The sequence below is a fragment of the Mercenaria mercenaria genome, chromosome 16 (assembly GCF_021730395.1).
Source record: "Mercenaria mercenaria strain notata chromosome 16, MADL_Memer_1, whole genome shotgun sequence".
NCBI lineage: Eukaryota > Metazoa > Mollusca > Bivalvia > Venerida > Veneridae > Mercenaria > Mercenaria mercenaria.
Genome location: NC_069376.1, coordinates 46,753,032 through 47,261,428, shown reverse-complemented (window position 1 = coordinate 47,261,428; position 508,397 = coordinate 46,753,032). Strand labels below are relative to the sequence as shown.

Sequence of the window (508,397 nt, the reverse complement as noted above, 5' to 3'; positions counted from 1 at the left end):
AAAATGCATGTCTCCCCAAATGCATAGTCATTAGGCAAGAAGTCAATAGGGTCAGGAGTAAAAGTCAAAGAGACAATGATGGTTGGCTGCAAAAGGGATCATCTACTTGGCATGTCCAATCATCCGACAAGTTTCAAAATTCTGGACTTAGTGGTTCTTAAGTTATGAAAAGGAAACTGTTTCTCCATGTTCGGGTCCAGTGACCCCCAAAATAAATAGGGGTCATAAACTCTGCATGTGCACATCCTATTATGTTTAACATTCTAGGTAACTAAAGGGGTTTCCCTAAAATTTTACTGACTAAAAAAAACACCTATGCTGTACCACAAAAAGGTTTGGTCTTGGTTTTTCCATATGATAAATTACAAAAAAGTTACAATTAAGTTTTTATAGTAACAACTAAGGGAAGTTAATCTTTAAAAAAAAAAATCCCCCCCCCCCCAAAAAATTGCAAGTCCACACAAAAATCTTACCAGGTAGAGACAGGTCAAAACATCTCAAAATTGGATGTATCATGCAGTTGCACTACAGAAAAGTGACTCCATTTTCCCTACGACTAGTAATGAAAAATTTGGGCAATAAAGGCGTAAAAAAAACTGTTTGTTCCGGTATCCCTACCTACCCTAAATTTTGGCTCGACCCAAAATGTTTTTATGGCCTCTGAGAATATTTTTTTCAACTTTTTAACAAAAAGTTGAAAAACTGCACTTTTTATCTTTAAAACATGGCCAGTGATGTTAGAAAACAACTTATGATGCTCTAAAGGCATAACCTCCTTATTTGTATCCTTTTTTTGACACAAAAATAATTTCCGAAAAGTCTCCCTAATAAAAAAAAAAAATTTTTTTCCGACCTACCTACCCCAATTTTTTTGAGCATGTTACCGGAAACAAAGAATTTTTTTTAGGCCTAAACTATTTATAGTAACAACAAAGGAAGGAAATTCAAAAATAAGGGACCTGCGCATAACACTCCGTCTCATGATGGTGTACAATTGTGCCAAGTTACATCAAAATCCCTCTATGCATGAGAAGAAAGGGCTTCGGACAATGTTTTTCTTGAAATCTGAACTTAGCCTCTAATTTTACCTTGCCTTAGACCTAGGACCTGGTTCTTGCGCATGACACTGTTCGTGATGGTTAACATTTGTGCCAAGTAATATAAAAATCCCTCCATGCATGAAGAAGAAATGCTCTGAAACAAAGTTTTCATTCTTGTATCCTTTGACCTCTAATTGTGACCTTGACCTTAGCCCTAGGGACCTGGTTCTTGCGCATGACACTCTCTCATGATGGGGGAACAATTGTGCCAAGCTTCATCAAAATTCATCCATGCATGAAGAAGAAATGCTCGGATAAAGTCATTATTAAATTTTAAACCCTTTTGACCTCTAAGTGTGACCTTGACCTTCGAGATAGGAACCTGTGGTTTGCACATGACTCCGTCTCACTGAGGTTAACATTTTATGCCAAATATAAATGAGATTACTCCATGCATGTCAAAGTTACAGTCTGGACAATCAATATGGACACCGCACGGATGACATACTCTGAACAGCCCTATTTGACCTGGTTCTTGCCATGACACTCCGTCTCAGATGGTGAGCAACTGTGCCAATTTTTCCATCAAAATCCTCCATGCATGAAGAGATATGCTCCGGACGTCACCTCCCGGGCCCCGCCAGGGGCGTTCCCATAATAGTCCAATTTTTTCAAACGGGCGTATAAAAAGGGGAAAATAATTCTTAGAAATGATCCTTGACAGAATTACCCCCTCCTCTTGTCTAACAAATTGGGTCATCACAATAAATTATGTCTAGTATCATGTCAATACCTATGATAAGATACTGGGTAATTGGATTGAAAAAAAAAAAAAACAACTGAAAATTTAAGGTCGAAAAAGTGCAATAGCTAAACAAAAAATCATTGAAGTCACCTAGTCACAGAATGAGGTCACCACTGTAAAAAAGAAAAATACCTTGTTAATTGTATTGAGAAATTGGAGACTGACAGGCAGTAAGAGGTATTACCTCTGTAAAACAAATCGCAGGGTTACCTGCATTGCAATGAATAAAATGTGTAAAAGTGAACAAGTTTTCCAAGTTTCAAATGGTTCCCTTTTGACGTTTTTGAGAAAAAAAATTTAAGTAACGCAAAACGATCAATAATTTGATTTTCTGATAAAAAATAGTAAAAGAAAAAACAAAGAATGCGTCAGAATCAACTCTCTTTTGACCTTGACCAAAGTGTGACCTTGACATGGTTATAGGGATGCGACTTGTGTGCAACACATTCAGAATGAAGATTTGCGACAAAAATTTAAAATTCTTAAGGGGTCTCAAAAAAAAGAGCTGTCTGTAAGACAGCGCGCTCCACTATTCGGCGATTTGACAGTAATATGGCAACTGGAGAGTCTTGCATCAGCTCGTGTTAGCGCGTTATATTATTTCACGTTTATATTATTTCAAAGTGTTTGCCGATTTGATCAGCCCGTGATCAAATCAACAGATGCTTACTGAAGTATTAAACTGGCAGTACAGCCGGTGAACATTAGATATTGACCCCCAATTGATCAAAATTTAATGTTAAAAATGTTGGTGGGGCCATTTCTCAATGCTGAAAAAGGATCTTTTGATAAAAATTTAATTTTTGAAATGTTGACGGGTCAATTCTCAACGTTGAAAAATGACCCTTTGATCAAAATTTGATGTTGAAATGTTGACGGGGCCCTTCTCAACGTTGAAAAGGATCTATGGGGTCAATTTTCAACGTGGTCAGTATTTAATGTTACACTGGCGTGTAATAAACCGAATCGAGCCCATTTTACAAAAAACTGTTGATTTCTCAGACTTCCAATCAAAATTCATTGCTTTCCTGTGTAGAAATACTGATAATATTTTTAAAAAAAAGTTACCATTAGCATTATACACGAACGATCAAGTTTTCTTATTTCAAAGCATTTGTGACGACAATTGTGATCAAATATGCTTACTAAAACGAGATCTCATTCATTTGCCATGTGATGTTGGCGAATTTGCTCTATACCGCCTTTCAAGTTGCCAATCTATTTTTTCTTTGGTAAATATACAAGTTTGTAGTCATGCTGTGAAATATTTAAAGAGCGTGAAAATTTTTTGAGTTAATTGAAGAATATTAAGTTATAGATAATTTTTTTTACTAAGATCCTTTATGAATCAGCAGGCCCAGATCTATTTTAAACAATATCAATTTTTTAAAAATCACTACAGTATGTTTTTATTGTATGCCTTCTTTTAGTTCATAATATCATTCAGAGTCGGGGCCATATGATTATCTGTATCGAGCAGTGAACTTGTTCACTTTCTACAGTATATAATCATGGGCCTATTCACCAATACTGGTATTAAACAAAAGCTCATGACGCCAACAAGACCGCTTCAAAGTTTTTTTGGGAGTTATGTAGTTTGAGCAAACTGTCATAGCTCAATTTTGAAAACTGACATATTTTCACACACTAAAAACCCCTTGTGAAAACTTAAATAAAACGCAAGTCCAACATTAAAGACATTACAGTATATCTCCAAACCCTCTGGCTGACCGTCAAATCCTCCCTGCCTGCAGTAGCCGCACCGTAACCCCTTTCTGTAATAATATTGAATGTTTTTGTTTTAATATAATTCATTAATATAAAGTACTTGTGTAAACAATGTCAATGACAGAATGATTCTGGAGCAAGACACATTATTTTTTTAAATTGTTTCTAAAACTTAAATTTATGTTTTTAAGCAAACTTTAAGGATGAAGATTTGGTTCTTTAATTTTATATCATTCAACCATCCTGAATCCTGCAGTTAAACCTAAATCAAATTATGCGGGCCTTTTTAGTGCAACACCAAAAATAAAGAAGAAAAAAGCTGAAGATTATCAAGAGCTCAAGTACACTGATCTTTAGGATACATTTAACTGTAACCTAAGTCAGTTTGCCCTTCAAAGCAAGTGTGTTTTAATGTTGTAAATTTTCTGACTTATCCAAAAAGCATCAACATTTGGACAATAGAAAAGCATAGAATCTAAGTTACTTAATTTCAATCCACCATTTTTTGAATGGAACATGTTTTAAAAACGCATCCTCAGCTTCCTTTTTTTGTTACTGTCTTATGAGTTTTCATAAGAGCATCTGAAAAAAAAATCATTACAGTGGTGTAAAAATTGTAATCAAATTGCCGTTATCACAAAAAAAGGGATCCACATTAGGCGCCATGCTCACAGTATGTTAATTTAAATTTATATTCTATTAATGAAACACAAATGCGATTTAAAAAAAGCTATTTAAATGGATTCCCGATTGATTTATGATGTTTTAGATAAAACAACAAAAGAGACTGAAAAATGGTTTGAGAACATGAGGCCCAGCTGAGTTTTTTCTTTTCTGAATGTCCCAAAAAAACACCTGTCAATGATGATGATTTATGTTATCAAATATTCTAAACATGCTTTTTTTTTAATTACCAAGCTACCTATCCTCTTTCTCTGGACATGTTAAAAACAAATTTCTCCACACTGTAACAGTATACAGAACTTACTCAATATTGATCTGCCCGCCCGCATTGGCCCGCGGGTAGGCATGCAGGTCTTCCCGTTTCTTTTCTCCTTTTGTTCCTTTCAGGGAATACAATGACCAAACCTTATTCGATCCTGTAAAACTCATCATCAGAGAAAATGTGGTGTCAACATCTTTGCTACGAATTGCAATAATATTGGGACTGTAAAAAAGGAAAAAAAACAGTTAAACTGTTGTAAATATGTAGGTCCAATCATTCTACGCAAAAGTATTGCAAAGTAGATCGCATTATAAGAACAAGACAGTACTCAATTTAATAAACTTTTTATGCCATTAATGTATCAAATGATTCAATTTCAGTCATTAAAACTTCAAAATTTAAATACTAGAGCTATCACTGAGGTGATGAATATTCATATCGTACGGCACCTAAATTGCTTATTTTCTGAAGACACTGACTTTAAAAAGTATCTCAAGTCAAGGTGAAGGTCAAGTTACATGTAAATGCACGTTTTCCTTGCGCCCCATGATGGTGATGTGCATGTAAATTATTTGAAAATTTAGAGAGCTTTAGGAGACCTAACTGTAGATGGACAGACTGATGCGACTCTCATATATAGCCCTGATACTAGATCTCTAGGTATGACGTACTTAAGAATTTACATCATGCAAAACTTGGTATCTACAAGCATTTATATCATGTCTCATGTCTCACTTGACATGAGGATCATACCAATTAAGGTATTCGCCACCTCTCCCTGTCAACAGGCCTGAAGATTTACAAAGAAACATGAGATAGCTTTCAGATTTGAATTGGTTTTACTATGTATGACATAAATTAAATATTTACTCATGCAAGTCTTGGTATCTACATGCATTTGTACCACATCTCCTAATCTATCCTACTTTGCATGAGGATCGTAACATTTAAGGTAATCGACACCCTCTCCATGTAAACAGGGCCCGAGGATTGACAAAGAAACGAGATAAACTTTTAGATTTGAATTGATTTTTACGGGCGTATGACAATTAGGTATTTACATCCTGCAAGTCTTGGTATCTACATGCATTTGTACCACCTCTCCCGTCCTACTTGGCATGAGGATCGAACCATTTAAGGTATTTGCCACCTCTCCATGTAAACAGGGCCCGAGGATTGACAAAGAAACACGAGATATCTTTCAGATTTGGGGTTGGTTTTTATGACTATGACAAACTTAGGTATTTACAAACCCGCAAATCTTGGTATCTACATGCATTTGTACCACCTCTCCTGTCCTACTTGGCATGAGGATCAAACCATTAAGGTATTTGCCACCTCTCCATGTAAACAGGCCTGAGGATTGACAAAGAAACATGAGATAGCTTTCAGATTTGAATTAAATTGGTATTTTTACCTATACTGTGTTGGTGTGCCGTAAAAACCTAAATAAATTAATTAGTTTTACTATATATTGTATGAATTACTTAAGTATTTACATCATGCAAGTCTTGGTATCTACATGCATTTGTACCACCCCTTCTCAGTCCTACTTTGCACAAGGATCAACCATTACGGTACATTGTATTCGCCACCTTCCATGTAAACAGCCCGAGGATTGACAAAAGAAAAATGTAATAGCTTTCAGACTTGAATTAGTTTACTAGACATACTAAGTAGCGACATGCAATCTTGGGATCTACATGCATTTGTACACCTCTCCTGCCCACTTGGCATGAGGATCGCACCAATGAAGGGATTCGCCACCTCTCCCTGTAAACAGGCCTGAGGATTGACAAAGAAACATGAGATATCTTCCAGATTTGAATTGGTTTTATATAGCTTTCAGACTTGAATTAGGGTTTTCTATGATATACTAAATGGGAACAAGCAAATGTTGGTATCAAAATGCATTTGTACCACCTCTCCTGTCCTACTTGGCATGAGGATCGGACCAATTAAGGTATTCGCCACCTCTCCATGTAAACAGGCCTGAGGATGACAAAGAAACACGAGATATCTTCAAAATTTAAATTGGTTTTATGTAGTTTCAGACTTGAATTTAGTTTACAATGACATACTAAGTAGTGACATGCAATATTGGTATCTACTGTATTTGTACCACCTCTCCTGTCCTACTTGGCTGAGGATTGGACCAATTAGGTATTCACCACCTCTCCATGTAAACAGCTTGAGGATTGACAAAGAAAATGAGATATCTTCAATTTGATTGGTTTTACTATGTATGACGTACTTAGGTATTTTCATTATGCAAGTCTTGGTATTACATGAAAATGTTCCACCTCTCCTGTCCTACTTGGCATGAGGATCGAACCCTTTAAGGTATCTGCCCCTCTCCATTTTAAACAGGTCTGAGGATTGACAAAGGAACATGAGATGCTTTCGACTTTAATTAGTTTACTATGTTTTGATGCACTTAGAAAAAATTTAATGCAAGCTTCGGTATTTACATGCATTTTGTATGACCTCCTGTCCCCTTGGCATGAGGATCATACCATTTGAGGTATTCGCCACCTCTCCATGTAAAAGGCCTGAAGATTTACAAAGAAACCTGACTAGATTTCACACTAGAATGAGTCTATAATATGACCTTAGTACTGACATGCAAATCTTCGTATTCTACATGCACGATTAAAAGTAAATCTGTAGTATGTATTCACACAGTTTTGTTTGCAGACGAGTATCGACATCTATATTTTTTTCAGTAATAACTGGTATCATTCTTATTCATCAGAAAACTATTACCGGATGGTTAGAAAATCCTTGAGGGTTTGCTAGCCGTCTGGTAAAGGGATCTCAGATCGGCTAAATCTCAGACTAGGCATTCGGAAACCCGGACGGCTAGACACATCCCTTTTGTTAATTTTATTAATTCAATCAGGTTTCTGAAATTTATTTTCATAAGTACGCAGCTTATCTGAGCTTGATTTAATACTTAAATAGTAAATTTAAATATAAACTGAAAAGTAGATCCCTTGGAAGCCCGAGAAAAAAACAATTTTAACAAACAGTGAAAATTGCAGACTCGTTTTATTGAGTCTGGGTTTATGAGCAGTATGGAATAATGCAACACTGCCCACCCCCTATCACCGCTTAAGCAGTATTCAATCTTTTAAATCTAAATCAGTAAATGAGTTGAAATCAATGATCCCCAAGGACCTGAAAATATATCAACACTGAAAAGAAGTTGGGCAACTTTTTGGCCGCCACACGCACTTAACAAATCAAATCAAAATTTATTTTATTGTTCTGAATAAAATACATTGTGCTGTTGTGCTGTAAATATAATCTGAAAAGTAGATCCGGTGAAAGCACTGAAAGACTTCGAAACAGAAAATTTAAATAGTTGCGGACGCATTGGTCGAAAGGGCTAAGACGCTTTCTCGGAAGTGAAGGCCCTGGTTCGAAACCTGGCTACTCCACTGCGGTGTCCTTGGGCAAGGCACTTTTATCCGATTGCCTCTGTCGACCCAGCTGTAAAAGGGTACAGCAAATTGCAAGGGTGAGGTATAAATTTGGGTTTTAACTGTCTTAATATAGGGTCGCAGAAAGCTCTAGAGAGCTTATGTAATGTTTCACCAACCGACGGTAATTAAAACTTACCTTTACCATGCTGAATTTATATGGAAAGTTTCTTGTTTAACAGAATCGTGGGTTTGGCAGAATTTTCATTCTTTTTTTTTTTTAACAGAAAACTATACTTTAGGGTTTTTACTGAATAAATTTCAAAGTTGCTGTAACGAACACATATGTAGTTTACTGTCTGCCAACAAAATCTTGACTTGGCCCAAATCTTGGGATAACTTAAATTTGCGCCAAAATGAATTTAAGAATTTCAAGATAGATCAAGTAATTTTATATGTACTTACCCCGGGTTTTCGTAAAAACCAGATATATCGATAGTTAATGAAAGGAGATTTTTTTCAGTTTTTCTAAAAGTGTAAAAGTTTCACCGAAAGACACCAAAAATACTGGACATTCCTTTTGTAAACATCGGCGCGCATGCAGATATATTTACCTTGAATATCTAAGCTTTCAGAAAATATGGTTTTTTTTGTTTTGTTTGTATGTGAATGGTCTGTGAGTTTAATTGTTACAAATTCAGTCACATGAGATATTTCTGGATTCAATGAAGTTGCTTATGTCATGTTTTTTTAAGTCTCTGGTAATTCTCATGACAAAATCTAATTACTTCCACAAGCACGTGCAGGAAGTCAAGTCACATGATTGGTCATATATATTTTCCGTCACGTACGGACTGGTAATATATGCACATATGTGCCATACGAAAAGGTATAATTGTATAATAATATAATACACTGCAATATAGTATTTGGCTATAACTTATAGCCTTAAAAGTTTACAAATTCTTTTCATGTCTGTTTCCCCGTCCGTCATTTAGCAAATGTCCCCATACCGCATTGCACGTCCGTAAAGATAAAATAATGAAATATAAAAGGAAAGAAATTCAAAGGTTTATACGTTGTTAAAGTTCCTTGTGATTTTAGATCATTTAAAGAAGACGTTATCACCGGCATGAATTCTGTTTTCTTGGTTACTAGTGAAACATTGTGAATGTCGTTTTTCATCATTTTTTTTTTCTAAAAAGTTTCACTGGTAAAAATTACAAAGTGCTATTACACCTTAACGTCGTTGCCTTCAGGCCTATTTTCTTTTTTGCATTTCAGTTATATGTATCATTTTATTTTAAAACATAGTTACCATATTTCGGTCGGTGGCATTATAAAAAGATCCTTAAATTATAGTTATTTTTATTTTAAAAAATAAGACGATTTATGTGTATTGTATGAATAGACGGTCCAACAATGTGATCTATTAAATAAATATGCTATTATGTTTCAGATATTGGAGTCATTCCTTTGTAACTATTAAACATTGTGTATTTGAACAATAATATATTCGATACTCACTCTGAAAGATTTGAAAAAAAACTGAATTGACAAGTATGTGCAATGGTTTAGCTTCAGTCGGTCTTTAAGGTGGCCACAGTCAGCATCAAATGCCCCATCCCTGACAAATAAAGTTTATCCCCCTTATAAACTGAAGCCCATTGCACATAAAGATGTTATGAGACAAGATGTAATTTATAAAGGCCAACATCTTGTGGAATAACATCTAAGTCAAATTTCCAATTAAAATGAAATAATACCGCATTCATGCCAGCATTTTATTATAAATGAGCCGCGTCATGCGAAAACCAGTCTTATAAGCGATTGCGACCAGTATGGATCCTGAATCAAATTTCAGTTAAGAAGAAATTTAAATTATTATCTATAATTTACAATTGACGACAATTTGTGAATTGACAAGTATGTGCAATGGTTTAGCTTCAGTCGGTCTTTAAGGCGGCCACGTCAGCATCAAATGCCCCATCCCTGACAAATAAGTTTATCCCCCTTAAAATGAAGCCCATTGCACATAAAAGATGTTATGAGAAGATGTAATTTATAAAGGCCACATCTTGTGGAGTAACATCTAAGTCAAATTTCAATTAAAAGGGAAAAGAAAACCGCATTTATTTAAATGCCAGCATTTTTTTTATAATTATCCGCTTCATGCGATAACCAGTCTTAAAGCACCCATACCGGTTGATCAGGATACATAACTGTTCGCAGAACATTCATTATACCGAATTTATAACGGCGGGTTGCAGATGTCATGATCTATACTGGTAGCCATTTTGCATGACGCGGCTCAAATGTTCTAGCAGGTTTAGACGTCATATTTTAAATTTAACAATTTACAATTCTACAAACATTGACAAGTATGTGCAATGGTTTAGTTTTCAGTCGGTTTTTAAAGGCGGCCACAGTCGGCGGAATACTCCATTATAATGAGATAGGTTTGTGCCTTTTGTCTAACTTATCACAACCAATGTATCATATTTTTTTCTTTTTGTCTATTTCAGGCTTTGTTCTGCAATGAACTCAACAGAAAGAACGCTCTGACGCTCAAGGTCAGTCTGAGGCGAAACTGCTGGAAACATACAGCGTTGAACCATCAAAACGAGATAAGTTACGTTCGAAACTGACAAGAGTGTGTCAAATACTTAACATGTATCATTCAGTAATGAACACTGTTATGTTCCAATCGTACAATAGGAGACGGAAACTGCTTGTACAGAGCTGTTTCGTCTGTTGTTACAGGCAGGAAGATATCATATATTATTGAGACTTATCACTGCTTTAGAACATAAAAAATAGGTCATTTATGATACCAAAAAAACCTCCAATGATTTCATTAATGATTCCCGAATTGTTACAAGTGAATACGAAAAATTAGTCAATGATGAAATTAAGGAAAAACACTTTAGTGAAAGGGCACATATATATGCCCTCAGTGCTGCCCTGTGCGAACCGATACAATCATATTTTCCGCCGCAAATCAAACCAGAGCTGTCTGCAGCGTTTACTAAAACCCGTGGGTAGGTCGGGATGTGCCAACAGATGTTGCTCCACAGGTGATGTTAATGTGGAGCTCAATGAAAGCCCGGTAACTCTAACTACTTACCGAGCCAACCACTTTGTGCCCTTGTCAGTAAAGAAACAATAAATGACAGTGTCAATAAGTGAAAAAAAGGTCCAGGAAAAATCTGAAGCTGAAATCAAACAAACTGAAGAACATTTGATAAACACTAGTGCTAATTTTGACTCGTATCCACTTTTTGACAGTGATTTGTAACACATCAGCCTCCTTTGGGCCCAAGGATATGGATGCGAAACTTTGGACGAACCTGTCACTCTATCCGATATTTCCGTACGTGACTTGTGAAGGGTCCCCCAAAGCTTCAGATCCATCTCCTTCTACGGACCTGTCTCGTTGTGCTTCACGGGGCTATGGAGTCAGACATGCTTGGGGTGCTTGTTTCAGGGTTTCTAGACCCAGTAAACATTTTTGCCATCTCCTGAAAGATGCCCCTGGCATGACCAAAATTCCATCTGGGTAAAAAGAGAATGTATACTTTATTTAGAAAAACAAGGTTAATTCAGATAAGAGGTCAAATAAAAAACGCAGCGCATTTGCAGATGACCGGGGTGTTTGGAATTCTTCGTCCGGTGCCTCTCCAAAAACACATTATATTTTGCACGAGAATGGTGACCTTAGTGCAGTATATTTAAGGAAAGGTCAATTTGTTCCAAAAAGCAGGTCAAAAAACAAGTTGTATACACCCCCTTAAATCCTCAGCCTCAGAAAGAACAGATAGTTGTCCCTTCACCGCTACTATACAACTCTCAAGCAGGATAAAGGTTATAAAAAGAAAGTCACCTGGCTAGGAGATGGGGGTCTTGAAAGTCCGTTGGCCATTGTAGAATACGTCGGGAAATTTCCTGGGCATGAAACCCATGGCTTATCTCAAAACGACCAACAACAATACGTACGCAAACCCGACTATGTGATGGACGACATTGAAAAAATGACGAAACAGAAATGTAAACCTGCTGACATATACTTGACAATGAAGGACAATACGACGAAACGACAAGACCTGAGATAGAGACAATTTCCAGAAAGCTCGTTACGTCAGTCAAAGACTGCTGAAGACAACGGACAATTATTACGACAACATTGCAGACCAGATATGCCATCTGGACAAATTTTGGGTTTCGACAATGACAATTTCGTACAGGCCTCAATAAGGGTGGTGGTAAAACCCCGACATTCTTACTCTATCAGACGAACAAAAATTTACGACATCAAGACGATGTGTTGCTCTGGACGGACTGCTTTAGGCGTGGACAAGACCTTCAAACTATGTAAGATGCACGTGACGGACACTTGTTCAAGCAGTTGACAGTGACCGGTGAAAAAGACGAACGAACCGCCCTGTTCATTGGACCCATGTTCATCCCTGACAATAGTGACTATGAAACATATAGTCACTTTTTTCACCCTCTTAGACTGAAGTTGGGGACGAACCTAGCGAAACTCGTTATAGGTTCCGACGAAGAACAGGCAAGGGGCAAAGGGATCGTGACTGAGTTTCCATGCTCTAGTCATGTTTTTTGTACTAGACATTTGAAGGAAAACACCCGACAGCACTTGATTGGACGAGGGGGTTCCCATTGCAGACAGGGAGGTATTATGGGGAAAATTTTTTGGGCAAAAGGGCTTGTGAAAGCAACAGACGACGCTACCTTGACACTCTTAGTGACGACATTGTAGAATACTGTACAATTTTTCCCGCAATTTGTTCAGTACTTTAAAAAGACTTCAACCAAACCTAAAATCCAAAGTTAATGAACCAATGAGAGAAGGCTTAATCCCCAGCAAATGGACAAACAAACAACTCTGAGTCCATAACCACGTCCTTAAACAGACGTCAAATTTGGGGGAAACCCAAAAATCTATCAGAGTTTGTTCGCCTCACAAACGAGTTGTCACAGGTCAATATCGGAGCTTCGAAGTGCCCTTCTCTCAACGGGAAATTTTCGCTGGCGGTAAGCACAAGCCTTCGAGGTCTCCAGGCAAGTTGGATCGACATGACTGAACAAGAACGGACTAGCTGTACCGACGCTACAGACATTTTGTTGTTAGGATGACAAACTTGTCACTTCGACTGCGGACGAAATACTGTAGTTGGCCAAGGACAGGGAAAGGGAAAAAAACCCGGACAACGTAAACGGAAATTAATGTACGTACGGTGACGGTAACAAAAAAGGGTAAAGGAGCTGAACATTAGATTATTGTTTTAACACCAGATTTTACTCTGCAAACATAAACTGTAAGAAAGAAAAAAAGTACAGATATATATATATCTTATATATGTAAATATTTTGTAAATATGTTTAACACGATGAACATTGTGTCAGACCAGTTTTAAAAAAACCCAAAAAAAAAACATCTTTATATGATAAACGTGAACATACAGATGTAAAATGTTGTTTTTTTTTATTTTCACCAGCCTTCATCAGCCAACACTGTGATTCCGTCTTAAATTTCCCCCATCTGTCAATCGTTGGGCAATATTATATGAAAAATACATGAACATATACAATAGATGTAAAATGTTGTCCTCTTTCATTTCATCAAACTTCTAACGTCTTGCAAATTTATCTCCCTCTAATTCCCGCCAATCTGTCAAAAGGAAGGTCAAGGTTTGTGATTATGTACATGTCAATTTAAAATATGCAATCAAATATATGAGATAGCGAATTTGAATGATTAAATGTGAGAACAGCTCAAGAAACATGACACAGTATTAATACTTGTGTAGCTGACTAATTATTTATTTTTCTACGATACATGCTACAATTATTTATTTTATCTACCTATAATAATCCATTAACATCCGCTGTTCTCTAAAACACTGGTCTTTAAAAAATCATATGCAATCATAATTTGATAATGTTTAATAATACAATTATTTATAACATTATTTTCAAATAAAACAAACTTGTGACGACAATGACATTTAATACTATTCGATTATTTTATCGAAGGGAAGTAACTCAGTATACAATTATCACTCATTTTAATAAAATCCAAATTAAACCACTTTAAAATTGTCAAATTTCTTCAAAATTTCGTCTGTTAATATATATTATTATATGTTATCAGAATATATTAACTTAAATTCCAAAACAGTAATACTTTTAGAAATATAAGTAGTTTTCGGTAATCAAAACTGGTTTTCGGTAGTTTTCGGTAATGGAGTAGTTTTCGGTATTCCCAAATACCGCCTGTTTTCTATTTGACAAGTATGATTTAAACCAAGATATTGATCTAACTCCCATTTGTTCCAGTTTACCAAACAGAATATTATGATCAACTGTGTCAAACGCCTTTTGCAGGTCCAACATGACCATACCAGTAAAGAGACCTTTGGAAGTATTAATTTTAATTGAATCCAAAAAATGAATAAGACAACTATCAGTTGAATATGACTTTCTAAAACCTGACTGAAAATCATACATGATATTATTTGACACTAAAAAAGATTCCAATTGAACATATACTGCTCTTTCTAAAAATTTTGACACAATACTTAAAATACTAACGGGCCTATAATTTCCAACATCTAGTGTACTATTTTTCTTGTGCAGTGGTTTAACTCTAGCTTCTTTAAACTCATCAGGAACAACTCCCTCTGATACTGACAGATTTATAATATATATGTAATAGGAATTTTTAAAACAGTTGTACCATATTTTATAAATCTTGCCGGTAAACCATCCAGTCCAGTACTTTTACAAGAGTTTAAATTACAGAGTTCCTTAAAGACAAACTTTTCTGAAACTGTTTTTAAATGCAATACCTTTTTTCTGGATTTTTACTTTTATAAACTTGTGATAGACAATCTGATTTCAAATCATATTTCTGTTTTCCACATGGAAGTTTAGCTACCAGTACGTACAGAGGCAATATTCGTAAAAAAAATCATTAAAAAAGCTTGCAATATTAAATGAGTCATGACAAAGGACGGGATATGGTAAGGACCAAAAATGGCCCCCACTAAATATGCATGTAAAACAACACCATTCCATTGGTAATTAACTATATTTTTCAATATCCACCAAGATATAATGACCAGACTTCGGTTATGACCCAAAAATAATTGATTTTTACATCTATCTAACACTTACGCTGAAAAGATATTTGATCATTTAGAATGGGGGTATAGAAAACTATTTTGCAATATATTTTAGTTTATATTGCTGAACCCTATAAATTGTATGTCGGCACAATACTCAGTGATCCAACTTCTTGAAAAGAATTTTTATTTTGTATTCTAAGACATAATGATCGTGCAAAAACAAGGAAAACAAGGGAGATAACTCTTTCATGTAAGGACGACCGAAAACTGTTTTAAAAAATAAGATTTTTTTTTTTTATTTTTATACATCTACATAGACTTATTCTCTATATTAAACTATTATGTTTGTTTCGTTTTATTTCGTATCAAGAAAATTTCTAAAACTAAAATCCAAAACTTTCATTTCATATGCGTTACCATAGCAACATAGAAACAGTTTTGCATTTTTTTGAATTTGTAGTGATTTAGCAAGTTATTTCACATAATTGATGAAATATTAACTTTTAAAAAACATTTTTTGCTTCTATATCTCCTTACATATTTAGTGTTGTAAAAATGTTTTTTTTTTTTTTTTTTTTGTTTCGTATACCGAATGTTCTTCTTGTGTGGCGTTCGTATAAAACAAAACCTCCGTCGAATAAATCAGGAGGCAGGACTTTGTCTTACAAGTTTCCATTTTTCATATTTTCTGTGATTTTTTTATTTAAATATGTAATGAAGTATTTTCATCAAGCAAGTTGAAAAAAACGACAGTGTTCATTTTACTTGAATGAATAATATACGAATTGCAAAATATTATTAAATCCTTACCACATAATTATTTAAAATACATACCCGCAGAAATGTCGCCAGAACCGAGTTAGATCGGTATTACAACTATGGAAGCATATGTATGTAGTTTATTCAATTTAATTTCTTGGATTAAATCAAAAACGTTTCCTTTGACACGAAACTATAATATCGATATGAGAAGCACAAAATATGTAAGATCATTATGGAAGGATTGACACGAAAGTCACGTGCAGTTTCCCGCCAAAGTGCCCTTATATATGTAACGTAAAATGCTTCCGATTTCCTACAAAAGATTTTGGATTATAGATCAAAGAAAACTATTTGATTTTACTCCATTATGTTATATTCAATTTATAATTGTTGCATTGATATTATATATTGCGTTTATATTAAAATCAGTTTACAAGACGACCTAGGATAACCCAAGTAGTAACATTTGTATGCACACATGAAGACATTTGATATTATTCTAATGGTATTGAACACTGAATTCGTTAGAGCAGAAGGTATAATTTGTTTTTAAACAAAATAACAATAGGTCATGGCTGCACAGTGAGAAGCAGATGGCCCGGCTTTTCTCTGGATTACTGCTTTTCGTTTGCTCGGATAGAAAGACAGACAGATTCGAGACGAAATGGCTGCAGCAATAAAGAACCGGCATAGTTGCTCAGTACGCACGTGTTACTCAAAGAAACATCTACGCACGTGCCCATCTATAAGCTAATAAGTGATCTCTATAGTAAGCTTCCCATCATGCCGAGTGATATGTAACCAGGCTATAAAATCAGCCAAATTCTTTCATAAAATTTTAATGATAAATTAAAATTTTATTATTTTAATTTCAAATCTTGTGAATTTAAGTAAAAATTATTCAAAATTGATTTTTCTATTTTGTAACATTATTTGCTTGGACATGTGTTACTTAACTTATTATTTTCCTGCTTAAACATGTCAGAAATTTTTACTTTATCACTTTCTAAACACTTTTGATTATAAAACAGATTTTGCTTTTAGCACTTTGCATTAGGTGCTTTTGTTAACAAACACCTTGGCTTCCTTGGCTGATTAAGTGTGAAGCCCAGGCATGTTCTTAAGTAAACTTCTAAATTCTTAAGTAAATGATTTCACCTTTTTGTTACAATAATTTTCATTGGTTTAAATATAAAATTACTTTTAAATTTTTATTGGCTAATATGGTTACCCTGGAGATTGTCCTTGGAAACATATAATTTGTTTTCCAACTAAAAATCAGTCTTCTTTGTAATTTCGAACAAGCAACATCGCTAAACTAAATTGACAGTATAGAATACAATTTCGGTGCTTGTCTTGGATGTGTTTATCTTTAACTGTATTTTGAACATAGAACTTTGATAACATTTGGAATACTGGACTATACTAAAATATTGAAATAACATTACATAAACTACACATTGGTGTCCATCATAAAATAAAAGAATTAATTACTGAACTGAAACATGGAGTTTATCATTTGTGCAACCATACAGGGGCAATGACCCCACTCCAAAATATCTGTTGACTGATCGGTCTTCGGTGGTCAGTTACCACTTGAGCATAATTTCCCCCCACAACTATTTGGAGCTGCCGAACCGACGGTCACAGATTTGTGGTGGGAGAATCCGAAGTACGATCATTATATACATACGAGAAATGGACTAAACTTTGAAGAAGAATTACAACAACTTGTGAAAGTGCTATTGTGGACTTGAATGTCAAAATCAGAAGAAAACAAAAAGTGCTGAAAGTAAACTCGGGGATCAAAATGCTAATAAAATAAACTGCAACAGACAATCCTAGAATTGTTAATGTAATTGAGGGATCAGAGCTAATTAAAGCAGATATTTCATAAACACTAAAAACAAACCACCATAACCTAAAATTAGGAACCTACTGAAGTCAGGGACTGACCGCATTTGAGCTGTTACTTGAAGAGAAGAGCCGTCATCCAGAAGAAGACCAGAAGAAGCCAGAAAACAACAGATATGATGTGATAAACATCAAGACAATTGAAAATTCTTAAAGTGCTATATTTTGGTAAGTGAAATTTCAACATTTAGTGCTATATTGTTTCTCGTGTATTTGAAACAGTTGTTGTTAACCAATTGATTTGTTACTTTATTCTATTCAGAACAGCTTTTGCACAATTTCATCTACTTTTGTTTGTATTTTCATGGTAGATAGTAGAAAATTTGAACACATTTAATCAAAGTTTTTCATTAAATTGTTGTTTCCAAGCTATATTCACAAATTTTCAGTAAAATTTATTTAATAATCTCTACTTTGAGTACACATTTTTGCAAGTGCTGGAAAAATTCTATTATTTTGTACAGTTTCGAACTTGATTACAAGTTTTACAATTAAACTTAAATGTTTAAAGCAAACTTAACCTAAAGTTGAGTATTTTCACTTACCATTATTTCAACTAGTTCAGCAATTATAACTTATTTCACTAGACTAAGTAAATTTTTGTAAAGATTATATATTTTTCCCATTGTATTAGTATTTAGACTTTAAGTGCTCTAGATAAAATGGCTTCTTATAAGGCTCCTTGGCAGTGCTCTAAACAAACCTGTGCTAACATTACCAATGATTGTGAGGTCAAACCCACTATTTCTTTAGTTTCTTCTCTAGATCAAAACTGTAGGGCGTATATTCAAATTGATTCAAAACAGTACCAAACACTCTTTGATTCTGGTGCTGGTATTTCTTGTATAAGTGAGCACATTGTTAAGAAATTTTCTAAAGACCCTCAGTATGACCCTGCCCAAATTGCTCATATTTATGGTGTATGTGGTGAGATCCATTCAGTGCTAGGAACCATCACTCTTTCTTTCCTTATTGATGGTTTCCCCTTTCAACACACTTTCCATGTCTTCTCAACACTCCATGAACCAGTCATTCTTGGAAGAGATTTTATGAAGAAAGAAGGATTCCAGCTGAATTTCCAATCTAACTTTATAACAATTAACAAGGAAAACACTAACCAAATCACTATCTCTTTAATTTCACCAGATCTTGCTAAAACTGATTTTGGTAAAACACTTACGTCACATGTCATACCTCCACACTCAGAATTTATCCTTCCCTTAAAAACTAACAAATTTAAGGATGGTGAAACTGTGCTGTGTGAGCCGCCAAAGAATCTAATAAAAGATGAACTGGCAGGAGGCAAATGTCTTTCTACAGTTGTGGATGGAAAAATACAGTACCGTCTCATGAATCCACTGCTCTTCCCGTCTTTTTAAAATCTAATGCTAGAGTTTCTGTTCTTTCTGAAATTAACTGTGCTAATGTCACGCAAGTTACTGATCTTCCTACTTCTGAAAATTCTGAAGCTCCTGCATCTGTTAATTCTATTCATACCGACACACTAACTGATGAGCACTATATTGAAATTGCAGAAGATCTTGGAATCAGCCTTAATGACTCTGATCTCACCTCTGACCAGAAGAGAAGACTCTTAATATTCATTGGTAAAAACAGAAAGTCTTTTGCAAAGGACTTCTCTGAATTAGGTCTCACAAATCTATTCTCCCACAGAATTGAAACCGGAAATGCTAAGCCCATTAAGAAAGCTCCCTACAGACAAAGTCTGATATGCGCCGTGAAACTGAGCGGCAGGTCAAAGAAATGCTTGACCATGGTTTCATTGAAGAGTCTGATTCGCCATGGAATAGCCCTGTGGTGCTTGTTAAGAAAAAGAATGGCGAATATCGCTTTACTATAGATTACCGCGATTTGAATAAGACCACGGAACCATTGTCTTTTCCAATTCCCCATATATCTGACGTCTTTGATACCATTGCTGATGCTAAGGCTGAAATTTTCTCTGTTCTTGACCTTAAGAGTGGTTTTTGGCAAGTACCACTTGATCCAGAAACTGCTCACAAGGCCGCTTTTGTCACTCATCAATCTGTTTACACTTGGACTCGCTTACCTTTTGGCTTAATGAACTCTCCTATCACCTTTCAAAATCTAATGTGCAAAGTTCTGAAACATCTTAACTGGAAAATTGCTCTTGTTTACATCGACGACATTCTTGTCTTTTCTCACAACTTTGAAGAACACCTCGATCACTTATCTCAAGTCTTTTCTAATCTAAGCTCAGCAAATCTTACTCTTCAGCCGGCAAAATGCAAATTTGCAACCCGTGAGATTGAATATCTCGGGCATGTCATCTCAAAACATGGTATCAAAGTCAACCCAGATAAAACAAAAGCCATTGACGAGTACCCACCCCCCAAAAATGTGAAACAAGTCAAATCTTTTCTTGGTATGACTTCGTACTACAGGAAATTTATTAAATCATATGCCAAAATTGCAAATCCCCTATCAGCACTTCTTAAAAAGGACTCTAAATTCAAATGGACACCTGAATGTGAAAATGCATTTAAGACTTTAAAGAAAGCTCTTTCTTCTCCGCCTATTTTAGCCTTCCCTAGATTTGATAGACCATTTATTCTAGCAACAGACAGTTCTGATCATTCCATTGGTTACGTATTGTCACAATTGGATGATAATGGTCTTGAACATCCTATTTCATACGGCGGAAGAACACTACATGGCCATGAGTTAAGATGGCACATCACAGATAAGGAGGGGTTGGCACTGGTAGAAGCTGTGAAACATTTCAGACCCTACCTTGCCAACAACTTCTTTACAGTGTACACAGATAACGTTTCTGTGAAGTGGTTGAAGCACATTAAGAACTGCCAAGGACGTCTCGGTAGATGGGCTCTGACACTTCAGGGCTACAACTTCGAGATCGTTCACAAGGCTTCTAGTGCTAATGGAAATGCAGATGGACTCTCGCGTCGCCTCTACCATGAAGCGAATGAGAAAAGTGGCAAGGAACAAAGTGACCCAAGTGAACTGGTCTGTACGGTCTCAGACACCAAGTCTAGAGAACTGGCAGCTGTGACACTTGTTTACAGTCACGACAATGTTCCACTCCATCTGTAGCTCCAGCCACTGCCTGCACTGAGACAGCACCAAACAAAGAAGACTCCCAAACACAACAGAAAATGGAAGACCCTATTACACAAAACATGGACCTGATATTTCTACAAAGGGATGATGAATTTTACAGAAACATTTTCAATTATAAATTAAAACAGGAACTCCCAGACGAACCTAAGAAAGCAAAACAGGTAGTAGCTGAGGCAGAACAGTATGAACTTTCTGAACATGGTGTTTTACTACATTTATATACACCTAGGACAAAAGGCATCCCTAAGGACCAGAAACTCATTACACAGGTGTGTGTCCCATCTATTCTGCGTGATGATGTCTTGAAATCATATCACGACAGTCTGGCTGGTGGCATGCACCAGGGGTTTGAGCGCACATATGCTGCGCTCAGACAGAAATATTATTGGCCCACCATGTTCGGGGACTGCCAGAAATATATACAGTCATGTGACCAATGTCAGCAGGTGAAGAGGGACATCCATGGCAAACCACCACCCCTTCAACCTATGCCTGTTGTTGACCTTTTTCAGAGATGGCACATTGACATTTTAGGAGGCCTTCCAACAACAAAAGACAAATACAAATATGTACTTCTTGTAGTGGATAGCTACTCTAAATGGTGCGAAGCGTTTCCACTTCGCACACAGGAGGCTACTGAAGTGGCAGCTGTTCTTTTCAAGGAGGTCATATGCCGCTATGGAGCCCCTAATGTCCTTGTGTCTGACAGAGGTCAGCAGTTCCTTTCGCAGCTTGTCAAGGCACTCTGTGAACTTTTCCAAATTACACGGTTCTACACAAGTTCTTACAGACCATTACTTAATGGATCTGTGGAGCGAATGAACAGTGTAATCCTTCAGTCTCTTCGCCTTTACTGTAAGGGACAGCAGGATGATTGGCCAGAACTTCTTCCTTCAATTATGATGGCATATCGCATGACTCCTGCTACCCAATCAATCAACACTCTCCTTTCTTCTTACTTTTCGGCCGTGAGATGCGTCTGCCTATAGACACAGCCCTCACTCCCAAAACTACTCTTTCTGCTTCTTTCAAGACTCATCTTTCCCAGATTCTGCATAACCTTGACATTGCCAGGAAAATAGCTGCAGAAAACATTAAACTTGCACAGGACAAGTATAAGGAACAATATGACAAAAGGTCTCAAGAACCCAAATACAGGCCAGCTGACAGAGTATGGTTATTTTGCACAAAGGTTCCTCCAGGTATGGCCCCTAAATTGCATAAGAAATGGGTTGGACCATATTACATTGTGTTTAATGGTCCACACAATACATACAAGCTGAGGCGCTGTAGTGATAACAAGGAAGTCAAAGTGCTTGTTAACGCCACTCGCCTCAAGTCCTACCATGACCCTGAGTCCAGGCCAACAAATCCACCTGAAGGGTATGAACATCTGGAAGAACCTTTGAATGCTGAAGAACTACCTACTGATGATCACACACACACAGACACTAACACATCTAATGCACAGGACAAAGGTAAACGACCAGCAAATCCTAAATCAAAAGCAAAGGTCAAACGGTCAAAATCATCAAACAGTCAAGTCACAAATGACACTAATCACAATCAGCAACAACTTGCACAAACACAGCAACAGTCACAACAACAGGAAACACTATCACAACCTCATGATTCCAGTCATACACAAGAAGATCCTCAGCAAACAACATCAAACATGCAAACTACTACAACACCACAAACAGCACAAACATCCACAACAGCACAAACACCAACACACAAATTTTCAGCAGAGGACATAGAAAAAATCATTACATCAAAACGCAGCAAGGATACTCTCTACTACAGAATCAAATGGAAGGCTCCAAAAAACCCAGCACCTGGGAATATGCATCTTCCATCCCTGATGTCTACATTAGAGAGTACCACATCAACAAAACTATGAGTGGAAAGAAACGAAAACGTCCTCTGTTGAAGCAACACAGATTCTTTGACAGACTGCCCACTCCAATACACCTTATTAAACCTGTAAAGAACACTGTTGTAGGATACTGTGAAACCTATGACTTATCCAACCAAGAAATCTATTCTATCTATGGCAACAATCAGCTTGCTCGTAGAGGTGTACCTTTCAGAATATCAGAACGAAAAGAATTACTTCAGCCATATCTAAACTCACTGTTTGACGGCCTACAAGAAACAGACCATGAATTGTGGCAGAGCAAACAGCTTTGTTGGATGATGGAAAAACAGCCGAAGCCAAAATGATCAGAGCTGTCATGACGAATGATGAATCAGATCCCCTTGATTCAACATACTTCAAGGTCTATCTCTCTGACTCTCGTGAGCCAGTATGGCTTCCATTTTCTCAAGCCCCCATCAAGTGTGTTAGACAGTTTTTGTTTAGAATGGCAGCCAAGATCAAGCAGCTGGTAAAATTTTCAAATCAAAAAAGGTTCTAAATAATAATTCAGGTTTTATGCATAGTAGATAATGTATATTTTTGTAAATTGAACTGTACTCTACTGTCAAGGTATAGTTTGATAGTTGTTTCCAACACAAAGTAAACTACGTCTAATTTTTGACAATAACAGTACTATTTATGATAAGGGCAGATGTTTTTAGAAAAGTTAATGATATTTTCTCCAAGATATGTAAACATCTTAATAAATTTAAATTTTTACAATGTCTAATTTTACCATCTACCAAAAGGTAAATGAGCAATGCTGTTCTGATAGAATAAATAGGTTTCTCTGCAGTTAAAATGAAGTGCAACTGTTTCAATGTGCATGAGGCAATGTCCCACTAAATGTTCTAATTTCACTTTACCAAGATAGATATTATTAATATGGACAAAGAACGCTATACCATGGGCTTCCAAATATTAAAGTGTCAATGAACACAAGTGAAAATTATAAAGCTGAAGGACAGTGAACAATACTTGAATCTTCATCTTCAGTTAGTGCAGGAGGACCAAAATTATGTTACAAATGGATACTGGAAGTCACTCACTGCCAATACACTACAAATATTTCAACTATTATAATTATGTTATTTGAAGCAAAAATAACAAAATGTAATTACACTATACTTATTGTGAAGACAACTTTAAGTTTTATGTCATACTTGCTGTCTCTCACAAATCAAAATGTTCAATATTGAAATTGTATAATTATGCAGTCATGAATTTATAAAATATTACATAGTGAACTAAAAGATTATAAACTTTCTGATCTTTTTAATAAATCAATTTTTTTCGGGTGAAAAATAGAAACTCTTACCTGTCTTGACAATTTTATTTTATATATGAAACAACGAATTAAAAGAAAAGGAAATAGCCACAACACATAACAAAATAGTAAAGCACAGCAAAAATGGTCAGTGTTTGATAGTATTGGAGAAATAATATGAGCTGTCTTAATAACATTTTTGTATGAGCTAAACAATGCATTTTTCCATCTAAAACATATATTTTCTATCGAGAACATGCAAATCTTCATTTTCTTTATTTTTTTCATTCTTTTCCTTTCTCTCCTTTAATTTACTTTTTTTACCCTCCTCCTTTTTTATCACATTTTCCAATAATATAGACATATATAATAAAAATAAAATGAATAGTAAGATTAATTAAGAAAGTACTTGATTATCAATATTGAAAAACAAATAAACTGCTTAGTTTAGTAACTTCACTTAAACTTTGCCAGAAATGTGTTTGTCGGGGGTATCAGTTAATCAAATTTGCTTAGTTTTTCAAATTGTGTTTTATTTGACATTTGTGCACATTATGAATTATAAATGTTCTCGGATAGTTTGTCAAATAACTTTGTGTGAAACAATACAATAATTAGGGCGCCAGATGTTTAGCTGCTCAGTTATGACTTGTCAAAAGGCGGATATTTAATTGACAGACATATATATTTTACCCAAATATATTTCACCCGATAAATAAGTTTTTTTCTTAGATGTTTGGTCTTGAATGTTAAGGAAAATCTTGTCAGAAACTGTTTACCTGACTTTGAAATAAACCATCTGAAGTGTTACTCGGATGATCCTTAACCAAGAATGTACCAATTATCACGACTCGAACTATTCTCGCCGATTAGTAACAAGGACTTCAGTCCAGATTCGAAGAATGGATCACTGCCATCAGCACACCCCTATATGGAAATATGTGTATGTGAAAATGTATGTATAAACAAATACAATTATTAAAGTAAACAAGCAAGTAATGGACAACATCATACTTGAATAATAAGGGATTCAGAAGGGCATGGCATCGAGTTTAAACTAGTTCGCCGGTGTCAGATTACATTCATTCATCACTACCATATTCCTATAGGTAAGATTTTTAACAGGTGATTACCTCAGACACACGCACGCACACACGCACACATTAGTAACCAGAGCAACACATTGTTAAAGAACAAGTATGCTAGTGTAAAGAAATATGATAAATCTGTAAAAGCATAGAATGCAACTAAGCAGAATAATAGCAGCCTCGCTTTGATTCGAGTCTGATCATGAGAGGTAATGGAAAGTGCACCACCCCTTACACACCCTAGCACCGGCTTATGTGGAATTCTATTATATTGATATTGAATGGGCTTCATGATCCCAAAGGGCAAGAAAATATAACAACATTGAATCCAAGTACGGGAGACATTTTAAAGCCGCCATACTGTACTTAAAGATTGCTGTTGTGATAGGTAATAAAATCTATAAGAAGATTCTTTGGAAGTATAGAATGCAACCAAGCAAAATAACAGCAGGCTCGGTTTGACTGAGTGTGTTCATGAGAAGCAATGGAATGTTCAACACCCCTCACCCCTCAAAGTCAAACCCCAAAGAACATGAGCCATTGTTTTGATGCTTTTGCCATTTAATATCTCAAATATTTTGTTTTCAAACATCTCCTCAGAAATATTTTGTCCGACTTTTGAGATAATACACCAAAGTATCCCTTGTTTGACCGTCCATCAAAATTGTCAATCAATATTGTATAAATAAGTTAAAGCCGTCGGTAGCACTAGGGTTTCGTCACTATACATGTATAAACTGTAGATAACAGACAGTTTCAAAAGAAAGAAAATTTCTTTAATTATTTCATTTTATCCATAACTAAATTCAAACTTACTCTTTAACAACGGCTGCCCTTGTCAAAATAAATAACAATGTCTCTTTTAGCATTACGTTTATGCAGAAACCAAAAAAAATAAGTTAGTGGTAGATTTCCCAAAGCATACAGCAAAGCAATCAAAAACAAACAAAAGGATATTAGTGTTTCTCACTGAAGATAAAGCAATTTTGAATAATTATAGATTGTAAATAATTACTTATTGATTCTATGATGTTTCCTGTAGAGTAACCGGACAATATACAGAAATATATTGGAACTCCTGCCTTGATATCATGGTAGAAAACAGGTCAATCACCCACTATTTTGACAGAAAGATATATTTTCTTTATACATCTTCAAAGCATGGAAGGACGATTTAATATTCTTTTGACCTTTCACCAACGAATTACTGGTCCTTTGACATGATGCACATTGAACCTGCTATATGCATAGACAGCAATAAAGGTAAAGTTTATTTATCTTTACAGTTAATTGCAAACTGTCCAACGTTTTTCTGATTAAATTTAAACCAATATTATGTCACAAGTAATATCTTTTCTAACTGACCACATTTATTACATTATATTATGATATAGTTTGTTTGTGTGTTTATTCATTCGTATGTCGCTCTGTGTGGCAAATGTAAACTATATATAGCTCTTCAGATCGTACGTCCTTTCGTCCGTCCACGCTCATAAATTACTTGTACAAAAAATGTTTGTTCTTTAATCAACGTTATGCGACATATTTGTGTTCATGTAGCTTTTTAACAACAGGTAGTAATGGTTGACAGAGTATGTAATTATTTTCATTTATTTAAAGTAACGCGACTTTTTGTATGCATTTCAAAGAAAATGACGAAGAGAACAGTATGTTACATACTCTGAATCTGTTAATTTTGATAACATGCTTTGATATTTTCTGCTTTTATGAGGATCGTAAGAATTGAATTGGCAGTCACTTACGATCTATTATGTAAGATTTGAATTGGCAGTCACTTACGATCCATTATGTAAAATTTGAATGAGCAGTCAAATACGATCTATTATGTAAGATTTGAATGGGCAGTCACAAACGATCTATTATGTAAGATTTGAATGGGCAGTCACAAACGATCTTTTATGTAAGATTTGAATTGGCAGTCACAAACGATCTTTTATGTAAGATTTGAATTGGCAGTCACATACGATCTATTATGTAAGATTTGAATTGGCAGTCACAAACGATCTTTTATGTAAGATTTAAATGGGCAGTCACATACAATCTATTATGTAAGATTATCCGCCAATTTGTACGCTTTTGTAGACATAGCTTTGAAGTAATCGATAATTCATAACTTGCGCTGACTAAGTGTGTTATATTTAGTAATGTTATGAATGCTAGAGGACAATAATTGCGAATTATAGGTAAAATTACGAAAGCATATTCTTATGCCCCGGGCATATAACGATTGATCTGTTCGTCCCAGACCTTACCGTTTCGTCTACAGCCTACACTGATTATCCGATTAAATTCATTCTCACGTGGTAAGACTTACAAACTAGCTTTATATAAATATATAGATGGCATTGACCCTTATACACCATTCACCTTCAAATTTAAAACCTTAATAAACCATGTTCTTGGTCTTACAGCCAACATAAATGATCCAAATTTATACTAACAGTCAACAAACTTTTTTCTGAGACCTACAAACGGACATATATTTGATTGACCTTGACCCTTGTGTGACATTCACCTTATTAACAAGATTCTAGGGTCTACATTAATGACTTAACAATTATTGTGGCAACACCTATAACCTGACCTATAGATAAATGACCTTGACCTCCAAATGACGTTCACCTTCAAACTTAAATACTTACAAAACCACATGTTACTCCTATAGCCAACATAGATGATCCCGATTTAGTTCGTACTCACTCAATTAACAAACATTGTGGCATGGTCTACAAACTGACTCATAAATAGATGACTGTCCGTGTGTTTGTTTGTTTGTTTTGGGGTTAACGCCATTTTTCAACAGTATTTCAGTCATGTAACGGCGGGCAGTTAACCTAACCAGTTTTCCTGGATTATGTACCAGTACAAACCTGTTCTCCGCAAGTAACTACCAACTTCCCCACATGAATCAGAGGTGGAGGACTAATGATTTCAGACACAATGTCGTTTATCAAATAGTCACGGAGAACATACGCCCCGCCCGAGGATCGAACTCACGACCCCGCGATCCGTAGACCAACGCTCTTACCTACTGAGCTAAGCGGGCGGGCTCAAATAGATGACTGACTTTCATATATCGTCTCCTTTAAACTCCAAACCTTTGGTCACACTACCGGGGCCATGATTTTGCGTTTTGAATAAGCAACTCCTTGAGTTTGATTCATTTCGTTATTATATATAAAATATTATACCCAGGCAATTCTGTTAATTTTTAAACATTATCGACGAAATGATTAAATAAACTTCATTGGATGTAGAAACAGATCGGAATATCCGGCCCGAGCGCAAGTGTCTTGGCTGTAATGAAGCATTGTCAGGTTACCGACAAAAGTGTCGGATGTTGCCATCTGCATCTACAACCGTTAGTAAATTGTTTTTCTTGCATGCCGTGTTCTAGGAACTATAAAATAAATAAAGCAAAAAGAAATACTTTCACTTTTTTGTAGCACTCTTACTTATAGCAGCGGATTCAATTCACACAATGAGCGGGAAATTAACGTCTATAAGCAGAAGTTACGTCATGGCGTTTCAATGATGGACAACAACAAAGTTCCGATTTAATTTTAGCATCCTGTCTTTTTCCGTAAAATAACTTATTTTGAATTGAGAAATATATACTATAAAAATGGAGAGCAACTATCAGGGTACTTGATTTTTATCGTTAGTTGTCATTTATAGCTCGAAAGTCATCTGGCATGTGGGGGATACCACATGAGTTTTGAGAGCATCGGTAGTCACCGGCAACGCCAGTCCGGTCCGCAAGAATTATTTTTTTCCGTCATTTATCCTTACAATTCATTCATTAATTATACGCCCGAATGAACGTATTATGTTATGTCGCCAATGTCCGTCCGTTCGTCCGTCCTTCCGTCCGTTAGCAATTTCGCGGCCGCTCTATAACTCTTGAACCCCTTGAAGGATTTCAAAGAAACGTGACACAAATGTTCACCACATCAAGAAAACGTGCATGTTTTGGATGGCTCGCTTCAAGGTCAAACTTACGGGTCAAAGGTCATACCCTCGACGCACATTGCTCCGCATTGCATGCTCTTGTTTTATGTTTATATCCCCGCCGAAGGCGGAGGGATATAGTTTTAGCGTTGTCCGTCCGTCTTTCCGCCCGTCCGTCCGGAGCTATATCTAGGAAATAGTGTGCAATATTTAGATAAATCTTCATATACCTATTACAGGGAAATGATGCACGTCAAGTTTCAGTCAGATTGCCCGGGTTTTACCAGAGTTATGGCCCTTTGTATTTTCTAGTGGTAACTATATAGGTTACTAAATGTATGGCAATTTCTGCTTGGTAACATGTGACATATTTGACCTAGAACTACGAAACTTAAAATGAATTTAGATCACTAAAATATAGTAGTGCACTCAAATTTTCGTCAGGATCTCTTGAGTAATTTCAGAGTTATTTGTTTAAAAATCAACATCTTTTTATATATCAAAACTAACCAATTGGTAGAACTTCATTAGACGGACAGTGAGAATTGTTGGTATTAGTATTATTCTATGCTCCCGGCAGTTTGCCTTTTGGTGATATTTATTTAAAATAAAATACAAATCAGTATGTGTAGGTTAGTAGTTTAAATGATAATATAAATTTCCTTTTTCATACCAAACTCAAAGGTGTTACACAAAATGAAGTCACTTAAGACCCTACTTGACCCTTTTCCCAAAACAGACATAAAGAAATCTGACCGGCGGGGTGTACAACGAAGAAAAGCCCAGTTTTTTTAAGAACAAAGGTTTTGATTGCCTAGCGTCGCGAATTGACATTTTTGTATTTTAAGGTGCCCCGGTAGAACGATCATCCCAACGTTTTTCAGGGAAAGAACCATTACTGGTTTTTAGGTGGGTGGAAGCGCCACGCTTCCGAAAATTTTTACCACCCCCCCCCCCCCCCCCCCCCCCCCAACCCCCACCAAATCTGATTGGACAACTGGCGGTTTACCTTTTATTATCCCAATGGGGGGCCGTTTTGGGGTTTGGATGGAATTACTGTTTTATTCCCCCGCCCCCGGGGAAATGTATCCGAAAAGAACCCGTGGGCAACAATGAGAGTTTGCAACCCCACTCCAAAATCTTATCTTAAATCTTAAAACTTTTTACGCAGAGACATGAAAAAAAACGTTAACAACAGAGGAAAAAAAATTTAAGCCAAAAAAGGGAATTCAAAAACACACCTTCCCCGGGTCCGACCAACACAAAATACTATTAAGAATTCCCAATGCCCAGAAAAAACAAAAAACAAACAAACTTTTTTTTTCAAAAATTTTTACAAATTGGCAATTGAGAAAAATTTTTAAGGAGAAAAAAAATTTGTTTTTTTTTTTTTCAAAACGACTTACCAAAAACAAGATTTAAAAGATATTTTTGGTGACTCCTGTTTATAATTGATAAAGTGAGTGTTATAAGATGCCGATTTGATTATTCACACATGAACCTTACAATTGAACATACTAACATATGACATGAAAGGGTACTTTACCGAGTAAAGTAACGCCGGTACCTATTTTTCCAGTATATATGAAAGAAATTTTAGATAACTTTGTAAAATGGTTTTTTGAAATAAAAATTTTAAAGTTAACAGTCAAGAAAAAATAATTTTGGTAAAAAAAAAAATAGGTTAAAATTTCAAATAAGATTTTTTTCGAAAAGGGAGTAGAGTAGGAAGGTAAGTTGGGGAAAAAGAAAGGAATAAGTGTTTATGGATTTAAATTGGGGGTGAAAACTAAAAGTTTTTTGGGTTTTACCCCCCCCACACTAAAACTAAATACGCCCAAATTTTGGGGGTACAAAGTACCATTATGGGGGTGAAAAACCCCCATTTTGGGGTTTCTGGGAACACTGATATCAAGATAGTGGTGATGCATTTTATAATGAATTAGGAGGCTACGTTCTGAAAACATGGCTTTTTCTACGAATCTTATCTTTTTACCTTATATATATTAAAAACACACCGGGGCGCAACGTTCTAAATTAGAAGTTATAAGCATTATTTACAGATGCGCGAAAAGGGGACCAGAGCTTTTTCCCTTTGAAATTTCGCATAAAACTTTTTGTAATCGGGGCATTTCATCAGTTTAAAACGTTAAATTGCATTTTTTCAATTTCACTGTATATACGTTTAACTCATGTATCACTTCTCATTTACTTTGTACAGGGTTTTGTTCAGAATTGCCGAGATTGTTAACCATGACCTGCAGATTTGCATTTAGAAACATGTTTTGGCATGTTTTGACCCGGTCACTTTTCCGGAGTCATAGCCCCTTTGATTATTTCATTTTGTTCAGTAAGTCGTCTTTTTCATTTTTTAAATTCACTATGAACAGTATATTCACTATTTTTTTTGAAGTATCTGCTCAATTTTAGTCCCATTTTTTTAACTTGCACAGTGACAAATATCAAAATTTTTGTTTCTCTGGAAGGGACAATTATTCCAGCAAACAAAATTATTCCGATGTAGAAAATGCGGATTTCCTCGGGGATGTCGAGATGGAAGTCATTTGACTAACTGCGGTAAGTTCAATATTGTGAAAACCCTACGTCATTTGTCCAAACATGACAGTTAAATATATAAGGCACAATTTGACCACAGTACTCGATCTTAATAAATAGCAAAGATATGTGATGGTTTCAATCAGATTGTATAAGACAATATGCGTTACTGTCAAAACAAATGGAGCCTTTTAATACGTAACGGTTGCAGGACTTTTTTACAATTAAAGACTGTCAATGGAATCAGTAAGTTATTTCATCGAACATAAATGAATTAATGCGCACAACAGATGAAATTTGTCTTGCACAAAATAATTGAAATAATTAAAAACAACTTAGATTAAATGATACAGAATATTAATCAGCGTATATATTTAAGAATCTTTCATTTACTTAAAATTTTCTATAAATATTTCAAGAGAGTTTAGAATCATTCAATAGAGGAATTTGATTATGGCGTTTCATACAAATAATTATACAAGTGCTTATTTGGTGTTGCTTCAAAAAACATCCCTAATATAATTTTTAAATTTAACTTACATAAAAAACGCTCACTATATTCTGCATCACTCAAAATACGTATTATACTAACACAGAAAGTATCATTTATCTTTTAGAATTTTAGTCAGCAGGCCAGCCAGTCCGTCTTCTCCCCCGGTCAGCAGGCCAGCCAGTCCGTCTTCTCCCTCGGTCAGCAGGCCAGCCAGTCCGTCTTCTCCCTCGGTCAGCAGGCCAGCCAGTCCATTTTACGGCGATGCAAGTCCTATTCGCTGACAGCATCTGAAAGGTTCAAATTAGTCTACATAAAGAACTTGAGCAGGATGCGCAGGCTGGTCTGGATCCACGCTGGTCGCAAACCCACTATGTTGGTTTTCTCATGGCGGGGCTCATTTCTTTATGCTGGTTTTCTCGTGGCACGGCTCATTTCTTAAAATGGCTTAAGAAATGAGCCTTGCCACGAGAAAACCAACATAAAGAGATGAGCCCCGCCATGAGAAAACCAACATAGTTACAAGCAGAGTCCTTTAGTTGGACAAGACTACATTTTAAAAGACTACATTTTAGAACCACAAGTTTTAAATTAATCATGTAATAACTTACCTGCTCAAATGAAACATGCTGCTATCAAGCCGTCGCCGGTATTTCTCACTGTTTCTTCTACATCATTTTCTAACTCAGTGAGTCAGCTACTTTTCCGCCCGCCAAACTAATGTCCGACTTTTTGACATGTGAGTGATATCTCACAAAAAGCTGAAGATCGTTAAATAAAGAATTTGTATTTAAGATTTTCCCATCTTACACGTAAGAGAAGAAAGACTGCCCTTAGGGTCGAAGGATTTTGGCAGTGAATAAAAAGAACAGACCAATGTATATCTTTCTCTCATTCTATCTCTCATTCAAACATGTAAGACAAACAAGACGATTGGACAAACATGACGAAGTGTTCACAAAACTGTACGGACAAACACGGATGAATTGCCTCGGGAACTTCCGTTAATATCCGTGATATTACGTACATTACCGAGAAGCCCCAATTCAATTAAAAAGCAGACGATACAACATAATAAAAACCTGACGGACACTATCGGAAATTTTGACGCATGCGCGAGGGTTAAGTATTATTTTCCCGCTCTGGAAAAGACTTAAGGTAGCAAGGTACACTTAGATGCGAAAATTTTGGGCACGGACGGCCTTACATGTAGCGAGTCGCAATATTGCACTTCCCCTATGAGCAAAATTTGGGTGGCTATTTTATAAATTGCGTGCATGTTTGGTGCTTTTAATTAATGGCAAGATCAGGATTCTCATACAAGAACAAAGAAAGTTATCAAAGCGAAAGGTTTACATCATCCATGAAAAATAGCGTGCCAAAATCATCAATTTTGCACCTTTTGAACAGTCTACAATGATCCCGCTGCAAGAACACTGTCCAATTTTATTGCATTTCTTAATTTAATAGTCCTTACTGAACGTCAGGACATAAACGGAATGGGGGCCCATCCAGCTCGTTTTTTCGGAAAATAACGAAAATGTTCCCGAGTATCAATCAACAAGCACAGAACCCTTCCGTGAATTGAATTTTTCCGCGAAATGGTCTCTCATTGATCATACAAAGCTACCAGCAGTTAGTTTTCCAACTGACATCAGAATTTTACATGTATCGGCTGTATAAATTTTCTAAAGAATTAATAATCATTATCTCTCACCTTAATTTACAGACATCCAAAATCACGATGTTCTCTTTATAACAAATATTGACGGGGGCCAAAATTCGAAAGTGTACCCTGCTACCTTAATGCACGGCGCACGTTACTATTGGATAAGGATAAAACAGTCTAAAAATACGACCCGTGACATATATATCACAGGATAACCCATAAAGTGTTTCTGCTTATTTCCTATGGGGTCCTTAAACGTTTAATAGCATAGTTGTTTAATGTTACTCTTAAGACAATTGGCGCTGCATGAATTTACCGTGTGCAACTTTTAAGTTTGAAGTCCTTATCTTATGTTGTACTAAAGTTATATCCAGAAAGCGAAGATTGTCAAAAAAAAACATTATAAGTATGAAAGGGGCACAATTCTGTCATAAATACAGTAAGTGTTAAGGGGATTGTAACCACGCATGCAGATGATGATTATGAAGAAATAGTTTTAATTTCAAGTCATTATCTTTTAAAGTATCAAAGATATGTCTATAAACAAAGCTTTCAAAAAATAACATTAAAATAATTTCAAGTATAACAACTTTGTGATCTTGACCTTGGGTATAATGGGCCCAGGTCCTGCACATACTTTCTTTGTATGTTGGACAATGTTTATGTGAACTCACAGTAAGATAAAAGCAATAGTAACAAAGACATGACAGGGAAACAAAGACAGCGGAAAAACTTTAACCTTAAAAATAACTCAAGTATAATACCTTGGTGACCTTGACCTTGGGTATAATGGACCCAGCCCCTGCAAATACTTTGTTTGTATGCTTGACAATGTTAATGTGAAGTTACAGTAAGATATAAGCCATAGTAATGTACCAGGCTTTAGTTAGACTGGCTCGAACCTCAGCTAGCGAATATATCTTTATATAAAATTATGGGTGATCGTATTTCTCTGAGAACGTAGGTTCTAGGCCGAGAACTTATGTTTTCGTTTCAGAACACAAGTTTTTTTCTTTCCAGAAAGCAAATCAATCCAACCTGAGATCCTAGGTTTTTATTGGATAATAAATTCCCAGCTCACGGGTTTTCATTGGCTAATCGTTTATTCTGTTATTACTCTCCAATGCAGTCGGCATTTTCAATCGCACGAAGCATTAAATATCTGTTATCAGAATATAGATTGAATATTTTTTTTTTTTTTTTTTTTTTTTTTTTTTTAAACATAACTGTGTTTCATGCAGAGCAGTTTCTGGTTACGGTTCGAAACATGTTGTCGGGTTTGGCAAGGAAAGCTGAAACTGTACCCGACTATTCTAGAATCGTGCAGGTTTAACTTTTAAAGTTGGGAGCCGGAAGCAAACTTTTAGAAGTATTTGCTGATAAAAGCCGGGAGGACAGAATAAAAGAATAAGGAAAATAAAGTATTGAACTTGACTACATATTACAACTGGATCAAAATAAAATGAAATGAAACTTAGATAATTAACATGTTTATTTAGGATACTGCATGCACTCAAATTTATACAAATGGCACCTGCTGGACAATTAAGATATATCAATGATAAACTTAACCAGTTAAGCTTAAGTAATTTGTTTGGCAATTTTAATACAAACATTATGGGTTTTAAATCTAGCTATTTTCCGTCCGTATAAAGAATAACGGATTAGTATGTGAAAAATGGCAAATGACCATAAATGCTACACCTAACTCAAATATGTAAACCAGAATACTTTTGAATTTGAAAGTTATTTGTGTAAGATTTAGTAATGTAAGAAATCAAAATACAACAAAACAAATGATAATTTCACTCTAATGAGAACCTAATGAGAACCTTTACATGTTCAAATTTAATTCAAAATGGTCATGAAGTAGCTGATCTCATTTTGAAATAAAATACACACCTTTTCTTAACAATTCGATGTTGAAAATTAAGCCATTTATTATTTTAATTCTTATAGAAGAGCAGTTTTCTTTTAGTTTCAGTTTTTAAAACTTCTCAAAAAATCCTAAAGATGAATACTTATTTTTGTAGTTTCTGTTTAAATAAGTTCTGTTAGACATTCTGCACATCTGCCTAGACTACAAGTAAAATGAACACTATTGAATAATTAAGATGAAACACTGATGCAACGTAATTAAGCATACACAGAAAGACTCGAAATTATAGCTGTTCGTTGGATATCTCATGTATTTTTAGAATTAAATTAGTTACAAATCTTTCGTTTAATCGAAACAATAAAGGTAATATTTATAATGCTTTGAAATGCTTTCAACGTAATAAACTCATTCATGGATACAAATTTTGATATCGTCTTTCTTTAATTTCATTATTTCTCCGTTTATAGTTTAGGCCCGAAATAATTCATGCGGAACAGTATATATTAAGCCAGCGTAAATTCCCGGTCAAATACTAGTAATTCAGGTTTCGGAATTTTAGGACTGGTCTTCCAGTTGACCTTACGCCAGATAGCCTGTAGCCACGCCTACCAGTTTTCAGGGGGAACAATTCATTCTAGGCCCGACAAACAAAGGAATCAAATGGCGACGGCAGAAATATTTTGCCGGACATTCTAGTTGATTTCGGCGTACGCTACCTCAATTCACACGTATTTCTAAAGTGAAAAGACAAAACACAATCGTTAATAAGTGGATGTTCTGTCGCGAATCATAAATTCTACAAAAAACAACGATACGTTGTTGTTAAAAGCCGGGAACTGCACCCGAGTATGAGGAAAACTAAGCAAGGCAGGGGGCCGAGCGGAAAACACGTATAAAAGACGGAAATCTCTGAAGCCATTATAGCTGATTTTGTGGGGGGTTTTTTAATTGTCCATTTCTTTTTCATTATAGAAACGTCAAATTTCGATCTCCCGGAAATCATGTAGGGTATGACTATATTAAGCAGACTAGAACATTGATTTTTCAATCATGATTAATTAAGGTTGAAATCAGACTGTGGATTCTGAATCCTATTTCAAAATAATTAGATAAATTAAATAAGGAAATTTACATGTAAAAATTGTCACATGTGTCATTTAAGAAACGTCGGATTTCGAAATACCGGAACTCATTTAAAGTGCTCATATCATTGTTCAACATTATTCAGATACATAGCATTTAATGTCTAATACTTAGACATGATGTGTTTTAAGTATAAGTAAAGAAAGTTCTCTTATTAGAATTAAAACGTGTAAATGATAAATAAATAAGATATAGTCCAAGGCGATGATATAGTCCATACTCATATTTCAAGACATATACCGGCGCATCGCAGCTTAAAACAATGCTTGAGCCTACCAAATTTCTTTATAAAGTATACAGAATGAATCTATAATTTTTTGTTTAAGAACATATCTTCTTTATACGAAATATGCTATTTTTTTCTGGAATTTTAGACGAAGTTTACGCTGTCTATTAAAATGAAATTCAGAACGAAAGCACACACCGAGTGCTAAGTCAAAACTTTGAGCGCCTGGAAAATTGTTGATTAGACTCATTAAAAATAATCTTATATTAATCATAGTTTTTTTATCATGTTTATTATTTGTTGTATTATCACCCAGGTATGACCTAACATACACCAGTGGGAGATTGATGTAAACCTTAAAAAATGCATAAATCATGTTTCCGGTACATTAAGGCATAATATTTACACGTTACCATTCAAATAATATAGAACATCAAATACTTGTGTTTTATCAGTACATACCAGTTACTCTGGTAACTGATGGAATATTTTTACTATTGAATAAAGAATACTAGGCACTTTTGTTAAATAAGAAAGTTAATTTTCATAGAATTTTACACTAATATAAATTAAAACGTTATAACACAATGAGTGATAAGTCGAATTGCTTTGCTTTTTAACACTCTTATAAGATTTTTAAGATCAACTATTCTTGAGGACGTCCACAGAGCCTGATACATCGTTGACAATATTCGAGGTCTGAGAGTGGATTTGGAAAAGGGAAGCGCTCCAGTATTACACTCTTCCCTGTGTCTGATGTAAGATGTCGTAACGTCACCTTTTTACCATTTTGGACGATTTTTCGGTGGTATTTATATTCTTTGACTGGCGAGTCCGGCACTAAGTTTGACGGACAAAATGGCGGCTAACAACAAGGCTTATCAGTTCTGTTATCTGATTGGTCAGTTGGAACCTGTCAATCAACACTGGCGTAAGGTCAGTTGGCTTATATAATTTTATTTAAAGATTTTTTTTTCAGATTAAAGTACTTATAATTATCGATTAAATGTGTTTAGCGCACTTTTTTCAGAAAGGGTATTCGTAATAAAGAATTCTTTCTGTGTTCGAATGTGCATTTACTTCGACTGACCGGCTGTGTGACATTCTGTATAGAATTATTGCTTTATGGGTGGTCACATTAAAGTATATAAAACAAGATTCCTTGCTGTTACAGTAACAAAACTTATGATAATCATCTATATATCATAATGTGCTAATTGAACCGCTTAAAGATGTTGTGTAAATCACCACATGTAATCACTATCAGCTGCAATCATTACCATACCACTGAAATGATTCGGTGATAATCGACGAAAAAGGAATTAATTAAGTGCAATGATGCATTTATATACTTACCCTTTTGAGATGATTTTTTAAAATGAAATTATTACTGATGACTTAAAAGATGACGAAAATAATGAACAGTATTTTCAATAAAAATGCAACATGCCTTTTTTAAAATTTCAGCTATATTTTTAAGTATTGTAAACTGAAATAGAGCTCATTGATAGCTTGAGAATGTCGTACAAGAACGCGTGTTTGTAAAAACAACAGTATGACAGTTACATAAGAATATTGTATAAAATCGTTATAATCGATGGATTATCAGAGTTGTTGGAGGAGGGGCTTTTAGTTTTTTTTTTACAAATTAACAAAATCTGCATCTTAATATGTTTGCCTTTGCAATAAAGATATGTAGACACTAAATATGAAAATGGCGCGTCGTATAATGGCAGATTCAAATAGTTACCATACTCTTTTGCATTCCACTGACTGAAATCGTATTACAAGGCTTTGCTGGACATTTTGGTAGCATTTTCATCCTTCAGTGATGAAAGAAATTCGGATGAAACTGGAAATCCCGATTTGAAGGTTCCAATTAAGGTTAAGCATTTAGATCGATGTAAATCCGTTGCATTTTCATTTATTGGATTGGGGTGGGGGAAGTTGGGTCGAGAATACCAAGCTATAAGCAATACAGTGGTCCAGATGTAAACATTCAGCCAAATTATTTCTATTATTGAATTTTGATGTAAATTTAATAACAAGGAAATTTCGCGCTATTGAAACCTAATTCTGTGTCAAAACGTAAACGTTTTACACCCTTTAAACGTATCATAAAAAAACATTCTAATAATAATTATGATTGTCTCTGGTGAAAACGCGATGGTACGATGATGAAATCGCGATCGTGCGATGGTACGATTGTGAAATGTCGATGTAATATCGCGTTTTCATCATCGTACAATCGCATTTTCATCATCGTACAATCGCGTTTTCACCATCGTGTCATCGCGTTTTCATCATCGTACCAACGCATTTTCACCATCGTACCATCACCTTCCGGTGGTCATGCGCAGTGGTACAGTATATATGTCAGTAAAATACAGGCCTGATACAATCTCATTTTCACATTGCACTATGTACTTTCTACATCCTAACAAGAATAAGCTGAGTTTGAATAATACCATGTGACTATTACACCCAGCTTTTTATTTACTTTCATGCATACATAAAATACAAAGGACGTGGCCTTGACGATTTTACAGTTTTAATGAACTAAGCCACGGAACATTTTGTAAAACATTTTGCAAAACAGCAGAATCTAACTGGTAAATTACGTCTAACAAAATACATTAAGATACATTCATCTATTGTTGACAAAAATACAACTGTACGAGACTACGCATTTCTATCCGGAAGGCGATGGTTAGATGGTGAGAACGCGATGGTACGATGGTGAAAACGCGATGGCACGATGGTGAAACCACGATGGTACGATGGTGATAACGCGCTTGCACGATGGTGAAAACGCGATGGTACGATAGTGTAAACGCGACGGCACGATGGTAAAACCGCGATGGTACGATGGTGAAACCGCGATGGTACGATGATGATAACGCGATGGCACGATGGTGAAAACGCGATGGTACGATAGTGAAAACGCGATGGTACGATGATAACGCGATGGCACGATGGTGAAAACGCGATGGCACGATGGTGAAACCGCGATGGTACGATTATGATAACGCGATGGCACGATGGTGAAAACGCGATGGCACGATGGTGAAACCGCGATGGTACGATGATGATAACGCGATGTCACGATGGTGAAACCGCGATGGTACGATGATGAAAACGCGATGGCACGATGGTGAAAACGCGATTGCACGATGGTAAAACCGCGATGAGTATTTTTTTTTTTTTGATATTCAAACAATTAAACATCAACTTGTAGTTCATAAAAGGAGTGGCTATAACTACTACGTATTTTCTGATATATTCTTTTCCATCAAACCTCGAAGCCAAACAAAATCTATTTATGTTTAGCCTAGTAAAATATGGTCAAGATTTTGTCAGCATTTGACCGTATTCATATTTAACACTCAGATAAAACTTCTTCCGTTTTTATCAATATATGTATTATTATTATTATTATTATTATTATTATTACTAAAGTGTTGTTTTAAAACAGACTCTGGGCGGTCATGTTTCGGGGGACCCGGAATCTAAACTTTTGTGCTAGAGCTATTTGGAATTTGGAAACGGCACCGATCTTTCATATTTCATACTCCAGTTAATTCATATCACCTGGTTTTGTTTCCAGCTAAACAAATTAAAAAAAAATACAACCATATCTTTTTAACACAGGAAAAAAACAACAAAACAATTGGGTCTGCTTACACAACCTGTCTATATAGATTCTAACCAGAAGGTACTCTCCGCAAGATATTGACAACTTTCCCACTTCATGGAGCGCTGTGTAGCTAGTCGGGCTCGAACTGACATCTCCGGATTCCGGGAAAAATGTATTTAATTTTTCACGAAACAGTTGAAATGGGCAATAACGCAACACACTTTTGAATAAATGCTTCAAATAAATCTTACAAACAGACAATGTGAACTTGGTTGAAAAACACTGGAAGAAGACGTACATTTTAACTGTGCTTAAACTTCCCAATTTTCATAGCACCCGGTAGTCAAGGAATTTTATATCTTATTTTATTCAAAAATATTTAAGGAACATTTTCAGACTTTTAAAACAAAAATCTATGAGGAGAGAACGAGCAGTTAAATGTTTGATAAGAAGTATCTTTTTTTCATTACACTTTTTTGTGTGTAACATGCAATACAAAATTAGAATACGCCTAGAATGAAATTAATGTTGTTGAAAACTTTTTTGTGATTAATTTGTTTTTCCCTAAAATACAAACAGTTGTTTGTGAAATTTTGGTGCACAAAATCTGCGCGTGAAAACAAGGGAAATTTAAGACAATACCGAATTTTTTCGTTCATTTTGCAGTAAGATAAATTTATAGGATAATTTAAGATTTTATTTAAAGAAATCTATAGAACAACAGTTTTGTAGAAAGCTTTTGGCTTGATTTTCGCATAAATACCTTACCCTAAATTACTGTTGAACAAAATAACCCGTAAAAACGGTCGTTAAAACTCGGGCAGTTATGACATTGAGTGTGTCATTACGACAAGAAGACACAACCAAAGCCTGACAGGATTTTCCTGTTTTTGCAGGTGCTGAAAAAAACTCCATACGCTCCTAAGTAAAATAGTGCTTTCAAGAAAAACATCTGTTTTATCTTATTTCTTCCAGCAAATACAAGAAAAATAATATGTCACTAGTTGAAGGTGCGGATGGCAATATCTGGTTCGAGAGTAACTGTTTTGCGGTAACTCGTCAGAGCCTCGTTACAGCCTGAACAGTTACCCTCAAGCCAGATATTACAATCCGCACCTCCAACCAGTGAACATTCTCTTATTATTATACATCTTACTATAAAAAGTAACAAAAAAGCCGTTGAAAACAATCATTACGGTCGCCGTTGACGCAATAAAAGTCACGCGCCATAATCATTATGGTCCAAGGTAACCGGAAAGTCAACGCGTTCTGACGTTAACGTCATAAAAACAACGCCGGGATAAAAGGGTGCTAAATCGTTTTCTGAACGATATATATGAAGATAAGTTTATATAATACAAAAAGGTCAATAATAGGTTTTTGTGTACTTTTTATTCATAATAGAACTTTAACAAATATGCAAACCGCTGTACCGTTTGTATATCTTAGCAACAATACTGCTCAAAGAAGCCATGATTTGAGAAATACAGTGGGTATTTTCATTGCCGGAAATTCCTATCTTTTGAACAAAATACTAGATAAAACGACTTTTCTCATGAACCACTTGATGGATAATCAAGTTTTATTTTCTATAGCATTATCATCAGGCTCCCTTTTTGTTTCAAATGGGGGATGCGTTGCACCTTTTAGGGGCCGCTAGAGCTTAAGATAGAAATGAATTCTTCAGTTGTGATCGCTAGCATTAACATAAGGTCCTCTCCCAATGTTTTTCAAATGCTTAACTTCTTTTAGGAGCCGCTAGATTTTAAAGATTATAGAAATACGTTTAAACTACTTCTTCTCAAGAACCCCTTGATGGATCTTCATTAAATTTGATCTGTAGCATCAATATAAGATCCTTTCCAATTTGTTTTCAAATGGGTGTATGTGGGTGGGGGAGGCGGGTACTAGGTCCCTTGTATGGGGCCGCTAGACCTAAAGATAGAAAGTTTTATATATTTAAACAAACTCTCTTCATTAACATCTTCATGGAGCTTAATCAAACTTTGTATGTAGCATTACTGTAAGGTCTTCTCTCGAATTAAATCAAGTTAGGACACTTTTATGTGCAATTAGAGCTTAAAATGGAAATACCATTAAACATCTTCTCATGAGCCGCTTGATGAATTTTCATCAAACTTTGTCTGTTACATTTTAATAAGATCCCCTCCGATCCTTGTTTCAAAAGTGGGTGCTTGGCCAATTTTAGGGGCTGCTATAGCTACAGATGGAAATAAATTTAGAAAAAACTTCTTCAGGTTTGATCTGTAGCATTATTATCAGGTCCTCTCTAATATTTATACAACTGAGGGAGCTTAGCATTAAACGACTTCTTCTTATGAACCGCTAAATGGACGCCGGCGGCATACGTTCAGAAAAGGCCATATTACGAAAATTGAACATGTTTTGATGCCTAGTTACTGCAGTATTCTGCACCGAAACAATGAACTGCAGTGGAAATAAAACGTCTGAAAACGTTTAAAATTGTAATTTTGGTCATTTTTCATTTAAAAGAAAGGAGGCTCGAATCCTTCTCACTGCTGTACTTCACAACATTCTGGAAGGCTTGAGACTGCATTGAACCATGTCGATATATTGCCGGTATGTTTGTTCAATAAATAGTACATTTTTGTACATACTTCCTTGCCGACAGGATGCCGACGTCATACGTCAAAAGAAGGCCACATTACAAAATTGGAACATGTTTTGTTGCTTAGATAAGTTGTATTATTTACCGAAACGATGGACACGAGTCAAGATTTGGTCACCTAAGGTCATCGTTGGAGTCAATATAAGATACAATATTAAATCCGTTTTAGCCTTTTTTTGTTGCATCACGTGCAGACGAAAAACAGTTAATCTGATAAAAAAACACGTAATTTTGAACATTTCCAGGCGTCCGAAAACGGGATCGAATGCATTATACTGCTATAATTCACAGGATTCAGTAGGGCTCGAGGATGCTGTGAGCAATTTGGATATATTGCTGGTATGTATGCCCTAAAAGTAGTAGATATTAAAGTGCCGACTGATATTTAGGATGTCGACGTCATTCGTCCAAATAAGGCCACACTACGAAATTGGAGTATGTTTTTGTGCTTAGATACTGCTGTATTCTGCACCGAAACGATGCAAAAACTCGAGCAAAGATTTAGTCAGCTGAGGTAATCGTTAGTCTTAATGAGATAAAATATCGAGTAAACTTTAGCAATTTCTGCACTATATGCCGACGAAGGACGCATTCAGTCTGTGACTCACTCCAGACCTGGAGCGCCTGTATAAACTACAGACTCCAGTATATATCGACTTTAAGCAATTTGAATAAAAAGTATCTTAAATGTATATATTTTGTAACCATGGTAATCCTAACCCTAACCTTTAGTCAGTATATTATACACTAAATGCGTGCGGAGATGCAATAATATTTGCGTATTTTTGCCGTGCGCTGAAATTGATAATAACTTCCAGACATGCGCAGAAGACCGCTCCAAGTCCGCAATGAGCAAGATTGTTATGAAATTGGAACATGTTTTGGTGCTTATAGATACTGCTGTCATCTGAACAGAAACGATAAATTCGACTTAAAATCTATTAAGCAACATGTGCATTATGTGCCGATGAAGAACTGCGAAATATATTGAAATTAATAATTTTTAGTTATAGGGCCCTACACGGACTAAGATCAACCATTTGAACAAATTTCAGATGTCCATGCAATGACTTTACTGTAATTCTGACCAGTAGTTTCAGAGATGTTGACATTGAGGCAGGCTGATGTTTGACAGATGCAAGATCACAACTGTACTTTTCTTAACTTAGGAATCTCAATAAATTTAATTGTGTGGTAATAATTATAGATTGAGATAACTTACCAACTTATCCAGTTAACAGGTTAAAAGCATGTTTTACTTTTTTACATTACCAAGTTTATTCGCCCTTGCGACTAACTTGAATAAACAAGATGGTCATGATGACCCTGGATCGCTTACCTGAGTAATATGAGCTACATGTTTCAAATGTCAAACTGATGATAAAATATTAAGAAAGTCAGTAGGTAACATTCATGGTCAATGAAATTCAGTTTTACGATTTGAGTGCAAAACTGTGTATGTCATCAAAATTTCAAGACTGTATCTTAAAACCAAAAAAAAGTAGGTCAGTAGGTCAAGGTCACAGTCAAGTGACATCATATTACTTAAGGTCATAAGGTAATTATAATTAAACAGTCTTGGAAATAGGATCCTATATAACTCACATAATAGCTAAGTGACCCCAGGGCAGGGCCTCTTTTAACCCCAGGGGCATAATTTGAACAATTTTGGTAGAGGACTACTAGACAATGCATCATACCAAATATCAAAAGCCTAGGTCGTATGGTTTCAGACAAGAATATTTTTTAAAGCTTTTTCCTATATAAGTCTATATAAAACTTGGGACCCCCAGGGCAGGGCCTCTTTTCACCCAAGGGGTACAATTTGAACAATTTTGGTTAAGGACGATAAGACAATGCTACAAACCAAATATCAAAGGTCTAAGTGTTGTGGTTTCAGACAAGAAGATTTTTAAAGTTTTTTCCTATATAAGTCTTTGTAAAACTTGGGACCCCCGGGGCGGGCCATATTTGATCCTAGGGGAATAATTTGAACAATCTTGGTAGAGGACCACTACATACCAAATATCAAAGCCCTAGGCCATGTGGTTTTGTACAAGAAGATTTTCAAAGTTTTCCCTATATAAGTCTATAAAAACCATGTGACCCCTGGGGCAGGGCCATATTTGACCCTAGGGGGATAATTTGAAAAATCTTGGTAGAGGACCATTTGATGATGCTACATACCAAATATCAAAGCCCTAGGTTATGTGGTTTTTGTACAAGAACATTTTCAAAGTTTTCCCTATATAAGTCCCTAGGGGGATAATTTGAACAATTTTGGTAGAGGACCAATAGATGATGCTACATACCAGATATCAAAGTCCTAGGCCCTGTGGTTTTGGACAAAAAGATTTTTAAAGTTTTCCTTTCAGTTGCCATGGCAACCAGAGTTCTGCATGGAATTCAATTCTTTGAACAATTTTGAAAGGGGGCCGCCCAAGGATCGTTCCTGTGAAGTTTGGTGTAATTCTGCCTAGTGGTTTTTAAGAAGATTTTATTAGAAATTGTTGACGGACTACGCACAATGCACGACGGACTACAGACATTAAGCGGTCACAATAGCTCAACTTGTCACTTCGTGACAGGTGAGCTAAAAAGTAGAGATCTGGAAGATCTAAAGGTGCATGTTTGTTGGTGATAGCAAAACGTTCCACATACTGATTTTCTATGTCACATATTGATTCTTTTTTCTTTTTTAAGCACAATGCATGATCAAATTAAGCTACTTATTCAAGTGCTAAAAAAGCTACTGTTGTTACCAAGCAAATGCACAATCAAAACCAAAGCTGCACAAATTCACTTGCTGTTTAGCATTTCATGAAGTTTCAGGTCTCTATGGACTTATCAACTTGGTTTGAACAAGAGCTGTCAGTGGACAGCGTGCTGAACTATTCTCAGTGCTTGATAGTATAATATAAGCTATGAGTAAAACTTTAACATTACAATAAGAATAGTCTAAGTCAAAAAGGGGCCATAATTCAGTCAAAATGCTTGATAGATTTGCCTCCTCCTTTTAACAGACTGGGGTCATGATGGTAAACAAGTATGCAAAATATCAAAGCAATATCTCAATGGACTTTGAAAATATTTGGGGTGGTACATTTGTACGACGCTCCAGCTCACGCCAGGGCAAGTAGGATAGCTCCCCAATCCTTTGAATAGTCGAGCTAAAAACTGATAAATTCTTATGTAAGAGGTATCTTGGTTTGTAATGTCACCTTTGACCTATGACCACTACAATGGAATAATCAATCATATAATAATTGACAACTGTAGACTAAAACCGTCTCCACTTATCGTCTGGAAACCATTACATGTCTGAAAGTCACTGTGACCTTGACCTTTTATTAATTCACAAAATCTGTTGACCATAGCCAATCACCTTTTGAAGTTTAGATGTTGTAGGCCAAAGTATTCTCTACAGTATATGTAGATGATATTGATCAGAAACCAAATGGTCTATCAACAGACATACCAACCAAAACACCATTCTATCAAGTTAGCGGAATTGTGAATAAAATATTGATTCAAGGACCATAACTGTTTTGTTAGTGGGTCAAATCATACACAGAACACCAGAAAACAAAATCAGGTGCTGACACACTTGTCTCTCGGTCATATTCTAGTTAAGTAGGGCTGTACAGTTATATGCAGGTGTGGGCTTTCCAATTTCACCTCCACCATTTTGTTTTTGTAATCGACTAGATGACATATTTCTGGGCTCCATCTTTATTCTGTCAAATATAATCTGGATAATGGTGACTGGTTTTCAAGATTTCATTAAAAACTTAACATTCGCCTTCCAACTTTTATTCTGTAACTGACAGAAATCACATACATTTGAAGCACTTTTAAATCATCTTAAAACAACAACATTCTTAAGAATCTTAAGAAATTACAAGCATACTATGTGATCAGTCTCCTCGCAGTGCTCTCCCCTTTCAGAAAAGAGACCTCTACCATCACAAAACATTCAAGCAGAATTTTGATTTGTTTGTTTGTTTAACGCCATTTTTCAACAGTATTTCAGTTATGTAACATCAGGCAGTTAACCTTACCAGTGTTCCTGGATTCTGTACCAGTAAAAACATGTTCTCCGCAAATAACTGCCAACTTCCCCACATGCATCAGAGGTGGAGGTCAAAAATTTTGAAATTATAGTTTGATTTAAGATTTCAGTTACTGACATTCTTTCCAGTTTTTTCCAGGAAAGTAATATTTATATAGGTGACAACATGAAAAATTACATTAAATAAAATGATAATACTTATAAATTATAAGCTTTGTCTCGGGAAATATGCACAAGTTCTGCAGCTGAAATATTGTGTGACTTTAGGAGCGCAAAATTCTTCCGCTAAAGAACAATATATTTTCCGTTGCAAAGACAATAAACTTTTTATTACATATTTATCTAAATGTGTGAATATAATGTAAATATTATGAATTTGTTCAATAGTCTGTATAAGATTGACAATTATTATACTGAACTAAATAAAAGAGTTAATGCAAGACACAAATAAGATTATGTCACGCACCCAATATGAAATTCAGGCTTTAGTGTATGGAAAAATATTGATGTGTCTGGTACCATTGTAACTCAACTGGGAATAGAAATGAATATACGTAATAATTGAATTTTATTGAAATAGTCATGTAATTTTCATCGCTGATATATTTTTAATGGCAGTGATTTATGTACTGCTAGGGGAGGTAATCACTGCAACAAGACTGACTATGTGATATGTACAGTAAAAGAAAATGAAAAAAAAGAATAACATCAACAGTGTATGACACAGGCACCCTGAAAATGTTTGATAGAATAAAATATTATGTCAAGAAAAGGGTGAACTCCAAAATATATCCGACATGAAAGTCCAAATAATATGTGCTTGTCTACTTCTTGCTGATGTTCAAATTGGATAGAAACTGTAGGAAGAGTCAAGTAATCGAGAAGTTAAAACAAGAGGGTCATGATGACCCTGGATCGCTCACCTGAGTAATATGAGCTACATGTTTCAAATGTCAAACTGATGATTTTTGGGAAGATTTTCCGATGTACAATCAAGTAACCCCTGGGGTGTGGCCAATTTTACCCCGGGGGTCATGATTTGAACAAAGTTTGTAGAAGTCTACTAGGCTATATTACATATCAAATATCTAAGATCTAGGCCTTCTGGTTTATTTTTAGCAAATTTATGAAGATTTCCCTATGTACAATCAAGTAACACCTGGGGCTGTGTCAATTTGACCATGGGGGTCAATATTGAACAGATTTTGTAGAGGTTCACTAGGCAATGCTACATGTCAAATATCTAAGCTCTAGGCCTTCTGGTTTATATTTTAGAAAATTTTGAAGATTTTCTATGTACAACCAAGTAACCCCATGGGGCAGGGTCATGATCTGAACAAATTTTGTAGAAGTCTACTAGGCAATGCTACATGTCAAATATCTAAGCTCTAGGCCTTCTGGTTTATTTTTAGAAAAATTTTGAAGATTATCCTATGTTAAATCAAGTGACCCCTGGGGCGGGGTCAAGATTTGAACAAAGTTTGTAGAGGTCCACTAGGCAATGCTACATGTCAAATATCTAAGCTCTAGGCCTTCTGGTTTATTTTTTTTTTAAATTTGAAGATTTTCCTATAGAAATCTATGTAAAATCAAGTGACCCCTGGGACGGGGTCAATTTTGACTCCAGGGTCATGATTTGAACAACTTTAGTAGAGGTCCACTAGTCAATGCTACATGTCAAATATCTAAGCTCTAGGCCTTCTGGTTTTTAAGAAGAAGATTTTTTAAGATTTTCCTATGTAGAATCAAGTGACCCCAGGGGCGGGGTCAATTTTGACCCCGGGGTCATGATTTGAACAAACTTGGTAGAGGTCCACTAGGTAATGCTTTACACCAAATATCTAATAATATCTCTAGGGCTTCTGGTTTTTGAGAAGAAGATTTTTAAAGTTTTTCCATTTGGTTGCCATGGCAACCAGTGTTCTGCATGGAATTCAATTCTTTGAACAATTTTGAAAGGGGACCACCCAAGGATCATTCCCGTGAAGTTTGATGTAATTCTGCCCAGTGGTTTTCAAGAAGAAGATTTTTTTAGAAAATGTTGACGGACACACGACGCACGACGAACATTGAGCGGTCACAAAAGTTCACCATGAGCCTTTGGCTCAGGTGAGCTAAAAAGAGAGGCGTAATCCAGCCCCCAAAAGAATTTTGGACATGGAAGTCCTAACAATATGACCAAATCAGCATGTCTATTCATGCTGATGATGTATACCAAGTTTCATTTGAATAAATTGGATGTGAAATGTAGGAGACAATTACAAACTATGTACAGATGTAGTTATAATATGGCCAAGTCCAAAAAATGGGCATAAGTCACAAAACAATAATTAGGCATGTAAGTTCAGAGAATATGTGCATGTCCACTTACTGTTGACAATGTATACAAACTTTCATTTCAATTAGATGGAAACTGTAAGAGGGATTAAGTACACAAGGTACAGATGTAGTTATTATATGGCTATATCCAAAATGGGGCATAACTCCAGTCCAAATAATATACACATGTCCACTCCATGTTGATGATTTAAACCATGTGTAATTTGAAATACGCAAAATGAGTGCACAAGGTACTGTAGTTGTGATATGGCTTAGTCCAAAAAAGGGGCATAACTCGAAAAAAAAAATCTGAATTGGAAGTCCGTAGATGCTGATGATGTATCTACGTACACCAAATTTCATTTTAACTGGACAATAATCGTAGGAGTTTGGTATACAAGAATGTATTATCGATGGATGGACAGTTCAAACACCATATGCCTGCCAGATCTACAAAACTGGGAGCCAAAAAAACCCAAAAACGGTCAGATAAATAAATAAGTTAACAATGAAAACAAGACTCACAACCAAGCCAACTCACAGGCTGATTAATGTTTTATTTAGTCCAAAACATGACAGTCCCTTTTACATATTTAATATTTTCTACACAATTAACAATTAAAAAATGATCATGTGAGTTTCTAGTAATATAAGTATCAATAAAGCTTGTACAATACACTTGTATTCATAAACCAACAAAACAAAAAGAAAACTGAGAAAGGTTTTCAATATAATAACACTCTGAGCAATAACAATGCACCCTATCTCTAATGGCCATATTTCCAACGGCAATGTTATACAACATATGCTGTATTTCTAATAACCTAGTAGAAACATATACCATATTTCAAACGGCCGAGTGAAACCATATACCATGTTTGTTAAGAGCTAGTAAAATGCATAATGCCGTATTTGTAAAGAGCAGTTAAAAAGCATATGCTGTTACTGACTCCCGAGTGAAAAGCAAATGCCATATTTCTATTGGGTCAGTAGAAAACATATCGACAGTGTCTATCTAAACTGACATAAATGCAAAATGGCAACTTCTTAGGAGAACAATCGATCGTATTTACTCTGTTATAGGTAGGCGAAGTCTTTTGGAACAAAGATCTCTAAGGGCTGAGTAATAAACAATCTAAAAATGAAAGTATAATATGTCCATAAGTTTACAAACATATTTAATTATAAAGGAGATATTCAATAACTGCACATTTTCATGACTGATTAACAACAAGATGAAACTATCAGACTTCTTGTTTGGTCAACTTATTCAAACTACTGGACTGTGCATTTGGCCTACCTGTTGAAATAACTGGACTGTATGTTTTGGCCTATCTGACATAGAGTTTGATCTACTTCTGTTTGACCTGGTTTTTGTAACTAGTAGACTGTGCGTTTGACCCACACTTATAAAACTATTTGACTGTAGTTTGGCCTATTGTTTCATGATTTTTTGATCCACTTTAAGATAATTGATGTTTGTTAGCACATTTTGAGACGGAATTTAAGCCCACATGTAGAAAACTTACCTTACTACCCTTAAGCTACTTTTTATGATTCAAAATATAGTTTTCTTTCATAGTTTAATTACTTTTTCTTAGTCATCCAAATTTCTGTACTTTCAAGACGATTTTATTACAGACTCATTTTACTGTGAAGCTGGAAGAACTGATTTACTAATTACAGACTTAATTGCAATGACTAACACTAAGATGTTTATATTTTTTTGACTGTTTGTGACATTTTAGAGCATGAACTTGACCTGACAGGACAATAAAATATCACAAACTATGTTTAACCTTTGAGCATACATAAACATTATCTCAGCTAATGTGTTTGAATGTTTTAACTATAACTGCTTTACCACATCTTATAATTCAATAGTTGACTGAGTAATGTTTGATTATATTAAGGTCAGTTAATTGCCAACCTTTACAAAGATGCCTGTAACAAGAGACTGATGCGATTAGTACCCACAGTACCATTTCACTATTTAACATTTGGAGTGTATTTACCATAATAGTGATCTCAGTAAAGACCATGTTTGTGTAATCTTCGAAGATGTGCTTTAACCGACCTGACTGTACATAAAAAGTAATTAAATCTATTGACTAGTGTATCATCTCTTGTCCCTTTATTTATAATTCTAAACTATATATATTCTAGTGCTTACCTACACATTCAAAAACATAGTAAAGATGATACAATAGGAATGTATACTATTTGTTATTGCACCAAATGGTTTTTAAGACTGCAAAGCAAAATGTTGTATTCAATGCAGACCAATGGTCAATGTATGCAAAAGGGAATTCAAGGGGTTAAAGCATAAGGTGTAGTGGTTCTTGTGCAACTGTACTTAGACCGTTTGCTCCACACTCCATCAATAAAGTATAAGCATAAAGGTTTGTAAGTGGTTCTTGATGGCATTTGTAACTATAGACTGTTTTGCCCCACTCATCAATAAACTTGAAAAGCATTGATTAGGTTGTAAGTGGTTTTGATGCAATTGTAACTTGACTGTTTTGCCCACCATTAATAAACGTAAAAGCAATAAGGTGTAACATTCTTGTGATGTTTTTGTACTTAGACTGTTTTGCCCACTCCACAATAAAGGTAAAAGCAATAAGGTGTAAGTGAGTTTGATGCAATTGTACTTAGACCTGTTTGTGCTCCCACTCCATTATAAACGTAAAGCAATAAAGTGTAAGCTCTTGATGCCAATTGTAACTTTGACTGTGTTTGTCCCACTCCATCAATAAGGTAAAGATAAGTGTACCTGGTTTGATGACACTGTAACTGTAGCCTGTTTTGACTCACCCCTTATAAAACTAATTGAATGAGTTGATCACTACTTTTAGACAATGGATGTGTAACATAAGTATGACTTTCTATAGCACAAAAGTTACTACTTCAACACATTAACATAACAAAACTATGCAGTTTAATTGTATCCATAGTTATAATGAAATTCATACTTTAAGTGTTAGTGTTGGATTGGAAATGTAAATCTTAGTGAGAAATGACAATAAAATGAACCAAGCACTGGTAAGACTGCTGTAAACTATCTAATCATAGAACAACGTTTGATCCTAATTTTGATCTCAATTTCATTTAATATGAAAATATTCTGTGTATTTTACAGCACACATTCATAAAACAGAAAAAATATCGATCGACATAAGTTTGATTACTTTATTAACTTTTCAAACAGCAACTTTAAGTGCATGTGACCCCTACATGTTCCTCATATCTGATGCAGTATTATTTATTTTGGTCCTTTGGACCTGGACTTTTCATCTACAAAATAAATACCTTAGCCGTATAGGGAACATTAGGTGTTGACCACATTTAAAACCTCTCATGAACGACACAGTCAACCTAGTCTACTATAATTTTGCTGGATTGATTCTAAGGATCTTGAAGATTTTTTCTTTGCCCACATTCTTAATAAATACCTTCAAAGTAAAGCTGTTTACATTTCTCGCTATTCTAATTTGTAAGAAAATATTTTCCCAAGGTAGTTCAAGTAAAACGTCTTTCTATGACTATTTACTTGATATTTTAAGAATAATTCTAAAAATCCTTTACTTGCACCACATTCAGTAACTAATTAGAAAAAAAACTTTACCTCCTTTAAAAGAACAGTTTCATTTCCTCCATAAAAGCTTTCCATTTAGAAATAGGTGAAAACATTTTGACAATATTCATATGAATCATATGTACAGTAATTTCTTGACCTAGAGGTAATGTAGATGGTATTTGTTGTATGATTGACATTATGCCAAAAAGTACTTACCTAGTATTCAAATTTGTCTACTGCCATTACTAATGCCATGGATTTTGATATTTAAATAATAATGGGACATTTCAAGTGAATAGTGGATGTAAATAATTAATTCCTCTAATTCATTTTCGAAGCTTTTCAAAAATGTTATTTTTTTGGAAGAAACATAATTTTATTAACTGTTGAATGGGCCTGTTAATTTATTTCAAATAAAAGCTGAATTGTGACAGGCTTATAGTTAAATTTGCTCAAGAATAACAAGACATAATTTACTATATTAAAAATTTCTGCCTTTATAGACACTCAATAGAGAACATGGACCTCTCTGAAAACTGACCCAGATAACCCAAAATTCACTGAATTTGCCATGTTTAAAACTTTGGACATACAAAAACAATACACATCTACAGCTAAATGAAGTTTAACAACTACAAAACATTACATCTTTAAATACTAATAGGACTGTATGAAGTTTATTTAATGATTATATAAATAGATAAGGTTCGTTAATTCAAACCTTTACAAAGACTGCCTGTAAAAGAGACTGACTGGATAGTCAACCACATGTACCATTTCCTATTTAAACATTTTGAGTGTATTTTAACCCATGAATAAAGATAATCTGCCCATAAAGACCATTTATGTGCTATCCTTCAAAGAGTGTTCTTTAACATACAGACCTGACTGTACATAAAGAAGTAATTAAATCTATACCACAGTGATACTCATCTCTTGTCCCTATTTAATTTTATAATTCTAAAATATATATATTCTAGTGCTTAACTTAACTAACATTCAATAAACATAGTGAAAGATGATACAATGGAATGCTATACTATTATGTTATTGCACCAAATATATCTTAAGCATGACAAAAGCAAAATGTTGTAACTTCAATGCAGACCAATGGTCAAATGTATGCAAAAAGGGAATATCAAGGGGTAAAAGCAATAAAGGTGTAAGTGGTTCTTGATGCAATTGTACTTAGACCTGTTTTGCTCCCACTCCATCAATAAAGGTAAAAGCAATAAAGGTGTAAGTGGTTCTTGATGCAATTGTACTTAGACCTGTTTTGCTCCCACTCCATTAATAAACGTAAAAGCAATAAAGGTGTAAGCATTCCTTGATGCAATTGTACTTAGACCTGTTTTGCTCCCACTCCATCAATAAAGGTAAAAGCAATAAAGGTGTAAGTGGTTCTTGATACAACTGTACTTAGACCTGTTTTGCTTTCACCCCTTAATAAATACATCTAAAATATTCAGAATCAACATACTTCTTAAACAATGGAATGACAAACAAATTATGACTTTCTATAGCACAAAAAAGTTAACATACTTCAACACATTCAACCATAACAAAATATGGCAGTTTAAAATTGTATCCAAGTTTATAATGACAAATTTCATATCTTTTAAGCTGTGTAAGTGTTGGATATCGAGAACAATTGTAAATAATTCTTATGTGAGAAATGAAATAAAAATGAAACAAGCACTGAGGTAGAGACTGCTGCTAAACTTAACATAATCAACAGAAACAACAGTTTTCCTAAATATATTATCTTCAAATTTCATTTAATATGACAAATATTCTGTGATATTTTACAGCACACATTCAGAAAAGCAGAAAAAAAAATAATCGTATCACGACAAAGTCTTATACTTTATTAACTTTCACAACAGCAACCTTTTAAGTGCCATGTGACCACCATAACATGTCTCCTCATATCTGGATGCAGTATTATTTTATTTTCTGGTCCTTTGGGATCATGGGATCCATTTATCATCTACGAAATAAAATTACCCTTAAGCCGTACTAGGGAACATTAGAGGTGTTGCACATTTCAAAACCTCTCATGAACAGACACAGTCAAACCTAGTCTACTATAATTTTGCTTGATTGCATTCTAAAGGATCCTCTGAAAGATTTTTTTACTCTCTTCTCCATACCATTCTTAAGTAAATACCCATTCCCAAAGTAAAGCTTTAAACAATTTCCTACGCTATTCTTAATTTGTAAGTAAAATATTTTTTCCAAGAGTAGTTTCAAGTAAAACGCTTCTTTCTATGATATTCTTACTATGATATTCTTAAGAAGATATATTCATAAAAATACTCCTTTACTTGCAATACATTCAGTAACTAATAAAAAAATATTTACCTCCCTTTAAAAGAACAGTTCACATTTACCTCCATAAAAAGCTTTTTCAGAAAGAAATAGGTGGAACAACATTTTTGACAAAATATCATATGAAATCAATATGTACAGTAATTTCTTGCACCTAGAGGTAATGTAGATGGTATTTGTTGATATGATATGACCATTTATGCCACAAAAGTAACTACCTTAGATATTCAAATTTTTGTCTGTATCATGCCATTTACAATGCCATGGATTTGATATTTAATATAATACATGAGGGACATTCAATCTGAATAGTGGATGATAAATAATTAAATTCCTCTAATTACATTTTCCGAAGCTTTTAAAACAATGTTATTTTTTTGGAAGAAACATACATGTTTGTATTCAACTGTTGAGATGGGGCTGCCTGTTAATTTATTTCAAAAATAAAAAGCTAACATTTGTGACAGCTTATAGGTTAATATTTGTGCTCAAGAATTAAACAGAGTACATAATTTACTATATATAAAAAAAGTTATCTGCCTTAAGAAACTCAATAGAGAACAGAAGTGGACCTCTCCTGAAAACTGACCCCAGATAACCCAAAATTCTGAATTTGCCAATGTATAAAACTGTTGGACATGACAAAAATCTAATGACACATGCAGTACATGAATTAAAAGACAACTATGACCACAAAATGTCAACATTTCTAAAATATCTAATCATAAATCTATAACATTTTTTACATGATTATGCATGGTGAAATCAAGAACACATGACTGATATTGTTCAACTAAATCTGCCATTATATCTAACTGACACACTTTGTTCAACAAAGTAAACTGAAAGACTGTAATTACCTAATGTACATTTGAGCCGTGCCATGAGAAAACCAACATTGTGTGTTTGCGACCAGCATGGATCCTGACCAGACTGCGCGGAAGGATCCATGCTGTTCGCTAACAGTTTCTCTAATTGCAATAGCGTTTGAAAGACACCAGCATGGATCCTGACCAGACTGCACAGGCTGGTCTGGATCCATGCTGGTCGCAAACACACATTGTTGATTTTCTCATGGCGCAGCTCATTTAAACTCATAAATATGATTATATCATTCACATATTTATATAGATGATTAGATCTGTATCGAGAAATGTGCACAAGTTCTGTAGTGGAGATAACTGTGTGAATTTACGAGGGCAATATTACTCCAAGATTGCATACACTCAAAAACTCCTCATCCTTATAAGGCAATTATTTCATTTTAGCAAAATGGCTCTGAGTATTTTTATATTCATTGATCATTTTTCATTAAATCTGATCTCTGCTAAGGTGGTTTCTTTTGTGATACTTGAAAAAGTGGCTGTTGGTCGCCTGTGCATGTTTGACTCATGCTGTAATACATGTGAGATGCAATTTCCAGCTGGCAATTAAAAAAATTATATGTTATTGCATTTGAAAGTCCATTACAAACTCATGAACAACATTTTCATAAAAAAAATTCAAACTTTATCAAATTAAAGATCTTTTTATAAAAGTCAGTATTGACTTCTAGATAGTTTCTCAAAATCTTTTATCTAAATGCTATAGAGTGAAAATATCAAACACAAACCAATTATATCGGTATAGGAGAGTCGCCAAAATTATACTAGACAGGCTGCAGCTCTAGAGTTCTGTATTTGACACCACCATGTGAACTTTTTAAATTACGTCAATGTCACTTTCTTTGGAGTGTTGCAATGTAGGAATCTATTTGGTATCCTTTTATTATTGAACGAACTGATCTGTTTGTTTATCTTTTAACAGTGTAAAAGACTTAAATGGATATTTTCATATTCTCATGCCTCATTTAGCACAGACAAATTACCATCTTTACATCCTTATTACTATGAATGTTTCATAAACATATGCATTACGGAAATATTCTTTGATCAACTTTTCCAAATACATAGATGGGGCATATTTTAAGTCCTTGAGTGTATTTCTTGATACAAAACTAATAACCTTTTCAATACTTACACATTTACAATTAATTTATTAATGGTAGACAACTTGTATGAAACTTTACATGTTGATATATAGAAATATTATGTCTCCACTCTTCACGTACAAGGATACTGAAAAATGTGTATGCAATATGGTTGTGTATGTATTTATGTTTTTAACTCAAATGTATATACAATGAAGTTGAAATAAGCTTAGCATACACATACTTACATATAATTAGCTTATGTACATGTTGGTTCACAAAATGTAATTGGTTCATCTAAATATTTTTTCGTTTCGTTTTGGTTTTAACGCCGTTTTTCAACAGTATTTCAGTCATGTAACGGCGGGCAGTTAACCTAACCAGTGTTCCTGGATTCTGTACCAGTACAAACCTGTTCTCCGCAAGTAACTGCCAACTTCCCCACATGAATTATCAGAGGTGGAGGACTAATGATTTCAGACACAATGTCGTTTATCAAATAGTCACGGAGAACATACGCCCCGCCCGAGGATCGAACTCGCGACCCCGCGATCCGTAGACCAACGCTCTTACCTACTGAGCTAAGCGGGCGGGCTGGTTCATCTAAATAATAATAATAATAATTTATATAAACACTCTTGTACACAATGGCTGTAAAATAAGCCCCTTTACAACTACACAACTATCAGTACCTTTAACAAACAATTTTAGCATAAACAATTTTTTTATGTATGTAAATATCTAAAACACATGCTAATAATAATGTGCAACAAATACAAAAAAAATTAAAAAACAAAAAATTATGTGACTAAAACATGTAATAAGGGCTTTTAAAGGGGCACACCTCCAGATGAACAGAACAGACATCAGGCCCCATGTTCACAAAACATTTTTCGGTCTCAGCTGAGTTTGAGTTTGAAATTTTAATATCAATTTTACTAAAACTTCAAGGTTAAATTCCAACTGAGACTGACCATCATTACTGAATAGTTGCTTGAAAATGGTTATGAACTTGAAATTTAGTTTTAATCATGCCATTTATATATAAATGACAAATAAAGTTTCGTTATCAAACTCAGCTGAGACTGAAAATGTTTTGTGAACACGGGGCCAGTATATTTGTTATAAAACCATAACACAGAATCGTAAATAAGATATAAACTCAATTAAAGTCCTGTTATGAAACATCACATTTCTACTACTTGAAAGAGCTTTTCTACATTTTTTACAGTCCAAATTCGTGTTTTATATTATGAATACTACCTAGGACTCCTCCAAACTTTTGTTTTATATACCGCCTACAGCTAAACTAGTGTATACTGCCTCTAACTAAACTTGTTTTTTTGCACAACTACTGCCTTGAACTGATCCAAAATATACTTCAGGGGTTGAAAGTTCCAGAGGCAGTAGAAGCTGATTACATAAAGTAGTGTGACAACTGATAAAGTTCAAACACAATAATTTATTATGCTTCTTAGGTCTTTGCAATTGGGTGGAAAACTACACACAGAACTGGAGCAGACCATATGAGTTTTGGAAGGTCTCTTTATAAATACTGCCTAGAAACTGTACAAATTCATGTTTTACACATAGATATTGCCTAGAATTCATCCAAACTCATACCGGTACTTCACAGAACTAACTCATTCAAACTCAGTTTTATATATTTAAATTCTGCCAAGAACTCATCCCAACTCGTGTTTTTATATATTTTAATTCTGCCAAGAACTCAATCGAACTAGTGTTTTATATATAAATAATGCCAAGAACTAACCAAAACATGTTTTATATAAAATTATCCAAACACATGAAATATATACATAATGCCTAAAATTTGCCAAAACACGTGTTTTTGTATATATTATGCCTACAAATCATAGATCCACTTTATTTTCACTTTTTAATTACAATTATCAGCTACAGAAAGCATTTTCTAAGTTGATATAAATCTGGAGGTGTGTCCCTTTAACAGAAAACTATCTTATACAAATAAATGATGTCAACAGAGCCCTTGGTACATAGCTATTTCAATCATTTCATTTGGAATAACTGTACATACAAATCTGATACTCTACATGCAATGCATTCTTTTTACTAAAACACAAAACATCACTGACACAACAACCTTTTACTGTATATGACACAGCCATGTAGAATGTGAAAAATAAATGTTCACAAAAGTCGTCAAATCAGCGTAAATAGTGATCGACAGTTAACCACTTTTTGCACTGTAACAACGTGTATATTTAACGAACTATCTAGAATAAGTTAAATAAATGTTCACACATGTATGTTGATAGATATATACGAGACATATTGACCTCAGACAACCTAAAACAATAAATAAATTTCAGCATAAATAATCTAGCTATGAATTCTTGAGTTCAGTCTAGCTATATGTATTCTTTAGTTTAATACGTACACAGTCTATTTTGCTCTACCATACCACTGTCTAGTATTAACTCCATTAAGCTATTTCATTCTACTTGCAATAAAAAACTAAAAATAATCCTAAACTAATTTCACTCCAATCATTTCCATCATCTAAAATAATATTATAATGCTCTATATAGTACTATTTCAAATTACAAATTACGTTTACTTTTTTAATTGCTTCCCTAAAATCCAGTCTGACTCTTTTCTCAAAATCGAAAATCAGAAAGCTTGAGGTAAGAGTCTGCAACCTTTTATGCATGTCTTTGTCATAAACATTCTACCCTCCCAAATAATGGCTGTAAATTTTATTATTTACTGTCTTTTACTTTTTTATTGCCGACTACAAAGATGGAAGAAAAACCATCAAAGAGCTAAGATGAGCTAAAAACTGCGTCTGCTGCTTGACTAATATTGTCAAAAAGAGTTTTCTTCTTAAAATACAGACAGCAGAAGTTACTCTGTGGGCATGAAATTGTGTGTTTTTCAGCAAAAAAAACATGAATTTGCGGATACATAATTTCGTTATTTCAACTTCTAAAGATAAAACGAAAGGGAATTTCATTTGTTTATTGTAAATTTTATGAGTTGACGTTACTGCAAAATACATGAAATATAGCCTTCCCACTTAGATCAATTGCTTTACAGCAGATAAAACAAGAGCTCGTCGAACACGAAATGCCCCCCTTGATGCATTCAGTAATTGCACAAGGAACAGAAATTATATGCTCACTGTAAACAAAAATTCTACCATTCTGGTTTAATCTGACCTTGACCTTTAACCTATTACCCAAACAAGAGATTACAGATTGATCTTGGCGCCATCCACAGAGCCATTTTTGAATGTTCCAAATTTCAATACTAGCTCAAGGTCATAATCAAGGTCAAATTTCATTTAGGTACAAAACAATGTGTATGTGGTCCAAATTTGAAAGCATTGGCTTGAGAAATGTGAAAGCAGGTCACTAGATCAGTTTCAAGGTAAAGTTCATTTCAGTAGACAGAACTAAGCATGTGCTTCAAATTTGGAGGATGTAGCTTGAGAAATGTGAAAGTAGGTAATAGATAAAAATCAATGTAAAATTTCAATTCAGACCACAAAAATATGCATGCAGTCCAAATTTGAAGCATGTACCTTCAAAAATGTGAAAATAGGTCACTAGGTCAATCTCATGATCAAAGTTCATTTCGGTACACAAAACTATGCATGTGGTTCAAATTTGAAGGCTGTAGCTTGAGAAATGTGAAAGTAGGTCACTAGGTCAAAATCAAGGTCAAATTTTATTTCAGAACACAAAACTATGCAAGTGGTCCAAATTTGAAGCCTGTACCTTCAGAAATGTGAAAGTAGGTCACTAGGTCAATCTCAAGATCAAAGTTCATTTCAGTACACAAAACTATGCTTGTGGTCAAAATTTGAAGGCTGTAGCTTGAGAAATGTGAAAGTAGGTCACTAGGTCAAAATCAAGGTCAAATTTTATTTTGGAACAAAAAACTATGGATGTGGTCCAAATCTGAAGCCTGTACCTTCAAAAATGTGTCAGTAGGTCACTAGGTCAATAACAAGGTCAAAGTTTTTTTCAGTACACAAACCTATGCATGTGGTCCAAATTTGAAGGTTGTAGGTACAGAAATGTGAAAGTAGGTCACTAGGTCAAGATCAAGGTCAACTCATGTCAAGGTTCATCTTGCCACTCAAAACTATACATGTGGTCCAAATTTGAAAGATGTAAGTTATGGACATGAAGATTCTAAGTTTTTCCCTATATAAGTCTATATGAACCATTTGACCTCTGAGGCAGGGCCATATCTGACCCAAGAGGGATAACTTGAACAAACTTGGTAGAGAACCACTAAATGATGCTACATTACAAAATACCAAAGCCACAGACTTTGTGGTTTGGACAAGATCTTCAATTTTTTTTCCTATATAAGTCTATATAAACCATGTGACCCTAGGGGTGGGGCCATATTTGACCCCAGGGAAATAATCTGAATAATCTTGGTAGAGGACCACTAGATTTTGCTACATACCAAATATCAAAGCCCTAGGCCCTATGGTTTTGGACAAGAAGATCAGAAACCATTTAACTGTTCCTAGCCAATGTGACCTTGACCTCTGACCTAATGACCTCAAAATCAATAGGGGTCATCTGCTGGTCATGGCCAACCTAACAATCAATTTTCTTGACACTAGGCCCAAGCGTTCTTGAGTTATTGCCTGGAAACCATTTTACTGTTCCTGGTCACTGTGACCTTGACCTTTGACATACAGACCTCAAAATCAATAGGGGTCATCTGCTGGTGATGACCAACCTCCCTATCAACTTTCGTGACCCTTGGCCCAAGCGTTCTTGAGTTATCATCCGGAAACCGTTTTACTGTTCAGGGTCACTGTGACCTTGACCTTTAACATACTGACCTCAAAATCAATAGGGGTCATCCGATGGTCATTACCAACCTCCCTATCAACTTTCATGATCCTAGGCCCAAGTGTTCTTGAGTTATCATCTGGAAACCGTTTTACTATTCAGGGTCAATGTGACCTTGACCTTTGACATACAGACCTCAAAATCAATAGGGGTCATCTGCTGGTGATGACCAATCTCCCTATCAACTTTAATGATCCTAGGCCTAAGCGTTCTTGAGTTATCATCCGGAAACGGATAGGTCTACATTCCGACCGACCGACCGACCGACCGACCGACCGACATCTGCAAAACAATATACCCCTCCTTTTTCAAAGGGGGGCATAATAAATACTGTCAATCACATTGTTAGCCAAGCGCTGGAAATCTGATGTAAGTAAAATAGATGGAATAATTATCAACAAAGAAAACACTGACTTAAGATTGATTTCTTGACCTTCTATGAATATTGATATCTATTTTAAGATTTTGATACTACTGTGTACATATAGATGAAATATGCTTTGTTATATATATCAGAACAAAAAGATGTAAATATTTTAGCAATGCTGGAAAGTCAATATCACTCCTCAAGAAAACATAATTTTGTACAAATGTTGTCTTTATGCCATTGCCTTTGATATGAATTATTCATTCCTCAAAATTTCATGTCTTTCATCAACTGTTCCTGTACAACAATTCTATTTTAATAACCTGCAACCAGCTATCCCAAGGTCACAGGAAAATACCAAGTATAAGCAGTATCCCCCTTTCAGTCAGGTGCAAGAAGATGAAACATTTTAAACTATCACATATATAGTTTTTACTTTTACTTTTGATAAAATAAATCTCTTATTACTCTTATATTAATATGTGAGTGGTGGAACTATTTTCTCTTGGCGGATGAAGCACTCCCTTTTGTTGATGGACTATTTCCTGACCCGTGTCCAACAGATTTACGATTCATCAAATGAGCAGCACTTTTTCTAGACCCTCGTCGTTTCTTATCCATAATGAGTTTATCGTGCCTAACGAACAGTCCGTGCCGTGGCCGGCAGCGGAAATAGGGTATCCCATTTACAGATCCATTGTTTTTCCCTGGAAAAGGAGAAATAAATTCATCAATCTTTTTACAATAGAAAAACATTTTTTTTTTTTTTTCAAAATTGTACTTAATCAGAGGTATCAGGAACCAACAGTCTTTCTGACAAAAGAGTACAAAGCAAACTAAAACAAGACTCGTAAACACTTTTAAACATTGACTGTATTAACTGAAACTGAGGTCAAATTCTGTACAAAGACGAAGCCCATTCCGAAGACAAGAGCCACAAGCAAAATTCATTACCAGGACAACTGTACAGAATTGGTATAAAGCCAATAAAGTGCATATTAACCACTGGAAGCAATGTGCGATGTTGCTCTAAAATTTATTTTGATATACAATATTTTAGCTTAACATAATTGTTTAAAAGGTCTAATGCCTAACAATTAAAGCACCTAACCAGAGAAGAGCATTTGTCATATTAATTTTGCTTCCCATTAGAACATTTTTTTTTTAATTGAAATTTAATAGAAAAACTTGCATTTTCTCCCAATAACCTACCATCTTTAGGACGGGTTTTATAGGAGTTCTAGTTATCAGAAAGTTAACAAAAGATCTAACTTTTGTGACTGACATATTGACAGACAGAATGGAAGAATGGACAGAATAAAAATAATTGTTTAAAGGCGTACGCTAGAATTCCCTGTATATGAGATGGGCGAAAATTTTCCCAATAAAAGAATTTCTTTAAACTTTGGATATTGAAGGACAATCATCAAAGAAATAAAAAAATGCAATAAAAATCATAGGTCACCGGATTCGAAAAAGAGTTATCTGCCCTTGAAAACGTCATTTTTGGGGGAAATGCCGTTTTCAAGGGCAGATAACTCTTTTTCGATACCGGTGACTTATGATTTTTATTGCATTTTTTTGTTTCTTAAATGATTGTCCTTCAATATCCAAAGTTTGAAGAAATTCTGTTATTGGGAAAATTTTCGCACCTAATTCTAGCATACGTCCTTAAAAGTCTAATGCCCAGCAACTAAAGCACCTAACCAGACAGTGCATTAAATTTTGTCTATTTGCTTCCCATTAGAACATTTTTTTTTTGTACTGAAATTCAACAGAAAAACTTGCATATTCTCCAGATAACCTACCATCTTTAGGACTGGTTTCATAAAAGTTCTAGTACTTCGAAAGTTAACAAAGGATCTAACTTTTGTGTCTGATAGATTGACAGACAGATGGAAGAATGGACAGAATAAAAATAAAATGATCTGTACATTCCACAATACTGCCTTCTACCTACATCCAAGACTTTACAAAAAAATCTCATGCATTTTTAAAGTTACAACAAAATCTACCATTTGTGAATGACCTATACATAGAACAGGTGCATGAACTAATTAACAAAATTAGAAAATTAAGAAAATAAATAAATTATGTGTTTTCATTATTAACTTCAAATGTCATTAAAAATCTCTTGTACATCATAACTTACCACAGAATCCACTTTCTGTCACATTTTTTAGTATTAGTTGCCACTGCAACAACATTTTTTGCCATAGAAATAAAATTTATAGATGTGCACATTCTCCATATTGTCATCTATCCATGTACCAAGTTCCATGTACAAAAATATCTTGTACTTAAAAAGTTACCACAGGATCCCGGATTATGTCACTGATTGACAGACAGAAGGGGTGAGGTGACAAGGTATAGTGTTCACTGATTTGCTCAGTTTGCTATACAGAGGTTCAAACAAATATTTACAAACCTTCTGGTAAATCAAGCTCAACCCCTACCCAAGGACCACTGGCGAATTCCACATTTCCAACAAACTGTACAACAACAGTCATCCTAGAGGCTGATTTTGATGTTGTCACCATAACACTTTCACCAGGTTGAATCCATGATGGCACTGGTACCTCAGATAATCTATCCAGATCTGCCCGGGAACCAAATGAACACACACTCATAGAGTCTTCTGCAAGAAACAGATACACACTTTCAGAAAATTTATCATAATGGAAACTCTTAGGAAATATCATTATTTATGAGGAACTAATTTTTGTGCATTCTGTGATCAAGTCACAAAATCTAGTCCAAAAACTTTCCTTTAGACATATCTTTAAAATCCACAAATTTACATTCGCAAATTTTTTTTAGTTGGTTTTAGTCATACCAACACAATTTTAAGCTGTGTGGCAACATTTTAAGCTTTTGATGATAAACCAAGACTGCCCCTCAAGGTACGGTTTCTGGCATAAGTAGGCACCTCTGTAGAACCACCGACCTTTCGGAGGCTTCCTCAAATGAAGAATTCTACACGCAAAGCATGGTTTCAATCAACCAGCAGAGAGGGGCAAGTGGTTTGAAGCCAACAACTTTACCCAATCAGCTGCACAAGCCCCTGCCAAAAAAATTGTATGATTTTAAATTATAACTAAATCTGCTTGAGAGATAGCATCTCTTAAGAGACAACACATCCATTAAGATATCATTTTTTGTGTTGTTAGAGAAAAATTTATACGGTATTAAGAAACCATTTGTGTGGAGACCACTTCCGCCTTCCTCTTGAGTAATCTCTTAACCCTTACCATGCTAAATTTCTATAATGGACTGGTCCATCTTCCAATTTGGGCAGTACCATTTATCATTTGAAGGGGTGTTTACTAAACATTTACTGACTGAATAGCGAACAGTGCAGACCATGATCAGACTGCACAGATGTGCAGGCTGATCTTGGTCTGCACTGGTCGCAAAGGCAGAATCACTTGCCACCAGCAAGCTAAGGGTTAATGCAAGTTGCACTGCACCATGTAATGCTCCCTTTTTTGTCACTTTTTATCATAGTTCATGAACAACCAATATAAATTTTGCCGCTACTTGAAAAACATAATGAAAAGAGATCATTCTGCAAGAGGAAAAGCATTTACTATCCTTCACTTTATTTCATCTTTACAACTACTTTAAGACACAATTTCATACTATAATCAAAATTTAAATCAGGGTAAGACAGACTATAGTATCTTATCCAGTGAAAGACCGATGCATACTATAAAAGTTTATCACAGCAAGTCAAACTTAAACTTTATAACATGGATACCAGTGTCCATAAATGCATTAACCACCCAGTTTTGTTAGTTACTTCCCTTGCCAAAGTAAAAGCCATGACTTATTACCACAATCAATGTACTGGCAGAACTTACCTGACAAATGCTCATCTGAGAAATCTAGGCTGTTCCTTTTACTCTTCTCCTGTAGAGATGTTTCCAGTAAATCATTATCTGACATGACAATGCAAGACACTGGTCTTTGTTTTGGCTCAGACTTTATTCCAGACATTCTCCCTTCCCTTTTAATTGGTGTACTGTGATTTTCTGGCTTCATATTCAAACCACTTTTTAGTATCAAGCTATCATCTAACCCCTTTCCTGTTTTAGGTCCAGCTTGATCAGAATGACTTATCTTTTCTTCGCTTTTTTCTTTTATACTATCAGTTGTTTCGTTCATTGAGACAAATTCTGAATTATCAGGGCCAAATTCATCACCTAACTTTTCCAGTTCTTCCATTGCCTCAAGACTATATGGATCTACACTATCAGAATAAAGAGCTCCTCTTGATGCATTGGAAGAACTATCACTGCCTTTGGTTGATCTTGAACTATTTCTAACTTGGTTTTGGTTTTCTATTTCATATTTATCACATTTATCTCCATCAAAGTTATCTACAAAGTTTCCACTCTTTTCATCTTTAATAGCCACTTTCCCCTCTTTATCTATATTTTGCACTTCATTTTTACATTGCACATTATCTTGACTTAGATTTGTTGCATTTCCATCAGCAAGTTCTCCTTTACTGGCAGCACTCAGATCTTCTTCACTTATGTGAAGTTTAACAGATGCTTTGTCCTCATCATCTTCCTCTGTGAGATCAGATTTCAGTGAACTTTTGTCAAAATTTTCTGCAGCATTTACACTCAACATTTCCTCCACCTTTTCATCTTTCATACTGTTAGTAATCTCTTCAACACTATTAGTGTCTACATTAAGATTTTCTAAAGTTTCATTACTTGAACATTCATTCAAGTCATAAACTTGTCCTTCGACCTCCTCTATGACCTCTGACCTTATTGCACTAGAGTGACCTTGAGCTGAATCATCTCCATCACTGTCGCCGCTACTGCAATGCTCAATTCCAGGTCGTTTTGACATTCTATGTAAATCTGAATCCTCATTACTCCTTAAACTCAATGAATCCTCTGATGACAAGGTCAAGGTTGAAACAGCTTGTGACCCATAACCACTGGAGGTCATGCTTGGTGTGTAACCTTTTCCGTGACTCTCAGCAATGCTATCGCAAGTTCCAGAATGAGAAATTAATGATACCTTTCCACCCTCGCCTATGTTCTCACTATCAACACCTTCTGATTGGTTACAAGAATCTAATTGTTTTGAACTTTGTTGACTCTCGTAAGATTCAAAATCTTGAAAATCATCTGATGATGCACTTGCTGGTTCAGGTTCTATTAAACTTTTCTTTAATTTTTTCAATTCTTCTTTTAAACTAAGCAAATCTTGTTTATTTTCAAGAAGTTCTTGTTTTGAAGCACTGTTATTTAAGGAGGTTTTGGAGTCGTTTAGATTTTGTTCTGAACAATTAAAATCAGGCTGTTTTGGTCTGGTTTTCACAGGGCTGTCTTCATCTTCCTTAAAGGAAACAAAATTCATTTGATTTCAAGCTATTTTTTCAAACATCATGCTGAAGTTTTAAAATTCAATCTAAATTGAGATTAGTTAATTTCTCTGAAAGCAGCTAATCAAAGGAATTGCTCTAAACCTGGAATTCAATCAATGTAAAATAAATGACATTTCTTGAAATGGTCTTAAGGGAGCTTAATTTTCACTGATTCAAATGGAAATTTTAATTAGTATTAAAATGTCAATCTACATGTATATCAAGTAACATCAGTCATACCCATCTAAAACAGTGTTGTTAACATCTTAAGTAGATTTTTTGAATACAATCCCTGTAAGATTATTTATATGTAAATATCTTGACCTTACAAAGCCATAGTCTTTTATTTGTTTGTTTGTTTGTTTGTTTGTTTTGGGTTTAACGCCGTTTTTCAACAGTATTTCAGTCATGCAACGGCGGGCAGTTAACCTAACCAGTGTTCCTGGATTCTGTACCAGTACAAACCTGTTCTCCGCAAGTAACTGCCAACTTCCCCACATGAATCAGAGGTGGAGGACTAATGATTTCAGACACAATGTCGTTTATCAAATAGTCACGGAGAACATACGCCCCGCCCGAGGATCGAACTCACGACCCCGCGATCCGTAGACCGACGCTCTACCTACTGAGCTAAGCGGGCAGGTATCATAGTCTTTTAAATTGTGCATATGTATAAGGTAGCATTTTTCACAGAAAATGTTAATCAATAAACATTAGAGATATAAGCCCAAAAAGTAGCATTTTAATACAAACTTTAGAGAATCTATGTATAAACATCTAAAGTGTTATTTTGAATATGAGTCTTACAATGTCTATTTATACACATCTAAAGTAGCATTTTAATGTAGAACCAACAGTGTCTATCAATAACCCTAAAAGTAGCACTTATAATTATACCCTACAAAATCTATTTTAACACATCTGAAGTTGCATCAAAATACAGACCCTATGGAATCTATTTTAACACATCTGAAGTTGCATTCTGAATACAGACCCTATGGAAACTATTTTAACACATCTGAAGTTGCATTCTGAATACAGACCCTATGGAATCTATTTTAACACATCTGAAGTTGCATTCTGAATACAGACCCTATGGAATCTATTTTAACACATCTGAAGTTGCATTCTGAATACAGACACTATGGAATCTATTTTAACACATCTGAAGTTGCATTCTGAATACAGACCCTATGGAATCTATTTTAACACATCTGAAGTTGCATTCTGAATACAGACATAGGAACTATTAACACTCTAAAGTTGCTTTCTGAAACAGACACATGGTTATTTAACACATCTGAAGTTGCATTCTGAACACAGACCTATGGAATCTATTTTAACACCTTAGTTGCATTCGACACAGACCTATGGATCTATTTAACACACTGAAGTTGCTTCTGAATACAGAATTCACCTTTTTAACATCTCAAGTTGCATTTGATACAGACCCAGGAATCTATTTACATCTGAAGTTGCATCTGAATACGACACTATGGAAGCCTTTTGAATACAAACTCAAAATTATACACATCTAAGACCTTTTTGAATACAATCTACAAGATCTATTTATACACATCTAAAGTAGTACTGCTGAATACAGACTCTACAAGATCTATTTATACACAACTAAAGTAGCCTTTTTGAAATCAGACCCTACAGGATCTATCAATACACATCTAAAGTAGCATTTTGAATACAGACCCTACCTCGTCAGTGTCCAGGAGTGGTTTTTGTTCACGTTGATGTTCCTCTCTGAGTGTCTGTAAAGGTTTCATGCCACCACTCAATTTTGCTGTCAAAGGGCTTAGGGCTAATTTGGGGGTCACTGAAAATTGAAAGTTTTTTTTTCCTTCACTGAAACAATGAATTTTCTGTGTCAAAAGAAATGTGTTACATATTTTTTGTGCTAGTGATTACATACTTCAAACTAGCTATGTATTCATACATTTCAGAAAGCAACAATTTTACAAGATTACATAATAGATAAAGTTAAAGGGAATTAATGTTAATTGCATTAAATAGTGAAATCTCATTTATATATTATAAACAAATAAATATATATGATTTTTTTCTGTATTTTCAATACCAGTAAATTATGTCAAACAATCTGATCTACTTCACTTTCTAACACTAAGAAAACAAGAGTTCAATACACAGAAAAGTCCAGTGTCAAAAATAACAACTCATGCTTTCTATCTAAAGAACTAGCACTGTCCATCATTTTACAATGTTCTCTCGCCTGAGAATTTTTTTACACTGTAAAAAGTTAGTAAGGGTAAATAAGTTTATCAACTGATCTAATAAATTTTGCCCTTGAAACAAAATGAGTGTACTGCTGCCTTAAAAGATATTATGAAAGTAGGAGGTGAACTTTGCACATGCCCTTCCTGAGTAGAAATTCATCTAGAAACAGAATTTATTTCTAACATATCTGTATTTCAAGATACATTCAAGCACAAATAAAATGTCTGACTCATTGTAAAATTTCACTTTTATTTAATTTGCACCTGGTGTTATAACAATTTGATTGCTGATATGTGATGCTGAGAAATAGGGGTCACTTTGAGTTAATGCCATTTGTCAAAATTAGATTATGCAATGACAGACATGTACCTGTCTTAATATTTTCTCCGCAAGTAACTGACAACTTCCCCAACACATCAAAGATGGAGGACTAATGACTTAAGACATAATGTCCTCTGTCAACCAGACATGCAGAACATTCACCATGTCCGCGAATTTAATAACTCTATTTTAACATGCAGTTAAACCTGTATTAAGCAGCCAGCTAAGGCAGTGACACAACCTGGCTGCTTAAGGCAGATGGCTGCTTGAGACGAGTTGAAATTAGAACAAAAAGTCAACCTGGGAAGTTAGCTGACTGACTGTTAAAGGCAAGTTGTTGCTTAATACAGGTGACAGTTTAGGCAGGTAAAATTGTACATAAAGGAACACCTGCCTCCACCCCAACCCAAATTTCAATATGTAAAGTGAGTATTTACACACTCCCTGATGCCACTTACAACTTCCTACAATTTACAATACGATTTTGCTCTATCTTACAATGAGTCTCTTCACATTTAAGCTAACATTTCTTTTTTTAACATGGGTCAAACCTGTGTTTAACATAATACAGTCACACTATTGTTAGGAAGGTTTCTTTTTTATCACACATAATTTATTATGTTGTCTTACACAAGGAGAGCAAAGTTTATTGGTTAAAAATGGTTGGAGAGAGAAAACAGGTCTCATGTTTCCTCTTGAGAATTAGAGACAAGAATTTCCATGTATTTCTGAATGGAAGATATGAACAGGATACTTTCAACATTTTTAACAAGAAACTACAATACTTTTTTTAACATTACTGAATTGAAAATTATGGAACAAAACTTTCAGACCATGAGTTCATAGTGGTATTTCACAAATCAGGTGACATGTAACACAGGTTTCACTATAATTTTCAAAATATCTATCTAGCACAGCAACACAAACACAAACTTCTGCAAAACAAATGAAAAAAAAATATAGTAAAACAGAAAATTATAAAAGTGTCTCTTTAAAACGATCCTTGACAAAACTAAAAACTGCACATAAAGCAAAGTAGAAAGGGTGAAGGCACAGGCTTAGAAAGTAGTCTATGTTTACCATTGAGGGAGGGCAGTTTCAAATCTAGAAAGCTTGGACGAGCTGTAAAATCACGAGAATGTATTAGAAAGTAATGACCACTAGTAAGTATGTTTGAACTGACAACTATTTCATTTTTAACAATCATTTAACTTATTGCTATAAGTTATACAATGCCCTGATATACCAGCACTGTGATTAAATTTCTATATTTTTTATCAGAAAATGAAATTATGTCAACAATTTGTTCATGATTATAATATTGTGTTCCCTAAAACTGTTCATAAACATTTTCAATAACTCTTGCCAATCAAGTACTTTTCTGAAAAAAGTAATATCTTTTAATTCCATTGTTGCATATATTGCCTACCAAAAATGTGGTTATCATGTGTTAAGGATGTGAATGTAATGGGTACAATGAAGTTAGAGAACTGTGCTAAGGCATATACTACACTGTATAAAACATTTAACTACTTTTTAACTTAAAATACAACATGGGTCATTTACTGACTGAAGCCATCATCCTATGAAATAGTTTTTGAGCTGTAACTGATCTAAGTCTCAAGGACATTGTGACCTTGACCTTTGATCTACTACTCTCCAAAACCATAGAGTCATCTACTGTACACAGGTTATCATCCCATCTATGCAGGTAGACACTGTAGGCCAGTGTTTTTAGTTATTGAGGAAAAACTGTTTTCAGTCTCGGGGTCATCATTACCTTGACCTTTGACCCCAAAAACAAAATAAGTCATCTACTGATCAAATGTAATCATCTGATAAGTCTGACCACTATGACCCAAGTGTTCTTTACTTACAAAGAGGAAAATGTGTTCAAGGTCACCGTGTCCTTGAACTCTGACCTATTATATCCCAGAACAATAAGGGTCATCTTATGATCTACAGACCATGGGCAATTGCCTATAAATGCTTTTTTTTCGGCAAAAGCTTTTTTCAGTCATTGAACAGAAACTGTTTTCAGTCTGAAGGTTACTGTGACCTTGAACTTGACATCTTGTTAAGTATCATGAAAATTTAACCGAATTTGCCTGGTCATTGCAGTAGTAGAGATTATAAAGCATCAACCTTAATTTATCAAAAAGTATTTTTACCTGTTCACACAATAAGAATTTTTTTTTTAAATCATGATTTCGTAGAATAGTATCTTGTGTGCTTCTACCATGCTCACAGTTTTAATTACTGGTGTATTTTTGCAAGGAAATCTATACATACAAAAATATCATCTAATGTTACTAAAACAGGGTTTTGTTTCTTGTCAAAGCTGAGGTTGTGCTAATGATTCAGTTGTCTCCTAAAGTAATGTTAAGGTTAAGCTTGAGAAGTGCAGCATGATCTCTACCTAATGTTCTCTACTGAGTATTTATTTATGAACTAAAAATGACATGCACCAGAAGTTTTTAGAACTATGTTTTCTTTCATTCAATGGTAAACAGAGGTATCCATGGAAACAACAAATAACATAAAAATAGAAATTTTGAACAAGTATGATCAAATATATTACCACTTCTTTTTTCATCTTTTGTATTGTGCTTTCGTAACTATTCATAACCCTACCATTCCATTAGAAACCAAAATTTAATTCACATTTCCCAGAAAAATAAATGAAAGAAAGGTAATTAAGAAGTATCATCGAAAGAAAACTTTCTCAAGCAAAAAGAAGCTAAATAAATTGATTGGCAAGTGATTTCAGCATAAAATGAGCTACACAATCCAAATCACAGTGAGATAGACGATACGAATGAAGATAAACATACATGAACCGGTAACATTTACGCAATCGCTTGTCCAGAATGCTTGGAATATTTAACAAGTTTGAATAACAAAGATTACGCATTCTTATAAATACGCTAATTTTACAGCTGTATACACATGTACAACAGTTAGATTTGTAAATATTTGGCTTAATTTCTAGCAATTTCTTTTTTAAATTTCAGCTCCATAACAGGGCAACATAATTTACTGCATAGAAAAAACATGCATTTAACTTTTACTTTACCTAGTATCAATATGGAAGGTTTTATATCTAATAACCTTTTCATTCTTAGCATATAAATTTTAATGTGTGTCCAGTTTTAAATAAAATACCAGAGTTTCATTACATATGATTGAATTCGAACACATCTCTTAACAAATTTTTGATTCAAACTTATATCTACCCTTGCCTATTAGTTTTTAATATGTTTTACCTTTCTGTTAGCTAATTAACCATTTCCTATCACTGTCAGGTAATCAGAATCACTGAATTCAGGCAATGTTTGGGTTTAAGTGAGGGAATGATTATTTCTTAGCTGAAAATTACTATTTCTTAACTTTCAGCTATGATAAAAAATAAAGTAAAGACTTTGAAAAATGGAAGATTTGTCACAACTTTTAAAGCATTACTTTCAAGTTCTTCTGATAAAAAAAAGAAATGTGGTCACAAAGATGGAGAAAGATGTGCAAATTATAAAGGTGGGGTAGAAGCATTGAGATCAGAACAAGCTGATGATATGTTCAATTTTACAGCTCAACTGTCATTTAAAATTGAGCCACAACATGAGAAAACCAACATAGTGCATTTGCGACCAGCATGGATCAAGACCAGCCTGCGCATCCACGCAGTCTGGTCAGGATCCATGATGTTCGCTAATGCATGCTGTTTACTTTCAAAGCCTATTGCAATTAGAGAAACCATGGATCCTGACCAAACTGTGCGAATGTGCAGGCTGGTCTGGATCCATGCTGGTCACAAATGCACTATGTTGGTTTTCTCATGTTGCGGCTCAAATATACAACACCTGGATAAAACACATCAAACAGTTTCAAAGAATGATATAGAAGAAATTCTGTGTAAATTCCTATCCAACTTCTTTCGGAATATAATGCTGTGTCCAGTTTTTATAGGTTATTTGCTTTGTATCGGGAAATATGCACAAGTTCTGCAGCAGAAATACTATGCAACTTTAGGAGCGCAGTATCATTCCGCTTAAGAACGAGTGCATATTTCCCGATGCAAAGATAATAACCTTTTTATTACATATATATTTAAACTTTTAAATGTGATGCAAGTATTATGAATTTGTTCAATAGCCTGAATAAGATTAACAATACTGAACTAAATAAAAGGATTAATGCAACGACACATTAAATAGTCACACACCCGATATAAAAATCAGGCATCAGTGTATGGAAAAATATTGATGTTTCCAGTACCATTGTATGTAATAAGTGCTATTACCATTTTCATGAGTTATATATAATTCCCAACTTCAAACTAGAGAGAGCTTCACTTATTTAAGAAATGATTAACAGTATAGTAAGTTTCATATGTGTATGAAATACATGGGCATGTTAACAGGGTATGCAGGACCAATGCCTCTATGCATACTTTAAATACATCCAATGTATTTTATACTCCAATGAAGATTATTAACATATATTTTGATTTTTTCTTCCTTGTTGACAATGTTTTATAACTGATATAATGTTGAATTCTTTTGAATGTTGAATTCTTTTGAAGTTATAAATCTCAAATTGACTAATTGAAAGAACAGAATATTTGACGATGCTTTCCAAGTGTTGACATGACTTAAAATGCATATGACTTGTGTAAACAAGGACAGCCATTTCCATATTAGTCTTGTGGTCCAAGGAAAACTCTGCCTTTGGAGTGATATACTTTAAAGAAATAAAATTATGACGATAATGAAACGTGTTTGTGCTGTAAACACATATCCGTCATCCCAACATTTAATGAAGTATACCATACGAAGAATTTCAGAAAAACTATGTCAACACTTTTAAGGGTATAATAACTCTGTTTTTGAGAACAAGTCTAAAAATGCAACAATGTCATTGGTAATTCTGTATCGAAAACAGCCAATCAGAAGACGAGTTTTGGATGGTCTTCAAACTTCAATTTATTAGCTCAGACCAAGACATTACTAAAATGGATAAGAAATCCCATACAAGTTAACATATTCATAGCATACAGAATATTATTGGAAAAATAATATGGAGCTTTCACCTGTGTTCCTGTTCGTAAGCTTGTATCATGCATGGACAGTCCGGGTTCTCTCAATCTATCTGAAATACAAGTGTGCAAAACTTGATTTTCAGATACAAATATTCAAATGTTTTCATAAAAAAATATAGAATCTTGACCATGATGGAATGTGTAGGCTTTTGTAATATGATTTGCAATGTGAATTCATGACAAACTTGCTAATTTCTGTGAGAGATTTGCAATGTGAAAGATCTGAAATGTGAAAGACTTGCAATTAAATCATGACAAATTTGTGATTCTGTGATACTTTTCAATGTGAATTGTGATGTATTTGCAGATTTTTGTGCTTAGTTAACAAGATGAAATGTAAATAAGCTTATGGACTTTTATAATGTGTAATTACCCCTTTTAAAATGGACAATATTGAAGAGACTGACTATTTCTTTTCATTTTAATATATACTTTTAGTTTTACATTTCCCATTTGACAGATGTAGGCATATTTCAACACTATGAGGTAAAAAACAAGAGCACCGCTTGCGGGTTGCTGACGTCATTGATTTTTTTTGTATAATAGAAATATTGTCCTACCATGTTTTCTTAGTCTAAAAAGGGCATCATATTGCAAAAGCTGGATGAGTTATGTTTTCTTGTGACAGTGTTCCTTATGATTGTGAAAAATGTTGCAAGTTTTTTAAAGCAATTGCTTTGATAGTTTATGAAAAAAGTTGCCTAAACATAATACTCAACTAGAAATGATTTTCAAGTCCAAAAGGGGCAAAATTATTGCAAAAAGCAGGATGGAGTTATGTTGCTTGCTGTAAGGGTCAGCTTATGATGGTGAACAAGTGTTGCAAGTTTCAAAGCAATAGCTTTATAGTTTAAGAGAAAGGTTGACTAAACATAAAAACTTTAACAAAAATCTGATAATTTTCTAGTCAAAAAGGGGCCATAAATCTTGCAAAAGCAAAGATGGAGTTATGTTTTTTGCTGTACAGGGTCGGGCAGTTTATGATGGTGAAAACGTGTTGCAGTTTTAAAGCAATCAAGCTTTGATAGTTTAGGATAAAAAGTGACCTAAACATAAAATAACCAGAAAATGATTTTTAAGTCCAAAAGGGGCAATAATTCTTGAAAAAGCAAGATGGCGTTATGTTTCTTGATGTACAGGGTCTGTTATGATGGTGAACAAGTGTTGCAAGTTTCAAAAAATTAGCTTTGATAGTTTTAGGAGAAAAGTTGACCTTAAACATTAAACTTAACAAAATTGATATTTTCTAAGTACAAAAGGGCAAATAAATCTTGCAAAAAGCAAGATGGAGTTATGTTTCTTGTATAAGGTGTAGCTTATGATGGTGACAAGTCTTCAGTTTCAAAGAAAATAGCTTTGATAGTTTAGGAGAAAAGCTGACCCTAAACATAAAAACTTAAAGCCAGCCGACGCAGACGCCGACGCCGACAAACCGTTTTCAGTGTTTGACAATAATCATCATTTGTTTTTCAAAAATAGATGAGCTAAAAAATGTATAACTGCATGTGGCTTCAAAGTTCCTTTATTTCCATCAAAGATGGGCAAAAGGGAAGTAATAATAATTTCATAAACTTGCATATCTAATGAGAGTGTGTGTTTGGGTTAAATGTCAATTTTTCTGTCATATAAACGATGATGTCTACTTGTAGCAGTGAGCAAAATGCCCAAATTTATAATGTGCCTCACTGGAATATCATACGTAGACATGTGACATGATACCCATCCGGTCACATTATAATGACACCGGGATGACCAGTCCTAGCACTATCCTCTTAATGCTGAGGCTAAGCAAGGAAGCTACTAGTACCATTTTTTACGTCTTTGGTTTTGACGCAGCCAGGGATCGAAATCCACAACCTCCTGCACTCAAGCGGGCGCTCTACCACTAGGCAGTGCATATCTAATGAATTTCAACTTCACATATAATTGTCAATGCAAATAATTGTCAACTGTAATACTATTGTTCTTACCTTCATACAATTTTTAAGACAAAATATACTTAGCAAATTTATACTTATGCTAAAACTTTTAATTGGCTGGGCAACCAGGACAGAAAAATCTTATCTTAAAAATACCTCTTGTGAAAATCTAACATGCTTTCAGCACTTACAGATCATAAATAAGTGTAAGTGATCAGACCTTTAAGTTTCGAATGAGCCCGTAACTTGATAAAAATCTTTCAATCTTTTATGTTACAGAATAAGTATGGATAGAAAATATAATTGAAGATTTACTTAAACTCTTAGCACAGCGTTCCTATATTCTAAAATGCTAAGCAATCTACATACCCTCTCCTCTAATCTTGGTGGTGTAGTCATGAACTGTGGAAATAGAATACAAACAGAGCGTCATTAGCCATATACAAAGCTATCCTTTCTATTCTACAACTGAGCCGTACCATGAGAAAACCAACATTGTGGGTTTGCGACCAGCATGGATCCAGACCAGCCTGCGCATCCGCGCAGTCTGGTCAGGATGCATGCTGTTCGCTAACAGTTTCTCCAATTCCAATAGGCTTTAAAAGCGAACAGCATGGATCCTGACCAGACTGCGCAGATGCGCAGGCTGGTCTAGATCCATGCTGGTCGCAAACCCACTATGTTGGTTTTCTCATGGCACGGCTCATATATTATGCAAACTGCACAATAAAGCAGGAACTTTCATGACACAAATTCACGTTAAGAGATATGGAGTTTGTCAGTCTGGTTTTCAACTGCACTTCTCAGAAAAAGGAGGAGCTGAAGTTTTCAGAAGGTTGGAAGAAAGTAGACTTTAAAGCAAAAGAAATTTGAGACATTTCAAAATTTCCTAAAAGTACTTGCAAAAATTAGTAATTAGATAAAATAGAAAGAGCTGCCAGAAGGACAGTTTGCTTGACTAATCGAAAAAGTTTGCAAAGAGAGACTTCAAGTGAAAATGAGAGATAAAAGAAAATGCAATAGAATTACTGTACTACTGTTTTAGATAGAGAGAAATTTATAATGTGTGACACAAAACTGTCCAGCACTGTTACAAAATCTGATCCCAGTGACCTTCACTTTTGGGGTACCAAACACCAAATGATGTCTGTCCCTTGCAAACACCAATCCTTACGCGAGATTTAAGGATAATAGGGCAGTAGTTAAGAAGATATAGTGAAAATGACAAACTTGCCATAAAACCTCAACCGGAAGATCACTGATGTTGGAGCAAGTAAAATAACCCTCTTTATTCTTTGAAAAGTTTAGCTAAAAATAGGCAATTTCAAATATACTTTCTGAGCAGTCGCAAGTTTCCATAGAAAACACAATCATGAGAAAACCAACATAGTGCATTTGAAACCAGCATGGATCTGCGCATCTGTGCAGTCTGGTCAGGATCCATGCTGTCTGCTTTCAAAGCCTATTGCAATTAGAGAAACCATTAGCGAACAGCATGGATCCTGACCAGACTGCACGGATGTGCAGGCTGGTCTGGATCCATGCTGGTCGCAAAGCCACTATGTTGGTTTTCTCAGGCGCGTTAAAATTTTAGTCTGGCCCCAAGCTTTTTTCAATGGTCCCTTTTTAAAGTAAAAATAGTATGGGAGGTCTTCGAACATTTTAAATAAGAAGCGATAGTTTATTCAAAAAACTTAGAGAGAAGCAAAAGATAAAAGCAGTAAACATTTTAGCTGAAGTCACAAATGTGAAATTATAGGACTGCCCAGAAAAATTACCATCAATTGTTTTTTTACTGGTCCAAAACAAATTTTTCATTTGACTTTTTTTACTATTTAATCATTAATTTTTACTACTTTAGCGCAAAAAGCAGTAAATTAAACAAGAGTGCAAGAAGGGACAATATCGCCCGTACAGCAAATTTTTTCTCTAGCACCTGTTTTGCAAATGGAATTTTAATTTGTGGTTTTTTAATAATAACTAAGTTTTTTGGTTTTTTCAAAGCCCAAAAAAAAAAACCTTACCAGGTGAGTCCTTAAATACACCTAAAATTGGAAAGTAACATCTATGTTGTACACAAAAAAAGGGGTCTTGGTTTTTCCCCTACGGTCTTTAAAAAAAGTTCAATATAAGTTTTTATGTAACAACTAAGGGAAGTTAATCAAAAAAAAAAACCAAAAAAAAAAATTGTGTCCTCAAAAAAAATCTTTACAGGTAGAATGGTAAAAATACCCTCAAAATTTGGAGTGCTGCATATTGTACTACAGAAAGGGGTTCGATTTTTCCCTTTTGACTGTAATAAAAAAGTTACAATAAGCTATTTATAGTAACAAAAAGGAAGAATTCGAAAAAAGGGGAATGCGCTGACCTTGTCTCATGATGGTGTAAAAAATTGTGTCATGTTAAAAAAATCCCTCCATGCAGAAGAAGAAATGCTTGGAAAAAGTATTCTTGTATCTGTTTTTTGGCCCTTAAGTGTGTTTTGCCTTAGCCCTAGAGACCGGGGGTTCTTGCGCAGACACTACGTCTCGTGGTGGTGAACATTGTGCCAAGTTATATCAAAACCCCATGCATGAAGAAACTGCCCCGGACAAGGTTTTCATTCTTGATCCTTTGACCTCTAAGGGACCTTGCCCTTAGCCCTAGGGACCTGGTTCTTGCCAATGACACTCCGCTCATGGTGGTGAAACATTTTTTGCCAAGTTATATCAAAATTCCCTTATGCATGAAGAAGAATGTTTTCGGACAAGTTTTAAATTCTTGTTTTCTTTGATTTAAAGTGTGACCTTGAACTTAGACCTAGGGGGACCTGGTTTTGCGCATGACCAAACTCCGCCTCATGATGATTAAAACAATTGTGCCAACTTTCTTCAAAATCCCTTTGCATGGAAGAAGATTTTGCTCCGGACAAAGTCATTTTTGAATTTGACCTTTGCTCTAATTGTGGACCTTGACCTTAGACCTAGGGACCTGGTTTTGCGCATGGACACTCCTTCTCATGATGTGAACAATGGCAAGTTTATCAAAATCCTTCATGATGTAGAAGATATGCTCCGACAGGTTTCTTGGACGCCCGCCGCCCACCGCCAGCCCCAACCACCCCACCCGAAAGGGGCTTTCCCCTAAATACGTACCGTTTTTTCAAACGGGCGTATTAAAAATTTTTTAAATCTTATTTAAACCTGACCTAGCTAATGGTTTGGAAAACCCTTTCTCTAAGTTAATGTATATTACTTATTTGAGCAAATATAAAGGGCTCACTGACTCTCTACCTTGCATTTAAAACAACTTTTTTAAGCAGCTCAAAAACAACAGGGTGCATTGGGATTCATGAATTACTGAAGATTAAATGCTATTTCTCGAACATGGTACTTTTTACAATAAAGAAAATCAAAAATAGCATTCTAAAAAGCATGAAGAAAAGACAAACAGGTAGAAAATACCTGCTGCATAGTGTGATAGTAATTTTCTGTATTAGCAATCACAGTGAAATTCAAAGATTTTAAAATCACACTTCAAACCCAAAAAGTTAATTTTTCACACTTCATTTTCAAACTGTGACTGATTATACATATTTGTGACTGTTACCGGTATGATCAATTTAAGTGAGCTAACTTTTCACAGCACTTCTCACAAGAAGATAGCCTCAATTAATACATTGAGAAATCTTACCTCTGTTTTTTGTAACCATGGATACTGAATAAGGGACAATCCATACTTTTGTGTTTTGTAACATTCACTTTATATGAATGATTTCTGAGTGAAGTACAATTAATCCCCTGTCCACTATATACCTTCTCTGTTCATTAAAACATTAGTGGACAAAATCACCTCTTTTCGGTTTTACAAATATCATGAAATTTCGAAGTTCAATAAATAATTAAGTTTACAACTGGTGAACTTTTAAAATAAGTTATTTTGCAAAAAATTTACAAAATTCAAAAAGGTGATTTTGTCTACCTATATCACAATGAGTAGAAAAGGTTTTTCTCCTACACTTAGTTTAAAGCATTCAAGCGGAAAAAGCCCTCATCAGGTAACATTTTACTAAACATTTAGTACACTAAAAAGCACATTTGAGCCGTGCCATAAAGAAAACCAAACATAGTCGTTTGCGACCAGCATGGATCCAGACCAGCCTGCGCATCGCGCAGTCTGGTCAGGATCACGCTGTTCGTAAGGATTCTCTAATTCCAATAGGCTTTGAAAGCAAACAGCAAGGATCCTGACCGGGACTGCGTGAATGCGCAGGCTGGTCTGGATTCCATGTGGTCGCAAATGCATTATGTTGGTTTTCTCATGGCTGGGTCATATGTTGTTTAAACTGACAGCTCTATCAGAGATCCTGTGTCATATTTTGTAAAGAAGCAACTTTATAAATGTGGGACAATTGGTCTAAATTTTTTAATTTCTGAAATACTGCTTCAGTAAAAAGGTATTTGAGCCGCACCATGAGAAAACAACATATTTCCCTTTTGCGACCGCATGGATCCAGCAGTCTGGTCAGGATCCATTGCTGTAAGCTTTCAAAGCCTATTGGAATTAGAGAAATGTTAGCGAACAGCATGGGATCCTGCCCAGACTGTGAGTGTGCAGGCTGGTCTTGATCCATGCTGGTCACAAAGCTACTATGTTGGTTTTCTCATGGCACCGCTCATATATTTTTTTCGACAACCTAGAGAAAGCCCTAAAAGTCTAAGTTTCCCTCCCTTCTTTCTCCTAAGATAAGCTGCAATTCAGATTTTAACTTTTTGTTTATTTTTTAAATATTACCCAAAACAGTTTTTTACAATTTTATACCTGGTGTATTTTGGAACACTTGTGGTTTTACGGAGTGACTGCCCTTGTTTGGGCCCTTTAAATTCTTTCACAGCTACCTCCTGAAAAATGAAAAGATGATCAAATTTATTAAGTAGTGGGGTATGGCAGGGCCACACTTTGGAATAGTTATTTGTTGCTTTTCTACGCTTGCTTTCAATTTGCATTGAAGAAGAATTAGGGGTCAGTTTTTTTCAACCACATAGCTTTTGTCTACTTTTTTTTTACTAAAAATACATTCTGCGTGCCCAAGGGGCAGAATGTGGAGCCCGCCAGCACCTTTGGCCTCTAAATGTGACCTTGACCTTAGACCTAGGGACCTGGTTCTTGTGCATGACACTCTCCTTCAAAATAGTGAATCTTATGCCAAGTTACTCAAAATCCAACCATGCATAAAGGAAGAAAGGGCCCGGACAAACTTCAATATGACCTTTGACCTCCAACTGTGCCCTTTGGGCCTTTGAGATGGAACATGGAGTTTGTGCACAACACCCCTTCCCCATTGAGGGTTAAAAATTTTTCATGCCAAATATAAACAAGATTGGCCTATGCATGTAAAAGTTATGGTCCGGACAAACTCAATTTGACCTTTTAACCTCCAATGTGACCTTGACCTTTGAAACAGGAACATGGGGTTAGACACAACACGCCTTCTCATTGGGTTACATTCATGCCAAAATAAAACAAGATTGGTCAAAGTTATGGTCTGGAAAAAATTTCCGACGGATGACCAGACGCACATACACCAACCCGCGAAAGTGCGCCTATATCGAGCCCACCGCAGTGGGTTCGACAAAAATGTTTTTACAAACTACCTAAAATGTTTTTCTTCATCAACAATGTCTGAATGAAAATATTTTTAAGGAGATATTCAGACTTTTTCGATTAGACAGATCCTGATGTATTTACATTTTTTGAACTTAAGAAACAGAAAGAGGTTGTTTTTATATGAATTAAATTTAGCTAAAATAACACTTTTATGATTACAGACTAGCCCGTACGGTGACCCCTCTAACCCCTTGAATTTGTGATTACAGACTAGGCCATATGGGTGACACCCTCCAACCCACCCCCTCAGATATAAAAAGACTCTCAGACTTAAACAACCAGGGATTCATTACGGCAACGCTATTTCCTATTAATTATCTTGAATTAAATGACACGTCTGACAAGAAGTTATTGTACTTTTTCCTGTTGGAAAGTAAATATGTCTGTCGGTATTAAATGACAAAAGAGTTGGTCCCTTTGCCATAAAATATTGTCGGGAAAATCTTTTGTTAAGGGATAACGGGAAGTTTGACTATCGTCATATTTCTGCTAGCTGTTTTTCGATAAATATGATGGAGACATATGGGAAGATTGTTAATTTCTCTGTAAGAGGTATATTTTCCTACAAAGACAAGCTTGATCAAAGCATTCCCGATAACTTAATTATCTATACTAATTTTATTACCTGTCTGTAATAAATTGTGTCACCTCTTGCTGAATTACAGAACCAATATTATTAATGTCTTTGCCCCCTTTTTTTTAGGGCCCCTTTACATTTAACAGAAAAACAGGAGGATAATGATTATTTTTATATATCATTTTTAAATTTTTTATTAAAAAATTATCAGTTTTTTTATCATAGTTAAGAGGTTTAAACTTCTAGATGTAAAAATGCAGGTAGCTTTATATAAATTTGAAGCTATTAATTTTGAGACGTTTTCAAGGTCTGTGAAATATGTAAACTTTTTAAATGTTCCAAAACTTTTTCAAAGTTCCGCTAAGGCCCAATATACTGTTTGACGCACGTTGAAAGTGGCGACAAAATGTAAAAAAAAATCATTCAGTCAAGTCTGCCGCCAAAAACTCATTTTTATTTACTCTTGTGTCTTTTAAAAAATACAATTTGAAAAAAAAAGATAGAATAGGTATTTTGTGTGTTCGGGTTTTAAAAGGTCTTTTTCAAAAATTTTGCATATAATGACGGTTTTATTTAAAGCGTGGCAAATCCCCAGTTATAGTGCTGCCTCACTGGAATATTTAGCCCTGACAGTGGCATGATCCCCCCCCAGTCACTTATACTGACATGGGCTGACCAGTCCTAAAAATATCCTTTAATGCTGAGCACAAGCGAGGAAGCTGCTAGTACCATCTTTTACGTCTTGGTACAACGCAGCCGGGCTTCGAACCCACGCCTCCCGCACTCGAAGCGGGTGCACTACCACTAGGCTACCGAGGCGGTTGAATATGGTATTTTACTTTCTGGTGTTTCCTAACCTGACATACATAGTCAGGTAAGTAACTCATAAAAATTGTGTTCGACGATGTCAAGTAAGAAATAATCTTATTTTTTGAGGAACGTATGTATGTCAACATAACGTTAAACTTCATTCATTTAGTAGTAATGAACTGAAATAATTATATGGCTCTCTGAATCTTAACTGGTATCATAATGTTCTCTCACTGGTACATGCATCATCTGTTGTTTAAAGCAGAATATACATTCTTGCATACCAGACAAGAATTTCCGGTATTTTTACCGGTGCTGGAAAAACCCATCTAACACCCCGGGGTGCAAGATGACTCTCGTGCTGTAAATGAAGTATTACGAACTACATATAATTATGTACAAGATTTATGCAGTAATTTATATTTTATTCCGAAACAATTAGAATAAAAATCCAATACTTTGACAGTTCCTCTTTGTTCCTGATAGTATATTTCTCAATTCAAAAAACATTATTTTATCAAAAATACATAACATGATGCTGCAACTGATAAAACAAAACCTGAACTAAACATTGTTATTTGTCTTTGAAATGTCAGGACGTCTTTCCTGTTTACAGACGTTGGTTTCCCACGCTTTGTTTAAATACGCTGCTATAAGAAATAGTTCTAAAAAGGAAGCCGTTCGATTGATTTTATTATTATTATAATTATTTCTTGAACATGGTGTGCAAGAAAGATTCTATCACTGGTTTAGCTGCAGATGGGAATATCCTGTTTATGCGGTAACGAGGGCCTCGTTACCGCCTGAACAGTTAACCTCAAGGCCAGGAAATTCAACTAGTGAAAGAATCTTATAATGTTTGACTTCCCTCTTTGTTTCACTGGCATAGAATTTTTATGACCTTCGACCCAATCATGAAGGTCAACAGTTTTATGATCTTTGCCCCATCAGGAAGGTCCTCAGTTTTACGACCTTTGACTCAATCCTGAAGATTACTGACCTGTCTCAGCCTATCCAGTGTGAGTATACTCTCTACTGCAGACACGCCTTTGATGTACTTCTCTATATACGTCTCCCCGTCAGCGGCACTCACTTCATTCTGAGACGCGGCCATCTGTGCAAGACTTTCCATGTGCTCTAAGTCTTCAGATGCCCGGAAATAATTTGCATGCAAATTTGGTTTAACAATTCACAGTATTCTATTAACAGTTTGATTCAAAATATACTGATTTAAGACTGCCCTCAACTTATTTCGTCCAATTTTGTTCATTTGAACTAAATTAAATTTCAAACACCACCCTTCTCTTAAATTCATTGTCAGGTCCTGTCCAAATCCCTATACAATGTACTTTTGTTTGATGGCTTGAACTACCAAAAATTTTGCTGGCCCTGTTTAGTTTGAGCGAATGAAGTCTGACTGTATCTAGTACAAAACTAGTTTCAAACTTCCCATTGATGGATTTAAAAATAGCTCTAACTAGAGATGCTTTTGAGAAAAGCGCATGTCTCCCACAACTGCCTAATCATCTAAATAATAAGTCAGTCTTTATATATTGTTTACTTAATCCACGTGTGCATACGCTTTCTTGACACCAAATGGACACCTATACTACTACTTTTAAAAGTAGTATAGGCGCCGGTTCGGGGGCAAAAATGCGCAAGAAATCTGAGTTTTTTTGGTAATTCAAGGACCATAATTCCGAAGTTTCTTAGGCCAATTTGGATTAGTTATGGACTTGGCTGAGCATTTTGGCAGAACATTTTGTTTAAGTTTGGTGGAAGATCGGATGAGAAATGTTCGACAGTTTTGTGGGCAGAACACAACAGACACACACACAGAGGAGTAATTCAGTATGTCTCCCACACCCCACTGTGTTGGTGGGAGACATAATGACTTACTGTATATTCAACAGTGAGGCAGTGGGGTTTGTAAAGTTTGAGCTATTCACTTTAAAAATATTGTTTCCCAAACAGACATGATGATAGACAAAAACCCACCCCGTTATCCAAAAATGAGCTTAAGTAAAGTTCTTTCAGTATAAGGTTTCCTTTGGAATGTTTGAGACAACATCAAATGGGGACACCACTAGCTGTAGGCTTTCCTGGAAGAAACAAAAACAATTTCAAGCCAAAAGCATCAATGTATAATTTTAAGTTCTGATCAATATTATGATTAAATTTACATCACTAGTACTTTTTAAAGGTCTGATTTAAAAATAGTTTCTATAACTACATCAAAAAGATTCTTTGTAAACAAAGACAATTTGTCATTATCAGTTTTTGACTATCTCAAGTCTGGTCTTTAATTTACATGTGGGCTACATTTAAAATATAGTCATTATGGTGTTCATTTCTAAAATTATCTTTCGGGTTTTTTAATTATGTATATAAACCTCCTTTTAGGTGATTGCTACCAAATCAAATGTAAGCCTATGTGGTCACAAGTAGGCCAAAAAATAAATAGTCTAATCTTTCTTCCTTTCTTGTGCTGTTCAATACAACTGTGTTTCAGTATTTACTTGTAGGGGGTTCTATCGAAATTGGAATATTCCTATTGCATGCTAGATATAAATGCCCGCATTGGAAAATTTAGTCTAGGAAAAAGACACCAAAGAAGCGAAAAAGGGGTAAAATCAGTGGGTTGTATTTAACAAATAGTAGCTTTCTGATATAAAAGTTAACAACCTTTTTTCTTTTTCTAAAGTTGTGAAATAGTTGTTTATTGGAATAGTCTCTGAAAATCTGATATGCTAGAAAATGTCGAAAAAACGTTACTTAGAAAGTGGATTTTATATGAAATAAAGAACAGTTGTACTTAGTGGTGTTCAGCCTATAATCACAAAAACTTTTAAGATATTAAACATATCATAGACTTACCCCTCCATACCACATCTTTTTCTTCAGTTTTGTCTGTCAGACTCATGTTACGATGTTTTACGTTCACACAGATACGTTTACGCAACACAACTTCCATGTAAGCAGGGTGACTTAGTCGCAACACCACCTTAAGTATCAAATACACACGATTATCTGCTCCAGTTATACGATTCAGGTTCGCTGAGTCATGGATTGAAGAATCCCAAGATGCAATGGCACACACCTGAAATTAATATAAAGTTGTTGTTTATATATAGTTGTATACACATCACGTTTTCTGCCAATGTTTATCAATCAAAGACATGCATGATATCTTAGTAAATTCAGCAGGAAGTACAGTCTAACCTTTTTTACAGCAGTCATCAAGGTGACTAAGGAAAAATGAACATTACAAACAGTTGATTACTATATGTAGGTTCTGGATTAAGGGCAACACTCATGCTATAAATACCATTGAAATGAATACCATGTGTATATTCAAGTACATAGTAGATGAAAATTTTCAAGCACACAGCTCAATTAATCATCATAATCTTGATTCAAACTGACCTTGACCTTGAAACTGCTGTATGATTCTCAATAGCATTTTACATCATATAGGCTAGAAATAATTTCAGTTGGAAAAAAAATCAAACTCCAGAAACCTGGTTGTGTAGCCTTCTGGACTTTATGACGATTTAATATGACCTGGCTAGGCTTCACAGTTACACTTTTAAAACTCTTTGTAATAAGTGACCTTGACCTTTGTGGTGCTACGTAAAATATGTACTTATGACTGCAAGATAGCATATAACTCAAATAAAAACCCCAATACTTTTATTCTTATCACAAAATCAGACAGAAGTAATGAAAATTTTGGGCTACATAGACAAAATCAATTTGTTCCGGTGTATTTCTCCAACAACTTCCTTGAATAAAAATATTTTAAATCTCCAAGCCGACATAATTAAATCCCGATTTTTTGATTCATTAGTTTGAACAACATGACTGACTCCTTCTTTATAAGTGATATCATTTTGGAAAAAACCTGACTTTTTTTTTTACTGACAAAAGATTTTGAGGCCATTTCCGTGATTTTATTGACACCAAAGGCCTACTTTTATATCTGTTTTGTCTCTAAACAGATAATACAATGACATTTATAAGACATGAGGAATTACTAGACAAGAAAACAAATTTATCTAACCATAAGCAATTTTTCATCTAACAGACTCTTTAATTTTCTAGACACAACAAAACAAACTACAAGAAACTCTAGTGACTCAAGTAGTACTGTGAAATCATTAATATTAGTTAGGGACTACTTTTTGGGATTTTGCTATCAGCCCATGCAGGTCTCAATGAAATATAAAAAACAAGAGCTGTCTCCATAGGATGACAAATACCCCCAATGGCACTTTAAATGAATAGTTATGGCCGATGTTAGAGTTAAGGACCTTTGACCTACGGACCTGGGTCTTTGCGCGCGACACGTCGTCTTACTGTGCCACACATTCATGCGTAGTATTTTAAAATCCATGCATTTAATGACAAAGATATGGACCGAACATGGCCCTCAGTGGCTATCATGAAATATGCCTTTAAAGTTTAAGTGTGACCTTGACTTTTGAGTCAGACCGGGTTTGCGCGCGAACGTCGTTTACTGTGGTACCTTTTTTGCCCCAATAAATTTTTAAAAACCTCTTTAAAGACTAAGTATGGGGGGCCCGGGCAGCCATCAATGCACTATCATAAATAGGGGCCCTTTTAAAGTCTAAGTGTGACCTTTATTTGAGTACAGACTGGGTCTTGGGGCGGCACGTGTTTTTACGCCCCCTTTAGCGGTTTCTTTAAAAAACCCTCCATGGATGACAAAGATTGGGGCCGGCACGCCCATCAAAGCATTTCTCAAAAAGACCCTTTAGTTAAGTGGACCTTGACCTTTGGTGGACCTGGGTCTTGCGGGGAAATGTCATTTACTGTGGTTCCCTTCATGCCCAAATTATTTGAAAAACCCTTCATGGATGACAAAGATACGGACCCGGGCACAAAAATTGCGGACAGACTGACAGACGGTTCAAAAACTATATGCCTCCCTTTGGGGGCATAAAAAAAAAAGCTTAATATCTTCTTTTTCAATAGAGACATATAGGGAAATTCTGGCAGTCAAAAGCCTAAAATCAGGACCTGTCCTGAAAAATGCCTTTCCCACAAAACGTAGCCTAAATTAACAAATAAAATTCCCCATTTATGTATTTCTTAACATTTAAGATCCATAAATATCATGTCCAAATAAAATAGCCACAATTGCCAAAACCGCACAATTTAATACACACAGAGTTAAATGACTTTGCAGTATCTCAGTGTCCTCAAGCTAAAAGGAATCATCTGGTTACATATTCCTAAATTCAGATGTTTTATCATACCATAGAATCCTGGTAAGTGTGGCCTATTTCAACTTTTTACTAGGATTTGTCGGCTTACTTTGGTTATCAGTATAAGGAAACAAAATCAGCTTAGTGTAAGTCATTTATCAAGATAAAAGGTTTGGAAAAATATTCTCGGTCACAGCCATTCTAGGCTTCAGCCACTGGAGGGAAAAACAAAATGGTTTTTTTTAAATGTTGACTTCTGCTTAACTCGGGCCTAGTAGGCGTGGATGGTAGCTTGCATTTCCACTACCATCCACGAACAGGCTCAATCAAAACAAGCTTGCAACATTTTCATTTTTGTTGAGAGCGGATTGTGGAGTTTCCACTTTTTCTGTTTTATTTCAGGCCTTTTCAAAGTTTTTCTTATGGCCAACAATAATACTGACCACACATCATCTGTTTAATAAGGCTGATATGTAATCTGCCTATGAAACATGTTGAATGTTGATGACCTCTTTTCAAACACTTCAAGATTCTCAAACAAGCTTATTTTCAAAACCGGCTTATTAATTACTAAGTCTTTTCTGCTTGTGCTAAAGACTTTTTCTTTGTAAGATTACACTAAGCTTATTTAAAATGGACTTTAAAATACAACTGAACTTAAGAAAACCTTATGTATAACTTCTCAGCAAAACATCATTATGCAACATTTATATTTTTACTGTGATGAAACCCGTCTTGTATCTAAAACCACATAAATTAATAGCTAGATAATTACTCTGACACACCATCTCCTTTCTATCTCTATTTTTATATGGCTTTCTATGTTATCATCAATACTCTATTGCAAATAATGTTTGTTACTGTTAGCAAATCATCTGCGGCATGATCAATCACTGAAATACAAAATAAGATTTTCATACCCACCATTTTTAAAGAAACGTTTTAATGGTAATCTCAAAATTAACTCATAATGGGCTTACTTAATATCAAACATTTGTTTAAAACTTACGTTATCAGTTTCTGTGTATGCTTTGAGTATTGGTAAAGCAACATAGTTATTGGATTGTTCTTTTGGCAGTATAGAGTTGATACCAGCAGCTTGTGTTCCTTCTTTGGCATTTGGGGTCGTCATGTCATCAGCTGTAATAATAGTGTGACTTGTGATATTTTTGGAGATGTATAATACTTGACCTAATTCACCACCCCTACTGAAGTGATAATGCACCCTACTGTAACTTGTGAAATTTTTGGACATGTATGATACTTTGCCTCACCCATTACCTCTACTGAATAGCTAAAATATGCTTCCACTGAATGGTGAGAATCCACCCCTACTGAAGGCTGAAAATCTACTGAAGGTTGAAAAACTACTGAAGGCTGAAAATCTACTGAAGGTTGAAAATCTACTGAAGGTTGAAAATCTACCCTTACTAAATGGTGAACAAGGGTGCAGAATGTCACAATATACGCCCGTCACAGCAAATTTGTTTACACTAGCACCTGTATTTGCAAATGGAATTTTAATTTTCTAGTTGTTTACAATGTTGTTTTTTTTTAGAAATTATTGTAATTCTTTTATTTTTCTAAGTCCACAAAAAAAATCCTTACCAGGTAGAGATACCTTAAAATACACCCAAAATTTGAAAGTAACATCAATGTTGTACCACAGAAAAGTGGTCCTGGTTTTTCCCTACGGTCAATTATAAAAAAGTTACAATGTAAGTTATTTATAGTAACAACTAAGGGAAGTTAATCTTTAAAGAGAAAAAAAAAAAAAAAATCAAAAAAAAAAAATTACAAGTCCACACAAAAATCCTAACCAGGTAGAGATAGCTCAAAATACACCTCAGAATTGGATGTAACATGCATGTTGTACTACAGAAAAGTGGTCTCGATTTTTCCCTACGACTTGTAATGAAAAAGTTACAATATAAGCTATTTATAGTAACAGCAAAGGGAAGTAATTCAAAAGAAGGGACCAGTGCATGACACTCCGTCTCATGATGGTGTACAATTGTGCCAAGTTACCCTCCATGCGTGAAGAAGAAATGCTCCGGACAAAGTCATTCTTGTATCTGACCTTTGACCTTTAAGTGTGACCTTGACCTTAGACCGAGGGACCTGGTTCTTGCGCATGACACTCCGTCTCATGCTTGTGAACATTTGTGCCAAGTTGTATCAAAATCCCTCAATGCATGAAGAAGAAATGCTCTGGACAAAGTTTTCATTCTTGTATCCTTTGACCTCTAAGTGCGACCTTGACCTTACCCCTAGGGACCTGGTTCTTGCGCATGACACTCCGTCTCATGATGGTGAACAATTTTGCCAAGCTACATCAAAGTCCTTTCGTGCATGAAAAAGATATGCTCCGGACAAAGTTTTCATTCTTGTATCCTTTGACCTCTAAGTGTGACCTTGACTTAGACCTAGGAACCTGGTTCTTGCGCATGACACTCCCTCTCATTATGGTGAACAACTGTGCCAAGCTACATCAAAATCATTCCATGCATGAAGAAGATATGCTCCGGACAAAGTCATTCTTGAATTTTTCATTCTTGTATCCTTTGACCTCTAAGTGTGACCTTGACCTTACCCCTAGGGACCTGGTTCTTGCGCATGACACTCCGTCTCATGATGGTGAACAATTTTGCCAAGCTACATCAAAGTCCTTTCGTGCATGAAGAAGATATGCTCCGGACAAAGTTTTCATTCTTGTATCCTTTGACCTCTAAGTGTGACCTTGACCTTAGACCTAGGGACCTGGTTTTTGCGCATGACACTCTGTTTCATGATGATGAACAATTGTGCCAACTTTCATCAAAATCCCTCCATACATGAAGAAGATATGCTCCGGACAAAGTCATTCTTGAATTTGACCTTTGACCTCTAAGTGTGACCTTGACCTTAGACCTAGGGACCTGGTTCTTGCGCATGACACTTCGTCTCATGATGGTGAACAACTGTGCCAAGTTTCATCAAAATCCCTCCATGCATGTAGAAGATATGCTCCGGACAAGGTCTGTGGACGAGGCCCGCCCGCCCACCCATCTGCCCGCCAGGGGCGTTCCCATAATACGTCCCGTTTTTCAAATGGGCGTATAAAAATTGAACTACAGTAATTTTGTCTTTGATTAGCAGCTTGAACTGAAGTTCACTTGGTAAGGTGTGACCAGCTCAACAATGGTTAAAACCTTGAAAAGCTATTAGTGCACACACTTTTTCTCTTGTTGGCTCTGGAAGCATTACAGCTACTTGCCTCAAGCTTTGTCATTTTTCTTTTTCTATTTTCTAGCACTGAAGTTTTGCAACTGTTAGAAATTTTTAATTAAACTGAAAAAACATTATTACGTGAATTCTTAAGGCAGCTTTCCTCTACAAAAACATGATCAAAGGAGTGAAAAATCATCTCAAATGCAACATTTTAATGGAAAACAAGAGCTGTCATTATCAGTGACAAATGCCCCCAAAGCAACACTTAGGATTAGATGAACATTTGTGTTAGGGTTTAGGGTTTGTAACCTTGACCTTGATCTGAGAGACCCAGGTCATAAGCGTGACCCACCTTCTCAATATGATTCACATTTCTATCAAATCCCCCTATGAATGTTGAAGTTACAGCCCGTACAAGAATTTACACACACACATGGACGGACAGTGCGATTTTAATATGCCCACCTCCCGCAGCATAAAAATGTAATATAACAGGACTTTAGCTCTACTTTATCTCATACTAATAAAATACAGATTAAAGTAATACTGCTTTATTATTCTAAATATTCCATAGCATATATTTTTTTGTCCTAAAACTAAAAATTTTCTGACACTAATCCCAACGCTAGGTCCTTTAAGCTCTCATTAAAATAGAGCTTTAACAGATTATAAGGATTTTAGTTCAAAGCATGCAGGGCTTAATTAGATATTACATTTCTCTGCCTATCGATTCCCATTAAAATTTTCTTTCAAGAACCTGATGTCATTGAACTAGTTGGCTCCTCATAGGAACTGAGTAACAATTACCTTGAAATCTAAAAAATAATGTTGAAAGAAAAATATTAAAATTGTAAGATTGAATCAGACAATACGTACAATTTAAATCAAGAAAGAGCACTGGTCGATGTCGTTCCATGTCAGGCGGAGCTTCCCTGAAAAATAAAGTATAAATTTCAGCTCCACTGTGTGAAAACCAATGTAAGGGCTTAGTGACCAGCAAGGATTTGTTTAGTGCGCATGTTTTTTTATCCCTATATCCATACTGTTTGTTTCCCCACACATCCATACTGTTTGTTTATCCCCACATCCATACTGTTTGTTTATCCCACATCCATACTGTTTGTTTATCCACACATCCATACTATTTGCTTATCCACACATCCATACTGTTTGTTTATCCACACATCCATACTGTTTGTTTATCCATACAACCATACTGCATGTTTAGCCACACATCCATACTGTTCATTTATCCACACTGTTCATTTATCCACACATCCATACTGTTTGTTTATCCACACATCCATACTATTTGCTTATCCACACATCCATACTGTTTGTTTATCCACACATCCATACTATTTGCTTATCCACACATCCATACTGTTTGTTTATCCACACATCCATACTATTTGCTTATCCACACACCCATACTATTTGCTTATCCACACATCCATACTGTTTGTTTATCCACACATCCATACTGTTCATTTATCCACACATCCATACTGTTTGTTTATCCACACATCCATACTGTTCATTTATCCACACATTCATACTCTTATTTTTCCACACATCCATACTGTTTGTTTATCCACACATTCATAGTGTTCATTCATTTATCCTCGCATCTATGCATTTTGTATCTGGTCTGGATCCGCCCTAATGACAGATTTCACATATTAAAACTCATTTGTATGGGTTGTTTTTGAACACTGAGTTCCAATAATATATCAGGTATGTGAAGCTAAGGTGATCTAGCCACTGTCAGCAATTCTACTACGGAAATAAACTCTCATTTTCCTGATCAACTTCTCAACATCAGACAGAAGGTGAGAAATGATTTAGATGGAGAGTGTTATTTATTTAATAACTCATGCCTGAGATAAAATTCAACTCTTAAATTCACAGTCAGACAGCAACCCTAAAAAAGCTGACAAAGCACTCAGTAAATTTGCATATATTGGCCAATATTTACAAAAAAATCCATTTTCCCAATAACTGCAACAAGCAAAACTCAACCAATTAAAACAGCTGTGAAGGAGTGTATGTTGCTCAATATACAAATTCTTACCAATAACAATATTTCAAGAATGTGACACAAAAGATATCTACTCTTTCAGTGTCATGTAACTATATTCTTGTTAAATTAAGATTTTAATTTCTACCTATCCTAGATGTATAATTCAATAATGGGCCGCCACAAAAAGAGTTCCTGGCATTGTTCAGGGAAATTATAACAAGAGAAAAGAAAATGACACAGATATTGCTCTGGTAAGAACAAGTCCCTAGAGTCTGTGGGCCGCTGCAAATACAGCATCATCACATCAAGACTGAATCTAAAGGAAAGATTTCTGTTAACTGGCAATAAAAAACAAAACAGAGAACAAATTTTATGGACAACCAGGCTTATCTGAATAAAGGAAAGCAGAAAATTAAGAGGCAAACTGATGGAATCAATTTCATTTGTGGTGATTTATCTTCTTGGAATGTGCATCACTTATCAGAGGATATGCCTTAGAATGGAAATTATAGCCCCATAATAATGATAGGTATTCTTTAACAATTAAATGTTACGTAGCCCAATTTCTCCTGAAAAAGGCATCCAAATTTTCCCCCCAAAGAAATCAGTTTTTTTTTTAATACAGGGGTTACATAAAAGCATTTCAGTTCTGCTTCAGTTGCTGCTTAAACCTAATTAACCCTTAACATGATGGACACGATTGATTTGGCCTTTGCGACCAGTGTAGATTACAATCGCCTGCCCATCCGTGCAGTCTGATCATGATCTGCCATGTTTGCTATTCAGCCAAAATCTTTTTGTTTTGGTAAGCACCCCTTTAAACAGTTAATGGTACTGTCCAAATTGAAAGACAACAAGTTCATTATAGAAATTTAGCAGGGTAAGGGTGAACCTCCTGCACAATTCTGAACACAAGCTTCTTCTGTAAGAAGATATAAACACAACAAGCAAAGTGATAGCACACTTTGTTGACATGTAAATGGGAGGTAACTTCATTATAGTGAAACCCCATTTTCACAAAAGGACCAGAAATAAAAGTTCAATTAGAGCACAAATTTTGTCAGAAAGCCTCCCAAAATAAAACAGAGAGGAAGAAAAAATGACTACAGGTGTACTGCTTTCTGTCATACTGTCAAAGAGGAAAAATCTGGGGTGACAGCCCTAGAGGATTTTATCTGGCTATGGATAACAGGACCTATAGACTAGCATTCTTCTTTTCTCACACTACGATTTTAACTCAAGAATCATTACCAGTCTGCTGGTGCCCCTGGAATTTCACTGCCTGCTACTGGAACCATCACAGCATTTCTTTCCTCAGTCAGTGATACCCACTGGTCTATTAATGCGCTTTCTCTATCACAGTCTGCTTCAGTTTTATCTGAAAATGTATAAATCAGTGCACTAGTCTAGAATAATTATAAACCAGTTCAAAATAGAATTTAATCTGAATACCAGGCACGCACGTTCTCTATCATAGTTTTTTCCAGGTCATAAATCAGTGAACCAGTCAAAAAAAGTTAAAGCCAGACTGAAAAACCTATTTAGTAATCAGAAAACCAGTCAAGCACATATGGATAATAGACTGCTATCAAGGATGAAAATCATATTTCAACAATTATGAAGGGGTTTCAACTGCATATGATAATAATTCAGACTCCCATGTTACAACAATAACCACTCTTATCAAATATCAGAGCTTGTTTCTTCAAGGACTTTGACTCTAAAATGATGCATACAAACTTTAAGCTTTGTTCACTCACAAGATAAACTATAACCTATACTTATGAAACCCAAAATGATAATAAACACTTTTAAATTGAGGGCTGAGCACAAAACTGAACTGTATATAAATAAAGAAACAAGAGCTGTCACTAATGGTGACAAATGCCCACCCCGTAGCACCTTGACCTTTGACCTGGTGACCCCAAAGTCAATAGGGGTCGTGTACTCAATAAGTACTATCAGCAAGTGAAGTTTGAAGGTCATGGGTGCAGTGGTTCGCGAGTAAAATGCCTTCATGCAAAAAGTTAACGTTGTGACGAACGAACGAACTAACGGATGGACAGCTGAAAACTAATATGCCTCCCTTTGGGGGGCATAAAAAGATACAGAAGTTTTGCACTTAGCTCTTGAAATGAAAGTATCTTCAAGCATAACTTATGCACTTAAGCAACTATATTTCAGCCAGTAATTATAAAAAAATCTGATATTTATGCAAAAACACTGAGTTTAAGCTATCATATCTCACCAGTTTTATTTATAAGACTCTGTATTTGGCTGTCCAGATATTTATGCCTCCTTGATAAAGCATCATTCCAGCGATCTCTCAAATGACCTAGATCTTCCTCTTGGTAACTGTCCAAGCCTTTCTGTATCTTGGAGCGAGAACAAATACAACCAATGGCAAGTGAGCTTATACTATCACAGATTAATGGAAGAGTGCCTGAGTCACCCCGGGACTTTATACGAGTGAGTATACGTCTGGCATGGCCCTGTAAGTATTGAAGTTGTATTTATACAAACATCATTAAAATGAAAATCAGTAATGTATGTGTACAGTATGGTAAAAATGCTCTATAGAAAACCTATCCTAACGTTTGCCCTTCAGAGAACAATAACTTAAAGCACTCATTATTTCATTCATTTAAGATACCTTTGTCTTTTTAAAAAGGTTTTTATCCATTATAGCTGTACCAACAAAGATTTCAAAGTTAAAAAAAAAATATTTTACCATTTATCAACATATTTAGCCAAACATCTTAAAACATTTTAAGCTTCTGGATGACGTAGTGTCTGCAGTAAATGCTCAGCACACTACCACTGTCTTCACAAACCTATTGGATACTTTAGTATTAATATAGCAATATCCATTTTAGACTTTTCACTATTACAATGTGACCTCAATGGAGTAATTTCAATTCAAAAGTTGTCTAAATGCCGAGTTCAACTGTAGATGTACAATTATAACAATTTACTAATAGATATTGCAAACAGAATGAAGAATTAAGGTAGCGGACACATACTGACACGCAGCAATTTCTGTGCTATCGCACATTCTTGTCTGGCGTTCTTTGGGCAAAAGTAGCTCAATGCGCGTAAGGCTTTCTGTAAAAACCTGAGAATGCCAACACTCCCTGTGGAGAATATGTTACTTGCCAACTGTCATAATGGGTCCATTACGTTAAATAGTATTTATTTTACATGTGCATTTCCATTTACCTGTCTAAGCTGAAATACTCCAGCAGCTGGGACGTCAGCCTGAGGTTTGACCTCTACAGGGGCATATTCACCTTGGTCATTAACTTCATGTATCTCAATCCAGAGTTCTATTTTCCTGGTTACTTCATGCCATCTGCAATTTAAACATGCTTTCATCAGATGTAGCTGTCAGTAATTGTCAGCCATTTTCAAATTTGAATTCCCATGCTCAAGTTAAGGTATTATTTACAGTTATTAGTCAGAGTTTCTTATTATGGTACCTTGCAGGTTCTATAAGATGTTGATTGATTCACTATGCTTGCAACATCATGTATACCTTGCTTAATTTTTTCATCTATGCATATTGTAATAACTTAAAGGCATAAATAATAGGTGAAATCTTGTCATATATAATCATTAATGCAGTAGTTACTTACTTCAGTATATCTATTTATCAATTTTAGAATGATATATGAAGTACATTGTACTTTACTTGGCAAGATAGTGTAATTTATGACATACTGCAACTCTTAGCTTTCAACAGTGGAGGAAGACCCCTCCCCTACGAGCATCATTCCAGATATGGGTGGGAACTTTGTTAAAACCACCCATTATCAGTGTGCTAGCTGGAGGAATTCCTTACATGAAATAATTGAACATCCTTATGGTGCACTCAGGGCAATGATGAGTGGTGCACGTAGGGCAGTGATGAGTGGTGCACGTAGGGCAGTGATGAGTGGTGCACTCAGGGCAGTGATGAGTGGCAGTGATGAGTGGTGCACGTAGGGCAGTGGAGTGGTGCACGTAGGGCAGTGATGAGTGGTGCACTCAGGGCAGTGATGAGTAAGTGATTTAAGCAAGGTATTTCAAATACTCAGTTATTGAGGTCCCTCATCTATTTACTATCATTATACCTGTCAACAAGAGAGTTGGATCTAGCCGCACTATCTGTCTGGGAGTTCTGCTGACCAAACCCAACAACTTTATGTCCCCAGACCTCGATAGATAATGCTCCTTCCTGGGCATGCTCAATGAACTCTTCTGACATGTACACTTTAAAATCCTGCAAAAGAAATTGAGAATATTTTTTTTAGCAAAAAATTGTCTTAGATTTTCAGAATATTTTTTTTGCCAATATGTTGAAAATAGAACTACAATAGAAAACTACACTTTCATGATAAAATATCTGATATTTATATGCAAGGATTCCATGCATGATTTCGCAGTTGTAAATTTAAAATAGAAAATCTTATGTTATATCTCAATTGCAGATGGCATAATTTAGTGGGGTTCTACAATAATATCAGTAATGCCCTTAGTCCAAAGATTGTTCTTGATACACTGGTGACCAGTCGTCTTACTCTAACATTGCTAACTTAAAACATTCTATGTCCTTACCCTTTCATGGTTAAACTTGATACATTTGGTGTCCTTTTTACTAGTGTCTGGGTGTATCTCTGGTGGGACAGAGATGGGGTCATCATGACCCCAGAAAGAGTACTGGCAGAACACAAAATTTGATAGATCCTTTGGCAGGCCTTTTGCTTCACAAATCTTTACCTATAAAGGACAGATTAAAACAAACATTAACAGTTAAACTTAAAAAATGTTTGACAAATATCAACCATATTACTTTCTGTGTATAAATTGAAATTAATCACAATAGCTTTTTGAGTATTCAAAATGTTCTGTTGCTGTTTAAATTGTTGCTTCACCTCAATGACACACCACTTAGCACAGATTATTGAAAAGTTGGCAAAAAGAAAAAAGCATTTATCTTACTCTGATTATAAGCGGTGCTCCTACTGACATTGATCGATCAGCATCATCTTCATTGCCTTCCTCATCGTCACTATCATCATTTATGTCTGCGTAACGATCCATGATTGCGCTGCCCAGCTTAGATATCTCCATATGTAGTTTGCCGGCAACCTGTATATATATATATGACTTTTAATGACATTTACATTACTAATTGGTTGTATTTAAGGTCTACCAATTATATTTTATGTCGGTATCCTTTACACACTATGTTAAATATATTCATGTATGTGTGCATTCTGAACTAAGACTTTCTTCCTCCATCATTTAGCCAAAGACAGCCTATTTTTTGTTGTGTGTGTTTTTTTTTAAATATGTAATGCTGAGTACTGTGGTGGAAGGCAAAAACAGACAAGCTTTCATCAGAATCAACACCTGGTCCATGACTCCTTCTTGAGTTTTCAAACAGGCATTTGTATTGACTTAAGGTGTATTCATTAGGTATAAACTGCAATTCAATTATGCTCCTTAAAGGCTTTAAGTCAGACTTTCAGCCACTGAATCTGACACTCCATTGCCAGCCTTTAAAAAAAATAAATAGAGTATTGTAATATAAAACAGCCTACCTCTCCCTGCTGACTGATGATTGGTACTTGATAGTCCAGTTTAACATCATAGAAAAGACAGTCCAGAAACACATTAGCTACCCCAATAAGATTGTGATTTTCGTACGATTCGTAGAATGGGTCTCCTTTCTGAGGTGGTCCGTCATCCTGAAAGAGATAAAATATTGAACATGTCTGATGAGAAATTAAGTTTCTTGTACATTTCACCTTCACTGTTTCTCTCGATGCACAGCTGCTTTTAATAATTGATAAAAATATCATAAAGACATGCAAAATTTCGTAACACTAGAATAATTTTGAGTCCTTTTTAAATAGTCCCGGTCGTTCTGTTATAAAGATATTGTTAATAACTGAAAACTTTCACTGAAGCAAACATTTGCCTATAACTGGTGTAAGGTAATACGACAACAACCCAGACTGCTGGAAGGATAAGCCTAGAAACCAAAGAACGTTCTAGAACCCAGCTGGGTGACTTCCTCAAATGAAAGAATTCTACTTCCCAATCAGTGCACACACCTGAAGCACTAAGGGGCAAGAGTTTCATAGTTAGTCATCTTAACCATTAGGCACTGGAGGTCCAACAAGGGCCTTGGACCTGTCAATCTGCCTCAGAAACAAAGTCTTAAAACTGCTAATATACCCAGCATGCACTTTAACACAACTCAGCAACTCAAACTCATTACTATTATAAGAAGATTGAAATTCCATGAAAAACTGACATTTCTAGCCAAAGGTATTTCCCAACTTGATAACCAGGTTTTGAAAAAGATTCTACCTAACTAATGCCTTAAATACGCAGTTTAGTACAACTTTACAGAAGGCTGTACCTAACTAATGCCTTAAATACGCAGTTTAGTACAACTTTACAGAAGGCTGTACCTAACTAATGCCTTAAATACGCAGTTTAGTACAACTTTACAGAAGGCTGTACCTAACTAATGCCTTAAATATGCAGTTTAGTACAACTTTACAGAAGGCTGTATGTCCATAAATAGTATCTTAAAACAACCCTTTCTTTATGGAAATCAGAAGACGCTAAGATCATTATATAAATGTGATATGTGGAATTTTAACAATTCAAAGTCTGACACAAAACTCTCCATACAAACCCATAGTACGAACAAGTCAAATATAATCTGTGTGCATCCCTTCCCCACCCCATATCTTAAAAGACACAAAAATGGTTTGAAACAAGTTTGAAATACTGATTTTTTGCTTTAATACATCCACTGAACTGAAAGCAAACACGTAATGACAACAGACATGCATGACTACTGAATAATCCTGCAATCTTGTGCACTCGTATAATTAATACTGCAATAAAGATTTCCTCAAGAGCAATCTTAATCAATTTCTGATTCAAAAAGCTAGGCAATTAAAGAAACTATTCTAAGCCATTTCACTTAATACATCACAGTTGAACAATGCTAAACAAAAACTAAATTAATCACAAGCTGTAATAGTGCAGCTAAAAGACTTCAAAACAGTATGACAAGGAAGTTCATTAATTCATGAAATTCCAAAGAAATGTTTTGCCTGGGTTCAAAAACTTCTCTCCAGAATCATTTTCTTTCTTGATATTTCTAAAGTTTAAACAAACTATTTTCTTTTTATATATGTAACTGAAAATAAATAATGGGAAATAGTATGAACAGACCTTCTAATTACAAAAATGTTTGGAAAAATGTCTTTATCATTATGTTTTTCAACCTTTTATCATTAGCATGTATAATACCTCCTGAACCGTTCCTTGAAAGTTAGTAAACAGGCATGAATGGAGTCAGTAACTCATTTTTTCATTAGCTGGGAACTTATTAATAGGTAACAGCAGCAACTGCTTCCAGTGGGGCTGAACCTTCAACCTTCTGTTCCGAAGGCAGGTAAGCTTGTTTGTTTTGGGTTTAACACCTTTTTTCAACAGTATTTCAGTTTAATACGTAACGGCAAGCAGCTAACCTAACCAGTGTTTCTGGATTCTGTACCAATGCAAACCTGTTCTCCGCAAGTAACTGCCAACTTTCCCACATTAATCAGAGGTGGAGGACAAATGATTTCAGACACAATGTCTTTTCTCAAATCGTCATGGAGAACATACGTCTCATCCAGGGCTCAAACTCACAACCCCGAGAGCCGTAGATCTGTGCTCTCCCTATTGAGCTCAGCGGGCGGTTTTCAAGGCAGGTAAATAAACCCAAAGCAATGGTGTATATGAAAATACATAATTAGGTAACATCCTAGTGAAAACATTCGCTTTTTTTTCACTGATTAAAAACTGCCAAATACATTTTTCACTAGCATGGAACTACAGAATGGACAAAATTTGGAATACATAAAATAATAAGATAACCTGTTTGCTTTGCACATGGGATCAAAATACCTTTCACTCGTAAACACAAGATCTTAGTATACATTTTCACTCATAGCTACCCAACTTTTGAAAAAATTTGCATCTGGGTTTCACATAGTGGAAAATATTGGAATATTTATGTTATATTTTTTCCCTCTTTTCAAGTTCTTTAGCTGCAAAAACAGAAAGTAAACTAGAGCTGCTTTTGAGAAAAGCACATGTCTCCCACAACTGCCTAATCAGCTAAATAGTAAGTCAGTCTTTATATACTGATTACTCACTACAAATATACCTCTGAAGAGTAAAAAGGCTGATTTTTGGTAGTTCAAGGGCAATAATTCTGATTTGGCAAGTTATCGAACTTGGCCGAGGACTTATGGTCAAACACATGTTGTTGAAGTTTGGTGAAGATCGGATGAGAAATGTTCGACTGTAAGAGTAAAAAGACTGTTTATCGGTAATTCTAGGGCCATCATTCCAAAGTGCCTGGGCCGATTTCCCTAGTTATCAAACTTGGCCGAGGACTTATTGTCAAACACATTTTGTACAAGTTTGGTGAAGATCGGATGAGAAATGTTCGACTTAGAGTGCGGACAAGATTTGCGACAGACAGACACACACACAGACAAACACACAGACAGGAGTAAATCAATATGTCTCCCACACCACTGTGTGGTGGGAGACATAATAAAGGAAAAAAATGTCATGCTAAGCGTGACAACACAAACCGACTCGGATTCATCAGAATCATCCACCTTCAGTGGGATTCCTTGTGACTTCCTGTCCTCGTACATGTCTCGCATGTCAATTATCTTGTTTTCAAACTTTTCCATCGACCAAACCTGACTCCCACGATGTTTTCTACGCACCAATATCGCTGGTTCACAGACAAAAGCTCCTCTCTGAAGAAAAAAATATTTACAATAACCTCTGTTAGCAACACTTGTTAAAACACCTCTATACACAAGCTGATATTTTTTATTCTGATTAGAGAAGAATATTTTATATATCAACAAGCTACAGAGCGACAAGTTCTTTACAACAAACACCTTTAAGCATTCCCAATGGTGTTAGCTCTAGAAAACTGGCACTGTAATACCATTGTGACTTATGTACTGAAGTAAGTCTCCATTAAAACTGGCCCCAAAGTAAGACCAATGCAAATGCATTAAGAACAGTTTCGTTTGGTTTCAGTTGTAAGGTAGACTGCCACTAAAACCTATTCCTTCACATCCATCTGTGAAAAGGTGTCACAGTTTAGTTTGTTAAAAGGATTGACTTTCCTTTAACTTTAGCCTGCTTGCAGCAAGCAATTTCTATTTTTGTGACCAATGCAGACCAGGATCAGCCTACACATCTGTGCAGTCTGATCATGATCTGCACTGTTGGCTATTCAGTCAGTAAATATTCATTGAACACCCTTCGAATAATAAATGGTACTGTCCAAATTGAATGATGGACCATTCCATTTTTGAAATTTAGCAGGCTAAGGGTTAAAAGATTAAAATCTAGTTTATTCCTAGTTGATACACATTCTTTAGAACTGAAACAATAGAATAACTACCGAAAATTACACGTAATGTGATTATACAATCTTTCATAACATTTTATGAGAAAAGTCATATTTTACTAACCCTTCTGTTAGGACTTAGATTTGACGCTGGTATTTGCAAAGTGACATGGAATTCTGTTTGTTTGCCCATCTCCTCGGCCAGAAAATTGGCTTCACGAACCAGGGAGTTAGCTTTAACAACCTCTTCACGTAGCAAAGACAGGCTATGTTTAAACATTTTATCTCTGAAAAAAAAAATAACACACAAGAAATATATATTTTAACTCTTTTCCTAAAGTTTTATTTTTTTTCCACTTCTGCTATGATATTACATGCAATGACATATAAATGTGACTTATTTACAGTATTTTTGTCGTATAATAACACAAAAGTTTCATTCGTCTTTCTTAAACAGGAAAATAAATTGGGAAATGTTAGAAAAAGTCACAACCTATATAAGAATGCACTATGAAAGCAACATGATGTTGTAGACATAGAGGCGGAATGCACCATGAAAGCAACATGATGTTGTAGCCACAGAGGTAGAAATATAGAAATTTAAGAATTTATTTAACAGTGCATCAATGGCAAGTAATGTCATACTGCTCAATTTTATGCAGAATCAATCATTCTTTAAGTGCATGAATGGGAAACATAAATTCAATTTAATACTTTCTTCAAGCAGCATGATGTGCTTTTATGGGGTTCCTCCTGGGCTTTTAAATCACAGGCAATTGAATAATGTCTCAAAATTTCAGTGGTACATCAATATTTGATTGAGACAGATAAAATTACCAAGCTTTCTAGTAAGCTTGTTTTAAAACAGACTCCACTGACAAGCATGAGATGTTTGGAAAACATGCATGCCCCTATAGTAGCCTGTTTTGGTCATGAGTAATGTTTAGTTTCAATATAGCTGTGACCATGACCTCTGATTTAATGACTTCAAACAGTAGGGATCTATAACAGGTCTATAAATTTGAAGATCCAAGTGTTATTCAACTATAGATAAGAAATTGTGTAGAACCAAAAAGTCAATGTGACATTGATCTTTGACCTAGATATGTCTAAATTAAGAAATAATTTATAGCAAAACAGTGCTTTATCACTATTTATACACGATGGGCGGTTATACGTTGGGTGTAATAATTTCAAAGGGCGCAGCCCGAGTGAAATTATTTCGGATGACGTATAACCGCCCAAGTGTATAAATAGTGATAAAGCACTGTTTTGCTATAAATTATTTCGATTCTAATATGTTCTTTATTGTAAAATTTATATCAAATATGATGGAACTGTTTCTTAGCGCAAGCATGGCGCCAATAGTAGGTCTTTGTTTATACACGCCAGGACTGGAAATGGTAATACGTCTTGCGGCAGAATTCAGTTCGGGCGAAAATTATTGCGAATTATTCAGCAAAGCAAATAACTAACTCAGTATGTTTGTAAATTAATCAACACATTTGTGCTATGTGACATTTCGTTTAAAACATATTATTAAGTAAGATATTTCATGAAATTTGAAAGCGCTATTTCTTAATGCGTACATGGCGCTAAATATCACGTTGACGTGACGTCAACATAATATCGTTGCATTAGAATGCATATTAATAACATATCAAAATTTAGTTTGTTGGCCTCAGACTTAAGCCTATCATTGGTCACGACGGTTAGAACCTTTCCTGATTTGAACTACTTTCAGTCTGAAGGTTACCATGACCTTTGACCTTCTGACCCCTAAAACAGAAGACATAATCTTCTTGAAAAAATAATTATCCTACAGTTTCACACCCATTGACCTATGCATTGTCAAGCTATTTACAGGAAATTCTAGGTCCTTATGACCTTGACCTTTTGAGACAATAAACCCTCAAAATAAGGTGGTTCATCTTTCCTAATTAATCATATCCTTCCTATCATTGAAGGGAACCATAACAAACATTGTAAGAGAGAAAAGCTCAAATTCAGTTAAATTCTCCTTCACTTTAATAGATACATAAGATAAAGCAATCATAATAAATTTTGCTGCTATTAGCTATATCAATAGATTTCTTGTTCAATAATGCTGAAATGTTCTCAGATAATCACTGTCTTAGTTTTGTAAAATATTATGGCATTAAAATGTCTCTCCTTTTTGTTATGTCTTGAATAGCTTGTTTTGCTGAAGCCTAAAATTAATTTTATGTCAAACAACACACTTTCTTTTTGTGTGTGTGTGTGTGTGTGTGTGTGTGTGTGTGTGTGTGTGTGTGTGTGTGTGTGTGTGTGTGTGTGTGTGTGTGTGTGTGTGTGTATGTTAAGTTGGGTTTTTCTAAATACAGTTGGTAATGCTATGGTGTCAATTGTTTCTTTTTCGTTTTTACTTCTGGTGGACATTGCTTGTACTATCGAACATATTGACTGAAAAATTTAAGGAAGGCCTACACATTGATAACCATCTTTGTGTGCAATAGAGTGGTACTACTAAAACAAAGCCCATGGCTACTATAGACTGAGTTTGGAGACAATCCATGAAGTAGTCCTTGAGGAAACATGTTGATGACTGACACTGAATATTGAACACCAATGTAGCCAACAATACTAATAGGTCATCAATTAGCCTTTTGGCGCCAATGTACTATCGCAAAAAATTCTTACGAGCATTATATATGGAAATTTTCAAAAAAATTTCCCTAATGCACTAATCAATATTCAGCCCAGAAAAACCATTGCTAAACAGTTAACAACCCCTTTCAGAATCTTTTTTTTTTATCTGCAACACAATCTTGGAAACACTATAATGTAAAGAAATGCTTGCTTGATACATATTTCAAGACTGAAGAGTCCATGTCAGTTACCTTTCCTGGGCCCACTGTTGATATTTCCGCTGAATTCCACTTTGAACTCCTGTTGGGGTCATTACAGGTGGGAAGGGCATTGATGGTGTTCCGGGCGACATGAGCTGGTACCTTAACTGCTGCATCTGGCGCTCGTACATCTGCCTCTGTTGTTCTAGAGCCTCTGAAATTACAGAATATGTCCTTCTTTAAAATGGTTTCTTTAATATTTAATTTAACAATCTTCTGCAGTACATTAGTACCGTCAATGACATTTTGTCATTACAGAACCAACTCATTGTCAGAAAAATATCTCATGGCCATCCCTCTATTGCTTCACAATAATATTATGTCATTTTTGTCTACCTAATAAGTATTTCTCTGTTCCTATTTAAAACATTCTTTCTATACCCACTTACCCAATTACTGATTCCAACTTAATGCACCCCTACCTACCAACTGACAAGTCACCAATTGCAGACATCCTCCACCTTTGGTTTTTCAAGGTTTTGAAGTGAAAAGTTCAGATGAAATCATGAGCAATTATTTGTATACAAAATATAATCCTATTACTGGTCTACTGATTTCTTGATTGACAATGGCGACTGGTTACTTGTCTGCATCTGCCTATGTTTTTGCCAACATCTACGGAAAAGTTTCTTCACATGAACTTAATTTTTTCTCCATGTGCATACTTCATTGACAATAACGGACCTTTCACAGCTACACAGTGTCTGAGCAATACAAACAGAATTTCAAATTTACTTCTCACATACTTCAAGTCAATGTACAGAAACAGGAGATAAGAACAGAACAAAATGCCATGTCTTTTTTTAGGATTTGTTCAAAATACCAGTTAATTTGATCCAGCCTTTTCTCCAAAGACTGATTAAATTTCTAATGCTTTGAATCTTATTTTGCATTCCAAGATTCCTAATGCTAAAGGAAATCAGATCACACAAAAAAACCAGAGCACTAAGTCTTTTAAAATGGAGCAGAAAATATTATCATACTGCAGAAAAACAACAATAAATTCCCTCGGGATGATATCTTTTCCCAATTTGGGATAAATGTATATGACAAGAGCATAGCCAATCAATGTTAAATATGTAATTTCCTTTCTAGAAATTGAAGGAAATAGGTGGCCTTAGGTTAGATACTGTACTGAATGTATTTTTCATCTCAGAGCCGACTTGAATGACGATAAAAAAACCTCAAGCCTGGGTCTGACGATAACAAATAATAAATAGTATCAATCCATTTGAGAAATGTTTGTTACGTAGAAATGAGCTAATTAGTTGCTGCCATTGACAAATAAATATGAATTATTTCTTGGTATTACGAAAATATTTTGATATTAAGCAAATTATTTGACAGACAGACAATGCTTCAAATTATAATAATATCTGGAATCTTGTGTTGAGTCATTGTGTTGTTCAGCAATAAAGTCTTTTTTAAATTTTTTTTTTTTTTTTTTTTTGCTGGATTTGTCATATGGCGACTTTCCAGCTTTAATGGTGGAGGAAGACCCCAGGTGCCCCTCCATGCATTATTTCATCACGAGCGTGCACCTGGGTAGAACCACCGACCTTCCGTAAGCCAGCTGGATGGCTTCCTCACATGAAGAATTCAATATTGATAATGATTAATCAACAATCAATTTATGTACTTCACTGATCAACCTGGAAAATATAGCTAATTACTGCTAAGGATTAAAAAAATTTCAATATTCTATGGAATGACTAGCTACTGCATAAAACAGGACCTTCTCAGTAGCTGAACAGCTGATGTTTCCGCGAGTATGTGTGACAAATTAGATTGTACTGATTTCCTTTAGATGTACAAGAACAATGTGCTTGTTTTTCTTGGAGAAATAATAGCTTTGATGTGAAAATCAATACTCCAGACTGTTTTTTAATTCTTTTTTCTTTCTCAAATGACACGCTATTAAGCTAATATCCCCCCAAAATGGGCTGTTTATCGCATCTGTACTGTTAAAAAAAATCTCTGATGTAGAATTAGGTTGGATAAATCCATTAAAAGTATTGGTTTATTTATCAAAACAGAATTTGACGTATTGCAGTCCATATTCAGTGGCCAAAAATGCAATTATTAAATTGAACTGTTTTCAGTCTTCTGGAATCAAAAGATAAGCTAAACCCTCTCACATCTGAGTGGTTAAATTTGAGCATAAATTTGAAATAGTCCAATGACAATGTCACATTCCGAGTCTGGTTATGATAAGCTCTTCCTATTTGACACAAAAATTACTTCACTGTATTAATTGACATAAAGAACTCCTGAACAACTTTTTGAACCTAACTGATCACAACCCTGCTATTTTTCTAGTTTCGAGCCCTTTTGATACCAGAGCAAATCAGCCAGTTCTGCAGTTCTCAGTACTGCCTCAAATACTATTAAAACATATTGTTTTCTTTTATTTTAAACTTTCACTGATTCAATGTTACCCTAAAAACTCAAATATATTCACTAGCCTGTATATTACTGTTTTGAACTGTAGGGTAATTTGATACAACTCATAATTGGTTTCCTATTCATATTTCCTTTGAGACGAATGTCTCAGGATTTCAACATGCTTTCAGTATATTCTAAATTTCCTACTTCTGTTCTTCAATGATTTTCAATACCAATTTGATCTTCTTTTTTTCTTAAAGATAGGCAAATTGTTTAAATCCCTCAAGTATATTACACTGTAACTAAGAAAATTAGAGTTGCGGTTAATATGTTTTCTCTCAAAATATTTTAGAGTAATCAGCGAATGTTTACGAGCTGTCAACATAGAAATTAAAAAATAATTTCAAATAAATATTATGTGTGTGTTCGGTTTAACGTCTCAAATAAATATTAGGTTAATTATTATAGACATGACACTAACAAACTAATTCAGAGAAAGAGGTATGCTTCAATTTGATTCATGTATTCATGAAATGAGTAAAATAAAGGTATCTGATTTTTTTTTAACTTAAACAAATTCTTTTATATTTCCTAAAATGACAACTTTTAATGATTACTGTGAAATTACTAATTTTTCTTGAGGAATAATTTTAGCAGCTAAATCAATCCATATAATTTAATCCCAACTGACAAGTGAAAGTCCTATTCATTTAAAGTTCAAAATCTGAAAACTGCCTTTTTGACCCAAACCTAGAAACCTTTAGCCAGCTGACAGTAAGTGTGCATGGATGTGCAGGCTGATCATGGTCTCCACTGTTCGCTATACAGTCAGTAAACTTTCAGTGAACACCCCTTTGAAAAATAAATGGTACTGCCCAAATTGAATGATAGACCAGTTCATTTCAGAAAATAAGCAGGGTAAAGGTTATATGATTTCATAATACTCTTGTAAATATCAATGTTGAAAGGTGGAAAACTGGTCATAAATGTCTACATGAATACTTAAAATTATAGTACAAATATATAACAATAAATTACTAAGTTTATTACGGCTTTACGAGAAAGTTCTAGCAAAACAAATTGTCAAAAAACGGCCGGTATCTTCTATTATTCATTTCTGGAATATTTCCGACATAAGCCATAAAACCTATGATTTTAACTGTATCAACATTTATAGGGGTTCACTATTTCTATAATACAGCAAGAGCAGACCTTGGGCTAATTTCGCGTTGTCATATTCTAACCTAACAAGCTCAACAACCTGTCCTACAGACATACTAAATGTTTTTGATTATTGATCACTTGGAAGAACAATCTCAATGAGCAGTGGTACAGAACTAACAGAACTAAGCTTACAAGTCTTTAACCTTTATACTACTATATTTCTAAAATAGACTAGTCCATCATTCAGTTTGGGCAATACCATTTATCATTTGAAGGGGAGTTCACTGAAAATTTACTAACTGAACAGCGAACAGTGCAGACCATGATCAGACTGCACGGATGTGCAGGCTGACCTTGGTCTGCACTGGTCGCAAAGGCAGAATAACTTGCCGCCAGCAGGCTAAAGGTTAAAAGCATTTTTTTTTCTTGTCTCTATTTTCAGTTCCTGCAGCCCCAGTATGTAGTCTTGGATCTGTAAGAATTAACTAGAAATTATTCTAAGCAAGGAAACTACGGATCAAGTTTGATAAAGATCTGTCTAGCAGTTCATGAGAAGTCCTCAATTAAATACACAGGACACAAGTCTACTCACCTATACTCATTCATCGAGTCTTCTGCACTAGTGAGCTAACCTTTAGCCTGCTTAATATCTAAAATGGACTGGTCCATCATTCAATTTGGGCAATACCATTTATTATTCAAAAGGGTGCTCACTGAAAATTTACTGGCTGAACAGCGAACAGTGCAGACCATGATCAGCCTGCACGGATATCTTGGTCTACACTAGTCGCAAAGGCATAATCACTTGCCGCCAGCAGGCTAATGCTTAAATAAGTAATTTCCTTTTTAGAAATGGAAGGAAATAGGTGCCCTTTGGTTTGATACTGTACTGAAAGGCTAAATAAAACAGTAAAACTCTTATACAAACCTTGTTTATCTTCCTCGTACTGTTTTTCTACTGCACTGATGGCCTCGGATATAGGATCATTACTGAATTCTTTCATCATCAGCTCCTGCTGAGCAAACTTATAGTCAATTGTTTGATCTGCATCTTCAGGATTGTTTGTTGTTGGACCTAAAAATAAAGAAAAAGGCCCATAATTCTTAATAAAATCTATAAGAAGACCATTTGGAAGAAATAGAATGCAACCAAGGAAAATAATAGCAGACTCGGTTTGATTGAGTCTGTTCATGAATGGTAATGAATGTGCAACAACGCTCCCTAGGTAGCACTGGCTTAAGCAAAATTAAGCCATAAACTAATTTTTTCCTAACTTTTGAAGTCTTCTATAAAAAAAAACCTCTTGCTTTATCAAATTATTCTTATTCAAAAGTGGTGAATAAACCTGCCATTTTTACACAAGGGTTCAATATTAAAGCAAACTTCTCCAAAAGATTCCTATATAAAAATCTCCAAACAGGATCTATCAAGATATCTGCACATTTAAAACAATCATTTTACAAGATATGATCTATTATTCCATGTATGACCTCAAAAATATTCTCAATGCACCAACAAACTGCATATGTATTTAACCACTAGAAAACAGCCATGTATAGTCACGAAAGACTTTATTTAAACCCAACAGAAATTCTGTAAATGAAACAGAACTATTGTTCAATAAAATTCCAGAAAAATGTACATCAACAATGCTGTCGCAAATAAATTTATTGCTATGAGGACCTCCATTTGTTTGTTTTTTCCCTATAAAAATTGTAGCTTTTATCCTATTGGGCATAATGTTAATAGTGAAAGTCCATTAGAATGGTGTCCATGTAAAAAGAGCCAAAAATTATCACCAGAACAAAACAATGAAAGAGCTGTAACATTTGTTCTGCTAAATGAAAGTGATGTTGTGTCCATTAATCAATCACCGTTTTTTGTCACGAAATGAAATTAGTAAACATCCCTATGCAATTACCGGAATGAGCACAACTCTAAAATTAAATAAACATCAAATAAAACTGCTTTCAAAGCAATGTTTTTGTACTTTATTACAAAACGGGTTTTAATCTGGCCAGTCTCTATGATAGAATGTGCCGAACAATACATCTGCACGAGGGAAAAACGACAAATGCAATTACATTGTTGAAGAATTACAGCGTTTCATTTAGTTACGTTATCTATAAATAGCTGAAAAGCTTTTAAAAATAAGATTGTGTTTCTACGGGATGGTGTTTCTATCTATCCTTTAAAATCTAAAATGGAAATTTTCAGAGAATTAGTTGACAAACAGAAACAATCCATCCTCTTTTGCAACATCAGATAAAATCTGATTTAAACGGAAATAAATCCTGATATATGTTGAATCATTTGTAATTTGAAAAGTAAATAGAAAGTAAAAAAACAAAGTGTCATTCCTGAGCAATATCACTCACATGCAGACAATTTCTTTTTTTCTATAGTAAATCTTTGATATGCAAAAGTACACTGAAGGAATGAAGCTACACTTTATGCCATTCTCATGAAATATATAATATAGATATTGATCTATATATTTTATATATTCTGTAAATGCTGAAAATTATTTTTTAAAATAAATTCATATTTCTATCTGCTATAGTAAATCTCTTGATACACAAAGACTTATTAGTACAATGAAGGAATGAAGCTGTACTTTATGCCGTATTTGTGAAATATAAAACTTTAATATTGATCTTTATTTTATGCTAACTAATGAAATACTGTATTCTATCAGTTAAATATTTTTATATCTCATCACCCACACTGTGAAAATATGAAATCTATATTTTCACACTGTGAGAGATATAGCTCCGCCCCCTCATTACATTGTGTATGAATTTTAAATTTTTTGGTTAAAGCAGGATGAAAACTGTAGTCGCACTTTGTTATTTATAGTGTATTTCTTGTTTCAAATTATTTTGCCTAAAAAGAATTTCATAACGTTGTGCAGCAAAAAATAAAATAAAATGGAACTTTCTAACGTCACAACACGTCTGACGTCATGTCTGTTTACGCACGTCTGTTTCCCGCACTGAGATTAAAAATTGTTGCAAAATGCACATCTCAACGTAATTGAGCATAAAATAAAAAGAAAATTTGTTTGTTTTTCGTGAATATAGAATATATCTCACCTTGAAGTGAGAAAATGTTCACATTTTCACGAGCGCTATAGCGCTCGTGAAAATATTTGAAATTTTCTCACTTCTCAGTGAGACGTATTCCATATTCACGAAAAACAAACAAATATCCTCTCTATATATTTTATATATTCTGTAAACGTTGAAATTTCTTTTTTAAATAAATCAATATTTTTCTTTACTATAGTAAATCTCTGATATACATAGAGGATATTTGTTTGTTTTGAGTGAATTTGAAAATTTTCTCACTTCGAGGTGAGATATATTCTATATTCACGAAAAACAAACAAATTTTCTTTTTATTTTATGCTCAATTACGTTGAGATGTGCATTTTGCAACTATTTTAACCTCAGCGCGGGAAACAGACGCGCGTAAACAGACATGACGTCAGACGTGTTGTGAAGTTATAAAGACGCAGGCAACATAAAGTTCCATTTTGTTTTATTTTTTGCTGCATAACGGTATGAAATTCTCCTTAAGTAAAATAATTTGAATCGAGAAATATACTATAAAGAACAACGTGCGGCTACAATTTTCATCCTGTTTCAAGCAAATAATTTAAAATTCATACACAATGTAATGAGGGGGCGGAGCTATATCTCTCACAGTGTGAAAATATAGATTTCATATTTTCACAGTGTGAGTGACGAAAATATGAATATATTTAACTGATAGAATACAGTATTTCATTAGTTAGCATAAAATAAAAAAGTACACTGAAGGAATGAAGAATATAAAATTTTAATATAGATTTATTCATTTCATATATTCTGTACACTGTCCTATTTCTTTTTTAAATTAATATTTCCAGGTGCATCTCAAGGAGCGTCCCTTTAAAAATACATTTTGATACATACACAAAGCTAACCTACTAAAGGATACAATAATTCCATTTTAGAACTATACTCCTCTCCATTCCTGGTTTAACTGTAACAGTATTGACTATTTCAAAATATTACAAACCTTCTACATTATCGCTATAAAAACCTATACAAAAGTAAACAAGATCGAGGCTATCTAAAACTATTTAAAGTCATCCTTTTATTAGAGTATTTGTTTACAGTAGTGATTCATTTCCTAGTTTTAAATCCAGTAATTAGAAACCACAATGCTTTGTACATCTTCACCAGCTGATGACCAAACTTCACAAAAACTGAAATTCAAATCCTTAATTACTTGAATGATACTTAAAAAAACCATTTTGGTATCAAATTTAATTTATCTGACTTTATTACAAACATATTTTCCAAATATGATTTTTGGCAGCAACTGAAGTGACTCCCTCACTCAATTTAAACAAACATTTTTTCTCTCAAAAATCTATAACATGTACTGTGGAAATGACTAGCATAACAAACTTACTGATATATGATTTTTGCAATATAATCAAAATAAAAACAAGAGCTGTCTCCATAGGATGACATATGCCCCCGATGGCACTTTGAATGAGTAGTTATGGCCGATGTTAGAGTTTAGGACCTTTGACCTACGGAGCTGGGTCTTGCGCGCGACACGTCGTCATACTGTGGTACACATTCATGCCAAGTTATTTGAAAATCCATCCATGGTTGACAAAGATATGGACCGGACACGCCCATCAATGCACTATCCTTTAAAGTCTAAGTGTGACCTTGACCTTTGAGCTACGGACCTGGGTCTTGCGCCCGACACGTCGTCTTACTGTGGTACATATTCATGCCATGTTATTTGAAAATCTATCCATCGATGACAAAGATATGGACCGGACACGCCCATCAATGCACTATCCTTTAATGTCCAAGTGTGACCTTGAACTTTGAGCTACGGACCTGGGTCTTGCGCGCGACACGTCGTCTTACTGTGGTACACATTCATGCCAAGTTATTTGAAAATCCATCCATCGATGACAAAGATATGGACCGGACACGAAAATTGCGGACAGACTGACAGACCGACAGACGGTTCAAAAACTATAATATTATGCCTCCCTTCGGGGGCATAAAAAAAAATGGGCAAAAGGGAGTAAATCTTGCTTTTGAAAAATTGAAAAAGAAGAAGGTGAGTCCAAATGTTGCTAAAAATGATGTAGTTGTGGTTGCTGAAATAAATGGACTGGGGTCGGATAAACCAGACTTTCAAAATCTACAACTACCCGATCTTGCACAAATGATAAATAGCATGACATGTGATATGAAATTAATGTCCCTGAACATGCACCGCATTAACACTGATATAAAAGGTATGACAGACAATGTGCATAAGCGGATAGATTCAGTTGAAAAGAACGTAAATCAGAAAATTAAGGATACTGAGCAAATGATCACAAATAGTATTGATAAACGTTTCAACAAAGAGATAACAAAATTAAAACAGTATGTTGGAGACAATGGTAAAGACATTCAAGCAGAAGTCAATGGCTCCATTGAAGAAAACAAACAATCCATTGAGGATATCCAAACTACCCTTGCTGACTTGCAAGGACCTAATAGCATGGAAAGTGGCAAATCATTAAACACAGTGCTAAGAAATGTACATGAATCATCGTCTGAGAGCACGGTTCAAAAAGTAAATGATATATTCAAAAATGGTTTGAAAATTTCAGTGAAGGCCATTGCAGCAGAAAGGAAAGGTGTATTGGATGCCGATAGAAACACTGGGTCACGTGTTATTGTGGCACGCCTTGCGTGCAGTGAAGATAAATCAACTGTTATGAAGAAAAAACATGTTCTAAAAGGTCATAGTCAATATGCAAAGGTGTTTATCCACGCGGATCAAAGTAAAGACGAGAGAATTCAATCAAGCAACTTCAAAAAAATTATTGAAAGTGTGAAAAATGGTAATGTTAGTGATCTGGAAATGCGCGGTTCAAGATAGTGTCAAATACAAGTAGGAATGAGAGTAACGGTAACAGTTCTAGTCGCGCCAATGATTTTAATCAAAGAAACAGTATAATTATTCAATGAAAGAACCAGTAATAGGTATTCAGCTGAAATAACAATAAACCGATTCTCAAATGGGAGAAGACCAAACTCGAACAGAAAGCAAAATGGCAATGGATGGAGACCGTCCACAAGGGGTAGTAGACATTAGGAGTTATTATGCGGCTTTTGGAACGTTAAGGGTTGGAACATTAATGAATCGTCAGATAACTATATATTAAGGGAAACATGTTTAAATTTTTGTAAATGTGATATAATTGGAGTTTCTGAAACTCACCTAAAAAATGATGAATGTTTATATGTTGAAGGTTATAAATGGGTTGGTCAAAATAGAAATAACCTCCACAAAAAATCTAAAACAGGTTCTGGTGGTGTGGGATTTTTTATACGAAATGCTGTTTTTAAAGATTTTAACCAAGAGATTTTAGATGATAATTTTGAAGGCATTTTATGGTTAAAACTTGTATGTAAACATGACAGTATGTTAAATATACATATATGTGTTTGTTATCTTCCTCCTCAATATTCTTCAAGGCAGATTGATGTACATGTTTTTTATGAAAATTTGTTATGTCAAGTTCATGCTTACCAGTCTAATTCTTCATTTATGTATATATGTGGCGATTTCAACAGTCACTGTTCAGATAACCTTGATTATATACCTGGGGTAGATAACATCCAAGAAAGACATGTTGTAGATTTTACTCTAAACAGTTATGGTAACTTTTTAACTGATTTTTTAGTTGATACAAATTTTTGTATTTTAAATGGTAGAAATTTCATCAAAAATGACTTTACTTTTATTGGTCCACAAGGAGCTTCAAGTGTAGATTTTTGTCTTGTTCCCTATGAACAACTCAATAAGTTTAGCAGTTTTGAAGTTATTAAAACACTTGATTTAATGTCTGACTCGGAAAGTTTCTCTAAAGTTAACTCAAATACTGTAAAACCTGACCATTCATTTTTACGATGGAAATTGTCTTTTGACATTTTTGCAGAAATTTGTGATAATGGTTTTACAGAAAGAAATATTACTATAGACAAAACTGTTTATGATACCAAGAATTGTCCTGAAGATTTTTTGTCAGGAAGTGAGGTTATTCAAAAGTTAAATGAAGTTATTATTTCTTTAGACAGTATGAGTAATACACAAAAGGAGCTGGATACAAATTATGAAAACCTTGTTGAAATCTTTCACTGTGAAATGTCGGATAAACTAGATCATAAAACAGTTAAGCTTACCACTTCTAGGCGTACCAATAAGAAATTACGTATGACTAAACCATGGTGGACAAGTGAATTGTCGGGTATGTGGAATGACATGAGTAAGGCTGAAAAATCTTGGTTAAAATGTACCTCTCATGAAAAAAAGAAGCTTAAACAAGTATATGTAGAAAAGAGGAGGCATTTTGATCGTTGTGTTCAAAGGGCTAAGAGAAAATATGTTATTCGGGCACAAAATGATATAGATGATCTTTTAAGTACAAAACCAAATGAATTTTGGAAAGAGATTGGAAAGATAGGAATCGGAAATGAAAGAATTAAAAAAAATATACCTTTCGAAATTGTAATGTCAGATGGTTCTATAAACAGAAATGCTGACCATGTCCTAGACAAGTGGGCGCATGATTTCTCCTGCCTTTTGTTTTTTTAATAATTCATTATACATAAAACATTGTTACACACGCTAATATAACATAATATATAGCAGGCAGTATGTTTTAAACCCTATTCTAACACGATCTGATCCATTTTCCTATTAAACAAAGAAGGCTGAAAACAGTCAATGATGTACTTTAAAGTCCTTGGTAACGTGTTAGAATCAAATTATATATCTCATTTAGTGATTTGCTCTTAATAATAAAATCATTTTTTGTCATTCAGATGCGTATTATTATAATTCCTTCGCATCTGAACTCCAAACAATGATTTATTCAGGGACAAATCACTAAATGAGATATATTATTTCTTAAATATAACATGATATAAAGCAGGTGGTCATAGTCTGTTATCATTCTTGCCCACAAAATGCTATGGTATTCATCATCTGATAATGATTACATAATTGGCAAAAAGCCTGACGTGCATTTCAGAATCAATGATTTATAAACTAAGAAAACAGATCATTTACATTCAATAACAATTTCAGAAACAGGGTATAAACACATTGTTCCCAGTGTTTTGATCATATCAATTATATTTCTGGTGAAAAGATTATCAAGAGGGTCAGACCAAGTTTAGTTACCTTAACCTCTATTCTGAGTTGTTCATGAGAAGTTGTTAAATGTTGCTTTTTCAGCTCTGGTAGTAACTGTGTGCAGTGGTGAAGGACAATTTGTATAAATATAAGTGTCCCATGCAATTGTGCTACAAAATTTACTCAAGATCAATCAAGTGGTTTATAACCTTATATTAAATTTGACCTAGATTTCATTAAAACATCTTCACAAACAATCTAACCATGTTTAAGATAAATCAGGTAGGTCATTAAGCAAGTTGTGCAATGATCTGACCTAGTGACCTAATCTCTAATCCAATAGTTATCCTAGATTGTAAACAGAAAATTATTCAAAATAAGTCTAATAAGATCAGGTAGAAAATAATTATGACTTTTCAACAATATATAATCCTATTTTAGACTTGGCCTTGATTTCACAGACACAATACAAGTGTTATGAAAATCAGGTAAAAGATGCAGTCTCTAGCAAGTTAACAATGTGTCTTTAGTACCTGATATAGTGGCAAAGCTTTTCACCAAATATTAGTTTAACCTGATTTCAAATCTTAATCACACATGAAATATTCTGGCAATGTCCTCTGATCAAGCAGAACATGTTAATAAGATTTTTCTACGATTTTATATAGTGACCTAGTTTTTGACCTCTTGAACTTGACCTAGATTTTATAGAAACAAAAATAACATATGACATTCAAGAAGAAAATGTGGTCTCTAGGGTAACAACAAGACTTTCCTATTACCTGACCTAGTTTATTTTTGTTTGTTTTGGGTTTAACGCCGTTTTTCAACAGTATTTCAGTCATGTAACGGCGGGCAGTTAACCTAACCAGTGTTCCTGGGTTCTGTACCAGTACAAACCTGTTCTCCGCAAGTAACTGCCAACTTCCCCACATGAATTATCAGAGGTGGAGGACTAATGATTTCAGACACAATGTCGTTTATCAAATAGTCACGGAGAACATACGCCCCGCCCGAGGATCGAACTCGCGACCCCGCGATCCGTAGACCAATGCTCTTACCTACTGAGCTAAGCGGGCGGGCTTGACCTAGTTTAAGATCTCAATAAACCCAGAATTGTCTTTGACTTGGATTTCATAGAGACAAAAATCCTGAAAACAATATATCATAATCATGACCTCTAAGAGTGTGAACAAGTCTTTTTTTATCATTTGACATAATGACCTAGGTTTTTGACCTCTGGTAAACAGGCTTTGAACTTTCCTTGAATTTACTGAGACAAACATTCTGACAAATATTTCTGAATATGGAGTACAGAATGAGGCCTCTTGAGAGTTTAAAATGTTTTTCTATGACATGACCTAGTTTTTTACCTCAGGTTACCTGCTTTTGAACTTGTCCTAGAATTTATAGGGTCTACAATATATTTATGACAAAGATTTATGATTTTTAAGTAGATAATGTAGCCCCTACAGTGTTTACAAGGTTTTTCTACAATTTGACCTTTTTGACCTTAGATGAACCAGTTTCAAACTCATCCTAGATTTTGCAGAGGGAAACATTCTAAATAAGTTCTTTAAAAAAAGATTTTGGCAAATTTTTGACCTCTAAAATGTTAACTGTAAAATTGCTGACTATGTACAATGTACAACTGACACTGGTATGTAAATAGCTCACTTTGAGTGCTGCGCTCAGGTGAATTTAAAATGTGGATTCAGACAACATATCCTGGAATATCTGCCTATAATAAAAGTGGATTCAGACACAAGATATTAAGTACCCACACATAATAAATATGGAATCAGACAACAGACATTGGCATATTTGCCTATAATAAAAGTGGGTTTAGACACAAGATACTAAGTACCCACACATATACTAAATAGACACTTGAGAAGTCACCTATACCGACACTGGAGCACCATCTATACTAACAGCTCACAGGGGGTCTGGTATTTATTTAAAAGAACAATTGTCATAAATAACAGACAGACTTCTGAACTTTAAGAGTAATTTTCATTAGTAAAAGATGCTGAGCATAAATCAATTTGTTCAGCTTAGTTAAATCCTAATTATTTTGGTATAAATTGTACAACATGACATTTTAACCAGACTGTTGAAAATCAATATACTTTTAAGTACTTTTACACTCCATCAGAAATAGTTGCCCTCAACTTCATAAGAAACTGTATAGAAAGGATAAATTGGCCTTATTGATTAGCCTTAGATAGAACTATATAATCAAAAGTGGAATTCTTTCCCAATGGCAAAATGTAAACACAGGGGGCATTTTAAATACACAAAGACTTAGAAAACCTATTTACTTTAAGGCAGAACTCAAATTGACTCTTGCCTATCTACAATAGATTCCATCAAAATGTAAAATCAATTTTCTCTTGATAGATAATTTTACTTTCAAAGCCAGTATTGCCAAATATCAAGATAAGCCTTGAGAAAAAAAGTATATATCAATGTGTATAATTACAAACCAAGAACAACTTAAAATTTAGATCAATGTTGTATGACCTGAGAGAAAACAAACTGTATATTCATACTAAAGATTAGAAATAATTCACCTAGAGTTTATTTGGTAATATCCTTGACAATGTCAGTATCAGCGAGGGTTCAATTCCTAGCTTGGGTAGACTTTTAAATCCACCAAAACACCATTAATTTGTGCAGTGAAAATGCAGCTGTTTTTGTTTTTTTTTATTTTGTTGAGTTGACATATATATAACAAGTGGTTTGGTGATTTTCCAGTGTTTGAAGGAGGAAGAAGACAACAGGTGACCACTGAAGCATTATTTCAGATATATGGGTAGAACCAATCACCTCCTGTTAGCCAAGCTTATAACTGCTTCTTCATATGAAAGAATTCTAAAGCAAGGTTTTGAACCCATAGCAGTAAGGGACAAATGATTTGTGGTCAGCTACCTGAACAATAGCATCCACCCACCACACCCCAGAGGTCCCTATGCTGTGGCTGTAAATACATCTCCTAGTGCTTACAGTCCCTGTTTGGCAATAAAGTCCATTTTTCTGAGCATTTATGAGGTTTTGAAAGACACACAACTTTAAGGCCAGACTACTTACTGTTAGGCCAGATTGCTTACTGTTAGGCCAGACTGCTTACTGTTAGGCCAGATTGCTTACTGTTAGGCCAGACTGCTTACTGTTAGGCCAGATTGCTTACTGTTAGGCCAGACTGCTTACTGTTAGGCCAGATTGTTTACTGTTAAGTGCTGTTACCATACCGAATCTGGTTTGGTTCCCGGCTTCTATAAATATAAATGGTAAACAGCTGCTTCATTATGAACATGCTTTTTATGGCTGAATATAATGTTGCAGATTACAGGTTCTATTTCAAATTCATGACCATCATAGCTCCAGACTTCCAGTAAACTAGACCTACTGCAAACTTTTGATACTTACTATTTTGTATTGGTGTATTTATGCGGAAGAAGTGGTTATTTCCCCACAATATCCTATCACCATGTTTCACCTTGGTGCACTGATGTATAACAGAGCCATTCACACAAGTCCTGAAACATAAAAGACAACATGCTTGCGAAAATTAAACAATAACTCAGTACATGGTATCTACTTTCCAACAACTCTGGGCAATTTTTTAAGTGAACTAGAGATGCTTTTGGGGGCAAAACTGCACAAGAAATCAGAGTGTTTTTGGTAATTCAAGGGCCATAATTCCGAAGTGCCTAGGCCGATTTGGCTAGTTATCGAACTTGGCTGAGCACTTATTGGCAGACACATTTTGTTGAAGTTTGGTTAAGATCGGATGAGAAATGTTCGACTTAGAGTGCGGACAAGCTTTGTGACAGACACACACACACACAGACACAGAGAGACAGACCAGGGTAAATCAATATGTCTCCAACACCAATCAAAAATGTCTGAACAATTTTAATTGTTGGTGCTGCTCTGAAGATGCTATAACTACAACAACAACATCTATAAAGAAAACAAATTAAAAGTGCTTGCTCAAGCTCACATACTTCATACACCACCCTGCGCTCGAACTCATCCTCGGGTCCTGGCAAAATATCTATATAATGTTTAATTTTCAATGGCTACCGATAACTAGAAGAAATTTTGCTTGTCCCATTAAGTTTGAGTGAATGCAGTTCGACCGTATAATTATTATATAGAAATTTTCACCCATAAATGGAGAATTTTTGTCCAATATTTCACTTGTAACTCCTTTTTTTCAATCTTATTCTTTGTATAACAAGAGGGCCATGATGGCCCTATACATCGCTCACCAGAGTTGATCTGGCCTACTGACCTAGTTTTTGACCCCACATGACCAAGAGTTGAACTTTGACCTAAAGATCATCAAGACAATCATTCTGCCTAAATTACATAAAGATTTGGTTACAACTGTGGCCTCTGGAGTGTTCACAAGCTTTTCCTTTTCCTTTTGACCCCGCATGACCCAGATTCGAACTTGACCTATAGATTATCAAAACAAACATTCTGACTAATTCTTATGAGTTTCAAACTTAAATTGTGGTCTCTTAAGAGTGTTGAAAAGATTTTTCTTTGATCTAGCCTAGTGACCTAGTTTTTGACCCCACATGACCCAGATTCAAACTTGACCTAGAAATGATTAAGACAAACATTCTGACCCAGTTTCATAAATATTGGGTCACAACTGTGGCCTCTAGAGTGTTCACAAGCTTTTCCTTTGATTTGACGAGGTGACCTAGTTTTCAATCCAACATATCCCAGTTTCGAACTTGATCTAGATTTCATCAAGACTAACTTTCTGACCAAGTTTCATAAAGACTGGGTCACAAATGTGGTCTCTAGAGTGTTCACAAGCTTTTCCATTGATCTGACCTACTGACCTAGTTTTTGACCCAACATGACCCAGATTCAAATCTGACCTAGAGATCATCAATACTAAGATTTTGATCAAGTTTCATAAAGACTGGGTCACAAATATGGTCTCTAGAGTGTTTGCAAGCTATTCCTTGTTTTTGACCCCACATGACCCTGATTTGAACTTGACCTAGAGATCATCAAGACTAATGTTCTGACTAAGTTTCATAAAGATTAGGTCACAAATGTGGTCTCTAGAGTGTTCACAAGCTTTTCCTTTGATCTGACCTACTGACCTAGTTTTTGACCCCACATGACCCAGTTTCAAACCTGACCTACAGATCATCAAGACTAACATTCTGACCAGGTTTCATCAAGATTAGGTCAAAAATGTTGTCTCTAGAGTGTTCACAAGCTTTTCCTTTGATCTGACCTACTGACCTAGTTTTTGACCCCATGTGACCCAGTTTCAAACTTGACCTAGAGATCATCAAGACAAACATTCTGACCAAGTTTCATAAAGATTGGGTCACAAATGTGGTCTCTAGAGTGTTCACATACTTTCCCTTTGATCTGACCTACTGACCTAGTTTTTGATCCTACATGACCCAGTTTCAAACCTGACCTACAGATCATCAAGACTAACATTCTGACCAGGTTTCATCAAGATTAGGTAAAAAATGTGGTCTCTACAGTGTTCACAAGCTTTTCCTTTGATCTAAGCTACTGACCTAGTTTTTGACTCCACATGACTCAGTTTCGAACTTGACCTAGAGATCATCAAGACAAACATTCTGACCAAGTTTCATAAAGATTGGGTCACAAATGTGGTCTCTAGAGTGTTCACATACTTTCCCTTTGATCTGACCTACTGACCTAGTTTTTGATCCTACATGACCCAGTTTCGAACTTGAAATAGAGATCATCAAGACTAACATTCTGACCATGTTTCATAAAGATTGGGTCACAAATGTGGCCTCTAGAGTGTTCAAGGCAAATGTTGACGGACTACGCACGACTGATGCCGGACAATGGCTGGTCACAATAGCTCACCTTGAGCACTTTATGCTCTGGTGAGCTAATAAATTTTAGTAAGTTCACGTTCAATCCTGCAAAGCTATATTCATAATACTGTTCACCTTAATCAATGATAATTCACAGCAAACTTAAATGGCAACTACATAAAGTAAACCTGTTACTGATATGTCACATAAAATTAAAACCTGTGTTAATGACAAATCCCTGGGTGAGCCATAAGTAAAGAAAATTGTTACTACACTGGTATGTCACATCCATAAATGCAGAATTTTGTCCAATATTTCCCACTTTAATCCTATTCTATAAATCTTAATTCAAGTAAATTCAGATCAATCATTTCTGCAAAGCTATATACATAACATTAATTAATGATAAAATTCCATGCCAACTAGAAAATGCTTTTGTAAAAAAGCGCATGTCTCCCCCAATGCAAAGTCCTATAGGCAAGAAGTCAATAGGGGTCAGGAGCGAAAGTCAAAGAGACACTGATGTTTGGCTGCAATAGGGATCATCTACTTGGCATGTCCAGTCATCCCGCTAAATTTCAACACTCTTGGCCTAGTGGTTCTCAAGTCACTGTTCAGGCTCCTGTGACCTTGACCTTTGATCAAGTGATCTTGAAATAAATAGGGGTCATCTACTCTGCATGTCCAATCATCCTATTAAGTTTCAACATTGTAGGTCAAGTGGTTCTCAAGTTATTTCCAAAAAATGATTTTACATGAACAGGCCACTGTGATCTTGACCTTTAATAGACTGTCCCCAAAATCAATATGGGTTATCTACTCTGCATGTTCAATCATCCTATGAAGTTTCAACATTCTAGGTCTAGTGGTTCTCAAGTTATTGATCGGAACTGGTTATCAATGTTCAGGCCCCTGTGACCTTGACCTTTAATGGAGTGACCCCAAAAACAATAGGGGTCATTTACTCTGCATGAACAATCATCCTATGAAGTTTCAACATTCTGGGTCGAGAGGTTCTCAAGTTACTGATTGGAAATGGTTTTCCATGTTCAGGCCCCTGTGGCCTTGACCTTTCACAGAGTGACCCCAAAATCGTTAGGGGTCATCTACTCTGCATGACCAATCATCCTATGAAGTTTCATCATTCTGGGTCAAGTGGTTCTCAAGTTACTGACCGGAAATGGTTTTCAATGTTCAGGCCCCTGTGACCTTGACCTTTAATGGAGTGACCCCAAAATCGATAGGGGTCATCTACTTTGCATGTACAATCATCCTATGAAGTTTCAACATTCTGGGTCAAGTGGTTCTCTAGTTATTGATCGGAAATGGTTTTCCATGTTCAGACCCCTGTGACCTTGACCTTTGACGGAGTGATCCCAAAATCGATAGGGGTCATCTACTCTTCATGACCAATCATCCTATGAAGTTTCAACATTCTGGGTCAAGTGGTTCTCTAGTTATTGATCGGAAATGGTTTTCAATGTTCAGGCCCCTGTGACCTTGACCTTTGATGGAATGACCCCAAAATCGATAGGGGTCATCTACTCTTCATGACCAATCATCCTATGAAGTTTCAACATTCTGGGTCAAGTGGTTCACAAGTTATTGATCGGAAATGGTTTTCAATGTTCAGGCCCCTGTGACCTTGACCTTTGACGGAGTGACCCCAAAATCAATAGGGGTCATCTACTCTTCATGACCAATCATCCTATGAAGTTTCAACATTCTGGGTCAAGTGGTTCTCTAGTTATTGATCGGAAATGGTTTTCCATGTTCAGGCCCCTGTGACCTTGACCTCTGACGGAGTGACCCCAAAATCGATAGGGATCATCTACTCTTCATGACCAATTATCCTATGAAGTTTCAACATTCTGGGTCAAGTGGTTCTCTAGTTATTGATCGGAAATGGTTTTCCATGTTCAGGCCCCTGTGACCGTGACCTTTGACGGAGTGACCCCAAAATCGATAGGGGTCATTTACTCTTCATGACCAATCATCCTATGAAGTTTCAACATTCTGGGTCAAGTGGTTCTCTAGTTATTGATCGGAAATGGTTTTCAATGTTCAGGCCCCTGTGACCTTGACCTTTGACGGAGTGACCCCAAAATCAATAGGGGTCATCTACTCTTCATGACCAATCATCCGATGAAGTTTCAACATTCTGGGTCAAGTGGTTCTCTAGTTATTGATCAGAAATGGTTTTCAATGTTCAGGCCCCTGTGACCTTGACCTTTGACGGAGTGACCCCAAAAACAAAAGGGGTCGTCTACTCCAGCAGCCCTACAACCCTATGAAGTTTGAAGGTTCTAGGTCAAATGGTTCTCCAGTTATTGCTCGGAAATGAAGTGTGACGTACGGACGGATGGACAGGGCAAAAACAATATGTCTCCTGGGGGAGACATAATTAAACTAATGGCCATTACATAAGGAAAGAGTTACTGATATGTCTCATAAAATTTAAACCTGTGTTAATGACAAATCCTATTGTCATAAGTAAAGAAAATTGTTACTACACTGTTTGTCCATAAATGCAGAATTTTGTCCAATATTTCACACTTGTAACTTCTATAAATCTTAATTCCAGTAAATCCAAATCAATCAGTCCTGCAAGGCTATATACATAACATTAATTAACGATAAAATTTCATGGCAAACTAATGGCCATTACATAAAGAAAATGTTACTGATATGTCTCATAAAATTAAAACTTATGTTAATGACAAATCCTATAGCCATAAGTAAAGAAAATTGTTATTACACTGGTATGTCACATCCATAAAATGCAGAATTTTATCCAATATTTCACACTGTCTTGTAACTCTCTTTAATCCAATTCTATAAATCTTAATTCTAGTAAATTCAGAACAATCATATACATAACATTAATTAACGATAAAATTCCATAACAAACTAATGGCCATTATGTAAAGAAAAACATATCACTGACATGTCTCATAAAATTAAAACCTGTGTTAAAGTACAAATCCCAGCCAAAAGTAAAGAAAATTCTGTTATTTCACTCATATGTCACCAAGTTTTTCCTTAAGCAAACTGACTGACCACAGGATGTCTCAGACATTATTCATTAAGCAATGTGATAGTCTGTGGAAGTCCATTAAACAAAAGTATTCCCTGTTGAATAGATGTGTCTATCAGCTACAGTTAGCAGTCAACATTACTGCAGGTGTCTATAAAGAGATTCATTTTCTTTCTTTCTGTTTGTCCATCTCGCATTTTTCTTTTTTCACTTTTATTTGTCTGGTGGCGATTTTCTAGGTTTTAATGGCAAAGGAAAAACCCCATGTTGGCATCTCAGAAAGACGCTGAGTGAAAGACAGTACGAAAATTGAAAAAAGCTGTGCATTTTGTTTCACACATTTCTAACATTTCTCACTGAAACTGTATCCACACATATTGCAATCCGATATTGTCAAATATATTTTGAACGAAGATATTTAAGAAACTGTATTTTCGTCAGTTTGCAATCGTCTATAATAAAAGGTTGAACCCTTTATACTTTATCACTGAAGCAGGAAAATATTACCCAAAATGTTAAAATATCAAAAGAGTTTAAAGTTCAAAAGGGGACATAATTTGACCAAAATGCAAATCAGAGTTATGGGTCTTGATGCTATCAACTAGTTTTATAACCCCGAAGACACATGTGAAGTTTCAGCTTAATATCTGTATTTGTTCTGCAGATAGTAACTTGAACGCAAAACTTTAACCAGAATTTTCTAAGTCCAAAGGGGGGCATAATTTGGCCAAAATGCAGGTCAGAGTTATGGGCCTTGATATTATAATTAACTAGTTTTATAACCCCGAAGACACATGTGAAGTTTCAATTCAATATCTGCCCAAAATACATGTCAGACTTATGTGACTTGATCCAGTGAGCTTGGTAATTGATCTAGACAATAGCTGTCACTGGACAGCTCGCTCGACTATTCTCAGTGCTTGATAGTATAATATAAGCAAAGAGTAAAACTTTAACATTGCAATAAGCATATTCTTAGTTCAAAAGGGACCATAATTCAGTCAAAATGCTTGATAGAGTTGCCTCCTCTTTTTAACAGACTGGGGTCATGATGGTAAACAAGTATGCAAAATATGAAAGCAATATCTCAATGGACTTTGCAAATATTTGGGGTGGTACGCAAACTTTAACATTTATTCTAAGTCGAAAAGGGGCCATAATTCAGTCAAAATGCTTGATAGAGCTGCCCCCTCCTTTTTACAGACTGGGGTCATGATGGTAAACAAGTATGCAAAATATGAAAGCAATATCTCAATGGACTTTGAAAATATTTGGGGTGGTACGCAAACTTTAACATTTATTCTAAGTTGAAAAGGGGCCATAATTCAGTCAAAATGCTTGATAGAGTTGCCTCCTACTTTTTACAGACTGGGGTCATGATGGTTAACAAGTATGCAAAATATGAAAGCAATATCTCAATGGACTTTGAAAATATTTGGGGTGGTACGCAAACTTTAACATTTGTGTGACGCTCACGCTAATGCCGACGCCGGGGCGAGTAGGATAGCTCCCCTATTCTTGGAATAGTCGAGCTAAAAATGAAAAATTAAGTTTCAAATCTATATGCCTTTAAGCAGTAGCTGTATGTTACATACTTGCACGCAAAACTTTAACCAGGGTTTTCTATGTCCAAAGGGGGCATAATTTGGCCAAAATGCAGGTCAGAGTTATGGGACTTGATGCTATCAACTAGTTTTATAACCCTGAAGACACAAGTGAAGTTTCAATTCAATACCTGCATTAGTTTTGGAGATAGTAACTTGCATGTAAAACTTTAACCTGAATTTTCTAAGTCCAAAAGGGGGCATAATTTGCCCAAAATACATGACAGAGTTATGGGACTTGACCCAGTGAGGTTGGTTATTGATCTAGAAAAAGAAAAAAATAAGTTTCAAATCTATATGCCTTTTAGTAATAGCTGTATGTACTTGCATGCAAAACTTTTACCAGGATTTTCTAAGTCCAAAAGAGGGCATAATTTGCCCAAAATACACGTCAGAGTTATGGGACTTGACCCAATGAGGTTGGTAATTGATCTAGAAAACAAAAAAATAAGTTTCAAATCTATATGCCTTTTAGTAATAGCTGTATGTACTTGCATGCAAAACTTTAACCAGGATTTTCTAAGTCCAAAAGGGGGCATAATTTGGCCAAAATGCAGGTCAGAGTTATGGGCCTTGATACTATAACTAACTAGTTTTATAACCCCAAAGACACATGTGAAGTTTCAATTCAATATCTGCATTAGTTTTGGAGATAGTTACTTGCATGTAAAACTTTAGCCAGAATTTTCAAATTCCAAACAGGGGCATAATTTGCTCAAAATACATGTCAGAGTTATGGAACTTAACCCAGTGAGGTTGGTAATTGACCTAGAAAAAGAAAAAGTAAGATTCAAAGCTATATGCCTTTAAATGATAGCTATATGTACTTGCATGGAAAACTTTAACCAAGGTGTGACGCCAACACCGACGCCAGGGTGAGTAGAATAGCTAGACTATTCTGCGAACAGTCAAGCTAACAAGAGCTGTCCGTAAGACAGCCAAGCTCGACTATTTGAAATATTGTCACAGAAGCAGGAAATTATTACCCAAAATGTGAAATATCAAAAGAGTTTTAAGTAAGAAAGGGGACATAATTTGACCAAAATACATATCAGAGTTATGGGACTTGATGTTATCAACTAGTTTTATAACCCCAAAGAAACATGTTAAGTTTCAATTCAATATCTGCATTAGTTTTGGGGATAGTAACTTGCATGTAAAACTTTAACCAGAATTTTCTAAGTCCAAAAGGGGGCATAATTTGCCCAAAATACATGTCAAAGTTATGGGACTTGACCCAGTGAGGTAGGCAATTGATCTAGAAAAAGAAAAAATAAGTTTCAAATCTATATGCCTTTTAGTAATAGCTGTATGTACTTGCACGCAAAACTTTAACCAGAATTTTCTAAGTCCAAAAGGGGGAATAATTTGCTCAAAATACATGTTAAGAGTTATGGAACTTGACCCAGTGAGGTTGGTAATTGACCTAGAAAAAGAATAAATAGGTTTCAAAGCTATATGCCTTTTGGTAAAAGCTGTATGTACTTGCACGCAAAACTTTAACCAGGATTTTCTAAGTCCAAAAGGGGGCATAATTTCCCCAAAATACATGTCAGAGTTATGGGACTTGGTGCTATCAACTAGTTTTATAACCCCGAAGACATGTGTGAAGTTTCAATTTAATATCTGTAGTAGTTTTGGAGATAGTTACTTGCATGTAAAACTTTAACCAGGATTTTCTAAGTCCAAAAGGGGGCATAATTTGCCCAAAATACATGTCAGAGTTATGGGACTTGACCCAGTGAGGTAGGTAATTGATCTAGAAAAAGAAAAAATAAGTTTCAAATCTATATGCCTTTTAGTAATAGCTGTATGTACTTGCACGCAAAACTTTAACCAGAATTTTCTAAGTCCAAAAGGGGACATAATTTGGCCAAAATACATGTCAGAGTTATGGGACTTGACCCAGTGAGGTAGGTAATTGATCTAGAAAAAGAAAAAATAAGTTTCAAATCTATATGCCTTTTAGTAATAGCTGTATGTACTTGCACGCAAAACTTTAACCAGAATTTTCTAAGTCCAAAAGGGGACATAATTTGGCCAAAATACATGTCAGAGTTATGGGACTTGACCCAGTGAGGTAGGTAATTGATCTAGAAAAAGAAAAAATAAGTTTCAAATCTATATGCCTTTTAGTAATAGCTGTATGTACTTGCACGCAAAACTTTAACCAGAATTTTCTAAGTCCAAAAGGGGGCATAATTTGGCCAAAATGAAGGTCAGAGTTATGGGACTTGGTGCTATCAAATAGTTTTATAACCCCGAAGGCACATGTGAAGTTTCAATTCAATATCTACATTATTTATTTATTTATTTTGTTGGGTTTATTGTCGCACCGACACAACAATATCTACATTAGTTTTGGAGATAGTAACTTGCATGTAAAACTTTAACCAGAATTTTCTAAGTCCAAAAGGGGGCATAATTTGCACAAAATACATGTTAGAGTTATGGAACTTGACCCAGTGAGGTTGGTAATTGACCTAGAAAAAGAATAAATAAGTTTCAAAGCTATATGCCTTTAAATGATAGCTGTATGTACTTGCATGCAAAAACTTAACCAAGGTGTGACGCCGACGCCGACACCAGGGTGAGTAGAATAGCTAGACTATTCTTCGAATAGTCGAGCTAAAAATGTCATTTTTTTGTTCAATTAACTGGATCACAAAAATATGATTTTGTGTTCAGGTTGTAGCTTTCAATGCAGTGTACCAAAATGTATAGGTCATGAAAGGTGGTAAGGCAAAAGTTGGGCAACTGGGTAGATTAATGGGTTTTTTTCCAATGATAATTCAACCCCTGGCAAGCAACCAAAGCCAACAGCACTGAGAAGCAAGTGTACTCTACAGCTTGCCCACAGGAATCTGTTCAACAGGATTGACAAAACTATAAATCAAAACGGTATTAGTTTTACCAAATTTTTCCCTTTATGTTTATATATACATAATTTCATGTAGCCCATGCTCACAAAGTTCTTGTTCACCACAAGGCAACTTCTGTGCATCTATTAATAAAGGTACAGTACTATTACAGACATCTAACATCATGAGAGATAACATGTGTATTGCCCTGGGGATCAAACTGTTACATTCAAAGAGGTCTATAAAACAAAGAAGTATTCCCTGCTGAAAATTTGTCTGCCAACTAGACCATTTCATTGTTATTTATCTAGACGTATATCATTATGACTGTAAACGTCAGCCTAAACATGTTTCTTCAGTTGATATTTGTAAACTGCAATTTGTCCAAATATAACTGGTGCTATCACTGAAAGTGATGATCGAATGTACCTCCACCCCCCACCCCCCCCACACACACTGACAAAATACATTGCAATTTGACACACACAAGATTGCATAATAATGTGGACTGTATGTATAGAGTATAGTAACAAAAAACAAAGTCCCATAACTCTGCAGAATTTTTTTCTGGAAGAACCTAACATGCACCATGCACAACTAGGGTTGGTACTGATCACTTGTGTTTAGTTTCATTAAATTGTGTGCAAGGGTTTAGGAGCACAAGATTGCATATGCATATTGTATGTATACAGTATATAATAACAAACAAGAGATCACAGAGTGATCTTGGCGCCCAACAATGTGCCATTTTTGAGTGTTCCAAATTTCAAGACTTATTGACAAGCTCAAGGTCAAATTTCATTTCCGTACACAACACTGTGTATGTGGTTCAAATTCAAAAGCTGTAGCTTGAGAAATGTGAAAGTAGGTCACTAGGTCAATGTAAAGGTCAAAGTTTGTTTCGGTACATAAAACCATGCATGTGGTCCAAATTTGAAGGCTGTAGCTTGAGAAATGTGAAAGTAGGTCACTGGGTCAAAATCAAGGTCAAATTTCAATTCGAACACAAAACTATGCATGTGGTCCAAATTTGAAGCCTGTACCTTCAAAAATGTGAAAGTAGGTCACTAGGTCAATGTCAAGGTCAAAGTTTTTTCGATACACAAAACTATGCATGTGGTCAAAATTTGAAGGCTGTAGCTTGAGAAATGTGGAAGTAGGTCACTAGGTCAAAATCAAGGTCAAATTTCATTTCCGAACATGAAACTATGCATGTGGTCCTAATCTGAAGCCTGTACCTACAAAAAATGTGAAAGTAGGTCACTTGGTCAATGTCAAGGTCAAAGTGTTTTCTGGTGCACAAAACTATGCATGTGGTCCAAATTTGAAGGCTGTATAGCTTGAGAAAATGTGAAAGTAGGTCATTAGGTCAAAATCAATGTCAAATTTCATTTCGAAACCAAAATTATGCATGTGGTCCAAATTTGAAGACTGTACCTTTAAAAATGTTAAAGTAGGTCACCAGGTCAATGTCAAGGTCAAAGTTTTTTCAATACACAAAACTATGCAGGTGGTCCAAATTTGAAGGCTGTAGCTTGAGAAATGTGAAAGTAGGTCACTAGTTCAAAATCAATGTCAAATTTCATTTTAAAACACGGAACTATGCATATGGTCCAAATTTGACGCCTGTACCTTCAAAAATGTGAAAGTAGGTCACTAGGTCAAAATCAAGGTCAAAGTTTTTTCCGGTGCACAAAACTATGCATGTGGTCCAAATTTGAAGGCTGTAGCTACAGAAATGTGAAAGTAGGTCACTAGGTCAAAATTAAGGTCAACTCATGTCAAGGTTCATCTGCCACTCAAAAATATACATGTGGTCTGGTCCAAGTTTGAATGTTGTAGTTATTGACAGGAAGATTTTAAAAGCTTTTCCCTATGTAAGTCTATATGAAGCATGTGACCCCCGGGGCGGGGCCATATTTGACCCTAGGGGGATAATTTGAACAAACTTGGTAGAGAACCACTAGATGATGCTACATTACAAATATCAAAGCCCTAGGCTTTGTGGTTTGGACAAGAAGATTTTCAAAGTTTTTCCCTATTTAGTCTATGTAAACATATGACCCCCTGGGCGGGGCCATATTTGACCCTAGGGTATAATTTGAACAATCTTAGTCAAACCACTAGATGATGTCACATACAAAATATCAAAGCCCTAGGCCCTGTGGTTGTGGACAAGAGGTTTTTCAAAGTTTTTCCCTATATAAGTCTATATAAACCATGTGACCCCCAGGGCGGGGCCATATTTGACCCCCGAGAAATAATTTGAATCATCTTGGTAGAGGACCACTAGATGATGCTTCAAACCAAATATCAAAGCCCTAGGCCCTGTGGTTTTGGACAAGAAGGTTTTCAAAGTTTTTCCATATATAAATCTATGTAAATTATAGAAATAAACAAAGGGCCATAACTCACTCATAAATTGTTGAACCAGTCTGATTTTCAGGGGGACACAACTTGGGTACCAATACAGCATTCTGACAAAGTTTGGTCAAAATCCCCCCAGTAGTTTCTGAGGAGATGCGATAACGAGAAATTGTTAACGGACGGACGGAATGACGGACGGACGGACCACGGACGCAGAGTGATTTTAATAGCCCACCATCTGATGATGGTGGGCTAAAAACAACAATAGCGGTCAAAGGAGACAGCGTGCTTGACTATTTCGATGCTGGATAGTGGAACTGGGCACGTCTGAGGAAGCTGGAGCTGTCACTGGAGTGTTTAATGACTCCAATAAGAATGAAGATATTTGACAATAATTTGAGTCTGTGTCAAAAGTATTATGTAAAAAGAGAGATAAAGAACATTAAATAAGTATAATTCTAAGCAAAAAAGGGGGATAATTCATGAAATATTGGTGCAAGAGTGATTTCTGCACCTTGTGTCATATGATGTGGGTGATGATGTGGAATAATAACTACAAGTTTGAATCAAATCCATTTAGTAATAACTGAGATATAGTGAAAATGCACCAAAATTAACCTGAAATTCTAAGTAAAAGTAATTCATGAAATATTGGTACCAGAGTTATAGACCTTGTGTCATATGATGTGGGTGATAAGGTGGAACAAGTACTTTAAGTTTGAAATCCATTTAGTAACAAGAGCTTGTCGAACACGAAATGCCCCCCTTCCCCACTTGATGCATTCAGTAACTGCACAAGGAACAGAAATTATATGCTCACTGTAAACAAAAGTAGTACTGTTCTGGTTCAATGTGACCTTGACCTTATACCTATTGACCTCAAAATCAACAGGGGTCATCTGCTGGTCATGATCAACCTCCCTGTTAAGTTTCGTGATCCTAGGCCTAAGCGTTCTCAAGGTATCTTCAGGAAAGAGTTTTAACTGTTCTGGGTCAATGTGACCTTGACCTTTGGCCTACTGACCTCAAAATCTATAAGGGTCATCTACTGGTCATGACCAACTTCCCTATCAAGTTTCATGATCCTAGGCCCAAGCATTCTCAAGTAATTGTCTGGAAACGGTTTAAATGTTCCGGGTCACTGTAACCTTGACCTTTGACCTACTGACCTCAAAATCAATAGGGGTCATCTGCTGGTCATGATGAACATCTCTATCATCTTTCATGACCCTTGGCCCAAGTGTTCTGAAGTTATCGTCAAGAAACTGCTTAACTGTTTCTGGCCAATGTGACCTTGAACTTTGACCTAATAACCTGAAAATCAATAGGGGTCATCTGCTGGTCATGATCAATCTCCTATCAATTTTCCTGATCCTAGGCCCAAGCCTTCTTATCGGCCAGAAACCATTTTACTGTTCCTGGTCACTGTGACCTTGTTCTTTGACATACTGACCTCAAAATCAATAGAGGTCATCTGCTGGTCATGGCCAACCTCCCTATCAACTTTCATGATCCTAGGCCCAAGTGTTCTTGAGTTATCATCCGGAAACTGTAAAACTGTTCAGGGCCACTTTCATGATCCTAGGACCAAGCGTTCTTGAGTTATCATCCGGAAACCATTTAAATGTTCAGGGTCGCTGTGACCTTGACCTTTGACATACTGATCTCAAAATTAATAGGGGTCATCTGCTGGTGATGACCAACCTTCCTATCAACTTTCATGATCCTAGGCCCAAGCATTCTTGAGTTATCATCCAGAAACGGATTGGTCTACATTCTTACCGACCGACATCTGCAAAACAATATACCCCTCCTTCTTCGAAGATGGCATAATAACTGAGATAGAGTGAAAGTGCATCAAAACTTAAACCTGAAATTCTAAGTAAAAAGGGGGGATAATTCATGAAATATTGGTGCAAGAGTTATGGCCCTTGTGTCATATGATGTGAGTGATGATGTTGAATAACTATTTTAAGTTTGAATCAAATCCGTTTGGTAATAACTGAGATAGAGTGAAAGTGCATCAAAATTTTAACCTAAAATTCTAAGTAAAAGGGGGGCATAATTCATGAAATATTGGTACCAAAGTTATGGATGTTGTGTCATATGATGTAGGTGATAAGGTGGAACAACTACTTTAAGTTTGAATCAAATCCATTTAGTAATAACTGAGATAGAGTGAAAGTGCATCAAAACTTTAAACTGAAATTCTAAGTAAAAAGGAGGATAATTCATGAAATATTGGTGTGAGAGTTATGGCCCATGTGCCATATGATGTGGGTGATGATGAGGAATAACTATTTTAAGTTTGAAACAAATCCATCAAGTAATTGCAGAGATAAAGTGAAAGTGCATCAAAACTTTAACCAAAATGTGGACACGGAGCAGACAGACAACCTGAAACCAGTATCCCCTCTTACAACGTTGGCGGGGGAGGGGTTACAATTACATTTTAACTATTGAAAATTTCTAATCAATACATCTATTTTTTAATTATTGATGAAACAATGAAACATTGATTTATAAACTGCAGACATTTATGCAAAATCTTTTTTTTTGCATGCACCAGCACTTCACTGAATAAGACCAGTTAAAGGGAACAAGATTTCACACTGGTACATGTATGGGCAAGTTTTAGTACTATGTCAGATGTTTCAATTCTGTCACAATTAAGCTTTAAACATTCACATGTACTTGTAGAACCATACTCTAAAGTTTTAAACATGTAAAAATACTTGCAGCAACTCATTTAAATTTTTGAGAAAATTTTTAGCAGACTGTATGAGTACCGTATTTTGGTGTGTATAGGTCGCACTTTTTCTACCCATTTTGCTGCCTGAAAAAGTTCCTGCGACCTATACGACAGAACATTGCCAGCAGTTTTTTTTTTCGGGCCAATTTTCTGACCGTAGCTCGCGCAAAATTATGTGCATCTGTTATGAACGAACAAAATGGATAAAAAATATCAATATCGGCGGCTTTTCAACCAATAGCGGTTACTTTCAATAAAATATATCGTAAATAACCCATACAGACTATTAAAATTACGAATGACTTTAATTCAAAGATGTTTTTGCAGTCTGAAATACGTTTGTTTCTACTTTCGTTTTACTGGACGCCATTGACATGTACTCCGGGTTGGATAAAATCCGGACAGATCCGTCCTCCATTCCAAACATTGTTTATACTAATTCTTAGCATATTAAAAAATTTGAAAGATAATTTTTTACTTTTGACTTTTAAATAAAAGAAAAAAATCCAAACAGAGATATTTTGTTAATCTTTTTATTCAGAATCAAAAGAACGCGGTTAATTACATGACACGGAAAGGTGTTATAATTGCTGTGCAAACAATTCACACTTAAACTTGCATGACAACAGAATGTAAACGCAAACCGTCTGCTGCCAATTAGTGTCAAAAAGTCGCTTTTCTTTGATGTAGTCTGTTACAGATACTACTGTTGGTACGAAACGGTTGGGAACGAAAATAACACTGTCCGATTTCCACCAATCAGGTTCTGATAATAATTCAATCCGCGGCATCAATATGGCCGCAGCCATAACTTTTTTGCCGGTAAATATTAAATATTGCTGGGGAAAAAATCCGAAATTTAACTGCGACTAATACGCTAGAAGTTAAATTTTCCGACCATTTCCAGAGCAAAGATTAGATGCGGACTATACATTACCGCGACCTATACACACCAAAATACGGTATGTATATTTTTTACACATACAGGTATTTCTGTTAATTGAAAATTGTGAACAGCTTTTTCAATTGATTCAAGTATCTGTAATTTGTGTTTTATTTTTAATATAATCAGAGAGATGTTTTTTTCGTTTACTCTCTTAACCCTGCATCATGCAGTAAGTGCTTATCAAAATATCATTAACTTGTCACTATTCCAGAGGAACACCTATAAATTATTATACCAGATTTATGATAGCACCCTTTTCATGACAAACACATTCAAAGGTGCTAAACATAGCGCAAAGGCAGCCACTCAGGGTGCAAAATTCATCTTCTACTAGTAAAGACACAGACCAATCTGACCAGAGGGACAGAGTGAAATCCCTGTCCAGCTAACTCGGCCTAACATTATGAATAGAGTCTGGTTCTTTAACATGCTCAGTGAATAGCACCGATACATACGAAGCCATCTTTCCTGGGAAGAACCAGTACTTGCCTCTACAATACTGATTATTCCAGACAGGAAAAGTTACATACCTTGCCCCTTCAACAGGTGCCACAGACACTTCATTTTCTGTAATGTCCACAACACAGTGCTTTGGATGTATACCAAGACCTTGTAGCTGTATATCTGGTTTGGTTTCGTCGTTAGGGCATCCAACTACGGTATGGTCCTAAAAAGATAAAAAAAAAATCGCCTACATGTAAATTCCATTTTTATCTGGTAAAACAGGACTATTGCCCAGAAATAAAAGTCCCTTACCTAAAAGTATCGCAGGATGCCATTTTGCCACTTTTTGTCATATTTTGGCATACCGTAGATACCCGTGTATAATGCGCACCCCCGATCTTAGTCCAAAATCCTGGGGAAAAAAAAAAAAAAAATTTTGGTCAATTTTGAGGTGGATGGAAAACGAAAGTAGAGTTTACATCGACACCGGTAATAAATTTTATCTCCACGGCCGAGAGCAGCATCGGTCTCACGGTACTATCGATTTCTGTTTTCTCGAAAATAAAACCAGTAAATTATTGTTATATTTGTTGTTTTACCTTTTTTAATTCACTATTTTGAATAAATAAATAGCAACTGATTCAATATTTTGGAATGGTATCTTTCAAAATGACATGAGCTTCTCAATTTAAACTGATAACAAAAGGTGTGATAGTCTTTTTGTCACGATCATAAAGCCAGTAATTACCGGCAATCAACGTGTCACCTCGTGTCAATTATGTTGTTCACAGTTTGATCTCGGTTAAAGATAATTCTCGATTTTTAATTAGTAACATAATTTTTGTGATTTATAAACATTTCTTTCGTCAAAATACTTTTAAATTTATATGAAATTAATTTTGTTTCAAAGAAAAATAAACAATTCGATCTTTTACGGAACGTAACGGCAATCTTAGATTTTAGCGGAGACAGTAAGCGCGGGGAGTAGTTTCCCTTTACCAAAATGGCGAACATCGGTAACAAACTTGTTTTGAAGTTGGAAAATTGTCTATACCTGTGTATTATGCGCACCCACGATTCGGGGGTGGTCCCGGGGGTCAAAAAACTGCGCATTATACATGGGTATCTACGGTACTCAATGTTACCACAGCAACCAAACTTATTGCCATTACAACAAATTATCAATATTGCTATCTATCCATGTACCAAGTTTCATGAAAAGCATTTTATACTTTTTAAAGTTATCCAGGATCTCACGATCTCACTTTGAGTGATTAACAGACTAACTCGAGGATTACTGCCCATAACTCCCCACTAATGAAATACCAACAGGGGACTTATCAAAAATGAATTCCCTAGAAAATGTGACCATTTGCATAAACATTGGTACACAAGTGACAGTTGTAAGAGCAATACTTTCAAAGTTTGACAACAAGCAGAAGATCAAATTTGGCAAGAACTTTGAGGAACTGTGTATGAAGCATAATACTGTGTATTGCTTAATTAATGCCTACCTAATAACGCCCCTCCCCCGATACCCTCAATATTAAATGATAAAAAAAAGTTATTTTTGGTCAAAAGTGAACACAAACACAATGACAGAACTATAACTGTTAAAATTCATTCATGAGGTGAATTGACAGTTTATATTTACCGAATGTAAAAAAAAAAAAAACGGTTCTACTTCTCCCAACCTATTCTAAATAAACAACCAATGTAAGGACACTATAGGCTCTTATAAAATGCATACAAAGCAAACACAGTGGTCAGTGGTAACACTGTCTGACTACAAATCAAGAGTACACAAGTCTGATCCACTGAGAGATAATTGTGTAAAAATTGTGTAAAAATGTGATAATTGTGTAATTGTGTATAATTGCGTGTTTTACATATGCTTTACACATGTCATGCTAAATTCTGGAATAGAATGTTTCACTATCCTCCCACTGAAAAATTCTAATAGTCTTCTGAAAGGAACACCAATATGAGTTACCATTGGTGACTAATGATAAGCACACATATATGCACGCAAATTACTTAAAGATAAAACATACAAAATTATGAAGAATATACAGAAAAGTCATGATTATGAGCTATTCTAGAACTGAAGAGTACCTTATTCAGGTCCCATGACCATCCATATGAAATCTATGGAAACTCTGGATATATATTATATACAGAATGAACTACCATATACCCTCAAATAAATGCCCAATAAAACATGTTGTATAAATATAACTTTACATTTATATACAACCATTTTTAACAATAACAACATAAGACTGTAACAGTTAAGTGCTGGTAACCAATTATTACACAAATTATTTTCATTCACATTTTACTGGCAGGTGGTGGGGGAGGGATTGAGTTGTGGGTATTAAAGTGCATTAATACAGGGTTTATGCTATATCAGAATCTAATCTTAAACACATTTGATCAATGAGTTTATTGGTCCCCTACCTGTCTTTATGGGAAGTTTCCATTAACTTATAGATCCCCTGACCTTCCTTCTTCCAATGTTAGTTTACCATCAATAACTGGATATATTATCCCTGTTCTATTACTGAAAATCTCTTGTAAAATATTCAATTTCCACCTAAATGACTTAAAAGTCTGGATTCCGCATTGTCAAGCTTTTTGCAATTACACTTTATTTCTTTCTTAAATTACTTCATTCTCACTAACATATTTCCTCTTTAATAAAGTTCTTCATTTATACAAGGAAAGAAATTTATGTCATGACTGGCTGTTTTCTTTGGAATGTGTGAGTTCATCAATTATGAAAAACTGAATATGTTAAAAAACAACAGAAACTGCTTGCTCTTTCAAGGTGATTGTGATTGCAAAAGAGGCAACATGCAGATCAAACAGAAACTGCTAAATCCTCAAAGGTGGTTGCAAAAAGAGGCAGCATGCAGTTCAAACAGAAACTGCTTGCTCCTCCAAGGTGACTGCAAAAAGAGGCAACATGCAGTTCAACCAGAAACTAGTTCCTCCTCCGATGTGACTGCAAACGAGGCAACATGCAGTTCAAACAGAAACTGCTTGCTCCTCCATTGTGACTGCAAACAAGGCAACATGCAGTTCAAACAGAAACTGCTTGCTCCTCCATTGTGACTGCAAACAAGGCAACATGCCGTTCAAACAGAAACTGCTTGCTCCTCCATTGTGACTGCAAACAAGGCAACATGCAGTTCAAACAGAAACTGCTTGCTCCTCCATTGTGACTGCAAACAAGGCAACATGCAGTTCAAACAGAAACTGCTTGCTCCTCCATTGTGACTGCAAACAAGGCAACATGCAGTTCAAACAGAAACTGCTCACTCTTTGATGGTACTGTAAACACGGGTAACATGTAATTTAAAAACAAACAAAAGTTACTACCTTCTTTTCAAAAGACAGAGATATCATGATGCATTACTAAAAGAAATTGTTTTGCTCTTGGGAGATGTCTTTATCAGAGGTTTTGCTGTATTTCAAAACAGACATAAAACTGTAAACACTTGCAGGTGTGATCAATTTCCATTTCCTATTGCTTTTACTTAGTGAAGGATTGTGATTGATGAAAATGGGAAAAAACTTTTTAAATCAAAACAACAGTCTGAAAACTTCCTCTCAAGATGAACGATTGGTTGCTGTTTTTTTGTTTCTTTTTTTGTCAAATTCTCAAATTGTTCTTAAATCCTCCACTTACAAAGTATTTCCAAGAAGATATTGTCACACTTAACTGCAACCTATCAATCAAAATGTAGCTGGATGCTTTAATTTGTTTTCTTCTGCAATTCTGTTATCAATATGATAATGATTGCATGGCTATTAGCAATTAAAATGTTAACATGCAATATAAAAAGAGGCTGCAGCATTTTCAGAAGCTAGGTTTTACAAATCTGTTCACTTGATGTTTCATTGTATGATTACAGAGAAATAACATATCTTGTGATTCAACAAGGAGAAAAGATCATATTCTACCAACTATTTGAACACCAGGTCCCTTTTATCATGATAACCTACAAATGACAAGATGATTTACACATTTCTAGAAAGTCTACATACACTCCCAAGACACCAGACCTTGTCCAAGATCTTTTCTTCTGTCTTAATATTTTTAATGTCACACTGTGCTTAATATTACTGCTCAATAAACTGTCAAAACAATTTGTGACAGGCTTCATAATGACTTTCTGCAGATTAACTGATACTGCCTCTGGTTATTTGTAACTGAATTTTTCACTCGAATTAGCATCCTTTGAAACAGAATAATGTGTAGCTGCAAGCAAATTTAACTTCTATTTACTCAGTCCTAATTAGTGAACAAGAGATATATTATTTTATAAAGGAAATCAAACAGTTTATTAATAAAATAAAAACCTACCTGGCTCTAAATTTAATTGTTGAAATTTCTAATCATTCCTAGTCCTAAACAAAATTCAATAACTCCAGCAAGTGAATTACAAAACAAACATGCCAATGATAAAATGATCAATTCAAGTCAATTTCAACATGTTTGTATAATCCATATTTTGTGAGAACTTCCTCCTGTCTGCAGCTGCCAGGGCAGAACAAAGATGAGGAGCTGCAAAGCATGTGACTACCTCTTGCTAATGAATTACAACAGTGAAATCCCAAACCTTACCCAAATGGGTTATAACTGATACCCCCAAATAACCATACCTTAATGGATTTTAACAATAATACCCCAAAAACTTTACCCCAATGGATTATAACACTGATACCCCAACCTTAACCTAACAGTGATACCCCAACCTTACTCCAATGGATTATAACAGTGACACCCACAACTTTACCCCAAGGGACTATAACAGTAATACCCCCACCCTTACACCCAATGAATTATAACAGTGATATGCCCAACCTTTACCCATTGAGGTATATAACGGTGGTGCCCTCAACATTACCCAATGGTCTATAACAGTGATAACCCCCCCTTTCCCCAGTGGATTATATTCTTAACAACTATCTCAGGCTATGAAGGATGAACAAAGATGATGTTCTACTGTAAATTATTAGGCAAAAATTGCAATTTTTCTTTGACATTTATTAGTACAGACAGAGAAACTTAGCTTGGAAGCAACACCAAAACTCAGACAATGAGTAAAATGACTCTAATGGCAACACCATACTACAGGTAAAAGTGAATCCAAACATTCTCCATTAACAGTAGCTAGTGTCCCTTGATTCTGAACCAATGTACTACTGCACACATTCGTCATATGATTTTACAACTTCCCCACACGAATCTATGTAGATGACAAAAAAAAAACTTAAGACATACGCTCTGTCTAATCAGTATGAGTAATATCTGACCTCGAGATATCAACTCCAAACCTCTCCATTCATTATGATCTTGTGTAAGGTCCACTAACTTACCATACAAATTGTTCCAAAACACTCCTAAAATGATACTTTGTATATACCTTCCATAGCTACATCTGTCTCTGTAATTCATTTAACAAACTATAAATACTGAAGCTGTTCAGTGAATGAAAAATTGCAAAATTCTAACAACCACTAAATTTCTTTAAAATGTCTACAGAATCCACCTCTGTTTCTGTGTCAAGTATCTGACCCTGACCTCACAACAACATTATCCCCAAGATCAATTATGACACTATCTATCTGCTTGCAATCTGTTCACAAATGCTCCCATCTGCATCTCAAGCAATATTATCTACTTTGAAATCTATACACAGTTACAACACTTTAGCAATAATAGCAAAGAAATCATTAATTATTTAAACCAAAACATGCAAATTGACTGAAGTATGAAAATGGTTAACAGGGCAATTTCCATTTGGATACATTAGTGGAATGCAACAGTATCCAGATATGAAAGTACATTAAGGAATTACAGATGAAATATTAGATACTCCTGATAAGTTTCCATTAAATAACTAGGATAGAACCTAAGGGCAAGCTATGATGTATAATTTTTCTGACAAATGTACAATACCATAACATAAAAAATTTATAGATTTGCCATGTTCAGTGATAGACTACCATACATAAAACTGAACTGTATGTTAAGACACCAGTCTAAAAAGTCAGCAACTGATTGGATGAGTACAAGTTCCATCTTTTAAACTGACCAATGGCAGACATGCATTTCAGACTGGTCTTCATATTTAAGGTTATAACATGATTCTAAATTTCTAGTTCTTTATCAAGGAACACAATGAATGTTTCTACAAACTTAAAATACATTTTTTGGGCTATAAAAACAGTTTTTATAAACCAGTATAGAATGCAGCTTTTTCATTGGTCAATTTCAAATTTAGGCTAAAAACCACCAATCAGAATCTCTGGCTTTGAGACTGGTTTGCAAACTTAAAACCTTGAGTCCTGTTCTTAAAGCTGAACATGTATTCTTTAACAAAACAAATTTCAAAGCTTAAATATTTGTTAATATAATACTTACTGCAGGCTCTTATTATAAGCGTGTTAGTAAACTTCAAACTTTGAAGCAAAAATAAATATATCCAAATGAAGATGAGTTTGTTTGTATAAAGTTGGATGTCCACAACAACACTATTAGTCACCAAAACAGTCACATGTTAAGAGATCCTATGACCAAGATGACAGATTGGAGACTAAAATACAGTCCAAAACAAGATGAGACTGTAATGGACCACTGTAGTGACACTGATATATGATACTCCCTTTGATGGTCACAGTCTAGCTTATTTCTGCATAATAGCTTGACATATTAATTACCGGATGCAGCTTTTGTGGCAAACATTTGCTCATGAGCTTCAAAAAATCACACTCCAATTCACCTTCATAATTTGACTAAAAATGACATTTTCTGTTCTTTTAAACAACTTCAAACTTTTGTCAAAGACTGATATCCTGCTGGTTGTAGATCTACATATGCAATAACACCCAGAAGTTCCCTGCATATACAATTAACCATATGACCACACATAATGACTTTAAGGAGTGCTGATATTATTCATAAATGGCTTCTGCAAAAGTATTAGGTCCATTAAAAAAATGTTGCTTTCAGCCAAATTAGTTAAAATCAGAATTACCTCTACGAAAAAACAAAACCCCAAGGCTCATGTTTTTGCAGCAGGGTCCTCCATTAAAAGCATCAAGTTTCGTCAGGAAGAAACAGGAATCATGAGTGAGGCTTAACCAAGTCAACAAAAGAATAAAGCATCCTATGTTGCCAATATTCAAATTTCTGTGCATAAGAAATTAGTCAGTGATATCCTTTGCTTATCAATGGCAAGGGTAATCAATTGTTGTAATTAATCATTGTCTCCCCTTCCCCCTGTTTATAATACAAAATGGATGGTCAATTTTAGAACAATTTTTATAAAGCCAAGAATTTGCTAAGGCTTGAATAATTACATGTCAACCTAGAAAATTCAATTAACAACCCAAATTAATTGGTGTCCATTCAATTTGCATGATATTATATCTACACATGCATTATCATACTGGTATCCTACCAAGGACAGGTCAGGCTTATAACATGACTGGTCATTCACACAGGAAAATATTCATGAGAGTTCAGCACAAACAAGTTGTCAGTGGAGGCAGAACATTGGTCTGTTTTGATGCAGAAGCTAGGGCAGTGAAATAGGGAATATGTGAGAAAACTAGAGCTATCACTAGAGTAAGTAGTAGTCCCCATCCTCCACAATACTGCAAAAGTGTTAGATTTTAAGAGAAGTCAGCTAATATAAAAAGGGAAAGGTCACTAAAGTGACCTTGACCTTTATCAAATGACCAAATGAAATTCAATAAGTAAATTTTAAGTTTGTGCATGTGTCGGAGTAGGGGGTGAAAAATGAAAATAGCTGAGGGCTGTGGGTAACCAAAGTGACATTAATCCTTACACTCAATGGGCTTTGTCATAACATGATGCTGGTGATGATACAGAGCAATATCAACTCCATTCAGTAATAACTACCTGAAATTCTAAGTATAGAACAGTATGTTTCACAATATATTTCTATCAGAGTTATGGCCCTTAATTATTGTGTCATAAGATGACATGGAACAACAATTAAAAGTTTGAATCAAATTCATCTGGAAATTAAATTGAAAGTGCATCAAAATTTCAAAGGAAAATTGGAACATAATTCATGAAACTTTTGGGCAAGAGTTATAGCCATTGTGTCATATAATGAGTGTGACAATGAGGAACAACAGTTACTTTTTTAAGTTCCAAGCAAATCCAACAAAACTGAAGTGAAAGAATAGCAAAACTAAAAACCATGTACAGTCGTTCGCTCAAACGATAACTTGGCACCACCCTTCCTTTGAACTCATCTTCAGGTCCCAGTAAAGTATCTATATAATGTACATTTTTGATGGTTCAAACTACTAATAACTATATACTCGAACAAATTTTGCTTGTCCTGTCAAGTTCGAATGAATGAAGTTCAACTGTTTGTGGAAGCAGATGTGAATGTGGATGATGATGCAACATGAGTACCATTCCATACATTGTGTACTGAGTCAAGCTATTTTTTGCATTTTTTTTTTACTTATTCCAAAGCAGAAATGTTGCAATCTGTGGACACATAGGTTGAGAGGGCTAAAAGGCTTTTCTATGGAGGAAAAGGCCTCTGGCTCGATTCTTTCCTACGTCCACTTCAATGTGTCCTTGGGCAAGGCACTTTATCATATTGTCTCAGTCGACCCATCTGTAAATGGGTACCAGCAAATTGCTGGGGGAAGGTTTAATTGGTTTTAACTGTTCTTAAAATAGGGTCACTCAAAAGCTCTACAGAGCTTATGTTGATTATTTCACAAAGTGACAGTAACTAAAATTTACAACAACCTTTGGCAGGTTTTATTTTCTGGCAAAGTCTGATTCATATTAAACGTACTATTGTATTCCAGAGAGAAAAACAAATCTGAACCAAATACCTACAGAATCTCTAGGATGCAAGAAAAAAGTATCAAATCACTGACATTCCATAGTGAATATAAAAGATGAACTCCAGTATTCCTAACAAGATAAGTTTTTTCTTCTGGGACCACCAGAGCCGATAGAATAGCAATCATTTAAGCTCTTCATATCCTCTGTAATTCCTAAGGGGTTACATATATTTGTAATTATTCATTCTGTAATTCGGGCGGGATGAAATATATATGCAATTTATCATTTCCTTAAGATTTCTGTAAATGACAGCAGTTTTTTTGCAGAGAAATGATTTCTTTAAAGGGCCTAAGTGTATTTGTTTAAAATTTGCTGAATGAAAATTTCCCCTATATTTATGCAGTCTGATCATGGTCTGCACTGTTCGCTATTCAGTTAGTAAATTTTCAGTAACACCCCTTCAAATAATAAATGTTATTGCCCAAACTGAATGATGGACCAGTCCATTTTAGAAATTTTAAGCAGGGTAAGGGCTAATATTGTGTAACAGCAATCATATCATAATAAGCTGAAGAAAAATGCTCTGTATAACAAGAGATCACAGAGTGATCTTGGCGCCCACCAATGTGCCATTTTTGAGTGTTCCAAATTTCAAGACTTATTGACTACCTCAAGGTCAAATTTCATTTCTGTACACAACACTGTGCATGTGGTCCAAATTCAAAAGCTGTAGCTTGAGAAATGTGAAAGTAGGTCACTAGGTCAATGTCAAGGTCAAAGTTTGTTTCGGTACACAATCCTATGCATGTGGTCCAAATTTGAAGCCTGTAGCTACAGAAATGTGAAAGTAGGTCACTAGGTCAATCTTAAGGTCAAAGTTCATTTCGGTACATAAAACTATGCAAGTGATCCAAATTTGAAGGCTGTAGCTTGAGAAATGTAAAAGTAGGTCACTAGGTCAAAATCAAGGTCAAATTCTATTTCGGAATACAAAACTATGCATGTGGTCCAAATTTGAAGCCTGTACCTTCAAAAATGTGAAAGTAGGTCACTAGGTCAATGTAAAGGTCTAAGTTCATTTCGGTACACAAAACTATGCATGTGGTCCAAATTTGAAGGCTATAGCTTGAGAAATGTAAAAGCAGGTCACTAGGTCAAAATCAAGGTCAAATTTTATTTCGGAATACAAAACTATGCATGTGGTCCAAATTTGAAGCCTGTACCTTAAAAATGTGAAAGTAGGTCACTAGGTCAATGTAAAGGTCAAAGTTCATTTCGGTACACAAAACTATGCATGTGGTCCAAATTTGAAGGCTGTAGCTTGAGAAATGTAAAAGTAGGTCACTAGGTCAAAATCATGGTCAAATTTTATTTTGGAATACAAAACTATGCATGTGGTCCAAATTTGAAGCCTGTACCTTAAAAATGTGAAAGTAGGTCACTAGGTCAATGTGAAGGTCAAAGTTTTTTTCGGTACACAAAACTATGCATGTGGTCCAAATTTGAAGGCTGTAGCTTGAGAAATATGGAAGTAGGTCACTAGGTCAAAATCAATGTCAAATTTCATTCTGAAACATGGAACTATGCATATGGTCCAAATTTGACACCTGTACCTTCAAAAATGCGAAAGTAGGTCACTAGGTCAAAATCAAGGTCAAAGATTTTTCCAGTGCACAAAACTATGCATGTGGTCCAAATCTGAAGGCTGTAGCTACATAAATGTGAAAGTAGGTCACTAGGTCAAAATCAAGGTCAACTCATGTCAAAATTCATCTTGCCACTCAAAAATATACGTTGTCCAAATTTGAAGGCTGTAGCTACAGAAATGTGAAAGTAGGTCACTAGGTCAAAATCAAGGTCAACTCATGTCAAGGTTCATCTTGCCACTCAAAAATATACATGTGGTCCAAATTTGAATGTTGTAGTTATTGACAAGAACATTTTAAAAGCTTTTCCCTATATAAGTCTATATGAACCATGTGACCCCTTGGGCGGGGCCATTTTTGACCCTAGGGCGATAATTTGAACAAACTTGGTAGAGAACCACTAGATGATGCTACATTACAAGTATCAAAGCCTTAGGCTTTGTGGTTTGGACAAGAAGATTTTCAAAGTTTTTCCTTATGTAAGTCTATGTAAACCATGACCCCCAGGGCGGGGCCATATTTGACCCTAGGGGTATAATATGAACAATCTTTGTTGAAGACCACTAGATGATGTCACATACAAAATATCAACGCTCTAGGCCCTGTGGTTTTGGACAAGGGGTTATTCAAAGTTTTTCCCTATATAAGTCATTATAAACTATGTGACCCCCAGGGCGGGGCCATATTTGACCCCAGAGAAATAATTTGAATCATCTTGGTAGAGGACCACTAGATGATGCTTCAAACCAAATATCAAAGCCCTAGGCTCTGTGGTTTTGGATAAGAAGGTTTTCTAAGTTTTTCCCTATATAAATCTATGTAAAATATAGAAATAAACAAAGGGCCATAACTCACTCATAAATTGTTGAACCAGTCTGATTTTCAGGGGGACACAACTAGGGTACCAATACATCATTCTGACAAAGTTTGGTCAAAATCCCCTTAGTAGTTTCTGAGGAGATGCGATAACGAGAAATTGTTAACGGACGGACGGAATGACGGACGGACGGACCACGGACACAGAGTGATTTTAATAGCCCACCATCTCATGATGGTGGGCTAAAAAGATAGCTACATGCAATTTTTAGATTTTGTTTACAAAAGTAACTACATGTATATATAATACTTAATCCAACTGACAAAAAATTCAAACTACAATCAAATTTATATGTAATATCTCTAATTCTTTATCATTCAAACTACCAAACATTTTGAAAGAAAACACCAAAAGCAGAAACAAATATTCCCTACCAGACAACTAAAACAACCTGAAATACTTCCCTCTGTCTCTAGTACTGAAATTTCACTAATAAATCAAAAGTATCTCTCCATCATAATTTCCAAATTATCTCCACCTTAAATCATACACACAAAATAAGAAAATAATTTCACTGAGAAATATGACCTAAAGCCCTTTCCTTCAATATATATGACACCTTATGAATTCATCTGAATATCTTGCTCTGGTCAAGTGTAAAAACTAATTTGATACATGAGAGAAATTCATTAGTGAAACTAGACTTCACACAGACAACAACCGGCCAGCAGTCATGAATAATACGTATTCAACAAGAACATAATTTGTTACCACTGTGCAAGAAGTTGCTAAACGCTTCTTCATGCTGATGCAGTTAAATCCTTTTTGTGCTATGTTCATATCAGTGCTTCATCCATAGATGATCAATTCCTGGAATTAACTGAACATGTCACAAAACTGGAGACAGTCATACAAAAGGCTCTCTTTTGTCCAGTAAATATGAGAATGACAACTGGAACTAGAGATGCTTTTGAGAAAAGCGCATTACTCCCACAACTGCCTAATCATCTAAATAGTAAGTCAGTGTTTATATACTGTTTACTTAATCCACATGTACATGCCCTTTCTTGACACCAAAATGACGCCTATACTACTGCTTTTAAAAGTAGTTTAGGCGCCAGTTTGGGGGCAAAACTGCGCAAGAAAATCTGAATGTTTTTTGGTAATTCAAGGGCCATAATTCCGAAGTGCCTAGGCCGATTTGGCTAGATATTGAACTTGGCCGAGCACTTATTGGCAGACACATTTCGTTGAAGTTTGGTGAAGATTGGGTGAAAAATGTTCGACTTAGAGTGCAGACAAGCTTTGTGACAGACAGACACACACACACACACACACACACACACACACACACACACACACAGACTGGAGTAAATCAGTATGTCTCCCACACCACTGTGTGGTGGGAGACATAATTAACATGCGCAGCTGAAAAGCAAGATGGACATCTTGTTTTCTATTTTACTGGAAAAAACGTGCCTCAAATTAACACTACAAATTGAGTGGAATGAGTGGAGACCATACATTTTCATGCAGTTACTTCCCCTGATTCTTGACAAGAGTGAAATACCCACACTTTGCCAGGAAGTAATGTAAATAATTTGTAAAATATGGTAAATGTTCTGTCATTGCATGGCATATGGTCTAGTGTAATCAATGCAACTTGATTAGCTTTGCATTGAAACAAACAACTTGCAAATGAGAGTTACAATAATATGTTAAGAAGGAAACTGTTAACAGAAAACTTGTTAATATCTTATCTAACAGAACTTATCAAGTTGTTTGTTTGTTAATGTTCTGACTGGTTTTATGTTCTACATCTAAAGATTCATTTAACCTACCTTCTCCTATTGTGTGTATTCTGACTTTGTGCCAGTATCAATGTTAGGCACTACTACCTATGTAAATGAAAACATACAACACAAGCCTTTAATATTGTTAATCAGTGTTGCCAATGTTAACAGATAACATGATTCAAGCCTTTCATTGCCCAAGTACACGCCCTAAACATAATTCCAGCCTTAAATACTTGATTAAACAGTATGCTATAAAAATTTACCACTAGTTAAGTAGTCAGTACTACCATGGAAATATACTTCACATAATTCAAGTCTGTAATATTCATTTAAGCAGTATACTACCATGGAAATATACTTCACAGAATTCAAGTCTGTAATATTCATTTAAGCAGTACTGTCATGGAAATATACTTCACATAATTCAAGTTTATAATATTCATATAAGCAGTACTAGCTGTCATGGAAATATACTTCACATAATTCTAGTCTGTACTATTGAAATTTATGCAGTACTGTCATGGAAATATACTTCACATAATTCGATCAAGTTTGTAATATTCATTTAAGCAGTACTGTCATGGAAATATACTTCTCATAATTAAAGTTTGTAATATTCATTTAAGCAGTATAATGTCATGGAAATATACTTCACATAATTCAAGTCTGCAATACTCATTTAAGCAGTACTGTCATGGAAATATTCCTCACATAATTCGATCAAGTTTGTAATATTCATTTAAGCAGTATACTGTCATGGAAATATACTTCACATAATTCAAGTCTGCAATACTCATTTAAGCAGTACTGTCATGGAAATATTCTTCACATAATTCAAGTTTGTAATATTCATTTAAGCAGTATACTGTCATGGAAATATACTTCACATAATTCAAGTCTGCAATACTCATTTAAACAGTACTGTCATGGAAATATACTTCACATAATTCAAGTCTGCAATATTCATTTAAGCAGTACTGTCATACAAATATACTTCACATAATTCATGTCTGTAATATTCATTTAAGTAGTATACTGTCATGGAAATATACTTCACATAATTCAAGTCTGTAATATTGAAATTTATGCAGTACTGTCATGGAAATATACTTCACATAATTCGATCAAGTATGTAACATTCATTTAAGCAGTACTGTCATGGAAATATACTTCACATAATTCAAGTCTATAATATTCATTTAAGCAGTACTGTCATGGAAATATACTTCACATAATTCAAGTCTGTAATATTCATTTAAGCAGTATACTGTCATGGAAATAAATTACTTCACATAATTCAGGTTTGTAATATTCATTTATGCAGTACTGTCATGGAAATATACTTCACCTAATTCAAGTCTGTAATACACATTTAAGCAGTACTGTCATGGAAATATACTTCACCTAATTCAAGTCTGTAATGTTCATTTAAGCAGTACTGTCATGGAAATATACTTCACATAATTCAAGTCTGTAATATTCATTTAAAGCAATATACTGTCATGGAAATATACTTCACATAATTCAAGTCTGTAATATTCATTTAAGCAGTATACTGTCATGGAAATAAATTACTTCACATAATTCAGGTTTGTAATTTTCATTTATGCAGTACTGTCATGGAAATATACTTCACGTAATTCAAGTTTGTAATATTCATTAAAGCAGTATAATGTCATGGAAATATACTTCACATAATTCAAGTTTGTAATATTCATTTAAGCAGTATAATGCCATGGAAATATACTTCACATAAATAAAGTTTGTAATATTCATTTAAGCAGTATAATGTCATGGAATTGTTCCATTTCAAAAATTTACTCAGCATTGCCTCAATAAATGTACCAAACCTGATTCAAGCCTTTAATACTCAGTTAAGCAGTATTGCCCGGGCATGTGCAGATACCACAATGATTCAAGCCTTACTATGTATCAGTATTGCCCATAGAATTTAAAGATACAGTTATGGCTCAAGCCTTACTGTCTATCAGAAAATGGAAATTATCTACATGAATTAAGAGGTACAAAACTATGAAATGCAAGAAATTGTAAAGAAATTTAAGCTTTGAAAACATAACCAAGAGTCACATTCTTTAGTTAAGTCTACAAACAGTCTGATACAAACAAAAACACAGTTCCATTTTTACCAAGGAAACCAATGTGATTAACTTCTACTTGTTAAGTTTGATGAAAGGGCAGGAGAAGTATTGAATCTTCAATAGAAACCCAATTATTCTGTCTACCTTATATTGCAGTTCAGAAAGATCACCACAGTAACAAGATGCCACCAATTTGGAGGTTGTGCAACAATTTATGGAGTAATATCACAGACTATTCTATTTTCTAAGAAACTCTATGGGGAATTGACATTAAGCTCAAATCATAACCTAGGAAAGTCAAATGAAGTATAAGGAATAATTTCTAAAATGAGATAAATTACCAGACTAGCATACTGTTTTGTCTCTTCTGACAACATCTTAACCCTTACCTTGCTAAATTTCTATAATGAACTTGTCCACCTTTCAATTTGGAAATTACTATTGACTGTTAAATGGGGTGCTTACCAAAAAGATACTAACTGAATGGCGAACAGTGCAGATCCGTGCAGTCTGGTCAAGATTTACACTGGTTGCAAAGGCAGAATCAATCGTGTCCAGCATGATAAGGGTTAACTGACTTCTATTCTGAATGTGTCACCAAGAACATTTTACATTACACAGCGATATTTTAGCTTCTATCAACCAGAAGTCTGAACTTGTCAACAAAGAGTTACTGCAACAGAATGTTATATATCATTTTCTTCTCCAAGAAAATGCTAAATACTTCTCTCTGTTACAGCCTTCTATAGTCATTTATTACATAATGTCACTTATCTTTATGTCCACAATAAAATATTGTCACAAAATACATAGATATCTCTCTTCTTACAGAATGTCATTATGATCTTTATGTCTACAGAAAATATTGTCACAAATAATATATATATATCTTACTGCTTACAGAATATCACTGATCTTTATGTCCACAATAAAATATTGTCACAAATAATATCTTACTGCTTACAGAATGTCACAGATCTTTTTGTCCACAATAAAATATTGTCACAAATAATATCTTACTGCTTACAGAATGGCACTGATCTTTATGTCCACAATAAAATATTGTCACACATTATATCTTACTGCTAACAGAATGTCACAGATCTTTATGTCCACAATAAAATATAATATGTCACAAATTATATATCTTACTGCTTACAGAATGTCAATCAAAATTTATGTCCACAATAAAATACTGTCACAAATTAATACTGCTTACAGAATGGCACTGATCTTTATGTCCACAATAAAATATTGCCACTCTGCTTATATGTCTCAGAATGTCACAGACATTTATGTCCACAATAAAAAATGTCATATAATATCTCACTGCGTACAGAATATCACTGACCTTTATGTCCACAATAAAATATTTTCACACTGCGAACAGAATGTCACAGATCTTCACATCCACAATAGAATACAGTCATAAAATACATATATCTTACAGAATGTCACAGATATTTATGTCCAGAATGAAAGATTGTCATAAATATATCGATCACTGCTTACAGAATGTCACTGATCTTTTTGTCCACAATAAATGTCACAGAATTTTATCTGCTAAATACTTTAACAGAATAATGTCCATTTCCAAGTCCACAAGAAATGTCTCAGAAGTTTTTTTAATCCTCAGACTTTTTTGAAAATGTCACTGCAGATCTGTATAGCAACAATGTCACTGAATTCTCTCTTTTACAGACATTTACAGAAGAATGTCACCACAATTTCCAATGTTCTCTCAGACATTATAGAATGTCAAAGTTCTCTTTGCAACTTAATATAACTATTACTACTGTGAAATCATTAATATTTGTGGGGGATTAATTTATCGTGGATTTTGTGGTTGAGCCAATCCGAGAAATTTAATCCCAACGAACAAGTAAAATTCCCATTCATTTCATGTCCAAAAGTTGAAATCCACAAATTCATATCCCCATGAAATTGCCATTTTGACCAAATCCACGAAATTTCATGCCAACAAAAAATAGATGATTTAACAGTATTGCAACAAAAATTCTATTCCACAAAATAGTCACAGAAATATTTCCTTTCACATACATACATTTATTTACAACATCTGAAAGAAATCACTGATATACAAGTGTTGTTCCTAACCAGAAACAGGAATATATTGTTGTAGTCTAATGCTGATGAATGACACCAGATTTTACAATGAAATAATAAGCAATTCTCAACATGCTCCTGTACTGATCTAATTCCTAGAAATATAATGTAATTGCCCTGTAGAAGAGAAGGATTGTTTCTGAGAGTCTGAAATGGAAGTCCCTTATTTCTGATGAAAAATGTGGCTGATTTTTTTAACTGTTGAAAATGATTAAATCATCTCATCTTTTTAAAATCTATGTTGCTGACTTCAAATCACTTGCCCCTCATCGATGTGGGTTCGAGCCTCACTCGTGGCCTTGAATTCTTCATGTGAGGAAGTCATCCAGCTGGCTTACGGAAGGTCAGTGATTCTACACAGGTGCCCCCTTGTGATGAAATAATGCACGGAGGGGCATCTGGGATCTTTCTCGACCATCAAAGTTGGGAAGTCCACATATGAACTATAATAATTGTGTTGGTGCAATGTTAAACCCAACAAAATAAATAAATTTAAAATCTATAACAAAGCCCTTTTAAAAACCAAACTATAACAGAAACAAATCCAACCATCAAAATGGACAAGCAATATATATATATATATATATATAATACTCACTGACACTGATTTTTAATTTTCCTCACATTCAGAATCATAAGCTCTCCAAAAGGTTCATCAGCTAATTCCTTTTTCATTTACAGAAGCAGAATGAAGTACATACGTATCCCTATGTACTCTCATAGAACTGTTTGAACTATACACTAATTCTGTATATTAAACTTTACACAAAAAAGTTGCTTTCGTTTTTTGAAAGCCGAGTAATTAAGTCAATACATCTTATACTTAAAAATAACAAAATAAAGGTCCAAAAACAACATCACGACATAAAAAACCAAGCTGCAACAGATACTGTTTCTTATAGAAACATACAGAATTACCAGTAAAAACCTACAAAATCACTTGTACATTAGTAATGAGCATGTAGGGCAGATAGTAACTTTAAATAAAACAGACGTACCTCCAACCTCCAGTTTGTTTTTATATCGGAGTTAAATCCAAATTAAACTCTAAATGAATTGAATTTATAAACAAATTAGCCTGGTATCATGAATGATGATTTTTATGTTCTTGTTGTTGTTTTTTAATGGACCTCAATGTAGAATGAAACACTCCTAGTGGTGGCATTACACTGATATCTCTGGAACCAACAATGTTACATTACCCTAACTGTGACAATTATTGCTGCTTAACTCAAAGAAGAAACTCTAACTTACCAATAAGACCTTTTATGTCCAATAAACATGGCTGTTTGGTCATATTATAGTTGAAAGCCAATAATGCATGGCCAATGGTCAACATCTAATAAGATTTTGCAGGAAGAAGAATTGAATCTCACATTAATCATCAGCAGACTGGGCACCATTATGTATATATATAGATAGTAAACCCAACCCAAGCCAGTATATCATCAACATTTTAAAGCCCTGCTCCCCCAGCTATTCAAATTCTATTGTGTGAATGCAACCCATGATTACAATAGGTAACAGTTAATGGTCAGGCACCAGACTTCAGCAAGCAAAATCATAGGTATTTTATATAGAATTTTATATAAAATAGCTTCTATTTTGATGTCACTGTTCATAGTCAGGATTTTCATGCTTTTTCAGTGACAATTTAAGGTTAAAAGGTAGGACTGGAGCAAGTCTTTAAGCTGAAATTTAAACTTAAATAGTCTAGTCTGTAAAATATGTAGAAATGATAGATTTTCCATTAAGAACAAAGTAAAGACCAAACTTCATAGTCCATAAATGAAGAATTTTATGATCTATGGCTCTGTTATTAAAATGTACATCAGAACTCTGGAGTCGTATCCATTTAATGCAGAACACTTACACTGAATATCTTTTACTGTTTATGGAAATGAAGATTTTTTCCATTTTAAATTCTGTCTTTAAATTTCTTACATACAAACAGAAAAGAAAAAAAACTCTATGCTTTTAGCAGAGTGTGAATTTGAAACATTAAACCCTCTACAGACGGTAGGTTTTTGTTGTACAACACTAATTATCTCAAAGATGTACAATTTTGAAATTGTACATTTTTCACATACAGACAGTATTCCATTCCCATATAAATCACAGAGATTTACCTAGTAAATATAGTGCATCAGGTACTGAAAAGAATGTAACCATTAATAAAAAATAATATTCACCTTTTTATGTCCCATGAATTTGATTACGCATGACACAAATGAGCCACGCCATGAAAAACCAACATAGTGGCTTTGCGACCAGCTTGGATGCAGACCAGCCTGTCTGCTTTCAAAGTATATTGCAGTTAGAGAAACCGTTAGCGAACAGCATGGACCAGACTGCGCGGATGCTGGTCGGAAACGCACTGTGTTGGTTTTCGCATTTAACTTTTCAGTGTCATCCTTTTTCCATTATGCATTAGATCTAGAAGCCATTTTATATTCAGATTTGTCAATTGTTTCTGGAATTTCATTCACTTGCCTCTTATCAACTAATTATTTACCAATTTGTTGCTTGTCAACGTGGGTGGTACGTAAGGCAAAACTTACGAAATAGAACATTATATCCTAACCTGTAAGTCAAGACTTAAGATTTACGAAATTAAGGAATACTATAGTAGCATCATACACACAATAATATACGGCTGTACATCTTGAATTTAATTGGTGTTGTACAACAAAAACCTACGGTCTGTAGAGGGCTTTAAATGGCCGAGCAATATAATGCTGGGGTAAGTATTACACTGATCAACGCAAGCTGAAAGAATGTGGAAAATGGCAACTCATTTCGCTAGATAACTCTTGAATATCTCCAATAATTCCTCAGCAACTGGTCACATAAAACATTCATTCTGGTACCACACCATCATTCATCCACATAAGCCACACTAATCCCCATAGTTAAATATGCCTGACCTGATTCATAGATACATCTTCAGATACAGAAGCAGGACTTAAAATAATCTCTAGCAAAGGAATGGCCATCAGCATCAAGAAAACATAGATCTAATTCATACAAAATGGCTTTAGACTCCGGCATTAGCAAAATATCACCAGACTTTGTAACCTGGATTATTTTCTGATGGGAAAACTCACTCCCATCTTAATATATGTCTTAAGAAATGCTGCAGGCAAAATATTCTTTACAGAATCTGAAAATAGTAAGTTCCCTTTCGGGAGCAGGTTTATGCAGGTCGTTTTTATTAAGAATCATAAAATCTCAACAGGCAATAACAACTTCCCTGAAAACGGAAAATGTTCAAGCAAAGACCTTCTGACTCTGTTGTCTCAGATAAACTTTGAATTTGAGAATGAAAACTATGGACATGAATTATACATGAGGGCCATTTATTACGGCTCTAAGTTGGTCATCTTCCTTTGGCTGTTTGAGTGCCCCCAACTGAACAAAATTAGGAGAGGACCTTACAGTAATGATAAAGACAAAATTTCATGAAGATCCATCAAGTGGGTCATGAAAAGAAAATCATTTAAAGTTACTTCTATGGTACCAAAAGGGGACAACTGCCACTTTTTTGGGACAAATTTGAAACATGACCTTAAAATGACCCTACACACAACTTGACACAAGTAGCAGACAGATGAAGATCCACCAAACAGTTCATGAGAAGATGTTGTTTAAAGCTTTTTCTATTTCTAAGTGACCCCTTAAAGGGGTCGAGTGGTACCATTTACATCAAATTTGAAGAGTTCCTTGCCAGTATGCTAGAGACCAAATCTGGTTTAACTCTGACTTGTAGTTTGACAGGAGAAGATGTTTTTCTGTAAAATTATGAATAATTAACAGATGATCGATATATGGACATTATGGACCATCCATCCATACAAATAGCTCACCCTGAATCTTTGGTTTACAGACAAGCTAAAAATAAAAGCTATGAAAGCATAACCAAGAGACACATTCTTTGACCAGTTCTACAAATAGTCTGCTACAAACAAAAATTGCTTCCATTTTTGCCTAGAAGCCTAATGTGATTAACTTCTACTTGTTAAGTATAATACATTGCCAGTATATTGAATCTTCTTAGGAAACCCAATTATTCTGTCTACGTAATATTGCAGTTCAGGAGGATCACCACGGTAACAAGATTCCACCAATTTGGAGCTTGTGCAACAATTTATGGAGTTATATTACAGACTATTCAATTTTCTAAGCAACTGGAGTGGAGACAGGCACAATATGCTTAAATCATACACACATGTAGTATAAGACATTATTTCTGTATTAAGATAAATCTCAATGTTATCTCATTCCATCTTTGCTCTCCCTCAACATGGTTGACCTCCATTCTGAATTTGCCACCAAGAACATATACAACTTTCATAAATCTCTAGTCTGAGACATCCTTTCCTCCTCAACTTACAATGAGAAGCAGTGGTCCAAATGCTCCTATAACTCACAGACTGACACTCTATTAAAACTGTTTTCACTAGACATATGTCTTTTCCCCAAAAATGTCAAAGTAATATTCTCTAAGAATATGCAACAGAGTTTTACAGAATGTCACAGGTATCTCCACCACAGAATAGGATAGAATAAAACAAGAGCTGTCACTAATGGTGACAAATGCCCCCGCAGCGCCTTGACCCTTGACCTGGTGACCCCAAAGTCAGTAGGGGTCGTGTATTCAATAAGTACTATCAGCATGTGAAGTTTGAAGGTCCTGGGTGCAGTGGTTCGCAAGTAAAGTGCAAAAAGTTAACGTTGTGACGAACTAACTAACAGACGGACAGTTGAAAACTAATATGCCTCCCTTTGGGGGCATAAAGAATCCATTTCCCAATTAAGGACCATCTCTAGTACAATAATCAAAATTTGATATAAAATGTAAAGAACTATTAATTTTCTTCTACACACTAAATAATTTTGCTGAATGTCACAGAGAGTCATGGAGTCCATTCACAACAGACATTTTATATGATAAAATTCCACTTACAGCGGTTGAACATTTCACTACCTCTCATGAACAGGCTCAGTAGAACCTGCAAATCTATAATCAAAATTGTTTTGTTGCGTGCTATGTTTCTAAATTTGTTAACTATCACAACAGCATGAGGGGTGAATGCGAAAGAGTTCTAAGTGCTTCTTTATTTATATGCACTTAGAACTCTTTCGCATTCACCCCTCGCTGCAGCTCTGTCGAAAATTTCATGAATGCTCATAAACTGTTCATAAAAGTACATGAACTCTCTCGACTGGGAAATCGGTTCTTCTGGATACTGGAGTCATTTCAATTTGTATATATATGTACTAACATTTCACTCAATCCTGTGCTAGGGAAGTGTGGGATGATGCACATTCAATTACTTCTGAAGAACATCAAACTGAGTCCGCTATTATTTTGCTTGGTTTAGTGTTCTTTGTTTCCAAAGGATTTTCTGACAGATCTTAGGAGCTACACAATAAATGTCACAGAATTCTCTTAGCCATAAAACAGATTTCAACAGAATGCCACTGACCTCAATGTCCATGATAAATGGTCAACTGAAGTCTTACATAGAAACTGCTATATCAGGGACATTTTTCAATCACAGATATACATTTATTAATGGGATCTGAAACAAATCCCTGTCACACCAGTGTTTTTCCTTACCAGAAGCAGAAATTTATACTTGTAGTGGTAATGCTGTTACAGAACACTCAGACTTTACAATAAAATATAAGCAATTCTCAAGACACTAGCTCTTATACACCAATCAAATTCCTAGAAAAACAATGTGATTGTCTTGAAGAAGAAAAAGATTGTTTCTACTTGATTTGACAGTCCCTATTTCTGACCTTTGACTACTGAGAAAAATTTGACTGATTCTTTTATTTTTGAATGATTACATTATTTAATGTTTGCCAATCTATTATCTGCTAAACATATATCATTTTCCTCTCCAAATTTGTATTATAGTACAACCCTTTGAAAACCCTACCTTACTGTTTAGTTTATACAAGTATAGTGCTGGCCTGGTAAGCTCAACAAGTAACTGTGCTGTTCACTCAACCAAGAGGTCATGCATTTATAACCCATACTGTGACTTTACTGCTTTTTTAAAAGGTAGATGAAAACCTCACATGCTAATCTCAGCACAACTGTACCTAGATGGAACCAGCAACATTCAAAAGAACACAAGTGCCAAGTCTGGGCTCAAACCCAAAACAGTAAGGAAGTTTTAGTGATCTAAGTCAGCAACCCAAACCATTTCAACACTGGTTAGCTTTACAGCTTTATAACATATCTTCACTACAAGTATTCATTACAAGTATTCTCATTTTTCTTATCTGAGCCGCCCCATGAGAAAACCAACCTAGTGCATTTGCATTTGGGACCAGCATGGATCCAGACCAGCCTGCTTATCCGCGCAGTCTCAGGTCAGGATCCATGCTGTTCGCTAACGGTTTCTCTAATTGCAGTAGGCTTTGAAAGCAAACAGCATGGATCCTGACAGACTGCGCGGATGCACAGGCTAGTCTGGATCCATGCTGGTTGCAAATGCACTATGTTGGTTTTCTCATGGTGCAGCTCATTTAATTAATGTGCAGGCTGATCTTGGTCTGCACTGGCCGCAAAGGCAAAACCACTTGCTGCCAGCAGGCTGAAAGTTAAATCCAAAACAACTCAATTCTGAATCTAAATCTTGATCAAAATTTTCAATTTGCTTTCACTTCAGGGCAACTTATTTATACTCATTTAACACTTTAAAGGTGGTTATCAGATTTTGGTTAACATAGTAGCCCCGGCTCCCTGGCTGCATGGTTATTTTTCTATAAATACTGTTAACATTTTATAATTTAAAATAGCCCATTTTTATCTGATGGCTAAACCATACCTATGCTTGGAGCAACAGCAAGGGGCAATAAAAATGTCAGATTTTCACTCCAGATATTGTATTTAATTTGACTTTCCCATTCTTGTTGCCCAATCAAGATAAAGTTACTTTACCAGAAGTACAAATCTGATAAAAAATACTTTATCTAAGAAATAGTATGAATATAAGAACTATTGTATTATATTTGTCAAAAAATTGCAATATCAATTATGTATTTTAGCTAAAATTCCTCAGAAATGAAAGACTGGAAATAAATTATTTCAAAAGCTGCACACTGTTATGAAATTTCCTTTTTGGTTCAGCTTGTTGAAAGATCCTATCAAAGCTAAAAAAAAAAAAAAACAATTAAAAAGATACATTTCTAACAGGGATCAATATCTATGTAATGGGTACTTTTGTTCCTTAAATAAATCTCTAACAGAATATAAGAAACACTGAAAGATACCATAAAATGTTGCTAAGTATAAGTGAATGCATGACCCCCTTTAAGTTCTGCTAAAATCTAACACAACCATCAAAATGGACAAGCAATATATAAAATACTCACAGACACTGGTTTTTCATCAATTAATTCCACGTCATTAACAACACTCTAAACTGATGCAGAATGATGTAGATACATCCTTAATTTCCAAGAACTATCTGAACCTCAAACACATCACTAATTCCCAGTAATGCGCAACAAAAAACACTGCTATTTTTCCAAAGACTCTAAAGCCAATACATCTTTTACAACAAAGAAAAAAAATCCACAAAAACACCAAGCTGCAACAGATATGGTTACTTAAAACTTATAGAATTACCAATAAAACCTAATAAAATCACTCTTATATTGTAAAGAAACAATTAGGCACATATTAAACCATATACCCTCATCCTAATAATATATAAATTTATAATTTCATAGATAAATCCCTATTGTTTAGCAATATTTAACTATAAACAACAACTCTAGCACTACCAACAAAGCATAAATTATATCATAAAAACTGAAGTTATTTCACATTTTATTTTTTTAGACCGAATTGCAAAATACAATGCCCCCTGGTGGCATTTAATTACACTGAAAATCAGATTTACTGTACCAACCTCACAAAAACACCCAAACTGTGAATAACTCCAAGAAAAAACTTAACAATAAAACCTTTTACCTCCAATAAACAACACATTTTGTTCATATTACAGTTGAAACCCAATAAGGCACAGGCAATGGTCACCATCTAATAAGATTTTGCAGATCAGTGACAGTCTGAGGACAGTAATGCTCAACATTTTCAAAGCTTTTTCACTAATAAGTTAAAGTAATGAAAACATTGACATAAACATTAATAGTATAAAAGGGGTAAAAATATTCAATCATCAAACTTTCACCTCTTACAATGCTTAATACAGAGTAAATTGAATAATGATTTGCAAAAATGGGCATAACTCTGTGGCAAAACAAGAATTCAGAGACCTCTATATTTCATGCCAAAACATCCTATTGAACAAGTATGTAACCAATTCCAACTAATGGTAACTTGCTAGGATACCAGCAAAAATAAACTATGTACAAATGCAAAACAGAGTTATGGAACCTGCACACTGCATGCCATGTTATCACAGAGATCGAATGAGTGAACTTTCAATCCATTCTCACTAATGGGTTGCCAAGACACAAGCTTATAAACATAAACTTACCCAAATATTACTGAATTGAAAATGGGGCATAACTTTGAAAACTAGACGTGTTTCTATAAGAACATAATATATATAGTAGTGTCCAAATTTTGTCTAAGCTTATAATTATCGTGCTCGACTATTGGAAGAATTGATAAAAATATGGGGTCAAAATATAACCGGAGATTTTCAGAGAAAAGAAGGAATTTCAAAATAGATATGACAAACAATGTACCTGTATTTGTGGAACTGAATATTTAGTCTTGCACTTATTATAATATATGGCAATGACTGTAACTAATATTATTATAACTAACTAATTTCTAAGTCAAAAGAGGGCAATAACTGAGCCATAAACTTGTCCTAGTTATGTAGTCTGACTACGTATGGAGACTGTGAAGGCAAATAAGTGGTCAAAGTTTGAAAGCCCTATGTCAAATAGTTTTGACAAAATGTGGACTTGCATGAAAACTAAACCAATTTCCAAGTCCAAAAAGGGCCTTAAAACAGCCAAAAGTCTTGACAGAGTTACACAATATTGCTTACAGCTAAAGACTGTTAGAATAAACAAGAGATAAAAGTTTTAAAGCCATATGTCGAACAGTTTACACAAAATATGAACTGATACAAAAAACTTAACCAAGATTTTAAGTTAAAAGGGGCCATAATTCAGATAATTGAGACAAAATGCTTGATGGAGTAAAGTTCTCTTGCCTAAAATTGGATATGGTGATGGTACAAAAGTGATCAAAGTTTCAAAGCCATATTTAACCAAGGTGTGATGCCGATGCCGACACCGAAGCCATGGTGAGGAGGATAGCTCTACTTATTCTTTGAATAGTTGAGTTAAAACATACAAAACAACCAAAAATTGCTACATTGAAGTGGGATATAACTAATTAAAAATACAAAACAGAGTTAACAAACTTGTGCACTGCATGTAAATGAAGTTTCTATTCCCACAAGTGGGCTCTGATGTACCAGCTTACTTATAAAACTTCACCAGAAATTGCTGAAGTTGAAAAGGGGAATAACTTTGCATAAATGCAAAACACAGTTAAGAAACTTGAAATGCTGGACAGATCATCAAAGTGAACAACTGTATGAAATTTCAACTCATTCCAACTAATGGTTAATAGATTTGGCACATAAAATGGCCAAGCATTATAATGCCAGCGATGTAAGTAATACACTAATCAATCCAAGCTGAAATAATGTGGCAAATGGAAAGTCATTTCCCCAGATTATTCTAGAATATCTCCAATAATTCCTCAGCAACTGGTCACATAGCCTGGCTCCCTGGCTGCATGGTTATTTTTATATAAATAATGCAAACATTTTATAATAAAATTTTAAGCCTCTAAAATAGCACATTTTGTCTGATGGCTGAACCATACCTATGTTCGGAGCCAGGGGCAATAAAAAATATCAATGTAGAAACAACCTGCTGGAGTAACGTCCCTCTTAATGAATAAAACTTATAATATATGTAAAGAAGAACAAACATAGGGACTGGAGCCAGTCTACTGGTCACATAAAACATTCATTTTGGTACCTCTAAAGCTGCTGTAATCTTTGGGGTAAATATTCCTGACCTGATTCAGACACATCTTCAGAGACAGGAGAAGAAACTTATGTGTGGAAAAAGTGACACTAAAACATAAATTTTCACAAAACATAAAAAGAGGGTCATGATGGCCCTGGATTGCTCACCTGAGTAATATGAGCTGCATGTTTCAAATGTCAAACTGATGCTTAAATATTGAGAAAGTCAGTAGGTCATATTCATGGTCAATGTAATTCAGTTTTACAATCGGTGTGCAAAACTGTGTATGTCATCCAAATTTCAAGGCTGTATCTTAAAGAACAAGAAAGTAGGTCAGTAGGTCAAGGTCACAGTCAAGTGACATCATATTACTTGGGGTCATCAGCTAATTATAATTAAACAGTCTTGTAAATAGGATCAGATAATTTTTAAGTATTTTTTCCTATATAACTCATATAATAACTAAGTGACCCCGGGGTGGGGCCTCTTTTAACCCCAAGTGTATAATTTGAAAAATTTTGATAGAGGACTACTAGGCAAGGCATCATACCAAATATCAAAAGCCTAGGTCTTTTGGTTTCAGACAAGAAGATTTTTTCAAGTTTTTTTCCTATATAAGTCTATGGTAAACTTGGGACCCCCAGGGCAGGGCCTCTTTTCACCCCAGGGGTACAATTTGAACAATTTTGGTTAAGGACCATATGACAATGCTACAAACCAAATATCAATGGCCTATGTCTTGTGGTTTCAGACAAGAAGATTTTTAAACTTTTTTTCCTATATAAGTCTATGTAAAATTTGGGACCCCCGGGCGGGGCCATATTTGACCCTGAGGGGATAATTTGAACAATCTTGGTAGAGGACCACTAGATAATGCTACATACCAAATATCAAAGCCCTAGTCCATGTGGTTTTGTACAAGAAGATTTTCAAAGTTTTCCCTATATAAGTCTATATAAACCATGTGACCCCCGGGCCAGGGCCATATTTGATCCTAGGAGGATAATTTCAATAATTTTGGTAGAGGACCACTAGATGATGTTACATACCCGGTATCAAAGCCCTAGGCCCTGTGGTTTTGGACAAGTTTTTTTCCTATATAAGTCTATGGTATTTTACTTGGGACCCCCAGGGCAGGGCCTCTTTTCACCCCAGGGATACAATTTGAACAATTTTAGTTAAGGACCATAGGACAATGCTACAAACCAAATATCAATGGCCTATGTCTTGTGGTTTCAGACAAGAAGATTTTTAAACTTTTTCTCCTATATAAGTCTATGTAAAATTTGGGACCCCTGGCGGGGCCATATTTGATCCTAGGGGGATAATTTGAACAATTTTGGTAGAGGACAACTAGATGATGTTACATACCAAGTATCAAAGCCTTAGGCCCTGTGGTTTTGGACAAGAAGATTTTTAAAGTTTTTCCTTTTGGTTGCCATGGCAACCACAGTTCTGCATGGAAATAATGGTGAACAAGTGTTGCAAGTTTCAAAGCAATAGCTTTGATAGTTTAAGAGAAAAAGTTGACCTAAACATAAAACTTAACCAAAAAATCTGATATTTTCTAAGTCCAAAAGGGACCATAAATCTTGCAAAAAGCAAGATGGAGTTATGTTTCTTGCTGTACAGGGTCAGCTTATGATGGTGAACAAGTGTTGCAAGTTTTAAAGCAATAGCTTTGATAGTTTAGGATAAAAGCTGACCTAAACATAAAACTTAACCAAGAAAACTGATTTTCTAAGTCCAAAAGGGGCAATAATTCTTGCAAAAAGCAAGATGGAGTTATGTTTCTTGATGTGCAGGGTCTGCTTAAGATGGTGAACAAGTATTCCAAGTTTCAAAGCAATAGCTTTGATAGTTTAAGAGAAAAGTTGACCTAAACATAAAACTTAACCAAGAAATCTGATATTTTCTAAGTACAAAAGGGGCCATAAATCTTGCAAAAAGCAAGATGGAGTTATGTTTCTTGCTATACAGGGTCAGCTTATGATGGTGAACAAGTATTCCAAGTTTCAAAACAATAGCTTAGATAGTTTAGGAGAAAAGCTGACCTAAACATAAAACTTAACCAGGCAACGCCGACGCAGACGCCGACGCCGACAACCGCTCAAGTGATGACAATAACTCATCATTTTTTTTTTCAAAAAATCAGATGAGCTAATAAATGAAATGAATTGCAATGATGGCGCCTGACATTCCATGCATCAAAAGGTCACTGTTTCAAACAGCTCTCACTGACTTTAGACTGGATCACAATCGGTCATAGCACGTCCTGGGATCCAGGCCTGGACTAAATCTACTCAGTTTAAAAAAATACATTACAGATCAAGGTACTGTTACAATAACCCAGTTGTATCACCATTTAACATTGTATTAAGGAAAATCAGTCATAATGTATTTAAGACCATATTCATATTTAATTTCTAAGTTTTTGACTGCATTCATGAAAATATTTCCCCCAAGACTCGAGCAGGAAAACTAAAACTGACTTGAACCGCCAGTAAGCACGCACTGAACAGAAACAGTCAATATCTGCATTTGACCAAACTGTAATATATGATTCGCCTAAATGGCAGAAATGTCTTGGGAGAAATATGTAACATAATTAACCCTTACCCTGCTAAATTTCTAAAATGGACTGATCCATCATTCAATCTGGGCAGTACCACTTAATATTTAAAGGGGTGTTCACTGAAAATTTACTGACTGAACAGCAAACTGTTTGAAACAGTGCAGACCATGATCAGCCTGCGCAGATGTGCAGGCTAAACTTGGTCTGCAGTGGCCGCAAAGGCAGAATCACTTGCCGCCAGCAGGCTAAAGGTTCAAATGGTTATCTAAAGATGATACATGGATAATAACACCTTTCCATAGAATAGTGTTCTTACATAAGCTGCTACTATACTGTATGAATTATTGATAATGCTCAAGCACCTTCAAATATAAGCTGGCATACAAGAAACCGTTTTATTACCTGACAATACAATTGGCCTGAATAATATTATCATTTGACTATATCGGCTTTAAAAAGTTATCAAAAGCGTTTTGTTTTTTAATTTAACTCGAGCTGAAAAAAAAGAGTTTATACCACTTTATAAAACAATAAGATGGCCATAAGTGATAAATAGGTTACTAGCTATGCATTGAGAAATCTTTTGCTACATAATATTGTGCAATATCTCTGCTGGATTACTTCTATATTTCTCCGTAGGAATCTAATAACATAATACATGTTACGAAAATGGCTGACAGAAAATCATTTAATGTTTTCTTATATTGCAGCCTTCTTAATTATGCATATTGTCATCTCGTTTTGCTCTCATCAATTCTTTCAAACCTTCATGCAAAGTTACCATTGTTGTTTGTCTCCGAAACTAAATTGCATCGAAAAGTATCTAGAAAATATCAATGAAGCTGTGACAGTATGTGGAAACTGTCAATGAGACAGATATGCTAGAAAACACAATGGCTAGGTTGTTGTTATAGTGGATGAATTAAATCCAACTGGGCCAAATAAAATACAGAGAATATTGCATTTATTTTTCAAGTTTAAACTCTGTATCTGAAATTCCACGGGACTGAGCCTATATTTATACATATTTCGTGATAACTGAAATTCCACTTAAAAATTAATGGAACTTTGTGAAAAATGGTTTCCGCCCAGGACTTGAGTTTGTGATATCCAGTTTCAACTGTATCTTTCACTACATGAGGCTCGATCCTACACTGGTGATTTTGAAATCAGTGACTTTAACCATGCCGTCATGGAGTACCCATAATTCGTTTCTTATATTCTTTAGCTTACAATTTATGTTCTGCTGGGAATCACTAGTGCTTATGCTGGTTTCTGCTGAGTTTGGCATAACATCAGAATGAAATGATATTGTCAGAAAGTTATAATTATGACTCCAGTTGGACTATGTTAACCTACCTGTGAAACAGCAGAGGGGTTTTATCTGCTAAATCAAAAATCAACAGGAGTTATCCTGCACACATAATACAAGGGTCCTATACAAGCCAGATCAACAGCAACCTTACATCTTAACTGCACAGAGAAACAATTCATATTTTCATCATCTATTATTGATTCTTTTGTCTCTTTTTTTCTCCAAGAAAAATTCCAAGTAGATGTGGAAATAGAAGGAAACAATTTAAGATTTATTGAAATGTCGCTCACTAAGTTCCAGAGACCTAATTTCCTCATGCAATAACATAATGACAATGTGAAAGTGCTCCACTCCTGTCAAAGGAAATCACAAGCACTCTTTTCAACTTCTAGTCTCTTCAACATGTAACTACAGTAACTTAGATCAATCCTATAAAGCAGATACAAGTTTATTCCGCTGGACTCACCAATCCCTGTCATGATACTGTTTTTCCAAGCTGAAATCTTCTCCAGAGATTCCTAATCAAAAGGCATGATGTTTTTTCAGGAAATTGTCCAATTTTCTTAAAATCTGTTGACATCCATTTCTCCAGGTTTCACTGGCCTTTTTTGTTGCTATTTCATAATAATGGCTAATAGTAATGCAACTATTTGCATGTCTGACAGAAATTATTCCAAAACATTTTGTAAAGGTAGAAATAACTAACATGTCTGCGAATCAATTTGTTAACACATCTTTTCAGACTTTTATGAGTGTCTGTCCATCTTATCTGGGTCCAATGTTATAAAATTAACGTTGGAGACCAGTCTCAATTCCCCAACATCTGACTGGTTGTTTCTGAACACAAATTCAAAATTGGAAATGCAGCATTCTGAGACTGGACTCTAATTATACCGTGTTCACACTAGCAGAACCGTTTTATTTTTATTAGGCACTAATTGGCTATAATTGGTATTTGACATTCAAAACCCATCAAAATATAATCTAGTTTGCGTCCACACTAGGCAAAGAAATGTGGTTTAAATATATACATGCAATGTTGGAAGTTAACAAATATCTTGCAATAAGCAACAAGAGCTGTCCGTAAGACAGCCAAGCTCAACTATTCGAAATATTGTCCCAGAAGCAGGAAAATATTACCCAAAAAAGTTAAATATCAAAAGAGTTTTAAGTTCAAAAGGGGACATAATTTGACCAAAATGCATATCAGTTATGGGACTTGCTGCTATCAACTAGTTTTATAACCCCGAAGACACATGTGAAGTTTCAATTCAATATCTGCATTAGTTTTGGAAATAGAAACTTGCATGTAAAACTTTAACCAGAATTTTCTAAGTCCAAAAGGGGGCATAATTTGCCCAAAATACATGCCAGAGTTATGGGACTTGACCCAGTGAGGTTGGTAATTGATCTAGAAAAAGGAAAAATAACTTTCAAATCTATATGCCTTTTAGTAATAGCTGTATGTACTTGCACGCAAAACTTTAACCAGGATTTTCAAAGTCCAAAAAGGGGAATAATTTGCTCAAAATACATGTCAGAGTTATGGGACTTGACCCAGAGAGGTTGGTAATTGACCTAGAAAAAGAAAAAATAAGTTTCAAATTTATATGCCTTTTAGTAATAGCTGTATGTACTTGCACGCAAAACTTTAACCAGAATTTGCTAAGTCCAAAAGGGGGCATAATTCGGCCAAAATGAAGGTCAGAGTTATGGGACTTGCTGCTATCAACTAGTTTTATAACCCCGAAGACACATGTGAAGTTTCAATTCAATATCTGCATTAGTTTTGGAGATAGTAACTTGCATGTAAAACTTTAACCAGAATTTTCTAAGTCCAAAAGGGGGCATAATTTGCTCAAAATACATGTCAAAGTTATGGGACTTGACCCAGAGAGGTTGGTAATTGACCTAGAAAAAGAAAAAATAAGTTTCAAATCTATATGCCTTTTAGAAATAGCTGTATGTACTTGCACGCAAAACTTTAACCAAAATTTTCTAAGTCCAAAAGGGGGCATAATTTGGCCAAAATGAAGGTCAGAGTTATGGGACTTAGTACTATCAACTAGTTTTATAACCCCGAAGACACATGTGAAGTTTCAATTCAATATCTGCATTAGTTTTGGAGATAGTAACTTGCATGTAAAACTTTAACCAAAATTTTCTAAGTTCAAAAGGGGGCATAATTTGCTCAAAATACATGTCAGAGTTATGGGACTTGACCCAGAGAGGTTGGTAATTGACCTAGAAAAAGAAAAAATAAGTTTCAAAGCTATATGCCTTTAATTGATGGCTGTATGTACTTGCATGCAAAAACTTAACCAAGGTGTGACGCGGACGCCGACGCCAGGGTGAGTAGAATAGCTAGACTATTCTTCGATTAGTCGAGCTAAAAAAGGTTACAAAGAATTGAGGCTATATAATACCATGTTCAGACTACGTTTTTAATCCTACATTAACTTGGGTTTATTTTTTAAACTCGTTTGCGTCCACACTATATGTGGTGTTAAACGTGAATTTTGCAAAGGTCAAGTGGTGACTGTAATGTAGCATTAAAACTACCTCGGGAGGTGGTTTTAATACTACATTAAAAAGTAATGCTACATTATTTTACAAATGTGAACGCAAATGTGAGTTATAACTGGTTTTACAATCCCAAATCTACAGATCTTACCTTTTGGAGGAAGAATACCATGTGTTTCTCTTTTGTATCAAACAATTGATGCTGTGGCTGGCAAAAGTAATTGGACTCTTGTTGAAACAAAAACATTAAATTGCGATATGGAGTCATGCTGATGCTCAAAATGGACAATAGATGGAATGAACAGAAATTCTTAGATGAACACAGAAGTTTAAATATTGATGACCCCTTCTTGTTTCTGTTAGTCTCAATTCTTTGTAACCTTTTTGCTTATTGCAAGATATTTGTTAACTTCCAACATTGCATGTATACATTTAAACCACATTTCTTTGCCTAGTGTGGATGCAAACTAGATTATATTTTGATGGGTTTTGAATGTCAAATACCAATTATAGCCAATTAGTGCCTAATAAAAATAAAACCGTTCTGCTAGTGTGAACACGGTATAAATGCAACAGAGACAATAAAGATTCTTCTGCAAAAAAAAGTAGAAATTCCAATGTATACAATATAATAACAATAAGACTGACTGGTGGTTTGTCACATACCCCTACACAGTTAAACCTGCTTTTGTGGTCACGTCTATTAAGCAGCCATCTATCTTGAACAGCCAGTCAACTAACTACCAAATCTGACATTTTGTTTTAATTTCAACTTGTCTTAAGCAGCCAGATTATGTTGCTCCCTTGGCTGGCTGCTTAATACAGGTTTAGTTTATACTGATTTATTTAAGATAGAATACCGTAACAACACTTGGCAGTCTCCGTGTGATTACGTACTATCGTAATTGAGGCAGTTCAGCATTCTTCGGATGTAGTTCAACACACATATGACCTTCTGTAAAAACCTGAGAATGCGAAAGTCACATACAGGTATGAGGTATTTTGCCTACTGTCATTACGGGTCCTATACCTTAAGCTCACAAATCCGGGGCTCAGAACGGCCGCCGCCTTAACCGCTAAACAACCATTCCCCATAAACAAAAGTTTGAATGTACTTCTAATTGGCCCTTTTTATAGAAATGTAGCTAAGAAACCTCACAGAGTCTTTAAATATTGCCTGCAAGAAGTCAACATGCAGGTTCAATCTATTTTACCTTATTCTGTTGAAAGTAATAAACACTTACCAAAATACTTCAGACAAAGTCAGCATTCTTGTGCAACATGGTAATTATAGCGTCTGTCAAAGGCAATGCATATCCTAATTAAGAACCCCAAACAGTCTATCAATCTGGCCAAACATTTTCACAACTCTATAGCAGTAATCAGTTTAAAACTTTCAATATTTCAGACAGCTATTCCCAGTCAGAATGAGTTCCTAAGGCTGTTAGCAAGTAAGTCCTTCTGTAATCAAACTAAAACAACTTTTTTGTAACACATCAATCAAAATTTCATAATTATGTTAAAAATAGGAGAAAATGATAGAACGTCAAAATATGTCAATTTAAGTTCTTGAACAAAATTTCAAAATTTCTTCAAAATATGCTGAAAATTGTGTCTGGTAAGAGCAGCGTTCTTTAAAAACTGACATACAATTTGTTTAGCAGAGTATCTTTTTTTAAGTACAGAACACAAATACAATAGTTACCTATATTTTTGATATTAAAACCAAAGTCAACATTTTACGTGTGTTTTGCAATTATCAGTTAACGATTTTCAATTCTTTGTGTTCAGCTCAATATTAGTTATTTCTTTTCCATCTGACTGTATGTAAATGAACATTTTCAGTCTTAACTCACATAATTTCAAAGAGAATACTCACGATAGATATCTGCTAGATCAGACCTTTCATTGATAAAGTGCTAAGCAATACCAGAAGTAATTAAAGAAGCATTTCATTTACATTAATGACTCTTACATGAGCAAAATATGCAAATTACTTGAGAAACTTAAGCAAGATTAATGAACACCACAAAACGAAGGAAAAAGGAGTGTCGGAGAATAAGAAAAGCTCTCTGCCATTTTTTTTTAATGAATATGTTTCTAGATGAGGGAAATAAGCTGCCTGATGGATGGGTATATATTTACATAAATAATTGTACTGTTGAAGAAAACATGGCTGAAAACAGGACAGAACGAGACAGCGAACAATAAAACATGAACATAAATGACTGCGATAGATCCGCTACCGCTATTTGATACAGACAAATGTGAAGTTAAATACAGAGTAATTGCATACTAACCAGTCAATACCAGTTTATTGGCAAATAACAACTAGTTTATAGCCCAAAAGAGAGGTCTAAAAACAACTTGTTCTTCTGGTTTTGAAATACCACCATGGTGATGCAGTTTCTATTCCTGGCAATGGGTGTAATAATTTATACCGGGAACTTCTCTAATTTTGTACGGAAAGGGTCGTAACATTCCTGAGCCAGTGTTTGTATATAATATATCATGTACATGTACCATCTTATAGCCTGTTTATAGGTCTGCCTATTAGTCTTGGGACTCAATGGCTCAGTCCTCTGAAAAAAATGCCTCTCATATTTGTGGATAAGGGTTCATCTTGGATCAACATGTGAAAAAGTCATCTTCATAGAATGCAAAAAGTCAGTAATTTCTGCCAAGACACATACATATGCTCCACATAATGCCCCGAGAGGGAAACCAAGTTTCTCTCAACTGCTATAGCTATTGCTGTAAAACTGCAACATGACCTTAACTATGAGACTTATCGCTTCAGTGGTCAGATTTGCTGTTGCAAGTGACTGCCATGTCAATAAAGGTTAGATTCAACGAACAAGCTAAATATATCATTCTAATAACTTGATTACTTATCTGATACCGTAACAAACACTAGTACCCAACCAGTTACTTGCAATATCTACCCTTAGCATATAAGTAACGGATTTAAAAATGCAATGTCTACGGACAAACTGAAGAATGTGCAATCTTTCTCACCAAGCAATTCTATGAGGAAAAAATTAACCAAAAACATATATAGAACTGTATTCACATCTTAAAGAATTTTATGAGAGAAGTAACAAATATATTCTAGATAAGTGTCCAGAGAATATTGATTTGTCCGAGCAAATGTATGGACAATCCCTGGGGATTATGTTTCTGGAGATTTCTTCCACGGAAACACATCGCCTTTAATAGGCCGATCTTTTTTTCCTTTTACACCAGACAAGATTGGCCGTCATAAAAAAATCTGCTAAACAAAAATGGCATGAAAAAAAAAATCCCATCTTTCCTGCAAATCATTATCTCAGACTTACTGAATATCTAAGGGAGATAACTGATAAATATATTGACCTGAAAAAGTTGCTTTTTATTTAGGTACTCAGAGGTTATGGCTAGTCTGGCTAACGACTAGATAATCTTTTTGATTTTTTTTATAATCATTTCTCTTATATATTCTGGCCAATCTTTCTTGGCTCTGATTATCTATCCAGAGTTTTGAGAAGAAAAGGGACATAATTGTACAAAATTTCAACAGCTTCAGAAGTTATCTCATGTGAACAAAAGACTGGGTCTGAACACAGACTAAGGTGATTGTGTGAACAAGGAAAAGGTGTTTTACAAATGTTTCAGTCAATCTATAGGACCATACTTAATTGATGGTTTGCTTTAATTTACTGTAACCGAGGCAGTCAACTAAAACACAGAACAAGCTTAAGTTTCACTAGAGCTATTGATACATTACACAACAAATTTGTGGTTTAATCAGACTTAACTGATAATGACACACTGAAGGATACAGAATTTGTCATATGAAAGCTGTCATTTTCAGATTGAATAATGAATGGATGGACAATGCCTAGTATTAGTAACTGTGCTGATTTATCGAAGGGAAATAACTCAAAACATTTACATATATCATCTCAGGAGAGTTGTCTTTTCTCTTCGTAGTTAAATCTGATTTCATAAATTGCTTTCACTGGATGTTTACTCAAAGGTATCAACTGTAGTCGATCAACCTTTCTGTCTTATAAGTCAGAGCTGGGAGCTTCATTGAAGTCTTTCGGTAATTTCCTACATAAATATTTCCATAATTTTGACATCACTGAGCCAACATTTACCAGATACTTCTTAGAAAGCAAGAGCTGGTTCTTGACTATTTGAAAATGTTTACCAAACTATTATTAATTTTTTAAAGATTGAATAAAATGCAATGGTTGAAAAAGTGTAAAAAAAACTTTTTTGAGCTAGGATGTAATAAGAGACGGTAGGTGTGAGGGAATGAGGGAATCTAAAAAGCAATATATGTCAGTGTGGGAAATGTTAAAGAAACATTTTGAGGAGGGGGGTGTAATGGGTGGGTAGAGGAAGTTGGGATAGTGATAACAAGTTAGGGAATACCAGTACTAAAAACATTATGAGTTAAAGTCAAACCGGGAAGTGCGCCATAAAACTTTAACAATACCATTAAATAATCTGACCTAGCGACCTTTGAGGTACTTGAGCTAAACAAAAAGATCTCTGCCCCTTACCAACACCAATCCTTGTGTGAAATTTGAGCATAATAAGGACAGTATCTAAGAATACACAGCAAGTTGAGAAGTTTGCTACTGAAAATTAACCAGCACTATTACAAATATCTGACCCAAATGACCTTTACATTAAGGATATCTGATCTCTGTCCCTTACCAAGACCAACTCTTATGTGAAGCTTGGTGACAATAAAAGCAGTCATTAACAAGATACAATGAAACTGAAAAGCTTGCCATAAAACTTTAACCTGACTGCAACAGTAACCACGTCATCGACACAAATGCCAAGGTGAGTACAATAATTTTCCTTACTCTTCGAATAGCTGAGATTAAAATGATCTGATTTCTGCAGACCTAAAAAATCTCAACTTCTGTTACTTCGGAAAAGTTAAAACTTCAAAATGGTAAGGTGTTTATACTCCAGAAACAATGATTATGTTTCTGCTAAAATTGAGCAATAACATTAATTCTTGTCACATGCTGGTTTTAAACTTAAAAAAAAAGTTTTGCAAGTGTATTAAGAGGCAAGTTCAGGCATGTACACCTAAAGTGTATCAATAATGTCAATATTTCAAATTGTAACACAAGAGAAGGTTATGAAGAACTCTCAAACCCTTCGAAAGTTTATGTTTTCATTATATATTCATCAATGGGGACAAATTTTCATGAATTTAAAGTCTATGCAAACTCACGAAATCAAGTTCAAATGTACAAATAGAATTCCCAATTATTTTTGTATTGAAATGTTTAATTACCAATTATTTCAGGTCCCAATGAAATATCCATTTTCGGGGCAAAAAGAAATCCTGTGCACAACACATAACCATACCATAAAATCATGAATATTTGAGGGAACTGATTTTTGTTGATTATCTACATAAATAAATCCAGACAAACAAGCAAAATTTCCATTCATTTTATGTTCCAATTTAAGATCCCAGGAAACAACTGTTTAAGCCAAAGCCAAATAATTCTTACCCACTATATTAATAAATTTTACAGTATATCATCGCCTTATTTCTGCAATGCTGTAACTAGCTTTTTGGTAGTAGGTTTAAGATCTGAGACAGTGTAAATGCTTACAGCCTCTTGAGCTAAAATTTAGCCTGTTTATGTCAGTTCTACAATGCCACAAATTCACCATCATACAGAAGTCATAGAGACATACCTGATGACACTGAAATCTAAATTTTGTCAAAAATGGAATTTCTTCACTCTGGAATTAAGGCGACAATATCTCTATCAGTAATTCACACTGAAACTTACCTTTAAGTAATAGACGAGCAGTTCATTAAGTGATGGATCAGCGTTAAGGTTGACAAGAAAGTATCTACTATGCTGGACTTTAATTCCCGATGTTTCCACGGATACCCCCATCTCTTCTAATGCTTTATGTCTTTCCTATCACAAAAAATGGTATAAAATAAAACTACACACAAAAAATATCAGAGAAAACAAAATGAATACACCATTCTTTTATACTTATCAGATACTAAATATAGTACTTTTTGTGATTTTTGTTGTATTTATCTCACTTGACAAAATAGTAGCAAAATCAGAAAAATATGTAAAATTCGGCAAAATGTAAGTGATTTTCAAAACAATATTTTGTATGCATGTATCAGTGAGCCTATGAAAACTATACCATTCAACAAATTTGTGAGAAATTCTTTACTTACCTGCATTCAGGTACAACTCTCTAAATGAAGATAACTTATGCTAAAATTGTGAAATTCAAAAATAAAACTGGATCATATACACTCTAGCAGGCCAGACCAATAACTTTAAACTGAATAAAATTTTCATGTCTTCTTTTTTTTTCTTTCTTTTTTTAAATAGCTTACTTCAAATATATCTTGCATCATCTGCAAAGAATGGTCTTTCAAGTTATGTAAACCACACTCAATGACTGGTTCCTGGAATACAAACTTGTACCCACATCTCAGCATGGGGATTATACAGCATGCATTTCAATTACTCTCCCTGCAAGATTCAAACCCCTGGGGACTGAAACTAATTTGGCAAAACAAAAACAGACATACCACTTGAATTTTCTCAGTTTCTGCTAGTTTTTCTTCCCAAGTTTTCCTCATTTCTTTCAATAATTTTTCTGATTCTTCCAACTTTTCTTTCAAGTCTGGGGCTTTCATACTCTGTAATGGAAAACTACTTGCATGCATTATAAACATTTTATCACAAGAATTTATAAGACTAACATTCTTAAAGTAGTTCTGCAAATTTGAAACGAACATCCAATCCTTTTACAATGAAGAATTTTATTTAACTGTATTTTATTGAAAGCATCACTAAATTCGAAGGAAATTCAGCCAACAACGAAAAAATATGGTTGTGTGCTTCATTTTTTGTAATACCAAATTCATTCATATTCCTCTTCTGGTTAATTTTCATAAAAGGCTTCCATTGATAAATCAGTTTTGATGTCATTTTTGACAGAAAAAGTTCCACAATGTAGATTTTAATAAAATTTTACATAGATGTAGTTTTACCTCTTTTCTATCAAAATAAATAATTTTTTTGTAACTTCTGTTTATACTAATCCCAGGTGCCACTGTGGAAAAGGTTTACTATGTCAAGAGAAACTGATATAAAACCAAATTTTGTTTCCAGATCAAACTTGGAGTAAATAAGGAAGAAGACCACTAGCCAATGTTTAATTAAATATTTGACTTCTTAAGCCTGGTCCTTCTAGAAAGTAGATTCCCTATGTTTCAATTATTTTATTTAAAAATGTTTACCCTTTTACCAGTCTCAAATCTGGTCAAAACAGAACATTTGTACAAAGTTGAGATAAATCCAACCAAGAATGTAGTATAAATTTAAGTAAAGCTGTATCAAGCAGTTCTTGAGAAGATAATTATTGTCTAAAAGATTCTTTATCTTAAACTATGATGGCCCTTTATGTACAGTTGAGTAGAACCAACAGACGGATGCTACATACCAAGTTTAGTGACAGTCCATTAAAGTTGTGTAAACCTAAATACTCTAGAATGACACACATGTATGATAATAAATTATTTATTATCATTAAATTGTTATATTAAATATCAACAAGAGGACCATGATGGTCCTGAATCGCTCACCTCTTCCCACATGACCCAGTTTTGAGTATGAAGTCGTTTTTTCTATTATTTGACATAGTGACCTAGTTTTTGAGCTCATGTGACACAGTTTTGAACTTGACCTGGATATTATCAAGATAAAAATTCTGACCAATTTTCAAGAAGATCCATTGAAAAATATGGTCTCTAGACAGGTCACAAGGTTTTTCTATTATTTGACCTATTGACCTAGTTTTCGAAGGTACGTGACCCTGTTTTGAATTTTATCTAGATATCATCAAGGTGAACATTCTCACTAATTTTCATGAAGATCTCATGAAAAATATGGCCTCGAGAGGTCACAAGGTTTTTCTATTTTTATACCTACTGGCCTAGTTTTTGACCGCATGTGACCCAGTTTCGAAACTGACCTAGATATCATCAAGATGAACATTCAGATCAATTTTCATGAAGATCCATTGAAAAATATGGCCTCTAGAGAGGTCAAAAGATTTTTCTAATTTTAGACCTACTGACCTAGTTTTTGACCGCAGTTGACCCAGTTTCAAACTTGACCTAGATATCATCAAGGTGAACATTCAGACCAACTTTCATACAGATCCCATGAAAAGTATGGCCTCTAGAGAGGTCACAAGGTTTTTTTTATTATTTGACCTACTGACCTAGTTTTTTAAGGCACGTGACCCAGTTTCAAACCTGACCTAGATATCACCAAGGTGAACATTCTGGCCAATTTTTATGGAGATCCATTCACAAGTATGACCTCTAGAGAGGTCACAAGGTTTTTCTATTTTTAGACCTACTGACCTAGTTTTTGACCGCACATGACCCTGTTTCAAACTTGACCTAGATATCATCAAGATGAACATTCAGACCAACTTTCATACAGATCCCATGAAAAATATGGCCTTTAGAGAGGTCACAAGGTTTTTCTACTATTTGACCTACTGACCTAGTTTTTGAGGGCATGTGACCCACTTTCGAACTTGACCTAGATATCATCAAGGTGAAAGTTCTGACCAATTTTCATTAAGATTTCATGAAATATATGGCCTCTAGAGAGGTCACAAGGTTTTTCTATTATTTGACCTACTGACCTAGTTTTTGATGGCACTTGACCAACTTTCAAAACTGACCTAGATATCATCAAGATGAACATTCAGACCAACTTTCATACAGATCCCATGAAAAATATGGCCTCTAGAGAGGTCACAAGGTTTTTCTACTATTTGACCTACTGACCTAGTTTTTGAGGGCATGTGACCCACTTTCGAACTTGACCTAGATATCATCAAGGTGAAAGTTCTGACCAATTTTCATTAAGATTTCATGAAATATATGGCCTCTAGAGAGGTCACAAGGTTTTTCTATTTTTAGACCTACTGACCTATTTTTTGACCGCACGTGACCCAGTTTCGAACTTGACCTAGATATCATCAAGATGAACATTCAGACCAACTTTCATACAGATCCCATGAAAAATATGGCCTTTAGAGGGGTCACAAGGTTTTTCTATTATTTGACCTACTGACCTAGTTTTTGACGGCACGTGACCCAGTTTTGAACTTGACCTAGATATCATCAAGATGAACGTTCTGACCAATTTTCATGAAGATCTTGTGAAATATATGGCCTCTAGAGAGGTCACAAGGTTTTTCTATTTTTAGACCTACTGACCTAGTTTTTGAAGGCACGTGACCCAGTTTCAAAGTTGACCTAGATATCATCAAGATGAACATTCTGACCAACTTTCATAAAGATCCCGTGAAAAATGTGACCTCTAGAGTGGTCACAAGCAAAAGTTTACGGACGGACGCACGCACGGACGACGGACGACGGACACCGCGCGATCACAAAAGCTCACCTTGTCACTTTGTGACAGGTGAGCTAAAAATAAACCAATGAAAACCCTCTTACAAAAACAATGAACTAAACAATAATTTTTCTAGCAAACTAAGAGCCAACAAACCTGTGCTTCTTTAAGTTCCTTCTGTAAATGATCAACCTCTTCTCTAAGTTCACGAATAATTCTAGCATTTGGATCTTCATTCACGACAGCGTGGTTCACGATTCTCTTAGCCCTATCAGCATACCTCAATGTTGACAGAGTTTCTTCATAGTTATCAGCAGCTGGACTTATTGTGGCAACCATAACAGTTCTACTGTTACCCCCTAAATTATCCTGTAAATTACAAAAATAAAATATGCAGAAACCAGTTAAAGAGATATGCTGCAAAAATATCAAACGCTTTTCATCACCATGGAAACATTAGTTTTTATTCAACTGATACATGTAAACAGTTTCCTGTTCAGATAATTTTGTTTGTTTGTTTGTTTGTTTGTTTGTTTGTTTTGGGTCTTACTCTGTTCTTCAACAGTTAGTTATGTAATGGTGGGCAGTAAACCTAAGCAGTGTTCCTGGAGTTTGTACCAGTACAAACCTGTTCTCCGAAAGTGACTGCCAACTTCTCCACATGAATCAGAGATGGAGGACAAATGATTTCACACACCATGTCTTTTATGAAATTGTCACAGAGAACATACGCCATGCCTGGGGGTCAAACTCATGACCATGTGATCAGTAGATCTGTGCTCTCCCTATTGAGCTAAGCAGGCAGGCTTCGTTCAGATGATGTCTACAGATGAAACTAGAGCTATCACTAAAGGTGATGAATGTACCCCCCGCATGCACTGACACAGTACATTGCAATTTGATGCACACAAGATTGCATAATTATGTAGACTGTATGTATACAGACTGTATGCATACAGTATAGTAACAAAAAACAAGAGGACCATGATGGTCGTGAATCGCTCACCTATCCCCACATGACCCAGTGCTGAACTGAGTATGACGTCGTTATTTCTATTATTTGACATAGTGACCTAGTTTTTGAGCACATGTGACCTAGATATCATCAAGATAAAAAATTCTGACCAATTTTCATGAAGATCCATTCAAAAATATGGCCTCTAGAGAGGTCACAAGGTTTTTCTATTATTTGACCTAATGACCTCGTTTTTGAAGGCACGTGACCCACTTTTAAACTTGACCTAGATATCATCAAGGTGAACATTCTCACCAATTTTCATGAAGATCTCGTGAAAAATATGGCCTCTAGAGAGGTCACAAGATTTTTCTATTTTTCGACCTACTGACCTAGTTTTTGACCGCACATGACCCAGTTACGAACTTCCCCTAGATATCATCAAGCTGAACATTCTCACCAATTTTCATGAAGATCCATTGAGAAATATGGCCTCTAGAGAGGTCACAAGGTTTTTCTATTTTCAGACCTAATGACCTACTGATCTACGTTTTGACCCCACGTGACCCAGTTTCGAATTTGACCTAGATATCATCAAGGTGAACATTCTGACCAACATTCATGAAGATCTCATGAAAAATATGGCCTCTAGAGAGGTCACAAGGTTTTTCTATTTTTAGACCTACTGACCTAGTTTTTTACTGCACGTGACCCAGTTTTGAATATGACCTAGATATCATCAAGGTAAACATTCTGACCAATTTTCATGAAGATCTCGTGAAAAATATGGCCTCTAGACAGGTCACAAGATTTTTCTATTTTTCGACCTACTGACCTAGTTTTTGACCGCACATGACCCAGTTACGAACTTCCCCTAGATATCATCAAGCTGAACATTCTCACCAATTTTCATGAAGATCCATTGAGAAATATGGCCTCTAGAGAGGTCACAAGGTTTTTCTATTTTCAGACCTAATGACCTACTGATCTACGTTTTGACCCCACGTGACCCAGTTTCGAATTTGACCTAGATATCATCAAGGTGAACATTCTGACCAATATTCATGAAGATCTCATGAAAAATATGGCCTCTAGAGAGGTCACAAGGTTTTTCTATTTTTAGACCTACTGACCTAGTTTTTTACTGCACGTGACCCAGTTTTGAATATGACCTAGATATCATCAAGGTAAACATTCTGACCAATTTTCATGAAGATCCATTGAAAAATATGGCCTCTAGAGAGGTCACAAGGTTTTTCTATTTTTAGACCTACTGACCTAGTTTTTGCCTGCACGTGACCCAGTTTCAAACTTGACCTAGATATCATCAAGGTGAACATTCTGATCAATTTTCATGAAGATCTATTGAGAAATATGGCCTCTAGAGAGGTCACAAGGTTTTTCTATTTTTAGACCTACTGACCTAGTTTTTGACCCCACATGACCCAGTTTCGAACTTGACCTAGATATCATCAAGGTGAACATTCTGACCAACATTCATGAAGATCTCATGAAAAATATGGCCTCTAGAGAAGTCACAAGGTTTTTCTATTTTTAGATCTACTGACCTAGTTTTATATCCCACATGACCCAGTTTCAAACTTGACCTAGATATCATCAAGATGAACATTTTGACCAATTTTCATGAAGATCCATTGAGAAATATGGCCTCTAGAGTGGTCACAAGGTTTTTCTATTTTTAGACCTAATGACCTAGTTTTTGACCCCACGTGACCCAGTTTTGAACTTGACCTAGATATCATCAAGGTGAACATTCTGACCAATATTCATGAAGATCTCATGAAAAATATGGCCTCTAGAGAGGTCACAAGGTTTTTCTATTTTTAGACCTACTGACCTAGTTTTTGACCCCATGTGACCCAGTTTCGAACTTGACCTAGATATCATCAAGGTGAACGTTCTGACCAACATTCATGAAGATCTTATGAAATATATGGCCTCTAGAGAGGTCACAAGGTTTTTCTATTTTTAGACCTACTGACCTAGTTTTTGATGGCACGTGACCCAGTTTCAAACTTGACCTAGATATCATCAAGATGAACATTCTGACCAACTTTCATAAAGATCCCACAAAAAATGTGACCTCTAGAGTGGTCACAAGCAAAAGTTTACGGACGAACGCACGTACGGACGCACGGACGACGGACGCTGCGTGATCACAAAAGCTCACCTTGTCACTATGTGACAGGTGAGCTAACAAAGTCCCATAACTATGCAGAAAATTTATCTAAAAGAAAGTAACATGCACCATGCACAACTACAGTTGGTACTGATCACTTATGTGAAGTTTCATTAAATTGTGTGCAAGGGTTCGGAAGATTAGGCGCGCACAAGATTGCATATGCAGACTGTATGTACATATTATGTTAACAAGAAACAAAGTCCCATAACTCTGCAATTTTTGTTGTTGAAAGAACCTAACATGCCCCATGCACAACTACTGTTGTTACTGATCACTTGTGTGAGGTTTCATTAAGTTGTGTCAAGGGGATTAGGAGAGATGGTGCACACAAGATTGTGTCTATGTTTATAGTATAGTAACAAAACACAAAGTCCCGTAACTCTGTATTTTTTTCTCTGAAAGAACCTAACATGCACCATGCACAACTACTGTTGTTACTGATCACTTGTGTGAAGTTTCATTAAATTGTGTCAAGGGGATGTGGAGAGATGGTGCACACAAGATTGTGTCTACGGACAGACAGACAGACAGACAGACAGACAACCTGAAACCAGTATACACTCCCCCACTTACAACTTTGTTTTCGGGGGGTACAATAATGTTATATACTTATAACAGTGGATGCATCTCCATGTTAAAATCAACCTACAGTTGGTTTTTTGTAAGTATTGTATTTAAACATAAAGGTAAGATCACTTTCACTTGTTGACCTTTTTCATTAGTACAATATTCGCAGTTTTTTTTGTCAACAAAATCAAATTATCAAGTTTTCACGTTATTTTCATGACCTGCACTCAAAAGCGTTAATGTTCCACCAATGTCATTTCTACTGCAAGTCGAAGCAATGTAATTTTACTAGATTACATTATTTTATTGAACAAAATGGTGCTGGGCAAAAATAAATAGCATTTTGTGGTAACTGGTGAAAACAGTACAAACAATTACGCATATTTAGAATTCTGTTAACCTTTAAAGGTAATTCAATAGTTTGGTATTCCTTCCATTAAAGCTCTTGGCAACTGTAACATGATTTTTTTCAGTCAGACTTAAATTAACAAGACAGACACAATGACCCAATGAGGTCGTTCACCTGACCTTGACCTTAAGTATATGTCATAACACACTATCATGAAATGTAATTTTGAAAAAAATATTCACCCCTAAATATACAGATGTGACCAAAGCAAGAGTGGCAGTTAAGTAAAAAAAACATTTGCACAAACTTGATAAATGCCCATGCAAGGATGCTACATAGACCCACCCTGGTGAACAACCATGCAAGGATGCTACATAGACCCACCCTGGTGAACACCCATGCAAGGATGCTACATAGACCCACCCTGGTGAACACCAATGCAAGGATGCTACATAGACCCACTCTGGTGAACACCCATGCAAGGATGCTACATAGACCTACTCTGGTGAACACCCATGCAAGGATGCTACATAGACCCACTCTGGTGAACACCCATGCAAGGATGCTACATAGACCCACCCTGGTGAACACCCATGCAAGGATGCTACATAGACCCACTCTGGTGAACACCCATGCAAGGATGCTACATAGACCCACTCTGGTGAACACCCACGCAAAGATGCTACATAGACCCACTCTGGTGAACACCCACACAAAGATGCTACATAGACTCACTCTGGTGAACACCCACACAAGGATGCTACATAGACCAACTCTGGTGAACACCCATGCAAGGATGCTACATAGACCCACTCTGGTGAACACCCATCAAGCAGTTTATAAAGAGACAATGCTTAAAGTTGTTTTTCTTTTTTAGCTGTAAATGCCCCTAAATTCAAACAATTTCCAAGCTAAAGTAGAAACACTAAGCTCTTTTTTTCAGCCAATATATGCATCCTTTAATTCTTTAAAAATCACTTTTTTTATTTGGTATTTTGTGACACGATTTAAGCAAAAACAACAGCTGTCCGTAAGACAGTGCACTCAACTTTTCTCAGTGCTTGACTCAAAATTAGAGCTTTGCCAGTATAAACTTTATAAAACTTTAAACAAACATTCTAAGTTAAAAACAGGCATAACTCTGACAACATTCAAACAAAGTTATGGGGATTGTTTCTCCAAGTGTACACTTTGATAGTTAATAACTATTGTAAGTTTCAAGTCAATAGCTTTGATAGTAACAGAGATATCTGACTTCATCAGAAACTTTAACCAAAAAAATTCTAAGTCAAGAAGGGGCATAACTCTATCAAAATTCAAACCAGAGTTACCGGGAGTGTTTCTCCTGGTGAAGACTTGGATAGTAGATAACTATTTAAAGTTTCAAGTCAAAAGCTTTGATAGAAACAGAGATATTTGACTTTACCAAAAACTTTAACCGGAAATTCTAAGTTAAAAAGGGGCATAAATCCATTAAAATTTAAATCAGAGTTATGGGGATTGTTTCTTCTGATGTAGACTTTGATAGTAGGTAACTGTTTTAAGTTTCAAGTCAATAGCTTTGATAGTAACAGAGATATTTGACTTTATCAAAAACTTTAACTGAAAATTCTAAGTTAAAATCCCAGTTTTACCTATATTTCCATTTGTATACTAGTCTTACCTTTAAAAGCCAGGTGAGCACGGAATCTCTGTATGGCACAAATTTGTTTTTACTTTTACCAGACTCTGCTAAAGCAGATATTACTAATCCTAAAGTAGTTAATGATCTGAAATGATACAGAAATTACATATATATGCATGTTAGAACACTTTCTGCAAATCTAAACTTTCTTTTTTTCAAATCAAAGACTATAAAACTGTGTAGACTTTAACAAAATTATCTTTATTTAATTAATTATGGCACCTTCTTTTAAGTTTTCATATGACAGGAGTCATGCCATAGCTTTGATATCTGGACTTTGTGCAACAGACTGGATCAATGCAAATATCATCAATTTCAAGCGTTTGACCAGTAATAATTACAAATAGCACATGTATACTGCACTCCTTCCATGTTTATCATGTTCAAAACTCAAAAGTTTTTTTTGAGCAACAACAGTATTATATGTCTGTGAAAATCCAGGATAGGTAAGTGTCAGTCAATATCTAGAATAGGTCTGTGTCTGAGAATATCAAGGATAGGTATGGTTTAGTGAATATCAAGGATAGGTCTGTGTCTGAGAATATTCAGGACAGGTATGGTTCAGTGAATATCAAGGATAGGTCTGTGTCTGAGAATATCCAGGATAGGTATGGTTCAGTCATCCAGGATATGTATGTGTCAGTGAATATCTGAGATAGGTATGTGTTTGAAAATATCTAGGATAGGTATGTGTCTGAGAATATCAAGGAAAGGTATGTGTCTGTGGATATCCAGGATAGGCATGTCAGTGAATAGTGAATATCCACAATAAGTCTGTGTCAGTGAATATCCAGGTGGGTATGGTTCTGTGAATATCAAGGATAGGTATGTGTGTGAATATCCAGGATAGGTATGTGTCAGTGATGTCAGTGAATATCCAGGATAGGTCTGTGTCTGAGAATATTCAGGACAGGTATGGTTCAGTGAATATCAAGGATAGGTCTGTGTCTGAGAATATTCAGGACAGGTATGGTTCAGTGAATATCAAGGATAGGTCTGTGTCTGAGAATATCCAGGATAGGTATGGTTCAGTCATCCAGGATAGGTATGTGTCAGTGAATATCTGAGATAGGTATGTGTTTGAAAATATCTAGGATAGGTATGTGTCTGAGAATATCAAGGAAAGGTATGTGTCTGTGGATATCCAGGATAGGCATGTGTCAGTGAATAGTGAATATCCACCGTAAGTCTGTGTCAGTGAATATCCAGGTGGGTATGGTTCTGTGAATATCAAGGATAGGTATGTGTGTGAATATCCAGGATAGGTATGTGTCAGTGATGTCAGTGAATATCCAGGATAGGTATGTCTCAGTGTATTCAGGATAGATCTGTGTCAGTGAATATCCAGGATAGGTATATGTCTAGGAATGTTCAGGATAGGTATGTGTCAGTGAATATCCAAGATAGGCATGTGTCTGAGAATATCCAAGATAGGTATGTGTCAGTGAATATCCAGGATAGGTATCTGTCATAGAATATCCAGGATAGGTATGTGTCAGTGAATATCCAGGATAGGTATGTGTCTAAAAATATCCAGGATAGGTATGTGTCAGTGAATATCCAGGATAGGTATGTGTCAGTGAATATCCAAGGTAGGCATGTGTCAGTGAATATCCAGGATAGGTATGTGTCTGAGAATATCCAAGATAGGTACATGTATGTGTCAGTGAATATCCAGGATAGGTATGTGTCTGAGAATATCTAAGATAGGTATGTGTCAGTGAATATCCAGGATAGGTATGTGTCAGTGAATATCCAGGGTAGGTAGGTGTCAGTGAATATCCAGGGTAGGTAGGTGTCAGTGAATATCCAAGATAGGTATATGTCAGTGAATATCCAGGATAGGTATGTCAGTGAATATCCAGGATAGGTATGTGTCTAGGAATATTCAGGATAGGTATGTGTCAGTAAATATCCAGGATAGGTATGTGTCTGGAAATATTCAGGATAGGTATGTGTCAGTGAATATCCAAGATAGGTATGTGTCAGAGAATATCCAGGACAGGTATGTGTCTCAGAATATACAGTATTGGTATGTGTTAGTGAATATCCAGGACATGCATGTTTATGCACATCAGGACAGGTATGTGTCAATGAATGTCCAGGATAGGTATATGTCTGTGAATATCCAAGATAGGGATTTGTCTGTGAATATCCAAGATAGGGAATTGTCTGTGAATATCTAGTGTAGTTATGTGTCTGTGAATATCTAGAGTAGATACGTGTCAGTGAGTATCTACAGCAGGTATGTGTCTGTGAATATCTATGGCAAGTGTGTGCCTGTGAATATCCAAGATAGGTAGGAGGACAAAATTGACTTCAATGATTAACAGTCATTTTTTACCATGAGCACTATATGGTATATCATAAATGTTTGTCTTTCAACACTTACTTATTTATATTACTCCCCTCACGTAATCGGTCCCCCATCGCCCCGGTCTTCTGTGCTCTTTCACTTCCGGCTAAATCTACCAGACTCAGCTTGCTAACTTTTTCACCAGAAACCTGAAAACAAAAACAACAAACTATCAGTCTCCATATGTCAAAACATAATTTATCTAACCAGGTAGAGCTGAGTAAAAAAATATGTGCATTGAGACTGGACAATTTACGGTCGCAATAATATGAAATCCTGTCTCTAAAGCAGTATGTTGTGGTGAATTTGGGCATCTCCTTATTTGAGCACCAGTAAGGCAATGATCACTTAATGAGTAAAACTGCACTTCAATTCCATAACATAATGTATGTATTAATTGGCAATTAAACACAATAACACAGAGGATATATACATTATATCCAACATGTTATTGTACTAATAATAAACCATATTAATGAGCCGCACCAAGAGAAAACCAACATAGTGCGTTTGTGACCAACAAGGATCCAGACCAGCCTGTGCATCCGGGCAGTCTGGTCAGGATCCATGCTTTTTGCTAATGGTTTCTCTCATTGCAATAGGCTTTGAAAACTCACAGCATGTATCCTGACCAGACTGCGCAGATGCGCAGGCTGTTCTGGATCTATGGTGGTCACAAACTTACTATGTTGGTTTTCACATGGCGTGGCTCATTTGGTTATAACAATCTAGTATGCAGAGCGGTCACCATTTCTTTCTGTGAGTACTACTCTGGATGCTGTATCTTTTCTTTCTTTGTTGTCCCACTTTCATGACCCTTACACAAGTTATAACTTTTTATTGCAAATAATAATTTTATCTAGAGTTGATTCAGACATCTTCATATTTCTGTACATAATTATGTTTTAGAACACAACAGAGATTTTGATCAATGGGTTTTTCCACATTCAACAGTACTGCCATGTGGCAAATTACCACAATCAAGTTCTTCCTGCTGGGGCAATTGTTCCCTAACCGTGAACATTTTTGTGGCATTTTCCAGGAAAAGGGGACTTTTGTTTCTCTACAAAAATCATTATCATGTGCCATGAAACACTGATGATTAAAAATTGTTATCAGTATAATTATTATTTTTTTCTATCAAATTCTCTCTGGACAGCATATACTTAGCAATCTCATCTGGAGAATTTTAAGGTATGTGTGTATGTGTGTGTGGGTGGTGTGTGGGTGGGGTGGGGGGGGGGGGGCTTCAAACAAATATAGGCAGGAAATATATCTCCAAACACAACACGAAATTAATGATGGTGTAGATTCTAAGGACACTCTCTGTCCATAAAGGTATAAACTGTTTCTTCAGTGAAATGTTGAAATCACCACAAAAAAATGTTTAGAGGGTCACTATAGATCATGCGACTGTCAATTACTCAACTGCCACTGATGTCATTCACACCAACACCAATTTGTCACTTTTTAGCACTCTCCTAATTGTCAATTATAACTTGTAAAAAGCCACAGGGACTTAAATAGTGTCAATAACCAAGAAAAAAACACTTTGTTCAATGACAGAACTATCTATAATTTATTGCATTTTCATGTTTTGTTTAATAATATTACATGGCCTCTATTCAAGATGCCACAGCTACATTTTTGGCAACTTCATTTTTTTTTGCATCATTAAACATAGCAATCCTTTCAGCATAATATCTTCAGAAAATAGACAATTGCAAATCCAATGAGAAAAGACTAATTCCATCATTAAATAGTTAAACCACAACTGGTGGAAAATAGTTTATAAATATGTGACCACATTTGATATATATCCACAATAAGTAAATTAGGGAATAAACATCCAATTTCTACATTTTTGTAATTTTGAATTTCTGCATCAATGTGACCACATTTGATATATATCCACAATAAGTAAATTAGGGAATAAACATCCAATTTCTACATTTTTGTAATTTTGAATTTCTGCATCAATTTCATAATATCATTTGCAGGTGACTATAATTCAACGACAATTAGTGAGGCGTGACTTATCCCCTATCCTCGGCATTTACCGCAGTATTGTTATGAGCCAAAAGTGCAGACACGCCTCGATGCATAAAGTTGATCTATAATTCTGGTAAATCATGCTAGCGCCAACTAAAACAAGAGCTGTCTATAAGACTTGCTGAACAATTTTGACAATTTCTAAAATGAGTAAAGGCCACAACACAGAAAGATTTATGTAAATGAATTATTTCATCAGATATAATGTTTATACCACAGTCACACATACGGCGAAAATAGCTACGTCGAGCTATGGATAGAAACGTAGTAACCCGTATCGATCCGTACCTGAGCCGTACGAATTGGTACGAACTGATACGGCTTACTACATTAAGGTACGTCTCAGGTACGTTTCAATACGGGTCGATACGGATTACTACGTTTTTATCCGTGGCTAGACGTAGCTTTCCGTGCCGTATGTGTGACTGGGGTATTGAGCTGCATGCAAAACTTTAAACGAATTTCCAAACATAATTTTAATTACATTCAACCAAGTGATATCTAACTTGCTTATCTCAGTAGATTTAAAGGCACTGACTTCCAGGTCTTATGACAACAAAAAAAGGAAAGAAATTTAGATATCAGGATGTTATTACTTATTTTTTCTTAAAAAGGCTTTGAAACTTAGTTACATGTTATGGAAACACAGGAGAATTAATTGTTTTTACTATGTTTTCCATTCAAAACTGAAGAGCTACCCTGTAATAATTGTAATGGGGTACAGTACAGCATTAATTGTAAAGCTTTATATTTAACAGTAACTGTTGTCAAGTATGTAATCCTCTGTGCATACTGGCCAAGAATGTGACTAAGCTTTTATTCCCAAGATGGCCTGTGTTCGATTCCCGACTAGGGCATGATTTCTTTTTTGTTGTTGTTGTTTTTTTTTGTTTTGTTTTTTTTTCATTTTTAAGTTTGTATAGAAACATAAAATCTTGTTCTAATGTCATAATATGACCAAACTTCAATTTTAAAGAAAAATCATTTTAGCCTAAATCTAGAGGTCTGAGTGCCTTTAATGACTGAAGTTTCAAGCCAATTCTATAACTGTTACTGAGATACAGATTGACAGTTAGTTATATACTGAACATTAACAAAAGTTCTAAGTTCAAAAAGGGTCATATTTGAAGCTTGAATTAAATACAATCAAGAGTAACCTCATGTAATGATTTTTTGCAGGTTTGTTGACTACATTAAGTCAACACCTTTAACCCTTACCCTTCTAATTTTCTATAATGAACTTGTCCATCTTCCAAGTGCTTACCAAAAAGATACTGACTGAATAGCAAACAGTGCAGATCATGATCAGACTGCACAGATGTGCAGGCTGAATATGATCTACACTGGTCGCAAAGGCAGAATAAATCATATCCAGCATGATAAGGGTAAACCAAGCTAACACCTGGACAACTAGAACAGCTCTCACTATTATTTAAACAGAGCTAAAATCTTATTCTGTGTAAATTTAGCAAGAAATGGCAATCAAAATAAAGAAAAAATACTCCTTTATCATTCTGTAGATGTGTTTAACCAATGCAAGATTCAACTTAAGTATATCTAAAGGAGAAATAACACATAAAATCATTGGTTTTAAGAAAACTACAAGTATCTTAAAAAATTTCAGAAAGTGAAGATTTTCAAAAGACCCATACAATTTTCAGAAAGTGAAGATTTTCAAAAGACCTATAAAATTTTCAGGATGTGAAGATTTTCAAAAGACCCATACAATTATCAAAGAAAATTATACATGATTTCTTTTTTTACCTTTTTAAAAAATAAGTAAATGATATGTTTTCTATGGCATATTGACTTTTAAGTAAGAAGTTGCCTAAAGGCAATAAGTTAAGACAATTGTAATTCTTTGTTGGGTGTCAATAACACACAATCATTTAATATCATCAATCAATGGTGAATGTTTCACTTCATTAGATACTGAAATGAGGCCCAAATACTCAATTATCTGTGCATAATATCATCTTTCTTAGCTTCTGAGAATTGTAAAATAATATGTAATTGCCCTGAAATTTTTCCACATCTTTAACAATAAGTAATACATTTTGTTTTTGCATGTGGCTTTGGATTTAATGTCATCATTTTACTAATTTTATGCCTTTTGTGTTTATTTTGTTTCACTTTTGACTTTATCCTTTTCCTTTCATAAATCTAAAATATGACACAAATAAAGCAAATATGATATAGTGTAGGTGTAGTCTTTTTTATATATATCTTGAACAGTTTAAGAATCTTTTCAGATAAATTTGATGCATTTTGTCCAACCCCCTCCAGGGCCTTTTTAAATACCTGTCAAAATTAAAAGATTGATTAAAAAAAAGACAAGTGTTCACAAAATACCTATTGTCAAATAAACCATGTGTTATTGATGGTCAATTCATTTTACATGTACACTGCATTGTGTCTCATTAACTCTGGGAACATCAGCCACTGTGGAAGAAGTGACTGGTCAGCACAAGTACATAAAAGAAATTTAATTGTGCGAATATATATTTCTTTATATTAAAAATTTCTGAGCCATTTTATACTTGAAAATATAACATGGATTCAAATTCATAAAAAAAAACATTATTTTATTCTAGTGGATATCTAACTGCTCTGAAAATGGAAGGACATAGTATTTATTTGAGTTTTATCGTAACAAGTGTGTTTCTTTCAACATGTAGCGCTGCTTCCTTCTATGTCGTAGAAAAGGGAGATAACTCTCGTGCAAAACGTGCTATTTCAACAACAATAAAACCAAGTATCGTGGATGGCAGAGACATTGCTGGGGTACGGGACGGCTCGGACATTCTGGCCAAGGACTCGAACCCAGCTCTTAGTGCAGTTGACGGCTCAGACATTGTCAATAAAGATTTAAAAGCTGATACAAGAGGTATAGATGGAACAGATATAATGGGTGTTAGAGATGGTACTGATATCATTCCTCAAGACACCAACCAAGGACCTGCTGTAGATGGCACTGTCATAGCTGGAGTACGTGATGGTACAGATATTATTCCTCAGGACTCAAACCCAGGTCAGAACACAGAAGGCCAACAATTATCTGAGTCTTACCCTAACATGCAGGCCCACCATGAATCTGGAACAGACTACACAAGCCAGGGTGATTACCACGGTAACGAGAACAGTAACGAGGGAAACCAGTATGATCACCATGGTGAACAACATGAAACAACCACACCGGATCCTGACCAGTATGAGACCACAACACATGATCCTGATCACTACCAGCCATCAGGGAGAGAAGGTTGGCATAATCCTCTTATAATGTCACGCCCAGGTGAGCTTCCTCCAATGGCATTACCAATGACTGCTCCAGAAGGTGGTGAAAATCCAGTTCATGACATGCCGCAAGCTCTTGCACTGACAAGTAATCCCGAGACACAAGAACATGGTGCACCAGTTGCAATGGGTAAGAAAATAAATGTATTTCATAAAAAATTCACACAAAAAAAAGATCACTGTCTTAAATTCTTTTAATTTACAGAAAAGTGAAACTTCTGTCAGTTTTTTGTCTTTTTTGTAACAAGTTAACTGTAAGAAAAAAAACATAGTTGTAATGTGGAAAGAAAATTGCTTTTAATATCTACAATCTTTTTCTATATCTGGAAACATAATCAAAGACATTATAAGCAGAACAGTTCATTTCTGACTGAAAGTGGCAAAGCAGGATGTTAAATTTTTACAATTAACAATAATTTTTTTCTTTATAAGATTTCAGCAGCAAAGTAGTATTTATCTCCAACACTTTAAATCTAAATTATATTTTTTTTTAAATTTTAAGTGATATACAATTACAGTATTATAATGACAATATTTCGTATTAATTGGACCAATTTATTTTCAAACAGCTCAAAAAGCACCTCCTCCACAGAATGGTGCAGGTGGAACATATTCTGGCTTCGGGAAGAAGGGTCCAGCTCCAAGTGGTGCCAAGAAAGGCTTTGGGGTTGGCCAACCTACAGGAGCCAAACCAGGTGGCCAAAGATTCGGCAAGAGAAGATTTGGAGGTCCCCCTAAAGCAGGAGCAGGAGTAGGGCCTGCAAAAATAGCAGGTCCACCTGGCAAACCGGGTGTAGCTGGAAAAGCTCGGCCGCCCCCTAAATGGGGTGGTCCTAAACCTATCAGTGTTACAGATTCACCATATAAAGCTACAACTATCCATAGTGGCCATGCCAAAAGTGAACACAGTGGAACAAAGGAAGCCCACGGGCATGGGGGTGCTGAAAGCTCAAACCCTATGAACAATTTGATGGCAATGCAATTAATGGGCGGTGGCGGTCCAGGTGGTGACATGTTCTCTGAGATGATGGAAATGCAGAAAAGAATGATGAGGAACAGTCCTCAGTGAGTAACTTTAACATAATAAAATATAAAACCATTAAATACGTACCAAAAAAGTGCTCATTTAAAAAAAAAAAAAAAAAAAAAAAAAAAAAGGCATCTTGAAATCCTCGCAAAAGGAAATGCATTAATTGTTCAGATAAAATTTTGCTTTGAATGCAATTTGATAATATCAAAACTAACATCATAAATTTTAAGAATTAGTTGTCTTCTAATATTTTATCCATCTTTTAAACAAGGTTAAAGACAACACCAAGGATAATACCGTATAACAGGTTATTTTTAAACACACAATTTTATTTTATATGATTTTAAAATTTATGAAATCACACAGTCTACCAGTTTACTTGAAAATATGTGGCAAATTATACAAGGCCAATATTTACAAACCTGATTTTGTCTTAAAAAATAGTAAAAAATATCAGCAGGTAAAAAATTACCCGTTATATGGTATACATCATTCCACAGAACTCCCAGGATGGTATTTGAAACTACTAAAGTTACAAAATATCTTGATTTTGTTTTGAACTTTTCATCAAAAACAATTTTGATAGGGTATTTTCCATTGTAAATTTTTTGCCATTCTGCTATAGAATGATTTATAGTTTATATCACAAATAAAAAACTTTTTTCGGAATTAAGATAGAATTATTAAATTTTGGCACAAAATAACAAACAAATAAATGGATTAATTAATTATTTACAGAATGATGCAGCAACAAATGAAAATGTACCAACAGATGTTTCCCCAAATGTTTGGGGGTGGGACATCAGGTGAGGGCACAAGCGGTAAATCGGGAGAGGGCGGAGCAATGCCAATGATGCCAATGATGCCTATGTATGGAATGGGAGGGGAAGAAGGAAATAATCTACCAATGGCAATGGCCATGGCAAATAACATGAACTTCCAATCTCGTAAGTAGTTTTCAAAACAACTTCTCCACAATCATGTGAAAAGATTCCGTTTTCAATTATTTCTTTGGCAACAAAATGACTTTCTCATCAATATTAATAAATAAAATTTTTGATTAATGGGCAATGCCTACAAATGATCAGCATTTTTTTATCATCTCAAGTCTCATAGGTAATATGAAAGAAAATTTAATATTTGTGTTGAACATGCTATTTGTACACTTTTCCAAGAATTGATTTTTTCTACACAGCATACTCACAGCAAACCTCACAAGCATGTATAAAGGACCCAAACAGCCCAGCCTGTAAGACGGCACAGCAATCTATGATGCCAGGCATGATGCCCGGTATGATGCCCGGCATGATGCCAGGAATGATGCCAGGTATGATGCCAGGTATGATGATGGGTGAAACTCAGATTGAGGGACCATTTGGAGAGATGGACATGGAACCAGGCGAGATGGATATCGAAGGACCGATGGCCTTACATCTTCTTCAGCGACTTAACATGCCACAACAAAATGTTCATCCTCATCATAATGAAATAACCCTTAACCATCATGTCTTAAGTGCTCTGCAGAAGCGTTTTGGTGTCAATACCACTGCAGGAATACAGAAGATGTCAACAAATCCGAAGTTTCAGTCTTTCATGTTTCATGTTTTGAAGCAGTCGACTAAAGGTGCTCCAGGAGAGTTCCATGCAAATCTAGGAAAGGCTCAGGTGGATAAAATTCTAGCTGGACTCGACACAAGTGTTGCAGTTAATGAGAGAATGCCACCAGGCAATCTAGATCAGGCAAAACTCCTTGAGAAACCACATGAAAAAGGATCACCCCCAGGTTCACATGAGGCTGTGCTAACCCTGGACAGCAAAACAAACTATGGGGACAGTCATTTACCTTTTGGAGCACAAGCCTCTGTTGCACAGCCAGGTACCTTCCAAGCTTTAGTTCAACAGGTGATGGGCATTACCACACCAGCACCTACAGTCGTTGCACCTACAGTTATTGCGCAGACAGTCATGACTGGAAACGAGACAACTACCAGTAACACTTCAGTGGATCCAAATACCAGTACCAATGCAACCGCGAAAAATACCGCTGGAGCTGAAACTGCTGCTGTGCTTCTAGGTTTGGCTACACCAGCTCCTCTTGTACCTGCAATTCCTTCAGCTCTAAGCCCTACTGGACTCGCTCAGCAAAATCAGCTTCTCACAATGTTAGCTGGAGGTGAAGTTGGAGAACAAGGCCGTGACGGTGAAAGAAATAAATTTGGAAACAGGAACGAAATCAGAAATAAAGACGCAATTCCGGGACTTTCTCAAGATGCTAGAAACAGAGCGTTCGGCAAAGTTGACAAAAACAAGTTTGGCAGCGCAACTGCTGGAACTGGTGCAAATGTTGACAATCGGCCAATCGGAATGCAGGAAGCTGGAGTATTTCCTGGAGCGAATCAGACAATTCCAGTGGAAAAGATACAACCAAGTTACAGTTCATCAACAGCGTTTGCAATTGCTGCCATTGTGCTAATTGCCCTAATGATCATAATTGGACCCATCTTCTGTATGCTGTGTAAAATGAAAGAGAAACGCGACGAGCGAAAGAGAAAAATGAGGGCATTGAAAAATCGAGAAGTATCCGAAAACAACATCATGGAAGCCATGATGCTACACGAGTTTGGCTCCTCTGGGCCAAATTCAGTTGAAAACCAGGCTGCAATGTCTCCGAACTATTACAAGAATGAGCAAACACGTTATGACACTATCGATCCTGAAATTGAGTGCTTAAATCAAAGCCATCCGCTTCCTTAAGGGCACATTACATAGAGTAATGTCCCTTTATTACATATTGTGCAAAAAAAAAAATAATGTGTAAATACAGATAAGTAAGACTTACTATGAACACTATTGCATTTCAAGAAAAAATGCAAGAAAATCTTTTCGTAAAATATTAAAACAAAGTGCTGGATATATGCAAAAAAATCCTTATTGTACGTGAACAGTGAATCAATATCACATATGAAGGTGACAAAGCATCTCATGTATGTTGTTTTAAGATTCCTTATATCTTGTGTAAATATGTCATATGGAAAAAAATGATATGTAATAAATACATAACAACAAATGTTTTGTCATCACATTATTGTCTGGCTGCACAGAAAAATACACAAAGAATAAGAGAGCACTTTCCCAAAATCAATGTGGAACCCCACCCATTTATATAAATTCCTGTGTGGTGTGTTTGTCTAGATAGTAGTAAAGGGTTTAATGCTGAAGAATCCCTGTTTCGATACCATACTCCGGACATGTATTTTTTCTTGATTTAGCATTTTTTAAAATAGTTTAGAAACAAAAACTCATGTTCTAATGTTCAAAATCTAGAGTTCAGTCCCTTTAAACCTGAGTGTCACTCTGTTCTCAAATATTAGAAAAAATAAAAGAATCTAAAATACTTTCCAAAAAAATAGAACTTTTAATGCAAGAGAATAAAATATATGAATTTCTCATAGAAAATGGCCTGTATGCCACAATATACAACCTGTTCCATTTTTAGGGCCAATTTCAAAATTTGTAGCCAATTTCTCTATTAATATGATCCCCATTTTTTAGCCAGTATGAGAAATCATTTAAATGGTCATTTAGAAAAAAATTTAATTCGAAAACTCTTTTCTCTTGTTTTCATCTGGACCTTCTGTATCTCCACTGAACCCATTGTATAAATCCAATCAGTCAGTCTTTAAAGCTACTTGCCCTCAGTTTGGGTGAAATTTTTCAACATGCTCATTTCCACCAAGTTTGGCAGAGAATGTATATATGACATTGAAAAATGATAAAGTGGGTGAAAATAAAAGTTAGATATTGGTAAAACTGCCAGAAGAATGTAAATTTTATGCATTTTTTTTTCAAAAGGGACGTTGCATCTGCACATTTTTTTAGTTATTTATAAGAATATCTTGCAAAAATCTTATGTCAATAAGGTGATACGACTAGCAATTTTCAGAGTACTCACTTTTTATAGATTTTTTAGAGAAATTATTTTTCACCTAAAATGTGTGGGCTAGTCCCTTTAATGCAAGGTTTGGCTGTACATTATGGCAGTTGTTACAGTTTTCCTTATCAGCACTTTCATTAACCTTTAAATACATCTTTGGACCTTTTGAAACCATTAACAAAAGCTTTTGTTAAGATCTTTAGCTTGAATGTTACATCTGGATTTAAAGTGTAGCATTATTAAGATAAAATGCTATTGATACAGGGGTTCTGTACTTAACATCATTTCTCTTTGGCAAAGGCATGCTTCTGTCACCATAATATTTTCATTTAATAAACAGATCCTCCCTTAAAGAGGGTCGCATCAATTTTCAACCCTTCGACTTAAATCAGACCAAATGCTGAAATCTGACTTTTAAACCTTTCAATTTGCTAAAAGCGTCGTGTCAAATGTGCTTCTTTTTTTCTATTTTGACAAAATTTAAAATATAAAGTGCGAATCGTCATTAATTCAATGCAGGACTACTTTAAAACAACTAGTGAGAATCTTTAACATATCTGTAAAGACCGACAGTTTTTTCAGTTTTACATCCAAATTTAAGTGGATAAAATGAAACTGTGCAATTTCTACTAGGACAAAAATTAAACTGGAATATCTAAATTTTGCACAAACAAAAAATTCAAATATGAAGACAAAACTACAGCTATCTAGAACTCTATGGCAGCGAGACTTAAGATCTCCTAGTCTGAACAATATCTAAAAGTAAAGAAGCTACGTAACATAACGTAAGTTGTACAATAAAACTGCCGTGCCATCAACAGTTCAAAACAATGTGTTTGTACACTAGAAAACTGTTATGCTGGTATCTAGTTTGGAGTCTTATTTTGTTATCTTCAAGTAGTAATGGAGGAATTTGTCCAGCAAAATGTAATAACTGTAAATCGGATTCCGGTGGCAATATAATTACTGCCATGTGTAAAGATGTTAAGATCCCAGCTTTACCAGACACGCTGGAAGAATTAACAGTATCTGATGCTAGTGGAATGACGGCAATTATGTTCCAACAATTTCGTACGTTTGTACTGAGGGGAAAGTCTGAATTAACAATGTTGAAGATTCAGAATTATCAAATTGCAACACTACATGGTCAATGTTTTCAGGGTTCCCCCTCACTTCTGACCCTTGATTTAAGCAAGAATCAGCTCATACAGATTTCAGAAGAAAACTTTGAAGGATTACGAAATCTTTCATATCTAAGTCTAAACCAAAACAAACTGACTAAATTAGGCGACTTTGTGTTCCGGCAACTAACGCTACTTGAAAGCTTAAATATTGCCTTGAACACTCTGCATGCAATTGGAGAAAATGATTTTAAAGGACTTACCAACCTAAAAAATCTTGACCTACAATCCAATCAGATTGCTACCATTCACATTGCTGCTTTTCAGGGTCTTAAGTCTTTGCGTACGATTAATTTGAAAAAAAATGAATTAACAAGCATTGGTCCTGGACTGTTTGGAACACTGCCAAATCTCCAAACACTAATTCTTGAAATGAACAAAATCAGGCACATAGATCCAGAATCAATGATAAATACCTCAATAACTTTCTTAAACCTGATGCAGAATGAAATCACAAAAATGCCAACTAAATTCCTCCAAAACATTTCAAATGAAAATCTAGATGTGAATCTGGCCAGAAATAATATATCAATGATAGATGCCGGAGAACTTCAAAGGATTATTTTGAAAACTCTGTATTTAGTGCGTAATTCAATCAGCATAATCCATGAAGATGCCATGTGTTACAGCTTTATCGAAACACTTGACCTTCAACAAAATCTGCTACAGCATCTTCCAGAAGGCTTACAAAACTCCCTGAACCAATCAAATACTGTGTTACTTGATAACAATCCTTGGTCATGTGACTGTGCTATCCAATGGATGCAAAGCTTACTTAGAAAGGGTGTTCTTGAACCTCAGTGTGCACAACCACTGAGCTACCGTGGTCAAAAACTATCCCAAATTCTTCACGATTTGGAAATTTCATGTGGAGATATGGCGACTTTACCTGTACCTTCGAGGCATTTTCCAGTGCCACCCCGTCTAAATCCTGTCACCCCTCACCTTGAGAAGAAAACTACAACATGTCAGCATACAATAACAACAAGTAAGCAGACGACACCTCAAGCAATAAAAACTGACGAAAAGGGAAACAACTCCACGATTGCCATCGCTGCAGGAACTGTGATTGGATTTATTCTTCTTGTTGGTTTCATAGTTTCTATGGTGATATATTTAAATATGTCAAAGGTCAAGGTGGCACCAGACTTCAGTATAAATTGCAAGAAGCCAGATTTGAACTTTAGACCAAGACTGAAGTATTTACCACAAAATACTCAGTATCAAGTGTGAACATTGCCAATATCTGGTATGAGAATTTTCAGTATCTAGTATGAAAATTTCCAGTATAAACATTTCCAGCATAAAGTATCAAGAATTAAAATTTAAAGTATAAATTTTTCCAGCATAAAGTTTCTAGTATGAAAATTTAAAGTATAAACATTTCCAGCATAAAGTATCTAGTATGAAAATTAAAAGTATAAACATTTCTAGATGTTAAGAACTTGATGTTTTTTTCTCGTGAAAAAATGATTATATATAATATTTGAAAATGTATGCTGAATATGAAGTGCTCATAGAAGGAACATTTATACTGATACCCCTATATACTGAATAGCCTCAATACCAACGAAAACGTTGTGGAATTTTTTAAATCTGTTATTTCTTAATATAATGAAGTTATTCTGGACCAAGGTAATTTATCAACTGGGGTTGTGGAAGATGAGGGGAGGGAGGGGGGAGGGACGGGGCAGATGTTCTGCTTTTTAGAATCCATTTAAGACTGGTTCCGCTGTGACGATCTGTTTGCAAGGGTCTGCGTAACTACTGTATTAAATAAACTGCTGGATAAACTGAAACACTGACTGGAAGCTTCCCTGCAAACTGCTTTAAGTTTTATGAAATGAAGCTGGAAATATTTTTTTTTACCTACTCCCATTAAGTATATCCTTCAGAAAATAAACTTTTGAAGCTTTTCAAATTTGTTTGTATCTGTGACTGTAGTATTACTGATGTAACATTTCCTATTCCCATTTATTTTTTTTAAAATAAAAACGAGAGATATTTGAAAAAATATATTCTGTGACGTTTAAATGAATACTGAATGTATTAATTTGTTCTCATCATTCATGCTGGTTGCACCAACAATGCATAATTTGTCCTCTTTCTGAGATCTGCACCTTTCATTATTTCTGCACAATTGAAAGGGATGCACTCAGGTACACAGATTTATCTATAGTGAATTAATCAGCCAATCAGAAATAGGCTGTTCTACCCAATTAAATCTTGCTATGATAGTTCCTGTATGACTATATGTGGTCGCAAAAAAAACAAGAGGACCATGATGGTCCTGAATCACTCACCTCTACCCACATGACCCAGTTTTGAGTATGACGTCGTTTTTTTCTATTATTTGACATAGTGACCTAGTTTTTGAGCTCATGTGACCCAATTTTGAACTTGACCTAGATATTATCAAGATAAAAATTCTGACCAATTTTCATGAAGATCCATTGAAAAATATGGTCTCTAGAGAGGTCACAAGGTTTTTCCATTATTTGACCTATTGACCTAGTTTTCGAAGGTACGTGACCCTGTTTTGAACTTGACCTAGATATCATCAAGGTGAACATTCTCACTAATTTTCATGAAGATCTCATGAAAAATATGGCCTCTAGAGAGGTCACAAGGTTTTTCTATTTTTATACCTACTGGCCTAGTTTTTGACCGCACATGACCCAGTTTCGAAACTGACCTAGATATCATCAAGGTGAACATTCAGATCAATTTTCATGAAGATCCATTGAAAAATATGGCCTCTAGAGAGGTCAAAAGATTTTAATAATTTTAAGACCTACCGACCTAGTTTTTGATCGCAGTTGACCCAGTTTCAAACTTGACCTAGATATCATCAAGATGAACATTCAGACCAACTTTCATACAGATCCCATGAAAAGTATGGCCTCTAGAGAGGTCATAAGTTTTTTTTATTATTTGACCTACTGACCTAGTTTTTTAAGGCACGTGACCCAGTTTCAAACTTGACTTAGATATCATCAAGGTGAACATTCTGACCAATTTTCATGAAGATCCATTCAAGGGTATGGCCTCTAGAGAGGTCACAAGGTTTTTCTATTTCAAGACCTACTGACCTAGTTTTTGATCGCAGTTGATCTAGTTTCAAACTTGACCTATATATCATCAAGATAAACATTCAGACCAACTTTCATATAGATCCCATGAAAAATTTGGCCTCTAGAGAGGTCACGTTTTTTCATTATTTGACCTACTGACCTACTTTTTGAAGGCACGTGACCCAGTTTCGAACTTGACCTAGATATCATCAAGATTAACATTCTGACCAATTTTTATGGAGATCCATTCACAAGTATGGCCTCTAGAGAGGTCACAAGGTTTTTCTATTATTTGACCTACTGACCTAGTTTTTGACCGCACATGACCCTGTTTCTAATTTGACCTAGATATCATCAAGATGAACATTCAGACCAACTTTCATACAGATCCCATGAAAAATATGGCCTTTAGAGAGGTCACAAGGTTTTTCTATTATTTGACCTACTGACCTAAGTTTTTTGATGGCACATGACCCATTTTCGAATCTGGCCTAGATATCATCAAGATGAACATTCAGACCAACTTTCATACAGATCCCATGATAAATATGGCCTCTAGAGAGGTCACAAGGTTTTTCTATTATTTGACCTACTGACCTAGTTTTTAGTGGCATGTGACCCACTTTCGAACCTGACCTAGATATCATCAAGGTGAACATTCTGACCAATTTTCATGAAGATCTCATAAAATATATGGCCTCTAGAGAGGTCACAAGGTTTTTCTATTCTTAGAACTACTGACCTAGTTTTTGATGGCACGTGACCCAGTTTCGAACTTGACCTAGATATCATCAAGGTGAACGTTCTGACCTATTTTCATGAAGATCTTGTGGAATATATGGCCTCTAGAGAGGTCACAAGGTTTTTCTATTTTTAGACCTACTGACCTAGTTTTTGAAGGCACGTGACCCAGTTTCAAACTTGACCTAGATATCATCAAGATGAACATTCCGACCAATTTTCATGAAGATCTTGTGAAATATAGGGCCTCTAGAGAGGTCACAAGGTTTTTCTATTTTTAGACCTACTGACCTAGTTTTTGACGGCACGTTACCCAGTTTCGAACTTGACCTAGATATCATCAAGATGAACATTCTGACCAACTTTCATAAAGATCCCTTAAAAAATGTGACCTCTAGAGTGGTCACAAGCAAAAGTTTACGGACGGATGGACGACGGACGCTGCGTGATCACAAAAGCTCACCTTGTCACTATGTGACAGGTGAGCTAAAAAGAATGTGACATACTGTCTAAATATTGTCTTAACAATAACCTGAACATGAAACTCTAATTCTTACCTGGTTCATAGCAAGCATGAAGTATGTTTAAAACAGAAAAGTGAAATATGACATTTTGTAGCAATTTTCATGTTTTTTAACCTGGCATATTTAGTGCCGCTTAGCAAAATCATGAAGAGGTGAAAGTAATATTCTAACAAAGCATGGCAGTAGAATATATATAAAGAAAGAGCTGTGTTCAATAAACGCTTGATGCCCCCGTGGCATCCTTGTCGATAGATTTTGTACCTTATGGTTACATCTGTATTAGTATTAATTCATTCTTGTAAGCAGTACTGATGCTAGACTAAACGGTCCCATTTGGTTAACCAAGAGATGGCCCATACAAAGCAACCTAAGTCCAAAACAAGATCAAGGTCAAGGTCAAACTGAGGTCAGGTGATGTCTGAAGATGAGGAATGGTAACAGGTTACATCTGCATTAGTATCAAGTCATTCTAGTGAGGGGTATTGATGCTAGACGAAACAGTCCCATTTGGTTAACCTCGTACGGACGGACAAACAGACGAACGGACAGGACAATCACTATATGCCTCCCGCATCAGTAGATGCCGGGGGCATAAAAGCAATTTGATTTGACAGTATTAAAAAGATTTTAATGTTTCATCCACTATTCTATCTGAGTATCCCTATAATCTTCAGGAGTAATACTTACGGAAGTTTTCAGATCTGTAAGTGTCTGTGTTACTATAATATTAAATACAGCGTGAGATCGACTACTTTCACTGTTCATGTTGGTTGCAGCCACTGTCCTCGATTTGTTCCCTTCATTCATCAAGTTGTTTATATCCTATAAATAGATGAACAACAGTCATTTGAGAAAAGATAGAAATTTTTGATGTACTTTACAAGTCATAAGATTTGTATACTGGTTGGCGTGGTAGACTTGACACAAAACAACCGATAACATTTTTTTAGTTCCATATACAGCTGAACCTTTCAACTGCATTTACTTGCAAGGTCAGCCATTGAATTGGTCAGGTAAATGTTAGATGGGAAAACAACAGTTAACCTCTTATTAAATTTTATAGGTATCATCTAATATAATAGAGCATGTCTGTGCTTGTTTTCTGACCACTCTATGTTGGTGGATTTTTTTTTTGATGGGTTTAACATCACACCGACACAATTATAGGTCATATGGCTTCATGATGGATGAAGACCCCAGGTGCCCCTCCGTGCATTATTTCAACACTAGTGGGCACCTGGGTAGAACCACCGACCTTCCGTAAGCCAGCTGGATGGCTTCCTCCCATGAAGAATTCAAAGCCCCAAGTAAGGTTCGAACCCACATCGATGAAGGGCAAATGAAGTGAGCAACCTTAACCACTCGGCCAAGTAGGCCGCACCCTCCCCATCCCCCCACCCATGTTCGTTGACCGCTTGCCCAGCTGGAGGGGCATAAGTAGCAGAATTCCAGGTAGATAGTGATTTTTGAAATTTTGAAAATAAAAATTCAGAGTCATTATAAATGTATCAAGTACTTATCAATTTTGACAAGATTTTTTTGTAATGTTTCTGAACTAAGGTGAACTTCATTGTTTAAGGTAATTCTGCACATTTGGATCAAAACTTTTTCTACAATGTAGAATTTGATTAAACCCTGATTTTTCAAATCTTCAGCATATACTTATAAAATTCCGCAAATAAAAAAGATAGGGTCGTGTGGCAGTGCTTGATTTTTCCCTAGACTTGATTTGAAAAATTTGGACTTCACATAAGTTTTCATAATGGAAGTATATGGGGAAATCACAATTTTGTTAACATTTTTGCTAATAGAAATTTTTCTGCAATGTAGATTTCAATGAAACTTCTCATAAATATATGGCCTTTGAAATGGAGAAATAATATGTATAGGCCCATATGCTTTAAGATATTTGCTCAAGATTAAATTGTTCTGCACATTTCAAGCTGATTTTAAGAGATTATTGAGATGATTTAACGTGTCAGATATTTAGATATATAATAATGTTGTTGAATTAAATAAATTTACCCACAAATTTCCATTAGTTCAAAAAATGATTTTCATTTCTGTATGCCGAGTCCAGGTTTTATTCTACATTTTCCGGATAAATTACGCCATTACTTCCTATTTATTAAACGTGCAGAACTAACTTAATTGATTTAATTATGAAACGCCAATGATATATATATGGCAATATTCTGCCACTGAAAGATTATGCTTGGTTATGAACAGAGATGTCTCATATAAAATTTTAGTCCAGCATATGTAGTTGAGATATAGGTCCAGCAGGTAGAGAGCTGGAAAAAGGCATTTTTATGCAAGAAGTGCAAGCAAACATGTTATATTATTAACTGAGGAAAAATAATGCAAAGTGAAAGTATATACTATAAGATTCTTTCACTGGTTATAGGTGCAGATGGGTATTTCCGGCCTCGAGGGTAACTGTTTAGGCGGTAACGAGGTTCCTACCGAGTTACCGCCTAAACAGTTACCCGAGTGCCGGATATTCCCATCTGCACCTATAACCAGTGACAGAATCTTTTTCTTGCATACCGATATCAAGATACAATAATAAAAATAAAATCAGTTGAACGGCTTTCTTTTTAGAACTATTTCTTGTAGCAGCGTATTTAAACAAATCGCAGGAAATCAACGTCCGTAAACAGGAAAGACGTCATGACGTTTCAAAGACAAATAACAATGTTTAGTCCCGGTTTTGTTTTATCAGTTCCAGCGTAAGGTTGTGAATTTTTGATAAAATAACGTGTTTTGAATCGAGAAATATACTATCAGGAACAAAGAGGAACTGTCAAGGTATTGGATTTTTATTCCGTTTTTCGAAATAAAATATAAATAACTACATAAATCTTCTACATATATGTAGTACGTAATACGTCATTTAAAGCACGAGAGTCATCTTACACCCCGGGGTGTAAGATGGACTTTTCCAGCACCGGTAAAAATACCGGAAATCCCCGTCTGGTATGCAAGAATGTAGAATCTGGTAAATAAGCGCATATTCGAATATAAGCGCATATCAAAAGTAAGCACATATTGCCTTACCGTTATTCTGTATGAGTCAATAAGCACATGTCATGCCCTTACCATAACTTTGTCTCGAAAGTAGGTGCATATCCGATTACTGGTAAACAAACAACAGATCATATGCAGCAAAATGTCGTAATTAACGGTATTTATTATATCGTGATAATTGTTTATCATGAATACAGGTGACTAGTGTTCTTACCAGTTAAACAGCCAATGGGTATCAAAAGATTTTAACATCTATTGTCTGATAAAATCTGAATCATTTATGATAATCATGCTTTTTTAATAGAAAATATTCTCAGTAAATGAAAATAAAGGTTTGAATACCAGAAAAGTTGTTTGCATTGTCATTACAGTTTATCGTTCTTGTGTAAATCTGTGAAAACAATATGGATAAAATGTCTCTTAAACGCAAGTCCTATTATAGGGAAAAGAAATTAGAAATTGATGACTTATATAAAAGATGTTGGAATCAGTACCGCACATGCAAGGAGTATAATTATTATGTAAGCAGTTCACAGCGCATGTCCAATTCCATGTTGTACTTTTGATTTCTCAACCGAGGTAAGCACCGATACAATTGCACTGTCAATTTTCCAAATATATCAAAACTAGGCGCACATGGCTTGTCTATAAGAGCATATCAAATTTAAGCACATAGTTTTAGCTTAAGTATAAGTGTATATCAAAAAGAAGCGCATAAAAGTTTCATTAAAATTATTATAAGCGTATACGCCTATTTACCAGATTTTACAGTATATCACTTCCAATAATCAACAGTCTCTAATAAATACTCAAAACTGAGGCTTTACTTCTGACGAAGACAGGAGTAGCGTTACTCCTTGCAATCTTTACTTTTTAACCCTTACCCTGCTAAATTTTTCTAATGAACTTGTCCATCTTCCAATTTGGACAGTACCATTAACTGTTAAAAGGGGTACTTACCAAAATAATACTGGCTGAATAGCGAACAGTGCAGATCATGATCAGACTGCACCGATGTGCAGGTTGATCATGATCTACACTGGTCGCAAAGGCAGAACCAATTGTGTCCAGCATGGTAAGGGTTAAAGAGAAGAGAAAACTACTCCATAAACAAGATTGACCTGGTTTGAAATGACAATTTACTCAAAGGTCATAGGTTTTTCTTACAACATACATTTGACAAAAAACAAGAGGGCCATGATGGCCCTATATCGCTCACCTGTTATCATTGCACTTGAGGACAAGAAGGTCCTCAGAAAAAATATCTATGTCCAAAGGACAGGAACAACAAAGGAAAGAAATTTAACCAAAAAGAAAAAAAAATTCTTACAAGGTACAGATATGTCAAAATACACCTAAAAATTGGAGGTACCATCCATGTTGTACCACAGAAAAGTGGTCTCGGTTTTTCCCTACGGCCAATAATAAAAAAGTTACTAAAATAAGCTATTTATAGTAACGTAAAAGGGAAGTAATTAAAAATTATTGTAAGTGAACAAAAGAAGGATCTGCCAAATAAATCTGTTGACATAAATGAAATTTCAGATCAGTATCTTCATTAGTTACTGAGATATACCCATTTTAATTTGAAATAAAGGGAGGTAATTTGATATAAAATCAGTCCATAGTTATCTACCCTGATTGGCTCAGTCCAACTAATGACAATAATGAAATTTCAAATAAGTCCTATAAGTACTTACTGATATAAATCCATTTTGACTACAATCAGAGGCGGTAATCAGATATAAAATAACTCTAGAACCTATGATTGGATCTGATTTGTCATGGAATCCAAGATTTATTGTTGTTGAAGATATTTTGGAAGTTTGTATGAAATAAAACCACAAACGAAGTCTCTATATGGCTGCAAAAGCCAAAATAGCCAAATTGGACCTTTAAGGGGCCATAACTCTGGAACCCATGAAGGAATCTGGCCAGTTCAAAAAAGGAACCAAGATCTTGTGGTGATACAAGTTGTGCGCAAGTTTGGTTAAAATCAAATCATAAATGAAGTTGCTATTGTGCAGACAAGGTCAAAATAGTTAATTTTGGCACTTTCAGGGGCCATAACTCTGAAACCCATTATGGGATCTGGCTGGTTCAACAAAGGAACTGAGATCTTATGGCAACACAAGTTTTGTGCAAGTTTGATTAAATTCAAATAATAAATGAAGCTGTTATTGTGCAGACAAGGTCAAAATAGCTAATTTTGGCCCTTTCAGGGGCCATAACTCTTGAACCAACTAGAAAATCTTTTGTAAAAAAGCGCATGTCTCCCCCAATGCAAAGTCCTATAGGCAAGAAGTCAATAGGGGTCAGGAGTGAAAGTCAAAGAGACACTGATGGTTGGCTGCAATAGGGATCATCTACTTAGCATGTCCAGTCATCCCACTAAATTTCAACACTCTTGGCCTAGTGGTTCTCAAGTCACTGTTCAGGCTCCTGTGACCTTTACCTTTGATCAAGTGACCTCAAAATAAATAGGGGTCATCTACTCTGCTTCCAATCATCCTATCAAGTTTCAACATTGTAGGTCAATTGGTTCTCAAGTTATTTCCAAAAAATGATTTTACATGAACAGGCCACTGTGACCTTGACGTTTAATAGACCGACCCCAAAATCAATAGGGGTCATCTACTCTGCATGTTCAATCATCCTATGAAGTTTCGACATTCTGGGTCAAGTGGTTCTCAAGTTATTGATCGGAAATGGTTATCAATGTTCAGGCCCCTGTGACCTTGACCTTTAACGGAGTGACCCCAAAAACAACAGGGGTCATTTACTCCGCATGAACAATCATCCTATGAAGTTTCAACACTCTGGGTCGAGAGGTTCTCAAGTTATTGATTGGAAATGGTTTTCCATGTTCAGACCCCTGTGGCCTTGACCTTTAACAGAGTGACCCTAAAATTGTTACGGGTCATCTACTCTGCATGACCAATCATCCTATGAAGTTTCATCATTCTGGGTCAAGTGGTTCTCAAGTTACTGACTGGAAATGGTTTTCAATGTTCAGGCCCCTGTGACCTTGACCTTTCACAGAGTAACCCCAAAATCGTTAGGGGTCATCTACTCTGCATGAACAATCATCCTTTTAAGTTTCAACATTCTGGGTTAAGTGGTTCTCAAGTTACTGACCAGAAATGGTTTTCAATGTTCAGGCCCCTGTGACCTTGACCTTTAATGGAGTGACCCCAAAATCAATAGGGGTCATCTACTTTGCATGTACAATCATCCTTTGAAGTTTCAACATTCTGAGTCAAGTGGTTCTCTAGTTATTCATTGGAAATGGTTTTCCATGTTCAGACCCCTGTGACCTTGACCTTTGATGGAGTGACCCCAAAATCAATAGGGGTCATCTACTCTTCATGACCAATCATCCTATGAAGTTTCAACATTCTGGGTCAAGTGGTTCTCTAGTTATTGATCGGAAATGGTTTTCAATGTTCAGGCCCCTGTGACCTTGACCTTTGACGGAGTGACCCCAAAATCATTAGGGGTCATCTTCTCTTCATGGCCAATCATCCTATGAAGTTTCAACATTCTGGGTCAAGTGGTTCTCTAGCTATTTTTATCGGAAATAGTTTTCAATGTTCAGGCCCCTGTGACCTTGACCTTTGACGGAGTGACCCCAAAAACAATAGGGGTCGTCTACTCCAGCAGCCCTACAACCCAATGAAGTTTGAAGGTTCTAGGTCAAATGGTTCTCCAGTTATTGCTCAGAAATTAAGTGTGACGTACGGATGGACGGAAGGACGGACGGACGGACGGACGGACAGACAGGGCAAAAACAATATGTCTCCTGGGGGAGACATAATAATGGAATCTAGCCAGTTCAAGAAAGGAACCAAGATCTTACAGTAATACAAGTTGTGTGCAAGTTTGGCTAAAATCAAATCATAAATGAAGCTGCTATTGTGCAGACAAGGTCAAAATAGCTAATTCTGGCCCTTTTAGGGGCCATAACTCTGGAACCCATAATGGGATCTGGCCGTTTCAAGAAAGGAACCAAGATCTTATGGTGATACAAGTTGTGTGCCAGTTTTGGTTAAAATCGAATCATAAATAAAGCTGCTATTGTGCAGACAATGTCAAAATAGTTAATTTTGGTCCTTTCAGGGGCCGTAACTCTGGAACCCATAATGGGATCTAGCCAGTTCAAGAAAGGAACCGAGATGTTATGGTGATACAAGTTCTGTGCAAGTTTGGTTAAAACAAGAGCTCGTCGAACACGAAATGCCCCCCTTGATGCATTCAGTAATTGCACAAGGAACAGAAATTGTGCTCACCGTAAACAAAAGTTCTACCATTCTGGTTTAATCTGACCATGACCGTTAACCTAACAAGAGATTACAGACTGATCTTGGCGCCATCCACTGAGCCATTTTAGAATGTTCCAAATTTAAAGACTAGCTCAAGGTCAAAATCAAGGTCAAATTTCATTTAGGTACAAAACAATGTGTATGTGGTCCAAATTTGAAAGCGGTGGCTTGAGAAATGTGAAAGCAGGTCACTAGATCAATTTCAAGGTAAAGTTAATTTTGGTAGACAGAACTATGCATGTGCTTCAAATCTGGAGGCTGTAGCTTGAGAAATTAGGTAATAGATAAAAATCAATGTAAAATTTCAATTCCAAACACAAAAATATGCATGCAGTCCAAATTTGAAGCCTGTACAAAAATGTGGAAGTAGGTCACTAGGTCAATCTCAGGATCAAAGTTCATTTCAGTACACTAAACTATGCATGTGGTTCAAATTTGAAGGCTGTAGCTTGAGAAATGTGAAAGTAGGTCACTAGGTCAAAATCAAGGTCAAATTTTATTTCAGAACACAAAACTATGCAAGTGGTCCAAATTTGAAGCCTGTACCTTCAGAAATGTGAAAGTAGGTCACTAGGTCAATCTCAAGATCAAAGTTCATTTCAGTACATAACAAGAGCTGTCCGTAAGACAGCCAAGCTCGACTATTTGAAATATTGTCCTAGAAGCAGGAAAATATTACCCAAAAAGGTTAATTATCAAAAGAATTTCAAGTTCAAAAGGGGAAATAATTTGACCAAAATGCATATCAGTTATAGAACTTGCTGCTATCAACTAGTTTTATAACCCCGAAGGCACATGTGAAGTTTCAATTCAATATCTGCATTAGTTTTGGAGATAGAAACTTGCATGTAAAACTTTAACCAGAATTTTCGAAGTCCAAAAGGGGGCATAATTTGCCCAAAATACATGCCAGAGTTATGGGACTTGATCCAGTGAGGTTAGTAATTGATCTAGAAAAAGAAAAAAATAAGTTTCAAATTTATATGCCTTTTAGTAATAGCTGTATGTACTTGCACACAAAACTTTAACCAGAATTTTCTAAGTCCAAAAGGGGGCATAATTTGGCCAAAATGAAGGTCAGAGTTATGGGACTTGCTGCTATCAACTAGTTTTATAACCCCGAGGACACATGTGAAGTTTCAAATCAATATCTGCATTAGTTTTGGAGATAATAACTTGCATGTAAAACTTGAACCAGAATTTTCAAAGTCTAAAAGGGGGCATAATTTGCTCAAAAAACATGTCAGAGTTATGGGACTTGATTCAGTGAGGTTGGTAATTGATCTAGAAAAAGAAAATATAAGTTTCAAATTTATATGCCTTTTAGAAATAGCTGTATGTACTTGCACACAAAACTTTAACCAGAATTTTTTAAGTCCAAAAGGGGGCATAATTTGGCCAAAATGAAGGTCAGAGTTATGGGACTTGCTGCTATCAACTAGTTTTATAACCCCGAAGACACATGTGAAGTTTCAAATCAATATCTGCACTAGATTTGGAGATAGTAACTTGCATGTAAAACTTTAACCAAAATTTTCTAAGTCTGAAAGGGGGCATAATTTGCTCAAAATACATGTCAGAGTTATAGGACCTGACCCAGAGAGGTTGGTAATTGACCTAGAAAAGAGAAAAAATAAGTTTCAAAGCTATATGCCTTTAATTGATGGCTGTATGTACTTGCATGCAAAAACTTAACCAAGGTGTGACGCCGACGCCGACGCCAGGGTGAGTAGAATAGCTAGACTATTCTTCGAATAGTCGAGCTAAAAACTACGCTTGTGCTTCAAATTTGAAGGCTGTAGCTTGAAAAATGTGAAAGCAGGTCACTAGGTCAAAGTCAAGGTCAAATTTTATTTTGGAACAAAAAACTATGCATGTGGTCCAGATTTGAAGCCTGTACCTTCAAAAATGTGAAAGTAGGTCAATAGGTCAATAACAAGTTCAAAGTTTTTTTCAGTACACAAACCTATGCATGTGGTCCAAATCTGAAGGCTGTAGGTACAGAAATGTGAAAGTAGGTCACTAGGTCAAGATCAAGGTCAACTCATGTCAAGGTTCATCTTGCCACTCAAAACTATACATGTGGTCCAAATTTGAATGATGTAAGTTATGGACATGAAGTTTTTCCCTATATAAGTCTATATGAACCATTTGACCTCTGAGGCAGGGCCATATTTGACTCGAGAGGGATAACTTGAATAAAATTGGTAGAGAACCACTAAACGATGCTACATTACAAAATACCAAAGCCATAGACTTTGTGGTTTGGACAAGAAGATTTTCAAAGTTTTCCCCTATATAAATATATGTAAACCATGTGACCCCCAGGGCGGAGCCATATTTGACCCTAGGGGAATAATTTGAATAATCTTAGTAGAGGATCACTAGATGATGTCATATACAAAATATCAAAGCCCTAGGCCCTGTGGTTTTGGACAAGAGGTTTTTCAAAGTTTTTTCCTATTTAAGTCTATATAAACCATGTGACCCTAGGGGTGGGGCCATATTTGACCCCAGGGAAATAATCTGAACAATCTTGGTAGAGGACCACTAGATTTTGCTACATACCAAATATCAAAGCCCTAGGCCCTATGGTTTTGGACAAGAAGATCAGAAACCATTTAACTATTCCTGGCCAATGTGACCTTGACCTTTGACCTAATGTCCTCAAAATCAATAAGGGTCATCTGCTGGTGATTGCCACCCTAACTATCAATTTTCCTGACACTAGGCCCAAGCGTTCTTGAGTTATTGCCTGGAAACCATTTTACTGTTCCTGGTCACTATGACCTTTAACATACTGACCTCAAAATCAATAGGGGTCATCTGCTGGTCATTACCAACCTCCCTATCAACTTTCATGATCCTAGGCCCAAATGTTCTTGAGTTATCATCTGGAAACCGTTTTACTATTCAGGGTCACTGTGACCTTGACCTTTGACATACTGACCTCAAAATCAATAGGGGTCACCTGTTGGTCATGACCAACCTCCGTATCAACTTTCATGATCCTAAGCCTTAGCGTTCTTGAGTTACCATCCAGAAACAGTTTTACTGTTCTGGGTCACTGTGACCTTGACCTTTAACATACTGACCTCAAAATCAATAGGGGTCATCTGCTGGTCATTACCAACCTCCCTATCAACTTTCATGATCCTAGGCCCAAATGTTCTTGAGTTATCATCCGGAAACCGTTTTACTATTCAGGGTCACTGTGACCTTGACCTTTGACATACAGACCTCAAAATCAATAGGGGTCATCTGCTGGTGATGACCAACCTCCCTATCAACTTTCATGATCGTAGGCCCAAGTGTTCTTGAGTTATCATCCGGAAACGGATAGGTCTACATTCCGACCGACCGACCATCTGCAAAACAATATACCACTCCTTTTTCAAAGGGGGGCATAATAAAATCATAAATGAAACCATTAACGTGCAGACAAGAAATTGTTCACGCACGCACGGACTGACGACGGATGACGGACGAAGGGTGATCACAAAAGTTCACCTTGTCACTATGTGACAGGTGAGCTAATAAAACCATAAATGAAGTCTCTATATGGCTGCAAAAGTCAAAATAGCCAATTTTGGACCTTTAAGGGGCCATAACTCTGGAACCCATGAAAACATCTAGCCAGTTCAAGAAAGGAACCAAGATCTTGTGGTGATACAAGTTGTGCGCAAGTTTGGTTAAAATCGAATCATAAATGAAGCTGCTATTGTGCAGACAAGGTCAAAATAGCTAATTTTGGACCTTTCAGGGGCCATAACTCTGGAACCCATAATGGGATCTGGCCAGTTCAAGAAAAGAACCGAGATCTTATGGTGATACAAGTTGTGTGCCAGTTTGGTAAAAATCAAATCATAAATAAAACTGCTACTGTACAGACAAGGTCAAAGTAGCTAATTTTGGCCCTTTCAGGGGCCATAACTCTGGAAACAATAATGGAATCTTGCCAATTCAAGAAAGGAACCAAGATCTTATGGTGATACAAGCTGTATGCCAGTTTGGTTGAAATCAAATCATAAATGAAGCTGCTATTGTGCAGACAAGGTCAAAATAGCTAATTTTGGCCCTTTAAGGGGCCATAACTCTGGAACCCATAATGGAATCTGGCCAGTTCAAGAAAGAACCGAGATCTTATGGTGATACAAGTTGTGTGCAAGTTTGGTAAAAATCAAATCATAAATAAAGTTGCTATTGTGCAGACAAGGTCAAAATAGCTAATTTTGGCCCTTTCAGGGGCCATAACTCTGGAACCCATAATGGGATCTGGCCAGAAAGGAACCGAGATCTTATGGTGATACAAGTTGTGTGCAAGTTTGGTTAAAATAAAATCATAAATGAAACCTCAATCGTTCAGACAAGAAATTGTGGACGGATGACGGACGAGGGGTGATCACAAAAGCTCACCCTATCACTACGTGACAGGTGAGCTAAAAAGTTAAATAGAAATCTTTGAAAGGCAGTGTTTTTCTTTCTAGAGGTAACAGAACCTTTTATCTTTTGTGGGATAGGCAGGGCAGCTCGTCATACATGAAAGTTGTGCCTATATATCTGACACTCTGGTGACCTTTGTTGTTCAATGTTGTTTAATTTACTTTGATATTTCATTTGGTGGTCAGTTACTGTTCTTCAGTTCATCAATTTTTTTTTCTTAAGGAGGTAGGTTACCTTGTTACCAGGGTAAATTCAAATTAGTTGAACCGCAGTGATTTTTTGTATTTCGTGTAATTTAATGTTTTAACTGCTACAATCTCAGTCCCGTTTATCTCTGTCCCTTCAAGTACAATTTTTATCCAGGTTTGAAGTACATGACCCTCTTAAGGTATTTTATATAGAAAGAAGAAGGAAAATACGGATATTTAACACTTTTCAGTGTATTTTGGTTTCATTGTTATCCGTAGAAGTCTGCATAATTAATAGTTTTACTAGTATGCGCATAAGCATTCTTATAAAAGCTTAAAATGTATATGTCGCGGGGCTCGTGTTTCCATGGTAACGCATTTTCTCTCATTTTTCAACAATTATGTATGAAAACGGGTTTTTCGACGGCTTCAGTGCCATTCTGTTATTGACCAACATGGAATATTAGTGTAATATGATTAGCAAAATACCAAGACCTTTACATGGTACTATGTTTTTCTTAAAGTTTAGAGTAACCATGGCAACAGAGGTGTTTAAAATAGCTTATATGTTGCTTTTTATCGTAATTTCTTATAAAAAATATTATATAAAATTATCTTTCTTGTTAATGTAGCTTTAAAACATCTTATTTCTAACGTTAGTAATATTTTCTTATGAATTACAGTTAATCTAACAAATTTCACAGCTTAAAATACTTACAGCAGTGCCCATCGTACTGACATTTTTATTGAAAAATCGTTCTGCATGCTGCTATTATTCTCATGGATATTGTTGAAATGAAAATAAAAAGCCGAAGCTGTGTTCCTTAAATAGACCAGTGTCAACGCTTCTGAATTTTACAATTAGACATATAGGTCACGGGCTTCGTTTCCATGGTAACATCAATTTAATTCAAGACACCACAATTTTATACTGAAATTTTAACAATTTTAGAGCTTAGTTTTAGTATTTAAGTAACAAATTATCAACGGAAACTGGGAAATAGGTGTAACAAATCAAACTGCCCAATTTTTATTTGTAAATGACCGTAATAAGTTTCCTTTCAGCCATCTATATTCCCAATCACATCAGTTACCATCATCCATTTTCTTACATTCCGCATAACATTTCAATATAATTACATAAAAGAAGCAAAATATTGATCATTTTTCAGAGCAAAAGACTAATAAAAAGTATTTCAGCAAATAATGGCTGTTTAAAAATAGTTCAAATAAAGAAAAAGCACAGAATAACGTACTTTCAAAATAAAAGCTATTAATTTTGCGCGGTGACTGACACGTAACGCCATGACGTCAATGACGTCATTTAAGGCAACAATGTTTCGAAGCGTTTCTGCGGCAATTCATTCATTATATCTGCATTATTAAACCATTAAACATAAGATCGGAGGCAGGTTCAAGATTTATTTCCAGAAGAATGGATATACACACACATTTAGTTTGTCGTAAACGTCGTCGTAAATCGTCATGTTAGCTTCCGGTTGGACATGCGCACTTACAAATATCAAGGTAACCTTCCTCCTTAATACCTACATACATCCATTTTCCATTTAACCCATGCATATCTTCAACAGACAGTGATCTTTTTTTTTTCTTTTTCTTTTTTTTTCAAAACAACCCGTGGCTTTCTCAAGGGGAAATTTCAGAGCAATTAACCCAAACAAGAGGGCCATGAAGGCCCTGTATCGCTCACCTGACCTATTGACCTAAAGATCATCAAGATCAACATTCTGACCAAGTTTCATTAAGATATGGTCATAAATGTAGCCTCTAAAGTGTTAACTAGCTTTTCCTTTTATTTGACCCGGTGACCTAGTTTTTGCCCCCACATGACCCAGATTCGAACTTGACCTAAAGATCATCAAGATTAACATTCTGATTAAGTTTCATGAAGATACAGTCATAAATCTGGCCTCTAGAGTCTTAACAAGCTTTTCCTTTGATTTGACCTAGTGACCTAGTTTTTTAACACACCTGACCCAGATTTAAACTTGACCTATAGATCATCAAGATTAACATTCTGACCAAGTTTCATTAAGATATGGTCATAAATGTGGCCTCTAAAGTGTTAACTAACTATTCCTTTTATTTGACCCCCGTGACCTAGTTTTTGACCCGACATGACCCAGATTCAAACTTGACCTAAAGACCATCAAGTTTAACATTCTGACTAAGTTTCATGAAGATATAGTCAAAAATGTGGCCTCTAGAGTGTTAACAAGCTTTTCCTTTGATATGACCTAGTGACCTAGTTTTTGACTCCATCTGACCCAGATTTAAACTTGACCTAAAGATTATCAAGATTAACATTCTGACCAAGTTTCATTAAGATATGGTCATAAACGTGGCCTCTACAGTGTTAATTAGCTTTTCCTTTGATTTGACCCGGTGACCTAGTTTTTGACCCGACATGACCCAGATTCAAAATTGCCCTAAAGATCATCAAGTTTAACATTCTGACTAAGTTTCATGAAGATATAGTCATAAATGTGGCCTCTAGAGTGTTAACAAGCTTTTCCTTTGATATGACCTAGTGACCTAGTTTTTGACCCCACCTAACCCAGATTTGAACTTGAGCTATAGATCATCAAGATTTGACCAAGTTTCATTAAGGTATGGTCATAAATGTGGCCTCTAGTGTAAACTAGCTTTTCATTTGATTTGGCTTGGTGACCTAGTTTTTTTAGCCTACATGACCCAGATTCAAACTGGACCTTAAGATCATCAATATTAACAATCTGACCAAGTTTCATGAAGATACAGTCATAAATGCGGCTTCAACAGTGTTAACAAGCTTTTCCTTTGATTTGACCTGGTGACCTAGTTTATGATCCCAGATAACCAAATATCGAAATCGTCCAAGATTTTATTAAGGGTAACATTCTGACCAAGTTTCATTAAGATTGGGCCAAAAATGTGACCTCTAGAGTGTTAACAAGCTTTTTCTTTGATTTGACCTGGTGACCTAGTTTTTGACCCCAGATGACCCAATATCGAACTCGTCCAAGATTTTATTGAGGGTAACATCCTGACCAAGTTTCATTAAGATTGGGCCAAAATTGTGACCTCTAGAGTGTTAACAAGCTTTTCCTTTGATTTGACCTGATGACCTAGTTTTTGACCCCAGATGACTTAATATCGAACTCATCCAAGATTTTATTGAGGGTAACATTCTGACCAAGTTTCATTAAGATTGGGCCAAAAATGTGACCTCTAGAGTGTTAACAAGCTTTTCCTTTGATTTGACCTGATGACCTAGTTTTTGATCCCAGATGACCCAATATCAAACTCGTCCAAGATTTTATTGAGGGTAACATTCTGACCAAGTTTCATTAAGATTGGGTCAAAAATGTGACCTCTAGAGTGTTAACAGTCAAATTGTTGACGACGGACGGACGGACGGACGGACGACGACGGACGCCGGACACAGGGTGATCACTAAAGCTCACCTTTGAGCACTTCGTGCTCAGGTGAGCTAAAAATGGGAAAATGTAGACTGGCTCCCGTCCCTATGTTTGTTCTTATTTACATATATATGTTTATTCATTAAGAGGAAAGTAACTCCAGCAGGTTGTTTCTACATTGACATTTTTTATTGCCCCTGGCTCCATCAGATAAAATGTGCTATTTTAGAGGCTTAAGATTTTCTTGACATATAAAAAAATAACCATGCAGCCAGGGAGCCAGGCTAGCGAAAATGCAAACAACTGATTTTCATGATAACAGGCCAAGTACTAATTTGCAAGAACTGGTACCAGTTTGGCACCTCATGAGAAGTAAACACACTGTGACATAATTATCAGTCCATAACAGCTATGCGCGTTTTGAGGGGTAACTGGGGTAACTGAAAAATATATAATAAATGCCAACATTCGTAAAATTACTTACTATGCATAAGGAAAATAGGACTTTCTTTCAGGGAAAATATAACAATTTTAGGGAAAAATATAGCTATTTTTGGCATTCAGCTGTAAAACTTTAAGATTAACAGCTAATACTGTCCCTAATATATAACCAATCACTTTTATACAGCTCTATTTTGCAGCGATCACTTTTATACAGCTCTATAACAGTACTTACTTCAAAAGATGTTACGACTAGTGTAGACAGGCCATCCACATATGGTCCCAATATATTGTGTTCCCTTACTTTTAAATTCTGTTTGTGCCTTTAAAAACAAAATCAGTAATACCATTATCATATAGAAATGTCACAAGAAATGTGAAATATAATCTAAAGCATCAAACTATGACTTCCATAACCAGTATAAAATCTGTGTACAATATAATGAAAACTTTCTGATAAATGCACATGTTGTTCTGAGTGATTTTGTCTTAAACTTATCATTTAACTGTAGATCAAGCAAGGCTACATAAAAAGTTCCCCTGATCTCTTATAAGCTATTAAAACTTTTACTTATCTGATTTTTGTGTTCCAAAATGGCTGCCAGTTTTGTAATGGAACTTAGAATCATTTTTTCAAAGTCTAAACTTGTGATATATGTATATTTAAAAGTTAACATAACAAACTCAAGTGAAAAGAAAACAAGACACATTTTGTTACTGTATAACCCTTACCCTACTAAATTTCTATAATGAACTTGTCCATCTTTCAATTTGGACAATACCATTAACTGTTAAAAGGGGTGCTTACCAAAAAGATACTGACTGAATGGGGATCAGTGCAGATCTTGATCATGCAGACTGCACGGATGTGCAGGCTGATCAAAATCTACACTGGTCACAAAGGCATAATCAATCGTGTCCAGCATGATAAGGGATAAATATGACAAGGTTTTCCCTGTAAGTAAAAAAACATTTTGGCACAAATAGATTTTCAACTGATCTTTTGGCACCAACAGATTTTCAACTTATCTCATACCCTTTTAAATCCAGTAAATCGTGGACTTTTTCATTATAGATCTCCATATATGATACTTCAACTTTAAAGCCAGTTGATTCATTCTCCATTTTAGCAATACGATCGAACAGTGCATCACAAAGACGTGGTATTATCCCCTTTTCTTCCGACGTGCCCATCATTGTGTATGATTTCCCGGACCCTGCAAAGTTAACAAAGATATAAGTCACATAAACATTTCAAACCAGTATCACAGAAGAATTAGAAGTTATTCTACTTGAAAATGTGTTTCTTTAAAAAAAAATTATAGCAAAACCTGTTTCATATGGCATCTGGTTTTAATGGAATACTACCTTACATGGCACTATCCTCTGGTCCTGGCAGATTTGCTACATGTTTTATATAAGCATAAGGTACTTCCCCCCCCCCCCCCCCCCCCCCCCCCAACCACCACCACCACCACACCCCATCCCAATGGAAGCTGACTTATCTGTTATCCAGCACAGATGAGCTGTCCAAAGATATAAATGAAAGTATATCATACTTTCTTAACCAGCACAAGCTGATAATAAAACACCCTGATTTGCAATCTTCACAAATAACTTACTTGTGCACTAATTGTTGTGTGCACTAATTGTTGTGACTGCTAATATCCCTCAAAGCAATTTTATGTTCTATCATAAAACTTGTTCATTTTTAGCAGAAAATTGCTGTTTAAAAAACACCACCTTAAAAGCATTACACAACTGACATATATTTTGTGACAATATGACACACAAAAACTCATGAAATGAAAACTAGAAAGTGTCTGTAGGACACAGGGTATGCCCCCATTGGTATATTTGTCATAAATAAGGAGCAATAATTCAAATGTTTGCAGTCTTAAAGGGGGTATAGGCTCAATTTTTTTTAAAAAGGATTTATTATTCTATGCTATATACGTGAGCACCACAAACAAAAAATCCATTATTTTGGCTATTTCAAGGGTCGTAATTCTGTAATTAGCACTAAAATCTCAAGAAGAATGCCAAGTGTGCAAGGTCACATCATGATAAATTCATGAATTTACATCAAATACTTTTTGAGCTAGGCACACTTTTTGAGTGGTGGGGGCACAAAAGTGTATGTATGTACATGAGATTTTTATTTCATTATATCATACCACCTAAAAAGTTGCCTAAATTTATTATTCCTTCTCTTGAGAAGGAATATTATAGTTAAATAAGTCACACTTGACTGAGCTACTGATACCGAAAGCTGTTGTCATTACAAGCTGGCCAATAAAACTCCGTGACCTTAGAAATAACCTCCGACGTTAGACTATTCTTTCCTAATTGAGGCGACTCTCTGACTGAACGCGTTCCGTGGATTACATATTACTAAACTGGAGGATGTTATTTCCTCCATTCTTGAGGAAAATAACATACGTTCAGTCGACCGGATAGACATATATCAGCAAATTTAAATGTAAACAACTAAATATTATCGTTACCTTAAAATGCATTGTTAATATATGAAAACAAACCCCATTGCAACCCTCTAATTATGCGCAACAAGTTCAGGCATCGAATCGTAAATGATTAACTGGTTCAATGTCTTACTGTCGTATTTACTCTACTAGTGGTAACAGATTTAATCTGTTGTTGGATTTAACAATTTATGTTAAATAACTAGCGTAAATACTTACTTGAAATTTTTTGGCAGTATAAAACATACATTGCAACCAAAATTTTACAAGATGATCATTTTATATTTATATAGATATGCCCTAAAAGGAACTTTTGCTATGCTTTAACTTGTAATCACTTGTTAAGTTGAGTATAACACTGCACTGACACAATTATAGGTAATATAGCAACTTTCCAACATCATCCGTGCAGTATTTCATCATGAGCGGGTACCTTGTTTTTGTGGATTTTGCTGTTAAGCCAATCCATGAAATTTAACTCCCAACATTTTTGCAGTCAAGTCAAAACATTCAATTTATTTCACAAACAAGAGCACAACTGTGTGGAGCAATATACACCCGAAGGTATGACCTTTGACCCCTAAGTGTGACCTTGACCTTGAAGCGAGTCATCCAAAACATACACTCTCCAAGCTGTCTTGATCTGGTGAACATTTGTGCTAAGTTTCTTTAAAATCTTTCAAGCAGTTCAAGAGTTACAGAGTGGCCACGAAACAAAGTCATATGACCACTAAGTGTGACCTTGGCCTTGAAGCGAGCCATCCAAAACATGCTCTCTAAACATCATCTCGATGTGGTGAACATTTGTGTAAAGTTTATTAGAAATCCTTCAAAGGGTTCAAGAGTTACAAAGCGGACACAAAATTGCTAACGGACAGACACCAGTGTCAAAACATAATATGCCCCCTTGGGGCATGATAAAATAGCAGTTTTGACCGAAACCATGAAATTTTCTGCAAATAAAATTAAATATTTTCTTAGAAGCATTTTTTAACTAAACCTCCAACTTACCTGTTTGGCCATAAGCAAATATACAGCCATTGTATCCTTCAAACGCCCCTTGTAATACAGGATCCCCAAGATTCTGAAACACTGCTCCTTGGCCTGTAATAAAACAAAACAATGTAAAATTTAAATTAAAACTACAAGTAAAAGCTAATCACAATTTGGAGCATACAAAGAAGTCTAGGATAAAGAAAGAGAAAGTTCAATAATGTTTTTAAAATTAAACTGTCTTTTCTACAGTACAGAATGGAATACTGCAATACTTTCTGAGAGCAGACATGATTTTCCAAATGAACAAACAAACATATACATATACATGCAGGGCTCAATCTTAAGGACTGTCCTATTGCATGGGGCAGGTAAAAGTGGAGTGCAGGCAGGCAAAATATCATACTCAGTAACTGTTGCCCATCGGTAAAGTGAAATAAAATGAAAGATCCCAAGAAATAATTCTCAGAAAATTATGTACTGTTTTTGTTGCTATACTGCATTGCAATATCTCATCACATCAAAAGATAACGTTTGGGCAACCAAATACTGGGGTTGCCCTATAGGCAAGTGCTCTACAGAGTTTATGTCAAGCTCTGTGCATGCATGCACACTGACAGGGGTGACACTACATGCCACCTCCACCTACTTTGAATTTTAACACTTACCCTGCTAAATTTCTATAATGAACTTGTCCGTCTTTCATTTTGGACAGTACCATTAACTGTTAAAAGGGGTGCTTACCAAAAAAGATACTGACTGAATGGCGAACAGTGCAGATCATGATCAGACTGCAAGGATGTGCAGGCTGATCATGATCTACATTGGTTGCAAAGGCAATATCTATAGTGTCCAGAATGATAAGGGTTAATGGCAGGGGTATAAAAAGACATGTTGCATATAAATATAATATGCACCGGAACATACCATTATGTATAACATGTTTCAGTGTATCAAGTGTATTACACACAGTAACTTTTGATGAAGATAACTTAAAACATATAGACAAAAAGTTGCACAGAACATTTCCTAGCCTCCACTCCTCTATTGGTATCAGTTATCAGCCTTTCCTACTGTGTGTACTGGGTAAATTTCCTGTAAATTGAGTATGTTTTGTTCTCTTTTTTTGCAGAAATAGCAAACTGAACCTTCCCAAAACAGCAGGTTTCCTCAAAAACATAGTGATGTATTTGTGCACTAATGTGCTTGTAGAAATACTGCACAATAAAGACAATATATACCTTTTCAAAATGCTTTTTTCTGAACCAGCAAGTACTTATTTATTTGGAGATTACCACAATAAAAGCAAGACAACTCTTACAACACAATATGCTAACCTTCCCCCGCATTACCTCCCTTACCAACTTTAGCCTTTTGAAGATGTGTGCACACAGTGCTAATTTCCCATGGGTCATCAAAATTCCAGCACATTACTAATAATACTGATTAAAACAGTAATCTAAAGTACTAATATCTGTAAAATCTAATAATAGATCAAATTACTGTCATCACTGACTGATTAAATTCTCTTTGATCCAGGGGAAATAACATTCTTCTATTGATCAGCCACTCAAAAGGACATACAATGGCAATGTCATTTCTAATGTGCATGTTTTTCAATTAAATGTGGAAAACATAAATTTTGCCATCCAACTGTCAGGAAAATGGTAAAAAAATTGTGCAGGGCATCCAGGTGGTAGCACTGAAACACTTAAAATATTCTCATCATTCCGCTATTTAAGAATTTGATCGATATATCAATCTAAATATTATAATAAGGATCGTAAACCCTGACAACTTTTTGCTGTCTGTAGCATATAACTTGACTCGTTATTTTTAGAAGAAGCCAAGCAGTATTTTTTGTTTAGCATTCATATGCTTTTCTCTGCTAAAACACTCTTACGCTAGAATGATGTCACGTTAACGTGCGGTGACGTCAAAGTTTTTGTTTGAGCGCTTCTATATTTTATCTACTGTTTTAGATTAAGAGCATATTAGAATCGAAACAATTCATAGCAAAAAAGTGTTTCAACACTATTTATACACTCGGGCGGTAATACGTTGTACAAATAATTTCACTCGGGCTGCACCCTCGTGAAATTATTGAACCCAATGTATAACCGCCCACTGTGCATAAAACGTGTTAAAACACTCTTTTGCAGTAAGTTTAAAAACAAGATACAATAGTTTTGCGCTAAGCCCTATATTTAAAGATGTCTTCGTGGATATCAATTATAAATAATAAACGTGCCATATCTATCAGTCCAACTGCCATACTTTTCTAAATTATTAGTAAGTAAAGTAATCAAAATACTGTATCATCTTGTAACAGTTCATAAATCATATTTCACTTAGACTGTCCTAAACAGAAAACAATTTCTCCAACTGCCAGTAACAGTATATAAGTATTATTAGACATTAAAATGTCACAAGCTTGACCTTGGTTGAATGGTTAAAGCTACTTTCCATAGAAAGTTAATGTTTTTACAGAAAAAACTAGATGTGTGTCCAAAGGACACAGGTGCCAACCACTCATGTCACTGTACATGGTTTTATGACGGTTGTTAAATACATATTCCTCCATGGTGTATTGGTAAAGACAGCAGGGGAAGTTTTTATTGACATGGCGATCTGGGTTTGATTCCTGACTCAGGCATAATTTATTTCTTGGTTTGGCATTTTCAAGATAGTTTAGAAGTAAAAACTCATATTCTAAAATCAAACTGTAACTTTACAGAAAGATCATTTTAGCCAGAACCTGGAGGTCAGTGCCTTTAACATAATAAAAAAGAATCTTGATAGGGTTTGTTTGGCATAAATTTATAAAAATCTTCATCTTATATGAAAGATTATAACAAGAGCTGTCAGTGGACAGCGCGCTCGGCTATTCTCAGTGCTTGATAGTATAATATAAGCAATGAGTAAAACTTTAACATTACAATAAGTATATTCTAAGTCGAAAAGGGGCCATAATTCAGTCAAAATGCTGGACAGAGTTGCCTCCTCCTTTTAACAGACTGGGGTCTTGATGGTCAACAAGTATGCAAAATATCAAAGCAATATCTCAATGGACTTTGAAAATATTTGGGGTGGTACGCAAACTTTAACATCTATTCTAAGTCAAAAAGGGGCCATAATTCAGTCAAAATGCTTGATAGAGTTGCTTCCTCCTTTTTACAGACTGGGGTCATGATGGTAAACAAGTATGCAAAATATCAAAGCAATATCTCAATGGACTTTGAAAATATTTGGGGTGGTACGCAAACTTTAACATTTGTGTGACGCTCACGCTAACGCTCACGCCGACGCCGGGGCGAGTAATAAGATAGCTCCCCTATTCTTCGAATAGTCGAGCTAAAAATGAACATGTCAAATAGGGCCCTGAGATAAACGAGAACTGTGTCCATAGGACATGGATGACCCCACATACTGTGCCATCCTCTTTATATATGACCTTTTTGTGTCGATTCGCCGTAAAACCCAACTCATTCATTCTTTATAGCAAAACTCTCAAAGGGCCATAACTGCAGTAAAAATATTGAAAGAAAAACTTCATTTAAAGGTATTTCTATTTTTAGCTCTAACAGCCCCTTCAAGGGGCCAAGTCCCCCTATTCCAAGTAATACAACAGAAGATCGACTTTGTAAGAATGCTATAGACCAAGTTCCTTTAACCTTTAGCATGCTAGATAAATTGTCGTCTGCTGGAAATGTCGTCTGCTAAAATTGTTATGTTCATTCAATTTGCTCCAAAATTGGAAGAAATATTGTCAGAGTAGCAAACAGCTTGGAACCTATTTAATCGGCGTCTGATCTGGTTCCAAGCTGTTTGCAAAGGCTGTTAAATTCGCCTGCAGCAGGCTAAGGGTTAAGATCTATCAATTGGTTTTGAGAAAAAATCATTTATCAATATGTTTTTTCTTATAATTTTTGCTCCAGCTGCCCCAAAACGGGGGCTAAATCCCATCATTCAAACAAAATTGGGAGAGGTGCTTATAATGAAGATGCTGCCCCTAAATGGACCAACTGCCCCTAATTTGAACAAACTTGTGCCAAGACGCTACATACCAAGTTTGCAGTGATTCATTTTGAAATCTGAAGATACGAGTCCATGGGACTCGCATATTTTGAAACAATGAGTCCCAGCCAGTGAGTAATGAGTCATGCAAGTTGAAAAAGGAACTAAATATGCTTAATATATAATAATATAACGTAACTAATTTTATTATTTCCTGTCTTTGTTGAAATCTATTAATTTAAAGTAAATAAATTCACTGAAAATGTCAGTGATTCTGTTTTCTAATCTTTGTAAACCTTGCGAATCTAATGTGATTAAACTGCAAATTAAAGTTTTTTTTCACTCTTGCAATGATTGCCCAAACCAAGAAAACCCTTTAAATATGAATACAATTAATTAAAAATGTAAATTCCATATCAGCAGAAAATAAGTCAAGCTCCCAGTGCTAATGCACTCAAAGTCAGTCACTTTAACCTTCAGCATGCTAGATAAAATGTCGTCTGCTGGAAACGTCGTCTGCTAAAATTGTAAAATTCATTCAATTTGCTCCAAAATTAGAAGAAATATTGTCAGAGTAGCAAACAGCTTGGAACCAGATCAGACGCCGATTTAATCGGCGTCTGATCTGGTTCCAAGCTGTTTGCAAAGGCTGTTAAATTCGCCTGCAGCAGGCTAAGGGGTTAAATAACAAGTATGTGAATTAAATACATGCCAATAGCAGTGACATCACTATGACATCACTCGAATACTGTCTTCTTTGATCTGCTGGTGTCGGCTCACATCAAAAGAAACAGTTGTCAAACATGTTTAACCCAATTTCTAAATTTGATGCAAGTGTCAAACATTTGGGTAAATTTCAGTTGTTATTTTAATCTCAGAAAGTGTCAGTGATTAAAATTATGTTTCTTAAGTCTTGGTTTTGAAAAATATGAGTAAAAATAAGTGGATTTAAGGAAATTATTCGAGCCAGTCAAGGTAAGATACTTTCTAAAGGTCAAAAAAGCATGTGTAAGCTAATGTACCGGTAATATAAATCTCTACTGCTTTGTTTATCAACAGTCAGTTTACAAAACAAGTGTCACCTTCGCACTTCTCGGTAATCTGAAGTAGGCGGAGCTTAAATTATGCCATCGTATATTCCAGTCAAGTGTCAACAGGCTGATAGCGGATAACTGGTGGAGTGTGGATAAAAAAAAAATCGGGCGACTTGAATTTTGCTTTGATGTTAGATTAGAGCGAAGTGGGGAGCTACAAAGCGACTATTTCGCTCAAGTCTCTCCCTAGCTCAAGCCCTATGCTTTACAAATCGAACAGTGATAAGGTAAATTTTGTTTGCGTCCCGTGGCTGCACACATTTTAAATTAACGCGTCCCCCATGAAAAATACGCGTCTTTGACGCAGGACGCACGGCAAAATGAATCACTGAGTTTGGTGTTATTCTGTGTTTCAGAGAAGAAAATGTCTAATAAAGATGTTGGCGACAGACAATGAATGCCGAAACATCCACCTACATTTATGGCTCACTATGAATCTTTAGTTGAGCTGAGCTAAAAATTTTAAATCTGATGTCTTGAAAACTTTATGTAAAAGTCCCTTAAATAGCACTACCATTTTCTGTTATTTGGTTTTTTGCGGATATCTCAGAAAATGTAACATCTGCATAATTACATAATATACTATTGTTAAACTTGAAACTTGCAATATCGTCATGTTAGCTACTTGTTATTAATCTGTATTTTTCACCTTAACCAGGTAATTAAAATTTAAAGCATTCTTGTTGCTATGGTTACGATCATAACTGAACCTCTGGAACAGACAACTGAAGTCAATTAATGGATGGATTAATTCGAAATCAATGATCTATTCACTTTTTCTTTATAAATCTAAGCTTGAATTAAATTCAAAGTCATTTTCCATGTATTTTAAAATATTAAGCTCCCTTCCCTGAAGTGGGATGTGGTAGACACTTTAAGAGACAAGGATACATTTAGAGTGTATCTATTTAATTAAATTGTGGTTCTCTGACATTTAGAAAATTCATATAAGACCATATTGAAATTCCTGCTTCCCACTCTTTTTAAGCAGAACAAAAACACTATACAGATACTATACAGTATAAGGGCCATAAATCTTGTTATTCTCAAGCAGTCTGAATACACCTTTCCTTATTGAAGTTAACTATATCATGTTTTGCTCACAGATAGAAAAAGACCATGTCTTTGATAATACGGCCACAGTAATAAAGACAGAATGACAGAATGGCATATAGACAGAAGGACAGAATGGAAAGGTAATGCCAAAACTATATCCCTCTGCCTTCTGCAGGGCAAACTTACGATTTCCTACCTTTAAGCATATACCTTCTTGTATCAATGCATAATTTATGGAAAGGTTGAACACTTCACCTCTAAGAGTTCAAGTCCTACAATGTCTTATTTTTCTGTATAGTCCTGGATTAGTGGTTAGTTCAGTTTATTCTGTGGTTGACTGTATCACCTTCTGTTAGAGTGGCAGACAATCTCTGCAACACTCCTCATTGAAAACAAGAGAGCTGTCAGCAAGACAACCAATGCTCTACTATTCGAACTGTTGTCCCTGAAGCAAGAATATTCCCCTAGATGTTAAAATATCTATAGAGTTTCAATCCACTACCTGCATTAGTTTTAAGAGATAGTAACTTGCATGCAAACTTTAATCAGGATTTTCAGGATATACCATTTGAATGCAGGTAATGATAAAAGACCATACATGGATGCTGGTACTGACCAAGTTCAGCAAGACATAAAAGGCTCATGAGAATCAAGAGAAGAGTCATTTGAATTTTTTCCCCATTTTCAGTCGTGTAGGGCCAGGCGGAAACATTTGTAAAATCTAGAGAGAGGGCCATTCAAGGAAGCTAGGGACCAAGCTTGGTCAAGATCTATCAACTGGTTCATGAAAAGAAGTTGTTTAAAGTATGTTATATTTTTAGCTAAATCAGCCCCTAAAAAAAGGGCCAAGTGAAACCGTTTGAACAAATTTGAGAGGTCAATGCCAAGATATTACAGCTTAAGTTTTGTGTAATTCTGACAAATTATTTCAGAGTAGAAGATGTTTAAGTAAAAGTGTTGGCACACGACGACAGACCATCCACCTATACTAATAGCTCACCCCGACAAAGTTCAGGTGAGCTAAATATTTACTCTCAGCCCAAAACTATTGCAACTGTTGAAAAAGAAGACCACAATTTCGGGTTGACACGATTGTCTTTAATTTTAACTCAGCGCAATCTGGAAACATACTTCTGAATTTCCATGCACTTATCTACTTCCTGCACAGAGGTTACTTAATTTTTTTATTATTTATAACATATAAACATATCTCACCATGAAATTTTGGGTTGTCTTTATCCATGGACCAAAAGCAGTGGTCAAACGCAAACGATTTTGGAGCTTTTCGGCGACCTTTTTTCGCATCTCCGCCACTACTGACCAGGTGACCTTGGACATCAAGTGGGCTGAAATTATAAATATTTAACATTAATGTAACTAAAATGTTTGCAAAATTTAGACTGAGCAATCATGGCAAAAATATATTTGAGCCGCGCCATGAGAAAAACCAACATAGTGTGTTTGCGACCAGCATGGAAACAGACCAGCCTGCGCATCCGAGCAGTCTGGTCAGGATCCATCCTGTTCGCTAATAGTTTTCCTAATTGCAATAGGCGTTGAAAGCCAACAGCATGGATCCTGACCAGACTGCGTAGACACGCAGACTGGTCTGGATCCATGCTTGTCGCAAATGCACTATGTTGGTTTTCTCATATCGCGGCTCATTCATTTATTTCCAAAGGATGAGAAAGCCATGGGAATGCATGCAAAAATAACAACAACAAAAAGATTGCTACTGCATCTATTTAATAAACTCAGCAAGGTTTCAGGAAGACAGCAGTTGGAAGTTAATTGAAATATTACCCAAGATTCTTCAGGTAATTGGGTGTGCACTGCAAATCAATATTATTCCAGTATATAACAATCGTAACTGTTTCCAATTTGTCCAAACAACAAGCCATATAACACAAATCAAAACATTCTGCAATGATTAGATTGTTAAATTTTGCCATTATCTTTGCAAGGACCACCAGCAATATAAACTAATCTCTAAAACGGTTTTGTTGCAAATTTCTGCTAAAAATGGTTTGTGGTATTACCCTTACCCTCGCAATTATATGGGAAAATACCTGACTGGCACAACAAGCACCTTCCAGGGAGTTTGAGGGTAGCTGCAAAAATATATGGATATTCAGATCCTACGGTAAAATGTAGTTGTTGCTCTTGTTGTAAAAGAAGCATTGACACAAATGACCATCAATGAATGAATAATTGTATGTGCAGGGAAATGCTATTTCATTGCAAATAATATAGCAGTACCAAACACATACAGTCCAAACTAGAAACTGTGAAGTTTCGTTGAAATCTGTCCAGCAGTTTGATCTGTGAAAGCTGGACAAGATTTTTCTATTTTTAGCTCTGGTGGTCATTTTGTGCAGCGAGGCAGAATGTGCCAGCAATATGCACAACAAGGGTTGGTACTGATCACTCCTGTGTAGTTTCATCTAAATCCAGCCAGCAGTTTGACCTGTGAAAGCCGGACAAGATTTTTCTATTTTGTGCAGAGAAGCAGAACGTGCCAGATGGCGAAGGCAAAAACAATATGTCTCCCCAACCTATGGGGGAGAGATAACTATACATAAAAGACCAGTGGGGAAGCCACAATGCAGACTACATGCACAGCTGGTCTTTAAATTTAGGTTAGTGTTTAGAAACAGAAATAATTAGTGATCTTAAGAACCAGGTTTTCTCTGTTAAAAGGTGCTATTTAAAAGAAGAGTGACTGTATGAAACAACAGCTGTATGCCAGTTTTTTATTCCGGCCGTTTTTATAGCCGTTATATACCAAAAAGTATGTATTTTTCCCAAAATTAATGCAAAAATTCCCAATCTACATTCTGAAAAAAAAATTCATCAAAATTGCACAAAAATTGACCAAGTTATGGGCAATTTCGTAATGGAAGAATGTTAAAGATGTTCTACAATGTGAAACAATTGTATGAGAAAGTGCTTACACACATCCTTACTATATCCTATGGGACTAAGTATTTCCCAATTTGGAACATTTACGCGTCAAAATTCCCAATTCTAGGGGTATAGGCTATGTTCCCAAATTAGCTAGAAAAAACCCTCCCTGTTGAGAAATTCATGAACAGTTCATGAATAATCCTTGAACTATTCCAGAACTTTGTTCATGAACAGTTCACGAATAGTTCATGAAAGTTTGTGAACTACAAATGGTACTTTTTACGGCATCAAAAATTCATGAACTGGGCGTGGTTCATCAAGTTCATGAACTGGACTGGTTCATCAAATTCATGAACTGGATGTGTTCATCAAAGTTCATGAATTGATAGGTTCATGAATTTGATGAACCAGAAATTCGCGAACTTGACGAACAGTTCATGAATAATTCTTGAACTATTCGTGAACTATTCATGAACAGTTCATCAACTACAAATGGGACTTTTTGCGGCATCAACTATTCATCAAGTTGATGAACCATAGTTCATGAACCATGAACTGAAAGTAACAAGATAAATGGAAAGTTGATGAACCCAGCTGAATTAGAAACAGTGATTTTGACAATAGTGACGTTACTAAAGCAACTGCCTGATAAAGCCTGTCTGAGAAAAGCAGGCTTTCTCAGGTCAGTGACTTGAGAACACTTTGCACTGTTTAAACCTGTGATTAAATCCCAAGGACATCTGATTGTGTCAATTTTGCATTTAAAAATTATTACGCCCTCATACGACACTGAAAAAGGTCTTTAAATTCCAAAATATAAAAATGCGGAAAAAACAACAAAATCCTAAGTGAAATTTTATCCAAAATTCAGTTGCTAGACGGTCTAATTTACTTTAATCTCAAGATTGACATTCAGATTAGATACTAGCTTTGTTTCAGGGTCGTGAAAACATGTGACATTTTAAAAGGATTTTATATTTTTAAAATGAACAATTTATGACAACACCATAATTACTTATTTGATATTCAGTATACTCATGTTCCTTTTAAACCATTCTTTACTGTAGTAGGATAAATATTAATCAAAATTTTGTACAAATTGCAGACAACATAAAATACAAAATACATGTAGTAACATTCCTAGTCATATGTATGTTATCAGTAACTCTGGTATTAGCCTTCAGCTGTAAATATTAGAAGCTTTTACAAGTAAACGGATCCTGTTTTATGAATTTTATGAATTTCAGACTTGATTGATCAATTCATTAATTTGAAGTTCATGAACAGTGTATGAACTTCAGGTTCATGAACCATCAGCATAACTGAAATAAAATCAAATACTGCACTGGAGTTCTGAATGAAGTCACTTGTTTGATTACTGAACTTATAATTCGTGAACTTAAAATCATGCACCAAAGGTGAAATTTTTTAAGAACCAGTTCATGAATAATTCTTGAACTTTAGGTTCACAGACAGTTGGTGAACTTTTTCAGGAATAGTTTCATGAACAATTCATGAACTTTTGGTTCGTGAACAGTTCACAAACTTTTTGAGGAACATTCATCGCATTGTTCACGAATGTTCATGAACAGTTCATGAACAGTTCATGAATGCTCATCAGTTCATGAACTACAGCTCAACAGGGCTGTATGCCCCTATGACACCCTTTCAGATTTTTCTTCCTACAGTCTTGGTATAAATTCTTGTCAAACAGTTCAAATTATACAGTGATGTGAGACAGCCCAATTCTCTGTGTAACACACAGCAGATCTGACAGCAAGGTAGCAAAAGTCAATTCTAGAGAATATTATACATCATTATCTTGCTACAAGAACCCAAGCTGCAGCATTAATAGCATGGACAAAAAACTATCCATTTCCTGTCATTTCCATGGTAATATATGGATGATTTATCTCAGTATTTACAAACAAAAGTTACAAGAATCAGCCTGATTGAACATGGGAGCTTTGATGAATCTGAATTTTCTCTGACATTGACTTAATGTTACTGTAATACTCCCATAAAAAAATAAGACAAAATCATTTAATAAGCAACACTGATAAATGCAATTCTCAAAGATAAAAAGACATTTATATAACAGGTTTTATTTTATATCTGAAGCCTTAATAATGATAGTAATACAATGAAAAATGAGCCGCACCATGAGAAAACCAAAATATTGCATTTGCGACCAGCATGCGCACCCGCTCAGTCTGGTCAAGATCTATGCTGTTTGCTTTCAAAGCCTACTGCAATAAGAGAGACTGTTAGTGAACAGTATGGATCCTGACCAGACTGCGCGGATGCGCAGGCTGGTCTGGATCCATGCTGGTCGCAAATGCAATATGTTGGTTTTCTCATGGTGTGGCTCAAATAATCCCTGATGAAAAGACAAAGTCAGTTGTGTATATTGGAAGGACAGAGAGAAATGATTTTCTGTCCAATTACATTAATTCAGTCCTTTTAAGCTGATTAGAAATCCCTTTAGATACAGAAGAAGAATTCTCTGTGAATACTGCAGTGACAGAACTTATAAATAATGTGGTACTAACAATGTATAAGAAGTTAACTTGTATCAACATAACAAACACGAGTCAGATGGTCTGGTGGATACAGCAAAAGGAGGCTTAACCAATATGTCACGGTTTTAAAGCCTGTTGTGGCAACACAGTGTATCATACAACAAAACGATTGCTTTTCTTCCAATATATAATGAACTCTAATTAGTGATTCAATCTAGTTTCTATTCAACTATGTACACTATAACTTAAAGCCCCAGATTTTGATTTCATTTTCTGGTTCATTTTTTATAGGGGAGGGAAAGTACTTTTGGAGCATTTTAAGCAAACTGATTCTTTTGCATAACATAGATCTTCTTTTCCATGTAAAAGAAAGAACAGCTAACAGAAAAAGTCTACAGAAAAAGCAGTCAAAATGTCATTCTGAAATCAAAATTAAACAGTCAAAAACAAGCAGACACAGAAAGCTCCAAGAGAAGAAGAATGCTATCAATGTAACAAAACAATCATCTGTCTCTGCACCACCACAAAGCATCATTCTCACATAGTAACATTGCCACAAAGCATTACTCTCACATAGTAACATTGCCACAAGCATCACTCTCACATAGTAACAGTGCCACAAGCATCACTCTCACATAGTAACATTGCCACAAAGCATTACTCTCACATAGTAACATTGCCACAAAGCATCACTCTCACATAGTAACAGTGCCACAAGCATCACTCTCACATAGTAACATTGCCACAAAGCATCATTCTCACATAGTTCTCACATAGTAACATTGCCACAAAGCATCACTCTCACATAGTAACATTGCCACAAAGCATTGCTCTCACATAGTAACATTGCCACAAAGCATCGCTCTCACATAGTAACATTGCCACAAAGCAACGCTCTCACATAGTAACATTGCCACAAAGCATCGCTCTCACATAGTAACATTGCACATAGTAACATTGCCACAAAGCATCACTCTCACATAGTAACATTGCCACAAAGCATCGCTCTCACATAGTAACATTGCCACAAAGCATCGCTCTCACATAGTAACATTGCACATAGTAACATTGCCACAAAGCATTACTCTCACATAGTAACATTGCCACAAAGCATCACTCTCACATAGTAACATTGCACATAGTAACATTGCCACAAAGCATTACTCTCACATAGTAACATTGCCACAAAGCATCACTCTCACATAGTAACATTGCTACAAAGCATTACTCTCACATAGTAACATTGCCACAAAGCATCATTCTCACATAGTAACATTGCCACAAAGCATTACTCTCACATAGTAACATTGCCACAAAGCATCATTCTCACATAGTAACATTGCCACAAAGCATCATTCTCACATAGTAACATTGCCACAAAGCATCATTCTCACATAGTAACATTGCCACAAAGCATCACTCTCACATACAGTGCATTCGCGGTGCTACGAATCGCAATTTAACGAAATACCGGTATACTACGAAAATGTGTTGTGGTCCCGGCTGCTTTCCTTCTTATTTATATGTTACAAGTCGCGGTTTTACGAAAATGCAATTTCTCGAAAAATGCGCTCCTACGAATGTTTTGTTATGCCTTTTAAGCCTGTTTTCAACTTGTTTTAGTTGCGATTTTACGAATACCTGTATCGTCTAAGTTTTCACACCTTCCATAATGGCGTGAAAAACGCTTTAGAGTGGAAAATGTCACTATCAATTAGCTGGGTGTAAACAGTAATTAAAGTGAGAAAACTTAGTAATTAAATTCGAAACAAACGCTGTACACTATGACACAAGTTAGTAGTTTTTTTCTCCTATAACTATCAGATCGATGGCATACCAGTCACACTTGCTTTGATATCTATACGCCTCAAACATTCACTGCATAAAGAAGATAAAAAAATATTTAAGTCCTGATCGTCTGTAAACTGTCGTTTTATTATTCCGAAAAATTCAGCGAAGGGTAGCTGAAACGGTATATGCAATTGCGATTTTTTTCTCGTGCAATAATGTACCTTGTATATATTTCATGTACAGTGAATAAAAATTGAAGAAAAAAACAACACGTTTTACATTCACGATACCATCTGAGCTCAGATTGGAATAAGATCTGTAGAAAACCCAGAAGTACATATAAAATTGGTATACATGTACTCTGATACGAAAATCACATATTTAGATATCACGGGTTACAATGTGTAAATATTAAGATGCTGTATAGCGAAATTTCCTATGCTGCGCTCGAACGAAAATGCGAAAACGGCCGGTCCCTTGGCTTTCGTAGGACCGCGATTGTACTGTAGTAACACTGCCACAAAGCATCACTCTCACATAGTAACATCGCCACAAAGCATCACTCTCACATAGTAATATTGCCACAAAGCATCGCTCTCACATAGTAGCATTGCCACAAAGTATCGCTCTCACATAGTAACATTGCCACAAAGCATCACTCTCACATAGTAACATTGCCACAAAGCATCACTCTCACATAGTAACATTGCCACAAAGCATCACTCTCACATAGTAACATTGCCACAAAGCATCACTCTCACATAGTAACATTGCCACAAAGCATCATCTCACATAGTACATTGCCACAAAGCATCACTCTCACATAGTAACGTTGCCAATAGATCAATTCTCACCATAAGTAACATTTAACCAACAGCATCATCTCACATAGCAGTAAATTACCACATAGCAACGCCGCCACAAGTAATCATAGCCACAAAGCATCTCTCTGCACATAGAACACTGCCACATATACTGCATCACTCAATAGAACACTGCATCACTACAAAGCATTCTCACATAGTAACATTGCACATAGTAACATTGCCACAAAGCATCACTCTCACATAGTAACATTGCCACAAAGCATCATTCTCACATAGTAACATTGCCACAAAGCATCACTCTCACATAGCAACGTTGCCATATAACAATTCTGCACCGCCACAAAGCAACATTTTAACCATACAGCATCACTCTCATATAGCAACGTTAAATTACCACATAGCAACTGCACCGCCACAAAGTATCATAGCCAAACAGCATCACTGCAACATAGCAACCCTGCCACATATCATCTGCATCACTACAAAGCATATCATCTGCATCACTACAAAGCATAATTGCCGTACAGCATCACTGCAACATAGCAACACTGCCACATAGCATTCTGCACTGCAACAAAGTATCATTGCCAGACAGTATTACTGCTACATAGCAACATTGCCACATTCCATCTGCACTGCCACAAAGCATCATAATGCCATGCAGCATCATTGCAACATAGCAACAATGCCACATTCCATCTGCACTGCCACAAAGCATCATTGCCATACAGCATCATTGCAACAGTGCCACATACAATCTGCACCTCCACAAAGCATCATTGCCATACAACATCACTGTCACACAGCAATATTGCCACATACAATCTGCACCTCCACAAAGCATCATTGCCATACAACATCATTGTCACATAGCAATATTGCCACATACAATCTGCACTGCCACAAAGCATTATTGCCATACAGCACCATTGTAACATAGCATCACTGTCACATAGCAACATTGCCACATAGCATCTGCACCTCCACAAAGCATCATTGCCATACAGTAGTATTACTGCAACATTGCCACATACCATCTGCACGGCAACAAATCATCATTGCCATACAGCATTACTGTGACATAGCAACATTGCCACATACCATCTGTATTGCCAAAAACGCATAACTGCCACATAGCACCGCCATAAAACATCGCCACACAATATCACCACACGACATCACCACACAACATCACCACACACCATCACCACAGAACACTCCCAAACAACATCACCTGGCACACAGTATCATTGCCACACATCATCATTGCTACACATCACCCCCACAAACCATCACCACACTGTTGTACACCATTAGACAAGTCAGTTCGTAAGAGTATTAATACATATAATATCTCTCTACTAAGAGTTTATTCCAAACTGCTGCAATAATATGTGTAATGGACAAAAGACAATCTATTTCCTGTCATTTCCATGACAATATATGGAAGATTTATCTCAATATTTACAAAGGAATCAACCTGATTGAATATGGGAGCTTTGATAAATTGTGGCGGTTTATTTCTACTGTTGGTTGGCATGACCAAAAAATATACTGTGTATTCCTGTGCAAAATTTGCAAAGGAGCAAATTTGATTGGCACTAGGTCCAACTACAGGAATGAAGATACAACCAATGCATATTTTGCATTGGAATATGACAAAATTTTGCACTGGTATGCAAATATTGTGCATGTGGAAAGCACTTAAGAGATGTTTTTAATAAATCTTACAATATATATAATGTGACTGTCATACTTATACAGAAACTTGATTTAGTTCTCAAAAATAAGACACTTTTGAACTAAGTTTACATAAAGACAAAATCATTTAGTTATATATACCAGTCTTATGTAAAATAAGACAGTGCTGTATATACTGAAAGGACAGAAAGAAATGATTTTCTGTCCTATTACATTAATTCAGTCCTTTGAAACTGATTAGAAACCCCTTAAGTCCTCAACACAGAGAAACAATTTTCTGTGAACAATGCAGTAACACAAGACATGTAAATAATGTGGTTATAACATTAGCAGATACAACAAACAATCACAAAGACAAGAATTTTTCTTTTTTGTGGCGAGAGGGGGGTTAATGTGTCGCACAATGGCACAAATATAGGTAAAAAGGAGAGTTTCCAGCTTTTGATGATGCAGGAAGACTCTAGGTGCCCTTCCTCATTCTTTCACTGCAAGCGGCCACCAGGGTATTCACCTTATTTGTCTTCACAATGGAGATGAAATGAATTTACAGTATAAACCAAACTAATGTAACAATATCTTCCCCATGTTATTGATTCTTTAAGTCTGTTACAAAAGCACAGGTTTGCTTTTTTTCATTCCCAGCAGAAAACATAATCTACAGGGCATTTTTATTAATGGTTTAACATCACACTACATTCATAGTTCATATGGCAATGTTCAAGCTTCTGATGGTGAATGAAGACCAAAGGTGTCCTCTGTTCATTATTTCATCATGGGCAGGCACCCTGAATCAACAGGCTGTAGATGTATTTTACTCTTCATTTACAGCATGCTAAGACTTTTACAATATACTTAATACTCTAACCTTTAGCCTGCTGATTATGCCTAAATACAAGCAACCAGTGCAGACCAAGATCATGGTCTGCACTGTTCGCTATTCAGTCAGTAAATTTTCAGTGAAAACCCCCTCGAAAAATAAATGTTAATGCCAATATTTAATGATGGACCGGTCCATTATTGAAATTTAGCAGGCTAAAGGTTAAGAGCTCCTCCAATCTTGTCAGTAGTGTATGAAAATAGGCATTACATCAACAGAAAAAATCCTGTTTCAAAACTGACTTCAAATTTCATTTAAAAAACTTCCAAATTTTGCCAATCCTGCAGATGCATCATAACAGGAATGGTGCCAAAATGTTCCTTAACCTTTAGCCTGCTGGCGGCAAGTGATTATGCCTATGCGACCAGTGCAGACCAAGACCAGCCTGCACATCCGTGCAGTCTGATCATGGTCTGCACTGTTCGCTATTCAGTCAGTAATTTTTCAGTGAACATCCCTTCGAATGATAAATGGTATTGCCCAAATTGAATGATGGACCAGTCCATTATAGAAATTTAGCAGGGTAAGGGTTAATTTGCATTATCGTAAGTCCTCTTTTTATTCTTTGCATAAATATTTACTGTTCTCATGTTCCAGACAAGACTGAACTGTGAATGCGTGGGATGCATGAGGTAGCACTACCGATTATAAATGTCAAAATAAAAACACTTCTTATGTCTATAAAATGCTGTCTGGACCAGGAAAAAATTAATGGAAACATAATTCAAAGCTACAAAATGATTCAAGTATGAACAATAAACAGTATCTGAACACAGAATGGTACTACAGTAAAATTGGCATAAATTTTCATTGTTTCAGCAAAAACAACAACAAATCATGCAGTAAAATTAACTACACAGAAAATGGAAATTTAATTTTTTGAATTTTAGGATTTGATTAACCATGAAATCTATGGAAATGATTTCTTCCCAAAAACATTGACAATATAGGATATTATTATAATCCAACAACAGAATGGCCATAGGGCAGAAATGGGTGACTGGAAAAATTTCATCCCTCATGAAAAAAAATCTGAATACGTCTGAATTTTTTAATATCTGAATAATTGCTGAACATTTTCTAAATTTATCTGAAAATTCCTTCTTAAATTGCTCATTTTTGAATACTTGCTTAAACTGGTACAATTCAGTACAAATTGAAATAAATTTTCTGAAATGTTCAGACATCAATTCAGGAATATTCAGACATAATTAGAAATATTCAGAAAAATAATTTCATGAGGGATGTCAACAGAGAGTTGCAAGCAGTTGACTTATCATTTACAGACAGTGTAAACGCAATAAAAGTAGATAATATATGATACAGATGAAAACTGGAAGCTTTAACTTTACAAGTATTTCCTCGATTAGTATACCAATTTTAACCTATTCTCCCAAATACTGACAAAGTCTCCATAACATATCCGTATGAATCAGTGGGGGAGGATTAAACCATTATGGAGAACAATTAGGTTTTGCCATAGGAACAAACTCACAACCAAATGATCCATAGATCTGCCTTCTCCCTACTGAGCTAGTTAAATGCAGACAGTTTATTTGTCTGCTGGGTATATTTAATAACATCATCACATTTTAGCTCAGATGCCAAGGCACCAATTTCTATACATGAAATAATCTGACACCCACAGCGGAGTTTTTACACACAGGGCATGTGACCATTAATATAACCATCATCCATGCAGGACCCTTCCAAGAGCTGTTATTGTGAAAAACCCATCGACGATGAAACATACATCTAGTGCCATAATAATGCAGTATCATATTGTGCTTCATCTATAACAGGAAATCTTCAATGCAAAACCTCCATGTTAAAAAGTAATTGGCATTTCCTTAAATGAATTTGCTTTTACATTTTCATCTTTTTTTGACATTATTATATTCCCTAACCTCAACAAAAAACATATCTACTGAAAATTCACACGGCACTATTTTCTCTGAAAGCGACATTAGGTCATGTTAAAACTCTTTTTGACAAATCATACACAACTGATCTGATCCGAATGGTAATTCCTATCATTCGGAAAAATTGTTTCCACAAAATTATGAATAAATTTTCTGAGAAATATCTCCAATATTGATTGACTGTCATGACATTGAAAGACTTCATTAATGTTTATAGATGTATCCAGAAGATATACACTACTTTCCATACTATCAAGATTAATGGCCTGATTGGTACCAACAGCTAATTGCAAATCTGAGCATCTTCAAAAAGCAATTTCATTTAGATATATTTCTGCAAGTGATAAGAGCTTATAATGGAACTTTAGATAATACTTAAGACCAAATCACTAATGTTGACAAAAAACTTTTCATTTGCAAACACAATTAGAAGAGCTTCGGTTGCTATGTCAGGAGACCTCTTCTAACAATTTCTTTTTAGTACCCACTTCTATACTCAAAACTCCTAGCAAACAGTCTACAAGAAGTCAGTAAGTGTGGCAAACAGTCACAGTGTAAGCCAGTAAAGCACATTACTTTTGACTTCTAAAATACTGTCATAAGTCTCAATTTGGACTAATTAAAGAGCTAGAACTCCTGGAGTGACAAAGACTATATCCAGCTAGTTATCAAACTTGGCCAAGATATACCTACAATCATCAATTCTAAATTCCGTGAACATTGCTTTAAACTTTCAACGTTCGCATTTATAAGTAATTCATTAGTCATAACTCAAAGGGGACTAATATGGGAGTATCCAGCTGGCTATCAAGCCTAATGGAAGTGTTATGCACATAAACATTGTGACCAAGTTTGGTGAACACTGGATTAAAGACCTGCTTAAGTTAGATAGCAGACACTGTCAATTTTCGAACAACAATGTCAATTTTCGGACATTAGATACTAGCTGTCAATTTTCGGAGAACAGACACTGTCTACTTCCAAAAGATTAAGTAAGTCAAAGGTTATAACTCCTGGCCCCGTGTTAACAAAACGTTTTTCGGTCTCAGCTGAGTTTGAGTTTGAAATCTTAATATCAATTTTACTAAAACTTCAAGGTTAAATTCCAACTGAGACTGACCATCATTACTGAAAAATCGTTTGAAAATCGTTATTAACTAATTTAGTTTTGATCATGCTATTTAGATATAAATGACAAATAAAGTTTCATTATGAAACTCAGCTGAGACTGAAAATGTTTTGTGAACACGGGGCCAGAGCAACTGGAACGATCAAAACTTGGTCAAGATATCATGCCCACACACATTCTGACCAAGTTTGTGAACACTGGGTATGAGCTGCTCATGATGTTAGAGGGGGGACAACTTTAATTTGGATGCCAAATGAAAAAAGTCATTTAAAGCTAGAGATTGCTTTCCAAGAAAATGAATATCTCCAACCACTTAACTTAGAGACATTGTTAAATGCAACAAATTAAGTGAAAATAACTGAAACATAATGACAATATACAAAATAACACTTGGCACTGATCACTTTTGTAGAATTCCTAACAGTGGTATACAAGAAGCAACACAGATATCATAGAATTTGACAAATCAAGGGTGATAACTCTACTGAAAATCAATACATTTGGACATGCTGATGAAATGCACTACTATGCTTTACACTGATTGTTGAACTAATCAACCCAATGGTATACATCAAGTAGTGTAAACACTGGAAAATGCAACAAATTAGCGGCCAACAACTCTGCTGAAAGTCAATGAACTGGAACAAGCCCATAATATGCTTCCTTTGACTTTGCACTGATAACTCTTGTAAAGGTGGTGGAAATCTACCAAATAATGTATTTAACCTTTACCCTGCTAAATTTCTAAAATGGACTGGTCCATCATTCAGTTTGGGCTATACCATTTATTATTCGAAGGGATGTTCACTGAAACTTTACTGACTGACTAGCAAACAGTGCAGACCATGATCCGCCAGCACGGATGTGCAGGCTGATCTTGGTCTGCACTGGTCGCAAAGGCAGAATCATTTGCCGACAGCAGTCATTTGCCGACAGCAGGCTAAAGGTTAAGAGAAGTGGACAAAACATCATAAAATTTGTCAGATCAAGGGTCTTAACTCCAATGAAAATCACCAAACTGGAACATGCCAAGGATATGGAAAATAACACATTGGCAATGACCACTTTTGTAAAATTTGGTGTAATTCTTCTAAGTGTTATTATAGCAATTGCCCAGACACGGTAAAATATATCAAATCAAGGGTCATAGCACTGAAAAGGCACTTGCTGACATTGCATTAATTACTCCTGTATGGTTTGCTACAAATCCTCCCAATAATATAACAGAAGTGGCCAAAATATCATAAAATATGACAAATTAAGAGCCACAACTCCAATATCACCGAACTGGAACATACAGCTAGACTATATCAATATGTGCAACTATAGGCTTGCTTGGCCATTAACACTTTTCTAAAGTTTGGTATAAATCCTGGTGATGTCTGAGGAGTTGCGTAGACAATCTTTGTGACATACAAACAGTCAGACAGACAGACAAACAGTACTAATCAATATAATCTTTATCTCCTTGACTTTATGTATTATTATAATACCTACAGAAGAAGTGTGCAAATAATTTTTTCAATAAAACAAGGGTATGTTTAATGAAATGACGCATGTCAATATATCAATTGAACCGTGATGCTCTTATAAGTTTATTTTTTCTCTTATGTCACCATACAACATTAACTGATGCAAAATACAACCTAACTATACAGATTTTTACAACATGGAGGGTCAGGAACTGCAGTCAATCCCTGGTATGCTAAACTTTATTTAAGATTATCCACTAGTTTCAGTCCACAAAAATCTTCATCAGGATAAACAGATTTTAAACTGAATGACTCTCTGAAAGGCCAATGACCAACATCAACATGGATCTTAAGGATTATTTTTTATCCTAAATTAATTGCAGATTCCAGCTTATAAAACATACTCAATGTATGTTTTATGTCATTTGTGTGCTCACATTATGTCTTGCAGCTATAAATCCTATTAAAATCTTAGTGTATAATAACATAATACCCTGAAATTTTCTTCCATTTGATATAAAAGATCTCCGGAGTATCCAAAGAAAGCCAGACATTTTAAGCCTCCAAAATGGTGGAGTTTCCAAGAAATTTATAATGTGGGAAAGGCATACAACATGAGTTCATAATGATAGATAGCAGAGGGAAAGGACATTATACATAATATTCATTGAAACTTGCAGAAAATGTACACAATTTCAGTCATATTTTTTGTATGAGCTGAATGGTATATAATAAACAATATATATATTTTAATTTACAACTTAATACATTATACATTTTTAACTAAGAACTTATAATGATCCATATACATACCAAATAACCCCTTGTTTATGCCTCAGGTGGGGAATTTATTAAAGCCCTAAAAATGGACCTTTATTTAAGATATTTTAGTAAATATAAACAATAAATGCAACTTATAATACTTAACAAGCAACCAAGTATTGCAGTAGCAATACAGAAGACCCCTACCAGTGAAAAAAAACAATTTTACTTTACCTTCAATAGTGACCTTGACATCTGACTGACAACCATGGGTCTTGTGTGCAACACATAGTCTCATCATGGAGAACATTTCTCTGTTACTAGTACTACAACAATCTCAATGCAATTTAAAGTAATGGATCAGAAACAAATTCTTACTTGACCTTGAACAGTGACCTTGACCTTTAACCGACAAGCACAGATCATGTGTTGACACATTGACATGGGGACCGTTTGTGTATATATAGCATATTATGGAGCAGAAACAATAATTACTTGATCTTCATTAGTGACCTTGAACTTTGACCTACAAGCATAAGTCATGTACGCGTATAATCTATATATTGCCAGTCTATGCACAAACCAAGTTTTATGAACTCGTAAGATCCAGGTTTGTGGACAAACAGATGGATGGACGGACAAACGGCATTCCTATAGTCCCCTCCATAAGTACCCTGCAATAAGTTTTAGGTTGTTGTCTATCATTAATAACAAAACTTAGAGCAAGTTCTGACAAAATACTCTCTTTACAGTACGAAAAAAAGAAACTGCAAAATCTTTTGTGCAAAAGTTTAAGTTTCAAGACATGTTTCTTAGGCTTACTGTGACAATAAACAATTTCAGTAAATGCCTTAAGACACCAATAAATTCTCCCAAAATTTTAGGAATTCTAGAAACTGACCTTAACAGAAAACATAAATATTCCTTCTAAACCAAACAAGAGGGCCATGATGGCCCTATATCGCTCACTTGTTATCACTGCACTTGAGGACAAGAAGGTCCTCAGAAAAAATATCTAAGTCCAAAGGACAGGAACAACAAAGGAAAGAAATTTAACCAAAAAGAAAAACAAAATTCTTACAAGGTACAGATATGTCAAAATACACCTAAAAATTGGAGGTACCATCCATGTTGTACCACAGAAAAGTGGTCTCAGTTTTTCCCTACGGCCAATAATAAAAAAGTTACTAAAAATAGGCTATTTATAGTAACGTAAAAGGGAAGTAATTCAAAAGAAAATTATTGTAAGTTAACAAAAGAAGGATCTGACAAATAAATCTGTTAACATTAATGAAATTTCAGATCAGTATCTTCATTAGTTACAGAGATATACCCATTTTAATTTCAAAAATAAAGGGAGGCAATTTGACATAAAATAAGTCCATAGTTATCTACCCTGATTGGCTCGGTCCAACTAATGACAATAATGAAATTTCAAATAAGTCCTGTAAGTACTTACTGATATAAATCCATTTTGACTACAATCAGGGGAGGTAATCAGATATAAAATAACTCTGGAAACTACGAATGGATCTGATTTGTCATGGAATCCAAGATTTATTGTTGTTGAAGATATTCTGGAAGTTTGTATCAAATAAAACCATAAATGAAGTCTCTATATGGCTGCAAAAGCCAAAATAGCCAATTTTGGACATTTAAGGGGCCATAACTCTGGAACCCATGATGGAATCTGTCCAGTTTAAGAAAGGAATCAAGATCTTGTGGTGATACAAGTTGTGTGCAAGTTTGGTTAAAATCAAATCATAAATGAAGTTGCTATTGTGCAGACAAGGTCAAAATAGCTAATTTTGGCCCTTTCAGGGGCCATAACTCTGGAACCCATTATGGGATCTGGCCAGTTCAACAAAGGAACTGAGATCTTATGGCAACACAAGTTTTGTGCAAGTTTGATTAAATTCAAATCATAAATGAAGCTGCTATTGTGCAGACAATGGCAAAATAGCTAATTCTGGTCCTTTCAGGGGCCATAACTCTGGAACCCATAATGGAATCTGGCCAGTTCAAGAAATGAACCAAGATCTTATGGTGATACAAGTTGTGTGCCAGTTTGGTAAAAATCAAATCATAAATAAAGCTGCTATTGTGCAGACAAGGTCAAAATGGCTGATTTTGGCCCTTTCAGGGGCCATAACTCTAGAACCCATAATGGGATCTGGCCAGTTCAAGAAAGGAACTGAGATCTTATGGTGATACAAGTTGTGTGTAAGTTTGGTTTAAATAAAATCATAAATGAAACCACTATCGTGCAGACAAGAAATTGTTGACGCACGGACGCACACACGACGGACGACGGACGAAGAGTGATCACAAAAGCTCACCTTGTCACTATGTGACAGGTGAGCTAATAAAATACAGAGAAAAATCACATCTCCTTAAGTATCTATTCTCTCTAAACACATCAAAAAGATTTCAAAGTGCTTAAATTTCTCTTCTGCAGAAAATATAGCTTGCAAACAAAAGTCCTGCAGCATCTATACACCTTAATTGCAAATTATTTGTAAAACTTGTAATGTGTCTATGTTAATGTCACTTTGTTATACTTCAGGTTTGTAAAAGCAAAATATTTGACCTGAAAGTATCACCATGACCTTTGAGGCCGGAGTCTTGCGTGACACCCTGTCTCACTATGTTAAATGGTTCTGCCAAGTAATTGCAATACCCTTTGAAACATGCAAAAGTTATAGATCATACATGAAAAAGTTATAGACCAAACAGGAAAAATTGAACCTTAGAAGTGACCTTGGTTGTGTGTAGCTACTTGACTACACGCTGTCTTGGTGAAGAAAGCAATTGCTGTTACTTTAATGAAAATCTTAAATCTTAAAAGGTTTAAACAATATGGAGCGAACACAAGATTAAGCTACTTGACCTTTGACTTCAGCTGTGACCTTAACAATGGACCTAATGACCTGCGTAACATGCACATTCACAACTGAAGCTAGTTTTACCAAAGTCTTCCCAATGGTTACAGAAAGCGTTGATGCTAGTTTTACCAAAGTCTTCCCAATGGTTATAGAAAGCGTTGATGCTAGTTTTACCAAAGTCTTCCCAATGGTTATAGAAAGCGTTGATGCTAGTTTTACCAAAGTCTTCCCAATGGTTACAGGAAGCGTTGATGCTAGTTTTACCATAGTCTTCCCAATGGTTACAGAAAGCGTTGATGCTAGTTTTACCAAAGTCTTCCCAATGGTTACAGGAAGCGTTGATGCTAGTTTTACCATAGTCTTCCCAATGGTTATAGAAAGTGTTGATGCTAGTTTTACCAAAGTCTTCCCAATGGTTACAGGAAGCGTTGATGCTAGTTTTACCATAGTCTTCCCAATGGTTATAGAAAGCGTTGATGCTAGTTTTACCAAAATCTTCCCAATGGTTACAGGAAGCGTTGATGCTAGTTTTACCATAGTCTTCCCAATGGTTATAGAAAGCGATGATGCTAGTTTTACCAAAGTCTTCCCAATGGTTACAGAAAGCGTTGAAGCTAGTTTTACCATAGTCTTCCCAATGGTTTAGACAGAACACTATCGACAGACAGAGTGACAACAGCCAGATGGACCTGCATCTGAGTCCAATATAACCCCCATATACTTTGTACCTTGGGGTATAATTAGATTTACCATACTGTTCAAAAACTTTAGGACAAGAAAATATATTAATTTTCAAAATATATGGGTATGCGCCAAGACATGTGTGTTCCAAGTAAATAAAGAAACACAAAACAAACACTTAGGTAAGCATAAAAATAAATTAATTGAATTTACAAATAATTGAACCACTTCAAAATCTTATTTTTCTACTTACTCCCCTAGAGAGGCAGTTGTAGATCAGCAGCTGACACACTTATAATATTATTATATATTTACAACGAAAATTGGCCATTAAATCTCTCAGAAACAAGAGCTCATAGAACATGAAATGCCCCTCTTGATGCATTCAGTAATCGCACAAGGAACAGAAATTATTTGCTCACTGTAAACAAAAGTTCTAATGTTCTGGGTCAATGTGACCTTGACCTTTGACCTATTGACCTCAAATTCAACAGGGGTTATCTGCTGGTCATGATCAATCTCCCTATCAAGTTTCATGATCCTAGGCCCAAGGGTTCTCAAGCAATCGTCCTGAAATGGTTTAACTGTTCCGGGTCACTGTAACCTTGACCTTTGAACTCCTGACCTCAAAATCAATAGGGGTCATCTGCTGGTCATGATTAACCTCTTTCTCAACTTTCATGATCCTTGGCCCAAGCGTTCTTGAGTTATCGTCCGGAAGCCGTTTTAAATTTTTAGTTCCTGGCCAATGTGACCTTGAACTTTGACTTAATGACCTCAATTTTAATAGGGGTCATCTGCTGGTCATGACCAACCTCCCTATCAATTTTCCTGATTCTAGGCCAAAGCGTTCTTGAGTTATCGTCCAGAAACCGTTTTACAGTTACTAGTCAGTGACCTTGACCTTTGGCCTACTGATCTCAAAATCAATAGGGGTAATCTGCTGGTGATGACCAACTTCCCTATAAACTTTCACGATCCTAGGCCCAAGCATTTTTGAGTTATCATCTGGAAACCGTTTAACTATTCCGGGTCACTGTGACCTTGATCTTTGACCTACTGGCCTCAAAATTAATAGGGGTCATCATCTGCTGCTCATGACCAATCTCCCTATCAACTTTGATGATCCTAAGCCTAAGCGTTCTTGAGTAATCATCCGGAAACCGTTCAAACTGTTCCAGGTCACTGTGACCTTGACCTTTGACATACTGATCTCAAAATCAATAGCGGTCATCTGCTGGTGATGACCAACCTCCTTATCAATTTTCATGATCCTAGGCCCAAGCATTCTTGAGTTATCATCCAGAAACTGATTGGTTTACATACCGACCAACATCTGCAAAACAATTAATAAACCCCTCTTTCTTCGAAGGGGGCATAAATATCATAATCTTCTGGCATGGCTTCCTTACTATTTTTCTATAGGTATTTTGCCTGAACAAGACGATTTGTTTGAGTGAAGGGTGGTGCTCAAATTATCCAAGTCTGAGCAAACTTTATGCATTATCTTGCTGAGCAGCAAAATATAAAGACATTAACCTTTAGCCTGCTGGCGGCAACTGACTCTGCCTTTGCGACCAGTGTAGACCAAGATCAGCCTGCACATCCGTGCAGGCTGATCATGCTCTGCACTGTTCGCTATTCAGCCAGTAAATTTTCAGTGAACACCCCTTGGAATAATAAATGGTATTGCCCAAATTGAATGATGGACCAGTCCACTTTAGAAATTTAGCAGGCTAAGGGTTAATGCTGACTTTCAGCTGTCTGAGACCACAATGAATTGCAAGTGTGGTATCATCTATCCTTACAAGCTAAAGTCAACATCTTTAATGCAACTGAAAGTAATAACATCAATTTATATCTTTATATCCTTAATACCAATATATAGAATGTCCATTTATATTCAAAAGTCAGCGGAAAAACCTTTTTACGAAATGTCTCAGACTTCAGTGTAACGATAGCAAGTCCATTTAAATCTAAAGATCAATGGTGCATCTTTATTTATTTTGTAGTGTCACTCTTTAATGTTAGAGTCTAGCATGTCCATTAAGGCCCATCCTGTGAAACCACACTAGCTTTAATTACGACAATAATAAAATCTGAACTTAGTATGGCTCTTCTCCCACCAGGGGACTAAATCAATGCTATTCTAATCCATGGAAACCGGCATGTTCTAATCTCTGGCCTGGCCTGGCCCGGCCTGGCCTGGCCCGATGAGCCCAATTTTCGACTGGGCCGGGCCAGGTCAGGCCAGGCCAGGCCAGATTTTATTGTACATAGAGAAATGAATGGCATGAAATCTAAATATACAATTACAATAGCAGGCAGTATTAACCTGCATTGTTTACTTGCTGCATGTCAAACAAAATGAGAAACCAGTCCCCTGGAGAATCATTAATTAGCCATCATTCATCTTATTTGAAATACAGATTGGCACTGAAGAAAATGGTGTAACTAAATGATAACTACCCATTTTTTTCTGTGATCAAATTATTTAAAGTCAACTTTAACACTTGGTTTTAGAACTAATGGCTAATTTCATTGATAAGTTTACCTGCTGCAATATAACTGAATATTTGCATGCATCTCTTTGGGAATTGTAATTACAGGTTGTGTCCCTACTATCCTTAGCTGACCTTTTAACTGTTCAGTTGAACTTTTAATGTGTTTGGTCTAGTTAAGCTGATGTTCAATTTATGGAAGAGTAATAAAAATAATATTCATTGTGGGACCTCTAACTCATTGTCAGGGTGTTGGCATTTTAGATTATTGATATTTGTCTTGCACAAAAAAAATAATGGTGCATTGTGTTTATGTTATTTCTAAGTGATATATTTAATGCTAAAAGATGCTCTTGAGCCTGTTTCACAAAACTTTGAAGGATTTTTTTTTCCACATACTTAGATCAATATAAAAACAATTTTACAAAAATATTCAGTATATGTATAACTTAAACTACAAAATTTATATATCGCTTCCCTGCACCATACTATCCCAGATTCTAGAACGGAGGTAGCATGATTTTAGAAATTGAAAGTTGTTGTCCGGACCGTTAGTATTGACAGGTGCCACTCTTTATTTTACACCATATTTGTAACCTGAAAATATCTAAATTGACCAAAATAACATGCAAAGTTTACCTATGACACAGTGGCGTAGTGATAAGTTCTGCGACTTTCACACATGTTACCATGGGTTCGATTTCAATTCAGATTGTTTTCATTAAATCAACATAATGTCATTTTATTGATACTGGTTTTATTCTTACAACATTTTATGGTAATAACTTGTATGTAGAAGAATGTCAAATACTTGTGTATTTCTTTCAATAAATGAACAATAAATCACGATAAGTGACAATTTTCCTGCATTCTAAGTTTACAGAGGAAATTTAAAAAAAATGATAATGAAAATGGTCAAACAGGTCACGGTTTCGAACTTATAGTCCCGAGATTGGTAGCTGAACGTTTTGTCAGCACAACTTTATCTGCATGCACGACCTGGCAGTAAAGAAATGTTTATATTTTATTTGGTTTTCAATATTTATATTTTTATTTATGTTTGGGCACGGAAGCATATGGAATATTCTTGAGTGCTAGTTCAATAATTTCGGACAATACTAAATAATCCTCAACAGACAAAATAATAAACTTAGTTTAATAGCTTATTCAGTTGGGGGAAAACCAAGCCACCAGTCAAGAGTCAATTGAGGTGGAGATCCCCTGATAATAGTCATAACAATTAATCAGGCATCACCTTTAAATTTGACATAATAGTTATGTTAGCTACAGGCTTATTCCCAGGTGTATAATTTTACAGTGTGGGAGTTCAAAATGTATTTATATAATGTCTGAAATATCCAAACTTATTCCAAAAGTCAGATTTTAAAGATGCTATAAAAATCACTTTCACCTTTTACGAAATTGAAATCTATGGCCTGGCCTGGCCTGGCCTGGCCCGGCTCAGTCGAAAATTGGGCTCATCGGGCCAGGCCAGGCCAGGCCAGGCCGGGCCAGGCCAGGCCAGAGATTAGAACATGCCATGGAAACCAAATCCCTGAGAACATTACTCACATTTTCAATTAGAATTGGTCTTGACAGTTTAAGTTTCACTTGACAGCAGCATTTGGTTTCTAACGTAAAGTGAAAACAGTGATCTTTCTGTTAGAATTATTTAAAAATTAATTATTTAAAAAAAAACGTAAAGCGTAAGTGTAAAAACAGAAATATTTGTGAGTGACTGATTTGGTAATCATTTCACAAATATTATGTCTACAGAAAATTCAAGTAAAATTTCTGCAAATCAGTTTATTGTTCCCTTTATGATGTAATATGAAAATATCTAATACATTATGGTAAAATCTTTGTTTTTCTTATATATAAATCCTTACAACCCCTGACTGGTGTTCAATATTTCAAAGAAAATTCAAATTTTAAATGTGCAAGAATTGGGAAATAGATTTAGTTTTGTGTGCCTTGTTGGCAAATAAAACATGATTTTGAGTTCAGATGTGTTACAAGTAATCTAATCGTTTTGCGTGCTTTGTTGGCAAATAAAACATGGTTTTGAGTTCAGACACATAGTTATCTTATCACGAAGGCTGGAGTGATTAATAATGATGCATCTGAACGAAAAAGCGTGTTTTATTTGCCAACAAAGCATGCAAAACTAAAATCCATTTCCATTCTTACACGTTCGAATTAAACCAGAAAGGGATACCAATCTGGAATCTTTTTTATGCGGAATAACCAGAAGTAGGTCATTTTGCGAAACATGTTTTAATTGACAAGACAATACATGGTAAAATCTTTCTTTGTTTACGTACATAAAAGAAAATCTTAAGTGTTAGAATATTACTTTGTACAGAAATCTGAAGAAATGCATCACAAATTGTGTGCCAGTATCTTGTCTGTAAGCAGTGTCTTGGCATTTGACAGACTGCAAGAAGAGAAATAGTTCTTGGCCTAACTGTAATTACTTCAAAGTAATAGCTCTTTATATTATTCCAGGCAAATGAGCCTAAACAATAAAATTTTACAAAGAAATTCACTTTTTTTAACTTAAAAGAGGTCGTATTTCTGACGAATGTAATGGTTCAGCAAATGAAGAGAAACAAATGTACACAAAGTTTTAAGGCTATAATATAGCTTTAAAGAAAAAGTCAACCTTAACAAAAAACCAAAACAAACTTGATCCAATGCTGTCGCCACAGTGGACAATCAGGTGATGACAATTATAAAGTACCCTGGTAGATTCGATTGAAAAGCAGACAAGCTTAAAATTCATTTATCTGGCAAAGCTGCATGCATCTCTTCAAAAATCTTGTTAAAACAATGCATCTTATTCGGAACCTGTTCGCTTAATGAAACTCAAACATCAAATATTCATAGCTGTCTGAGGCATCCAAGATACTTCTAATACGAAATTACACATTATCTGCAGACGTGTTAAATCGATAACTCATTGTCGATTAGGCCTTCAATGTCTATGGTATTTTTCTCTCAGTTTTATTCCTATAATGAAATTTCAATACAATCGGAACATGTGAAAATGCTTTTACAATGCTGGTTTGCATGTTGCGAGGTGTTTCCATAAGACAGTAGTGGACCCCTCCAACCCCTTCCTGTCACTGTACATCATGGTTTCACGATCTGAGGTTAAATATTTTTAAGATTATATAAAACGCAAACTTTGAAGCACTTAATTGATTCATGCTTATTTTTAACTATGTCAAGGGCCATAACTCTGGTCTGGGCGAGGGAAATCTCAAACAAAACCCCAGGTGCACGCAGCTTCAGACACAGCTGAATAATATTCCAATGATGTTTCATAATCAAATACTTTTTGAGATAGTTGTCAATTATGCGACATAATCTTATAAGCCCTTTTCATTGTCAAACTTCTGTATCCTATTCATTTTGACCATTTTACCCGAAACACATAATTTCGGGGGGTGTGGGGGTCCTAAGTGCATTTTCACAGACCCATTTGAAAATGAAATCACTTCATAATATACTGATTTCAAACAACTATTCTCAAAATAAGTTTTAGCTAGCTGCCCTTATGTTTGCAATTGGCTAAAATATAATTTCCCACCACCATCAGCTAGCTGCCTACGCTGCCTGGACTATCTAGGGATGTAGATTTAATTTCATAAAAGCAATTAGTGATAGGTATCATACTGGCAATAATTTCTGAAATGTCACAATAAAAGATCTGTTCCATGCAGCTGAACTGTTATTACTAATAGGACGATGTAACATTTTGCAACATTTTGGCAATAAATCAGAATATAAATATTCACAATGTTGCAGATTCCATTTTCAATTTCTGAAAAAGACACTGACTTGCCCAATCAGACTGTTGTGATTTCATGTATATCATTTTTCAAAAGCATGAAGTAATGTGAAATATTGTTTAAAATGATACAGTGTTTTCCATTATGCAGCTTAAAAATGCAAGCAGTATTTTTTATTAAATCATTAATGTCCTTTCCTTAACCCTTAGCCTGCTAAATTTCTATAATGGACTGGTCCATCATTCAATTTAGGCAGCACCACTTAGTATTCAAAGGAGTGTTCAAGGAAAATTTACTGACTGAATAGTGAACAGTGTAGACCATGATCAGCCCGCACAGACGTATGTACATAAATGTGGCCTCTAGATTGTTAACAAGCTTTTCCTTTAATTTTTTGACCTGGTGACCTAGTTTTTGACCCCACTTGACCAAGACTGCAACTTGACCTAAAGATCATCAAGATTAACATTCTAACCAGGTTTCATGGAGACATAGTCTTAAATGTGACCCTTAAGAGTGTTTACAAGCTTTTCCTTTGATTTCACCTGGTGACCCAGTTTTTGACCCCACATGACCTAGAATCGAACTTGACCAAGAGGTCATCAAGACAAACATTCTGATCAATTCTCAAGAGTTTCAAACTTAAAGTTAGGTCATTAGAGTGTTAACAAGCTTTACCTTTGACCTGGCGACCAAGTTTTTGACCCCACCTGACCGAGACTGGAACTGACCTAAAGATGATCAAGATTAACATTCTGACCAAGTTTCATTAAGATAAGGTCATAAATGTGGCCTCTATAGAGTGTGAACAAGCTTTTCATTTGATTTGACCTGGTGACCTAGCTTTTGACCCCACTTGACCAAGATCTGAACTTGACATGAAGATCATCAACATTAACACTCTAACCACGTTTTATAGAGATATTATCATAAATGTGGCCTCTAACAAGCTTTTCCTTTGATAAGACCTGGTGACCTAGGTTTTGACCCAACCTGACCCAGATTTAAAACTGGCCTAAAAATCATCAAAATTAACATTCAGACCAAGTTTCATAAATGTGGCCTCTAAAGTGTTAACTAGCTTTCCCTTTGATTTGACCTGGTGACCTAGTTTTTAACCCCACCTGACACAGACTGGAACTTGACCTAAAGATCATCAAGATTAACATTCTGACCAAGTTTTAATTAAGATATGGTCACAAATGTGGCCTCTAGAGTGTTTACTAGCTTTTCCTTTGATTTGACCTGGTGACCTAGTGTTTGACCCCACATGACCCAAATTCGGACTTGACCTAAATATCACCAAGAGTAACTTTCTGAGCAAGCTTCATGAAGGTATATTCACAAATGTGGTCTCTACAGTGTTAACAAGCTTTTCCTTTGATTTTTTGGCCTGGTGACCTAGTTTTTGACTCCACATGACCCAGATTTGAACATGACCTAAAGATCATCAAGATTAACATTTCTGACCAAGTTTCATAGAGATATTTCATATACGTGGCCTCTAGAGCGTTAACAAGTTTTTCTTTTGATTTGAGCTGGTGACCTAATTTTTGACCCCAGATGACCCAATATCAAACCCGTCCAAGATTTCATTACAGGTAACTTTCTGACCAAGTTTCACTAAGATTGGACCAAAATTGTGACCGCTAGAGTGTTAACAGTAAAATTGTTGACGACGGACAAGGACAGACACAGGGCGATCATAAAAGCTAAAAAGAGGGCCATAATGGCCCTATATCGCTCACCTGTCATCATTGTACAAGGACAAGAAGGTCAAAAAATCATAATCAAGATCAATCAAAAGATTCATGAGAAAATATAGTTGAAATTTTCTTAAAGGTACAGATATGTCAAAATACACCTATAAATTGGAGGTACCATCCATGTTGTACCACAGGAAAGTGGTCTCGGTTTTCCCTAAGACCAATAATAAAAAAAAGTTACTAAATAAGCTATTTATAGTAACATAAAAGGGAAGTATTTAAAAAAAATTACTGTAAGTGAACATAAGAAGGATCTGCCAAATAAAAACAAGAGCACTGCAATGCAACGCAAATGCAGAGCAATATACACACAAAACAAAGTCATATGACCTTTGACACCTAAGTGTGACCTTGACCTTGAAGTGAGCCATCCGAAACATGCGCTCTGTACATCGTTTCGATGAGGTGGACATTTGTGTCAGGTTTCTTTGAAATCCTTCAAGGGGTTCAAGAGTTACAGAGCGGAAGGGAAATTGCTAACCAACAGACAGACAGACAGATGGACACAGAGGCGATAACATAATACATCTCTTAGGGTGTATAAAAAGGAATCAAGATCTTATGGTGATACAAGTTGTGTGCAAGTTTGGTTAAAATCAAATCATAAATGAAGCTGCTATTGCGAAGACAAGGTCGAAATAGCTAATTTCGAAATAGCTAATTTTGGCCCTTTCAGGGGCCATAACTCTGAAAGCCATTATGGGATCTGGCCGGTTCAAGAAAGGAACTAAGATCTTATGGTGATACAAGTTGTGTGCAAGTTTGGTAAAAATCAAATCATAAATGAAGCTGCTAATGTGCAGACAAGGTCAAAATAGCTAATTTTGGCCCTTTCAGGGGCCATAACTCTGGAACCCATAATGGGATCTGGCCAGTTCAAGAAAGGAACTAAGATCTTATGGTGATACAAGTTGTGTGCAAGTTTGGTAAAAATCAAATCATAAATGAAGCTGCTAATGTGCAGACAAGGTCAAAATAGCTAATTTTGGCCCTTTCAGGGGCCATAACTCTGGAACCCATAATGGGATCTGGCCAGTTCAAGAAAGGAACTAAGATCTTATGGTGATACAAGTTGTGTGCAAGTTTGGTTAAAATCAAATCATAAATAAAGCTGCTATTGTGCAGACAAGGTCAAAATAGCTAATTTTGGCCCTTTCGGGGGCCATAACTCTGGAACCAAGAATGGGATCTGGCCAGTTCAAGAAAGGAACCAAGATCTTATGGTGATACAAGTTGTGTGCAAGTTTGGTTAAAATAAAATCATAAATGAAACCACTATCGTGCAGACAAGAAATTGTGGAAGGACGACTGGCGATCACAAAAGCTCACCCACGTGACAGGTGAGCTAAAAATTGAAGGAATATCAGTAAACTTTAACTAATGTTACTCTTCATTTGTGCTGTGTAATTTTAGACAGATTAATAAACACTATCATAATTATACCATTAAACAATATTATTATCAGCAACAGAAATTTGAACCATTAATTCCACGTTCAGTATTATGTATCTGAAATCACGATTCCAGGCACTCCAACGATTTCTAAGGAAATGACATTTTGTGGGAGTATGTTCAAATTGGAAACTTGTCTGTTTATAGACCTTAAGATAACTTATACTATTATGAACAATAATTAAACCAACCATAAAAATTAATGTCATCCTCTTTGAAACTAAGTGCCTGGAATCACGTTTGCATGCTGTGTAATATAAATTTACTAAATCTGGAACAGTATATTTCTTTTCTGTTAGCTTTCAGAACAAGAGTTGTGATGGCCCTATGTTACCTGAGTTTCACAACTCAAACAGGCCCAACGTGATCAAACACTTTGACCAATCACATGAAATAAAATCAAAATTTTTCATATAGCCAAATCGGGAAAACTAGACCTGCTCCTGGCAGCCATGTTTTGTTATTCTGTTGGCTTTTTTTTCTTTTGACAATCAAGATGGTTTTTGAATAATTTTAGTAGAGGTTTAGATGCTAGATGCAATTTGAAGATTTTTCTATTTTTCTGATTTTTGATATGTGGGAAAAGCACACATTTAGATGAACTAAAATGACAAATTATCAATATAAAATTTAAAGATACCAATATATACTAATTAACTAGAGATGGTTTTGAGAAAAGCGCATGTCTCCCACAACTGCCTAATTATCTAAATAGTAAGTCAGTCTTTATATACTGTTTACTTAATCCACATGTGCATGCGCTTTCTTGACACCAAAAGGACTATTAATAGTGTAGGCGCCGGTTTGGGGTCAAAACTGCTCAAGAAATCTGAGTGTTTTTTGTAATTCAAGAGCCATAATTCCGAAGTCACCCTAGGCCGATTTGGCTAGTTATGGAACTTGGCCAAGCACTTATTGGCAGACACATTTTGTTGAAGTTTGGTGAAGATCAGATGAGAAATGTTCGACTTAGAGTGCAGACAAGCTTTGTGACAGACAGACACACACACACACACAGACAGACAGACTGGAGTAAATCAATATGTCTCCCACACCACTGTGTGGTGGGAGACATAATAAGGAGCGAAATCATTAAAAGCTTTTTTTCCTCTTTTTAGCTTTGGCAGCCATAAAATGTAATTAATTAAGCCATCTCCTGAATGCAAATCAGCAGAAAAAAGGTTAATGCCAGGAGAATAGTAACAGACCAAGTTTGGTGTAACTCTGACCAGTTATATTGATACAGGAGGAAGAATTTGTGATGGAACATATACACGGCTACTAAACGCTAGCGCCACCACCAAATTGTGGTGATAAGGAAAAGAGCTATCGACATTTCCGTGGTGCAGCTATCGCCCGTTTCTACTTGTAAACACGTGAGTAAAATTTATATTTTATCTTATATTTTTATTGATAGAACTTTTTTCGAAAATCGGAGAATGTAGTTCCGTGTAATAACACTTTTACTACAGGTTGGCTGTAATTTCATTAAAATAATATGCAAATTGTGGTGTCAGGAACTTTTCTCCCGAATCTGACAGTGGCATATTTTCATATCGGCCAGTATTCGAACACCATTCCGATGAATAGACACACTGTAAGAACATACCTGCGCATGCAAATGGTGTAGAAATGATAAATAATTATATACGCACACATCATGAATAATAGAATTAGAGTTAGAATAAATATACCAGGATTTTTGAAAGTGGTGGCACTATAACTCTAGTGGTGGCACTATACAGTAGTGGTGGCGCTGTTACGGCATTCAATAATACGAACTTCTGACGCATCCGGACCACAATTTGGTGGTGGCGCTAGCGTTTAGTAGCCGTGATATACAGCTCCTAGTCTTATTATATAACAGTAACCTCAATCTAAATACTTGATTCAGAAAAAGTATGAAGATAATAATGCAATTATTTTGTTAAGTTCACCTTTGTTTGCAGAATTAGTCTCATGCAGCATTTGTAAACTTCTGCAATTTCCAGTGCAAAATTAACTTTTGTTCGGGTGAAAATCAATGTTTAAAACTATTTTTATTTTGTAATGAACTGATGTATAACTGCTGTTTGTCAGTTTAAAGGATTAAAAGTTTTCAATCACTGACAGTCGACCATCACCATCAATAAATGCATTAAATTTTAAAGCAGATCTTCACTGAAAGTTGAAGAAATGAAAACTTTTTTCATCACCCATAGGCTATTTTTCTCAAAATTAAATAATCCCTGTTTGAACACGTACTGCACTTGTAAATCATTTTATCTTTGGCCAAATTCACTTGAAATTCTCAAAATATACTCCCATTTCACGAGCATGTTCAGACCTTGCATAATTATCGCTGTGGAATCAATTTATTTTTGTTGTTGGGTCACACCAACACTTTTACAGGTCATATGGCGACTTTCCGCAGTTTTTTGTTGTGTAGGAAGACCCCAAGTGCCCTTCTGGGCATTATTTCATCTAAGGTGCCTGGGTAAACCATCAACCTTCCAGAAGCCAGCTGGATGGCTTTCTCACATGAAAAATTCTAGGCTCTAAGCAAGGCTCCAACCAACATCGGTGAGGGTTAAGTGATTTGAAGTCAGCCACATTAACAACTTGGCCGCAGAGGTACCTGGTTTGGAATCAAGGAGCAATGGTTTGACTGTTACTCAATGCTGTTACAGATAAAAAGTTATAATAAAACTGGTGTAAACATATATATCAAGCCAGTCTGACGAAATAAACTGCATCGGAAAAAAAAATTCCTAATTTTTCTTGTAATCATTATTCTGCAATGCATTATCATATGACCATTTTGTGTCGATTCACCATAAAACCGAACTCACTCACTCACTCACTCACTCCAGTAGTTCTGGTATAATTCAAATCTCTCATCTGTAAAGTTAAGCACTCCCTATATTAACAATTGATCTATTATTACATAGACTGGATAATTAAATCATGAATTTACAGTACTTTGCACTGCAGATAGAAGAGAAATAGGTAAACTTTGAAGCAATTTCAACAGTATACTGCTGGGTCAAGTTAGAAATTATGCCATTATGGAAAGTCATAGTTTCCCAATAAATTCAAAAGGTAGAAATCATTTTGCTAGAATATTTTTCTACACAGTACCGTAAGGTCAAAAGTTCACAATTAAGTTGCAAGAAAATATTTTCTATAGAGTACCATAAGGGATAAAAACAATTATTGCCTTTTTTGCAGAAAAACATATTAAATGGTACGTACGTTATCTTATAATAGTCAAAAGAAGGAAAATATGTCCTATGGTGTATTAATTGGGTTATATTGATTTATCATGTAAAACTGTTTTTATGGTGTACAATTTAGGTCAACATTGGCCCTGTGAAAAAGGTTCATGAACTTCATGAATTTATTCATGAACAAATTCATGAAATAGTTCATGAATAAATATTCATGAGAATCAAAATTTATGTTTCATGAATTTCAATATTCATGAACTTGTTCATGAATTAAAAATAATACATGAACAAGTTCATGCATACTGAAATTCATGAAACATAAATTTTGATTCTCATGAATATTTATTCATGAATTTTAATTCATGAACAAATCATGAATATTGAAATTCATGAAACATAAATTTTGATTTTCATGAATTTTAATTCATGAATACTGAAATTCATGAAACATTTGATTTTCATGAACTTTTATTCATGAACTCAATATTCATTAAAAATCATACATGAATTTTAATTCATGCACTAGTTCATGAATACTGAAATTCATGAAACATAAATTCTGATTTTCATGAATATTGATTCATGAACTATTTTTGTAAAAAAGAAAAAGAAAAGAAAGTTTATGAACTTATTCATGAACTAGTCAAGGAAACCTGGTAGGAGTGTAACACTATGAAACCTGAGAGATCTGCATGTAATGGAATTCTTTTAACAATTTCGGCAGAGCTTGATACAAGAAAAAATCCTGTAGGTCAAAGTGTTTTCAGTTAGCCTGGCCAGAGACTGTTTTTTTTTTAGTCTCTGCTGAGTCACTGTGACAATGACATTTTCTACCCTCGACAAATGACATGTTGAGTAAAACAGTAAACTAGAGTGGGATTGGGAGCATAATAAGAAGTAAACAATTGCTGTATAAAATACAAAACATTAAGTTAAACAATGTATAATTTACTTTAATCTCGAGATTGAAATTCAGATTCTAGCTTTGCTTCAGGGTCGTGAAAACTTGTGACATTTTAAAATGATTTTATTTTTTTTAAATGAACGATTTATGACAACACCATAACTACTTATTTGATTTTCAGTGTACTCATGTTCCTTTTAAACCATTCCTAACTGTAGTATGATAATTAATTCCTTCTTATTTGCTGCACAAACTTCTCAAAAATTGTTGAATCACGTGTGCAAAAAAATTTCCAAGCATGCAACAAAATAATGGAAACTGATCATGTGACATTATGAATTTAATGTTCATGAACATTCATGAAAAGTTCATGAACTTATTCATTTATAAATTGTAAAAGGTAATAAACCTAAGTTTTATGTTTAATGAATGAACAGTTCAGAAACTCACAATTGGGTTCAAGAACTGTTTACACTGAACTAGAAAAAGGTTTTGAATTTTAGTACTTTTAATGAACCTGTGTTCATGAACAATTTTGGTTCTTAGTCTTAGTCTAGACCAACAGTAACTGTTCAGGAACTGGTTAAGTTCTATAAGTTCTTGAACTTTTGCAGTTTTTGAACCATTGTTCAAGAACTATCATTGTTCTAGAATCACAGTCTAAGAACTGTTATGCTGGTTCAAGAACAGTTCTTTAAGTTCTTCAGAAAATTATTTCCTTCTTATTTGCTCAGAGGTGTGGAAATCCCAGTATTTTTCACTTGTCCACGGACAAATGAGACTTTAAAATCTACTTGTCCGCAGTCAAAACTTACTTGCCCGGATTTTCAACATTTTAGCATGCAAATTATTTTTTATTTTGGACAATAATCTACGAGTAGTAACAAAAGCGAACATAACAAAGTGTAATACTGTAGCTGTTTCAAAAAACAAGAGCACCGCCTTGCGGGTGCTGACGCTCATCTGATTTTTTTTGTGTAATAGAAATATTGTCCTACCCATGATTTTCTAAGTATAAAATGGGCAATCATTCTTGCAAAAAGCAGGATAGAGTTATGTTTCTTGATGTACAGTGTCCACTTATGATGGTGAAAAACTGTTGCAAGTTTTAAAGCAATAGCTTTGATAGTTTATGAGAAAAGTCAACTTAAACATAATACTCAACCAAGAAAATGATTTTCTAAGTCCAAAAGGGGCAATAATTATTGCAAAAAGCAGGATGGAGTTATGTTGCTTGCTATACAGGGTCAGCTTATGATGGTGAACAAGTGTTGCAAGTTTCAAAGCAATAGCTTTGATAGTTTAAGAGAAAAAGTTGACCTAAACATAAAACTTAACCAAGAAATCTGATATTTTCTAAGTCCAAAAGGGGCCATAAATCTTGCAAAAAGCAGGATGGAGTTATGTTTCTTGCTGTACAGGGTCAGCTTATGATGGTGAACAAGTGTTGCAAGTTTTAAAGCAATAGCTTTGATAGTTTAGGATAAAAGCTGACCTAAACATAAAACTTAACCAAGAAAACTGATTTTCTAAGTCCAAAAGGGGCAATAATTCTTGCAAAAAGCAAGATGGAGTTATGTTTCTTGATGTACAGGGTCTGCTTATGATGGTGAACAAGTATTCAAAGTTTCAAAGCAATAGCTTTGATAGTTTAGGAGAAAAGTTGACCTAAACATAAAACTTAACCAAGAAATCTGATATTTTCTAAGTACAAAAGGGGCCATAAATCTTGCAAAAAGCAAGATGGAGTTATGTTTCTTGCTATACAGGGTCAGCTTATGAGGGTGAACAAGTATTCCAAGTTTCAAAGCAATAGCTTTGATAGTTTAGGAGAAAAGCTGACCTAAACATAAAACTTAACCAGGCAACGCCGACGCCGACGCCGACGCCGACGCCAACAACCGCTCAAGTGATGACAATAACTCATCATTTTTTTTCAAAAAATCAGATGAGCTAATAAGCTTTCGACACTTCAGTTTGTGTTCGTCCGCGAGGCCGTTGAACATTCAACAGAAATACCTAAAGACTGCTCATCATTCCATGTGAACCCATGTGAGAAAGCATGACACTTCCCGACTGTTTGAAAAACAAACATGGAACTTCTTGACTCGTACTAGTGAGCTCTTTGTGCTTTGACTATTTACTTCAATTTTTGTTGGCAGACGAGAACAAATTTGTCCAAAATTGTGATAATTGTTTACGTTTCCGGTTTCTATTCGACAAGTTACCGTGTGCAAAAATCACGCGAGATCATGACAGGTAACCAATCAGAACGCAGAGAAAGAGCTGCTAAATTTAGACACAGTATGGTTTTCCCAAAACTGGAGAAATCGAGAGGCTCTTGGCGGGTGAAACATCCGTTTCCTACATCAAATTCTTAAGCGTTCCTAAATTATTTTTTCCTTTTTTCATTTCAAACCAGAAAATTTGTGCTTGTCCACGGACAAACGGAATGCGAAAACTCACTTGTCCGCAGTCAAAAAGTCCCGAGTCGGACAAGTCGGACATAGGAATTCCACACCCCTGATTGCTGCACAAACTTCTCAAAAATTGTTGAATCACATGTGCAAAAAAATTTCCAAGCATGCAACAAAATAATGGAAACTGATCATGTGACATTAGTCTTAGTCTAGACCAACAGTAACTGTTCAGGAACTGGTAAAGTTCTATAAGTTCTTGAACTTTTGCAGTTTTTGAACCAATGTTCAAGAACTATCATTGTTCTAGAATCACAGTCTAAGAACTGTTATGCTGGTTCAAGAACAGTTCTTTAAGTTCTTCAGAAGTTCTTGAATGTTCAAGAACTTAATACAAGTTCTAGAACATTTTTTACAGGGTCATAACCCCGTAGTTCCTGAATCACAATTTCAATCATTATCTGAATTTCATTTTCAAGTTCATGAATTTCTTAAATCATTTAATGGATTTTTTGAAATGTTCATGAACTACATTTACAAGTTCATGAAATGAAAGTAATATTCTTGAACTTGAGACTTCATGAATTTAAGTTAGTGAACTTTTCCTTGTAGTTCATGAACTTTTTTGATAATTCATGAAATAATTCATAAATTCTTACAAATTCATGAATAAATTCATGAAGTTCATGAACCTTTTTCAAAGGGGTTAGCATCATATCTTCACTATACAGTTAACTCCAATTATACGAACACATCACCCATGAAGAAATAAATCCTTGCTCCTGCTCCATTTTTTACCAGGCAGTGGACTATCAGTAAAAGTCAGGACTTAAATAAAGGTAGTCAGGAAAAGCAAAGACATATCGAAACTATGATGCCCTGCAATCAGAAATTCCCCAGATTTTTACTAAATTTTGTTGAAAACAAGAGGACCATGATGGTCCTGAATCGCTCACCTATCCCCACATGACCCAGTGTTGAACCGAGTATGACGTCGTTATTTCTATTATTTGACAAAGTGACCTAGTTTTTGAGCATATGTGACCTAGATATCATCAAGATAAAAAATTCTGACCAATTTTCATGAAGATCCATTGAAAAAATAAATTGACCTCTAGAGAGGTCACAAGGTTTTTCTATTATTTGACCTAATGACCTAGTTTTTCAAGGCACGTGACCCACTTTTAAACTTGACCTAGATATCATCAATGTGAACATTCTCACTAATTTTCATGAAGATCTCGTGAAAAATATGGCCTCTAGAGAGGTCACAAGGTTTTTCTATTTTTCGACCTACTGACCTAGTTTTTGACCGCACATGTCCCAGTTATGAACTTGACCTAGATATCATCAAGATGAACATTCGCACCAACTTTCATGAAGATCCAGTGAGAAATATGGCCTCTAGAGACATCACAAGAATTTTCTATTTTTAGACCTACTGACCTAGTTTTTGACCGCACGTGACCCAGTTTTGAATTTGACCTAGATATCATCAAGATGAACATTCTGACCAATCTTCATCAAGATCTCTTGAAAAATATGGCCTCTAGAGAGGTCACAAGGTTTTTCTATTTTTAGATCTACTGACCTTGTTATTGACCGCACCTGACCAAGTTTCGAACCTGACCTAGGTATCATCAAGGTGAACATTCTGACCAATTTTCATAAAGATCATATGAAAAATATGGCCTCTAGAGAGGTCACAAAGTTTTTCTATTTTCAGACCTACTGACCTAGTTTTTGACCGCACGTGACCCAGTTTCAAACTAGACCTAGATATCATCAAGGTGAACATTCTGACCAATTTTCATGAAGATCCATTGAGAAATATGGCCTCTAGAGAGGTCACAAGGTTTTTCTATTTTTAGACCTACTGACCTAGTTTTTGACCCCACGTGACCCAGTTTCGAAATTGACCTAGATATCATCAAGGTAAACATTCTGACCAATTTTCATGAAGATCTCATGAAAAATATGGCCTCTAGAGAGGTCACAATGTTTTTCTATTTTTAGATCTACTGACCTAGTTTTTGACCCCACGTGACCCTGTTTCAAACTTGACCTAGATATCATCAAGGTGAACATTCTGACCAATTTTCATGAAGATCCATTGAGAAATATGGCCTCTAGAGAGGTCACAAGGTTTTTCTATTTTTAGACCTACTGACCTAGTTTTTGACCCACGTGACCAAGTTTCGAACTTGACCTAGATATCATCAAGTTGAACATTCTGACCAATTTTCATCAAGATCTTATGAAAAATATGGCCCCTAGAGAGGTCACAAGGTTTTTCTATTTTTAGATCTACTGACCTAGTTTTTGACCCCACGTGATCCAGTTTCGAACTTGACCTAGATATCATCAAGGTGAACGTTCTGACCAATTTTCATGAAGATCCATTAAGAAATATGGCCTCTAGAGAGGTCACAAGGTTTTTCTATTTTTAGACCTACTGACCTAGTTTTTGACCCCACGTGATCCAGTTTCGAACTTGACCTAGATATCATCAAGGTGAACATTCTGACAAATTTTCATGAAGATCTCTTGAAAAATATGGCCTCTAGAGAGGTCACAAGGTTTTTCTATTTTTAGATCTACTGACCTAGTTTTTGATCGCACGTGACCCAGTTTCGAACTTGACCTAGATATCATCAAGATGAACATTCTGACCAACTTTCATAAAGATCCCGTGAAAAATGTGACCTCTAGAGTGGTCACAAGCAAAAGTTTACGCACGCACGCACGCACGCACGCACGGACGACGGACGACGGACGCCACGCGATCACAAAAGCTCACCTTGTCACTTTGTGACAGGTGAGCTAAAAAGAATATCTTGCAAATTTCTACTTCTAGGAATTCATCATCTCATCAATATTTTCAGTAATTGCCATACTCTACAAGACTAGACTCATAATTTGACTTATGCTGTTCTTTACCTTATTTGGTAAAAAGAAAAGTGAAACATGTAAGAAGAAACTGCTGAACGTTAACTTAACCTTTACCCTGCTAAATTTCTAAAATGAACTGGTCCATCATTCAATTTTGGCAATACCATTTATTATTCAAAGGGGTGTTCACTGAAAATTTACTGACTGAATAGCGAGCAGTGTAGACCATGATTAGCCTGCACAGATGTGCAGGCTAATCTTGGTCTGCACTGGTCGCAAAGGCAGAATAACTCGCCGCCAGCAGGCTAAAGGTTAATGGACACCAGGTGGGCGTGCTATAAACCCTCATATGTCATTTCTGTCTGATAACTTCTTGGGGTTTGCTGTAACCGATTTCAATCACTTCTTTAACATTCCCAAAAAAATATATTCCTTATATACAGAAATTATCAACAACCATTGTTTGCTATTGACCTTTTATTTTATATGGAACAAGAATAGTTTAATTACATTAGGTAGTGTAATTATCTTATAGCGTGTGGTGCAGAAGGCTAAAAAGGAAATGGGCTTCCATAAAGTGTCTTGTTCCAAGAGGTAAATTTGATCACCTAATGTTTACATTTCTAAAACATTTTTCATATGTTTTTTTTTCCTTCCTTCCCTATGTATACAAACAGATAATTTTTAGTTGTGCCATGCCTCAAAGCACATTTTTCTCCACTAGCCAATTAATTCTTGAGAAGCTCTCATCTACTATCTGCCACAGTCCTTAGAAGAAAATAACATTTGATCAAGTGGTAAAACCTTACAAGATTCCATTTAAAAGCCCTCTACTGCCCCATGGGATTCAATTACATACCTTCCTGAATGAAGAGTTCTGACTGAAAGTTCAACACTCCTCCCCCTAAATGAAGAGTTCAGATGCATTCATAACAAGACTGGTAGTGGGTGTGATTATATAGTGATTACAGACTTTATCCCTAATCATTCAAGGAAATGTCTGCCATAGAAATTGTGAGAAAAATATTTCTAAAAGAAAGAACCCTTTCTGCAAGGCATCACTGAGACATGACATGCAACAATATTGTTCAATGATTATATAAAGTCTGATAAAGTACAATATTTATTTCAAAGATAATATTTAGAAAGCAGGACATGCCAGTATATTCATGATAATGTTCCTTATTTAGAACAAGAGCACCGCCTTGCGGGTGCAGACGCTCATCTGATTTTATTGTCTCTGAATAATAGATTTTTTAAGTCCAAAAGGGGTCATAATTCTTGCAAACAGCAGGTAGCTATACACAGTCAGCTATTGATGGTGAACAAGTTTCAAAGTAATAGCTTTGATAGTTTAGGAGAAAAGCTGACCTAAACATAAAACTTAACCAGGCAATGCTGATGCCAATGCCGATCAAGTGATGACAATAGCTCATCATTGTTTTTATTTCAAAAATCAGATGAGCTAAAAATGTAATAATTTTGGTTTTTGTTTTGTTTCTCTTCTTATACAATTTCTGTTGTCTTGCCTTAAGATGGACTTTAGCTTAACTTGTTTGTTTGTTTTGGGGTTAACGTCGTTTTTCAACAGTATTTCAGTCATGTAATGGCGGGCAGTTAACCTAACCAGTGTAACCTAACCAGTGTTCCTGGATTCTGTACCAGTACAAACCTGTTCTCTGCAAGAAACTGCCAACTTCCCCACATAAATCAGATGTGGACGACGAATGAATTCAGACACAATGTTGTTTATCAAATCGTCACGGAGAACATACACCTCGCCTGGGGAGCGAACTCATGACCCCGCTATCTGTAGACCAAGGCTCTACCTACTGAGCTAAGCGGGCGGGGCCTTTAGCTTAGAACTATCTAGTCTATATCTATATAAATGTTATTTAAGGTGGTAAATTTCTGGAAGGGGGACTGTGCTTTCCTCAAATGGCTCAAATTATTAACACATCCTGAAGGCCCTTTATGATTCAGTGACCTAGTTCTTACCCTAGATAACCTTAGTGTCTTTTAACAAAAAGGACGCTCTCGACTTGATGGAACTTGGTCGATTGAAAGGAAAAACTGAAATAGGAAACAATTACTGACAGAATATATCAGCAGGATTATATTAAGAAATATGAAGTATGAATCAGCTGGACAAAAGACATATAAAAAGTAAAGGACACCATTTTTACAGAACTTAATTTACTCCATTAGTTGTCAAAGAAACCTGGAAATTATACCGACGTTGTGCAGGGAAGTGATACTGACACAGTGGGGCTGGGAAATTATACTGAAACTTTGGAGGGAAACTGTTGGAAGTTATACTGACATTGTTGAGGGAAATTATACTGACACTGTGGGGGGAACTTATGCAGACATTGTGAGGATTTTATGGAGGGAAATTATACTGACATTGTTGAGGGAAATTATACTCACATTGTGGGAAATTATATTGATAATATGGAGGTAATTACTGACAGGAAAATTAAACTGACATTTTAGAGGGTAATTATGCTGAATTTGTGGAGGGAAATTATACTGACATTAAGGGAAATTGCACTGACATTGTGGGAAATTATACTGGCATTATGGATGGAAGTTACTGGCATTATGGAGGGAAATTATACTGTCAGTGACATTGTGAAAGAAAATTATACTGACATTGTGGAAGGAAACAAGAGAAATATGTCAATGCAGTCATTCAAATGGATAGACATTATCAATTTTATCAATTTACATTTTTATGATGATCACAGACAATCTTTAATTATAAAATTGTTTCCAGTACCATCATCTGAAACTAGCAATCTTTCTATTTTATTTAACACAGGAACTTCAAAGGAAATAATTCATTTTATGTCAACCAGTTCAGCATAAACTTGCTGCAATAAACTACTCTGATCTTTCTTTTATCCTGGAATTTCCTTTTGCATCATAATGTGTAGGAATGGTATGATACCCCAAGGAATTATTGGAATCACTTAATATTGATGCCGGAAGTCTTTTCCCATTGCTTTTATGCACTTTTTGGGTGATGTGGAATTGGAATTTGAAACTTTAATGCATATATTGAATGACATAATAGTTTTTTATGACAGGGCTTTATGGAACTTTTTGGTCTCCTGAAAAGGCAGTTAAAGTGGGAGACACCACAACAATAAAATACGATACAATCAATAATTCTGCTGTGGAAGATAAGGCATTTGGTAAATTGTCCCCCAAAAATGAAAGTGGTCATATACTGAACAGTGGCGATTATCTTAATACGAAGTTTGATGGCCGAAGCATTTTCCAGTTATTGACCTTAAATTGGTTTAAGTCTGATGGTCATTGTGACTTTGACGTACCTATTTCTGGAACAACTCATGTCATTAACTACCAACAGCAACTTTCTAAAAGGTCCATACATTATGTTCTTAATCAGAAACTCCATTGCCATGTACTTACTGCTGTTAACTTCAGTTCTTTACCTCTCATCACGATTGGTTTGAAACCATGTTTGGAGTTAAGAATTCCATCATGCAAGGTTTATCCATGCTCAGCTCGCTTATGGAAGTTAAATGGTTCCAACCAGGAGTTCACTAAGGTTTGAAAGTGGGTATATTACCCAAACTCTCCAATGCTCACCACGCCCCACCCGACACAAAACTGGTTTTTTAATAGACTTAATGCATACAATTAGCAAAATAATAATAAAACCCATCTTCTTTAAACCAGGAAGGGAATAAAAAATTGGTATAAAACCCAACTAAGAATGATTTTATTGGAATATACTGGGATCTCATTCATGAAACTGGTTATCACACCACAATTAACATGATCACCCCATACCCTATAAAACATTTATAATCAATGAACTGGTCATAAACTGCTGTTAGAAAGTTTTTCCTGCTGAAGATCAAACCATATCTCCCTCATTATATTACTCATGTTACCAGCTTTTATTTATACATATGGGGCATATCAGAAAGGTTGCATTATAAACCACTGATCATTTCAAATTAATGACTACAAAACCATAACACAAGAATATTGGAGACAGAATTTCAGGTGGAAGTTGTTTTACATGCAGTATTTCATTTCTGCATTATGAAACGGTGTGGGTTTTCAGTGCATTAATTAATGGTGTGTTCAACTTAAATTTGAACAACACAAAAACTTATAATATATTTTCAAATATCTATATTTAGTTAATGTAATAAATGTGTGATTTCTCTAATATGTCACCAATTTTTGTGCACACTATACTTCGAGTTTTTCGAAATCAGTTATTGACATTACAAAAACGGCGTAATGCATTCAAAATTAACAAGGAAACTTACAAAGTTTTCAAATATAAGTTAAACTCATCTACGTTCTTGAATGTCTTACTTAAGATAAGCTATTGTTGTATGGAAATTTCCATAGTGTTCCAATATAAGTTGAACACGTTTAATATATTTGTCCAATCATCTCATACTTGAATGTCTATTTAAGACTAGAAGCCCATGGGTTACATGTCAAGCCCGCCAGCTGTCAAAAGGACTAACATTTATGATACTATCTGGTGGCAACAGAACTGATTGCAGCAAACATTTCTGCCAAGTTATTTAATTAAGAACATCTCCATCCATAGCTAAATTACAGCCCAGATGAGAAACTACATCAACTTTTGACCTTTGACCCCTAAGTGTGACCTTGACCTTTCAACTACTTATGACTGATGGACTGTCTCACTGAGGCAAACAGTTGTGCCAAGTTATTTAAGAAACCCTCAATCCATGGCTGAGTTACAGCCCGGACAAGGAAAACTGCACCAAGTTTTGATCTTAAACCTCTAAGTATGACCTTGACCTTTAAGCTACTGATCTGGTTGTTGCACATGACACATCATTATTATCGAGGCAAACATTTGTGCTAAAGTATTTAAGAATCTTTCAATCCATGGCTCAGATACAGCCAGGCAAACAAAACTGCACCGAGTTTTGACCTTTGACCTCAAAGTATGACCTTGAACTTTAAGCTACCAATGTGGTTCTTTCATGCCACACACCGTGTCACTGAGGCAAACATATATGCCAAGTTATTTAAGAATCCCTTGATACATGGATGTTACAGCCAGGACAAGCTCGGACTGACACACGCATGCACATACATTGAACCGCCAGTGTGACAACTATGTCAAGCTCACCACCAGCTGGCTCGACAAAAAGCCAGACTTTTAAGGAAATTTCCATATAAAATAAAAGATAAGCTGAAACATATCCCAGAACATTCGCCCAATTCTTGAATGTCTATTGAAGACAAGCAGTAGCTGGTTGTTCTGCTGTCAGCAATTCTGGATGCTTTTTTTTTTTATTATAATTAACTGATGTGACATCTAAGGAGATTATCTCAAGCTTGTACAAGAACTGTCCTATTTTTTCCAATTATGTAGCTGTCAGAGCATTGACAGGAACAGTTTGATAGGAAACATGAATGCTGGGTATAAGAAATGGAAGACTAGCAGACTGCTATAAATACATGAATTGAGTTGAAAATTGTCCTGGACAAATTAATAAAAAGTTGAAAACTGATTAATTTGTATGAAGAAAAGGGAACTGCTGTTTAAAATCACAGAAAAGTAGAGACTCTCTGCCAATAAGCAAACCCATGCAATCTCTAATTGCAGCTTTTAAGTAAACATTTCATAATTTTTCAAACACACTGACATAGAAACAGGTGACCTAAAGTTAAACTGAAGACACTGAAAGCATTTCATGCAAACATTCCCGCCCCCATTGTCTGTTCAACTTCTGAGCTTACTGAAATAACTCCTCTTTAGTTTATCTAACAGAATACTAGACTAATGTAGACAAGGCATTATTCTGACATTGCTAAGGTCAGCTGGTCACTCTCTGGCTTTAATGGTAGACCAAGCAGACCAAGGCATGCCCCTCAGCATTATTTCATTATACACAAACATGGTGTGTTTTTTTTTGTTCTATAAAAGCGGCCAATGTTTAACAGATATCTCAACCACATTCCAAAATCTGCAGTAGAAAAAAAGCAAAATTCTGAGTTAACACAAAGCCGACTTCAAATTTCATTGCTTTGACTTTTGAACAATTACAAATTTGTAAATATTTTTAATCAAATCTACCAGATGATTTAACATTGTTTTATCAATTTAACAGTATAAATTCAAAACATAATGTTTACAAAACATGAAGCAATGTTAAACATTGGTGTTAATTGATGTTTCTGGTTTCAGAAAAAAGTTGAAAAAGGTTAAAAATTATATTCATCAAAGTCTGAATCTCAAGACTTTAAAATGCTGAATTATGTTTATAATGGCTCTGTTATTGTTGCAAATGAGCACAGATTTGGATGAAACTTTGTATGAATATTCCTGATTCTGCAGCTCAAGACAGTTCAGCCAAATAATCATATTACACAAACTATGGCAAATTAAATATTTGCAATTCCGAAAGTCTAAGTTTCTGACTTCAAACACTGACGAATACAAGCTCAGGCCTACCTTCACAATTTCGGCAAAAAAAACTTATACATGACTTTGTCAAATGATTAAAATAAGAACACGACAATTTGATAATAACTCAACCAACAGCAAGAGAAACAATCTAATCGCAAACTGTTTAACATTACTGGAAAACGAAGCCTTAGGCCTAACATTTCCATCTGTAATTTAGACTATGAACTGAATTAGTTTCATTTTTTTTATCTCTGACAGTTTGTTAAGAATCTTTCGACTGATTTGAGTTAGCAGCCAGTCAGATTAGCTGCTGCTGTAATATTATATGTTTTGTATGATGTCTATCAGTCACAATGACAACACAATGCCTTTGGCTAAAACAAACAGTGTGTTTGGGCATCACAATTTGCCCAAAAATTACCTTTTTGGTTAACGTTACATCCTTGTTATATAAATAACTTTCCTCAATATAAATATCTCAGTGGACAACATGAAGCTTTTGGTCTTTAATAACTTCTTTCAGGTTTCATAATACAATGAATTTGCTCAATGACCTTTGGTCTAAATAACATGGTCTGCACAATATTAGCTTGCTTCATGATAGTACTAAGAACACAACATGCTGTCTTTGATCTAGAGTACTTCCTTGGCCAACACAATGTCAATTTTTGATTTATGAAATTACTTGCATGACTGACATCCCTGACAAACACAATATCAATTTGTTCTATGAAAATACTTATCAAGAATAACATGCTGCCTTTGGTCTAAATGACATGCATGGCCAACACAATGTCAATCTGCACAATGTTAATATTTGGGAAACATCATGCTGACATGCACAGCCAACACAATGTCAATCTGCACAATGGTAATATTTGGGCAACATAATGCTGACATGCATGGCCAACACAATGTCAATCTGCACAATGGTAATATTTGGGCAACATAATGCTGACATGCAACCAACACAATGCCTATCTGCACAATGGTAATATTTGGGCAACATAACGCTGACATATGGCCAACACAATGTCAATTTTTGATTTATGAAATTACTTGGCGACATGACTGACATCCTTGACAAACACAATATCAATTTGTTTTATGAAAATACTTATCAAGAATAACATGCTGCCTTTGGTCTAAATGACATGCATGGCCAACACAATTATATATATATTTACCTTTACCATACCGTAGAAGTGGGCAGATATACGTTTCATCTATAGATTCAATCCGTAAAGGACCGTAGAAGTGGGCAGATATACCCGTAAATCACCCCTTCCGTAAATCTGGGCAGATTCTTTTCAATTCCAGTACCGTTAGTTTGCCCACTTTTACGGGTATATCTGCCCACTTCTACGGTCCTTTACGGATTGAATCTATAGATGAAACATATATCTGCCCACTTCTACGGTATAGTTATATATATCTAATATATATATAATTACAGCTTTTTTAGCAGTTAGAAACGCATGCTCACTAAACTAGGTAGAATATTTTAGAAGAACAGGTTGGGCACATAATTATTATGTGATTAGAGGCAATCAATTGATACCATTCTCTCATACCAGAGGTCTACTATGGTTTCCTGGTTGAATCTCTGGCACACAGGTAAAAAGTTTCAGCCAGTCAACGATGTTTCGCGACAAATCTATGCGAACAAATAAAAATCTGTGAAAAGCATGACCGGGTTCTTTCTGATATCGACGTCGAATTATAAGGAATTAATATTACTATTTCTTGAGGTAAATTTCTTAACATTGATCTGATTAGAGGACTAAATCTTTATCAATCACAGTCATGCAATATGGTCTTGATTCATTGTTAGCAAGTACTTTGTGTAGATGTTTAAATTTAAATTTGGCTTGCCGAATAATGGCAAACATTGACTGGCTGAAACCACTCCCTGTAGTAATTATGAGTGCACATTCTCACCAAATGAATGATAGAAATAAATCAGATAAATTTTCTTGGGATTCTGATGAACTTCCGATGGATGAGAATGTATTGATACAAACTTAAGAAACACAGTGGCATTGTGCTCTGTATCCTCTTGACACCCTTGAGTTTTGAAATAATATACACTATAACCTTATGTGTAAATGACTTTTGTTGAAAAGATGTATACCTAGCCTTAAATTCCTGTCAGAGACCTTATCATCTGTTTAACTGATATACCCTTAGTAATGCTCTCAATCTTAAGATTTACTAATATGTTAACACACTTAGTCATAACGTGTCTATAATTTTTATTATCATTGTATTTTAGAAATACAAATTTTATTTATGCACAAATGCAACAAAATTAAATTCATAAATAAAACTTTTAACGCGTGACTTAACCTGATGAATAAACAATCTCAGTGCATTGCTGAGTCAGAAACTGCATAACAAAATTTTATATATTATATCATATTTCATAACATACTTTCTCTGGTCTATTTTCAAGATGCATTTGCTGTACAAAGACATCTATATGTATAAAGCCTCTCTTACTTGTTCAGAGTAATTTGTTATATTTCATGGATAACATGAGCTGTCCGAGGACAGGCAACACTTGACTATTCAGCAGTTTTGTCACTAAAGAAAGTTAAAAAAATGAACACCAAGGTCGAAAATGGGCATGATTTTATAAAAATGCAAAACAGAGTTATGGAACCTGTATGATGCATGTCAATTCATTACTGTGGACAAGTATGCAAAGTTTCAATCCAATATCCCATTAGTGGGTTATACTGATATAACAGCTTACATTAAAAAACTTAATAATTGCCATCAATAAGGGGCATATTTACTTTGTAAAAATGCAAAATAGAGTTATGGGAACTGTGCAAATGCATGTCAGATCATCACAGTGGCCAAGTGTGTGAAGTTTCTATCCAATTCCATTAGTGTGTACTGGGATACAAGTTAACATACAAAAACTAAACCAAAAATTGCCAAGACGAAAAAAGGTCATAATTTTGTAAAAATGCAGTCACAGAACCTGTGCACTGCAGGTCAAACCATCACTGTGGACATTAGTGTGAAGTTTCAATCCATTCCCATTTGTGGGTACTGAGATACCAGCTGTAACATAAACAAGAGCTGTCTGTTAACAGCACGCTCAACTGTTCGAAGAATTGATTAAGTATGGGGTTAAAATATTACCAAAGAATTTCAGACAAAAGAAGGAAAATAGATAAGACATACAATGTACCTGTATTTGTGGAACTGGATAAGTCTTGCACTATATGGCAATGTATAACCATAATGGTAACCAAGTGTTCAAGTTTTAAAGCCATGCATATCAAACAGTTGACAAAATATGGAATATGTGAAACTTACTAATTTCTATGTCAAAAAGGGCCATAACTGAGCCAAAGTCCTTGTCTTAGTTTCATGAAGTCTTGCCTACATATGTAGACTTTGATGGTAAAGAAGTGGGCAAAGTTTCAAAGCCATATGACAAAGAGGTTAGACAAAATATGGACTGGTACGAAAAATTTAACTGATTTCCAAGTCCAAAAAGGGCCATAATTCAGCCAAAATAATTGGCAGAGTTATGTACTCTTGCCTATTGATGGAGATCATGATGATAAACAAGTGTTCAAACAAGTGTTCAAAGTTTCAAAGCCATATGTCACACAATTTTGACAAAATGTGGACTTGTACGAAAACTGAACCAATTTCCAAGTCGAAAGTGGGTCATAATTCAGCCAAAGTAGTTGACAGAGTTATGTACTCTTGCCTATAGATGGAGATCATGATGATAAAAAAGAGTTAATGTTTCAAAGCCACTTCAAATAGCTTTTACAAAACATGGACTTCGGGGTATTAAAACATGGACTTGTATGAAATCGGATCCAATTTCCAAGTCTAAAAAGGGCCATAGTTTGATCAGCCAAAATACTTAACAGAGTCTGTGTATTTTGCCTACAGGTAGAGATTATTATAACAAACAAGTGCTCCAAGTTAAAAAGTAAATATCTGATGACATACAAGATATAACCATTTCATCAAAACTTTTAACCAACGCTGACGCTGACATGAGTAGTAATATAGTTCTCCTTATTCTTCGAATAGTCGAGCTAAAAATGTCAAAATTTTAAACATTATTTTCTCATTTAAGTTTATTTGATTTTGATATGTAGTACAGTCAATTTATCTCTATATGAAAGCCACCTCTTTATGTGTGACTAAGGCAGTAGACCCTAAATTTCTTTAATGAACTTGTTAAAAAGGGTGCTTACCAAAACACTGACTGAATAGGGAACAGTGCAGATCATGATAAGACTGCACAGATGAATGTACCCCAGTAGCACTGACACAGTACATTGCAATTTGACGCACACAAGACTGCATAATTATGTGGACTGTATGTATATAGACTGTATGTATATAGTATAGTAACAACTAGATGCCCATGGGCAACATGTCGAGCCCGCCCTTTGACCAATAACTTTGACCTTGACCTTTGAGATAGAGTCAGTCTCATTGAGTTAAACATTCATGCAAAATATAAACAAGATTCCTCAATGCATGTCAAAGTTATGGGCCCGATATACGCGCATGACACTCCGTCTCACAGAGGTTAACATTCATGCAAAATTTAAACAAGATTGCTCCATGCATGTCAAAGTTATGGTCCGGACAAACAAATCCGGACGGACGCAAGCACATACATCGAACAGCCATTTGGACAACTATGTCTTCGCATCCGCAAGTGGGCTCAATAAACAAGATGGCCCTAGGTCGCTCACCTGAGAAACACACCATAACACACCATAACAGTGTAAACATGTTTGACCAAATGATTTCATGGAAAAAATATTCTGACCAATTATCATTAAATTGGAGCAAAAAATCTTGAGTATAAACAAGTATTTTCTTTGATCTGACCTAGTGACCTAGTTTTTTACCCCAGATGACCCATATTCAAATTTAACCTAGAGTTCATCAAGGCTATCATTCTGACCAGATTTCAAGAAGATCAATTGAAAAATACAGCCTCTATCGCATACAGAAGGTTTTTCTTTGATTTGACGTAGTGACCTAGTTTTTGACCCCAGACTACCCATATTCGAACTTGACCTAGATTTCATCAAGGCAACCATTCTGAACAAATATTATGAAATCCAGTGTAAAATGCAGCCCCTATTGCATACACAAGGTTTTTCCATTATTTAACCTAGTGACCTAGTTTTTAAACCCAGCTTATCCATATTCAAACTTGACCCAAATTTCATCAAGGCTATCATTCTGACAAAATTTCATGAAGATAAGTTGAAAAATACAGCCTCTATCACATACACAAGGTGTTTCTTTGATTTGACCTAGTGACCTACTTTCTGACCCCAGATGACCCATAATCAAACTCAACGTAGATTTTATCAAGGCAATCATTTTGACCAAATTTCATGCAGATCAGTTGAAAAATACAGCCTCTACAGCGTACACAAGTGTTTTCTTTGATTTGACCTAGTGACCTACTTTTTGATCCAAGATGACCCATATTCAAACTTGACCTAGATTTCATCAAGGCTATTATTCAGACATAATTTCATGAAGATTTATTGAAAAATACAGCTTCTATTGCATACACAAAGTTTTTCTTTGATTTAACCTAGTGACCTAATTTTTGATCCCAGATGACCCATATTCAAACTTGACTAATAGTTTATCAATGCAATCATTCTGACCAAATTTCATGAAGATCAATTGAAAAATACAGCATCTATCGCATACACAAGGTTTTTCTTTGATTTGACCTAGTGACCTACTTTTTGATCCAAAATGACCCATTTTCAATCTCGGCCTAGATTTCATTAAGGTTATTATTTTTACTTAATTTCGGGAAGATCAATCGAAAAATACAGCCTCTATCGCATATACAAGCTTTTTCTTTGATTTGACCTAGTGACCTAGTTTTTGACTCCAGATGACCCATTTTCGAACCTGACCTAGATCTTATCAAGGTTATCATTCTGATCAAAATTCATGAAGATCAATTGAAAAATACAGCCTCTATCGCATACAGAAGGTTTTTCTTACATTTGACCTAGTGACCTAGTTTTTAACCCCAGATGACCCATTTTCAAATTCGGCCTAGATTTCATCAAGGTTATCATTCTGACCAAAATTCATGAAGATTAATTGAACAAGAGCTGTCCGTAAGACAGCCAAGCTCGACTATTCGAAATATTGTCCCAGAAGCAGGAAAATAATACCCAAAAAGGTTAAATATCAAAAGAGTTTTAAGTTCAAAAGGGGGAATAATTTGACCAAAATGCATATCAGTTATGGGACTTGCTGCTATCAACTAGTTTTATAACCCCGAAGGCACATGTGAAGTTTCAATTCAATATCTGCATTAGTTTTGGAGATAGAAACTTGCATGTAAAACTTTAACTAGAATTTTCAAAGTCCAAAAGGGGGCATAATTTGCCCAAAATACATGCCAGAGTTATGGGACTTGATCCAGTGAGGTTAGTAACTGATCTAGAAAACGAAAAAATAAGTTTCAAATCTATATACCTTTTAGAAATAGCTGTATGTACTTGCACGCAAAACTTTAACCAGAATTTGTTAAGTCCAAAAGGAGGCATAATTTGGCCAAAATGAAGGTCAGAGTTATGGGACTTGCTGCTATCAACTAGTTTTATAACCCCGAAGACACATGGGAAGTTTCAAATCAATAACTGCATTAGTTTTGGAAATAATAACTTGCATGTAAAACTTTAACCAGAATTTTCTAAGTCTAAAAGGGGGCATAATTTGCTCAAAAAACATGTCAGAGTTATGGGTCTTGACCCAGTGAGGTTGGTAATTGATCTAGAAAAAGAAAAAGTAAGTTTCAAATCTATATGCCTTTTAGAAATAGCTGTATGTACTTGCACGCAAAACTTTAACCAGAATTTTCTAAGTCCAAAAGGGGGCATAATTTGGCCAAAATGAAAGTCAGAGTTATGGGACTTGCTGCTATCAACTAGTTTTATAACCCCGAAGACACATGTGAAGTTTCAAATCAATATCTGCATTAGTTTTAGAGATAGTAACTTGCATGTAAAACTTTTACCAAAATTTTCTAAGTCCAAAAAGGGGCATAATTTGCTCAAAATACATGTCAGAGTTATGGGACTTGACCCAGAGAGGTTGGTAATTGACCTAGAAAAAGAAAAAATAAGTTTCAAAGCTATATGCCTTTAATTGATGGCTGTATGTACTTGCATGCAAAAACTTAACCAAGGTGTGACGCCGACGCCGACGCCAGGGTGAGTAGAATAGCTAGACTATTCTTCAAATAGTCGAGCTAAAAATACAGCCTCTATCGCATACACAAGGTTTTTCTTTGATTTGACCTAGTGACCTAGTTTTTGACCCCAGATGACCCATTTGGAACTCGGCCTAGATTTCATCAAGGTAATCATTCTGACCAAATATCATGAAGATCAGTTGAAAAATATAGCCTCTATCGCATACACAAGCCAAATGTTGACAGCTGACAGACAGACAGACAGACAGACAGACGCCGGACATCGAGCGATCAGAAAAACTCACCTGAGCATTGCTCAGGTGAGCTAAAAACAAAGTCTCAGAATATTTATCTAAAAGAACGTATCATGCACTATGCACAACTAGGGTTGGTACTAACAGGGATCGATTTTAACTTTCTTTTCCACTAGCAAATTTTTGCTAGTGCCATATTTTTCCATTAGCAAAATGATGGGTTCCACTAGCTGTTTACATTAAGTTGTTTTGTTGTTGTTTGTGTCATATAAAAGTTCACGGTCCGGACAAGCCGGGGACTTTCTGGATTTGAAAGTACGAAACGAACCAAAGTACTCAATGATTCTTTGGACTTTTGGCCGGACGTTGAAGTTTTAAGTTTTTCTCAGGTCACTGCCCCTAGTGTTGCTAGCATTTTGATCTCCACGGGCCATTTTGCACCAAGAAACATGTTATTTTCCTCTCCATTTCTACAGAACTTTGCAAATTACAGACCAAAATGAAAACAAATATTGCCTGGATGCTTATTTAGATATCTGATAATTACTTTTGTATAAAGCAACAAGCGTCTACAAGCAGTCACGTGATTATCGGTAAATAAACTGCCCCAAAGGAGTTTTTAAAAAGAAAAGGACAGTTTGAGCAAATTCCCCGATTTTCGAACATGATCGCGAAAATATTCGAGTGCCATGATTTTCTACTCGCTTTTTTTTATTCTGCGAATTTTGCGAGTTAGCAACCGCTAAATTCGATCCCTGACTAATTACTCGTTTGAAGTTTCATTAAATTGTGTGCAAGGGTTCGGAAGATTAGGCGCGCACAAGATTGCATATTATGTAGACTGTATGTTAATAGTATGTTAACAAAAAACAAAGTCCCATAACTGTGCAGAATTTTTATTCTGAAAGAACAAAATATGCACCATGCACAACTACTATATATTGTTACTGATCACTTGTGTGAAGTTTCATTAAATCATATGTGCTTGGGTTCAGGAGATTAGGCGTACACAAGATTGCATATGATAGTATAGTAACAAAAATCAAAGTCCCATAACTCTGCAAAAGTTTTTTTCTGAAAGAACCTAACATGCCCTGTGCACAACTAGTGTTGTTAATGATCACTTGTGTGAAGTTCCATTAAATTGTGCCAAGGGAATAAGGAGAGATGGTGCGCACAAGATTGTGTCTATGTATACAGTATAGTTACAAAAAGACAAAGGAGAGATGGCACGCACAAGATTGTGTCTATGTATACAGTATAGTAACAAAAAAACAAAGTCCCGTAACTCTACAATTTTTTTTTCTGAAAGGACCTAACATGCCCCATGCACAACTACTGTTGTTACTGATCACTTATGTGAAGTTTCATTAAACTGTGTCAAGGGGATGAGGAGAGATGGTGCGCACAAGACTGTATCTACGGACAGACGGACAGACAGACAGACAGACTGACAGACAGACAACCTGAAACCAGTATACCCCCCTTTACAACTTCATTGTTTGGGGGGTACAAAAAAATTCTGTGCAGAACCAACAGAATATCATCTAAGCTTCATTTATAAAAGTGCTTTCCACATTTTGTCAAATATGACACATAACTGGCGGCATGCCCCTTTAAAAAGCTTTCTAAATCTGCAGAAAAACAATCCTTTAACAAAGAGTTTAAGTATCAGCAAGCAGACACATAAATCTATTGGCCACAAGATACAAAATAGATAATTTTCTTTAGGGTTACAATTTTCAGACTTTTGTAACAATATTGCAATTATAACTATTCTGCTATCACATAATAACACATTATATCTCCCAGACACCATTGATTGTGACTTGTAACCGATACAAAACCCAATCATGCTCCTAAAAATGTAGAAGCCTCTCCCAGAGATGATGGAACTATACATTGGAATTAATGCTTTTCTAGAGAATTAAGTTAGACTTGAAATCTTTAATGTATGGTGCCTTGTAATAAAAAAAGAGCCATATCTATACTGAAAAGTGCTGGACCAGAACATGCGGACGACATGCATAACTAGGCTTGCCACATATTACTTATAAAGAGGCTATTATAATAACTCCACTGAAAATCACTAAACCGGAATATGCCCAAGGCTTGGCAGTGAGTCTGGTATAATAACTTCAGGTATTGTCAGAAGGCTAATTACAGAAATCAAGGGCCATAATTCGAATGACCTGGAACATGCAAAAACATAATCAGTCAGGCTTGACACTGATTGCTCCTATAAGTTTTGGTGGACATCCGCTCAATGCTACAAGAGAAGTCACCAAAACATCATAAAATTTGATGAATCAAGGGCCATGACTCCAACTAAAGTAACTGAACTTACACATACTGAAAATATGCACAACTAGGCTTGGTAATGATCACTTCTGTGAAGTTTGGTGTAAATCTGTCTAGTGGTGTCAGAACAGTTGTGAGGACAGACAGACAGACATACAGATGGTCAGCACTAAATCAATATGTCTTCCAGCCACAGATTTGAGATAAGCTCTTTGACCATTTATGCCTCATTGTTATTCAACTTAAATCAAATTCTGACTGAAGTAGGGTAACTGCAAAAGTCGATGGAGTACTACTATTAACACAACTTCTTTGTATGTATGTGCAAACATTTTACAAATAAATAAAATAGGTATTTGACTGATGTATGAGAAACTGCAGTCCTGGGATCTTGAAATTGTCTTCCATGCACTAAATAAAAACTTCTAATGTACATCAAATTACAACCTTGAACAACATTCAAGAAAAGTTCAGAAAGTAATCTTGAACTGTGTTCATGACCTGTTCAAGAATTGTCTGTCTCTTAAAGGAATCATGAACTGTTAAAAAGGTTCATGAACTCTTCCAGAACAAAACTCAAGAACAACTGGATCATGTATTTCCTGACAGATACTGTAGTTTTAATCACACCAACAATGATTTGTTTGTTTGTTTTGGGTTTAACACCGTTTTTCAACAGTATTTCAGTAATGTAACGGCGGGCAGTTAACCTAACCAGTGTTCCTGGATTCTGTTCCAGTACAAACCTGTTCTCCGCAAGTAACTGCCAACTTCCCCACATGAATCAGAGGTGGAGGACTAATGATTTCAGACACAATGTCGTTTATCAAATAGTCACGGAGAACACACGCCCCACCCGAGGATCGAACTCGTGACTCCGCGATCCGTAGATGGACACTCTACATACTGAGCTAAGCGGGGGGGTTCAAACCAACAATGAGTTCCTACTGAAGTTTGCTGCATTGACCATTCCATCATGTTTTCCTGACAGAAACTTATTTAAGGTGGAATGCGCCCCAAATTTTTTTTCCGAATTTCGTCCTGAAATTTATACTGTACAAAATTCAGGATATATGCGATTAGGTTCCGATTTTACTTTGTCGCCAAATTCTTCGAGTTTTTTGCTATTGTGTCACAAACATGCCCCCTGACGTCACTTTTCGTGCAACGCCCAGTTCCGAATGCTCTCGGCATTTTTCCTTTCCTGCGCTCTGAATGTCATAATAATGAAAAATACAAACTTATAATCACTTTGCGTACAGAAAATGCTACTCAATGGTACAAAATTCAGCGAAATAAGATTGATGCTTAAAATGTCAAAGACGATATTGTGACGTCAGAACGGAAAAACTCACATCAAGTTTTGCTATAAATTTTGCATTAAAATCTAGTTTACAAGAAGCCGGCTCGATAAAAAAATGTATAACTTTTGCATGTTGTTTCACAGTATGTGATCGTCTAACAGACACATAAATACTTAGGGGTCACCGACTTCTATTTTTCGCAATATAATATAACTTTACCCCCACCCCCACATGGTTTTAGGGTATATGACGTTAGAGTTAAAAAGAATGCGTTTTCAACTTGCACAACTTACGTTCGTGTCAAAAACGAGATGTATTTATTATAAGAAATGTTCACAATATATTCCATCTGAACTGCAGAAGAAAAGAAAACAACTTTGAAAAAAATGTATATACTTCATACTTTTGTCCGTAAGTATTGACCTGGCACTCATTAATCTTCGCTGATATTTTCAGGCGTTTTCGTTACTTTACGCAATATTGTATCCTGAAAAGATCTATTAGCACACAAATAACCTTTATAGTTAACTGTCTGACTTCCACGCACGTTACCACGGGTAAACACTTTTGACAAAATGTATATTTTATACTATTGTCCGTAAATATTGACCTGGCACTCATTAATCTTCACTAATATTTTCGGGCGTTTTCGTTACTTCACGCAATATTGTATCCTGAAAAGATCTATTATTACACAAATAACCTTTATGATCAACTGTCTGACTTCCACGCACATTACCGCGGGTTCAAAATTACCTCAGATCATTTTTGTATATTCAATGTACAAAATGTAATGTAGTGTTATCGTAATTGCTTGTATTCTTACATTTCCTTGCGACAATATTCACGCATTTTTTATCTGTTTTCACTTGTAGTATCAATTTTCGGGAGTAATTTGTCTTTTTATCTAAGATACCTACCTTTACTCGACACATTCTACAAAATATCTTGAATGTAAGTGTATTTCTTTCAATAAATGAACCATAAAATTTGATCAGGTAAGTTTTAATTTTCCGGCCTTTACAGTTTGGAGATGAAATTTAAAAAATAGATTATCAGACAGAGGACTCGAACCCACAACCCCGGGATTGATGGATAATCGGCTTGTCCCCGCAGCTACTTGCACATGCGATATTTTGTTTATCATCAAGAAATATTTACGCTATTTACGTCCGGACACGGAGAATTAAATAACGGAAATGTACGGAATATTCATGACTGCCAGGTCAATACTTACGGACAATATCCACTATTTACTATCCATTGTTTATTTCCTATTGATGTTTTCAAAATGCAAATTCAAAGGTTGAGAAATAGTTTAACGTTCAACACAGACTCTTGCAAATTCTACCTTAGCTTTGTAAAAAAGCTTGTATGTGGTCTGTTGTCGATTTAATATCGTGAAAATAGGTACTTTAACGTGTTTTTAACATTTAGAAAGTTCGTTCAAATGTAATTTTATGAATGAGCATTTGCCTGATTTTACCAGAAATATTTATCGACGCATGGCAGACGGTTGCTCCACTTTACATGTATAATCGGCACGAAAATAGTATATCGGATCCTATATCTGATAAGAAATTATTATTTTTTACACTAATTAATTTATGGTGAATCATGAAATAAATTCTACTAATTTAGACATCAATCTCCAAATCTCATTCATGCGAGATTACGAGTTGAGAAAGGAGTCTATTCTATCCGCATAAAGCTGAGCAAATGGTATCATTTTTCACATTCTTGGTAAACGACTGGCGATCAAAGTCATAATATTTCGCACCGGAGGCAGACGCTCCAGACAAGATGACTTCACTGAAAGTGGAATCGTGTGCATTTATAGCTCAGTGGAAGAGCGTTCACCTCTGGATCGCGAGTTTCGGAGTTTGAGCCCCACCGGAGAGAGAGAGAGAGAGAGAGAGAGAGAGAGAGAGAGAGAGAGAGAGAGAGAGAGAGAGAGAGAGAGAGAGAGAGAGAGGTCACAGTTAGGCAGAGTAGCTAGTCCAGTGAAGAGACTTTATTTCTGAAAGACATATCTTCAGATGACGATAAGTATTGCAGCTGGTCCGACGCAGAGAATTTATTCTTGAGACAGTGTCTTTTTATTACAATTAAGCACAGCTGCAGGTCCGATGCAAAGAATTCATTTCTTGGCAGAAACCTTTTAATCAAGTGCAGTAACAAACTCTTAATAAAGTAATAAATACTAGAAAAGATGTTATAAAACCCTCACCAGTTGCAGCGTTCAGATTTACGGAGTACGGAGATTTAGTAAAAATCCTATCTGTTTCTCCGAATGTCCTGGATGTAGAAATTATAGTTTCAACACTTAATTTAACCAACGAACAAGGTCAACAAGTTTTTTTTTTTCTCGATAATATCCTTAGATACGACATGTCGTTAACATGATTTACACCCTTTATCAAATATCTCACCAAGATATTTCATATCTACAATTCTTCTTTTCGGAACATGTCCGTAATCACTGAATGTTTCAATTCATTACATGTTTTAAAAAATCTGACTTTTTCTAACACTTTCTTAGCGAATCTCCCCTTATGTCTCTCAATACCTTCCGATTTACCGTTGATACATGCAACTTCGCATACTATTTAGATTATTTTGTTAAATAAAACACGATTTAGCGTGAAAACCAGATTTAGCGTGAAGTTTCTTAATGGGGTAGGGGTAAAAAATCGTCAAATATTGAAAAATAAAAGTCGGTGACCCCTAAGTATTTATATGTCTGCTAGACGTACACATACTGTGAAACAACATACCAAAGTTATACGTTTTTTTATCGAGCCGATTTTTTATAAACTGGATTTTAAGGCAAAATTTATAGCAAAACTTGATGTGAGTTTTTCCGTTCTGACGTCACAGTATCGTCTCTGACGTCTTAAGCGTCAATCTTATTTCGCTGAATTTTGTACCATTGAGTAGCATTTTCTAAATGCAAAGTGACAATTATTTTGTATTTTTCATTTTTATGACATTCAGAGCGCAGGAAAGGAAAAATGCCGAGAGCATTCGGAACTGGGCGTTACACGAAAAGTGACATCAGGGGCCATGTTTGTGACACAATAGCAAAAAACTCCAAGAATATGGCGACAAAGTAAAATCGGAACCTAATCCCATATATCCTGAATTTTGTATAGTATAAATTTCAGGACGAAATTCGGAAAAAAAATTTGGGGCGCATTCCACCTTAATCTAACTCTCATTCCAGTTCTTGCTGGATTTTGGTGCAAGGACCGCTCCATCATGCATTTCCACTGACAGTCTTGCTCCATTAAAATACTGTATCATGTAACTATATATGAGAATTCAATTAAATTATGCAGAATATAGTAGATGTCAAATAAGTTCTCTAAATGGGAACAAATGACAAGGTTTATGAAATAAGCTACCATAAAAGATCTTTATGCGATGTTTACTTGGCTAATATATCTTCAGTAGCTTTTAAATAAGTTATGTAACAGTACTGGAAAGACTGTCTATCCATATAATAGATGGATCAAGATTTTCATACACTTCTATGTGTAGGAGATTCTGTCTAGGCTATTTTTCTGAAGATCTGAATATTTCTGAATTATGTCTGAATATTTTTGAATTTATGTCTGAACATTTCTGTATTCATGTATTTCTGATTTTTTCTGAATTGTGCCATAGCAAGTATTCAGAAATTAGCAAAGATGGAATTTTCAGACATATTCAGAAATGTTCAGCAATAATTCAGATCAAAATTCAGAAATATTCAGAACTTTTTTTTCATATCTTATCTAACAACATGCAATTTCAACCAATCTAAGATTGGCACATTCATAAAACACTTGTAAAGTCTAATTCTATTTTAAACTTTGTATTATCTAAGAAATAATATATCCATAACAGTGACTGCCCTTGAATAAAATCATTGTTCGGAGTTCAGATGTGAAGGAATAATATCACAAGGATGAAGCCGGAGTTATAAAATAATACCCATCTGTGCGTTAAGTACCGGTGATGATTTTTTTTCACAAGCAAATCACTGTTGAGCCATATTATTTTGATCCTTATATGTTATTAAAGATATTATAAATGTACATCCTTGAAGATATCTATCAAATAATTCTGTTTCGAGATGTCTTCTATGCCAGTGTGTCGCTATGCCGTATGGCACTCTGAATGTGTTTCATGATAACGTTTCAGTCTTCTTTGTTTAAAAGGGAAATAAATCAGGTTATGTTAGAATAATGTTTTAGTAAGCCCCTCAATCAATTTTTCTGACAATTTCAGTGGCAACTGTTTATACATCTTACTACATATTGTAACACAATGTGTAGAATCACAACCAGCCTTTTAATTTAATTAATACAAAATAATTTTTTAATGCAGACCAGACCTTGCGCAGGTGAGTTTCTTGTCAAACATGGTGAGATCACCAGATCGCCACAACTTTTCATTTATATCTATTTCTGCTATACAGTCTCAGACTTGCCCTTTATTTTCAGACTGATTTATCTTTAATAAAACTAAATATACAATACAGGCAGCATATCTCTGACTTTTACTGCTAGCAAGAATTCATAATCAATATGAAATGCTTTCCCTCGGAAATATTATAGAATCTTAAGAATAAGTGTGTCACAATTCAGAACACTGAATTAAATTTCAATCAAATTTAAAACAATCTGCACATTCATAAAACGCTGGCTGGAATTGAAAATTACAAAGAAGAAAATAAAATCAATACATTAATTGTTTTCCCAAACTGCAATATTTTGCAATTTCAGTTTCAGCTATCCATCATTCTTCAAAGTTTGAGTATTTTAATTGTACTTTGATCAGTCTGTGATATACAGAAATCTATTACCCTAACATGACCTCAGTATTATCTACAAGGAAATGATAGTTTACTTCCATATATGAATGATGCCTTGTCTGCATGCAATCAGCTTAAAGAACCCTGCCCTGGGTTAAAGCTTTCAGTCCCTTGATCAAACTGCCCTGAATTCAAACCTTGAACCCACCTAAGCATTGGCCAGGATTCAAGCTTTCAGTCCCTTGATCAAACTGCCCTCAAAAGTTTTGTGCTCCACCAAACAAGCTACCTCAGCTGCATACTATTCTCAATGGTATTATATACCTTTACCATGCTCAATTTCTACAATGGACTGGTCCCTCATTCAATTTGGGCAGTACCATTTATTATTCAAAGGGATGTTCACTGAAAATTTACTGACTAAATAGCGAACAGTGCAGACCAATCAATGGGATCTTGGTCTGCCTGGTCGCAAAAGCAGAATCACTTGTCGCTAGCAGGCTAAAGGTTAATTTTCGATAAGTACTATTTGTAGAGAGTGCAACAGGTGGATTCAAAATGCTTGCAAATGATAACATCTACAATGAGAATTCTTAACAAAAAGCCCAAAATGGACCTTAGTTGCTTACCTGAGGAGCACCATGACCTTTAGACCTTGCTTCTGACTAAGTTTGGTGAACATCCAACAAGCAGTTCATTAAATGTTATTGAAAGTTTTTTTTTTCATTTCTTACTGTAGCAGTCCTTTAAAAAGCTGCCAAGTGGAAACATTTGAGCAAATGTGAGAATGCTCGGTAGAAGTCGAGTGCTACAGATCAAATTTGGTTCATGAAGATCAATCCAGTGTTTCACTAGAAGAAATCACTTCAGATATTTCTATTTTTAGCTCTGATATGGACCTTTTAAGAGGTGAAACAGAACCATTTGAACAAAACCATATACAAAGGCAACAGGTCAAGTTTTCTATTTTTTTTCTATTTTTAGCTCTGGTAAATAAAGCAGAGCCATTTGAACAAACTTGAAGGAAAACCATCTTACAAACTAAAAGATGCTTTATATACAAACTGAGTTTGCTGAAGATCCATCAAGTGGTTCATGAGTGAGAAGAAGTTGTTTAACGATTTGAGCTGTGCCATGAGAAAACCAACATAGTGGGTTTGCGACCAGCATGGATCCAGACCAGCCTGCATATCGGCGCAGTCTGGTCAGGATCCATGCTGTTCGCTAACAGTTTCTCCAATTCCAATAAGCTTTAAAAGCGAATAGCATGGATCCTGACCAGACTGCGCGGATGCGCAGGCTGGTCTGGATCCATGCTGGTCGCAAACCCACTATGTTGGTTTTCTCATGGCACGGCTCAAATTTTTTCTACATTTAGCTCTGGTGGCCCCTAAAAGACCAAGCTTACAGTATGGCGTAAGAGGATGTGTTTTGGTTCAGCATCTTTTTCAACATTTTTTCAGTCAATATATGATGGTGTCTGCTTCCCAGTTGTGTGCACAATCCAATCTTTATAGCGCTGCCTCACTAGAAAATCACACCTAAGATCTCTGACATGATATCCTACCCAGTCAAATTATACTGACACAAGGATGGCAAGTCCTAGTACCATCTTAATGCTGAGCGCCAAGCATTGAAGCTACTATAGAGTACCATTTTTCAAGTCTCTGATATGATACGGCCTGCAGAGAGCAAACACTTGAAGCAGCCGCTCTGCCACTAGGCTAACAAGGCAATTTGTTAGATATGTTGGATTTTTGTTGAATATGGCATGCAAGCATGCAAGAAAAAGATTCAATCACTTGCTGTAGGTGCTGATAATATTCAGCTAATAACATAAACTGTTATCATCGAGCCAGATATTGTAACCCATCTGCACCAGTGAAATAATCTTAAAAGCTTGCATTGGCATCAATAACAAAAGAATTAAAAACTAATCTGAGGTAAATGTAGAACTTTCAAAATCCTCTCAGGTCTTTTACTCTTTTGAAATCACTGTAGTTAAAGAGGTACTCAACAAAAATTCAAAACTATGCTTTAACACAGTACAACCTATCTTGGGTGGGAAGAGTTGACTGCATTTGTTATAGAGGTTGTTTCTCTGGAAAGATTATTATCCATTTCAAACATTATCCAACGGGAAAGAAAATACCTGTCCTTGCACAGAGGAAATGCCCTTAACCTTACCTTGCTAAATTTCTATAATGAACTTATCCATCTTTGAATTTGGACAGCACCAGTAACTGTTAAAAGGGGTGCTTACCAAAAAGATATTGACTGAATAGCGAACAGTGCAGATCATGATCAGACTGCATGGATGTGCAGGCTAATCATGATCTACACTGGTCGCAAAGGCAGAATCAATCAGGTCCAGCATGATAGGGGCTAATAAAAGCTTATGTTATACAGTACAGCTTTTATTGAATTTTGATGCAGCTTCATTTTTACCACTGAAAATATGTGATGGACTCCCTTTTTACAGTCAGTCACAGACAATGGCATTCATCAGTATACTAAAATAAACATGTCTCGGAAATTCTAGGAACACTGAATAAACACATAAGTAACATTAGAAAAAAGTACCCTTATGGAAAATAGCTACAGGAAAAATCAATTACTATTCCCGAAAAACTGACTGACAGGGAAATGTGATATGTTTTTTCCATTACAGTTGATAATTTACCACTCAATACCAATTCTATTTGAGAAATCAAATAAAAAGATACATGAAAATGGAAATAAAGAAAAAGAATCAATTTTTTCTAAACCTAATACATCACTTTATGCAACATAATAAAACCGATTTGGTAATGTTGATCATAAAAGAGATCCAAAACTGCAGTGAAAACAGGAGATATTTCCATCTAAATTATTTAGCAGTGTTTGTGGAAAAAAAACTGTGGATAAGAGCCAAAATCTATATCTGTAAATAAGCCCAGTTTAAGCCCAGACAGGCCTGAGAAAATAAATTGCTAGATTTTCATTTGTTAAGGAAAAAACTGTTGGTGGGCACTTTTCTATTTGGCCTGTGGAGACCAGTTACTCGCTTAAAATTTGACAAAATGTAGATAAAAAATGCTGTATTTTTAAAATCAGTGTTTAATAACTATATTTTTCAATCTGCCTTCTTTCTTAAAACTTTTCTCAATCTGACTAAAGTAAATCTCCAATTAACGCTACAAACATTGGATCTGAAGACGTGCTATTGATAGCCTCGTTCTGACAACCCTTCCGCTAGCCAATCAGAGCCTTACTTACAACATTTGTATGTGAAAGCAGAAGTTTAAAAAATCTATATTTAGCCTGGGTTTTTCACATTTACAATTCTTATGACGACCACATGGCGACTACACCCTCGTGTTTTTGAGAGAAATCATATGTCACGGTATGGACTTGGTCATGTAAGGTGTCAGACAGCTGGTTAGCTCAGTCGGTAGGGCGCTCGCCCTGTAAGCAAGGGGTCCCGGGTTCCAGCCCCGGACTGACTGCACATTTTTCTCACCCTTTGACATTCGACGCTATTTTGATGGTTCAGCCTAGTGATTGTTTAAACAAGTCGTCTCATTGGTTCAAATAAATACAGATTTACGAAAATAAAAATAGCAATATCGGAAATCCAAAATATACAGAAGATGAATGTGAATGGGTCATTCTCAGATCTTCGTTTAGAAGATCAAGTACTTTTGTCAGATTGAACTCTTCTGAATATATCTTAAAATAATTTCATATCAAAATTGTTCATAATGAGTCATGTCAGTACAATCAAATCTGTAAAATTCTGCAACTGCGCACATGCTTAAATGACGCTATGATAGTGGAACAAATAATACCGTAGTGATACAAAATGCATTAAATTAATGTTTGTCATGCAAACATAACATATTTTAAGTCAAGAAAGGGAACAATTTCATAAGAATAAAAGCCACACTTAATGAGTAAATTTGTATTATAATCTTAAACATTTGTGTGAAATTTCAATCAAATGCATGGACAGGTTTCAGATCAATAGGAGGAAATGTCCATTTTGGGAAATTTTCCATTTGAAAATGGAGACAATTTTGTCAATACGAAGGTCAGAGTTGGATTTAGTATGTGCACATGTCTACTTACATAATGTTAGTTTCAAAATGATATCTGTATCAGTCAGCAGACAGGGCAGGACAGGACTGGAACAGATAGGATGAAATGATTCCTAAATAACACCCCAAACAAGATTTACGTTGGGTATTAATAGTATGGTAGTGCCGCCAGGGGTGTAAAATTCTTTTTCACACCACTCGCCCTGCAGGACTAGTAGCTAGTAAAATCTACTTGCCCTTAGTTGACAGTCACTCGCCCTAATAATTGACATTTTTGATATTGTCACATTTTATGGAAGGAGTATTATGTACAACAAGCAAATTTAAAACACATAGCTTGTACACTACGTTTCCTTTTTGATTTATTCATTTTTGTTACTTTCACACCAGACATTTTTCTTTCATTAATTTTGTCATCTCCACCATCAAGTTGCTCTCCATAATAACTGCATCGATAGTAAAAATAATCACAGCCTAGCCCTTACCGTAGTTTCCCAAAGTGTCAGGAAAGTATTAAAAATCAGTTATTTTCATTTTCTCAAGACGTATTTCCCGACAAATAATTATTTTGAAAAGTGTCTTAAAATATGGACACAATAATCATCATCCACCTACCCGTCTTGAAAGCGAAAAAAAAGTTGACGATCATCGGTAATTATTCTGTTGATAAACTAAGTAATTGGCCTGTTTTCATCATCAATTAACATCCTCTCAAAGAGCTAAAAGAAGTGTGTCGGTATCATGGCATCTGAAGCGGAGATCAAAGCGGTATTGTTCCACGAGACTGTCATGGCATTACGTCATATTAAAGTTTTCGCGCCATGTGACCTATTTGCCCTCAAGGAATTTACACTATCGTTTGAGAAGAATATTTTATATTAAAAAATACATGTACAAAGATTCATTTAAAACTTATTAAAAACCGCAACAACATCATTTTGTTTTATTTTAAAACCACATTAAATTTTCTATTTACGTCCACGAGGTCACATACCCTTTTCCGCCACACTAACAAACCGTTTTACCCAAAAAAAATCGTTTTACTCAATGTATTTAAATTACCGCCGCTTTTTCATTATTTAAGATTTTTTAATTCGGTTTTTTGTTCTTTCTGGTCAAAAGTCCGAAATTTATGCCCATAGTATGTATCACTTATTTTCTCTTACAAAGAAATCAGTAATTAAGATCGCACTGTTTGAAATTTAACAAATGATTATATGAAAAATAGACCGTTTTCATACAAATTTGCTTACATTTCCGTAAAAATATTTTATTGAAATCTTAGTAGAATTCAGATTGTATTACTTCTCAAGCGATGTTGAAAAACTGAAGCGATAATGTTAAAAATTGAATGCACTACACGCGTTTTTTGCATACGTGTCGATAAACAAAAGTAACGGAGATGTAAATTTGATATTACGATAGGTCGCACGTGCTCTCGGAATGGAAAATTACCGGCCTGACGTTTTGATATCTTTACGATTCGCGGGTAAATTCCAGTCAATCAAAGTAGCAACTGAAATATCTCAAAGTTTGTTGTGCTTTTCAAGATGTAATTTCTGAAATTCATTAAAGCTACGACGTAAAAACCACTTGCCCGATCGGTCGAGTATACAGCGAGATCCACTCGTCCTATCCAGACTTTAACTCGCCAATGCGAGCGGGCGAGTGGAATTTTACACCCCTGGCCGCCTGCTTTGGCTTTTCTGAAATTTCCATTTTATACACAACAGAATCTGTCCAGAATCAGGTCTTTAACTGACCTTAAAAAAATGGAAATAGAACATGTCAGAATGTCTGCTTGTGGTATCAAACTGCAGATGCTGAACTAACACTGTCAAATGCTGTTAAACCACAACTTGTCAACTGGGCAGATGTTGAACTAACACTGTCAAATGCTGTTAAACCACAACCTGTCAACTGGAAATCTTGGTGATGTTTTTATGGAAGTGTTACAGTAGCTGGATATAAAATTTTGGATACCCGGAATACATTCAATTATTTTTGACTATCAAAAGAAATTAGGACAAGGGCTTTCCAAAAGGCAAGAGAGGATGAAAACCTAAAAATTAATATTCTGTTGCCTATTATAGCAACTTAGCACAACTTTCTCCAAATTTTCATTTTATCCAAATCTCCATGTCCGTCTTGCAAAACCAGTCTGGATTAATTTTCTTAATATGTCTACATGTTTTGGTTTAGTATTTTTTTTAAAACAATTCTTCAGTCATAATAGCAATGGTGAAATTTCTTGTAGCATTACGCACAATGTCTTTAACTGCCTCACTAGGGTATAATATCCATTATGTGAACATAGACACAATTTAAGACATGATAAATAACCTTAAATAACCTAGTCACAACCGTACTGATACATGGCTGACCAGTCTTAGATCCATCTGAATGTTGAGCCCTACAAGTACAACAGGAAGCTACCATTCCATTTTCAAAAAGTATTTGGTATGCTGACCAGCTTCCTCCAACAGATAATGCTCTACCATGCATGTTAAATCATTTAACACGCCCAAAATCACAACAGCCAAGAGATCAACTGACCAGTTACTGTGATAATCTACGGGATTGTGACCACCATCAAACCCACTACCAACCTATCTGAATTTTCGCCCCAAAGATTAGAAATCTGGTGCTCCTGCTATGCACAATATATCTGCCCGAAAAAAACTTATATAATATTATGTACATGCATAACACTTAACAAGAACCTTGCATACACATAAATTTTATACAAAACCAAAACGTTTTGTTTGCTCATAAGTCACAAAATGACTTAACTGAAATTAATTAGGACACTTTAACCATTATAGATCAAGAACATTTAAAACCCTTTAAAGTTACAATATATATGCAAGAACAATTACTGAAGTATCAGAATTTGACAGAAAGCAGTGGCAGAATGTGTGGATGACAGCCGCAAATTGTTCCAGCATTCCCTGCCATATACAATTAGTACGAAATTGGATTACAGCCTTACAAGAAGAGGGCTCTAGTGGGCTTAGCATGAGAGCTAAATGTTACACTTCGTAATTCAAGAGGGATATTCTCAGACAAATATCCTTACAACTACAAGCACAGATGATTCTGAAATCAATAAAATTTGGAGATACGTTTATTTTTCTTTCTCACGAATCAATATGCTACCAAAAGGCTGTTGACGCCGATAACATTGGACAAATACTACAGAATACAGAAATTCTTCAAAAATACTGGATAAAAAGAATTAATGAAAACATTTAGATAGTAATATGTCAAAGCGCAGTTGGGAAACAACATTTTTCTCAAGCTATTCAATAATCAGGTCAAAAAGAATCATCTTCCCTGGAGTAAAAACATTATGTTGTGCACTACGGCATTATTCTTAATGGTTGCTTCACAATAAAAGCTATTTCTAGGAAGATTCTAAATGGCAATAACATCAGAATGACTGCCACGTCATGCTGGTATATGGTTTGAAAGATAATAGCAAAATGCAGGATTCATTTTGTTTATCTTATGATGGCTTCAGTATGCATTTGCATTCCATACTATTATAAGTAAGCATATTTCTTATACAGCAGGCACCAGGTTTATGTTAACCTTAACCTCTGCTGTATTTCTAAAATGGACTGGTTCATCATACAATTTAGGCAGTACTCATTTTTGTATAATGGGGTGTTCACTGAAAATTTACTGACTGAATAGCGAACTGTGAGGACCATGATGGCTGATCTTGGTCTGCACTCGGGTCACAAAAACAAAATCACTTCCTGCCAGCAGGCTAAAGGTTAATAGGTCGTTTTAGAGTCTTAAATGACTGCACTTAAGTCTGCTAACTGAAAAGTTGACTATTCAATCCACAATCAACAGCAAAAGAATTTAGTAACAGTATGACTTAAGGCAACATTTAAAAGGTCATTTGATTCATGTGCAGAAGTTGTCCATTCTTTGTTGAAAACAAACAAGCCTCTATACAGAATTTTAGGGGAACATTTTTAACACAACATTCCATCATTATAATTTTAAGTGAAATGCTACTGAAAGATGGAACTGAGTCCTTGTAAAACGAAACTCCAACAAACATCCAGAAAGTAAATTCTCGGTCTGAACCACTATGGTAAAGGTCACATAATAAAGTCTTAGCAGTTTAGTTTAGTTTGCAAACAATGATCTTCAAAATTCTATTAATCTACTTAAAATTGTACTGTACCTTTGCAATATACTATAGTCATGCTGTCACAATGTTACTGACTTGCCCAACACTATTGCAACCCACTGTGAATAAATAATCTGTTTACAGCTACTGTTGAAATATTGTTCTATTAGTTTAATGTCTGATCCACCAAGAGTTTTACTGTCTGTCACTGTTCTTGGGCTTTGTCTCACACTGTCCCTCTGGCCTTACTGCTCTCATAAATAATTCTAATGGACACCATTCAATGGCTGCCACTGTATTTGTATTATGTGTATATGAATGAAAAGCCATCTGAACATGTTTATCATGAAAAGGGTATAAATCTAGAATAATATAATACATACACTATATAACATCTTGAAAGAAGATAAAACTCCAAGAACTTTTAAGTCAACTAAGTTTTGAGCATCTGACAATTTCAGCAAAACCAGCTATAGGATAATGGATATTTTTCACTCATCTCAAGATCAAGCCTGTCTATTTTCTTACTTTTTGACAGAAATAAACTTGTGACCTTTTGCCAGACATGGTCATTTCAGTAAAACTCAAAATAAGACATAAATAACATGTAATGTACAATTGTCTATGTTTCCAGACAAACATCTCACTTTAAACAGAAATCAATAATGTGCTTTCCATAAAAAGTAGCATCATTCTCAAAAACTGATCAACAAGTATTCCCACTTCCTCGAACATGCAAAATTGGATTGGTCCACCATTCAATTTGGACAGTACCACTTGTTTATCAAAAGGATATACCAAAGTTTACTGACTGAATAGCAAATAATGCAGACCATGTTCAGCCTGCACAGACTTTGATCTTGGTCTGCACTGGTTGCAAAGGCAGAATCACTTCCTGCCAGCTAAAAACCATGCAAGATATTCAAAAAAATATAGCTGAACTTAATACGACTTTTACTAAAATAAAGAAAACAACCGGGAACAAAACAAAAGCCCCGAACCTGCTCAATTTGTTTTAATTTACTTAGGTATATCAGAATAGTTATACCCTAAAGTAAAATGGAATAAGATGAAGTTTCTGGCTATGCAAAATTCAGCATTTTCACAGACTTAATTGAGTGTACTAGTACATCCTGGAATATAAGCAAGAGGAAAAACTTGAAATATGAAACATTTTAAATAAGAGATGTCAATATAATTATGTAAGCTTTGCATGCCCTGAAGTGAAATGCCCTCCTCTCAGTCTGTGAAACTGATAACCAGACTTCTTTTGTGCCTCTAGCCTTCATGATCCAAACTTCACTCTTTTCAGCAACAAAGATTATGCTTAACATTTGTACAATGTTTCATTGAAATTCACTCAAAGTGTTTCAAATTTAAGTGTTAAGTGTTGACAAACTTTTACAAATGGACCAAAAAAAAACACAACCTAATGAACTGTTTGACTTCTATTTTGCTATCTTCAGTAACATTGAATTATACAATTTTCAATGGTGGCAGCATTATTTTTTAATTTGTGTTTTTATCAGCATTTTAGGTAAAATGCCACAATTCCCAAGAAATGTGGCTTACAGACCCTGGCAAACACTTAAATGGGCCTTCCTTATGTAAGTTGTAAATTGGGCCTTTTAGGGCGACATAAAGAACTCTGAAGATGGCTACATAGCCATTATAAAGGGTTAGAACTGTAATGAAATTAGTTAAGTTATCAAAGTTTGTTACTGTTCAATATTGTGCAGCATACGCAGTACCGAGGGACACAAGTAAAACCTCCATGACTAAAAACCGTTAGACGTCATATAACACCTGAAACAAAGAATGTCACATCTCAAAAATGACCAAGACAGAACATAACACAAGCAGAGGATCATCTCTGCTGTGGACTATATCAATCAATATCCCTGCTGGAAGATACTTCAATGAATATCTGAAATAATTCTGTGTAATATGGACTACTCCCTTAGGGCTTGAAAATGACAGAAATTCCAGAGTACAAACAACTTACCTGTCTTGTGGATGATAAAGAACTGTCTGGTTCCCTTCCATGTCTATCACACATTTGGTACTCAGCTCAACCTCTGCAAAATAAGAACCAACAAGAGAATATTCAGTATTGCCTTGCAACTGGAAAGGGCCTAAATATGACCTAATGATCTGATGTACAAAATGTATCTACAAATGAAAAATGCCTGCATTTGAATTTGCAATATGTATGTCTGAAAATCTACTTACGTTAATTGCCTTTAACATCTCTTAGCTTTTGCATGCTATTTTGTAGGTACTGAAGGGACAAATAAAGGAAAGAAAACAAAGATTATTTATAGAGCCAATATTTTCTATTTACTTAGTAAACATTTTTTCCTAAATATCATTTATCCAAAAAATCATTTTTCTAGTACTTATTTACTTTTCCATTAATATGTTTATGGTACATAACACTTTCAGGCTCAATTTTAGTTTCATGGTACAGGTTCTTACATATGACAGTATGTGATACATTGCTTCCTTTGGAACTGTTAAATTTACGGAACTCTTTCAAATTTTCTATATATTAATTTCATGAATAAAACATCAACAATTAGTGTAATGTAACTTCTAAGGCAGTGCCTGGGTAATTTCATCAAATATTTGGGCAAAACAAAATTTATTACACATTTTGTTTGTCAAAAGACTGGCAAGAGTTAAACAAGAGCTGTCAGATGACACTGCGCTCGACTATTCGAAGAATTGATTGAAGAATGGGGTCAAAATATTATCACAGATTTTCAGACAAAAGAAAAAAATAAATTAAACAAACTATGTTCCTGTATTTGTGGATGTGATAAGTCTTGCACTAAATGGCAATGTGTATGAAAAACAGAACCAATTTCAAAGTCCAAAACGGGCCATAATTCAGCCAAAATAGTTGACAGAGTTATGTACTCTTGCCTACAGATGGAAATCATGATGATAAACAAGTGTTCAAAGTTTAGAAGCCATATGTTGAATAGTTTTGACAAAACGTGGACTTGTACAAAAATAGAACCAATTTCCCAGTGCAGAAAGGGCCATAATTCAGCCAAAATAGAAGACAGAGTTATGTACTCTTGCCTACAGATAGAGACTATTATACTGAACAAGTGATAAAAGTTTCAAAGCCATATGTCAAACACTTAACACAAAATATGAACTGGTACGAAAAACTTTACAAGACTTCTAAGTCAAAAGGGGCCATAATTCAGCCAAAATCCTTGATGAAGTTATGTATTCTTGCCTATAACTGGACATGGTGATGGTAAACAAGTGCTTAAAGTTTCAAAGCTTTATCTCAAAAGACTTTGTCAAAATGTGGACTGGTATGAAAAACTTAACCAAGATTCTAAGTCAAAAGGGGCCATAATTCAGCCGAAATCCTTGATGGAGTTATGTACTGTTGCCTATTACTGGATATGGTGATGGTAAACATGTGTTGAAAGTTTCAAAGCTTTATTTCAAAAGACTTTGTCAAATATGAACTGGTACGAAAAACCTAAACATGATTTCTAAGTCAAAAGGGGCCATAATTCAGCCAAAATCCTTGATGGACTTATGTGCTCTTGCCTATAACTGGACATGGTGATGGTAAACAAGTGCTGAAAGTTTCAAAGCTTTATCTCAAAAGACTTGTCAAAATGTGGACTGGTATGAAAATCTTAACCAAGCTGTGACGCCGACGCCGTGGTGAGTAGGATACCTCTACTTATTCTTCAAATAGTCGAGCTAAAAATGATTATCATTCTATTTACCGAAAAATGTGTGAAATGTAATAAGGTTTCAAAGTATGGTAGGTCTAATTTGTTTCCTATCTAGGTAGTATAGTACATTGTCTTCACAAAAATCAAAGACGACCAGACCAGGTGTAATTAGGAAGTAGTTATATTTCAAGTTGGGTATTTATAAAGTTTTACATGGAAATTGATTAATTTCATTGTGCACAACTTTAAAATCCTTCCCATTCCGCTACAATACAGCATTATGATTGCATTAGCTATTAAAATGCTCAGTAGTTCATGACATAATTTGGGTATGTAATCTTTTTCACAAGACTTTAAAACAGAAGCAGTCGCTAAAAATCATTTTTGTCAGTAATTTGACATATTGCAGCAAGTGACAATTCTAAGCATTGCCTGCAAGACAACGTGCTTTCAAATAATTTGTCAAGCCCTGATGTACAACATTATCTTGTTCCCCTTGACGGTGTTCCTAGGTATCATTTTCACAACTTAATACTAAAAATAATGAGAGGGTTTGTGACAAATGAATCCAGATTTATAGTTAAAGAGTCATACTGTCAATGAGAAACATTCGCCTCACATGCAGATCGAACAAACAGCCTCTTGTTGTTTACTAGGTGCACCAGAGAAAAAAATTTATTACTGCAAAACCATCATGTTAGAATATTCTCAGTTAAATATGCTATATCTCACAGTGAGTCTAAATTTCCTTATCTTAATGTATTTCTTTAAAGATAAAAAAAAAAAATTCTGAAAGAATTGTTTGAGGTTTCTATTTCTTAGAAATTGTGTAAAGCAAATTTAATTAAATTCCTACATCTTAATAACTGTACATGCTGCCAATGTTTTGCAGACTTTTCTTATATCCCAAAAAATTATTCCCTTAAGAAAGCTGTTTGTTGCGTAATTCTGTCACGACTTTTGTGTATCTCTGTGACTGGAATTAATGAAGAATACAGACTGGTCCTTGGTAAATATTTGTATACTGTTATGACACTGGTTCTTCCGGGATTATTCAAGCATCCATATTTGTTGACAACAAGACTAATGGTCTTACTATCAGCACTTACCCTGCTAAATTTCTAAAATGAACTTGTCCATCTTTCAATTAAAACCAAAAAGATACTGTTTGAATGGCAAACATTGCAGGTCATGACCAGACTGCATGGATGTGCAAACTGAACATGATCTGCACCGGTCGCAAAGGCAGAATCAATCATGTCCAGCATGATGAGGGTTAAAACACCTTACATCTGTATTTGTGAGGTGGCCTCCCAATGGTCCAGAAAAACTTTTGACAACAGTTGCTGCTTTTATAATCCATTACTTTTTGTAACTAAGACATATTGCAATTAAACATTTGTCAACATTCTCATAAATCTTTCACCATTTCCAGGAATGTAAATACTGTATTTTGGGACATTAGCATTTTAGGCCTTGAGCTACAGCTTTTTGTTTGCACTTGGGACTTCAGATATGGCCTTTTCTTTATAGGTGAATTCTTTGACTAATTTCTATGTTTAAGGGTAAAACTTCTCATTTTAACTTACATGTCTGATACAGAAATTGGATGACAAACTTTTGTCAAAAGCTACTTGCTAAGTTTTAAGATACAGAACAAATTCTCTTGTTGCAATGAAAATGACCAGTTCTTGCAATGAAAATCGGAATGGCTGAAGGGTACCAAAACCAAAAGAGTATAAGGACTAGCATGAAAATTATTGGATGTCCTAACCTTTTGAATACTTTAATGGGAAAATTCAAGGATCATAATTATTAACTCCAGACAGACTTGATGGATCGAGCTGGTTATCGAACTGGCCAAGTTTAATGAACACCAGATAATAACTACATATGTAACATTTGTACACAGGTCAGAGAATGAACACTGTTAATTTTTGCAATTTTGAGTAATTCAAGGGTCATAACTCCAGAGCCACTACGACAATCCAACTAAGACTGAATGCCCATACACACACACACATTGGATAAGAACTGCTCAAGTTACAGAATGGACAACTATGAGGACACTACCTGCCTGCCCAAAAGAGGTGTTCCCCCAATACCTTCCATTTCACAGGCATATAAAAATCAAAAGCATTCAATTCATATGCATTGATCAAATAGTGTAAGTAGAAGATTGTCCATATTCCTCTTTTAAGACCTTCATAAAGAATATAACATATCCTGTAATTTTTTATATGGTAACTGTGATTTAAAGTTCAAAGATTAACAAATCAATCTGAAAGTAAAATGTGAGTAAATCTTCATAAATTTCATAATTTCATTTTATACTTTTGCAAAAACTAAAGAAAATTTAGAAGCCATTAATACAGACCTAAATTTTGAAATTCTAAGCTTTATGTATTTTAGTTAAAGTATTCGAAAAACATGCTTAGTTTATCAACAAACTGCCATATCTAAGTTTATCAGAATATCATATAAATTCTCCATGAAGTCTAAGAAATATTCATGTGAAAATCAAAATGAAATGAGAAATGTGTTTATACAGAGAGAGCATGCAACTAAAACAAGAGCATGTACAGTCTGCAAGTGCCAACGCTTGTTTGTAAGAACTTGACAGAAGCCAATGTTTCCCCCAAAGGGATTCTTCAGAATGTTACAACAAAAAATGAATATTTTACTTTTAGCATAATGTGCGTAAAGTGTGTGAAGTATATTAGTGAGTACTGAGATACAAGCTTACATACAAAAACTTAACCAAAAATTTCTCAGTCGAAAAAGGGGCATAATTTAGTAAAAATGCAAAGTAGAGTTATGGGACCTGTGCATTACATGTCAGATCATGACAGTGAACAAGTATGTGAAGTTTCAATCCATTCCCATTAGTGGATACTGAGATACCAGCTTACATACAAAAATTAAACCAAAAAATACTAAGTGGAGAAAGGGGCATAATTTTGAAAAAAAGCCAAAGAGTTATGGAACCTATGCAATGTAAGTCAGTTTATCACAGAGAATAAGTACATGTGAAGTTTCAATTAATTCCCACAATTGTTTACTGAGATACCAGTTTACATACAAAAACTTAACCAAATCAGGACGTGGACGCCGACGCATGGGCGAGTCCAATAGCTCTACTATTCTTTGAATACAGTAAAGACCACATTTAGTTATGGTACAGAACTATGTATCATGACATAGTTATAAATCAAAATTATCTGTAATATACTTAATTATCAAATTAAGAAAACGCGTTTCTCCACATCAAACAAAACAAATAAAGTGTAAAAATGCAATAAACATAGCTGTCACTATGCACAGTTTCCAAGCTAAAAAAAAAAATCACATCGACGCACCTCTTCTGTTGACAGGTCGGACCCGTACGGCCACTTGTACCTTGTCCGTTGACATGGCCACTTTTAATCAATCCAATCTCAGCCCAGATAAAACAAATACACAAACTAAACGACAGTGGCAATGATTACAATACTTATCAATGGCAATGGAAGACAAAATATCAATAATTTCCACTATGACACTGTCACACACACCACAGGGGCGCCATTTTGCATTTATTTTGCTTATGCCGTAGACAGGGCACCAGCCAATAATGAGTCATACTGCCTTCCGGTAGAAGTACAGAGTGTGTCCAAAAGCTAATGCACACTCGATTTTCATACAGATTATATGCAAAACTATTTACCAATTTTGTCTTTTTATCGCATCACTAAAATCGAGCGTCTATTCAATTCATAACTTTAACATGTACATAACATGTCCAAAACATTGTGGAATGATACTTATTTCACTTGAGTATTGATTACATTTTACTCGGACTTTATCATAGACTCCCTGTGTAAAATCTCAAACTTTTAACTAAAATAAAGGTAATATGAATTAAAGCACCGCCTAGCGCTGGGGATTTATCTTTTATATATCCGCTTAGAAAGAAACATTCAACGCTCAAGAAAGTGAAATTTTGCTCTAAACTGTAGTTTACATTTAGCATACATGCCATAATTTTTCAGAACGTTTCCGGGATTCTGAGTTAAAATTTCCGGGATTTTTACCTTTTGTCCGGGACATACACCGTGACATTGGTATTCATCTGTTTCATGCAAAAATATCATAATATACATGTAGTTTCCCGAGACTAAACATTGTTCACTCGCTTGTATTAATTTGCGGCAAATGTCGTCTAGCTTTCTAAGGGAGGTAAATACATGTATACGGGTAATACATCTATAGTTCGGCACGTGAATTTATTGCGTTCCCGAGGTGAACAGAATTAGGAGACTTACTATATACGAAGAATCAACCTGGTCATCGTGATTTAGATTCTTGCTAATCTGGTATCATTCTAAAGCTTAAACATTTAATCTAATAATTAAATGAATCCTTAAAGGAATAAAATAAATCTTGTAGATAAAATCGACAATATAAAATATTTGGAGTCTGGTCAATTTTCATGGGTCGGTCGGCAAAGGCATTCAGCATTTTAATTTAAAATATGTGTGACAATCGATCTAGATCTTAAATAATTACAACCTTTTAAAATAATTATCGTTTAATTGACCGTTTTCAATAATCTCTTCCATAAAGGCTACATGTAGCTTTACTGCCAACGTGCTAAAAACAATGTGATTTACGACTAATTTAACTATCATAAAACAGTTATTGATTGCATAATCCTGTCAGTTCTTAATCAGGGTCATCATAATAACTGACTGTAACTTAATCAGTGTCATCAAAAGATCGTCGCGTGATCAAAGCAGGCTTAATCAACACGTGTCCCGCTCGCCCGCTCGAGGGCATAAAGTGATTAGGAATAAACAATGTGACAACGGGGACTGTTTTTTGGGGGATTGTTTTCATTTGTTCCTGTATTTTTATTTTTCCGGGGCATTTTAAGACTGTCCGGGACACCGGGACGAGTATGTAATTTCCGGGACAATCCCGGACAATCCGGGACGTATCACATGTATGCATTTAGTGTCGACATACCTTTTACAGCGAATATCATACTTTGCAAAATTTACGGAAGCCGTGACGGTGACGTCATTCAGCGTTCTCGCACTAGCTTTTAGGATTTTTTTTGTTTGTTTGCACTCCACGCAGAAACATGACGGCCTTTACACTTCCTTACTGTTTTGAAGTGTTTTTCAGTTGCATGTACAATTTCCATTACGAAAAAGAAGTAAAATAATCATGTTAGCGCGGTTTACGAGTTTCTACGACTGATTCGGGGTGCTCGGATGTTCATGCCGACAACCAGTCTGCGGTGTGTATATAAACCGGAACCGGAAAACATCGGAAAAATTGCCTCAATATATGCAGACAACAAAGACGAATAACTATATACGGACGTTACCGTCTCGGGGATTTTCATCCCCTATTAAATCGATATAATATTTCAATGAAACTTCAAAGTTTTGTTGTTTGTAGCATCATCTGGAGCATGTGCAGTGAAAAATCTTGATTTGATTTCTAAAATAGTGTGATATTTATTTCTAAGGTCACTATATGTTCATTGTACATATACTTCGTTACCAAGTGGAAACTGGCAGGTACTCTAAAATGCAGCTCTCTGATTGGTCAGTTAGAACCCCTAATGTTCTGTGATGTCATGATAAAGTTCTAAGAGTAATGATAATCTTTGAATTTTTTAAAATGTTTTTTTTCTAATATATACTCATAGGCGTAGCCAGAGCTTTGAAATATACTTAGGCACAAGGCAAGAAGTGCCTAGTGGGGAAGAATGTGGGAGGGTGTCCCCCTCCCGCTGGTGGGAGTTAGGGGGAAAATTTTTTGAATTTTGTGATCAAAATAACACAATTCTGAGCCATTTTGTGTAAATAAACAACACGATTTTCACATCTTTCAACAGTAATTTTTTTTAAATCTTTCAAAATTTCAAAGAAATTTTACAAATCTCACAAGGCCTCCTCCGAAACAAAATGAATTTCGTGACCATTTTTTTTTTTTTTTTAAATCATTTCTTTATTTGGTGAAAATAAAGATGTTTGTATCGTAATCACTTCTTTATTTAGAATATACCAATTCATTTGTATGGTATATCTTAATTACTAGTATTTAAAATGAATTCTAAGTTCAATCTGTATCATTGCCAGCCATGGCTTGCTGAAATACAAGGGCAATGTGCATTGAAATCACTGACAACATGGTCGAAATTGATGTTTTAATTTTGATGAATATGAAACAAAGTCAGGCCTGTAAGGCGTTGCTCCGACTAAAGCTGCTAAATGACCTCTCTGCCGAGGCTGACGATACCGGCATTGTCAGCAGGATTTTCAAACTTATATGTATATTTGGTAGCAGCTGGTAGGTGGCACCGACAGCCTCAATGAGCTTTTCAAGTACAAAACGCTGACCATGCAGTTTTGAATTTCCAGAGATCCAGCTCAGTATCAATAATTTAAGGACCATACTCTTCCTTGATTTCTGCCCATATAGCAGATATTGTGCGATAGCAGATATACTGGGCCTTCATCCTTGTACTGGTGTGACACAGTCTGTCTAATTGGGTAAGTAAATGATCCATAAAAGGAAGAAATAAATTCAAACGCCAGTACTCCTTGACTGTGTCCGCATATATTCAGCTGAGTGGCCAGATCGACTGCCCTTCACCCATCATTACAATTGATCATCAGTGTATTTTACTCTGTTTACAGTGAAACAGACCCGGTGTGGAACAATTTGATCCTGACACAGTAGAGCCCCCACCACACACACACAAATTTTAACTAGATCTATAAACTGTTAGAATCAAGATCAAAATTGTTCGAGTGCAATTTAATCTTTACTTTGTCTGTTTCTTTTTAGGTTTTACATTTATAATTTAAACCTGGATTTATTTTATCATGTGCGTAATGTGCGCTACGCCCTTGATACTGACCAAAGAGCTATAAAAATACTTAAAAGGTATATAGAGCAAATCTCGCCAACATCACGTGGGAACTGAATGAGATCTCGTTTTACCATTGTATGAAACAGACAGCAAAAGGATAAAAATTTGTGTCGTAAAAAACTTTGTATCAGATCATTTGTTTATAATGATAATGGTCTTTTTTAAAATGTTGTTAGTATTTTCTACATGGGGATGGAAAGAATTTATGATTAGAAGTCTGAGAAATCAATTACCAGTTATCGTTTAAAAATTGGACTCGATTCGGTTTATTATGTGCTGGCCGTATTGCCAGTGTAATACTTTAATGAGCGTCTGTTGATTTAATCACTGTTGATCAAGTCGGCAAATATTTCAATAAGATATTGCGCTGACACGGGCTTATGCAAGATTATCTCCTGTTGCCATTCTGTGTATCTTATACTTCTTTGTACTGACCGATCTTTCTTGGTTCTGAATATCCAGTGTTTTGAGAAGAAAAGGGACATGATTATACAAAATTTGAATAGCCTCAAGAGTTAACTCCTGTGAACAAAACAGAGAGTCTGAACATGATACATGCCAAAAATATTTCAGACGAAATGCATATCTTGGACACCATGTAAAAAGAGATATTCTGCTTCAGTTGGATTATGGCGTCCATTCAATACCTGTGTAATAAAGTTCCGCTTAAGTTGGTGCTAGGGGCATGAGAGGTGTTGCACTTTCCATTACCTCTCATGAACAAACTAAATCAAAAACCAAGGACAAACCGAGTCTGCTGTTATTCTGCTTGATTGTACTGTATGCTTCCCAAGAGGACGTACCTTCTGTATTACGGAAAGGGAGAATCTTCCAATTTTTAAGCTAAAATTGACATTTTGGGTATGGACTCCCAAAATATTTTCACAAAATTTAAAATGGATCATTTCAATTTCTTTACAATCATAAATTCCCCATACTTCAGCTGCATTTAACAAAACTAGCAAAACCATGGAGTCAAAATGGGAAAGTTTGGTCATCAAGGTTCAATCTACTGAAAATTAAAAATTATTATATACTCTCAAGGCTTGGTCCAAAAGAACTTTAACAGCAGTTTTCATTTTTTTGTTGTATATATACAACAAGAGCTGTCTCCATAGGATGACACATGCCCCCGATGGCACTTTGAATGAATAGTTATGGCCGATGTTAGAGTTTAGGACCTTTGACCTATGGACCTGGGTCTTGCGCGCGACACGTCGTCTTACTGTGGTACACATTCATGCCCAATAATTTTAAAATCCATGCATGAATGACAAAGATATGGACTGGACACACCCATCAATGCACTATCATGAAATATGACCTTTAACGTCTAACTGTGACCTTGACCTTTGAGCTACGGACCTGGGTCTTGCGCGCAACATGTCGTCTTACTGTGGTACACATTCATGCCAAGTTATTTGAAAATCCATCCATGGATGACAAAGATATGGACCGGACACGAATGCACTATCATGAAAAATGACCTTTAACGTCTAAGTGTGACCTTTGAGCTATGGACCTGGGTCTTGCGCGCGACAAGTCGTCTTAATGTGGTACACATTCATGCCAAGTTATTTGAAAATCCATCCATGGATGACAAAGATATGGACCGGACACGAATGCACTATCATGAAAAATGACCTTTAATGTCTAAGTGTGACCTTGACCTTTGAGCTACGGACCTGGGTCTTGCACATGACACGTCGTCTTACTGTGGTACACATTCATGCCAAGTTATTTGAAAATCCATCCATCGATGACAAAGATATGGACCGGACACGAAAATTGCAGACAGACCGACAGACAGACTGACAGACCGACAGACGGACAGACGGTTCAAAAACTATATGCCTCCCTTCGGGGGCATAAAAAGTCATGAAAATTTTCACACAGATAGCAAAAGTTATCAACAATTACAACTTTCTTTTTATTCAATACCATTTAAAATTGTTAACATGTTTCCTTTTTTCAAACATACACTTTTTTGTCTTTTTTACCTTTAAATCTTGAGACCCACTTAATAGATATTGATGAAATTAAGTTCCTGAAAACTAGGATGCTGGTAAACAAGGAGTATACTTCAGCAAAAAGTATCATATATTTTGCAATTGCTTAATTCATTTCCAGTCAAATTATTGGAATCTATACAATTATGAATATCACTGAAGACCCCTTGTTTTAATCCAAGTGTAACATCAAACTCGTATCTTGTAGTCAAAATTTGTCAAATAATACATTCTGAATAATAGAATATAATAAAAATATGTAGTCTGTTGTATTGTGGTTTCTCTAAAACAAAATTGCGAATCATATTAAATAGAGACTTCAATCTTATCTGCGGTCCCGAGGGAATGGTACCAAAGATTGTGTTTTATTTTTTGTAGTTTAATTCGATACAATACCGTGGGATTGATGAGGTTTTTTTTAGGTTATACGAGTTACAACTATTCTGTACTAAGCCCTCGATTTTTAGCCCCTCAGCGTGTTGCACTTTCCAATTACCTCTCATTAACAGACTCGATCAAACCAAGTTTTCAATTATTCTGCTTGGTTGCATTCTATGCTTCCAAAGAATCTTATGGCAGATCTTATTAACTATCACAACAGCAATCTTTAAGTGCTGTATGGCAGCTGTAAATGGTCTCTCCTTACTTGAATTCAGTATTGTTATATTTTCTGGTCCTCAGAGAGTCCATTGAACACCTGTGTAGCTCCACTTAAGCAGGCGCTAGAGGGGTGAGAGGTGTTGCACTTTCAATTACCTCTCGTGAACAGACTCAATCAAACCAAGTCCTGCTATTATTCTTCTTGGTTGCATTCTATGCTTCCAAAGGATCTTCTTACACATTTTGTTTACTCAATAAAAAATTTGGATAAAAATGACTTGTTATCAAATGATTTTTAATGAAATTACAGGATGTCATCACTTTATTGTACAGTTTTGTTCATAAGCACATTTCACATTATTTATCCTATTTGTCATTCATGTCTAAAAATAATGTATGATATGAGCCGCGCCATGAGAAAACTAACATAGTGGGTTTGCGACCTGCATGGATCAAGACCAGCCTGCGCATCCGCGCAGTCTGGTCAGGATCCATGCTGTTCGCTTTTAAAGCCTATTGGAATTGGAGAAACTGTTAGCGAACAGCATGGATCCTGACCAGACTGCGCGGATGCCCAGGTTGGTCTGGATCCATGCTGGTCGCAAACCCACTATGTTGGTTTTCTCATGGCACGGCTAAATTATAATGACCTTTAGAATTTCATACTGTTTGTAGATTTTTGGCTTCAGGTACTGGAGATAATTGTAACGGGAATTAAAGGAACAAATAACTCACTTTTCTAACCCTAAAAACTTTTGAGCACAAATGCTTAAAGGCTCATAATGTCTTTGTTTAAAATGTGGTCTGATTGAATTCTTGTTTCAAAATATGTTTAAAAACATTTGTTTGGGTGTTATTATTGTCACAGATTTCTTGCATTCCAAAAAAATGCTGAACTTCGTTTTTTCATAGTTGCAGCACAAAGCCTTTAAATGACCTTTAATCAGTCTCACCTAGTACTCTATCTGGAGATTCACTGTTGTGTTGTCATTGTTCCAGCCCTGTTCAAACATTTTCAGTCTCAGCTGAGTTGAGTTGGAATTTTAATACAGTTTTACTAAACTCTGTTAATTCCAAATGAGACTACCATCATACAAAAGTCACTTGAAAATATTATTACTCAAATCGATTAACATCTGTTAGATATAAATGACAAATAAAATTCGTTACAAACTCAGCTGAGACGAAAATTTGTGAACAGGCAGGATTAACAACTGTCATAAATAATAAAATGTACATAGCAATCCATATTCTGCAGTGTTAGTGTCGTACACATTGAAGAACATGAACGCTGCTTTCACATTGAAGAACATGAACGCTGCTTTCACATAGATGCTGCTAGTTCCTTACAATAATTATTGTTGTTATGGTTTTTTAACGTTTTCATTGGTATCTTTCCATGTAAGGCAAATCTTTTGTGCATGCAACATGAAAGGCTTGATGTTTGATGTATAGAATGTGATAGAAGAGGTCAGTACTGTTATCTGGAGGTGAAATAATTGAAAAATCATTGGCGTTAAATGAGCAGATTTCTCTGATAGAGTCATTGTGGCAGCTTGTTGATTCTTGGCAGCTGGAAGTCTTTCCCATGTGAGTTGATCAAAATCTGTTCCTGCATCTTCATAGACTGTTTATAGAAGATTTAAAGTCATCTAGGATTTCCACAATATCACCATACTTATCCGCAATGTTGGGCATTGTGCTCCCTGCTACAAGTAGACACCGTCGTTTATATGACTGAAAAATTGTTGAAAAAGACGTTCAACCCGAACACACACACACACACACTCATTTTTGGCAAAGTTGTGAAAATGAATGTATTCTCCCATCAAAGTTATAAAATGCTGTATAGATATTGTGATACAGTGATTTTTTTAACATTGCATGACAGTATTGTGTGTATTCATTTTCATTTTGAAATATTTTTAACCAGAAGTCATAATACATGTATACATATAAATACGGGACAGTTAACACACACTCAAATTCGCCTAAGAAACCAAATATTGTATGTGGTCTCTAAAAACTATGTGAATAATATCTTTTATTGGCTACTTCCTGGACAAACTTCATCTGAGCTCATTCATACCTGAGACTAGCCAATTTTTCCTGCTCATTTTCATTTGTGATGGAATTGTTAATAGGTAATGTGTTCAGTTCACACCAAGGGTTTCTGTGAAGATGGATGATTAAAGATGAAGTCCGGGACTAGTGCTGCTGAACCAAACCAGAGTTCCATGTGGTCAACTTTTTCAGAGCTTTACCTTGCATGAGATACACTCACTTGGAAATTAACCCTTACCCTGCTAAATTTCTAAAATGGACTGGATCATCGTTCAATTTGGACAATACCATTTTTTATTCAAAGGGCTGTTCTATGAAAATTTACTGACTTAATAGCGAACAGTGCATACACGGATCATCTTGGTCTGTACTGGTCGCAAAGGCAGAATCACTTGCCGCAGGCTAAGGGTTAATATTAACACCCACCAAATGGAAAGACTTCCCAGCTTTCAATTAATCATTTAACTCCAAGTTGAAGTGACTGGATATATTTTCTATTGTGTACAACATCCCAAACTGAACTAAGGTAATTCCTGATGGCTGTAATCTATTATAAACTGGAAAAATTATGGAAATGTCTTAGTCATCCAATGGACGACGACAGTTTTTGGCTTGATTGAAACAAACTTTGTGGAGGTCCACTAGACTGCTATATACCAAATATCTGAGCTCTGAGCCCTTTAATTTTTTCTTATAAACAAGCGACTTCTGGGCGGGGCCAAAATTTACTCCTCCCCTCCACCCCCAGAGGACTTGGTAGAGGACCAGTTTATACTGCTGCATACCAAATAAGGCCTTGTAGTAAAGAAGATATTTTAATAAATCCTGTTGTGATAGCAACAATAGTCCTAAATTGAGTAAGATCCTTTGAAAAACTTTGGTAGGGGAGCATCCAAGTAACATCATAATTTCCATCACATGGTTTCAGAGCAGAATGATGTTGTGGATGGACAGATAACATGCAACCGACAGGCAATGTGTGATCTCAATAGCTCACCCCTAGCATTTCTTGCTTGGTGAGCCAGAAAATGAGACGATAAATCAAACAACTATGAAGAAAATAACAGTTTATCTGTTTACTTTTCAAAGAGATTGTTATATAGGAACATGCCTCAAGATGAAAATTTAAATTTCAATTTTAAAAGCAGCAACTGGCATTAGATATGTTAACCCTTACCCTGCTCAATTTCTATAATGAACTTGTCCATCTTTCAATTTGGACAGTACCATTAACTGTAAAAAGGAGTGCTTACCAAAAAGATACTGACTGAATGGCGAGCAGTGCAGATCTTGATCAGACTGCACAGATGTGCAGGCTGATCATGATCTACACTGCTCGCAAAGGCAGAATCAACTGTGTCCAGCATGATAAGGTTAAATAGACTGCTCCAGTCCTATGTTTTTCTTCTTTACATTATTATAAGTTTTTTATTAAGAGGACTTACTCAGCAGTTTCTACATGATATTTTATTGCCCTGCTCCGAACATAGTTCAGCCATCAACAAATGTATTCAAATTTTAAAAGTTTGCATTATTTATATAAAAATACCATGCGCAGAGCCAGGCTAGGGTAAACTATAAACCATATTGTTCGTAATATTTTAGGTTGTATTATATAAAATATAGCTAAATTCCTTTTATTTTGCATGTATTCAATAGCATGACTGGAGTTTTTAGTATAATGTTGACTAAATGTGTGTTTTATATATATATAAATTATACATACGAAAAGGACAAAAAGTTTCTAATTTTTTTATAATTTTTTTTTATTGCAATTTACTAACTATTAATAAGATTTTCTAAATTTCAATAAATCTGACAGAAATCTAGAGACAGCAGCTTTAACCTTTAGCCTGCTAAATCTCTAAAATGGACCGGTCCATCATTAAATTTGGGCAGTACCATTTATTATTCAAAGGGGTGCTCACTGAAAATTTACTAACTAACACATCTGTGCAGGCTGATCTTGGTCTGCACTAATCGCAAAGGCAGAATCACTTGCTACCTGCAGGCTGAAGGTCAAGAGATTCTTATTAACTGAAATGGTTTTGAATGTTTTCTTATATAGAAATAATTTTAAAACCAGACATATATTTTAATCTTTTCAATTAAAGTAACATTTACTGCCAAATAACAGTGTGAAGACAAAAATCATTGTTTGCAATGTATTTACTGAAATATTATCAGATCATTTACTTTATTTAACTTTAATTGCAGTCAAAAGAATTACAACAGTGAAAAATTGGATGTTGCAAGCATCAAAAAGTATGATTGGGTAGAGTTAAATGTTTTGTGCCCTGCTGATGATTACTAAAATGCCTCACTAAGTTAAATTTTTCTGTTTGGAGCGGTCTTCGTTATATCAGAAGTTTTTTTAAAACTGTACTTTCAAACTGTCTTGATTTCAGAGTAAAATTTAAATTTACTGTTAATACACTATCTGCTTTAACCCTTACCCTGCTAAATTTCTATAATGAACATGTCCATCTTCCAATTTTGACAGTACAATTAACTGTTAAAAGGGGTGCTTACCCAAGATACTGAATGAATAGTGAACACTGCAGATCATGACCAGACTGCACGGATGTCCAGGCTGATAATGATCTACACAGGTCACAAAAGGCAGAACCAATCGTGTCCAGCATGGTAAGGGTTAAAGTGAAAACTAAACGGCCATAAAAGTAATAATTTCAGCTATTCATTAAAGTTAAAGAGTTTTACAGAGAAATGAGTAGTGTAAAAACAACTTGAAACAGGAAGTACCATCTGGAATAGGAAATACAACAGTAAATCCAAGCAGGAAGTACAAACTGAAACAAGAAAGCTTTCTAGCAAAACAAAGATGACTAAAAGAAACACATGCTAATTTATAATGCACTTTGGATATGTGGTCATACTATGTGACTGCTAAAGTACTAAATGTTTAAGCATCAAATGGGGCATCATTAACTGTATAAATTGTTGTTTAAAGTAACAAGGGTTGAGAAAACACAACTCTAAATATGTATGACTATCTTTGCAATGTATCTAAATGTATGTGCAGGATCCAAAGTTGTTCCCAAAATACAGATTGTATCTACATGTTTTTTTTATGACTCTCGACTATTTCTTGAAAATGTTGAAAGTTATAAATGTAGTGTAAGCTCTGGCACATCAAAATAAAACTAGATTTGTGTCTTATAATAGGGTGTCTATATGACACAGGTGCCCCCCCCCCCCCCACTCCTGTCACTGTACATGGTTTTATGACTAAAGGTTACATTTTTTTTAAGCTGTTTGCAACAAAAACCTTTAGGAACTTTATGTGTATTTTTCACTTGGTGAAGGACCATAACTCTGGCCTAGCTGAGTAAAATCCCAAAGAGAACACCCGGAGCAAAATTTCATAGGCTATAAAACAATACTCTAATGTTTAATGACTCTAGATCAAATAAATTTTGACATACATGCTGAATAAAACTTTTATTTTTTGACTAAGTCAAGGGCCATAACTCTGGTCTTGCAAAGTGAAAAAAAAACACAAAAAAAACTCAGGTGCACAAAATTACATGATGGATAATACATGTACTCTTACATGATTTCATGACTTTATGCGAATTTTGTAGATATATGCAACATTAAGTCAAGGGCCATAACTCTAGTCTGACTGTGTGAGATCCAAATTAAAACCCCTGGTCCCATCTCACACTGAATAACAATCATGTGAGGTTTGATGACTGGGTCAAATACTTTTAGAGATATGAATGACACAAATTTGGACAGACGGACAAGGTGACGACTACGCCCCCACCCCTTCAGGAAGCATTAAAACCTTGTAGTAAATTCAGCAAATTTTTGGAGTGCTGTCCAGTATTTAAGACTCCTACTGTCTTTAATACAAGTGCTATCAGTAAGAAAGCACGTTTGACCTTTCTCAGTGCTTGACTCTGAATTAGTGCTATGCCAGTAAAAACTTTATAGAAATTTAACCGAAACATTCTATGTTAAAAAGGGGCATAACTCTGTCAAAATTCAAATCAGAGTTATGAGGATTGTTTCTCCTGATGTAGACTTTGATAGCATATAACTATTTTAAGTTTAAAGTCACAAGCTTTGATAGTAACAGAGACATTTGACTTTATCAAATAATTCTAAGTTAAAAAGGGGCATAACTTTGTCAAAATTGAACAAAATTAAAGGATTGTTTCTCCTTTAATAGTAAATAAGTGTTTTAAGTTTCAAGTCAAAAGCTTTGATAGTAACAGAGATATTTAACTTTATCAAAAACTTTAACCAAACAATTCTAAGTTAAAAAGGGGCATAACTCTGTCAAAATTCAAATCAGAGTTATGAGGATTGATTCTCCTGGTGTAGACTTTGATAGTAAATAACTACTTAAGTTTCAAGTCAATAGCTTTGAAAGTAGCAGACATATTTGACTTTATCATAAACTTTAACCAACTGCGACACCAACGCTGAGGCAAGACTGCAATAGCTCTCTTTTTGCTTCGAAAATTTAAGCTAAAAATAAGTGTTAACAGTCTACCTTTTAATGATAATTTCAATAAATGTTTTAACTCATATGTTGATTTTCCAATCAATGTTTTGACTTCTGTATGTTTTCGGTACAATAAAATAAATGTTACATTTCTAAGAGGTTGATATGAAAAATGTTCACCTCGAGATATATGAATATCAACTGAGGCATCTTAACCTTTAGCTTGCTGGCAGCAAGTGATTCTGCCTTTGCGACCAGTGCAGACCAAGATCAGCCTGCACATCCTTGCAGTCAGTAAATTTTCAGTGAACACCCCTTCAAATGATAAATGGTACTGCTCAAATTGAATGATGAACCAGTCAATTACAGAAATTTAGCAAGCTAAAGGTTAAAGAACTACCTAGTGTCTGTACATCAAGATAGACAGTTCAAACCTTAAATCACAACATTAACAGTATGTTGAATAATCAGTCTATTTGATTTTGCTCCTAAGAAGCATATACTGGAGAAATTGCTTTTAAATGTCAGTTGAATAGTTTAAATGGAACATTCCATATCTGCCTTTTGGTAAAAAGAAATTATTTTAGCAAGTGGCCCTACACAAAGACACCAAGTTCTTTTGATGTGTCTTCCTATGCTTACACAGTTTTATCAGCTGACAAACTTCAAAAATATTTGCTTATTTTATTACACAGATAATGTCACTTTTATAATCTGGAGAATATATCAAGTTTGCTGTCCATGATAAATTATATGCAACAAACATCAACTTTCTAGAGTGCTCCTATGTACCAAAATTTGCTTTGACATTAATTTTCAATTTCTGTTTCAGTTCATAATTTGTTAAAATGTTTCCCAGATAATGAGAATTTCCCTATAAACTCCTCAATAACATCTCTGCTGAAATTGTGAAAGACTCCAGTCCAAAGTCAGGTGAATTAGGAATACCAAACGCCATGTTTGATTTAAAAGTTGCATAGTCCTTTAATATCCATGGTACACGTGTTGGTTTTCGGAAAGACTTCCTGGTCATGTAAGAAACTTAACATAGGTTCTGGATCAAATCCTAAGGGAGGGACTTTATTGGCTCCTATGGCAAACACTTATATATCTTCCAGTATGATCCGACTTCCACGTTCCTCTGAAATGGTAAACAACAAAAATGTTACACTAGTGCAGACTTTCTATTATATTATGTTCAACTTTATATTTCTATTATATTATATATTGATCATTATTGTTTGATTGTTTTAAACTGTCAAATTTGCATAATTACATGATAGATTTAGCTATAATTTAGGAAAACAAGAGCTCTGCCAAGGGGGGGCAATATACGCCTAAGGGTTACATCAGAGGATAGGAGCAAAATTTAAAGAACTTGACTGTTAGAGCCCAAAGGACAGGAACAACAAATGGAAGAAATTCAAAAAAAAAATTGAAGTCCACAAAAAAATATTCTAAGTCCACAAAAAAATCCTTACCAGGTACAGGTATGTCAAAATACACCTAAAAATTGGAGGTACCATCCATCTTGTACCACAGAAAAGTGGTCTCGGTTTTTCCCTACAACCAATAATAAAAAGTTTTCAAAATAAGCTATTTACAGTAAAATAAAACGGAAGTAATTAAAACAAGAGCACCGCCTTGCGGGTGCTGACGCTCATCTGATTTTTTTGTATAATAGAAATATTGTCCTACCCATGATTTTCTAAGTCTAAAAAGGGCAAAAAGCAGGTTAGAGTTATGTTTCTTGATGTACAGTGTCCACTTATGATTGTGAAAAACTGTTGCAAGTTTTAAAGCAATAGCTTTGATAGTTTATGAGAAAAGTTGCCTTAAACATAATACTCAACCAAGAAAATGATTTTCTAAGTCCAAAAGGGGCAATAATTATTGCAAAAAGCAGGATGGAGTTATGTTGCTTGCTATACAGGGTCAGCTTATGATGGTGAACAAGTGTTGCAAGTTTCAAAGCAATAGCTTTGATAGTTTAAGAGAAAAAGTTGACCTAAACATAAAACTTAACCAAGAAATCTGATATTTTCTAAGTCCAAAAGGGGCCATAAATCTTGCAAAAAGCAGGATGGAGTTATGTTTCTTGCTGTACAGGGTCAGCTTATGATGGTGAACAAGTGTTGCAAGTTTTAAAGCAATAGCTTTGATAGTTTAGGATAAAAGCTGACCTAAACATAAAACTTAACCAAGAAAACTGATTTTCTAAGTCCAAAAGGGGCAATAATTCTTGCAAAAAGCAAGATGGAGTTATGTTTCTTGATGTACAGGGTCTGCTTATGATGGTGAACAAGTATTCCAAGTTTCAAAGCAATAGCTTTGATAGTTTAGGAGAAAAGTTGACCTAAACATAAAACTTAACCAAGAAATCTGATATTTTCTAAGTACAAAAGGGGCCATAAATCTTGCAAAAAGCAAGATGGAGTTATGTTTCTTGCTATACAGGGTCAGCTTATGATGGTGAACAAGTCTTCCAAGTTTCAAAGCAATAGCTTTGATAGGAGAAAAGCTGACCTAAACATAAAACTTAACCAGGCAACGCCGACGCCGACGCCGACAACCGCTCAAGTGATGACAATAACTCATCATTTTTTTTCAAAAAATCAGATGAGCTAAAAAAACAACTAGAGATGCTTTTGAGAAAAGCGCATGTCTCCCATAACTGCAACATTGAAAAATGTCTAGTTTCTCTCAATGGCTTTGATGAATGGACACCATTGAAAAATGTCTAGTTTCTCTCGATGGCTGTGATGAATGGATCCAATCAGTAATTCAAGGGCCATAATTCAAAAGTGCGGACAAGCTTGAAAAATGTCCAGTTTCTCTCGATGGCTGCGATGAGTGGATCCAATCAGTAATTCAAGGGCCATAATTCAAAAGTGCCTGGGCGGATTTGGCTAGTTATCGAACTTGGCAGAGGTCTCATGGTCAAACACATTTTGTTCAAGTTTGGTGAAGATCAGATGAGAAATGTTCGACTTAGAGTGCAGACAAGCTTTGTGACAGACACATACACACATGGACTGGAGTAAATCAATGTCTCCCACACCACTGTGTGATGGGAGACATAATTTATGTAAGTGCACAAACAAGAGCTGTCACTATTTCGATGCTTGATAGTGAAACTGGAGTGTTTAATAACGTGGATGTAATATTGGATAATAGCTTGAGTTTGTGTCAAAAGTATTAAATAATAAGAGAGATAAGGATCAAATGTATCAAAAAAGTAAATATTAAGTTTAATTTTTAGCAAAAAGGGGGGCATAATTCATGAAATACTGATGCAACAGTGATGAATCTTGTGTCATGTTGAATCAAATCCATTTGTAATAACTTCAGATATAGAGAAACTGCATCAAAATTAACCTTTAATTCTAAGTAAAATGTGCATAATTCATGAAAAAAGGTGCAAGAGTTATGGCCCTTGTGTCATATGATGTAACTGATGATGTTAAACAACTATTTTAAGTTTGAATCAAATTCATTTAGTAATAACAGGGAGTGATAGTGCACCAAAACATGAACCTGAAATTCTACGTAAAAAGGGGGAATAATGCATGAAATACTGGTGCAAGAGTTATGGCCCTTGTGTGAAATGATGTGAGTGATGATGTTGAACAACTGTTTTAAGTTTGAATCAAATCCACTCAGTAAAGATTGAGATAAAGTGAAAGTGCACTAAAACTTTAAACCTGAAATTCTTAGTAAAAAGGGGGGATAATTTATGAATTATTGGTGCCACAGTTATGGACCTTTTGCCATATGATGTGGGTGATGATAAGGAACAACTAGTTTAAGTCTGAAGTAAATCCATCAAGTAATAACAAAGATAAAGAGAAAGTGCATCAAAACTTTCACCAAAGTGCGGATGCGGAAGGACGCCGACGCCAGGTCGAGTAGGACAGCTCTCTATACTTTGTACAGTCAAGCTAAAAATGGATCTGCCAAATAAAAGCAAGAGCACTGCAATGCAGAACAATATACACAAAGCAAAGTCATATATGACCTTTAACCCCTAAGTGTGACCTTGACCTTGAAGAAAGTTATCCGAAACATGCGCTCTGCATGTCGACTCGGTGTGGTGAATATCTGTGCCAAGTTTCTTTGAAATCCTTCAAGCAGTTCAAGAGTTACAGACTGGACACGAAACAAAGTGATATGACCTTGACCTTGAAGTGAGACATCCAAAACATGCACTCTGCACGTCGTCTCGGTGTGGTGAACATTTGTATCAAGTTTCCTTGAAATCCTTCAAGGGGTTAAAGAGTAACAGAGCAGACACGAAATTGCTAACAGACAGACGGACACCGGAGGGTATAAAATAATTCGGGCGTATAAAAAGCACACTTGGTAGAACGAGTTAATCATTACTATTTTCTAGTGTTTTGAATATGTTGAAGCTCTTAACTGCCTTAATCTTGCAATAAATAGATGAATAAATTGTCATTGCTCAATACTCGGTAAATAAATCTTACTCCCACAAGGTGTCCATTTCCCTTTGTTATGCTTGAATACACCCAACAGCCCTGTCATCATTATTAATTGTCCGTCATCAACATCATCGCAATCATCATCATCATCACCATGCATTACAGAGATAGAAAACTTACACTGTGGAGAATCAAGTTACATGGACAATGTTAATAATTTTCAATAAGTATACACCTAATACAAATATTTCATCTTAAACACAGTTATCATAAATTAGTAGTATATTCTTACCCAAAAGTTAAAACTACTGCCGGAGTTCCGAAGGAGGAAAGAGTATGGAGTGTATCTCAGGATTAGGGCTCTTTTACAGTTCAAAAGTGATTTTATATTAAAAGCAGATAAAGCAGCTGTCTAAATAGAGAATATATGCGTGATCAGAACTATTTTCATTGTTGCACATGAACTTGTATTATTTTAGCCATAAAGGGAGGTAATAAAAAAAGAATGCTTTCAATAATAGTTACTGCTATAATATTGAAACAGGGAAACCCATTACAAATATGATGAAACCGTTTTTGAAAACAGGATTCATTAAAACATTTAACATATTTTAGGTTCGCATGACTTCCTAAACCTACAACAAAAGGATAAATAAATTATAATATGCATACATCTTGCATTGAAATTAGCAGTAACAACTATTATATATTCTGCATTTTCTTTACATTCTGTCTTCTTAAATACTAGTAACAAGGTATTAGTATGCAAAATAAGCTGTTGCATACAGGGATAGGGATACTGTTTTCATGTTCTTAGTCTTTTAAATACTTTGTCTGGTTAACTGTCTCCACACCGTTAGTTGTAATTGCACAAAATTAACATACTTACATTACAAAATTTTTCAAATGGAGATTTTTCTGTCTATCTGTATGTATAGATTTTAATACAAATGGAAATATTTTTTTTTAATCTTTAGCCTGCTGGCAGCAAGTGATTCTGCCTTTGCGACCAGTTTGCTCTTCAGTCAGTAAGTTTTTAGCGAACACCCCTTTGATAAACAAGTGGTACTGCCCAAATTGAATGATGGACCAATCCATTTTATAAATTTAGCAAGGTTAAGACTGTAGAAATGAATGCCTAAGAGATTCATGTACGACTAACCCAAATACTCGCTGGTTTGAGACAGTTAACTAACAGTATCAAAACTCTCTTTACCTGTGAGCATTAAATAGGAAAGTGTCTAAGATACCAAAATTAAACACACTCGAAATGTCCATTATCAAAATGTCAATTTTGTGCCATTTCGGTAGGAAAGCATGCTCTGCTTGTCAACTTCAACTTTGAACATCTTACGCTCTAGGAATTTCTCAAATTAGTTTTATAAGCATTGTAAAGGTTTCACGATGGCCACTCGTACCAGATGGTTTGCCAGTGACTAACAAATTTAATCACCTTCATGTATAAGTACTACGGGGTATTGTACGGTAAAATCTATTTTAATGCCAGTGAGTTTTGTTTTGTTCTGTAAAGTGCAGCCAATAGAAGTATGGAAAGTAAAATCTAATTTACAAGACTACTATCTTATATATTTTACCTAACGTAAATCTTGACAATTAGGATTTCTAAAAATATATGGACTTGTGAAATGAAAGTTGGAAAATGCTTCTTTCCACCATGAAATCATAAATAACAAAATCAGATTGAATTTCGACATTTTCTTCCTGTGAACTCATTTTATTTATGTTAAATTAGCTGAATGCCGTGAACGTCATTCTTAAATATTTATCTTGTATTAAGTAGGTGTACGTTGTATATGTAATAAATGTATCTTATCTATTAATATCAACTTAAAAATTAAGTATTTATACTGCCAATTCAAAAACACCCTATTTATCTATATTCATCTATATTTTAAGTGTTTGGAAGAGTTAGTAATACATGTACATAGCAATACTGTTTTTCTTTAATAGGCACTTTAGAAAATAAATTTTCTCAAACTTTCGGGTATTTGATATTGAATTTGGTCAGTTTTATTGTGAAAATGCTTCCAGATTGGACCCTGTATTTAACCCCAAGACAATTACTATATAACAGACCAGAAACTGCAGGATTGGTTGCTCAGTAGCAACTGTCAGAATTGCCCTTAAATTAGTTCTTAAATATAGTGATGGGTCCTTTGTATCCGAATGGTAGACTTCAGACTTCTGAAATTCATGTGGTCTGTTTTATTCAAGTTGAATATTTTTAGTCTTCACCATTGAAGAATTGACTGGTTGCTCATTACCGTAAATTAAAGCTATATAAATGGCAAGAAAGCATTTTGTGATGGAAGTTTAAATGCAAACTTTGGAGCTGGTTTCTTAAGGAAACACTGAAGTCAAAACTTCCCATCATACCTGACAGAGCTCAAGTTATTTCTTGGTGTACTTCGTCATGGCATCTGGGGGTCTGTCAGGATGTAGTTTTCTCAACAGAAGTAACTGGTCAAATTTATTTAATTTCTAGAAATAGCAAAATACAAACAAAATGTCTTCATTAACATTATATAAATAACAGTTTTTGAAAAAAAAAAATGAAGCAATTTCCCCTCTGCTTTTCTGAGGACTTGGGACCTCCAGATTTCAAGTCTGTCACTGTTCAGATTCACATTTATTCATTTCTCATTAATATGAAGTGCCAAATCTAAATAGTGTGAATCAATCAAAGACAAACTTTAAATCAGGTAGCATTAGAAATCCTTCATTCTTTTAAGGGCAAGAATCACCCATTTAAATTTTTTAATTCCAAAACAACTACTGTAAACCTAAAGAAGAGCTGTCTGTAAGACAGCCAATGCGCGACTATTCAAATTGTTGTCCGAGAAGCAGGAATATTACCCTAAATGTTAAAGCATCTATAGAGCTTCAATCCAGTATCTGCATTAGTTTTTACGCTTACTCCAGGGTGAGTAGAATAGCTTATTCTTCAAATAGTCCAGCTAAAAATGATTTTGCCCATTTTAAGTTAAGTTATTTAATTTAATATTTTTTTTTTCTTTCTGCAATATTACTGTGAATGAATGATTTCTCTCTGTGATAATGCACAGAGACAATACCTTTAGTTACTACCACATCCACATCCACACTGTATCTTCCAGGACAATTGATTGCTGGACTGTATCTTCTTGGAAAGTTTGCAGCTGGACTTTTTCTTCTACTGAAAGTAAAGAAGAGAGCATAACTTGACAACAGTTCAGAAAAACCAAGCAATATATGCCCATTCTTTTACATCTAAGAAGGTGCCGTGATAAGGATGTAACTATATATCCAAGCTAATTATCTTAGGGTTTATTTGACCAATTGACCAATACGTTATATTCAACCTGTGACGTACATTTTAACCTATAACAAGAGCACCGCCTTGCGGGTGCTGACGCTCATCTGATTTTTTTGTATAATAGAAAAATTGTCCTACCCATGATTTTCTAAGTCTAAAAAGGGCCATCATTCTTGCAAAAAGCAAGATAGAGTTATGTTTCTTGATGTACAGCTTCTGCTCTGCTTATGATGGTGAAAAACTGTTGCAAGTTTTAAAGCAATAGCTTTGACAGTTAATCAGAAAAGTTGACTTAAACATAATACTCAACCAAGAAAACGATTTTCTAAGTGCAAAAGGGGGCAATAATTATTGCAAAAAGCAGGATGGAGTTATGCTGCCTGCTGTACAAGGTCAGCTTATGATGGTGAACAAGTGTTCCAAGTTTCAAAGCAATAGCTTTGATAGTTTAAGAGAAAAGCTGACCTAAACATAAAACTTAACCAGGCAACACTGATGCAGATGCCAACACCACTCAAGTGATGACAATAACTCTTTTTTCTTCAAAAAATCAGATGAGCTAAAAATGGAAAATGATATCACTCGTCAAAAAAGTATACATAGAGAATTTTACAGCACCCAATTATCAGCCAATCAAGTACATCTTTTTGTCAGTGTAATATGTGCACAAGAAGGTAAAATATGTGTTCAGGTTTGGCCTGGGTGTGGTACAGTAATGTGGCAGCTGTAGACAGGGGGAGGGTGACAGCTTTTGTGGTGACAAGATACAAAGGCACAAACTGACAGTGGAAGGAATTTTTGTAGGGAGTTTATGTTTGGGTGGGTGAGGGCTGTATGTATATGAGTGGAAGGGCAAAACAAAGCTGTCAAAAAGACAGTGCACATGGATATTTGAAACGATAATAACCTGCAAAACCTTAACCAAATTTTCCCACACAAGTGCAATAATTTCAATTAACATTCTATGTTATCATGCATGCAAAATTTTAACCAGAATTTTTAAAGTTCAAAAGGGGGCATAATTTGCCCAAAATAAGTGTCAGAGTGATAGGACTTGATCCTGTAATGTTGGCTATTGACAAGGAAAAATAAGTATATATGTATACCATCTGCTTGTCACTCCATTCTCTCCAGTATCATCGTGTGAACTGTGTGCTTTTGATCACCATTTCCCATTTAAACTATCATCATCATCCTCGTAACCCTAAAACATTTAGAACAGATTGTACTGTATATATAAACTAAAGATTTTGTACCTGTAACAGTTAACAATATTGTATTTTCTGTCTTGTAACAAAATCACTAGTACTGGTCAATCATAGTAACTCAGAATTTAGCACCATTTTACACAGAGGACAAAGTGAAAATAAATGGAACAAGATAATGCATAACATGTTATTAAGTCCAGCTTTAATGTATTTGTTATGTATTTCTTTTAAAGGGCGATTCCGGATGTTGAGACTGAACAAACACTTTGAAATTTGAACTAGGCTACACTACAGTGAGCAGAGATAGTATCTGGTGAAACACACAACTTATACACATACCTCAACTTCATCCTTTGCAAAATGCAAATCTGTATTGATTTTAACAGTCACTGCTCCTTCTGGGTTTGATGGCTAGAGCCCCATATTCTTCTGAGCCAGAATAGTCCAAAGTTACATATGCTTGAACTTCACTTCTAATAATGACCATAAAATAAGACAACAAGCATCAGGCTTTGCCTGTGAAATAAATAATATAGACAACAAATCTACATCAAAATGGTAAAATGCAGTTTACACATGTATGACATCATTACTACTGTAATAAAAAACAACATTTAACTGTTGGCCTTCTGGTCGCAAGTAATTCTGCTTTAGCGATTTGTGCAGGATCACCTTGGTCTGCATTGTTTGCTATTCAGTCCTTAAATTTTTAGTGAACACCCCTTCAAATAAGTGGTACTGCCCAAATTGAATGATGGACCAGTCTATTTTAGAATTTAGCAGGGTAAAGGTTAAACAGAAACACTAAAATTGTGGCATACTATATGTAACACAGATTACCTTTATATAAAATCAAATACAACATTTTTTATAAAACACCGACACATACAAAATATTAAATTATAACAAAAACTTTGCTAACTTTGATAAAATGCAAAAGGAACACTTTCCATCTCCTAACAAAAAGCAACCAGATTAGAACAAAACACAGGCACAAGCACGTTTACATCCTTTACTTCAATCCTGACAAAACAGCTTGACTGCCAAGCAACCTTGAACATAAAACAAAAGTCTGTTACCTTCAGTTTGGCAGACCAAACACACAGTTTTGATGTCCATTACTTTCATTTCTCTAGTTGACAGCAGTGTCAGCTGTGGCATCCAACACCTGTGTTTGTAGTCTGTTGCAGTTAACATGCAACCCAAAAAAAAAAACGATAATACAAAACAATTGCTACTTTATGCCGACATGAAAAATACTGGTAAAACAGTGCACAAGTACAAACCATCAGCCTGTCAATTTGCGGCTTTCTGTGTTAAAAAGACAAAATAAAAATTATACAGCATATATAACATGAAAATAAACATGAAAATGGTATCTATACACTCTATTCATTAGTTTAAAACATATGTTAAAACATATTTTAAAATGTGTGGTAAAACATTAAAACATACATAAAACATACTAATACAAACCATCAACTTACCGTCGTTTATATGACTGAAATTGTTGAAAATACCCGAACACACACACACATCAAGTCGAAGCTTTCTGTGTAAAAAGACAAAATAAAAATTTGTAACAGCATACATAAAACTAAAATAAAAAACACCAAAATGGTATTTACACATTCAGTTCATATTATAAAACATGTTAAAACATCAAAAATATACATACCTGTAAAACAGAAGTACAAACCATCACCTTGCACGTCTGAAGCCTATCTAAGCCATTTAGTTTGATATCTAGCTGAAAGAGAAAGGTATCTAAGAATTCTTCTGTCAGTGCAGAGTTCCCTATCCAAAAACAAAAACACTTACCCTAAAACCCGAATTATACAGACCTAAACCACAGCAAACCAAAAAAAAAACGCGCGTCCTGCCCTCGTTCACACAATGCAACCTATGCACGCAACTATATCACAGATAAAGCAAAAAACACTTAGAAATTAAAATATATATATGGTATTTATACATCTATGTATATTTATAAAAAAAACAACAAAAAAAAACGACATCAAAATATACATACTAGTAAGACAGCAAGTACACAAATGCCGATCATCCGCATGCCCATTTCAAGCTTTCTATGTAAAAAAAGACAAAAAAGTTATACGACAGCATACATAAAACAAAAATTAAAAAAAAAAAAAAAAACACCAAAAAAATACTATCTTTACATTCTTTTCATATTATAAAAGGTAGGTTAAAATATTAGGTTATACATACCTGCAAAAAAAAGAAGACACACACAAACCATCAGCTTGCTAATGTAAACATAATCTGGAAGGTAGATCCCTCAGAAGCACCAAGCTTTCTGTGTAAAAAGATAAAATTAAAGACTATCCAAGTATACATAAAACAAACATAAAAATACAAAAATGGAATATTGATGTATTCATATTTAAAAACAGGTATCAAAACATTTAATACATAAAAGCGAAAACACACACATACCAACCATCAGCTTTCCAAACTTGAAGCTTTCTGTGTAAAAAGTAAGTGTCTATTACCATTAGAGCAGTGTCAGCTGTGGCATCCAACACCTGTGTTAGTAGTCTGTTGCAGTTAACATGCAACCTAAAAAACAGTAACACAAAAACATGGTAAAATTTATAAACATGTCTAATTATATCATACTTAAAACACAAACTAATCTGATTTGTCTGAAATCATCGGATGCCCCACCTCTGAACAAAAACAATCAGCTCTCCCAATTGCAGATTCCTCTAAAAAGAGAAAATAAAAAGCTATATGACACAAACATAAAAACATTATCTCTGTAATTCCGGTTGCAATAGACATAACTCAATTTTCATTCAGAAAAAGAATTAAACACCCAGTAGCTTAAGAGATTTAGCTTAAACAATTTTCACTGTCCACCAAAATGTGAGCCTGTCCAAAGTAATGTCTTAATCCTCTTTCACAACTTGCAATTACTTACTGCTCTTGACACCACCCATTTGATTCTAAAGACCAGTTATATTATTTTTTAGCAGGATTCAAATGCCTTTCCACAGGAGAGGCATTATCCGCCTGCATACTTACATAACCTTATACTTGAGAGATCTTCCCTATCTACACAATTTACTTCCCTATCTAGCTGAAAGAGAAATGGACACCTAAGAATGGCTCTGCAATTGCAGAGTTCCCTATCCAAAGGACCTCGGACGAACGGTGATCACAAAAGCTCACCTTGTCACTATGTCGTCACCTCAACGCAACAAAGTTGTATCTTATTATAAATTTATAATAAGATATACAACTGTTGCGTTGAGGTGACGATGTGACAGGTGAGCTAATACTTACCCTAGGATTCACATTTTGGGGGAACAGCAAGAAAGAGGAATATTGAAATAACCAATAAAAAACACCTTCTACAACCGGAATTATAGATATTAAGATGTACATAAATTACACTGTTAAAAAGTTAAAACTGCAATGTTTTATATATTATAATACCACTTTTTATTAAATTGTCAGAGGATAAATGGCATGTAAAAAAGGTGTCTATTACCTTTAGAGCAGTGTCAGCTGTGGCATCCAAAACCTGTGTTAGTAGTCTGTTGCAGTCAACATGCAACCTAAAAAGCAGTAACACAAAAACATGGTAAAATTTACAAACATGTCCAATTATATCATACTTAAAACACAAACTAATCTATCTGTTTGCTGAATTCACAGCTTCCTTGGTCTTAAAAGAAATGATCCAAATGTCCCACCTCTGAACAAAAACAATCAGCTCTCCCAATTGCATATCCCTCTAAAAAGAGAAAATAAAAAGCTATATGACACAAACATAAAAACATTATCTCTGTAATTCCGGTTGCAATAGACATCTCAATTTTCATTCAGAAAAAGAATTAAACACCCAGTAGCTTGAGAGATTTAGCTTAAACAATTTTCACTGTCCGCCCAAAATGTGAGCCTGTCCAATGTAATGTCCTAATCCTCTTTCACTACTTGCAATTACTTACTGCTCTTGACACCACCCATTTGATTCTAAAGACCAGTTATATTATTTTTTAGCAGGATTCAAATGCCTTTCCACAGGAGAGGCATTATCCGCCTGCATACTTACATAACCTTATACTTGAGAGATCTTCCTTATCTACACAATTTACTTCCCTATCTAGCTGAAAAAAGAAATGGACACCTAAGAATGGCTCTGCAATTGCAGAGTTCCCTATCCAAAGGACCTCGGATGAACGGTGATCACAAAAGCTCACCTTGTCACTATGTCGTCACCTCAACGCAACAAAGTTGTATCTTATTATAAATTTATAATATGATACAACTGTTGCGTTGAGGCGACGATGTGACAGGTGAGCTAATACTTACCCTAGGTTTCACATTTTTGGGGAACAGCAAGAAAGAGGAATATTGAAATAACCAATAAAAAACACCTTCTGCAACCGGAATTATAGATATTAAGATGTACATAAATTACACTGTTAAAAAGTTAAAACTGCAATGTTTTATATATTATAATACCAGTTTTTATTAAATTGTCAGAGGATAAATGGCATGTAAAAAAGTTGTCTATTACCTTTAGAGCAGTGTCAGCTGTGGCATCCAACACCTGTGTTAGTAGTCTGTTGCAGTCAACATGCAACCTAAAAAGCAGTAACACAAAAACATGGTAAAATTTACAAACATGTCTAATTATATCATACTTAAAACACAAACTAATCTGATTGTTTGCTGAATTCACAGCTTCCTTTGTTTTAAAAGAAATCATCCAAATGTCCAACCTCTGAACAAAAACAAACCATGTCCAAACAAAAACCAACTGCCTCTGAACATATAACCTACAAAAATCAACACCTTCCAAAAATCCACCACAGCAATGGAAAAAAAAAACGCGCGTCCCGCCCTCGTTCCCACAATGCCGCCTACGCACGCAATTAAATCATAACGTATATAAAAAATGGTATTTATTCATTTTATTCAGATTTTAAAACATGTCATAACATTAAAATATGTACAAAACTGAAAACAAACTATCAGCTCTCCCAACTACAGATCCCTCTGAAAATAGAAAAAAAATCTGTACGACACAAACATAAAAATATTGCAATAAAAACATTATCTCTGTAATTCCAGTTGCAAAAGACATAACTCAATTTTCATTCAGAAAAAGAATTTAACACTCAGTAGCTTAAGAGATTTAGCTTAAACAATTTTCACTGTCCCTCAAAATGTGAGCCTGCCCGATGTAATGTCCTGATCCTCTTTCACAACTTGCAATTACTTACTGTTCTTGATACCAACCATTTGATTCTAAAGACCAGTTATATTATTTTTTAGCAGACTTCGAATGGTTTTCCATAGGAGAGGCATTCTCCAGCTGCATACTTACATACTTCGAATGCTTTCCATAGGAGTGGCATTATCCGGCTGTATACTCGAGGCTTCAAATGCCTTTCAATATGAGAGGCATTATCCGGCTGCAGAGTTACAGGCTACAAATGCCTTTCCATAGGAGATGCATTATACTTGAGAAATCTTCCCTATCTACACAATTTAGTTCCCTATCTAGCTGAAAGAGAAATGGACACCTAAGAATGGCTCTGCAATTGCAGAGTTCCCTATCCAAAGGACCTCGGACAAACGGTGACCACAAAAGCTCACCTTGTCACTATGTCGTCACCTCAACGCAACAAAGTTGTATCTTATTATAAATTTATAATAAGATATACAACTGTTGCGTTGAGGTGACGATGTGACAGGTGAGCTAATACTTACCCTAGGTTTCACATTTTGGGGGAACAGCAAGAAAGAGGAATATTGAAATAACCAATAAAAACACCTTCTACAACCGGAATTATAGATATTAAGATGTACATAAATCACACTGTTAAAAAATTAAAACTGCAATGTTTTATATATTATAATACCAGTTTTTATTAAATTGTCAGAGGATAAATGGTATGTAAAACAGGTGCCTATTACCTTTAGAGCAGTGTCAGCTGTGGCATCCAAAACCTGTGTTAGTAGTCTGTTGCAGTCAACATGCAACCTAAAAAGCAGTAACACAAAAACATGGTAAAATTTACAAACATGTCTAATTATATAATACTTAAAAACACAAACTAACCCATTTTTTTGCTGAATTCACAGCAGCTGATTCACAGCTTCCTTTGTCTGGAAAGAAATCATCCGAATGTCCCACCTCTGAACAAAAACAAACCATCTCCAAAACCTATAAAAACCAACAACTCCAAACAAAAACCAACTGCCTCCCAACAAATAACCGACAAAAATCAACACCTTCCAAAAATCCACCACAGCAATGGAAAAAAAAAAACGCGCGTCCCGCCCTCGTTCCCACTATGCCGCCTAGGCACGCAATTAAATCATAACGTATATAAAAAATGGTATTTATTCATTTTATTCAGATTTTAAAACATGTCATAACATTAAAATATGTACAAAACTGATGACAAACTATCAGCTCTCCCAACTACAGATCCCTCTGAAAATAGAAAAAAAAATCTATACAACACAAAGATAAAAATATTGCAATAAAAACATTATCTCTGTAATTCCGGTTGCAAAAGACATAACTCAATTTTCATTCAGAAAAAGAATTTAACACTCAGTAGCTTAAGAGATTTAGCTTAAACAATTTTCACTGTCCCTCAAAATGTGAGCCTGCCCGATGTAATGTCCTGATCCTCTTTCACAACTTGCAATTACTTACTGTTCTTGATACCAACCATTTGATTCTAAAGACCAGTTATATTAATTTTTAGCAGACTTCGAATGGTTTTCCATAGGAGAGGCATTATCCAGCTGCATACTTACATACTTCGAATGCTTTCCATAGGAGTGGCATTATCCGGCTGTATACTCGAGGCTTCAAATGCCTTTCAATATGAGAGGCATTATCCATCTGCAGAGTTACAGGCTACAAATGCCTTTCCATAGGAGATGCATTATCCGGCTACATAGTTACAGGCTTCAAATGCCTTTCCAAAGGAGACGCATTATCCGCCTGCATACTTACATAACCTTATACTTGAGAGATCTTCCCTATCTACACAATTTAGTTCCCTATCTAGCTGAAAGAGAAAAGGGCACCTAAGAATGGCTCTGCAATTGCAGAGTTCCCTATCCAAAGGACGTCGGACGAAGGGTGATCACAAAAGCTCATCTTGTCACTATGTTGTGACCTCAACGCAACAAAGTTGTATCTTATTATAAATTTATAATAAGATATGACCGTTGCGTTGAGGTGACGATGTGACAGGTGAGCTAATACTTATCCTATGTTTCACATTTTGGGGGAACAGCAAGAAAGAGGAATATTGAAATAACCAATAAAAAAAATACCTTCTACAACCGGAATTATAGATATTAAGATGTACATAAATTACACTGTTAAAAGTTAAAACTGCAATGTTTTATATATTATAATACCAGTTTTTATTAAATTGTCAGAGGATAAATGGTATGTAAAAAAGGTGTCTATTACCTTTAGAGCAGTGTCAGCTGTGGCATCCAACACCTGTGTTAGTAGTCTGTTGCAGTCAACATGGAACCTAAAAAGCAGTAACACAAAAACATGGTAAAATTTACAAACATGTCTAATTACATCATACTTAAGTTACTAGTATTAGGTTTCACATTTTAGGGGACAGCAAGAAAGAGGAATATTTGAAATAACTAAGAAAAACACCTTCTACAACCGGAATTATAGGTATTATGATATACATAAATTACACATTGTTATTTCATACCACCTTTACAGAACTACAATGCTTTATTCATTACAATACAGCTTATTTCAAATCGTCAGAGGACATATATGTATTCAATACCACTTTTATAGAACTGCAATGCTGTATATATGACAATATCACTTTTTATCAAATCGTTAAGAGGTCATATGTATCAAACGCTCATCCAAATGATCTGCGTATCTGTGCTCTCCATATCGAGCTAGGCAGTTTCAAATCTAATTCTTTAACAATATTACCATATCATCTAATATCTATATACATATATATACAAATTATACATTAAAATACCGAGACAATTACCAGCCATTCCTCAGAAGGGCAGGAACACTATAGGAATAAAAGTACCAAGATCTTCTCCTAACAACAGCTGTCTGTTGACAGTGCGCTCGACTATTGGAAGCATTGATAGAAGTATACGGTCAAAATATTACCGGAGATTTTCAGACAAAAGAAAAGGAACAGATAAGACAAACAATGTATCTGCATTTGTGGATTTGGATAAGTTTTGCACTATAATGCAATGTGACCATGTTGGTAAGCAAGTGTTCAAAGTGTCAAAGCCATATACCAAACAGTTGATAGACAAAATATCGAATGGTGTGCAAAACCTTACTAATTTCTATGTTCAGAAAAGGACCATAACTCAGCTCAAGTCCTTGTCCTAGGTACGTAGACTATGAAGGTAAACAAGTGGTCAAAGTTCCAAAGCCATATGACAAACAGGTTAGGCATAATATAGACTGGTACTAAAATCTTCACTGATTTCCAAGTCCAAAAAGAGCCATAATTTAGCGAAAATAGTTGACAGAATTATGTACTCTTGCCAACAGACAGAAATCATGATGATAAACTAGTGTTCAAAGTTTCAAAGCCACATGTCAAATAGCTTTGACAAAACGTTGACTTGTATGAAAACTAAACCAATTTCCAAGTCCAAAAAGGGTCATAATTCAGCCAAAATAGTTTACACAGTTATGTACTCTTGCCTACAGATGGAAACCATGATGATAAACAAGTGTTCAAAGTTTCAAAGCAAGATATCAAATAGTTTTGACAAAACATGGACTTGTACGAAAATTGAACCAATTTCCAAATCAAACAAGAGCTGTCACAGGAGACAGCGTGCTTGACTATTTCGATGCTGGATAGTGAAACTGGGCTGATCTGAGGAAACTGGAGCTGTCACTGGAGTGTTTATTAACTCCAATGGTGAATGAAGATATTGCACAATTGCCTGAGTCTGTGTCAAAAATATTACGTAATAAGAGAGGTACAGATAAAGTGTATCAAAACACTATATAAGTAAAACCTAAGCAAAAAGGGGGCATAATTAATAAAATATTGGTGCAAGAGTTATGCATCTTGTGTCATATGATGTGGGTGATAAAGTGGAACAACTACTTCAAGCTTGAATGAAATACATTTCATAATAACTGAGAAATAGTGAAAATGCATCTAAATTAACATTTAATTCTAAGTACAAGAGGGTCATGATGACTCTGAATCGCTCACCTGAGTAATATCAGCTATATGTTTCAAATGTCAAACTGATGATAAAATATTAAGAAAGTCAGTAGGTTACATTCATGGTCAATGAAATTCAGTTTTACAATTTGTGTGCAAAACTGTGTAAGTCATCAATATTTCAAGGCTGTATCTTAAAAAACAAGAAAGTAGGCCAGTAGGTCAAGGTCACAATCAAGTGACACCATATTACTTGGGGTCATCAGGTAATTATAATTAAATAGTCTTGGAAATAGAATCAGATGATTTTTTAAGTATTTTTCCGATAATTATAACTCACATAATAACTAAGTGACCCCAGGGCGGGGCCTCTTTTAGCATAATTTGAACAATTTTGGTAGAGGACTACTAGACAATGCATTATACCAAATATCAAAGCCTAGGTTGTATGGTTTCTGACAAGAAGATTTTTAAATCTTTTTCCTATATAAGTCTACATAAAACTTGGGACCCCCAGGTCAGGGCCTCTTTTCACCCCAGGGGTACAATTTGAACAATTTTGATTGAGGACCATAAGACAATGCTACAAACCAAATATCAAAGGTCTAAGAGTTGCGGTTTCAGATAAGAAGATTTTTATACTTTTTTTCCTATATAAGTCTATGTAAAACTTGCTACCCCCGGGGCGGGGCCATATTTGAACCTAGGTGGATAATTTGAACAATCTTGGTAGAGGACCACTAGATGATGCTACATACCAAATATCAAAGCCCTAGCCCATGTGGTTTTGTACAAGAAGATTTCCAAAGTTTTCCCTATATAACTCTATATAAACTGTGTGACCCCCGGGGCGGGGCCATATTTGACCCTAGGGGGATAATTTGAACAATCTTGGTAGAGGACCACTAGATGATGCTACATACCAAATATCAAAGCCCTAGCCCATGTGGTTTTGTACAAGAAGATTTTCAAAGTTTTCCCTATATAACTCTATATAAACTGTGTGACCCCCGGGGCGGGGCCATATTTGACCCTAGGGGGATAATTTGAATAATCTTGGTAGAGGACCACTAGATGATGCTACATACCAAATATCAAAGCCCTATGCCATGTCCTTTTGTACAAGAAGATTTTCAAAGTTTTCCCTATATAACACTATATAAACCATGTGACCCCCGGGGTGGGGCCATATTTGACCCTAGAGGGTTATTTTAATAATCTTGGTAGAGAACCACTAGATGATGCTACATACCAAATATCAAAGCCCTAGCCCATGTGGTTTTGTACAAGAAGATTTTCAAAGTTTTCCCTATATTACTCTATATAAACCGTGTGACCCCCGGGGCGATGCCATATTTGACCCTAGGGAAATAATTTGAACAATCTTGGTAGAGGACCACTAGATGATGCTACATACCAAATATCAAAGCCCTAGGCCATGTGGTTTTGTACAAGAAGATTTTCAAAGTTTCCCCTATATAAGTCTATGTAAACCATGTGACCCCCAGGGCGGGGCCATATTTGACCCTAGGGGGATAATTTGAACAATTTTGGTAGAGGACCACTAGATGATGCTACACACCAGATATCAAAGCCCTAGGCCCTGTGGTTTTGGACAAGAAGATTTTTAAAGTTTTTCCTTTCGGTTGCCATGGCAACCAGAGTTCTGCATGGCATTCAGTTCTTTGAACAATTTTGAAAGGGGGCCACCCAAGGATCATTCCTGTGAAGTTTGGTGTAATTCTGCCCAGTGGTTTTCAAGAAGAAGATTTTTTTAGGAAATGTTGACTGACGGACGCTGGACGACGCACGCCGGACATTAAGCGGTCACAATAGCTCACCATGAGCCTTTGGCTCAGGTGAGCTAAAAAGGAGGCATAATTCATGAAATATTGGTGCCAGAGTTATGCACCTTGGGTTAAATGGTGTGGGTGATGATGTTGAACAACTATTTTAAGTTTGAATCAAATCCATTCAGTAATAACAGTGATAGAGCGAAAGTGCATCAAAACTTTAACCTGAAATTCTAAGTAAAAAGGGGGAATAATTCATGAAAAATTGGTGCCAGAGTTATGCACCTTGTGTTATATGGCATCGGTGATAGTGCTGAACAACTATTTTAGTTTGAATCAAATCCATTCAGTTACAAGAGCTCGTCGAACACGAAATGCCCACTTGATGCATTCAGTAATTGCACAAGGAGCAGAAATAATGAGCTCACTGTAAACAAAAGTCCTACTGTTCTGGTCCAATCTGACCTTGACCTTTAACTTATTAACCTAACAAGAGATCACAGAGTGATCTTGGCACCGACCACTGAGCTATTTTTTAATGTTCAAAATTTCAAGACTAGCACAAGATCAAAATCAATGTTAAATTTCATTTCGGTACAAAACACTGTGCATGTGGTCCAAATTTGAAAGCTGTGGCTTGAGAAATGTGAAAGTAGGTCACTAGATCAATTTCAAGGTCAAAGTTCATTTCCGTAAACAGAACTATGCCTGTGCTTCAAATTTGGAGGCTGTAGCTTGAGGAATGTGAAAGTAGATGCTAGGTAAAAATCAATGTCAAATTTTAATTCAGAACACAAAAATATGCATGCAATCCAAATTTAAAGCCTGTAGACTCAGAAATGTCAAAGTAGGTCACTAGGTCAATCTCAAGATCAAAGTTCATTTGGGTACACAAAGCTATGCATGTGGTCCAAATTTGAAGGATGTAGCTTGAAAAATGTGAAAGTAGGTCACTAGGTCAAAATCAAGGTCAAATTTTATTTCAGTACACAAACCTATGCATGTGGTCCAAATTTGAAGGCTGTAGCTAAAGAAATGTGAAAGTAGGTCACTAGGTCAAGATCAAGGTCAACTCATGTCAAGGTTCATCTTGCCACTTAAAACAACAGAGGTGGTCCAAATTTGAATAATGTAGGTTATAGACATCAAGATTCTAAGTTTTTCCCTATATAAGTCTATATGAAATCCATGTGACCCCCGGGGTGGGGCCATATTTGACCCTAGAGGGATAACTTGAACAAACTTGGTAGAGAACCACTAGATGACACTACATTACAAATATCAAAGCCCTAGTCTTTGTGGTTTGGACAAGAAGATTTTCCCTATATAAGTCTATGTAAACCATGTGACCCCAGGACGGGGCCGTATTTGACCCTTGGGGAATAATTTGGACAATCTTAGTAGAGGACCACTAGATGATGTCATATACAAAATATCAAAGCCCTAGGACCTGTGGTTTTGGACAAGAGGTTTTTCAAAGTTTTTTCCTATATATATGTCTATATAAACCATGTGACCCCCTGGGCTGGGCCATATTTGATCCCAGGGAAATAATCTGAACAATCTTGGTAGAGGACTATTAGATTTTGCTACATACCAAATATCAAAGCCCTAGGCCCTGTGGTTTTGGACAAGAAGATCAGAAACTAACTGTTCCTGGCAAATGTGACCGTGACCTTTGACCTAATGACCTCAAAATCCATAGGGGTCATCTACTGGTCATGACCAACTTTACTATCAATTTTCTTGACAATAGGCCTAAGCGTTCTCGAGTTATTGTCCGGAAACCATTTTACTGTTCCTGGTCACTTTGACCTTTGACATACTGACCTCAAAATCAATAAGGGTCATCTGCTGGTCATGACCAACCTCCCTATCAATATTCATGATCCTAGGCCCAAGCGTTCTTAACTTATCATCTGGAAACCGTTCTACTGTTCAGGGTCACTGTGACCTTGACCTTTGACATACTGGCCTCAAAATCAACCTGCCTATCATCTTTCATGATCCTAGGCCCAAGCGTTCTCGAGTTATCATCTGGAAACCGTTTTACTAATCAGGGTCACTGTGACCTTGACCTTTGATATACATATCTCAAAATCAATAGGGGTCATCTGCTGGTGATGACCAACCTCCCTATCAACTTTCATGATTCTAGGCCCAAGCATTCTTGAGTTATCATCCGGAATCGGATTGTTCTACATACAGACCGACAGTCACTGTGACCTTGACCTTTGATATACAGATCTCAAAATCAATAGGGGTCATCTGCTGGTGATGACCAACCTCCCTATCAACTTTCATGATTCTAGGCCCAAGCATTCTTGAGTTATCATCCGGAATCGGATTGTTCTACATACAGATCGACCGACATCTGCAAAACAATATATGTCCCCCCTTCTTTGAAGGGGGGCATAAAAACAGAGTGAAAGTGCATCAAAACTTTAACCTGAAATTCTATGTAAAAAGGGGGAATAATTCATGAAAAATTTGTGCCAGAGTTATGCATCTTGTGTCATATGATGCGGGTGATGATGTTGAACAATTGTTTTAAGTTTGAATCAAATCCATTCAGTAATAACAGATGGAGTGAAAGTGCATCAAACCTTAAAAACTAAGTGGAAAGGGGAGATAAATCATGAAATATTGGTGCCAGAGTTATGGCCCTTATGCCAGATGATGTGGGTGATGATGAGGAATAACTATTTCAAGTTTGAATCAAATCCATCAAGTAATTACAGAGATGTTGAAAAAAGCGAAAGTGTAAAAAAACTTCAACCAAGGTGGGGACGTCGAGTAGGATAGCTCTCCTTGTACTTCGTACAGTCGAGCTAAAAAGGGTCATAATTCAGTCAAAATAGTTGAAAGAGTTAAGTACTCTTGCCTACAGATATAAATCATGATGATGAATAATTGTGCAAACTTTCAAAGCCACATGTCAAATAGTTTGACAAAACATAGACTTGTACACAAATTGTACAAATTTCCAAGTCCAAATAGGGCCATGATTCAGTCAAAATAGTTGAAACAGTTATGTACTCTTGTCTACAGATACAGACTGTTATAATAAACAAGGGATAAAAGTTTCAAAGCCATATTCAAAATTTTACACAAATGTGAACTGGTACGAAAACTTACCAAGATTTCTGAGTTAAAGGACCATAATTCATCCAAAATCCTGATAGAGTTATGTACCTTGCCTACAATGGACATGGATGGTAAACAAGTGTGAAGTTTCAAAGCTTATCCAAAACTTGTCAAAAGTGGACTGGTACGAAAAACTTAACCAAGGTATGACGCCGACGCAGACACTGATGCCATAGTGAGTATGATAGCTCTACTTATTCTTCGAATAGTCAAGCTAAAAAGTGCTTTAATGGGTCAAGTACTGTTTCTGAACAGCAGACAGTTCTGGTGTTCCTGGATCCTGAATCAAAGGTCTAGGACAAATGATTTTAGGCAGTGCTTTTAGAACTTAAAGAAATCTTACTAACTCTTCTTTGGTACACCAAATAACTAACAGTTAGAAGGTCAGCATTTTCTATGAGAGATCTGGCTGAAACACTAAACAGGAATACAACCTAGTCAAGAAGGTCTGGAAGAATAGGCTCAATCTGCTGAAAAGCAAGACCCACCTTGGAAAGAACTATATCTGGGTGACAACCTCCACTGGTCCTGCCTCAGTCAGAGCCAACTCTTGAAACTGAAGATCTTCCCATCCCCAAAGAATGTCCTATAGGCTGGCACCAAGGGAACCCCATTTGACACCTGGTCAGCAGAAAAGGCCTCGTCTAGTGACTGGGTCTCATCCACAACCATGCCGACCTCCTCACCACATACCAGTGGCAGTTCCCCAACAACCTAGTCAGCTGACAAGTCCTTCACACCTGAAAAGAGGAAAGTTTACATTCATAAGTTCGACATAGCAATCAGTAAGAACTAAGTGCCACTTCTTTTCTAATCAATAATTATATCCTTCAAGGGATATTATCCACACCCTGGTACATGCATGGCAATGTATTGGCATGCTTGCGTACATGCTAAGTATTTATGGTTGATCTTCCTTTTGTCACTAAGTATAACATTTTTTGGGGGTATGCATGGGGGCCCTAAAGTTGCCCTTGTCTGTCCATCCCAATTTGTACCATTCATATCTCAAAAAGTATTTGACCCAGAGTCATCAAACCTTGCAGGATTATTATTCAGCATGGGAAGCAGTGCACCAGGGGTTTTAATTTGGATCTAAGAGTCAGACCACACCTATGGCCCTTGACTGGTGGAAAATAGGCATAAAAAGGGCCTAATTTTGTGTTGCATTTGTCTCGATAAGTATTTGACTCTGAATTAAGAAACATTACATGAATATTATTCAGCATGTGAAATTTTGCTTACAATACAATATTATATATATTATTTAAAGTCCGCAAGATATAGTGTCCACAAGCTGGGCAAAGACCGGTCACAATCCTCCACCTCTGATTCATGTGGGGAAGTTGGCAGTTACTTGCGGAAAACAGGTTTGTACTGGTACAGAATCCAGGAACACTGGTAAGGTTAACTGCCCGCAGTTACATGACTGAAATACTGTTGAAAAACGGCGTTAAACCCAAAACAAACAAAAAACATCAATATTTAATTATAGGTTTTTTTTTGTGTTTTTTTTCTGTCATATGTTTTTGCTTGCTTTTTATGTTTTACTTTTAGTCTCTTACCAGTTACCCCAGATGACTGTCTATCAAGAAATTTAGTGGAATATATGTTGTTCAGGTTGTGTAGCATAAATTTGATATATGATTTTCCTTACTCATACCCGTTCATAGGGATTTGCCTGTACTGCAGTGCTTTCATTCAGTTGTTGATTTTATTATTTTCTATTAAAAGGTTGTTTGTAATACAAAGAAAATGATCTTGTTGCATTTTACTTTTAGTCTCCTACTAGTTGTCAGCGGATCGGACCATACGTTTGACTGTCTATCATGTAAACACTTCAACAATACGTTATTCAGGTTCATTTAAATTCATACATATTCATAATCTGTTTTTGTGGTGTATATTATGCAAGTGCCAAACCAAAACTCAAATGTCAAACTAGAAGAATTCGCGGGCTTAGCAAAGTTTCATTAAATTGTGTCAAGGGGATGAGGAGAGATGGTGCGCACAAGATTGTGTCTATGTATAGTAACAAAAAACAAAGTCACATAACTCTGCATTTTGACCTAGAGTCATGTAATCATGTACGAATATTATCCATCATATGAATTTGTGCATAGGTTTTTTTTTCATTTTGCAAGACCAGAGTTATGGCCCTTGATTTAGGGATGTCATCCAGAATGTGAATTGTTGACCAGAGTTTTTTTCACTTTGCAAGACAAGACTTATGGCCTTCAACTTAGTCAAAAAAATTAAGTTTAAGCTGCATACATGTCAAAATGTACCTGACCCGAGTCATAAAACATAAGGATTATTTTACTGCCTATGGAATTTTGCAATTGGTCGACAGTTCTCATTTGAACTTTACTCAGCTAGGCCACAGGGGTTCGATTCATGCCTAGGTCCAGGCCCTACCCTATAAGAAAAACACATGAAAATCATTTCACCTAGAGCCAAGTTCTATGTCCCTTTGGATTTTTCTTATAGGGTAGGGCCTGGACCTAGGCATGAGCCAAACCCCTGTGAGCTGGGCCAGAGAAATGATTCTTCATTAAGTGAAAAATACGCAAAGTTTTTAAAGGTTTGTGTTGCAAACATCTTATAACTAAAATTAAACTTTGACATGAAATTAATTTTTTCATAAACATATTAAAAATAGTTTTATGTATGCAAGCAATTCAAGACACAAGAACATACACTAGTTTTATCAATACAGTAATTTTTTTAAAATTTAATTTGTCAAACTGACCTCCAGTCTCTCTTATTTCTAAATTGGAAAATAAACAAGACAGGACGCTCGACTTTTTTCAGTGCTTGATTCTGAATTAGAGCTTTGCCAGTAAAAAAAAATCCAAGTTAAAAAAGGACATAACAGTAACTCTGTCAAAATTCAAATCAGAGTTATGGGAATTCATGGTTCATACAGAATATTAGAGACAAAATTCAAGTACTTTTCAAGGACTTTTTACAATTTTTCAAGCACTATTTTTTTTCAAAACCACGACCTTATCTGAAAAACTTTTATTATGTAATGCAAAAATAAAACAACCATCACTTGTTACACCTTTGAAAATGACGTAATTCGATTATTAGATTGATGTAATTCACTATTTTGCTGAGGTTTATCACTATTCTTGTGATTTTTTAGCACACTCCTACTAATGATACCTCAAAATTTTGTCACACGAGGTACAAATACACTTCGTTCTGTCTGCTCTATAGGGCTTCAGCCACTGTTTATATTCGTCTATTGTCTCCCACTTACTTGAGTAAACATGTTTATTTTTCCTACTCATTTTAATTCACTGGAAACACTCGCAAATAGCTAAAAATTGCGAGTTATTATTCCCCGTACTTTTTTAAACGGAAACGGAAACATGCAAACGGTGATATAGTAGAAATAGCACTCTGTAAATATCGATAAAGTGTGGCCGTAGACCACTATAATAGCATACGAGTGACCCGATCCTGCAATTTCACGAATTTATTTTCATTTTCTCCGATTTATTTTAAGCCTTAAATTCTTTTTGCAAAGCAAAATTACGGAAAAAATTACGGAAAGAATATTTTCAAGGAGTGAAAGGTCAAATACAAAGAGTTTTTTTCAAAATTCAAGTACTTTTCCAGGTTTTTTAGGGGTTTTGTCATTTTCAAGGAGTTTTCAAGGACTACCATCGAATTCAAGGACTTTTTAAGGCCTGTGCGAACCCTGGAATTGTGTCTCCTGGTGTAGATTTTGATAGTACATAACCATTTAGAGTTTCAAGTCAAGAATCAAAAGCTTTAATAGTAACAGGGATATTTGATTTTATCAAAAATTTTAGTTAAAAAGGGGCATAATTCTGTCAAAATTCAAGTCAATAGCTTTGATAGTAACAGAGATGTTTGACTATCAAAAAACTTTAACCAAATATTCAATGTTAAAAAGGAGCATAATTCTGTCAAAATTCAGATCAGAGTTATGGGGCTTGTTTATCCTGGTGTAGACTGATAGCAAATACTGAAACTATTTTAAGTTTCAAGTCAATAGCTTTGATAGTAACAGAGATTTTTGACTTCATCAAAAGCTTTAACCAACGGCAACACTGACGCAGACACCAGGGCGAGTGCAATAACTTTACTTTTTCTTCGAAAAGTCTAGCTAAAAATAAGCAAAATTTGATGAATTGGTATCCCCTGCCAAATGGGTTTGTGATGAGCAATATGGCAAAGAAATATATCTGGTAAAAAGTTGTTAATGATGTTACTAAGAAGCAATTAATTTCATTACATTACATTTAAAAGAACAGAATGATGTCCTTAAGAGAGCACAATTGAGTAAGTAATCTGGATGAGGGGTGTGTGTGTGTGTGGGTGAACAACTTCACATGTTAATAAATATTCATGGAAGGTTTGCAAAATAAACAAGAGGGCCATGATGGCCCTATATCGCTCACCTGAGTACCATTGCTTTAATCAAAAACAAAAAGAAGAAATTCTTACAAGGTACAGATATGTCAAAATACACCTAAAAATTGGAGGTACCATCCATGTTGTGCACAGAAAAGTGGTCTCAGTTTTTCCCTATGGCCTATAATAAAAAGGTTACTAAATAAGCTATTTATAGTAACATAAAAGGGAAGTAATAAAAAAAAATATAGTAAGCGAACAAAAGAAGGATCTGCCAAACAAGAGGGCCATGATGGCCCTATATCGCTCACCTGTTATCAATGCAAGAAGGTCCTCAGAAAAAATATGGAGGTACCATCCATATTGTACCAAAGAAAAGTGGTCTCGGTACAGCCAATAATAAAAAAGTTACTAAAAATAAGCTATTTATAGTAACGTAAAAGGGAAGTAATTAAAAAAAAATATTGTAAGTGAACAAAAGAAGGATCTGCCAAATAAATCTGTTGACATAAATGAAATTTCAGATCAGTATCTTCATTAGTTACGGAGATACATGTATACCCATTTTAATTTGAAATAAAAGGAGATAATTTGACATAAAATCAGTCCATAGTTACCTACCCTGATTGTCTCAGTCCAACTAATGACAATAATGAAATTTCAAAAAAGTCCTATAAGTACTTACTGATATAAATCCATTTTGATTACAATCAGGGGAGGTAATCAGATATAAAATAACTCTGGAACCTACGATTGGGTCTGATTTGTCATGGAATCCAAGATTTATTGTTGTTGAAGATATTTTGGAAGTTTGTATCAAATAAAACCATAAATGAAGTCTCTATATGGCTGCAAAAGCCAAAATAGCCAATTCTGGACTTTTAAGGGGCCATAACTCTGGAACCCATAATGGAATCTGGCTAGTTCAAGAAAGGAACCAAGATCTTGTGGTGATACAAGTTGTGTGCAAGTTTGGTTAAATCAAATCATAAATGAAGCTGCTATTGTGCAGACAAGGTCAAAATAGCTAATTTTGGTCCTTTCAGGGGCCAACACTCTGGAACCCATAATGGGATCTGGCCAGTTCAAGAAAGGAACCGAGATCTTATGGTGACACAAGTTTTGTGCAAGTTTGACTAAATTCAAATCATAAATGAAGCTGCTATTGTGCAGACAAGGTCAAAATAGCTCATTCTGGTCCTTTCAGGGGCCATCACTCTGAAACCCAAGGAATCTCGCCAGTTCAAGAAACGAACTGAGATCTTATGGTGATACAAGTTGTGTGCCAGTTTGGTTAAAATAAAATCATAAATGAAGCTGCTATTGTGCAGACAAGGTCAAAATAGCTAATTCTGGCCCTTTCAGGGGCCATAACTCTAGAACCCATAATGGAATCTGGCCAGTTCAACAAAGGAACCGAGATCTTATGGTGATACAAGTTGTGTGCAAGTTTGGTTAAAATAAAATCATAAATGAAACCTCTATCGTGCAGACAAGAAATTGTTGACGGACGCACAGACGGACGGACTGATTACGGACGAAGGGTGATCACAAAAGCTCACCTTGTCACTATGTGACAGGTGAGCTAATAAAAACAAGAGCAACGCAAATGCAGAGCAATATTCACATAAAACAAAGTCATATGACCTTTGGCTCCTAAGTGTGACCTTGACATTGAATTTAGCCGTCCGAAACATGCGCTCTGCACATCCTTTCAATGAGTGAACATTTGTTTCAGGTTTCTCTGAAATCCAACAAGGGGTTCAAGAGTTACAGAGCGGAAGGGAAATTGCTAACCAACACACAGACAGACAGACACCGAGGCGATAACATAATACGTCCCTGCAGGCGTATAAAAAAAGAATCGAGATCTTATGGTGATACAAGTTGTGTGCAAGTTTGGTTAAAATCAAATCATAAATGAAGCTGCTTTTGTGCAGACAAGGTCAAAATAGCCAATTTTGGCCCTTTCAGGGGGCATAACTCTGGAACCCATTATGGGACCTGGCTGTTTCATTTGTTTGTTTTGGGTTTAACGTCGTTTTTCAACAGTATTTCAGTCATGTAACGGTGGGCAGTTAACCTAACCAGTGTTCCTAGATACTGTACCAGCACAAACCTGTTTTCTGCAAGTAACTGCCAACTTCCCCACATGAATAATCAAATAAGTCACGGAAAACATACGCCCCGCCCAAGGATCGAACTCTTGACCCTGAGATCCGTAGACCAACGCTCTTACCTATTTAGCTAAGTGGGCGAGCTCTCTGGCCGGTTCAAAAATGGAACCAAGATCTTTTTGTGACACAAGTTTTGTGCAAGTTTGATTAAATTCAAATCATAAATGAACCTGCTATTGTGCAGACAAGGTCAAAATAGCTAACTCCAACCCTATCAGGGGCCATAACTCTAGAACCCATTAAGGGATCTGGCGGGTTCAAGAAAGGAACCAAGATCTTATGGCGACACAAGTTTTGTGCAAGTTTGGTTAAAATCAAATCATAAATGAAGCTGCAATTGTGCAGACAATGTCAAAAAAGCTAATTTTGACCCCTTCAGGGGCCATAACTCTGGAACCCATAATGGAATCTGGCCAGTTCCAGAAAGGAACCAAGATCTTATGGTGATACAAGTTGTGTGCAAGTTTGGTAAAAAATCATATCATAAATAAAGCTGCTACTGTGCAGACAAGCTCAAAATAGCTAATTTTGGCCCATAATGGGATTTGGCCAGTTCAAGAAAGGAACCGAGATCTAATGGTGATACAAGTTGTTTGCAAGTTTGATTAAAATAAAATCATAAATGAAACCACTATCATGCAGACAAGAAATTGTTGACGGACGCACAGACTAACGACAGATGAAGGGTGATCACAAAAGCTCACCTTGTCACTATGTGACAGGTGAGCTAAAAAGAAAAAGATCAAAAATATGGATCCGGATAGAAAGAGACTGACAGATGAAGAGACAATGCCAAAACTTCAGTGGGGGATAAAAAGTGCCCATCCACAATATTTCCCACTAAAATTCGGATGAGAAGTCTTAAAAGGGGAATATTCAACATTTGACAATGCATGTGTTTAGAATGAGTTTAAAGGTTCTCTACTAACACCAGAAAGAGTATCATATGAAAACCAGAGTTTGTAGCCGAGACTTCATATTTACAGAAAATATGGCCCACTGCATCGGATCTGAATAGTCATGAATTTGTTCAAGAATAACAGATAAACAAAAACCTTTAAAATTTGCCTATTTCAAACCGAAAGTATGTTTTCTGACTAAATACAAACCCATCGTGCATCTTAGTTTTTTTTCGGAAGAATGCTCCGAAACGAGGCTATAATTTATAAATAGATGCAAACTAGAGTTGTCACAGGAGTGACAAATTATACCCCCACAATATGGCCTTGTCACAGAACTAAGCCGAAGTCAAAGGTGAACATGCTTGACAGTTGACCTACTGACCTCAAAACCAATAGAGGTCATCTGCTGGTCATGATCAACCTCCCTTTGAAGTTCCATGATCCTCGGCCCAAGCGTTCAAGTTATTGTCCAGAAAAGGTTTAGATGTTCCGGGTCACTGACCTTTGGAACTTAAAATCAATACAGGTCATCTGCTGTTCATAAGCAACCTCCCTATTAAGTTTGGTAATCCTAGTCCCAAGCATTCTAAAGTTATTGTCCGAAAACCGTTTAAATGTTCTGGGTTAAAATCATTTTGGGTCATCTGCTGGTCATAACCAACCTCCCTATCAATTTTCATTAACATACGCCCAAGTGTTCTCAAGTTACTAACCTGAAACCATTTAACTGTTTCGTGTTATTGTGACCTTGACCTTTGACCTACTAGCCTCAAAGTCAAACTTGACCTGTATTTTATCATGTTACACCTGTGTACAAAAAATATGAGCCTAGACCCAAGCGTTCTCAAGTTATTATCCGGAAAATGTTCCGAGTCACTGTAACCTTGACCTTTGACCTACTGACCTAAAAGTAACACTTACCTGTATTTCATTATGTTACACCTGTGTAACAAAATATATGATCCTAGGCCCAAGCGTTCTCAAGTTATCATACGGAAACCATTTAAATGTTCAGTCACTGTGACCTTGACCTTTGATCTACTGGACTCAAAGTACAACTTGACCTGTATTTTATGATGTTACACATGTTTACCAAAATTCATGATCCTAGGCCCAAGCGTTCTTAAGTTATCATCCGGAAACCATTTAACTGTTCCGAGTCACTTTGACCTTGACCTTTGACCTACAGACCTCAGTCGAACTTGACCTGCATTTCATGATGTTAAACCTGCGTACCAAAATTTATGTTTCTAGGCCCAAGCGTACTCAAGTTATCATCTGGAAACGGTTCAACTTTTCTTGGTCACTGTGACCTTGATCTTTGACCTACTGACCCCAAATTTGAACTTAACCCGTATTTTCTGATGTTACACCTGTGTACCAAATGTTATTTAAGTCGGTCAAGCCTTTCATGAGTTATCATCCGGAAACCATGAAAACAAATGGACTGACCTACCGACTGTCCAACCAACCGCCAAGCTATATACTAACCCAAACTTCGTTTTTTGGGGGTATAAATACATCATTATGCTCCAACGACGTGATGTTAACAAACAGGACAGGGAATTGAACATTTTTGTAACTCACAAAATTTTTAAGTACATATTGCTAAATTAATTCAATAAAATTTTAGAAATTAAACACAAAGTCGCCTAATGTATGTCACTGTCAATTTGAAACTAAAATCTTGTTTATTCAATTCATGTAAAACTACCATCATGGAAAGAAAAGAATGCAGTTATTTTGCGGCACCTCTTAACAAATATTCGTTTGAATTAATTTTAATAATCATGTGATCCTGACGAATTTCTTATCGATTACTGAAAAGCGACAAACACAGAAGTAGGACAAAATGACTACCCATGTCAGGTCTAAGAAAACACAAAAAATTATTCACTTCTCTGCACATGTTTTGATGACTTCAAGGGAATATTTCACTGCTATCGTAATGTTTAGAAGTATATTTCAAAATGTGTAGCCTCTTTTAAGATTTATGTTTTTATGTCTTTATTTGGCACCTTTAATGAAAAATATGAATTGGCAAAATCATGAAAATCAGACTACAAACAAAAGATACTGTAAAATCATTAAATTTCGTGGGCATGAAATTCCGTGGTTTTGGTCAAAACAGCAGTTTCGTGGGGACATGAATTCATGAATTTCAATTTTTGAACATAATGAATTGGAATTTTACTTGTTAAATTTCGTGGATTGACTTAACCACGAAATCCACGAAAATAAGTCCCCCACAAATATTAATGATTTTACAGTAAGCCAATTTAAATATTATCAATTCAATAAAATGGCAGCAATTTTGGGCATAGCTAAATCATCATTTTTTCCTTATATAGGCATTACCAAATATGGTATAGTGAGTTTTAATCTACCTGTCTGTGCAGGATATGCAGTTTAGAGACGGTCCACTGCATTATTGTGCAGGATATGTAGTTTATTCACTGCATTATTGTGCAGGATATGTAGTTTATTCACTGCATTATTGTGCAGGATATGTAGTTTATTCGGCAAACTGGTTTCTTATTCAGTGGTCATCTACCTTACACTGTAAATAATGTAGCATTTAATTTTAGATGTTAGTTACAGAATTAAACAATTATGTTGCTCTATCTATTTTGCTCGTTTTTTTTTTTTGAGATTACCATTATTTGCATAAGTCAGATTATCTCCGCCCTGCTAGGTCAAATAAAATGCTCTATATAACTGTGGCCAGATTACGTCAAATATAATTTAACATGGAGTTTAAATATAAGGAATACACCTTTTCACACAAACTAAGGCTCATATTATATTATGGCCAAAAAAATATAATTCTCTTAGTTGTTATTAACTGATTTACCATATTTATAAGGTAATGCTCATATAAGGAAAGAATGATGCTGTCACTGTGCTATAAATGGCTGCAATTTCGTTACATAGATGGTATTCAAATGACTGTTTCTTTTTTTTGTTTTTAGTCTTTCTAATAAGTAATGTTGCCAAATGAAATGTTGCATATTCCCCTTAAACTGTTACAACATTTTAAGGTGGTGGTTGCAAGTACATCATTCTAAGGTAGATGATGAGTAATGACACTGCAATGTACTTTAAGCAATTCAGCATTTTCTGGATGAAACTCTCGCGATCATTGCATTCCATGAAAAACGAATAAAAGCTGAAAAAGCATATCAGAGATTACCTTATCTGATGATTTTCGTTACAGGTCAACTACCCTAAAAAACTAAAATGTGTTTATTTATTGCTCAACCAATTAATTAAGCAGGTAACTTCAGATATCAACATTAATTTACAACTTAAACTGTTTACACAACCTGAAAAAAAAATTTTTGTTGGGGCCTCTCATAAATTTACAATATATCAAAAATTATCACCTAATTGAGTGCATTCATAAAAAAAAATATTGATGGTAAAATGATGTAAAATCTTTAATAACTTCTTTCAGGTAAATTTTTGGTATGGTTTTGGTAAGCTTATAATAAAGAGATCTCAAACTCAGATTTGTTTCATTAGTTTTAGACTCTTGGCTAGCCTTGGATTTTGACTTTTTTAAAAGGCAAAAGGAATTTCAGTATAGGCTCTTTCAAAGTGTTGAAAGTAGACTAAGCTTTAAGTCCAAAAGGGGGCATAATTTGCTCAAAATACATGTCAGAGTTATGGAACTTGACCCAGTGAGGTTTGTAATTGACCTGTATGTACTTGCATGCAAAAACTTAACCAAGGTGTGACGCTGACGCCAGGGTGAGTAGAATAGCTAGACTGTTCTAATTTCTTCGAATAGTCGAGCTTAAAAGGGTTAATGGCTTTCTAATGCTCTAAATTTTTGCGCCAGTACATGAATGTAAACATTTTACTGTGCTTTCACTTACAACTTTATAGAAAAATATTAGTTGTAAAAAAATGTTCAAACATCTGCACTAGAAATAAAGTATTAACCCTAAATGTATAGAATAAAGGTATTATCGCACAAGTTTTGGGCAATTGAAAGCCATTGAACCCTTTTTTGTTTTAAACATTGCATTACAACAATTTTTTTTACTTAAAAAATTATGCATCATAAAAATCTGAAAAAGGGAAGTAATTTTAACAAAACTGGAGGCAAGAAAATTATATAATAAATTGACTAAGTTTGAAAGAAATATCTTTATTATTTTTCAAAAAATGTTAGTTTTTATGTAGAAAGCCCGACTGGGCAAAGTTACCAGCCTGATCATTTCATTCTGAAAAAAATCTATAAAGATGATTTTTTTTAGGTACCATCTCTATACCAAGTACCTGCAAGTGCCAGTGATTATATCATTCATGGCCTGAAGGTAAATATTATGGTTTGAAAAGAGTATAAGTTCAAGGGGGTTTGAAAACAGGTATGTTGACTATAAAAGTGTTCTGTAGATAATACACAAATTTGTGCTTTCTAGTTCAACCAATCCTTTTGAAAAGAAAGATATAAAATGTTCTAAAAACACAGCCAAACGGTCTATTACATGCACGGATCCACAGGTGCTAGACACATAACCAAATATTTTACTCATAGGCCTATATATGTATATATGAGACATATATAGGCCTATAAGTAAAATATTTGGTTACGTGTCTAGCACCTGTGCGTGGATTCCAGCCAATTTTCTCAGGAGGGGTCCAACCAAACCCTTACTATGACAAACCAAAGAGCTATAAAAATAAATTGTATTTTATACTTCTTTGGACAAACATGTGTCCTTATACACTAAATAATTTGATGTTTTTTTTGTGGATGTTAGGCATATACAAGTATAATAAAAAAGTAGCTGACCAGCTAGAGGGGCCCAGAGGCATACCCCCTCAACCCTGAAAAATTTTGAAATTCAGCACTTCATTTGGCATTTTCGGAGCATTTAAGGTTCATGTAAAGTGTTTGGACACCACCCCTCGGTGAATTTTGATTTTGGAAATTTATTCTTCGAAGACCGTTTCTATTTATTATAAATACACTGAATTGTTTAGAGGAAGTAGGGAATACATTACACAAAGGTAAGCTTCTTTGAGAATAAGTATTTTGTCTAAAATTGCAGGTACTTCGACCGTCACGGTTCTATTTTGTAGAAAATATCAAACTTTTTTTTCAAAAGTATTTTTTCTTTAAATACGTTTTGTTTGTGTCTGTAACATATTTATCTAGGTACTCCTAGTATTGGAATACAGTTAACTTACATATTTTCTGAAATATAGGAGTCATTTTGACAGCTCTACTTTCACTTTCGTTTTGCAATTTTGAAATGTAGATGTATTGTAGCAATTTTAACTCTGGGAGTACCTGGAGAAATATGTTAGGCACACAATAAGTAAATATCTGATGTCAAAATATTTTTGAAAAAGAAGTTTGATATTTTTTACAAAACCAAATGTGGACAAGCAAAGTACATGTCATAAAAGAGAAATATTGTACCGAGCAAAACAACCTCTCTTGAATGACATGTCTACTCCTTCTGAACGGTTTGGTATACAATGTATGCAAAACAAAGGCCTATGAGGTCTCAAAACATGAAACAAAAATTTACTCGAGGGGCAGTCTCAAACACTTTACATGAACCTTAAGAAAACCTTTTCCACCGCAATTTTATACACAATATACCACTTATTTTCACATTTTTATGAGCTCATCTGGGAAAAATAATAAAATCAAGTTTTCTTTGAGATTATTAACATAATTATCATTCTTTAAATGACGTCGATTCTTCTCTTCTTTCCTTTTTTTTTAGGTTTTTCCAAGGGAGTACTAAACAGCTAAACAATTAAGATTACCCTAAGAACATGAAAAAGTATTTTCTAAAATCAAGGTCTGCAGGTCGGTATGTTGTATGATCGGAATTTCTAACTTTGTTGATTCTAAAAAAGGCATAGCCCCTATAAACCTCAGTACAATGTAAACAAAAATTATTACTTACCCCCACTCGTGCCAAAATTGTCCCAGCAAACAAAGAACGCAAATACAACACAGCCAGAAACTTCTTACCGCCACCATAACTGCAAAAAACTGAACGCAGCGCGGGAAATCATGCTTTTATACTGGATTTTAGCCGTGAGGCCCGTCGGAAGGATTGGGGATTAGCCTTACTTGTATTTGGCTTATCGGGATGACTTAATATTTTATGGTCTGTTATTTTATTGTTGTCGTCCCTCAAAGCGTCCTATTATTTGGACTAATTGGGGATGGAAGGACAGGTTTGATAATAACAAATATTAGAATCCGCACGTTAAGAGTACAAATATGAGGGAACGCCAAATGCATAAGACTTTCAGAATGCTTTCTGTGGACAGTGGTATACTAAGTTATTAGTCCAAATAATTGTACTCGTGAGTTGAATATCGTTATATTTTTTTAACTTGTCGATATCCGCCTCTCTAGGTAGACAACGTAAAATATCAAAATGTAAAATCGATCTACCCGAGGTCTCACTTATCAGACTAACTAAGTTATCATCTCACTTAATATAGAGTTTTAACTGTTGTACTGGTACATTGTATTATGGCGCCCTGACATCCAATTCAAAGTGATACATAACTTACAACTAAATAATAATGATAATAATAACAAAGAGCTATAAAAAATAATTCTTTGATAATAACGATGATGATGATGATGATGATGATGTATTCGTCCTTGTTTTGTCATGGTGTTGCAGTTTGCCAAACTGATGCTTCGATCAAAGATTTTAATAGTGGAAAAATAACATAGGCCCCATCTAATGGTATCCTTATGGTATAGCATTGTATAGTAAGAAAAGAATTTCTTTTTTCTTACTATATAAATGCTATACCATAAGGATGCGTTAGATGGGGCCTGTGAAAAATAATGGGAACGATTTTCCCTGATTTAAGAAAACTGGCGTTTGATCTTGTCCACCATGAATATTACTTGAATAGTTGATATTATACCATTATTCTGGAAATACACCAAGTCATTTCAAGTCTTATCTGAGCAGTGCCAATTTAAACAACATGTCCTTACACCCGAAGAAAAACAAAATGTATAATCGGTTCTTCAATGAAGATGATCTAAAATTAAAGATAAACGACACAAAGCTAGAAAATATGCAAAGAAATAAGGAATTTATACACTTAACTGGCATGCTCAGATAGACAGTGTATGTAAAAGTGGCTCTTCTGAAAAATATTATCTTTTATCTAAACGAAGAAGTAAAATTTCTGTACTATTATGCATATATCCTTCCCATTCTCGATTACTGTTGTACTGTTTTGGGAAAAGATACAAAATGTTATATAATCAAAGTACAAATAATACCAAAAAGAGCGGTCGAGATTATTCTTAACAGACCAATAAGGTCACCTACACTAGAATTTAAAAACAGGGTAAAATGTCGCACAGCAGTGATGGTTAACAAAGCTAGACATATTACATGGTGCCTATCTACATGGCTGAAATATAATAAATGAGTTGCATGATCTACGACCAAAGGGCCAGAAACATCTTATTTCGCGTATAAAACCTCGAAAGATTCGTTCTCGTACTTCAGCGTTACATATTTGGAATAAAATACCTACCAAAGTTAACATTTGTTCATGTTACAGTCCAATGCTGAAACATTATGTTCTTCGCGGTTTTACATATACGCCGTTTACGTTTGTTGCCGTTGTTTCACGTTATTCTCTTTAATTTTCATATATTATGTAAGTATCTGTCGGCATAACTGGGAAGCTTTTTTAATTAATCAATCATTGATGCACTTTTTTATTCTTTATATATATAAAAGTCATTATAGTGTCGGTGGAAACGTTTCTATGACAATACAAACTCAATTTTGTGGAATAATTTTGAAAAAAAGAAAACTCGTAATGTTAGATAAAGTTGTTTGTCATGTTTGATATATTGACAAGGACTCCCTAATTTTCCAAATCTATTCGGTATATAATCATAAAAAAATCTAACTTTTGTTGGAATCGTTGAACGACAAGTAGTGTTATCGAATGTGCCCTACAGTTTACAAACTCGTTAGTTTCTTTTAGAGGGTGTCGAATTGCGTTTTTGTCGATTTCCTCGAATTCAATGTAAAAAAAGATTAATTTCCTACAGACGGGCCTCTTAAATATGTTCACTATTGTTAGTCACTGACCCCTAAGCCTGACGGGTAAAATTTAATCATTTTTCTTTAAATACGTTATTAAACTGTATACAACATACTCATATATTAACAAAATGATTTATAAGTTTTTGTAAACTTGTTTTCTAATCCATTTATATACAAAATTCATGTATATTGTTAGGCCTATATGTGCAGTTTTCTCAATAAATACTGTTTAAACTAATAATATGATTAGCAGATGACGGAGTGGCGCAGTTGGTAGAGCAGTAGGGTTTCTGACCCTAAACAAAACAAGTTCGAATCGCATGGGGGAAATCTTTTTTTAGAGAATTTTTTTTCTCCATCGTTTCCATTCATGTAGTATTCGTTTTTGCTTTCAAATTACCATAATTTGACGAGCTTTATCTACTTTTATCATAATAATAATAATAATAATTACTGTTAATTTAAAGAGGATAACATATTTGGCTACAGCCAGTCTTACATATGGTCCTCTAACATAATAATATATAATTCATCCTAAATACGTCAGAACGATATTTTCACATTTGGCGTTGTTTCGTTCCGTCGTTGTGGCGGGGGCGCCAGAAAGACAGAACGCCAAGACGACGTTTCTTAGGGCGCCGGTTGTAAGTGTCGTTCTTCGTTCTGTCGCGTTGCATTCTTCGTTATATCGTTTTGGCGGGGCGCCATAACGAGGGAACGAAACAACGCCAAAAGAGGAAAACGTCGTTCTGACGGGGGCGCCCGAACGACAGAACGAGACAACGCAAAAAGAGGAAAACTATGACGTACCGTTTGGGTCAAAAGTCTGAAATCGCTCGAGCGATACCATAATACACGGTTAGCGTGTAAATTTACACGCTTACCGTGTATTTCAATCGGTAGATCTATAAAAGTACACGCTCACCGTGTATTTTTACGCGTTTACCGGGTAAAATATACGCTTAGCGTACAAATTTATACGCTTAGCGCGTATCGCTCGCTTGAGTTACACTTTTAAATAAATTAGCCAATCAAAATACTTGTTACAAAGGAAGATATTTATAAAGTTTATGATTAAATTATTACTTTTAAGGAAACATACATAATATTTTCATTATATTACGAAATGTTTTGCCACTGTAAAGATGATTTCAGTCAGGTAATTTATTCTACTGTATATATGCTTTGATTAAAGACATGTATATTTTTATTATATCTTACCTGAAAAGCCTGCTTTACTCTCATTTTCGTCAGAAAAGAACAAGCATTTCAATCTAATTCCACACATCATACACATATAAAACTTGTACTTTACATTTTAAAATGTCATTTGTTATCATATATTTTTTTTTCTACAACTTCAAAATAATATATATATAAATAATAATAGTATTTATTCAAGATATAATAGAGAGGGATCCGATATTGGTATACACCGTGGTACAGTGTTGCAAAGTCTCAGCATCATACTTGTAGAAAATTCATTTTACGTTGGGAACATTTCTTAGACACTTTCATAAATGACTGGATAACGTCTAAGCAAGGTACAACAATTTAATCAGTATGACAAATGTATTTGAGCCGCGCCATGAGAAAACCAACATAGTACGTTTGCGACCAGCATGGATTCAGACCAGCCTGCGCATCAGCCCAGTCTGGTCAGGATCGATGCTGTTCGCTGTCAAAGCCTATTGCAATTAGAGAAACCGTTAGCGAACAACATGGATCCTGATCCAGTCTGCGCGGATGCTGGTCGCAAAACCCAATATGTTGGTTTTCTCATGGTGCGGCTTAGTTGTTGTTATCATTTTACACATTATAGTCTTACGCAGGCTGGTGTAAAAGTATTTGAAATGGATACTTACAATTATGTACAATTTCAGCATGAAAGTTAAAACGTAAAGTTAATGCTCTACAATAGAAACAAGAATTTTCAGGCGTTCGCTATAGAAATACTTTCATTTAATTTAAATATCATGGAATGTTGTAAGATTGTTGGTGACTTCTACAAAATAGTGGTGTTCAGCTGAACCATTACTCATACACTCAGTTTTAAAAAAAGTGTATACATGTTATTCATTTCAATGCTTACATTTTACGTTAAAAGTGGGTCGAGAACATGTAAGGTTTTAATACTTGGAAGAACATTACAATTTATAAATTACTGCATTTCTTTCTTCCTCGTCCTTTTTAAACACGCACATTTCCTGAAAATTTCATTACTTCGCATTGTTTTCATCTCCCAATTTCCCTATTAAATTCACGAAACTTGTGTTTTACTACGAAACGCCATACTTATGCAGTTTCTTGCATTACCTTTTTAATTTTCTTTTTTCAAACTAAATTCATAAAAGTTGTGCAGTTACTTGAATCTCTTTTACTTTGTCGTTTTACAAGTTCGCTCTTTTCCTTCCCTTGAATTGAAAGGCATGCAAATATAAGCATTTATTTTAATCTCCCTTTCTCAAAAAACAAAAAAACAAAATAAACTTGCTTTTCAACAATCTCATTAAATCATTTTTTATTTCTTCCCTCCAATCTATGTTCGCAGTGACTCGAGTATTTATACCTATCACTTCGCTATTTTTACTAGGTCTGTTTAATCCCTTTGCTTTTTTAAAATTCACAATTAATTTAATGAGATATTTTGATTTTGCTGAAATCCCGTATAGTTTTACATTTTTCCACCTATTTCATGCTTGTGAAAAGATTTTGTTTTGTTACAATACATTCCTTTAAAAAAGATCTTCTTTAAAAGTTAATGTATGATCCGCAAGATCTATAATAGGAGTTTGTATGAATTTTACAAAAATCATTAAAATTGGCATTGTATGTTCTGTGCGCCCATAGTAAGTTATAACGTGAAAGACCTCCGAGGCCAAAAGTCGCTGGCTTCGAATCACTTGCCCTCTCAACCTTTCTTTATTTTGACCTAGTATACGCAAATGTCGTACAGCCATGTTGAATTACCTACGAATTAAGAACATCCGAAAATACTTAACAAAAGCAGCCACTGAAATTTAAGTTTTGTCTCTAGTTATTTCACATCTGGATTATTGCAATGTCATATTGTATGGTGTAGCTAACTGTGAGGTTAGAGGTTTGAGGAATGCCATTATGTTGTTACATACAACAAGTGCAAAACATTCAATGATTCATTTCACGTGATAGCTAGTATTCTAAAATCTATAAGACTATACTTTGGAACTTAATGGGCATTTCCTTTTAAAACGATGAAAATGTAGTTACAAAAAGTCTAAATTCGTAAGATATGAATCAAATCAAGGACTGTAACTACATACTGAAGGAAAATAGGCTACCTAATATTTTATCTCTTATGTTTGCATGCTGGATCATTTTCATATCGAAAATGTATCGTCACATAATCGTGTGCAGAAGTCATTACCTGTAAATTACAATGTAATAGAATACAACAAACAAAGTGTGTGACAAATATAGCACAATTGTAAATTTTGACCGCGGGCTAGTGTTCATTCAATCAATGATCTTTTTGAAACCATAATCAGAGTTCTAACTGTATTCAACGTAATCATGTTGTATTGCTGTCTGATGCGTGTCTTGGTGGTATATTTCACCTTTGAGGCCCGTCTTTGCGAGAATCGTATTTCGGAATAAAATTTGAATGCAGAAGTAACTCGATGAATAACAGTAAACTTATTAAATCATTTATTAAAAACATTTACTGATAAACCTAACCCAATCTATGATGGTTACACCCTTATATTTGTGATTCTTTATACCACATTGAACTATATTCATTGAGTAGTCAGTTCCAGTTACACTGAAACTAGAAAGAGTATGTTGTGCACATGCTTGTGTTGCAATACGTTTGAATACAACAATATACATTGCATGTCAAAAGTGCTGATTCCCTCCCTCTGATCTGGAAATCTATTTTAGTTACAGCGATACCAGAAAGTATGAAAACCACTTTGGAAGCATTATATAGATATAGATGCCTGTAGGCACATACATCCTTGAAATGAAATTAAAATAAAATATTCAAAAGAAATTATTAAAAGACTATGCAATTTTCCAAATTAGTTCATTGAAAGGGTGGTAATCACAAAAATACGATTTCATTGGTAATTGCAATTTGAAAAAGACAGTGCACGCAAATGTTTTGTTTTGTTTTTTCTATGGTACAAGCACATGTTAAAAGACGAGCGATGCCGCAACATGGCCCCGACGTGGAAGTTGTTACACATTGCTACTCACGTGGTGTTTATCATTGTATGTCAAAGTCTAAAAAAAAGATATTTTTATGTTGGAAAATTTTGAATTACATTGTCAAAAACATAACTTTTTTTTTAAATCTGTCAAATATGATATGGAGTAAATAAGAAATGCTTAGCAAAACTGACTGTCGGAAATGTCTGGCGAATTTCAAATCATGAAGAAATTATAAGGAAGGAAAACGGCAAATAAAATGCAAGTCGTGGTCACATCGAAGGATACCGTTTTTTTTTGTACTAAGGCGGTAATAAAAACATACCTTAGTTAACAGTATCATCCGTGTTCCCAGTCTTTAGTTAAATGTATTCCAAGTGCGAGTATGTCCCAGGACAGCCAAGCATATATTGTTGGAAAAAATATATGTGTTTTCTCTTGCGATCAAGTTTGCCGATCTCCTCTAAATTGCATATTGTTGATGACCATAACAATGCTGGTCATATGGCGACTTTCCAGCTTAAAGGTGAAAGGAGGCGACTTCCCAGCTTAAAGGTGAAGGGAAAGTCTAGACACTGGGATGGAGGATGGGGGTTAGTACCACCAATATGCCACAAAACATAACTGGATAGGTCGGCTGCAAACAGCAGGTCGCAGCATTAATATGGCTAAACATTCTATGAAACATAATTCAGTATCCTGTCAGATATTGAAAGCATCCCGTCAATTATTTGTAGACACCCCTGAACCTGAAATATATGCACACAATTATTAAACTGGCTCTTATTCTCAGCGAAAACCAAACTCGAACTATACTTCGATTCGGGCCTCACATGTCCAGTATGAAAGCAGTTTTTCCCGCGCCGACTTTCACACTTTGTGTTCAGTTCTAATCGATCATTTGCTTGTATACTTACAGATACACGATGGCGCTTAGACGAGTTTTTTATGTTGCGAAGGTTGTTCTGGCGAAGATCTGGCTGTGGTTTGCTTGCGGAGAGGCGGCGGAGGTAACAGCGGAGGCCGAGGACCTTGTGGGAGGGGGTAAGTTACGTTTTTTTTATGTATGTTTGTACAAGGTATTTCAATGGCATCGACCTCTAAAGAGAAAGAAAAAAAATGAAATTACAAACGTGTGAGGCTTTGTGTTGTCAAAGGGGAAAAGAATTTCAAAGTCACTTTTTTTGGCATTTTCTTCTCAGAAAACATTATCATTGTAGTATGGTTGTGTATGTGGCTCATGAACCACCGCCAGCTGTGTACTAGATACGTTAATAACTTCGACCTATGCCATGGGTGTTACATGTACCAGGTATATGGAGTATATAAAGAACAAATTTATGATAACAATTATTGATTTTGATAACCAGCGGAAATTTGGAGGTATATTCAATTTATTTTCAAGTGGGAGTTAGCCATGAATGGATACATTATTCTAAAGCACTTTGCTTATTAATCTTAACAAAAGGAATAAGGAAAAAAAAGTAGCCACTTATAAAAATTCATTAGTTCTATTTGAAAACTTCTGAGAAACTGGAATGATAAAGTATGGTTCTGCAGTTTGAAACACTGGGGGTGATCATGTACAGATGTAAGGTCATTTATCAGTAAAACAGAATATGTAAAACCAGATCTGACATACAGGAACAAAAATCATTTTATGACATAATGGCAAACTATCAGTAAATCTGTTTAAATGGCAATGTTTGTATCTTTCTGGAGAGAAGATGTGATATCAAAAAGGTTTACACCTTAAATTGATCCAAATGTCTTATAATTAGCTAAAAATATGTGAATTTCTTTAGGTATGGGAAAATATCTAAAAAAAAACAAGCATTCATCATATTATAGACCATGTATTTTTTACAACTGTGGAAATTTCATTGAAATATATATACATTGAACTAAATTTTCTCGCATGAAAATGTTAACAAATTTGTTATTTTCCCATAGGCTGCCATTAGGAAAACTTGTGTGAGGTTCATTTTTTTTCAAATCTGTCTAGCAAAAAGTCAAGCACACAATCCTGTTTTTTTTTTATTAAAAATTTCTACCGTAACTATATTATGAAGTTTTGAAAAATCTGTGTTTAATCTACATTGTAGAAAAAATGATCCACATGTGCAGAACTACTTTAATACCTAGATCTATAAAAGTTAGAGGAAAAATACAAGAAGTCAAATATTTGTTGCTGAAATTAGTTAGACCATTTTTAGCTTGACTATTTGAGGAATAAGGGAGCTATCCTACTCACGTCGGCGTGAGCGTTAGCGTCACACATGCAGATGTTAAAGTTTGCGTAGTCCACCCCAAATATTTTCAAAGTCCATTGAGATATTGCTTCAATATTTTGCATACTTGTTTACCATCATGACCCCAGTCTGTAAAAAGGAGGAGGCAACTCTATCAAGCATTTTGACTGAATTATGGCCCCTTTTCGACTTAGAATATGCTTATTGTAATGTTAAAGTTTTACTCATAGCTTCCCTGGTTAATACTATCAAGCACTGAGATTACAGTCGAGCAAGCTGTCCACTGACAGCTCTTGTTAATGAAATGAAAGTGATTTGCAAAAAAGGTGGAAGTGAGAGTTGAAAATGCTGTTGTCTTTTGTAAAACCAAATTTGCAATGAAATATCATACTATTATGAAAGATATTTTATTTGTGAATACATCTGCATCAGTTTTGACTTTATTTAATAACTAGCAAGAACAATATTTATAAATATTGCAAAACTATTTTATTCCTCGTAGCATCCTGACGTTGTGTGTATCATTCCGTGAGAAAGATTTGGCCATTAATACCGTTGAACAATTTTTGAACAAAACAAAAAATTGCATTTTTCGCAAACGAGCAATAATTTAATCATAACCGCAAGATTCAAACCTGTAAGGCAATAAAAAAGACTAGGCTAGCAAAGAACTGGTCCAGGCATGTGTTTTAAGTTTTAGCTTATTCACCATGGTCATAGGCCTTTGAGAAAAGTTCTAAATAAAAACAACTGAAAAATTACGGTAGAAGACATTTTCTACCTTTATTTGATTTTAGGTAGTTCTGCACGTTTGAATCAAAATTTTTTCTACAATGTAGAATTTGATGTAACCCTGATTTTTCAAAACTTCAGAATATACTTAGAAAATTCAGCAATTAAAAAAGATAGTGTCGTGTGCTTGATTTTTTACTAGACTGATTTGAAAGGTCCGTTTGCTTATTTTTGAGATATTTGACCATAATTAAAGTGAACTGAACGTTTCAAGGTAATTTTAAGACACTATTTTGAATTATTTAACATGTCCGATGTTTTAATATTATTTTTTTAACTAAGAACTATAGTAACAGTGCCATTGTAAAAAATTACTCACGGGTTGCAATTAATTCATAAAATGATTTTCATTTCCGTACGCCAAATCCAGTCTTTATTCTACGTTTTCCGGATAAATGACGTTACACCATCACTTCCGGTTTATCAAACATGCAGAACTACCTTAAATTATTTTCAGATAATTCCATTTTTAGCTCGACTTTTCAAAGAAAAAGTAGAGCTATTGTACTCGCCCCGGCATCGGCGTAGCCGTTGGTTAAAGTTTTTGATAAAGTCAGATATCTCTGATACTATCAAAGCTATTGACTTGAAACTTAAAATAGTTATTTACCATCAAAGTCTACAATAGGAGAAACAATCCCCACAACTCTGATTTGAATTTTGACAGAATTATGCCCCTTTTTAACTTAGAATTTTTGGTTAAAGTTTTTGATCAAGTCAAATATCTCTGTTACTATCAAAGCTATTGACTTGAAACTTATAATAGTTGTTTATCATCAAAATCTACACCAAGAGAAACAATCCACATACTCTGATTTGAATTTTGACAGAATTATGCCCCTTTTTAACTTAGAATTTTTTGTTAAAGTTTTTGATAAAGTCAAATATCTCTGTTACTATCAAAGCTTTTGACTTGAAACTTATAATAGTTGTTTACCATCAAAATCTACACCAAGAGAAACAATCCACATAACTCTGATTTGAATTTTGACAGAATTATGCCCCTTTTTAACTTAGAATTTTTGGTTAAAGTTTTTGATAAAGTAAAATATCTTTGTTACTATCAAAGCTATCGACTTGAAACTTATAATAGTTGTTTACCATCAAAATCTAAACCAAGAGAAACAATCCACATAACTCTGATTTGATTTTTGACAGAATTATGCCCTTTTTAACTTAGAATTTTTTGTTAAATTTTTTGATAAAGTCAAATATCTCTGTTACTATTAAAGCTTTTGACTTGAAACTCAAAATAGTTATTTACTATCAAAATCTACACCAGGAGACACAATTCACATAACTCTGGTTTGAATTTTGACAGAATTATGCCCCTTTCTAACTTAGAATTTTTGGTTAAAGTTTTTGATAAAATCAAATATCTCTGTTACTATCAAAGCTTTTGACTTGAAACTTACAATACTTGTTTACCATCAAAGTCTACACCAGGAGAAACAATCCACATAACTCTGATTTGAATTTTGACAGAATTATGTCCCTTTTTAACTTAGATTTTTTTTGTTAATTTTTTTGATAAAGTCAAATATCTCTGTTACTATCAAAGCTTTCGACTTGAAACCCAAAATATTTATTTACTATCAAAGTCTACACCAGGAGACACTATTCCCGTAACTTTGATTTGAATTTTGACAGATATGTCCTTTTTTAACTTGGATTTTTTTTTTTACTGGCAAAGCTCTTATTCAGAGTCAAGCACTGAGAAAAGTTTAGCGCGCTGTGTTATGGACAGCTCTTGTTAGCATATCTAGTTTTTTAAAAAAAATCAACGAGGTATAATTTTTGTCATTTGATTGTCAGAGTTTGTTTACATTTTTGTTTAGCTCTGCCTTTCCTCAAAACCGTAAGAGCTTGTAACAGCTTTGAAACTTAACACACTTGTTTGTCATCATTAGATGACTTAGTAGACCAATAACCATAACTCTGATTTGCATTTTATCAAAATTATGGCCCTTTTTGTACTAAGAAAATTTGAGTTTCTTGGTTAATTTTTAGCTCAACTTTTCGAAGAAAAAGTAGATCTATTGTACTCCCCCACAGCAATGGCGTCGGCATTGCCATTGGTTAAAGCTTTAACTTTATAAAGTCAAATATCTCTGTTACTATCAAAGCTATTGACTTGAAACTTAAAATACTTATTTATTATTAAAGTCTACACCAGGAAAAACAATACCCATTATGGGCATAACTCTGATTTGAATTTTGACAGAATTATGCTCCTTTTTAACTTAGAATGTTTCGGTTCAAGTTTTTGATAAAGTCAATTATCTCTGTAACTTTTAAAGCTTTTGACTTGAAACTTAAAATAATTATTTACTATCCAAGTCTACACCAGGAGAAAAAAAACATGCATAACTCTGATTTGAATTCTGAGAGAGCTATGTTTTTTCTTGATTTCTAATAGAATTTTTTGGTTAAAGTTTTATAAAGATTTTACAAGCAAAGCTCAAATTCAGGGTCAAGCACTGAGAAAAGTTGAGCGCGCTGTCTTATTGACAGCTCTTGTATTGTTTAGGCCCACCTTTTCTCAAAATCTATGAGCTACAGTTTTGAAATTTTGTACACTTATCTGTCATCATTAGATGACTTAGTTGGCCAAGAACCATAATTCTAGTTTGCATTTTGTAAAAATTATGGCCCTTTTTGTACTTATAAAATTTGAGGTTGAGGTGTTCTTGTTTTCATCATATGTAAAATTGTTTTTGATACAAACTCATCTTAACAAACCTTAAAGAAATAAGATATGGTTGATTACATTTGAAACACATTCGTGTCCTTCGAGTGTTTGGCATTGCTCATGTACTATTTCTGACAGGCCCATGTAATTCTTACAAAAATGGAAATTACTAAGCCGCTATTGATATCCATGTTTAAACTGATTCAGCAATGAATACTAAGTAATGCTTTTTAATCACAAAATTGTCAGCTTGTGGCGATGCAAAGATCTTTCAATAGCATTGATACATTTCAAATCCTATCTTGAAAATGCTGTAGTTAATTTTGACTTGCATTTTGCATTGGTTTTTAGCTTGATTATTCGAAGAATAAGGAGAGCTATCCTACTCAGCACAGCATTGGGTCAGTGTTAGCATATGACCTGTCACATTTGATTAAGACTTTTGTACCAATCCACATTTTGATAAATTTTATTTACCTGTTGACATACATGTATAGCTTTGAAACTTTTAACACTTGTGTACCATCACCATGTCCAGTTTTAGGCAAGATTCCATAAGGATTTTTCTGAACTATGGCCCCTTTAAAGGCACTGACCTCCAGATTTGGCTAAAATAATCTTTCGTTCAAATTGAAGTTTGGTATAATATGAACATTAGAATATGAATTTTTGTTTCTAAAATATTTCAAAAATTCCAAATCAAGCTAAAAAAATGACCTCATCGGGAAATAATGAACCCCGACCACCACGGCAATAAAAGACATTTTCCTGTCGCCGTAACCAATAGCACTATAGCTGAAGTAGTAAATAATGACTTCGAAATATAGATATTTATAAATCGAGACAGTTTACCTGGAGTAAAAGCTTGACAGACGCTTTTCGATATACATTGTAAAAAGTAGTAAAAACAGCAAATTCTCATGTGTTTCCGTAACATAAAGTTTGTCAGTTAAATTAAGTTTTAAAGCCTTCTTAAGAAATATAGCATTTATTTCAAGATGTCTAAAGAAAAATTTTTTTTTTTTTGTTGTCGAATGATCTGGAGGCATGCCGCTTTAAACATTTTTTCTACAATGTAGAATTTGATTAAACTCTGATTTTTCAAAACTTCAGAATATACCTAGAAAATTCAGCAAATAAAAAAGATAGCATCTTATGCGTGTGCTTGATTTTTTGCTAGACTGATTTGAAAAAATTAGACCGCACACAATTTTTCATAATGGAAGTCTATGGGAAAGTCGTAACTTTCATAACATTTTCGTGAATAGAAATTTCTCTACAATGTAGAATTTAATGAAACTTCCCACAGTTGTAAATAAACATATGACCTGTAATGTGCTGAAATAAAATGTATAGGTCCATTTGCTTAATTTTGAGATATTTGACCTTGATTTAAGTGAACCGCACCTTCTTCACTGTCATGATCTGACAAGCACCAAGCAGGTCCCATATCTCTACTTATTTTTCAAAATTATGCCCCGTTTTCCACTTAGCAGTCCATCTGTCTGTCCGTTAGCAATTTCATGTCCGCTCTGTAACTCTTGAACCCCAAGAAAAACCACACCAAGACGACAAGCAGTCGAGTGCATGTTTTAAATGTCTCCATTCAAGGTCAAGGTCACACTTAGGGGTCAAAGGTCATATCAGTTTGTTTCGTGTCCGCTCTGTAACTCTTGAACTGCTTGAAGGATTTCAAAGAAACTTGGCACAATTTATGTTCACCACGCCAAGAAGACATGCAGAGCACATGTTTCGGATGACTCGCTTCAAGGTCAAAGTCACACTTGGGGGTGAAAGGTCATATATGAATTTGCTTGGTGTATATTGCTCTGCATTGCAGTAGTCTTGTTTTTATTTAACAGATCCCTTTTTAGCTTGACTATACGAAGAATAGGGGAGCTGTCCTACTCGCCCCGGCGTCTGCGTGAGCGTTAGCGTGAGCGTCACACAAATGTTAAAGTTTGTGTACCACCCCAAATATTTTCAAAGTCCATTGAGATATTGCTTTCATATTTTGCATACTTGTTTACCATCATGACCCCAGTCTGTAAAAAGGAGGAGGCAACTCTATCTAGCATGTTGACTGAATTATGGCCCCTTTTTGACTTAGAATAAATGTATAAGTTTGTGTACCACCCCAAATATTTTCAAAGTCCATTGAGATATTGCTTTCATATTTTGCATACTTGTTTACCATCATGACCCCAGTCTGTAAAAAGGAGGAGACAACTCTTTCAAGCATTTTGACTGAATTATGGCCCCTTTTCGACATAGCAGTCCATCTGTCTGTCCGTTAGCAATTTCATGTCCGCTCTGTAACTCTTGAACCCCAAGAAAAACCACACCAAGACGACAAGCAGTCGAGTGCATGTTTTAAATGTCTCCATTCAAGGTTAAGGTCACACTTAGGGGTCAAAGGTCATATCAGTTTGTTTCGTGTCCGCTCTGTAACTCTTGAACTGCTTGAAGGATTTCAAAGAAACTTGGCACAATTTATGTTCACCACGCCAAGAAGACATGCAGAGCACATGTTTCGGATGACTCGCTTCAAGGTCAAAGTCACACTTGGGGGTGAAAGGTCATATATGACTTTGCTTGGTGTATATTGCTCTGCATTGCAGTAGTCTTGTTTTTATTTAACAGATCCCTTTTTAGCTTGACTATACGAAGAATAGGGGAGCTGTCCTACTCGCCCCGGCGTCTGCGTGAGCGTTAGCGTGAGCGTCACACAAATGTTAAAGTTTGTGTACCACCCCAAATATTTTCAAAGTCCATTGAGATATTGCTTTCATATTTTGCATACTTGTTTACCATCATGACCCCAGTCTGTAAAAAGGAGGAGGCAACTCTATCTAGCATATTGACTGAATTATGGCCCCTTTTTGACTTAGAATAAATGTATAAGTTTGTGTACCACCCCAAATATTTTCAAAGTCCATTGAGATATTGCTTTCATATTTTGCATACTTGTTTACCATCATGACCCCAGTCTGTAAAAAGGAGGAGACAACTCTTTCAAGCATTTTGACTGAATTATGGCCCCTTTTCGACTTAGAATAAATGTTAAAGTTTGCATACCACCCCAAATATTTTCAAAGTCCATTGAGATATTGCTTTCATATTTTGCATACTTGTTTATCATCATGACCCCAGTCTGTAAAAAGAAGGAGGCAACTTTATCAAGCATTTTGACTGAATTATGGCCCCTTTTCGACTTAGAATAAATGTTAAAAGTTTGCATACCACCCCAAATATTTTCAAAGTCCATTGAGATATTGCTTTCATATTTTGCATACTTGTTTACCATCATGACCCCAGTCTGTAAAAAGGAGGAGGCAACTCTATCAAGCATTTTGACTGAATTATGGCCCCTTTCCGACTTAGAATATGCTTATTGTAATGTTAAAGTTTTACTCATTGCTTATATTATACTTCAAGCACTGAGAATAGTCGAGCGCGCTGTCCACTGACAGCTCTTGTTTGTTCACTTACTATAATTTTTTTTTTAAATACTTCCCTTTTATGTTACTATAAATAGCTTATTTTAAAACTTTTCTATTATTGGTCGTAGGGAAAAACAAAAGCCACTTTTCTGTGGTACAATATTGATGGTACCTCCAATTTTTAGGTGTATTTTAACATACCTGTACCCAGTAAGGATTTTTTTGTGGACTTTGATTTTTTTTTTTTAATTTCTTCACTTTGTTGTTCCTGTCCTTTGGGCTTCAACAGTCAAGTTCTTTAAATTTTGATCCCATCCTCTGATGTAATACTTTGAGCATATATTGCCCTGCTTGGTGGAGCTCTTGTTCGATTTATTTGTATTCATTCATTTGACAAGGCTGTTGAATAGTCGAGAGTTGCTGTCCTCCAACAGCTCTTGTTTTTCATGATTCTAAACAATTTATATTGTAAGAGTTGTGTGCAAAAACACATTTTTAGCAACATAAAATAAGTAAATCTACACTTAGTTTTTTTTTTTTAATTTGCAATACAATAAGTAGTTCTTGTTTGAAACACGATCAAATGATTAATGTGATGATTATGAATGCTAATTGTGCAAGACTATATGTATATATCACAGATGCTACAGTTCTGAAACTTTTTAATTGGCACTGACTTTTCTTATTGAATATTTTATAGTTTAATTAAGTTTTGCAAATTAGGAGTTGTATTATAATTATAGATAACACGGTCGTTAATTGGCACAATTGATAACTTGCTAGTCGCTAATCTCCCGCAGCATAGATTGCAAATTCTGTAACTATGGTAGCGCTGTTTGACATGTGTAGGTTTCACATGTAAGAACAAAGTAATATACTAGATCTATTCATGTGGAAATTATGATTTTTTTTTTTTCAAAAAATTGAAAATGCACAAATTTACGTCCCCACGAAACAACCATTTTGGCCAAAACCACGAAATTTCTTGCCAATGAAATTAAATAATTAATTAAATTTATAAGACTTCTTAATGTGGATCATTCAAGATTTAATTTTTCATTGTTCATGGCAATTCACACCTGTTGTATACTGAATTACCAAAATTATATTACAATGATACCCTTATTACTACACCTGTAATAAAACCAAGTACATTATGTATATATGTTATATGTGGTACACATAAAAAACAAAGACAAATATCAAACAGGGAATGCCGCATACCAAAAACGAAGCCTCCCCAAAACGAAACCCACAGCAAGCAGATGCGTACACCACAAACACACACACACACACACACATACACGCGCACACACACAAAGCCAACACATAAGGACAAAACGAACAAACAAAGGAACACAGTGGGGCACCGCCTTGGAACGGTCAGTGGCAAAAACACCACTGGGGAGCTTAAACCGGTTTATGGTGTGCACCCAACCTCACTCTTACCCCCACCATGTTCCAAAGACACGGGACAGTGTAAATAAAAGTTATCCCCTCCAGGTGAATCTCTAACACACGTAATGGAAACAAAAAACCTGGTACACATTGACTTCTACCCAGCAATCTGGAACTGTTTATCTTAGTCGCAAAATGAAGTTGGCATTAGTATATTGTTGGAACTTTCATCAGAGTTTCATGCTTGAATAGTTTTCCTGACTTCACAATATTATAACTATGTTTGTACCTTGTAAGTTTTACTGTCATTCCAAGTGAAACTCTGACATATTTCTACTAGTATACATCGTCAACAATTGGACATGCACAATACTCAGTCTCATGTCCAATTACTATTTCTAATTTGACTATTGAAGAATAGAGTATTCCAGAAAAAAATCATTTAATAAGCTGTGTCAGGTATTGGGATGGGGTAGAAAGGTCATTAACTTAAAATGTAGGACAAGAAAGCAAATAATTTATAAAAAAAACCCAAAAAACAAAGTAATAATCTTAACAAGAGAAACCAAACAATAAAGTCAGGGGAAAAAGCATGCTGTGTCAACCTGTACAAGGGTGTGTACATATATTTTTAAAAAAAAATATTTCAGTTGTCTTTGACAGTAAATATATCTGGGATTTTAATGAAATAAAGTGATATTGTATGTATTGTGTAGTTAGTACTTGAAGCAAACTTATAAATGTTCTTTTTTCTATTTTCAGGTGTGGAGGACTTGTTTCCTACTGAGGTCTTCACGGGTGAGCCACAGTCCTGTGGTGAGGAGGTCGTGATGGTTGAAGATGAGACTGAGTCATTGGACGAGGTCAGGTCTGTCAACCAGGTGCCAGAGGTAGACCCTGTGGTACCAGCCCGTAGGACTGTTCTTGGGGAACGGGAAGATCCTCAGTTTGCTGAGTTGGCTCAGCCTGAGGCAGGACCAGTGGAGGTCCCTGTACCAGAGATGGCACTGGTTCTTCCTGAAGTGGGTCCTGATTTTCCAGTTGCTGATCTGGTTCTTCCAGATCTTCATCAGGGTCTTGATGAAGAGGTTATCCCTACTGTTGTTGTACCGGCACCAGCTCCTCGCCGGTTTTCCCGTAGGACACGCTGACCTCCTGAACGCCTTCAGGTAATTTGGGGTACCAAGAGGTATTAGAATTTCTCTTCTTCATTAAAACTTCAATCATTTAAAGGGGCTCTTGGTACTTTTTTCTTACATTACCGGTAGTTTTTTTTTGCCCTTCCCTAAGGTCCTTGATTTTTTTCAAGTTTTTTAGAGGTCCAGGCCTCCAAAGTTTTAAAAATATTATTATTAAGAGTGTGGTTAAGTGTGAAATAAAACAGGTGGACACTAGTATGAAGATAAGTCATTTCAGTTATGTATGGTGGTAACCAGTAAAAGATATTTCATAAATATATATAAAAAATATACGACAGTAACCAGAACAGTCATTTCAATTATGTATGACGGTAACCATATAGGTCATTTCAATTTTGAATGATGGTAACCAGAACATGTATGATGGTAACCAGAATAGTCATTTCAGTTATATATAATGGTAACCAGAACAGTCATCCCAATTATATGTAATGGTAACCAGAACATGTATGACGGTTACCAGACCAGTCATTTCAATTATATGTAATGGTAACCAGAACAGTCATTTCAATTACTTATGACTGTAACCAGAACATGTATGACAGTAACCAGAACAGTCATTTCAATTATGTATGACTGTACCAAAACAGTCATTTCAATTACGTATGACAGTAACCAGAACAGTCATTTCAACTATGTATGATGGTAACTAGTAGTCATTTCAATTACGTATAATGGTTACCAGAACAGTTCTTTCCATTATGTATAATGTTTACCAGAACAATCAATTCAATTATGTATGACAGTAACCAGAACAGTAATTTTAACTATGTATAATGGTTACCAGAACAGTCATTTCAATTATGTATGACAGTAACTAGAACAGTCATTTCCATTATGTATAATGGTTACCAGAACCATAACCAGAACAGTCATTTCGATTATGTATAATGGTTACCATTTCATATACGTATGACAGTAACCAGAACAGTCATTTCAACTATGTATAATGTTTTCCAGAACAGTCATTTCAATTACGTATGACAGTAACTAGAACAGTCATTTCCATTATGTATAATGGTTACCAGAACAGTCGTTTCATATATGTATGACAGTAACTATAGAACATGAATGATGGTAACCAGAACAGTCATTTCAATTATGTATGACAATAGCCAGAATAGTCATTTTAAATATGTATGACGGTTACCAGAATAGTCATTTCAATTATGTATAATGGTAACCAGAACAGTCATTTCAATTATGTCTGACAGTAACCAGAACAGTCATTCCATTAATGTATGACGGTGACCAGAACATTAATTTTAATTATGATGGTAACAACCATACATAACTGAAATAACTCATCTTCTTACTGGTGTCCATAGTAATTATAACAGTCATGTATGAAGGTAACCAGAACAGTTATTTCAGTTATGTAACTATAGTAACCAGAACATTGTATGACAGTAACCAGAACAGTTATTTCAGTTATGTATGAAGGTAACTAGAACATGTACGACAGTAACCAGAACGTGTATGATGATAACTGGAGCAGTTATTTCAGTAATGTACGACGGTAACCAGAACATGTATGACAGTAACCAGAACAGTTAATTATTTCAGTTACGTAACTATGATGGTAACCAGAACAAGAGACTTTTAGTTAACAAATACAAATTTGAAACTGGATTTTAAAATATGAATTCTTTGCTGAAAAGTCATTTCCTTGTGTGAAGTTGGGGGACTTCACATAAAGAAAAAATCTTTTTAGTAGTTTGGCTCAAGAGGTGTTATGCAATACATTGCTGTACACTTCTAAACTTGTCCAGGTTCATTTTTGCATTTGATAACAATCTGCATTGCATTAACAAGCAGGCATGATGGTCACAGAGGTCGTCAAGTTTTATTGTCTGGAAGTTGCATGTAGTGCAGAAAATCCATTTGTAAATGTGACTGTAATTGTTGTTATATAACTTGTTGTAACATAACAATAAAATACTAGTAATGTACCATTGTGCAATTTGTATTAATTCTTTTAACTTTTTTTGTGTATTTCAGTATGTTGCTTTTAACAGATCGCAATATTCTCCGATTCCGCTCGTGTCGTCTTCCTGCCCTCGTTTCGTGTGATTTTCCGGATGTTCGCGTTTTTTTTCGTTTTAAAAAAGCTGTGATATCAGCAACAGCAATAAGCTGTTAAAACTAATAAGCTGTGATATCAGCAACAGCAAATAAGCTGTGATATGTTTAAGTTTTGTGTTTGTAAATATTTTTACTGTTACAGTTATAATTAAAAGTAAAGAGTTCAGTTGTCAGCTGTGGACCTGTTGGCTTTGAAGAATGTGAGATTGAAGAATGTGTTACATCACTTTGCAGCAATTGTGGACAGAGCTAAGATGGCAGTTACTACAAGTACTGAAGGTAAGGTATGCATATAAGTCTTCTTTTTAGCTCATCTGATTTTTTGAAAAAAAATGATGAGTTATTGTCATCACTTGAGCGTCGGCGTCGGCGTCTGCGTCTGCGTCGGCGTTGCCTGGTTAAGTTTTATGTTAAGGTCAGCTTTTCTCCTAAACTATCAAAGCTATTGCTTTGAAACTTGGAATACTTGTTCACCATCATAAGCTGACCCTGTATAGCAAGAAACATAACTCCATCTTGCTTTTTGCAAGATTTATGGCCCCTTTTGTACTTAGAAAATATCAGATTTCTTCGTTAAGTTTTATGTTTAGGTCAACTTTTCTCCTAAACTATCAAAGCTTTTGCTTTGAAACTTGGAATACTTGTTCACCATCATAAGCAGACCCTGTACATCAAGAAACATAACTCCATCTTGCTTTCTGCAAGAATTATTGCCCCTTTTGGACTTAGAAAATCAGTTTTCTTGGTTAATTTTTATGTTTAGGTCAGCTTTTATCCTAAACTATCAAAGCTATTCCTTTAAAACTTGCAACACTTGTTCACCATCATAAGCTGACCCTGTACAGCAAGAAACATAACTCCATCCTGCTTTTTGCAAGATTTATGGCCCCTTTTGGACTTAGAAAATATCAGATTTCTTGGTTAAGTTTTATGTTTAGGTCAACTTTTTCTCTTAAACTATCAAAGCTATTGCTTTAAAACTTGCAACTCTTGTTCACCATCATAAGCTGACCCTGTACAGCAAGCAACATAACTCCATCCTGCTTTTTGCAATAATAATTGCCCCTTTTGGACTTAGAAAAATCATTTTCTTGGTTGAATATTATGTTTAAGTCAACTTTTCTCATAAACTATCAAAGCTATTGCTTTAAAACTTGCAACAGTTTTTCACCATCATAAGTGGACACTGTACATCAAGAAACATAACTCTATCCTGCTTTTTGCAAGAGTGATGGCCCTTTTTAGACTTAGAAAATCATGGGTAGGACAATATTTCTATTATACAAAAAAAATCAGATGAGCGTCAGCACCCGCAAGGCGGTGCTCTTGTTTAAAATATAATACTGATTCCTACAATGGTTATAATTCTGTTGTGTGTTTTTGGACGAGCTTGCTACCTTACCATCCACATTGACTGCAACCATGTCTCGGGTCTCTGTCATTCCAACTTTTTGCTTCAAAATTATTTGGACTTTTTGGCTTAATTGTGTAGAGGTAAATTTTCTTTACCACTTGTAACAGCATGCCTGGTGACATGCTGGGTGTCTATACTCTACATTATAAGCTAAAGGAAATGCTGTGCCTGAAAGGGGGGATAGACCTTTCTTAAACCTAAATACTGACTGACTGAGTATCTTCAAACTTCTAAATATTTCAGGGAAATGTGGACGAGAGGGATTAAAAATGCAGGTGAGAATAGAATGGACAAACAGATGTCATGTTGGTCAGAATGAGGTTGACCGATGCAAAGCAAAACAAGAACCATAAGATGGTAGGTGTATATATTTGCATGTTTAGGGAGTATTTTCTAATTTCTTGATATTTCAGGGATTCTAACTTCTAAATATTTCAGGCAAAATGTGGACAAGTAGGGATAATGATTTACATGATTCCTTTGACTATACAGGAGAGAATGGAATGGACAAGCAGGTGACATACTGGTTAGAAGGAAGCTTACAGATAAAAATGTGAACAAAACCATGAGATCGTTGGTATATGTATTTGCAAATTTAGCAAGTATTTTCTGTATTTTGATTATTTCAGTAAAATATGGACGAGGAGGGATGATGATTCACAAGACTGCTTTGAAGATACAGGAGAGAATGGAATGGACAAATAGATGATATGCTGGCCAGAATGACACTGACAGATGAAAAGCGTAAACAAGAACAATAAGATGGTGGGTATGTATAGTTGCAAATTAACAGAGTATTTTCTAACTTCTAAATATTTCAGGGAAAGGTGGATGAAAGAGATTAATGAAGCAGGAGAAAATAGAATGGACAAACAGATGACATGCTGGTCAGAATGAGACTGACAGATGAAAAGCCTATACAAGAACAATCAGATGGTGGGTATAAAAAGTTGCAAATTATGGGAGTATTTTCTAACTTCAAAATATTTCTGGGTCATGTGAAGGAGAGAGATCAACAATGCAGGTGAGAATGGAATGGACAAAAGGACGACATGCTGGTCAAATAAAATAAAGTTGACTGAACAAACCATGAGATGGTAGGTATATATAATTGCAAATTTAGGGAGTATTATCTAACTTCTTAATATATTGTATATCAGGGATTCTAAATTCTTAATATTTCAGAGAAATTTGGACGAGTAGGGATGATGATTTGCATGATTCCTTTGACAATACAGGAGAGAATCGAATGGACAAACAGATGACAGTCTGGTCAGAATGAAGTTTACAGATGAAAATGTGAACAAGAACCATGAGAAGGTGGGTTTATGTATTTGCAATTTAAGTGAATATTTTCTAACTTCTAAATATTTCAGGGAAATGTGGACGAGAGAGATTAACAAAGCAGGAGAGAATGGAATTGACAAATAGATGACATGCTGGTCAGAATGAGGTTGACAGATGAAAAGCATAAACAAGAACCATGAGGTGATGTATATAATTTTAAATTTAGGGAGTATTTTCTGATTTCTAAATATTATAGGGATTCTAAATTCTTATTGCTTCAGAGAAATGTCGATGAGTAGGGATAATGATTTAATTGATTCCTTTGACGATACATGGGAGAATGGAATGAACAAGCAGGTGACATGCTGGTCAGAATGAAACTGACAAGATGAAAAATGTAAACAAGAACCAGGAGATGGTGGGTATATATACATGTAATTGCAAATTAAGGGAGTATTTGCTAACTTTTTTATTTTCAGGGACTCTGAATTCTTAATATTTCAGAGAAATGTGGACAGGTAGAGATAATGATTTGCATGATTCCTTTGACATTACAGGAGAGAATCGAACGGACAGGCAGATGACATTCTGGTCAGAATGAAGCTGACAAGATGAAAATGTGAACAAGAACCATGAGTTGGTGGGTATATATAATTGCAAATTTAGGGAGTATTTGCTAACCTTTTAATATTTCAGGGATTCTAAATTCTGAATATTTCAGGGAAATGAGGACGAGTAGGGTTATTGATGTCATGATTCCATTTACAGTACAGGAGAGAATGGAATGGAATGGACAAGCAAATTACATGCTGGTCAGAATGAAGCTGGCAGATGAAAATGTGAACAAGAACCATGAGATGGTGGGTATGTATAATTGCAAATTTATGGAGTATTTGCTAACTTCTTTTAATATTTCAGGGATTCTAAATTCTTAATATTTCAGGGAAATGTGGACGAGTAGGGATAATGATTTCATTATTCCAATTACAGTGCAGGAGGGAATAGAATGGACAAGTAGGTGACATGCTGCTCAGAACGAACTTACAAGATGAAAAATGTAAACAAGAACCAGGAGATGGTGGGTATATAATTATACACGTAATTGCAAATTAAGGGAGTATTTGTTAACTTTTTTATTTTTCAGGGACTCTAAATTCTTAATATTTCAGGGAAATGTAGACGAGTAGGGACAATGATATGCATGATTCCTTCGACAGTACAGAAGAGAATGGAATGGATAAACAGGTGACATGCTGGTCAGAATAAATCTGGCAGATGAAAACAGTCAACAAGAACAATGAGATGGTGGGTATGTATAATTGTAAATTTATGGAGTATTAAAAATTTTGTTAACTTTTTGATATTTCAGGGATTCTAAATTCTTAATATTTCAGAGAAATGTGGACTGATAGGGATAATGTTTTGCAGGATTCCTTTGACAGTACAGGAGAGAATTGAATGGACAAACAGATGACAGTCTGGTCAGAATGAAGCTGGCAGATGAAAATGTGAACAAGAACCATGAGATGGTGGGTATGTATAATTGCAAATTTAGGGAGTATTTGCTAACTTTTTATATTCAGGGATTCTAAATTCTTAATAATAAATCGCCATAATGATGAACCTATCATGTGTCAGTGTGACGTATAAATGCCAAAAAAACAATTTATTTAATAATTTTTCAGGAAATTCTTGACAAGTAGGGAATTTTGATTTGCATGATTCCTTTACAGTACAGGAGAGAATGGAACAGGACAAGCAGTGACATGTTGGTCAGAATGAAGCTGGCAGATGAAAATGTGAACAAGAACCATGAGATGGTGGGTATGTATAATTGCAAATTTAGGGAGTATTTGCTAACTTTTTAATATTACAGGGATTCTAAATTCTTAATAATAAATCGCCATATGACCTATCATGTGTCAGTGTGACGTTAAATCCAAAAAAACAATTTTTATTAATATTTCAGGGAAATCTGGACAAGTAGGGATAATGATTTGCATGATTCCTTTTACAGTACAGGAGAGAATGGAATGGACAAGCAGGTGACATGTTGGTCAGAATGAAGCTGGCAGATGAAAATGTGAACAAGAACCATGAGATGGTGGGTATGTATAATTGCAAATTTAGGGAGCATTTGCTAATATTTTAATATTTCAGAGATTCTAAATTCTTAGTATTTCAGGGAAATGTGGAGGAGAAGGGATATTGATTTGCATGATTCCTTTCACAGTACAGGAGAGAATGAACAGACAAACAGATGACATTCTGGTCAGAATGAAGCTGACAAGATGAAAATGTGAAAAAGAACCATGAGATGGTGGGTATATGTAATTGCAAATTTAGGGAGTATTTGCTAACTTTTTAATATTACAGGGATTCTAAATTCTTAATAATAAATCGCCATATGACCTATCATGTGTCGGTGTGACGTTAAATCCAAAAAAACAATTTTTATTAATATTTCAGGGAAATCTGGACAAGTAGGGATAATGATTTGCATGATTCCTTTTACAGTACAGGAGAGAATGGAATGGACAAGCAGGTGACATGTTGGTCAGAATGAAGCTGACAGATGAAAACAGTCTACAAGAACCATGAGATGGCGGGTATATAAAGTTGCAATTTTAGGAAATATCTATAGTTAGGATTCAATTTAAAGTTTTGAAAACTTCAGTATGTTGCAGCCAGACAGAATAGTGTTTTTTTTATGTTTTTCACAAATTTATGTTTGACATGTGACTTTGAATGTAAGGAACAATGTTTAAATGTTCAGGGCTTTTTTGTTTAAAGATAGACCCTAATGGATATTAGTCACTTCATAGTTACTATGTAAGCATAAGATTAACTGGTTATGTTATAAACTGTACTACATTTAATACATGTATAGCTAAACTATCACTGAAAAACTGAATGATATAATTTTATTCAAAATTCTCCAATTTTTGTAGATAAAAATTTGATTGGAACATGCATAACTTACACAGTATACCAAGATTTATTTGTATCAAACATTTATATCTTTATGGTCTGGTTATGCCACAGACATATTTGGTTGTTTGTAGGACCATATCTGTTTCCATCAAGTTTGACTTAAACCCAGCAAAATAGTGCTGAACTATTGACCAGTCAATAGGTCAAACTATGGACTGGTACTTTATATAATGAGTCATGTAATGTTTTAAAGAGTCTTGTAAATGGCAGATATTGTTTATGTTATGATATGCTTTATTTCTTTCAGGTATGTCGAAGTGAAACCTGATGATTCCTAGGAAGGCTGTCTTCGGCTGACTTGCAAAAAGCATGGACACATACCAGTAAGTTAACATTTTTCATTTTACAGTTTGTCCATGGAGGAAAGATTCACAAGGGCAAAAATTAAACTCTGACAAAAACACACAAAAAAATACGTTTAATTAGTCTTTGGATTTCAAAAAATTATTTCATCAGTTTTCCACAATAAATTAAAATAATGTAAAATACAAAATAAAATAATAAAAAAGTAACAGAGTAAATAAACACAATTTTTGGGACAAAAGTGACTCTTTTCTAATGCTACCTGATTTTAAGTTTGTCTAAAATTCTTTGCTAGAGGTTGTTTATATTTGGCTTTTAATGAGCTCGAGGAGTGGGTAGAAATACAAAAAAATCTGAGGTAAAAATGTTAACCAGAACAATGACAAACTTGAAATCTGGAGGTCCCAAGTCCTCGGAAAAGCAGAGGGAAAAGGAGCTGCTGCCTCGGTTGTCTGTGACAAAACCCTTGTCTTAAGATTATATCGTTTAAAAATAAACAGAAATAACTTTGTTGTTTTTAACTCAAATATTTGAGTTTTCTAAAAAAGTACAATTTTGATGTTACCCTTTCATCTTTGTCTGTGTTACAGAAGTTTTGTGTGTAAGCAGGTGTCACTAAATCTACAAGGTCAAATGCTTTTAAGCTTTTCTACCTTACAGTACACCTGATCCACAAGTTTCACTTCGGCATTGCTCAAAAGTGTAATGGTAGTATACCCAGAAATTAGCCATTCGAGTTATAATATGGTTTTCAGGAGAAAACATAGTATTACAAAAAGTTATAAATATATTTTTGTAAATTAGCTGCAGCCAATTTCGATTCGCTTCTTCTGTTTGTTTTGTTTGTATTGCTGTAGATCTATATTGGTGAGGTAAATTAATTGATTTAATGAAGATGTAATAGAAAAATGACTAGAGGAAAACAACCTAGATTTATTAAACTATTCGAGAAATTGATATAATGTGAACATAAGACATTATACAGTTTGACTGATTGTAAATTATTTGTCAGTTTGTGAAATTACCTAAATGTGAATTATCAATTTTGTTAAATAGCAAGTAAAGACAAAGTCCAGAAGAATGATAGAAGTTGAGCAAACCCATCTGAATTTGGATCATGCCTGTGACCTGTGTAGAAATCTTGCACTTTTTATTAGCTCACCTGAGCACAAAGTGCTCAGGGTGAGGTATTGTGATCGCTCACCGTCCGGCGTCCGTCCGTCCGTCCACACTTTCCTTTAAACAACATCTCCTCCTAAACCAACAGGCCAATTTTGATGAAACTTCACAGATATGTTCCTTGGATGGTCTTCTTTAAAAATTGTTCAAAGAATTGAATTCCATACAGAATTCTGGTTGCCATGGCAACCGAAAGGAAAAACTTAAAAAATCTTCTTCTCAAAAACCAGAATCCCTAGAGCTTAGATATTTGGTGTGAAGCATTGCCTAGTGGACCTCTACCAGTTTTGTTCAAATCATGACCCCGGGGTCAAAATTGACCCCGCCCCAGGGGTCACTTGATTTTACATAGGAAAATCTTAAAAAATCTTCTTCTCAAAAACCAGAAGCCCTAGAGCTTAGATATTTGACATGTAGCATTGCCTAGTGGACCTCTACTAAAGTTGTTCAAATCATGACCCCCAGGGTCAAAATTGACCCCGCCCCAGGGGTCACTTGATTTTACATAGGAAAATCTTAAAAAATCTTCATCTCAAAAACCAAAAGCCCTAGAGCTTAGATATATGGTGTGAAGTATTGCCTAATGGACTTCTACCAAGTTTGTTCAAATCATGACCCCTGGGGTCAAAATTGACCCCGCCTCAGGGGTTACTTGATTGTACATAGGAAAATTTTAAAAAATCTTCTTCTCAAAAAGCATAAGCCCTGGAGCTTTGATATTTGACATGTGGCATTGCCTAGTGGACCTCTACTAAAGTTGTTCAAATCATGACCCGGGGGTCAAAATTGACCCCGCCCCAGGGGTCACTTGATTTTACATAGGAAAGTCTTCAAAAAAAATTCTAAAAATAAACCAGAAGGCCTAGAGCTTAGATATTTGACGTGTAGCATTGCCTAGTGGACCTCTACTAAATTTGTTCAAATAATGACCCCCTTGGTCAAAATTGACCCTGCCCCAGGGGTCACTTGATTTTACATATGAAAATCTTCAAAAATTTTCTAAAAATAAACCAGAAGGCCTAGATCTTAGATATTTGACATGTAGCATTGCCTAGTAGACTTCTACAAAAAAATTTCAAATCATGACCCCTGGGGTTAAATTGGCTCCGCCCCGTGGGGTTACTTGATTGTACATAGAAAAATCTTTAAAATTTTCTATAAAAAAAAACAGAAGGCCTAGAGCTTTGATATTTGACATGTAGCATTGCCTAGTGGACCTCTACAAAAATTGTTCAAATCTTGACCCCCCCCCCTCCCCCCACGCAGGGTCAAATTTACCCAGCCCCAGGGTTACTTGATTGTACATAGGGAAATCTTCATAAATTTGCTAAAAATAAACCAGAAGGCCTAGATCTTGTTCAAGTAAGCAACTCTACTCAGGTGAGCGATATAGGGCCATCATGGCCCTCTTGTTTTTCAATTGTCACAAATTACACAGAACTACAGGAACCACTGCCATGTAACTGGATTTTGCTGAGTGTAACAGGTCGGTGGAGATGTTGGTAAAGTTCCACTAGCTATACATTAGAAAATTCCACAAACAATGTTATGTTGGGAAAGTAACATCATAATTAAGTAAGAACATTTTGTTGTGTGATTGTTTGCTTTGAGTCAAGTTGATCAAGTAATTAATCATCATCTTATCTAATGTGTAGGATAAAACAAGTATTGAAAAAGTACAAATGCCCTTTTAAAAAATAGGAAATATACCAGTAATAAACAGTTGCATCAGTCTAAGAAGAGGAGCGACAACTCCATGTCAATAGATATAGGTGTGTTGGCAGAGTTGTCTTCCTTTATAAAAAGGAGGCAACTGATCTTCCTGCATGATAAATGACACAATTTATTTTCACAGATATGATCATCTGCAGTCAGTTAGTTTCAACATTTACCAGTGGTCATTTCCAGGATATTCCTATTACTGAATACAGGAGATTGATTAAAATCTGTTCTAGTCTATGAGGCTTGTAAACCAAGAGAAAGCCGTGCAGTGGTCAGTCAGTGTAATACATTGATAATGTAAGTTGCTTTTTGTCAGCACATCTGTACAAAGTACGGTATATGGAGAGCTATCCTAACCACCTTGGCATCTGCACCTGCCCCTTGGATAATATTTTGATGCACTTTTACTTTATCTCTATTATTTCATGATCCATTTGCTTCAAGCCTAAAATATTTTTACCTCACCATCACCCTTATCATATTGACACAAGGGCCATAACTCTCAAGCCAGTATTTCATCAGTTATGCCCCTTTTATTATTAGAATTTCAGGTTGAATTGTTGATGCGCTTTAACTCAATCTCTGTTAGTACTGAATGAATTTAGTTAACTTATTTGTTTCACGTCATCACCTACATTATGACAAAAGGTCCATAACACCAGTGCCAGTGTAGCATGAGTTATTACATGCTTGTTTTTATCCTCCATTAAGTTAAAGTAGAACTGATAATGTGAATATTTTTCCAAACTGACATCCGAATTTCATGTAGGGTACATGATGCTGTTTAAATGTGTGTATTTGCGATAAATACTGCCAGTTTTGTTTACGGGGGTGGACAGTTGCATTTGAGCAACATTTTATGGCATTTTTCAGTTTTCATATATTCTGTTTGAGATTTATTTAAAGGAACAAAAAGACCAACTACATATAGTTAGATTCCTACTTAAAATGTGTATTTATTACTTTTCAGGAACTTTGTAATTACCTCCCTTTAATATAAAAGTATTTATATATATAATATAGGCAAAGGGAGGTAATTACAAATTTACAAACATGCATTTCTAACGAAGTTTGGCAGAAATATACTTATCAATGGAAATCTTTGACAAAATTGATACAGTAGTGCTTATATTCATGTTACTCCTTAGGTAAAATATGTTTATTAAATAAAATAATGTCATCTTGGTTGGACAACCAGGATAGGAAAATTAAATTTTAAAAATAATTTCAGTGAAAATCTAACCTGTATTAAGAACTCTATGAACACAGATAAGTGTGAATGATTAGATTGATTATGATTAGGATTAGATAGTTAGAAATAATCCATTGACCAAATATTTAGTTGACCAAAATCTGATTAACCATTCCAAGCTGTTATAAGTATTTTTTTTTTAAGGATCAGTTTGTGTGAATATGTATGAAATAAAAAGATTATTAGTTTTGCATCAAGAAATACACAGTGAGAATTATATTGCTATTTTGAAGTTGCACAATATTTCCGCTGCAGAACTTGTGCCTGTTTCTAAGTACAAAGCTAATAGCCAGTAATTATGCCCTTTACCTAGAAATTTAGGTTAATTTTGATGCACTTTCACTCTGTCTCAGTTGTTACTTAAATGGATTTGACTGATACTAAAAACAGTTGTTCCACATCATCACCCATATCATATGTTACAAGGTGCATTACTCTGTAAGTAATATTCTATGATTATGTCATTTTATGCTTAGAAATTCTAATCATTTATTTGATACTCTGTGGCTCTATCTTTGTTTTTATTACATGAATTTTACTCTGTTTAGACTGTTGTCCCATGTCATCATCCACATTGGGAGGTATTAACCTCTCCAGATCTAGCTTCCTCAGATTTGCACGGTTTCACTAATTAGAAATTGAAATAGTTGAGAGCCCTGTCTCTGTGACTGATTTTATTCAGAAATATACTAGTTTATTAGATGTTACCTGAAATTCATTACAATGTAATAAGGAGAAGTTTTTGCATAAGATTAGATTAAATCAAAGTTAAAAAGATATTATGAGGTTTCTTGGATACAACAGGAACCTTTACCCTACTAAATTTCTAAAATGGACTAGTCTATCATTCCATTTGGGCAGTACAATTTATTATTGAAAGTGGGGTGGGGGTTCAATGAAATTTTACTGATTAAATAGCCAATAGTGCACACCATGATCAGCCTGCACATCTTGGTCTGCTCTAGTCTAAATAAAAGAAAATTTTGGACAGCTGTCCGTTGGGATGACATCTATAAAATATCAGATAAAACAAGTCACCCTGATAAGCCAAATGAGTAAGGCTAGGTCTGCAATGGGGCTGCAAAAGCATAATCACTTGCCAGCAGCAGGCTAAGTGTTAAATATTTGAGCTAATAAATGTCACATTATTTATTCTGTCTCTTTCCTACTCTGTCATGCCAAAAGCTTCTTGTTAAAATCTTGAATAATTTCAGTTGTAATTAAGTTAGCAAATCTGTTGATGCTGTTTTAGTGACAATTTACTGTTTTTGTAACAGTTTTTTTAGCTCATCTGATTTAAAAAAAAAATAAAAAAATGATGAGTTATTGTCATCACTTGATGGGCGTCGGCGTTGCCTGGTTAAGTTTTATGTTTAGGTCAGCTTTTCTCCTAAACTATCAAATGTATTGCTTTGAAACTTGCAACACTTGTTCACCATCAATAGCTGACCCTGTACAGCAAGAAACATAACTCCATCCAGCTTTTTGCAAGAATTATGGCCCCTTTTCGACTTAGAAAATATCAGATTTTTTGGTTAAGTTTTATGTTTAGGTCAGCTTTTCTCCTAAACTATCAAAGCTATTGCTTTAAAACTTGCAACACTTGTTCACCATCATAAGCTGACCCTGTAAAGCAAGAAACATAACTCTGTCCAGCTTTTTAAAAGAATTATGGCCCCTTTTGGACTTAGAAAATATCAGATTTATTGGTTAAGTTTTATGTTTAGGTAAACTTTTCTCCTAAACTACCAAAGCTATTGCTTTGAAACTTGCAACTGTTGTTCACCATCATAAGTAGACTATGTACGTCAAGAAACATAACTCTGTCCTGCTTTTTGCAAGAATTATGGCCATTTTTGGACTTAGAAATTCATGGGTTGGACAATTTTTCTATTATACAAAAAAATCAGAAGAGCAAGGCGGTGCTCTTGTTTATTGTTTCATTTACTTAGACCTATCTACCAGAAACCAGTTACACAGGCCAAGTCTTCCGACATCCTTAGTTTAAGGAAATAGGAGCAGAAAAATATACAGCTTTACTGTCTACCTGAATACTGGTAAGTTAATTTGTAACTGTGTAGAAAGTCTTATATTTTGGCAGTTCAAATTCTGTTTTTAGTGCTGAACCCTGAACATATTGCAGTAAAACTATAATGTAGTGCTCAAAATAATTAAAAGTTTTTTTAACAAAACTTTTTTAAGAAATATTTTATATCATAACAGTGCTCTATCACTATTTATACACGATGGGCAGTTATACATTGGGCGTAATAATTTCACGAGGGCGCAGCCTGAGTGAAATTATTTTGGATGACATATAACCGCCTGAGTGTATAAATAGTGATAAAGCACTGTTTTGCTATAAATTATTTTGATTCTAATATGTTCTTTATTGTAAAGTTTATATCAAATATGATGGAACTGTTTCTTCGCGCATTAGCATGGCGCCAATACTAGGTATTTGTTAAAACACGCCAGGACTGGAAACAGAATTCAGTTCAAGTGAAAATTATTGCAAATTATTCAGCAAAGTGAATAACTAATTCAGTATGTGTATAAATTAATCAAAACATTTGTGCAATGTGACATTTCATTTAAAACATGTTAATAAGTAAAATATTTCATGAAATTTGAAAGCGCTATTTCTTGATGTGTACATGGTGCTAAATATCACGTTGACGTGATGTCAACATAACATCTTTGTGATGATTAAAGCATTGCTAGTAATATTAGAATATATATTCTGCACTAGAGACACATTATGTGTTATATAAATAGGGTCTCTTCAGTCTTCAGTCATAACTAAAAGTTAAATAGCTTGGTAAAATATGGGTAAAATCACCAATCTGCATTAAATGACTTTTTTGATGTGAAATTAAAACAATATGTTAATTTACTGGCTGTCATACTTTAACTTTAAACAACAGGTTTATAAAGGACATTACATAAGCGTCTTTTAACATTTAATTAATTAAATAAGATGAATAAAATAATAAATAGCGAGGCTCTGCTGAGCATTTTATCAATTTAATTGGAGTTTAATAAATTTAATGTGGGAAGTCACAAATTAATTTTTATGCCCCCAGCATCTACTGATGCGAGAGGCATATAGTGATTGTCCTGTCTGTCCGTCCTTACGAGGTTAACCAAATGGGACCGTTTCGTCAATACCCCTTACTAGAATGACTTGATACTAACGCATACTTAACCTGTGACCATTCCTCATCTTCAGACATCATCTGAACGTTTGACCTTGATCTTGACCTCATTTTGGACTTAGGTTGCTTTATATGGGCCATCTCTTGGTTAACCAAATGGGACCGTTTCGTCTAGCATCAATACCCCTTACAAGAATTAATTGATACTAACACAGATGTAAACTGTGACCATTCCTCATCATCACACATCACCTGACCTCAGTTTGACCTTGACCTCGTTTTGGACTTAGGTGCAAAATCTATTGATAAGGATGCCACTGGGGGCATCAAGCGTTTATTGAATGCAGCTCCTTGTTTTTTATCACATTTAAGCTTTTCTTGCAAGATATCAACAATACTACTTTCTTTAAACTTAATATAAACAGGCCAATTCAGCCAGTTCTCCTATACTTTAAACGATGTCGATGTCAACGCTTTATTTTACTAGTGTAATAGAAACTTTATGTAATGGCTTTTATTCACTCCCATGACATCAAACATGATAAATATGAATATGGCATCACTGTTTTTAGCTCGACTTTTTGAAGATAAAGAAGATCTATTGCACTTACCCCAGCGTCAGCATCAGGGACGCCATTGGTTAAAGTTTTTGATAAAGTCAAATATCTCTGTTACTATCAAAGCTATTGATTTGAAAATTAAAAATAGTTATTTCCTATCACAGTCTGCACCACTCACTCACTGGAGATATAATCCCCATAACTTTGATTTGAAGTTTGACAGAGTTATGCACCTTTTTAACTTAAATTTTTGTTGTTAAAGTTTTATATAACGTCCAATATCTCTACTATTAAAGCTATTGACTTGAAACTTAAAATAGTTATTTACTATCAAAAGCTACTCTATAAGAACCAATCCACATAACTCTGATTAGAATTTTGACAGATTTATGCCCCTTTTACTGGCAAATCTCTAATTCAGAGTCAAGCACTGAGAAAAGTTGAGCATGCTGTCTCATGGACAGCTCTTGCTTTTTACTTTTCTAAGATCTGGCAGTTTGATACAGTAGTCAGTGAACTGCCAACTACCTGTTGATACTAGACATCTTGCCAGAGCAACGAGTGTCCAGGATGCCGGTCTACCAGAGCAACGAGTGTCCAAGATGCCGTCTACCAAAAGAAGACAGAAAAATTCTTGAGATGGAGCATCAAGCAGCCATTACGTTAACAGGAGTCCAAGAAGGAATATGAAGAACTCAAGGAGCACTGGTGTGACAGCTTTACACATTCATTAAATCACACTGTGTAATGTAAATATATTTCCATCTTTAACTAAAACACTTTCGGATTATTTTTACACTGCGATATTGTATTGTGGTATTTTTTGTGTTTGTAAATTCCATAAAACTAACTCCAATTTAATTTCATATTAAATTTTTAGCTCAGCTGTCACTTGATGTCCATCATGCGTCTTGTGTCAACAATTTGTAAAAAAATCTTCTTCAGAACCACTGGGCAGATTTACACCAAACTTCACAGGAATGATCCTTTGGTGGTCCCCTTTCAAAATTGCCCAAAGAATTTAATTCCATGCAAAACTCTGGTTGGCATTCAAAAGGAAAAACTTTGAAAATCTTCTTGGCAGGAACTGTTTGCTTGATTTCTAAAATATTTTGTAGAAATGATCTCTAGGTGACCCTCTACCAAAATTGCTTAAGCCATTCTGTTTCGGTAAAAAACATGGCCGCCAGGAACGGGGCTTACTTTCGCTATATGGCTTTATTGTAAATTTCGAAAATCTTCTTCAAAACCGCTAGGCAGATTTACACTAAACTTCACAGAAATGATCCTTGGGTGCCCCCTATCAAAATTGCCCAAAGAATTGAAATCCATGCAGAACTCTGGTTGCCATGGCAGCGGAAAGGAAAACCTTTTAAAATCTTGTCCAAAACCACAGTAGCTAGGGCTTTGATATTTGGTATGTGGCATCATCTAATGGTCTTCTGCCAAGTTGTTTAAATTATCCCCCTAGGGTCAAATATGGCCCTGCCCTGGGGGTTTATGGTTTACGTAGACTTATACAGGTAAAACTTTGAAAATCTTCTTGTCCAAAACCACAGGGCTTAGGGCTTTGATATTTTTTATGTAACATCATCTATTGGTCCTTTACTGAGATTTACTAAGTTTGTTCAATGTATCCACCTAAGGTCAAATATTGCACTGCCCAGGTAGGGGTCACATGGTTTAAATGGACTTGTATAGGAATGAACTTTAAAAATCTTCTTGTCCAAAACCACAGGGCCTAGGGCTTTGATATTTGGTATGTAGCATCATCTATTGGTCCTTTACCAAGTTTGTTCAATTTATCCCCCTAGGGTCACATATTGCCTCGCCCAGGCCGGGATCACAGACTTGTATAGGAAAAAACTTTAAAACTTAGGCCTTTGATGTTTTGTATGTAGCATTGCCCTATTGTCCTCTACCAAGATTGTTCAAATTATTACCCTGTGGTGAAGAGACTCTTCCCTGGGGTCCATAGTTTTACATTATATTTATATAGGAAAAACTTTAAAAATCTTCTTCTATGAAACTGGAAGGCCTAGGCTCTTGATATTTGGTACGTTGCATTGCTTAGCGGTCCTCTATACCAAGATTATTCAAATTATGCCTCTTAGTTGAAAAGAGGCCCCACACAGGGTGTCCCAAGTTTTACATAGACTTATATAGGAAAAAAATTAATAAATCTAGGCCTAAGGCCTTTGATATTTGTTATGTATCATTGCCGAGTTGATTTCTAACAAGATTGTTTGAATTATGCCCCTGAGGTGAAAAGAGGCCCTGCACGACCTCCTTTCTTGTTTTACAGCCTTGAAATCTGGGTGACATGTACAGTTTTGCACACTGACCTTAAAACTGACTTCCAGTGACCATGAATGTGACCTACTGACCTACTTTTTCAATATTTACGGTTATTCTATGTGCTGCTATTTGAGAACTATTTTCTTTCGGCGGAGTGTGAAATATATGGTGGTTATCAAAAAATTGATAAAGCCGAAATTTGTATATGTATAATATTGTGATTCCACTTGACAGTCCATCCAAAAATGTGGAAATTTATAAAAAGTATACATCTAAAGATGACTTGTAAATAATAAGTATTGAAACTTCTTGCCCAAAGAGGACTCAGATAATATTTGGTATAACAAATTTTTCTATGACTTTTTCAGATCCTAAATATCAAAGCATCAACACTCCAACCACCAACCAGGGCTTACGAAGAGAATGATGAATGGATGAGGTCAAGAAGTTTTAATGAAATACAAAAACTAGATAGACACCAGTCCTGATGATCACACTTGATACCAAAAATCAATGCATGATTTCTGATTTTTGTTTTAAGTTAAGAGACAACTACCAGTTTTTCAAGATTTGTTAAAAGTAGTTGTCACAATTTATGGTGCTAATTTATGCTCATATTGTAAAATCATTTAATTTCGTGGACATGAAATTTCATGGTTTTGGTCAAAGGGGTAATTTCATGGGGATACATATTCATGAATTTCAACTTTTTAACATGAAACGTGTGGGCATTTTTATTGTTCATTGGGATTAAATTTTTTCTTAATCAACTCTATGACAAAATCCACGAAAATTAGTCCTCTCATGAATGTTAATGATTTCACAGTATTGTTTTATGTATAAATATGTGCTTATATATTCTTTATTCTATATTTATGCTTGGAGTTGATGAAACATTTAGAAGAATGGAATAAATTTTACATCTAGGTGCATTTGTCATGGCAACATGATTTTTCCCTGGAAAAATAAGAGGTTTCTGGGGAAGTGAACTGGTTATCAATTAATTATGCATACCTTCAAAGAAGATGGGGCATATTGTTTTGCTGATTTTTGGTCTGTCTGTCTGTTGGTCCATTTGTATACCATTTGGTTTCTGGTCAACAACTAGTGAATGCTTGGTCTCACAATGATTAAACTTTACAGGATAATTGCCTGTAGACATTAGATGACTCATGTTGCTTTGGGGTTCAGTATAGATCAGACTGATCTTGACACTGAGGAGTTTCTGCTCTATAATGAAAGAATACATTGGCTGTCAGTCTTTGTAGGAGATATCCTGTAGTCAGTAGATGACTACAGTCGTGTTTGAGGTCATTTGGTTAAAGATTAAGGTTATGGCTCCACACTTGATTCCAACAGGCCACCATTGGGGATGGGGCATATGTGTTTAAATAAAAATGGCAGACTTCCCTGACCAGTCACCTATGGTCACAGTAAATATACGCTAATATAGGAGAGATCGCCGTGACGTCACGCGTTAACATCTGTTTATCTGGTGGTTGGCAAAACAAATGATTTTAACACCGTTTGCGTATTGAATCAGAATTTTTAATTTTTAATAACTTTTTTGCTCATTTATGGATTTTCAAAATTCAAAAAGATTTGAAATACTAACAATCTTCATATTTTTGTATCCAAATATCTTTTTTCAATGAATAACCGTTTTAAATGACATATAATTTTAAAAGCGGCGTAGTGATTTTCACAAACGGTGTTAGTTAAGCGTTCATTATTAATCCATTTTATTTCAAAATAACAATTAAAAGTAATCAATAAATTGCTTGTTTTATAACCTTTCCATTGATGAAAAAATTATTTATGTAATTTGTGTTTTAAGAAAGTTTAGACCGTTAGAAAAACATCACTGTTTACAAAAAACATGGACGGTCGGCTTCTGCCCACCCGATCACTGTCTTATCAGTTCTAAAAATAGAATTTGTATACAAACACGATCTCTCCTATAGCACCAAATATTTCACTGACCAGTCACCTATGGCCACAGTAGATATACCTTAAAACAGTAGCAAAGACTTTCCTATCCAGTGTTTGATCTCAACTGAACTAATTTCAAATTTGACCTAGATTCTATTCAGATCAATATTTTGGCAATGGTTATGTTGATCAAGGAAAATATGTAGCCCCTGGGAGATATTTTAGGTTCCTGACGCAAGATGATATAGTTTCAAACTTCACCTACATTTCATTACGATAATATTCTGTCTATAACTCATTCAGATAAGGTAGAACACATGACCTCAGGAATAATAACAGCGTTTTTCTATGATCTGACCTAACGCCTAGCTCGTTTCTTTCTCAGATAACACAGTTTGGAACTTGATTTCACGATGACAACATTTTAACCAGGTAGAAAATGTGGCCCCTATAGCATTAGTATCGTTTCTCAACACAACTTTTCTCTAGGAATTGACTCAGAGACCTAATTTTTAACATCAGATGACCTTGTTTCAAAATCGAAATAGATTTTATAAAGATTAATATCATGAAAAACTTTCAGGAATATGAGGTAGAAAAATTTGTCTTTCAAATTCTACATCATTCTGTAAGAATGAAGAATATGTGTTTATCTTTTGTCTGTTATTTCTATCTTCTTTTCTGGAGAGCGCTACAATATGACTATAAGATATCTTGCAGTTACATCTTTTACCTTGCTCAGCTGCATGCTAAGTGAATAGGCCTCAATACTAATATAAAATAAAATGTTCAAATTTTAATTTTGCACACAATAGACCATGGTGCAATACATAGGGATCAGAGTGTAAATTATACCTATAGTTTGGCTATTGTCCATTTTAGCACCTGCTATAATTTTTACAATTGGAAATTAGGCAAACTGGACTGTTTGCCATTGTTAATCACCTGAAATTAGCATATTTACTTAGAATATTTCCATTGTGACGAAACTAGACTAATAATGACCAATATCAAAATCCCAAGGTTTGGCGGTCATGATCATGACAATGACTGTGACTGATTTTTGTTCACTTTCGTTAACATGTAATACCTAATACATGTAGCTCTTCGAACATAACCTACAATCATCTAGTTTTTGGTAAATATTAATGATGATATTAGGCAACACCAAATTGATGTCTTGTTCTTTGGATTTTTTTCAAAAATATTTGGGGCAAGTGAGCGAATTTTTTTTTTTTTTTTTTTCAAATCATCATTTTTAGAAGCGAGCGAAGAGCGATAAAATAAAACAAGAGCTGTCACTAATGGTGACAAATGCCCCCGCAGCACCTTGACCTTTGACCTTGTGACCCCAAAGTCATTAGGGGTCGTGTACTCAATAAGTACTATTAGCATGTGAAGTTTGAAGGTCCTGGGTGCAGTGGTTCGCAAGTAAAGTGCCTTCACGCAAAAAGTTAACGTTTTGACGAACGAACGAACTAAGACTAACTAATGAATGAACTAACGGATGGACAGTTGAAAACTAATATGCCTCCCTTCGGGGGCATGAAAAGAGTAAATAAGCACTTCTGTCATATTTAACACCAGATCAAGTGTGTTTCTGTCCATAAGCCGGAAAAACAAATGTGTGTGAAGTAACATTCAGACAGCATTGTCTTTGGAGCATTGAATTTTTAAGTGTGATACATACAATAAAAAGTAAGAAATATATCAGCGCTATTATTATTCTGAAATATCACTTAACAATTTTCTCTGCTCAAGACATTATAGGCCTCTTAACCCTTAAAGCGCTGGATAACATGTATCTATTACAAATGCAGATTATGCAGTACTCAACTGAACCTGCTAATCTGAGTTGGTACTATTCGGTGCTAAGTGACTAAGTCAGCAGGCTGGGTTTACTGTCAGAAATCAAATGAAACTCCAGCACTTTGAAGGTTTAACTATACAAAGTATACAAAAACAAATGTTGACACTTTTGCGTGACATAAGCAAATGACTAGACTTCCTGATGTATTATCATGTATCATCTTTAATATCACTCGAACCAAATAAAGAATGTTAAAACAATCAACAAAAACAAAAATCTGCGTTTGAGAAACACACATGCCCCTAGCGGGTTTTATGTGGAAAGATTTATCTTATTGTATAGCACAGCAGCCCTAAACAACTCTGTAAAACTGCAGCTCGGGGAAATCTCAACAGCTGTTGCTGGAAATACTTGCAGACATAGGGAGCTGCCATTTTGTTATGCCCGATTTTTAAAGCGATCTATTATTACAAAAATTTAATCAAATAAACTGATACTACAGAGGCCTTCTGTGCGGTAGGGAGACTACGTAGTCGAATTGGTGGCTGTGTCAGAGAACATGTTCTTAAGATGTTCTGATAAATTACAAGCAAGGTGCGTTTAAACTTGGGAATTACCTCCCTTTTTTCGTTCCTGCAGATTTCGACCCAGCACAAAAAATACGCCAGGTGCGAGTAGTAAAAAACATTTTTTTTTTTTTTTTTTTTTTCATTTCCCGTCAAATTGGTGCGGGAAATCTGACAAACAGGTAATCAGTTTGGTGTGGCCTTATATATTTTCTTTCAATTGTATCTGTGAAATAACAAACTAAATAACATAGAAATAAAATAATTTGTGTTTACTCATGTGCATGAAAGCGTGTGAAAGTGCCAACGTTACTCAGACGTCATCAGCGATTCTCCTATTTATTTCCGGTTTTCATTAATTTTTAGCTCAACTATTCGAAGAATAGTGGAGCTATCCTACTCGCCCCGGCGTCGGTGTGAGTATCACACGAATATTAAAGTTTGCGTACCACCCCAAATATTTTCCAAGTCCACTGAAATATTGCTTTCATATTTTGCATACTTGTTTACCATCATGACCCCAGTCTGTAAAAAGGAGGAGGCAACTCTATCAAGCATTTTGACTGAATAATGGCCCCTTTTCGACTTAGAATAAATGTTAAAGTTTATGTACCACCCAAAATATTTTCCAAGTCCATTGAGATATTGCTTTCATATTTTGCATACTTGTTTACCATCATGACCCCAGTCTGTAAAAGGAGGAGGCAACTCTATCAAGCATTCTGACTGAATTATGGCCCCTTTTCGACTTAGAATAAATGTTAAAGTTTGCGTACCACCCAAAATATTTTCAAAGTCTATTGAGATATTGCTTTCATATTTTGCATACTTGTTTACCATCATGACCCCAGTCTGTAAAAACGAGGAGGCAACTCTATCAAGCATTTTGACTGAATTATGGCCCCTTTTCGACTTAGAATATGCTTATTGTAATGTTAAAGTTTTACTCATTGCTTATATTATACTATCAAGCGCTGTGAATAGTCGAGCGCGCTGTCCATTGACAGCTCTTGTTATTCTTTATGCCTATTCGCTATAACCGAGGAATTTTCAATTGAATTTTGTACTGCGGGACTGGAAAAAGTGTTCCTTATGAACGAGTGTTGACCTTATAAGCGAGTTCCCTATAACCAAGGATTTTACACTGAATAAAGAAGGAATTAGATCGAGGAATTGAAAACTGTTCCTTATAACCGAGGGTTCCTTTTATCAGAGTTCCTTATAAGTGAGGTTTACTGTACATTATATATAGACAATTATACAAAGTATAATGCTTTACTTTGACAGCAATTCCATTTTATTCGGCAAATTTGTTTCCCAAGCATTGTCTATTGACATTAGCTTACACGCACTAATTCAAGAAAGTTTCCCTTTGGTATCAATATTTACAATGGTACCACACTGTTCATTGTAATTTCTTCTTTTCAATTTTGCTTGTTTGATATTTAATCTCTCTTGTTCTATTTCACTATCACATTTCATGTTCCTTTGAGTAACAACACCCCGACTTATTCTGAAAGTTGTTTCCCCTCCATTGACATAATCTGTTTGCTCTTTCTGCTTTTCACAATCAAACTTCACACTCTGTAAAACTTGTTATATGCACTTGGTAGGCAAAAACGGGTAGGCAGGTTTCACATTTTTCTTTAAAGCTATGACATTTCTCTCAGCAGGTAGGCAGACTTTCACTTTTTTCCTTTAAAGCAATGACATTTCTGTAAACCGGTATGCAGATTTTCACCATTTTTTTCCTTTATCCTTTCGACTACCGCTATCGTACCCCGACGCGCTACCTGAGCCGCCAAATGCAGACTATATTTTGGGGGTTCTCCATTACCGCTACTGTTTTGCAGACGGGCTACCGGAGACGACTAATACGTACCTGAAAAATGGGGGTGCTAATTTCCGTAGCACATAATGCAGTATTTTGGTAAAAATCGTTTTTTTCTTAATTGAAAATAGAAGGAATTACTGAAAATATACTACATTTTTACGCTACGGTAAGTTTTATGTAAAACGGTTGCTACACTATGGTAGTTATGGTCATTGTATGGTTATCGGTATAACTACACTGTGGCACAACTTATAATTTCTTGTTTCCTGCAATAGTCTACTATGGTATTTATATGCAGATAAAACATACAGTTTATGTTATTTATTAAAATTCACATATTCAAACGGTCATTGCATCACTGTGGCAGTACGTGCTATTTTGTGTTAATATGTATTAATACGCTGCGGCATTGTCTTGAGTTTCTCATGTTCTACTTTAAACTACTGTGGTATTCGGGGGAATAAATAATGCCTACATGGTAATTTTGATCACTAGTATAATCCTTTCGCAGAGTAACTTTCTCAGCACTATGGAAGTGCACCTATTTTCATATAATGTGTATAACTACACTATGGCACTGCCTTAAAATTCAAGTTTCTCACAAAAGTCTACTATATTCCTTAGCAATGGGATAAGTAAAACTACACTGTGGTACTACATTGAAATTCATTCTTCCTGCAAACGTCTACTATGGTACTTATTTCAGATTAAACACACAGTTAATGGTATTTTAGAGGTGTCAGCAAATGTCGTTTCTGGGTATCTTTGGATTTATCAAGTTTATCTTTGAGGTATAAAAGAAGTAGGACTAACGAGGAAGGTTGTTGAACATCTGTTTGAGCCAGTGTGTCAACGAAACCATATAGTATTTCTAGACACATTCTACACATCGATCCCTTTGGAACAGGCGTTCCTTGCCAGCTCAATCCATCTTTGTGGGTCTTTTATTATAGGGCCGAAATTATGGTCATATGATTTAAAACCACAGAAATCAATCCGAAAGAAACATAATCCGGTTAGAACATTGAACAGAGGACAACATATGACACATCAAACAAAAGATGGAAAGATGGTAGCTACAGTAGAGAAGGATTCAAGGCATGTCTACAACTTGAATACATGTTCCAATCCCGTTCCGAAAGACCAGGATACAGTCGCCAGAAAGCAAGTAAATCCTGAAGTAAAATGGGAGAAGAAGGTATACCCCTGTCTACCCGCTTGTGTTCAATTCAACAAGTACATGGGGGACGTGGATAAGTAGCTACACAGTACAAAGACCAAGCTTTAGGTGGAAGACCTACTTCCTATGGTTTGCTGCTGACATAGCCCCGATGAACAGCTAAATTATGTACAAAGACATTAGACCAAGGGTTGAGTACCAAAACTTCCAGATGAGGGTTTGTTATTTTTTCTCAGAAGTCTCATGTTTTAATCTTATTATTTCTTAACATTACATGTATCATAAATTAATCTAACTAAGGTAAAAGCCTAAAACTAAAAATAGATTGTATGTAATATTTAAATCAGATGAAAGAAATATATTGTTATAACATAATTTTAAATAAAAATTGAATCATTTACATCTGGTAGCGGAACAGCTGATTGGAGGTTACTGTTCAAGAATAAGGAAACCCAAACAAACGCAAGTCGTTGGTAACATTGACAGAGAGTTTTCAGACTCACATGGAAATATCTCAATGTAAGGGCGGACAATTGTCGGTTTTGCCTTATGAAGCTAAAGACCGCCGTCGGTCCCCGAACAACAACGTCATCGTTATGTTGTAAGCAGTGTAAAGTCAATTTACACAGCTATAACAATAATCTTCTTATTAGAAAGTTATATTAATCATATGGGTAGTTTTAATGATTTTATGGTATTATTGAGTCCTTGCTATGTTAAGTGAACGTAATTTCTTATGCTTAATATATATAAACTGGGTCTGAGTCATTGCTGATTACATAACAAGTTGCTCAAGTCCAAAAATATACTCAAATTAACCCTCTGGGTTTCTCGAAACATTTAAGCATGTCAAAAGAGGATGAGTCTGTTATTGAATTATATATTCGACTGCTCATAACAGGTTAATCTTCTTAGAACAGTTTTCCAATGTTTCGAGAAATCAAGCTTTGTACAAAAGCCAGTTCCAGATAAGTTGTGCTATAATTGTAGGTGAAAATCAAAACGTTTTGCTTACATATAAATATGTGTCATCTAATTTCAGTGTTAATCCCCGTAATCTTTCAAATAATACTTTCAGGGAATGCTTTCTTCCGTATCATGATGTTGCACCCAGAACTGGGACGGCTGAGGACAAGTCCGCCTAGACCTCTAATCCAGAAACTTATAGCGACTAGAGCGAAATTAGAAACTCCAGAAATTCGACCGGGCAACAGAAAACGGCGTCTGGAATAATTAAGAACTAAACTACTATGTCTGAAATTAAGTGCATGAAGTATTTAAGTATCCTTTTATGAGTTTAGTATATATCACCATCGTAAAATCACTAAGTGTTATAATTTGATAGGTTTTATTATTGCTCATTATTACTACATTTTTATAAGAAGTCCCTTCCTTCAATTTAGCTACATAATCGTTGCAAGAATCACACAGGAAGGTACATGTTAAAACAGAATCACCCCGTAAAATGCCATCAAAATGATATGGAAAATCAACAAAGAAGATATGACTGTCTGACTAGCTGGCACTAAGCTAAAGCTGGAGAAAGACACAGACGGTGTCTAAGATTTGTGAGAACATTACATGATGTACATACATATTTTAACTATGTGTCGTGTATATGTACGAAAGGTAGAAAGTTTGATTGATTCATCTTTTAATAATTAATTTTCACATGCAATATACGTCACTAATATAAGCTGTCACAAAGAAAAAGGGGTTAAGACCTATTTTTTTGAAATTCAAGAAAGACATTTTAATAAAGTTTGGCTTCGGCTTCCTTTGAATATTCCCTGATCATTCCATGAAGGTATTTCAAGTACTTTTAAAGTTACAAGCTATTAAATTGAAGTGACACCTTTTTTTTCGTGATGCCAAGAACGTCATCGTAACTTCATTACTACGTAACAGTGATTTCATTTTAATAATATGGTATAAAAAAATAATCATATAATCGGACATATTAAAATATACACATAACTTAATTATTAAACAGTACTTGTACTACCGATGACATGTATATCAGACAGAATATTAGACATTTTGGTTTTCTTTCGTCATTAACAATCATGCCAATTACTCTAAACCCCCGTTGCATTTAGACGGCTCACGTCTAACATGTTGTTAAAGATCATATTCAGAAAATACATGTTTATATAATATACAGTACAACGTCTCCAGAGCAGCCCTCTCTTAAGCAAAAACCTCTCTATATAAACATCATCAAAATTTCCCTAAGCTGAGATATACTATCAAATTTACCTCTCCAGAACAACAACAAGAATTATGGTTATTGTCGTACGTTGTTGACAAAATTGTTTCATTTAAACGGACTACAGTACAAATTCAACAGAAAAACAGGAATTATTTCATGACTTTTAATGAACTTATTATGTATCTTTACGTATGCTCAATGTTACCTTTTACGGTGATTTGTAAGTAATGCATGATCGACATCTGTAATAGCTTTTACAACTGTTTTCGTTTAGCTGTAATGTTTGTTATGTTCTGTCAAATGTTTTGTTTGCTCTTAATGTTTTACTTTTATTCTCCTACCGGTTTTCCACGGATCGGACTATAGGTATGACTGTCTTTTATGAAATTTAGTCCATAATACGTTGTTCAGGTTGTGTAGCATTTGGTGTATGATTTTCCTTCCTCCTACCCGTTCAAAGCGGAATTGCCTGTGCTGTATTGTTCTTAATTTTCATTCAGTTGTTAATTTTTATTATTTTCTGTCATAAGGTTGTTTGTAAATATAAAAAAAGGCTTTTATTGCAATTAACTTTTAGTCTCCTACCAGTTATGTCAGCAGATCAGACCATAAGTTTGACTGTCTATTATCAATATACGTTATTCAGGTTCATTTAAATTTATACATTTTCATAATCTGGTTTTTGTAGTGTATCTGATGCAAGTGCCTAAACAAACTTCAAAAAGGCCGAATAACAATTCGTGATAGTAGTGTCTTTTTTTTTGTTTGTTATGCCTTATTGACTTTCAAACAGATTTTCAAATAACTTCTTTTTTTAATATCAATGTATTTAAATGAGAGCGTGTCCCAGTCGGGTATCACAGACGCTTTCCGGTAATCGGGCTTCGTTCTGGAATTAAAGGTTTTATTCTTACTGGTGCCCGTAGCTCGGTGGTTAGAACGTATTCCTTATAATCGGGAGATTGAGTGTTGGATCCCGGTAGTAGAATCACACATGTCGCCAGGCCACATTGCAATAGCATATAATTACTATGATTTATTGTTTAAAGTATTTCTATCTACACATAGTGTCGATAGGGTAGAATTAATTGCCAAAACAGTGCAAAGACGATATTACACCTTTGAAGAAAATTGCCAGTCTGACACAGTATCAGAGTAAATAAATGAATAGTTTGTTTTTGTTCGGATTTGAGGCCGTTTTCAACATTATTAGCAGGCAGTTCACCTAACCATCGTTCCTGGGAAAGACTGTACTAGACGCCAAAGTCCGTAAGCAACTGCCTACTTTCTAACATAAAAATTCCTAGTCGGTAGCAGGGCTCAGCGATTACAAGTGAATGAATGGATCTCCTACACGACGGACCCGGACTATAAATATAATGAGCATGCACAGTTACATATATGTGGAATACTGAAAACTGTACCGTTTATAAAGCATTCCAGATTTGCTATGCATTATAATGCGTAATGCATGGAGCGCAAAATCAAAATTACCATTGTGAACTTAAGAATAAATAATAATTTTAATGCATTCTTAAATAAAGTTTGAGTTTTAAAGTTGAAAAGTACAATACTTCCATAGTGGATAAATGTACACACGTCTAATATGCTACTGGCAGAAGCGAAGTGTGCATATATATCACCGTTGTGGCAAAAAACGATGAAGTGTTCTGTACAGAATTACCACAGTGCATATATGTATATTCCATGTGCAATTACAATTCAAAGTATTACTGCCGTAGTGTATAAATGTACACTATTTCAATCTAGAAAAATCGTATGTACTAAATAGTGATTGCACATCACAATAGATTACCACAGAGCAGTTTTGTATTTTATTGGAAAAAGTTCAGAATTACCCTAGTGCCACAGTGAAAGTAGTTGGAGAAAAGTCTACAAAACGCATCAGTGGCAGATCTGTGGTTTTCAGACTCCTAGAATGCCGAAGCCGCATTATGAAGACGTAGTAAAATAGCTTTAAATACCATAGCGTAAAAATGAGTAATTAATTAAGTTTTAAAAAATGAGTTTGATAATTACCGCGACGAGCAACCTTCAGAACTAATTGGTATTTTGATAGAGTAATTATCCCTTAATTGCCTGAAAAGGATTATCTTATCAACATTTTGCGATAACAATGATTTTAGAACACTATTGCGCACGAGACGTTTGATATTGTTTTTTAATTTAGTGGACACCTGAGATTTGTTGCGTAATACTATCTACTATGTCATATGAATGACTTTACTTATTAGTTTAACTGATTTCATACCGTTTTGTTAATAACATATTGAAAGTTTACACTTCAGATGAAATTCTGCAAAAAATAAGAAGCATTCAAATTACCTCCAGATACAAAGAAAAAATTAAAATTCCCGGTAGTCCTACGCTGTACGATGTCGGTAATGTGGACCCTCGTTTTTATGGTACGTTTTAGGCGTCTGCGGTAGTCAGTCGGTGTATGATAGCGGTAATAGCGACCCCCGTTTTTATGGTACGCATTAGTCTGCTATGGTAGCCGAAAGGTTATGACATTTCTGGCTATGGATTAACAAACTGTTTCTGCTCTTATGCAACATTTTACATACCTGACATGCAAATATAAGTCCACCTACACATAAATGTCGTTCAATATGTCTTCTAATACCCTGATGACCTTTAATTCTTTTCCCGCACATGTCACAAAGATTTCTTTCATCAGAATGTTGGCTTTCAATGTGATATTTCAGGCTATGCTCATGATGATAACGCTTGCTACAATGTTTGCAAGAAAATGGCGTCCATTCTTCATGGGATACCAAATGTTTTTTGAGTGTCTCTGGCTCGGTAAACAACCTATCACAAAAGTCACATTTCCATTGGTTCATACTTTTATGCGTACTGGTATGTTTCTGAAGTGATTTCACTGAAGCAAAGTTTTTTCCACAAACTGGACAAATCAAATGATTTGCCCTGAAGCCAACAGCATGAATCAGTTTGTGGCGCTTTAGATAGTTAGCTGCTATAAACGTCTTTGGACAAATATCACATTTAAAACTAACTGCTTTCGTATGCTTTCGAAAATGAACTTTAAGACCACTTGAAGTTTTGTATTCCTTAGAACAAGTCCCACATATAAAAGCTTTGTAATTTGTATGAGATCTCATATGAGATTTGAGATCAGTAGGAGTAGCCTGGTGTGAGTCGCAAATATTGCATTTATACCTTTTAACAGCACCGTGATTCCTCTTCAAATGCTGATTCAACGCATCAGAAGAATTAAATGGTTTTCTACAAATGTGACATTTGTATTTCTTCACAGCTGAATGTATATTCATGTGCCGTCTTAAGTTGCTACTATTTGTAAATAATGCATTACACACACCACATCCATGTTTTTTCTCGCCTGAGTGTACAACATGATGTAACCTTAATTCATGAGCAGTTTTGAAAGACTTTGTACATATTTCACATTGATGACTTCTCTCTGCTACATGCATTCGCTTCAAATGATTCTGTAGGTAACGCTCATCTGATAATGTCTTGAAACAAAGCTTACATGTTACATATTTCTTCTCCGTATGCACGTTATTCACATGATTTTTAAGATAACCTTTAAACTTGAATTTCATACCACAAGTTTTGCACATGTGTGGTGTTTCATCAGAATGCTGTGTAACCTCATGTCTCCTCCTGTCACAAGTTGTAAAGAAACGAAACTCACAGCCGCTAATATTACACTGAAAAGGTCTTTCGTCATAATGAATTCGCATGTGAACTGTAAAACTTGTCCAAAAGAAAAAAGTTTTATTGCAAATTGGACATACACGATTCCTTTCATTGTTATGCCATCTTTTATGTATTGCCAGGTAAGGTTTATTGACAAAACCTTTGTGACAAATGTCACAGTAGTGTAATTTTTTATCACAGTCATGTACAACTGAATGAGCCTTCAAACTGCCTTTATTTATAAATTGTTGGCTGCAATTGGGGCATTGGTATCGCTTTCCCCCTTCATGTTTCAGGAGATGGGCATTTAAACTAGTCTGTGAAGTGTACATCTTGCCGCACAAATGGCATACATACGGTGAACTCATCTTCACATTCAAAAACACTATTCTCCTCTCAACTTATAGTTATTGAAATGCAGTAAATACTTCAGTAAGTTCATTGCAGTTATAAAAAAGACTACCATTTATTTATATTCTCCAAAGATATTTCAGGATGTTACAACATTCCTTGTATTACACAGGAACTTGAGATTTCACACCTTTGAAGTTCATCTTGAGGCAAACGGCTTCATTAACTGTCAAATCTAACCTTTCTGGCCCATCTCGAAACAGTTACCTACAACAAAAAAATATAGCTGTAGTTGTCAACTCAAATTAACATTACCAGTTATAAAGTGGGCCATGATGGCCCTCTAATACTCACCTGAGCTTTACTGCTTTTAATGATATATTTAACCCCTATCCTGTTATTTATACAATGAACTTGTATGATATTGCTGGGTGTGAGCCATTGACTGGACATGCTCTCTTGTTGGTTAGATATCTACCTACTGCTTATATACTCTCTGGTGCTGGTTGGTGCCGATGCCGGTACCGGAGCCAGTATGAGGCCAGTTTGGCTTTTACATGGCTTTCTTGGATACTTCTGGTGCTGGCTTGGTGCCGGTTTCTATTTTTAGCAATGCTATGGCGTCAGTAGTGATCTATTTTTAGTGGTGCTGGTATAATGCCAGTTTTAATCTATTTTTAGATTGGTGCTGGGGCTGCCAGTAATGATCTATTATTGGTGGAGTCTGCATGGCACAATTTATATTAGATCATGGCCAAATCTGATCAAGAGTATGGGGAAACATAAGGTATTTTATGCAAACAGGACACTTATCTTGGATTTAATAGCCTAATTTTTATTTTTCAGTTTTTACAGAGCAAGATAAATACATAGTTCAGTACTGCAGTATAGCTTCTCCACATCTCTCTCTGGCGTGGCGACTTGTATGTAAATCAATTTTGTGACTGTTCAGTCCGTCTTCTATGTCTGTATACGTAATATAGTCTAGTTTTTAATTAGCCTTGCTCATTTGGCTTATCGTGATGACTTATTTTATGATCTGATATTTTATAGTTGTCATCCCTCCAAGCCTTACTTGTATCTGCATTTTACTTAGGAAAACAAAGACTTTAAAAATCCAAAAAAGTCATAATATACTGGTCAGATTTACTTGCTTTTGTAAATTAAACATTGATATTCATGTAGAATCTTAATATCGGTTGAATTTAAGGTTTCGATGGAGGCCTTGAGAAACAAAAATCAAACAACACCAAATCATAGAAAGAAAGAGTTGTTTGACATGAAAATTGAACAGCATGTAAAACATGTATATTACTTTACGAAACAAGTGTCAGTATACTGATATAAACATTGAACTCCGGAAAAGGGCTGCCTAAAGGGGCTCCACTTCCGGACAGTTAAACGCCTTTAAAAACTCATCATTTTCAAAGAACTGTTACACATGTTTGTTTTGATGCATTTGCAATAGCGTGCGAGTGGTGAAATTTCACGTAACAAGGTGGAACATAGTTTTCAGGAATTGTTTATCTTTTTTTCTTTACAAATGGCATTTATTTTCAAAGGGAGACAACTTTTTCTCAAAGATTATTTAAAATAATCGGAAAAAGTTGTTTCCCTTTGAAAATGAATGCCATTTGTACTTAAAATAATCGGGAACAGTTGTCTCCCTTTGAAAATGAATGCCATTTGTTAAGAAATAAGATAAATAATTGCTGAAAACTGTGTTCCACCTTGTTATGCGAAATTTCACCACTCGCACGCTATTGCAAATGCATCAAAACGAACATGTGTAACTGTTCTTTGAAAATGGCGAGTTTTTAAAGGCGTTTAACTGTCCGGAAGTGGAGCCCCTTTAGGCAGCCCTTTTCCGGAATTCAATGTTTATATCAGCATACTGACACTTGTTTCGTAAAGTAATATACATGTTTTACATGCTGTTCAATTTTCATGTCAAACAACTCTTTCTTTCTATGATTTGGTGTTGTTTGATTTTTGTTTCTCAAGGCCTCCATCGAAACCTTAATACATAATTTTAAATAAGAGACTTAAATCTCCAAAAATTTGATGCGACAGTTGCCACACCAGAGAGATGTGGAGAAGCTGTACATCAGCCTTGCAGTACTGAACTATGCATTCAGATCATTACTGGCACCACTGGCACTGATCTTAAAGTAGATTAAAACCGGCACCACTAAAAATAGATCACTACAGGCACCATAGCATCGCTATAGGCACCAGTAGTATCCAAGAAAGCCATAAAGCCATGTAAAAGCCAAACCAACTTCATACCGGCTCCAGTACTGGCACCAGAGTGTGTGTAAGCAGTATGCAGCATCACACTGCACATAATGCAAACCAAACTTGTCTAGTCATTACGGTCAAGTCATCTGAAGAAGTTCACAACTGCTGAACGAAACCGGTCAGGGAAGATATCTAACCAACAAGAGAGCATGTCCTCCATGGCTCACACTCATCCATATCATACTATAAGCAACCCCACTTGGTCCATGGAGACCTGCTCTGCAGCAACTCCAACCACGAGTCCCAATTCTGGGAGTAACTCCAGCATTGACAACTGTCTATGCAACCTTACACTTGACTCTAGCTCTGCCAGCACGATAGTTACCACGGGCTCTAACAATACAGCACTGCAGAACAGAGAGTGAAAGTGAAACAACTCCAAAGATAAGAATAACCTTAGACTCATATAATGAACTTGTCAATCATTCAATTTGAACAGTACCATTAACTGTTAAAAGGGCTGCTTACCAAAACACAAGAGGGCCATGAAGGCCCTGTATCGCTCACCTGACCTATTGACCTAAAGATCATCAAGATTAACCCTCTGACCAAGTTTCATAAAGATATGGTCATAAATATGATCTCAAAAGTGTTAACAAGATTTTCCTTTGATTTGACTCGGTGCCGTAGTTTTTGACCCCACATGATCCAGATTCGAACTTGACCTAAAGCTCATCAAGGTTAACATTCTGACCAAGTTTCATGAAGATACAGTCATAAATGTGACCTCTAGAGAGTTAACAAGCTTTTCCTTTGATTTGACTTGGTGACCTAGTTTTTGACCCCACCTGACCCAGATTTGAACATGACCTATAGATCATCATCAAGATCAACATTCTGACCAAGATTCATTAAGATATGGTCATAAAAGTGGCCTCTACAGTGTTAATTAGCTTTTCCTTTGATCTGACCTTGTGACCTAGTTTTTGATCCTAGATGACCCGGATTCAACCTAGACCTTGAGACCACCAAGATTAACATTCTGACCAAGATTCATGAAGATACAATCATAAATGTGATCTCTACAGTGTTAACAAGCTTTTCCTTTGATTTGATCTGCTGACCTATTTTTGACCCCAGATGACCCAATATCCAACTCGTCCAAGATTTTATTAAGGATAACATCCTGGCCAAGTTTCATTAAGATTGGCCTAAAATTGTGATCTCTAGAGTGTTAATGAGCTTTTCCTTAGATTTGACCTGGTGACCATGTTTTTGAACCCAGATGACCCAATATCAAATTCGTCCAAGATTTTTTTGAGAGTAATATTCTGACCAAGTTTCATTTAGATTGGGCCAAAATTGTGACCTCTAGAGTGTTAACAAGCTTTTCCTTTGATTTGACCTGGTGACCTAGTTTTTGATCCCAGATGACCCAATATCGAACTCGTCCAAGATTTTATTGAGGGTAACATTCTGACAAAGTTTCATTAAGACTGGGCCAAAATTGTGACCTCGAGCGTGTTAACAGTCAAATTGTTGACGACGGACGACCGACACAGGGCGATTACAAAAGCTCCCCTTTGAGCACTTCGTGCTCAGGTGATCTAAAAAGGTGTTGACAACCTTGTACCTTTAAGTGGCTAACATCCACAAAAATACCACACACATAGCAAAATATTTAGTGTGTGAAAACACATGTTTGTCATAGATGGAGCGATTGATCAATACAATGTACTTATTAGACCTTCCTGGTTATACTGAGGGTCGGTCGGACCCCTTTGAGAAAATTGGCTGGATCCGCGCATGTATGACTATAGGTAGTACACTGAGCAGGGGTGTGGAATTTCTATTTTTTTTCACTGCTGTTTTTTTTTTGCTTTGAGGACAGTTGATGTGCATTTAATGTATCTTTTCTGGGCAAACTTTCCACTGTTTTTCCAGAGTACAGGATGGAAGATTTATCCACGATGTGTGGAAACATACTTAACATGTGCATACTTGATAACTTAGTTGACATGTGAGAATGTTGCATTCATCATTCTGCAGCCAACTGAATTCATCAAACCAGCTATCCTGAAAGATGCGAATACAGTTGCTGTCGTATTTTTGTCTATTTTTTGGTTAGATCTGCATTTTACTGGCTCCTCCTGACCGTGTCAAGTCCGACCTTAACAACTCGTCCATGGAGGGCCCTTAAAGATGAACTGACAAATACATTTGTTTGACAGTACGATAGCACCTATATTGTTATATGGAAGTGAAGTCTAGGGGATAAAGAAGGTTGATGTTATAGACAAATTTCAGCTAAAATTTTATAAACTTATTTTGAACTTGAAACAGAGTACTCCAAATTGTATGTTTTATGGGGATCTGGGGGTATTACCATTATCTGTTCATATTAAGAGTAGAATATTGTGTTTTTGGAATAAGATTTTAAATTTAGCAAACATGAAAAAATATGTTGTATATTATATGATACCTAATACACCCTATATAGTAATAGTATGGTTAAGCTTCCTTGGATTAGCAATGTTCATAAGTTATTAAATTCATTGGGTTTATCCAAAGAAGTATAAAATACACAGAATGGCAACTGGCTGTAATCGTGCATCAGAGCGTGAATCGGCATTATCTTAGTAAAAACAAACATCGGTGAGCATGGAGTTACAATTCGTACTTTTAAAACTACATGTTAGCTTCTAAAACAACATTAGTTTAATGTGAAACAGTTTTAAGACACAAAGTACACGTTTCTTGCCATCAAAAGAAGCTCGGTCATAGATGAATAATTGCTTTTGCATACAAAATGGCGTGTGGAGAAGGCGTCACTTCCAGTAAACAAGATCTCATTCAGTTATCACGGGATGTTGGCGAGATTTGCTCTATATGTCTTTCAAGTTGCAGATCTATTTTTTTTTATAGCTCTTTGGCTTATCAAACTATTGTATTAGCAATGTTGCCACTTCACCTTCCTTGTTTAAAAATATTGTTAAAAACAGACTTAAAGATCAATTTATTCAAAACTGGTATAGTGATGTAACAGAATCTAGCAAATGTCTGAATTATAGAATTTACAAGAATGAATTTAGGTTTGAAAATTATTTGGATATATTACCTACACATTTGGCAAAAATACTATTTCGTTTTAGATGTATGAATCACAAATTACTGGTTGAAACAGGTAGATTTTATAATATACCAAGAGAACTAAGGGTATGTAACTTGTGTACTTCATACTCATTTGGTGATGAATTTTATTGTTTATTTAACTGTCAATTCTTTAGTGATGATAGAAGAAAGTATATTGCTAGAGAACATGCTATACATCCTAACTCTATTAAATTTTCTATGTTAGTGAATAGCACAGATAAAAATACATTGTTAAAACTTGCAATATTCTGCAAAAAAATTGTCATTTAATTAGTTGCCAGTTGGATTACGCTGTATGTATGGTATGTAGTCTTATTACATTCTTGACTATGACAAGTATCATTTGTATCGTTTTATTCTGTGGATTTTATGGATATGTCATATCATTTCATGTTTTTGTTTTGTCTGTAATGGTCATTGTATTATTATGTGACTGATGCCTCTATGAGGCCCAGCTTCAATAAACTTGAAACTTGACAGGGTTTTTTCTAGCAAATTTGGGAACATAGCCTATACCCCCAAAATTGGGAATTTTGCCGCGTAAATGTTCCAAATTGGGAAATGTTTAGACCTATAGGATATAGTAAGAATGTGTTTAAGCACTTCCTCATGCACTTGTTTCACTTTCAGGGTTTTTTCTTGCTGTTTTGGGAACACAATCTGACTTAAGTACTTGATCTTCTAAACGAAGATCTGAGAACGACCAATTCACATTCGTCTTCTGTATATTTTGGATTTCCAGTATTGCTATTTTTATTTTATCCAATCAGACGACTTGTTCGAATGTCAAAGAGTAAGAAAAATGTGCAGTCATTTCAGGGCTCGAACCCGGGACCCCTCGCTTACAAAGCAAGTGGCTTACCGACTGAACTAACCGGCTATCTGATACATTATGACATAAGAATTGTAAATATCAAAAGTCAAAGCTACAGGTAGATTTGCAAGATGTTGTAAGTTAGGCTCTGATTGGCTAGCGAAAGGGTCGTCAGAACGAGGCAATGAATAGGTCGTTCTCAGATCCTATGCGTAGCGTAATAGGAGATGTACTTTAGTCAGATTGTTGGGAACATAGCCTATACCCCCAAAATTGGGAATTTTGATGCATAAATGTTCCAGATTGGGAAATATTTAGTCCCATAGAATAAAGTAAGGATGTGTTTAAGCACTTTCTCATACACTTGTTTCACATTGTACAACCTCTTGAACATACTGTCATTACAAAATTGTCCATAATTTGGTCAGTGTTTGTGCAATTTTGATGATTTTTTTTTTTTTTTTCAGAATGTAGATTGGGAATTTTTGCACTCATTTTGGGAAAAAAACATACTACTTGGCATTGGGAATATAGCCCAATAACGGCTATAAAATTGGCCAAAAAAAACCCCTGACTTTGTACAACCTCTTTAACATACTTCCATTACAAAACTGTCCATAATTTGGTCAATAGTTGTGCAATTTTGATGAACTTTTTTTTCAGATTGTAGATTGGGAATTTTTGCACTCATTTTGGGAAAAATACATACTTTTTGGCACTGGGAATATAGCCGAATAATGCACCTGTCAATATTTTGCCCGCCCGCGGGGGCGGCGGGCATACACGGGACTTTAGACAGAAGACCATTCCCGACAGGCGGGAATTTGACAAACATTGGGATTTAGACAGAAAAGGTTGTCTCTTGGGTGGGGATTTAGACAACAAAATTTTTGAAATGTCAAATTCCCCTGGGTCAGCCCACAGGCACCTTGTTGCAGTGATGGTAATTTTACGTAAATGGAAAAATACCAAACGTTTGCTGCTTTTAAACTCTGAAGTAGCACTCTCTGAATATAAAAATATCAACAATTAATGTACGTATCGAGAAATCGCTTTTTAAAGAATCTTTAAAAAATAGGTCTAGGGATAGATATAAAGCCAAGGTATTGCAGTCCGCCATTGATCCACCATTCTCGGCAACGGAACTACGGCTCACTTGTTTTTCGACTGGTTTCGCAAATGGTAGTAAGCCACTAATTTTTTTACTGGTTCTCGTTTCGCAAAGAAAAAGCAATCAGTACACCGGGTTGCAGTACACCGGAACTATATCGCATGACAAATAATTTAGTGGTCGAAAACCTTTTCACAAAACCAGTCCTTACCCGTCATACACAAGACAAACACTTCCGTTGACTCGTCCTACAAGCCTTATATGTTATAATATACAGTGCTTTAGGGTATAGCGGATTTTAGGGTATAGAGGATAGATTGATAAATTTTATCTTTAGACTTGAATTATTGTATAAATTTTCATATCATTCTTTTACTGGTATGCAAACAGACATTCTGACATACATTTTAAATATTTGCTTGTTGTGTTATTTTTCATATGTCATCAAATGTAAAATAAAGCTATCCCCTATAGACTAAATCAGTGTATATGTAAAAAACATCAGTGAATAAAAAGTATTTGATAGAAATTTAAAAAGCTGAATGTTTTTGAAAAGAGAATACATTATTATTCTGATTTATAGTAAAGAAATCTTGGAAAGTTTATTAAGATGTGGATTTTAAACTAATAATCGAAAAAATGACCAAAGCTATCCTGTACACCCTAAATCAGCGCATATGTAAACAATGACTTGGAGAGAAAAAAACACGTGAATTTCTATTAAAAGCTGAATGTTATAAGAAGAATAGATGTTTTCTGTCTGATATACTGAAAAAAACTACTATTTTCATTTCTTTGAATTGGAATGCAGGGAAAATTAGTTAGCTATCCGCTATACCCTAACGCACTCTACTAAAACCTAAAATTTTAACTTTTTTAATAAAAGGGATTCACTTGCAGTAAATAATGTTTTTGAATACAGGGAGCACTGGTGCACGTATTAAAACCAACAAACTGTAGGTACAGGCCAATATCAAAAAAATACTATCAGTTCAACCATGTGCCTGTGGGTCAGCCCGCCGACAAGGTGCATAACGGCTACAAAAACGGCCGAAAAAAAGCCTGCTTGACTATGTTATAAAACACGACAAAATGAATTTCGTACTCGAACAAAACATTTACGATTTTAATAATGTATGTATGTGTCTACTAACTTTCACCTGTGAAATTTAAAATACACAGCAATCATTATTACAAATGGCAATTTTTTAATAAAGGGAGGTAAGCAAATAAATCAGAAGGTTGTTCCTAATCCCCGTACCGTACCCTAGGTACGGTACGTACATCCATATTCGGGAATATTCGGTTTTGTACGGAGAATGGCGGAAAGTACGGAAACCGCAGGCTATTTCGCGGTTATTCTTTCATCATACATAACGTACTACGAAATAACTTTCGCGCATTTTTCCGTATGCACTGTCTGTCATGGAAGCTCTGGTCAACAATAAAGCTCCGCAGCTAACCAGGAGAATGCAGAGCCTGAGTATAACCTGCAAAGTAGCACTTCAGTGGATTCCATCCCATTGTGGACTTGCTTGCAATGAAGAGGCAGACAAACTGTCTAAGAGCTCTAGGAGCTAGGAGCTCAGTCAGAACAACCAACAAAACCTGTGAGTTACAAGGAGAAAGTCACCATCATCGAGGCACTAACGAGACCAAGGATGAAGGAATTAAGATGCTTTTCGTCTCCTTGATCGGTCTGAACATGTGATGATGGTCAGGCTCCGCTCAGGGCACAACAAGCTCAGTGCTCACATGTACAAGAAATACATCATCGCCAACTTGTCCATGTGGTGAGGAAGATCAGACTGCGAGCATATGCTTCAGAGACGTAAAAGGCATGACCAGGAGCGAGCTGCGACTTGGTCGATAGATACCTCAATCCACCAGAAACTGTATGGAGGCATTGAGGATCTGCGGCAAACCACAAGTTTCATCGGGGCTACTGGTCTGACAGTGTAGTCGCGAACGACAAGAAGAAGAAGAAGACCCATAGTTGTATGCTATATGACTGGTCTATATTCAACACCTGTTTACTGGGCTTATAAGTAAACAGGTGGTGAATATAGACCAGTCAAAACTTGGAAATTAAGTTCTGCTGCCGTGTGATAAAACACTTACTGAATGGCTCGCGGGTCAATAGTCAAAATTATTGAGCATCAGATTTTTAGACCTTCGAAGAAGTTATATATTTTGAATATGTTACACAAGTAAATACTTAAATTATTGCAGATGAGAATGTTTCAGTAACCTGTCGTGGTGCGGTTTTCGTTCGGATCAAAAACTGTCAATACGTTATGAACCTTCTTTGGATAATATCCTTCAGTCTCTGATTCCAAAGCGAATCTTTTGTGTCGCCTACTTTTCTTTTACCTGAACATTAGCTCTGCAAGAAAATGTTTAGATTTTACAATTTTGTAATGCTTAACGTTTACGTACGCTACCACACCGTTAAAGCTGAAATGTGACAGTTTAGGTGTGCCTACGTTGTATACGCATTTCAGACACGGACAGGTACAAGAAAAGGAGAATAAATATTCTTGAAGTTAGGTAGCTTCTTCAATTAGAATTAGATCCGCGACGACCATGTCTACTCCTCTTCTACTTCCTTATGAATTAGTTAACCTTTAATTAAAAATCATATAGTATCAGTGACGGGCATTGCAGCCTGCACGAGACACATGAAATCTCGTTGTAACTGGATTATGACCATCTAAAGATCTGAATCCTGCAAGTTATTCAAAAATGCCCAAATATTCACATTATATAAGGGTAGTAAGGTGGCTATCTTTCTGTGTTACATGAATCGTTATCGACTTCCGCTCACAGAAGGACATACTGAGTTTTCTATTCAGATATACAATTTCGGATATACAAAATTAGATGTCGTTACACCGTGGTAAGATGGTTGAGTTTTACGTTGCAAAAAGTTGAAAGGTGATGTTGACGTAACTTGAAATATCGGATGTAATACTGGACAGACTTCCATCCGTAAACACTACGTGGATCACGTATGTTTACGGATGGAAGCTTGTCCAGTATTATTTCAGTAACAATGAATGCACGGTATTTCAATAAAATAAAAGATTCCTTTTGGCAAGGATTAGTTTAATCATATTTTATTGCTTTATGTTTCAAAGATACACACAATAGTACATACCTTTTTAACACACACAAAAAATACAAAAGGGTTGGGATACGAGTTATTTCAGCATCAGCATACAGCCCTTCCCATAGAAAGAATGTTATACTCTACTAAACAGATTAAATGTAAGCAAGTTACATGTGTACTTGAGAGAGAGAGAGAGAGAGAGAGATAGAGAGAGAGAGAGAGAGACATCACAAACAATTACAATAATATAAGAGAAAAAACATATCAAAGATTATATTTCTGTAATGGAGCTACTATTTGTTTCTTGAAGCTGCCTCTGCATCCCGACCGTACCAGAAAAACATGTTTGATTTAAAACCTATTTTCATTCAAGCAAAAAAGAACATAATTTAAGTAGACAACTTCTCTCATAACAAAATGTACGTATATAAGTTTTTATGTTATTTAATTTATTGCACTGACTTAAACCGATTTGATTGTTGAATAAAAGCTTGCACTGCTAAAAAGATAATATTATTTTCTTCTTCAGCTAGTTCTTCTTTTCCAAAGAGTAATATATTTGTGTTTAAACGATGGAATTGTCTTGTTAATTGAAATAAACGAAGTCTTTCCTCAGAGTACAAATGTATCTTTTACAAATAAAGAAATAATGTTCTGCATTTTCTTCTCCATTTCCACATTCACAAAAAGTTTATTTATTTATTTATTTGGGTTTTACGGCGCACCCACACAGTATAGGTTATATGGCGCCAAACAGGACTACACATTTTGGTTCCACATCTCATATACATTGAAATAAAAACATGAGGTATGGAATCAAAATTTGTATACCTGCTGGAATCACAGAGTTACTGCAAAACCAAGTGTTAAGACCCTATTAGTCGCCTCTTACGATCATGCAAGGGTAAGGCAGTGGTTCCAATTCTTTTCATACACAGATTGCCCCAGATTCACAAAAAGGGTCATTTCGTAAGTGATAATTGTAAAGATCGTAGTTAAGGCTGCTACATTTAATTCTTCAGCGAACATGATGAACTGCATTTTCTCTTTCTCCAATAAGGAAATACTTTGGTACAATGAGAGGCTTAAATAATTCTTTCAATTTTGCTTTAAATATATTTAAGGAGGATGATTCCCTAATTGAAGGTTCTAATTCATTCCATAACTTAACTGATGATGGTATTACAGATTTTTAAAAAAACACTCTGTACGGCGTGTTGCAGTCACAAAGTTGTCATTATTACGAAAATTGGATGGCACTGTTTCGTTAACTAAAGATGGGATAAGATCTTTTAAGCAGACCGGTAGTGTTCCATGCCTTCCTTTATACATTAAATCAGTTTTTGTATTTTATGCCGATCGGATAAAGAGACCCAGCCTATTTCTTTTATTAAATTGTTTATTGAAACTGAGCGAGTTAAACCGTAGTTTCTTGTTTTTATAATGTGTGCAGTTATCCCAAACACAAATACTTTAGATGAAGATTGAACAATATTTGATATGTTGGTATGCCATGTTCCATCTTCATGTTCCAGGTTGCGCCAAGATGCTTGTGATTTTCAACAATATCTAATGGTACATCATTAAATACTAAATTAGGAGGGTTATTATCTATCAGTGATAAAAAAGAACTTCCGTTTTGTTGGGATTAAACTGAACCAACCCCTGTTTCGCCCAATCATTTGTTTTTAAATCATTGTTAAGGATACTTTCAACAATGTTTACATTACGGTTTGAGACGGTGAGAGAACTATCATCAGCATATAACCTTGATACACTAATAAATTGTCGGTTATATCATTAACGTAAATAAGAAAAAAACAAAGAACCTAGCACTGAACCTTGAACCTTGTGGTACTCCGGCGTTTAGGTATCTTAATTCTAAAATAAGATGTATTTACAAATAATTTTTGATTTCTGTCTTTAAGGTAATCTAAAAGTATTTGTTAATACATCTTATGCTAGAATTAGATACCTAAACGCCGGAGTACCACAAGGTTTAGTGCTAGGTCCTTGAATTTTCTTACTCACGTTAATGATATTGCCTTTTGGTAAGGATACAAGAAACTAATGTTCTAAACAAATAGACGTTTGTTAAATAAAATGTTCTGGAAATTTTGAAAAAAAAAATGTACACGAGTTTGTAATCGACATCAATGTGGTCTGCGCGCTGTGGTTTGTGTATGACAATTGCAACACGACAAAAAAAGTCGTTGAATACTCGTTGCAAAAATGGGACCTGTTTAAAGTCTTCGAGTGTATGTCCCCATATGTGAAAAAAACTAAATCTTTAACAACCCTTCTTACTGCAACGTATGTTTGTTTAAAAAAATGACAAGATAATTTAATATTTCGTAAATTCATGCATCGTGGAAAAATCTGTTTTCTTCGTCGCAATGGATCGAGCCGCTTGGAAAGACCTTCTGATCAGATGTCAAGAAAACTTGGCCGTTATTGTAGAACTAAAAAACTTCAGTTGTTGCAGACGCTGTTCCATTACCGTTGTATGTCAAGAAAACTTGGCCGTTATTGTAGAACTAAAAAGCTTCAACTGTTGCAGACGCTGTTCCATTACCGTTGTATGTCAAGAAAACTTGGCCGTTATTGTAGAACAAAAAAGCTTCAATTGTTGCAGACACTTATCCATTACCGTTGTATGTCAAGAAAACATGGCCGTTATTGTAGAACTAAAAAGCTTCAATTGTTGCAGACCCTTATCCATTACCGTTGTATGTCAAGAAAACTTGGCCGTTATTGTAGAACTAAAAAGCTTCAATTATTGCAGACGCTGTTCCATTACCTTTGTTTGTCAAGAAAACTTGGCCGTTATTGTAGAACTAAAAAGCTTCAATTATTGCAGACGCTGTTCCATTACCTTTGTTTGTCAAGAAAACTTGGCCGTTATTGTAGAACTAAAAAGCTTCAATTATTGCAGACGCTGTTCCATTACCTTTGTTTGTCAAGAAAACTTGGCCGTTATTGTAGAACTAAAAAGCTTCAATTATTGCAGACGCTGTTCCATTACCGCTGTATGTCAAGAAAACTTGGCCGTTATTGTAGAACTAAAAAGCTTCAATTGTTGCAGACACTTATCCATTACCGTTGTATGTCAAGAAAACATGGCCGTTATTATAGTGTCAAGAAAACCTGGCCGTTATTGTAGAACTAAAAAGCTTCAATTATTGCAGACGATGTTCCATTACCGTTGTATGTCAAGAAAACTTGGCTGTTATTGTAGAACTAAAAAGCTTCAATTGTTGCAGACGCTGTTCCATTACCGTTGTATGTCAAGAAAACTTGGCTGTTATTGTAGAACTAAAAAGCTTCAATTGTTGCAGACGCTGTTCCATTACCGTTGTATGTCAAGAAAACTTGGCCGTTATTGTAGAACTAAAAAGCTTCAATTATTGCAGACGCTGTTCCATTACCTTTGTTTGTCAAGAAAACTTGGCCGTTATTGTAGAACTAAAAAGCTTCAATTATTGCAGACGCTGTTCCATTACCGTTGTATGTCAAGAAAACTTGGCCGTTATTGTAGAACTAAAAAGCTTCAATTGTTGCAGACACTTATCCATTACCGTTGTAAGTCAAGAAAACATGGCCGTTATTATAGTGTCAAGAAAACCTGGCCGTTATTGTAGAACTAAAAAGCTTCAATTATTGCAGACGATGTTCCATTACCGTTGTATGTCAAGAAAACTTGGCTGTTATTGTAGAACTAAAAAGCTTCAATTGTTGCAGACGCTGTTCCATTACCGTTGTATGTCAAGAAAACTTGGCTGTTATTGTAGAACTAAAAAGCTTCAATTGTTGCAGACGCTGTTCCATTACCGTTGTTTGTAAAATTGCTGATAAGTAGCATCTGTAAAACAACAACAAAACACTATTTATGTTCTTACATAAGTTATTTTTGTTATAAAAAACGGTACAGTAAGTGACTATAGAATCAAATTTAGCTACGATTTCTTAAAAGCGTTAAAGCATTTTTCGCTGAACAGTCGGTAAAGGGGCGTTCATGTCATGGATCATAAAATTTGTTTTAATAAAGTCAATGGATGACTCGCTTGATGCTTAACGGAGGGAAATGTATTTTAATGAAAATAATCCGTTATTTTGCCTCTTTACTATTTCTTGGTCAAATAATATGTAAACGTTTTGTATCCTTATTTTGGAGATATTTGTCCTTGTGAACATGCATATTCATGAAAATTTAATCACAAATTCTAAGTCCATTTTATGGTATCTGAAATTATTTCACGTGCAAATACTTGTGTTGATCTTTTTAGTAACGCTGCGATTTTTATCAATTAATATTCTATACGGGTTTCCAACACGGCATTTTTATCCTTCCTAATGCTCAGATCAATAACACGAAGCCACGATTTGTGTTTACCGAACATGCAGAGGAACAACTTTTATGTACATGCACTGCATGCAGCCGCTAAGCTGTATGCCAGACAGGATTTTCACGTATGTTTGCTGGTGTGGAAAAAGTTGTCTCGGCTGAGCCTCGTTACATCCTACAGGCCCGTGTCCAGGTGTTTTTTTGCTGGGGGAGGCGGGGGGGGGGGGGGGGGGAGTTCGGGAGGGGTATCCCCTCCCTATGTCGAAAAAATTTTAATACGGCACATGAAAAGATTCATTTTCCTGCTACCTGAAACACCTTTAAGGGTGCATGAATGTATCATATATATTTAAGGAAAAGTCTATTTTTAATCATTTCATCAAGCCTTTTCAATGTATGTATGATTGTACAGTCACAGTGTATGGACTTCATTTCTCTGTATGATACCCAGGTCTCAATGTATTGGCTCTGATATCTACCAATCCAATGTATAACCAGCTACCAGTAATAAAGAAGCTAGTGGTTTGAAAATCAACTTTATTTATCATAATAAAACAAACTATATGATTGTCAGGAATAATTATACTACATTTTAATCAAATGAATAAAATTTCATTCATTCTACCCTTTTCTTTCAATCATAATATAAAAAACTTTTTTCTAATTAAAAAAAATAATATGTGTAATTTCACTAAAAAGAAAGTTATCAAAAACTCTCAAAATTGATATACAAAATGACATGATTTGTAGAAAAAAGATTTACTAAGTTCACAAATAAATATTAATAATAAAATAAATAAAAATACAAACATATTTTTTGAACTTTTTCTGCATTTCTTGTGTTCTAAGCAAATATTATGAAAAAAAAAATGTTGAAGTTTTAAGATAATTTATTTATTTGCAAAATGGCCAAATGTTTTTAGATTTCCAACAAAACAAAGTATTATGACAATTACTATTTACATCACAGATTTCAAATGACAATGAACTCTTAACTGTACAAACTATAACATCACAGCACATATTTTTATGTATAAAACCCCTCATAAGTAACGAGTTTTAGATGCGTTTTGTAAGATTTACTGAGAAATTACTTTTAAAACCATGAGAGTTTTTAAGTAAGGTTATTGGACCCAAAAGAGTAAAACTGATACAGTAGTTTCAAATTCACAATTGTTGTAAAATTAAAAGAAATGATAAATATCTATCAATTTAATAAATTTGGGGAATGTGCCTTAATGTAAAAACAAAATACAACCATCATAATGTTTCAATTTTCAGATTCATTTTAAGATTTACTTAACAAAACCAACAATGTTATGATCATTTTATAACACCCAAAGAGTAAAAAACATAATAGTTTCTCCACTACCCAATCAAGTACCGCTTTTAAAAAGCAAGCGATCAATGAAGCATGTACAGATAAACTTTTACCTGCAACATGCCTGGGGCTAATTTACACTACCGGACACAGTTTTATGGCTCCTCTTTAGCCTGTGTATTACTGTCAAATCAGCCAGTTGCGCTGGTGTATAAATTTGTTAATTGAGGGGCCCATAGTAATAAAAATCGTAACTAGCCAGCCAGCTGGGGGAGTGGGGGAGGGGGGGGGGGGGGGGCGGACCTGGACACGTGCCTGTCCTAAACAGTTACCCTTCAGCCAGATATTTCCATCCGCATCTCCAGTGACAGAAGCACATACGATGAATCCGTTTAACATATGCGAACTGTACTATTTAAAGATTCTAGCTGGCGTCCAAGCAAATGAGGTATGAGGTCGACTTTATCCGCCTTAACATAGCTGGTTCCAGGACCGGCTGTGCATTGGGTAACTTCTAGCGTGTACTCCACTGTAATGCAAATGATATATCCACAGGTAATGCCACAGTTTAGTTTGGAACTACATGTATGTCCATAAGGCATTAATGCCCCCACCTTTCACTGTTCTGTACATAGTTTCATGACTCTAGGTGAAATTGTTTTTAAAGATATATAAGCGGCAACTTTAAAAGTTTCAGTCCTCCCTTCGGATGACTGTCTTATTTTTATGCCACATAAGTTCTTGGTCATAAAGAATATACTAAACTATTCATAATATGTAGGAAAAAACTTTCAACACAGGTTATTTTCTGTTGAACATAATTTATTATAATAATTTGTTTCTTTCTTCGTAGGAAAATGAATCTGGTCGTATAAAAATGGACGGTGTTACTTATAAACCAAAGAAGACTGATCTTGGGAAAGTGATTGTCTACGTGATTTGATCCCCGACATTTACACTCGTACTGCTGAGAGCTGACGTTACGCTGTAGGATGGGCCAACAGACTGCGTTTCGTCAATGGTCAAGCTATTGACAAAATAAATTAGATTTTGAATATTGAATTTGAATATTGAATTTGAATTTTGAATTTGAATTACGTAACAGATATAATGGCCCTGTAATGTATTATGACCGCTTATCTATCAGTGTTGAATTGATCTTTTCTACACGTTTTATGCTAAAATAATGTTTCCTGTTAAACCTTTTGTAGGGTCTGCCGGATAGCATCAAATCTCACGCATTCCATGTCGTGTCACGTATCTGCTGTAGGTTTCCAGAGCTCCGCCTACAGGTGCCTGGGAACGCCCATTAAACCAATGAGTGCGAACAAAGCAAGCTTCCGGGTTTTCAACGAACTGACAGCATTGACCCGAAAAGTTATAAATATGATTACTTAATTACTGTCTTGGCCGCGGATTGTGCACTTTTTAAACAAAATATTTTAAATGCAGCGTAGTGTTGATTTCACAGACCTAATCAATGTGCCTGAGTGTCCATAGTAATTTAATGGACGCATCATATATGTAACACGGCAGCCTAAATAAATCCGAATATCATTATGAAGTATTGGTCTTATTTGAACATGTAAGCATGTAATAAACAGAAAATTCGTTTTTCTTCACCAACTAGCATAAGATAGAAAGAAAATTTGTTTGTTTTCAGTGAGGACTGTGCCCCCGTGAAATTATTACGTCCAACGTATAACCGCCCATCGTGCATAAATAGTGTTATAACCTTTTGCTATAAATTATTTCTTAAACAAACCCTTTAACGAACATCTCAGACCAGAACATTAATTTGGAATTTCGGAACTTCCATAGTATACATACTTATACAGAATAATATGTTGAAGCAGTGTGTGACTTATTTGTTTACAAATAAATAAACATGTTAAAGTCGATATTCTTATTTAATAGTATCTTTAGTTTATTTGCACTCAGTTAACATACATTTAGCTTACACTGGTCTGAATGTGTTGTAAATGTGACACGGACTTTAAATACATGATGTATCCTTCTGTAATATGCTTTGGAATTCACTTGAAGAAAACACACCAGGAACTGTGTTAAACTTACCTTCCCATGCTTCTAAATCATTATTTTGATATACCGTCATTAGATGCGTGACACGACCGCGCAGACTTACACTCAATATGCGACATGTCAAACACACATACGGACATATGTTTTAAGTTCATCAAGTTTAAGAAGCCATTTGGAAGAATAACACAGTCGAGAATGGGGTTCATGTTGCCGTCATGCAACCGTCGACTTTACACTATAGGCCAAAGACATATTGCATACCATGCACTTCAGGCAGGTAAGAGCGTCTCACGCATCCTCAGATGCCTGGAGTGCACGATACGCAGTATGTCTTTTAACACCTTTTCATTTCATAATCACAGTCATTGTTTTCTTCAAGACTCCGATTGAATACATTGTGTATATGGCCTTAACAGGCTCAATTAAACCGAGGTTGAAATTTTCGCTGTTTGCTTTTGTTTTTAGTGCTCTCGAAAGATTCCCTTATTTCATTTCAGAACTTATTACTTCACAACAGCAGATGTTAAGTGCTTTTTGGCGGCCGTAAAACGTTGCCTCGTAGTTTATTTCAGTGTTGCCATACTTTCTGATACCTCACCAGGATCATTGATTTCATGACACTTAGATTTGAAACTGAATACCTCTTAAGCCGGTGCTAAGGGGCATGGACAGTGTTGCTTTTTCTATTACTGCCCATGAACAGAATTCAACCGAGTTTGCAATTTTCGCTGTTTCCTTTTGCTCTCAGTTTGATTTAATAATATTTTATTGCTTCTAAACACGTAATACATAACTCATATACATAATAAGTAACAAAAGCAAATGGGTTGGGCTACAAGTTATTGCAACATTAGAAGTCAGCCCTTCCCAAGTGCGTAACTTTAATAGCAAATGAAAAATGAACGATTGTATTAGTTTAATTAAGCATTCCTTATACAAAGATATTTGATGGTGATAATAACTACAAAGATCAAAAGATGAAGGTGAAGAAAAAGAAGAAGAAGAAGGGAAATATTATGATGATGATATCAATGTAGTAACAAAATGATAACAATAATAGTATTTATGATAATAATTACACGATGACCACGCTTGGAGATGAAGTAGCTGCTCTGCTCACTTGCCAGCGGCGTTGCCGTGGTGTTCTAGCCCTCTGACACAGGTAGTGCGCCGTGCCGCCTTACGATACGTGACGCGTACTCATCTACCTACCTGCACTACGTGACACGTCCTATATACAGTGCAGCGTTTCATATCCCATTCTAGTTACCTTCAGAGGTCAGCTGGGAGCTGTACACATTGGAGAGAGGACTTACTTCCACAGTCTCGCCCTCCCACACACCAATTACGTTGTACCACCCTGCGATGCGTGACGCGCGGATCAAAAACCTACCTGCAATACGTGACACGTCCTGGACACATAACGGCCTTCAGTATCGCCCTCTAACCACGCTTGGAGATGAAGTAGCTGCTCTGTCCACTTGCCAGCGGCGTTGCCGTGGTGCTCTGGCCCTCTGACACAGGTTGTGCGCCGTACCGCCCTACGATACGTGACGCGTACTCACCTACCTACCTGCACTACGTGACACGTCCTAGACACAGAGCAGCGTTTCATATCTAATTCCAGTTACCTTCTGAGATCAGCTGGGTGCTGTACGCATTGGAGAGAGGACTTATTTTCACAGTCTCGCCCTCCCACACACTGATTACGTTGTACCACCCTGCGATGCGTGACGCGCGGATCAAAAACCTACCTGCAATACGTGACACGTCCTGGACACATAGCGACCTTCAGTATCGCGCTCTAACCACGCATGGAGATAAAGTAGCTGCTATGCTTACTTGCCAGCGGCGTTGCCGTGGTGCTCTGGCCCTCTGACACAGGTAGTGCGCCATACCGTCCTACGATATGTGACGCGTACTCACCTATCTACCTGCACTACGTGACAAGTCCTAGACACAGAGCAGCGTTTCATATCTCATTCTTGTTACACTCAGAGATCAGCTGGGTGCTGTACGCATTGGGCTTACTTCCACAGTCTCGCCCTCCCACACACTAATTACGTTGTACCAGCCTGCGATGCGTGACGCAAAGACCAAAAACCTACCTGCAATACGTGACACGTCCTGGACACATAACGGCCTTCAGTATCGCCCTCTAACCACGCTTGGAGATGAAGTAGCTGCTCTGTCCACTTGCCAGCGGCGTTGCCGTGGTGCTCTGGCCCTCTGACACAGGAAACGTCCTAGGCACAGAGCAGCGTTTCATATCTCATTCTTGTTACATTCAGAGACAAGCTGGGAGCTGTACGCATTGGAGAGAGGACTTACTTCCTCAGTCTCCCCCTCCCACACACCGATTACGTTGTACCACCCTGCGATGCGTGACGCGCGGATCCAAAACCTACCTGCAATACGTGACACGTATTGGACACATAACGGCCTTCAGTATCGCGCTCTAACCACGCTTGGAGATGAAGTAGCTGCTCTACTCACTTGACAGCTGCGTTGCCATGGTGCTGTAGCCCTCTGACAAAGGTAGTGCGCCGTACGGCCCTACGATACGTGAGGCGTACTCATCTATCTGCCTGCACTATGTGACACGTCCTAGACACAGAGCAGCGTTTCATATCGCATTCTAGTGACCTTCAGAGATCAGCTGGGTACTCTACACGTTGGAGAGAGGGCTGGTTATCGCGGCATTGCCTTCTTTCACACTCATTACGCTGTACCGCTTGCGATTCGTGAAGCGGACAAGAAGAACCCTACCTGTGATACGTGACACGTTCTGGACACATGACGGAGTTCATTATCGCCTTGTAATCAGTCTCAATGATCAAACAGCTTCCCTTTCCACTTGCAAGCGGCATTGCCGTTGTGCCCTGGCCGTCTGACACAGATGATGCGCCGTATCGCCCTATGATGCGTGACACATATTAAACCTACCTACCTGCACTACGTGACAAGTTCTAGACTGAGTGTAGCGTTTCATATCTCATTCTAGTTACCGTAAGAGATCAGCCGGGTACTTGGCGCATTTAAGAGTGGGCATACTTTCGCAGTCTTGCCCTCCTACACACTGATTATGCTGTACCGCCTTCGATGCGAAAAAAACGCTTATCTGGTACGAGCCCATTTGGTAGGAGATATAGGTTCGGACGTGCACTGGACTTTGCAGTTTACCAGTTTCTTATTGGTGTATCAAAAGATGAGTACGAATCTTGTTTCAAAAAATGAATTAAAAGATATTTCGAAGGTTACTGGACAAAACAGTAGAAACACGTTATTAATATCTCTGAGGAAACCTGTCATTTGCAAGATTCCGAATATACCTCTTATGTCAATAGATTCTGAAAATAAGGCGATCATTCGAGAGCACTGAGAGCAACCAGATAGGCGTTTTTTTGTTTTGTTTTTTCAATTTTGGAAAAGGGAAATATTCACACGGTTTGATGTTTTGCATTTCAGTCAATTGCCTTTCAAAATAGACTACATAAATAAACGTCAATATCGGTCAAGTATTAGGTTACACTCTACCAATTCAAGTCCTTATTTATTTCATATTAATAACAAAACATTCAGACCTCATTTTCAGCACTTTAGAGCATTTCAATGATATAAAAACCATATATGGTCATTTAGTATAACATGTCTTCTTATCAAAAATAGAAAAATATTGACATGTTATGTTGAATATAAGAAAAATAATCTGTTCTGAGAAACATCACCCTCTAAAAATGCCCCCATGAAAACAGCCGTTTAGCAGTTACGCGTAGGTAGACATTTTTCGCAAAGAATAAAACTTATTCCAAGAAATTTACAATGAAAATGGTCTAGATCTATTCTCAATACTATAAGCAATAAACATAAGCCAAAAATTTAACTGTCACCTCCTCATGTCACTCATTATACCAGATTTCATCCATAGCATGGAACTACATTTTGGACTACTTCACATGTAACACTGAGTAGTCACTTCCGGTTTGGTGTAATCCGTCCTTAAAGAAACATTTTTCATACTCAGAATGTGTTATTTTCACTTAAATTGTACCAGTAACCTAAATGCATGAAAAAAATACCAGTTTCAGTTTGATACAATCAATTTTCAAGGTTTTATGGCTTTTTCAGTAACGTATGTTAGCGCGCCAAATTTCCTGGAAAAAAGCTGTCGCGACATCATTTTGACCACTTTTCCTTGCTTGAGCTTATTTTTGCCATATTTTATCAAGTTTTACCATAAACTGCACTCAATCACACACTGTTACTGTAAAATATACCCAAACTCACCCTGACACCTAAAACATACCAATATTTAGTCATAATATGCATTTTTTGAAAAAAATACCCAAAACAGAGATTTTGAAATATTTTTAGTTTTTCTTCTTTTTCTCTGCTAAATTGCACTGAAATTGTCATCTCTATCATAATCTGGCCAAATAGCCTGTTTACAGCCACATCTAAACAAGTTTAAATTTTTACCCTGCACAACTTATAGGTTACACTCTACCAATTCAAGTCCTTATTTATTTCATATTAATAACAAAACATTCAGACCTCATTTTCAGCACTTTAGAGCATTTCAATGATATAAAAACCATATATGGTCATTTAGTATAACATGTCTTCTTATCAAAAATAGAAAAATATTGACATGTTATGTTGAATATAAGAAAAATAATCTGTTCTGAGAAACATCACCCTCTAAAAATGCCCCCATGAAAACAGCCGTTTAGCAGTTACGCGTAGGTAGACATTTTTCGCAAAGAATAAAACTTATTCCAAGAAATTTACAATGAAAATGGTCTAGATCTATTCTCAATACTATAAGCAATAAACATAAGCCAAAAATTTAACTGTCACCTCCTCATGTCACTCATTATACCAGATTTCATCCATAGCATGGAACTACATTTTGGACTACTTCACATGTAACACTGAGTAGTCACTTCCGGTTTGGTGTAATCCGTCCTATTAGAGGAAGGCAAGCGCGAGTGTCTCACTCGGTATGGTGTTATCATATAAATATAAGGATGCAAAACAGTCAAATGAACCCGTTGTCAACTGTATTCTTCATCGCAGTAGCCTCAAATAAAGATTGGACAACTAAAGAAACCTCATGCATCTGTTGTCGGTATGGCGTAATCATACTATGAGTATGTAAAATAGTCATATGAACCATGCATTCAACTATGTTCTTCATCAAAGTGGCCTCTCAAAATAGTTAGACTAAAAAATCAACGTCAATATTTGTCAAAAACGTGTCACATAATGGTTGTAGGTAGGCGAAGAAATCTCGCGCATCTGTGTCGGTATGGCGTAATCATACTATATGCGTGCAAAACAGTCATATGAGCCAACTTTTCAAGTGTGTTCTACATTCAACTAAAAATTAGACTTCAAAAATAAATGTCAATATCTCTAAAAGACGTGTCACCTATTTGATGTAGGTAGGCGAAAAAATGTCACGCATCTGTTGTCGGTATGGCGTAATCATATTATGTGCGTGCAAAATAGTCATTTGAACTACGTTTTCAACTTTGTTCTTCATCTGACTGGCTTCAGAAAATAGAAAGACTATAAAAATAATCGTAAATATCTGTAAAAAGGAGGCACGTATTGTATGTAGGTAGGCGAAGAAATCTCACGCATCTGTCGTCGGTAATGGCGTAATCATACTATGTGCGTACAAAACAGTCATATGAACCAAGTTTTCAAGTGTGTTATGCATCCTAGTGGCCTCTCAAAATAGTTAGATTTCAAAAATAAACGTGAATATCTGTCACAGACGTGACACGTATTGTATGTAGGTAGGCGAAGCAATCTCACGCATCTGTTGTCGGTAAGGCGTAATCATAGTATGTGTGTGCAAAACAATCATATGAAATACGTTTTCAAGTGTGTTCTACATCCAAGTGGCCTCTCAAAATAGTAAGACTTCAAAAAATGTCAATATCTGTCAAAGACGTGTCACGTATTGGATGTAGGTTGGCGAAGAAATCACACGTATCTATAATCATACTATGAGCGTGCAAAATAGTCATATGAAACACGTTTCCAACTGTGTTCTTCATCTCAGTATCTTCAGAAAATAGTAAGACTATAAAAATAGATGTCAATATCTGTAAAAGACGTGTCACGTAGTGGAGTTAGGTATGCGAAGAAATCTCACACATCTGTTGTCGGTAATGACGTAATCATACTAGTACTATGTGCGTGCAAAATAGTCATGAACCATGTTTTCAACTGTGTTCTTCATACCAGTGTCTTCAAAAAATAGTAAAACTAGTAAAATAAACGTCATTATCTTTAAAAATAGTGTCAGGTATTGGATGTATGTAGGCGATGAAATCTCACGCTGTCGGTAATAGCGTAGCCATACTATGTGCGTGCAAAATAGTCATATGAACCAAGTTTTCAAGTGTTTTCTACCTTCAAGTGTTTTCAAAAAATAGTAAGACTGTATAAATAAACGTCAATACCTGTAAAAGAAGTGTCACGTATTGCAGGTAGGTAGGTGAGTACGCGTCACGCATCGTAGGGCGGTACGGCGCACTCTCTGTGTCAGAGGGCTAGAGCTACACGGCAACGCCACCGTCAAGTGGGCAGGGCAGCTACTTTATCTCCGAGAGTGATTAGAGCGCGATAGTTATGTGTCCAGGACGTGTCACATATTGCAGGTAGTCTTCTGGTCCGTGCACGCATCGAGGGCGGTACAGCGTAATCAGTGTGTAGGAGGGCAAGACTGCGAAAGTATGCCCTCTCTCAAATGCGCCAAGCACCCGGCTGATCTCTGACGGTAACTAGAATGAGATATGAAACGCTACACTAAGTCTAGGACTTGTCACGTAGTGCAGGTAGGTAGGTTTAGTATGTGTCACGCATCATAGGGCGATACGGCGCATCATCTGTGTCAGACGGCCAGGGCACAACGGCAACGCCGCTGGCAAGTGGAAAGGGAAGCTGTTTGATCATTGAGAGTGATTAGAGGGCGATACTGAACTCCGTCATGTGTCCAGAACGTGTCACGTATCACAGGTAGGGTTTTTCTTGTCCGCTTCACGAATCGCAAGCGGTACAGCGTAATGAGTGTGAAAGAAGGCAATGCCGCGATAACCAGCCCTCTCTCCAATGTGTAGAGTACCCAGCTGATCTCTGAAGGTCACTAGAATGCGATATGAAACGCTGCTCTGTGTCTAGGACGTGTCACGTAGTGCAGGTAGGTAGGTGAGTACGCCTCACGTATTGTAGGACGGTACGGCGCACTACCTGTGTCAGAGGGCCAGAGCACCACGGCAACGCCGCTGACAAGTCGGCAGGGCAGCTACATCATCTCCAAGCGTGGTTAGAGTGCGATACTGAAGGCCGTTATGTGTCCAGAACGTGTCACGTATTGCAGGTAGGTTTTTGATCCGCGCGTCACGCATCGCAGGGTGGTACAACGTAATCGGTGTGTGGGAGGGCAAGACTGTGCAAGTAATCCCTCTCTCCAATGCGTACAGCTCCCAGCTGATCTCTGAATGTAACAAGAATGAGATATGAAACGCTGCTCTGTGTCTAGGACGTGTCACGTAGTGCAGGTAGGTACGTGAGTACGCGTCACGTATCGTAGGGCGATACGGCGGACTACCTGTGTCAGAGGGCCAGAGCACCACGGCAACGCCGCTGGCAAGTGGGCAGGGCAGCTACTGCATCTCCAAGCGTGGTTACAGAGCGATACTGAAGACCGTTATATGTCCAGGACGTGTCACGTATTGCAGGTAGGGTTTTGATCTTTGCGTCACGCATCGCAGGGTGGTACAACGTAATCGGTGGGAGGGCGAGACTGTAGAAGTAAGCCTTCTCTCCAAAGCGTACAGCTACCTGCTGATCTCTGAGTGTAACAAGAATGAGATATGAAACGCTGATCTGCGTCTAGGACGTGTCACGTAGTGCAGGTAGGTAGGTGAGTACGCGTCACATATCGTAGGGCGATACGGCGCACTACCTGTGTCAGAGGGCCAGAGCACCATGGCAATGCCGCTGGCAAGTGGGCAGAGCAGCTACTTCATCTCTAAGCGTGGTTAGAGGGCGATACTGAAGGCCGTTATGTGTCCAGGACGTGTCACGTATTGCAGGTAGGTTTTGGATTTTGCGTCACGCATCGCAGGGTGACACAACGTAATCAGTGTATGGGAGGGCGAGACTGTGGAAGTAAGTCCTCTGTCCAGTGCGTACAGCACCTAGCTGATCTCAGAAGGTAACTAGAATGAGATATGAAACGCTGCTCTGTGTCTAGGACGTATCACGTAGTGCAGGTAGGTAGATGAGTACGAGTCACGTATCGTAGGGCGGTACGGAGTACTACCTGTGTCAGAGTGCTAAAACACCACGGCAACGCCGCTGGCAAGTGAGCAGAGCAGCTACTTCATCTCCAAGCGTGGTTAGAGCGCGATACTGAAGGCCGTTATGTGTCCAAGAAGTGTCACGTATTGCAGGTAGGTTTTTGATCCGCGCGTCAGGCATCGACGAGTGGTACAACGTAATCGGTTTGTGGGAGGGCGAGACTGTGGAAGTAAGCCCAATGCGTACAGCAACCAGCTGATCTTAGATGGTAACTGGAATGAGATATGAAACGCTGCTCTGTGTCTAGGACGTGTCACGTAGTGCAGGTAGGTAGGTTAGTACGCGTCACTTATCGTAGGGCGGTACGGCGCACTACTTGTGTCAGAGGGCCAGAGCACCACGGCAACGCCGCTGGCAAGTGGACAGAGCAGCTACTTTATCTCCAAGCGTGGTTAGAGGGCGATACTGAAGGCCGTTATGTGTCCAGGACGTGTCACGTATTGCAGGTAGGGATTTGATCCGCGCGTCACGCTTCGCAGGGTGGTACAACGTAATCGGTGTGTGGGAGGGCAAGACTGTGAAAGTAAGTCCTCTCTCCAATGTGTACAGCTCCCAGCTGATCTCTGAAGGTAACTAGAATGTGATATGAAATGCTGCTCTGTATCTAGGACGTGTTACGTAGTGCAGGTAGGTAGATGAGTACGCTTCACGTATCGTAGGGCGGTACGGCGCACTACCTGTGTCAGAGGGCTAGAACACCATGGCAACGCCGCTGGCAAGTGAGCAGAGCAGCTACTTCATCTCCAAGCGTGGTTAGAGCGCGATATTGAAGGCCGTTATGTGTCAAAGACGTGTCACGTATTGCAGGTAGGTTTTTCATCCGCGCGTCAGGCATCGCAGAGTGGTACAACGTAATCGGTGTGTGGGAGGGCGAGACTGCGTAAGTAAGCCCAATGCGTACAGCACCCAGCTGATCTTAGAAGGTAACTAGAATGAGATATGAAACGTTGCTCTGTATTTAGGACGTGTCACGTAGTGCAGGTAGATAGATGAGTACGCGTCACATATCGTAGGGCAGTACGGCGCACTGCCTGTGTCAGAGGGCCAGAGCACCACGGCAACGCCGCTGGCAAGTGGACAGAGCAGCTACTTCATCTCCAAGCGTGGTTAGAGCGCGATACTGAAGGCCGTTATGTGTCCAGGACGTGTCACGTATTGCAGGTAGGTTTTTGATCCGCGCGTCACGCATCGCAGGGTGGTACAACGTAATCGGTGTGTGGGAGGGCGAGACTGTGGAAGTAAGTCCTCTCTCCAATGTGTACAGCTCCCAGCTGATCTCTGAAGGTAACTAGAATGTGATATGAAACGCTGCACTGTATCTAGGACGTGTCACGTAGTGCAGGTAATTAGATGTTTACGCGTCACGTATCGTAGGGCGGTACGGTGCATTACCTGTGTCAGAGGGCTAGAACAGAGTGAGCAGAGCAGCTACTTCATCTCCAAGCGTGGTTAGAGCGCGATACCGAAGGCCGTTATTGTTCCAAGACGCGTCACGTATTGCAGGTAGGTTTTTTATCCGCGCGTCAGGCATCGCAGAGTGGTACAACGTAATCGGTGTGTGGAAGGGCGAGACTGTGTAAGTAAGCCCAATGCGTACAGCACCCAGCTGATCTCAGAAGGTATCTAGAATGAGATATGAAACGCTGCTCTGTGTCTAGGACGTGTCACATAGTGCAGGTAGGTAGGTGAGTACGCATCACGTACCGTATGGTGGTACGGCGCACTACCTGGGCCAGAGCACGGCAATGTTTAAGTAACCTTAAATTTGACATTTATGACACCAGGTCCTATTTTCCCTAGGCCTAAAACCTCATTTCGCATGTCAGTGTTTTTGTAATATGATCTCGTTTTTTTGTGTAATGTATTTATTCAGGCGACGATTTTACAATGTTATGTTATAGATATAGACTAATATGGACTATCACTGATTCATTTGGCAATTTATTTTATATACAATAAAAGAATGCCATTTTCTGAATATTTATCATTCCAAAAAATCATATATTTAATGAATAAATATAAATCGATTAAATAAATAAATACTACTGTTATAAACTGTAGAATGTCTCCCTTTACTTTATTTCTGTTTTTTTTTTTTTTTTTTTTTTTTTTTTGATTTTATGGGCCAAAAGGTGAATAATAAATGACGCCTTTTGATTGACTGGCTTTCTTAACCACAAAATCACCTTTTTTAGCCTTAAAAGGACAATGAACAAGTTAATCTTTTATTTATAATCAATTAATCTTTTTCAGTTATGTTTTTACTATTTCTTTGTAAATTGTGTGTTTTTATTCACTTTACATTTCTTTAATAGTAGTCATTCTCATTATCAAAACAGTGAGGACACAAAAATATATAGCACTTTCTCGCAATTCTAACTTTGGTACTTTCAGTGAAAACCCATTAGAAACATTACCTTCTTTATTTACAATAAGGTTTGACGAGGAGCAGCAAAACCATATTCAATTAAAATAAATTAACGTTTTTAAATGATAAAAGGTATATAGTCTACAGCAGAGTAAAAAAATCTAAAATTTATTCAAAAATTCAGTCAAAAGAGTCTTGTGACTATGAAAAAGCTGAGGGAACGAGACAAACATTGCAAGATCTGAATTCTTCAACAGTTGCTTCTGTAAGAAATACGTTTTTAAAGGATTGGAGATGTTTGCATTATTAAAAAGACATACAAATACACCAAAATAAGAAACAAAAATATAATCTTACAAAAAGAATACTAAATGTACATCTACATGATACTTCCAACAATCATTAGCGATTATGACTGGAAGGCGCGTGTCACGCATTCCTTGTTTTTGCTGCTCTTCGTCAAACCTTATTGTAAATAAAGAAGGTCATGTTTCTAATGGGTTTTCACTGAAACGCATACTTGTTTTATACAAAGTAAAATATTGCCTGCTTTGCAAACTAGTGTAATTTAACATCTTAACACGTCACTTATAACTATTTGACAACAAAATAGAAATGGGCTTCACAACTCATGAGCGTCAAAACAGATGATCGAACGATACATGTATTTGTAACTTTTGCAAAAATAAATCCTTAACGTTTATATTGCACAGCGAATGATTATTTAAGAATTTATCAGTTTAAGACCTAATTTTGTCTTTTTCTCATCATTTAAAACTATAATGGATGTTAGATTCTTCGAGTGAAAACACCACGGAAACGCGGAACACACCGTCTCATTTACTGTCAATCATAGAGATATGAATATTCATTATCCGCCATTTTATACCGGCGATACGTGACACGACAAGGAATGCGTGACGTTTAATGTTTTCCAGGGTGTGCCGAAGAAAACAACAAGAGGGCCATGATGGCCCTATATCGTTCACCTGAGTAGAGTTGTTTGCTAGCTAAAGCTTTAAAAACAAGAAATTTAAAAGAGTGGGTCAAGGTAAAGATTATGCAAGATTACTTTTGAAATCTGTAAAGAAATATTACAGGTGGTCCAAATCCTTTTGCTGTAGCTTAGAAAACAAGAAAGTAGGTCAGTAGATCATATTGATGATCACTGAAAGTCTGTTCAAGATCGGCATGCAAAAAGTATACATGTCATCCAAATTTCAAAGCTGTATCTTAAAAAACAAGAAAGTAGGTCAGTAGGTCACATTCATGGTCACTGAAAGTCAGTTTTAAGATCGGTATGCAAAACTGTACATGTCATCCAAATTTCAAGGCTGTATCTTAAAAAACAAGAAAGTAGGTCAGTAGGTCAAGGTTAAAGTAAAGTGATCCTAGTTACTTGGGGTCATAGGGTAATTATAATTAAACAGTCTAGAAAATATGATCAGATTATTTTTGAAGTATCTTTTCCTATATAACTCATATAAAAACTATGTGACCCTCGGGGCGGGGCCTCTTTTCACCCCAGGGGCATAATTTGAACAATCTTGTTAGAGAGCCACAAGGAAATGCTACATACTGAATATCAAATGCCTAGGCCTTTAACTTTCAGTCAAGAAGATTTTTATTTTTTTTCCCTATGTAAGTCTATGTTAACTTGGGACCCCAGAGCAGGGCCTCTTTTTACCCCTGAGGCATAATTTGAACAATCTTGGTAAAAGACCACTAGGCAATGCAACACACAAAAAATCAAAAGACTAGGCCTTGCAGTTTCAGACAAGAAGATTTTTAAAAAAAATTCCTATATAAGTCTATGTAAAATTTGGGACCCCCGGGGCGGGGCCTCTTTTCACCTCAGAGACATAATTTGAACAATCTTGGTAGAGAACCACAATGCAATGATACATACCAAACATCAAAGGCCTAGGTCTTGTGGTTTCAGACAAGAAGATTTAAAAAACAGATCCTATTTGTCTATGTAAAACTTGAGAACCCCGGGGCGGGGCCTCTTTTAATCCCAGGGGCATAATTTGAACAACTTTGGTAGCGAACCAAAAGGCAATGCTACACACCAAATATAAAAGGCCTAGATCTTCTGGTTTCAGACAAGAAGATTTTTTTAAAAGTTTTTTCCTAAATAAGTCTATGTAAAACTTGGGACCCCCGGGACGGGGCCTCTTTTCATCACAAGGGCATAATTTTAACAATCTTTATAAAAGACCATTAGGTGATGCCACATGCCAAATATTGAGGCTCTATGCCTTGTGGTTTTGGACAAGAAGATTTTCAAAGTTTTCGCTATACAAGCCTATGTAAACCATGTGACCACCAGGGTGGGGCCATATTTGACCCTAGGGCAAAAATTTGAACAATCTTGGTAGAGGACCACTAGATGATGCTACATACCAAATATAAAAGCCCTATGACCAGTGGTTTTGGACAAGAAGATTTTTAAAGTTTTTCCTTTCTGTTGCCATGGCAACCAGAGTTCTACATGGAATTCAATTCTTTGAACAATTTTTAAAGTAGAACACCCAAGGAACTTCTCTTATGAAGTTTCATCAAAATTGGGCTGATGGTGTAGGAGGAGATGTTGTTTAAAGGAAAGTGTGGACGGATGGACAGACGGACAGACGCCGGACGGTGAGCGATCACAATAGATCACCCTGAGCCTTTGGCTCAGGTGAGCTAAAAAAAAACATGCATTATTCCTACAATACATGGTACCGTATATTGTATAATAGGGTGTTGAAGAGTATAAATTTACAATTTTTTCCAGTATACGTCAAGACATTAAAACATCTCTTGCATGCAAAATAATACATGTATATACTTAGAAATTTGATATTGTTAAATCTGTGCCACTTCATGCTGCACACGAAGTCCATGCTGCGATTTATATACGAAATGCCGGGTTGCATCTATACAACTTAAAAAAATCAAGACAATTCTTAGCCATCATTTGTGAATTTTTCTTTAGATATTCGATTGTCTACGTAATTTAAAATTCAGTATTTTGATTATCTGGTAAAAAGCGAGCATGTTTTTTATTGCAAGAGGTGTCTAATGACAGCGCGCTTTTTCCACGTAATCTCGGCTTACAAATGCTTACGTACGTACTTTTCTAAGTTAAAAAAGGGCATAATTTTGCCAAATTTTAAACCAGATTTATGAAACTTGCCATGTCATGTTATTTCATCCCATGATGCCAAAGATGTTTAAAAAATCTGAAAACATTAAGTCCAGAAGTTCCTGAGAAACATTCTTGCATGCAAAACTATTAAAAAGGGGCATAATTTTGACAAAATAAAAGCTAGACTTGCGTGAAGTTGAACACATTTGTTCCAGTAGTTTTAGAGGAACATACTTCCATACAAAACTTTGTGACGCGGACACCCGACACCTACGAAAGGGTGACAACAAAATGTCTACTATTTGAAAAATCTGAAATAGTCAACCTAATAAAACGGTCGTGCAATTCCAGGCAAATAAGGTCTTTTGCCAAACGTTATTGTAGCATGTACTTTGTTGTCTTTTCTAAATCAATGCATTAAAAGCAAAGTAGCTAAGTAAATTCTGTGCATGACCAAAATTTGGCTAAATATCAGCAGAATATTTAGTCTGGATACTGAAACCAACGTAACATGTAGCAACAATCACCGTTGTCTAGTTTGCTTAATATTGTTTGTAATAAAGCAAATATCACGCTTGGACTAATACGTCTATGAAATGACAATTGCATTTTTGAACATAAAACAGGGTAAGTATTCATTTCATGTCCTAGATTTTGAAACGTAACAACCTTTTCATGAAATAGGACAGAAATGTAATGTTCGCTGCTATTATTTCTGCTGCATGTATGCCGTTTTTAGCTCAATTATTCGAAGAATAAGTAGAGCTATTGGACTCGCATTCGTCAGCGCTATATCCATATATCACTACAGTATTTCTGTATATTTGTAAACCACTACACTTGTCCACCGTCTTTACACAAAATCCTATCACGGCCAATCAGCCATTGTTGTTTTCGACGTATATTTTAATTTTTGTCACGTGACGCTGTCTTCGTTGATTAGGGACCCTCGGGTCATTAAATATTTTATGATTTTATATCCATTCGTATCTCAACAATATTTGGCCATCTAAGTCTAACTAACGGACGAATTTGTTCATTAGACTGTTTTCTACAAATATACAAAGTTATTTGCTTTCTTTTAATGGTGATTTTGAACAGGATTATAAGTTTAAGTAAAAAAACTAGACTTTATTGTGCATTTATTGATTATAGAAAAGCATTTGATTCTGTGAATCATATTTGTTTATGGAACAAATTGTTACAGCATAATATAGATGTTAAAATGTTTAAAGTCATATATGCTATATTTGAAAAAGCTAAGTCCCGCGTTAAAAGTAATTAGAGTCTCTCTAGCTTCTTTACTAGTTCCACCGAGTCCGACAAGGTGAAAATTTGTCACCAATTTTGTTTTCTATTTTTCTGAATGATTTGTGTCATTTATATCACACAGCTTCAAAGGCCTTGAATTGCTTCCAAACTCAGTAAAGACTGTTCTTAGTGATAATACGGCTGAATTACATTTTAAACTGTATCTGTTGCTGTGTGCAGATGATACTGTTATATTTGCTGAGTCAAAGACTGATCTCCACTCCAGTTAGCTTTAGATACAATTTCAGATTATTGTGACATGCGGAAGCCGAAAGTGAACACAAACAAAAGTAGAGTGGTTGTATTCTCTCGCGGAAAAATAAGAAATAAGCCATCTTTTATATCAATAATAACAATGAACTGGAAATTGTTGATGATTTTAGTTACTTAGGAGTAAAATTTAATTACAATGGTAGTTTTTATAAAACAAAGAAACATTTGTGTGAACAAGCAAGAAAAGCAATGTTTAGCTTACTTAAGAAATGTCGTAAATTACAGTTAGGAATTTATTTAATTTTACATTTATTTGAAACAATGGTTAGTCCTCTCTTGTTGTATGGTAATAAAGTGTCGGGCTGTGAAGACCTTTGTATTGTATGCACTTTTCAGATGAAGTGTCTAAAATAGTTACTAAATGTTAAGAAATCGACGCCTAGTAATATGGTACTTGGTGAGCTTGGTGTTTTACCGTTAGATGCAGTTGTTAAAAGGGTAGGGTTTTGAATTACTGGGGTAGAATTGTTAACAGTAAAGGACAGAATCAATGATATTATGTATAGGTTATTATATAGGATAGATTGTGAGAATGTATATCCTTGGATAAAGTTTGCCAAGACATCATTACAACAATTGGGTTTTGCTGATAGTTGGATTAATCGGTCGGCTCCTTACCCAAAACATTTAACCGGTCGGCTCCTTACCCAAAACATTTTAGTAGTATTATTAAGCAAAGAAAAATCAGTTTATGCATAAATGGAATGAGCAGTTACAGTCATCTAGCAAATGTATTAACTACAGATATTTAAAACAGACTTCATTTTTGAAAATTATTTTAATTTACTTCCAAAAGACTTGGCTTTGTCATTTTGTCATTTGAGATGTCGTAACAATAAATTACCAGTAGAAGTGTGTAAGTTATAACGTTGATCTTAGTCAGAGAACTTGTTAGTTGTGCAATAATAACTCTGTAGGGGATGAGTTTCATTACATTTTTGATCGTGTACACCTTATTCCTGAAAAAAAAAAAAACCATCCCAAGAGATCTAAGAACACGCAATATTGTATATTTTCAAAAACTGTTCCAAAACTCTGATGGAACTGTTTTGTTAAAACTTGCATTTTTTTTTGTTAAAATGTGATGCAAAAAGGTACAGTAATATTACCTCCGTCCACCTACATAATATAACTTTACATTTTCAAAAATTTAAACACGCTCAGATAGAACTATTATTTGAAATATGTTTGAACTGTCTTGAGACTGTTTTGTAGAAATTGTTTTGTGCCATGAAGATGCCCTTAGGGGCCTTGTATTGAAAATAAACAGAAACTGAAACATGAGGGGAAAGTGGTTTGAAGACAACGACCTTAACCACTCGGCAACGTAGCTTACGTTAAGTACTTTCATGTTGAACGCGTACTTATAAATGTTATCAAAACTGTCAAATTCATAATTACAAAGGATAATTATGTACTTTTGTATAAACAGAATATTTAATCATTAAAAAGCAACAATATATTTTCTGTGACTTCAGCTGTACCTGCTTTTCTTCATCCATTGTAATAGTACACGAAAACTTTGATATTACTTTGATCTAGTAAACCTTTGAAAAATATTGGCAAAATGTGAGATTAAGTTATACTTCACTTACAAATGACAATACAAAATGAAAAAATAACTTATAGAAATAACACCTGTCACCACATATTTGTTACTGAATTAGTATTAGGCTTGTAAGTTTACCTCCACCAGTAATATTGAAGTTCAACTAAGCATATTCAATTTGTTTGTTTGAACTCATGCAAATGTTTTGTACTTCCTCCAGTGAATTTCTAACACGTACGTTATGCATTTTTTTGGTTTTTCCCATTTCACTTCGACAAGTTGTGAGTATTTAGAAGCTATAACAAAGTGTATTGTGCACATTGAAATCTATGAAACTCAGTGGTTCTGGAACAAAGCTGATACCTTGGAAATCACATGTCCTCTAAACCACTGCGAACATGGTGGGGGTAAGAGTGAGGTTAGGTGCACCATAAACCGGTTTAAGCTCCCCAGTGGTGGTTTTGCCACTGACCGTTCCAAGGCGGTGCCCCACTGTGTTCCTTTATTTGTTTGTTTTGTCATTGTATGTTTGCTTGGTGTGTGTATGTGTGTGTGTGTGTGTCTGTGTGGTGCATGTGTGTGTGTTGATCGTGTGCGCGTCCGCGTGTTTGGTTTGCGTTATGGTAGGCTTCGTTTTTAGAACGTGGCTTTCCCTGTTGGATATTCTTCCTTGTTTTTTTTTTCAGTGCACATATTTGTTTCTTTGTTTGTTTTATACATAGACAAATGACAGTCAACTTTTTTTTGCCAAAGTTCCCATTCAATATTCCATTAGTATGGTTTTCCAGTTTTTCTATTTTCCTTTGTTCTTTCTCTTCCAATGCTTTAAATTTTTCTCATAGCAGCTGTTTCCCTTTTTTCCTCAATTTCTTCCCTTTTTATTTGAAACAACTTTCTTGTTTTCCGTACATCTCCATTAGTAAATCCCTACTTTTCGGATCCTTTTCATTTATCCATTGCAAAGGTTTGTTATGGCAAAGCATCACATAGGCTTCTTTCGATATAGTTGTTATATTAGGTTTTTCTCTGAGTAGCCTATCGACATGCCAAAAAGTACTTTCACAAATCTTATGTTTTGGCACAGATTTCGTCTTACATTTTTAGTGTCTCTAAACAATTTGTCCATAGCACATTGCCAATAAAGTCCTTAAATAGTTTCTTGACTGTCTCTCTGATTGCTGGAAGGACTGTTGATAACACCTCAATAACTTTATTGCCATGTTTACATGTGTTTATTGTGTACTGATACCCGACATCTGCATTCAGCTGCTCTTCACTGACAGTGCCAAGTAGCATTTTACCTTCTATAAATTCATCTAGATTTAAATGATTTTAATAGCACTATCAGTGTAACTTATGAGCAAGCTATAAAACTGACAACTGCCAAGAATGTGTATATCTTTCCTTTCAATAAAACACCAAAGGGGCGTTGTAATTAAAAGAAGAAATAAGTCATAATGCTTTCATACCAGCCACATATTCTGGAATTTTAACATCATGCTTTACAGACTTTAGGAGTCTGTTTGAATCTTCCATATCTAAAAACTCTTCTATTTTATTATGCAGAAGAAAACAACTTAAGCTGAATTTTCAAACAAAATGTTAAAATCTGTTTCCATGGAACCTTTTAATTGGTACACTTTTCATATAATTTTGTTTCCAAACATCATTCGCATGGACTTTAAATGATCCATACACTCCATACTTTTCATCCGCTCCACATGCTAATGCCTTACTGGCAGTTCTCACAAGTCTGGATGTATCACATTCTTGTGTACTTTTAAAAGAAGAATCATATATCGGTGGACTATTTTCAAATAACCATTCCTCAACAGCTTCCAGTGAGGAATTTGCACCTTCAGCAATATACACTAATGCATGGAGTCCACAGAAAAAAATCAATGCACACAGTGCTAACTGTTCGTCATTTGACCAATGTGTTCAATTAAAATATTTTCTCTGTAATGTTCCAACAACTCTTTAAATGTTTTTTGTTTTGCAGCTCTGTCAGACATTGTTATCACAATATTTAAAGGATTCATTCTGAGATGCCCTAATAACAAAAGCAATGTCAGAAAGAATAGATTGTAAAATGCATAATGTATCTTGTCCAAACTGTGTTTGAATTTGACGCAGACCAAGAACATAACAGCAACCTTCTTCATTACTGACATGGAATCCTTCCATTTTTTCCAAAATTTTGAGGGTTCATCGCTCAGTATACATATTTTGTTTCACTTGGAAACACTTCAGCAATTTGCGTTTGTGATAAGAGTAATCATTGCACGTCCGTGTTATTAACAGTAGAATAAGAAGGGAGTCTATTTGGATTTCAAAACACTCTCAAACACTGCGGGCACATAATTTGTTGCAACACTCCTGTGTGTCTGTGGTAAAAGCCTTACTTTCTTCATCAAACAATTCTAATTCTTTTCTACTGACAAGAAGATATAAGTATTCATTCTCAGATTTTTCAAGGCTCATTTCTTTATTTGCCTCATAAAGTTGTTTTTCCCCATTTTATTATATTACTTTCAACATTTCATTTTCTTTAATGTATATAAATTTTGAAATTTCCATAATATTATGTTTGTTAAAAATGTATGTCTTTGAAGCTCTCGAATGCTTTAACTTTTTATTGTTTCCTCAACCATATATTTCTAATGTTTTACTTGTTTTTCATTCTTCTCTTCAACTTTAATACGCAGTCTTATCTTTATAGACATGCTAATGCCTTACTGGCAGTTCTCACAAGTCTGGATGTATCACATTCTTGTGTACTTTTAAAAGAAGAATCATATATCGGTGGACCATTTTCAAATAACCATTCCTCAACAACTTTCAGTGAGGAATTTGCACCTTCAGCAATATACACTAATGCATGGAGTCCACAGAAAAAAATCAATGCACACAGTGCTAACTGTTCGTCATTTGACCAATGTGTTCAATTAGAATATTTTCTCTGTAATGTTCCAACAACTCTTTAAATGTTTTTTGTTTTGCAGCTCTGTCAGACATTGTTATCACAATATTTAAAGGATTCATTCTGAGATGCCCTAATAACAAAAACAATGTCAGAAAGAATAGATTGTAAAATGCATAATGTATCTTGTCCAAACTGTGTTTGAATTTGGCGCAGACCAAGAACATAACAGCAACCTTCTTCATTACTGACATGGAATCCTTCCATTTTTTCCAAAATTTTGAGGGTTCATCGCTCAGTATACATATTTTGTTTCACTTGGAAACACTTCAGCAATTTACGTTTGTGATAAGAGTAATCATTGCACGTCCGTGTTATTAACAGTAGAATAAGAAGGGAGTCTATTTGGATTTCAAAACACTCTCAAACACTGCGGGCACATAATTTGTTGCAACACTCCTGTGTGTCTGTGGTAAAAGCCTTACTTTCTTCATCAAACAATTCTAATTCTTTTCTACTGACAAGAAGATATAGGTATTCATTCTCAGAATTTACAAGGCTCATTTCTTTATTTGCCTCATAAAGTTGTTTTTCCCCATTTTATTATATTACTTTCAACATTTCATTTTCTTTAATGTATATAAATTTTGAAATTTCCATACTATTATGTTTGTTAAAAATGTATGTCTTTGAAGCTCTCGAATGCTTTAACTTCTTATTGTTTCCTCAACCATATATTTCTAATGCTTTACTTGTTTTTCATTCTTCTCTTCAACTTTAATACGCAGTCTTATCTTTATAGACAGACGTATCTTTAATTTCTTTTTCAAACAATTATTTTCAGTTTTAAGTTGTATATTTTCCTCTGAACATTTTGGCATATCTGAAGATAATTTAAAAACAACACCTTTTGTCTGTTTAATGTTAGAACTATTTTGCACCTCTTTTTCTGTCCCAGATCTTCTTTTCTTAAAAGGTACAAAGTTTGGATACTGAAAACTTTTCTCCAAAAATGAGTCTAGTACTTTTCTATAATTTGCCCTTGACTTTGATTTATTGATGGCTCTGTATTGTTTAACTACTTTGTTAACAGAAGTAAGTTCTTAAAGTATTTCTATTCACATCTTGGTCGCAAACTAAACATAGCCAATTCAAACAAATGTCTATGCCATCATCTTAAAACTTTTTAATGACATCTTTTTTTTTAATTACTCATTTTGATTTATTTTCATTGCAGAAGTTTAACTACATCACGCAAGTACAAAATGTTTGTGTCTGAATGTCATTTTCAAAAAATACAACACAATTACCAGAAAAAAGTTTTCAAAAGTTAAGTCTTTCAATAATTCAAATGTCTGGGAATTTGTGTCCCGTACGCTTAAATTATTGTTAGAACCTATATCATATGGTGGACTGTTACTATCATACTGAAAGTCATGAAAGTCTAAGGTAAATAACTGTTACTGGATATTTATTATTTCATATTATCCTATAAAAACAATCTTTCTAATTATCTGTTTATTCACACGCTGCTCACTATCAACTTCATTCTGTTCTCGGTGATTAAATTACCTAGAATTAAAAACAATTCAATGATATTGCTACCTGACAGTAGATAAGTAGCCTTACTCATATGGCGTAACAAAACTACTAATTTATAGTTGTCATCCTTCTAACGACGGGCAGCGACAGTCAAAAATTATCACGCTGTCCCAAAACGTTCTAATATTTGGACTAAATACACAGTTAACTGCAAATGGCACGAAATTGCAGAAACAAAACACAGACTATACAATAAAAATGTCAGCGAGGCAATTTTCTGCTCTTCAATGAACCAGATTGCACTCTTGACTGATTTAATGCTGAGCTGACGTCTAGCTAAACGCTTTTCAACCGATTCCTCGCTTTGTCTACATACGCCATAAAACAAGATTAATGCCTTTTTGTGGATTTGTGCTTCTACAGGGAGGTAGCAGCTCAAGATGTAAACTGCTGCATCTGATGTGTTTGTTAGTAAGGTGAGAAGTTGTTTAATTAGTCTCTTTTGAAATACTTTAAGTTTTTTCAGTAGACCTTTTCTAGGTAATATGATTTCAAGACCGTATAATAAGATTGGTGTTACGTACACTTTGAGTATGTGTAGAGCAGATGGAATATCTAACCCACTTGTTCCGTTAAGTCCTGCAGACATAAAACTATATACCGTCTTTCTCGCTTTTTGAATATTATAAGAAACGTTTTCTTCAGTAGTACTTTTGACTGTTGTTGACCTTTTAATACCAAGATGGGTGCTGGTCTCAACATTACATATCGGGTTTCCGTAGATACTGTAATTGTTTGGAGAATTATCTTTTATTCTACTTTGATTTGGAACTACCTTCAAGGCTTCTGTTTTTTTTTTGGGTTGTAAGACATATCTTTCATTATTTTAAAATCTTCAGCCATGCTAATCAGAATTTCAGTGTCAGTAGCAATTTTGGAGTTCAGTGTGATATCATCAGCACAAGCGCTAGAATTACATCTTATCTCTCCGATGGTGCAGCCATAACTGGACTCTTCAAGACGTCGTAATAACGGGTTTACATATACTAAGTTAGTTTGTAAAGGTCGGTACTTAGCACCCCTCCCTGGCGGACTCCCTGCTGTATATGGAATGGCTGAGATACGCTGTCGGACCACTTAACAGCACTATTAATGCCGTCATGTATGCTTTGGAGTACAGACCAATTTCTTGTCAGTAATACCCGCATGGTACACCCGTCTGAGTAGGTGGTCATGATTGACTACGTCAAACGCCGCTTTTGCGTCGAGAAGGATGATGTCAATACTTTCGCTCCTGTCTTTTGCATATCGTGCTACCTCTTCAACAATTAACGCCGCATGCAGAGGTATCTGCCTTGAAGCCACGCTGAAAGCAACTCTGTGTTTCTTGAATGTGATGTGACACGCGATTTTTGATGACAGTTCCCAGGATCTTTTTCCACTTTGTTCTGATAGAATTACCTTAAAGTATATCTTGGTATGTGGTAGGGTAGGTATCAAAAAGTTGTTATTCCTGCTTATTAACGAAATTACTAGGAATAGTGAGTACTGAATAACGTTTTGTATTGTTTACACACTTCACACAAGTTCATCTTGTAGTAAAAATGTGCTATGATCATCACATGTGCTCAGTTCGTTGGTTGGAAGGGTGCAGTAGGGGCGGGGGTCTGGGCCCCAATTGTCTTTATTAGTATGTCGCTATTATGCTAAGATAAATGGACTAATATGTTGAACAATTGGTTTTGAAACTTCATATTGAAAAATGGGCGATGAGCAATACAATGGAACCTACTTTCTGTTTCGAATGATTATATAAAGTATGACACATATAACTACCCGCATTATTTAGAAGTTTCATATTACCGTTATGTATTTGTCGTAAGATTGAAATGTTCAACACACTGTGGGGAACCCACGTGACCAGAGGGTAAGGTACAGAGCATGATTTGTAAACAGAACGGCTCGCTTCAGGTAACACTTTTGGTTGTTATTTTGTTAATTAATACTGGATGGAATTTCATGAAATAAAGGCGAACGCCTTCCTCTTTGAAAGACAAAAACCTCGACGCTGGTAAGAAGCCAGATTAATACTTTTTGCAAAATGTGCAACGGCGTATTTCGTTGGTCACAAAATGTTGTGCTAAGGCATGGAGCATTTCACTTCAAAACGGTCTAAAAACTAGTAATTTGCAAATTATCTTCAGGCTACAATTCATTAGTTTCTAAGTAGCACCCCAGATTATAAACTGACAAAGATTCTCACCGTCACTTGCTGAATGTTCCGGAGCTCTTTTAATGCTATACTTTTTTTTCTATGTTGAAGAAACAGTTTTGGTGATTATTTCATGTATTTGATCACGGGTACACTATTGCAAGGTATACTGATTGATTTATAACATTTATACTCTTCACATGCATGAGATGCAGATCATTATATTAATGATCATTTGCGTTTTTCGTTTGCTTTATTTAGTTTTGCTGCAATATTTCTTTAGTTTATATCTTTAGTAAATTCCCACAATATGTTCAATACTCTAAAGCTTCTTTTTACAACGCGAATATGAATGTCTCTTTATAAATCGAATTGACTATTAGAAGTGTTATTACTCATACATAATGCACATATATAAACAAACTGGATATAAATCAGTTAATAAAACTAAATCAGTCCTGAATCCTGACTGTGTAGACAAATGTAATGAGACATTATCATATTTGATATACCTACAGTCTTACACATTTAAGTTGACGGGTATTTGTTTATCTGCTTGATTTATCTACCGTGACAGTTATCTGCCGTCTTTCTAAGCGACCTTGGAGGACATAACATTGATTTTGTGTTTGCAAAAACGAAACTGTGTAGATTTGTATTTAGCTTTAAAGGTAAGAAAACTTGTAAAGATATTAATAATTGTCTAATCCTGTATATAAAGAAAGTCTTATCAGTGCTTTAGTCGTAATATATCTAGGTATGTGGTGGGGTAAATATCAAAAGGTTGTACACTATACTTCCTGCTCGAAATCGAAAATCAGGTAAATATAAATAGAAGATAAATACTGAATCAATGATTTGCTTGGTTTACACATTTCACACAAGTTCATCTTGTTAAAAGGTGCATTTTAAATATGCTTCATTTGTATCAAGACATGCTATGTTCACCACCTGTGTTCAGTTCGTTAGCTGGAAGGGCGCATTAGGGGCGGGGGTCTTGACCCCAAGTGTCTGCATTAGTATGGTGCTATTATGCTACAGATAAATATACTGATATTTTGAACAATTGGTTTTGAAACTTCATAGTGAAAAATGGGCCGTGGTTAATACAATGGAACCTACTTTCTGTTTCGAATGAGTATAGAAAGTATGATACATATATATACCCGCATTATTTAAGAAGATTAATATTACTGTTATGTAGTAAAACTGACAGGTTCTACTGTTTAAATGTTTATTCAGTGTAATACAATTACTATAGGTTTTATATGCTGTGGTATTATAGTGAATTTTGAAATATATAATACTTCCTGGGTCAGTCTAAGTTGAAAGCTATACTACAAGATCAAAGTTTCTTTGATGATAAAATTCTTGTGTTAAAGTTTTGTAATATATTGTATAAAACTGAACATGAAAGTAGAGGAGAAATGCTATTTTAAGAACTGGTATGCATTTCCAATTCAGCCTAAGTTTTTGTACAACGGTAAGTCTGAATTTATGATATATTGATAATATTTGTATGTAGGTACTTGTTATTTTCACAATTTAATGAGTTTAAATGGCATTTTTTGACTTAATGTAGCTTTGTAGTTTAAGCTCGGCTACTCAAAGAATATGTAGAACAACTTGTATTCACCATTCGTTGACGTCGGCGTCGGCATCCTAAATTGGTTAAGTTTTGTATGTTAGCTGGTACCTTAGCAACTAAGAGCGGGAATAGATTGAAACTTCATACACCTGTTCATTGTTTATGCGCAAGTTCCATAACTTTTTGTCGCCGTTTTAAGTTATGCCCATTTTTCGACTAATAATGTTTTGTGAATATGTTATCTCATTAAGCTTCATAAGTGATGAAAGCTATATGACAAAATTGTTTAAGAAATAATATATATCATCCAGTGATTTGCCGTTCAATACAATAATTGTTTGGAGTTCAGATGCGAAGGAATTATATCACGAGGGCGCAGCAATACACTCACGTGATTTAAGGTTTTACAGAGCATAATATTCAGTCAAATTGTTGTTTACTTCAAATTCACTTGCTGTAAATTCGAATTATATTTTACACATGAAATCTAAAAAAAATTAATTTAGAAGTAAATTCCACTTTTCATGCAGTGTACGTCTCAAAACGTAACTACATAGCGATTTCAAATTACCCTATGTCGGTTAAATCAAGATCATACCGAAGCTCACATATCATTTTTGGAAAAAAAGTTTTTGCTTAAGCGATTATATAAGTTTATTTTAAGAGGTACAAGTATATCATGTTAAAGTGGCCAGTGTTTTACATGATTTATCGATCCTTAATTCTTATAACAGAATTTTCAAAACTAAAATAGCTTGAACCAAAAAATAACCCTTTTTGCATGTGACTGATGTAGATCCGATCCAGGCAAAGTTCATCGATCTATCAAATACATCATATTAAGTAGATATAACATGCTTATGTTGTCGATATATATTTCATCAAATTTGAATTGTTTATATTACTTTTTCTAGACAAAAAGTAAAGAAACCCGGATGGAAGTTTCTGGAAAGAGAGCACAGGGACAATCGTTAGCAGCTTCATTTACCAAAGCCTCTGCAGAAGAGTATGAATTCTACTGCGAGCCATGTGACAGTGAAAGAACTTACGTGGAAGCCCATGGTTACTGCAAAAACTGCGAAGAATATCTTTGCACAACTTGTTTCAAGTCTCATCGTAGGGTAAGACTGACAAAAAATCATATACTTCTCGACACAGAGAAAATGCCTAAAGTTCAGAAACCGGGAAAACGAGATACCGAATGCACTGAGAAATGTCTCCATCACCCTCAAGAAGTAATCATCTACTACTGCAAAGCTCATGATGTAGTTGGGTGCCATAGTGTATGTCAGGGAACCATAGTGACTGTGTGAACGATTATATTCCTGATATTTGCGATTTCTCTGGAAACAATATTCGTATGTTTTCGGCAGACCTGTCAAACCAAAGGAGAATTTTGACAGAAGCTGACGGTATACACAGACCATATTCAATATATTTCTGTAGCAGGGAAAACAAGCTGTTCGTAAGCAACTCTACCAGTAATGACATACTTATCTTCAGTTTGAAATGGTAAATGAACTTAGGGACTGATATCAGGAGTAAACTATATTCTGACATTTCGATGAAGATTTAAAAATGGTTACAAACGTTAACCAAAGAATTAAGAAGAAATGTGGTGTGACTCGCGGAATATTATAATGATATGCTTAAATTAAAAAAAGCGAGTATGAATTCTACTGCGAGCCATGTGACAGTGAAGGAACTTACGTGGAAGCCCATGGTTACTGCAAAAACTGCGAAGAATATCTTTGCACAACTTGTTTCAAGTCTCAGCGTAGGGTAAGACTGACAAAAAATCATATACTTCTCGACACAGAGAAAATGCCTAAAGTTCAGAAACCGGGAAAACGAGATACCGAATGCACTGAGAAATGTCTCCATCACCCTCAAGAAGTAATCATCTACTACTGCAAAGCTCATGATGTAGTTGGGTGCCACGAGTGTATGTCAGGGAACCATAGTGACTGTGTGAACGATTATATTCCTGATATCGCTAAGGGTACCGCAGATTCAGTTGAGTATAAAGCGATGTTGAAAGAAATTGATGGCATTGAAAGTGCAGCAAGACTAATGGACAGAAAGGCAAACACAGATATAGAAACAGCCGATACGTGTTATTCCAAGGCCATAAAAGATATGCAAAAATTCAAACAGGATGTCAACAATCAACTTGACAAAATGGAGCAAGTCTTGGTTGAAGAAGCAAGTAAAGCAAAGGAAAATGCGAAAACAACGCTTAACGATATTCTTAATGGCTGTGGCATTGTAAAGAGCAGCGTTGAAGGAATAAAAAATATATCAGTGGCGTCCGCGTGATATTTGTTCAGATGAAACTCAGTACGAAACGACTTAGTGAATGTAGAAAGATGTTGCACAACATGGAAACATCAAAGTGCACGCAGACATACAAATTTGAACCCAGTGCAGATGTAAAGGACAAACTAGAAAGAAACGCAGCATTTGGAGAACTGGTATTTACAAAGCAAATGGAAGCGACGACTCAGGACAGAGTGCAAAATGAAGTTGTTTCAGGACCTTGCGATAAAGTGAATGTTAAATCCAGCTCAGATAAAAACGATTGTAATATTGTTGGTATTGATATGTTGTCATCTCAAGAGTTAGTTTTGGCGGATTTTGCAAACATGACTTTCAAAATTGTTAACATGCGGGACTATAAAATTATCTATGAAAGAAAACTGTCGACTCCACCACAGGGCTTAACCGTGCTTAATAAAGATAGCGTTGCTGTACTTTTGAATTACAGCGTTGTAGTTGTGAAGACATCAGTGAATAAAATCGCAAACGAAATACACCTACGTAGCCAAAGCTACGGAATAAAAAACAAACAAAGCAATTTATTAATTTCGTCGTGCTATCCATTTCCTAAACTCGATATATTAAATCAAAAAGGAGAAATCCTACAGACAATTCTGTCAGATCCAGAGAAGGGACTGTTAGAACAACCACGTCAAATAGCAGTAAGCACAGACGGGATGTATATCTATGTGAGTGATTACCAAAGTAAGAACAAAATAGCCAGACTTTCAATGACAGGGGATGTAATAAATGTTTATAAAAATGAAAATAAGAAAGATGAATATATACAGCCACGAGGAATTGTTGTTGCTAAAGATGGTTGCGTGTTTGTTTGCGATTTCTCTGGAAACAATATTCGTATGTTTTCGGCAGACCTGTCAAACCAAAGGAGAATTTTGACAGAAGCTGACGGTATACACAGACCATATTCAATATATTTCTGTAGCAGGGAAAACAAGCTGTTCGTAAGCAACTCTACCAGTAATGACATACTTATCTTCAGTTTGAAATGGTAAATGAACTTAGGGACTGATATCAGGAGTAAACTATATTCTGACATTTCGATGAAGATTTAAAAATGGTTACAAACGTTAACCAAAGAATTAAGAAGAAATGTGGTGTGACTCGCGGAATATTATAATGATATGCTTAAATTAAAAAAAGCGATTTGGACTCTGTTAATTAACGTTATCACCTTAACCGAAAGTTTCTTAGATAATATACTTCAATAAAATGTCATTCTTTTCCTACTGCTGCCAAATCAGTAAACTTGAATCAATGCTGATAACAAATATTTTACATTATTCAAGACATTTAGTGTCATATGCTGTATCGGCATGATGTATGTGTTAACTATGTCAAAACCCTGACTGATAATAGTATTCATTCACTTTTCATTGTGAGTAAATTAATAATTCACTAATTTCATGTTACTACACTAATAAACAACAACAAGTATTTTGCAGCAATACAATAACATTAAATTTCAATTTTAATGCCGTGGCGCTATAGTAAGTCGTCCGTCTTGGAGAGCTTGATCATCAGTTTATGAAAAAGACTAATTAGAATACTATAATACAGTATATTCAATGAAAAGTCTTGTCAAAATGATAAACATCTGTACAGCAACACATGAAATCTGAAAACAAACGACACTTCCTAGAATAAGAAGTACACCACCAGATACCTCTGAAGTTCAGGTTGTAGATGCTGACGAGGGAGGGAACAGAGCACACAAATCAAACTTTCCTGCCAAACACTTTGCCTCGAGTGAAAATTTAAATGCAATAAAACGACAAAATCATCGAGTCTGAAAGTAAAGCGGGAAACTATAGCCCATGAAAACAAAGACTAGCTTTATAAACCCGATATTGTATTGACAAGAAAAAAGACGCATAAGTAACGATGAAAACCGTGAATAATTTTATGCGTGTCTGGTTTGGAAAGAAGAACAGAACAGAACATATACTTTATGCATTCCAGAAATGAGCCAGAATGGCTCTTATTCTGTACAAACACATTTAATAGTATATATAAGGTCAAAATACTTATTTACATATACAAAATAGAGTTGAAATTACATAATTTTAAATTGCATTACATAAATATATCTATCAAATAAGTCAAATATATACTGAATCAGTCTAGTAATCAGTCTAGACGAGGTGAACTAATATACTTTTACCTCATGGTATGAAACAGCCCGTTACAATAAAACGAGAATACTATCATGTTCTTACATGAAGCATAACTGTACTCATTTTCAACGCCTTCTCGATGAAACTTCACTTTATGATTTTCAGAGAAAAGAAACAACACCATGATGCCGGACTAATCTCGTTGACTTCAGACTCAATACAGTTTATATGAACGTAGAATTTTACCATAATGGTTTCAACGCACTAAATGGCTGTTCTTCTTTATTCTATATAAAATTGACGTATTTCCAATGGCCGCAGCACACACAAGGACCCATTTTAAATGTCTGTAACTTACATTTTCTTCAAGAATATTGTCAGTGCTGAATAAAAATCAAAAGAAAAGTGAGGGTCATGTTTGATGCAAGAAAAATATTAAACACACAAACTGCAAAATCAGCTTAAAATGAGACCCCAAATTATAGTGGTGGTGTATGATCTAAGTTTCCATGACAAATTCTGTCATGATGTTTTTTTTTTCATTATGAAAATGCTTCCTACATGCCAAGCATAGATCTGTCTTGTTAAAATGTTCAGCAAAATAATTGCAAAGAAAATAAGGAAAATATGTCTACAGAGCAAAAAAACCTGAGGACTATTTGAATCCACCATTACGCGACTACCATTTTTTTCGCGCCATTTTCCTATTAAGTGTCTGTATGTATAATGATTCGCTGTAATGTAAAAATTAACTGTACAAATATAAGGTAAAACAAGGCTGGGATCCGATGACACTACATTATCCATTTTGAATTGTTAAAAGTTATTATGTGCCATTTAAATTTTTCAAAACATTATGAATGCAAAAATATAATATTCATAACTAGTGTCATTGATCTGGAGATGGACGAATACGACCTTGAATCGGAAAGTGAAAAATAGCCGTTTTAGCACCAGCATTATGCAAATAATCATTGATATCGAATATATGTTTACGGTTGTTTTACCCATGTTGGCAAAATCCATTTGGCCAGAAAGACTCTCGTGCTGTTAATAACAAGCAATTATTCATACACTGATTAAAATTATATTGTTTATATAAAAAACAATAAAAATGTAAAACTTTAAAAGTTATTCTTTTTTCCTTTAAGTTAAATTATTTCTTGATTAAAAAGCAAAATATTTAAGATTAAGCGTAACGTTGCACTTATATAAAACTAAACTGGAACTTTGTTTTTGATCGTATTTGAAACGTCATATATAGCCTCATTTCAGTTAAGGGACATTAATTCTAATGCTACAAAGTCAGTATCTCGTTTTGCTTTATTTATTATATAATTTGAAAAATACTGTATGCAAGTCTGCCGAGTTACCGTCAAACAGTTACCTTAGTGCTGGATATTCCCATCCACGTGGATCTACAACCTTTGGTAGATTATTTTTCTTTTCTCGCATACTACAAATGTATTGAATAAATAATGTTCAAAATGTAATAATTGTAGTGCAAAGATATTATTTACCAATTTACCAATTTATCAATAATGTTATATGCACTATTGTGCAAAAGGAATTGTTGAACAATTGACAAATCGATTTTTGAAGGTCTTAAAGCACAAATAATTTTACATTAAACATTCAGAATTGAAAGCTAGTTTTCAGAATGGTGAATACCATGGGGTGTATGGGCGTTGTCAAATACGCAATGTCCACTCAACACATATAGTTTGAATTATGAACTTGAAATGAAACTTAGTTTATAATACGATCAATATGAGGCAAATAATAATTAAGTCATGGTCAGTGTTACTGAAGATAGCAAAACATGTTTCATTCAATAACTCAGGTTAAAGGAATTTTATATAAACACCTATGTTGGCTTGACGTCAATGGGTCGATGTTATTGTTACTAAAACAAGTAAAATGATTTTGTTCAAAATCTTCAGTTTGAAGAGGAACATTGCCTAGTGCTTTGATAAAAGGACCAAGGCTGGAATTGTATCCCAGTGCCAGTGTCCTCTCAATAACTCAAGTAAATATGAAGTGAATAAATGACACAGAGGTTATGCTTGAAACATATCTCAACACAAAACTTTTGGTGTGATTTGTTTTTTTAAAAATAGAAAAAAAACCGTGTCATTTCAGTAATCAGTTTTGCTTGATATATTGAAAAGAATCTTAATCAGCATATAGTAAGACCAAGGCTGGAATTACAATTGGGTCATATGGATTATGTTTTAGGACACTACATGTGTGTCCGTAGGACATATGTGCCCTCAACCTCCCCAAACAGAAAACAAAAAAACCGATAGTTAACTGAAGTTAGAAACTGGGACTGAACATTGAACCAGAATGAACAAGATCAATGTCACTTTGTTTCTAAGGATTGTGTTGTCATGGATTGATATATCTAGAGGAAACATGAGGTGGTTATATGTTTCTTACAGTTGGACCAAAGAATGCATGGGATCAAGGACAATGTCATACATGCGATATAATATAGGAAGGATATAGTATAAGGTTGCATAAGGTGCGAGTGGTGTGAAGGTCTGGTTACTCATTATAGAATAAACTACATGTGTGTCATTAGGACATATATGTCCCCCACTCACCCCAATCCTGTTACTGTACATAGTTTCGTGACTAATATCTTCAAGGCATACGCAACACAAACTTTTAAGCACTTAAGTGATTATTCCCTACGTGAAGGACAATAACTTTGGCGTAGCTAAGTGAAATCCCACAGAGAACATCAGTTGCACATGTTATATAATACTCCTCTAATGTTTTATGACTCCAAGTCAAAATCATAAGCTGAATAATATTTCTATGATGTTTTATGACTCTAGGTCAAAGTCTTTGAAGTAAGTGAAAATAGAAAAAGAGGTGGTTCAACACGACAAAAATGAAAATGTTGCAGGTGAACCTGTTCATGGACGGTTCTGGAAATGCATGCTACCGTCCACACCCTTCAGCCCCGAGTCGAGCACAACTTCCCGTGCTGAATAACAATACTGGGAGGTTTGATGACTCTTGGTCAAATACTTCTTTGAGATATGCACGACACAAATTCGGGGTTGTGTGGGGTGGGGGTGGGGAGGTGGGGGGGGGGGGGGTGTAAATAAAGAAAGAAACTAAAATGAAACTTAAACTTATATAGTTTATACTGTGACCGAAAATATTCGGAATCACTCCACTCACTCTGTCGTTTGTATCAGTTTTTCTACATGAACCTAATCTCGCGCATACCTAAAGCTATACGGCCAGCGCTTAGAAGTTATACCTTTACTGTAGTCGAATGCTATAGCCGATAACATATCGGGAAGCTGAGGCAAGGATAGATTTTCAGACATTGTTTGTTGACCGATGCAGGAAGTAAGTTCCTGCTTACAGACAGAAACGTTTCAGCGTTGTTGGCGTAGTACATTATGTTTGAGTTTAACGTCACACCGACACAACTATAGATCATATATCGACTTTCAAGTTTTTTTGTGGTGATAGGAGACCCCAGGTGCCCCTCTGTGCATTATTTCATCACGGGCGGATCTGGCTTCCGTATGCCAAGTGGATGGCTTCCTCGCATGACGAATTCACATAGCGAGTGGGGTTCGAACGTGATAAGTTGTAAGTTATCATTAGTTTAAAACATGGAATATTGATACACGAATCATTAAGACGAGGTAGATAGAGGAAACTTTTATATTTGAATACTTAAGTCTCACCAGCTTAACAAAAGGGCATTTAACATAATCTGTTAACTAGTCTAACACATGGTTGCTTTAGGGATTGTACTCATTTCATTGCATAAGATATAAAAGTCGTAGGCACATTTTTTGGGTTAATTTCTTGATTTAACGATTTGTCTCAAGTCGCCACTTCACAATATTTATACAGCGATAAGTATAACAATATTTGATGTGGTTAAAATGCTCCTATTGACAAGGTAAATTAGTTTTTTTTTCAACTAAAATATTTAAAAATGCATCAAAATTATTTATTGGCTCAGTTTGGTTGGTAACCCGCGCGCTTAGCTCAATAGGGAGAGTGCAAATCTGCAACAATGATAAATAATAGGGCTGACAAGGGAAATCCTGACGGACCGCACGTGATACTCTGAAGAAATCTGATTTCCATCCATTATTTAAGACACAACTTGAAATAAAGCACACGAACCCAATAACATTTAGGCAGTACACATATTTTAGTCGTAGTCAGTGTACAAAACGCTTAACCATGTTATTTATAAAAGACACACCCTTAAACTGTATTACATTTCGATTTGGACAGAATATGTTTATGTTCAATTAAAGCTACTTTTCATGGAACCGCAAGCAATCTTATCATTTGTACGAAAGACCGGTGGTGACGTCCGACTTCTGACATCTGACTTCCGACTTCTGACTTCTGACTTCCGACTTCCAACTTCCGAGTTCCGACTTCCGACTTCCGACTTCTGACTTCCGACTTCCGACTTCTGAATTCTGACTTCTGACTTCCGACTTCGACTTCTGATTTCCGAGTTCCAACTTCTCACTTCCGACTTCTTACTTCTGACTTCTGACTTTTGACTTCCGACTTTGCACTTTAGACTTTTCATACTATACGCATACGGAAGTACTTAACCTTTGGAAAATGCATTCGAGTTATAAGAAGAGATGTCCGTAAGACAGCCAATTCTTGACTGATCGAATTGGTGTCCCAGAAGCAGGGATATTACGACTAGTTTGTTTTATAAAAGGGGTAAAAATACATGTCAGAGTTATGGAACTTGAACTAGTGAGGTAGGTAATTGATCTAGAAAAAGAAAATATAAGTAACAAATCTATATGCCTTTAAGTAATAGCTATATGTACTTGCACGCAAAACCTTAACCAGGAAGTCCAAAAGGGGGAATAATTTGGCCAAAATGCCAGAGTTATGGGACTTGGTGTTATTACATAGTTTCATAAGCCCGAAGATACATGTGAACTTTCAATTCCATATCTGCATTAGTTTTGGCGATAGTAACTTGCATGTAAAACTTTATCCAGAATTCAAGAAGTCAAAAAGGGGGCATAATTTGACCAAAATAAATGTCAGAGTTATAGGACTTGACCCAGTGAGGTTTGTAATTTACTTTTAAAGAAAAAAAAATGTTTCAAAGCTATATGCCTTTAAATGACCATTAATTAACCATGCCGGCGCCGACGCCAAAAGGAGTAGAATAGCTAGACTATTCTTTGAATAGTTGAGCTAAAACGTAATTTTCAAAGCAATATGCCTTTAAGAAACAGCTATAATATATGTACTTACACGCAAAACTTTAATCAGTATTTTCTAAGTCCAAAAGGGGGCATAATTTGGCAAAAGTGCAAGTCAGAGTTATGGGACTTGATGCTATCATCTAGTTTTATTACCACGAAAACACATGTGAAGTCTCAATATCTGCATTAGTTTTGGAGATAGTATTCCTACTGTACACAATCATGGAAAGCATACTTTTGACTACTGACTTCTGACTTCCGACTTCTGATTTCCGATTTCCGACTTCCGACTTCTGACTTCTGACTTCCGACTTCCAACTTCCGATTTCCGACTTCCGAGATCCGACTTCCGATTTCCGACTTGCGACTTCTGACTTGCGACTTCTGATTTTCCGACTTCAGACTTCTGACTTCGATTTCCGAGTTCCGACTTCCGACTTCTGATTTCCGACTTACGACTTCTGACTTCTGACTTCCGTATGCTTATAGTATGAAAAGTCTGAAGTGCGAAGTCGGAAGTCAGAAGTCGGTACACGGAAGTCTGAACTCGGAAGCCGAAAGTACAATGGAACCACTATTTTACCTATATACGAATTTCTGCTTAATCGATTTTTTGACAACCACCATAGATTTCACACTGCGCCGTCAAAATAGTTCTCAAATGGCAGCACATAGAACAACTGAAATTACCACGCTTCACTGTGCGCTTTAATTGAATGCAGAGGATGAGTGTAGTATAACCACGAGCAGACGCTGTGCCCGCTGACCAATAAACTAAGTTCGCTTTATATACATGATACGAGACAGTGCTCTTTTGACGGATTTTTCATTGAAGATTTTACATCAATGGAATGCACAAATAACTAGCTGTTCTAAAAAATCAGAATTTAGGGGAAGTAAAAACTCAGATATTTGTTATTTTTAATCACCACAAAGAAGTGGAACAGAATAATAGAACTTTGATAGGTGATTTTGATAATCAAAAGAAGTAAAATACTTTTCCAATGATTTATGATACTTGTAAATTTATTGAGAAAGGAATTTATTATATCGCCGAATAGAATATTACTTAGCCCACGGTAAATCTGTAAAATTATTACTATTTTAGAGCAAAAACAAATGATTTGGCTATTACAGTCTATTTTAATTTGCAACACGATCATCAGTTATATGTGTATCCCTTAAAAGTCTGATCATCCCTGCTATAATTAGTGACCTTAAAATGTGTTTCAGTTCTGTTCCCTATGTTATTATAGTTTGATGTATATTTTACCAATAATAATTTCAAAATGTATGATTGTTTTGTAAGTGTGTGTATGTGCCTACATGCACATCTGTGTAGTCTGATCATGATAGTCTGCATTGTTCATATTTAGTCATTAAATTCACAATGAACATAGAAATTTGACAAGGAAATGGTTACACTGTTGAAAAAAAACAACCGAAAAAGACATTTACTAGTTTAACAGTGCCAACAGAAAAGGGACATTGCTGATCTCGGACCTGACAAAATCAGTACATTTCAAGACAATCCGTTCTGCAATATTTACAATGCTTTGATTATGAATTGAATTGTTTTTAGTTTAGAATTTGATTTAAGTCCAAGGAAGTAGCCCCCCAACGGCACACACACATACACATATACACATATAAAACATTGACACAGAACAACAAATGGATCGCAGATAGACAATAAAGACAATGCAAACACATTATAAAACAGAGTGAGGCAACGCCTTGGTAAGGGCTGCTTTCCTCCTGACATTATGTAAATTCAAATGAAAAAAGTTTTTCTCTTTGCAAGCTTTTAAAATAGTCATATAGGGAGATTATATTCCTTGCTTCCTTATAACAATAAAGAGGTGAACGACCTTCATTTTATCATAGAAAACGGTCACAGCAGTGTGCACACTGCATGAACTATTATTTAAAAGAATGATAAAATTTACAAATACAACATACACACATGTACACCGTCATTCAGTTGTCGCATGATATACTAGAAAATCCATTTAAGAAACAAATCGAGGATGTGAATAAAGGAGCCAGTTCTTGTTTAACACTTCCTTCCTATGTGTGTGTGGGGAGTTACGTCGCACCGACATAGTTATAGCTCATATGGCGGCTTTCCAGCTTTGGTGGTAAAGGAAGACCCCAGGTGCCCCTCCGTACATTATTTCATCACGGGCGAGCATCTGGGTAGAACCACCGGCTTTCCACAAACCAGCTAGATTGCATCCTCGCGTGAAGAATTCCGCGCCCGAGTGAGGCTCGAGCCCACATTGATGTGGGGTACTTCCTTTACTTGATGCAAAGCCCCGAAACATTTGGCAAGGACTTGTTGATTTTTCTTTTAGGAGAACACAACTAAAGAGTATCGTTAGTTAAACGCTTTTCACAAAACAGAATTTATGTTCATAAATTACATTTTTTTACAGAATGCTCCATCCTCGGAAGAAAACAAACCTTTAAACTTTATTTAATGTCATAGTCGATGACAAAATGTTACATAATATGTCTAATTGAAAACTGCGTCATAATTCCATAGAAGGAGACGATATTCAGTGCAAAAAAGCTTATCTTCCTTAGAGTTAAAGCTTAATTTAGCAAACAAAACGTTTAATCAGGACATCTTGTTACAAACTTACTTAGATAAGAAGGATGTTCATGGTGCACGAATGTCCCTGTATACCAAAATAATTGTTTGTTTTTTAAGAAATAATATAGATCTCATTTTGTGATTTGTCGCTGAATAAAATCATTGTTTGAAGTTCAGGTGCGAAGGACTTATATATAATATTACGCATCTGAACGACAAACAATGATTTTATTCAAGAGCAAATCACTAAAGGTATATTATTTCGATTCTAACACGTTGTCAATGATTTTAAAGTACATCCTTGACGACATTCATTAAATACTTGCCTGTTTTCTGTTGGTTTCTTTTCCAGCGCGCCACTATGCCGTTTGACGATATGACGTAATAATTGTGAAGTCAGAAAAAATGATTTGTTGTATAACAACACTCAATTTTCAGCCTTTGTTTAATAGGAAAACGATTAGGATCGTGTTAGAATTATTCTTACTTTACTCGTTAACACATATCGTGAAAAATGAACATTTGATGAAGGTTCCAAAATTACGAAACAACACACACAATGACTTAGATCTACATCAATAGGGCAAGAGACACTCTACACTAACTCGATAACATTATTCAACATTATCTGGTATCGTTTCCACCAAAAACATTCTCGATCACAAAACCGTACGATGTCCGTACGGCTTTAAAAAATCGTATACGTCCACCAATTTTAGAGTTCTTACGGTCTCTGTACAATCGTAGCGTCTGGTCAGAGTACCTACGGGCCCCGGATGTAATCGTAGGATATCCTTACGGGAATCGCAGACAAGTCGTGCGGAGCTCGCAAGGAGCCAGGATCTAACGGTGCTAATGTGTTCGTACGGCTCTCGCACGGCACTCGTACGGTGTCCGTGCGACAAGAATAAATCAGTTTGGCAACCCAAAATGTTAGCTCCGCCGCCTGCTCTTGTAGCAGCAGTGCTATGAGTATTATGTCATTTTGGGCACAAGCCTGTTTCACCGCAAGCCGCAAGTGCATCAGTCTGAGACGATGTTGCTCTATTCTGTACCACGCCTCGACAGTACTTAGTGAAACTTAAAAATATATTCCTGTTTTTATACCACCTTGAATCACCAAGGAAGTCGTACGGAGTCCGTACGGCGATCGTAACGCCCTGCAAGCCCCGTGCGAACTTCGCACGTTCTCCGCACGGTGTCCTAAATATCGTACGGACATCGTACGTTGAACGTGTGAGTCCCCTGTGGTAGTCGTGCGAGCATCGGCCAGCCTCGCAGTTATCTAAATCCGGACGGAAGTCGTGCGGTGTCCGTACGGGCTCTTCTGGGCAGGTGCGGTTCTCGTATGGCGTTCTTGTGAGCTGCTCCCGACTTCGAAAACCTCTACGAGCTCGCAGAGAACATTTTCACCGAGTTCCCGAGTCCTCTACGAGTTAAAAAAAATCCATACGTAGTCGTACGAGCCAACGATGTCCGTACAGACGCAGTATGAGTTTGCCAAAATTTGGCTGAAAACCTACTCGTACGGAGCTCGTAGCGTTTTTGTGACCGTGGTATTAACAAATTGTTAAGATTAAAAACATCTTTTACACTTTTACTAAGAAACCTTTTTACAAGATATCTTTAATATAGTTTCTTTTTCAAATGAATTTTATTTTACTGTTTACATGTTTACTTTAGTTTCTGGACGCGGGTTTACCCGAATCAATTGGCATAAAGCCAAAAAACCGCCTCCTACAGTCTTCCTATAGAAACAGTTAAGAAATGTTAAAATATATGTGTTACACATTTGCTGATATCGTTTAAACATGAATTATAACAGTATGAAGAAAAATTTCATTACAAAAAGGCATATGATCCTACTTCATTAGCCAATCAGACAAGAAACATAATATAATTTTCCTTTGCCGTAAATGATGTCCGTATAAATGTTATCATTTTAAACTGAGTGGACTATTACCGCAACATATAACAAAACAACAGGAGCGCTACCGAAACTATGTGAGTAAAATTGTGTTTCTACTTTCATTAAATTGTATATTAATTGATTTTTTTAAATGAAAAGTCTGTTTTGCTAAATACTTAATTGCGAACGAGTATCATGTCAAAATGATAAAAATGATATTTGCAGGTAAAAAACTAAATGAGCCGCAACATGAGAAAACCAACATAGTACATTTGCGACCGGCATGAATCCAGACCATCCTGCGCATCCGCGCAGTCTGGTCAGGAACCATACTGTTCGCTTTCAAAGCATATTGCAATTAGGGAAACCGTTAGAGAAAAGCATAGATCCTGACCAGACTGCGCGGATGCGCATGCTGGTCTGGATCCATGCTGGTCGCAATTGCACTATTTTGGTTTTCTCATAGTGCGGCTCAAATACAAATGAATAAAATTTAATGCTAAGCTTTTCTTGAACGGTGTTTGATAACTACCATTTAAGGAAGAAATGAACTGCTCAGTGACACGGAAGAATTAGCAAATTTTGGAACAGTCAATTTTTGGAAATTAAATTGGTCCAGTGATTTTTACTGGAATTGAAATGTAATTGTTTTTATGGTTATTGCATTCATTTCTTAAGAATGAGCAAGTTTTGTGTAATATTAATTCGATGCTTTGATCATATTTCCTGCTTTCTTAGAGACTACTTAGGCGCAATAAATACCTAGAGTTGAATTCCCGTCATAACGGAAAACGTATGCGTCTAAATATAGCTAAAATTGCGAAAACATACAAACGATTATGTCATATTTTCTCACAGTCATTGCGTACATCTATCCCCGTGCTATTGAAATAAACTGCGGATTAAATATTACTGCCAACAGCTTGAAGTCGTGTTTTAATAGGTTTTTAAGTTTGACCATAGATCGAACCCGGGACCTTCAGTCCACGCCCTCTAGCCCGGGGTTGAGCAAAACTTAACATTTACACATGTTAAAAGTACTAGAAAATAATTTAGAGACATCTGCAGATGTCCTCTTTTAAGTATAGAACAACATGTAAGGCTATACTTTGATAATTACATCCAATGTTATGAATTTTTTATTTTTAAGCACATTATTTTTATGAATAATAAGCATGTAAAACTTAAGTTAAAACTAAAACAACCTTCAAAATAAAGTTTTTAGACAACCATTTTACACAATTATGCAAACTTCAACAACATCTACCAAATATGTCGCACGTGAACCGTTAAACGAAACTGACAAAGTGTGCAATTTTATTAGCTATATGTCTCGGGCACATAGTATCTATTGAACGGAGCTGTATCATATTTGTTTTTTTTTTTCAGAGTACAGGCTGAACGATGAAGACAATTCTTTTTACGATGGTACTATGTGCTATGTTCGCTGGACTGTTTGGCTGCAGTAGTTGGAACCAAGACAAGCCATGTATGTGTACATGCGAGGATACTGCGGCGGCTTGCCTGAAACACTGTACCACAAAAGATGGCGTCGACCGAAACGTTTGCAACAGAAACTGTCACAGCGCCTCAGAGGACTGTTATCGTAAATGTTAACAGTGAAATGCTTTCATTCCTGATGTATTATAAACATCAGTAATAAATATTACAAATATATCAGTAACAACTAGTTTTTTCATTTGATTCACTGGATTAATGCACCGTTACATATAATACTGAAGTGCATGGCTTGTAAATGAAATAATTAAACGATATAAGCAATCACCAAAACCCTTGTACATTATCTTCAAAAATGTCTCTCATATTGAGACAATTGATTAGCGGTGATTCCCTAAGGACGGGATATGATAAGAACTAAAAATGATGCATTATCTTGAACAAATTGGCGCTTAAATGTTGAATATAAAATAGCAACCAAATAAATAGCGAATCGCCTTTAAATATTATAAATTGCATAATAGATAAAGCAAAAACAGGAATTTTGAAGACAAAAATCAAAGGCCTGAAGGGCGGCCTGAGTCGGCTAATGATTGATGTACTGACAGTATAGTCTACCAGTTTCAGTTTGGTTTTAGTTTTTTTCTTAAAATTTCATAACACATCTCGGTATTTACCCAAAATATTATATCCGGATACGATTACACTTTTCTCCAGTTTCAACAATATATTTTACAAATTGTGATGATACGAAGACATTTAGCAGCAATTGGCAGTATCTGACATTGAAGTTTACGGTTAAATTACCTCTTATTTAAATCTTTTCATAAAAAAAGTTGTTTCGTTTCGTGAAAGCAGCCAAACATAGGCGATCTACTTTCGATTTCAAAAACTACAAGAAAATACAATTTAATGTTTCGCCGATTTGTTTATTTCTCGAAAAATAAGAATTAAAATCATTTTTAATATCTGTAGTATCTAAACAAACCAGTAAGAGCTTCTTCTTCCGATAATTTATCCGTTTACTGACTGCAAAATTCAACCCACGCAAAGTTTATAGAAATCATACGATGCGTGTATACGTTCAATGTGGGAGAATTAAGGCTGATCGGCTATGTTACCTTACGCATCCAGACGATTCAGATTTTGTTTTTAAAAAAGCATTATGTGCATTTCTGTAATTTTATATACGTTTTTATACGCTTAGAAATTATTAGACATGCGTATTTGCATTATTTCTATACGTAATTTACGCTAATACGCATCTTATCTGGAGCCCTGTGGAACTATTTTTTGTTTTTCGCTGGATGTTACGCAAGCTTTGTAAGCCTGCGCAATTCATAAAATGCACATTTATGCTTAATGAGTTACATTCGAGTATTGCACAATTACAAGTCATAAATATGACAGATTACATCGTATATTGGTCATAGCAAAGGGAATTGACACAACTTAACTTCATTCATGCAGTGAATTGTTTGAAGTTTGAGAAATCTAATGGAACTACATCCCTTCACTGTGTTATTTGGTCCATTTAGAGAATCGCTGAATAGCAAGGACTCGTCAAAACGCTTTCAGCGTTTAGCCGACTCAAAAACAGAAACAGATACAACGGTGAAAATATTAGGTTACTATTTGAAACTATGGAATATTTACAAGTTAAATATGAACTCCCGCTACTACTGTATGCAGATTTTGAAAAAAAAGCATTTGATAGCATCGGCCACGCTTTAATGTTTCAGTGCCTATACCACTTACAGTTTGGTGATTTTTTTATTGATTCGGTAAAATTGTTTTACAGCGATTTAAGTTTGTTTGTTTTTGGTTTAAAGGAGTTCATCACAATATTTTGTGCGCAGCTCAATCGCGCAGCAAGTAAAGTCCACTGTAAAGTTCAGAATTCGCCGCCGAAAGTGCATAATTGTCGTATATGAGGGCACTCGCGCAAAATATATCGTATGTACTGACAATATAGGTCGTGCATCCATATTTTACCTTTAAAAGTGATGGTGTTTTATTGGAGGAGCAATTGTAGGAAGTGCTCGAATCGAATACATTGTGGACAGCCAATTTGAAAGTAAACTATTTCGTCCAGTAATGATGCAGCCGACTCCAAGTCAAATAAAATTCCAGAAAATCTTAACGTAGATGTATCTCCTTCAAATTCAAATGTGACTTCCTAAAAATGTTGTCATACTTTTTGTGCCCCATCCCGAATTTCACGTAGTAAGACCAGAGTTATGGCCCCTGATAGTCAAATTGTACATAAAGGGTCTAAATATTTGTGTCGCATGTACCTCAAAATTATATGCGCCAAGAGTCATGAAACCACACAAGAATTAAATTCAGAATGCGAAGTTGTGCACCAGTGCTTTTATTTGAGGTTTCACTCAATAATAACAGATTTATGTCCCTTGACGTGGTAAAATATATACGTAAATGGGATGTGAAAGCTTGTGTAGCACGTATCTCAAAAAGTATTTGATCTAGAGGCTTGCAACCTTAAAGTAGCATTATTCCGCATGTGAGTAAGAATATTGGTTAAGGAACTGATAATAACATTGTGCAATTTGTTTCGTAAGAAAAAAAAAATGTTCATAATTTTTAGGTGGGTGGGGTAATGAAAAAATACTTTTGTGGGTGGAGTGAATATTTTTTAATTTTTCTTGAAAACAAGCACGGGCTGATATTATTTTTTGGTTTAGATTTTTTTGTCTTAGTTCTAGCTTACATAATGTAAAATTTGGAAAAAATCTGTCCGCTAGATTTTTCATATCATTAAGAAATACTTCGTGTTTTTCTCAGTTTCAGATACTTTCGACATCTGTCAAGAGTAATTTTTCTGAGTTAATATATCTATATGTTGACATTTTAGGCATAGTTATAGTGGTGTTATTAATTCGGATGCATAAAAAGTAACATCAGAGTGAAACTTCGAATAAATAATTGTTTGCAGTAGTTTTATTATAACATGTATGTACTGTTTCTTCAGACAAAAATACCGATTTCGTGTTCTTAATAAACTTTGAATATTGAAAAAAGAAGCACGGGTACCTATTAGTTTCATTTTTTATTTTAACTTGTCATACATCAATCTATAAATATGCAAAGTTACAAAAAATTCTGTCCGCTAGAAATAACTGTGAAAAACATCTTTAACACCGTTTTTCAACAGTATTCCAGTTATGTAACGGCGGGCAGTTAACCTACCAAGTGTTCCTGGATTCTGTACCTGTACGAACCATTTTTCCGCCAGTAACTGCCAACTTCACCACATGAATCAGACACAATAACTTTTATCAAATCGTAACGGAGAACATACGCCGCCGCCCTGGGATCGAACTCACAACCCGCGATTCGTAGATCTGCGCTCTCTTGTTGAGCTAAGCAGGCGGGCGTCTTATGCATAAGCTATGATAGCATTATTTCATGCTCGTTACAAGTCGGCTAACTTGCATTAAAGTGATATACTGATATAACACATTATATTATAATATCGAATTTTATTCATGTCATACCTGTGGGCCTCTATGGCTGAGTGGTTAAGGTCGCTGACATAAAATCACTTGCCCCTAACCGTGTGGGTTCGGGTCTCACTCGGGGCGTTGAATTCTTCTGTGAGGAAGTCATCCAGCTAGCTTCTGGAAGGTCGGTGGTTTTACCCAGTTGTCCGTCCGTAATGAAATAATGCACGGAGAGGCACCTGGGGTCTTCATTCATCATCAAAGCCATCTGACCTATAATTGTGTCGGTGCAGGTCAGACGTTCTTTATTCAGCTGACAGATTCATTCTTAAAGGATTTAAACGCACGCGCTTTGTGCTGACCTGACCTGACAAAATTCCTAAATTTGGTTGACATTAATATATTACTTTATGAATTAAAATTGTACGTCTTTTTAGACGCATCATAAAAAGGGAAAACTGTACGGTGAGAAACGACGATTATATAGATAACATGTGTACTGCTAACAATATCAACCTGCACTCGGTCAAGACAATTTATAAGTTGACTGTTACATAAAACAAGAATAATTTGAAATTCAAACAGACTAAAATACCGTTAAAACATAAAGGTAACGAGATACAGAACCATGAAACGTTCCATGGTACTTCTAATAGTATGTCATAATGCTATATTATATCTTGATTTGATTACCGATACACTGTTTAGACCAATTGCTATGTAACGTCTCGACATCTTTATATGCCTTTAAAAGATATATCAGTAAACCTACTTGAATTATTGACATATACTATGCACGTATGTCTAGATCTGTCTGAAGAAAATGTTTATTTATCTTTTTGCATCCTTAGTTATCCATTATACACAAAACAATATTCTTAATAAAAGGATGGCTTAATACCTATCTTTCGTAATGTGAAGTGTTATAATTATTATTGTGTTATGAATAATTATTATAAAAGTAGTATATGTAATAATTATTAGTTTTGAAACAATTAGTGAATCTTCAGCGAACCATCTTAATGCCTTTTTGACATAAAAGAATTAGAATCCTGGTGAGGATGGAACTAAAAGCGATAGGGTGCAAAAGATTAAAATTCGGATATCTAAACTCCTCAGAGAAAAGAGGTCTTTGAGATGTTAGAAACGATGCCTTATGATATTGAAAGTATTTGAGCATGGCATGGCATGACATTGTTACCAATAGTATATGTAGATAGTTTATTTGTTATCTAGAGTTTGTCTTACTGAACTATTTCGATGTATTGCAGCCGAAGAGGACATATTCCGCTTTGATGAAAATGATATTTCAAAATTTATTTTCTGAAGAACAGATTGTTACAATGTGCTGTTTTTTTCCCAAAACTCAGGTTTTACTTTTGCGATGAATTGAATCTGTTCATACGTGACGTAGAAAAGGTTCCCAAGAGCATATTGTACGGGTATGAATATGGTGTCCTGCTAGCTTTATCCAGTTCTTGCATTTGAAAATTGAGGTATATATAACAACATTATAGAAATAAACGTTCCACCGTGGAAGGTATTCAGATTTCCGTGCTATGATTTGTGCCTTTCAACACTATTATCATACTAACAGCAAAATGGTATACTTCTGAGAATTTTGCCTGATTAATCAAATGTTCTATATGCACTTTTGACGTATACATGATACCCTAAACTTATCTTAATAACGAATATTATTATAAATTTTTCCTGTACTAGAACTGAGCTTTCTACTTTTTATTTTATCTATTATCACCTCTTCTGCAGAGAGTATCTATCCCGAGGATGCGCCCATGTTATTTTCTAATTGTTGTACAGATGAACATTCGAATATTTCAGAGGCAAAGATGTCTTTTTGTAGCAACCATTTTATTGCTACTTGTGCGACTGTTTTTCCTAAAATATCATAAATATTATAAATGTAACAAAGGCATAGTGTTTAACTGTTACTTGTGCGAATGCGATACTAGTATATAGAACAGAGGACAACTATTAAACTGAAATTTACAAGCGTGATATGTTGAAAAGAGACATGAAGTTAAACTGCGAGGGTTTTAAATTTAACCAAACCTTAGAAGTAATTTAGTTTGAAACGTATAATACATGCAAGATTTAATGTACCTTACATAAAATTGAATCAGCGACAGATTGACGTTTTCATGTTCTAAACTTGAAGTTGGTTGAAATTTATTCATAATTGTTTAACAAAGCTTAACAAAGGGCATTTAACATAATTTGTTAACTAGTCTAACACATAGTTGCTTTATGGATAGGACTCATTTCATTGCATAAGATATAAAAGTCGTAGGCACTTGTTTGGGTTATTTTCTTGATTTAACGATTTGTCTCAAGTTTTCGCCACTTCACATAATATTTATACTGCGATAAGTATAGCAATATTTGATGTGGTTAAAACGCTCTTATTGACAAGGTAAATTACTTTAAATTTTTCAACTAAAATGCTTAAAAAATACACCAAAAATGTATTTATTGGCTCAGTTTTTTTTTGGTAACCCGCCCGCTTAGCTCAATAGGGAGAGCGCAGATTTGCTACAATGATGAATAATTGGGCTGACAAGGGACAACCCTGACGGAGCCCACCTGATATTTTAAAGAAATCTGATTTCCATCCATTATTTAAGACACAACTTGAAATATTGGCATAAAGCATATGAACCCAATAGAATTTATGCAGCACGCATATTTTAGTTGTATTCAGTATACGAAGCGCTTAACCATGTAATTAATGAAAGGCCAGGCACCCTTAAACTGTATGACATTTCAATGAAATGTTGTCTTGAAGAATGAAATTCACTCTATCATTTGATTCGGGCAGAATTTGTTTATCTTCATTTAAGTCACGAAGAGTGTACATTATAAATAAGATAAGTACTAATAGAGAATAAAAATCGTAAACTTTGTAACTATTCACATCTTTAAATAGCAAGTGCAAATTTCACGAAACGAAGAAGGAATCTTGTGCGTGCACATATTGTTTGCTTATTAGTTGTAAACAACACATGTCTATATATTTTTTTTGATAAAAGAAAAACAATATTACATGTATTTACGTCTACAAATATATGACATAATCTATACATGACCGGTAGTCTATAAACTCGTTATTTATAAGTACGACCAGTAAGCCAATAAACCTGTTATTCAGTATTACAACCATTACTAGTAGTCTAATAAACTCGTTATTCAGTATTAAGACATTTGATTTAACACTCCTGTTATTCAGTAGTACGACTATTAGTCGAATAAACTCTCTCTACAGTAGTAAGACCCATAAACCATTCAATTTTACGATACTGCTATTCAGTAGTACGACCATAAGTGTAATAAACTTATTCAGTAGTACAACTAGAAATCTAAAGAACTTGTTATTAAGTTGTACAAGTAGTCCCGTTATTGTATAGGCATGTTATTTAACAATCTCAGTAGTGCATTTATTATATGCTAACCATACGTCTGGTTTCCTTAAATTATGTACATGTATATCCATATGCACAAAGTATTTTAATTTTATATAAATACTTAGTATATAATCTATATCTTAACCTTAAAATGTTACTTTTAATATTTATTGTAATTTTCATATTTTCTATCCTGTGATATTTTTAACCTATTCTGAGTCGTTGTCCATAAAACACTCCGTTCTTATTTAGAACTCATAGTATTTTTAAAAAGTTATTTATTCTTTTTATTTTGTTTCTTTTGTCTCTTTGACCCTGTTTCAGTTGAGCGCTTGTCTCGTAGTTCTTCAGCATCTCTCAATCACGTTTATCTGTCTTCCAAGTATTTATTAATTGACTGTTGTGTATCAGCCGAGAATGTTACTTTACCCGTGATTTTCGTATATATATCGGAAAAGGACATTCCGATTTCGATGTTTGTCTTCGGTATTTAAAGGCTGAGTTTCGTACTCATCATTGGTTTCGGGTGTTGACTCGGATTCCCTTGGATCCGTTTCCGAATCGCTGACAGGGCAGTCAGCTTTCTTATGTCCGCATGTATTACACTGCGTACATACCCAGTCGTTTGGGCACGCCGCGAACGCATGTCCCTCTTGTAAACATTTTGTACATTTCCTTGGCATATTGTCAGTTTTCTTCTGGCTGAAATGTAGAACACGGCCATTAAACTTTCCATATAACATAAAGGCAGGTAGAGGTTCCTTGAGGGTATTAGATTTTACAATAATGATACGATCTCCCGTTTAGCAATTTGTCGGTTGATCGTTTACTCTTAAGTTTTTTCACGAGAATGTGAGATTACTTCAAGTCCCTATAATGTAAGAGCTTTTACAAATATGACATCATCTCAAGATAAGATAATATTTTGTATCAGTATTTTAGTTGAGTTTTCGCCGTCAAGACGATCTGGATTAGTGTTTAAGACCCTTATAGTTTTGCCCCTTAAAGATACCCCTTCGGACATGAGTTTGGCTTTGTCCTTTAGGTTGTCCGTGTATACACGCCACATCCTACGCTCCCGTTGTAAACCTTTGATATGAGAGGCATCACTTCTTTCCCCGATAGCTTTATAAAATTTCAACATGAGTAATCCATTCAGCCTTAGAGGGCTTAATATATCGGTCTCTTTCAGAAACATCAGAGGTATATCATGTACGTGACTATCCCGACAGTCCGATAACTGACACTTACGTGTCCTTATTTGCATTCATGTTTATTATCTTCATTTTATGAAGTAAACAGTACCGATGAAGAATTATTCCGTTTTAGTCCGTTTCTATCACTTTCCACTGTCTCTATATGTCTCTAAATACTAGCTTTGTCAATATTCTACACAGAACATAAAAACGCCATAGTGAATATCGGCATGTACGTTGAAATATTTAGAGACTTATATTCCCATAAAGAACTATATCACTACTATAGAAAAAGAAAAAGGGGTGTTATTTTTTATATAAGAAAAGTACAGTTCGTTAAAAACAATCCGCTTAATTTACTCCTTTTCGCTTCTTTCAATGTCTCGAAAATTCAATGGGCGCGTTCGGCATACATACTCGAGCTAACCCGAGTCACCCTGGGTATTACTCGAGTATAACTCGTGTAACCCGGGCGATAGTAGTTGTGTCACCCGAATTCTACCCACCTCCTGAAGCTCGGAAAGGCGGATGATCGTATCCGAATGCACTAACACTTCAAACATGGCGTCGTTGGTAGACTGGAATTTTTTGGGTGCAATTACTATCAAGGCTTTATCTCAATAACCACATATGATATTGAACTGAAACTTCAAACAAGTCGTTCCAATCATCAGACCTACCAAAATAATCAAATTAGATAACTCTTCATCGAATATTACGTAAATTATGGGTCACATTTATAGACATATTGCTTTGAGACCTATTTCAACTTTTTAAGGTCATTAACTAACCGCAGATTATCAAGTCCCATTACTCTAATATGTATTTTGACAAAATTGTACCTCTTTTGGACTTAGAAAGTTTTAAGTTTTACATGCAAGTTAGTACATCCAAACTAATGCAGATGTTTGGTTAAAACCTCATACATTTCTTGGGGTCTGTAAAATAAGATCATATCAACATAACACAAGCCTCATAACTCTTACTTGAGTCAGACCCCTTTTTGTGGTTAAAGTTTTGCGTGCAAATTATTTTTTTTAAACTAATGCAGATACTGGGTTGAAACGTCACACATGTGTTCCATGTTGTAAAGGACATGCCATCAACTTCCATAACTCTAACTTGAACTTTCGCCAAGTTATGCCCCACTGATTAAACTTATAAAAAGCTGGTTAAAGTTTTGCATGCACGTTACTATCTCCAAAACAAATGGGGACATTGGGTTAACATTTCTCACCTGTCTTCAGGGTTGTAAAGCAAGGTAAAAACATCAAGTTCTTTAATTTTGGCAAGGTTTATGTCCCGTTTTTTAGTAAGAAAATTATGGTTAAAATTTAACATCAAGTTGCTCTTGTCAAAACTAAGGTCGGCAGTGGGTTGAAAACTTCTTATATTTATTCAGCCTGAGGGTTTTAAAGTCAGATCATAGAATCAAGTCAAATAATCATTGAATCATTATTTCAGTTCTAGAACCGAAAATCATTCATACTGACAATTGCCTTCGAATAGTGGAGCGTGCTGTCATTGTTCTTTTAAAAGCTTTTATTTTCTTCTAAATACAGAGTAACTTTGAAATGCTCTTTTGGCATTCATACTCCCATCTGTAAATACTGTTGAATAAGACAGAGGTTGAGAAATCTGCTTCTTATAGCAACATCCCTGTAAAGCATATTTCGAGGGTTCTCGATCTGATTTTTAAAGCTTGTAAGTTTTTTAATAGGTTCACAAGGGACAACTTTGAGAAAAACATCTAGGCTAAAGAACACATAATGAGTGATAAGGACAAATAATCCACAAAAGAAGCTACACATTGATGTTGAAGTTATAGGTAAAAAAACACCCCCCCCACACTCCTACTTGCCGACAAACCTTCTTCCTACATACACATATGGTACTGTTGTCTAGTTAGCTCAGTAGTTGATGCACTGTACTGCCGGTCCAAAGGTCACGGGTTTGATCCGGTTAGCGTAGAATTTCCTTCAATGGCCATTTGCAATCTACCTCAGTTCATACGAATGTAGAGTTGTCAGTTCCTTATGAGAGTGTACTGGTTAGCCACTTAGGTTGCTAAGCTTGCCAGGGAGAGTGAACATTTGTTACCATTAGTGACTGTCAGTCATATATGGCAATAAGATTGTTGGAAAGAAATGGTGTTGAACCCAATTGAACAACATCAAGAGCTGGTACTTGGTCTTTTAAAAGTCAAACTAGCATTTAGTACATTTCATGGCTGAAATAGGTACAAAGTTTGAAAAAAAGCATACTGTTTGTTATGTGCTATTTGGGAGTATGGTGAACTCAGTTATGTCATTTTAAACAAAGACATTTTCATTTAAAAAAAAGGAAAGAAATCCATTAGCAAGGGGGAACTGAGACAGCAGAGCTGAGCTTATTCATTTTCGTAACATATTTCTTCAATGGACATGGCTAAGTGATATCAACGTCCCTGGCTAAAGGTAGTGGATTCGATCACCTGTCAAGATATACAAAAGTAATTGAAAATGGTAAATGTATCAGCAACTGTCCCTGGCATTCAGCTCAAATATGGAAAATGGATTTTCTCACACCTGCGTGGCAATGGTTACCGTCCAGAGTGAGTATTATACCCATTGTCCTATAAATGGTTCATGGCAAACAGTGCAGATTGAAAACCGCAAAACAGGTCTTGTCATCAGGGTCTCCACTGTTTCCTTAAATGAATTTCAGTCACAACAATGAAAAACAAGAAATAATTATACCAAACACCCTTTTAATTTGAAATATTTCGGGGTAGTAGAGTCATGTGTAGACATAAGAGGATTAATATAAGTTGTAGCTCTTGCTTCAGAAATAATTTAAAGTATAAATTAAAATAAACTAGAAATTTCGAGTCTATTAAACATTATGGGCCTAACATTTTTTCCAAGTGTTACTTGATCCCAGAATCTGAAAAGTCGATTGATAATAATCCAGTCTGATTTTTCACTCTGACAGAAGTCGTACCAGTTCATCTCTAACCAGACTGTCTGTCCTCATTATGGTCATCAAACATATCTATCAGGTTCTTTACAAAAATCATTTATTTCATTGTCATTGATAATGCAAACATTATTTAAGATACACGCAGCGGCAATGCCATCAACTAACAGCACTATATCGCATACATAAAACATATAGTCCACCAATCCAGCATAATTTCTGATACGAGGGATACTGTCTCGTCTGATCAGCTGTTTATTTTGGAAAATGAAGTCATTATGTGTCAAAAGTAGCAATCATTCTTTATTACTGTTACAGCTCAGAAGCTTTTGAACTGTTAGCATATAGGTAACGTTCTCCATCATTTTCAGTTACTCGATAAAGCGTTCGGACTACAACTGTTACTCGTGTCACTCAGGTGAACTCGGGTGATCTAGTCAGAGTTACACGGGTTTGTGTGCCGAATGCGCCCAATGTCTCTTTTCGAGACATAAAATTCTTACGCCGTAAGATAAATGATAAAATTTACAAATACGACACACATACACCGTCATTCAGTTGTCGCGTGATATACTAGTAAATCCATGTAAGAAACAACCTACAGAAGAATGTCAGTAATTTCCATATTTTGAGGATGTGGATAAAGAAGCCAGTTCTTGGCCTGTGTGTGTGTGTGTGCGTGTGCGTGTGCCTGTGCGTGTGTGTGTGTGTGTGTGTGTGTGTGTGTGTGTGTGTGAGGGTTAACGTCGCACCGACACAATTATAAGTCATATGGCGACTTTCCAGCTTTGATGGTGAAGGAAGACCTCAGGTGCCCCTCCGTACATTATTTCATCACGGGTGGGCACCTGAGTAGAACCATCGGCCTGACATAAGCCCGCTAGATGGCTTCCTCGCATAAAAAATTCCGCGCCCCGAGTAAGGCTCGAACCCACACCAATGAGGGGCACATCCTCCCTTTACTTGATGCAAAACTCCAAAACATTTGACAAGGACTTGTTGATTTTTTCGTGAGACCGTAAAAGAAAGGGATCTAAAGTTAAACGCTTTTCACAAAAAAAATAATAAAAAGATCATAATTTAGATTTTTCACAGGATACTCCATCCTCGGAAAAATACATTTACTTTGGAAGTAAAACGTTATTTAATGTCGAGAAGAATGACAAAATGTTATATTTATCTGAAAACTGGATCATAATTCCGTAGAAGGACACGATATTCAGTGCAAAAAAAGGCTGATCTTTCTTAACGTTAAAGCTTAATTTAGCAAACAAAACAACCTTATCAAGACACCTTGTAAACATGTTTACTTACATAAAAGGAATGTTCGTAGTAAACAAGTGTCCCTGCATGCGAAAATAATTGTTTGTTATTTATCTTTAATTATTCATTAAATGAACTCTCCATCACACTCGTTTACATTTCGTGAAAGGTAATCTTTAAAGAAGGCTCCCAAACCCAATGGCTTACATAGGGCAAAGGACAATCTGCAATTACTTGAAAACATTAGTCAACATTATCTGGTTTCGTTTACCCGAAAATGCTTGATTCCTAAACATCTTATAAAATTAAGAACGTCTTATAGTTTCATTTCTATTTGAATGTTTGTTTTTTTGTACTGTTTACAGTGTTTCTGGACACGGGTTGTCCCGTAGGCATTGCAATATTGCAGAAAATGGCAGCCAAAACACCATTCTTCCCAAGGCTTTTGATTTATAGAACTTATTAAGATTTTTTAAACACATGAAGTAATATTTTGCCAATATCATTAGAAATAATAAATTTTGACGGAAATTAATTATAACACTATGAAGAAATATTTCATTAGAGTAAGCATATGATCATACTTTATATGACAATCAGACAAGAAACAACCCATAATTTTCCATTGCCATAAATGAAGTCTATATAAGTTGTAATTTTAAACTGAGAGGACAACTACTGAAACATATTATATCAAAACAACAAGGGAGCAACCGAAAAGAAGTGAGTAAAGTTATAAGTTTTTAGTTTCATAGAACTCAGTTAACTTATTAAATTGAAAATTATTTTTTATCAAAATGAACTGTTCGAATCGCTTAATACATAAATGCATTTGATTGTAAATGTCTAACATTATTATTTTGGGTGTAAACTATGCAAATGGAATATAGGGCTAAGTGTTACGTTTTATTATAACATTCAACAGAAAACTACCACCACGGTAGAAATTAAGTACTATTGCACTGCTGGTAAGTGACATTGAAGAGTAAACAAATTTTGGAACGGTCGATTTCCTTAAAATTGTTGATAGTTTTTATTTGAATATATATGTAATTAGTTGTTTATGATCATTACATTATTTGACGTGAATCAGCCATTTTTTATCAAATGCCTAGATCAAGTTTTGTTTTCTTAGAAATTGCTGTGGCTGGTTCATTCAATAGATGTGCAATAGAGTTCCGCTATGGGACATGAGAGATGAGAGGTGTTGCACATTTCATTACCTTCCAAAGGATCTATTTACAGATTTTATTAATATATACCTAAGGTGTGGAAAAACCATCATGACGGAAGAAGCCGCACATCAATCATTCATCCAATTCATCCATCCATCAAATTTCAGCTACAGTTGCGAAAACATACAAACGACTATGCCATTCTTTCTTACTACCATTGCGTACGTCTATCCCCGTGCTATTGAAATAAACTGCGATCTAAACATAACTGCCAACAACTTGAGATCAGGTTTGATAGGTATTTAAATTTGACCATTTATATCTCATAGAACTGATACTCTAGTAGTGGATTTCATTTTCACACATGACTAAGGATACAAAAAGATATTTCTCTGAAAGAATGCACTGATACATTTTGATGAAGTCGCGTCAGTTAATACTATATTTAAACTGATTGAAAAATCAGTTGTACTTGTCATCAACTTCATATCAAAGTAATCGTGCAATTTGTTTAAAGATGATGCCGATGTTTACATATAATAAGAACATATTTGAAATGTTTATTTCGGAATGACTGGTATGTGAATTATTTTTTTTAATTATGTACTGTAAATTAACACCTTCTTAACTTTGCGCGAGTTTCAAAAATTGTGTATTCATTTATTTTATTTGTCTGAAAAGATTGTTTACACGGATATTGAAGTAATAGAATAGTTGGACTATATATCGTGTTTACTTTTTTTGTAATACCGTTTTATGTAACACATAAAAAATTTCATTTTCCAATAAAATTCCGAAGCTTTCCATCTTATTTATTTATTCAGTTATCTAAGCAGTAGTTAATGAATCATGTTTTTAAAGCCATATACACTGTTTTGAGAGGGTAATGCTGTTTTAAATTTACACATGATATTTAATTACGTATTATCTTTTCTCGTAACAACAGAGTGGTGGACATTTCATACGCGTACGTGAAGAAAATCCCTATAATGTCAAAACGTTTAAGTCCAGTACAACACGTAAAGCTATATTGCTTGCAATTTTATGAACTTTAAATTTCAAGCACTTTTTTATGAGTAATAAGCATGTAAAACTTTAATCAAAACTAAAACAGTACCTTCAAAATAAAGTGTGTATACAAACATTTTACTTATGTAAACTTCAAAACAAATCGCACGTGAACCATGAAACGAAACTGTCCAGTGTGCAATTTAATTTGCTGCTATATGTCTGGGGTATATACAAATGTATTATTTACTGAACGGAGCTGTATCGTCTTTTTTTCAGAGTTCTGGCTGAACGATGAAGACAATTCTTTTAACGATGATACTATGCGCTATGTTTGTTGGATTGTTTGGCTGCAGTAGTTGGAACCAAGACAAGCCATGCATGTGTAAGTGCGAGGATGATGCGACGGCCTGGCGTAAAAGATGTAAGAAATTGTCTGGCATGGACCAAAACGTATGCAACAGAAATTGTAACAGCGCCGAAAAGAAGTGTTATAGCAAATGTTAACAGTGAAATACTTTCATTCCTGATGTTTTATAAACATCAATAATAAATATTAAAAACATCACAAACACCTAGTTTATTTATTTGATTCTCTTGGTAAATACACCGTTACATATAATACCGAAGTGTATGGCTTATAAATGAAATAACTAGACGATATACGCAATCACCAAAACCCTTGTACATTATCTTCTAAAATGTCTCTCATATTGAGACAATTGTCTTGAACTAATTGGCGCCCTGTATGTCTCTTAAATGTTGAATATAAAATATCAACCAAATAAATAGCGAATCGCCTTAAAAAGTTATAAACATCATAATAGATAAATAAAAAACAACAGGTATTTTGAAAAAAAAAAAGAAAACAACAGCAAGAAACAGATACATCGGTGAAAATATTATGTTACTATTTGAAACTATGAAATATTTACAAGTTAAAATTGAACCCTGGCTACTATTGCATGCAGATTTTGAAAAAAAAGCATTTGATAGCACCGACCATGCTTTCATGTTTCAGTGCCTACACCACTTACAGTTTGGTGATTCTTTTATTGATTGGGTAGAATTATTTTACAGCGATAAAGCAAAAACAGGAATTTTGAAAAAAAGAAACAGACACAACAGTGAAAATATTAGGTTACTATTTGAAACTATGGAATACTTACAAGTTAAGCATAAACTGTTTTGGGTTTAACGCCGTTTTTCAACAGTATTTCAGTTATGTAACGGCGAGAAGTTAACCTAACCAGTGTTCCTGAATGCTGTGCCAGTACAAACCTGTTCTCCGCCAGTAACTGCCAACTTCCCCACATGAATCAAAGGTGGAGGACGAATGATTTCAGATACAGTAATTTTTATCAAATCGTCACGGAGAATATACGTCCCGCCCAGGGATCGGACTCACAACCCCGCGATCCGTAGATATGCACTCTCCCTATTGAGCTTGTAAATTAGGAGATAGCTATGATAGCATTATTTTTCGTGGCATTATAATAGCGAATTTTATTCATGTCATACGGGTGTGGGGGGGGGGGGGAGGGGGGCTTTGTGGCCTTGTGGTTAAGGTCGCTGACATCAAATCACTTGCCCCACGCCATATGGGTTCGAGCCTTACTCGCTGCGTTGAATTCTTCATGTGAGGAAGCCATCCGACTGGCTTCAAGAAGGTCGGTGGTTCAACCTAGTTGTTCGCCCGTGATGAAATAATGCACGTAGAGGCACCTGGGGTCTTCATTCACCAGCAAAGCTGGAACGTCGCCATATGACCTATAATTGTGTATGTGCGACGTTAGACCCAACAAAACAAATCATGCTAGACGTTCTTTATTCGGCTGATAGTTTCGTTCTTAAAGGATTTAAACTCGCGCGCTTTGTGCGGATCTAACCTGACAAAATTCCTAAGTTTTGTTGATATTAATATATTACTTTATGATTTAAAATTGTACGTCTTCTCAGACGCATCATGAAAAGGAATACATGTAAGGGTAGATTTCTCGGAAGCACAGAGCACACAAAACCGTTTGAATCATATTAATTTTAGAAAACAACAAACTGATAGACGTTTTTTTTAAAAAAGTGAGAAAATTGTACAGTGTAACGCCGATAACATAAATAACATGTGTACTGCGAACAACATCATCATGTCAAGACAACTTAAAAAAGAAAACTTAGATCTGAACATACACTTAATAGTATATGTATAAAACAAGAATAATTTTAAAATTACACAGACTAAAATACAATAGAAACATACAGAACACTGAAACTTTTATCGTACTTTTTTATAATCATATGAGAAAATATTTTAAAATGCCTATATTTTATCTTGATTTGATTACCGACACATTCTTTAGACTAATATAACGTCTGCGACATCTTTTCGTGCCTTTCAAAAATATATTGATAAATTTACTTGATTTATTGACACATAATATGTACGTATGTCTGTCAGAAAAAAAGTGTCTATTTACCTTTGTGCATACTAAGTTTTCCACTATAAACAAAATCATATTCTTGATAAATGAATAGCTTCATATTTAAATTTCGTGATGTGAAGTGTTAGCATTATTATTATACTGTTAATAATAATAATAATAATAACAATAATAATAATAATAGTAGCATTAATAATTATTATTGAAACAGTTCAGTGAACCTTCAGCGAAACATCTTAATGCCTTTCTGGCAGGAAAGTATGGAACGCCTAGACTGTCTTATGTTTAGAATGATTGATATGCCTGGTTAAATGTCGTTCTGTTGAATTCAAGATACAATATGCTGGGTGGAAATCCCAATGTGTCCAGTTATTGAAGTGTTATGTTGTGTCCTCATTATATGAGCCGTGCCATGGGAAAACCAACATAGTGGCTTTGCGACCAGCATGGATCCAGACCAGCCTGCGCATCCGCGCAGTCTGGTCAGGATCCATGCTGTTCGCTAACAGTTTCTCTAATAGCAATAGGCTTTGAAAGCGAACAGCATGGATCCTGACCAGACTGCGTGGATGCGCAGGCTGGTCTGGATCCATGCTGGTCGCAAAGCCACTATGTTGGTTTTCCCATGGCACGGCTCATATTTTCTTCAGTCAAGTCAATGTATTGTTGGGTGCTATAGTCGTTATGTTCAGTTCTTGAAAGAAACAGGCATGTGGTAACAAAATTATTTTCAGTTAAAAATATGCATTGTTGGGTGTTACAGTTAATATGTTCAGTTATAATAATATTCTATTTTATACTAAACACATTATGTTCAACCATGAAATAATTACTTTAGTGGTACTATCATTATGTTTAGCTGAGGCAGTGTATTATTGAGTAGTACTTTCATTATTTTCAGTTGCAATGATATGCTCTTGGGTGTTATACTAATTATGTTCAGTCGTGAAAAAGAACTGTTAAATAGTACTATCATTATGTTGTGTGCTGATTATATTTTATTCAACCAAGTCAATGTGTTGCTCGGTGTAATGGTCGTTATGTTCAGTTGGAGCGACATCTTGACCATGGAAGGCGACAGGCTTAGTTTTCTTCTAAAGTCTCTCTACGATGTGCTCCCTAGCCCGACAACCTAAAGACTTGGGGCTTATCCGAGAGTCCAGACTGTAAACTCTGTGGCCGACCAGCGAACCTGGAGCACGTACTGAGTTCGTGCAGGACAGCCCTGTCAGATGGCAGATACAGATGGCGCCACGACAAGGTTTTGTCATCCATAGCAGAACACTTGGACCAGGCAAGTCTTGCACAGAAAACGGTTAATAAAGGCCCATCATTCATTTCCTTCGTCAGAGCTGGACAAGAGGGCAGAGGAGCCAAGAGCTAATGGGATCCTAGGCACTACCAGTGACTGGAAACTGGACGCAGACCTGAAAAAATAGCTCACTGTAACAAACCTGAGGCCAGACGTTGTACTATGGTCAGCTTCAACGAAGCAAGTCGTCATGGTGGAACTGACAGTACCATGGGAAGAAAGGATTGAGGACAGCTTTGAAAGAAAGCTCACAAAGTATCAGGCCCTCACAGACAGCTGAATTGAGAGAGGTTTGAGGTCATGGTGTTTTCCTGTGGAGGTGGGCTGCCGAGGGTTTCCGGCACAGTCATTGTGGCGCACATTCAGTAGACTTCGAATAACTGGACAGCCACGAAAGAAAGCGTTATCGGCTATCGCCCGAGAGACGGAAGCCGCCTCATTGTGGATCCGGCGGAAGAGGGGGGAAGAGTGGATTGATGGCCAAGCATAGACAAGAGACAGACAGCCACCGAAACTTGGCAGATGAGGCAGGGGTAGCAGAAGCTTACTATCTCCAGGCTGGAAACTGACCCCTTCCAGTCGGCGCACCATAGGAGGACGTTGTTGGTAAGCGACGAAACGTCCGATGAATATGGAACCCCACCTGAAGATGGAGATGGTAGCAGCCATTAGTGCTGTATCTTACAACCAGTTCTTAAAATAAACAGGCATGTGGTAACAAAATTATGTTCAGTTAAAATGATCTGTTGAGTGGTGTTACAGTTATTATGTTCAGTTATAATAATATGCTGTTTAGTGCTCTACTCATTAACTTAACATAAGGACCTTTGCACCGAACAGTACATCACCTGAACTGAGCATAATGACGGTATAAGACAACAGTTAGTGTTCACGGCTGAACATAATGGCTACAGTACACAACAGCATATTAAGTTATCTTAAAATAACGATAGTACCAATTAACAGTGTTCTTTTTCACGACTGAACATAACTGATATAACACCCAACAGCATATTATTGCAGCTGAAGATAATGGAAGTATCACTCAATAATACACTGCCTCAGCTAAACATAATGAAAGTACCACTCAACTGTTTATTTTCATAGTTGAACATAATGAGTAGAGCACAAAACAGCTTATTATTATGACTTAACATAATAACTGTAAGACCCAACAACACATCTTCTTTTAAGAACTGAATATTTGTAATTTGTAACGTATGATACACGCAAGTTCTCCATCTCAATTTACAAAGCTAATATTTAATGTATCTACCAGTATCATGAAATTAAATCAATAAAGATAAAAAAATGGTAACGATAGACTGACGTTTAGATTATGTGCAAAGGTACTGACACTGAAGCTGGTGGAAATGAATTCAAAATTGTTTTATGTAAAGGGATATTTTTCCACAAGAAACTTTGGCTAAATCATTAACATGGCAAACATTTTACAATATTCATGAAGAACTACTAAATCAATAAGGATCGAATTAAAACAAATACCGGCAGAGCGCTGATTATTTATACCCTCTCTTTACGATCAATTCTCTTAATACGCACAAATATTACCTTTAGCATTTGCAATTTTTCCCATCAAAGCAATGAGATTCCAATATATTTCGTCATCACAAAACTTGTCCCAGTCACTGCTCACACTTTCACCGCTAGCTTTCCTGGCAATCATGTGACCCACTCGACTTCCGGTTGCATCTGGTAAATAATTTCTTTTAAATTTTTCAGTTAACAAACCTCTTTAAAAGAATAAACTGTTATGTAACATTTATTCCTTTTACCAAACCTCTCTAAAATCTCAGAATTAGCCAAGTTAAAGCAGCAACGCTTTTTAAAGTTTTGTTACTGAGACATATACTTTTATTTGTTTTTGGTAGATGAACGGTATTGGACATCCTTAACACGACAAAATGATCATTTCTCTATTTCTCTTAATAGACTGACTCAAAATAAAATACTTTGTAGCCAAGGCTTCACATATCTCAAATTTATGTTTAATAATAAAATCTGTAAAACGATCCTATGGAAGCCAACAATGCAACCAAGTGTCATAGGACGCATTTTTAACAGTACACCCACTTAACTGATATTTTGTTATTATCAGCGTTCTATATCAATGTGTAATCACCAATGATAAACCAATAGTCTAAAATCATGAATAACAGTTTAAATCCTATACTTGCCCTATATGTCGGTCCATTATTTTCTCAAAACCTTGCTCTTTGGTCTCCTATTCATCATTAACAATTACTAACCTGTCACCCGTAACTAAATCTCCAATGCTCGGATACTATGTGTAACGCTTCATTACACATGATACCTGCTCATTGTAGTGATTTAGTTACATGTTACTGAGGTAACATTATATACTTTGCATTTATAATAAATATTTAGGATATATACTCTTTTCAGGTTAGTACATTTTTCCTATTTGATAAAGTAAAGTACATCACTTATAATAATTCATAGAAACATAACTTAGCTTTATATAAAGTATACAGTTGCACTGAAATCTCGAGTAATAGATTTTTAGTCTGAATAGATACATGTATATATGAACTTTGACCTCGTTTGATACATAATTTATGTTTACATTTTACTATCATTGTGTATTTATTAAGATCATAACGCTTCATTACACATGATACCTGGTCATTGTAGTGATTTAGTTACATGTTACTGAGGTAACATTATATACTTTGCATTTATAATAAATATTTAGGATATTTACTCTTTTCAGTTGTCTATCTGGCATTGACATATTGAACCCACTCTACCAAATAAATGTATGCCGACTGGGCTACGTCGACACAAGCAGAATAATAGCAGACTCGGTTTGATTGAGTCTGTTCGTAAGAGGTAATGTAATAAGCAATAAGTCTCACGCTTCCTAGCACCGGCTTAAGCGGAATTCTATTAAATATCTATTGAATGGACTCCATGATCCTGAATGACCAGAAAATATAACAACACTGATTCCAAGTACAGGGAGACTTTTTACATCCGCCACACGACATTTATAGGTTGCTGTTGTGTCTGTATAAAGATGCTTTGGAAGCAAAGGATGCAACCAATCAGAATAATAGCAGACTCGTTTTGATTGAGTCTGTTCATGGGAGGTAATGAAAATTTATATACATAGAATGCAACCAATTAAGATATCGTGCATGAGAGGTAAAGAAGCATACAACAGCTCCTCGCGTCCCCACCCGTAATATCGACTTGAAATATATAAGCGGAACTCATTTTACTATCAACAATAACGTGACTTAAGGATCAATTTAATATCACAATACTGACCAAGTGTCAGCCTAGCAATTACATTTTTGAACCCATCACTGATATTACGTATGCGCGGACCGATCACTAACTGTGCATCCCGAAAACATTTTACTATCTGCACAATCATCACAAACTGTCATAAAAATATGCTCAAACTAAAACACAAAAAAGGAAAGATGTATGGTGTCTACAAACATCAAATACAAAATCATTCGTGCCTATACCCTTTAAATGGACTGCAAGGCAGGGCGCATATTCCCTCATTTTCACATACCATAAATGCTTCCACTTCCGAGTCCCGATATAACAAACTACATTGTTGCTAAATGAAAAAGGCAGCAATATTAATAATGCAAATAGCAGTTATATTTCCATTTTCTTGCCGTCTCAGGTGTTCGTTGTCTGCGTTCAAGACTGAACATGTTTAATTTTGAAGTGTCACATGCTGATTTTATTAATAGGTACCTATTTCCGGTCGTTATGTTACATAACTTTTATTTTCGAGGGTATCTATTCTTTTGCAGAATGTATGATTGTAGTTTGTATTATAAAAACATAATGCTCAGAACTTAATTGGATGTACTGCGATAATGCGACTTACGGGAAACAATTCAAAACATCTTCAAAATCTATGAAATTTTGTAAATGCTAAAATACACAGAAAAGGGAAGTAAATTAACTGGGCGTCAGTATTGATAATATTGCAACATAAGAAGTATCATTAACCTGTAGGCTTATACACGAATGTAAATTAAGTTGTCTCGACATATCAACAATTTTCTGTAACTGCCAGCCACAGATGTTAGAAAACCCGTAGTAACATATTTTCCCACATCTAACGAGATCATCAAACGTTCGTAAAGTATCCTCTATTGGAGTAGCATTGTCACAAATGTGCGCCTATATGAATAAAAACATCTTATTTAAAGTAATTTTTGCGGTAATTATATATGTTGCTTACATTTTGCCTTTTAGTTGAAAATAACATTATCTATTATTCTATATTCTATATACCGAGCTGCAGGGGTCTAATGGATAAGACGTGTCCCGCAATCGGGAGGTCTTAGGTTCGAGCCGTGTCAGAGGCGGGTCTTGTTACTGAAAAGAGACTGGTTGGTCAGCCGCCAGCTAGTTAAATAATGGTTACCGAATGCCCACTTGCCTGTTACCTTGCATTAAAAACTAGGAATCGGGAGGTAATGAAAAAGATCAATATAATCCGTCTGAAGTCTTTCTAAGATTTCGTCACAAGTATTTAAGATATGGCGCCTACTCAAACCAATATTGTTCTTTGTGTTCCAGTCCATGGGGAACCAAACCTTGCTCGATATAATGATATCACTTCGTCTTTTCCTTCAATAATTTAACAATTAATGATTCGTATGGCAATCTATTTCATAAATTCAAAATGTCACATGGTTCTATGGATTGCTTTTTTTTTATTAATCGAATGTCTTTGAAGTTGTTACAACTGCAGTCTTGCAAGGTAAAAGCAATTCCGAACGCTTCAGTTAACATGAAAATTAGGTACATTTGTAAACGCGATGTTAAACTTTAGCCTCCTAAGTTTCTAAAATGGACTGGCCAGTCATTCAATCTGGGCAATACCATTTATTATTCGAAGGAGTGCTTACTGATCAAATAGCGAACAGTGCAGATCATGATCAGCGCAATATTCGGTATGGTTTTGGTGCAATTAGCAAGTAGAATGTACATGTTGATATTGCAGCGTTTCTTTCTTAAACTCTTGAAACTCATAATTATTCTAGGAAAATGTTTAGGATTTGATGCCGTAAGATTTATTTGGTATATATATACATTCATATCATGAGTGGCGTTTTCTTTCCCACGATCATACCACACCTGTAAATTATCAACAGTAATAAATTTAATTTCTGTCAATAATTAATTTGTTTGAAAATTAAAAGTGATGCTAAGTTTTTTTTTGTACGAGTGATATTCTGTAGCTCTTGTAGTAGATTATACGTCGAGAAATACATCCGAATCAATGCATACACCTAAGTTTTGCCTTTCAACATACATGAAAAATAAAATACAAAGCTAAATTATTACGAAATTGTGGGAGTCCGGTATGTAATTTTTAGTTTTCACGAACAGTCGCTGCCTTATAATAAATTTCACTTCGGTTTTTCATTGTTTTAGGACCACATTTCATGGCAACATTTGTGATGACTTATGAAATTTGCAACATCCCTAACACTCAGAAATACTGGCTTAATCGGATTTTTTAAATATAGATATCCAGTAAACTATAATGTATGGTGACACGGAGGTGACATAGATGTTTTTATACTAATACATATTCAGATATTTTGTACTAGTACGTGCGCACCTACCTCTATATGCGCTGATATCTTTTATACTGAAACGCGCGCATATAGCTCCCTTTTCAATGACACACATCATTCAGAGGTGACTACAAACAAAAGCAGCAACTCAAGACGCCACATTCATCCTCTGTCAATACAGACGCAGAGGTGCTTTTTGAACATACTGACTGTTTCTTTAATGTGTCCGATACACACGAAACACTTGTCAGAGAAGAAACTAGAAGTACTAGACCTAGACTCCTTAATTACTGACGATAGCGTTTTGTTTACTCGTAACAAAAATGTCAGTTTTCTGAATGAACATACAATCGAAATAATATAATAACACACTGTTTAATAATTTGTTCTGTTATGGCTAGGTCTGGTATTTTATTTTGGATATTTCTTTCAGAGATTTAAGACATAAACTGTACACTTCGATAGCTTGAGTGTGTTGAACATACACATATCCGTGAATTATTTTCTAAGTATCCTTAAGTGGACAGGAAGTTGAATAATGTGGCTGCTGTGTTTTCCTGTATTGTCCTATATAAACTCAATATACACTGTGATCATGGAAGAAAAAGGGGACAGCCCAGGTGACTGGCTAGGGACATGGTCCTGGGTTTGACTGACAGCTCGCAGGAGCTGAAACTCAATAATAATTGATAAAATCTAGGTTGAAATACATACATAAATAGGAAATTGTGTTAATAGAGTTGTAAACAGAACTGTTTTAAATAGCTAATTGAAAATTGATTGGGTCTTTGAAATTCGACTGAACATTTATAAGAAACTCTGCATTATTTTTCGAAGGAAATAAATCTGTTAATACTGTTAAACAGTGCTATGTTTTAAAGAAAGCTTCAGATACACAGGCCGCTACGCTACAAGGTGAATTAAAGTATATATGTATTAATCTTGTAATTAAACATATAACTCATAACATTTTGGTTTGAATGTCCCCACACGTCTACATTCGTTTTCAAAATCTGTGATTTTGATTGTTCCGTTGGTGCACACACACTGTGACAATCTTACAATGTGTTCAAATCATTTTATATGCTTTGATTATTTTTCATCGTCCATTGTGGTTATTAGTAAGGGTCATAAGAGTTTAATAGTATGTAATAAGATGAAAGAGGATATACACACAGGAACACCTTAGATTGATCGAGAGAAACGTTAAAACATCCGTACTTATGCCCAAAGAAATGCTACTGCCAGGATACATTAGAGCGGTTTGAATATAAGACGTCGGCACAATAATAATATTCTCATGGACCTACAAATAACTTTATGATTTAATGGGAAGTAAATAAACAAACTTTCCATTTAAAGCTAATATGAATTATCAAATGTGGAACTAGTTATGAATATAACAATTAAAGTAAGTATTATACATATCTATTGGACGGTTGCTCTTAAATTTTTCTCCAAAGAAAAAGATATTACAAAGCAAATATATTCATGAGGAATCGATTACCGTACTTATGAAAGCTGACACCTTCTTTATATGTATTGAAAGAAGCGTTAATGCATTCTCCGAGCTTTAAATTAAATATTACGTTTTCCCTAGCGGTTGAAACCATTGTTCAATGCGCGAACACAAAGTCTGGATCTTGCAATAACTTTTTGCGTAAAAGTGTCTTTTTTAACGGAAACGAAGCAAATACGTACGTTTTTGCAGAAACTAGAAAAAAATATATAGGAAATTAATACTACTTTTCTTCAGAATGCTTTGAACCTTAATTACTGACAGACTATATACCCTGAAATCCCGAAAATAAGCCGCGGGGCTTATTTTAAGTTTTCGTAAGGATTTGGTGGCTTATTATCGAGACCGGCTTATTCTTTAGTCCGGCGAACTTTTGAGTACATATATTCAGTAACGGTTTAAAATCCGGCGTATTTTCGAGTACCGAAATACTGAAGATGTGGATGTTATATTTTTTGTTTTTTTAGTAAAAACATCAACGTCGGTAAATACTTATACTTCTGACATGTCTGTTTTGTTACAATTTGATACATTTTTTATTGAAAATAATCCGATGCTAACAGATAATTACCCATTAAAAAGTTTTGTCTAGCCTAACAAATAAATACACCTATGATTTAATCGCCCAACAAGTATGAATAACGTGATAAACATTGCATTGTGTTATAAAGACCGGTCATTTTAATTAATAGAACTGATGTAACCAGAAGTGTTTAAGGCTTTTAAAGTTTTACTTTGTCCAGGGTTTTAAAAATCAGCACAACTGGCGTTGTTTTAAGTGTTTTTATTCCAAAGTGTGTATTATTGCTATTACATTTGGAAATAAATCTGCTATGTACATTTTGGTAACTTTTGCTATCTTATATGGTGTCCTAACAAAGTCATTGATACTATTACTGATACAAAAAATTGGACGGCTTATTTTTGAGTGCGGCTAATTTATGAGCCCTTTTTGCCTGTAGTGAAATGGTGACTTATTTTCAAGACCGGCTTATTTTCAAAACCGGCTTATTTTCGGGATTTCAGGGTATTATGAAAACACATGAGAATTAGTTGTTTTCGCTAATTTTTACAATGAAAATCGAAAAACGTTTGTAACGCTTTACTCGAGGTAAACTGCCTTAATTATAATATTAGGTTATTTAACATTGTTCTGTACAATACGGAGATATATTTGGACGAGTACCCAACTGAGAAAACCATATAGGACGAGATTTTCCTAGCTCGGTACGACACTGGACTCTCAAAAGAATGTTAGAAATTTTAGCTGCTTCACTGATTGTTTAGTGTACCATATGTAAAGTGCCCTTACACTGGACTCTCAAAAGAATGTTACAAAATTTAGCTGATCCACTGATTCCTGAGCGTAACATATGTAAAGTACCCTTACACTGGACCCTAAAAACAATGTTACAAAATTTAGCTGCTCCATTGATTATTTAGCGTACCATATATAAAGTACCCTGACACTAGACTCTAAAAAGAATGTTACAAAATTTAGCTGCTCCACTGATATCAATGCACCATATGTAAAGTACCCTTGCACTGGACTCTCAAAAGAATGTTACAAAATTTAGCTGTAAAGTACCCTTGCACTGGACTCTAAATAGAATGTTACAAAATTTTGCTGCTCCCCTGACTCTTTAGCATACCATATGTAAAGTACCCTTGCACTGGACTCTCAAAAGAATGTTACAAAATTTTGCTGCTCCACTGATTCTTTAGCGTACCATATGTAAAATACACTGGCACTGGACTCTCAAAATAATGTTACAAAATTTAGCTGCTCCACTGATTCTTTAGCGTACCATATGTAAAGTATCCTTACAAGAGGTTCTCATCTCAATGTTACTCATTTAAGTTGGAAGAGAAGGATTCTAACTCAAGACCGCTGGTGTCACGGTCAGACATTGTTATTGTACTGATTCCTTTCATGCGCCATGGTGTTTGTGAAATACATTGTATTTGTAAAATTAATAAAAGTAAGTTTATGAAACACCTTCATCAATGTTTTAAATTTTAAATTGTTTCACTAATGATTCTTAGACTGTGATATGGGAACAGCTCGTTACGGAAGTTGGCTAGTCACAAAGTGTATTGCACTGTAAATCTTTTTTATAGGAAATTCACCAGACGCTCATGCCATTAGTTGTTAGGAAATATTCATGAAGGTAAAGAAAGTTCGACAAAGCATAGCTCGAGAAAGCTTATGACATATGTAAATTTTTTGTTTTTGTATACATGCTTTGCACCTGGCATATTAAATAATAAGTAAGATAGACCATACATGTTAGTTGTATTTATCATAAATATAATATAATATTTTTGACATAAAACGGAATTCTGTGGTGTCCTTTATCATTTAGACAAATGATATTTCCCTAATTCATCTTTCTGGCGTCTTAGGAAGACATATATGTTTTGCGATTAAATTATGATTGAAATTGTACAATACACCAAACTGGGTTGAATGTCAGGAAGATCAACATAACTATGTAGTATTTGATTTACATTTGTTTTGTTGTACCTTAAGTCTGAAGGTAAGTTAAACTTTATTCAACACTTCTTAGGTTGCCCAACCTATTCGCTATTGTATTTTTGTAATTCTAAGTATCTACTTGCATGTATATATGAGCAATAAAATATGGTTGAATCAAATCAGGTTCGCAAAAGAGTATTGGAGCCTCATAATAAACTACCGTCTTGACACTATAGTTTGGTTTATAAACCGTGACCTCAGGATGGCGGGCGACACCACACTTCACTATTTACCACGCTTGTTAATCACTTTAAAGTTCTGAAAGCAAATATTTTGTTTTCAAATCGTAACGAACTTTTGAACTGTAGAAAGCTTTATGACTGATTAAGTCTGAAGCTTTTTTAGATATAACTCATAAAATATAAATGCCCATATCCAATTAACTAAAGTAAACAAATTGATGCTCGTCGTTTAGGTAGATATGTTATTTAGATATATTTCTAAATAGTCTTTTGTCAAATGGAAATGCAAAACTCAGAATCAATATATATATTAGATATTTTACGCATGCAAACATTTTCTATATGTATTGAATATGCATTGATGTAAAATATGGCTATAAATAAAATATGATCTATGATAAAAACTTATCCTAAGGTTGGCATTTACCAATATAACTACTAACCAGGTTAGACTTATATTTTGGAAATATGCTTCGACACAAGGAAAATACAGTATGTTTGTACTAGTCGAACCCTTTCTACTTGTACATGTTTAATATAGAATCAAGGCCAATAATGGCCTAAATCCTGCATTGGCCAAATTAACGTACAGCTTTTATCAAATGTCGATGAATGAAGTCTTACTCTATTTGTGACAATAAATACACTGCTCAAGAAATCGGACGAAATGAATAAATCTCAGGTTGAGGGTATATTTTTTCCATTCTTTTTCTAATACATCAAACCGTATGCAACTTCCGGTAATGAATTGACCTTTCTGGCTATTAGAATAGGATCTTCAATGTCGTAATCTGATTGCATAGTACACGTGATGGTGAAGCAATGTCAAAAAATCCTAAAATAGTTTTGTCAAACGTAAATACTGTCACCGGAAATGATCGCTTTGTGTAGTTGGATCAAGCATATGTTTGAAAATCGGGGTTAACCTTTACCCTTCTAAATTTCTAAAATGAACTAGCCCATCTTTCATTTTGGGCAATACCATTTGTTATTTGAAGGTTGTTCACTGAACATTTACTGACTGAATAGCAAACAGTGCAGACAATGATCAGCCTGCACAGACGAGCAGGCTGATCTCGGTCTGCAATGATCGCAAACGCGGAATCACTTGCGGCTAGCATGCTAAAGGCTTAAACATCCATTGGCACAACTTTCATGTCAATCAGTCGAATCTCCAGTTGAAACATAAAACATATAAAGACCTTTCAAACCGGAAAATGGATACGAAGAAAAACACATCAGCACAACGAAATATACCACATATGGAAATTATCATAGGATCACTGGATTTGAATCCATATTTCAAACTAAACAGTAGCCCCTATTTCATCTAGAACATAAACATTGCGAGGTGTTTTCCTTTTACTGTAAAATCATTTAATTTCGTGGGCTTGAAATTTCGTGGTTTTGGTCCAAACGGCAATTTCATGGCGATATGAATTCGTGGATTTCAACCTTTGAACGTAAACTGAATGGGAGTTTTACTTGTTCGTTGGGATTAAATTTCGCGGATTGATCCACGAATATTAGTCCCCCACGAATATAAATGATTTCATAGTATTTCTTAAATGTTTAATTTGTGTATGGCTATATGGAGTGCTTGCAATTATTATTCTCATGGACCATTCTGAAATACAAAAGGCAGGTGCCAAAGCCATTGAAATTTAAAAAATGTGAGCAATAATTTAAAAGCAACCAGCAGCAACGAATTTCTAAAATTTCACACGGCGCTTAAATACAAGAAGCAAAACACTTGCAAAATATATATCATTATTTACAACGGAAGATTCCCAAAAATAGTTCGACAAAACAGGCTGTTTAAAACTGATATGGCTGTTTAAAACTCATATGCCAAAGACTTAAAATCATGTACTTTCATATCAAAATCAGTCATTGGTACGTAACGTCATGGCTTCTATAATGTTATTTAAAACAGTATTGTATTTTTATGTGGTAATTTGTTCATTATATCACAATTATTAATCCATTTTAGCATTAACTTGGAGGCATGCCAATGTGATTGTCAAGAAAAAATAAGATTCAAATACATTTATTTTGTCTACAATGTTGTCAATTGTCGCAATTGCTTATATTCAAAGGATGCTGTACTACTTGTTTAACGTGCCATGTTAATAATGCAAATCGATATTATACTGTGTACGCTTGATTAGATTTTTCATACAGTTCATACAGAACCGTTTCGATTCGTTGAAAACAACAAAGCACGCAGTATAGAAAAAGTTGATAAAGAACAGAGACGATTAGTGTTGTTGGGACATAAGAGACAGTAAACACTGTCCGATCATAATGTTCTCATACAAGAAAAGTTTATTTTTTGTTTCCTTAAGTCTAAATTGTTACTTTGTAATCATGTTTGAACAGTTTATTCATCAGCTACAAGGGATAAGTTTTCTGGAGTGCAAAAGAATGTGTGATCAGGAAGCATACTGTCTGTCAGTTCAATATCAACGAAGGTTTAGTCTTTGCAAACTGTATGATGTATTACTCAGTAAAGATGTCAGAGTCCCTGGTACTCAGGTGCATTTAAAAACTCAGCAAAATTCAAATATTGTATGCGGAGAAACTGGACATGATCAAGAATGTCAGAAGAGGATATGTCCTGTACCAACTATTAATGGTGCCGATATGTCTGGCAATTTGTTCGATATAGGCTCGAAAGTGAAATTCACGTGCCGAGAAACTGGAAGGTCACAGACGATACAATGTCTTTCTGATTGTTCATGGTCAGCAAACACATTATTTTGTACGTCAAATGTCTATTCTGCTTGTGGGTATCCGGGTACTTTGCAGCACGGGCAACTTGGGACACTTACAGCATTTAACGATAGTCATGGTATTCTAAATGTTTCTTGTGATGTTGACTACACTCTTTATTTCCAAGAGAATATTCTTTGTGAAATTGCTACCGGAAACTGGACAGGATTAGAAGCTACGTGTTGTTTAAAGCTAAAGATTTCAAATTGGACAAAAATTTACAGTTCCCGGAGACACCTGTCCAAAGGCATTGTTAAACTTTTTAGAGGGGACGAAAGTTTAAGTTACATTAATACATGTACAACTGGTTTCTACCGAAATGACAACGTATTTGTCAATTGGGAAAATGGGGGAATTACAAGTATAAACTTCACTATAATAGCAAACGACACTGTAGTGGCTTACATGCTTTTCAACGCAGCTGGAACGACTGCAGAATCTTGGTTTGGTATTGAAAATCTTGTAGAAAGTTCATGGTCAGATCTTCAGCCTTCAACAGAAGTTCAAGAGTTTAGTTTTCTTGGAAAGGGCACAGGTCATAGGCGGTGGTTTACAGCAAAATATTCCAATGATACGTGCACAGGAGATATTGGTTGGTTCGTGGCCACATGGAGCTATTTTTACTCGTGCAGTGATATCTTTATGGAAGGAAAGCAATTTTTGTATGCAAGAAATGGACATGCATCAAGATTTGACACAGAAGAAGCTGGGGTTGCTGATAAGTTTGAAATATGGATTCAAAACTAGAAATGTTGTGCTATAGAGGAATAATGTTTAAAAACAGCTCTGTGGTAGTTACCACCTTGCATACAGTTTTTTTTTTGAGGCCCCTTACGGATAACCCCATTTATTTTTTATATACATAATTATCTTAATTTCGCATATTTATTGATATAAAAAGAAGAGGAAGTGACGTACAGTTGTTGAAGTAAATAAATACTTATCATGAGCGTCCTTTTTACAAATGTTGACAGGAATTCTGGTCCAGATAAATAAAATAGAATATTCGCACACTCCTATGAATATGGTGTACCAGGGTAGACAACACTATGAGTCAACTTTCATATACTTTGCAATATAATGTACAATATCTACAATATTCGCTGAAAAGACTGGAAGGTTAAAATTATTCTCCGTTCATGTGTTGTTTTTTTTTTTTTTGTATTTTGGTAACGTGCTCAACGAAGCAATTTTCATCTTTTAGAAGTTAGATTAAGGTATTCGATCCACAAATAGATAACATATCGATGTCTAGTCATCCCATGTTTTTGAAGAGTTGTGTCTACTGGACAAGAAGACCATAATAATATGCACGAATGTTTTTTGACTGCGAAATGATATATAGCAATTATAAATAGCAAACTGCAATAATTTGATTTCTGTTGAAGTAGGCTATCATTGATAACTATAAAGTAAATTAATAAGATTCTTTAACATATTTTTTTCTCATAAATTTATATTTTCTTTTTCAGTAGATAATTCACTTTCGAATGATGCAAAAGTTGTATGAGCTTACCAGGCATCAAAACTTGGTGTATTTTAAAAGCGCTATCATGTAGAATTTGCTTATTTGCGGACAGAATACTTTGAGTTATACGGGCAAGTGTGTTTGTTAACTTATATGCATTTTATCCACTCGCAATTGTATGTTTTATGTGAACAAATATTCTACAATGAACATAAAAGACACCTTAGCGAATATCGGTATGCAAAATTTTCAGAGACTTTTATTCCCATAAAGACCTATATCGCTAATATAGCAAAAGAACAAGGGGGTGCTATTTTTATATAAGAAAACTACAGTTCGTTAAAAACAACCCATTCAATTTACTCCAATGACTCTTACATATAAAATTCTTACACCGCCATTTTTACCTAGTTTGCGAAAGGAACATTCCGACTTCGATAGAATGCTACACACACATACTGAAACGCAGTAGAGTAAAACAATGCTATTGAGATACAGCACGATGAAAAGAAAAAAATGATTAGCACTATTTTTTATTTGGACTGCTTGTGACTAGACCTGCAGAGGCTTACATTTGATTTGGTTGTGATCAGCCTTAAACCTTTAGAAAGAGAACAATCTCGAGGGACCAATCGTATCTAGTTAAATGCCGACGTAAATGCCGCGATGCACCAGATACCCATTATATTTTGTGTAGAATGGGGAGTGACACGTTCATACACTCTGAAGAAGTGTTGCAACATTAAAAGGCATCATTATGTTTCGAGGGCATGGATTACTTTATAGGTTATGTCGCAGATACTCTGTGGAACATTCAAAAGTCACGCGTCGAATACGACCAAAAAAGCTGTGATCATACAATGTAGCAATGTAATACCAATACAAGACGAAAGGTAGCAGATATTATAGGATGCAGCAAGTTCAAATATGTAAAACACCTACTGACAAATGTAAAGAGTGAACATAATGCTACATACATGTACAGTGGACGGCGGAAATTTGCTCAACTTCGACTTATTTATTGTAGAATCATGTATGATTTTATTCCAAAATACCATATACAAATCTCGTAATAATGTGAATTAATTTCCAAGTTATTCCCAATGTCTACAATTCTAATGGAATAACCCTTAACGAGCCAGATAAATTTCGAAAAGTTCTGGTACATTTTTTATGAATTGTTTTCAGTTTAGAATTTGATTTAAAACTAGGAAAAAATCCAAAAGTCCCAAGGAAGTAGCCTCCCCACAACACATACACATACAAAACATTGACACAGGACAACAAATGGACAACAAATAGACAATAAAGGCAAAGCAAACACATTATGTTAGTTGTTTAATATTCCTGCCTTTGTGTGTGTGAGTGTGTGTGTTTGTGTGTGTGTGGGGGGGGGGGGGGGGGTGGGGGAGGGGGCATAACACCGACATAATTTCATCACGGGCGGGCACCTGGGTAGAATCACTGGCTTTCGATAAGCCAGCTAAATGGCATCCGCGCCCCGAGTAAGTCTCTAACCCACGTCAGTAAGTGGCACTTTCTCCCTTTACTTGATGCAAAGCTCCAAATTATTTGACAAAGACTTGTTGATTTTTTCGTGAGACCGTAAATAAAAGGGATCTAAAGTTGAAACGCTTTTCACAAACAATATCTATGTTCATAATTTACATTTTATACTCCATCCTCGGAAAAAACCCAACTTTTACTTTGGAAGTAAAACGTTATCTAATGTCAAAGTCAATGAGAAAATGTTATATAATATTTTTATCCAAAAACTGGATCATAATTTAGTAGAAGGTCACGATATTCAGTGCAAAAAAGGCTGATCTTCCTCAAGGTTGAAGCTTAATTTAGCAAACAAAACAACCTTATCAAGTCACCTTGTAACAAACTTACTTAGATAAGAGGTATGTTCATAGTAAACAAGTGTCCCTGCGAAAATAATTGTTTTGTTATTTATCTTACTTTTTCATTAACCTTTAGCCTGCTGGCGGCAAGTGATTCTGCCTTTGTGACCAAAGCAGTCCAAGATCAGCCTGCACATCATGGTTTGCACTGTTCGCTATTCAATCAACAAATTTTCAGTGAACATCCCTTCGAATAATAAATGGTTCTGCCCAAATTGAATGATGGACCAGTTCATTTTAGAAATTTAGCAGGATTAAGGTTAGATGAAAATTTTCCTTCACACTCGTTTACATATCGTGAAAAGTAATCATTAAAAAGTCTCCAGTTTACGAAAGAACACACCTGATGGCTTATATAGTTTCAATGATAAAGGGCAAAGGACAGTCTGCAATTACTTGAAAATATTAGTCAACATTAAATGGTATCGTTTACCCAAAAACGCTCGATTCCTAAACAACATATAAAATTAAGAACGTCTATAGTTTCATGTTCATTTGAATGGTTATTTTTTAGTGTTTACAGTGTTTCTTGACGCGGGTTGTCCCGTAGTCATTACAATATTGCAGAAAATGGCAACCAAAACACCATTCTTCCCAATGCTTTTGATTTATAGAACTAATTAAGATTTTTGTTTAAGTAACTCCCTTGACTGTTTAAAAAAATACGATGTCAAAATCGTTAGAAATAATTAAATAAATTTTGGCGGAAATAAATTAAAACACTATGGAGAAATATTTTATTAGAGTAAGCATATGATAAAACTTTATATGACAATCAGACAAGAAACAGGACATAATTTTTCATTGCCTTAAATGTGGTCTATATAAATGGTAGTATTAAACTGAGGGGACAGCAACTGAAACATATATCAAAACAAGTGTTTAGTTTTCATAGAATTTATTCAATGGAAAATTAATTGTTTTTTTTTTTTAATTAAAATGAACTGTTCGATTCGCTTAATAAATGAATAAATGCGTTTGATTGTAAATGTCTACCATGGCAAAAATAATAAACATGATTATTATTGGTATTAATAATGCAAATGGAATCTAGGGCTAAGTTTTATGTTTGATCATAACATTCAGCAGACGGTAGAAATTAAATACTATTGCACTACTATTCAGTGACATTAAAGAGTTTGCAAATTAAGGAACGGTCGATTCCCTTAACATTCAGCCTGCTGGCGGCAAGTTATTCTGCCTTTGCGACAGGTACAGACCAAGATTAGCCTACATGTCCGTGCAGTCTGATCCTGGTCTGCACTGTTCGCTATTCAGTCAGAAAGTTTTCAGTAAACACCCTTTTGAATAATAAATGGTATTGTCCAATTTGAACGATGGACCAGTCCATTTTTGAAATTTAGCAGGGTAAGGTTTAAATAGATTTGATGACCTTTTTATTGGAATATATATGTAATTAGTTGTTTATGATCATTACATTAATTTGACGCGAATCAGCAATTTTTGTGAAATATTGTTAAATGCTTGGATCAAATTTTGTTTTCTTAGAAACTGCTTTGGCTAGTTCATTCAATAGATGTGCAATAGAGTTCCGCCCAGGCCCGTGTTAAAGCACGTGAGAGGTGTTGCACATTTCATTACCTCTCATGAATAGACTCAATCAAACCGATTTTGCTATTATTCGGCTTGGTTGCATTCATGCTTCCAAAGGGTACAGATTTAATTAATATATATACATAAGGTGTGGAAATTCCGTCATAATACATTAATGATTCATCCAATTCATTCATCTGTCTAAATTCAGCTGCAGCTGCGAAAACATGCCATTCTTTCTCACTACCATTGCGATCTTAGGAGGCAGTAAACAGTTTTCACCTGTTAGTTTCGAATTGGCCAGAGTCAAGTTTACAAATAAGAGGCAATTTACGGATTGAAGTGCATACTTGAACTTCAAAATAATAATAATTGCTAGCATTGAAGTTTCTGTCCCTAGAATTCAGTTTCACTTATTTAAAAAATATTAGTTGTGTAGCCTTGATCTTGATATTACGACGTAATGACTTGCAGATGCGAATACATGTCTCCGATGAGCTAGCTTAAAGTGAAGTTGTTATTTTAGCAGGGGCCTCAGGAAATCTGAAATAGTGAAAAAACGGTAAAGATGGCACATATATTTGAGCTTATTTTCAGATTTACAGTGTTACCGGAGTATGAAACCGCGTAATGTTGCAATATCTTTATTTCGGGTGTGTGGTTACAGACTTTTGTGAGAGGTTTTGAAAGTTGGGTAGGCGACTCTTGGCCGAGAAGCTCTGAAAACTGTTTACTGTCTCCGAAATATAACTGTCACCGATCAGGTTTTAATAGGTATTATATCTCCTGAAACCGATACTCTTGTAGATTTCATTTTTACACACGACTAAAGATACAAAAAATATTCAAGTATTTGAAAGAATGCACTGATACATTTTGATGAAATCGCGTCATTTAATATTATACCTTTAACCCTTATCACGCTGGGTACGATTGATTTAGCCTTTGAGGACAGTGTAGATCATGATAAGCCTGCACATCTGTGCAGTCTGATCAAGATCTGCACTGGTCAAATCAATCAACTTCATATCAAAGTAATCGTGCGAATTGTTTACAGATGATGCCGATGTTTGCATATAATAAATGAATATAAAAGGTTTATTTTGAAATGACTGTTATGTGAAATGTATTTGATTTTATTATGTACTGAAATTTAAAACCTTCCTTACTTTGCGTGAGTTTCAAAAAATCGTGTATTCACCCGAAAAGACTGCTTACACGGATATTGAAATAATAGAATAGTTAGACTATATATCGTGTTTATTTTTTTAATACAGTTTTATGTAATACATAAAAGTTGTCATTTTCCCACAAAAATTCGAAACTTTCCATCTTATTAATTTATTCGGTTATATTTGCAGTATTTGAAGGATCATGTTTTTAAAGCCATATTATACACTGTTTTGAGATTGAATTTACACACTGATATTTAGTTCTCGTAACAACAGAATGGTGGCCATTTCATACGCGTACGTGAAGAAAATCCCTATATACATGTCAGCTTAAGTCCAGTACAACACGTAAAAGCTACATTGCTAATAGCTTGCAATGTTATGAATTTTTAATTTCAAGCACTTTATTTTTATGAGTAATAAGCATGTAAAACTTTAACCAAAGCTAAAACATTACTTTCAAAATAATGTGTCTATACAAACATTTTACTTATATATAAACTTCCAAATAAATCGCTCATGAACCGTGAAACGAAACTGACCAAAGTGTGCAATTTAATTTGCCGTATGTCTGGGGTACATGCATATAATATCTATCTATTGAACGAAGCTGTAACATCTTTTTTCAGAGTTCTGGCTGAACGATGAAGACACTTCTTTTCACGATGGTACTATGCGCTATGTTTGTTGGATTGTTTGGCTGCAGTAGTTGGAACCAAGACAAGCCATGCATGTGTAAATGCGAGGATGCTTGGACGGCTTGTCATAATAAATGTAAGCAATTGTCTGGCGTGGACCAAAACGTTTGCAACAGAAACTGTCATAGCACCTCAGACAACTGTTATAGCAAATGTCAACAGTGAAATGCTTTCATTACTGATGTATTATAAACATCAATAATAAATATAACAAACATCAGTAACAACTAGTTTATTTTATTTGATTCTCTTGATTAATAAACCGTTACATATAATACTGAAGTGTATGACTTGTAAATGAAATAACTAGACGATATATGCAATCACCAAAAGCCTTGTACATTATCTTCGAAAATGTCTCCCATATCGAGACAATTGATTAGCGGTGATTCCCTAAGGACGGGATATGATAAGAACTAAAAATGATGCATTGTCTTGAACTAACTGGCGCCCTGTAAGTCTCTTAAATATTGAATATAAAAAAGCAACCAAATAAATAGCGAATCGCCTTAAAAAGTTATAAATTGCATAATAGATAAAGCAAAAACAGGAATTTTGAAAAAAAGAAACAGATACAACGGTGAAAATATTAGGTTTAAATATGAACCCTGGCTACTACTGTATGCAGATTTTGAAAAAAAAACAACAACATTTGATAGCATCGACCACACTTTAGTGTTTCAGTGCCTACACCACATACAGTTTGGTGATTTTTTATTGACTGGGTAAAATTGTTTTACAGCGATATAAGTTTGTTTGTTTGTTTTTGTTTTAACGCCGTTTTTCAACAGTATTTCAGTTATGTAACGGCGGGCAGTTAACCTAACCAGTATTCCTGGATTCTGCACCAGTACAAACCACTTCTCCGCCAGTAACTGCCAACTTCCCCAAATGAATCAGAGGGGGAGGACTAATGATTTCAGACACAATAATTTTGATCAAATCGTAACGGAGAACATACGCCGCCGCCCGGGGATCGAACTCACAACCCGCGATCCGTAGATCTGCTCTCTCTTTGTTGAGCTAAGCAGGCGGGCGTCTTATGCATAAGCTATGATAGCATTATTTCATGCTCGTTACAAGTCGGCTAACTTGCATTAAAATGATATACCACATTATATTATAATATCGAATTTTATTCATGTCATACGTGTGGGCCTTTATGGCCGAGTGGTTAAGGTCGCTGACATTAAATCACTTGCCCCTAACCGTGTGGGTTCGAGCCTCACTCGGGGCATTGAATTCTTCATGTGAGGAAGCGATCCAGCTAGCTTCTGGAAGGTCGGTGTTTCTACCCAGGTGTCCGTCCATGATGAAATAATTCACGGAGAGGCACCAGGGGGTCTTCATTCATCATCAAAGCTGGAAAGTCGCCATATGACCTATTATTGTGTCGGTGCGACGTTCAAGCAAAAAAAAAAAAAAAAAAAACAAAAAAAAAAAAAAAAAAAAAAAAATAAAATCATGCCAGATGTTCTTTATTCGGCTGATAGATTCGTTCTTAAAGAATTTAAACGCGCGCGCTTTGTGCTAGTGCTGACCTGACCTGACAAAATTCCTAAATTTGGTTGACATTAATATATTCCTTTATGAATTAGAATTGTACGTCTTTTTAGACGCATCATAAAAAAAAAGATAATTGTAAGGGTAGAATTCTGGGAAGCCCAGAGCACCCAAAACCGTTAAGATCATATTTAGAACAAAACAAACTGATTGACGTTTTATTTTCTATGTATTGTTTCTATGCTTACTATGGTCCTTTGCATACAATGAAACCAAACATAAACATGTACTCTTAGGTCATTAGTATGTAACACACAATTAAAAAAAAGTGAGAAGCGACGATAATATAAATAACATGTGTACTGCTAACAACATCAGCCTGCACTCGGTCAAGACAAATTATAAGTTGACTGTAATGACAGGATAAAAAACTTAAATCTGAACCTACACTGAATAGTACATGTATGAAACAAGAATAATTTGAAATTCAAACAGACTAAAATACAGTTAAAACAGAACGGTAACGAAATACGAAACGTTCATGGTACTTCTAATAGTATTTCATCAGGCTATATTATATCTTGATTTGATTACCGACACACTGTTTAGACCAATTGTTATGTAACGCCTCAACATCTTTATATGCCTTTAAAAGATATATCAGTAAACCTACTTGAATTATTGTCATTTATTTTATGTTTTTCGGTGGTTTATCGAAATATAACGGTGAATTATATCCTGATAAACTCACTGGCCACTCAGTGAAAATTATCAAATTTGATACCCGGATTAACGTCAAAAAGTTAACCGAGCGTACTGAAAGCCGGAAACAATATGACGATGACGTCGTTAAAATGACGTCATCTTTGCGATGCTTCCTGATAAAATTTCCCGCAAATTTCGACATTTTATTGAAATAAACACTACAAAAGTAGAGTTTTAGACATAAAATAAACAGAAAAATTGTTGGTATCGATGTGATATCACGGTAATTTCACTCGTGAACACCAAAAGTTGTTACTTTCACTCGTGGCTGCGCCACTCGTGAAAATATCACTTTTGGTGCCCACTCGGTGAAATTATAACGTGATATTACACCGAAACCAACAATTATCCTCTATATACTATGCACGTATGTCTGTTATTTATCTTGGTCAAGGTATGTGGCCTATGGTCTGCGTATTGGCAGTAAGAGCCAATAAAGAAGACTGGACGATTGATAGACTTGCTTCTGTTTATCATATTAAGCTATTGTATAGCTACTGTGCAGTGCTAAGATTGCATGTGATATTTTTCACCTCTATAGCAAACCAGTTTTCACTTTTATAACGAGTTTAGAAAGCCTGATTAAATTTGGACTTAACAAACAAAGTGATAAAATACAACAGCATATTTATTTTTCAATTAATCAAGCTTTATAAACAATTATATCTCATTATTGCTTGATTTTTATAAAAAATAAATAAAGAAAAAAAAAATGCATTCAGGCACTTTTTTAAAAATAGTGAATAATTCATCTGTAAATAAATCGTGAACTATAATATCTGTTTATTGCAGGATTTTATCATGAAGGTCCATATTTGTTTCATTTATTGAAAATGCAACTGAGCGCTTCTTGAATTTCTAATAGAATCCAGCAATATTCAATTTTTTTCGTTTTTATTTTGTTACTTAGATAAAAAATATCATAATTAATTAATAATTGAAAAAATGCTTGTCATTTCTCTTATTGAGTTTTAAACAATTATTTCATTTTTCATTAAATAAAGGTGAGAGTTTTCTAAAATCGTGAGAATTGTCTTGATGTAAGCATTATAATCTAATTTGTCAGGACATTACTCAACAAGAATGAGCAATTACAATTAGTATATTATCAATTAAAATAATTTTGTATATAATCTGAAAAAAAGCTGCATTTCAGTCAGTGAAATGTATAGCATTGGAAATAACCAATTATTCTTACATATCAATAAAATTTATTATCCTCTGGGATGGACTACATGTCAAGTCTACAGGTGTTTTATGGACCCTTATCAGACTGGACCAGACAGGATCCTGTTCATTGGGGATTAAAGTGTCTGGCTTTTAAGGGGGTCGGGGGGGGGGGGGTCGTGGAAGGGGCGGGGGGTCACTTATATAGGAGATTTTCTTTGCCTTTAATACCTATCTTTCGTTATGTGAAGTGTTATACATGTAATTATTATTGTGTTATAAATAATTATAAAAGTAGTAATAACTATTAGTTTTGAAATAATTGGTGAATCTTCAGCGAACCATCTTAATGCCTTTCTGACATGAAGAATTAGAATCCTGATGAGGATGGAATTCAAAGCGGTGAGGTGCAAAAGATTAAAATTCGGATATCTAAACTCCTCAGAGAAAGATGTCTTTGAGATGTTAGAAACGATGCCTTATGATATTGAAAGTATTTGAGCATGGCATGGCATGACATTGTTACCAATAGTATTTATATATAGTTTATTTGTTATCTTAGATTTTGTCTTACTGAACTATTTCGATGTATTGCAGCCGAAGAGGACATATTCCGCTTTGATGAAAATGATATTTCAAAATTTATTTTCTGAAGAACAGATTGTTACAATGTGCAGTTTTTTTCTCTCCAAAACTCAGGTTTTACTTTTGCGATGAATTGAATCTGTTCATACGTGACGTAGAAAAGGTTCCCAAGAGCATATTGTATGGGTATGAATATGGTGTCCTGCTAGCTTTATCCAGCTCTTGCATCTGAAAAATTAAGGCATATGTCTTAAAACATTATAAGAATAATCCTGCTCGGACGTAGTAATTATTTAAATTTCTATGCTTGTGCCTTTTAACACTGTTATCATCCTAACAGCAAAATGGTATGCTTGTCTGATT

At 35.4% G+C, this 508,397-nt stretch overlaps 5 protein-coding genes and 6 long non-coding RNA genes across 20 annotated transcripts in view; 7 read left to right on the top strand and 4 right to left on the bottom strand.

Annotated features, from left to right (window-relative positions):
* Positions 1-54,508: 54,508 nt before the first annotated feature.
* Positions 54,509-308,287, bottom strand: LOC123543332 (kinesin-like protein KIF13B). Its single transcript, XM_053525922.1, has 35 exons — positions 308,074-308,287; positions 303,007-303,079; positions 233,226-233,356; positions 225,862-225,954; positions 223,404-223,584; positions 222,603-222,690; positions 207,209-207,343; positions 190,725-190,837; positions 188,312-188,417; positions 182,731-182,943; positions 179,724-179,834; positions 178,948-179,082; positions 139,407-139,543; positions 122,896-123,005; positions 112,174-112,320; positions 107,688-107,850; positions 104,933-105,095; positions 104,027-104,200; positions 100,952-101,098; positions 100,347-100,496; positions 99,963-100,124; positions 99,479-99,627; positions 98,586-98,718; positions 97,615-97,858; positions 96,618-96,744; positions 94,220-94,275; positions 91,143-91,273; positions 87,765-88,002; positions 85,903-86,045; positions 82,670-82,749; positions 72,285-72,367; positions 69,997-70,196; positions 66,759-68,259; positions 65,324-65,533; positions 54,509-63,602 (listed from the first exon to the last, which is right to left on the bottom strand). Exons 1-35 carry the CDS (start codon positions 308,126-308,128, stop codon positions 63,391-63,393), a joined length of 6,294 nt encoding a protein of 2,097 aa, XP_053381897.1. The 5' UTR covers positions 308,129-308,287; the 3' UTR covers positions 54,509-63,390.
* Positions 195,169-200,148, top strand: LOC123543308 (uncharacterized). Its single transcript, XM_045329386.2, has 4 exons — positions 195,169-196,167; positions 196,607-197,102; positions 197,806-198,014; positions 198,263-200,148. Exons 1-4 carry the CDS (start codon positions 195,357-195,359, stop codon positions 199,819-199,821), a joined length of 3,075 nt encoding a protein of 1,024 aa, XP_045185321.2. The 5' UTR covers positions 195,169-195,356; the 3' UTR covers positions 199,822-200,148.
* LOC123543309 (carboxypeptidase N subunit 2-like) lies at positions 201,390-204,365 on the top strand. The gene has a single exon (XM_045329388.2). It carries the CDS (start codon positions 201,832-201,834, stop codon positions 203,413-203,415), a length of 1,584 nt encoding a protein of 527 aa, XP_045185323.2. The 5' UTR covers positions 201,390-201,831; the 3' UTR covers positions 203,416-204,365.
* A 9,645-nt stretch (positions 308,288-317,932) lies between the features above and the next one.
* On the bottom strand, positions 317,933-357,392 carry LOC123532773 (uncharacterized). Of its 6 annotated transcripts, none has more exons than XR_008367861.1 (13): positions 347,085-347,449; positions 344,402-344,653; positions 337,242-337,308; positions 334,311-336,239; positions 332,219-333,345; positions 331,249-332,078; positions 330,841-330,942; positions 330,101-330,234; positions 329,660-329,757; positions 328,333-328,433; positions 327,635-327,739; positions 325,283-325,418; positions 317,933-321,936 (listed from the first exon to the last, which is right to left on the bottom strand). It is a non-coding gene; the product is annotated as an uncharacterized LOC123532773 (long non-coding RNA). The 6 variants fall into 6 exon arrangements; XR_008367862.1 differs by having other exon boundaries at positions 331,249-333,345; positions 334,311-334,792; positions 335,717-336,239; XR_008367859.1 differs by lacking the exon at positions 347,085-347,449 and adding an exon at positions 357,321-357,392 and having other exon boundaries at positions 331,249-333,345.
* A 7,186-nt stretch (positions 357,393-364,578) lies between these two features.
* LOC123543241 (uncharacterized) lies at positions 364,579-381,778 on the top strand. 2 transcript variants are annotated; one of them, XR_008367856.1, is made up of 7 exons: positions 364,579-364,663; positions 377,657-377,793; positions 379,172-379,285; positions 379,558-380,416; positions 380,937-381,079; positions 381,385-381,524; positions 381,644-381,778. It is a non-coding gene; the product is annotated as an uncharacterized LOC123543241 (long non-coding RNA). The 2 variants fall into 2 exon arrangements; XR_008367857.1 differs by lacking the exon at positions 364,579-364,663 and having other exon boundaries at positions 377,538-377,793; positions 379,558-379,864; positions 380,305-380,416.
* Positions 381,779-382,208: 430 nt separating this feature from the next.
* On the top strand, positions 382,209-394,607 carry LOC128549680 (uncharacterized). The gene is made up of 9 exons (XR_008367855.1): positions 382,209-382,323; positions 382,393-382,535; positions 382,733-382,824; positions 383,457-383,532; positions 386,130-386,266; positions 386,547-386,710; positions 389,618-389,722; positions 391,871-392,132; positions 394,050-394,607. It is a non-coding gene; the product is annotated as an uncharacterized LOC128549680 (long non-coding RNA).
* Positions 394,608-405,716: 11,109 nt separating this feature from the next.
* On the bottom strand, positions 405,717-415,820 carry LOC123541186 (zinc finger protein 227-like). Its single transcript, XM_045326592.2, has 2 exons — positions 415,748-415,820; positions 405,717-407,541 (listed from the first exon to the last, which is right to left on the bottom strand). Exon 2 carries the CDS (start codon positions 407,289-407,291, stop codon positions 405,717-405,719), a length of 1,575 nt encoding a protein of 524 aa, XP_045182527.2. The 5' UTR covers positions 407,292-407,541; positions 415,748-415,820.
* Positions 415,821-427,658: 11,838 nt separating this feature from the next.
* On the top strand, positions 427,659-432,566 carry LOC128549679 (uncharacterized). Its single transcript, XR_008367854.1, has 3 exons — positions 427,659-428,939; positions 430,390-431,920; positions 431,980-432,566. It is a non-coding gene; the product is annotated as an uncharacterized LOC128549679 (long non-coding RNA).
* Positions 432,567-464,856: 32,290 nt separating this feature from the next.
* LOC123541197 (uncharacterized) lies at positions 464,857-466,587 on the top strand. The gene is made up of 2 exons (XR_006684458.2): positions 464,857-464,995; positions 466,290-466,587. It is a non-coding gene; the product is annotated as an uncharacterized LOC123541197 (long non-coding RNA).
* Positions 466,588-479,193: 12,606 nt separating this feature from the next.
* LOC123541196 (uncharacterized) lies at positions 479,194-481,422 on the top strand. The gene is made up of 2 exons (XR_006684457.2): positions 479,194-479,384; positions 481,124-481,422. It is a non-coding gene; the product is annotated as an uncharacterized LOC123541196 (long non-coding RNA).
* A 24,976-nt stretch (positions 481,423-506,398) lies between these two features.
* The window catches only part of LOC123541187 (1-deoxyxylulose-5-phosphate synthase YajO-like), a 25,066-nt gene continuing 23,067 nt past the window's right edge, over positions 506,399-508,397 (bottom strand). For all 4 annotated transcript variants that reach the window (XM_045326596.2, XM_045326594.2, XM_045326595.2 and 1 more), the window contains one exon: positions 506,399-508,262. In XM_045326596.2, the coding sequence (XP_045182531.1) occupies positions 508,152-508,262 (111 nt within the window). In that variant the 3' untranslated portion in view covers positions 506,399-508,151. The remainder of the gene's footprint in view (positions 508,263-508,397) is intronic.

Excerpts from the sequence above, each read along its gene's own strand:
- LOC123543308 (XM_045329386.2), top strand. The coding sequence starts at position 195,357 with ATGGAAGGACATAGTATTTATTTGAGTTTTATCGTAACAAGTGTGTTT. Across the intron at positions 196,168-196,606 it reads TGGTGCACCAGTTGCAATGG|CTCAAAAAGCACCTCCTCCA; the intron begins GTAAGAAAATAA and ends ATTTTCAAACAG. Across the intron at positions 198,015-198,262 it reads TAACATGAACTTCCAATCTC|CATACTCACAGCAAACCTCA; the intron begins GTAAGTAGTTTT and ends TTTTCTACACAG.
- LOC123543309 (XM_045329388.2), top strand. The coding sequence starts at position 201,832 with ATGTGTTTGTACACTAGAAAACTGTTATGCTGGTATCTAGTTTGGAGT.
- LOC123543332 (XM_053525922.1), bottom strand. The coding sequence starts at position 308,128 with ATGTCAACGGACAAGGTACAAGTGGCCGTACGGGTCCGACCTGTCAAC. Across the intron at positions 233,357-303,006 it reads CTTTATCATCCACAAGACAG|CCCACTTGATGTCCAAGGTC; the intron begins GTAAGTTGTTTG and ends TTATAATTTCAG. Across the intron at positions 188,418-190,724 it reads GAGGGGAGTAATATAAATAA|ATCATTAACTACTTTAGGAT; the intron begins GTAAGTGTTGAA and ends GTATCATTTCAG.
- LOC123541186 (XM_045326592.2), bottom strand. The coding sequence starts at position 407,291 with ATGAGTTCACCGTATGTATGCCATTTGTGCGGCAAGATGTACACTTCA.